The sequence below is a fragment of the Ctenopharyngodon idella genome, chromosome 19 (genome assembly GCF_019924925.1).
Source record: "Ctenopharyngodon idella isolate HZGC_01 chromosome 19, HZGC01, whole genome shotgun sequence".
Classification (NCBI taxonomy): domain Eukaryota; kingdom Metazoa; phylum Chordata; class Actinopteri; order Cypriniformes; family Xenocyprididae; genus Ctenopharyngodon; species Ctenopharyngodon idella.
Window position 1 is genome coordinate 947,167 of NC_067238.1, and position 502,127 is coordinate 1,449,293.

Sequence of the window (502,127 nt, forward strand, 5' to 3'; positions counted from 1 at the left end):
AATAAATAGCCAGTATTCTAGTAATATGCATGCTAATAAGCAACTAGTTAAAAGACCCTAAAATAAAGTGTTACCAAAAAAAAAAAAAAAAGAAGGAAAAAAAAAACATTTATAAAAGAGGAAGAATTGTAACTCAAGATTAAGTTTCTTAATCTTCACTAAAAATACATTATTTCAAAGTTTATGAGATATATACAGGTGCTGGTCATATAATTAGAATATCATCAAAAAGTTGATTTATTTCACTAATTCCATTCAAAAAGTGAAACTTGTATATTATATTCATTCATTACACACAGACTGATATATTTCAAATGTTTATTTCTTTTAATTTTGATGATTATAACTGACAACTAAGGAAAATCCCAAATTCAGTATCTCAGAAAATTAGAATATTGTGAAAAGGTTCAACTTTGAAGACACCTGGTGCCACACTCTAATCAGCTAATTACCTCAAAACACCTGCAAAGGCCTTTAAATGGTCTCTCAGTCTAGTTCTGTAGGCTACACAATCATGGGGAAGACTGCTGACTTGACAGTTGTCCAAAAGACGACCATTGACACCTTGCACAAGGAGGGCAAGACACAAAAGGTCATTGCAAAAGAGGCTGGCTGTTCACAGAGCTCTGTGTCCAAGCACATTAATAGAGAGGCGAAGGGAAGGAAAAGATGTGGTAGAAAAAAGTGTACAAGCAATAGGGATAACCGCACCCTGGAGAGGATTGTGAAACAAAACCCATTCAAAAATGTGGGGGAGATTCACAAAGAGTGGACTGCAGCTGGAGTCAGTGCTTCAAGAACCACTACGCACAGACGTATGCAAGACATGGGTTTCAGCTGTCGTGTCAAGCCACTCTTGAACAACAGACAGCGTCAGAAGCGTCTCGCCTGAGATATAGACAAAAAGGACTGGACTGCTGCTGAGTGGTCCAAAGTTATGTTCTCTGATGAAAGTAAATTTTGCATTTCCTTTGGAAATCAAGGTCCCAGAGTCTGCAGGAAGAGAGGAGAGGCACACAATCCACGTTGCTTGAGGTCCAGTGTAAAGTTTCCACGGTCAGTGATGGTTTGGGGTGCCATGTCATCTGCTGGTGTTGGTCCACTGTGTTTTCTGAGGTCCAAGGTCAACGTAGCCGTATACCAGGAAGTTTTAGAGCACTTCATGCTTCCTGCTGCTGACCAACTTTATGGAGATGCAGATTTCATTTTCCAACAGGACTTGGCACCTGCACAAAGTGCCAAAAGCTGCCAGTACCTGGTTTAAGGACCATGGTATCCCTGTTCTTAATTGGCCAGCAAACTCACCTGACCTTAACCCCAAAGAAAATCTATGGGGTATTGTGAAGAGGAAGATGCGATATGCCAGACCCAACAATGCAGAAGAGCTGAAGGCCACTATCAGAGCAACCTGGGCTCTAATAACACCTGAGCAGTGCCACAGACTGATCGACTCCATGCCACGCCGCATTGCTGCAGTAATTCAGGCAAAAGGAGCCCCAACTAAGTAATGAGTGCTGTACATGCTCATACTTTTCATGTTCATACTTTTCAGTTGGCCAAGATTTCTAAAAATACTTTCTTTGTATTGGTCTTAAGTAATATTCTAATTTTCTGAGATACTGAATTTGGGATTTTCCTTAGTTGTCAGTTATAATCATCAAAATTAAAAGAAATAAACATTTGAAATATATCAGTCTGTGTGTAATGAATGAATATAATATACAAGTTTCACTTTTTGAATGGAATTAGTGAAATAAATCAACTTTTTGATGATATTCTAATTATATGACCAGCACCTGTATATATATATATATTTTTTTTTGCTAGACCTTATGAAGAGAGTCATGATGTGACCAATGTGAGTGAATTCACCACCTTTAAGAGGAAACAGTTATGATGACAACCAGTAGGCTACTTATTAAAAGGGGAGGCATTCAGTTTACACAACTCCATTAACCTCCAACAAGATGCAAATACATTGACCAGAAGCTTGTAATCTTTGGTAAGTGTTCTCACACAAGTCTATTGCAGATATAGATATTCATACATGCGTCTAACTATACGGTTGCAAACGGCAGTCAACTTGCTCTTGAATGCTCACGGACCGGCTTTGACCGTTTCAATATGGCGAAAGGCAACCAAAAACACTGGTAACCACACAGCACTTCTACGCAAGTGGTGCTCACTGCAGAGCCAAATGACGTCCAGCTCTTCCCTCCCTGGACGTATTAGGTGGAGCTTGACCTAGTCCAGCTCCACTTCTGTGGACTTAATGGATGGAGTTATGTTTAGCGATAGGGTAATGGGTAAGGTTAGGGTGTGGTTGGACCGTCTAGCTCCACCCATTATATCTAGCAAGTGGGAGCTGGAAGTCAAACTCCACCCATTGGCTTTGCAATGAGCCACCTCTCCTTCTAAGACACATAGCAATGCCCTGGCAACCACTTGCCTTGCCTTCCAACCAACCTGTGACAGAATGGCTGTATCCGAAATCACATTCTTCCCTAATGTTCGAATTGACAGTACTCTTAAAAGATCAGGCAAAAAGTACCCGAAAGACATACTATGCGCAATCTGAAGTGGAATTGTCCATTGTAACACACCTCACACATCGGATGCCGTGCGTGCGCTCAAGACAGTTGGACATAGTGGTGTATTAGAGGTAAAAAATGATATAATAATGTTCGGTTTCTCACACAAACCGATCGTTTCGTGTCTTAGGACATCAATGTGTTGTCACGAGCTGCAGGGTTTAATTTGGATTTGTCTGTGCGTGTTTTTTTTTTACTCTCATAGATTTTGTTACCATTGACATGCATTATACAACTTACAGACTGCAACAGTTGGAGTTAAAAATCATCATTTGTGTTCTACTGAAGAAACAAAGTCACCTACATTTTGGATGCCCTGGGGGTAAGCAGATAAACATCAAATTTTCATTTTTGGGTGAACTATCCCTGTAAGTATTTATTAAAATAAACCACCTTTGCTGACCACCAGTTGTTTTCTTAAACTGCCAGCCAGTCTCCAGATGTTACAGTATCTGTAGATATTTCAGTATCAACACATTTAGAGTCCTGCTTCATCTCTCTATCAGCATCACGGATTATATTCCTTTGTTTCGTCTCTCTCTCTCTGGATTCTCTCTGCTTACACTGACAGTTCCTTTTCTTTTGCCTTTGTTTTTTTTATTTTTTTATTACACTTTTAACTCCCTTATTATTTTCCTTCCTTCTACCCTCTTTTTCCATGTTTGTCTTTCCTTCCTCAAGTAATCTTTTAATTCTGATTGGCTGTTGTTTTCCAACACTCTTTCAAAGAGAGGCACTTTTTAACCATATGGACTGCTGAAAAACATAAGCATAACGGGAACTTCACAATAAAAAGACAAACAGTCAAGCTCTGATTAAAAACATGTTTTTGTCTGTAATGGGGCAAAAAATGTGTACTGTCATGTCAAACATTTAGATAATACAGACAAATCTAGCATTCACTGCTGCCATTTAGAAAGAATTGAGATGGTTCAGACTGATTGTCAGCTCCATCTATTATCGTCACCGTCAGACAGAAAATGTGATGACCTGACAGCTGATGGTGTTGACAAAACCACCATATTTTGCACGTCAGAAGCCATTTTGTTTGTCTGGTGCTGTTAGCTGATAATAACAAATGCTGAACAGTTTGTTGACAATTTTTGATGGAAATTACAAAATATGAGCACAACAAACAAAAATGGCAAAAAACATAACACCCACCTGAGCCTGTGTGACCTTGTTGCTGAAATACGAACAGGGGACCTTCGGGGTGAAGGCTGACTCTGATACTCCCTGATTTTTCTGTGTGGCTTATTTTCCTGATTTTTATTAAATATCTGATGGTGTTGACATAAAGCATCTACACAGCTGTGATATTTTTAATTTTCTACATAACACAAAAATATGTATACTTTTCTCTTTTCTAAATTTAATATAGTCCATCAATATTTTAATCTATATATAGCCATTTGAGTACTGGACTGGGAAAAAGGTTACCAGAGAATTATTTTGTGTGTATGTGTCTGCCCTCAAAAGTCTGGAAACGCCCTAGAAAAGTGGGGTTTTGGACAATATTGGCAAGAATCCTTTTTAATTTGTGATAATTTTGCATTGATAAGGGACAACACAAACTACGAAAACATATTTTATTACATAAACCGTTTATACATAGAAAAAACTTAAATTTTCGATTCATCAACATATCCACCATTAGCAGCTATCTGACCTAAACTGGGTTCTAATTGGTTCATTGTATTCTAAACTTCATTGGCAATCAATTGTTGAAGCTTTTAAGTTGTGCTGACCCAAAAATTTTTACAAACCTGGGCCAAGTTTAAACCAATAACCAGGCATCACAGCTGGCAAAGGGGCATGTCTGTCTTTGACATGTATATATTGCCATTATTATGTAATCAAAATGAAAATTATTATTGCTGGTCTTCAATGATAATATCAAGTTACTTTAATATATTTGCACCAAAAAATGATAAGGATTTATGCTGATATCGTCCAAAACCACACTTTGCCAGGGGTGTTTCCAAACCTTTGGAGGGCAGTGTATATATACACACATATATATACGCATATACATACATACATACATATATACATACATACATACACATATACATACATATATATATATATGGTGCTCAAGAAACATTTATTAGCAGTGTTGAAATATGAATTTGATATTTTTGTGGAAACCGTGATACTTTTATTTGAAATTGAAATCTTTTGTAACATTATAAATGTCTTTACTGTGACCTTTTGATCAATGCAATAAATTCTTTCTTAATAAAAGTATTAATTTGTTTCAAAACATAAATAAAACCCCCAAACTTTTGAAACTTATTATGCCATTCCTAACACAGCCTAGTGTTACTGTGTTTAAATCACTACATATGAGACAAACTCTCAATATAATGATTTATTGTTTGCACTTAAAAAGTTTTGGCACACTTGTCATTTGTTTCTTCATTTCACTTCATTTTATGTACATGTTTAATAAATCTGTGTTTAAATACCTCATTATATTGCTCTATATTAAAATTAAATGTTTGCTGCTATAGAATCTCTACTGTACATTGAACAGACAAAACAAAAAGGCAATCATGGTGCGTTTCTCGCGTTCTTTCATTTATATTCAGTCAGTCATTGTATCAGTCCAGAGGTTTGTGACCTTTTCCACAGTGACTATGTAAAAGGTCATCGCTCATGTTTGGACATGGTGTCTCCTCTCTCCACCACTGCCACGCCGTTCCCACTGCACAGGTGCTCCTTCAGGATGATGTCCACGAAGAACTCTGCCACTATAGGACAGTGCTCGGATGCCACACCACCCCACGACCAGTTATCGGGAATCCAGGGGTTAGTCAGGCCCTCCCGCACCACTGAGCAATGACCTGAAGGGGGCAGCACAAACACATACACATATAACAGTCAAAAGTGTGGAATCAAAGATGATTTTGAAAGTCTCTTATGCTCTCCAAAGTGGCAGAGCTGACTTGTTTAAAGAGTCTGTTATTTTTTACATATTAAAATATTATCTAATATTAAATCCTACACCACCCACCTGTGTAGATCTTTTTGAGGGAGCGACTGGCCCAGATGTTGTCCAGACAGTGTGAACCCTGCGGGGTGCGAGTGCTGATGTTCGTAAAGACGGACGGCGCGAGGAGGGCGGACAGTTTTTCTTTCCTCAGGCACTCCATCTCAGGGCTGTCGGGAGCCATGCCAAAGTGACCCAGCACCAGCAGCTCTCTCTCACCTACATCAGCAACACCAACAGAGAAATATTGAGTGTTGGTGTAATTTTTGGCTGCATTTATGTCTTCAGCCCTTGTTAATTTCTCTCCTTGCACTAGAACACACAGTATCAGTCAATATACACAGCACAAACATGTGACCATAAAGACTACGATTCCACCTGATAGCACCATGGAGCTTGCTGACACACAGACAAAGAACAGATAAGGGGCTCTTGTAAGAGTGACTCCTGCAATGATGCACGAAGTATCATGTTGAAACAGACCTTTGAGAGTTTCCTGGATACCAGAGCTCAGTCTGTAAGCCTTGAGTTCATCACAAGTGTTTTTTCCTTTATGTTCTGCAGGCGATGGTGCCGCTGTCAGGTGCAAATTGATCAGCGTGAGCTCAGACGATCCAATCTGGTTACAGAGAAAATTGGGCAAGATTTATCATTCAATTGATCAAAGTGAACATTATCTGTTATACAATTAGCTGAGATGAAACAGACAATATATTTAGTTCAATTACATTTATGACAATGTTTGGGGTTTTTTCTTAATGTTTTTGAAAGAACTCACCAAATCTGCATTTATTTGATCAAAAAACAACATTAATATTGTGAAGTATAATTGCAATTCAAAATACATGTTTTCTATTTTAATATATTATAAAATTTAATTTATTCCTGTGATGACAAAGATAAATTTTCAGCAACATTACTCCAGTTTTCAGTGTAACATGATCCTTCAAAAATCATTCTAATATGCTGATTTGTTGCACAAGAAACATTTCTTAATTTTTTTCAACGATGAAAAGAGTTAATATTTTTGTTGAAACCATGATCCATTTTTTCAGGATTTGTTGATGAATAGAAACTTCAAAAGAACAACATTTATTTGAAATATTTTTTTTCTAAATTATACAATTATTTACAGTCACTTTTGATCAATTTAATACATCCTTGCTGATCCATTTAATACATACCATGAAATAACTGCATAAAACAAATTGCTTGGTAACACTTACAGATAAAGAGATGTATTCCAGGTTTACTTACATAAAAATGTCCCAGGTATGGCTGAGGATGAGGATGCTTCCCATTCCCATTAGTCGCAGAACTTTCCAAGACAGTGGCATCCTTCATTTCAATCCCAGAAGAGCTGTCCCACAGGAAACCAGAGTACTCAGCAACCTACAGGATTACAGCAAAACCATAATGACCAGGATCTGAGAAATAACCCAACAACCATACCTACTATTGAAGAGAACATGCATTTTAATCATGACAACTCTCAGAAAAGTTTTAGCATGTTATTGAATATGGCAGTGTTAATGTATTTGGTCTTGGTGGACTAGATCTGCTACACTTCTGCTGCTGATTATTGCTGCTGCTGCAGAGCAAGTATGGACTTGCTACTGCTAATAGATACACAAAAACACTGCAGTAAGCATGTAAGATATGCTGTTGCTGCTGCTTAAATAGACATACATAAATCCTGTAGCAGATCTAGGCAGGTGGAGCTGGGGAAGGTGGAGGGTTTCAGAGGAACTCTGATAACAAGCTGCAGAATTTGCTTACAGCAAACAATGAACCAGACTATTTAAATGTTGAGAAAACAATCTCATTGGCTGCAGGTTTAGCAGAGGCTAATCAGCTTGTGCCATGTGGTAATGATGTGATTGCTTGCAGATTGCATGTAAAGGACCTATCAGCCTGTTCCATCTAGAGTTTCATGACTGAACTAGATCTATAAATATGACCATATAAAGGAGCCTGTACAACTCTTACACTTTATTTCAAGTTTTCTGAAGTCATATGATAGCTTTGAGTGAGGAAAGACTGAAATTTAAGTATTACTTCCCTAAGAACGCAAGTATGAAAAACCACAGCCAAGACATTTTGTTAAATATCTTTTGTTTTCCAAAGAATAATAAAAATTATAAAACAGTTAGTTCCTGTCCTTGATTCTGACTGGTCAATAGCTGTGTTTTATTCACAATAAAACACGGCTATGAACGCTTCACCCAACGGCTCTGTGTATCACTACACAACACCCTTAGCAACCAATCTTAGTAACGTAAACTGTATGTTCTCAATTGATATTGTTCATTGAAGCTACTGTATTATGTAGAAGAGTATTGTGAGAAAGAGATCGAATGAGTGAGTTTATTACCTGCATTCAGATTGACCATTTTCCTTCAGGTCAGTCCTATGTTCATAATAAAAAACTTGCTTTCATTTTGATTTGCGGCAGTTTGCGCGATGTCTTGTTGAATAGATACTCAGCTACTCTAATGCGGCGATGCGTGCTGCAGTAGTACTGTTATATCTGGCTATAACATGTTATTTAGCCTGTAACGCTCTCACACGTTTATTTTTTAGTATTTTTGGGAGGAGTTAAATTTACATATGTGGTTTCAACAACCAGATGCATTTAGACCTGTTCAGTTTTGACTGGAATGCGTCCCAGACCACCTCCTGAAGTGGTTTGAGCGATCAGATTGAAATCTGTCTCAAATGCGTTTCGGAGGGCATTTAGACCTGGTCTTTTCACGATTGGATAGCTATCCGATCAGAGAAAATGCATGAAGTGACCAGGTGTAAACAGGCCCTAAATGTCCGATGTATTATCTCATCCTTTTAACAGTTAAGGGGTTTTCCCGTGACTGACGGCGCTAGTCAAAGCATTTGTCATTTGCGTCTTATTCCGTGTTCACAACAATTCAGTCTTTTCAATGTAAAAGTCTTCACTACTGACTGACACACATAAAGACAGTCTTTGCCGTAAAAATGTAACTTCTGTTGCTGTTCACGGTCAGGGACTCTTTTTTCCGGCGGAAGGAAGGCTTTTAGTGAAAGTTTACTTCATGAAAGTTGCATTTATACATATTTTTGGCTTTAATACTTGTATTGTGTGGTAACCTTTTTATAAAAGCAATAAGGTTACTCGAGGCTAGTGCTGTATCGTGAATAAGTCACGGCTGAAGGGGTTGCAGGCAACAACGCCCTTTATCCGTGACTTATTCACGATATAGCACAGCCTCGAGTAACCTTATTGCTTACATATACAGGTTAGAAGTAAATGATGGCAGAATTTTCTAAATTCAATTAAAACAGTTTTATTGTTAAACTATTAAAAATAGTTTTCATTAAGTGAAATAAAATAAGATAAATAATAAATGAAAAACTTAAAAAAAAACTTGAGCAAAATTACAAATAAGTACTAAAATTATTAAAATTAAAACAAAATTAAAGCTAGTTAGAAATATATATAAAAAAAAAACTAATAAAATCTTAAAATTAAATTATAATGAATACTGAAAATATAAAAATAAAAGCCAATTTAAAATGTGAATAAATACTATAATAGTAATTTAAATAATAATACTAAAATAACAGGTCCAGTACCCTTCGTGACAGTGGCTGCTGCATAGGACAAGTGAAGCGTTTCTTTGCAGCACAACAAGACAGCAACTCCATATTTGCATAGATAAAGAGTGCATGAATTGTGGATTCATGTGAGCTGTGTGTGTTTAACTAAAGGCCACTGCATCATCATGGCTGGAGTGTGTCAGGTTGGTTTAACAGCCTTTGTGCCTGATGTCCCATTTATATGCAGTGCACAGAAAAAGCGGCGCTAAGAGATCAGGGGAAAAGTACACACCGTTCGTGTGCATCACAACACATCTCTATTTAAAGTGTCTTCAGGTGTGGCTTTAATAGAGTTTGTATTGAAAGTGGATGGTGATTGTGCTTATTGAGGTGCAAATGAGAACCAGGATTCAGCCTACGTACTTCAAAAAACAGGAACCTGAATTATTAGAAAACTACTGTGTAATTTAAAAGCACATGAGGGCTTATAGACACTTTCTCTAAAAACACACTGCAGTAATCAGATTTCACACATAGCTAACCTACAGGCAAATATCTGGTCCAATACATCCTAGAGCACCTTGATTAATATTAATTTTATAGTAATGCTCCGTGATAAAGAGCAGACCTCTGTGAGTCAAGAACTTTCATTCTCCTGCGTAATCTCATTCATTTATCCTACATGACAGCACAGTCTCTGTGGAGTTTATACCTGCCACATGTCACCGCTATGATGTTTCCTGTGTGGGTAAACAGAGCTACCCAGAGAACATCTCATGTTTGGCCAGACGCCTCTAGACATGGTCAAGATCCTTAACTATTGTTTAAGGCTTTTTTTTATTACTCATGCTCTCAATCCTTAAAAGGTAGTTTTAGATGAATCATACACGTTTTTTTTTTTTTTTTAATGATTAATCTGTATTAAGGGCAAGAGCTTACAGACAAGACCCTTGTTTTTTATGCAATGGTAAATTTTAAGATTTTGGGCTATTTTGCTTCCATAATGTAATTTTTCAGACTAGTTTTATTTTATTACACTGTCTATTTGCATCCGTAGATTTAAATTACAATACATATATTTGAAGATCCAAAAATCTCCACTTCAGCAGCACTTACAAACACCAAATGTTCCAGTTTTATTTCTATCTATATTCTGAAAGTTTGTTTATATAACATTTCCTTGATTTATGTAACATGTTATTTCTAAAAACATGGTGAATTTGTTGGCTGACAGTATTATCTATATATATCTTATATCCAAAATTCCCTTTGTAAAAACCTTAACTCTAAAAACCTAACTCTAAAATGTCAATAAAACGAAACAAGACATTTGAACCTGGCTTTATCCAATTTTCAGATTTCTGTTCAGGAAATATATGCAAACTCATGCATATTTGATTAGTGCCTCAATTATTTAAAGGGTTAGTTCACCCAAAAATGAAAAATCTGTCATTAATTACTCACCCTCATGTTGTTCCAAACCTGTAAGACTTTCATTCATCTTCGGAACACAAATAAAGAGCCCGGTTTCACAGACAGGGCATATAAGCCAGGATTAGGCCTTAGTTCAATTAAGGCATTTAAGTAGCTTTTATAAACTTTCACTAGAAAAACACATTACTGGTGTGCATCTTGAGACAAAACAATGACACTGACATATTTTAAGATCTGTCAGTGCAAGTTGCTTTCAGTTAAAACAGCTCAAACATGCAGTTTAGTCTGGGACTAGCTTAAGTCTTGTCTGTGAAACGATCTTTTTAATGAAATATGAGAGCTTTCTGTCCCTCCATTGACAGCCTACGCAACTACCACTTTAAAGCCCCAGAAAGGTAGTAAAGACATCATTAAAGTAATCCATATGACTCCAGTGTTTTAACCTCAATTTTAAGCGACGCGAGTGCTTAGTTTGCGCAAAATAAAAACAGAATTTGCCATTATGTTTACAAAATACTAATCTCCGACGTGCATTCACACAACAATGTCTGCTCTTGCGTCCACACAACACACATGCGTCATGGTGATCTCATGATTGTGTTAGAGATTAATATTTTGTAAATAAAGTGGTAAATTATGGGTTTTTTTGCGCAAACAAAACACTTGCGTTGCTTCATAAAATTGAGGTTAAACCACTGGAGTTACATGGATTACTTTTATGTCTTTACTACTCATTTTAATTTTTAGGAGAACTAACCCTTTAAACATAACTTTTCAGAAAACTTGTTATACAAAACAATTTTCTTAAAAGTACTGTGATTAATCAACTGGGAAAGTATGGTAACATCTGTTATTTCACGTGTAGTGTCTTGCCTTAAAGGAGAATGAATCAATGTACAGCTTTCTGTATGCTGTAGCAGCAGATATTTGCTAGTTAAGGCTGTTGGTAAACATTTTGGACCTTCAACCCCATATCGTGTGCGTGTGTGTGTGTGTGTGTGCTACAGGGATCTAAACCTACATTACTGGACTGTCCGGTGGGTTTCTCTGAAACGGCACATTTCCACAGGCCTCTGGCACTCTTCCACTTGCGTACGCTGCAGAGAGTGGGCTGATTCAGCTCTGCACAAAACTGACACAAACAAACACAAAGGATAGCTGATTAGCAGTGAAAATAAATAAATAAATAAATAAATAAAAAAGTTAAAAAAAAAAATAATAATAAAAAAAAAAGTATTACACTCCCTTATGGGGATGCCCCCTGTAAGCAGCAACTGTTTAAGCACAAAAGCAGCACAAAAAGTATTCTTGTCACTTCATAATATTAAGATAGAACCACTGAGCTCACATGAACTGTTTCAAATATGTTTTTAGTACCTTTATGGACCTTGAGAATTTCAATGGCTTTGCTCTCAATAGAGGCCTCACTGAGCCATCGAATTTTATCAACAATATCTTAATTTGTGTTCGGAAGATGAACGAAGATCTTACGGCCGTAGAACGACATGAGGGTAAGTAATAAATTACATTATTTTCATTTTTGGGTGAACTAACCCTTTAATGCACACCTTCCAGCCAATCAGAATCAAGTGTTTAGACAGACCATTAACATTAGTTAATGCACTGTAACACAAAAAAAACAATGAATTGTATTTATATTATATTTATATTATATTATATATATTATATTTATTATAACTAAAATTTACAAAGGTTAATAAATGTTGTAAAAATATATAGCTAATTGTTAATGTTAAATAATGCATTTACTAATGTTAACAAATGAAACCTTAATGAGTTACTAAACACAGAAATCTTAAAATGGACAATTTTTGACAACATACAGTAGCTTTTGGACAAGATAACTGCAATTCCGTGCTTCCTACAGCTATCAGTGAAATTCTTACTATAAATGCATGACAAATCGCTTATCTGTCTGAATTGACAGATATTAGAAGATGATAATATCAGGGTGTGTTTTTCCCAAAATAAACTTCTTCTTATGCCCACTCTTCTTTTGCAAACTGCTCTAATTCTCATATATGCCGGAAACATGCTTTACACAAGTAAGCAAACACCTGCTGTGCAGGTACTTTCGGTTATTATCTTCTAGCTACGCAAGATGAAAATTGTCATTATTTCCTCACCCTCATGTCATTCCAAACCCATAAGACTTACGTTCATCTTCAAAACACAAATGAAGATACTTTTAATGAAACCTGAGAGATTTCTGTCCCTCCATTGAAAGTCCATTCCACCAAATGTTGCAGACATCGTAAAAGTAATCCATGAATCGAGTAGTTTAATTCAAGTCATGATCGCTTTAAATAATGAATAGAATTAATTTAGGCTTTTATTCTCATATAAACACTGACCAACGCACATACAGAGATTATTGTAGACCATAACAGAGCACATCAAATATGGTAAATGTAAATTCAATCATACTTGCTTCACATGTGACAGTAAATGAGGTCTGTCCTTGCGCGTCACACAAACATTTAATTTTCTGTTTACCATATTTGATGTGCTCCTTGTATGTGTGTTGATCAATGTTTATTTGTGAATAAAAGCCTAAATTAAATCTGTTCATCATCATTTCAAAGATGAATGGAAGTCCTATGAGTTAGCAACAACATGAGGGTGAGTAATTGATATCAGAATTTTCTTTTTTGGGTGAACTAACCCTTTCAGTGGGATTTAGATCTGTACTTTTATTGCTTGCCACCTCAGTAAAATGCAAAGAAATGAGTGCTTTTTAAAGAGTTTAGTGTAATTTTTCCTACTGGAAGACAATGGGCCTCATTCATGAAACAAGAGCAGAATGAATTTCTGTGTAAATCATTCATAAAGCCATTCTGAAGTAAATTTTCAGACCCACGAACATGTTCGTATTTTCAAAATGTTAGTTGGAACTAAAGAAATTTTCAATTGCGCCCTATTTACGAATGTTTGGAATTCATTTACACACACACGTTTAACTACCCGTTGTCTACGAAGCGTTTGTGAATCCATTTTATTTTTTCCAAGGTCCATTTTGTGAGCAAATTACTCTGAATTTGCTCGTATATTTTCGAAAGTTTCATGAATGAGGCCCAATGCCTTTAATGGTGATGCAACTTTCTGGTGTTGTAGTGCGTTTTCCATTTTGATCACCTCAAAACAGAGAAACCAAAGCCTCTGTAAGTTTCCAAATAGATCTCTTAGTCTTCTAGAAAACACAACCTGGCCTTATCCTACCAAACAGTACGTGCTGAGCACACTCACTGGTGCTGGGAAATCTGATAACTACATCTGACATTCCCATTACCTCAGAACCCCCCCCAGTTAGGTCCTATAATTAACCAGGAGCAGAAGGGGAGAGTTTCCTGCAGGGTACCAGGGGACCGAGCCAGAAGTTCAACAGAAGCAGTGCCATAATCAGCTGATCTGTAAAGAGCGCTTGAGGAATGTGGGCAGGACAGAGACATTTAATGCAACAAACGCCTCCACTGACGTCAAAACAAACTAAGAACTAAAACAAGACCTCCAAAAATACTTCAGTCCAGGTGCCAAATATGTATCTGCTTTGAATCTTGTCTTGTGGGTGGCGCTGTTTTTTATTAAATATGTGAAAAGCACAATAGAGAACAGGAGCCTGGTAGTCACTGCAACTAAGTACAGGTGATGACGCCAAAGAGGGCTTTGGCATTGTGTTTGTCAATGGATTTGCTAAGGCATGTACAATCTAATTTAGCACAAGATCAAACCACCTGAGGAAGTCGAGCAGTGGATTCCCCACACGATGACGGAGATGATGGTGAGCGCTAAACTGTTGAACATGAACCATTACGGACATCAATGTCTACACTAGCAGCTGTCTAGCATCCTAACGCTCATAAGTTATTGATCTGCAGTGCTCTTCAACTCTGCCCACCGCACAAATAATGGTTCTAGCTATTAAAAAAAATTAATAGTTGAATTCTTGGTGAAGAATTACACTACCTACAATCTTGAAGAGCGATATACCAGGGAACCAGTGTTATTTTAGTACTATTTATATACTTTTATACTATATACTACAGCTACATGATTAATCATTAAAAGACCGCAATCTTGATTCAAACACACGCACAATATTATTCCTAAAAGACAACGATTTGCCTGTGTCAATGAAACCTTTGACAAAATCACATTTTGGAAAATTCAAATCTGCTTCGGCGCTGCTGCTGACCCAGAGTGAGCAGTTGTCACATATAGGTATTAAACAGCTTCACAAACAGTCTTTTCAACCACACAGTATCGTTATTTCTGTTCAAGAAGTACTGGGATAAAGGTTTATTGTTCAGATATAAACACTGACGTCTACGGAAGTGATAAAAAAAAAAAAAGAGCAAATTACCATTTGAAAGTAACTTGGCGCTTCAAATAACGAATGTATCGATTATATCGTTGCGTCACCAAGTGATGACAAGGTGTAAAAAATATGTATTTAATTATTGACCTCAACCAGTACACCAGGATCTATCTATCTATCTGTCTATCTATATATACACATACACACACATATACACACACACTTCATTTACATGTAGATCTACATGTATTATTGATGATTAAAAAAAAAAAAAAAAAAAAAAAACCCACAGATTTTCACTTAAGGAGGGACTTGAGCCATAGACTTTACGGTTAGTACTGTTAGGTACAGTATGTGGCAAACACAAAGAATGCTCAGCTTCACTAGGCGAATGACTAACAGTTTCCATGAGAGCATGCAATGCATTATTGTGATCTGAGAGATCACAATAGAAAAGGAGAAAGATGGGGCAAGATGAGGAGAAAAAGACTGTAGAGTGAATGCTTTTGTTGTCATTTCGAGAAGTTCTTTAACGATGAGTCCGGGTTCTTTTGCGTGCTAATAAACTCAATGGTGACGCACAGCTCTGAAGTCTGAGGGAAGTCGCATGAGTTATGAGAAGTTCAGTGGAAATATTTGATATAGCGGAGCAACAGCTTAACCACAAACTCCATGGAAACCAAGAGAAGCTATAAAAACAAACAGACCAACACTCACTCAGCATTCTTCAAATCTAAGTCCAAGCATCATGGCTTTTTGTCCATGTCTATTAGCTTTGAGGAGATCTATATGCCAGGGTCTGCCAGGTATGCATAGGTCTGATGAATGTTTAAGTCGACATCAAATTTGAAATTCACCCAATTTTCTAAATGCATGTTATTAGGGCACGTTTAAATGCATTTAAATGTCATGTAAATGCATGGCCAAAATGCATACGTTTTCAGCTGAAAACAGTGTCATGTAAACGGCCTCTTAATCTTATTTTCTCCATGCATGTTACATTTTTACATTATTTTTAAATGTAAATTTTAATTAAAATATAACCATAGCATTGACAGATTTACAAGGAGACTCAGCTCTGTATATTAAGGAGAGATGAGAGAAGGAAACCAGTTTGGTAATAACAACTGAGGACTGGGAAAAAATGTTAACTACAATGGGCAACTTCCCTCTCCTTATACTGGAAAGAATTTTGCTGGAGAAATATTCTTTATAATATATATATATATATATTTATTACTCCTAAACAGAAAAATAAATTTTTAGGTAGTGTTAATTATTGGAGACAGTGTGATTCTCAAGATGCCAACCACTTATTTTGGGATTGCCCTAACATCAGATGTTTTTGGAAAGATATACACCAGGGGTGCCCAACCCTGCTCCTGAAGAGTTACCGTCCTGCAGACTTCAGTTCTAACCCTGCTCCAACACACCTGTCTATAATTATCAAGCAACCCTGAACACCTTGATTAGCTGGTTCAGGTGTGTTTGATTGGGGTTGGAATTCTGCAGGATGGTAGCTCTCCAATCACTGAATCATTCATTGAAGAGATTCCTTCAAAAACACTGATTCATCCAGTATTGACACAAGTAAAGTATTTATGAGAGAGTCATTGAATCATTCATTCAAACCGATTTTAATAAAGCCAAGTCATGGCCTACATTTTTCTCTTTTTGGATAATATGTTACACTCAAATGGGTGTCACAATACAGAAGTTTACACAATACATCGCAACTTTTACCGTTTTTTCCTCCTCCAAGGAAAACAGACCAAAAATATTTACTGCTCGCACGTATAAATCACACTTCAAAATATGTATGTCCCTCCCTATAATACCACCCACAACTGACTAGCAATAGCTGTAGCAAGATGATGGATTTGCTGGGCTGTGGCCTAAACCTAGGCTACTGGCTATTAAAATAAGTACAAGCCCAATTTCCTGTTTCAATAAGAAATGTCAACACAGGAAATTGGGGTTTTAATCTACTACTTTATGCTCTGCTCAACGTTTTTAAAAAAAAGTGACAAATCAATTAAAATTAAGATCATTTGCTCTCTTTGAAGTCATAATATTAGTTAGAAGTGTCAGGATTCCATGAATATCATTTGGGCAATGATAAAATTCCAGACGCTGTCTAAACAGAGTTAATCTCAGACTAAGCCGGAGTCCAGAGAGACATTCAGAACACTATGTCATTTTATTCTGGGCCAACAATCAAAGAAGCGTGCCTTTCCATCTCTGTCCGTCCAGTCAGCACTTGCAAAAGCAGTCTGAAGGAAAGAACGGCACTTCGGGTTCACTGCGGCATAACACTAGCAGACAGTAGCGCTGTTAAAATCGGTCATTCACGCTCCATATGAATATACACAGTAATGCCATCAAGAAGAAATGCAAGAAGGAACAAACATGAAGACTGCAAACAGATAATAGAGTAAGTAGTTAATTACCAGACACTTTTATCCAAAGCATTCTACAGTACACTATAAAAAAATTAAAAAAAAATCCATGAATTACATTATGAAAAAAACAAAACAAAAAAACATCAGTCAAGGTTGCCAAATATTTACTGTTAAAAATGGTAGAAATATTTAACTTTAATTTGCAGTAAAAAAAAAATGATGCTAATATCCAATGACTAAAATCAGTTTTTTGATCAAATCTTTTTTTTTTTTTTTTTTTTGGACAAATTAAAGTTTAAAGTTCATCACAAATAGCTTTTTTGTCATGCACACAAATACAATCAACTATCACAGACACATGTAACACTAAAATAACGCAATAAACATTAATTTAACAACATAAGACGTAACATAAAACCCTAATGCACATAACTGATAACTAAAAGCTAAGAAGAACCATAATTATTAAAATGAATAACCATCAAATATAGTGTAACAGAATTCTGGAAATGTCAGTTTACATTTTATTCACTGTAAATTATTAAATGACTTGTTATTCATTCCCAAAAACTGTACATTTAACAGTGATTTACTGTAAAATTACATGAAATGTCCTATTAGATCTATTACAGCTTTTTAGTTTAGAGTAAAGGAACTCACCGTTAACCAATTTTTAGTCTATTACTGTTAAAATTACGATCATTATTTACAGTTTACTTATTAAGGGCCGTTCACACTGAACGATTCAATTACTGCGCATTTACAGCTTTGAGGCGTCACTAAATGTCACTCATGTCATCTCAAAACACCCACTCTTATTGAAAAATAAGGATTTCAGGTTACATTGTCGTTGATAATTGTTGTCAGTGTGTACACCTCTTCACAGGATTGAACCAGCAACCTTCCAATCACCAGCCCAGAGCTTTTACCATTATGCCACACCAAATCAACATGATGTGTCCCAGAAAGACAAGTAGGAGAGTAAGAACCTCTCTAGTCTGTAGTGAGAGAGACAGAACAGGAAGAGAGTGAGAGCGAAAGAAGAGACAGGAGAAATATTGGTTGACTCTGCCCTTGTCCTCTCACTGACAAACTGCTGCCCTGCTAACCTACTTTACTAGTCTATTTCCAGCATCAGACATTGTGGGGAAGACCTAAAACACTCACAACACACACACACACAGCTATTTGTGTACATGGTCATGCTGGTCTGTTCAAAAATTGAACAAAAAGACAAAAGGTATAAGACTGTAATTGACTGCTTTAATGAGAGAAAAAACTACAATCTCACAAAGCAAACAAATTGAGAAATAGAAACACTGGATTTACATGCATGTGGATATTACTGTGCAATTTGCATATTATGCATGCAAGTTGTTTGAGACTCTATAGGAAAACTGATTCTATTATGTCTTTCACAGTGCTTCATGGGAGGGGACGGATGCTGAGCTATTTTGGCGTGACTTGCTTGTCATAGTTCTTTAATTGGTTAAGAATTCTCTGCAAAATCATGGGTAATGTAGTTTTTCACCACAAATTCTGCTGTTAAACAATTACTTAAAAAATAAGCATATAAGCTTCAACAAAAGCATATACGTAAGGGATAATGTATATCCAGCCAGTTGTTGTCATAAAATAAACCCCCGGGATGAGTCTTGAATCACCCTGAAGGGGTTTATTTTGCGATAACAACCGGCTGGATGTACATTATCCCGCTTACTACACGACTACTTGCCACACAAGTAAATAATTGGACACAAAAATTGATCCGAGTTAAAATATTTTATCAGCTCATTAAATGCCAAGCTTCCGTGAAGAAAAACAGTTCCAAGAAGCTTTGAGCTAATACAAACAAACAAGCATAAATAATGATTGGGACATGAAATACTGATTCGAGAAGAAACTGTTTTAAAATCTCACTCATTTATTATCTTATAATCCATTACAGTGCACAAAAGTCCTCCAGTTATATTTTACAGTAAATCCAGTCGATAACTGGGCCGCAAAATACACCAGATGCATTCGAATGAAACGAGATAAGGCACGTCCGTAGTGTGATAAGAGAGACAAGTGCTGGCCTTAAAGGGATAGTTCACCCAAAAATGAAAATTATTCCATGATTTATTCACCCTCAAGCAATCCTAGGTGTATACGACTATCTTCTTTCAGGCGAACACAATCGGTGATGTATTTAAAAATATTCTTAGTCCTCCAAGGTTTATAATGGTTGTGAATGGGGGGGCACGTCTTAAAACAAAACAAGAATGGCTATTATCAGAGAATGGCTATTATGTCGATGGCTAATATCAGAGAATAACTGACTTGCGAATGTTGTGATGAAAAGAAGAGGTGTGTGTTGTCTGTTGAACTGTAACACTACCTTGTCTAGAGCCTCCCGATCGGCCAAGTCTTGAACCGCTAGCAGCCTAATGCTGGAGAGAGGGAGAGAAAAATAAGGCATGTGAGACTTAGTCATAGTACCCACTAGTACATAAATATAATTGGATATTTAAATCAACCAAATTAACAAGAATAGATTGCATATATTCAAGGTGTGGTGCACACCATTCAAACAGATCAATAACACATTCCCTGTTGTCTTCAACTGCATCATTTAAATCAGCTTGCCAGCAATTTTACCTCTTGCTGTGTGGCGGATCCCTTCAACATAAATTACATATCTTGCAAACATAATAACAAACTCAAGGTGATGACAGTGGAAAAAAAAAGCTCTGGAAGCAGTGTTGATGATGAGCTGTTTGTTTTCAAAAGTAATTCTCCTGGTTATTGCTCAAACAATATAATTCAGCAAACAGCAGATGGTTCTGTTAATATTCCAGTAATAATTACTCAAACTCAAACACTCAAACAGAAATGTCAAAGCTGTGCAAAGTTAATTGGTAGTTAAGATGGCATAATAGACTGTCAAACGGCACAAAAAAATGAAGAAGTATTGGTGGGACCGAATGTAAAATTGTGAGAACGCCACACCGAATGACCACTAATCTCAATATGATCTCAATGTCTATGGCGATTACATCCCTCAGAAGTGCTGTTGTACACATAGCAATGCTAACACAAAACATTCAGGAATGTCAGCTCTATTACCGGACACACCTTTGACATGGTCAAGAACTCCCTGTCCCCTGAACCCAACTGTCTCTGTCCAGACATAATGAGAACATCATGCCCATTTTTTGTTTCATGCAGAGCACTTTCCAGGACAAACTTTGGCCTTTCACCTCACTTTTGTTGTATTTAAAAAAAAAAAAAATCTAAATAAAAGCCTGAGAATTTGCTTTGCCCAGGACAGTGTTATTTTCTGTATTAATTATATACTATTATAGTACTTATAGTATCAACATTTTGAGTAGCATATTTTTATTTTTTGCCATTTTAATTTTAGTTGAAGTTTTAGTAATGTTGTTACATTTTTCTATTTTTTAGCATTACTTTATTTTTATTTCAGTTAGTTTTAGTTAACAATAGCAACATGCTAATAAATGTAATGTACATTTAAAATGTCAAACTTTTACAATGAAGCTGCAGAAAACATTGCTAAACAATATGTGCTGGACACTGTGTTGAATATGCTAAAATGTGTGGGCAATGGGTATAGTAAAAACGGGGGGGTTCATAGAACTCATTAGAAAGACCTGCTAAACCATCTTTCCCACTCCAATATTTACTTTAACTGCTTTGCCTACCACTCATGAATTTTCATAAGCAGATGGCATGACCGACTGGAATTCGGCTCATGGTGGAAATACCCAGGATTCAGGCACGCACACACGATTCAGGTCCATTGACACGCAACTCACAATATGAATGGCATGCTGGTCAAATGAATACGACATACACATTCATTGTCTACTTAAAACATACATAGTATATTCCAACGGATACTACTGAAGTGTATAACTACATTTTGACCTCTTCTGAGGTCCCTGTCTCTACAAGGATGTTTATCTACACTGGAGCTATTTAGAACTTCAAATTGGAGCCGCAATGTTGACGTGAACTAGAAGCTCAGAGACCAACTATAAACACTAATCAATTATACTGTACTGTCAGGAGACACAGAACACTCCTGCAGGCTTTCCCAGAGTTCACAGCACTTCATTATATAGTAAAATATAAATGCAACATTCATCCTAAAGCTGAAGTGTTTCATTTTTTTCTATGTTAAATACTGTTCCAATCACAACTTATGCAGTCAGCATATAGACAGAATTTTTAGGCCAAAACCCTAGCAAAATGTTAGTTTTTTTTTTTAGGTTAAAAACCCTAAAATAAGGTCTGTGGTTAACACAAGTTTAAAATATTTTCATGTTTTATTCTATGTCAGAAAATACATCAGTAACACCACCTTGTGATTTTTGCTTGTCTTTAAAAAGGCAGTTGATAACAAGTATCTAAATGGGACTACAGAGGTTGTCAGGGACATTAAACGTCATCACACCAAACAGATAAACTCATCTACTTACTAGTCTTGCAAATTATTCTAACTCAAACTTTCATGGAAAATGTTTTTTTGTTGTTGTTGTTGTTGTTGTTTTTTTAAAATAAAGACCAAAAGAGTTGTTGCAAGTTTATTGGTGGTGATGTTAAAGTCATCCAACTGCGGTGTAGTTCGTATTGAGCCTACATTTAGCATTTTAATTCTGGCGGTTGTATTTCAAACTTCATAAAATTTGTGTTCATTTATGAAGATTATCATAATGAACAAAACTTGTAAGAATCAAACTTTTGCTGGTCGCAGAGCTAAAATGTTTTATTTTATAACCAAAACTTGTCATACACTGATAACAACTACTGTTAATTATTGATAATTCAATCTAGTGAAATAGACATGGCCATTAATTTTCGTTATTCTAATGTTATGTTTAGGTTTTACCTAAAACCATGTTCAGACGGCTATACACAAATGTGGAAATGTGCACATTTAAGCATTTCATACAGTGGGCTTAACCATCTTGCTCTTTTCTAGCAGATTTAGTTCACAAACAACTGACAGTTGTGACCTAAATATGAATTTCATTTACAAATAAATTCTAAAATTCAGCATTAGTAACTTACTTTTCGCGCACACTCAAGCTAGGAGGATCTCCTGTTCCTGGCTCATTTTGAGTCAGATTTGTGAATTCAGTGAATTGTTAACTCAAGACTCGCTCTGAACGGATCATTGAATCAGTGAGTTGTTGAATCGAGAACAGATGCAATCGGATCAATACAATTCACGAACGAATCATTCAGTGCAATTTGCGAACCAATTTAACAGGTTGATTGAAAAGAATCAGCTCGTTCACTATGCGGACATCACTATCAGGTCACTCAATGGGTGAGGAGTTCTTCAGTTCAAAATAACGAAAATGTATAGTTGAGTAAAAAGTACAATATTATGCTTTGGAATATAGTGAAGTAAAAGTTTCCCAAAATAAAAATACTTCAATAAAGTACAGATACTTGAAAAATGTACTTTAGTACTGTAACAAAGACAAAATACTTCTTTACTGTCCATCACTGTAAATTACACACTTCACTTTATCTCTGATAATACTCTCCTAAAATTGTACTGGTCTCGGGTCATAAGTACAGTTGCAGTGACTAGTATTCAAAAAATAGAAACAGAGAAAAACCAGATAATCCATCTTTATTTTCCAGCCATTGATAGAGCTGATTACATAGATCCTGTTTTGAGAACAAACAGTCAGACAACACCCTGTTCCCTCACAGGTGAGCACACGGTGTGTGTCTGTGTGTGTGTTTATTTGATTATTTGGTATTCATGTGTGTTATAAACTCAAACCTTGACCAGTTATCAAAACTCAGATCAATAAACTTTAACATTGAAAACCAAGCAGCTGCTCACTCATAAAATAATAATAATAAAAAAATCTCATAAACATTAATGGACATTAAACAATAAAATGATTATACAACCAACCTTGACAACATTTTCAATGATCATGAACCATCACGTGTACAGGCATAAACGGCTTTAACTTTTTTACTGTCTATACAACTCTGATTGAGGAGCAAGTGAATGCCAACAGTATGCATTCAATTATTTTCTAATTTTATTTTTGATTTAGTAAAATTACTTGATTTTTTTGCACAACACAACAGTTTGTTTCATATCATAACTTGTCTATTGATGTAATATAGGACTGGTGTACATTTTCAGCCAAATACAGCCATGCTGTATTAAAAAAAAAAAAAAAAAAAAGATGCATTTAGCATTTTATTTTCCCTCGTGTTAATTTACAAGAATTACTACAGTAACACTTGTTTTTGCAGCATTAGACTAGATTAATGTAAATTTATAAAACGGTTAGTTCCTGTCCTTGATTCTGATTGGTCAAAAGCTGTGTTTTATTCACGACAAAACACGGCTATGACCGCTTCACCCAACGGTTCTGTGTATCACTACACAACACCCTTAGGAACCACTCTTAGCAACGTAAACTGTTTGTTCTCAATTTATATTGTTCATTGAAGTTTACTGTATTATGTAGAAGAGTATTGTGAGAAAAAGATCGAGTATTATCCTGTCCTTTTAACAGTTAAAGGGTTTTCCCGTGACTGACAGCGCTAGTCAAAGCATTTGTCAGTTGCGTCTTGTTCCGTGTTCACAACAATTCAGTCTTTTCAATGTAAAAGTCTTCGCTACTAACTGACACATAAAGACAGTCTTTGCCGCCATATAATGGTGTAATAATGTAACTTCTGTTGCTGTTCACGGTCAGGGACTATTTTTTCCAGCGGAAGGAAGGCTTTAGTGAAAGTTTACTTCATGAAAGTTGCTTTAATATTTGTATTGTGTGGTAGCCGTTTTATAAAAGCAATAAGGTACGAGAGGCTAGTGTTGTATCATGAATAAGTCACGGCTGAAGGGGTGCAGGCACTCCGCTTCGTGCCATGCTTAACAATACAGCACAGCCTCTCGTACCTTATTGCTTACATGTAGAACGTCATTACAAAATTTTACCATGATAATATTCCTTTCACCTAAAACAGTCATAATTTAGTTTTACATGACCATGTGCCATCCGCTCTCTGACCTTTTGAGTTGAATTAGATGCGTTTTGCTCCTATGTCTTCTATGTAAACACCTTCTTTGCATGTGAATTTGTGAAAAGAGAAACAATGCTAACTAAGCTTCCAATTTCCTCCTTATTACTTCCCTTTGACTGAATGAGCCAAGTCTCTGGCCAGCAAACAGGCACTGTATGCAGTCAGAAATCCAATACCTTTTGAAACAAGATGTTCTGAAGAATATTTAAGAAAAATAAATACATGCAACTCAAATGATTATGGATTCTTCTGTTTTATAGGTGACCAATTATATTAACAGAGAACATTTACAATGTTTTACACAGATCTATCTCTGCAAATATTTGTTAAACAGCTTTTATTATCATAAGAACTGCGACTCATTGATACATTACATTATTACATTTATTTGCTTAAGAGGGATAGTTTACCATTAACTGTATAACTTGCTTTTTGTGCCGCTGTGTGTACGCATGATGTCATACACATTCAAATTGGAGCTATGGATTTCCACACAATTTTTTCAAGTGGCACTCAATTGCACTTTTCAAAGTAGGAAATTGGAAATTCTGACTCTCCTCGTTGAATAGAAAGCAGTATTTGATGTTAAAATATGCAACAAGACCACAAACAAGATAAAGAATTATGCGAGTCCGTTTCAGGCAAGTCATTTCACCCGGCAGCCATTTTGAAACATCTCTCGGGCAGCCATTTCAGTCATGCAAGTATAGCTCCTATCTCTTTGAATATCAAATTCTCCAAAGCTGTTCACCAACCTCACGATTAAATTTCATATTTGAAATCACCAATGAAATCTGACAACAACTGTCTCATAAATTTAGCTTCTAAACGCTCAAATCATTACAAAAAAAATAAATTTTTCAGGCTGGATCGGTCAATGCGCATGCGCAGTCATAAACGTGTGTCTCAGAACACTGACCGTTTCTATAGCAACCGGAACTTCTAACAGCAGCTGCAGTGACGCAATGACTTAACCAATCAGCGACTGGCTCTTTTATTTAGAAGGCGGGACTTATTCTGCCATTGCATGCTTCACTTTCGCCCATTCATAGTAATATGAGTGCACCGTCTTATATCTAAAGTCTTTGATATGACTCAACAGGCATGGAAAGACAATATACTGTAAAATATCATACAGTAATACAGCCCAAATTAACCAGAGGTGTAATCACTGGTCTTTGACCTCTGCAGTGAGACACACTATTGGTCATCCACCAATCAACACCACCATGTTCTCCATTATCTGGCTAAAATCTCCTGAAACTGTTTGACATTGTGATTACATCGAATGAGAGGTTTGGCAGCATAATTTCATCAAACTTAATTGTCTTTGCAGAATAAAACACACAGTTCTTCAATTTAGCTGATGTGTGTTTTTTTTTCTTTTTTCTTTAATTTCTTATTTAAAAAAAATTTAAAAGAAGTTTCAATTGTAGATGCAGTCACAGTTCTCAACAGTGCCATTATTGCTAAATAAAACTAAAAATCATTTCCGTTAATTGAAATAAAATATAAATACACTGTGTTCCAAATTATTATACAAGCAACATCTGTAGGATTTAATACAATAAACATTCAGATTTTAGTTTTTCAAAAACTTTTTTTTCCTCTCTCATATCTTTAGATAACTGGTATCCTATGGGAGCTTGTTTCCGCCACTAAATAAAAAATAAAAAAGCTAATTGCGACTTTCTCACAATTCTGACTTTATAACTCGCAATTGTGACTTTATATCTCGCAATTCTGACTTTATACTTTATATCTTGCAATTCTGACTTTAAAACTCGCAATAGCAAGTTTATATAACGCAATTCAGAGGAAAAAAATCAGAATTGCGAGATAAAAAGTCGCAATTATACATTTTTTATTCAGTAGCGAAAACAAGCTTCCATAGGTATCAGTCTCAGACAGGTTAGTTAGGTAGTTTGTCAGGTCTTAGGTGAAGAGAAACCTACTTAAAGAGGTTGTTCCACATTATTAAGCAAAGTCACAGTTCTCATGCAATATGGGGGAGGAAGAAAGATCTTTCTGTAGATGAAAAGCATGAAATGGTGCAATGTCTTGCAAAGGGCATAAAACAACTAATATTTTGCAAAAACTGAATAGAGATTGTCAAAAGGTTTGTGAGTGATTTAGAGCACAGAAGAAAATGGTCAGATAAAGGATTATTAAGGGAAGTTTCTGTCTAACAAATGAATTGTATTAAAAGGGTCACTGTTGAGCAGCAAACAGGTATTTGAAGCTGCTGTTGTCTCTGGAGTTTCAAGAAGCTCTCCATGCTGGCTGACAGTTGTGCGTAAAGTTGCATTTCAGCTACCCCTAACCAACAAAGACCATTTAAATACAAAATGACAAACGCACATAATTTAAGGCTAATTCAAAATTTTAATAAATACTATAATAATACATAAATAATACTAAAATGACACTGGTTCTGAGCTGGACTTGGTGGACCAGTTTGTCATCTAAACCATCCTACACATTCTTCTGTTTTCTTGAGTCATTTATTTGCATGAATTGACAAATTATCCGATTTTCACATAAGCGAACAACTCTGTTCCTCAAATTTTTCCATGTTACATACAGGGTCAAAGGTTGGGCAGCATACAGCACAACAGCCTGGTCCTAATAAAACAGTACAATGATATTACAAGTGTGCAGTATGTGAAGCTGTACAACATAAAACCAACAGTCAATTTAAACCAGAACATAAACCAAAAAGAAGACTTAACAAAATCCAGAGACATTATAAAAGGTTGAGAGACCACTAGTCGTTTTCAACAGCGACTTATTTTTGTTGTATAATCTATGTCAGATAAACCCACCAAACTGTCAGTAATGACTTTATTTTTCTGCGGCTCTAAAGTGATTAGTTTCATGGTATTTATGCATCAGGTGATTGACTTAAAAAACCTGTATGGGAAAGACAGCAGATTCCAAATCAAATTTTTTCAGGGGTTCGTCCACCAGTCAAGTAACTGCCATTGAAATGGCAATGCTAATGGATAGCTTTCAGTTTTTCCACGTATTATAGACCACTCTCAAGACTCCAAGTGTAACAGAAACTCCAAATAAACTGCTCAGCGCTAATACAACAGTAGTGACAGTTCAATCAATAAGAGCATGACTCTGACAAGGTTCAACTCTGTCAAAATGTAACTGGTGAGTCTGCAGTTCCTAACGTGTTTGGCAGTTCATTACAGCACTAAAGAAAAAGGATGGAAAAATGTCCTATAGACACACACACACCCCCCAACAAATAGGTCTACACATCCTGTCACATTGTGCCACTTCCAGTACTTGTTTATAATGCTGCAGTGCCGTTTTGTGTCAGCAGAAATGGAAAGGTTTCCAGAGAATTGAAAATGATGACTTTGATCCAACAGCGCATGTGACCCTGAGGTCAGTTTTTGGAATAAACCAACAGCAACTGCTATTTTCACACCGTCTCTCACTCTCGTCAAACTCTCCACAACTCAAACATGTCAACACCTTGTTTTTGTTGCAAGGAAACCTTTCAAAATCCAATTTATTTTGCAATAAAACTGAAAGCTCTTGCAAAAATGACTGTGACAATCAACATCCTATGTAGGGCAGGACCTGAATTTTGGGTTGAATTGTGGAATGTGGGTACTGTGCATAATTTTACTAATTCCCGCAGGTTCTGCGCTTATAATGCAGGAAATTCTTGCAAACATTTATTAACTATAGGATATCGGTTAAATGAGAGCATTAAACAGCATAGATTGTCAGATCAAATCAGTAATTTGAAAAACACTTTATGCGAGACGTAATTCCACAAACTGCGTGACTCAGCGGTAGGCTACGGCGTCTTTTGCGCGTATGCAATTTTAAACCAGCTTTAAAACAGCTCGTGAGTGCCAAATTGAGTTCTTTTTCACAGCTTACTGCACTTAAATGATGACAAACACACAAAATTATGTCAAAATGCCTGTTTTGACTAGTATTCACGTAAACACATTGGGTTATGTCTTAAGTGAACATCAAAGGTTTCTATTTACAGCATGTTTTTAAAAGCACTTCTTTACTACGCTTGTAACATGGTAAAATAGTAGCAACTATCAGAAAGAAAAAGCATAAACTGAAAGAGAAAGGGTATCAGAATTAATAGTTAAACGAAAAGCTTTTGCACAGGCAAGCACCAAGCACTCTTTTTCTCCAAATAATGTAAAAATATAGTTTCAGTCTGATATTCAAGGCAAACCAAAATTATACATTCAGGACATGAGATTAGAGATCTGAAACTGTCTTTTTGTAAGATGGGTCATCATAATGTAGTACAGCACCATGGAGACTAAACACGTGACGTGTGCCACACTCACAAAGTAAGCTGACAGATTAGTCATATTGTTTGGCTCGCTGCGTGTGTACTGTGAGGTTACTACAGGCCGTCTCTGCGTACACTTCTTTTCTACAGAGTGAACTACAGTAACCTCTGATCAAGCAGTCTGATGGCTTCCTCCACCCTGTGCGTTTAAGAGAGAAGATTCGTTGCAGCATTTTAACCAAACATTTCGAGCGCTGTGGGTTTTAATATGTCCTTTTACCCTGATAACAGATCAGACGTCTACTAGATAGCGTTTCATTTACAATAACAAACCAAAACAGACACCAGATCAGTAGCTAAAGAATCTGTTGTGTTACACAGCAGTGGTGAATATGCTGTCAGCTGACTCAGTTGTAATGACTGGAGACGGGCGGCTTTGGTTGACCTACAGTGACTCCTAGACAGAGATGTTTGTCTAAGATGTTTACCCATAACTTTAAGTATTTTGGTGTGTGCAATTTGGCTATGGGCTTGAATGATATTGCAAATCATGCAGCTTGGTGAGGAGAGTTAGGCTATTACTTTTATGCAATGTGATAAAATGGCATGGCAAATTTAAAGTAAATGTTTTCTATTTTAACATACTTTAAATTTAATTTATTCCTGTGATGGCAAAGCTAAATTTTCATCAGCCATTATGTCAGTCCTCAGTGCAACATGATACTTCAGAATTCATTCTAATATTCCGATTGCTACTCAAGAAACATTTCTTCTTATTAATAATGTTTTTTGTAGAAACCGTGGCATGTTTTTCAGGAATTTTTAATAGAAAGTTCAAAAGAACAGCTTTAATTGAAATCTTCTGTGACATTATTAGGGCTGCCCCTAGTTTGCTGACGAGAAGACGTAACACAGCTGTTTCATGTGGTTTGAAACAGCTGTGTTACATATGTCTTTGAGTATCGCAATAATATTGTATTGTGAGTTCAGTATCGTGATATGTTTCGTATCGTGACATGAGGGTATCGTTACACCCCTATAAAATACTCTACTGTAAAGGGTCTTTTATTTGTGTACGCACAATAACAACAAGAAAACAGATCGCTTTTCATTCATCTCTTTGTGTACTGGAGCTATGACTATGGCTTAAATGGATGAATAGTTGTCTAGAAAAATCTTTAGTCGGGGGCAGCCCAAAACATTATAAATGTCTCATATATATATATATATATATATATATATAAAAAAAAAAAAACACACACACTTTCCATGCTGATGTACCATTTTATATAATATTTTGGGGAATGGCAATGGCAAGAAAACTCATGACATCCCTTTTGACCTTCACTCATCTGTTCAAAACTCCTTCCCCAAATCCAATCAGACAGTAAAGTGAGTTTTCATGGTTATCTAGTCAAAAGGTCAAAGCATCAGAGAGGTTGTATAGATTCTCAAGGGTTTTCATACACTAGACCGTATTCATCAACAGATAATGGCACTTTCGTTGTAAATCATTACTATTTGTATCAATATTTACTTTCAATTCATGTTAAACCTCACATGTTCTCCCTCCAACCATTGTTCTATCACTAGAGACCTGGATTTGCCACAGACAGCAGAAGCGAAGGTGATCTCAGGGTTAACCAGAGTCATGCGTGCAGTGGAGAGAGTGACTGTAGTTCCTGCAGAAATAAACATCTGATAGGACGTTTGATTTATTTCGAGAAAGTAGTCATTTCCAATTTGAGGTCTGTTTTGATTCAACTGAATTTTTAATAGTTTTATTGACATTACAACCCTTGTGATTTCTCAAAAGATGGAGTGTGTATGTTTGTAAAGTTGTTCCACCAACACCTGAGTCAATCGACAGTGATAAACCAAACTTGCTGCTGTTTTGCAAGCTGACTTGAGTTTTTAAATGCAGCAATATGCTTGTGCGTCAAAAGGAATATTTCTAGCTCAGCAATATTAGTTAAGTATCTGCATATGACCTTGTGTGGTAGAATTAGGTTTCTATATAGCAGTGTTTCCCAACATTTTTTCTTACAGCCCTTTGTGTAAGGCTCAAGTACCCCTCCATCACATAGATATTTTAGTATTATTTAACTATAGTATTTATTAATAGTTTGAATGAGCTTTCATTTTAATTTTATTTTAATTTGTTGTTTTATCGTTATATACTTGTCATTTTTATTAGTTTACGTCGTTTTTTTTATTTCTAATCTATTTAGCTTTATTTTATTTCATTTTAGCTTTAATTTTTTTAATTGCTTAATTTCTCATTTTCATTTAAGTTTTTACTTTAGTTTTTCATGTAATATTTGTATTTTATTTCAGCTTTATTTCAATTACTGAAAACACTTTAAAGGGGTTATGACATGAGAAATCAAATCCTTGATCAAAAACTTGATCTTTTGAAATAAAAGACATCTATGTAACATTAAAACATCCTGCAAGTTTCCTAGCGTAAAATGATTTCTCATTATAAACAAAGCATTTATTTATTCAAGCTCGGATATTGTGGGATTTGTGACATCACATGGGCAAATACATTTGCATATGTCTGCCTCCAGAGTTAGACAATAGTTTTACATCATCGCACCATAAGCTCCGCCCACTGGCATTCAGTCGCTTCACGGCTGACATTTGCCTACACAGGATGCAAGCATTGTGTCATGTCAAAAGCAAAAAGAACGCATTTTAGGGATGTACCGAAATTTCGGCCGAAAATGACATTTCCGTTTTTTGGCCGGAAAAACATTATGGATAACATTATGGATGTTTTTCAGCCAATCATAACTGGCCGTTTACTGACAAGCCTTAAAGGAGTCACCTTAAAGGAGTCAAAAAATAATTTTTCCACATATTTATTTGTTGTTTTTTTTGTGCAAAAAAACTATTAACATTATAAGTGAACCTCAAAGAACATCCATGGCATGACCCCTTTAATAGTTTTAGTTAATGTTATCAACACTGCTTCATCAACACCAAACCGGAAAGTTTTTCCTTAACTCATACTATACTGGATATAATTTATAATCATCATTAAAGTCAATCTTAAATAAGCAAAAAAAAAAAAACTGATCTGAAATAATAAATAAATACAAAGTTCTGTCATGAAACTCTAGATGGCGCAGGCTAATAGGTCCTTTAACTCAACCTGCTCGTAATCACATCGTTATCTATAGGACACAGCTGATTGGTACCTGCTGTATCAGTAGCCAATGAGCTTGCGTGCTAAACCCTCCACCTTCCCCAGCTCCACCTGTATAGATCTGCTACGGGTAATTCATGTACGCTATATTGTACAGCAGCAGCATGTCTTACTTGCTCATAGCACTGTGTCTTGTATGTATTGGCAGTAGCAAGTCCTGTACTTGCTCTGCAGCAACAGCAATAACAGCAGCAGCAGTGTAGCAGATCTATTCCAAGACCAAACATATCAACATTGTCATACCCGTTACCATGCCAAACACGAAGAGAGTTGTCATGACAGAACTGAAATTCTTAATGTAGTCAAGTAGCACATACATTTTGCTACCAGTGTCATCTACACACAATTTACTCACATTTTGATTTCTTTGTTTGAAATGGAAATAAATAAACATTAGCAATTACAACTAATTATTTTAATTTATTAATAAAACAAAGAAAAATCTTTCCAAATGCATTTTGAACATATTACATGAGCCTCATGGTTGAGAACCACTGCTTTATAGGGACGGTTGCATTACACGCACTGCTATTAAATAGTGTACAGCTTTCAGCGCTGATGTAATTCATAACACCGACACTCTATTCTCCCTGCCAATGTGCCAATACTACTACTATTTCAACCTTCATCAACACACACACACACAAGCTTATATAACCATCCCTGAGTCATGACAAGAATGAGGGCACGTACCTCAGCAACACCCTGAGTGAATTACAGTATGAGTGTGTGCATGTGTGGGGACCATAAAACAACCAACAGTACAAACATTTATCTTCTAGAATCGATAACACAATAAAACATGGGCAGTGCTGAATTCTGATAACATGCAGTCAGATATGGCTTTACCATGATCGACCACTAAAGACCTCAGTGTACTGCATGTGCTCAGGCTTGCATGTGATCCAGCACTGCAACACAAGCCAGCTGGACTTCTTATATCCACTACACCAATAACCTGCGCACTGTTCCTTCTTCCCTACAAAGATCTTAAAAGTTGCAAAAAAACAAAGTATGTGATTTGAGGATTAAGAAATCACACAATTGAACTTTTGCTATATTGTGAGTTCAGAAATTATCATTCTGAATACATTCAATCTAAACAATCCCCTCCCCCTTTTTAGTATGTGCGTCATTGACAAATAAGGTTTTTAAAAGTGTAAAAAATGGAAATAATTAATTTTGAAATTTTATTAAGTGTTAACAATGCAGGTTTTTATAATCAATTAATGCTGCTTTTGTCATCTTTTACAAGATGGACAAAATTTGTCACCAAAAAAGTCATCCGGTTTAACCAAAATTACTTTTTTGGTTGACTGCATGACTTGATCCAAAACGGTCCCTTTATATTGGTTTTATACTCCGAATGACATCAATGAAATTCATTCTTTCTTATAACAAAGCAACGACTTCTACACATAATTTTAATACCATTTTGCACTATGCTGATATATGATGTTATAAAATCATGCCAGAATAAAAAATATATATTATTACATTTTAAGATATTTTAAAAACAAATGAAATGGCTGTACTGGCCTTTGGACTGTTAAACCGAATGACCTTTTGACACTTCAAAATCTTTAAAATACCTTTATATGTAGCAAAATATAATTCAAACCTTTTGGATTCAATATATATATATATATATATATATATATAAATATAAATATTTATTTATTTTTATTATTATTATTATTATTATTATTATTTTTTCAATGGCTCGGATAGGGGACACAAAAAAACTTGATTGGGACATCCCTAGTAAAAATTTTTTACCCTATTCACCTGAAGAAGTACTGTGATGCTCCAGGGTGTAGTGATGGTATCAGATAGTAATACCATGGTCTTTTAATATGTAATTGTACTGAATGATTGATTACTATACTCATGTACCATGTTGTTTACGTGATACTCAAAGATACTTAAAAAAAAAAAAAAACTATAGAACATGTCCAAAAACTTGTATTGCCATTGTGCATGTCCGAAAACATGGTAATATGAGAGTATTCCAAGTTACTTGGTACAGTACACATGCAAAAACATGGTATTACTATGGAACATGCCCACAAACCATGATATTGCCATGGCAGAGTGTCAAAAACATGATAATACCATGGTACAAAAATATGATATTATCAAGAATACTATGATACTACCGTGGCACATGTCAACTATCATGTCTGAAAAAGGCATTAGTGTTGTAAAACAGTTTACTCACTCATTTTCTAGTAGAGTCATACAGACGACCTCTTTGACCCCAGGGTTGTTGGCCTTCTCACTGGAGCAGCGCTGCAGGTTCCATGTGGCCACTCGCACCACGGGCTTCCCATCACGCGTGCCCGCTGGAGGCTCCACGCAGGGCCGAACAGAAGTGACAAGCGGCGGTCCTCCGAGCGGAACGTCCATCTCATCGCTGCGGACACTGAAGGACGTGGGGCTCGGGTGCGTGAATCCTCCGTTCGTGTTCGTGGAAGGAGTCCTGGAGCGCTCCACGAACACCTGGAAACGGATCCGGTCCAGCAAGGATGAATTTATGTTGGCCACTTTAACCAGGTCTTCGATGTTTTTGAACGGGCCGTGCACGGAACGGAACTCTACAATGTTCTTGGCGATTTTCTCGGTGATGCCGCGGACGCTCATGAGCTGAGGCGGCGTGGCCGTGTTTATGTTCACGCCGGTGCACGGCAGGTGCTCGTGCTCTTTGCGCAGAGACGAAGGCGAGTGATTAGACGAGCTGTTCTTGCTCGAAACACATATCTCTAGTTTAATCGCCTCTAGTTTAGTTGCACCGACTCCACTGACTAGCGCCAGGTCTTCTACTTTCTTGAATCCGCCGATGCATTCCCGGTACTCTACGATGTTCTGAGCCACCCCGCGGTTCACGCCCGGCAGAGTCATGAGCTCCTCTTCGGTGGCGGTGTTGATGTTCAGCCGCTCCTGATTCACTAGTATGTTGCTGAAGTTGCATGCCGCGCTGAACTTGCGCTTGCTCTGGCAGAAATCCGTGGGGTCCTTGGGAATGGACCGGTGGCACCCGAGATTCCCACCCATGTGTCTCGGTGATTCAGTTCGGGAACTGAGAATGAAACCCGTCTGGATCCAGGTGGCACATAGACTAATCTTGATATTTGAATTTGATATTTAAAGCTATTAAATCTTTAACGACCTCTCGTTAAACATACACGAACAGATATCGCTGTAATCTCTATCCTATCTGTTTCAGTTCTTGCAGAATTCCCCGTGGTTTCTCAGTCTCGGAGCAGAAAGAACAGCGTCCATGCCAACGCTCATCCAAGCAGACTGAACTGAAGTGAACTCTAGCGCGGTTTCTATGTCATGCTGTCCGATTCGCGAACGAACGACTCTTTTTAATGATTCAATGGAATCAATTCAAGCAGCATTTCTGTGAATGAACTTTCTGTGAGAAAACTGTAAATGAACCATGGTCAACATAATATCAGACAAAGTAAGTAGGATAATTTATTTGAAAAACACACATACACACAATATAATTAGAATTTATGTGTGAAGAAACTGTGATAAGACAAATATTAGGCTAAATTACGTGCAAAAATGTCCGTGGAATTCAGGGAACTTTTGAGCGACGACTCAACGGACCGGCTTGTTCGAACGAATCGGCTCTCTAAAACGAATCGCACTTCACACAGCTATATCAAAGCACTCCTCAAACCAGAGGGGGGCGTTTCCTCCTGTCTATTTTATTGGCCATTGTCTGTGACTCTCCCAAATTATGACACTTGATAGAGACACGGAGCTATTGTGATTATTTGATCCCTCATGAACATTTTGTTCAGATTTATTGTAGCTACATGCAGTAATAGGAATGCAAAAGTAGGCTAAGTACAACAAATCTGAGCTTAAATATCCATTCTGGAAGGCTTATGTTTGATTTATGTTTTGAATATTGTCTAAAACTGAACGAAAGTTCTTGTATGTATGATATGTCACCATTTATATAGGCCTATCTTTAAAATCTTGTCAAAGTAATTATCACAATGTGCTTTGAGCTGTTGTCAATTCAGAGCCACAATTAGCATCTGATCTGAATGCCAGATGATTAACTTTGGTTGTGATCACAGCAAAAAGAAGATAAAATCTGCCTCAAGATTTAAAATAGTTTCTTATCAAGGACATGTAGCTGTTTAATAAAGAAAATAAAAGATTAAAGTAAAACTATACAAAGTCCAAATCCTAATCTCACAATAATCTAAACATAACATTACTTTGCATTCTGGAACACAAATTGCCTATTGTGTTTAAATGTTCCCTAGCAGCTAACTATTTCTGGAACAAGGTGTGCTTGGTGTTGGCTGACATTGGCATTCATGTGTTGAGTTCACATATCTGACATTCTCTATATGTTGACTTGTTTAGGTAATGTGGCAATGATCCAGCACCATTTCCTCACAACTAGTACTGAGATGTGTGTTGTGATGGGTCAAGACTAATGTCTTTTAGTTCCAGGTTAGAGCCATATTTTTTATTGAACTCCACATCACCACATCACATGTCTACACTGTAAAACCTGATAAATTCAGAATACTCAAGATTATTGCTAACACTTTACAATAAGGTTCATTAGTTAACATTAGTTAACTACATTAGTTAATATGAACTAATAATGAACTGCACTTCTACAGCATTTATTAATTTTTGTTAATGTTAATTTCAGCATTTACTAATACATTATTAAAATCTTGTTAACATTACATTAACACTGTGAACTAACATTAGCAAACAATGAACAACTGTATTTTCATTAACTAATGTTAACAAAGATTAGTAAATACAGTAACAAATGTATTGCTCGTGGTTAGTTCATGTTAGTTAATACATTAACTAATGTTTAACTAATGAACCTTATTGTAAAGTGTTACCAAATTATTGTAGACACTGATTACCTAAAAAAAATGTAAGTAAAGCAACTCAAATTTTTAAAGTACATAATAATTATAAATAACAATTAAGTAAAAAAAAAAAAAAAAAGTTAAATAATAATTTGAATTTTATTTAATGTCTAAGTCCACTGTTCCTAAAACTATTGCTTATACGTAATGTTTCTCATTTTTCAATTATTTTGATGCAGTGGTTGTAAAACCCAATAAATTCAGATTACTCAAAACATTTAAGTAAACAACTCAATGATTATTTTAGTAGAACTTAAAAAAATTATTTTATACTACACAAATTCAGTAATTACAATTTAATCGTAATATTGAATAAACTAAAACCTAATCATTAGGGTTAAGTGTTAGTTAGCGACAGCACACCAGCATGCGCTAATGTAACCATTAAAGAGACTATCACTATTTATTTATATGAACTGTTAATCAACATGCAAGTTTCGCAGGCCATTCTCGACCTAACCACAGGCACTACTCTTACGATGGTAACCTTCAAAACTTAAACATCACAGAAACACATTTAAATACCAAAATAACAGAACATTAAACAATAACATATCTTCCCCTGTATTAATCCTGAGCAAAAACACACAAAATAACACTCAATTTCAACATTTATTCTCCCTTACAGAGTGTGACGCGAAGCATGAAAATCTGCTGCAACTCACACTGTGTATTCATCCGTGTAGTGCATGAATTGTATTTAGGTTATTTTGTCATTTAACATCGGAGTCTGATCCCCCCTCCCCCTCCACAACGTAATTAAAGCTGCGACAGTTGAGTGCATGAAGTGTCCAACATTCCACACTTCGTTTTTTCCTTTAATTTAGTGCATCATCCGGGTATTTAAAGTGCACTTTTTCTTTTTGGAATTTTCTGTGTGAACGCACTACTCGCACTATTTGTACTTAAAAACGTCATAGGATAGTGCATAAGTATGCGAATTGGGACGCACCTTCAGTTTAATCAAAGTCCCTTTAAGACAAGTCATTTCACTCGGCAACCATCTTTGAAACTCCTCTCGGGCATGCAAGTGCAGCTCCTATCTCTTTGAATGGGGAAACAACAAATTCTCCAAAGCTGTTTGCCAAGCTTTCGATTAAATTTCATATTTGAAATCACCAATGGAATCTGACAACAAGTGTCTCATAAATTTTGTTTCTAAACGCTCGAATCATGACAAAAAAACGGTATTTTTCAGGCTGGATCGAGCTAATGCGCATGTCTCTTGCGTCTCATTTCGGAGGCGCGCGTCTGACTGTTTCTATAGAAACCGGAGCTTTTAACAGCCGCTGCAGTGACGCAATGATTTTACCAATCGGCGATTGGCTCTTATTTAGAAGGCGGGACTTATTCCGCGTTGCACTTTCTCCCATTCAAAACAATAAGTGTGACGCATCTTGTGTTATTCTATAGTCTTTTGTTTAATGTTGAATGGATTCTTCTGATAACGTCCGTTACGTCGGTAACATCGGCAACGATGTGACATGGATGACGTCACTTTATATCACTCAGTAAACTTAAAAATAATAATTTAAGTGTAAGGGTTTACTCAAATATGTTGAGCTACACAAAAATGAAACTAAACTCCTTGTTCAGAAAATGTAATTGTTTTAAGTTGCATCAATGATTTAACAGACTTTAATTGCAGCCTACTCAATTTTTATAAGTTAGTAGTACGGTACTTCTTTTTTTTCTGCTGTCTCTAATTTCCTTTCTCATACACTTTTATGAGAACTCGTACAACAATAATACAATGCGTATAAGAGGTCTGCTCATTTAAAGTAAAACACATATGCTTGGTTATCGCACAAGATAATCTGCCAACATGAAAGCCACAAACATTTTGTATTTAATATGTAATATCACACAAGCAAGAGTGCTGTTGTTCTGAGTATTGTTCTGAATATTGAGTAAATTACATTTTGAACACAATACTGACCATAGCATGTGCTGCCCAATGATGTGCTACTGGCCACTGGTTTAATCTACTTATGTCACATGCAAAAAACATTTCTATGGATTTTTTTGGTGGCATGCCTAAAAATGTCTTCATTTCTATGTTTTCGACCATCAATATACTGCAATGTTGTCAACATGAACGCTGTTTATGAATCTGTGCCTGACAACGTCATCTGTATACGCCACAAGCACATGCACTTTTCAGAGAGGAATAAATGCGATTTGTATTTACATCATGCTTATTGCGATTAAAATAGCCATACCCCCCATATTTTACTACTATTGTCACTGTCATGTGACCTATGGTGGTAAAGTGTCCATCAAATGCGCTCTTCAGAATCTTGGTGGAAGTAGTAGATCATCTGAGTACTTTTTGCCTACTGTTTTTCGAATACTATGTACTCAGACATACTACTCTGTTGCTGTTTTTCGCATACTATATAGTAGGGAAGTATTCGATTTCAGATGCAGAGTGAATGTCGTAACTCTGACAGAAATTCAGTGAGGTCAAGGCTGTAATGTGATTGGCTATCTAGTCATACGTAAACCAAGTTGGCCGTTATGCTCTCTCCAATGGTAGAGTCACGTACCTTAGTGTTTTCCAATAATAAGACCAAAGGTGTCTTCCAATTCGTGTGCTTTAAATACCCAGATGATGCACTTAATTAACCAAAAAAGCAAAGTGTGGAATGTTGTACACTTCATGCACACAACTGTTGCAGCTTTACTTGTGTAGTGGAGTGGGAGGGGCTATAGAACACCAGTGTTGACAAAATGACATTTATACACTAGATGGTTGCGTACATAGTGCATAGTATAAGTGTATAGTGCTGGTCCCCTTACATCAAAGTCGCCATTTTGTGCCAGCATGTTTCTACAGTAGCCCTAAATGGAAAAACTGCTCTACAGAGTGCGTTTGCTTGACTGGCTACTCTCTGCTGTCTCAGACAACGACATCTTTGTCCTGTGTTGGCCACCGTAGTTTCTCTATATTGCAATTCGCAACCTCACTGCTAGATGCCGCAAAAATGTACACACTACACCTTTAAAAAGTATGTTCTATATAGAGTGAATGCATGTAGTATGAATGAAATTTGGAAGCATTACATCTGCCATGTTGTCACTGTCATGTGACCTACGGTGTCAGTTGCGTTGCTTCACCGCCATTCACAACTCGCGATAGTACACGAGATAGTAAAGTGTCCTGTCGGACACACACTTCAGAATCTCGGCGGAAGTAGTAGGTCATCCGGGTACTTTTCACCTACTGGTTTTTGGATACTATGTATTCAGACATACTACTCTGTGGGCAAACTGTTTTCACAGTTTATATAGTAGGGAAATATTCGATTTTGAACGCAGTTTACAATCCACTGCATGGCTCTGTGTTTGCAAGCAAATATTTACCAACTAAGTCCTTGTTTTATAGACTTCCAAGTGCACTTGAGGTTCAGAGTTTGTGTGGGTTTGAGTTGAGTTCAGGGGGTTCAGAAACAAGTGAAATGAATGTAACTAGGTGATGTAATTATATTTCTTGGTAACAAAAGGACAGTATCCATGGTGAGAGACTACAGGTGGTGCAACCTAATTTAGACAGGCATGAATATGACCTCGTTGATCCTTTTGGATTCTGAGTTTTGGATGTTAGAGTGTATTATATTATACAGCATGGAGTTAAATAATGACTTCATCCTACAGTAGCTGTTATTAATTACACAAAGACAAAGTACTTTGTGGTGTCTGTAAAAAGTAAGTAGATCAGATTCATTGGCCGATGAGTCTGCAGATTTGTCTGCCAGCCAGTCATGTTGCACAGAGCCTGACGGGAATGAGGTCACCATTAAACAGGACATTACGATTGGCCAAGCCACAGCAGCAGGCAGAAGCCATTGTCCGCCCTGCTCAATGAGATGTCATGGTAAGGGCTTGTATTTGGCAGGAGGTGTCCAGCCTTGGCATGAAATAAAGAGCTTTGTGTTGGTTACATAAGAGTGATCAGCCAGAGGGCTTTAGAGCGCTGAGGGAACACATTAACAACCTCTCACATAGTACAGCCTCCAGACTACCACAGCTGCCAACATGGACACAAGCCTAATCAGACATTAAGTTGAACTTTATAGAATGGGCCTATATTACCACATACTCTGTGTGCAGGAGGCAAACACGGGGCCAGTAAATGATATTGTTTCTATCAGTGTAGCTGTTTAAAATGCAATTTACTGAGGGCCATTCTCAGGACATGGTGCCATTTGTCTCCCTGACCTATTCACTGCAACTTACATTGCATTCAAGTTTATGCATTTCCTAGGATTCAAATCAGTCAGTGTACTTTGGCCGGTCATTGTAGTTTGTATTTTTTCTCCCTGTTTCATTTAAATAAAAGAAAAGCAAAAAAACTTTTTTTAAACAAATTCAATGTTTGATTTACATGTGTGAGCATCACTGAAACATCCCTTTCGTCTTGACTAGTCAACACTAATGACCAGAAGATACACAGACCTATAATTTTATTACTTGATATATTTAAGTCTGTTCAATAAGTAATGCATATAGAACATTTAAAAAAAAGAAAATTATTTTTTTAATCAGAATATCAACCAATTATGTCCCCATTCAACCCATTAAACTTTAATGGGCTATATATTAGTATATTGTTTAAAAATATATATAATAAATTTAAAATAAAATCAAATATTACATTATTACATGACATTTACTAAAATTAGCTTTATAGATTTTCTTTTCTTTCTTTCTTTCTTTCTTTTTTTTAATAAAATGCAGAATTTCTCTTTCAACCTCTATACATTTAGAATAACAGGGTTGGCACAAAAAAAAAAAAAAAAAAACGTCAATGTTTGAAAGAAATAATTCCCCAAATTTGTGTAATTTATTTATAATCTTATATTTATAATCTGAGTGATCCTCCTAGAGTTTATCCAGTTTTAGTTTATTTTAGTTTTGTCTTTAGAGTTCATTCAAATAATAAGTATATGAAATCCAAATGTACTGTCCTGGGGTTCAGGATTCAACAAAAAACAAAACAAAACAAAACAAAAAACAACAAAACAAACAGCAATATTACCTTTATGCAAGCAATATGGTACTCAAGGCTGTGCTGTATCGTGAATAAGTCACGGCTGAAGGGTGTTGTTAGGCACGACATGAAGTGGAGTGCCTGCAACCCCTTCAGCCGTGACTTATTCACGATACAGCACTAGCCTGGAGTACCTTATTGCTTTTATAAAATGGTTGCCACACAATACAAATATTAAAGCCAAAAAAAATTTATCCATGCAACTTTCATGAAGTAAAATCACTAAAAGCCTTCCTTCCGCTGGAAAAAATAGTCCCTGACCGTGAACAGCAACAGAAGTTACATTATTACACCATTAGATGGCGGCAAAGACTGTCTTTATGAGTGTGTCAGTCAGTAGCAAAGACTTTTACATTGAAAAGACTGAACTGTAGTAAACACAGAACAAAACACAATTGACAAATGCGTTGACTAGCATTGTCAGTCATGGGAAAACCCCTTAACTGTTAAAAGGACAAGATATTGCAGCGGACATTTAAACAGATTTTTTATTATGAACATAGGACTGACCTGAAGGAAAATGCTAAATCTGAATGCAGGTAATAAACTCGCTCACTCGATCTTTCTCATACTCTTCTACATAATACAGTAAGCTTCAATGAACAATATAAATTGAGAACAAACAGTTTATGTTGCTAAGAGTGGTTGCTAAGGGTGTTGTGTAGTGATACACAGAACCGTTGGGTGAAGCGGTCATAGCCATGTTTTATTGTGAATAAAACACAGCTATTGACCAGTCAGAATCAAGGACAGGAACTTACCGTTTTATAAGTGCAAATATATTACCCTTACTGGACCCAGTACTACATTAGATTAAACATATTTTGTTGCAACCAGTGTTCTTTTTTTGCATGGTTAAAAGGGTCTTTGTCTTCATGAACTCTTTCTGGTCCATGTTCATGAGTTTGACCAGGTTGCAGTGACTAAACAGATTATCCGATTGACTGATAGCAGGTTATCTGATAATAATTGATTATTATCTGCGATTCTTGTAATTTTAGTGTGAAAAGCTGCAGCATCTCATATCAGATTGAGTTCACTAGTCATACCTTAACACATTATTTACTGTGTCAGTGTCCATCTATGAACCTTTGGCACATTGATTTTTCTTTGAAGTCTTTACCAGGTCTTCAGAGAGCACCTCTATGCTTTATTTCAGCCTAAACAGACTGCTGGGGAGTGTTCAGTTTGAACACTGTTCTCTCCACAGTAACCCTATGATGTTAAAAATGAGAGTCAGCACTGATTGGCTGAAACAACATCTATCTTGATGATCAGGGATTACAGTGGGCCAATCACAGAATCAAGATTGTCACATCACCTGATGAGCGAGTCCTCCCAATGATTACTGCAAGACTCCATTAGTTCAAAGTTCTCCATTTGTTTGAGAGTTACATTTAGAATGGGGGCAGAAGTTATACGTGATAGGAAAGACCAAACACACTCAAATGTCATTAGAGGAGTTCCTCTCAGAGTGCAGAGGCCTCAAGACTGTGTTGTCAAGCCAGATGAGATCCCATGACTGAAATTAAACAATTTCTTGGTGAAAGTACTAGTACTGGGGATGTTCCAGTTCAAGTAAACAGTTTTAATACACGATGTGGAGGAGGCAAACAGCCACCCGGCGACTTTCAACGACTCTGGTTTCAGTGAAAACAGTGCATTAATATAGAACAGTGATTACACTGACTTCGAACAACCTGTGCATTAAACGTTTTACACCTTCCAGCCAATCAGAATTGAGTATTCAGACAGACCATAGTATAATAGGAGTTATGCTGATTACCATGATTACCATTAGTTTATAAAAACAAACAACAGTAAAAACAGTGAACAGGAAAGCATATATAATGGACGTCTAATTTTAAAAACAAAACATTAATTCTTCTGTCCCAAAATGATTTGAGCTCTGAATCATCCTTTTAGCATTAGGACTATTGTTCTGGATGAACTTGTAGTTATGCGCCACCAATGTAATGACTGATGGCAGTTAAATGTTGCATATTTTGTGAAAGTTACTCTTTACATGTGTTTAAAGATTTCGTAACTATGCCCTTAAGTAAAGCATTACAATAATCTGATGTTAACACATAAATTTAAGCCTAGTGCAGTGATTCTCAACCTTTTTGACTCCAAGGCCCCACCATTGTCCAAGACAATATTCAAATGCTCTTGTGTCTAAGATGATATTTACCTCGGGTACTTTTGCAGTCATAAAAATGTCAATATTATGTCAATGTTGTACATCTTTATTTTTTTTTTTAGCATGTTAATTAAGATTATGTTAATATAACTTATAAGATTTTAAGATTTATTGGGGCCCCCTTGAAGTTTGCTGAGGCCCCCTAGTGGGTCCCTGGGGTATGCATTGTCATACCCCATTCTTCCATTGCAAGTGCATTTATGTGCATGCATTTTTAACATTAACCAAATATCAACATTATTTTCTGTGACAGTATGCCACAGATACTGTCCATAGAGCTTTACTTTCATTGAACCTGGAACATTCCTTTAAGCAGGGTTATTTTCATCAAACTAAAACCATTACTTAAAAAAACATATTTGTTAAGAAAATAAACTTTAACTGAAATAAAATATAATAAAATCCTTAAACTTATTTCAGTTAGTTGAAGTTAATGTACAAAAATAAATAAAACTGAAGAAAAAAAAAAACTAGACATTTAAGGGTAATTGGGTAATTACCTGATGGGTAATTTTTTTTTTTTTTGTCCAGAGGCTTTAATAATAATAATAATAAACAAAGATATGACATCCAAAGTATGTAAGGTAGTACAACTGGATCACTTTTATTGAATCCAAAAGGTTTTAATTATATTTTGCTACATATAAAGGTATTTTAAAGATTTTGAAGTGTCAAAAGGTCATTCGGTTTAACTGTCCAAAGGCCAATACAGCCATTTCATTTGTGATTAAAATATCTTAAAATGTAATAAATGTATATATTTTTTTAATCTGGCATGATTTTATAACATCATATATCAGCATAGTGCAAAATGGTAAAAAAATTGTGTGTAGAAGTCGTTGCTTTGTTATGAGAAAGAATGTCCGGAAAAATTAATTTCATCGATGTCATTCGGAGTAACCAATATAAAGAGAACATTTTGGATCAAGTCATGCGGTCAGAATTATGTGACAGGATGTGACATCATTCAGACACCTGTAAAGGACCACATGGTCGTGAAGACAAAAGCAGTGCTAATTGATTATAAAAACCACATAATCTCATTAACACTTAATAAAACTTCAAAATTAATTATTTTTTGACACTTTTAAATACCTTATTCAACCCTTAAACAATGACACAAATTTACTAAAATTTTAAAATAAAAATATAAAAATATTTAAAATAATAATAATAAAAAAATAGTATTTAAATTATACTAAATAATACTGCCTTTAAACAAGTATATTAATTATTCAGAAAGAGACAACAGTGAAATGTCAAGCAAATCATCACGTTAATTTTTTTCAAATCTGCTTTTCTAGGTTGGTGGTATAATGCTGAACAATAAAAAAAAAAAAAAAATGAACAAATGACGAATTCAGTCACAAGACAGCAATAGGAGGTTGACACCAAGGCAGACCTACATTTCATGCAGTATTTGCTGCCCTCTTCCTGTCAGACCTGTTTCTGAACATGACACTCAGTGTTTATAATTTGCATTCACTGAACTCGATGAGCAGCATCTGTAGCATGTTGTCAGATACCACAATACATTTGACTCCTCAGTGCAAAATGAAATGCACTTACAATAGATGCCAATGGCCCAGTCATTGTATTTTTGCCCCATAGATGTAGCCTATATATACTGTTTTATAACCGTTAATGCATCTCGTTTGTCTTGATCGCTTACAAACAAAACAAAGCAACTCGTACTATTCAAATGGCATCATCACAAGTTTATTGTGACTTTTTACAATAAAAATGAAAAAGCAAAACAAGAGAAACAAAATTATAAAAAGAAGCTGCAGAGGTACATGACTGAAAGCTAAGTGTGGTATTGGGGGAGGCCAGCTCAGGTGGAACTCGGTGCCTATAGAGAGAAAAACAAAAAACAACTGGCCAAGAATGCCAGCTCACTGCTCCCGGGTCAGTTTACACGACAAAGAACAGGAAACGCACCCGACGGTAGGCAACAGACATGAACAAATCATTTAAAAAAGCCTTATAATGTGTGATGTATCCTCAGTTTTTTTTAGACTTTGCATAAATGTCATTCATTAATAATAGAGGATCCATAAACAAATCATGTGACATTCATAAACGCTCTGTAGATGACTATGTGCTACCGCTTAAACAGTGAACTGGAAAATTATATGAGAAACAAATTAAACATGACAAAATAATAGTAACTGAAGAAACAATTCATGAATGGCTAAGGTCCATGGCTAAATAATTTAATTTACACAAATATTGGAAGAGCTTAACATTTCAGGAAGGGAAGAGAAGCCACAAAAAAGTTGTTTAAAGGACAGAAATGCCTGAGGTAAGATTCAGCCTTTAGTTTTATTGATGTGGCCAATCAATATGCAGTTGGAGAGGAGGAAGTGACCTCTGGATCTAAAAACACTGAACAAACATATGATGCAGGATGGGAATTTGACATATTACAAATTCAAAACAGACCCAAAGAGGTTATCGTTTCATACAATATTGCATATCTCTGAGAAGTTTCTGTTTTTATTCATTATAGATTAAGTGCGCTTCTGCGCTCTCAGTTTCTGAGGTCTGGTAAATGAACCGATGCTTTTAGATGTGGAAAAAGAGCATAATGTGTGGACAGTGTTAAGTGTTTCCAGGTCAGCGGGGTGTGCAGAGGCACACTGTCCCCACATAAAAAAAAAAACCTAACAAAAAACAAAACATGGGGCTTTATATAAATGTATGATTTTGGTCGGCAGACTGACTGAGGGTTCAGGCTGGTATAATTGGCAACTAGAATATGGTGATGGTCCAAGTGGTTTAAAAGATCTTTTTCTTTTTGTTCTTTTCCAAGGTCCTTTAGGATTGAAAATAAGAAAAAAAAAGGAAATTAGAGAAAATAAACATTGGCAGTCACACTTTATAACAGTTTAAAATATAAAAGGATTGCACAATATTTTAATTACATGGAACAAATGATTAATGAATAAAATATGCATATAATACTACTAATAGTAATAATAATAATAATAGTAATATGCCACTTTGTTTTAATGCGCTGTTATTACAGTGTATTTACACAAATAAGTACTGAGTAATATTAAAGTGCCCCATTATTGTATTTTAAAGGCTTTTAATTTTGTTTTGAAGGTCTCCTACAATGTTTACAAGCATCCAAGGACAAAAAGCACTGTAAAACACATAATATACATTGCAGCATCACCACTTTTCTGACAGTTTCTAAAACGGTCCGAGCCAGTCTGTTGTGATTGGTCTACCGCTCGCAGCGCATAAACAAAAAGTCCATTACCATATTGAATTTCAGCACCAGACGTTTCCTCAGGACTTGTGTTCACAATAATACGAACAGTAACAATGGCATTAACATCAACAGACCTTAGTCATGGTAGTGCCATTTATAATTTTTGACAGGAATGAAAACAAGGTTTGTGAGGGATAGAATCCACCTTATTCCTACGCCCCATGACGCTTTGCGCGAATTATGGGTGTAACTTCCGTTAAGCTGTAAACAGTCAGTGAAAGGCTCGCTCTATGAACGCAATAATACGTTTTTTTTTTTTAAACTGGGTACAATGAGATGACATTATTCTACTCACCCTTCAACCAACGAACATTAAAAAGACATTTAAAAGTGTAAAAGCATCAACAAGGTACTTTCAACAGGCCATGAAAAAGCGCGATTCTTTCCACAGCAATAACGGACAGGTTAAACATAACTATAGTGATATATATCTGTATTATGTATACGTTGCCTTAATAAAAAATGTTCATGAACTTCAGCATTGTGTGATACTATTTCAAAGTGACTTCCATCATTTTTACAGATAATAAATTGTATTTACCTGTGAAAATAAACCTGGAAAGAGACGTGAGGATTTGAGGAGAAAAACGAGAGATTCTTTGTGCATTCCAGTAAATTATTAATGGGATATATCGTAAATTATATCAGGAGAACAGACCACAGATGTGCAGTATATGTTGTCCTTTTTCATACTATTACAGCGGTATGCAAAGGGACAAAAGAAAATAATCACGAGGATAGAAAGCAGCGACTGAAAAGAGCTTTTGCCATAGATATTCTTCTTATAACATGTTATGTTAAAATACCAAGCGTTACGTTATTCTCATGATGTATGAAAATAAAACATGAAAGAAAAATTGACAGCTCATTGACTGACGGATAAGCTTTATTTGTAGGGCAACCTTATGATTTGAAACGATTCGTTACAGTCTTTTAAATGGAAGTTCCCCAAACCAGAAGTGCAACCCATAATTCGAAATGCAGTAGGCTAGTCAGGAATAAGGTGGATAAAGTACATTCAAAGTATGTTCAACGGATTGTACTATTGTTTAACAACAATCCGATTGTTCAGCCGAGAAAAAAAAAAAATTACAGCATACACACGAATTACACAACACACTTATTACAACTAACAGTAAACAAATACATACAGATCTCATGCCTTTTTGGGGGGTGTTTAATAAACTGACAAACTTTAAATCTACAAAATATCTCTGAAGAACTGCGTGCTGTCCATTACCCGTATAGTTCCGTAGACTAGAAAACCCGTCAAAATAGGAGTCTCGCATTTGTAAAGGAGTGCAGATCTTATACATATTTAAACTTACAAAAAATATTAAAATGTATACAAAAACAAATTAGAAGATTAATCATAATAAAGTCTGTTACAATAAAGGATTAATATGTATTTAATTTATGCAGTGAAGAATATGCAGTGTTATTTCACATTTGATTACTTTATTTCTGTACCTGAAAACTGTTAAACCTACCTAAAAAGCACTGTTTATTTAATATGTATCTTTGTTTGGTTGTATTTATGTAGGCCTGCTGAATGTTAAACGGATACAATCCATGATCGTTAGAAATTATTCGATGAAGCAGCAATAAAACTGCTAGTATAATTTAATGCTGGTGTTTTTGAGCTTTGCTGATTTAAAACAAAATACTATCTATTTTGATGACAAAATTTCAAATAAGAGAGGAAGTGACAAATATCGGTATCGGCCAATAATTGTTTGTTAAAATTGGAATCGGCCCCAAAAAATCCCATCGGTGCATCCCTACTGTTAAACAAAGAAAATAAGCGGTATACGAAAAAGTACTATAGCTTTTGCCGTGTGGTTGATGCCCAGTGTCGCTAGCTGAGCAGAAATACGTAGTCATGTTTCGCTTGGTCCCTTTAAAGTCATGTTGATTGGCCGAACATCATTTTCTTTTATGCCAAAAATCATTAGGATATTAAGTAAAGATAATGTTCCTTGAAGATATTTGTAAATTTCCTACTGTAAATATATAAAAAATGTATTTTTGTGAGTGGATATGCATTGCTAAGGACTTAATTTGGAAAACTTTAAAGGTGATTTTCTCAATATTTTGACTTTTTTGCACCCTCAGATTCCAGATTTTCAAATAGTTGTATCTCGACCAAATATTGTCCTATCCTAACAAACCATACATCAATGGAACCTTATTTATTCAGCTTTCAGATTATATATAAATCTCAATTTAAAAAAAAATTTACCCTTATTCGATTCGCAAAGCTCCGAAGCAGTGTTTTGAAATCGGCCCATCACTATATTGTTGAAAAATCGTTATTTTGTTTTTTTGTTTTTGATTTCCTCCTTAGCGTAAATATTGAGAAGTGCCAGGACTTCAGCGTTGGTCCATCTATCGCTATTTTCTATGTTTGTGGAGTAAATATATAGGCTATGAACTGTTTTCACACTGCTTCTTAAAAAAGCCAGGCGCCAGTGTTTCGCATGCGTTCGGCCAATCAACGTACACTTATGTCTCTGATAGTTCCTATAGTGCTGGGTTAGACTTTACTCTGAAGTAGGAGCTAATTTAGTTCCCCAAAAAGGCGTTCCTACTGTAGAACTAAAATCATTCCCAGTTCCTGCAGTGTGAACACTCCAAAAAGCGAGTACTTCCACCATTAGTTATAGGAACTATGAAAAGGTTCCTCATTTGTCGTGTGGTCTTTGAAACTTTGCAGACCTTTTACATTCACAAACAGCTGTAATACACACTACATAAAAGCTAATATCTGAAAAGCATAATAGAGGCACTTTAATTAACATCATGTACTTATTTTAGGGCTAAGGTTTGGTTTAGTGTTAATTGCTTGAAGCTCACTAGTTTTGTAAAAGTGTGTGTACCTGGAAGCGTCCAGTTTCTGCTGCTCCAGCATGCGTTGTTGGGCCTCCCAGCTGACCTTCTCCTCCTCGAATTGACGTCTCTTCTCCTCCAGCTCCTTATGCTGAGCCTCCAGGTTCTTCTTCATCTGTTCATGACGCCGCTGTAGCTGAATAAACAAAAAAACCCACCAGATTTACTAAGAATCATTTATGATGTATACAGCATAATATGTCTTCAACAATTAAATAAACAATTTGAAACAGTGGTACGCTAGTAATGCTACAGTACATTGTTGTCATATGACCTCATTAAGCTCGGATATCATTCTGAAAATACAATTAATGTGCAATATTAATGAAATTCTGTAAAAAATGTCTTGGGTTGTCAGATCAAATAATGCTAAAATGGTCTTAGATATTACTCATTCATCATACAGGAAATATAAAGTTGAAACCCATTGCGTTGTGGGATAATGTAGTACACCCAGTATCTCATCCAAAAAAAATCTGCATACTGTGCACAGTGTACATACTGCAGAAACAGTTTGAGTAGCTCAGTCAAATATGAAGTATATATTGGGTGTGTGCGTGTAAGATGGTACCTCTGCCTCAGAGTCTTTGAGTTTCTGGATCTTCTCCTTGACCTTCATCTCAAACACCTGCTCCATCTCCATTTCCATCTTCTTCATCTTTGCCACATGATCTCTCCTCTCCTCCTCCATCTGTGCCAGGGGGCTCCTACTTATACCCACACACACGCGCAAAAGCAGCGCAAGGGCAGATGCACAAACACACATTCATTAGACCGTTTAATCAAAAATTTTGAGTTTTACAAACAAAGGAGCAGTAGTGGAAGAGAGGACCCTGGTGGGAGAGGTTTTAGGACTCAGTGCGGTGCAGTTGTCTGAGGAATGTGAGTTAGTAGGCTGAACTGCGGTTGTGTTAGTGTGAGGCCGCAAGATCAACATCGCTCAGATAGCACAGGGAGCCACAAAGCCGAAGTCACTTATCAAACAATGAGAGCAAATTAACCAGGCAATTAACATGGGCTGCAAAATTACATACAAATAACAAGTCAAGATCATATCCAGATAGTCCGGAGCTGAATTACGAAGGACGAAAGCCTGTACATACCAAGTCTAATGCGAACATATGGAGCAAAAGAAAATAATTCACACTAAGTTTGATGAACATTATTATTATATTCTGGACAAAAGTTATACACCTGGATAAAACAGGGTTCCTACACATTTTCCATTTCAAAATTCCACAAATTTTCCACACTCAAATTTCCAAAGATCTCTGTAGATTTTTCCATACCATATTTGATATAAATAGTTCTTTAAGCATTATTTTCAGCTTTATATTTGGTATATGTGACCTTGGACCACAAAACCAGTCATAAGTCGCACGAGTATATTTGTAGCAATAGCCAAAAATACATTGTATGGGTCAAAATTATTTTTCTTTTATGCCAAAAATCATTAGGATATTAAGTAAAGATCATGTTCCATGAAGATATTTGTAAATTTCCTACCGTAAATACATCAAAAATTTATTTTTGTGAGTGGATATGCATTGCTAAGGACTTCATTTGGAAAACTTTAAAGGTGATTTTCTCAATATTTTGACTTTTTTGCACCCTCAGATTCCAGATTTTCAAATAGTTGTATCTCGACCAAATATTGTTCTATCCTAACAAACCATACATCAATGGAGCCTTATTTATTCAGCTTTCAGATGATATATAAATCTCAATTTCAAAAAAATTTACCCTTATGACTTTTGTGGTCCAGGGTCACATATAGTACAGTCATCTGTAAATATTTTTATTTAATTGGTTTTCTCAAAGTGATAACATTCTCATTTGATGAGAAGAAACCTAAAACACTTTATAAACTGATAATAAATATACCTCTGATACATCAGTTTGATACTGTAAATATGGTTTTATGTGGCACAACCACAAAACAGCAAAGTACATCTGAATGAAGTTCAAAAGAGACTCACTTATGGTAAAAACAAACAGTTTTGCGTGATGAAAATGTGTGCCTTGAATTCAGTCACTAAATGATCACTAAACTTTTGCCATGAAAAAACTCAGCTTGTATGATACATTTATTTTTATAAATTCTTAATTATATATTTTAGAAAACTGAAAAGGGGTCTGGAAACATGATTTTTTTTTGTTTTGTTTTTACCATGCTTATCCAGACCTGGAAATTACTCTAATCAAATTCCATACTTTTCCAAACTGTGTAGGAACCCTCCTAAAATGAAAACTGCGAAAAACAACCCACAGATAAATTAAAGACGAAAAAAAAAAAAAAAAAAAAAGAAAGACACAGAACAAAAATCACTTGCTCCAAAACAACAAAAACTAAACAGCTCCAAAAAACAACAACAAAAAAAACGAATGACAAAAAAAGACCTACTCATTGAAAACAACCCAAAACATATAAACAACTGTGTTCTGAAACTGTTCATATGAAAAGTTCAGATGCCAAAACCGCTAGACGTCACCTCCATCAATGAGATACTTAGTGAATGCTAACCGGTTCGTTGGCAGAAACCGCTAAACGCCACTTCCCTTTTTCAGCAAAGCCTCTAAGTCCACAGAAGAACCAATCGGAAGATGCAAAGTGAATCATATGATTTCAAGATGAATGACGCTGTGTGTATGAGCTGGCTTTCAATTGCCGAGCTTTTTTTTTTTTAAATCATGTTTTGTTCATCGTTGTTACAGTGGCAATGACAGTGTTCCTTTTGCTGCTATAAAACTGACAGAATGGACGAATGAACTGACTAAAGTGACATTTTTAAAAATAAGGCATTTCAATAACTGACTAATAACCGTTTCATTGCCATTAAAGTGAAATTACTGAACCTAAACAAAGGATCCTGGTAAAAAAGGTTTTTTTTGCATCTGAACTCTTCATATGGACACACGGTTTTTATTTCAAAATTATGCTGTGCCAGAAATTTGGTATGTACAGGTCTTAGCTCCCGTCAGGCAGCATCCAAGACAGTTTACCATGAACATGTCCTGAGTTACCCAGCTTCTTATACTAACTTAAGAAATCCTTTTAAATTTGTATCAAGACTGCCAGCTAATGGAAAGCAGGATAAACCTCGGTTAAATAAAGGAGGACATAAGAGGTACCATACTACAGAACAGAGGTTTGACAATGTTCCTAACACAAAGCTGGAACTGCAGTTACAGACAGTAAGGAACATTGAGCTGGATGCCCGACTCTGAATGTGAACAAACAAGGAGAAAGGGGGAAAACAGAGCAAAGGAGAGGACGAGACAAATGTGAACTTGTGCATGACACTTACATGCCTTCAACTGTGTCAGATCTAAAATGAAAACACACACACACACACTTAGCATGCTCACAGTGCATCATGTGTTAGAAAAACAATGTTAGCAGCTGTACTTTTTGGCCGCTCTTATGCTTTGGTTAAGATGGAGACTCTTTAGACAGAGCTGTACACGCGTGAGGGTGGATGTGAATGGCCGGTTAGCGAGCGTTTGGACTGTATTTGAGGATTAGTGTTGAGGGTGAACAGCTGCGGCTGTTAGGAAGCCTGGATGTGTTCATCGCTTCAGTGTCACGACGCTGACTTCCGAACTATTAGCATGTTTCAGTCTAGCTCTGGGGTCCAGTTTAAGGCATCTTTACACTCTGACCCTTTACCACCATATTATAACCACAGACCTGACACCATGGTGATCTGCTTCATGTACAGTAGACTGACATCAGAAAACAGTACTAGTGATGTTGATGTACAATTAAACAATGGCTTAAAATAGGCTATCAAGCTTGTATTAGTGAAAAATACTCACTTTGTGAGTTGGCCTTTGTTCTTGTTGTTGTCTACGCCATTGTAAGTGACAGCAGCCAGCTTCCTACTGCGATAGTTCTCATAATGGACATTGTTGGTCACGTCCTTCAGATCCTGCATGTGAGTTCTGTGATTGAGGAGATAAAACAAATAAATGACAGATTCATATCATAGCATGTTCAACTCAGACTGTTTTGAAGAAAAAAACTCTAGGCTACAATATCCAGTTCTCAAAAGTCTTGTGAACAAATGTTTATTATGTGTTATATGGCCTTATTTCAGTGACTTAAAATTTTTGTTTTTTCAATAACCTTGTATAAACATTATTTTCTCAAAAATACAAACATGCACATGTTGCTCACATATTGTAGCCCAATTTGTACTGAATACAGTGTAATGAGACTCTAGCTATTAATATGTTTATAAGCAACTGAAAAAAGCACAAATGTCAGGGCATGTCAAAATATTCTCCAGGGTTCAAAAACACCCCGACTCCAGAGGGTTAAACTGTAATAATATTTCACAATATTACTGTTTTTTTTTTTTTCTGTATTTCTGATTAAATAAATGCTGCTTTGGTGATCATAAGAGACTTTTTTCAAAAACATTAAAAATCATACAGATCTCAAATTTTTGAACACAAGAGTATTACAGAAGGCAACAGATGAAATGCTTTAGTATGGACAATAATGTTTTTTAAAGGAAGTTTGGAGAAATTATGAGAATTCCACCTCCATCATCAGGTATTAATGCTGGTGTAGATTTATGTTATATACCTGATGAGCATGTTTCGTAGGATTGTGAAGTCACAGTGCTCCCCATTCTCCACTAAAAACAAGAGAAGTATTAAAAGTCAATAAAGAAACAGAGACAACATTACACTACAATATCCACCACTTCCTAATGTGAAATATATGGAGCAAAAGTTTGCAAATAAATAAATAAATCAATAATTCACACTCAGTTTATTGCACAATTTCATCATTCTCTGAAAGTTATACACCTAGATGAAAGGAAAAATGTTTTTACATGCTTTAAAGGCAAATAAAACAACACAGATAAACCAAAAACAAGAAAAACCAAACAAAAAAATAACCAAAAACAATTAACAAACCAATCTAAACTAAATACAAATTAAAACAAAAATAACATTTATTTAAAACAAAACAAACCAAGTAAACCAAACAAAATCCTTTGATAACTGAAGTTCTGAAATGGCTCATAGGCACAAACTGGCATTCATCATTACTGTGCTACTGTAATGTATAAACTGACCAGCAGGTGGCACCCAATCTGGCGCTGACTTGTGTCTCCTGCTGCGTGTGCGTCACTTATCGAATGAATGAAGCAGACCTCTCCTTCCTTCCAAACCACATGCCATCTGTGTGCTTACATGCTGCTAAAAGTATCTCAGGCATTCAAAACTCTCCCTCTTAAAACAGATAACCCTTGCTTTCAAATACAGTAATCAAACCCATGGCCTTCCTGATCACACTCTGTCTAGAGCTGACAACTGTAAACTCTGAGCTCAGACACAATAACCCTGCTCACAGTATGGGTCGCTTGAGAGGATTTGGCTTAACAACTCTGGTGTTATCAGAGGTTGAAAGTCTAGAAAAGAAGAGGAAGTCCACCCTGGCATCAGCTCCAGCCAAACTGCTTTGATGAGCGAACAGATGTGACAGTGTCGAATCAGCATCCCGATCTTCTGCTTGAAATGCTCTGAAACATCACTGGATCTTCATCTACAAAGCTTCATTCATGGTCATATTTCATACTATTGGTTTGTGGCGTATCATGTGACAGGCCCTACAGGAGCTCTCGATGAAACATCAAAAGACACACACACTTCCTGTTTGCAGATTTGCAGACTTTCTCTTGCCACCCAACCCAATGCACACCCTAGAGTGTTGATCACATGACCCCTAAACACGTTATGAAGACAATTACTTCATTATGTCTTTAATTTATTAAATGTCACTTGTTTATTCTTTCATGTCTGTAAGAGGACTTTATTTAATCAACTAGCACCAGTGTTGTTATACTATTGTTAACCAAAACCAAAACTATTAAAAATAAATTTAAAAAATAAAATAAAGCTGAAAATATAAAAATTAGATTAAAATGTTTTGAAATGTTGCCTTGTCAAGTTTAAGTTGAAGTACTAAAATTACCAACTTAAAAATAAATTGAAATGATTTTGAAATATAAAAAAATAACAAAAGCGCATAAAATGACTAAAATTAAAATAAACTGAAAATCTAAAAGCTAATTAAAAAAATAGTACACAAATATTATATTATATATTAATATATATTATATTAATATTAAGTCAATATTTCAATAAATCTTTTATTCTTTTATTTATTTTTTAGTGGTTTATTTCGATTTTTACTTATTTATTTCAATTTTGTATTTTAAAATTATTTCAATTTTACATTTTTTATGATTTAAATAATTATTAAGGTAATTAATTATTAAAGTTCCAGTTCAGTTTGGAAAACCCTGAATTAAATTAGAAATAAAATTATAATAAATAAAATTATGACCCAATAATCTTTAAAAAAAAAAAGAAAAGAAAAAAAAAAAGAATCCTGAGCCAAGTTTAATAGTTATCAGGCATCCCAGCCATCTGACTATGATGTGTATGTATAATGCCATTATGATGTAATCAAAAAGAAAATCATTATTGCTGGTCTTCATTGAAAATTGCAATTTACTTTAACGCTCTTATGAGAAGAAATGATTTATATTTGTCGCTGGCAGTCAAAGTCAAAGCTTTCTGTGCTGTCACTGGTCAAATGGACTGCTTTATCATATTCAATCTGCACAATAAGAGGTTCATTACTGTCCGTAGCACAAACGTTATGGGACGGCAACAATAGCCTTAGCAAACAACACTAATGAAGCCAAACAACTACATTCAGCTTGTACACACATCTCTCAGACTCAGAATTGCTGTGTTATGGGAAAGATCTGCTGTGTACTAGAGTAGATCAACACCCTCAGGGTCCATCCTACCCTACAAACACACACACACACACACACACACACACACACACACACACACACACACACACCAAGGGGAGGTGACCTTTCACCCCTTACCTTCTGCCACGCCCCAGGGATACTGCCTCCCTCTTACACGCTTCCCATTGACCTCGATGATGGTGTTACTGCCGACAACAGCCAGGGGCAGACGGTCCTGAGTGAAAACACACACACACATACATTTAACATACAGACATGTTTAGAGAGAGAGAGAGAGAGACTGGGAACATCAGGTGGCTGATATTGACTCTTAATTTGTGAGAGAGGTGGGGAATGATGATAATGTGCTCTGTGAGTGAGTGTGTGTCTCTGTTTGACCTATTTCCCTGATGGGCTGAATAAGGGAGCCAATATTTGAGTAATTAGTGCAATCTAAACAGGGTTATTATTAACTAAAACTATATAAAATGCATTGAAATAAAATAAACATTAACTGAAATAAAATACAAAAAGACTTGAAATTTTATTTCAGATAGTTGTCAACTATAATAGTATATTAATGATACTAAAATAACAGTGACTCTGAGTTTCCACAAAAGCAGTCCATGAGTGTTAGGGATGGGTCAGGATGGTCAATTTGTCCAACAATCAAGCAATCGATTAGTGAACTTGACTAGTGAGTATATCTAGATTTTTTTCTAATAGTGGTGCTTTAGCATTTAGTCCATATCTAGCATTTCTTTAAAAACTGTGTCCTAACAAGGTGTGACTTGGTATGAATATGATCCAGTCCATTTTAGTATTATTTATATGCTATCATAGTTGTATGGCTTTTATTTTTATATTTTTAATTTTCATTTTAAGTTTAGTTTCCTTTTCAGTAATTTTGTTATGAGTTTTTGTCATTGTAAGTAGTTTGTTTTTTAATTCTATTTTTTTCTGTTTTATTTTCAGTAACAATCACACAACAAACACTCCGCAATTCAGCACAATTCATGATTTTACTGATGCTATCACCCACTAAAACACCAAACGTTTCAGACAGATTTTGTTTAAAATTACATCACACTAATTTGTTCTTCAGTTTTTTTTTGTTTGTTTTTTATAAATATGTCGGGCCTTAAAGGGTTAGTTCTCCCAAAAAATTTTATTCTGTCATCATTTACTCGCCTTCGTGTCGTTCCAAACCCGTAACACCCTTGTTCATCTTTGGAACACAAATGAAGATCTTTTTAAAGAAATTTGAGAGATTTCTGTCCCTCCGTTGACAGTCTACATAACTACCACTTTGACACTAGGGATTGTTAAAAAAATCCATATGAATTAAGTGATTTAGTCCAAACTTTCTGAAGACTCAATCGCTTTATATGATGAACAGACTGAATTTAGGCTTTTATTCACATATAAACATTGATCAGTAAACAAACAGAAGCTCAGCCGAACCTGCTTGATGCACGAGAACAAACCTCATTGGTTCTTGCGGAAGCTCAAACGTGCTGCGTAACACACGTGAATGAACCTTATTGGTTCTCACACGTTAAGTGAACATGCTTGAGCTTCCATTTACCATAACTGATGTGTGTGTTGATGAATGTTTATATGTGAATAAAAGCCTAAATTCAAACTGTTCATCATATAAAGTGATCGAGTCTCTTTAGAAAATTTGGACTAAACTGCTCGATTCATACAGATTGGTTTTATGATCTCTTTATAAATTTTTTGAAGCGTCAAAGTGTAATTGCATGAACTGTCAATGGAGGGACAGAAATCTCTTAGATTTCATTAAAAATTATCTTCATTTGTGCTTCGAAGATGAACGAAAGTCTTGCGGGTTTAGAACGACATGACGGTGAGTAAATGATAACAGATTTTTCATTTTTGGGTGAACCAACCGTATCTAATCATTCAAACAACCTTCTAATTAGCCAATTTCAGTGTCAGTACGGAAAGAATCATTCATCAACAATCGTAAACACAAACCTTAATCTTCTTAACTAGCTTGCTCTCCTCCTCATCATCAGTCTCTGGGAACTCATAGATTTTGATCTTGTGTTCCTGGATCTCTCTCATTATCTGCAAAAAGAGGAAAACAAAAAGGACCGAATGAAAAATAAAGAATGAAATTGGTGCTGACAAGTAAAAAGACTTGGTATCTCCCAGCAGGCTTTGAAGGTTCACAGTGTCACTGGTCTGAGATTGCATTTACGCTTAAAGGAGTCAGCAAAAACCATGTGCGGAAAGATTTATCGCTCGTGTTATGATGTGTTCTCACTGCAGCCGCTGTGACATGCACACCAGTCACTTCAGATGTTTTGCAGATGTTAAACTGTCCCACATGCATAATTTAAAACACTGGGAATGCTTTCATGATGCTGTGATCTGACATAATTCCTGTATCTCCATATAGAGCTATTCATCAGTGAGGTCAGTCAATATCAAACTGAAGAGAGGCTGAATGTTCATGCAAATATAAAAGGGATTATATAATGAAAACAAGATTTTCTTTGCCTTTATTAAATAAATAAATTTAAAATGTACTATGTACACATGGGCTCTGTTCCAAAACCTGGTGAGCTTCTTAACTATAAAGCATTTTAAGTTATCACAGATGCAATAGCTGACACGAAGGCTATTAAGCAAAATTTTGTGTTAAAAGATATAGGCCTGGTTTCACAGACAGGGCTTAGACTAAGCCAGGATTAAATCAATTAGGGTATTTAAGTAGCTTTTATAAACGTACCCTAGAAAAAAATATTACTGGTATGCATCTTGAGACAAAACAATGACACCGGCATATTTTAAGAAATGTCAGTACAAGTTGCTTTCAGTTGAAACGACTAATCATTTCGTGGATTATTCTCATTTATACGCAAAATGTCCACCTAATTCACAACACATGCGTACACACACAAATTTGTTCTAAACCTCATTCTCACATTAATGAATTTGGAGTACTCTAAATGAGCGACCGCATACCCGAGTTAAGTAATTATATATTAAGGCTGGGAAGTGATTAAAATTATTAATTAATTACATGATGTGATGATTAATTAATTGCAAATTTACAGTACATCAAATTTGGATGTTAGAAATTAATTTGAAGTCATTATTGTGTAAAGCATCAAATAGACATTACAAAAAGTAGATTCGGAAAGAAATTTTATTTGATTCAACATATAATTTATTACACAAACTTTTGGACCATGAGGTTGAGTAAATGGTGACTGAATTTTAATTTTGGGGTGAACTATATCTTGACTTTTTTTATTTATTTATTTACTTATTTTTATCAATATGGAAATATGAAATTGAAAGTAAACATATGGTCAACTGATGTTTTATGAATAATTTTCTTAGAGAGATTAATTTACTAAAGGCTACCAAGAAAGCTAGGTTACTGAGTTTATTAAAGGGATATTTCACTCAAAAAAGAAAAATTTGTCATCATTTACTCCCCCTCAAGTAGTTCCAAACTTGTAAAAAAAAATACTATGGTAGTCAATGGGAGGCGAGATCTGCTTGGTATAAAATTGAAAGTAAACATACATATATATATTTATATTAGGGGTGCAATGGTACGCATATTCGTACTGAACGGTTCACGGGGTAAATTCCAAATGGAAGTGATCATTCCTATCATGCCCTACTCCCCCCGAAGGGCAAAGCCCTTAAAGTGGGGACTTTGAAGTGAGCAGGGCACGGGTGTGCAGCGTATCCGTTTGGAATGCACTTGGCAAAGGGAGCGGCGTAATTTCCTCATTATCTTCAGCTAGGATGGTCCACTTGACAACGCAGCGCCAACATAAATATACAATTTATATTTTTAAAAGTTTTACATATATTAGTTATTATATAGCATATTAAAAAAAAAAAAAAAAAAAAAAAAACCATTTTAAAATATAAAATGTGTTTATTTGCAACAGTTAGGCTAAAAAAAAAAATAAAAAAAATTATGCCATTAAAACAGCGACATCCGCTGACGGACACTGTGCTGCTTTGTCACGGGAACATCCCAGCTGAAGATAATGAGGAAATTACGCTGCTCCCTTTGCCAAGTGCATTCCAAACGGCTACACGGCAAGTGCGTGCCCTGCTCACTTCAAAGTCCCCACTTTAAGGGCTTTGCCCTTCGGAGGGAGTAGGGCATGATAGAGATGATCACTTCCATTTGGAATTTGCCCCATGAACCGTTCGGTACGAATACGCGTACCATTGCACCCTTAATATATATGTGTGTGTGTGTGTGTGTGTGTGTGTGTGTGTGTGTGTGTGTGTGTGTGTGTGTGTGTGTGTGTGTGTGCGCGCGCGTGTGTGTGTGTGTGTGTGTAAAACATGAAATGTGTATAATTTTATCTTAACGTGTTTATAAGGCCACACAGGGTATGCAAGTGTTGCATACGAGTGGTTTCAGATGTTTTTTTTTTGTAAATTTAGAATAAATTTTAGTACAAAAGTTATTGATGAATCATATTTGTTCGTGAAAATATTAGCACACAGATTTCACGCACGAATTTGTGCATACGCATGGTTAGTGAATGAGACCCATTGTTTTGGGTAAAATTCATAGTAGCACGGCATGTATCCTTTGAGAATAATGTAATTGCAGAATACCTTGCAAAAAGCTCAGTGAAAAAGATGTCAGAGTCAAGAAAACTTCATTCAGTACTAAAAACTATCACATTTGTTCCACCCAATTAAAATTGTCTTTTTTTTTAATAAAATTTTGTATATATGTATTTTGTATTATCTATGTATTTTGTAACACAAGTATTCATTTTTTTAACATTGTTGGTGCCAGTCAGACTGAATATTTTTGCAAAATACCAATGAATTATACTGATGATTAGAATTTTATTGTACAACAGAAATATACTTTTGCAGTAATGTCTCACTTTGAGACAGAATTCTTAGGTGTTCCCATTAAACCCTTGAGATTTGGCGGATAACTGAGGAAAGGAAAGGAAAGGAAAGGAAAGGAAAGGAAAGGAAAGGAAAGGAAAGGAAAGACCTTGTGGTTCTGTTTGTACTTGACAACATTTTTGTATTATGTTTCGATGTCACATTTGTAAAATAACTTGTAGTGTTTAGAAATGTTTGGAATTATGTGAATGTAAAAAAGTGAATCTGGAGAGCTCTGCATTTCAGAATGCACATTATTTAGTGACCTGCACAGCAGAATTAAAGCAAACTGTTCTGAGCCTGCTGAAAATCAATTTTTTTTCAATTCCATTTCATTTATTGTTTAATCTAGATAGATGCATTTAGAATAATTGTACAGCGTTGATACCAGCACCTATTCAGGATTCAGTAACGTGGCCGGTCTGTTTACAACCAGCTTATGTCTAAGAGTCATAAAGTGGGTGGAAAATTATAAAAAAAAAATGAATTATGATGTTTTTGGGGCAAGAAGCCTTTTTGTAAGTGTACTTTGGGGGAGAGAAAAACCATAAAAACTACAGGTACAGTGTTTGACATTAGCACACTCTTACCTGCTTCTTGAACTGTTGGCACTCCTCTGGAGTCAGTGTGTCTGCTTTTGCGATGAGCGGGATGATGTTCACTTTTTCATGTAACCGTTTCATGAACTCAATATCCAGTGGTTTCAGTCTGACAAGACAGCGAGAGAGAGAGAGAGAGAGAGAGAGAGAGAGAGAGAATGCGAGGGTTTAATGTTTCAAACTAAACACCGAGCATGAGTCCAAAAACAGCAGCAAAAGTCTCCTCTGTAGAGTAGTAGTGAGGTATCACATTCACACTGCTGTTTGGCAGCTTGGCTGAACTTGTAGCTCGGCTTGTAGTAAAACCACATGTGCTGCAAGAAGAGCAATAAATAAATGGCAGGAAATTCATTTGTGTTTGTCCACTCAGGCCAGTGTATCTTTCACAGCTTTAGCCATTATACAACACACATGCACATACTGGATTTCCATCAGCAGGTGAAAAGTGTTTTTTTTTTTTTTTTGGTCTCTTGATTAAATTAAGATTAAAATATACGTTTCAAAAGGAGACTGTGACATTTTACCAGACTGACATTCTGAGGAACTGGAGGGAGAATTTCAAAGGAAGGATTAGTGATTTTTGGCATTTTATTCTCTGAGAAACGCTTGTGTGTGACATTTACATTTTCTGAAAATGTAACTGGTGCATTTACATGCAAAACTAAATACTAAGATACTGGGGAGTTCTGATTGGTTGCCAAGACACTGCTATGGGTTTGCTAAGGTGTTCTAACTAAAGGCTAAGGTCACTGCTATGTGGTTTCTAGGGTGTTCAGAGTAGTTTTTAAGTGTGCTAAGGTAGTTTTTTTAGCACTTTGCTATGTGGTTGTGTATGGCCCAAAAGAGTTATTTCAAACCAAACAAGACTAAACAACACCAAACAAACAAACAAACCAAAAACAAAAAAGAATACATCAAACAAAACACCAGGCAAACCACCGAACAAATCAACTGAAACAAACAACAAAAAAACAACAACAACTCTTCATCTGAGACATAAAACAGGGTTAAAGATTTCAAATTCAAAACCTCAAGTATGGGCGACAGTAACCTGCCTGACAAACACCGCTAAATATACTTGTGCTTTCTGACTTCCTAGATGCAGACAAAAACAGTCAGAGCATGACTTTAAGCCACAGAAAGAAACTCTGTTTTAGGCCAGGTTATGTTTTTTTGTTTTTTTAACCACTGAATGAGTATGAACTTATATAACAATACAAGTCATCTGATGACAACTTAGGCCCAGATTTATTAACAGCTTGCACCAGCGCAAACCCTGTTTCGGCATTTTAAAAAAAAAAAAAAAAAAAAATTTTTTCAGGATTTACTAAAGACACGCAGTGAAAAATTAGCGCTGAGGCGTGGACTGAGTTATTTTTGCGGCTGACCTTATTGCATATGCATTTATAAGAGTTTCCCTTTCAGATGCAAAATTTATGGGAGGAGAATATTTAAATGAATCATGCAAGGTGATTTACTAAGGTTTGTGCTAGTCATTATTTGTGCTAGTCACTATTATTTAACGCCCCAAAAAAAGAATGTCTTAAACCAGATGCTAATTTGCACTGCTCTTAGTAGATTGCATTGGTCATTATGAAATGATCTGGCTGCGTCGGTGTTCTTTAATTTGTGCGTCGTCAGTAGATCACACGCAGAACTTTCCACTCCTATCTGTGCTTTTTTAGAACTGCGCGCTCATGCTAATTTGCCCCGTTTAGTAAATCTGGCCCTTAGCCTGAAAATGTTGACCGTGCAATAAATCCTCATGTACTTGGCATCACTTTAGAGCTCACCTCTAAAAGCCCCTCCACAGCAAAACAACAACAAACCCACAAGTCGAATATACAGAATTTGTGTGCGTTTAAGGCTTGAAATGGAGTGCCTACCCATGACCAGAGGGAGCGATGAAGTACAGACAGCAGTGCACTCGACTATCGGGCATCTGGCGTCTATTGACACGTGACTCCGCGTTGAGGTAATCCTCAAATTTGCTGTCAATGTGGTCGGTGACAGGCTGCCAGCTGCAGAAAAAATAATCAACATTGAGAGTTAACATGGAAATGTAATATAAACAACTTAGCCATCCTCAATATGAGGAGACTCTCAGCTATTTACACGTGAGATGCAGAAGATACACTAAATCACACTTACCAGTTACTGTTATCAACGGCATCTCCAAAGCCTGGCGTGTCCACAATGGTGAGCAGCAGTTGAACTCCACCTTCTTTAATCAGCACCTTGGACTGCTCCACCTGAAAAAAACATGACAACACCATTCAAATGACCACAAAGCAATAATAAATTAAATCACTACTAGCAAAACGCATAAAAAAAAAGCACAAAATCATAAATGTTGATTTCTAAGTTAATTCAGGGCCATAATAAAATTAAATTATATTAATATATTTATTTATTTATTTATTAATAAACAAAATTAATAACTAAAACAGATTGCAAAAAACAACAAAAAACAACAACAACAACAACAACAACAAGGCATTCTAGAATGAACAATCTGGACTGATAAAACTTAAGGCCTGTTCACACCAAACCCAATGTGACCAAAATACACGCTAATTCTGATGCTAATTTTTTGGATTCTCTGGAAAAAGTTTGCATTCACACACTTAAATTGAAAAAAATACATCTCATCTCATAATACTGATTTTCACTTATATATTATTTTCATTTAAATATAGTCAACGACTGCTTGTCATACTGTCTTATCTCTTATTTTCACTCCAATTGTTTGTAGCCTCGATCTTCTCAAAAACCAAAATGTTCAGGTCAATGCCTTTCTTGAACAAGTTTTGGACACATGATCTGAAAGCTAACATCTTACTGGTTGACTGGTTTTTGTACTAGATACGAAAATAGACATAAATTCAGGCTTGATGTAAACAGACCTTTAGCTTACAATCATGATGCTAATACAAAAGCCCTAAACTGAGCACAGTATCTGAATGATATACTGTAAGACACAAAATAAGAAATTGCAGAAAACCTCCATTAGATCTACATGTTTTCAGAGATCAGATATGCAATCAGCATGATGGCAAACACTCGTGATGAGCACATATGTTCAGGTTTCCATTCAATCATGAAGTCAATATCAAGGCCTGCAGGGCTCAGAACAACCATTCAGAGGTTTTTATATACACAATTAAGAGCAGCACGGAAATTTCGGAATTTTCTGCTTCTGACATGAGCTTGGAACAGCTGATTGGCATTAAGCCTAACCCAAACCTTAACCCAAATTTGTTAAACACTGATACCTCAAGTGAATGATACCTCAAATAAATTTGAAAATTAGTCTATCAAAAACAGGAGCTTCTAAGCCCATTAAACATATTTTGAAACAGTCCGAGCTGAAAAGAATCAGCCCACATGTGTGTAACCTCAGCTAAAACAAGCTCAAGCCCACACCTTTCCATGTGCACCATAAAGCAGCTGTGGTCTGAGACTGTGGCTTCTGGGTTTGGGTTGTTCAGGGCTGCATTTTATGATTTCCTCCTAAACAGCCCTCAGCGTTCCACAGCTCGGACGGACACCACTAAGCCCAGTGCAGGACATTCATTTCATGAAGCACAACCCCAAAATAAGAAACTTCGTCTTCCAAACAGCTGGGATGGAGGATCTACACTCATCCTGAACTGAGGCTGTTTTTAGACAGCATGCAAGCTCAAACTGATGACTTGTGTCCTTCATGTTGTGTGTTAAAGGGTTAGTTCACCCAAAAATGAAAATTCTGTCATTTATTACTCACTCTCATGTCGTTGCACACCCGTAAGACCTTCATTCATCTTCGGAACACAATTTAAGATATTTTTGATAAAATCCGATGACAATGAGGCCTGCATTGACAGCAAGTTAATTTACACTTTCAAACACCCAGTAAGGTACTAAAGATATATTTAAAACAGTTCATGTGACTACAGTGGTTCAACCTTAATGTTATGAATGAAGCGACGAGAATACTTTTTGTGTGCCAAAAAAAAGACTTTATTCAACAATATAATAGTGAAGGGCAATTTCAAAACACTGCTTCATGAAGCCTCAAAAAATTCGTAAAGCTTTGTTTCGAATCAGTGGTTCGGAGCACTGCCAAAGTCACGTGAACCTTTGACATTTCGAAACACTTATGACATAACGAAGCTTCGTTTACTGAAATCACGTGACTTTGGCAGTTTGAGATTGTTTAATATGCGCTCCGAACCACTGATTCATAACATTAAGGTTGAACCACTGTAGTCACATGAACTGTTTTCAATGTTTTTAGTACCTTTCTGGGCGTTTGAAAGTCTAAGTTAACTTGCTCTCTATGCAGGCCTCACGAGACATTGGATTTCATCAAACATATCTTAATTTCGTGTTCCGAAGATGAACGAAGGTCTTACGGGTGTGGAACGACATAAGGGTGAGTAATAAATGAGAGAATTTTCACTTTTGGGTGAACTAACCCAATAAGACTGTGTGAAGTAAAAATGTTTATTTTACAGATTTTTTTAAATTATATTAATTAAAAAAAAATTGATTCATTTTAAAATAATCTAATTCCAATTATTTTAAATATCAGGTAAAGAAATATAAAATTAATTAGAGCAATTGTTGTATTATTTACTATCTAATTAAATATTGTGATATGTATACTGGCTTTATATCGGCCACACATCGGCCATCAAAAAAAAAAAAAAAAAAAAAAAAAAAAAAAAAAAAAAATCTATAATTCAGGTGAAATCCGATTCCACGTAAATCCTCACAAAGCACTCAATGGCTTATTTTAAAGAATTAGAATGGAAAAGGGCAGCATGAACATTCTTCAAAAAATCTTTTTTTTTTTGTTTTCCATGGAAGAAAGGCATTATGAGGGCAAATATGAAGGCAAGTAAATGAGGACAGTTTGATTTTTGGGTGAATATCCTCTTGCTAAACACACTCTCTCCCTCAGGCACCACAGTAGCCTACCAAGGGAAAAAACACGCAACATGAGAGCACATTGGCTACATTTCTTTCTTCTCAGTCGAGGTGTTGTTTTCTAAACCATTAGCACTAGCTGAGAGGCCAAGGGGATGTTTTGGAAACATGAGCAAGACATGAGTTAAGGCGTACGTGCAGCCACCACAGATCTGTCATTCAGTGAATTACCAACTCCACAGAACCAGGGAAAGAAAAAACCATGCATAAATGATTTTTAGGCTAGGAATGTAGAAGAAATTGCTATATCAGGAGGTCATCGGCTCTGGAATGCAAACAGTCTTTTTTCCAAGCGAGCGTGACGATGCCTGCTGCCGCACACCTGCTGCTGGGTGTGTGGCGGATTCCTGTGCGCTTTACTGTCTGTGGTCAGCAGGTGACCTCAGATTCATCAAACTACATCATTCTGGTGAGCATTCCACTCATGTCTCACTGTGACCTCCATGAGCGCTCACCAACATAAATCATATGCAATACGCATCATACTGCTGACCTCTGACCTTTAATGCTGATAAAAGTGCAGAGACCTGCTTATCTATAAAATCCAACAAGAACATATAAGTCATGTTCTTAAATGTTGCATGTGTATAAATAGTTCAGTTTGATGGACTGATATATGGATGGACAATGTCATTGAATTGAAAAATTCATATTGGTCCACCACTAGCATAACCATTTAAAAGTACAGATTTGTTTGGCTGGACATGAACTTTTTAAAAGATGAAAAACAATTCCTCGAGACTCGATGGAACTATTTTGTGTGCTGACACGGCACTAAAATGGCACCCACAGAGGTGTACCGCAGAACATTTGGGGTGAAGTTTGGGTTGGCACTTACACTGGAGCTTATAATGGCAAGTGCAAAGACAGACAGCACTTTAAGTTTGATTTATCACATAGGAAGACACCTTGTTCACCACCTGCCTGTAAAAACGGTCCAAACGAGACACCTTGACCCAGTAACAAACCCGTAAAGTCTTCTCTAACTTCCTCCGTCTGTACAGCAAACCACATTGGTTTCCATCAGACGCATACTACTCCATTTCATCACAACCGTTTGTCTCTCAGAAATGGAAAAAAGCTATATAAACCACAATAACAAGTAGCTAACAGCCTGAGAAATGGGCAAAAGTGCTCACCTTTGCACTTCCTCTAAAGAAAATAAATTTAATAGTCTTCATAATATGATCTCCAACATAAAGCAGTAAATTGTTAAGTTTGCACAATTCTGTATGTAAAGACTGATAATCTGACTAATGCACAGACTTATATCAGTCCAGTGTTTACAAGTTTTCTTAGCAGTTAGCAAGTGTGAAGTAAAAACTAGTCACTGAATTTCACAAAGCTTATGAAGTTCAAAGCACTGAATCTAGCATAGCATTGAGATATTTAAGAGAAGTGATTAAAGATGGCGCACTACGCAAGGCTAATATCCCTGGGCACTGAAGTAAACAAAGCAGAAGCTAGCGGGTACACATTTCAAAAAGGGTTCACTTCCTTGAGAATGGTCTAATTCCTTTTGAAAAATTGTGCCAAACTGACTCATTTCAACAAATGAGGTATTTTGGTTGAAGTAAAGTGCTCACAATATGACAGTCAAGACTGTAGGAGGCCATTAACAAAGAAAACATTTTTGCGAGATGCAAGCTGTCTTTTTAAAAACTGAACGCAAACATTGTTCTTCTATGTAAACATGGCTAGATGCATGTCTGGCCGTTGTGCTTGCATCTTTTGTGGCATCTCATTTAAAAGTGGTACTCAAGTTAAAAGAAGTCCAACTTTTTAAAAAGTGTCTCAAGGCCAAAATACATTTTTACTTTTTGCAACTCCACAACAATGCAAAAAACGCATTCTGTTAGCTCTTTTCTACCAAAATAGTTTGCGTTCTAAGCCAGAGCCTGTTTTTAGTCAGGCGAAGTGGAGCCTGTCGCAAACTGGCCGCGTATTTCCACAGACATGATGAACGAACAGTGACATAACGCTGCTACATGTTGTTTACCTAACTATAAAGTACAAAGTATATTTAACTTTTTACGCGTACCCGAGAGTCAGCGTAGAGTGCGCGTGAAGCAAATTTTGTCATCAGAAGAGTACGAGTGTACTGTACGCGCACCGTCAGATTTTTGTAACTGCGTATACTTTGTACGCACATGTCGCACATGCGTATTTAATTATTTTTGCAGTAATTAGTTGATCCACAAGGTGGCAACTGTGCCCTGGGGGCGTCGATTCACAAGGTAGATGAAGAAAACCTGCATAAACAAAATAGGCCGAAACGCATGCAAGGTACAGCGACAATGGAGGCCTACATAGACAACAGACTGTGTGAAGAGGTTAGAAAGTACCCTCATTTGTACAACTCCAGCATGAAAGAATACAAATATATTTACATGGGTTGTATCTCATGGCGAGAGGTTGCTCAAAACTGCACATGCTTGAAATGCTTGTGTATGTTTACCCAGGGCTTAACTGTCTAAAATCAAACAGTGTGCGTCACAGTGTTTGTGCAGGCAGTGGGAGGCACAGTAGGCACAGTACTGGGAGTTTTTTTTTTAGCGGAAGTGTTTTTAACTATGCTTTTTGGAGATATATTGAGAATGAAACGAAACCGTTGATTCATTCGCTCTCGCTAGCACAGTTTTATATGTTTAGATATAAAGAGCAATGTAGTGCAACGTTATTACATTGCTCAACAAGACTGCCATAAACAGCAATAGCATTTCTCCGCACCCAGTCCCCGGCTCCGAGACCAGCAAGTTTTTAGGACCAGAGCTGAACCAATCTTTCTGGCCCGGAACCCCATTTTCTGCAGTAGAAACGCATGGAATGGTTCGAGAACGGACAAAGACCGGGAACCCGCACTGGAACCATGTCAATGGAAAAGGGGTATGTGTGAACAGCTAAGGGTGCCTACTAGCATTATGCTCAGTCAGAGAACAAGCAAATCCATTGATTTCAAGGCACTGCAAGGATGCAGAGGACAAACAAAACAGTGACCAAAACTTTTGCTGCAATGCAGTTTGGTATTTGTTGACCAATGAGAATTTCAGACAGGTGGGTCCAGTTGTGTTTTGGAAAAACAATTGGCTGTATTCTAGCTTCCCTTCCACACCCTTTAAAAAGGATCGCACACATTCCTATGCTCAGTCTGACTACACTGCAGACATCACATTTTGGTAACATATTCTGATGAATTTAAGTTGAAGTCATGGAGTGATATGGGTTCTGTACAATATGGAAGAGTAAAAATTAACGTGCAGCGACATGTAGATGATATAGCACCGCTGTTATCCAGCTATGCTGAGAAACCAGAAAGACAGTGTTTCCTCTGCAGCCTTCTGATTCCTCTGCAAATAGATGAGCGAAGCCACATGCTGCAGGCAACAACTGAAAAAACATTTGGCTGGGTTTGATGCTAAGGAAGACTCTGACAGAGAAACTATGGTGCTGTGACGTCTATTCAAACATGAGCTGCCGTTTTAACATCTATTGGTAAAGACTTGAACCGTTTATTCACATGACCGTGACAATGTTTGGAAAAGGAAAAAGAACATAAATAACTACATGGGCTCGATATTCATCTTGCCATGTCATAACCTGCCTTTGCCAAGAAACCACAAGACTAGCACAGTCAATGGTACTTCCTTATAATACTTCCTGTGCTTGATTTTTATCACACCTCTGAGAGATGCCTGTCTTCAGACCTTGCAGTCTGAAACAACACTCATCTTAGTAACTCAAGAAAGCAGCTGGACTTTCTTGCTGTGTGAAATGAGCTTTAAAAACATACTTCAAAAACTCGCACCCTCTGACCAAAGAATTTCCATGATTTTCCAACAACTTTTCCTGTTGTTTAGATTACTAGATAAAAATTCTTGACAATTTTATATAGATTGGACAGAGCCCCGGACATGACATGCAGGGGAAAAAAAAAAAAAAAAAGTAGGCTAAATCGTGCACACGATTTACTAATTCGTTCCCTCGATTTACTAAAATGTGTGCACGATTTACTATTGCATGATTTATAAATCGAAGGAACGAAATAGTAAATTTTGCGCACGATTTAATTTTTTTTCTTACATGTCATGTGCGGGGCTCCGTAAGATTGTACTAGTTAATGAACCATTACAGAAAAAAAAAAAAAAAAAAAAATAGAAAAAAGGTGAAAAGAAATGTATACTTTTTCAGGGTTAACTCATTTTCATTTTCACAATGTTACCTGATATTTCCAAACAGAAATACTAGAAATAATAGTTCAGCAACATTTTACTTTAAACATCTCGATTTGAGACTTTGTCTGAGCATGTGACTCAGCAAACAAGCATGTGATTGATTCTTGAGATTAAGTCTTTGTAAACACACCTTTTCATTTATATATGCAGTTTCATAGATGTGGCAAATGACATAAGAAGAAAAAAAAAAAAAAAATCCAAAGCATGTTAACAAAGACAGCAAACTTGCAGGCTATAATACAAAAACAGGTAAATCTGTTGTTTTTATCTTTAAGAAATTAACAGAATGTTTCCCAATTTGTTACTGTTGAAATTTGAAATTAAGATTTTCCAAAATTATAAATGTTCTCTTCCTCAAAATTACATTTAAATTTAAAAGGAACCAGAACTGTGAAATTTGTAAGGAATAACTGAAGGACCGCAGAATTATTCGAAAAATAATGCCCAGCTGAGGTGGTAATGCGGTCACGATGCAAAGCAGGTGTACAATATTTCTATGATAATTCCGCTTGTACTACGGTTACCATACCTCAAGACACTGTTCAGATGTTTTATTTTAAGACATTTGTCAGGTTTTTATCCTATGTTGGTCTTTGTCGGTTTTGGTTCTTTTGCTGTTGTAGTCTCTAAGGACCTTTTAAATAACTGAAATAATTTGGCAAAATAATATGGAACTGTAATGTGGTTAAGACCTGCCTGGAACTACTTTAGCTGTGCATTTCCAGAAAAACAACTGCACACGGTGTAACGTGTGTCAACCAATCAGAATCAAGCATCAACTGCCTCGTAGTCTAAATTAAAATTACCATGTCCAATCTATTAGAAAAGTTTGTTCAAATTTTACTTTTGCAAAAATCCCTAGTAAACTCAAGCACTGTATTGTTAAGCTACACTTGTTTATTGTAGTAATAAACAATGTAGTTAGGAATTTAGGTTAGATTCATGTTCTTAAACATTCAAATGTTTGCATAAATGTACCATGTTGGACTGATTTGTCATGATTTTGGTAGATGATGACCAGTTTTATGTTTACTTAAAGTCGCTTCAACAAACTGCATGAACAACAAAAACAAAAAGCATCACAATGACCTGAGGTGTGATCACCCAGCCCATGTCTTCTGTCTTACGAAACAATTCCAAATCAATGACATCATCCTGATAATTACACCACACCAGTGTAATCACTCAGCAACTATGCACAAATGGTGAGAACATCTTGACTGGCTTTAAAACCGTCTGAAATTCCATCTGTGAATGGACTGGAGTGCGAAAACAAGCACAGTTATGACTCGCCGATTTTGATTGGTCTTTGTACTTCCTGTGTTGATGGAAAAAAATCCACAAATAGTCAGCAGCTAGCATGGGCTGTCCTCTTCTCACCTGACCTGATGTCAGTTGAGGTGGTGAGATAGTCTGGATAAATGTCTTAAGCAATTGTCAGACATATGGTGTCAGAAATGGCAACAGAAACCAAGTAACTACAGAGCATCATCAGCACCAGCCCCGATAAAGTTACTAATTTGGGGTGTGGTTTAAAGTCAACAGAAAAACCCATTTGCATTGCATTTCATGACTCGATAATAACATGCTTCTCATTTGAACAAGTAAAACTGGTGCACATCACAATGAAACAGAAGTTTCGACAGATCTTTTATTCAGTATTGTGACGTGCATCTGAGTGTAGCAGATTTCCAGAAAAAAAGTAAGACAGGGACTTGGTTATATTCATTGGTTGTTGATATTGGATTTAGAGATGTTGAAGTTGCACTCATAAATGGAGGCAAATGAATGGGAGTTTGCAGTGATGGGGTTTAACTGGACTAAATGATTAGAGATGTCCAGAATACTTTACCAAAGAAAAGACTGTTGTTTCACGAAAAAGAAAGATCGAGTTACGACATTTTGATTAAACAATACAAAGTCCAAAAAATTAAAACATTAAATAAATAAATAAATAAATAAAAATAATAATAATAATAATAATAATAATAATAATAATAATAATAACATACGCATGGATGAATTTTTCGCAATAAGAGCAATAACATCCATTTTCATTTCCCTTTAAGTCACTTGTCACAAAGTAATTTGTGTTTTATCTTTTGCAGCCCTAAAAAACTAAAATCAAGACTAAAGAAACTAAAACTGAAAACTCTGGGGGAGTTATTTTTTTACTAAAGTAAAAATAACGATTAAGGACGCACTAAAATGAAAAATCTGGGCCGAAATTTCAGGATGCACTAGGCCAAAAACCGAAATTGAACAACAACTTTCAGTAAGTTGTAATGTATCTTTCAACATACCTTCTGATGTTCATCCATGTTTATTTTGTGATGTAGTAAAGAGGAGATCGGAGATTATCGGTTCATGTGCCCGTGATCCGTGCTGCTTGAACTGAGGGGCTACAGTGATCTGTCATACCATATTTAAAGAGCACCAAAACGACATTTATTGTTTGAATTTCATAATAAAATCGACAGAATTGTAATGTTGGTACTTTGCTTCATATTAAAAGTAACAAAGCTTTTTGCGATTATTGGATGGAAGGCGAGCTACAAATGTTTAGTGAAGTTTTGTTCATGCATCAACAGAAAACAGCACAGACTAAAAGATTTTAGATTTAAGAAACCATATCGTTACCAATTAAAATCAAGGAATTAACAATGTCAATCCAGTGCTAGTGTCCACACAGCTGACATGTTTAACTGTTGTAGCTTATCCACATTGTGCGCATGAAATAGACGCTGAACACCAGCCAAAAAAGAGCCATCAGAGAAGCGCTAATTAAAGGGTTAGTTCACCCAAAAATGAAAATTCTGTCATTAATTGACCCTTCACCGGGAGTTTGATTGACAAGCGATCTAACCAATCATAAGGCCAAATCCGCCATTTTGTCCGACAAAGCAGTCAGGAGTTTGAAGATTAACCTCGGTGGACTTGAACTTGAAAAATGGTGTGTACTGAGTTTGAAAGCTGGGACTTTGTTTAATATCATAAGTAACCTGCTCTGTCTTGTCTGTCGACGTGTTGTCAGTGTCCTCTTTGCTCAGCGATGTATTTTTCACTCTGTGTGGCGTGACAGCGCCATGGCTTGTCGGACAAATCAACAGTAACTAAGGGGGGCGGGTCTTTGCAAAGGGTCAATTACTCACCTTCATGTTGTTCCACACCCGTAAGACCTTTGTTCGTCTTCGGAACACAAATTAAGAAATTTTTGATGAAACGTCAGAACGTCAACTCAGTATTGGCTGATGCCGTTCACGTGAGCAGCACGACGCATGCGTGTGATGCTGATGCAGGATCTGGCCAATACTGAGTCGGTGTTCTGACATAGAACCTGGAAGCGCTATACGTAAACAGTGTATGAGAATGACACAGAAGAGAAGATATTGTTGAATAAAGTCGTTATTTTTGTTTTGTTTTTGCGCACTCGTCGCATAAAATTAAGGTTGAACCACAGCAGTCACGTGGACAATTTTAACAATGTCTTTACTACCTTTCTGGACCTTGAAAGTGGTGGTTAAATTGCTGTCTATGGAGCTCTTGGATTTCATCAAAAATATCTTAATTTGTGTTCCGAAGATGAACGAAGGTCGTTCAGGTGTGAAACAACATGAGGGTGAGTAATTAATGACAGAATTTTTCTGGGTTTTTGGGTGAACTAACCCTTTAAACGTCTGTTTTGGTCACTGATTTCGGCCCGAAACCGAAAATAGCTGTTTCGGCCAAAAATGTTCAGTACCTAAAATTTCAGTGCATCCCTAGTGAACACTAACAGACAATTAAATTAAACTTAAAATTAAATTAAAAATACACTGAAAACATAAAAATATAAACAACAACAAAAAAAGAACTAAAAACTAAAAAGATTAAATAAAACTGCACACATTTTTTGTTGTTGTTGGAAAATTACTATATTTCAAAGATTTTCTTTAGAAAAATATTCACTGATGAATCACAGCAAGACCACCAACATGCATTAAAGTAAATGAGGTTGATTTTGTTTTTATAACTGACTTTCTGTCATGATCAAGTGTTGGAATCTCACTGACTGGAAACTCAGAAAACTGACCACAGGACAGTGCCATAAAATAAGTCTCAGTAAACAAAATGACATTTTATTTTGAAAATGAACTAAATGTAATTTTGTCGTCTTTCAAAGAGGTCAGTGCTTCAGTCATCCATGCTCAACTGAAAAGGTCAGAAAAGGTAGAGCAGAACAGAGTATAAAGACATAATAAAGAGCTTCACTGCACCTACAAGCATCTCTTGTCAGAGTCTGATATCACAGAGGGCAAAAACGCTGCTGTCGGTTCAGATGTCTGCAGGTATGAAGGTCTGGACACATCACTGCTCTGCCAAACCCTCAGCTTTCAACACTCATATATCGGACCGCAAAAGTCTACAGTACTTTTTTTTTTTTACACTAGTATTTCATTCCAAATGTTGCCATTTTCACTCACTGACGATTAGCAGTATTGGCATACTACTTGAAGTTAATACAAACAGACAAATTGTTGTATTAAGGGATTGAACAGACACACACACTCATCTTTCAAACTGTCACAATGTATTCACATCTCAATGGCAAGCATATCCAGTTAGAGAGCTGCCAACACTTTACATAAACAACATAACTAGTCTCAATGAGCACTCCCAAATAAACACACACAGGCCTGAAATAGTCAGGACACTGGTGCCAGACCACAGAGAGGGTGGTTAAAGTGTGCAAGCATAATCACAACTATTACACACACACGCACGCACTCACACAGATCTTGAGCTCTTCAGTTTGACAAGAGTGACGCAACAGTGTGAAACAGTGATGAAGCTTCTCTTCCTACTCCTAATACACAAATCACTAAAATACTGATTGTCTGACTCACTTCCCAGAATTCTCTGAGGCAAACAACCACACACAAGTTCATTGTTATTGTGCAGGACAGAACAGAGACCAGAGATACGATCAGTTTTATCTGACAGCAGAGGCTTCAGATTCTTAGACTGGTATTTCATCAGCATGTAAACTCATTTCACACACTCAAATTGTAATGTAATTTATTCCTGCAATGGAAAAGCTGACTTTCAGCAGCCATTACTCCAGCCTTCAGTGTCACATGATCCTTCAGATATCATTCCAAAATGCTGATTTGCTGCTCAAGAACCATTTCTTCTTATCAATGTTGAAAACTGTTGTATTGCTTCATATTTCTTTGGAAACCGTGATACATTTTTGTATACATTTTGTTCACAAAAACACATAAAACTGAGCTATAATTTCAGTGATATCGTCAGCCCTTGTCAACAGTCAATCTTGGAACAGACAACATTTAAGGTTATAGGTTTATATAATACAGTTTGTGCAGTTAATATAGGTCATATAAATCCCCTTAGTCACATTATAAACAGATATACTTCTGTTGTATTTATGCTGGTATATTTGATTATTAGATTATCGATTTACAAGTACAAATACAAAAATTGGCCCAGTATTGAAAGTAATTACTGTGCAAGTGATTTCTGTTATATATTGTAGTGATGGTTCCCATGGTTACATCTTTTTATGGGGGGAGGGGGTATTAGCATTAATAACACATGGCATCTGTCAATTCACTTGCATGCATTTATGGGCGGATTTTGACCTTTCCAATATGGCAGACTCGCTGATGTAGGACAGCAATTAGCAACAGTTGCTAATGAATCATCTAGTTGTTCATATCTACGGTATAACAGCATGTCATGTTATTCAGTCAGTATGTTAATCTCATCAGATGTGTGGCAGTGGTGAAAAAAAAATGAAGGGCATCTCATAAATGGAAACTATGTTTCCCTGAGATTAATCCAGATATAAACCTAGGCCTAATCCTTCACCTGACATTAGCCAAGAGCAGTATGATATCAAAACTGACCCATTTCTACTAAAGTATCACTTCCTGATCTATCAGCATAGACATTATTAAAGGAACACTCCACTTTTTTTGAAAATAGGCTCATTTTCCAACTCCCCTAGAGTTAAACAGTTGAGTTTTCCCGTTTTTGAATCCATTCAGCCGATCTCCGGGTCTGGCGGTACCACTTTTAGCATAGCTTAGCATAGTTCATTGAATCTGATTAGACCGTTAGCATCTCGCTCAAAAATGACCAAAGAGTTTCGATCTTTTTCCCATTTAAAACTTGACTCTTCTGTAGTTACATCGTGTACTAAGACCTACGGAAAATGAAAAGTTGCGATTTTCTAGGCCGATATGGCTAGGAACTATACTCTAATTCTGGCGTAATAATCAAGGAACTTTGCTGCCGTACCATGGGTGCAGCAGGCGCAATGATATTACGCAGCGCCTGTGACCCCCTGCTTGCACAGGGAGCGTGCTTTGCAACCATGGAGACATTTGTGAGAGAAGCTGCGCAATATCATTGTTCCTAGCCATATCGGCCTAGAAAAATCGCAACTTTTCATTTTCCGTCGTTCTTAGTACACAATGTAACTGCAGAAGAGTCAAGTTTTAAATAGGAAAAAGATCGAAACTCTTTGGTCATTTTTGAGCGAGATGCTAACGGTCTAATCAGATTCAATGAACTATGCTAAGCTATGCTAAAAGTGGTACCGCCAGACCCGGAGATCAGCTGAATGGATTCGAAAACAGTAAAACTCAACTGTTTAACTCCAGAGGAGTTGGAAAATGAGCCTATTTTCAAAAAAAGTGGAGTGTTCCTTTAAGCTCAATGGAAACATTCTGATTAGAGATTAATTTGTTTAGCCTATGGCTGCCTGATTATGGTTTAGTGCAATTATCAAATCTCAAAGACTGATTTAATTAAACATATGCACTGTGTGTTTCAGGGTGAAGCACAGCACTGTGTTCATTTACACGTGAGTAGCTGATTATCTTCCGGTGTTATTACTATTATTTAGCTATATTGATATATAATATCACAAAATTTTGGCCAAATTGTGAAGCCCTGCAAACAAGCACAGCAAACCTGAAGGTTTTGTTTTTTTGTTTTTCTTTAAATCACATTTTTTTTACCCTAGTTTAGCCCCATGGTTGCTGATAATATACAGTAATGCCATTTGGGACAGCTAGCTGCCTGAACATCAAGTAGATGGGGTTGATTTCTGTGAGATTGCAGAGGATTTCAGTACATGTGCAAACACATCTTTGTGTCCATGATAGTCATATGATAGCATGGTTACATAATGTAACACAATCTTCTCAATCTTTTGCATGGTTTCTCAGATCTACAGAGTCTAAGAAAAAAACAACACCTCATGAAAATGGTCCACACGACCACTAAGACCTGGATCACGTCTTGTTGACTGCAAAAACTCCTGAAATGTGTGAATCGTGTGGTACTGTAATCACTGCATTCTTTACAATAGCTGACAAACCACATACCACAAAAGCCTGTGAGGGATCATGGGTCACACCTGTGTTCGATAGTGATTGACAATGCCTGTCAATCCAGTTCTAATGCTCACTGAATTGACAGCTGCTATTTGGTATTTTAGCAGCAGGCCGCATCACATATTCCTTCCTTTAGAGAAATGGGAAGCTGTCTTTAGCATGAGCTTCTAAATAAAAGTTTGATACTAGGCTGATACCACAATACTGCTGATTCGGCAAGAGATTCAACTCTACACACAGCAGACTGAAACATATGCGATCCAGATGCGAGAAACAGCTCTATATAATACTGCAGGGATGACATATTTTTGTAGGCCAAAACCCAGAAACAAGTTGCATTTTAGCACTTCTGGTTATATCGTCCTGAAGTCAATGGGTTTTTTTAAATGTTTTTTTGCCTGAAATAAGGTCTGTGTTTAACACAAGCTATTTTCACATTTTAGTCTATGACATAAAATACATCAGTAATATCACCCTATATATTTTTTTAAAGCATTTACTTGTTTTGAAAAAGACGGCTGTGGGACTACAGAGGTTTTCTGGGACATTAAATATAATCACACTAAAGAGGTAAACTCATCTACTCACTAGTCCACTTTCACAGCCTCATTGTGTTTATAATCATGCTTTTGCAAACTATTCTAAGTCAACATTTCAGGGAAAATGTTTTTAAATCAAGTTGTCCCAAGCTTAATGGTGGCGAGTTCCAAAAGCCAATGGAAAAATCTGTTTTCGTTGAGGGAACCAGGGCGATGCGAACTTACAGATTGTCCAACAAAAATGTCATCACTGTAGCGCTTTGAGGTGATCTCATGGTAAAAAGAGGATACATCCGTATGCCGAGTGGATCTTACCTGAACAGTTTTCTTGATTCTGTGAGAGGGTCCGGGATACTCTGGTGAATATAAGTCTGTCAGGAACAGGGAGTTGATGAGTGTAGACTTTCCCAAACCTGATTCTCCTGCAGGACAGAGAATAAGACATTACGTCAGGATGTGACTCACTCATCACTTCTGTTGTTTGTGAACAAGGACTGTGAGGGATTTCAGTCTGTAGATTTCCACAGAATCTGAACAGCCATCATCCACAATGTTCTACACATTCACTTCTTATATTCTTATTTAATTAAATATTTTCAGTAACTTTGTGGTGCTTGCTAAAGCTAGGGCCCAATTAAATCTGATTTATTTATTAATTAATAATTCCATTTTCTGTTTTTAATTTTTTTCTGGATTCTGTTTTAATGGTTTAATATTACATTTTAATCATCAAAAAGCATGTGTAATCAATTGAATTCATAAAATTTTAAATTTTACTTTAATTTTTAATTTAATAAAATATAAACAATAATGGTTACAGATACCGCAAACAATGGGACCATGGTTTTTTTTTTTTTTTTTTACAAATTCCATTTTATTATTATTTTTTTTTCAATTTTGTTTTAATTTTTCTGTGACTTCTTACAAAGAAAGAAATAATTGTAGTAATCAAATTTAAAATGTAACTGCACAACAGAGGTTTAATTATTAGTATGCAGCCCTACTTTTGATTTGTTAATCCAAAATTTGCCAAATTCCGTGACATTCCGTGTTATACAATAAATTCTATATTAAGAACTGGATTCCACGATTCTGTCTGCGTTTTCTACATGGCAGAAATCATAGGGCCCTATAAGGAACTTGATTGCAAATCTACCAAACTCAACGGTTCGAATGTCTGAGATGTTTCAGTTTTTTAAACTTAACTCCAAAAACAGGAAATCAGTCTGGAGGAGTGGCATAATGTAATCAGCTTTGACATGAACTTATATGGGGTCGCTCCCTGCTTGAGTCTGGGAATCGCAGACGGCATTTGAAATTTGTGGAATTCCATGAACCACAAGAGAATACTATTTATCTGGATAGATGGAGAGAAAATCTAAACAGTCTGAAACTCAGACTCAATATGATAAAGTGCAAACCAGGAGAAGAACCAGAGGGCGAGCTGAGAACCAAGATAAACAAAGAGGATGCTCAAAAAACAAAAACTTTATTAGTGGTGTTTGCTAAGACAAGCATCACTGTATCACCATCGCTCATACTTAACCTTTAACCCTAACCCCCGGTTTCACAGATACTGTAAGGCTTAAGTTAGTCCTAGACTAAAAATGCATGTTTGAACTGTTTCAACTGAAAGAAATTTGCTCTGAGATATCTTAAAATACCGTATGTCAGTGCAATTGTTTTGACTCAAGATGCACACCAGTAATATTTTTTTCGAAGACACATTTATAAAAGTTACTTAAATGCCCTAATTGAACTAAGGCCTAATCCTGGCTTAGGCTAAGCCCTGTCTGTGAAACCAGGCCTAAGTGTGCTAACTGTGCTGGATGAATTGAATTAAAGTTTGTGCTATAAATGTGAGTAACTCAAAGTACCAGGGTTGTTTAGAAAAGGAACACGGTAACCTGTAAAACCAACTAGACTTATGATTTTTCACCTAGCGGACAATAAAACTATCATGAGGCTGAACTCTTATGACTTACATTACTGTTCAAAAGTTTGGGGTCCATAAGACTTGAAATGTTTTTGAAAGAACTCTCATGCTCACCAAGGCTGCATTTATTTGATCAAAAATACAGTAAAAACAGTTCTGTTACTTTTGATCAATTTCATGCATCCTTGCTGAATAAATGTATTAATGTCTGTGTTATTTGTAAAATATTGCTGACATTTGATTTCCACACACTTCAAGTGCTTCCCCACAATGCACGTCTCCAACAACAAGTGACTTTTTCACAGAACAATTCCTCCAAGCATCCGTGAGCGATCCATCAACTGGATGCGTGGCAACGTGGTTCCTGTAAGGCCTGGAACAAAGAGGACAGTGTGAAGGAAACTGGGTGCATGCTGGCACAGAGAAGAGCTGGGCTTCTCTCCTGACCTTTAACAAGTGCCCAACCCAGTGCCACTTCCACAGCCAGCTAAAGCAGCACGTAAAACAGGGAGAGAACCTTCAAACAAAGCAAAGCTTCTTTTCAAATCCTAAATGTTTTCCAGAAGGGCAGAACAACAGTGACCTCACCATTGCAACTGAAACATCTTCCACTCACAGCCTGGAGATATGCAAACTCAACTGCTTTCTTTGAGCAGAATGAGGGAGAGCCCAACAGGATTTATTTTGCTCGCTGAATGTGGTCTTTGAGAACAGGCCCGTGGTCTTGAGAAAACATCAAGTGAAATACGGTCTTCTTTTAAAATGTCATTATGAATTAGGGAAACAATAAAAAGCAGACAGCGAGTGATGGAGCGAAGCGGGTACTGAGATGCACTTCTGCCATTCCCGGTGCAGCTGAGACCAGAAAAACAGCCAAGATGGTGGAGTTACTCCTGGAAGACACATGATACTGAATACAGGGCTGCCAGAGTGAAGAATTTCCCTGCTAGAACAAATCCACATAAAAAGCAGAAGATTTTATGGAATTGTAGCTTGCAGGAGTTTTATGGCATCGCAACTTGCAGCTGTTTAAGGAAACTAATTTAGTACAAAATCTTTAAACCGATAGTTCACCAAAAACAAACATTTCGAACATTTACTCACCCTTATGTCACTTCAAATCTGTATGAGTTTCTTTCTACAGTTGAACACAAAAGTATGTTTTTCATTGTTTCTTATGTCTCCCAACTAAAGTGTAAAAATTTGTTTTGAATATTGTGCAAGCACAAATAAGATTTGAGAGCTGCGCTTTTAGGGTGTCCCTTTGTTCTTTTTGGAATTCAACAGCTGACATTAACATTCATTTTATTGTATGGAAAGGAACGATGTGAATATTCTGCTGCTGATTCTTCTGTGCTTAGATATCTAGGGTTCAAAATTATCAAACGGCAAACATCACATAAGAGTAACAATTGGCTTTAGTGAGTAAAAGGGCGGTCACACTACACTTTTCACTCCACTGACTTCCATTCATATGCATTCGAATGCGAGAGACCAGAAATGCAAGCTCACGTAAGCTGCAGGTTGGCAGTGTTGCAGGAGTAGATTGTATATTTAGGGGTCCATGCACAGAAAACACTGGAAACCCTACTGTGTTTGTAAAGATTTTCTTCTTTATTTTTCTGTCCGAAAAGTGTATGGGCGTCAGAGACCCCAAACTTGGCAGGATGGTCCTAATCAGGCACCACTACTTATGAGCACAGACAAAGGTTATTAGAGTTTTGCATTTTTCATTAGTTTTTATTTCGTTTTGACTTTTTGTTTTCAAATTCAGTTTAGTTTTAATTAGTTTTTAAACTGGGTTTGCTAGTTTAGTTTTTATTTTTTGAAAATGCTTAGTTTTAGTTTAGTTTTTATTAGTTTTAGTGTTAGTTTTAGTCTTTTTTTTTTAATTTGGGTTATTTGTCAGGGGCAAGATTCAAAAAGGTCAGAAAAAGTATTGTGTAATAATAACTCAACAAAAACATCATACAATTTTAGAAAATATTCATTCAAAAATATTTTGACATCGACAACCCAAGTGCATTTTACCTCAAACTTGTGAATAGTTAACTTTCTAAAGTAGCAATCGCTTCTCGGGTCGACATTAACACACTGACAAAATTATATTTAGAATTAAAAATATTTTTATACCACTTTTTAATGTGTGATTGTGTAAAGGTGTTCACGAGATACCAACCTTTCGCGAACTTGCTTTCAACGTCGAACACACGTTCACGGAGGGGCTGTGTGTGTGTGTGTGTGTGTGTGTGTGTGTGTGTGTGTGTGTGTGTGTGTGTGACGCAGGGAAAGGAAATGCAGCTGAACGTTATTTGCTCTTTGTCTCATTGACAAAGACGAAAACTAAGGACATTTAATCTATAATTTTATTTTATTTTAGTTAGTTTTGCCAAACACACATTACAGTTTTGGTTAGTTATCGTTTTTTTGTAATGTGTCGTTTTTATTTTTATTTCAGTTAACGATAATTGAATTAAACCTTAACAAAACTTGATACACAGTATTAATGTACAAGCCTGATCATAACAGCATAACACAGCTAAAATTATATTGTTGGAATAACTTTCAGAATGTTTTTTCAGCTGATGAATGATAAAACCACTGACAGCCAATCAGAATCCACCAACGCTGATGTGCGCAAATCAGTGTCTACAAGTAAAGAAAACAGATTTGACTGAGCTAAATATATACCATCAAATGTATATACTTTTCACTTCTGGTGATCCATATATGCAATATTAAGCCTCCAAAATGAGGAACCATATTACAAAGCAATCGTGACAGGTGCAGGTTCACTTCCTGTGACTGTGTATATTATTTGTTTGTTTTTTTCTTGCATATTTGTAGCAAACGTATTATAACAGAGACAAAAATAAATATGTTTTAATAAAATAACGTGAAACTGTTTATGGTTGGTCTGTTTTCTCCATTTACTTGCCATTGACAATGTACAAAAAGGTACATTCTAGATCCATTGTAGGAAGAAAAGCCATATAAGTTTGGAACAACATTAGGGTGAGTAAATGACGAAATATGTTTTTTTTTCCTCAACTTATCCTTTAAGTAGTTAAACTCTGAATCACTCCATGCAAGAGGTGTAAGTGTATATGCAGACGGTGTTTAGCATTAAGGAAGGAGGGAAAGACATTGATAAATGAACAAAAAGGTGACTACGGGCAGAAAGTTTACCATGTTAACACTAGAGCTAATTACAGAGTCCTTCATTGAACTCTGCGTCAACAATGTTGATAGATCAGGGCTTTCCTGTCAGCCGCCCAAAAATGCAAAACTGCGGTATCTGTAACCCGCCCTGTCTCTGTGCGTTACGAAACTCACTGTTTGTGTTGTGTCAAATCTTTACAGGCCTGCCTTGAGCAGATGAAAAACAACACACAACAAGCATCCATCTAGCCTCCTGTATTTCACAACATTAGCTAATACAGAACACTACCCAGGCACAGCAAACACTACAATAATTCAGAACTGTTTCAATGGAGGCAATCTAAACAAGAGGTGTTAAGTGTTATGGAAAGCCAGAGAAGAGCGGGGTGAGAGCCATGCCACTGGAGCAGTTCAATCCAAAGACCACCAGGCGGATCGGTAAGGGTCCAGCTCGCTTCCTTTAAAGGAAATATCCCACAGCTGTGTAAACCAGGGGGCTTATTCCAGAGGAACTCCCCATCGAATGATAGGGGTGGGGGAAGCAGGAAAAGCTCAGGCCTGTGCTGGCAGGGAAAGAGTTTACCACAAACTTTCAAAGAACTTTCACTGGCTCGTATAAAACCAGAATGCAGGAAAGAAGATCTGTTTATGTGTGCTGTCACAAAGAGCCATTTAAAGGTATGGTTCACCGAAAAAAGAAAATTCAGAGAGTTATGCACTAAGGTTGTCAAAAGTACCAGTACTTCGGTACCAAGTCGGTACTGAAATTTTAAAAATGTGATGATACCAGCATTTCCCCCTAGCATTTTGAGTGCTGTTGAGCAGATTCTGACTAACTTTAACACCTCTGATTGGCCATTGTGTTCACACGCTTAACAGATACGTCTGTGATTGCCTACAATGATCAAAGCTTTAAAAACATGTTAATAGACATCTTCACCAAGCGCTTGCACAGATACACATGGGAGCGTTTGAAAGCAGGCAGCGGATCCGCTGATAGACTCCTGCTTTCAAATGCTCCCATGTGTATCTGTGCAAGCACTCGCTGAAGAGCGTCAAAGATGTTTATTTACAACATGTTTTTGAAGCATTGATCATTGTAGCCAATCATAGACATATCTGTTGAGTGTGTGAACACAATGGCCAATCAGAGGTGTTCAAGTTAGACAGAATCTGCTCAACAGCACTCTCAAAATGCAGGGGGAAATGCTGATATCGTCACATTTTTTAAATTTACCGATTGGTACCGAAGCATCACATTTTTAAAATTTCAGTAGTGACTTGGTACCGAAATACCGGTACTTTTGACAACCTTACTATGCACAAGTGAAGATATTTTATGAAGACCTAATTTTTCTTTTTTCTTTTTTGCACCCAAAGCACATACTTTACATTGCTTTATGAAATTCATATTGAACCACTGGAGTCACGTTGATTATTTTTATGATGCCTTCATGACTTTTTTGGTGCTGAAAGTTTTGATTTCCTAGACTTTCGATGAATGGAAAGAAATATAAATAACTTCATTTGTGTTCCAAATATGAACAAAAGTCTCATGGGTTTCGAATGACATGAGTGAGCAAAATGTCGATGTCAAAATTATTGAAATATCGCAAATGTAAATGTCGTGATATGCATATCGCAACAGCTTTCGAATAACTGCATGATTTTAATACTTCAAAAGATTATAAAAGGTCAAAGTTTTCTGTCGACGCAGACAGCAGACTGGAGACATGACAGATACATACATGTGGCATGCTTAATGTTATTAAATGCAATAAGCAAAGTACTCAAGCATACATAGAAGCCGTCTCTCGGACAGCGTGCGATCCTGAATTCAGTTCTCTTCCGCAGTTTATATGGCCAAACACACACAAAATGATGTCAAAATGCCCGCCTTGGTGAGCATTCGCGTAAACACAATCAGTTATGTCTTAAGTGGAGTAAACAGTTAAAAAAGGAAGCATGCGTGTAACAATATATTGGATCTGCACAGTTCTTAAAGTGACAGCAAGTTGCAGGAATGCTTTCTTCTCACAAAAATAATATGAAACGTATGTTGGTTATATCATTTTCAGTTTTTAAATATAATTTAAATTTATTATACACACTTAAAGCATTATCGTATCGCATATCGAATATCGCATTATTTAACAAGTTATCACATATTGCATTTTTTCAATTTTGTGCAGCAATTGCCTTCTTCAATATCGTGGAGAAAGGGTTTTTTCCCCATCTTTTAAATATTTGCAGAAGGCAATCTTTTTATCATATAACATTCGATTGATTAATGAAACTAGACAGACAGATGACCAATGATAAAGGCCAATCATAATTCAGTATGCGAATAGATGCAAAACGGTAGACTAATCATAATTTAGTATGCAATGTTAGGCAGACCATTTAGATAACCTATACCTTTATAAAAGTGTATATATATTATATATATATATATATATATATAAAAAAAAAAAAAAAAAAAAAAAAAAAAAAATGTCCAGTATCAGTACAGTGTTTATTTACAAACACTGTAAAAACATCTTCCTGTCTAACAGTTTAAAACCTAAAATCTGGAATAAAATCCAACCATTATCATAGGCAAATAAAGGTTTACAGAGCTCATATTCCCAAACACTGATAATAAGTGAAAAGAAAAATAATAAGAAGAATATATGCTTCCACACAAGCCAAGATCAAGGCCAATACTTCCAAGTGGCTAGTAAATGTGTTAATGATTGGTAAATATTGACTTTCACCAGCCTCACGACTGTACCCCACTGTCAGTCAACAGACAGGTCTGAAACCATAGAAGACCCCAGTGTGTGTCCCGCCGAGAACAGATGAGTGGTCTGAACAACAACATCTGTGTTTTTATCATCCAAAGAAAGAGAGAGAGAGAGAGAGCTGGAAGTGTTTGACAGCGCTGCACTTCTTCAATTATTCTGCGATCCTAATTACATGCTTTACACCAAATTGCCATCTAAAAGCTTGTTTCCTGCCCAGCGTGTAGCAGAGGGGGAAACTCCAGGGCGTAGCTTCACCAACACTCCTCCCAAAATCCCATGGAGATGGAATTCTGAAAAACTGTCCAAAAACGCGGCTTCTGCTCTGGATTACCTCCGTTATGAACAGGACGTGAGGTGACCCCAGGTGGGCGTCAGTGGCAGTTTCAAGTTGTGCTGTGTTTGGAGGCCGAAGAGCTGAAGGTGGAGGTAGATGCGAGTCCTAAGGCCAGGCTGAATGAATGGGATTACAGGAAACTTCCCACCCACAAGGCCACGCTCACACACACATTCCAAAGGAGGGGAAAATCCCCAGGTCCATGGGAGAATGGGAAGCACATTTGTTTTGAATGTGCGTTTCTTCAAGCCCTGCTCTCTCGTTCTGTTCTGCCATGTGAAATCCATCACAAATGCATTTCAGCGCGCAGCTGCCAGCGCCCCGGCATGAAGCGGTCCGCGTGAAACCGTATACCGCTAGACACATGAGTGCATATAATCCACATAGCGGAGCATGCTGGGTCACCAGCCCTCTATTTTTGACACTGCTTTTATTAACGTTTCATTCAAGCTTTTTTTCATATGTTGCAAACCTCAAAAGGACATACAATCTGTTTTTTAAAAGGGATAATTCACCCAAAATGAAAATTTGGTCAACATTTGCTCTCTGTCAAGTCATTCCAACCCATATTACCTTCTTTTCTGTGAAACATAAAAGAAGAAATTTAGCAGACTGTTCTAATGATAAAGGCACTGCTCTTTTCCAGTGAATTAGAAATGTCAAGCTCCAATATCTTCTTTGTGTTCCAAGGAAAAAAGGAAATTCAGAACAACATGAAGGTAAGTAAATAATGACAATTTTCTTTTTCATGTGAACTATCCATTTTAAAGCTTTATGAAAAATGACTTTTAAATAAAAGCAGATAGACCAAAAAGGCTATTGCATGATTTGGTTATAATTCTACTCAAATTACAAATGAGCTTTAATTTAAGGGGAAAATAAAAGGAATTCTGTGGGCAGCAGTGGTATAAACTGGACAGAAGCTACTCACCAACGACCATGAGAGTGAACTCAAAGCCCCTCTTCACAGACTTTCTGTACACTTGGTTGGGGAGATTTGCGAATCCCACGTACCCCTCAAGGTTCTTCTGTTGCTGTAGACCAAAACCAAAACACAGTCAATGGCTTTGTCATGCCTGTCTGAAAAAACACTACAAATAAGAAACAAGTACGCGGCCATCTTTCATGACTACACATGGTTACTGTTAACAAGATGAATCTTCAAAAATAGAAAAACTGGGTTTGACACTTAAACAACAGCATAGAAACTTGGCTATAATTAGTTAAAAGCAAGAGCTTTAAGACAAATGATCATTTAAAAACTCTATTTTTAGATTTTCTGAAGAAAATGTCAGTGCTTGTTTGTGCAAAACTCTTAATGTCCACATCCAAAACAAAAAGTCCACCCCATGTCGTTATGATAACCACATGGATAACCATGACTTGGTGGAGCTCAAGAACAGAGTATTTTGCCAAGCAACAGTGAATAGCAGAAGAAGAATCCGAAACAGTCTCTCGTCCCTGTACTTACTGTTATTTGATAAACACCACAGCAAATACAAAAGTTTTAACAACTGTTTGAAACATGTAAATACAGTTTGACTTCCTTTCTACTCTGTGAAAGTGGGTGTCAAAAACAGAAAGTTGCACACTGTTGCCCTTTTGTACCAATGTATTCCTTTTTCCATAAACGCCACCTACTGTCAAAGTGAGCTGGTCAGCTGTTTTGTCCACATTGGTCTAAATAGAAAAAAATGCATACATAAATCTGAACATATTTCGCAATTTTTTGCGCTGAATATTCGTGTTGGTGTGATCAGTCTATGAGTTTCTTTCATTAGTTTCATTGGCCACCAGGCAAAAACATTTTAGTTATTTGTTATCAAATAGCTAGCAAACTAGCAGCACAGGCTCCAGATATTTTTTATATCTTCTGGGGATCTGAATTACATGCATTTGTGTTTTGTCAAGGTGTTTGAAATGATTGTACGCATACTTACTGCTACTTTGAAGAGCATTCAAATCATGTTGTTCCACAGTTCGATGGATGGATGAATGGATGGACCGATCAGATTCCACCAGGCAGGAAAAGAGGCATCCACATACACAAAATAAAACAGAAAGAGAGAAAATGAGAAAAGCTAACAGCTAAAGTGCGTTAAGAGGTTTTCATCTGTAGCTGCTGGTCTGTGATTCACTAAGAGTTTCACTACAACCACTGGCTCAGGTTTGATTGACAGCTGATGTTGAACAGCCAATGAATCAAATAAATTATAGAACACCTGGTTTTAACATTCATCTCAGGTGATCTAATCTCAAGTGCATGTGTGAACAGTCTCCAAACACTTTGCGATGTGATCAATCAAACCAAATTTAATGGTCACATTATTATTACATGTTAATACCAGGTGTAAATGGCTAATGACCGATTATACTATGAAATTGGTGAGACACTCCCTGAGTTTAAGAACAAAACACTGTGGAAGCTTCTGTTAATAATCAGCCTATTTTAGTCCTGATCCAAACCACAAAAATGTACAGCACATAGTGTTTGCCTAATGCTGTACAACTAAACCACTTCTCTAAACATACAGAATTACAGGAAGGCCAGAAATTGGGCTTCAGCACTAGACTTCCACAGTGCTTATGCTGCCAGTAAAATGGACAGTAAAAATCATCTCACTGAATAAATCAGGCCTTCTATGAATAGTATCTTCTTTCTTCTGAAACAGCAAATCATCAAATATACTGGTCTGTGATTGCAAAATACCCAACTCGTTTGACTATCAAAACCTTCATGTCATTCTGCTAACACAACAAAAGGAAATGTCCTGGAGGGACACGTACGCAGCTGAATAGATGCAAGTCTGTGATGATGATTCAGAAAGTATGCTGCAACGTACGGTAAAGGGTACAGTAGGTCAGACGACTCATGCATTATATTCAAGATCTTTTGAAGTCATAAATTAGCTTTGTGCCAGGAACAGACCAAAATTTTAGACTAAAGTAGTTATTCAGTGATAATTGCGATCATAAAATTTGCAAATACAAACTTGTGCGAACAGGATCACAGAATACAGTGATAAAAAAACGGATATATATAATATAATATAATATAATATAAAATAATATAATAGATATATATATATATATATATATATATATCTACTGGCCCGGTCAGGCCAGTGGCTCAGATTTTTACTTGCCTTGCCAAAATTTTAACTGGCCCCACCACAAAAAATAAGTAATAAATGCCTAGTTATCGTTTTCATTGTTTTTGACCATTAACAAATAAGGTTATGACACCAAAAACTACTAGCCTAAATCATACATTTCAAATATTGTTAAATTGTCAGTAATAAAATAAGAACAAATAATCAAATTACGAGCAATAGCACATATAAAAATTAAATAAACATTGCTTTACATGGTTTTCAGGTAGGTCTAACAGTAATTTTAGGTACAAAAATGGAATAATCAAATGTAAAATAACAATGCATAGTCTTCACTGTATAAATTAAATATGGATTAATCCTTATTAAATTAAGAAAAGTTATTCAGTCAAGAGCAGGGAGTGATTTTTTCTTTGTCCTTTGTTGTTTGATTATAACATTAAAATTAAAAGACAGCAGCATGTTTATTAGGCTGCTGTCGCTTTAAGAACTGCACGGATCCAATATACTGTAACACACTCGTTTTATTCCTAAGTGTTTATGTTCACTTAACAGGCTATATTTATGAGGTTACTCGCCAATATGGGCATTTTGATTAAATATTGAGTATGTCCGTTCAAGCACAAGACGACGTGAAAGAGAAATCAATTCAGCATTTGCACATTGTCTGAAGCCTTGTTTATACTTTCGCCTGGCTCCGCACCAAGAACCTCAGCTGAAATAATCACATTTATACAATTCGCAAATGCAGTTTTGCTGCAGTGTGATCAGTTATGAAACTTATGAGAACCAATGCCATTTTACATCATGTATGCACTTTAAAAGGTCAATTTCAGTAGGAATAAAGCAAAATTTTAACTTTGAATTAATTAAGTTAATGCTTAGTTGAACTGAAAATCATACCAGTCTGATTTTTGCCAAGTCAGACAAAAGTTTCCATTTTGGGTGAACTGTAACCTTTTAATATTATTTAATTATTATTATTATTATTATTATTATATAAGATTTTGTCCTCTCTTATTCCATTTTCCCCACCTACGCAATGCTCCTTCTTGAAACTACAAATGAAAGTCTGTTTTGAATAACCTGCACCACTTCCTGCTGACGTTATCTTTTGGTGTTCTACTAGAAGGCAGGTGTTAGGTGTGAGAAACACTCTAGTACACACATGCACTCATGCAGGGAATAATGTGTAATGATAATAATGTCTGATCTCACTGGGTAAACAGAGAGGGTGTAAATGTTCCTTCTTCTAGGCTAAAAGCCTGTCAAAGATGAGACAGCTTGTTTGAAGGTGAACATCTGAATGAACCAATACAGTAAATGCACTGATGCAAATTTGGATGGTCTCAAGCAGCAAAAACCACCACAGACCGCCATGAGGAACATGCCGAAGACCAAAAAAAGCACAACTGGATTTTCCTGTGGTGTAGGGTTGACAGAAATGGTCCACAAGGACTCACACAACCAAAAATAAATCATGTCAAGGCTTTCACACATATGATATACATGACGACTGTACCTCAAGGTCACATTCTGGGTCACTGATGTGGGTTATTATGGGACAGATGGATTCCTTCATCCAGCATATGGAAATAAGTGTAAACGGTTAATCAAGACGTGCCAGGTTAAGATGCTTGGACATTAACGCCGCGTCTAAAACGAGTGGAAAACACTGAGAATTTCACCAACTAATCCAAGAGCTCCATCTACGATGCAAATTCAAAGCCGTCATGTCGTCAGTCCCTTCACTGCAAAAAATGCTTTTCTTACTTAGATTTTTTGTCTTGTTTCTAGTCCAAACATCTAAAAATTCTTAAATCAAGAAGCATTTTCTTGACAAGTAAAAATTATTGTCTTGTTTTCAGAAAAAATAAGTCAAAATTAAGTGAGTTTTTCCTTAAAACAAGCAAAATAATCTGCCAATGGGGTAATCTTATTTCAAACCGAAAACAAGATTATTTTGCTTGTTTTAAGCAAAAACTCACTTAATTTTGACTTATTTTTTAAACAAGACAATTTTTACTAGTCTAGAAAATGCTTCTTAAGATTTTTTAGATATTTGGACTGGAAACAAGGCAAAAAATCTAAGTTAAAAAAACAATTTTTTGCAGTGTTAGAAGGGATTTTTGGATGACACCTAACCAAAAGCATTACCTTACAGAGATCAAAATGAAAGAGAGAGAGTGAGAGAGAGTGACTGCAGTCCTGAAACAATGACATGTTTTTGTATGTGGCTTAACTGCCGGAAGAGATGTGGTAGTCTAAAACTAAAGCAATAAAAAAAAGAAAGTAAGAAAGACAAAGCAATTAAAATGAGTAAATGGTAGCTTTTAAGATACATTGATATCCCATTTTTACATAAAACATTTTGGACCAGAAGTTCACAAGGCATGACTGACACCAAGGTGTCAACAGGGTCCACAATTAACTGCAAACTCCACAGTTCATACAGTATAAAAAAGTGATTTAGATGCAAAACTGATAATGACTCTAAACAATTGTGCATGGACATACAAGCAAAAGAAGGGAGGGCCCAATGAAATCTAAATTAATTTTTTTTCCATTTTGTTTTCCAAAATCTGTTTTCCACTGGAGATGTAGTTCACATGTTCATGTCCTCAAATAGTGAGAAGGCAGATGCTGAAAACACCACCAGCAGCGTCACACGTGCTTGTGTGTTGTAGATAAAACTGCACTTTAATATTCACAGACACTAGTCCATATCATGATCTGATTAATTGTACAGGCTTTTAGTTTATTCATCCAAAATTTCCCAAATTCCAAGACATTCCACATTATACAGTAAATTTTATGACTGGCTTTCGCGATTCCATCCATGTTTTCTGTATCGCAGAAATCATAGAGCCCTACCAGGATCTTGTCGACTCATCGCAACAACACCTGAGCAAAGCAAGCAGCCTCGGCCTGGTTTTCTCATCACACACTCAATGAAAGCAGTCAGACAATACGCTCCATAATGGCTATTCTGACCACCCACAGCTCAGAGACAGACACACATTCTCTCTCAAGATTTCAGCTGTAAACTATTCACTTAACATCCTACTCAAGGGCTGGAAAGTCACTATCACATCTGCATCCAAAATAGATTGACATCCACAAGAATGGCAGATCCTGATCCATAAACTCAGCTGGTCCCACACAGCCAGACTTTTGACTACTGGCACAAGGTCTGGTCCACACGGCATCTTATTTTGTTCAAGAACCACCCACTTAAACCCAAAAATGAAAATTCTGTCATTAATTACTTACCCTCATGTCGTTCCAAACATGTAAGACTTTTGTTCATCTTCGGAACACAAATGAAGATCTTTTTGATGAAATCTGAGAGCTTGCTGTCCCTCCATTCACAGCTAGACAACTAAAACTTTGACGCTTCAAAAAGTTCATAAAGAGATTGTAAAACTAATCCATATAAATTGAGTGGTTTAGTCCAAATTTTCTGAAAAGACTTTTTATGAGGAACAGATTTAATTTAGGCTTTTACTCACATATAAACATTGATCAGCGAACATAAACGACATAAATGACGCGCGAGAACAAACCTCTTGCGGAAGCTCAAGCATGCTGTGTATCACACGAGAATGAACCTTATTGGTTCTCGCACGCGTCAAGCAAACATTCTTGAGCTTCCGTTTACCACAACTGATGTGTGTTGATGAATGTTTATATGTGAATAAAAGCCTAAATTCAAACCGTTCGTCATATAAAGCGATCGTGTCTCTTCAGAAAATTTGGACTAAACCGCTCAATACATATGGATTAGTTTTACGATCTCTTTATGAAACGTCAAAGTTTCAATTGCGTAGCGGTCTATGGAGGGACAGAAATCTCTTAGATTTCATCAAAAAGATCTTCATTTGCGTTACGAAGATGAACGAAGGCCTTACAGGTTTAGAATGACATGAGGGCGAGTAATTAATGACAGAATTTTCATTTTTGGGTGAACTAACCCTTTAAACATCATCATTTATTCAACCTCATGTTTTTCCAAAAATGTATGACTTTTTTTTATTCTGTGGAACATAAAATTAAATATTTTGACAACTTTTTTTTTTTTGTTCCATACAATTGAAGTAAGTGGTCACAAAAACTTGGTTACCAACATTCTTCAAAATATCTTCTTTTGCGTTCCACAGAATTTAGTCATGCAGGTTTGGAACAACATGAGGATGAGTAAATGATGACAGAATTTTCATTTTTGGGTGAACTACCCCTTTAAATGTCTAAAATAAAACAGCCAAATATCATGAAGATTCTCATGAACCTTACAAATTTGGCAAACTCAGCAATACAGGGAAACAATGTTTACTTTAGTATGGTGTGGACACCCAAAAAAAAAAAAGAGCATTGTGGGACCACTCAATCCAGAGGCCTCATTTAAAGACTAGAATGATCATAAATGTAAACGAACGAGTTTCCTAAATAATATAATATAAATGCTCCCTCTTCATGAACTGTAGATCAACATGTAGGCATATTATAATTTGTGCATATTGCGACTGCCATTCATTTTTACATTTTCATAAAAGATTATTAATTACTGGTATTTGAGTTTATAACGTTTCTACAAATGCTCTTCAGTTGGCGTAGTATATCCTGATTTATTCCCTTTTGAGGTAAGATGAAATCCATTGAATTTAGGATCAAATTCGATTGTATGTGCGTTTTATAAATGAGGCCTCATGACTAACCATTGGAAAAATACAGTCACATGTGAATGGACGGGAACGATTCAATCAGTAGCCATGTGATCTAAACATGATGGGAATAAAAAAGAATGAATTCTTCTCACTGAACAAGAGCCCAACAGGGTTTTCACCACACCAGCGTCTCATAAAATCAAACTTACATACAATCATGCTGTGTGTTGCTATAAGACAAATTTATTCAAGTACAGAAGACTGAGGCTTCATACAAGATGTTACGTTGCTTAGAAGTAAAGGTAAAAGGCAGGTAATATACATTCAACATCTTAAATATGAACTATACAAGTGCAAGGGAGAATGTTTAGTGAACATAACCAACCTTCAGTACAGTAAACATGAATCATGGGTGGTTTGTGCCTGACACTCTACATTAGTGGATCTTCTTAAAGTCCGCATGAAATCAAAATTGATTCCCATATTTACTTTGTTAGCGCTTGCGATGAACAATTAATCCATCCAGGTTAATCCACAAAAGAAAATGTGTTTGTCTTCATAATCTTTAGTCAAAATCTGAAAATGTGCTTCCGCTGTGGAATTGCATTCCTTCTCAGATGACGTCAGTTTGATGGCTTGGGCAGAACGTCTTTAACCAAACATCTCCAACCGTCAGTCTGCTTCCAGCTAGAGATGGTGAGGAGGTGCCCAAAAATCAAGCCCTGCCCTCTGTTTTTACAATATGTCACACTACTCAAGTCGGTTGCAACTTCCGGTTCAAGCAAACTTAGTATAATCATCACCAAACGACAATTTGGATAAAACAAGTTGTTCAAGCAATTAATGTTTAAAATGAAACAACAAATAATTTTATGATTATTCAATGTACATATTGTATCTGTATAGTGAATTATTAGTATCTGTGCATATCTATCTATCTATGCATCCATCCACCCATTTGTCAATCAATCTATCTATCAGTTCATCCTTTTATCTATCTATACTTCCATTCATCCAATAGCAAGTGATAAATTCTCTACATCATGGGTGTCCAATCCTGCTCCTGGAGGGCCACTTTCAGGTGTTTAGCACCAACACACCTGCCTGGAAGTTTCTAGTGAATCTGAAGACCTTGATTAGCTGGTTTATGTGTTCATCAGAAACCCCTGACCTACTGCAACATACTTATTTGAATTTTTCTACAAAGCTGAAAGTGACAGACACAAGAAGGTGTTTCTCCAGACGGAAACACTAGAGCTAAATGTCTGGCCACAGCACCGCATTCGTTGCTTAAACCCATCCTAGCCAGTATTTTCATCGTTTTCTGGACAATATTATGTTAATGCGATATTTTTTTCATCGTGGTATTCTTTGAGGTACCTTAGAAACAATGAAAATACCATGGCAGATGAATATGCTTCTGATTCAGTTCCACTGCATTACAATATGATACTATCATTGTACCACCCACAGTACATATTCGTTAGTGAAACCTTTCAATTAAATGTCTTATTTGAGAAAAGAGACAGTAATTGTCATGATAATGACATAAACAGTGAAGATTACACTGAAACAGAGAGCTTGAGCAGATCTATTTGTCTTTTAACACGCTCAGGAAAGGCATCTAACGCGCGCAACAAAGCGCGCGTCTTAAAAACACACGGCACACATAAACCTATAAACCTACTTACAGAAGAGTTTGACAGTTTGAGTTTAATAAAGCAACAGGGACTAAATTCTCACCCATTCTGTTGACGCTCCCGGCCGCCTCTGTAACCGATCTCTCACCGATCGACATTCCCTTTCTCCAACTCACGGTCCAGCCCACAGGCGTACGTCACATTTCTTGCGTAGTCTCCCTTGACAACTAAGGGGGCGAGGGTAGTGGCGTATCTTTGGTGAATAGCGTCCGCACAAATCTCGCGATATTTCATGTAAGCCACAAGGGAAAAAGATTTTTATGATTCAAATGAGCGTTGGCGATAAGTTTGTCTTTGCATTTTAGCGGAAGATGCTTCTTTGCAGACAAGTTTCGGAAGGTTTGATTGTTTTGTCTGTAAGTTCATTAAATAATAATAAATATAAAAAACATAAATTCCATAGTAAAGCAACAAACATGTCACTGACAAAGCAGAATGTTCCAACGAATACCTAAATATTTGTAAATACAAGTGTATTATAAAATTATAAATAGTGTAGATATCTAGGGGAGGCGGTTCAACAGTCGGAGGCCTCTTTTTCTTTTCTATCTAGTCATGAGAAGATGCACAGATACACAGTAAATTCCATTTATTATGATGGTCTGGCTGAAGACCCACATCTGACTCCGATTCCGTAGATTTAATTACCTTGATAATTTACTAATTTACTGCTATGGAAAGAGCTGTGAGAAGAGAGAAACAATGCTGCCACCTGCTGGTCAAAGAGTACAATAACAACTATACACTTGATGTACTGTACGTTCACACACGTTTTCCCCAATAGCAAAGACACTTTGTTAATGTAAAAAACTATACAAATGTACTTTTAATTGCCAGACAACATAAGTTAATGTTGCACCATGGTGTAGTGTTGCATAATGGTTCATTTTTAACGCTAACGTTGAGAGGTCCTTTATATGAATATATTTTAACATGCTTCCATTTTTGTTTATATTGTACCCTGGAAAAGATTTTACACAAGAAGCTAAACAATTTAGTTTATTGATAGGTACAAGATCCACATTACATGTATATAAGCTTAATAAAAAATAAGGCACATGTGAACAATACATGCATAGCTTAATTCACAAATATACTGTTGATCTCAAGCTTCTGCAACATTTCTGCTCAGTGCTTTGGCCAGCTTGTTCTCTTTTCAAAGTCACTGTGCAGAAAAACAGAAATATTAAGTTATATATCATGATTTATTGTTTTAAATGTCTTATTGAGCAAACTTTAATTTGGAGATTAAATAAATCCAATGCACTTGCTTTGATTTATGATGATCTTCCATTCCTGCTTGTGTCATGAGATCAGCGACATTCTTCTCCAGGTCATCTATACGTGTTCCCATCTCATCCAGTTCAGACATTAAGAAAAAAATCCTCAGTTCAGCATATCTAAGCCCAAATCAATGAAGCTAATAAATGGTTTCACACACAATTGAGTGTGTACAATCAGAGAATCAAAAAATCAGAAGAATGTAAAAAATCACTTCCTGTTTTATATATGCACTCTATGAGACCCCAAATAGATGTTGCATTCATCATTGATGACTTTTGTAACATTTTATCAAGATAAAAAAAAAAGCTTAATGCATTTATCAAGAATAAACATGATACTCAAATGTTAGATATGTTTTTAAAACTATTATGTGCACTACCATTTAAAAGTTTGGGGTTGGTAAGTGTTTTTTTTTTTGTTTTTTTTTTTTATGGCTGAATTTATTTGATCAAACGGAGCAATACTGTGAAATATATAATTACAATTTAAAATGATTGTTTTCTTATTTGAATACATTTTAAAATGTAATTTATTCCTATGGTGGCAAAACTGAATTTTCAGAAATCATTCTAATATGCTGTTCATAAAACATTTCTTCTTATTATCAATGTTGAAAGTTGTGCTGCTTGATATCTTCGTGAAACCACTATAATGTGTTTGAATAGAAAGTTCAAAAGAACAGCATTTATTTGAAATAGAAAACTGCTGTAACATTATAAATGTCACTTTTGATCAATTTAATGCATCCTTGGTTAATAAAAGTATTGATTTCTTATAAGTGTTATGGCAATACCATGATATAAGTTCAAATGGTAATACCACCGAATTAGGCTATCCTTGGCATTTAGATGGTACTTCAAGGTACTTTATTGCCCAAAAGTCTGTGATATTGTCATTGTATTGTGTCCAAAACATATTACTATAGGAACAATTCAAATACAAATACATTTCATGCTAGTGCTATGACAGCAAAAAAAAAGCTAATCTAAACTTCTACAAAGTGAGCTTATGTATCTGAAAAGATATTTTTGGAGATGATCTGGTCAGATACGTTCTGAAACCTGCTCTGAAGTTGTTGCATTGTTGTCTCCATCTGTTTGAAGAAATAAATTGAGCAGATTTGTGAAACTTTTAAAACATTATCCAGCAACTGCAATTATAAAATTTCCTCGTCTTTCATATAATTGTCAAACTAAAATATAAAATGAACACTTGCCATTGCAGTCAAATCTTTGGCGGCTTTTGACTCGGATCCTGCCATGAGTTTGGTTGACTTTGTTGTGTTAGTTGGTTTCAGCTCTAAGCAACGTTATCTGGACTAAAACAGCACCACTGTGAAAATAATAGGTATGTTCCTTAATCTCAGAGATTTTTGATCATATATCAACCAGAATAAAAGGATTCTATAACTTCTCAACTTCTCACTCTCCTTCATTGTTTGCATATAAAGACTTCCTCGTTCTTATGTGGGCATCCATTCACAACATTTAACCCTTTTAGTAGCAGAGAAGAATTTTTGTCACTTTCAGTCCACTGATAAACAATTATTTTGAATTACACAGTGCTGATAATATCTAATTTTGTTTTCATGAGTTTTGGCACATGGCAACTTCATTTGGATTTCGAGGGGTTTAATAAAACGAGACAAATCTTGTGTCATCATAAGTAGGCTATAAAGCAGTTTGAGATCAGGCCATTTCAAGAGTGCGTCTAATATGTGATGGTAAATATATTGCTTACATTTAGAATTGCTTAAATACTGGCGTTCATCGTTAATAATTTGCCGTATCATTGTTTTTGTCAAACGCGCGTCAAAAAAAAAAAAAAAAATCAACTGGCATTAGGACCCTGCATGTAATGAGCGTATCGTGACGTACTGCAACACGGAAGTACTGTTATGAGCATTAGCCAACTGTAGCAGAGAGGATCACTGCGGCATTAAAATGTTTTACAGCACTCTATTAATCTTTGCACAGATCACAAAACAGAAGATATCGATCGTCTAATATGGACCCACGCTGAGGAACCGTTCCCATCGATTTAGCAAGTATTTATTTCCTGGAAAAGGGAAGCACTTGAATGAATTAGATCTAATGAGACAGTGGATGGTGACTGGGACAATGAAAGTACATTTACTGTCGTTGTTTAGAATATATATCCAGTAATCATTAGGAAATTACATTTTAATATGTGGACGAAATAGTAAAATAGTAATGATTTATGTTTCATTAAATTAGTGGGCTAGTAATTGCATTCAGTTGATTTAACCATAAAGGACAGATAGATACATCACTCAAAGATGGATGAAGTGATTATGGATCAGATCATGTATGTTGTTCATCAAGTGGTGTCTTGGATCGCATCTTTTGCCATCATATTTGGAGGAGTTGTGCCATACATCCCTCAGTACAGGGATATCCGCAGGACTCAGAATGCTGAAGGATTCTCCACATATGTTTGCCTGGTTCTGCTGGTAGCCAACATATTAAGAATACTATTTAGGTGAGTTATACCTCATTTATACTGTCTGGAGCCACAAAATCCATCTGCACGATAGCTTTATGAGGAAACAATGTAAATACATGACACATAATCCACTCATCTGCCATAATTCCCTTTATTGTGTATTTATAAAGAGGCATTTATCTGACATCATATGTTTGTTTAATGTTTTTGAAAGAAGTCTCTCTATTTTAAAACTTTTTATTCATCAAAGAATCTTGAAAAAGTATCACAGGTTATAAAAAGCAAATATTAAGCAGCACAACTGTTTCCAACAGTGATAATAAATCAGCATTTTAGAATGATTTCCAAAGGATCATGTAGACTGAAGACACTGAAGACTGGAGTAATTGCTGATAAAAAATTCAGCTTTTAATCACAAAATTAAATTATATTTTAAAGTATATTAAAATAGAAAACCATTATTTAAAATTGTAATAATATATCACAATATTAACGTTTTTGTCTGTATTTTTGATCAAATAAATGCAGGCTTGATGAGCATAAGAGACTTCTTTAAAAAACATTAAAAATAGTGATGTGTCCAAACTTTTGACCGGTACTGTATAAAAAAAAAAAAAAAAAAAAAAAATTATTATTACTTTCCAATTTCCTGACTTGGATATTTAAAAGATTATTAGGTTTTCTGTTATTGTGGAGACCTAAACATTTGTGATTGAAGAAATGGTTAATTAACTAACAAAATGCAAACAAAAATTGAAAAATAAAAAATTTGCAAGCACTCTATGCAATATGACATTTTAATGTGTCTAAACTTTTGACCGGTACTATGTATATATGTGTATGATTAAATATGAATGAAAAAACATTGAAAGGTGCTTAAATTTAATATTGGTGCACAAATATTTTGTCCTTTTTGTGCATTGATAAAAAAAAAAAATAATAATAAAATTATATATATAAATATATATGTATGTATGTAATTAAATATAAAATCTGCCCTAGCAAAATATGTCAAATGATTTTAAAAATCCTCATCCATTTATCAGTAACAACTTGAAAAAGCATGGAAAAAGCTCTGACCTATATATATATATATATATATATATATATATAATGTGTGTGTGTGTGTTTGTGTGTTGTTTTTATTTATTTTTCCAGGTTTGGACGTTACTTTGAGACTCCGCTGCTTTGGCAGAGTATAATCATGATCATTACAATGTTAATCATGCTGAACCTGTGCACCAACGTCCGCATGGCCACTGACCTCAACACCAAACGCCGCTCGTTCACAGGTGGGAATCTATATGACTTTTTACAGCTTCCGATTGAGTGTGTGTGAAGCAACAGACCGAAGTTTTTTTCAGCATTATACTGGAGAGAACGTTTGTGTAACACTTTTTTCCCCCAGATGAATGAATCATTTACTTTTCTTTTTCTTGGTTTCTTTCTTTAATATTTTTTTATATATGAAATTCTCTAATTCTTGGTTTTCCAGTCAGTCTCTTTAGTTGAGTTTGCTGCTTGAGTTTACAGGCTCAGGGTCTGTCTTTGAACATGTTTCACAAGATTATCATACAAGGAGGGCCTTTGAAGGGGACGAACTTTGACCGGATGGCTGTTTGGTGAACATCAGTCTCAGGTTTATTTATACTTGAGGTGTGTTACAAAGTTATTAAAAGATGAATTTGTTCACTCAAACTGAGCCTGAAAGCTGAACTTTATGTTCGGAATGGAATACGTATGTACTGTATACTGCATACTTTTTTTTTTTTTTTTTTTTTAGAATAGTATGTAATGCAGTATATAGTATTTAATGATTTTAATGTTTCAAACTGGTGGTATTATGCTACAATATTGTCATGACATGACTTATATACATATATGTTTCATTGAGTGATTCCAGGTATTCCATGCATACAGAAAATGCATTATACATACTGCTGAAGTAATTTGAGTAGTATGCTGTTCTGAACATAAGCAATAACTAAGAGAGAACAAAAAACACTGTGCATAAAGTTACAGACATATTCTAACTTTAGAAACACTCCTTGGACAAATTAGATGAAGCCTTAAACTAACAGTCTCTCACTCGTCAGTTTACATAGGACATCCTGTTTAAACAGTTTTTATCTTTTGTTGTGAAGTCATACTGCTGCCTTCTCTGTCTTTATGGGTTGTCTATTGTCTTAAAACTGACACGACATCCAAAAGAGTTAAACAAACTTTTCTCAGAGTTAACTTCACAGTGGTGACTCTCCAACAGCTTCTCAACAGATGGAGAATGTTCAAAATAACTAGATGAATCACTGGAAACAGTTCCGTTGTTACTTCTGCATAATTAACCCAACATTGAAATTCAAATCTTAAGGTTCCCTTGATCGGATTTTGAACAAACCTATTTGGTACACATAAAAATTAATGATCGTATATGTAGCTAACTGGTAGTCACACTACAAGTGTTTTTGAAAGAAGTTTCTTATGCTCACCAAGGCTGCATTTATTTGATCAAAATAAAGTAATATTGTGAAATATTATTACAATCTAAAAAACATGTTTCTATGTTAATATGTTGTTAAAATATAATCTATCCCTGTGATGAATATTCAGCATCTATATTCCAGTCTTCAGTGTCACATGACCTTTCAGAAATCATTCTAATATGCTGATTTGCAGCTCAAGAAACATTTCTTATTATTTTCAATGTTACCCCAATGATACCCCGAACTTTTGAATGTAGTGTATAGCAGCAAAACTGTTCTCAACTATCATAATAATACGAATTGTTTCTTGAGCACCAAATCAGCATATTAAAGGATCATGTGACACTGAAGACTGGAGTAATGGCTGCTAAAAAAAAAACAAGCATTTCCATCACGAGAATAAATTACATACACAATATATTAAAATAGAAAATTGTTGTTTTTAACTGTAATAATATTTCACAATATTACAGTTTTTACTGTGTTTTTAATCAAATAAATGCAGCCTTCATGGGCATAAGACTTAACATAATTTTTTTTAATGATTCCAAACTTTATGACCCAAATACAAAATCAGGTGAAAAGTGACATAATATTTATTTTGCTAAAATTAATAGAGTATTGTTTTTGGCCATTATATTATTCTCATTTACTGTAATGTAAATAAATTCTATGATTTAAATCATGTTTATTTATTTGTTTATTTAGTTAGTACTATGCAGTCAGACCCATTAGAGTAATGAGAATGTGTCAAGAAATTATAATAGTATAATAGTGATTCTAAAAATATGCTTTGTTTTCCTAATGCAAAATATAGTATCTTAACGTTTGATTTTAGGGTGAAATATGACTTGGTCATGTTTTCATGAGCTCAATCACTTCAGGTCTTTTGTGTCCCCAAGAAGATGGAGCGATGCAATCTATTTTTTCCCCTCGCTCTCCCTGTTCTTATTTTTTGTTTATTTGTCTTATTTGTCTGAAGCAACAGACAGTAAGGACGAAGAAATCAAAGTTCCTAAGAGGCTGTTTCTGGGTATGTACTGATGTATTTCCCCTCAAAACACCAGTTTTTATCATATCTAGTTTTTTTTTTTTTTTTTTTTTTTTTTTCCATCATCCACCCCACTCATTTCCTCCCAGTATGACCTGGACTGAACCATATACTCCTCTAATCCTGTCATTAATTCACAGCTCTATATTAACCCTAATGTTTCACTTGCATGTACCTGAAACAGACATGTGTAACAAAGAATCACAAATGCATGTTTAGTGATAGAGGCAGTTTTGCATGGTTTTTTTGTTGTTGTTGTTGTTTTGGATGCCGAAATTGCAGCATTGCATGCAAATAGATGATCATGAACTGCTTTTTAATTGACATCAGTTTTTGTATGGCTCGCATGAACTATTCAGTCAAAGAAATCTTATAATAATTATGTTTTACATGATTCTAACAGCTCGTTTATCTGGTTGCCGAATCGGTAATTCAATAATATTGTATACACTATTGTATAATACTGCTGTATTCTACTTGGTGGAATTTTGACTTAACCCTGTACCACTCAGAGGAGTGTCGCATGGCTTTGTGTAACAACTGCAATGTCACATGACAGTTAACCAACAGGCATGTTTTCACTGAAAGCATCTTAGTGCATTCACAGCCCTACAGCACCCTTGGTTCCTGTTGCTCTACATGAACAGCAGGTGGCGTTAGTGGTTTACACCTGAGATCTGCTGTTGTACAGTCTGATTGGACTCTTTTGCATTAACTCCCACATCTGCTGACTTTCTGCACATATGTGCTTTGATTTTTTATTTTTTTTTCTACTTTAAGTATGGCCTTCATCTGAGAGTATTTGTTGGTTTTGGTGTTTTTGGAGAGAATTCAAAAGATTGTAGAAGAAAGAATCTTGTTCTTGACTGTAGAAGGTGCCAGATGTCAGGTGTTAGAAGCACACATGCTTATTATTGAAGACGTGTTTGTCTCTAGTTCCGCTCCTGTGGTGGTCAGGCAGCTGTTGTCTCCTCTCTCTGAGCATCTGTGAAGGTCTTCAGTCCAGTTTTAGGTTCAGTCATTTAACCTAGAACTTACTTGAATAGAGTCTGAGCATCTCTGTTAGATTCGCAAATGAAAATACGCAGCAGCACATGAAATTTTAATATTTTTCTTCTGTTTACTCTGTTCTTTTCCATTCAAACTTGCTGTAGCCTGAACAATTATGAGACATGTCATAAGGCACCACACTTTTATGAGAAAAGGTTCTATATAGAACCTTAAAGGGTTCTTTCAGTTGCTTCATATAGAACCTTTTGGGAGTTCCCATCATTTTATGGATTTTGTTTTAATTCATTTTGTTTTTTAATTCACTATTAATTAGTGCTGGGCGGTATGACCAAAAATCTGTATCACGTTGTTTTTTTTTTTTTTTTTTTTTTTTTTTAAGATTCTGGCGGTTTCACGGTATGTCACGTGTTGATGTTGTTGTTGTTGTTGTTTTTTTGTTTTTTTGTTTTTTTTGGGCATATTTTACTGTCAGGAGTACAGGGAATATATTATATAAGCATTGTAAGGACAAACATTTTTACTGTGCAATATCTGTAATTTCAATGAAGACCTTTGAGTTTGTGTTTTAATAAACAGTGTTATTATTATTATTATTATTATTAGGCTATTATCTCTATTAATCGAAGTACACTCGATTGTACAATAGTATATTTGTTATTTCAAGTTATACCGAACTTTTATTTTGACAGGGTTGTGAAGACGTTTGACTTCCTGTGTATATGATATGACAAATGTCGATAGTTTTATCAAATTAAACGGTGAAATGTTCATAAAGTGACCCTAAGAGCAGCTCTGCAGATGAAGTTAATGTGTATAGTGAGTGAGACAGCAGACACTGAAATCATCGCGAGCGTCACGCGTGCTTCAGTATGTGTAGTAGTAGACGAAAATGCGGCGCTCTTTCAGTCCGTATCGATATCTGATTCATTGTACAGCCCTACTTTTGACTTATTCAACCAAAAATGGCTAAATTCTGTGACTTTCGCTTTATACAGTAAGTTCTATTTGTGACTGGATTCCGTGATTTCATTCATGTTTTCTGCCTCGCGGAAATCATTTGGCTATGCGTGGTATGCGCAGTATTAAAGAGAGTTAGTTTTGTGAGTTATTTATTGCTGTGTAATAAAGTTGTTTCCATAAATGTAAGAAGGGTATGTAGTTAATATAAGTCCGCTCTCTATACACTGTACATTGCGCTTCATGGCAATTGAATAGATACAGCAGCTGTTTCAGCTACACACCGGTATGGCAGTTTTTGAAAAATTGAAACCGGTATACCATATGAACTGGTATACCGCCCAGCACTACTATTATTTATAATTAAATTTTATGAATTAAACAGTTGTAAACGTATAAACAAACAATAATTAAAATAACATTTAATAACAATTAACTATGCGTGAGTGCAGGGAACTTTTATCAGTTATATATAAAGTCAGTTTTGCATTATGACCAAGTGAAATAAATTACATTTTTGAAATATGACAGTATTTGTATGTTAAAAATTAGTTTGGGATTTAAATCTGTTTTACAGCTGTTTTTTGTTTTTTTTGGACTAATGAATATTTTTGCTATTTCTGCTATAATTATTCATATATTAAATTAATTAGCTATTCATTTTGTGATTCCAGAAATTTCAAGAACTGTATGTTTTTCAGTTTAATCTAGATTAGATTTGTAGGATCTAGATTTGAGAACCAATACCATTAAGACAGCGTTAGTCACTTAAAGGGGTCATTTTTTATTTTTTCATAGTGTTTCCTGAGGTAAACTTGTAATGATTTTTACATCAAAAATTGCCATAATTTACAAATGAAAGGCTATTTTTCTACCCTGATTTTAGCCCTCTGGTCTGAACACTGAAGAGTCTGCTGTAAGACTTCAGTGTAAACGCCCACTGCTGTGATTGGCTGACACGTTTGCATATGTCTTATAAGTAGAACTGGTGCTGCCAGGCAGTTATGGATTGACTGCAAAAACTTTATCACATTTTTACTATTACGGCCTAAATCTGTCAAGATTAACTAATCGTGAAAAGTGTTGATTATAGCACTATATTTAGGTCTACTTCCGTTGCATGGAAGCTTGCAGCGATGAGCACTGTAGCCGATGACAGACAGCCTGTTGATCGTGTGATGGCAGTGATCATGTAATTGAAACTTGATTTCTGCACTCACACAAATGCTTCTATCATTACTAACAGTGCAAACACGGTGTAGTTAGAGATTCATAACTGTAGTTTTGGCAAGAGTCCAGATAAACTTGTGCTGTGTGATCGACAGCTTCAGCCATTATAAAGAGAGCGTTTGATCGCTTTCTGTATATAATTTAATCACTATTTAAAAATGCATAAATGGTACATATCAAGTGATCTGTAATAACAGACAAAGCAATAGTGACCACGTGATTAAAAAAAGTACTCATACTCGTGTGGTGCGACATTACTGTCGGATCCAATGTAGTCTGCAGAGCATCGTCTTTTAGTTTCAGTCTTGCTGAAAGTCCTGTGTTTTTCCACAACTTGGGACTGCACAGTGTCTTGTTGTCTTCGGAGCCATCTTTATTGTTTGGTTTCTAAGTAGACCTGCGTTTGCCTCGCTCGTTATTTACCTACTATGCGTGAATCGGTGGGCCTTAACCTCAGTTTACTCCAGGAGGGATTTTCCCTGTAATAATGTACTTCAAATCAATACTAAATCTAATTACTAAATTAGATCGTATACTGCATGCCCTGAAAAATAAAGTGCATTTATATACAAGTATTCAAACCCATTCACCTTTTATGTTGCAGCCTTATGCTAAAATGCTTAATAAAACCTTTTTTCACCAACAATTTATACATAATGACAAAACAAAAAACATAGTTGAACTGGGCTGCAACATAACAAAATGTGACAATAAAAAGAAAAATACTTTCTGAATGCACTGTACTAAGTATGTACTTCGAAGTATGTAACACTTCTAAAATGTTATTTTAGTATTGTTTATACACTATTTAGTGTTTTGAATTAGCTTTTATTTTTATATTTTCAGGTTTTTATTTTAATTTGAGTAATTTTATGTGCTTTTGTCATTTTTATTAGATTTTGTTGTAATTATTTCTATTTAGCTTTGATTTTATTTTAGTTTTAGTCATTTTAAAACAAAAATAGTAATGTTGCCTTGGCAACTAACTGAAATAAAATAAATTTGTTTTTCATCTAATATTTATATTTTATTTTAATTCAATTTACAATAACAATGTTTTAGTTTTAGGGGCTGTTTACATGACACTGTTTTCAACTAAAAACAGGAAAACTTTTCATGTGTTTTGGCCGTTCATTTACCGTTCATTTTGGGGACCTGAAAATGCGAACTTTTGAAAATGGGTTTCAAAGTGCAAATTTTTTGAAAAAAAGACTGTTATCATAACTTAAATTTGTGAAAACAGTGATGTCATGTGCATGCATGCGTATTACTTGTTCAGTCTATAGGCACGTAGTGGGTTTTTTTTTTTTTATAAACTTACATTGCCAACTACTGGCCTGGCATGCATGTTAGGGCTGCATGATTTATTGCACGATACGAAAAATAAAATTGAACTTAAACGCGGTTATCGCTGAAACAAGATTCTTAGTGCGATTATGAAATCGCAAAGGCTGCCTTTTTTTTTTTTTTTTTTTTTAAATGCGCAAAGTATGGCTCCAAATGCTAATCCATCTGAAAGCACTGCGAGTTTGAGTCGCTTTTAATGTACATTTAAAAAAGCAACAAGCGTCAAACATCTTTCCATACATGAGAAGCATTTATTAACATCTTGTCACATCTTGTCCAACAAAAGACAACATTTAATAAAATGTTTTCTCTCCAAACTCACTTTATATCGACAGTTGAGCATCCTTCTGTGAGATGATGTGGCTTCTTACATTGAATAAGGCAGTCGTGTGTTTATTAGTCATGTTTAATCAATCAAAGCGTTTCAGTCTGTTTATTCGGCTACAGCGATATGACGCGTGTTATCTTCTTCTGCGGCAGGGCATATTTGGAGTTTCTGCGCAAGAGCGCCCTCTGGCTTTCAGATAGAGAAGCATTTACTATTGATTACAGAGCCGTACAAGCTCTGACAAGCTGCACATAAAATAATCGCAGCCTTTGCCAAATCGCGTGCGGTTTAATCATGATAAATCGTGCAGCCCTAATGCATATTACAGTGTTTTTAGTTTAGTCTGCAGATCTGTGTGAATGGGGATCGTTTTGACAATGTTGCTGTCTGCACAGTTTTTAGTACATCGTTGTCGTTTAAACGTACATTTAGTTAACAATAACACAATGCAGTACACTTTATCTAGACTTACTATTTATACCTAGTCAGTTTAAGTCAGCAAGAGGATTTATTCATTGTCTGTTAGAGGACTTTATATAGCTGTAACTAGCAGTTGATGGAAAAGTAGATTTGCTGTTTTCTCTCTCTCACATGGCTCGCTCTATTGATCATGTATGCCCAGCGGCCCCTCACACACCTCATTAGAAGAGTGTGTTCAGCTGAGAGGCTGAGAGGTGTTTGCTAATTGCTGCTTTGCTCCCAAGCTCATTGATCGAATGGATCTGTATAATGGAGGTGTGCTCTAATCCATCCAAAGGTCAGAGGTCAAGCTGGAATGGGCAGTTTGCTTGTTGAGGGCAGAACAAATAGTACTCCTAAATGATATCCGTGCACTCAATAAGTCAGAGTTTTATGGCAGTGCTGCCCCATACGGTCCGATCGCAATTTATCTGTCTTGTCATCCTGGTGATGTCCGTCGTTCAAGCCTGAAGCAGGTGATGGTTGTTCACTGCTGATGGCTCTATTGCCTGTAATTCAGTCCAGGCGCTGGCAGAGATTTCTAAATGTATTTCATGTAGGGCAGGCTGCTGGGGTCCTTGTGGTTGTGCAGTAATGGACGTAAATGGGCGGCCCTCCCACACACAGTCTCGGCTCTGCTACATTATCCCTACAGGCGACCGCAACCGCCTCAATTAGCATCCAATCACTACTATCAGTGAATGGGGTGTTTCAAATAAATATGTATCTCTTAAACTTCCCCAAAACTGCTCAGTATGTGTTACTGACAGTAAATAGACCAAAATTTGCTGACTGTCCCTTTTTTTTTTTTTTTTTTATATATACAATAATCCACTGTAGTCTCCCTTGAAAGCACTTATTATCCAGTTCTGTCTATCATGTTGTACAATAAAATGGTAAAAACTAATCTACAGACAGGGTAAGAAAAACTGTGATTAATGAAGTTTATGCGACACACTAAAGTTCCAACTGTTTTCCTATTAATTACACAAAATGAGTTTTCTTAAAGCTACAGTGCACAATTTCTGCATGTCAAATATGCATATCAAAACAAAATTTTATATACAGTATCTAACCTAAATATTACAAAGTATTTATAATAATATATTAAATATAACATAAATTTAGAATAAAGTTGTGTTAAATTGTTTTGGAAACATTAATATATGTGAATGACTTCTCATTTTTAATTGTGAATTTTGTTTAATAAGTTAATTATTTGATGTATTCATTTCTTAAATGTTCATTTATGTTAATAATAATAATAAAATACTGTAATAGTGAATTATAAATAGCATGAGTATTAACATACTAATATATTATCAAAATGTATTAAGGTTACACTTTATTTTAAGGTGTCAGTGTTACACTGTAATTACACAAATAAGTACTTAGTAATTAAGTACTTAATATTAATTACTATATTGTTGGAGTTTGGTTTAGGGTTAGTTGCTTATAATTATGCATAATTTATTTTTATTATTATATTAAGTACATATATGTAACAAGGGCACTGTAAAATAGTGTTACTGTATTAATATTATAAAAACTTCAGAATATTTTAGTAGTGTTGTTGTTGGTAATAATAATACTGAGAAATTAAAAAAAAAAAAAACATTCACAACTCAAGGAATTACCTCATAAATGCACATCATATTTTCTGCAAAAAAAAGTTTAATTTACTTTATCAACATAGATTTTAACTAATATAATAAATCATAGTAAAAAAGCATGAGAGCCCAGACACAATCATCAGATCTTTAAAATTTATAAAAGTCTTTATTCAGATGCCTTAAAAATTAAAAAATTGCACAGTGCAAAGACAAAATGTTTTTTTTAATATACATCATCATAATCATCTGTGTATATATAGCCTATATAAAGACATTAATAGATGTAAACATCTGTTACAATGGTAGACATGAAGCTCACAATGTCAGAATGCCAGTTTGTCAGTCAAGTCCGAAGTAAGACGCAACCCATAGCAATGCGTTATGGCAACATCTCATCAGCCAGTCTGACGGCAGATAAAAATAAACAGTAATAACTGATGCTAAACACGGAAGCTCAAGAGTGCATGTATGTTGGTTCACGCACGGACATTTGAGCTTCTTCTTTTCCTTTTAATGGCGCTTGGCAAACCCACTTGAAGGTGCATACCGCCACCTACTGCACGACACCTATCAAAAAATAACGCATCAAGCTTATGATAGCCGATTTGGATCAGTAAAAAAAAAAAACTTGAGATTGGCTCAGGACATCCTAAATTACATGTATTAATGCTGACAAATTACCAAAACACAGTCACAACACGAAGCGCAATAAAATACCAGTATCAAACTGCAAACGCTGTTACATCAATGCTTGGCAAGTGAATTCAGTCTGCTGTATACAAGCCCGATAACATCTTAATCCAGCTTTTGATGGTTACTGCCGTTAGCTACATTCAGTCGACAGTTCTGCAGATTGAGCGGCAGTCTGTACTGGATAGAGTGGTGATTGAACAGATTGTGTGGATCTGGATGAAGACCAGCGCACCCTTCAGAACCAGAACTGTCATTCATTTAAGCATCCAAAGGCCTCGTTGACACGTCTTTCCGATTCACTTAATTCGCTGTAATTAGAGCAGGGGACTGACAGATATCTCTTGGCATGTGGGCTGAAGCTGTGCTGAAAGAAGGAACAGACAACTAATAGTGCCACTCTGTTGTACGTCAATCATTTTTTGGCCCCTGGCCTGAATGTTGTTTTTCTCCATTTATAAATGGACAGTGAAACTTCACACAGGAGGCCTAGGGGAGGACAGCATGAAAAGAGGGACAGACCCTGAGGAAAATGGAGGTTTTAGAGGAAAAGAGATTATTTGTTCCATTTGGAAGCTCATGTAGAATGATTTTTGTGTGTGTGTAATGCTTATGAAAGCAAGGTCCAGTGCCATCATTCCTGCAGAGTTGACCACTGCTGTCCTACATTCCCCTACATTACCATTCAAAAATTTGTGGTCGGAAAGATTTTTTTATTGTTTTTGAAAGAAGTTCTTTATACTCATTAAAGCTGCATTTATTTGATTAAAGTACATTAAAAATATGTGAAATATTATTACAGTTTAATCTGTTTTCTAGTGTAATATATTTTATAATGTCATTTATACTATGGGGCTGTTGAATGCTCAAATCTGATTGGTTGACCAACGTTCTAAGGTGTGCAATTACTTTCAGGGAAACGCACGGCTATAGTAGTTCTAGGCAGGTCTTCACCAAATGATTTCAGTTATTTCAATAGGTCCTACAGCCTACAACAGCAAATGAAACAAAACCCACAATGACACCAACCAAGCAAATAAATATAGTAAACAGTAGGATGAAACCGACAAATTATTGTCACGGTTTTTGCCACAAAATACGTTTTATTATACCCTGAAAGCGCATACTCTCTCGTGTTCTCTCTCTCTCTCTTTCAAACATACACACGTACTCGCACAGAAACGTTTTGTCAGCGCTGCTCTGACGAATTAATCAGTAAAATAGGTAAGCTACTTAAAAAATACATGACATTTCTCACTGCATTAATAACTATATCACCTGTATTATTCTGCTTTCAAGGCTCAAGCCTCCGTTGCTAGTTCTGAAATGACGTTTTGGAATTAGCAATGGAGGCTTGGGATGAGATGCGTAAGAAATTAGTCCCACACACAGTGTTTTAAGGACAAAAACCTGAAAAATGTCTTGAAATACAACATCGCAACAGTGTCTTGAGGTGTGGTAACCAGAGTAATGTAATACATTATATATTACTAGTTACTGTCATTTGAAAGTAGTTAGTTACATTGCAATATTACTGTCTCTGAATTGTAATGCGTTACATTACTTTTGCGTTACTTTTGAGTACCTTTCACCAAAATAATCATAGAAGCATGACGGCACTTGACTATGCCCTTTTCTCCGAAAATAATGTGAGTAGTATGTCCGTCTCACAAATGTAGAATCCATCTCCGCGGTCATCGAAATCCAGCAGCAGGAAATAGACATACTATTTCACCCGTGGATTTTTTTTCTCTGGTGCTGGAATGTCTTGCAGTGTTGGTAAAAAATAAATCTAACACCACTTAATTTCGGGTTAACATGCATTGTTGTAACGTGCGTTACTGAGATTGTAACGAGTATAATATTACCCAAATTTTATTAGTAATGACTTATATTGTATTACTGCGTTACAGCAAAAAGTAATATATTACTGTAATATAATTACTTTTGTAATGCGTTACTCCCAACACTGGTGGTATCCGTAGTATAAGCGGAATAATTGACTCCGGGCCGTTGAATTCTTAGAAAATAATGCACACCCGAAGTGTAACTCTGCTTCGCTTAGTGGCCACATTACCACCTCGGGTGTGCATTATTTTTTAAGAATTCAATGGCCCGTCGTCAGTTATTCCTTACTTATTCTTGTGATGGCAAAGCTAAATTTTCAGCAGCCATTTCTCCAGTCTTCAGTCTCACATGAGCCTTCATAAATCTGCTGATTTGCTGCTCAAAAAATGTCTTATATTTTTATTGCTGCTTAATATTTTTGTGGAAACTGTGATCATTTTTTCAGCATTCTTTGATTAAAAATAGAAAGTTCTGAAGAACAAAATGTATTATTTTGTAACAATATAAATGTATTTACTATCACTTTTGATCAATTTAATGTGTCCTTGCTGAATAAAAGTATTGATTTCTTTAAAAAAAGAAGGTTGAATTCAAACTTTTGAAAAGGTACTGTGGTGTCTGCCTAGAGTTAGGCATTTCAACAAGTATTAAACTTTGCACGCAATTCACCCCATTTGTGCTGTCAAGATGAATAATACATCAAATCATGCGACTTGTTGGGAAGAGCTGTGCTATTACCATATATTCAGTAAACCTAGCAAGAAATCTGTGCATAAACGTTTAAAATCCCATAAACTTATATTTGAAGAAGGAACCTGAGCTATATCTATAGAAATAGAGACTTGTAGGTGGGCAACTGCAGATAACAGCAACGCTTGAAACCACTCAGAACGCCTTAAGCAACGACACTTCAGCATCCTAACAACTATATAGCAATGTCTTGGCAACTACCTACAACACCTTTTTGTTGAATTTTGTTTGTAAAAAGACACTAAATTATTGGCTCTTAGTTGCACTAAATCTTCGTTTATTTGGCCAGCTTGCCCAAGAATACATTAAAATCTACCTTGAACAGTGGCAGAAATTTCACCGCATATTTTCAGCGCTCTCCTCTGTTTGCCGTGTAGTATCTGTGTTTTGCAGTTGTCGTTGTTCGTGTAGGACTGTGGGTGTGAGCTGAAATAGAGGACAAGCTTGGTGGGGTTGCTGTTTAAAAACCGTGGCAGTCTATTCCCACACACTGCCCCGCTGGCAGAAGCGATACGCACATGCACAGCGGGGTAAAGCAGTGGCATAACGCTCAATAGACACGATGCAGTATGGCACGCACAACTGCCGCTTTGATCCGGCCCTCTCCACACGCACATCCTACAGCGTTACAGAGTCCTTTACCTGAGCACTCTGCGCTCACACACACACATAGAGGCTCTGTGTGCATTTTTCATTGTATTCAGGGAATTTTGTTATTTACAGTATTACAGGTACAACTGGCAATGACAGTCATTTTTGTTGTCTTGATCTGAAGACTTCAGATGCAAAAACTGTCCGTCTGACATTTTTTTTTTATCAGGCTCCTATGTTCAGGTTTAGTAATTTCACTTTAATGGCAACAAAAAGGTTATTAGTCAGTTACTGAAATACCTTATTTTCAATTCATTGGTATTTAACCAATTTGACTGTCTTTTGCTGGGGAAAAAAAAAAAAAAAGCGAAGTTCGTGTGTGCTTTTTTGCAAAAAAGTCCACCTCTTTGGACAAGACATAGTAAACAGTTGCAAAATCACTACTGCCATGTCCGTATCGTATCCAGGTCCAAGTGCTCACAGGGGACCCAGGTTCGAACGTGACCTGTGGTTGTTTCCCGATCCCACCCTATCTCTCTCCAGTCACTCTTCACTGTCCTTTCTGAATAAAGGTAAAAGGAAAAAGGAAAAAAAAAAAAAAAAAAAAAAATCACACAGTAACCATAATGACACAAAATGACAGCATACTTTATTGGATAACAACAATAAATATAATATAATATAATATAATATAATAACCTATATACAATATTACATTTAAAAAAGAAATTTGATTTGACTATGTATCAAAGATAAATAAATAAAGAATGAATGAATGAATAATAAATAACTATAAAAAGTGTACAGTTAAGTAAATTTTGCATTAAGTAAACATTAAACTGATATTAGTCAAATTTAAACAATTCATTGTCATAAAATGTACATTTCTAGTATAAACTAAACATCTTGTTTTGTTAAAAATCTCTTTAAACAGCATAAAACCTTACAGCTCGAAAACTGAAAGCCGGCTCTTACACACATGAAATCATATGATTATTCGCTTCTTCTGATTGGTTCTGTGTACTTAGAGGTTTTTGCTGGCAAAGGGAAGTGATGTTTAGAGGTTTCTGCGAATGAACCGGTATTTCTGAATGGGCTGAGGCTGGGATTTAGCAGGTTTGAAGCAAAAGTATTTGATGAACGTATATTGTGTGCGGAGAGCATTCGCTCAATATCGTTATCTCATTTTTGATGGAGGTGGCGTTTAGCGGCCTTTGCATCTGAAGTCTTTATCTGTTAGTTTAAAAATGCATAATGCAGTTCATACATCTAGTCATTTGAATACACCCCTTTTATGATGAAGAAAAAGAAGCATAACATAAGAAATTTATATCATAGAAAGGACTCCTGCACACCCTCTTGACTTTGTGTCAAGGTCAGTAAGTCTCTTAATTTGACCTTTTTATGACAAGGCAAAGTTAGTTCATGTTGTAAATTGTCATGTGGTTTAACTCCCCAAAAACTAGTAATAGATGATATTTGTAAAAGTAAAAACAACAAAAAAAAAGTTCATGGTGTGAAATGTTCATCGTAAAATGTCATGTGGTTCAACTCCTCAAAAATGTAATGATACAGTATTTATAAAATAAGTAAATTCATGATATTTGTAAAAAATTCTGATATTAGTTCAAAGTTAGTTCAAGTTATAAAATGTCATGTGGTTCAACTCCTCAAAAACATGACAATATTTATAAAATAGAAAATGTATAATGTTTGTAAAAAAAATACTATTAGTTTAAAAAAAATTATTTAATATTATAAAATGTCATGTTGTTCGGTTATAAAATGTCATGTGGTTCGACTCCTCAAAAACTTAATGATATTTATAAAGCAAGAAATTCATGTTATTTGTAAAAAAAATTCTGAAACTATTTCAGTGAAAATTAGTTAAAATCATAAAATGTCACGGTTGTAAAATGTCATGTGATTCAACTCCCCAAAAATGTAGTTATGTTTATGAAATAGTAATTCATGATACTTGTAATAAATCAGAAATTAGTTCAGGCAAAGTTAGTTCTGGTTATAAAATGTCATGTGGTTTGACTCCCTAAAAATGTAATTATAATTATAAAATGGTAATTCAGAATATTTTTAAAAATTCTGATGTTAGTTCTCGTTGTAAAATGTCGTCATGTTTGATTTGTAAAATGTCATGTGGTTCAGCTCCCTAAAAATGTAATTATAATTATAAAATGGTAATTCATGATATTTGTAAAAAAAAAAAAAAAAAAAAAAAAAAAATCTGATGGTATTCACGTTGTAAAATGTCAGGTTCTATTGTACGTCATGTGGTTCGACTCCCCAAAAATTTGAGAATATTTATAAAAACAATAAGTCAGGATGTAAAAAAATAACAAAAACTGTTTACAAATATGTTTTACTTTATGCCAATTTACAGTAACAGACATTTCTATTTCCCACCCTAAAACATTTAACCTCTTTTAAGGTCAACATTAATTCAAAATAGACCCCTTTTATATTTATATTGCACCACTTTGATCGGGTCAGTTCCCCATGAATAGAATCAAGTTTCTATTTAACATCAACATTCTATTTTCTTGTTGAATCTCCTACAGTATTTCACTTGAAAACGTGTCACATCACAGAAGTTGAATGAGTTCAGCACTGGCCGTCTCAGACCTGCTGATTGGCGTCTGGCATGTGGTGGTGTCGGTAGTATCATGGGCGTCCTTTTGCGTCTAAGCCCAGCTGTAGGTGTTTTTCTCTTCTTGCAGGTTGCTCCTGTTATCTGTGTGTTCCAGACGATCCTGTCCCCTACAGTGATGCCTGCCACATGGAAAGCTATTTCCAGGCCCATAATTCCTTACATACACAAGTACTGTATGCCCAATGACGGGTGAGAGACAGTGATGTGATGTGTGTTCTCTTTATATTAAGGCATGAGAATGGAGAAGGTATATCATGACAGACATGATACAGACACAGAGCGCTTGGCACATTTTGAAGGAAGTCTATAAATATCCTGCCAAAGACTTTTCTTTAAAAGAGTAGCAGCTTCCTGTGAAAGGACAGTGTGAAATGGTCAGCGTGAGATTGTATGATTCTTTCGTCAGGTTTTTCTCCAGGGTGTCAATATTTCCTACAGAGACAAGATGTAGCACATCAATAAATAATAATGTTGATGCAAAGTATTGCAAAGACTGCAGCAACTAAGGAAGTTTTATTAAGTTATGTTTTGTCAAATTGTTGCATGAAATACGTTTTTGTACAATATGCTTACGCCCCAGTTTAGGGGGAGGGTTAGGGTTGGACCTTCATGCTTAAGTTTTTTTCTAATAGTTGTACGCTTTCGTATGATTCACAATATACAAATTCATATGAAATCATAACATACTTCCGTTTTCCTCTAAGATCAAGTTGCCAGATCTTATTGTGAAAAATGTAAAGACAAAATATGTTTGTCTTCAAAAAGTAATAACTTGGAGACATAGAAACCTCTTTGTCCTATGCTTCGAGGAAACGATAAATAAATAACATGAATTTTTCTTTATTTATTTATTTTTCGTATTATATTGGTATTTATTTTATTGTTTAATCCATAATTTAACTATTTAAATTTTAAACTTTCCTCCCCACCATATCTTCCATTGTTCAACAAACAGGTAGTTTGGCCTTAAACTTGCACCATTGGTTAAGACAGAAGTTGATTGTTAATGTATGGCTGTTCAAACAGAAAATCTGACAATCTGTTGGTTGGACAGTTATGTTGACACACTAGTTCCTGTTAACTTCTGTCATGCACTGCATGAAACACTGCATTGAAACATTGATTAAAGACTTGATCAGTCATTCAATTAAAATATCACACAAGTCACGTTCTTGAGATCTCTCTTTTTCTGTTGGAAAATGTCTTCTGCTTTTTCATAATATTTCTGTCAAACTAAAAAATGTTCTCTCACACACAGACACTCCCTGCACCTGTCTTTTCTGTCAAGCTGCAGACAAAAGCGCAGTAATTGATCTGATTTTAAAATGTCATCTCAAATGTCACTGTCGTTAATTATCAATACTTCAATAAATCAGTTTGAAATGTCATAAACTGGCTATCGTTCTCTTCTGATGGTGAGTTAGATAACGGTCTGCCAGGCCCAAATCAACGTCTCTCATGTTGTCAAACTGAGTTTGCCAGTAAGATAACATTTTACTACTCGGATAACAGCTGGTTTAATCGCAGTTCCATATCAGACCTCTACAGGTGAATCTCATGAAACCTGTCAAAAAAAAAATTTGAGACTTTTTTTTTATTTATTTAAGTACAATTAGGATTTTTTGACAATTCTCATGACAATTAATCATTAAAAAATTTGAAAAATGAATACATATTTATGAAGATTCTTTACATTATGGTAGTATTTGTTGTACTGCCTTTTATTCTGAATTTAATAGAAAATAATTGTAGTATAGTACAAACCCGATTCCAAAAAAGTTGGGACACTGTACAAATTGTGAATAAAAAAGGAATGCAATAATTTACAAATCTCATAAACTTATATTTTATTCACAATAGAATATAGATAACATATCAAATGTTGAAAGTGAGACATTTTGAAATGTCATGCCAAATATTGGCTCATTTTGGATTTCATGAGAGCTACACATTCCAAAAAAGTTGGGACAGGCAGCAATAAGAGGCCGGAAAAGTTAAATGTACATATAAGGAACAGCTGGAGGACCCATTTGCAACTTATTAGGTCAATTGGCAACATGATTGGGTATAAAAAGAGCCTCTCAGAGTGGCAGTGTTTCTCAGAAGTCAAGATGAGCAGAGGATCACCAATTCCCCCAATGCTGAGGCGAAAAATAGTGGAGCAATATCAGAAAGGAGTTTCTCAGAGAAAAATTGCAAAGAGTTTGAAGTTATCATCATCTACAGTGCATAATATCATCCAAAGATTCAGAGAATCTGGAACAATCTCTGTGCGTAAGGGTCAAGGCCGGAAAACCATACTGGATGCCCGTGATCTTCGGGCCCTTAGACGGCACTGCATCACATACAGGAATGCTACTGTAATGGAAATCACAACATGGGCTCAGGAATACTTCCAGAAAACATTTTCGGTGAACACAATCTACCGTTCCATTTGCAGTTGCCGGCTAAAACTCTATAGGTCAAAAAAGAAGCCATATCTAAACATGATCCAGAAGCGCAGGCGTTTTCTCTGGGCCAAGGCTCATTTAAAATGGACTGTGGCAAAGTGGAAAACTGTTCTGTGGTCAGACGAATCAAAATTTGAAGTTCTTTTTGGAAAACTGGGACGCCATGTCATCCGGACTAAAGAGGACAAGGACAACCCAAGTTGTTATCAGCGCTCAGTTCAGAAGCCTGCATCTCTGATGGTATGCGGTTGCATGAGTGCGTGTGGCATGGGCAGCTTACACATCTGGAAAGGCACCATCAATGCTGAAAGGTATTTCCAAGTTCTAGAACAACATATGCTCCCATCCAGACGTCGTCTCTTTCAGGGAAAACCTTGCATTTTCCAACATGACAATGCCAGACCACATACTGCATCAATTACAACATCATGGCTGCGTAGAAGAAGGATCCGGGTACTGAAATGGCCAGAATGCAGTCCAGATCTTTCACCCATAGAAAACATTTGGCGCATCATAAAGAGGAAGATGTGACAAAGAAGACCTAAGACAGTTGAGCACCTAGAAGCCTGTATTAGACAAGAATGGGACAACATTCCTATTCCTAAACTTGAGCAACTTGTCTCCTCAGTCCCCAGACGTTTGCAGACTGTTATAAAAAGAAGAGGGGATGCCACACAGTGGTAAACATGGCCTTGTCCCAACTTTTTTGAGATGTGTTGATGCCATGAAATTTAAAATCAACTTATTTTTCCCTTAAAATGATACATTTTCTCAGTTTAAACATTTGATATGTCATCTATGTTGTATTCTGAATAAAATATTGAAATTTGAAACTTCCACATCATTGCATTCCTTTTTTATTCACAATTTGTACAGTGTCCCAACTTTTTTGGAATCGGGTTTGTAATCAAAGGGTTAGTTCACCCCAAAATTCCGTCATTAATTGCTCATCCTCATGTCGTCCAAACCCGTAAGACTTTAATTCATCTTCGGAACACAAATGAAAATCTAAGAGCATTCTTTCCCTCCATAGACAGCTACGCGACTACCACTTTGACGCTTCAAAAAGTTCATAAAGAGATCGTAAAACTAATCCATATGAATTGGGCAGTTTAGTCTAAATTTTCTGAAGAGGCTTGATCGCTTTTTATGATGAACAGATTTAATTTAAGGTTTTTATTCACATATAAACATTGATCAGCGAACATAAACAGAAGCTCAGCTGAACCTGCTTGGTGCGCGAGAGCAAACCTCTTGAGGAAGCTCAAATGTGCTGTGTAACACACGAGAATGAACCTCATTGGTTCTCACACGCGTCAAGCAAACATTCTTGAGCTTCGATTTACCACAACTGAAGTGTGTTGATGAATGTGAATAAAAGCCTAAATTCAATCATATAAAACGGCCGTGTCTCTTCAGAAAATTTGGACTAAACCACTTGATTCATATGGATTAGTTTTACGATCTCTTTATGAACTTTTCGAAGCGCCACATCTTCATTTGTGTTCCGAAGATGAACAAAAGTGAGTAATTAATGACAGAATTTTCTTTTTTTTGTGAACTAACCCTTTAATGACAATTTAATCATCAATTAGTGTCATCATTGAGATTAATGGAAAATATACAAAAATACTTAAGTTAAATGTCTAGATTCATTATGAGCACTGTAATTCTCATAAAAAAATCACAATACAAAAAAAAATCTTCAATATAATTTCTTATTTTGATTTTAGAGTAAAGTATGACCTGGAGATTCATATTAAAGCAAAAACATGTTAAAAAAAAATGCAGTTGTAAGTCTCTTAACATGATTAAACCTTTGCAATATTTCTCTCCCAGGAAGGAGGAAACTTTCTCAAAGAATGAATAAATTCAGAATCATGAGAAGCTTTATAAACCCTTTTCAATTTTGAATGTGTAATTTCTTTCACTTTTTATGGAGATCAGATTTGCTTTTTCTGTTTCCCATAATGCACATTAGGACGGGAAAGCGTTGCCTCACTTTCTCTCTCATTATCCATTTATCGTTGTCTCCACATCAAATATTAAAAATGTTTTCCTGTCTTGCGTTATGGGAATTAATGCCGAGTTGATTTTCCAGAATTGGTTGTGAAGAGCAGTTAAGATAATAAGTCATGACAGAGAGTGGTAAAGTTACTCATTTGAAAATCTATGGCAACACAATGCGCTGTCTGTGCTCGACAGTCACGCTGTTCTCTGTGTGGGTTGTGATGACACGACCGGCTCTCTGAGAGTCCCACATCGGCCACGTTCGTTAGTGTAATACGGTTGACCTCATACTCAATGCAAAGCACAATTACTCATTCATGCCTTCTCTAAATACTTCCTACAGGTCTGTGCCTTCTAATTGTTCACTATTGCCATGCTGTCCTTTAGCTTGAAGCAACTGATTACAATCTGTTAGAATAAAATTAGAATAGAGTGTTCAGTATTTATATTAAATAGAGTATTAGATTATAAATGTTCAACAAACTACATTGAGTTAGAGGAACTTAATTTTGTAACAAACAAACATTAAGTTGATTACTTAGAGTTAAAATAAAAAGTTGTTCCAGCTAATTTCAACAATATTGAACCAATTAATCTGAGGGTGAGTAAATGATGACAGAATTTTCATTTTTGGGTGAACTATCCCTTAAATGCAGTCCTTACTCATATGGTCAATGTAATGTTGCCATCCACAACCTAACCACGAGCACTTACTCTTCAGCACAGTGGTAACCACAAAAACTTCAACGTAACAGAAGCTCTTTTAAATATCAAACATAACAGCATCAAATGCTAAAACAGGTCCTTCCCTTTATAAAAAAACAAACAAACATAAAAACACAATATTCGATAGTCCTCGATATTCTCACAGCTAAGTGCTTTTTCGTTCTTTACTTTGGGGTAAAAAGGTACTGTTAATGAACATCCTGACATCCACACTGCTGAGAGCGGCGTTTAGATGAATATGTAAATATGTGCTGGGCACTTTTGCCTCAATAACAAAATAAACACAGAACAAAAATGATAGTGGTGAGAAAACATAAGTTAAGAAAGCATCTGACCATAGCGACGTGGATATGTTTGCACCAGCTCTGCAATTCGGCACTCCAGTCAAGTCACGTCAAGTTTATTTATATAGCACTTAGCACATATGCATAACAGATTGCTTTAAAGCAAGCAGGTTTACAGTATTAAACATGAAAAACAGTGTTAGTTTCGGGTTCAATAAGAAGTAGAACTGCCAGTTGACATGACTGAACAGAAGAAATGAACTGGAGAAGATTTCCACATCAAATAAAGCAGAGCCACAGAATACACAATACGTAATCGCACAGACCAATGGTAGTTCAAAGGTGTTTACCAGCTGGAGCAAACTTTTCCAAGCTCTTTTGAATTCCTGAAACAGATGCATTTGAAAAAAATTTAAAACGCTCTTTGCTCAAAGTAGTCTTTTCAAGCATTTTACAAAAGTTTCTCATCTCCAGAGAATCGCTGGAAAATGTTAAAATCATCTTACTGCATATACGTAAAGTGTAATAAAAGTTCACTGAGATGATACAGAGAGGCCAGACATAAGTTCCTACGCAATTTCTGGCACAATCATTTTATTAGCACAATATCTCGCCACTTACTGGTGCGTTCAGGTCACACTCAATTGCCATTCCATGTATGAGCTGAAATGGAATTGCCCTCATGTTTTGCTGCAGAACAGCAATTGCAAGTAAATTTATTCATTTTCAGAGAATTTAATATGAACATTGTACAAGGTAACATTTATCTTCAATTTATCTTCAACACTGTGAAAGTGAATTGCACAGTTCACAGTACAGTGCGAAAAATTGGCGTTTTCAGATTTATCCAGAGCATCTTGTGAGAGCATCTTCAAGAAGATTTGTTTTCACAGAACAAAAATGTCATAGTGTGGACGGAAGGCCAAAATGTAGAGAAGATGTTTTTTCAAATGTGCCCAGATTAATGTAGATGTACCCTTAATTTCAACATTTATTCTCCTTATCCAGTCCTATGCAAAGCATACTGGGAATTAGAAATCCACTGCCCAATTTTAAAAGTTATCAAGACAAATCATTTATTACAAAATACAAATTACTATTTTTTTACTAAAAACTTTTTTAAAATCAATTAACACCAAAATTTCAGTTTAAATTACACACCATATTAAGTTGATGAAATGATTTACATTATTAAGTCAACAGAACTCATCAAAATAATGTTTGTAACTTAAAAATTTTAATCAAATCAATAAATTATAATTTTTGTTGCAACCATGCATTTATTTAAGTTGTATTAATAGGTTCCCTGAATTTCTTTTTAGATTGTAGAAAACTTTGAGTGTTTTTCAGGGCATTTCAAGTGTTTAAAGTGTCTTATGACACAGTCTCATTTACTTTGCATGATGAAATTCTGTGGGGCAGAATTCATCTTTATAGTCTTCTCTTGGTGAAGAATTTCTCCCTATGCAGATTTTCTGTTGTGTTCTAGTTTATTGATCTTTGGCACATGAATTCACCATGTTAATCAATACAGGAAGCAGCTTGGTTTGGCAGCGTCCTCTGTGTGGGCGGTGCTTTGTACATCGCTATGCCGTGTGCTTGCGTTTTTAGGTGGTTAGTGGTTAGTTCAAACTTTGTTCAAAAAAGACTTTAGCAAACATCACTAAGTAATGGAGAAATCAAAGATACTGAGGCAGAGTTTTGGATGTAAAATGCTTTACCAAAACAAACAGTTTTCCCAAACACACTTGTATCTAAGCCGTGCCGCCCCCTCTTCATCGTGTTTTGTGAACACAGCTGGCATCCGAAGAGATTCGCACCAAGCAATGAATTGCTGGAATCATGATTTGCTAATCCAGCCCTACAGTTATTCACTGAATATGTTTTTTTTCCCCCTGTATCAGTCCAGTCTAAACCCAGCAGTGCTTTTCTTTTGTCAGTCTCTTCTCTTCCAGCTTTGTCCCACATGCCCTGACATTTTCATGACACTCTTGATGTCACTGTGGTCCTCATGCTTTGGTTCTGGCCTCCGCTTGCACTTTGTTGCTTCGACATTTCCATTGCCGATCCCAGTGTGCTTTGATTAGATATGCTCTTCTCGTCCACCAGCGGATGGGCGGAGGGATGACTTACAGGCTTATGAGTTCAAGTTCAACCTCCATCGACAAGAGGCCAAAATAATTGCCGAAAGTGGATTATTTTGGTTCAGCATCCAGTCAGACTCATCCTTGCTGAGTTCCCTGTGTGCTGGGAACTGGATCATCATGAAAAAACTCTTCCATTACTTTTGTGAGGGGGTCTTTGAGTCTTAGAGCTGGTTTTATTTCAGGACCCAGATTTCACTCTGGATATTACGTGGTCACCCAACACAGTGCCAAAATTGAATTCTTAAGGTTTCATGCTCTTGGGTTATTTCACTGCACAAAACCCATGTGTGCCCTGTGTCTCTTAGCTTGTGCAGTTTTGTTAATGGTTTTTGAGGATGAGTAGATGTTGCTCAATCTGTTTATGTTGGCATCTACCTACAGTAAGATATAAAAAAATAAAAATAAATAAATATATATATATATATATATATATATATATATATATATATATAAAATACGAGACTTTTTTCAAAAACAATTTGTATTGTTTTTTTCCTGCTAACCATGATCTGGTCAGAACACAACTGTAGACCACTATCTTTAGTGGTATATTTAGTGGTGTATCTAGACCACTTCAGAGTATGGTCTGAACTTGATGATCTGACATTGATTTAATCCTCCATCCATACTAATATAATAATTCATACTGTATATGTGTCCATATTTTGAAATAGAAGTTCAGAGTATTTTTGAAAATACTACCTTTCAGAACTCAAAATGATTTCCCAAAAGTCTTTCTTGAAATTTCCACTTAACCTCTACTATAGTTGTCAAGTTGACTCCTTTCAACCAAATAAGAATTGACGTGTTTCATGCACAGATTACTTTTAATACTTGCTCTCTTTCTTTCTGAATTCTAGACTTTGACTGGAATTACTTCTGGTTTTGGAGTCGTTTTGTGGATTACCTGCAGTGTGTGCTGGCTTTCACAGTGCTGGCCGCCTACGTGACGTACCTGCTACTGGACTCAGTTCTGTTCGTTGAGAGCCTAGGTTTCCTTGCCGTATTCACGGAGGCCATGCTGGGAACACCACAGCTTTATTGCAACTACCAGAACAAATCTACTGAAGGAATGAGGTTTGTCCTGCTAATGTTCTTGGTCTAAAAAGAAGGGTTCATCAGAAGTTCTTCAGTGATATTAATAGTTCAACCTAGAAGTTTATCTTCCTGAAGACCACATTTAATATGAATTGGTTATGGGGTTTAACATTCTTTACACATGTTATTTATAGAAACGATTAAAGAACTTAAAGTGGAACTGGATTAAAGAAACAAATAAAATGTTTTCCTGAACATTCTGCCCCAAACTCACTCCATTGGTTTAGCCAGTTTTCCTGTGTTGGGCAAGTTGGGCTGCTCCAACAGAGAAATATTGTGTGACAGTTTTTTTTATATATATACTTTGAGATGGAAATGAACCTATTCACTCTTTCCCTGTCATCGTTTTATTTTTAAGTTGCCAAAAGTTGTCAAAGACCTCATCCAGATTAGATTCAGAGCATATGATCAAAACATAGAGTAGATCGAGTCCATCAACACCCCAAAGTTTGCACAGTTGTATACCGATTTGTGGGTTTCGACGTTTTTTTTCTCTGCTGTAACAGTTTTGATTTATATGCTGTTGAATGTTTGATGATCATGTTAGCTTGTTGTGCGTAAGCAATATCGCTCCTTTTGGTTTATGCAGATCTTTTTCTTTGCTTGTTTATGGATACAGAGATGCTGTACTATTTCAGAAGATCAGTAACAGTGCCCCCTACTGTATTACAGTGAAAACATGGATTGCTGGAATAACTTGTCAATGGTGGGGAAGCGTTTTGTCATAAAGGCACCGATATACTTCAAGCGAAGTTCTTTTTCGTTTTTCGTTTAGGGATAAAACTAAGTTCGAAATACGTGAGCAGCGATATACTGTAAACGAATATCTGACGCCGCCCACACTGCTGAGAGCGACAGTTAGATGAAAATGTAAAAATGTTGCGTGCTTTCCTCTCAGTAACAAAATAAACTCAACAAAAAAGAAACTAGCAAGGATTTTTTTTTTTTAAAAAAGCATAAGAAAACCATCTTATCATGGCAATGTGGATATGTTTGTTTGCACGAGTTCTGTAATTCGGCACTCCAGTAAAGTCGCATCACGTTTATATTATAACACTTTATAAAATAGATAGCTTTAAAATCAAGCAGCTTTACTGTATTAAACACAAAAACAGTGTCAGTCTCTCATTTCATCAGAAGTACATTTTCTACTATAAAGCAGCTCTCCAGTGTTCATGTTTTCACTCGCGGACGTCTGACTTCTACGGACTCGAGAGGAGAAATTAACTGGAAAAGATTTTCAGAGTGAAAGATGGCGGAGCCTCAGCGCACACCTACCTTACGTAATGGCCACGGACCAGTGGTAGTAGGAAGGTGTTTACCAGCCAAAGCAAACTTTTCCAGAAAGCTTGCTTTGGTAAGCTGTTTCGAACTTCCAAAATGAACTCCAAATTAACTTAGGTCTGATTTCAGTTCGTTCTTCGATTTCGTTTGAAGTATATCATGACAAAAAATCTTGTCAGTGGCAGGGAAAGAGTTAAAGAGTTAGTTCTGCCAAAAATGAAAATTCTGGCATTAATTACACACCCTCATGTTGTTCCAAAAGTGTAATAATTTCAGCACCACGACACACGCGTGTTGTGCGAGAGAGCAGATGTTGTTGCATGAATGCTCATTGGGGATTCATATTTTGTAAATAAAGTGGTAAATTATGTTTTTTTTGCACAAACAAAGCACCCATAAAATTGAGGTTAAACTAGTGGAGTCACTTTAATGATGGATTACTTTAATGATTCCTTTACTACTTTTCTGGGGCTTGAAAGTGGTAGTTGCGTAGGAACAGAAAGCTCTCAGATTTCATTAAAAAGATCCTCATTTGTGTTCCGAAGATGAACGAAATGTCTTATGGGCTTGGAACGACATGAGGGTGAGTAATTAATGCCAGAATATTCTTTTTTTTTTTTTTTGGACCTCATAATTTTAAATCAAAATGTCATAACTGGATCTTCTGGTGAAATGACAGACAAGCATTTCCATTTAGATCTGCCTCCATCCAATCAACAACTGATGCAGAAAGCCAAATCCCACGCTACATTTTTTCATTTTGGATAATGCGTCACACTTGGATGTACATCACAATACAGAAAAAAAATCTGTCGCTACTTCCATTTTATTGAGAATTTAAATCTAAGGCTCAAAGAGGGTGGAAATAAATTAAAAATAAAAAAATAGTGACAAAACCCTTGACTAACACTATTAGTAGACCTCAAGAGGAAAGAAATAAGTCACTTAAAAAAATTTTGATATGACCACTTTGACATTTTAACTTTCACTCAGTCTCGCTCCAGTGAGTGAGTACAGAAGCCTCTACTGCTCCTAGTGCTTGAACAGAGAAACATGGGAAGTGATATGTGGCGGCACAGTCACTTCTTGATGTCTGCTAGTCAGACTTCCTGCTCAACTGGTTTATGAAACACTGTTGCTAAGCTACGGGAATCCGATATACAGTAGATACATTATACATTAACTGGATTAGTGGCCTTTCTATTTTCTTTTTTTTTTTTTTTGCTGTATGTATTGTATGACCACAAATTAAACACAGAGCAAATTAAGTAATAAAACAAGTCACAGTGGCAGAAAGTGAAATCAAAATAAATGAATCAGACAAAAATAGTAATCAGGTAATTTTTCATAGTGACTGTTAGATTGTATAAGATGCATTGTATGTGTGTGAGAGGCGTATTATCTTGCATAACCTTTTGAGAGATGCGGTGTGTGTGCTGTAAAGACACGTCCTGTCAGTGTGACTTAGTGTGTTTGGTAGCGTCTCACACTGTGAGATGCCATCCTGTGCTCTGTTTTTCAGTGTGTGTGTGTGGCCATTCACCCGCACTGATTTGATGGCACAGGCGGGGAGCTGCCACTGGCATCATGCCAGCCTGACAAGATAAGGGTTGCTGCCTTCTGTGTTGCTGTGTGTGTGTGTGTGTGTGTGTGTCTATTTAAACATCTGTGCAAACCTGCCGATAGAGCCTGTATTGCTGTCTATGTATGTATCTGTGTGTATGCAAACAGGGTTATTTGTATATGCTTATGTTTATGTATTTTTAAATTGAAGTTTGCTGCTTTGTGGGTAAGTGTGTATGTAGGTTTGACTGTGAGGGTGTTTTAGAAAGAGGGATAAAAACGGAGAAAGGATAAGAAAACTGTATGTATATAGATACATACACTATCGTTCAAAAGTTTGGAAAAGTCTTTGAAAGAAGTCTTTTTATGTTCACAATTTATTATGATCAAAAATACAGTAAAACAGTAATATTGTGAAATATTATTCCAATTTAAAATAACAGTTTTCTTTTTGAATATATATAAAAAATGTAATTTATTCCTGTGGTGGGAAAGCTGAATTATCAACAGTCATTACTCCAGTCTTTAGTGTCACATGATCCTTCAGAAATCATTCTATTATGCTGATTTGCTGCTCAAGAAACATTTTTTTTATTATTATCAAAGTTGAAAACAGTTGTGCTGCTTAATATTTTTGTGGAAACGAAAATACATGGAACAATTTATGAATTTTTTGATTCTTTGATGAATAGAAAGTTCAAAAGAACAGCATTTTTAAAAATACAATTTTTTATAACATTATAAATGTCTTTACTGTCACTTTTGATCCATTTATATTAAAATGATCGTGCATTATGTTAGTTTCATGTCTCTCGTATCACTACACACTGCATACTAAAGTAATTTTAAACATAATAAAACAAAACCTAATAAAATAATACAACATTTTTCAGCTTACCCATAATAAAATATTTCAAGTGTCCCTGTTGGGATTCATTGGGATCTACCTGCACATCATTCTGCTTATTACCTGATTACTAACCAAATAAATCAGTACATCTGCAATGAGTACACACTACTGTCTCAATGCAACAAAATGTGCATAATCAAATTAATAAAAATTTAAATAATTTTAATATTATTCAAAACATACTCAGTGACTGATGCAGTTTTTGTCATGGAATAGGCTACACATGTTTGTACATATAGAGTTTACAGTTTGAACATTCTTGTTTACCTTCAAGTTATTTTCAAGATATCCATATCCAGGTTTGCCTTTGCATCGTTGAGGCCAGAGACCTTCAGAAACTTCCATCTGACTTAAGAAGAACTTTTATTGCACTCTTGTGAATGTCCCTGAATGTCACATTGATTGAACCTAGAGTAATATATGTTACTTACACTGTATAGGAAACGATCATATCAGATTCAGATCTACGCGGTGTTCTGTGCAGGCCCACCACAATCACAGATGATTCATCTACTGGAGACAACCTTGTATTACAAGACTAAATTGAATTAAGTTTTTTCACCGGCTATTTAATTAGATGCTATTTACACTAAGTGCAAATAGCTGTAGATTCTATTTACACTAAGTGAAAATACCAATATATTGTATTTACACTAAGTGACAATAGCAGCATTTTCTTAGCAATATGCTATTTACACTAGGTGAAAATAGCAATAGATTTTATTTACAACATGTAAAAGTATCAGTTTTTTGCAATAAGAGTAAAAAGAGTAAAGAGTAAAGAGTAATTAGATGCTATCTATACTTTATTGGCAGGTACTATTTGCACCTTAGTGTTTTTGTACATTAACAGGATGCAATAATATCTTATTAAAATTATTAAATGGATGCTGCCTTATTGGGAGAATAAAAACCCTTGCTACACCTTCCCCTAACCCCGCAGTTTATTTCCACTTTCATCATTTTCATTTTTATTTAAAATAAACGCGAGCTCGGCCAAAGGCGGATTCGAACCCACGTCGATCATGTTAAAAGACCTTAAAAGGTTTGTGAGCCTTACTCTCTACTGCTGCGCCACTGAAGATTTTTATTTTTTTATTTTGTTCAGCCATTTAATTAATTAATTAAATTTTTAATTTTAGTTTTGTTTTTTACGTTGATTTTGTTCCGTTTTGTATTTTGTTTGAAAGACTGTGAAGGAAAACAACAATTTTAGGAATTAAAAAAGTTTTATTTATAATATTTGTTTTTTTTTGTTTTGTTTTTTAGCTATTCCACCTTTTGTTTTGTGTTTTCTTTTGTTTTGTTCTTCAGCCATTGTTAGTTTTTGTTTTGTTTAGCTCTGTTCAGCCACTGTTAGTTGCTTCATAGTGAGTTGTTTGACTGGTAACTGTTGCTGTGAATGAACCTCTGGCCTCATGTGACTCTGTTTTGCTGTCCATCAGTCGAATGTTAATGAATCGCAATGGGAGGGAAAGTGGTGACCCCCACAGCCAAGTTCATTGCCAGAGTCCTGTTAGTTGAAGTTTGAGAACCCTCAGTGCCTTATTTAGTCAACTGAACTATCTCGCGGCCACCCTGCAATTGTACCCAACTCTTATTTTATATATGTGTTTACTGAGAAGCAAGCTGGTTTGTATCCACAGGCTGCAAACAAACCATTCATTAATTTTTGCGTTCCTGTAGATTTGAGCCTTTAGTCAGGTGCTGGGTGAATTGAACGCTCCCACAAAAGGAAGTTGCCCTCCGTGCTTCTGTCAGGAGAAGCTGTGCAGGACAGCAGTATTTCTCAGCGGTGTGTTTGTGTTGACTGTTTTATGCCGAACACCCTGTTTCTCAGACTGCTGGTGGCGTGTTCATGCCGACATCTGACATGTCCTCTCAGCTAGAGATGCTCAGGCAGGACTTTTGATCGCCTTCTGTTGTTGTACACACGCATAACAAAAAGTATATTTAAAAAATGTATTGTTTTTACCATTCTTTTTTACTTAACTTCACTTCATTTATTTATTCATCTGTTTTTTTTTATTGTTTATTTGAAAGACTGAATAATTATAATGTTCGCAAAGTGTGTTTACTTCACTTTATTTTTTATGGTTTGTTTTTGTTTTTTGTTTTAAGTTTTCATTTTTTTTATTGGTTTGTTTGAAAGATTGTGAAGAGGAAACAACTTTGTTTGCAAACTTTGGTTACTTGTCTTCACTATTTTTTTGTTTGGTTTGGTTCTTTTTTTACTGTTTTGTTTGAAAGACTGAAGAGAAACTAAATTTTGTGGGAAAAGAGTAGATTCAGTGCTTCAGATTACATCTTTAACTAAACAAAATGTTTGCAGATCTTTGAAAGATGTTCAGTTTTATGTAAAGCATTAATATTTTTTTACTTAAAATATATTCTCTTTTGAAATTTACTCTCCACTGTCACAGATTTTTATTTTTTTTATTTTTTTTACTGTGGTTGGCTAACTGTGCATATCAGTAAGATTGTGTGGTCTAAGTGGGTAATTTGTTGAGCAGAATAAAGTTCAAAGTGGACTAAACTTTGTGATCAGAAAAGAAGTCAAAAATCTAGGGTGAGAGAAGGAATGGGATCTGACTGAAATCTATATAAAAACAATCCCTAGATGGGACTTTAAAAAAAAAAAAAAAAACAATTTTGAACCTGGTGTTTGGGGATATTTTGTCATCTCTGCTGCGTGAAACGTGAAATATTGCCCACGAGTAAAACATTAGCAGAAGACGGAAGGCTAGCAGTCAAAACATCAGTCTTACACATGTGATTACATCCATAAAATATGGGGAAATTTGTTTTATCAAATTATTGCATTATTCAGTTACATTTCTTCTGAGTTTTGATGCAGTTTGAGAAATATAGAATCTGATTTGTGTGTGTGTGTGTGTGTGTGTGTGTGTACTTGTTTAACCTACATTGTGAGGACCAAATATCCCCACAAGAATAGTAAAACCTGAAATATATTTTGTGGGGACCAGCCAGCGGTCCCCACGAGGGAAATTGATTAATAAACACATTAGATGATGATTATTTGAAAATGTAAAAATGCAGACAGTTTTCTGTGATGGGTAGGTTTAGGGGTAGGGGTAGTGTAGAGGGATAGAATATACGGTTTGTACAGTATAAAAACCATTATGCCTATGGAGAGTCCCCACAAAGATAGCGAAACCGTGTGTGTTTGTGTGTGTGAGAGTGTGTGTGAGAGAGTGTATGCGTGTGTCATGATTAAAAGAGCACTGCAGTAATCCACCTCTGTCCAGTGCCTTTATATAGACATGCACTACATATTCTGCTATGAGTGTCATCCACATAAATTGCCAACCCCAACAATTACACACAGGAACTGAATACAAATAGCAAATAAAAATTACAATTTAAATACAATTTAATAACCACAAAATCTTAGTTTCTCAAAATGGTTAACAGAAATAAGCAACAAAAACCATCCTATTCAATTTACAGAATATTAATATTTATCTTTCGTGTCCTCATCTCGACTGTCTCTTGGATGTTAATGTGTGGGTGTTAGTGTGGCATTACCAGCCTCATGTTTCTCTAGAGTCGGTCTGTGAAAATAAGATACCAATCGTTGTTTGTAGTGGCAACCAACATAGTGTTGCAGTGCTGCTATACTTATTTGTTTTTGATTTTGTGTTAGTTCTTGCTCTCTGGTAACTGTTGCTGAAGTCTGGCTTTGTGGCTCAAAGTGAGGATGAAAAGAGGAATTTGTTTATACTCTATCATGGAGCCCATGGCAACCGTCAGCCTCGTTGAGTCCTGATGGTTTCCATGGCAGCTGTTAAGATTGATCACTGCTCTTTTTTTTTTTTCTTTTTTTTTTCATTTAACCACATTGGGTTTGATGGTACGCTCCAACACTTTCCATCTCCAAAACTTTCCAGTTGTGCTTTACATCAGTGCAATTTTTTTTTATAAAAAAATGCAAATATTTATAGCAAGTTTTTGATTGATCGCATGGTTAACATACAAAAAATAAAGGGTTAGTTCACCATAAAAAGGAAATTTCTGTGATTTAATTACTCACCCTCATGTCGTTCCAAACCCATAAAGGCCAGTTCACGCCAGGAACAATAACTATAAAGATAACAATAATGATAAATATATTTGTGTCTACACCAATGAACGATAACGGTCTGTTTATTCTAAGCTCATGCGCTGCGGTTTTAAAGTGTATAAAACATGTTTATGTTGTTCTTGTTGCATTAACACGGCTTTAACCAGCAGATATCCTCAGCATACTATGTTTCGAGTGAATAGCTAGTGTAATCGATCTAATCTAACAGTGAATTTAGCTGATGAAGTCAATATAGTGGAATAAAAACAACACCTAGTCTTTTTCACTGCAACTTCAATGGAAGCAAGACAACATGTTGTCGAAACTAGCGCTGGATACCTGAGGTCATTTTATGTTACACTGTTTGCTAGCCTGGCATAATGATCTCATCTCCGTTAATACTTCTCACCATTTATTCCGAGGGTTTGACCGATTGTTTTCCATATATCCATTTTCTTTAAAGTATCCTTGAAAAGGGGGTTTGACTTGTCAAACAGTGGTGGCTTTTTATCTTTCTTCGCAATGACATCTGCCATTTTAAATGCGCGAGGCCTTAAATTAGAATGGATTCTGATTGGCTGTCAGTGATTTATCGCTCAACAGCCGGAAAAAATAATTCTCAAAGTGATCCCAATGATATAGTTTCTCTATATCGTTATCGTTATAGCTGTGGTGTAAAGTCTGCTGTTCTTTTAGAAGAATTTTTAGAGCTATTATCTTTATCGTTATCTTTATAATAAACTTTATTTTCTATAGCGCCTTTAAAAAGTAGCATCTCAAAGCGATTCACAGAAGAAAAAAAAGAAAACATACAATTATACAAACAATACTTTAAAATAAGTGAGATATAAAAAACACACCAAATAAGAACATACTGTCAAAAACAAGTAAATAAAATATCAATTTTAATATAATCAAGTAAAAGCTACCCTAAAGAAATAAGCTTTAAGGGAAGATTTAAAAACACTAAGGGATTCTGCTTGCCTAATTCGAGCAGGCAAGGAATTCCATAGTCTTGGAGCGACTGAAGAAAACGCCCTATCACCCATAGGTTTTAAACGGGTATGTGGAATGATTAAAAGGCCAGTTTCCGAAGAGCAGAGAGCACGCACAGGTGTATAGGGGGCTAAAAGCTCAGAGAGATAGTGAGGAGCCAAACCATTCAAAGCTTTATAAGTAAGCATGAGAACTTTAAAATCCACACGAAATCTGACAGGGAGCCAGTGTAAAGACTCCAAGACTGGAGTGATGTGATCCCTTTTCCTGGTTCCAGACAGGATTTGGGCGGCTGAATTTTGAACCAGCTGTAATTTATTTAGGGTAGCATTTGAGACCCCAACCAGCAAAGCATTACAATAATCAATGCGAGAGAACACAAAGATATTGATCAACTTTTCAGCCACCGGAAGTGACAGCATAGGACGCAATCTGGCAATATTTTTTAGATGAAAAAAAAATGTCTTTACAGTGTTCTGAACATGGGGATCAAATGTTAAATGTGCATCAAATATCACCCATATATTTTTTAATTTTGTTTATAGTTATCGTTCATGGTGTGAACGGGCCTTAAGACCTTCATTCATCTTCGGAACACAAATTCTTGATGAAATCCGTGAGCTTTCTGACCTCCGATAGACTGCAACATTATTACCACATTCATGGTCCAGAAAGGTAGTAAAGACATTGTTAAAATAGTCCATGTGACTACAGTGGTTCAACCTTAATGTTATGAAGCGACGAGAATACTTTTTGTGCACAAAAATCAAACAAAAATAACAACTTTATTCAACAATTGTTCTCTTCCATGTCAGTCTCCTACGCTGTTGACATAGTGTAAACAGTGCAGTGCTTCCGGGTTCTACGTTAGAATGCCGGCTCATTATTGGCCAGCTCCTGCGTCAACATCACACGCATGCGTTGTGCTGCTCATGTGATCAGCATCAGCCAATACTGAGCCGGTGTTCTGATGTAGAATCTGGAAGCTTTCACTGTGTTTACTATGAGAACAGCGTAGAAGAGTGACATGGAAGAGAACAACATTAAGGTTGAACCACTGTAGTCACATAGACTATTTTAACAATGTCTTTAATATCTTTCTGGGCCTTGAAAGTGGTAAATACGCTGCAGACTCTCTGAAGCCAGAAAGCTCACAGATTTCATCAAAAATATCTTATTTTGTGTTCCGAACGAAGGTCTTAAGGGTTTGGAACAACATGAGGGTGAGTAAATAATGACAGAATTTTCATTTTTGGGTTATCGCTTGTTTCTGCTCCTTTTTTGCATTTGTTTTGATCTAGAGATTTTGTATTCTATCAAAAGTTGCGTAATAGCACCCTCTACCATATAACAGTAAAAACATGGAAAGCCTGAAAATTCCGTCAGTTCCGAGAAAAGTTAATTAAAAAGTGAAAAAGCTTATTGCAGTGCATTATGGGATTGTTTACAGTTGTCTAGACTTTGAGGCCTGTGACTATGGTGCAGCAAAAGCTGTCTGAACAAGCAGCTCACAGGCAGTAGGCTTGTTTGGGAAACATGTTGAGAAACAATCTTTATTTTATGCCAGTGGTTTGTTGTCGCTAGTGGGGGAAACTTCTATATTTTACCTTTCAGCTTTAATGATGTAACCGATCATGACCCTGTCCTCATCATAGCTCACACTCATTAAACTCTGCTGTTATGTGGAGTGTGGAGTGGTTTATTGCTCTGTCACAGGGGCTGATCGGTGTGGCCCTGCGGCACAGAGAGCGCTCTTTCATCTCTTTAGGACGTGCTGCTCTAATAAGCTTTCAGAGTGGCCCTTTTATCAGATGCCATGGATCAGGCTGCCTCTCAGCTTTGCTTTCAGTGTAACACAGAGCAAAACAAAGAACAGAAAACAGTGTTTACCTCAGCTTTCTTCCCGCACCCCCACCTGACTCAATTTCTTTTGGGCAAGAAAAGATTTGTCTGTCTTTGTATTCTGTTTTCTTTTATCTAGCTTTGGTTTGTTTTTTACACCCAGTTGTTTAGTCTACTCATGCTTTTGAGACGGTCGCTCGAAAGATGCACCAGAATAATCTATATCAATGTGTTCCCATAACAACATGTGCAATGTCTACAACTCACTTTCCACAAAATCAATCCTCACTGAGTGTTTGCATTCGATTCGATTTCAATGTTTAAACTCCACTAGGTTTCAGTGAGTTTAGAGGTAGGTGAAATTTTAAAATGTTTTTGAAAGTAGTCTCTTATGCTCACAAAGTAATATTGTGAAATATAATTCAAATTTAAAATAATTGTTTTCTATTTGAATGTATTTTAAAATGTATTCCTGTGATGGCAAAGTGGACTTTTCAGCAGACTTTACTCATTATTCTTCAGTGTCACAAACTTTGACCCTGTACCTGACTGAAAAAATCTGATTATTTAATAGGAATATTGTTTCAGTAACATATTCAACTTGGCCAAATCACAGTCACTCGTGTTAAAGTCAACACACACTATTATACTGATGATGTTATGTTCCTTTCATTCCTTTAAATCTGTTTTACTGCAGCATAACCTTATCATTTGTTTACGTACATTTATGATTCACAATGTTGGGGAAAGTTACTTCTAAAAGTAATGCATTACAATATTGCGTTACTCCCTAAAAAGTAACTGACTGCATTACTTAGTTACTTTTTATGGAAAGTAATGCATTATATTACTTTTTCGTTACTTTTTCTCACCTGGGCTGGTCTTGCTTGTTTGTTTTTTAATAAATGTTTTTGGCAGATGTAAAGGCCCTTTCACACCAAAAGTGAAATGAATAATCTTCAGGCTGATCACAAATGTGATGTTTTTCTAAAGTCATTTTTGCTTAGTATGGTTGAATTGGATCATCGAAGGTCAGCAGCAAAGACATTGGTTAATAAAGTGAGATTAAATACATAAAGTATATACAAAAACCGTCATGTTTACACACCGTGCCTCTGCACTTACTCTCGATTTCTCTCAGCATGGGAACAAGAGAGCTGTCAGGCAATACATGGGAAAACAAAGTAACTTGCATTACTTATTTGAAAAAGTTACTTTACTAGTTACTTGAAAAAAGTAATCTGATTACATAACTCAAATGCATTACCTCCAATACAGATGTAGCCAAATCTACAATGAATAATTGGTGTAGTGTGGAATGCTTTTTTTTTTGGAAGTCTAAAGAAAAATGCACATCTTGAATAATTTATTTGTTACGAAACGGCGATGGTGGAACAGATTTATGCAGGTGAAATTACAGTTCTGTGTGAAGTTGCTGATGCATATGGCCGCACAAAGGAAGTTTGTTTATTCTCCTGCCTAAAATGTGAGCTGTTCTTAGTGCTTGAAGTTTATATGAGGCTTACTACACTTGACATCTTAAAAATCGTTCACCCAACGATGAAAATTATTTACTCTGCCTCATGAATTCCGTATGACTTTCTTTCTTGAGTGGAACACAGAAGATGAAGTTTTGAAGAATATCCTGCTCACTCTTTTTGCTGTAATTAAATTTTGTGAGGAGGACTGGGGGTGTCAAGCTCCAAAATGAAAAATCAGCATAAAAGTAAACCACATAACTAATCTGCTATATACAGTACCAAGTCTTCTGCTGCCATATGATAGCATTGATTTACAGTATTTACAGTGAGTTGGTTTTCCTTTGGCACAATCATATGAGAAGTAGCAATGTCCAATTTGTGAACAAATTCAGTTGGAGTTTTTCCAGTGATTCGCTCCTTAATGATTCTTTTCCCAAAACCAAATCAGACTGATCTGAATCTCAACCCACAAACTCAGTGATCAAATTTCAGGGAAGATTCCCTTGTGAAAAAGAAGTACAGTTTAAGGCCCCGTTTACACTAGTGCGTTTTTGTTTTAAAACAGTGTTTTAAAATGAAAAATGATCTTTGTCTACACTGGCGTTTCCACAGCGTTTCAGAAACGATCTCCGTCTACACTACATGGCCGAAAACGCATGTCACATGACTGTTCATGCACACTGGGCACGCGCGTACAAGTGTAAACAGTTGCCTCTTGCGCATGTAGGCAGCTGCAGTATTAAAAAAAAAATGCTGAGTTTAACTGCACAATGGTTGCTAAAAATGACAACAAAGCCAGCAAAGATTGCAGTTCAGTCTCCATGTTATTGTTTACACGGTCGTAAAGGATACACTGAGCGAACGTGGGCAGCCACGCCATCATTTTCAAAAGTCGCCGTTTTAGTCCGTTTATACTGAAACGCAACCCCGGCATTTACAAACTAAAATAGGGTCTGCAACGTTTTCTAAAGTCTCCGTTTTCGAGGTTCTAAAATGCCGCCGTAGGTTAAACGACAGACGTAACCGTAGCAAAACTTATGCGTTTTAAAGCAAAAACGCACTAGTGTAGTGATTTTTTTAGCACACTTAAGTGGCCTTCTATTTCATTAATATTATCTGCAAGTACAATTTCTTAAATGTATACTTTTACAATTAAAATACAAATAAGTGCACTTCTTTTTCACAAGGGTTATCAATTAATAATGACCAAAATTTCTGTCTGTTCTTCACGCAGTCGCATACCTTCAAGAGAATATGAATATAGTATACAAGTCAGTCTCCATTAATGGTAATTCGATGGAAAAGAGTGACCAGCAAATTCTTCAAAATTTCTCCTTTTGTGCTCCATGAATGGAAGGTGGTCCTTTAAAGCTGGACATGTGATCTTATGTATATGTACAGTGGCAAGAAAAAGTATGTGAACCACTTGCAGAATCTGTGAAAATGTTAATAATTTTAACAAAATAAGGGAGATAATACAAAATGCATGTTATTTTTTATTTAGTACTGTCCTGAGTAAGATATTTTACATAAAAGATGTTTACATATAATCGACAAGACAAAAAAAATAGCTGAATTTATTAAAATAACCCCATTCGTAAGTATGTGAACCATTGATTCTTAATACTGTGTGTGGTTACCTGGATGATCTATGACTGTTTTTTTTGTTTTGTGATGGTTGTTCATGAGTCCCTTGTTTGTTCTGAGCAGTTAAACTGAGCTCTGTTCTTCAGAAAAAATCTCCAGGTCCTGCAGATTCTTCAGTTTTCCAGCATCTTCTGCATATTTGAACCCTTTAAAGCAGTGACTGAATGATTTTGAGATCCGTCTTTTCACACTGAGGACAACTGAGGGACTCAAACACAACTTTTAAAAAAGGTTCAAACATTCACTGATGCTTCAGAAAAAAACATGATGCATTAATAGATGGGCGGTGAAAACAGGTAAGTTGTATTTAATTTGTCTTCCGGGAAACATGCAAGTATTTTCTGTTGCTTCCGAAGGGCAGTACTAAATGAAAAAAAAATGATATTCAAGCGAAATAAGAAAAATTTGGACCTCTTCATCCTGTTCAAAAGTTTTCACTCCCCGGCTCTTAATGCATCGTGTTTCCTTCTGAAGCATCAGTGAATGTTTGAACCTTTTTTAATAGTTGTGTTTGAGTCCCTCAGTTGTCCTCCATGTGAAAAGATGGATCTCAAAATCATTCAGTCACTATTGTAAAAGGTTCAAATATGCAAAAGATGGTGGAAAACTGGAGAATTTTTGGGACCTGGAGATTTTTTCTGAAGAACAGAGTTCAGTTTAACTGCTCAGAATAAACAAGGGACTCATGAACAACCATCACAAAACAAAAAAACAGACCAAACCACACACAGTATTAAGAATCAATGGTTCACAAACTTTTCAACTGGGTCATTTTAATAAATTCAGCTATTTTTTTGTCTTATGGATTATATGTAAACATCTTTTATGTAAAATATCTTACTCAGAACAGTACTAAATAAAAAATAGCATGCATTTTGTATGATCTCTCTTATTTTGTTAAAATTTTGCATTTTCACAGATTTTGCAAGTGGTTTCCATACTTTTTCTTGCCACTGTATATGTATTATGTATATTTCCTCTAAAACAAGTGTGAGAAACAAAGCATGGGACCCACAGGTGTTGCAGATGGAGCCAGTCTCTGAGAACACTGTCCAGGCTCAATGTTACCTCTGTCCTTTCCCAACAAATGACATATAATTAAAAACTTCATTCTCTTTTTAAGCTTTAAGAGAGGTGGTTATAAAGACCAAACCCATATCACTCCAGTGTTGCTTTCATGTTCTCTCATTACTGGGATAGATTATGTATTAATTAGATGAGGCAACCTTCACTCATTATTGTTCATACTTAACAAACCCCAAACCATTAGTATTAACTTCTGAGCGTAACTCATCCTGCACTTGCCAGTTCTCTCAATTTCAGTGATTTTGATCAGTCTGCCTGTCTTTCTCACATCTCCAGACTTTAATAACACTCTCTGACTCTAACTCTCTCTCTCACTTCCTGTCCCTCCAGTATTAAGATGGTGTTGATGTGGACCAGTGGAGACACTTTCAAGACAGGCTACTTCCTGTTGACTCAGGCTCCCATGCAGTTCTGGATCTGCGGCCTCCTTCAGGTGTGCGTGGACTTCGCTATTCTCTTCCAAGTGTACTATTACAGCCTCTACCCACAGAAACCCATCTCACACACCACACATACCACCAGCGCCAAGGCCCTATGAAACACCCACATTTATAAAGGAATGTGCTCAAAATCTATATTACAATGTATATGTATGCATAGATGCAAGATCTTTGTACAGTCTCCCAAAAAAGTATTTGCATACTTGAGTCACACTTAAATATGTATGTCATTGCATTAGAATACAAAACATCAAACTATGATGCTAAAGCTTTTCTCACAATTAACTTCACTTTTTGTGCTTTATTTATTTTTTATTAAAACCACTTTTTTAGATTTTATGCAATGAAATGCATGACATTCATACAGTAAGTGTTGCTTAAGTGTTCAGATTATTTTTGGTGCCACTGTATAATTATACGTAGAACCAACCTTTTACATGCAGTATCATAAAGATAGGCAGTTATATTTACACGTTTACGCTTATGAAAACTTTTGCCTTACAGACTCTCAGAATAACCAGAAATGTATCTGACATCAGATGGATGAATGTACAAAGCTTTTGTTATAAGAGATTAATACAATTAGTGTAGTTTTACTTGGAGAAGTTTTTACCTCAGTAGCCTGCTGTAGGGTTTCACGCAGTGAAGGCCAAATGAAGATCACAGGAAGAGTCCTGTTTTGAACCAAAAAAACAAACCAAAAAAAATACATTCTCTCCTTTTGGTAGTAGGAGACAATCCTCATACAATTCACAAATCCACAAGACTTATTTTTGGAGATATGTATAGCAATCCTAGTTCATTTGCATGCAGTCATTTTATAGTACTTAGCATGACAAATTAGGAAATACTCAGATACATATACTAACTTTTGACCCCTTAAAATAACTTTGATAATGTATTTGTGGCATTTTGGGGGTTAATTAAAAATGTATCTGTCTTCAAGGCCAGGTAGTTCAAACATTCGGTCAATCTTCAGCCTTGAACATGACAATACACTGCAAAAAAAAAAAGGGGGTATTTTTGTAATTTTCCAGTAAAAATACTTAAAGATCTTTAAAACAAATACTTTTTTTAAGAAAATATATCTTGAATTTTTATTATTTATTTTTTTTAAAACTCATTATGTTTTGGCTTATACTTTTATGCTTTAAAAAAGAAAAAAAGAACAGAATTAACGATACATTTAATTTAAATTTTATCTTACTGGAAAATTTGACAAATACTTTTTAAGAAAATGTTTATTTTGAAGACTGGTCTGGTGACTGGTCAGGGATGTCACATGCCAGTAAACATTTCTTGTGTTATGAGTGAGATGCTGCTTATAAATATGTTATATATGTAAACGGGTTGAATTGTTTAATGAGGAATAGTTTAACACAATTGATGGCCTTTTGACGTGATATTTCCAATCTTGCTTTGTATAAATGTCATGACATTATTTTTTATCAAGATTCCTGGGATCACAAAAGATCTGTCTACAATAAAAACTCTCCCAATTTAGATAGTTTCCCTTTTATTACTATTTATTTCTATTTTCTATCTTATTCTGTCTTTTTTACCTGGTTGATTCTGAGATATCATGTATTTGACTTCAACTTCATTTAAATATATATTGTTTCTCTTTGTGCTGTATTTTGATACTATAGCTGGTTTATATTATTTTGTTTTTATCTATATTGCCATTATTTTAAACTGTCTTCTGTTTAAGGTTCTTGCCATTGAATGAAAGTAACTGATGTACACTCCGGTTCCCACAGCGGTATATAGGTTTACTCTATCACTCTATACAGTATTGATACAGTTATTGATTGCCTTTTTGGGGGGTGAGGTGGTGTGTGTGTGTGTGTTCAGTGTCTGTTTAGCCAAATGTTCTGTTAGTGTTAAGATGGATACTGTTGGTCACTCCACATATTTTCAAGGAAATGCAACTTTTTATAGCAAGATTTGTTAATAAACATTTTTAAAAAGTCTGTTTGGATATTGCTGTCATTTATATACATTTCAAATAATAGGTGTTCAGTTATTTATTTCAAAGTAATCTAAAATATTTTACAGTCAGGTTCCTGCAAAGATGCATTTGATGTTCCATTATCAAACAATTGTAAATTCAGACATTTAAAAATGTTAATCCATATTCGCATTTACAAATATCAATCAGATAAATCTCTCAAATCAAACGAAAATGTTGTGCCTTGTGCGGAGTGTCTATTTACACCAAGTGCAAATAGCGTTCCTTGTTGGCAAACGCTATTTACACTAGCTCTGTCCTGCAATGTCTGGTTGGGCCACTCAAGTTTAAAAAATGACGCACGGAATTCAACATCTTCAGTGGCGCAACAGCTGCGAGGTTTGCAGACCTGGCTTTTAACGCGATCGATGCAGGTTCGAATCCGCCTTTAGCCGAGCTCGCTCTTCTCCTTTTTCCATCACGTCACATAAAAATGTGTTAAATAATCTATTAAAAGTGTTTATTGGGTAAGGTTAGGGGAACGTGTAGGGAAGGTTTTTATTCTCCCAATAAGGCAGCATCCATTTAATAATTTTAATAAATAAATATAATTATTTATGTACAAAAATACTGAGGTGCAAATAGTATCTGCCAATATAAAGTATAGATAGCATCTAATTAGGCTACTAATTACTCTTTTATTGCAAAGAACTGATACTTTTACATGGTGCAAATAGAATCTATCGCTGTTTTCACCTAGTGTAAATAGCATATTGCTAAAATGCTCCTATTGTCACTTAGTGTAAATAACATCTATTGCTAGGAAAATATGCTATTTTCACTTAGTGAAATAGTAAATAGCATCTACCTTTTTTGTGTTGTGACATTATTGACAGTTTAACACATTTTTTTCCTAAACAAGTGGCATTATTGCTCTGTAGTCTAGCTTAAAGTCTTATAGGCTGTGGACATTTAAACCTGTTTTTTTATGGTATAAAATACTGGTATTGAACCAGTTTCATTAAAATGGAAACCTGAGAGTGCATTCATTATGGCTGTGGTCATTATAGGAGTGTTTGTACTGGAAGCACACATGGTCACTCAATGCCTTTATGAGCACAGGGCTCTCAGGGGAATCAATATGGATGTATCTACCACTGGTCAATGTTATGAGTGTTTCTGACCCTCTGTCACACATATTTAATCGCTTGTAGGAAGAGATGTGCTGGTCTCTCTGATCAGTTTTGACAGGACTCAATTCTAGACTCCTATATTAAACACGCCTTATCTCAGGATTATTTCGATTCATGGACACCCAATCTTGATAATCTGACGGTATCAGATGGTAATACCATGCTACTGAAGGATTACTATAACCATATACCATGGTACATGGCAGTCCAAAGTGCTTAAAAAAAACAATGTCCAAATCATATAGTACGGCAATACCAAGGTACTTTTAGTGCTTTTTTAATATAAAATGGTGAAAATATTCTGCTTCACATTCTTGACTTTATGGGTTGAGTAATTCCATCTGTCCTAATATGGAAAGAGGGAACAAGTAACATCTGTTGAGTTCGAGACCACTTTCCTTTCTAATTAAAAATGACATGTATAGGCCTATATCCTACAAACCAGCTATCACTCAAGACAATTTGAAAATAAGAAACCTTTATTCTTTTAAAGGGTATTTCATTGTGTTTATTACAAGTGGCAGATCCTGAGACTATGGCATCTAAAAGCAGAATTTTACAGAAATATGTTTAATTGTGTTTCCATAAACATAGTTATTGCAAATCAGCTATATAGGAGCATAAACTAAAGTTCAATAGCCTGTTTTGAACAGTGTGACACAATATATGCTCTTTCACCAGAGAAAAGCTCATTTTACCTTAAAGGTTGATGCAAAATAAAATGTCAATCTTCACAGTCATACAGTTTTCACAGGTAGGAGCATCCATCTACCAGGTACACGAGCTTAAATAAAATTCATTCATCACTCACTCTCATGCCATTCCAAACCGATATGATTTTCTTACTTCGGTGGAACACAAAAGGAGATGTTTAACCGAATGTTCCTGCTGAGTTTTTTTGTACGTTTAAAGTGATTGGGGACAAACGCAGTTGAGCTCTCAAATCTCTAAACTGCTGCATATATAAAAGAGGCCAGCTATTAAGAGCTGTACAAGTAAACCTCACTTCCCTGACCTCAAGAGACACATTTAGGGGCTGCTGGTTTTAGAGTCCTTGTTAGCGGGCCCTTCTCCCATGCCGGTTAATGCTGGTTTGAATTGCACTCAGAGTGCAAGTAGGACCAGTTACATTGGTGCCGTGACCCGGAGGAGAGTGAGGTTTAGGCAAGTGGTATATAGCTGTGCAGGTAAACCTCACTCCATTGGCCTCAAGAGGCAAGCTATAGGGGCTTATGTTAGCTCCCCCTCGCTAGACGTCCAGCGAGGAGGAGCGGATGTACAACCACACCTTAATCCTACCCTAACCCTACCCACAACTCTATCTCTCCACCCCATTCGACATCCAGAGAGGTGGAGAGTTCTATCCCTCCACCCCACTGGACGTCCTGAGAGGAGGAGCTGGCCATCATAGACTCTGCAGTGAGTACCACATGGCTTTTAGCGCAGTCTTTTTAGGACACCCCCTGCTATGCCAGTTGATGCTGGTTCGAATCCCGCTCTGAAGCAGTGTAAGACCAGTTACATTGGTGCCGTGACCCAAATGGGAGTGAGGTTTATACAGGTGAATGTAACAAATGCCTGCTAGTAGATAGCTGTGCAGGTTTACCTCACTCCCTTGTCTTCAAGAGGCAAGCTAGGGGCAGCAGTTTCTAGCGACTTTTTTAGGACACCCCCCTCCCCTGCCAGTTGATGCTGGTTCGAATCCTGCTCTGAAGCAGTGTAAGACCAGTTACATTGGTGCCGTGACCCAAATGGGAGTGATATTTATACGGGTGAATGTAACCAAAGCCAGCTAGTAGATAGCTGTGCAGGTTCACCTCACCCCCTTGTCCTCAAGAGGCAAGCTAGGGGCAGCAGCTTTTAGTACTTTTTTTGGAAGTCCTCCTCCCATGCCAGTTGACGCTGGTTCGAATCCTGCTCTGAAGTGGTGTAAGATCAAATACTACATTGGTGCCGTGAACCGAATTAGTGAGGTTTAGGCGGGTGAATGGAATGGAGGCAGCTGTGCAAGTAAACCTCACTCCCCTGGCCTCAAAAGGCTGCAGTCTTTAGTGTCTTTTTTAGCGGAACTGCCACCTATGGCAATTGACGCTGGTTTGAATACCACTTAGGGTGGTGTGAGTAGGACCAGTTACACCTATTCAAAGGGCATGGCATGATGGTTTATGATACATGCAACAACAGGTTGCTTCGTGTCACTGATGTCAAACCTGGGCGTGACACATTTTAATTCTCAATCAAAAGTGAGATTTACTAGAGTAAATTTTCCCTACTAAGTTACTTTTCCCTACTTAGAGTTACTAAGTAGGGAAAAAATAACTTAAATTTTGCTTCTTTTTCTCACACTAAGTTATCATTTGGCTTCAGAAGGCTTTGAATAAGGTTACTATGAGTTGTATGGTGTTTTTTAAATTGTTTTTTGAGTTTATAGTCCCAGTCTCCATTCACTTTGAACAGTTCCATTTGTGTTCTACGGAAGAAAGAAAGTCATGCATTTGGAACATGATGGTGAGTAAATGATGACAGAATAATCATTTTAGGGTGAACTAACTCCTTAAAGGATTGTGCTTTGGACATACAAACCTGTCCATTTCAATGTTCCTTTCCCAGTGTCTATTATTGTCAAGTCACCTGATTAAACAGGTACTATATATGGCCGCTCACCTGTAGCATGTCTTTGTACGTGGGATTTTTCTTTAGTCTTAGTTAGCTGTTTGCATTATGACTTTAGTGATCGCCTGACCTGTGGAACTCCTTGACTTGCCACAGCTAGTGATCTGCGGTGGTGCACACTGACTGCAGTGGTCTCTATGATTCCATGTATCGAACTGTCAGTGTCTTGTGAATCCTCACTGTTTTGGGACTTGGTGCTGTCTTGTGAATCGGGTTTGTGCCGTGAGGCCCGACTCTGCTCCTCTTTTAGTTCCAGGTAGGAGCGTGAAAAAGTGTGAAATATGGATGTGACTGGGAATGCCATGAGCAGGATTCCACTTAGGATGCTGCTGAGTGCTACCACCTGGCCAGGAATGCTGCGTGGAACCATGTCACCATATCCAACTGTGGTCATGGAAATGACAGCCCACCAGTAGCTCCCGGGGATACTGGTGAACTCCTGCTTGGCGCCCAACTCGCTCTCGGCCAGGAAGACCAGAGGTGAGAACAGTGCCATGGCAACGCACAGGAACAGCAGGAGCAGTCCGAACTCTCGAGTGCAGCGGCGTACAGTCAACCCTAATGTCTGTAACCCCAAAGAGTGACGTGCTAATCGCATCACGTAGAAGATCCGCAGCGCTCGAAGAACTCGCAGGACCAATCCCACTTTCTCCAGGTAGTTGTTTCCTGAGCCGGTGGGACGGTCGCTTACAGACAGTGAGTCCACTATTAAAGTGATGTAATAGGGCAGGATGGCCACCACATCGATGATGTTGAGGGGTGTGCGCAAGAACATGCACTTGCTCTGTGTCTGGATGAAACGGAGCAGAAACTCCAGGGAGAACCAGCCCACACACACTGTTTCCAGCACAAAGATGTTGAAGCACCTCTGGGAGCACTCACCCTGATAGAGGAAACACATGTTAGTTGAGGTCAGGGTCTGGGTTTCACATTCTGTTGAATTTCTTGAGTCATTTAGAGTCTTTGTGTAAGGGTCATTATGCAGTATATGTCTCAATATTTTGGATAAAATATACTCTCAATTCAAAAAGAAATCATATTAGTTTTAATTGGTAATTTAATTTCAATTTAAGTTCAATTTCTAGTTTTTTTTTCCCCCCTGTATCCTCAATTTCAGTTTCAATCATGTTAGTCTTTTCTATCATCCCTTTAAAGGGTGAGTTTACCTAAAAATTTTAATTCTCTCATCAAATACTCACCTTGTTACAAACCAAAAGACTATCGTAATTTTCAGAACACAGATATTCTAATAAAACCTGAGATATTTCTATCCATCCATCCAAAGTCTAGATAATCAAAACTTTCAAGCTCCAAAAGGTTCATAAAGACATCCTAAAAGTAACCCATTTGACTACAGGTTTAATCAAAATTTAATGAAGTGATTTACATATTGATATCTTCAGTTGTGTTTGGAAGACAAACAAAAGTCTATCAGGTTTGGAACGACATGAGGGTAAGTAAAAGAATTTTCATTTTTAGGGTGAACTATCCCTTTAACTAACAAAAGCCAATTCCATAATGACAATGGATTTGATGAATTATGTGATGTTGTTGTGTCCTTTGATTTGTCATTATAAAACATTCAATCGTGTTTGAATAAAATTACAGAAATTGGTTTGATATGAACATTTACCAAATTTATCTTTGTGTAAGCCAACTGTCAATCACTTTCTAAACAATGGCTAGCACTTTGTATAACTAATCAAGTTATAATTAATAAAGTTTAAATGTCTGAGCTTGACCAGAGCATATTTCTGAAAGTCTGCTCTACACTTTTATAGAATTTCTTGAATTATAACACAAGCACATTAATTTTAAGAAGTTAGAGAATTTAAAAGCTATTGTATAACTTCAGTGACTTGTGATTACTTGACAAGAGTCCACTTGAAGTCTGCAACTGAGGTACTGCATTTAATTTCATAATAAGTACACTTGTGTCAGGGAAACATTCTACTTTTTGGGTAATTTGTAATCATAAAGACAAAAACAAATGTTTCATGAATACTGAAGACAAGGTTCATGAAAACCAGACAGATTTAATAAAAAAATTTAACACCTTGAAAATACTTTGAAGAGCAGTGAAAGTCATCACTAAATGTGAGAGAGAAAATGGAACAGCAGTGAATGTGCCTAGAACTGGCCACCCAACAGTGTCAGGACAAAAAGAAACGTAATCCTCTGGTGTTGTTCGGTCATTTTAGATTAAATGAATTTGAAATATGAAAAATACAAAAATACAGAGCAATTTTTGGGGGGTACAATCTACAAATCACCCATAATGCAGGAAAAAGCATACAGCAGTGAAGGGGTGAACCTCTAAAACAGGGGTCTCCAAACTCGGTTTAAAAAAAATCTAAATTTTGGTGAAAACTAGCCTTTGATAATCTCCAAATATTTAAATGCAAAATCTAATAAAAGTAAGTAATTATGTCTGAAAACACTGTTCTCAGTAACTAGGGAATACATAGACCTGTATTTATTCATATATAAGGCTATACAGGCATCTAGTGGCTACATCATGGTATTACAGATGATTTTCTTTATTTTTTCACACCAGGTGGCACTAATCTGCCTCCATCAATGGATTTTAAGTAATTTTGCTCCATTTTTAACTTAACTACTGCATTAATCGAAAAGTAGTATAATGTGGTTTTTTTATATAATTTTTTTAAATATTTTATATAGAAATAAATGGTCCATAATTTAGATATGAATATTGTTTAGTGACACAAAAATCCTCACAAAATAACAAATATTAAAGAAAAAAACATTATTGAAATCAAATATAGTGCATTCATTTTATAAAATAGGAATTACTATACGATTAAGGTTTCCGGTCTGTTGCACGAATGTGACTCTCAAATGAAAAACCAGAGGTTTAAGGCAACTCTAAAGGAGTTATGATTTTCAAACTGTGCATGAGGCAACAATATACACTCAGAAATCTAGCCTGAATAGAAGGCTGGAGAGAGGAAAGACTTTAAGCCTAAAATTTGCCCGAAGACATCTTACTCCACAATTCAGATTAGTCTGTCTTCAGTGCTACATGCTAAAGCACACAACACAATAGATTGAGAACACCCCCTCAATGAAGAGCAGTAGTGGCACACATGCTTTTATGCAGCAGGACTGGAAAAAAATGGGGAAAAATTGTAGAGGGAGTCTTAAAAGCATGAACACCAATGATCTGGAATGGCCCAGAAAATGACCAGTTGAGCAACAATGGAATGACATTCTAACATTATAACTTACTCAAACCAGCTTAGCTGCAATTACTGCCAAGGGCTTTCAAGTATTAATATAAAGTGACCACAAAAAATGTGGAGACTTTTTAGATATTTAAAATGTCTAAATGTCATTGCATTAAATACAAAATATTAACTCAAGTGGCATCTGCAAACAAATGCTGTTAAACTTTTTCTCACAACTTGTCACATTCAGAGCAATTATATGATGACTTCTAATCAGCTGGTGTGTGTAGGTGATTTTAAGTGGATGTATTAGATCAGGTTACCTCAAACTGCTTGTAGTATTTTTTGCAAGTGGGTTATATAATGTATATATATGTGTTATATAATGCAGTTCATACATTTTAAGGGATTATTCACCCAGAAATTAAAATTCTGTCATCAATTACTGACCCTCATGTCATTCCTGTTTGACTTTCCTTTTTCTGTTGAACACAAAATAAGATATTTTTATTTTTATCTCTTTTTTTTTTTTTTTTTGTCCATACAATGGAAGCCACACCTGGCCCCTCTCTCTCTCGCTTGTTATAAATACACACAAAAGTACATAAATGCAGAAAAGTTAGTTCATGCATTCATGACCTCAAGGCTAGATTATTGTAATGCTGTACTGGGTGGTTGCCCTGCACGCTTAATAAACAAACTCCAGCTGGTCCAAAATGCAGCCGCTAGATTTCTTACTAGAACCAAGAAGTATGACCATATTAGCCCAGTTCTATCAACACTGCATTGGCTCTCTATTAAACATCTTATACATTTTAAAATCTTGCTAATTACTTACAAAGCACTAAATGGTTTAGCTCCTCAGTACTTTAGCGAGCTCTTAATGCATTACAGTCCTTCACTTCTATTGCATTCTGGCTAGTTGATAATACCTAGAATATCAAAATCAACTGTAATTGGTAGATAATTTTCCTATTTAGCACCCAAACTCTGGAATAGTCTTCCTAGCCTTGTTCAGAAAGCAGACACACTCTGTCAGTTTAAATCTAGACTAAAAACACATCTCTTAAATCTGGCAAACACATAAAACATCATCAATTTCTATTATTCAAATCAGTTAAATGATTGTTAGGCTGCATTAATTAGGTCAACCAGAACAGGGAACATGCCTTTAACACCCAATTTACTTGTTACGTCATAACAAGAATGGCATCTACTCTAATATTTGTATGTCTGTCTACCATAGTACTGTAGGTTTTAGAGTTATTGTAAAGTACGGATTGTAGTCATTTTAGAGTATTATATATGTTAAACATTGGTAATTATTCTCATAGTTTTATTTTCTAAAACAAAATGTTGAAAATTCCACAAGGTACATATTTATTAAAGCCATCACAGCTACAGTATCATCAGTCTAGATGTGTTTATAGCCAACACTGATATCAGAACCCACATATGTCTCAATTTTCAAAATTCTGACTAAATAATTAATCATTAATAATGTCTCAGTTACAAAGTTACAGACTATCATGAACTGATGCCTTTATTTATAATGCTAATTAACAGAGATACATATGCCACATGTGCGACAAACTTTGCTATTTAATAACTTATTAATATGTTATTATTACTGACACAGATACTGCAAACTGATTAGTAGATCAAACTGACATTTCTGCTTAATGGGCATGTCAAGAATTACACAGCGGACCAGTCATACTTGAGCTGTTTGACGCATAATGTTGTTTCTGAGGGAACGGACTTGTACAATCCTGCAGGCCATGTTTAATTACAAATTACTCTGGGGAAAAAATAATCAATCCACTCTGAAGCCCTGATTGAAATGTATTAATGAGCTTCATCCAGACAAATATGTTTTCCCGTCACAGATCAGACAGGCACTTAGAAAACTATTTCTAATTTATAAAAGGTTTCATTTTCCTTATAAGCCCTGCATGGAGCCTATTCCTGCATCCCCAGCTTCCTCTGAAACAATCAGGTTTTTGCATGCAGTTAATGAACTGCATTAATATTTAAAGGTATAATTAAATGTGATTATTGCCTAATAATGAAAAGAGTTGATGAAGAGAATTTTTTTAGTTGTTATTGTGGAGTTTTCTCAAGTTAAAGTGCATGCCTTAATTAAAAGAGATAGTTTAAATTTGCAATATTTATTACCCCTTATGACATTTTCTGTGGAACACAAAATGAGATACATAGAAGAATGTCCATGTTGCTTGATTCCATACAATGAGATTGAATAACTGGATCATTCGAGTTCTAAAATGGACAAAGAAGCACAATAAAAGCATCATGAAAGTGGTCCATATGACTTGTGTGCCATATTTCAAGTCTTCTGATATTATGGCTTTTTGTGGAGATCAGACTGAAATTTGAGTCAAAAATCTTGAAAGCTTCAAAAGATGTGGTCACTATTCACTTTCATTGTGTGGAAAAGAGCAACAGAACTAATAGAGGCTAACTTTATGTTCCACAAAAGAAAGTCATACAAGTTTGGAGAGGTGGTTAAATGATGACTATACTTATTTTGTGGGCAAACTATATCTACTATATAAGCAGCCTTGGCAAGGCATGAATTAGTTTTACATGTTACTGTACATAATATGTGTATGTACGTGGAGAAATGTTCTCATATAAACAGCAGTGCTTTTACTCTGAGCTTCCTCCAGGCACATTTGGCAAGAGGTAATGTGGAAACAGTCATCTGTAATCCAATGTGTTTGTGTGTTTCTTATATTTTCCATTTGTATTCACAAATCTGTACTGTCCAAAGATGTTATAGTTGTGAATTTTAAATATTCTTTTTTATTTCTAATTTTAGTTTACAACCCGAATTCAGGAAAAGTTGGGACATTTTTCAAACTAAAAGACTTTCAGATCACATGAGCCAATATTTTATTCACAATAGGACATAGATAACATAACAAATGTTTAAACCGAGAAATTTTACAATTTTACGCACAAAATTAGCTCATTTCAAATTTGATGCCTGCTACAGGTCTCAAAATAGTTAGGACGGGGGCATGTTTACCATGGTGTATCTTCTCTTCTTTTCAAAACAGTTTGAAGACATCTGGGCATCGAGGTTATGAGTTTCTGGAGTTTTGGTGTTGGAATTTGGTCCCATTCTTGCCTGATATAGGTTTCCAGCTGCTGAAGAGTTTGTGGTTGTCTTTGATGTATTTTTCGTTTAATGTTGCTCTAAAACCTTTATATACCTTTCAGCATTCATAGTGCCTTCCAAAACATGCAAGCTGCCCATACTGTATGCACTTATGCACCCCCATTCCATCAGAGATGCTGACTTTTGAACTGATGACACACTGGAAGGTCTCCCTCCTCTTTAGCCCGGAGGACGTGATTTCCAACAAGAATGTCAAATTTGGACTCGTCTGACCATAGAACACTTTTCCACTTTGAAACAGTCCATTTTAAATAAGCCTTGGCCCACAGGACTTGACAGCGCTTCTGGACCATGTTCACATATGGCTTCCTTTTTGCATGATAGAGCTTTAGTTAGCATCTGCAGATGGCACGGCGGATTGTGTTTACCGACAGTGGTTTCTGGAAGTATTCCTGGGCCCATTTAGTAATGTCATTGACACAATCATGCCGATGAGTGATGCAGTGTCATCTGAGGGCCCGAAGACCACAGGCATCCAATAAAGGTCTTCGGCCTTGCCCCTTACGCACACAGAGATTTCTCCAGTTTCTCTGAAACTTTTGATGATGTTATGCACTGTAGATGATAAGATTTGCAAAGCCTTTGCAATTTGACGTTGGGGAACATTGTTTTTTAAAGTATTCCACAATCTTTTTACGCACTCTTTCACAGATTGGAGAGCCTCCGCCCATCTTTACTTCTGAGAGACTCACACACACTCTAAGACATCCCATTTATAGCTAATCACGTTACAGACCTGATATCAATTAACTTAATTAGTTGCTAAATGTTCTCCTAGCTAAATCTTTTCAAAATTTCTTGCTTTTTCAGTAATTTCTTGCCCCCATGCCAACTTTTTTGACATCAAATTTGAAATGAGCTCATTTAAAATTTCTCAGTTTAAACATTTGCTATGTTATCTATGTTCTGCTGTGAATAAAATATTGGCTCATGTGATTTGAAAGTCTTTTAGTTTTCATTTTATTCAAATTTAAAAAACGTCCCAACTTTTCCGGAATTCGGGTGGTAGTTTTAGTTTGTGTATTTTGTTTCTGTAAAGTCTGTAAAATGTCCACAGAGATGGCAATATCCAAAATCCTTGTCCTTGTGGGGACATTTTTTGGTCCCCATGAGGAAAACAGCTTATAAATAATAATAAATGATTTTTTTCGAAAATCTAAAAATGCAGAAAGTTTTATGTGACAGGTAGGGGTAGGGAATAAGATATACTGTTTGTACAGTATAAAAATCATTATGTCTATGGAAAGTCCCCATAAAACATAAAAAACCCAACGTGCGTGTGTGTGTGTGTGTGTGTGTGTGTGTGTGTGTATGTGACAGAGTAAATGCATTTAAAATCCATTAGGTCAATTCTTTGAAATGCTCTTATGACGTGATTTTATTGTTTTGCTTTGCTAGGAAGCTTTTTGGATGAGGGCTAGGGCTTGTTTTTTCTCTTTTGTGCAGTAACACTGATCAAATTAAAACCAGACAATTACCCATTTGAGCGAACACAGAGCCCTGATCCACTCTGAGCTCAAGACATGGCTTAATCACGCTGCAGGATGAGCTGTGAGTGTGCATGAGTGGCCATCATTCAACATGACTGATCGGATATACGCTGATCCAGCATTTTCCCCAAACAAGCAGAGGGAAAAAGGCCTGTTAATGCATTTCATCAATATTATTTAGCATATGTTCAGTTAATTCACTTCACTGAGTGTGAAATTTACTTCAGCCCACCTATCTCTCCCACATACAGTTTAAAACAGTTCGTCAGGTGTGCATCATAATCACAGAAAGTTCGCCACAACAGGTACCAAAATAACTACATTTAGTGTTCATTTACCTTATTGAGAAATTCACTATAATGCCACCATCAAGACACTGAATGAGAGTCTTGTGTCAGAAAATTGCAATCTATATAAGCAACATCAGGGCTAGTTGTCACATGGGGCAAAATTTCAGTAAATTACAAAAGTTGGTTTTAATCACCTTGTTCAAAATTGTCTAAATGAGAATCATTTATGTGAATTCTGTCCATATAACTAAAAATATATTTTTTGCTATAGCGGTTGTGTAATGACACAACTGACATACACAGGACTTCTCGGGACTTTTTGATATATCAGGTTGGGCTATGTTGTCAATGTGTCTTTTATGTGTTGTATTTTAATATAATTTATTCATATTTTATATTAAATTATCGTTTTTTCTGTTTCATAAAAATTAAAAATCGTGCTAAATATTTTATATAATTAACAATTATGTATTTAATACAATTTAAATACAGATATGTATTGTAATTCTTTTCATATTAAAACAAAAGTATTCTTTTAAATCTGTCTGTTTCTATTGTGACGATTTACCATTTACAGCATGCAGGCTTTCTTTGGTTATATTTTTTTTTAAGGTATGTGTCTACAAAAAAAAAGAGAGAAATATTCACTGGAGTGAAAGCCCCAGTCCCACCTACACGTCAGTTAACGTGTGACAATGTAAAACAGTAACAATGAATCAAATGCAGTTTTAGTAAAGGCTATTATTTTTTAGTAGAAGTAAGAGCAGTGTTTTAATAACTGTTATTTGCCGTGAGATACAACGGAAACAATCACACGACCCTCTCACATTCCCCACGCTTTCTGAAGTCTGTCAACTTCAAAATTCAAAGAGCTGCCTGCTAACAACTTCTTTGAATTTCATTTCCAAATTTCAAGTGAATATGCACGCAGCCTTTGCTTTTAATTTATTATGAATAAAGACTTTTTGCATAAATTGAACTCTGTCAACTAGCTTGTCAGTGTGTAGCTGTACACTGAAAGTCTCTGAAAGTCTGCATTCATGTGGACATGAAGTAGAGCTGCTTCCCTGTGCTGGCAGTCCATTTGAATACATGTCTTTGCCAGAGAGACTATGTGTATGATAGTAACCTGTAGGATAATCAGTTCATAAAAATGTAACTGAAGTCATTTTTTGTAATTAATGGGAGAAAAATCATGTGTGAGTTTAGCAGCCCTGCCCCTATTGAAGAACATAAACCTATGTCTTCTTTATCAAAGTTTGCTCCTCACTAGACAAGTTTGTGGAGGTCTGACATCCATTGTAAAAAAGTATACTTTAGCATACTTTTATAAAAGAGTACCGGAATGATATACTTAAAAGAATTCACTTAAGTGTGAACTGAATGAAATTTATGTAATTTCATAATTAGGGGCCGAGCACCGATGGTGTGAGGACCCTATTGTAATTGCTCAGTCAATTCTTCTTCTTCTCCAAAATGAATCGCATTTTTGAGGGCCTAAACATGCTCGAAAACTTAGTAAGCTTTGCACACGCGTCAGAAGTGGTGAAAATTTACGTCTGATATGGGTTTCAGAATTAGGTGTGGCAAAATGGCTCGATAGCACCACCTAAAAAATTTCAATTAAGTGCCATTTGCGCTACGTTTCACGTACAAGTATGAAATTCAGTAGACAGATGTAACAGCCCGATACCTATAAAAAAGTCAGTGAGAGCAAAATCTGATAACCCAACATGAAGTAAGATATTTTGAATTTTCTCTGCAAAATTTTTGCAGTTTTTGCCATTTCCAGATGTTGTAATTTAACAAACTCCTCCTAGAGATTTTATCAGATAAACACAATGTTAAATTGTGAAGATCTAGAGTTTTCACTGAAGGGCGTGTCCGTGGCGACCTGACAAAATTCGATGTTTCGCCATGAAACAGCAAGTTGTTGTAACTCGGGTATACAATGTCCCATCTGCCCCAAACTTCACATGTTTTATTAGAGTCCTGGCCTGAAGACATCTACATGGCAATATTCAGTTACAGTCATAGCGTCACCTGCGGGCAACAGGAAATGTCATGATTAACACCTCATTGAGATTTAACCAGAACAACATCATATTTGGTCAGTCTAATCTTAAGGCCTTAGTGATGTTAAATTGCAAAGATCTTGAGTTTTCGTTGAAGGGCGTGTCTGTGGCGGACTGACAAAATCTGATGTTTCGCCATGAAACAGGAAGCTGATGTAAGTCAGGCATACAATGTCCAACCTGCCCCAAACTTCACGTTTGATAATAGTCCTGGCCTGAAGACATCTACATGCCAAAATGTAGTCATATTAGTGGTTCAACGGATCACAAAACTCACGGTTCGGATCATATCACGGTTATTAAGTCACGGATCGCATCATTTTTCGGATCAGCACAAAAAAAAAAAAAAAAAATCCTTTTTTTTTTAATCCCCATAAATTATAAGCAGTGTCTCAGAACAAGCCATTTCCAGATCCCTGGCAATGTGACGTCACTTTAGTCACAGGCCCCGCCCATGAATGTTGATAGACACAGCCATTTTAACATAGAACCGCCCTGAGCGAGTTCACAGCGAGTTTACACAGTCCGCCATTGCTGCATTGACGAGAACATCTCCCAAGTGTTTTAGGTGTTCTGTAGCTGGATGTCATGAATATGGCTCCCACGGTTCATCCTCCGGACCGCCGGAGGGAGCCATCACCAGAATATTGACTCTCTGCCATTCGGACTCCATTTCCCATAGGCCCTCATTCCTGGGACTGATTGCACTCTCACCTGCACTACATCACGCACACACTATTTAAGACACGCACACACACAACATCTTTGCGAAGTCTTGATTTGCTACGGTGGTCATTTCTGAGCGTTATTCTGTGGACTGATATCTTGTTATTACCTGGACTGTTTGTTATCTGTGAACCTCTGCCGCCTGCCCTGAACTTTGCCTGTACTCTGGACTGTGATTGTTTGCCGCCTGTCTTGATCCTTGCCTGTGACCCGTCTCTGATTCTTGCTGCCAGCCTCGACCCCTGCCTGTCCCTGTTTACGGTATTGCTCTGTCCTTGTCTGTATCTCTGCTATCGTGAATAAAGCTGCAAATGGATCCACTTCCTGTTGACCCTTCATTACACTGGATGTATTAATTCACATAGCTCTCTCCATTTACTCCCTAAATCTGAGCCGCTGAAGACGAGGTGGATTAATTTTGTTTTCCAAGAAAATGCTTTCTCAACTCTACCGAAATTTGTTTATGTCTGCGCGATTTATTTCACACCGGACTGCTTTGTGAACGAATGTCAATACAAAGGGACAATACAAAACAGAGGTTGTGCTAAAAATTTGTTACTCAAGCAAGGATCAGTAAACTGTTCGTGATCCAGCTTACAGTCTCCAGAGTGATATTGGATACGGCAGTAATGAAGGTGAGAGCACTTTATCACAAGGCATAAGGTCTTTATATATTTGTTTACCTGTTAGTTTACTGTTTACTGTTTATTTGTTTACTGTTACTGTTTGTTTCCTGAGTGTTTCTGTGTACTTCGCTATGTATGTTGATGATAATGCAAGGGAGAGAGAGAGAGTTATGGATAATATTTTAATGCACACTTGCACTGTGTTTTATTAAGCTCTTACAGAGATATTCTAGAGTGAAAACGGACGCTTCATATTTTGTGTGAAGTACAATAAACGTTATAAACTCATCGGTAAACTGGCTTGTACCAATATAGTGGATAAAAACAAGAAGACAATATAAGTTATAACCGTTATAATAATTAAACTAAACTATACCTGTTCTATCTCCAAGCAGCATATATTCGCAGTTTCTGACATTTTAGTGCGTCCTGACTGAATCCTGACAGGGGAGAATGAGCTCTTGAAGCTCCGCCCTCTTAGGCCGAGCGCAGCAGCTCATTTGCATTTAAAGGGCACACACTGAAACGGCAATTTTAGCATGCTATAAAAAATTATCTGTGGGGTATTTTGAGCTAAAACTTCACATACACACTCTGGGGACATCAGAGACTTATTTTACATCTTGTAAAAGGGGGCATAATAGGTCCCCTTTAAATTGCTTATTAATAAATGTTCACCTTTTGATTATTATTGTTGCCTCTAGTAATTGTGCCTGATTTTTAATTTCCAAACTATTTTGGGTTCATTTTAAGCCAGACATATAGTAATTTTTAAGCAATAGTTGGGTTAAATAAAACTGCCCAGCACATTGGGCAAACATTTAACCCAACTGCTGGGTTTGTCCATTTACTGCTGTTTTTGTCACAATAACAGAAGGAGATGACTCAGATATAAAGTAAACAACAGTATCTTTTATTCACATGAAGTTCAATGAAGCAGCATGGTAAACAGGTGAGTATGGAATTCAAAGTAGCAGGTTTGCGCTTAGCTTGATCATTCACAGTTCTTTGTTTGTTGCAGGTTCTGACTGGTATGGTGCAGATGAAGTATGGGCTGGATGTGAAGAAGGAAAACATGATGCATTAAGAGTCGGGGATGTAAACTTTTTAAATTGGATGAACAGGATAAACTGTACTTTTTTTGTCCTCTGGGAAACATGTAATTATCTTGTGTAGCTTCCGAAGGGCAGTACTAAATGAAAAAAATATGATCTTTAAACAAAATAAGAAAAACTTGCACATCATCTTCTTGTTCAAAAGTTTTCACCCCCCGACCCTCAATGCATTGTGTTTCCTTCTGGAACATCAGTGAATGTTTGCAGCTTTATTATTAGTTGTGTTTGTGTCCCTCAGTGTGAAAAGATGGATCTCAAAATCATACAGTGACTGCTGGAAAGGGTTCAAATATGCAGAAGATGCTGGAAAATCAAAGAATTTGCAGGACATGGAGGATTTTTCTGAAGAACAGAGCTCAGGACAAACAAGGGACTCATGAACAACCATCACAAAACAAACAACCAGTCGTGGATCATCCAGGTAACCACACACAGTATTAAGAATCAATGGGATGTAAACTTTTGAACTGGGTCATTTTTATAAATTCAGCTATTTTTTGTCTTGTGGACTACATGTAAAATGTTATGTGGAATAGTGTCATCTAAGGATAGGCTATATGACTCTCTTGCATTGGCTAGGGTTAGTGTTTATGAGTCCACTATCAGACAAACATTGAACGTGAATGGTGTGCACTGAATAGCAAGGAGGAAGCCAATGCTCTCCAAAAAAGTTTGCCAAAGACTATGTTGATGAACCAGAATGTTTTGTGCACAAATGAGTCCAAAATAACACTTCTAAGTTTAAACAAGACATTTACATTTAGTGAAAACCAAACTCTACTTTTAAGGATACTGGAAACAGCAACATAAAAGTGTAATTAAAAAAAGACAAATATTGTTATTATAACTTTTTTTAATTGTCCCAAACTAACTTATCTCCTAAAGCTTCTGAAATGTTTGTACAATACAATGATAATCAACTTTCCAAGATTCTCACCAGGCAATGCTTTTGTATATTGACATATAACTAATCACATGTCCTGGGAATGCCATGTAAATATGACCTAATGTTCAAATAAAGCTACAAATAATAACAATAAATCTAGTTACAAAGCTATGAGTAATAGCAAATCCAGTTTTTAACTACTTTTCCTAAATTGACCAAAGAAATATGCTCACCCTTACAATGTGCTGTTGGTCAGTTTGGCTTTATAATTGCTCCATTTAAATGTATTACATTCACAGTTATAAAAATAGCACAGTTTCACAATAAATATATTGTCTGTCCTGATCTCCTCAGGTACAGGCTGTTTATGGTGGTTGCGTAACGGTTCTCAGGATGAAATGCCTTCTGTCCATCATCACCTTTTTATTTCCTTCTAAATCGGGCAGCAATTCGGCAATCATCTTTGACAAGCCCTCTCATATGTCTCTTGCTTTATCTCATTCTCTCAGCCAGGGTCAAATGTTTCCAGTGCTCTCCTGTCTGAGTGTGTGGGCACGTCTGAGTGCTTCAGCTGGATTTTGGTGCTCCAGAATCCATCAGTACAATTGGCCTGTCCTATAGTTGCAGACAGCTTTGATATATTAACTGTAAAACCCAATACAGATGAGTGACAGGAGTAATTGTCTTCCAGCTTTAATGATATTATCGATATTTTAATTTTCACTATACATGACTGCTTCACTTGCGTCATTCTGTCAATATTCATTCAGAATCACATGAGAAAAAAATGTTTTGTGAGACCGTCTGTCCTCCTTTCTCTCACTGGACCCTCTTGCTCAGTCCCAGCGGCTGCTAGACACCATAACTCAGGGTCAAGTGCTCAGTTAGACGCTAAATAGACTGACAACTATGATATTGCTCTCTTCTCTTTGTCGAAGCCTGTTCGGGATCTCAGAGGGGCATTTGAGCTCTGATGGATGGGACCAGTCGCCTGTGGTATAAAGGTATGTGTGTGTATGAGTGCAAAATCGTTATTTTTGTCAATAACTGTTTCAGTGTTAACACTTGTAACACTAGGTTGCACTCAGAGATCACTACAAACTGCATAATGAATGTTTATAACAATCCTGACCTGTGATTGGTGTAAATAGTAGATTTTGTAAGCAATTCTGCTTTGTAACCAAGCAGATCTCACCCACGTTGACTACCATAGTATTTATTTTTCCTACTATGATAATCAATGGGGGGCGAGATCTGCTTGCTTACAAACATTCTTCCAAATATCTTCCTCTGTGTACAGCAGAACAAAAAAATGTATACAGGTTTGGAACAATTTGAGGGTGAATAAATGATGACAGAATTTTCATTTTTGGGTGAACTATCCCTTTAAGTGGCCTTTTATTTCATTAATATTATATTATCTGCAAATAGAGTTTTTTTTATTTATTTTTTAAGATGTGAAGTACACTACTAGTGTACATTCAATACAATTAAGTGCACTTCTGTTTCACAAAGGCCACTGAATCTGTGGAATAATCAGGTGTGCTCAGAAAACATGCCATTTATCATTGTCTTCTGTGCGAGAAAAGCTATTCACAGGACTCAAGTGTTTTCTCTTTTCAGACTGTCTCTGAGTCGCTCAACTAATTCTCTAATTGAGGCATTTTAGTGCATCACAAACTCATTATAGATAACAGCGGGTTTCCTCAGAGGCCACAGATAATGTGTCTAGTGTGATAATGTAATTGTTTGCTGTTGTATAATGAATGAATTGAGAGTTAGGTCAGGTTTTGAGTTGAGTTTGTACACTTATTGTGACATTAGCGTAGGGTAATGTTGCATGTGAGGCTATCTCAGATGGCATGCAAACGGACTGCCCACCAAGTTGTTTATAAGTTACTAGGCTGCTACAATAAGCACTTCTGAGAAAGGACCAGTGGCTGGATTTGCCAAAGGTTTGTGAGGTTCATGGCATCAAATTGTTCTCAGACATTTTGACCCCAAGTACTAGTATACTAATGAGAAGTACACTTTACAATACTTTTAATAAAGTTATTATTACATACAGATAACATACTTTAAAATAATATTCTTAAATGTGAACTGAATGTAATGTTTTTGGACACTTAATTGCATGTTAACTGCAATTAAATGAGAATGTATTACAGTTTAAATTTATATTCTATTCAATTAGTAAAAAGTTTCAATTAGTAACTTTAGGGTACTTTTTTGACCCACTTATATAGAACTTAAAGGCGAAGTGTGTAAATTTTAGCAACATCCAGCAGTTAGGTTGCGAATTGCAATATAGAGAAACTATGGTGGCCAACACAGGACAAAGATGTCATCGTCTGAGACAGCAGAGAGTAGTCAGTCAAGCAAACGCACTCTGTAGAGCAGTTTGTCCATTTAGGGCTACTGTAGAAACATCCTGGCACAAAATGGCGACTTAACATGTAAGGGGACCTGTTAGTTCCCCGAGAACTAATTTCTCCCCCCAGGCCATGTTCCTGGTTGAATTCACACTGGGAATAGAAACTCAGAAGCGGCCGACAGCGGTGCCTTTAAGCGCGGCTTTTATAAACGCTAAAACCGGTGGATGGAGGAAGCCGTGATCGGAGCTGTGTTTGTTGCGTGTCGTGGGTTTCATGATAACGGAGATGGAATGTAAACAAATAATTAATAATCTCCTTTGACAACTTTCAGTATTGCATATTATCGAGTTGGAGAAAAGAACACAAGCCTGCAGACAACAGATAAATGCTGTTATCGCTGTTTTCCATGTTCGTGAAGTAAAAATGTTTACATGGCTTTTTAAAAATGCGGGGTGCCCGTGTTTGACATGCGTTTGACAAATCAACGTACACTCACGTCACTGATAGTTCCTATAGTGCTGGTTTAGACCATACTCTGAAGTAGGAGCTAATTTAGCTAATTAATATACAACACGAATTCCAGAAATGTTGGGACGTTTTTTTAAATTTGAATAAAATGAAAACTAAAAGATTTCAAATCACATGAGCCAATATTTTATTCACAATTGAACATAGATAATATAAATGTTTAAACTGAGAAATTTTACAATTTCATGCACAAAATGAACTCATTTCAAATTTGATTCCTGCTACAGGTCTCCTAATAGTTGGGACAGGGGCATGTTTACCATGGTGTAGCATCTCCTCTTCTTTTCAAAACAGTGTGGAGATGTCTGGGCATCGAGGTTATGAGTCTCTTGAGTTTTGGTGTTGAAATTTGGTCCCATTCTTGCTTGATATAGGTTTCCAGCTGCTGAAGAGTTTGTGGTCGTGTTTAACGTATTTTTCATAGGTGAAAGATCTGGCCTGCAGGCAGGCATGGAAGGTCTCCCTCCTCTGTAGACTGGAGGACACGGCGTCTGTGATTTCCAACAAGAATGTCAAATTTGGACTCGTCTGACCATAGAACACTTTTCCACTTTGAAACAGTCTTAAACGAGCCTTGGCCCACAGGACACGACGGCACTTCTGGACCATGTTCACATATGACTTCCTTTTTGCATGATAGAGCTTTAGTTGGCATCTGCAGATGGCACGGCGTATTGTGTTTACCGACAGTGGTTTCTGGAAGTATTCCTGGGCCCATTTAGTAATGTCATTGACACAATCATGCTGATGAGTGATGCAGTGTTGTCTGAGGGCCCGAAGACCACGAGCATCCAATAAAAGTCTTCGGCCTTGTCCCTTACACACAGAGATTTCTCCAGTTTCTCTGAATCTTTTGATGATGTTATGCACTGTAGATGATGAGATTTGTAAAGCCTTTGCAATTTGACATTAAGGAACATTGTTTTTAAAGTATTCCACAATCTTTTTACGCATTCTTTCTTTCACAGCTCTGCCCATCTTTACTTCTGAGAGACTTTAAGACATTCCTTTTATAGCTAATCATGTTACAGAACTGATATCATTTAACTTAATTAGTTGCTAGATGTTCTTCCAGCTAAATCTTTTCAAAATTTCTTGCTTTTTCAGCCATTTGTTGCCCCCGTGCCAACTTTTCTGAGACCTGTAGCAGGCATCAAATTTGAAATGAGCTCATTTAGTGGATAAAAGTGTAAAATTTCTCCATTTAAACATTTATGTTATCTATGTTCTATTGTAAATAAAATATGGGCTCATGTGATTTGAAAGTCTTTTAGTTTTCATTTTATTTAAATTTTAAAAACATCCCAACATTTCCAGAATTTGGGTTGTATTAACTTTAAATATAATATTGAAAAACATAAGAATTTAAAAATTACTTTAAAGTAAAACTTTAAATTGACATTATTACAAAGTGCACTTTTATCCAAAAGTATAGTTTTTAAAAAATATACTTTTAAGATTCGAATTACACTACAAGTGCAAATTTAGTACAATTAAGTCATTAAGTAAGATGCTTTTTAAACTTACTAAAGTGTTTGGTAGGTGATTATTAATAGTGGCCTTATGGCAGTACAGTGGTTATACATTAGCCATTTTCACTAAAGACACAATCCCACAGCACAGAGATGCAGTGCTTTTAAAAAAAACAGCCCTGCACAATATGCCTGTCAGGCATCGGAAGGAAGCAGACAGGTAAGTATAGCAAACTGGATTTTATTTAAGACAGAGGCACGGTTCTGGGTTGAGGAGATAACAGGTGAGAAATCACAGGAAGCACTTTGCAGTATGACTTAGCTGAATACTGATACAATGTCTCTTTTGCAGGAATGGTGAAAGGACAGATGGCAGACAGACGATGGAGGATGGATAACAGAAGACGGACGGTTCAGGTAAGTAGCTGGTAGGTAGTCCTTGTGGTTCGTCGTGGTGGTGCAGGTGATTGGTGAGTAAGTGCAGGTGAGGAACCAGAGGGATACTGGAAAGTGGAGTCCGGGGAAGGTGAGACAGACGGTGACTGTGACAGTACTCCTCCCTCCCGGTAGGCGCGTCCTCAAGCCGTAGATGGAACAACCAGGGAGGGAGGGAGGGTGGGCGTACTGAAGTCTTAACAGGAGAGTGACGGTGCAGGTAGATATGAAGACTCCAGGACGGAGCCATGGCGGGTCAGGGGCTTCAGGGTGCCATGGCGTAGTAGGCCCTTCGGGAAGCCACAGCGGAGCTGGCCCTTCGGGAGGCCACGGCGGTGCTGGCCGTTCGGGAGGCCACGGCGGTGCTGGCCGTTCGGGAGGCCACGGCGGTGCTGGCCCTTCGGGAGGCCACGGCGGTGCTGGCCGTTCGGGAGGCCACGGCGGTGCTGGCCGTTCGGGAGGCCACGGCGGTGCTGGCCCTTCGGGAGGCCACGGCGGTGCTGGCCCTTCGGGAGGCCACGGCGGTGCTGGCCGTTCGGGACGCCACGGCGGGGCAGGCTCTTCGAGACGCCATGGTGGGTCAGGCCCCTCAGGTTCCGTGGCCTTGGCCCGGACCCCAGGCTTGGCCACCAAGGTCGGGGATGGATAGCCCCCCCCAAAAAAATACTTGAGCGAGACTCTGGGTGTTAGGGCTTAGAAAAGACTCTTGAACGGGCTTGTGGGGTGGAGCGGGCTCGTGCAGACTTGTGGGCTGGAGCGGAGCCTGGAGCGGGCTCAGGGACCGGAGCGGAGTCTGGAGCTGACTCGGGGACCGGTGCCGATGTGTGTGTTGCCCAGACACACATAAACGCTAATGCAATGATAGGTACAATGAGGACCTCTGGGCTAGGAGCTGGAGCCGTCATAGGACTCGGGACGAGGATGAGAGTCGCCTCTGGACTCGGGACGAAGGAGAGAGTCGCCTCTGGGCTCGGGATGAAGGAGAGAGTCGCCTCAGAACTATGGTAAGGGACTGGAATCATCACAGGACTGAGGTCAGGGACAGGATCCTGGATGAGGAAGAGATTCATAGCTGTGGCGGCGGCCATCTTGACTGAGGGCTCAGGCGTGGCGGTGGCCATCTTGACCGAGGGCTCAGGCGGTGCAGCGGCCAACTTGACTGAGGGCTCAGGCATTCCAGTGGCTCGGGAGTGGCGGCCATCTCGCGACGAGGCTCGGGAGTGGCGGCCATCTTAGGAAGGGATGCCTGGACTGGTAGGAAGGCCGATGATGGTATAAAGCTTTCCAGACACTGGTAAATGGCCTCCTCCCAGTCCAAACCAGTGATTTCGGGGAGCTCTCTGGGATCGACGAAGTTTACCCCGATCTTATACAAATTCTTGATCTTCTCATCCTCTAGAGAGCTTGTCTGGGTGAGATGACAGAATTTTTCAGTAAAAGTGAACAGATCGCGGCTAGATTGAGCTGCCGCCGCGATCTGCCCAGCGAATTCCCAGCCAGAATCCGTGGTGCTCTGCATGGGGTCTGGTCTTCTGTCAGGCATCGGAAGGAAGCAGACAGGTAAGTATAGCAAACAGGACTTTATTTAAGACAGAGGCACGGTTCTGGGTTGAGGAGATAACAGGTGAGAAATCACAGGAAGCACGTTGCAGTATGACTTAGCTGAACACTGATACAATGTCTCTTTTTCAGGAATGGTGAAAGGACAGATGGCAGACAGACGATGGAGGATGGATAACAGAAGACGGACGGTTCAGGTAAGTAGCCGGTAGGTAGTCCTTGTGGTTCATCGGGACGTAGTGATACATATCAACATATGGACGAGACCAGACCATGTGGTGGAGTGAACATGGGGCTGGTGGAGTGAACATGGGGTGTGCTGATGAGTGTTAACAATGGTGATAGCTTGCAGCTTGCAGGTGCAGGTAATTGGTGAGTGAGTGCAGGTGAGGAACCAGAGACAGACGGTGACCGTGACGATGCCTCTCAGTCAGACCCTGCAGGCTAATAAGAGACAAGTGTGTGTGTGTGTGTGTGTGTGTGTGTGTGTGTGGGTGTGGGTGTGTCCATGCATGAGTGTTTAGTGTTGGTGACTGTATATGCATGTGTTCACATGGATATTCATATTTCTGTTTCAGTGCGTGTGTGTGTGTGTGAGGGGGTTCCGGAGCAGAATTCATTGCTGGCAGTGATTGATTGTCTCTTTGAAGATAAAGAGCTCCCTGGATTCCTCCTGCTGTTCTTCAGTGTGGCCCTTTGATTGTGGAAGACACCTCTCTCTCTCTCTTTCTCTCTCTCTCTCTCTTTCTCTTTAATCTCTGCCGTCTTTATTGATGTCATGCGGAGGGCTGTGCTCCAGTACACAAACACTTCTTAGTCACAACTCGGAATGGTTGAGAAATGCTACGACAAGCCCTGGGCACAGGATTATCATTGTGGATGTTGAGTTTCCCTTAAACTCTAATCACATCTGATGTCAATATTATCACTAATAGTCAAGGCGTTTCAGATATAGGCTCGTATTAGTACAGTATTATTACACGTCTCAGGCTTGATTAGCACATTATAAATAGTGTATTTGAAGTTCACTGCAGCAAATATGACTAAAGTCTCTTCTACTGTTACATTTTTAATGAGTAAAATATTAAAACTGCTTTGTATGTTACCAACCAAAAAGCAAAGATAAAAAATGAATGAATGTGTGCGGGGGTCAGATTTTACTGTTTTTGTGATGTTTAGGCCTTAGGATATAGCAAATATATTAGCATACTATATATAAAACAACAGAAGTCTCCCTCATGATAAGCTCTAAAGTTCTAAAGCAGCATTACATGCTTCATAGGAAAGGCAATCCCAAAACGCATTAAGAACAACTACCAAAAGCTGATTGAAAAATAAATCCAAGATGACGGATGAAGCGGGAGAATTATACTGTAAATGTATTTAATACGCTTATACTAATTCCAGTAATATAGATACAAAGTTTGTTAAGGTGTCATTGTTACAGCGTAATTATATAAATAAGTACTCAGTAATATTATTTAATTAAATGTAGGTTTAAGATTAGATGTTGTAATTATGCATAATTAGGGCCCGAGCACCGATGGTGTGAGGACCCTATTGGAATTGCTCAGTCAATTCTTCTTCTTCTCCGAAATGAATCGCATTTTTGAGGGCCTAAACATGCTCGAAAACTCATGAAACTTTTCACACGCGTAAGAAGTGGTAAAAATTTACATCTGATATGGGTTTTAGAATTAGGTGTGCCAAAATGGCTCGATAGCGCCACCTACAAAATTTCAATTAAGCGCCCTTCACACTACGTTTCACATACAGGTATGAAATTCGGTAGACAGATGTAACAGCCCAATACCTACAAAAAAGTCCCTGGGTGCAAAATCTGAAAACCCAACAGGAAGTGAGATATTTTGAGTTTTCTCTGCAAAATTTGTGCAGTTTTTGCCATTTCCAGACGTTGTACTTTAACAAACTCCTCCTAGAGCTTTAATCAGATCAACATCATATTTGGTCAGTCTAATCTGAAGGCCTTTGCGACGTTAAATGGCGAAGTTCTAGAGATTTCCCTGAAGGGCGTATCCTTGGCGGCCTGACAAAGTTCGATGTTTCGCCATGAAAAAGGAAGTTGTTGAAACTCAAGCATACAATGTCGGATCTGCCCCAAACTTCACGTTTTATTAGAGTCCTGGCCTGAAGACATCTACATTGCAATATTCAGTTACAGTCATAGCGCCACCTGCGGGCAACAGGAAATGACATGTTTTACACTGTGATTAACTCCTCATAGAGATTTAACCAGAACCACATCATACATGGTCAGTCTAATCTGAAGGCCTTAGCGATGTTAAATAGCGAAGATCTTGAGTTTCCGTTGAAGGGCATGTTCGTGGCGGCCTGACAAAGTTTGATGTTTCGCCATACATTAGCACTTATCCAAGTGTTGCACAATTTAAAACACTTTAAATTGTGCAACACTTGGATAAGTGCTAAAGTATGCGATTAATGCCACGAAACAGGAAGTTGTTGTAATTCAAGCATACAATGTCCAATCTGCCTCAAACTTCACATATTTGATTTGAAGTGCCCCTGGCCTGAAGACATTTACATGCCAAAATTAAGTTACAGTCATATCACCACCAGCTGGTAGCAGGAAGTGTGGCAAATACAAATGACTGACAAAGTCCTCCTATATTTATACACTTAAATGCATACTGCCCACCATGCTCTTTTTTCCTAAAGCCACCGGGTGGCGGTGGCACGGGTGCGAGGGCCCTTTCATCGCTGCTTGCAGCTTTAATTTACTCTTATTATTGTAGTAGTACATGTAACGTTTAAATATAAAAACAAAGTGTTGCCATAAATTCTAATCACAAATTTTCCATTTGGCCTAGTATTTGTGTGTGCTATGTGTGTTTTGTGTAATTCCAGAAACGGCAGCTTTGACATGATCATTAACTTAGCATGACGCTAACACCAAACTCTATTGGAATCAGCTGTGATCAGAGTTGTTGCTTATGTACAGTATTTCAAATCAGATATGTATATGTTAGGATGTGTCCGTAGAAGTTTTGTGTGTTAGTGTATACTGTATATCTATAGTTTGAGGACAAACTATACAAACTGGGTTTTGTCCCAGAAACAGAGCTTACGAAATCTGACAAAACCTCCCTTTGGGGACAATTTGGGACATACTAAATTATTAAATACTTTCTAAATAAAGAAATGCTGTTGTTTAACAGTTTAAAAGTTCAGTTTTCTTTTAGGGGTTGGGATAGTCACTGAAAGTGACAAAACCTCTCCTTGGAGATGTCCTTAATTGCTAAACTGATTCATAAGTAAAGAAAATACTATCATTTGAAAGACTAAAGTGTTACTGTTTTAGGGGTTGATTTGGTCTATAGTAATTTTAATCAGTTTTAAACAATAGAAGTCACAGGGATGTCCTCAGGAATACAATGAAACAAAGCCGTGTGAGTGAGTGTTGGCTTGCATGTGTTTGTATGTGACTGAGTGTGTGTGTATGCGAGTGAGTGAATGAGTAAGCACATGTGTGTTAGTGATAGAGGAACAGCTGCCAGGCTTTTACAATAGTTCTGTGGAATATGGCTAATTTGGTATTCATGAGACTGGGCCCTGGACTTGAGATGCTGTCCCCCAGGCTGTCATGCCTGTTTCTGTCGGAAAAATATCCCTCTACAGTACATAGTCTAGCTACTGAAACTCTGAGAGTCTCTCTCTCTTACACACACACACACTTACACACACATCTCATGTAACTGAATTGTTTACAGAGAAAATGATTCACTTCATCAATTGCAGTTTTGTCAAAGGCCAAACTGAGAGTCGGTTTTATACCCAGAGGTCTTTTAAGTGGCTGTACTTTAACTCAAATATCATTAACTTTACATTTTATTAGTTTAAAAAAGTTTGCTGCAGTTTTGCTTAGCATAAACTCTTAAGTGAAAAGTTCATGTAAGTTCACTGTCCACTGAATCAAATTTGATTTCCAGTATAAATCTGTTCTGTTTAACATTTAAAGGGATAGTTCACCCAAAAATGAACATCCAGTTGTCATGTCAGTCCAAATCCATTTGATTTTCCTTGCATTGAACACCAAGTTGGAAATTTTGAAGAATGTACTGGTTGTTTGTTTTCTAAGCAATGAATCAGTACTGGAGCTTTCAACCTTCAAATAGGATGCAAAAGCACCATAAAAGTGCTAATAAAAGCAGCCCAACCACTATACTGATATATCATATATTTATGGCTTCCTAACTTCTGTTTGACCTGTTCACAGTTCAAAACCAGTCAAAACACATTCAAACTGCCCAGAAGACTCCTGAAAATAACCATGTGTGACTCTGAGGTTGACAGAAACTATAAGTGAGTGGGACATATCTGTTTTGCACCATCTATGTCAATGCAACCCACATGTTTGGAGATATGCAAGAATTCATTCCTTAGCCACACACAAACTCTCCAACTTACTGTCAGACCGCTGATGCTGCCTGGTGTGTTTACATTAATAATTACACAGCAGAACAATGTTTTTCATAATCCATTTTTCAGTCTTGTTTCACAGTAAAGAAACATCCTTACAATGAGATATGTTATTTAAGAAGCAAAAATGCATAAGTCCCCACACTGACCTTAATAAATATTTAGACATTTAAAGGGATAGTCAACCCAAAAATTAATCTTCTGATGAAGATTTTTAGAAAAATAATCCATCTCTGTGAGTCCATATTGCAAGTGTATGGGACCTTTAAATTTGGTGCTTTAAAAAAAACCCCACACTTCTGGCCAACTGTCATACGCTGTCATCAGCATGTTAAGAAGGGTAATGTAAGTGTGCTTCACAACATGTTTACATTCATTACAAGTGAATGCACACATGACAGTTGGCCATACACGATAGTTTATAGTTAAAGTACCTATCAATTAGCTTCAGAAGACATTTTCACACTTAAAATAGTTAACCCTGGGTTATTCTAAACCCCTGGTAAACGGAATCCTGGGTTATCTTTATTCACGTTTCACACTGCTCATACTATACCCGGGGTTGACAGTTAATCCTGGGTATTTATAAACTACCGTTTCACATTGTACATTCCTAAACCACGGGTTAAAGTACTTATCTGCATATTTGCAGTGTCAGTGTCACACAGTGAACACGTGACCTATTTATATAAAGGCATAGCATTGCACGGCCTCATATTACACATTGCTGACTGTAATATCAAGTTTTTTTCTGAGTGAACTTTTCGAACGATAAAGGTAAGAATTGCAGTCTCTTCTTCACTCCAATTGTCGCGTTTTCAATCGCCATTTGACATTTTTCCTATCATACGCAGAAACGACTGTTTATACATTGTGCGGTGTTTCCGTGACTGCCCAAAGCGCGAGAATATAAGGCACGCTATAGATGGTTGCTAACCATCTAGTTGTAACATTCTAACATCGCATCGTTTCACACTGTACAAGTTTGGCACCGAAATGCCGGGTTAGCACCGCAAAAAAAACAAAATAACGACTTTTCAACAATATCTAGTGATGGCCGATTTCAAAACACTGCTTCATGAAGCTTCGAAGCTTTTGTTTCGAATCAGTGATTCGGATCGCGTATCAAACTGCCAAACTGCTGAAATCACGTGACTTTGGTTCTCTGAACCACTGATTCGAATCAAAAGATTTGTAAAGCTCCGAAGCAGTATTTTGAAATCGGCCATCACTAGATATTGTTGAAAAGTCCTTGTTTTGTTTTATTGGTGCACAAAAAGTATTCTCGTTGCTTTATAATGTTAAGGTAGAACGACTGTAGTCACATGAATTGTTTTAAATATTTCTAGTACCTTTCTGGATCTTGAGAGGTTCAGTGACATTGCTGGCAATAGAGGCCTCACTGAGCCATCGGATTTCATCAAAAATATCTTAATTTGTGTTCCAAAGATGAACGAAGGTCTTAGGGGTGTTGACGTGTTTAGAACGACGATAACCTGGACTTAAGCGCAGTGTGAAAAGCCCTAGTGATTCACAAACTGGGGTCGTATCGTATGGATTATTCATCTTTACTTTGTGTGTTTTTTGAAGCCTTAACTTTGAGGTATCTATTCACTTGCATTATATGGACTCATTATATTATTATTCTAAAAATCTTTGTTTGTGCTCTTCTGGAGAAAGAAAGTCATATACATGTGGGACAACATTAGTGTAAGCAAATGATGAAAGAGCTTTTAGGTGGAGTATCCTTTAAAAAATTCTATATTGCCTGAAAGGATGTTTAGATATTTTCAACTGGAAAACTAGCTAAAAATACTGATGAAGAAAGTATTTTTCTGTCACACAAGCCCTAGTCTGGAGCATTTAAGTGTACACTCACCCTCTCCTCCTCCTCCCTCAGGTCAGGCATGGTGCTGACACACAGTGTAACTGCCGTGATGGCCACAAACACCACAGAGAGGCAGGCAAAGATCTTCCCAGGAATCCCAGAGTGAGGGTTCTCCACCATGTCTCTGAGGCTGTGCATGCACCCAGCCAGACGACCCTCCTCTGGGCTCCCGACAGCCGGCACCTCCTCACACGACTGGGGCGTGGTCAGCTCGACCTCCTCCTCCTCCTGCCGGAGTCTCTCCCGCTGCTCCTCTTGCCGAAGACGGAGTTTTCTCAAGCAACACCACTCCAGGCTGGCCTCCTCCACACCCCAATACAACAGCTCCTCCTGAAAGGACAGCGCACACATCTCCCGCAGAAGACGGAGCTTCCCGGCCGCCAGGAAAGTGACAATGGAGCGGAAGGCGCTGGGACTTCGGTCAAAGAAGAACTCATTGCAGTGCGCGTCATAGTCATCACATAAGTCGAGGATTTCCTCGGCATTGCTGCAGCTACGTAACTTTCCCAGGCGTGTCAGTGGGAACTCCTCAAGAGTGGCCCATGGTATGCGATAACGAATGCCGCCCACATTGATGATGGCTGTACGGTCAACTAAAGCACCCTCGTCTACTCCAGCCCCTCGATTCCGGTGAACCTCGTCCTCCTGTATGCCGGGCTTGCACTGCAGTTGCGCGCGTTTGTAGAACACACCCTTTTTGCTGCTGATTTCATGGGGGTTCTCCAAAGGGTTAAAGTGAAAGGAGGTAAACTGATGATCAGTGCTGCCTGCTAAGAAAGCCACCTCTTGGTACATCTCTGCCACGTGGCTGTGCAGGCCGTACACTCCACAAATTCACAGTCTACCAGGTCACGGTGGTCATCATGGCGGAGCTTTGAGAGATAAAAGAGGCAGATATTAATTAAGACTTATGCTATGCATTAGTTTCTGCTCCAAGTTGCAAGCACAAGGGTCACAACACAACAAAATTAGCACAGAAAATAACAGATTAATTAGTCCAGATATATCCAAAACACACTGGAAATATTCCACAACACAAAGAAAAAACTCCCTTGTACAGCACATAATTAAAGGGTAAGTTTGCTGATTTTCAACCAGCTTTGTGTTGTTGCAATGTAGGTAGTATATGAACAATGTACACTTTTTCTTCATGTTATCTGCACCCAGATATCCCTATTGTCAGCAAATGTCCACCAGATGACACAAAATGTGTCATTTTGACAGTTACAGTGCTGTTATTAAAACTACAGATCGGATGTCTGCATTTTTGTATTCCCACCCATGGACAGTTAGAGTGACAGAAGGGCAGAAGTGTGGCATCTCCTTTTTGGCAAAAGGAGATGCCACAGCTCTATTTATCTGTTTTGTCTTGTCAGCACAGATTTAAAAAATAAAACAAAATAAATGTGTTTCTACTGCATAGACAGCCAAGCTTAGACAACTATTTCAGTCTTTCAGTTATTTAAACTTTTTCCCTGAAAGTCTGAGTTAGAATAGTTTACAAGAATGTGATTATGACCACAAAAAGGCTATCAAACGGACTCTGATTTCTGTCACCTGATGGAGATTGAGTTCCTTGCTACTGTCGCCACTGGCTTGCTTAGTTGGGGACACTTAATATTCAGTAATATTATTGTTTTGACTGCACTGACACTATTGGATGAGAACAAAACTTGAACTGAATTGAGCTGGATGATGACAACACTGTTTTGTGCATAGTAGCTGATTCGACTTTGTTTCATAATTGACAAATTTTGCAACATTGACACTGTTATTGACCTGAACTGAATCGACACTGAACTGACTCACAGTGAATAAGTGCACTATTGTCTTCTGTAGAGCAGCTTTATAGCGGAATTAAACTCATTTCAAAATTAATTAACTTTACACAGTCATTGAACTGAACTGAATCAACACCGCACTGACTTCAACTGAATAATGACACTATTGTCTTTACAGCAGAATTGAATTCTGTTTGCATCATTGATCATCATTTTCCTCTTTATCACTGTATTATTTGTTCAGATGTTTAAAGGGGGCCTATAATGCCCCTTTTACAAGATGTGATATAAGTCTCTGGTGTCCCCAGAATGTGTCTGTGAAGTTTCAGCTCAAAATACCACACAGATCATTTATTATAGCTTGCCCCTATTTGGTGTGAGCAAAAACATGCCATTTTTGTGCATGTTCCTTTAAATGCAAATGAGCTGCTGCTCCCAGCCGCTTTCCAGAAGAGGGCAGAGCTTCAACGGCTTGTGCTTTGGTTGCTCAACAACAAAGCTGGAGAATCTCACACAGCCAAGATGACGATTGTCAGTAATGGTGTTCAGCCTTACATTGTTCAAACCAGAGTCGGACACTGATGGAGGAAAGTTACAACGTTTAGAATGCATCTAGACATTTCTGAATTGTTAGTGGATAAATTTATGTAGTTGCTGTGGAGTTGATTCAACTCATCTACTAGCATGTGTCGTCATGTTAATCTTTTGTGCAAATCCAGCGTTTAATTGACCCTCGTTTGTGAAGCAGTCTGGTGTAAAATGACGGCATGGCAACAACACTCTACTTCAACAACTCTTCCTCTTCTCTAAAGCAGCACAACATGGCCTCGCCCCCTTTATTACGTGTTCTTAAGGGGTTTATGTACATTTTAGGGTTAGTGATGTCACTAACCCGGGAAGAAGCTTGTTGTAGTCCCTACCAGCCGTTCGTTGTAGTCCTTAAACAGCAAATTCTTTAAAAGAAAATATCTCCCTTTGCACTGAACTTTGAGTGCGTAACTCTGCAGATGTTGTTTATGCTCAAACAGCAACATTACACACTAACTAAAGTTAAAAAAGTGAAATCATAATCAGCCACCTCTTTAATGTCCCCTTTAATGTTTAAATCATCCCTGCAGCATTCTATAGACCCTTTAAGCCACAAAAACAACACAACACAATCAGAGCAAGACATAACAGAAGGGAATTGTGCACAACTTCCATTGTGTTGTGTCTTAAAGGAATAGTTCTGGTTGTTATTTTCCCCCATGCAATTACAAATAATATGGACTGAACCTTTCAAGCTTCAAAAATAGACACAAAGGAACCGGGTGCTTGAGGTATATTCCATGTCTTCTGAAGCTATATAAAAGCTTTGTTTGAGGATCCCTAGTGTTCATGGGGCGTTAGTGAGACAAGTATGTTTGTCAACATTTTGGTGATTTGGATCTTTTAAATGAATCTGGTTCACAAAACCATTGTGAATGATTTTTTTCAGTTTAATAAACTTCATGATTTTGTTTCACCGTTTAACACGTACATATGAATGTGTATTGAATGTGCACTTGTAACATACTTCAAATCTTTTTTTTTTAAACTGGACTTGCATATATGTCATATTAATGAAATTAAAGGCCACTTAAGTGTACTTAAAAAGAGTACTTTTTAAGTTTTACTTTAATGTACATTTTATATTACTATGTTTTAATAATCTTTTTTTTTTTTTTTTTTTTTTTTTCTCAAGTTTTTATTGCTTTTGGAAGGTGAAAGGGTAACAAAAGTACAACACCACAATAATAATAATAATACAGGGTTACAGATTTCTACAGGCACAGGTGGAACATTAAAGAAAGTACCATACAAGACATTTCACCAAGTGTCAATCTATTCATTCTCAGTCGTTACTGTAATATATGTCCAGAACTCTTCTCAAGGAGACAACCCATCCTCTTTGACACCATTTACTCTATTAAGCATAGATTCGTAAGAAGCAATTTCTATCATTGCACTAGCCCAATCTTTTCGTTCTGGGGCTTTCACTGTTTTCCAGTGTCTCAGAATAATCCTGCTAGCCATTGTAATACATACCATTATAACAGAAAGTACACACTTAGAAACATTTGGTAATTGAGACTTGTCACCTAGTAAACACAGCTGACGTGTTAGAGATATTGTGGAGCCATACCAGCAACTTACGACACGCAACTTATAACTTGTTTCCAGAATGGTTTAACTAGGCTACACTCCCAAATACAATGTAAAAAGATACCCGTTTCCAACTGGCACAGTCCTTCATCAATTTCATCCTGTTTTAATAATCTTTTGTCATGCTTTAAAGACTATCGTGTGTTATTCAACATTACATTTAAAGTTAATATTCTGAAAATGTACTAAATTGCTTCATCATTTACAAATATATTTAAATACATGACATACAGAATTCAATATAAATTACATTAAAGTATATTTTAGATTACTATAAATTCTTGTCAGTACATTCAGCTTAATAATAAAATGACATAAAAATGTTCTTCAGTCTTACCAGTAATTGGGTTAAAACATTTCAGCTAATTGCATTTAATATATGCAATTAACTGAATATATATATTAGTGCTGTCAACGTTAACGCATTAACGCATGCGATTAATTTTTTTCCAGTTTAACGCATTAAAAATATTAACGCAATTAACGCAGCATCCGTTTTTTTTTTCTGTCATCCTTTGGCTAGCATTACAATATATGATCACGCTCTTATTCATGCAAATGCTTTTAAACCATTTAAACGCGCCACAAGAGAAAAAGAGAACGTGCTGTCTGTGAATGTCCTGTCACACACACGATGCACAGAAAGACGCGCGCCATCGTGAGTATGGACGGCGCACCAGAATGGAGTTCTCTGTCACGCTTGAACGAACAATAACACGCACAATAATGCCAAAAATATCCGTTTTGTCGAGTATCCTCATAAGAGCAGCCTTGAATGAGTTAAATAAAGTCTTAAAACTAAAGTAAAGATCTGTGAGAAAGTGGGACGCGTGTGAGATCTGCGTCATGTGCAGCAGCTGCAGCTCTTAAAGTGACAGCAACCACTAATGCTGTCTGTCATTGAAGATAATGAAAGAACAAAGGTAACAGAGAAAATTACTCACTGCTCTTGACTAAAGAACTTTTGTAGCTTTAATAATGATTATCTATATTTAATTTAGGCTATAAATTATGCAGTTAGGAAAAATACAGAAACTGAATAAAGTTACCAATCTGTTAGACAGGTAGGAAAGGCACAGGTAAATATGACATTTATTATGGGTTTATGTGAGGATTGTTCTAAGTTCACTTAAATTAAAAGTTGTTATATTTTTGAAGCCTAATAAATGTAAAAAATGATATAGCTTTCAATTACACTGTAATGTTGAATGGCTATAATTCATGTTTAAAATTGGGGGAAAAAAACTATTTCATCGAGACATTAGTGATACTGGCCTTCATAAAAAGATGCCATTAAACAAGTATTTAAAATATACTGTCTTCATGTTGTTTCTTTATGTTGTTTTAATTTGGAGATTAACTGTGAAATTATTACATTATAAAATATATTAAAAACGTATAAAAACTTAAGTGTTTTTGATCGAGTTAATTTTTTGAATCAATTGACAGCACTAATATATAGGCCTATATATATATATATATATATATATATAAACTACAATACATTTTCATTTAATTGCAATTGACATGCAGTTAAGTCTCTGAAAACATTACATTTAGTTCACATTTAACATTCTTTTAAATGATATTATTTCCAGTTTTCTCTGTTCTGCTGAAGATTTTGAGTGAAAATGAGTACACTTTTGCATGTGTGCAGAATTTAGCCTTTCCAATCCATCATTCCATGAACTCTGGATTTAGAATAAGTAGCTTTCAGCACATTGACTGTATCAAGGGCAAAAATACTCATCAAAAATACATAACGAAAGCATAAAAGTAATATATTTGTAATAAAGTAATATATTCATTGCCTTATTCTCCTAATACAACATCACATTCTCCTTACTCCATATTTGCATATTTTTTTCAAACAGTAGAGAAAATAGGTTCTCCCATGGCTTTGGAAATTGTAATTGCTCATGAGTCTCTGGATGCAGTAAATTCATGTCAACACAACACAAGTTGAATCCCAAAGCAGAGGAATTAATTATGATGTTTTCTTTTCTATTCATGGGTAAGTTCCTAAATGAGCCATGTTCTCTACACAATAACAGAGTAAGGTCCAGTGCTCTCAAACGAACATGGGTATAATTAGTGTGACTGCAATAAGAGATTTATGAACCTTCTTATGGCAGAGGATTCAATCTGTAATCCTGAGAAACGGCCATCGGTCTCACAAAGGCTAGACAACCTTTTGTGAAATTAAAGCATGATGTATTCAAACAAAAAGGAATCTAAGACTGTCATCTCCCTCATTATGTATATTTATTAAGACATCAGAAATGATTAATGAAAGGTGGTGCTATCATAGTGAATATTACTGAACATTAAAAAGCAGCAGGCAGAATTTAAAGCTCACTTAAATCAAGTTTGTATTTCTATCCTAATTTTAATCCAATTTATGAAATCTCTTTTAGTGTGACTCTAAAGTTATGATATAAGAAGCAATTAAAGAAATTTTCGAACATGCAGCTTCTGTCTCGCCTGTGCTTTAATTTTATTTCTTAACATGTTGCCTGAGCCCCGAGGCCTCTGACAATCCAAATGAATCACTGTCTGACTGAAAGATGCCATGTGTTAACGCTCAATCCATGAGTCAATATATGACCCAGCATTTCCTGCATGAAGCTCCTACTGCGTATGAGCTCAAACTGCACATAAAGTGCCAGTTGAAGTAGGTGCCAAGGTGTTTTGAAAAATGCAAATGAGGCAGACTTTCTCTTGTCCAAAGATGACACTAGGAAGCAACGTCTAACAATTATAACTGATTTTTAAACATGTTTGAGTATAGTAGCACAATGTAGACGAATGACAGATCTTTCCAACATGAGGTGACTTTCGTCACCTGTCAAGTGAATGCAGTACCAAACAAAGCAAAATGAATGATCCTAAACTTTTACATATATATATTATATTATATAATAACTGTGACCTGTTCTGGAAAAATGAGTCGCAATGAGCAAATTTTCAAAAATGAGTTATTGTTATTTGTAATGATTTGTTGAAATCACAGAACAATTGACTGAGTTACACCTGTTTGAAGTCGATAGAGTCAGCAAAATCAATTTTGAGAAAAATCGAGTTAAAGTTTTCTGAAGGTTCCAAAACAAAATCACCTAGCAACCATACCTTAAAACGCCTCTTATAACACTTAATTTGGCACACACACCTCGCCAAAACCAAATATCTATAGGAAAAAAAAAAAAATATAACTTTTTTTCAATATTTTGAAGTAATGTAATTCTGTTTATATGTGTATATCGGGATTGCACGCTGTCTGAGGCATCTTTGTGTGCACGCTTCAGATCTGTCAGTGAACGCGAGTAAGATCGATTTGTTTACATCAGCATGAGTTTGAAAATCACATTTCATTAGTTCAGACTCTTGCCATCAAAAATTTCCTATGAATAATCACAAAGTTGGAATGCTGCGCTTTAAAACGATACCAAACTTGTGCTGAGGGGAAGCGCAAGTGGTGAAGCGAGCAGAGAAAAAGGTACTCCTGTCAGAAAACATACAAATAAGGATACTTTTCAGATGTTTAATTGCTATTTGAATCATTTGGATTGCTAGATGAGGGCTTAAAAGGGTTAGTTCACCCAAAAATGAAAATTCTGTCATTAATTACTCACCTTCATGTCGTTCTACACCCCTAAGACCTTCGTTCATCTTCAGAACACAAATTAAGATATTGTTGATTAAATCCGATGGCTCAGTGAGGCCTCTATTGAGAGTAAAGCCACTGAACCTCTCAAGGTCCATAAAGGTACTAAAAACATTTGAAACAGTTCATGTGAGTTCAGTGGTTCAACCTTAATATAATAAAGCGACGAGAATATTTTTGGTGCGCCAAAAAAATTCAAAATAACGACTTTTCAACAATATTTAGTGATAGCCGATTTCAAAACACTGCTTCAGAGCTTTACGAATTGAATCAGTGGTTCGGAGTGCCAAAGTCACGTGATTTCAGCAGTTTAACTGTTTGATAGGAGATCTTTATCACTAATTCGAAACAAAAGATTCGTAAAGCTCCGAAGTAGTGTTTTGAAATTGGCCATCACGAGATATTGTTAAGTCGTTATTTTGTTTTTTTGGCACACAAAAAGTATTCTTTTCGCTTTATTATATTAAAGTAGAACCACTGAACTCACATGAACTGTTTCAAATATGTTTTTAGTACCTTTATGGATCTTGAGAGCTTTGGCTTTGCTCTCAATAGTGGCCTCACTGAGACATCGGATTTCAACAAAAATATCTTAATTTGTGTTCTGAAGATGAACGAAGGTCTTACGGGTGTGGAACGACATGAGGGTGAGTAATAAATGACATTATTTTCATTTTTGGGTGAACTAACCCTTTAATGAACAAATTTTTTTGAAAACCTCAAATTTGACCAAAATGGACATGTTTGACTTGTTTTGCCTGTAGCTCGAAATTAGCACATTCCGTCTCATTTTGCCAGCACGGGTCACAAATATTGTTTTATACAGTATGTCATACATTATTGTATGTATTATTTTACAGTAACTTGTAAATAGTAATAGATTATGATCATTTTATACCAAGTCCATAAAAATGGTACAACTTCACAAAAGTGGTGTTTTTTTCTGGTCCTGGTGGAAGTGCTGAGGACACTGCTTTATTAAAGAGAGGTCTGTGGATTTTGGGGGGGTAAGAGAGAGGTCAAAAACAGAGAGAATGTCTGAAGGAGTATTCACTTTTATGGCAGCTAGTGCTCAAGGGAAAACTCAAACTGTGGTGGCCTTTGAGGATCATTCTGTGATCAGACAGTTATGTCTCAATGCTCTTCTGAATGTAATGCAAGTCTCTCTCCCCAGACAGACTGGTTTTTCATTGTCACAGTATAAAGACATTTATAATCAAAACATTTCTATTTCAAATACAAGCTGTTCTTTTGAACTTTTGTCGAAGAATTCTGAAGAAAAATGTATCAGGGTTTCCACAAAAATATTCATCAGCACAATCATTTTCAGCAATGACAATATTAAGAAATGTTTCTTGAGCAGCAAATCACATATGTGACCCTGGACCACAAAACCAGTCATAAGGGTCTTTTTTTTAAAATTGAGATTTATACATCATCTGAAAGCTGAATAAATGTGACCCTGGACCACAAAACCAGCCATAAGTGGCACGGGTATATTTGTAGCAATAGCCAACAATACATTATATGGGTCAAAATGATCGATTTTTCTTTTATGCCAAAAATCGTTAGGATATTAAGTAAAGATCATGTTCCATGAAGATATTTTGTTAATTTCCTACCGTAAATATATCAAAAATTTATGTTTGTGAGTGGATATGCATTGCTAAGGACTTCATTTGGACAACTTTAAAAAATATTTCTCAATATTTTTTTTTTTTTTTTTGCACCCTCAGATTCCAGATTTTCAAATAGTTGTATCTCAACCAAATATTTATTCAGCATTCAGATTATGTATAAATCTCAATTTCAAAAAATTAACCCTTATGACTGGTTTTGTGGTCCATACAACTATTTGAAAATCTGGAATCTGAGGGTGCAAAAAAATCGCCTTTAAAGTTGTCCAAATGAAGTCCTTAGCAATGCATATCCACTCACAAAAATAATTTTTTTATATATTTACGATAGGAAATGTACAAAATATCTTCATGGAACATGATCTTTACTTTATATCCTAATGATTTTTGGCATAAAAGAAAAATCGATAATTTTGACCCATATAATGTATTGTTGGCTATTGCTACAAATATACCCGTGCAAATTATGACGAGTTTTGTGGTCCAGGGTCAGATATTAGAATGCTTTCTGAAGGATCATGTGACACTGAAGACTGAAGAAAAGGCTGTTGAAAATTCAGCATTGCCATCACAGGAATAAATAACATTTTTTCAATATTACTGTTTCACTGTATTTTTGATCACCCTAATGTAGCCTTGGTGAGCATAAAAGACTTTCAAAAATATTTAAAAAAATCTTACCAACCCTGAACTTTTATACAGATCTATTCTAGTGTATAATATGAAAACATTCACACACATACATGCACAAGAGGAGTGAAAACACAAAACATCGAGATGAAATTCCCTAAAGGCAAAGAGTGTAAGAGTGTGTTCAGCCTGAGACAGTGTGGGCAGAGCTGTCTGTCTGCTTTCTTTCTTTCTTTCTTTCTTTTTTCTTTCTTTCCCACTGTTTAATCTATTAATTAAGCTCACAATCACTTTAAATCCAGTCTATTCCTTTAGTCCTGTGGGTCTGTACTGAAGCGAGAAGTCAGTTTTGAAGCTGGTCTGTGAGATCTATAGAACGATGGTTAAAGACCTTGGAGACAGTCATCACTATTAGCAATCAGCACAGATCCATTCTAAGATGCCCGTAACATTGATTTCCTTTTATGTGAACTACTTCATAACAGCACATAGGGGCCTGGAGGTCTCCGTATAGACATATTAAAGCACAGCCACACAAACTCTCCAGCACAGACAGACAGCTGAGGTGAGAGATGAAAAGGAACATGTTCGGCTGCCATACAGGAGCCTGAATGAGTGATGGTGCTGATGATGAGTGCTGCGGTGCTATGCTGTGTGTCTCCCGCGGAAGATGAAATTCAATAGTGCTGATGGGGAGATTTCTGCTATGGCGCTTTGAGTTAGAGACTGATAAAGGCACTCATGAATCAATATGAGGTATTTGTGCTTGTTCTTAATAGATGGTGATGTTATTCACGCCAGTGCGCTGTAAAACGAATGGGAAGACAATAAGTGGATTGTTTTTCTGTCACTCAGTTTTTATGTCTCTAGTGATGGGTTACGCTGCTAGGCAACCCTTAAAGTTTATGATAAAACTGTCCTCTCATTCAACAAAACATAAAGATTAACTGTGCATTGTTTCAAACCAAAAACATGTTAATTTTTTATTCATATTAATATTAAGAAATGAATTGTAATATATTAACTTTAACATTAAGATTTTATTGTTTTACATACAGTAAGTGTGGATTAAAATGAATCAGTTGATATTAATGTGCATCTTAGGCATTTTCCAGATGCTTTTATCCAAACAAACTTAGATGTTGATTTTTTTTATCAGTTCATGGATTCCCTGGGAATGAAACCTATGACCATTGCTATCGACAGGACCAGGATAACTTGGAAAAGAAATTAAGAAAAAAAAAAGGATGTGTACGTCACAATCAGATTAAAATGTCAATTCAGACACTACAAATTGAGTAATTTAAATAAATCTCTGCTGGATAACTGTGACAGGTTTGGAGTCTGTTTCATTTCTAATTAAGGGGTCATTTCTTTCTGCAGCAGTAACACAGACAAAACTGTCAGATCCTCAGGATTAGAAATATATTTATGAATGAATTTCATAAATGAAGTTGGACAGAATAACCAAGAGCGTGTCAAGAAGTTTTAAGTGACAAGAAAAAGTATAGCCTTCTTATTATTGTTTTAAGACTTTACATCTTTATCTATAGAGATCACATTTATGCATGTCAGTCACAGGTTAACAGACTGAGTGTCAGGAAGTTGTTGTGTCACCAACTCACCCAAATGATAAATGTACCATTAAAATTGACCTAGATGTCATTTAATATCCAAAGGACCAAAATAAACATGTTTATGTCACTTCAATAATAGGAGGTCAGTGGCTTGCAGATCACCTCACTCTCTCCTCAAACACACATACTTAGACATGAATTGCTGTTGTCCACTTAGTACTTTTTTCCACATTTAACCATCTACTTAAATTTTTCAGCCCCACTTTATATTAGGTGGCCTTAACTACTATGTACTTACATCAGAAAATAAGTACTTATTGTGTTTATATTGTATTGCAAAACACTTTTGTTGCTATTGAGGTGGGATACGGGTAAGGTTAGGGACAGGTTTGGTGGTATGGGTAGGTTTAAGGGTGGGTTAAGGTGTAAGGGATGGGTCAACAGTGTAATTACAAATGTAATTATAGAAATGAATTACAGATGCAATTACATGCAGGTATTTTTAAAATATAAGTACAATGTAAAAACATGTATGTACACTATAATTGCATTGTATCAAATGATTAATTAAAATGTAAGTACATACTGTAGTATAAAGTGGGACCGAGTTTTCTTTTTCTAATACTTTTAACTTGTAATTGCTTAGTCGTTTATAATATAACAGTGTACATGCATATATGAATATTTATGAAAATATATGATTTCAAAGTTTCATGACAATCTAGCTGTCTCTAGTTACTTAAATGTACACATAATAATCTGGAAAGCATTATAATACAATCATATTAAAATATTGTAGAGTGGCCATTAAAACTCACATTGCTTTTGTCATTCTGGTTTTAGTTTGCAGCTTTAAAAATGATCAGGTTATAATCATATTGTTTTGTCATAGCTGATATGAATGGATGTATCAACGTGCTGGTAAAATGAAGCCATGTTTTTATTAAATATAGATTTTAAATTAATATTAATTCTCAGTTATGTAACTTAATAGTTTGCCATCTTGATTAACATCTTGATTTGCCTGAACTCCTCTATTCCGTGTTATAATATCATATACAGAGAAACATATTAATGAAACGCAGTAGATATTAATTTAAGGCTTTGTATTTAAAACTAACAGCGTTTTGGAACTCAGAAGAGCAGCGCACTAGGTTTGGAAACGCTCTGCTTCATTTACCTGCTACGGTTTGGTTACTATTGCAATAACGCAGACAGAAACATACAAGAGCCGCAGATATGAACAGACTTATTGCAAACAAATCCAAACTCATAAAAATACATAATGAGGAGTCGACTTACCCGTTTTAAGCCCATTGATTTAGCGCTGCCCTGCTCATTTTCAGCTTGGACGTGCAAGTTGGGTTGCGATGCATTTAAACATTTACTTTTATTCCTTTATTCGCATTGCTGGATGATTTGATTCCAGCATCAGACTGGCTCCAGCTCACAGCTCCTCCACAACTGCTAAAGTTCCTCAGTCTTCGTGTCAGATCCGGATCTGTTAATGGGTGTTACTGCTGCTCTCACGCGCACACTCGAGTCCCCATCTCACCCCGAGCCTGCTTGCTTAGTAATAACAGAGCACTACCATGCAGAAATACGTTAAAACACTTCTCTCTCTAATTTCACGGGTTTACTAATTAAGTTATCCACATTATGTGTAACCCATCCTGTTTAACAGCCCATTTGCGCGTGAATGCATGTGGACGGGCCCATTTCCATCGAGTTTCAAAACATTAAATCAGTTATTTAACTTTTTGTGTCGCTCGTTTTGCATTACAAACATCATGTCTCATTGGTGTAGATTTTAGATGAGTTCTCATGGGCGTGTGTATGCAATTTATCAATAAAAATAGCAGCATGTAGGCTAATAATATAATTTTATATAATAATCATTTTATAAATAATAACAAAAAATGTCATATCCATATACAATATTGAGATACAGGGTAATTTTAAGTAGTGTCTGTAAACAAATACCGTGAATTGGGCAGCTTAACTAGACTGGAAAATGGTTTGGAAAAAATATAAAATCTCTGTCACTCTCTCACTTTTTCTGTGATTTAGATCTTCTATAGTGGACACAGTCTGACCACTGAGGGGAGACAGAGAAGTCGATTCTTCTATCACAGTCACAGACTGTCAATGGCCTGTAATGTCAGTTTGTCCCCTTAGGTCCACATCTTTCTTTTTGTGTCCAACATTTTAGTCATGAGACCTCGAAAACAATGCCTGATTAAGGTTTCATAACCAAAACGTTGTATGAGAATTAGAATGGAAAGCTATAGCAGGATTCATTTATTTTTGTTAGATTATTTGCTTGTATTTATTCTTATACGCACTTTTTTTTAAGGAGTTGCTGGGGCATTTCATTTATATTTTGACTGACCATTAACTAAAATCACCCGAGAATAACTTAGGAAAATCTGTCAGGTAATAGGGACATTTTAAAAAATATCTTTTGATGACAGACACAAAGGCACAGCTAATAATCATTTGGCCTCCACAATGCACTTAAAGAATGAAACAATGATTCCCAAGACCAGCTCAGAATAAACTGTATTTCTTGTTTACAATCATGTTTCTTTGCTCTGAGAGGAATCAAAATTAACAATGTATCAAGAGAGCTTTGTAATTAAAGGCTGAGAGCTGATGTGTAGAAAAACTTCTGCGTGTCAAATGCTCAGCATCATACTGCTTATTATTGTTTTCTGCACACCAAACAAACAGTGAACATTATGTAAATCATCTGAGTTTAATGAGAGCGAACTGGTTGTGTATTCCAATTGTGAAGTTGAAAGTTATCTGTTTTTTCCTTGTATCCGCAAAGAGGATGTTATGTGACTATACAAATTTTTGATGAGATTTGGATGGCCTATAAATTTTTCATTGTTTTTGTATGCAAGTTTAAAGTCTTCAAAGTGACTCAACAGTTATTCTGGTATTGGGCAGAAAAATCAAGTCCCTCATCTAACCATCATCCTCATGAGTTTACAGTAGGGGTGCTATGGTTCAAATTACTCATGGTTCGGTTTTTATCATGGTTTTAGGGTCAAGGTTTCGGTACGGTTCGGTATGTGCTATGTTTAGGGGAAAAAAATGACTACTGTTAAATAAAACTAAAGAAAATAAGAACAAATAATCAAACTACAAGGAACAGCACATATACATACAATAGAGCAAAGATTCAAATAAAACAAACAGTGCTTTTCAGGTTTTTCAGGTATCTAGCTAACAGTAGTTTTCAGGTACAGAAATTGAATAAAGTAGCTAATCAAGTTTAAAACAACATTGAATATAATCTTCACTGTCTAAATGAAATAAAGATTAATCACTATTAATTATTAATTAAGTTACAAAAACTATTCAGTCAAGAGCAGTGAGTGATTTCCTTGTCTTTTGTTGTTTGATTAACATTAAAAACACATACAGACAGCAGGAATATTAGGCTACTGTCACTTTAAGATATAATGCACGTCAGTAACTGTAACACTGATACTGAAAACACACGCTCTTTCTCGAGTGTTCAATTAAGACATAACCTACTATGTTTGCTAGGATACTCGCCAAGACGAGCATGTTGATATAATTTTTGTGTGAATTTGTCCGTTCAAGCGAGACTTGAAAGAGAACACAACATTTGCACGCTTGTACACAGCACACGCTTCCGCGTGCGCGCTTCGGATGAGTGCACAAATCTCTGGAGCGCGCGCACGAGTTCTCTTTCGCGTCTTGCGCTCGAATATTTAAATGGGCAAGGCTTAAATGAGTTTAGTTTAAACACAGATAGCAACGTGTGCTGTTCAGGTCTCACCTGCCCTCGCGCGCTATCAACACCCAGGTGATAATGACGTAAATGACTGGTCAGAGCAAACGGCACTCGCATTGAACAAAGTTTAGGGGAAGCCAGAATGCGTATCCATCGACTGAAACATACATGAGCCTAACTCTGTCCGTCTGTTTTAATTATTTTCAACAAACCATGTTATAGATGCTCATGCGTCGTCAGATATGAACGAATACGGTTCGATTTTTTTTTTACCGAGAACCATTACACCCCTAGTTGATGTGCTGATAAACTAACATTCTGTAAAATGCCCATATTATGCTTTTTTGTATGTTACCTTTCATGTAGTGTGTATTATAGCTGTTTATGAATGTAAAATGTCTGCAAAATTTCAAAGATCAAAGTGCACAACAAATGGAGTTATTTCACCAAAAGAACTGCCTGAAATGAGGTGTCAGTCATTTCAGTCTTACTTCCTGCAAGAACCTACATAGGTTTGTAACAGATTTGTATAATACCTGCCTATGGTCTTCATTGGTTGCCCACGAACAACGTCTACTTTGACCCGCCCTCAAACACTGTAGCTGGAAGAGTTTGATTTGTGTTGTCAACATGTTGAGAAGACGCTGTTTTTGCGCTGCAAAAGCAAATCCACTTTGCGTGCGCTTCCAAAGGATGAGGACTCGGCCTCGAATTGATACGGTAAAACCAACGCCATTGTTACTGTTTGTATCACTGTGTATACAAGTGCTAAGGAAGCCTTCAGAGCTAAAAATCAGATAGACATTTTGTTTCCAACATGCAACCGTAGACTAATCACAACAGACTGGGCCATCTGACCAATCAGAGCAGAGTAGGTTCTGATAGGAATGGAGGGGTTTAGAGAGACTGGATGCTTGATCGCATCTTTTTATAGACTGCAAGAATAGAGGTGAGGCTGCAATGTATATTATGAGAAAATTAAAAGTTTTGCATGTAAACCTATTGCAGGAGACCTCCAAAACAAAATTACAAAGCTTTAAAATAGCATTTACAAGGTACACTTTAATGTACATTGACAGCATTTCTATGAGCTTTGCAATGGAAAATGGATTAAGCAGAAGCTGTCTTGTAAGTTCTGCAGTGACATATACAGTACAAGCCCAGCTGAAGTGTTGTTTGGAAGCTGTACTGCACTAGCCCACACAAACACAAGTGACGCAAATGCAGTATTTTCTCCCGAGTGTTGCTCCTGAAGTCCCGATGGCGATGGATCCAGCTGACAGTGTCATAATGAGCAGCAATGCTGTGGGTAGGAGGGCTTCACTCATGTCAGATACATAAGCTAATGACACACGGAGAATGCAAGAGTTATGTCCAAACATATAACTTCAATCAAGTGAGTCCTGCAGGCGGACCACTCTGTGGATGGTTAAGTCGTCTAAATGATAATGGCGAATGTTCATGCATGTGAAACAGAAAAACACAGTACCACATGGGATGTTTAGACAGCAATGCATTCATGTAAATGTGATTACACACGATTACATACAGTAGCGGTTCTGCAGAGATTGTTTGATCATCAACTTCAACACTAGCTGCCGGATGGTGTTTGTGTAAGCGTCGCGTCTCTTCAGTGTCTGCTACCTGTAAGCACAGCACCGTGGCATTTTTGAGGACTTGTAAAAATGTACCACAGCTGAATGAAAAAGGCTTTAAAGCCCCAAAGCAGAACTCATTTCTCATTCCCCAGCTCCTGCAGGGATGCTTTGTGGGTTTCATGGCTGAACCATTACATTTCCATAGACTACAGCAGCCTGGATTTAGCACAGTGGTATTACAGTGGGTACATTAGTAGAAAAGGTTTTTGGCTGCTTAGCATGGCCTCATTACCACAAATTTTACTTAAAAGTAAACATACTCGAACAAAAGAAAAGTACAAAGATTTTCACATTTAAATGTACTTAATTATTCAAAAGTAAATAGTACTTTAAAATAATGTTACTATTTTAAAGTAAAGCTACAATTTTCTCAGTGAATTTTGTGGGTCATGAAAAATTTGAAGTGCACGACTTATTTTCTCCTCCACTACCTCAAAACTTTCACTCTGGCTGGATATGCTTAAAGTTGGCATTAAATTAAAATTCTATTTTGTAAATGCATGTTAAAAGGTGCCTTAATGCCATGTCATAATTACAACTTATAAACTCTGAATTTTCTAAAAGCCCTGACTTCCACCTGATCGCTGCAGATTCTTATTGCCATTCAGAAACTCATAATTTCAAGTCCTTAAATGTTTACTTTTTCAAATTGATCTTAAATGTTTACTTTTTTAGACATCTCAAAATCCAATCAACAGTTGACCTACCCTATTTTTTACTTTTTCAATAACTCACTCTGATGTACGTCACAGCACAAAAGAAAAGATCTGTCACTATTGTGTTTCATTGCTATTTTAAATCACAGTAAGAACACTTTCCTATCACATATCACACATGCACACTTCAGTAAGCTGAAAGAACGAGGGTTAAGGTGTTTACCGTAGCCTACATGAAATCAGAGTAATGGTCAAAAATCTAGCTGTCACCAATTTATGCTTAAGCTGTTTGTGTCTGATACACAGATAAAGGAAAACATGATCACATGCGTCATTGGCTTATTAAGCATAATCAGTTTAAAGTCCCCCTGTGGTGAAAATCAAGTTTTTAATGTTGTTTATATGTTTATGTGGTGTTTTTAATATGCTTTAAGACAAACCATGTGCAAATTCATAAGTCAACACCATTGCTGAGTATTTTCTCCTTAAAACTGCAGCGGGCTTTAGCATATCATTAACAGCAAAATAGCAGGGGAGTCTTGAGAGAAGCCAGGTTATCCCGGTATATTTGTCTGTTGACATGAAAAATTGTGTAGATTGAACAATATGAGTTGTTCAAAGCGTTTGGATACTGATTGTTAGAAGGCAGCTGTCTGACTCTGAGATGGTGAACTGGAACACGTGTAACATTGTGTAACATTACACCAACACATTAGCTGTTTGATAACATAGTCAAGCAAAAGGCTAATCATATTAATTACCGATGTTGTAAAGAGCGATACCATTGTGCTGCGTTTACCTCAGTAAGTTGACCGAGTGGATCTCTGAGCTGCGTGAGTGAGTGGAGGTGGGGCTAATTTGCATATTCATTGATCCACATATATTAAATGAGGCAAGGGTGTAGAGTTACATTCAAGCTATTTTAAGGCATTAAGAATTTTTTTCACAGGAAAAAAACGTTTAAATATGTCATTTTGGTGATCAAAGATGAGTTTTAAGGGATAAAATTATTGACTACAGGAAGACTGTGCATCTAAAAGTGCTCAATGTTCTGGCAATAGGGGCTTTCACATAAAAAATGGTGTAAGAAATCTGTCATAGTCATAGAAATCTGAAATAGTCATTGCTAAAAGTCATTGCTTGTGTCAACAGTAGATATAATTTTAATTTATATATTAATGTTGTTTAATAATTTTAATAATATATATATTTTTAAATAATATAATTTTGCTCCATGAATTCTGAAATCTGTTGACTAAAATAGTTTCTGCCACTGATTTCATAGTTGTTCGACATTTTACAGTCAAATTCATCTCTCTTTTCAATGTTTATAATCAAAATGTGGACTATTGCTTTATTAAAGACCGTGTTCTGTCTTGACTGAATGAATGAATATTGCAAATGCTACAAAAATATTGTGAATATAATTTCAAATCTATTCACAAATGGCAACAGTTGGGAGAGTCTCTGCCTACTGTACTTTTTTGTAAGAAACAGGACAGTATGGTACAGGACTTGCACCTGGGATTAGCGATAGATCTGGTTTCTCTTTTTCCCATTAGTGATGGTTTGTAAAGGTGAATGAGTTCTGAGTGGGGCTGAACAGTGATGGATGAGTGTGTATGTGTGTGTGTGTGTGTACTGACTGTCATAGTACAATATAAATGTTTGATTGATTCTGCTGCTTTTCTTCAGGGCTGTAATCTTGTTCAATTAATGTGAACTCAGAATACATCAAGCGGCACAGTGAGGATTACGTGAAGTGATATGTGACAGGAACCCAGGGTTTGATTATCATTTGAAACCTTTGAATTGTTTTCAAACACTATGTATAATACTTATATATCTATTAATACAGTGCAAGTAAATAACTGTATACAATTCTTCAGCCACAGAATTAGTAGAAAATATGTGCCTTTTGTTATAAGTTGTGGATGTAAGCAGTGGCTGACACATTGTGTTACCATAAACCATTGTGTGAGAGTGAACAAATTAATAATGTGTCGTGTTTGACAGAAACATTGCCAAGGATACTGACTGCACTGAACAATTCACAGCCAGAGCTTTGTGAACTGTTTCATGCTCCAATCCAGTTTTTAATCAAATTTACATGTTGACTCAAATGTTTTGTTTTTCTAGTTATAAACATATTTAATCTTTTTTGTATCAGTGCCATAGTTCCTGCCAACTTGTCTTAAACTTTTTGCTTGATCATTTCTTCTGAAAACTTTTGACAATGTGTTAAACTTCTGATATCTTGAGTAGATCAAAGTTGGTTTGAGGTTCTCTGTTTAACAATAGGTAAGTCGTACACTCTTAAAAATAAATTTGCCATCAATGGTTCCATGAAGAATGTTTAATATTAATGGAATCTCTCCATTCCACAAAAAGTTCTTTATAGTGGGAAAGGGATTATTAAAATGTTCTTCGCATTAAGAAAAAAAAAAAAGGCTCATTTAAGAACGGTTTACTAAAAGGAACTTTAGCAAATTAAAAATGGTTCTTCTATCGCTGCAAAACCCCTTTTGGGAACCTTTATTTTAAAGAGTGTTAGCTGATATTTAATAGTTGGCTTTGTAATATATCATGATGCACTTTTAAAAGAAATTGGTACGAAAGATGTCACTGGTAATATGTACACTTTTGGTAACAAAATGTACCTTTGAGGTACTAATATGCACTCTTTAGCTACAAAGGTGTACCTTTTGAAAGGGTACTGCCCCAGTGACAGCTTTTGTACCATTTTTTTCTGAGAGTGTATTATTTAGTGATTTTATTTGGGAGAAGATTGCTTTAGCTCTTCCCTGGAGCTTGTACTTTAAATTTCTCATTTGCATCCACATAATGAAAAATCAAGTTCTGCCACTGGACAAGTCATACAGTTAGTTTAATGTAGTGTGCTGTCCTGTAAGTGGGCGAGAAGCTGTGGAGAAGCTGATGAAGTGTTTTGTCATAATGCTGTCATGTGCTTCATGGTCTGATCACAATGTCCTACCATTAGTTATGTGATGTTGTGCAGTTTTAATGTATTGTACAGCGTCTCCTGTGCTTGTTAAGTTGCTCTCAGCTTGTCAAATGTTTTCTCAGTGGCATAACAGCGTCCTCTGAACAGTCACTGTGAGCACGACAGCTACGCGGACCACTATATTTTTCACTGGACACACAGAAGCAACACAAAGGCTTTGAAACAACAAGACTGTACTTAATAAAAAAAAATTTGCTGACTGATTTGACTGATGCAGATGAAGATTACATTTTCTGTTCTATTCCGCATGTACATAACAAGTACTTATAATAACTAACTGGGTAATAACTAGGTACACTAGAAACCCCTTAACCTATTCTTAAACCTTACCTTAACCCATATAGTTCCCTTATATTACTCAGTACCTTTTGGGTAAGTACTGTAAGTGTACATAGATAAAGCACATCCAACATTGTATTACATTTATTTCTTCTTCTATTCTATCTTCTGTCTAAATATTTTATATCAAGAGTCTGTATGCTCTAAAAAAAAATGCTGGGTTGTTTCAACCCATGTTTGGCTCAAATATGGACAAACCCAAGCGTTGGTTTAAATTTTAAAATTAAATTCTTAAACAGAACAGTTGGTCCATATTTGACCCAAACATGGGATGAAACAACCCAGCATATTTAGGGTCCATTTACACGACAACAATATGCTTAAAATGGAGAGGTTTTTCCTTTGAGTTTTCCACGTATAGACAACACCTGAAAAAATGCTATCAGTGCATCCCTATTAATCGTTTTCACAGATTCGCATTTTTGTTGTTTACGGAGACCATTTTCAAAAACTAGCACTTTGAAACCCATTTTTAAAAGTTTGCGTATTCAGGCCACCAAAACACCGTTGTCGTATAAACAAACGGCCAAAATTCCATTTTTAGCTGAAAACGGTGTTGTGTAAACAGCCCCTTAGGTTGTTACCATTAAAGGGCTAGTTCATTTCAAAACACTGCTTCGGAGCTTTACGAATTGAATCAGTGGTTCGGAGCACCAAAGTCACGTGATTTCAGCAGTTTAGTCATTTGATAGGAGATCCGAATCACTAATTCGAAACAAAAGATTTGTAAAACTCAGAAGCAGTGTTTTAAAATCGGCCATCACTAGATATTGTTGAAAAGTCATTATTTTGTTTTTTTGGGCGCACAAAAAGTATTCTCGTTGCTTTATAATATTAAGGTAGAACCACTGAACTCACATGAACTGTTTTAAATATGCTTTTAGTACCTTTATGGATCTTGAGAGGTTCGGTGGCTTTGCTCTCAATAGAGGCCTCACTGAGCCATCGGATTTCATCAAAAATATCTTAATTTGTGTTCCGAAGATGAACAAAGGTCTTACGGGTGTGGAACGACATGAGAGTGAGTAATAAATGACATTATTTTCATTTTTTGGTGAACTGACCCTTTAAGTTTAATAACTAAATAATAAAAATTACTATCAAAAAGTCAATAAATGTGTATTTCACATCAAAAGGTGAATGTAAACGAATTGTGTGATCTTTCAGATTTTTTGTTTTTTGATGATCTGTTTTTATTGCATAAGAGCAATTATTTTAAGTGTAAACATTTTTCACATTTAATTGCTTTGTAAATCTACAATTTTATACTGCTGTACATCACACTAAGTATATATTTGCATAATAATATCATACATACTGTATATTTTTGTATTTAAAAAAATATTTTATTATGTCTTGCTTGTCTGTTGAACTGTGAATGCGTAGCTGTTTAATTGGCTTTCTAGGAAAACTCAAAAATACTGTCATACCATTTCACTGATTATGAAGTTGAAGTCCAGTGCCGAAGGGAACTTCAGCTATAACAAGCTTATCTCATTCGTGTGTCGACCCTAGAGAAACTTGCAGTGAGTATATGTCAAAGTGGAGAAATAGCATGCCAAAAATTAGAAGTTCATGTGTTTATGTGCAGGACACATTCTGAACTGAGAGAGCAAACTGACCTCCACTCAGAGTGAAAGATCTGACTGTCGTCTCCAAATAACAGCATTCCATTTGCATTCATACATTAAATGACTCTGTGTTTGATGTTTACTTCAGCGGTATGAGTCCACTCAGATAACCTCAGATTTATTTGAAGAAATGGGTACAAACATTTAGATAAAATCTTTATCAAGTACTCTGATGCTAGTACACTGTAATTAATGTCAATTACTTTGCCTCCCATCAAGAGGACTGACAAATGCAGAGCCAGTGATGTAGGCGACCTTTATAGTTTCCGGTCACAGTGCAGTTCCTCCATGAAACCATCAATCCAGCACGCATACAAGTTCAGATATGTGGGTGGGTTGCAAATTAAAGGTTATAAACTTGTCTGTTTTGTATCTTGCCAACTTTAACCTTGGATTCATCAGGACAGTCAAAACAACATCTCTTCTGCTTTTCATTTGGGATCATTTTCACTTCAAAATCCTTGATCGTGTGCTGCGCACATAAAAGATGCCATCAGGGTTAGTTCACCCAAAAATGAAAATTCTGTCATCAATTACTCACCCTCATGTTGTTTCAAACCTGTATGACTTTTTTCTTCTTCTATGGAACATAAAAGAAGACATTTTGAGAAATTACTGTTTTCTTTGCACATACAAAGCATGCCATACGTGTCCTGAAAAGTGAAGCCAAAGCGTCTTGATCGCCCCCAGGTGGCTGGAAGCGGTATAGGGCATTAACCCCGCCCTCTCCATGAAATGTAATGGGACGCGAGACAAACTAAACAATCAAATTACACTTTAAACATTTTTTTTTTTTTCCAAAGACGGTTTCTGTCATTTTAGGCAGTTTTTAACACGCTGGTGTTAGTTCAAGTGTTCGTTCTTTAAGTAAGTTTGTTTTTAGCGATTTTTAGTTAGTTATTTGAAGCTATAACCTTGATATCGCAGCTCGACTTCGTGCTCACCACTGCACAGACTCGGCCTCCAAGTTCACTATGCACAGACTCGAGACTCAAGATGTCAGCGCCATATTGGCACACTGGCGGCTTCAGTTACTACAATAGAAAGGAGTGAAGGTGCGTCGTCCATCTTTTTTTTTTTTTTTTTTTTTTTTTTTTTTTTACAGTCTATGGTATTTAGAATACAAGTAAATGACAACCAAAATTGTTTAGTTACCAACATTATTCAAAATACCTTTTTATGTTCCACAGAAGAAAGAAAGTCATAAGGTCTGAAACGACATGAGGGAGAGTAAATGATGACATTTTCATTTTCATTCTGCCTATTTTCATTTTGGGCAGTCTATACAGCAAGACTTCATTTTATTTTTACAGTGCTGGGTGAATGCTGTTTTGAACTACATTTTGACATTTTCTGGAGCATATAAATGGCGTTTTCCCATGCAGAAGTCTCTGCAACAATGCTGTGGGTGGTTTTTAGGGTGTTTTTATGTATTTTCTGGGTTTCTAAGTGGTCAACAGAGGCTATATGACTATATGACTCAGGTCCCTCCTTCCCTTGTCCTGAACATCTCTGATTCAGCGTCTGCTCTAAAAATGATCAAATTAGTCCCATAATTAGGGTGTACTTTACCTAAATGAGCACTAATGAGTAATTAGCTCTTATGTAACTTCATCACATTGGTTAGTTTCCTGTTGGACTGAGCTGCTGGGTCAGCTGTCTCTGACATGTTTGCCTGTTAATTTTTCCATGGATTGCCTTAGGCCTTTCTGTAGCTCAAACAGTGGAGCATGGCACTACTGTAGCAACACCAATGTCATGGGTTTGATTATAAGGGAATGCATGAACTGATAAAATATGTACCTTGAATTCAATGTAAGTCAATTTGGATAAAAGTGTATGCCAGATGCATAAATGTAAATAAAGCATATACATTAAATGCATGTTTATTTACAAGAGGGCCCACATATAAATATGCAAAAGCAAACATAAGCATACATGATATTTGTTTGACCATGATGATGAAGATGATATGTTCTGGTGTGGTGACAAACACAAATACTAGGAACAAATATTATCCTTCTTGCTTCATTTCCATTTTCAGTTGCATACAATGGCACAGCGTGAGATTTCCAAAACTATTAGATAAAGATGTTTTAACGTGCAATTTATCAGCATAATGCAGTAATGCAACACAATGGCCATTTAGACCTCGCCATGTGATAGCGTTTCACTCCTTTTCATTCCACTCTTGGGAAATGTCATATTCATAATGACTCAGCGCTTGAGTGCTTTCATGAGGCTGTTTTTTAGTCTTCTGTCGGAGGTCTTGAGGGTGAGTTGACGACTGATTTCCGCTCTTTAACAGACGTCTTGATGGAGCTAAATTGAGCAGTGGATGGAAATGTGGAGTGATTGACATTGTAAAGTGAATGCGTCACTTTAACTCTTTGCTCACCTTATGCATTAAAAATAGTATTATGGGAGACAAAAAATCAAAATGTTATACAATTATAGTGTATTACACTATTAATATGTTGTTACAACATTGTAATAAATGTTAGAATTCTAAATAACTGTTAGATAATGTTTTAATTTCAGATTGTTCTCATTTTTTTCTTCTTCTCATTTTAAGACATAGGTATTGTGCAAAATCAGAAACACTTCAAGATTAAATTCCAGGATCTGTTCCTGTGGCATTTGTCTTGAACATGACAGAACTATTATTCCATCACATTAGGCACAGAAAATGAAACATGTGCTCATTATACAAGCGTGACTGAACAGGTTAACACTGCTGAGTGTCTTTGCTCTCTTTCTTTTGGTCTGACAGTGTGGATGGTAATCTTTCTTCAGTAAAACTCTTAATTCTGAGAATGATTTTGGGCACCAAAAACACAGGCACCAAACTGATGGCATTGTTTGGGCAAGTGTTGATTTGTTTTGATAGCATCCCAGCATTTACACTTTAGGGGAAATTAACCTATGTCTCATTTACTGCTCACTTTACCATGGGATAGGTTAAAGTAATTTAACATGACATTACATTCTAAAAATGGCACACATGTTAGCGAGAGTCTAATTAAAGTCTAGCAGTGACAAACACACACTTGAGTTTAACTTACAGAATTTAAGCATTTTACTTGTGAGCAGAGTGAATAGTGAAAATCTCTCATTTTTAAGAGGAAGTACTAAAAAAAACACAATGTACTAATAGTAACAGTAATATATATGCAGTCGTATATGTAGTCATATACAGTAAGTATGTAGTACAAACAGAATAAGTATTTTGTCGTCGCGGGTACTTCCCATTTCTGTTGCAAATGCATTTGCAGCTTTTGACTGCTAGTGGCGCTTTAACCACAGACTTCTACGTTATCAGGCGAACATATCAAAGTGCATTTTCATGATTAGCAGTCAACGTAAAATGTAAGTATGTAGTACTGTATATATACACTACCGTTTAAAAGTTTGGGGTATACTTTAATGATATTTTTATTCAGTAAGGGTGCATTAAATTAACAAATGCTGTTATTTTGAACTTTCTGTTCATCAAAGAATCCTGGAAAAATGTATCACAGTTTCCACAAAACTGTTAAGCAGCACAACACATTGATAATAATAAGAAATTTTTCTTGAGCACCAAATCATTGGTTATGATGACATTGATATATTAAAAACACAAGTGGCCTATCACATAATTGAAGTATAACAGCCATTCTGGGGTGCGTTTCCCAAAAGAATCATTTCTCATCAAGAATAATCATTAGCCAACTATGGTCGCAACTTCTGTCGTTACTAGCATAGTGACTCTGCACTAATGATTTGGTGTTTTCCGAAAGTTGTGTGGTTGGATCTAATCCTCTCAACCTGTGGTTAGAAGCATATAGTTTCTTGTTATTATGGCATGATAATGTGGTTAGAAGCATAGTTTCTTGTTATTATGGCATGTGGACCTAAATTGTTAATGCTTTTGAGAAAATAAGCAAGCCAACATGTAGTACATTCTATATCCGCCATTCCAAATGTATACAAATTCCATTCTACATCTTAGTTATAGAATTAAAGCTCTCGTATGCCGGGGGGAACCCCGGAGTGACTTAAAGGGATAGTTCACCCAAAAATAAAAATTATCCCATGATTTACAACCCTCAAGCCATCCTATATATGACTATCTTCTTTCAGATGAACACAATCAGAGATATATTTAAAGTCCCCCTGTAGTCAATAATTTTATCCTTTAAAACTCATATTTAATCACCAAAATTACATATTTAAATGTTTTTTTCCTGTGAAAAAAATTCTTAATGCCTTAGAATAGCTTGAATGTAACTCTACACCCTTGCCTCATTTAATATACAAGGATCTATGAATATGACAATTAGCCCCACCTCCACTTACTTGCACGAGCTCAGACGAGATCCACTCGCTCAACTTACTGAGGTAAACGCAGCACAATGGTATCGCTTTTTACAAGGTCGGACACATAACGATGATTAATATGATTAGCCTTTTGCTTGACTACGTTATCAAACAGCTAATAATGTGTTGCTAATGTTACACAAACCATGTTTATATTCACGAGTCAGACAGCTGCCTTCTAACAATCAGTATCCTGACAAACGCTTTGAACACCTTAACGTCAGTGGAGAGAGGCATATAGTTCATCATAACATCATAATATGCATCATACACCCACCATATTGCTAAATCTACCAAATTTTTCATATCAACAGAAAAACATACCGGAATAACCTTCTTTTGAGACTCTTGCGCGGTCAGTTAATGATATGCTAAAGCCCCCCGGCACGTTGACGTGATTGGTTACAAGGTAGTTTGTGACGTCAGAAACACCAGCGATTTCAAAAGGCGGGTTTGAAACCATCTTTGGTTTACTGCAGTTTTAAATAGAAAATACTCAGCCATTGATTCATAAGTCAATGGTGTTATTGTAAGCTTAGACGCCTCTAGCGGTTCAAACAAATAGGGCTGTGCAACAAACTCAAGCTCCTCTTCTCTTATATTGAAATCCTCCGAAATTTCTCTTTTAAAATTACCGTTTTAGACTTATCCATGCCCGGTGATTTGTTTTGCTCTATCCTCTGCACCTCCGCGTTCGTCATTACGTTGTGCGTCAGGTCAAAGTATACTCTTCCACCGCAAATCAACTTGCACATTCTTCGTATGGTTGTCCGCCAGAAGCTAGTTATTTGAATTTATAAAGTTCTAAATATGGATATTTTTCTTACAAAAAAATGCATCGCTTCACTTCAGAAGGCCTTTATTAACCCACTGGAGTTGTATGGATTTCTTTTTTTTTATGGATGGATGCATTATTTTTTACTTTAAAACGCGGCCCCCCATTCACAACCATTATAAACCTTGGAGGACTAAGGATAATTTTAAATATATCTCTGATTGTGTTCGAAAGAAGATTGTGAAAGAAGATAGTCATAAAAAAATCATGGGATAATTTTCATTTTTGGATGAACTATTCCTTTAAGAGGGAATCTGCGATTGAATGAAATATCTGGGGGAAAAAAGCAAAACAAAGGAGAATAAAAACAGTGAAGTAGTCCTCAATAGTTCTTATTTACAGCAATAATCTGACATTAATTCAATCTTGAAAGGAGTCATTAGCATACGTTATTATTCCACCTGTGTGACATCATTAACTATATTGTTGGACCAACATGTTTTGAACGTCGGATGTGCAACAAAATTGCTACGGATTGGGAAAACAGTTGTGACTAGCTAATTCATTTTTTTTCGAATGATGCATCGTACCATGGTGGTTAAGCAGCGGTTATGTCGCTGTATGGGAAACAAACCTGTGGTGAGTCCTGCTGTCATAAGGATAATAGGGCTGCCCATGGAGCTTTAAAAGTTTAAGAAAGTTATAAAACTGAAAAGTTTGAGCTATCTTGTTAGGGGCACTGTGAAGTCCATGGTAGAAAAAAATATGAACACATGGTAGAAGTCAGACACTGTAAGGTTCAGGCTGCCTGACTAAATTGAGCACAAGGGATAATTGACAGACAAGTGACTGAGAGAGCTGCACACATGAAGCCTTTATGGTCAAGTGGTTAGAAGAAAGACACTTTAAAGAAGGACATGTGTAGAGTTCTTTGAGTTAGTTACATTTAGAGTTTGCTAAAAGCCATCTGATGAAAACCTGAAAGCCTTTTGGAAGGTCTAATGATACTAAAAGTGAGCTATATTTGATAGAAACCATGTACATACAGTACACCCTGTCAACAACTTTCCCATTGTCGCCACACTCTTGACTTACAGCAAAACATCTAGTTCTCATGACAGCTTATTGTGGCCTAAAAAGCTGCCAAATTAGACTGTTAATGAGACTTTTAGACAACATGCAAAGCGACCACAGCGTTGTTTAGGTGCTGATTTATCTGAAATAAATTACGTTTTTTTCACAAGATGTCTGATTATTTCAGACCATTATTAATAAACCAGGTGGCACATTTTAGTGTCAATTGTGTTATGAATATATCATAATGGGAGTCAAATTTTGAGGAAGTGCACCTCAGAGTAAAAAATAACATGATTAAAAGTTCATATGACCCCTTTAATGTATTTGATACAAGTACATATTTAGAAGATATTTTAAACTAAAGTGTAATGAAACAATGTGTAATTGTTTCTTATGTTGGCTGAAAGCAAATTTATCCACATAACTAAATCCAAAGCTCAGAGTAATATAATATGATATTAATGTTAATCATTATAAGGCATTCAAATAATCTGTAATCAACAGTATCCACATTTAATAGCTTTATAAACCCATTGCCTCCAGTCTGTTTGATGAATTTCAGTCCAATTTACAAACCTTATGCCCCAAGAGTAATACATAACAAATGTGATATAAATACGTTTGAGGCCTTATGTGCAGGATAAGTGATACAATTTTAAATGATACTGACAACTGGTTTCTGCTTATCAGATTGGATTAACAGTTTAGTATAGAAGCCAATATAACTGCACAAATCCCTGGAGTCAAAGCAGAGAATCTCCTAGAATCAAACACAGAGTATCTTTAAAATGAAAATTAAACCTTTTCCTGAATGATTTATTAGTAGGCTCTGGCTTTGCCTACTGATGTCAAATGCTTGTGGTGGTTCAAAGCAACACACTCTCATAACAAGATGTCACTCTGATTTTAATACTGCACCACTAAAATGTCATTTTGGTGTCATATGCAACAATACTTTACCCAAAGCTATTTGAACTTGTAGGGATGAAATGAACTAAAAATTCTGTCATTTAGTTCCAAAATTGTATGATTTTCTGTCTTCCATTGAGCATGAAATAAAGTTTCTTCCCAAAATGACTGAGACGCTCTTTTCCATATAAAAGGGGACACTGATTTACCAAATATGAAAAAAGCATTATAAAATTTAAAAAAAAAAGAAAAAAAAAAAGTGGTTCTTCAGCGGTTCCTTGGGGTGGTTGAGGTGCTACAATATATAATACTGTTACCGTATAAAGAACCTGTTAAGCCCCTGTATAGTTCTTTAAAGGTTCCCTAACCCTCTCTTAGTTTAGTTGGGGAAAGGATTAAAAAACAACATTAAATTAAAGCTGCAAGCAGCGATGAAAGGGCCCTCGCTCCTGGGGCCACCGCCACCCAGTGGCCTTAGGAGAACAGTGAATAGTGGGTGACATGCATGTAAGCGAGTAAATACAGGAGAAATATGGCAAAGTCATTTCGACATGCCACACTTCCTGCTGCCAACAGGTGGCGCGTTGACTATAACTGAATATTGCCATGTCTTCAGTATAGTCTTCAGGCCAGGACTATTATCAAACGTGAAGTCTGGAGCAGATCGGACATTGTATGCCTGAGTTACAACAACTTCCTGTTTTGTGGCGTTAATCGTATACTTTAGCACTTAGCCAAGTGTTGCATGATTTAACGTGTTTCTAGTATGTTTGGTACTTCATGGCATATTTAAATGTGTTTCTAGGAGTGAATTACAGTGCAGAGCATGCTATTTCCTATTGCCAGCAGATGGCACTATGACTAACTGAATATTTGCATATGGATGTCTTTAGGCCAGGACTCTTATCACACATGTGAAGTTTGGGGCAGTTCGGACATTGTATGCCCGAGTTACAACAACTTCCTGTTTCATGGCGAAACATCGAATTTTGTCAGGCTGCCACGGCCACGCCCTTCAGCGAAAACTCTAGATCTTCACAATTTAATGTCACAAAGGCCTTTAAATTAGATGATGTTTATCTGATGAAATCTCTAGGAGGAGTTCAAGTACGTATGGAAATGACAAAAACCGCAAAAATTTTGCAGAGAAAATTCAAAATATCTCACTCAAATTTCATACCTGTACGTGAATCGTATCACAAAGGGTGCTTAATTTAAATTTTGTAGGTGGCACTATCGAGCCATTTTGCCACACCTAATTCTGAAACCCAAATCAGATGTAAATTTTCACCACTTCTGATGCATGTGCAAAGTTTTATGAGTTTTCGAGCATGTTTAGGCCCTCAAAAATGCGATTCATTTCGGAGAAGAAGAATTGACTGAGCAATTACAATAGGGTCCTCACACCATCGGTGCTCGGGCCCTAAATACAGCGTATTTCCTGAAGATAACATGGTTCTCAACATTTTTGCCCCCAAGGCCCCCCTAAGGAAATATTCCAGGGACCCCACACAAGACTTTTTGATCTCAGAAAAGCATAAAAGTGATTCAAAACAGCTTTTGCCATTGTAGTAAATTCCTATTCATAGCAAACATATGAGAGTGGAGTAACATATGTAAAATCTAAGGAGGATAACTGGGTGGTGGTGGGATGCAGCAAGACAGTTCAGTTACTGAGAGCTGTCAGTTACAGTTTAAATTTTGTGAAAGGAGGAATTCAGTTGGAGGATGAGAGAAAGCTAAGTCATGGTGATTGGCTGTATTCTTTGAATGAATGTAAACTGATAAGAGGCTCGACAGTAGGAGGTGTTTGTGAAGTCAGTTATATATCAAAATTATGTCACAAACTTCAATAAAAAGACTATATTCATATATTAACTACTTTGTGTTATTTATGTAGTTAAATAATTAACAACATTAAAGTTATTCCTATGTATACTTTATAAAAATCACTAAATATTTCACAAGAAAAAGGCACATTTTTACAATTATACAAAAGGCCTTTTACTTGATAAAAAATATGAACTCTTAATCAGAAGAGGTGGCATGTAGAAGATTATTTTTCAGCAAAGTTTTTAACATGCTGATCTTTTAGAGGCTTTAGAAATTTGTGTATCAAAAATGATACAGTATGCTTTATATGGTTAATGTCATTGTGCAGCACTCTATACCTACTGCTTTCTACTCTTATGAATTTACATTGAAAAGCTGGAAACCTTGAGCGGTCAGTGAATGCAGTGTGCTAACAAATTCACATCCTGTGAGCCATTTAAGATCCGGATCATAACCAGATCTCAAATAACCACACAAGAACACATCCAAACAAATATGCAGTCCTCTGCAAATTGTCTACTTGGATGATAAGAACATGAATTAGCATGAGTAAGACTCTGGTAGATGATGATGTTTCAGCAGGTGGTTGTTTTACTCATATGTGATGTAGTGGATGCACAGTACAGCCACAGAAGCAAGTCATATCCTTTTAAAATAGATGACATTCATTGTGGTATATTGCTCCATTTTAAAAGGTAATTTCCTCAACGGTGTCTGAAACGGAGAGCGCTGGTCCATCAGCACACAGTCTGTATGAGGACATTCACCGGACGGATATTGTGCAGGTCCAGCAGCCCTGCGATAAAGCCATCGGTTCAGGCAGAGGTAGCTTGTGTGTAATTTAGTTTGGCAAAGGACTGTGATGGAGAGATGAGAGATAAACACATGCCATCTGCCAGAGCTCAATCACTATCAGTGCTGAGGTGAGTGGGCAGAGCAAACCTTCACTGTGACATCTCATCACAATAAATGAAAACATTCTTTTATTGGCTATCTCTTCGGTTTACTAGATTCCCTCATCCTAAAGAGACACTCACCAACATATTTTTCAAGTTAATGTGCTTTAGCACAGGGCTTTTCAATCTTTTAGATGCAACAGACCTGGTGCGAGCGCCCCCCATCCTAGAAGCAGCTTTATATTCATGTATAAAGACCAAATTAATACTGTGAAAATGAATATTATAAATATGCATAAAATAGTATTTGGGAAAATGTAGTCTCTAATATATGTTAGTTCTGATCACAACAGATATTACTGTAAGTTATTTAGATGTATTATTTTTATTATTTATTTTAAAGCTGCAGTCCGTAACTTTTTTGGTTAAAAATTATCCAAGATTAATTTTTGAGAAAGTACATGACCAGCCAGTGTTCAAAACTATCTCCTTACCTTAGCCTGATTCACAACGGTAAGCTTGTAATAATGTTTTATAATAAAACTGGTAGTGTTGGGTTTCCAGGAAATTTGAGCATGCCACCGTTCGTCTTTGCGTCATTATGTCTGTTTACATAAAGAAGGAGTCCCAGCTATAGGCTATATGGCATGTGAGGACGCTGCAGGAAGCGGATCATTTATAGCCTTTTCTCACAGCAGCTGGAATAATTAAACTTATCATTTTGATGGCGGATTGTAATCCAGAAAGGTCCAAATGACAGTCATCAGTGACAACTGGAGATTCACCCGTAGTCAAAAGCAAAAGATTTCAGACTATGGAGTGACTACAGATAATGAAATCTACAGGTAACGCGAATACACACTAAATACACAGTCACGCAATGCTGATGTTGTTAATGTTAACAATTTGAGAACAAAGTATAACAATAATAATAATTTGGATGGTTTGACGTGATCCGAGCTAAGGGATCATTAGATTTAATCAACATTGGCAGCGTGATTTACTGTAATGCTTTTTTTCTCAGGTTGGTCAGAACAAAAGTGGCAGATTTGTTACTTACTTGTTCAGATGACATTTTCTGGTGAAAATTCTTATGTTGGTCATACTTCTAAGACGTAGAATCTGTGATTCCAAAGTACAGTATCCACATCAATGTGGTGACTGACAGCAAACATTAGATTTATCCGCTCTGAGGAGCCGTGCCGATGCACAACCCACGTAAAGATGATAATTCCGCAAATAACTGCAATTGCAGGTTTCAAAACTTACGGACTGCAACTTTAATCAGTGTTTTATTTTAGTTAGTTCTTTTTTATTATTTAATTCTTCTTATTATTATTTTATATATATATATTTTTTTTTTTCACTAGTTTTTCTTTACTTTTCCACAGACCCCCTAGCACTCCCTAGGTTAATATTGTTACAATCTCCAGCTGGAATGCCCTTGATTACCACCAGAGGGCACTCCACCCCAGACTACTGCCACTCAATCAAGGACTACATTTCCCATAATTCACTGCCCGGTCTCATCATCATTTATGATTGTCTTCAGCTGCGTCTCATTAGCCTTGTTAACTCTGCCTATATAAGCCTGGTTTATTCAGTCATTCATTGCTAAGTCTTGTATGTGTCACAACTGTATTTCTGAGTGCTATCCTGGTTTCTCGTATTCATGGTTTTGATTTTCTGCCTGTTTTTCTGGTTTACTTGTTGCCTGTGTTTCTTGGACTGTGTTATATGTGTTATATGTTTGGACCTCTTGCCTGTTTCTGGATTACGTCTTTGGATTACCCATAATAAATACTGCATTTGGATCTTCAAACTGAGCATCTCCAAGCAGTACATGACAAATATAATATTAATATGCCATTATATTTTACATTTAAGTGTACTGATATCCACCATAATAATAAAGGTGATGCAATAGAAAGCAACATGATAAATCAGTTCATTTTTAAGTGGCCCTTCCAGAAAACATGGCCAACAGTAACACACAACACTACAACAATGCAATAAACATTAACTAAATAACAAAATGAAATAAAAAAACCTCTAATGTACATAACAAAATAAGAAGCAGCTCTCAAGTCTTTATGATATTTTGGTCGTAAGTCTGAACAGCAGCTCTCCTCAATAAGATTTGAGAAATCATTTATGGTTGTAGCATAAATGGTGCGAGAGTTACAGACCAAAGTGTAATACTCAGAAGGGGTCTGTTCAAATCCATAAAATCACTAATTGCTAATTAGCATTTTAGTAGTGAATAAAGACATTATTTAGTCACTTTAGGAACTCATTTTCTTTTAAATCGATGTATCAAAACATGTTACTTATTTATTTTCAGATATAGCTATCTTTTGAGGACATTTACCAGCCATTTTATCCTTAAAAGAAAAGAACATCAATCCTGGCAGCAGCAGATGGTTTATGTAAGCAATGTTAGCAATACTGTATGCTTTCATTACTGTATAACAGTAAAGTATGGTGATCACTCATAAAGACCCTCCTCCACCCCCCACTAAAAAAAAATAATTCTGGTCAAAATACATGCTAAATATATGTTGTAAATGGCACATCTTTAGTTTACAAAATGCATAATTTCAATGGGCAAAAGGGGGAAAGACCTGAAATACATGCTTTTTGTGTAATTTAAGCAGTGGATTAATAACAGTGCTTCTGAATTCATTAGTCCATTGTCCCTTTTTTCAGGAAATTACAGCCGTGGGCTATTTTCACTATCTTTATGAGTGATGGTGGGGTAATTGACTTTCACCATTCTTTTTACTCTTGGTTGTGAGCGAGATACTGCAGAATCTATTCAATGTTTCTGCAACTTTATGATCTCCCACAGCATATCTAAAAGCTCTGCCCCAGCATATTTAACCCCTCTTACACAGCCACCATTAAACATCATGTGCAAACATTCATGTCTTTTATGTTTGAATAATCACATACAGAGGCTATCAATAACATTACGCTACAAACACACTATGACTTTCCAATGTCCTGAATGGGACGCCAGCCCACCACTTTGTGATTAATTTGTCTGGCAGTTGCATCTGATATACAGAGACAGAGTTGGTCTGTGGATGCTGGAGGAGAAACTGAATGAATTTATATTCATTTCTAGTCATATTTAAAACAGATTAAAACAAACAAAAATGCACAATGCATATAAGATTTCTTACTTCATTAACTATTCCCTAAAGTGGACATAAGTCTCCGGTTAAAACAGGAAACAAAGATAAATCAAATCAGAATTTTTCATGTTTAATGTAAAAATTACAGCCTACGCAAAGCCACTGAAAACCAAAGAGACATATTTTAGAGTAACATATAGCAAATATTCCTTGGTTGCCAACTTTGCCTGGCTGAAGTGACATTTTGATGACTTAATTGAACATATACCACTCTTTGGATCCAACATATTTTCAATTTTTAGAAACTTTCCCTATTAAAGGGTTTATTCACCTAAAAATGAAAATTTTACTCCCTGTTATGTTGTTCCAAACCCGTAAGACTTTTGTTCATCTTCAGAACACAAATGAAGATATTTTAATGAAATCTGAGAGTTTTCTGTCCCTCCATTGACATTCTACACGACTACCACTTTGACGCTTCAAAAAGTTCATAAAGAGATCGTAAAACTAATCCGTATGAATTGAGTGGTTTAGTCCAAATTTTTGTTTAGTCCAAATCTGAAGAGACTCAATCGCTTTATATGATGAACAGTTTGAATTTAGGCTTTCTTTCACATATAAACATTGATCAACACACACGTCAAGCTTAAGCATGCTTGCATGACGTGCGAGAACCAATGAGGTTCATTCTCATGTGTTACGCAGCATGTTTGAGCTTCCGCAAGAACCAATGAAGTTTGTTCTCGCACGACAAGCAAGTACGGTTGAGCTTCTGTTTATGTTTACTGATCAGTGTTATGTGAATAAAAGCCTAAATTCAATCTGTTCATCATATAAAGTGTTCATGTCTCTTCAGAAAAATTTGGACTAAACCACTTGACTGATATGGATTAGTTGTAGTTGCGTAGCTGTAAATATAGGGACAGAAATCTCTCAGAATTAATTTAATTTATCTTAATTTGTGTTCCGAAGTTGAACAAAAGTATTACTGGTTTGGAACGACATGAGGGTGAGGAAACAATGACAGAATTTCCTTTAATTTTCCCTACAATCTATGTTGTTTAGTTAACTACATAATATTATCTCAAAGGTAATTTACCAGCAAATTTACTGGCTAATTTATTAAAAAATAAATGCAAAAAGAATGTAAAATATTTTACACATTCTCTACAGTGTGGCAAAATATAGTATTTAAATTATGATACACTATAAACTGCATAGGCTTTATCTTGTTTGTCAGTAAATCACAAAATTATAGTTAATAAAAAACAAAAGCAATATATGTTAACAAGTCACATGTTGCATAGGAACACACACATTTACTACTTTATAGGCCGTACTGTTAGGATTCCATTACAGTTACTCTTAAAAAAATAATTTGAGACGCATGAAAATGCATATTTTTGTCTAAATGATTGCGTCCATTTTTCAGTTGCAATACAAACACGTTTTTCGCTACTGTAAATGATGTTACTGACAGTACACTTATTCAATTAATCAACAACGAAAGTATCACCTGCTATAGTGGCCAAACAGAAATGTGAGATTAAATCACATTTGCTGAAGCAATCATGCCATTGTAGCTTTCTTCTACAAGTCTTTGAGCTTTTTTATTGTGATTCATATTTCACAGGACTCGTACCGGAGCGCTCCAAATCGCAAGTGCAATGCTGTACCTGTCACAACAGAAGATGGCAGACACGAGGATGGAATCAACAAGACTTTTAATGAAGACACTTCAGAGTATAACAACTCAGGAACGCAAGGCAACGTTAAGAATCCATACAGGTAACTTAGCTTGGTAATCAGTCGGTGTTTCTATTTTGCAGGTCCCAGGGCAGAAGAGGATTCCAGGGCTGCCGGACAGATGATGAGGACGAAGACGACAGGTGGGTCAAAGTGGCAGGTAAGAAGTAAGGTGAGTCGACCAGACCATACAAAGCTGTGAATGTGAGAGTGGTTTAAATAGTAGTTCATGATCGGTGACAGCAGGTGCAGGTGGTAAGTAGTCCGGGGAACCGGAACAAGTGGGAGGATCTGAGGAGTCTGCCGCTGAGGGATCGGATGGAATTGTGACTGTATCAGGTGAGCTAGTGAGCAATATTATTACAGAAAAGCTATACATTTGGAGCAGGTTATATGATGCAAATAGAGATGCACCGATCCGGCTTTTTTTGCTTCCGATACCGATCCGATACCTGGAATTCAGTATCGGCCGATACCGATCCGATACCTGGAATTCAGTATCGGCCGATACCGATCCGATATTCAAGTAATAATAAAAAAAGTGCTAAATTGCCTAATAAACTGTATGCCTCACGTAGGGCTGTGACGGTCGGCATGACAACCGCACCACCGCGGTCGTGGAGTGTCATATATATATATATATAATCTCAAAGGTCGCGTTAACCGAAAATTTTCCGTCATTGATGGAATTTTTTTTTAGCAGTGACGAAAAAATATGCAGCCTGTCCGTCATTTTGACAGATTACTGAGGCTAACTGTAATTCCCACACCTGTCCAGTTGGTGGTGAGTGTGCTCCAGTGTGGCACTAGAGCGCGAGTTCAGTCAACAGAATAAAATGAAAACAACGCGTTTGATTACACGCACTCAGTTTGTCCATTTTATTATATATTATAATACTTATACTTACATAATTAAGTTTCTAATCCATTTCGTTTTGTTTTAAATAGTTCGTTTTATTTTTCTTGCTGCTGACTATAAGTTTATGGTCAACGAATTTCTGAGGTATATACGTGACATTGTTTGCAACCCTGATTGAACTGACGTGATACAGATTTCGGTAAGCTACTGCAACTTTCAACATATTTTTTGATTTTCCTTCATGTTTATTTCCTTCTGTAAAGTAGTAAAGAGAAAGATGATCGCGTTCACTCACGATCCTCAAAAAGTGTTCAAGATGAAAACTGAAAAGTGACGCATTTACCTTTCTTTCCATAATACTTTCTTTTCATAATATAAATAAATGCATAGCCAATTTGTTTATCCTATAAGTTTCTGAATAAATATGAAAATGTGGACGAAATCAGAAGCTATTAAATGTCTCATCATTAAAATATAAAAATGAAAATGATTCATGGTAATAATTATGACGGTATTTTTACGATCCTGTCCGTCAAAATGACGGCGAAAGTCTAACGCAACCTCATATATCGAAAGTCTAGTGTAACAACTGTAAATAAACCAATAGCTTCACTAGCTCGGTAGACATTCAATATAAATAGGAGTCCAGCTGATTCCTTCATCCATGACTCATGGCTTGTTTTTCATGAATGTTTGAATCATATAAACTAAATATATTTATATATAAATATAGGCTATACTATAAAATTAAAAGACATTTCTTTTAAATTTATAGCGGAGTTTTTTTTTAATGAGGCAGCAACATATGATAGGACAGAACAAAAAAAAATGCTATTAACAATCTTTCATTGCGCAAAAGTATTATAATATAAACACGGCTCCCATACAGAGCGGCACAAAGCGCTATGCGCATCCCGTGTGCAGAATGATGCGCTTGAAGCATCATGGAGTCACAGCGCTCAGCGGCAGTGCTTCGCATTGAAAAGTTCAAAGCACAAAGTGAAGATATATTGATGCGTATTGTATTACCGGTATCGTTATCTACAGATTAAGTATAATAATAGAAACATTGATTCATTTTGGAGAGAGTTTCATTGTGTTGACTGTTGTAACCGAACGCTACACGCAGTTTTGTGGAGCCTAACAATAACACAGACTATGTATTACAGCCATATACTGATACGCACAGTATCGGATTTGGATCGGTGCCGTCCGGCCGATACCCGATCCGGCAAAAATGGCAGTATCGGAGCCGATACCCGATCTGAATATCGGATCGGTGCATCCCTAGATGCAAATGTTAAAATGTATTAGTTTAGAAATCATGCACTATGATAAAAGTGTTTTGAGCCGATAACATTGTCCAAAGCACAGCGCATTGGGGGTGGGAATAGAAAATAGATCAGAAATAGAAAATCAGACAGCAAAACATCTGCCCCGTTCTAATCATTTCTATTCCCCTCAGGGAATTGCTACAAAGCCAATGTACATGACAGAAGAGTCGGCCCTCACCTGCCAATCAACAACACAAAAAAACACTTTATTGGCTTTTCTAGCTTCATTCATAATATTTCCCCAGTGCAAACTGGCAAACTTACATGGCAGAAAATCAGTGATGAGAAGAAGCAATTCACAGAGCTCTATTCATACAGCTGTCAGTCAAAACATAAAGCAGCTGTTTCTGCTGGACTGTTCTGACCTTTCTCACAGCAAACCCTGGGAGACCAGACGATGAGAGAGCAAGAAAACAGCTAAAGAATGAGTTCATGGGTTCTAACCAGCATGTTAGAATGATTTCTGAAGGACCATGTGACACTGAAGACTGAAGTAATGATACTGAAAATTCAACCTTGCCATCACAGGAATAAATTACTATATTAAAATACACCGATCAAACATAACATTATGACCACTGACAGGTGAATAACACTGATTATCTCGTGATCACGACACCTGTTAGTGGGTGGGATATATTAGGCAGCAAGTGAACATTTTGTCCTCAAAGTGGATGTGTTAGAAGCGGGAAAAAGGGGCAAGCGTGAGGATTTGAGTGAGTTTGACAAGGGCCAAATTGTGATGGCTAGACGACTGGGTCAGAGCATCTCCAAAACTGGAGCTCTTGTGGGGTGTTCCCGGTCTGCAGTGGTCTGTATCTATCAAAAGTGGTCCAAGGAAGGAACAGTGGTGAACCGGAGACAGGGTCATGGGAGCGAAGGCTGGCCCGTGTGGTCTGATCCAACAGACGAGCTACTGTAACTCAAATTGCTCAAGAAGTTAATGCTGGTTCTGATAGAAAGATGTCAGAATACACAGTGCATCGCAGTTTGTTGCGTAGCCGCAGACCAGTCAAGGTGCCCATGCTGACCCCTGTCCACCGCCGAAAGCGCCAACAATGGGCAATTGAGCATCAGAACTGGACCACGGAGCAATGGAAGAAGGTGGCCTGGTCTGATGAATCATGTTTTCTTTTACATCACAGTGGATGGCCGGGTGCGTGTGCGTTGCTTACCTGGGGAACACATGGCACCAGAATGCACTATGGGAAGAAGGCAAGCCGGCGGAGGCAGTGTGATGTTTTGGGCAATGTTCCACTGGGAAACCTCGGGTCCTGCCATCCATATGGATGTTACTTTGACACAGTACCACCTACCTAAGCATTGTTGCACACCATGTACACCCTTTCATGGAAACAGTATTCCCTGGTGGTTGTGGCCTCTTTCAGCAGGATAATGCGCCCTGCCACAAAGCAAAAATGGTTCAGGAATGGTTTGAGGAGCACAACAACGAGTTTGAGGTGTTGACTTGGCCTCCAAATTCCCCAGATCTCAATCCAATCGAGCATCTTTGGGATGTGCTGAACAAACAAGCCCGATCCATGGAGGCCTCACCTCGCAACTTACAGGACTTAAAGGATCTGCTGCTAACATCTTGGTGCCAGATACCACAGCACACCTTCAGGGGTCTAGTGGAGTCCATGCCTCGACGGGGCAAGACTGTTTTGGCAGCAAAAGGGGGACCAACACAATATTAGTAAGGTGGTCATAATGTTATGCCTGATCGGTGTATATATATACTGAAATTCTACTGATATGTCACTTGCATAATAATTTGAAATGCAGTGTATATATAAAATGCAATGACATTCAGAGATTTTTAAGTGTGACTTTAGGGTCCAAAGACCTTTGGGGCCACTGTACTTTATCTTTTTAGTAACAATTTATTATAAATTAAAGGCAACACTTCAATTGGAAGACGTTGGAAGAGAGAAAAGTTGAGATTGCCCATTGAGCTTTTAATTATATTCAAACTAGGACAAAATACAGCTTACATTAATCTCATAGATGACAATTAAAAGATTAGTGGGATTATTATGATTTTTTAAAGAGGATGAGTTGACTGAAAAGCCCACTGAGGTATCTAATCCTTAATCTCAGGATTAATTCAGTGCCGTGTTATGAGATTTCCACACAACCTCAAGACATCCAGTATTGTAGCTGTGGGATCAGTAGTGATTAGACAAGTCAATGAATCTCAAGTGCAAACCTCAAAGTCACAAGAGTGTTTTCAGACATTTGAGAAACTCATCCACTGCAATATAAATCAACATCATCAGTATTCTAAATGTGCTAGCTGACAGTAAAGCTGCGTTCACCGCACTGAAAGACTACTGAGTGTGTTTTATTGAACGCTTTCGAGCGGGTGGATGAAACAAGATCATAGAGACAGGAGGTGTCCAGACTGATTTTCCCTATAGAACACAGTGGGCAGTTAAAGCAAAACTGCAGGCCAAATGAGCTTTCAGCTAATTTTACCTTAGGAAAATCCAGCAGAAACTATTTTTATTCAGCATTAGTTTTTATTATTGGTTTTCATTTAGTCATATCGATTAGCTATTTTTTTGAAACAGACAAAAATCAATTCAAAAAGTTAAAAACCCACATCCAGTTCGTTTTTTCTATTTGTTTACTTTGAAACCCCCCTTTTATTCAACATGTAAAAAAACTTCCTTTTGTATTTTTTTTCACAATGTATTACACTGTAAACATTTTATTCAGTATGAGCAACTTAAAATATTAAACAGCAAAAACTTGCAATGTCATTTTTTGACAAATATTTGTTATGCAGACTGATTAACTGATGTTTTAGCTCTCTGTAGTTTGTTTTGTTTTTTGTTGTTGTTGTAAATGTATTCTTTTCAATTAAGTTTCCTCTATTTCAATGCATATATGGCCCATTCACACCAAGAACGATAACTAAAATTAGCGTCCACACCAGTGGACAATATCGCTCTGTTTATTCGAAGTGCGCTAGTGGTTGAAATGGGTACTGCAGTCCAAATTCACAATATTGGAGAGGGTTGTTTCTCCTATCCCCTACTCCTCAGATTTGACGCTCACGCTGGTTGCCAGTTTGAGAACACACAACAGGAATGAGTGAAATGGACAATGGAAGGCAAAGAGCTTTGCACTGTAAGTTGATGAGTTGATTTATCCGCGTTTTAATAAGCCTCTGGACATAGAGCTTTTTAGATGGATGCTGAGGCTTTTTAGGTTGGGTAGACACCTGCGATCTTTGACGTAGTTTGTTTGCTGTTTTCCGCCAAATGGCAACCCGGGTGTCAAAAAACTATTGGGTAAATTGGCAGCGGGCGGGATCACACAGAACAAAACAATAACAGACATTCCGACATGGAACACACATTTCGAAGTAGAATAACTAGCTGTACATTGTTTTTTCGGAGAAACAAGTATGTGAACTTAGCATGTTTCCTAAATCTCTGCAAACATATTATGGTATTTTTGTGCTTTAGTACAGTCAGTCAAAAAAAAAAAAAAAAAAAAAAAAAAAAAAAAAAAAAAATATATATATATATATATATATATATTATACCTTTAAAGGATTAGTTCACTTTCAAATTTAAAATTTCCTGATAATTTACTCACCTCCATGTCATCCAAAATGTTTATGTCTTTCTTTCTTCAGTGTTTTTTTTTTTTTTGATGAAAACATTCCATGATTATTCTCCTTATAGTGGACTTCAATGGACCCCAAATGGTTGAAGGTCAAATTACAGTTTTAGTGCAGCTTCAAAGGGCTTTAAACGATACCAGATGAGGAATAAGGGTCTTATCTAGTGAAATGATTGGTCATTTTCTAAAAAAAATAAAAAATGTATATGCTTTATAAACACAAATGCTCACCTTGCAACCGCCTTCCGTATTCTTCAAAAAGCTAACACTGTACGTCCTACACCTTCCCTATTCAACTTACGGAACTAACGTAAGCTCCAGTTCCGTTTTTCCATAATTTGAATACGGAAGGCGTTCTAGTGGAAGCTAGATATTTGACTTCATAACTTCTTTAAATATGGATTTTTTTTATACAAACACATTGCTTCGCTTCAGAAGGCCTTTGTTAACCCCCTGGAGCCCTGTGGAGTACAAGTTTATGATGGATGGATGTGGATGGAAGCTTTTTCTTCAGCTTATACTCATGGGTCCCGTTCACTATCATTATACAGCTCAGATGCGTCAGGATATTTGTTAATATTTCTTCGATTATGTTCATCAGAAAGAAGAAAGTCATATACACCTAGGATGGCTTGAGGGTGAGTAAAGCTTGGGCTAATTTTCATTTGAAAGTAAACTAATCCTTTAAAGCAGGATGGATTCTGATTGGCCGTCAATGTTTTATCGTTGATCAGATGGAGAAAAAAAAAATCTCTCTGAAAGTGAGTCCAAGGATATAGTTTCTCTGTGTCATTATTGTTATAGCTGTGATTTGGACTCTGTTATTCTTTTTTTATTTAGAACAATTTCTATAACTATATCTTTATTGTTATAGTTATCGTCCTTGGTGTGAATAGGCCTTATCTCTATAAAACATTTTCAGTTTACCCAACAAACTGATACGCAAGTTAGACAAACTAAGAAAGTTCTACACTTCTATTATGTAATGTAAAATGCAAGATTATTGACCTTGGATCCACAAGTTAAAACATTATTTTTTACGTTTTTAGAAATTATGCTTGATGTTTGCACAGACCAACTTCAAGTTGATACAACAAATTTTAAAATAAGTTGAGACTAATCGAAGTCCTGAAGCTGGTTGCCTAACTTTAAGGTCATCAGTGCTACTGCATTATTTTTTTATTGTTGTTATAACACTGCATCCAACAATACAAAAAAAAAAAAAAAAAAAAAAAAAGGTGAGTTAATATAATTGATGTATTAAAAAAAAAAACCTGAAAACACTGGTTTATAAAACAAATCTTTATTAAATGAAAAGCATTTTCTTTGTCAAGTACGAAATAGAATGTACAAATACTTTACATGATTGAAAACAACATCAACATGGTGAAAATGAAAGAAAATCCATGTCAGAAACAATACAGGTTCCATAACTGCACAAACCTCTGAGAAACATTTGAAACTGAGTTAGATCTGGACATCTAGACATTAAAGCAGCTCAGCAGAAGAAACCCACCTACTGTAGAACCAGTTTAGTATGGACTCAAAAATTGGTCTTAAACGAGTATTCTTAACGCCTAAAGGTCCAGATCTGCCCAGTGTGTACAGTGACGGTTCAGGGTGGCACGAGAGCCAACCAAACACCCGGTTTAACGCTGCCACAGTGTTCACTATCAGCACCTGAAGCCAAATGAAGATGATGATATCTGTACGCTGTGACATCATCACAGAGTAAAAAGTGGCATTTCAATGTCATCTTAGGACCAGAAAAGGTCACAAGTATCAATTTGTAGAAAGTTACAGGAACAGTTCACACAAACATTTACTCTCGCTCATGCCGTTTCAAAGTGTTATTTTCTGTCTTTTGTGAAACATGAAGATGCAGAATGTCCGAGCAGCTCTTACAAAAGTGTATAATAATAAATAAAAAAAAATGTAACAAGTGGATTGTGAATTATGATGTCAAGCTCCAAAAAGAACAAATGCATATGATATCTTAGTGTGAGGAACAAACCAATAATATTCCCCTCCACAAAGCTCTGAAAAAGACTACAAAAGCCCTATGGACTATAAAAGTAGTGAGTTGATAAAGTAAATAATGATTTTCTTGTATTTTCCCCATTCCTCATGACATTATACCATTATTTCCGTCCACTTTCATTGTTTAAAAAACAGTTGCTCAGGCATTCTGACATCTCATTTTGTGTTTATTGGAAAAAATAAAACAACACAGGCTTGTAACGACATAAGGGTGAGTAAATGATGGCAAATTGTATTTCTTTAGTATGGCAACAATTGTAACAAACCAATCACAGACCGTAAATGGAAATTTTCTGTTGCAAATGTATTAACGATTAACTCATTTTACAAATCCCATTCTCACCAGTTCTCCACATTGTCTAGCAGTTGTGAGTTTTTTGGTAATAGTGGCTGTGGGCGTGTCTAAAGGTGCTGGTATTCTGGGATTGGTGCAGCACAGTGTCAGTCACACACAGGGGCGTTAACGGCACTGGACGACGCACAAAACAAAAGGAAACAGACAACACAGGACACATAGACGTCTGAGTTTGACTGCTGGTGAGGACCACAAACCCCTCCAAATGTCTTCTGAGGGGTCCATGAGCAGAGGTCTCAGCTGCAGGCCTGCTTCAGACTCTTTGGCATTCATCACCAATTAGTTGAAATATTTATTTTCATTTAGATTTGTATAAAAATTAGTTTTGAAACGGGAACAAAGTAAGTAAAACATCAGACACAGAAGCTCTACTTCCCACACTGCTACGTACTGTAAATTCACAATAAAATGACTTTGTGTTGAACTTGTCCTACTAAAACTCTGTACATATCTATCTACTTTGTAAACCCCTTTGTTTTATTCACACACACACACACACACACACACACACACACACTTACTTGCGCTGTATAACAGCGACACGAACACACGTTTTGTCTTGACCTTATGAGAACAGAAAAGTTCATAAGTATTGTCGTCCAATCAGCTCACATGAAATCATTTAGCTCCGCCTCCAGTGCAGCGGCCATCTCATCAGCCTCTGAGCTGCTGCCCTCCTCATCCTCATTGGAGTCTTTACTGGAGCCGCCACAATCATCATCATCATTGTCATTATCATCTCTGGCCTCTTCCAGTTTTCTTTTGTGGCCCCTAAAGATAGAAAATACAGAGGCGTCGGTCAGTGATGCTCGTTAGTCAAAGAATTTTGGAGAGAAATGCTCATTGGTTTAAAGTGGACTGGTTGCCAGGGTTACATATGGCAGTGTTGAGCGCTGTTGACAGTGACTGGTTGCAGCATTCGGTCATCTCTTTTTTTTGTCACAATCTTCACCAATGTCTGACAGGCACCAGTGGAAAGAATCGGTGCCAAGAGTCTGGTGCACCTCAAAACTAAAAAACGCCATCCTAACTTACATTGAAAAATATAAAAAAGGTCTAGGATTTACTTTAAAGCTACGTTCACTCAGAAATTCGTAGTAAATTTAAAAAATAATTACAAAAAAAGGCAAATAACAATGAATTGAACATGACATTTCGAAGTAGAAAGACTGAAGTAGTATTTTCTTGTTAAACGTACTATAATTTTAGAGTTTTATTTACAACTTCGGAACAACTTTACCATGTAGATGGCACTCTCCAAGAATTAGGAACAAACTAGTGTATGTTTGTTTAAGAGCACTAAAAGAACAAATGTCATGTTTTTTGAAGTGAGAACTATTAGATGTGGTAACACTATTTCGATGGTCCACTTTAGACATTCTATTAACTAGAAGTAAATTTCAACTAACTCTCATTAGAGTATTAGTAGACAGTCTGCTTAATATCTGCTAACACTTTATTTTGATGGTCCCCCAACAGACATTCTACTGACTGTAAGTAACTTTGCAACTACATGTAAACTTATTCTACTAACCACAACACCTAACCCTAGGGCTGGGCGATAAAACGATAATTATTGCGATTTAATTTTCCTTAATAAAAACAGTAACAAGAGTAATAAAAGAGTAATTAAATCTTCGATATAATGTTTATGCACCAAAAGCGGAACAAAACAGTAAGCTCGCACTGCGCTGCTGTTAACTTTGAGCTGAGTGGATAAATGGTCTGAGTGGTGCGGTTCAAATGAGAAGCGCTGTTTCGTTTACTCGCTGATCTCAGTCTCGGTCACATGACCGCTAAACAGCACTGTAAGATACAGTGAAAAGCGCTTGAATTCAGAAAACACCACAAACGTCTCACTGATTTAAACTAGTTTAAAGCCAGATGAAACAACGCTTAAGGCTTTTCAATCTACAAATCACCATCATCTACCATGGATTTACTGTAGTAACACTAACTATGGTATTGTGGCAGCAATGTGGGATATTCATATTGAATTTTAGTATATTATTAATGTAGACATGTATTAAATGTATTAAAGGAGTAAGGGAATATAATTACAGCATTTTTTTGTGATTAAGCTATAGCTTTTTTGCATTTATACTAAATGCATTTAGGCTACTGTTTTTCATACAGTTACATTATACCATGGTAGTGAGGTGCTATATGTGTGGTTTTAACTGTGGTTATCATGATCTAAATGTATGCTACTATGGAAGACCAATGGTTAATTTTTAATAAACTCAAACAGTCAGAATATTTAAATTTTACCATGTAAAAATGTTGTTACAATTTTTCTGTCAACACAAGCTACTGTCAGTATCAAATGTGCATTTCTAAGAGACAAAACATGTAATTTTATAATTATTGCAGCATGCACTGCAAACTGTGTAGAGACATGTACAATCAAAGTCAGGCAACAGAAACTTGTTTCATGATTTGAAACAATATCACCCATAAGCACATGCAGAAACTAAGAAATTAATCTTTCTATTAAGTTTTTTTTTTTTTAAGGAAAAATGACTGGAAAAATGTAAAGAATTCAAAAACATTTAGTGTTTGTCATGTTCTGACAATAAAAAGGAGTTTTAAACCACAATTAATAGTCTGGTTTCTACAACTTTCATTTAGGAGCAAAAATCAGCCTTTAAACTTAAAAGAAATAAAGATTTGACATTTATCGTGATAATTATAGATACTGACTAATATGAAAAATGTTATTGTGATCATTTTTTTGGCCATATCGCTCAGCTCTACCTAATGCTAACCTAACAGTCTACTAATGTCTACTAGTATTCTAATGTGAGTGGCGTTTACTGTGAACAGAGCCGCTCTGACGGGAAAAACTTGTAACCTGCAAGCATCTAAATAAAGTGTCGTGCCGCAGCGCATACATTTATTTAACTGAATCACAGCCTTTGTGATTTTACAATAGCACTATGCTATATTATGATTTTTAAGTGGTTTTAGTTCCTGTCCTTGATTCTGACTGGTCAATAGCTGTGTTTTATTCACGATAAAACGCGGCTATGACCGCTTCACCCAATGGTGAACCCAACTTCACCCAATGTTCTCAATTGATATTGTTCATTGAAGCTTACTGTATTATGTAGAAGAGCAGTGTGAGAAAGAGATCGAGTGAGTGAGTTTATTACCTGCATTCAGATTTAACATTTTCCTTCAGGTCAGTCCTATGTTCATAATAAAAAATCTGTTTAAATGTCTGATGTATTATCTTGTCCTTTTAACAGTTAAGGGGTTTTCCCGTGACTGACAGCGCTAGTCAAAGTATTTGTCAGTTGTGTCTTGTTCCGTGTTCACAACAATTCAGTCTTTTCAATGTAAAAGTCTTCGCTACTGACTGACACACTCATAAAGACAGTCTTTGCCACCATCTAATGCCGTAAAAATGTAACTTCTGTTGCTGTTCACGGTCAGGGACTATTTTTTTCCAGAGGAAGGAAGGCTTTTAGTGAAATTTTACTTAATGAAAGTTGCATTGATACATAATTTTGGCTTTAATATTTGTATTGTGTGGTAACCGTTTTATAAAAGCAATAAGGTACGAGGCTAGTGCTGTATCGTGAATAAGTCACAGCTGAAGGCGGCTTTGCGTCGTGCCTAACAATGTCCTTCAGCCGTGACTTATTCACGATACAGCACAGCCTCGAGTACCTTATTGCTTACTTAATACATCGTTCAGACTTTGAAAACGGTCTAAAATGCGGTTCATGGATTCTCGTCCGTTTTGCCGGTTAATCGACACAGGCAAATTGTAATCGAGGTTTTTTTTAAATTGAGTACTTAAATTTAAATCGAGGAATCGTGACAGCCCTAATAATTATACAAATAAATGTGACTGTTCAATTTTGCAATTAACTAATTAGAATTAAACATTCCAGAGCTGGATAATAGTTTGACTTTTTGAGGTACACATACATCATTTTCTGAAGATTAAGCAGCTTCTTTCACTCACCATTTGAACAAAAAATGAACTTACAGGAAGATGCTATTAATCAAACACTGGATTCAATGAAGTAAACACTTTTCTACCACAAATAATTCAAATACAGAAACACAAATGTCATGCTCTCAGCAGAACTGCACTTCTGATGCCTCCCTCTTACAAACACACAGCCTATTCGAGACAATATGGATGGGCAGTGAAAAGAAAGCACATCTCTCATGAATCTGTATTTCCATTGAAGTGCATCTCACAGTAAGATGATGCAACACACTGTCCTGCTCACAGCCTCTGCGCATGAATACTGCTCTCATAAACACAGAATCCTGAGTAGATGATTCATTTAAAATGTGATGGCCTATTGACCGGGCAAAGAATTCAGATTAATGCTAATTTTCACAATGAGCCCATCAATCACAGCTCTGCCTGGAAGAATATACACCACTGTTTAATATCTGAGGTCTGTAAGATTTTTTTTATTTTTATTCCGCAAGGACACATTAAAATGATGAAAAGTGACAGTAAAGACACGTATAATGCTACAGATTTCTATTTTAAATAAATGCTGTGCTTTTAAACTTTCTTTTCATCAAATATTCCAGAAAAACACCTGACTTCCGAAGACTTGAGCACAAGTCATAGAGAAGCATTTACGTTACTTTTATGGTGCTTTTGTGCTCCATGGTGGAAAGTAGTGAATACAAGTTTGGAGAGACTGAATGAATTTTCATTTGTGGGGTGAACTATTCCTTTAACGCACCCTGCAGTAATGTGTTTGAAACACCAGCTTCACCTGCATGAAAGCCAATCGTATTGACACTGACATACACACACAACTACCTTGTAAGCAAGTTTTGAAGAAGATATAATAATGCTCTGCCAGTGGTAAATAAGCGCCGGCTGTCATTATATCTGCTGATAGTACAGACGGCTGCTTTGATCACTGGACAGTATGTGTCTCACATTTAGTGTAATGATGAATCCACTACCACCTGCTGATAAAGAACCAGCCCGACTACATGAATAAAAGATAAAAGCAAAGGAAGGACAGAAAATGGAAAACATTAGGAAAGAAAGTCAACCTGACAATGGAACAGACCGTGTGTTTGATATTTATGGACTGAATATGGGGGAAAAGAGGCTCAGCATTGATTTCACATCCTTTCTGTCTGTGTCCATGTACCTAGCATAATTATAAGAAATAAAACCAGGAAGTTTGTCTCACAAAGTTCTCAAAGCCCTTTGAGCATTGCAGTCTTATCAATCAAGTCCACTGTGCATGTACACAAACTGCAGACTTTAGATTAACAGCGATTCATAGCACCACACAAATTTGAGACTTACATCTGCGATCAAACCACAGACCAAAGCACAACGCTGTTATTCAGACAGCCATTATTCCACAGTCCTTTTCTTCATGTGATATTTAATGTGGGTAAATCTGAAATCGGCTATAACTCCAAGAATAAAGAACAATATCATCATACAACGTAGAAATGTGATCAGCCCAGGTAGAAGACCTACATCACATCCAGATAAACGTTACAGTTTGGAAGGTCACCCAGCACCATGGACATTAACTGCTGGAAAGCAGCGGGTGCGTTTCGAAGTCCGAACGCCATCCGCGTATATTGGAGAAAAGAATCGGGAGTCACGAACGCGGAAATTTCAGAGGCACGTTCAGTCAAAGGCACCTGCCTGTATCCTTTTAAAAGATCTAATTTAGTAATGTACTGAGCAGTGCCAAGATTATCGATACAGTCCTCTATACCAGTGGTTCTCAAACTGGAGTACGCGCACCCCTGAGGGTACGTGAGGTGACGAGTGGGGGTACGCGAACAAAATCCTGAGTTTTGCCATTCATTAAATTCTACCCCACCTTAAAATAACCTTAAAACTGAGCATGTATTTCTAACAGGCAAAATGTCGTGACATCCAATCTTTTGCGGTCAAAACTGACTACATCCATACAAGCAGTGTGCAAATATGTTGCGTGCAGATGCTGTCTTAGCAAATCACGCTACATTACTGCCATTCTTGACAATGTACCTTTTTAGCACTTACTAGCATGAAGAACAAAAAGAACAAAAAATCGATTTAAAAACTGTCTTCGATACAAAAACCCTGTGAGTTCTTGTTTTAATGTTGATATACATTAAATGAGCAAGAAATCTTTTTCTCCAAATATTCTCACGATTGCAAAATGTGACATTGATTTTATATAACAGTTTAACAACAAAAAAGGGTAATATTAAGTGATAAACATTTTAAATGGATTATTGTCAGTGTTGTTTGCTCAATTTTGCAACGAAATAATAGTTCCAACGAAAGCCACAGAAGAACCAACACGCAGTGGTGTTTCGTGAATGAATCTGCAGCTCTGAACGAATCAAGAGTAAATGATTCAATGACCCATTCATAAATGCAGCCACTTGCTTCATTACTGAATTAATTAATAAATGACTCAATGACCCACTCACTAAAACAGTGACTTACCGCCACCTACTGGTGATTTTAATATTTAAAAGTATCACTTCGTTTTTATCATCATTGCATATTTCTCTATTGAACCTTTTGTTTTTTAAAACATTATTTTAAAAAGGTATTTATAAAGGTAAAAAAAAATAAATAAATACACTGGAAAAATCAATTTAGGGGGAAACTATTGTTCCTTAATGGAAAAGCTGTGACTGCAGTCGAAGTGGAAGAGAGGGGGTACACAAAGATGTTAAATGCTTCAGGGGGTACTCCACTCGAAAAAATTTGAGAACCACTGCTCTATACGTGGTAAGGGAAAAGCATTAGGTACCATAACAGATGGTAATAAAACAGGTGAAATCTGCATATGGGAGCACATCAAGGTTATCATCATTAAATAAAACTGTTATGAAAGTGAAAACTAGTCAACAAAAACATCCATTAAATGAAAATTGCATAAAAAAAAGGAGTTTTTCATATTTTCAATCAGTGCTTGATTCCTCTCTCAAGCCTAGCATTTTCTCATAATATACATTGCACATCACCACATTTTTCAATGATTCTCAAATGACTCGCTGGATGAATCAGTCTCTCATTTCCCCAAGCCTGCTCTGCTCTGATTGGCCAGATTGCCCAGTCTGTTGCGATTGGTCTACCACTTACAGCTCCAGAGCTTCCTAAAGCTCAGCGACTGTACACACTGTAAAGACAATAACGATGGCATCAATTTTACCATATCAATCCAAGGGCGAGACTGATGATGAAATATTGGAAGAACTAGTTATTCAACCAAAATCTCCATCGTGAGGACAACTTGAGCATGAGTTTCTCAGTGATATGCTACTCAGTTTGACGTTCATCATGAGATGTTGCATCTGTAATTCCTCACCATCAGCATTAACAAGTGTATTTCCATCAACAAACCGATATGTATATTTCTAATTTATTGCGGTGCACATGTGAGAACTGTATTATTAACAGTATCTATAACAGCGCATACGTTAGCCGAGCACTAACGCGAATGACTGATGTAATGTTAAAGTTTGTAAAACAAATCTTCCTCCATCCTTAATCATTACTCAAAGTAGTAAGATGAAAGGCAATCTGCATTAATGGACACAATTTTAGGTAATAGTGGGCCCACAGCTGATTAGCAGAAGTATTTCAAGTATTAAGACAGTGATAATGTGAGTTTGCTGGAGACATACACAATATAGCTAAAACACAAAACTATGTATTTTGATCGCTCTGTATAAAATACATCAATAATTAATCACACTTACAGGTTGTGATTCTGAGGAGCAAGTTGGTCCAAATAAAGCAGGTTCTGTCAGAAATGGGATTCGAACTACAAATGACTCGTTTAAGCAGTTCAGAGTCGACTCTTTCTTTTGAGAGACAATAACTTTATGATGCACTTTCAGCTTTACAACTTTGCAGACTGTTTACATTCACATACAGCTACATTACACTGCATGAAAGGTAATTTTCAAAAATCTATAATAGGGGCACTTTTAATTATCTTCTTGTTTAGCACAAAACAAAAAGTAAATTGACTGAGTTAAGAAGCCTATGCATAACTTCCTCACTACCTCACACACATACACATAAACATAGTTCAATACACATACACATTATGTTTCCCCTATAACGTGGCAGTCTAATTAATCTGGGAGATGCACATGGACAGTCTCTTCAGCAAAGCCAGAGATTTGTGCCAGAGAGAAGTGCTCATTGTAGCAGGTTTGCAGACACAACTTTTCTGATAGACTGAAAAAACATGTACAGTCCTGATTCCTGGAACTTGTATAAGGATGATTAAAGGTATGTATTTTATCAGTCCAGGCATTCACTGGGCATGACATCGGCGTTGCAAGCGTCACACTCTACTGTTTGAGCTACAGGAATCCTTGATTAGAAATAGCCAAAAATGTTCTTTATATAATAATGTGATCTCGTCCCCATAACAGACATTTTAGAGAGAGACATATTCTTTCTGTTGACAGTTTAATGCTTTTGTCAAAAATTGCAGACCAAAACGCTGACCAAAAGTACTGTAAAACAAAAAGTTTGCACAAAACTGCATTTTCAGACTAGTGTTGTCAAAAGTACCGGTACTTTGGTACCATGTCAATGCTTAAATTTTAAAAACATAATGATATCAGCCTTTTTGCAGTACCAGTACCAGTAGTACATGCTCAATACCCATATTTGTGTGTGATCTGCAAAGAGCGTCAAAGGCTTCTATTTACAACATGTTTTTGCAGCATTGAGCATTGTAGCCACTTACAGACATATTTGTTGAGCATGTGAATGCAATGGCCAATCAGAAACATTTAAGTTATGCTGAGCACACACCCGCATGGAGGACTCCAAGATGGTGAGAAATAAGATTCTCTGGTCTGATGAGACCAAGATAGAACTTTTTGGCCTTAATTCTAAGCGGTATGTGTGGAGAAAACCAGGCACTGCTCATCACCTGTCCAATACAGTCCCAACAGTGAAGCATGGTGGTGGCAGCATCATGCTGTGGCAGTGTTTTTCAGCTGCAGGGACAGGACGACTGGTTGCAATCGAGGGAAAGATGAATGCGGCCAAGTACAGGGATATCCTGGACGAAAACCTTCTCCAGAGTGCTCAGGACCTCAAACTGGGCCGAAGGTTTACCTTCCAACAAGACAATGACCCTAAGCACACAGCTAAAATAACGAAGGAGTGGCTTCACAACAACTCCGTGATTGTTCTTGAATGGCCCAGCCAGAGCCCTGACTTAAACCCAATTGAGCATCTCTGGAGAGACCTAAAAATGGCTGTCCACCAACGTTTACCATCCAACCTGACAGAACTGGAGAGGATCTGGAAGGAGGAATGGCAGAGGATCCCCAAATCCAGGTGTGAAAAACTTGTTGCATCTTTCCCAAAAAGACTCATGGCTGTATTAGACCAAAAGGGTGCTTCTACTAAATACTGAGTAAAGGGTCTGAATACTTAGGACCATGTGATATTTCAGTTTTTCTTTTTTAATAAATCTGCAAAAATGTCAACAATTCTGTGTTTTTCTGTCAATATGGGGTGCTGTGTGTACATTAATGAGGAAAAAAAAAAGAACTTAAATGATTTTAGCAAATGGCTGCAATATAACAAAGAGTGAAAAATTTAAGGGGGTCTGAATACTTTCCGTACCCACTGTATATCCCATTTATAATATGAATACGATGAATACGATGTTTGACATTGTGATAACCATAGCAACGGACAAGAAAACAAAAATCTGATACATCAAATTAAATTTGTGCATTAAGTCTTGTAATGTACAAGATCAACAGACCTGCCACTTGTCACAATAGTTTGCTATGGTACCGAAATTTGTACCGAGAACCACAAAATTTAACTGGTATTGGTATCTGTCACGGTATGGTCAGGCAAAAGGAGGACAAGGATCTAATTGCAGCACTCTTATTAAACCAAAAAAAAAGAGAGAAGATAATTCACAACGAAGATGATCACAGAAAAAACACGTGGCAGTAAAACAACACAAGAAAAAGAACTGAACAAACTGAAGGCTATAAATACACAAACGAGGGAAATGAGGGAACTAAATAAACAACTTAATTAGTGATTAACTAGCACACAAAAGGAAACTAGGTCAACTAACAACTGAAACAAAACAGAACAGAACCAAACCAAAACAGAATGCACACATTACAGTATCGACTACTGTAAATATTTTTTTCATTGTGACAACACTACTTCAGACAACTGAGAATTGCTGTATTCTTGAATTGTCTGGAGAGTTTTCTGACAACACCTCAACTTTCACCCACCGACAGCTGTCTGTGACCCCGCTGACTCAACAACACCCCACATAACATGTCTGAAAATAATATGCATGTTTTAGATGCCTCAAGAAAGACCATTTTCCCCGTTGGGAATGCTGCTGTCAGGCTGGAAAACCAGCAGGACAGATGGAGGGTTTCTTTTTAAACTGCAAATAGACGGCACTAATGGCACAGCAGCATAAAAAAAAAAATAAAGGAAGGAATATCCCTATTTCTTACAAGCTGTCTCACTCCCTCTGTCTTTCACAGTCTACAAGAAACAGATTACATAAGCACAAAGGCTGTGAGAATGAGAGAATGGGCTTGTGGGAGGAGGATGTGACTGCAGAGCTGTTGAAACTCGGCCGGCTCAGAATTTGTTCCCTATGAATGCACCTGAAAGATTTAAACAGGACAGAGTCCTCACAGGCGAGAGAGAGACAACTAAAGAAAAACAGAGTGCAGTGACGAGGAGGGAAAGACAAAAGAGGAAGAACAAGACAGAGAGAAAGAAAAATATGTAAAATATAGAAAGAACAAAAGGCGAAAGGAAAAAGCTCATAATTTTCTTTTAATGTTGTTTCCAAACCTGCATTTCATTTTTATCTGTGGAACTCTAAATAAGATTTGTGGAAAACTGAGTAAAGTGACAAGTATTTTTTCGGCTGAACTATCCTTTTAAAGCCACAAAAGAGGCATTCAATAAACCCTGGAGGTTTAATGATGTGTGTTCGATTAAACCCACATGGCTTCATTCGTTCTCATACAGCTGTGTGTTAAGCACCGTGATGGGGTGTATTGATTGAAGATGGAGGGAGGCTAATTGATGGTCGTACATGCATGTAGTAGACAGCACTGGTCTATAAGTGTCACATTTTGTCCTGATGCGTCCTCAAGAATCAGTGTGAAGATGAGGTCAGAACGAGCGAAGATCAGTCTAACGTGTAAATGAGGCATGAATGTTCCCAATCACAGTTCAGAAGATCATTTCAGACATGGATTTTGTTTACTGTAGCATTCACAAAGACAGACCTAACACACTTTGAGTACTGTGGCCCATCAATTACTTGGGAAAAGCTTCTGTTTGGGATTGTAGCTTGAACTGAAAAATAGATCAAAGAGAGCTTTTGTGTCAACTAAGCACACAGCTCAAAAAAAAAAAAAAAAAAAAAAAAAAAAAAAAAATTCTAAAAAGGAGTTCAAATGTACACAAGCATCATCACTGCAGCACTGTTTTTCCTCTTGTTTGTGCACCCATCAAAACGAATGTTTGTAGCTTTCAGTCCATGTGCATTAGTTTTGGGGTCTTCTACACTACAGCTTAAAGGTTTATGGTCAGTAACATCTCTTATGTTCACTAAAGCTGCATTTATTTAATCAAAAATACAGTAAAATTCAGTAAAATCAGTAATACTGTGAAATATTATTATAATTTAAAAGAACTGTTTTCTATTTGAATATATTTTAAAATGTAATTTATTCCTGTAATAGCAAAGCTGAATTTTCAGCAGCCATTACTCCAGGCTTCAGTGTCACATGATCCTTCAGAAATCATTCTAATTTCTGCTGATTTGGTGCTCAAAAAATATTTATTATTGTTATATTTTGAAAACAGTTGTGCTGCTTCCTTTTTTTTTTTTTTTGTGGAAACCGTGACACATTGCGTTTTACAGGATTCTTTGATGAATAGAAAGTACAAAAGAACAGCATTTATTTAAAATAGAAATGTTTTGTAGCATTATAAATGTATTTACTGTCACTTTTGATCAATTTATTGCATCCTTGTGGAAAGTTGACAAAAGAAAAAAAAAAACAACTGCAGATACAAATGGATCAAATATTTATGACACATTTAAGTACAGAATGATCTTTGATGTTCTGTGTGAATAGGGAATATGTCAACCCAGGAAAAATTACTTTCAACTATTTTATCTGGTCCTTGACTTTAAATCCTTATTGTGAGTCAGCTGATCTGGATCACTAAATGCTCTTTAAACGGCAGGATATCAGAAAGTGCTGTACAGTCTCCATTAAAGCACTGCAGCAAACAGCAGGAGTCTTGTGGATTGACCTGAAGCTCTGATGGCTGTAGCAGATCTATGTAACAGATTTAAGGCTCAGTGATTTTAAGATGGCTCCATTAACTTGTAATTAATTCAACCATACTGTGCAAAGTCAGAGCTTCTGAGAAAAAAATATGTCACCCGTGCTGGCAAAATGTGTCGGAATGCGCACGGGCTAATTTCACGCTACAGGCGAAATAAGTGAAAAATGTCCATTTTGGTCGAAATTGAGGTTTTCACAAAAATTAGTTCATTAAGCCCTTGTCTAGCGATCCCAATGCTCCAAATAGCAATTAAACATCTAAAAGTATCTTTATTTGTATGTTTTCTGAGAGAAGTACCTTTTCTTTGACCATGAAAAATGCATTTTTTCTCTGCTCGCTTCTGGACGACTGGCGCTTCCCTTAGCACAGGTTTGGTGTTGTTGTAAAGCGCAGCATTCCAACTTTGTGAATATTCATAGCGAATTCTCGATGGCATGAGCTTGAACCAATGAACTGTGATTTTCAAACTCATGCTGATGTAAACAAAAGATCTTACTCACGCTGACTGACAGATCCGAAGCACACGCACAAAAAGACGCCTCAGCGCGTAATCCCGATATACACCTACACAGAATTACAGTATTTAAAAAAATTTGTCTTGGCGAGTATTCAAGCAAACATTATCTGTTATGATGTGTAACATTATATTAGATCTGTGTGATACAGTAGGTCTTAATATATAGGCTGTCTGTTTCATTAATGTTAATCAAACAATTGTGGAATTATGGAAAAAAGTTTTCCTATATACATATATATACGGGTTTTGACTTGGTTTGTGACAAATTTGGTGGTATTACCAGGGATTTTAAGGTATGGTTGCTATTTGATTTTGTTTTGGAACCTTCAGAAAACTTTAACTTGATTTTTCTTAAAATTGACTTTGCTGACTCTATCAACAGGTATAGCTCAGTCCATTTTTTGTCAGATTCCAACAATCAAGAAGGTTTTTTAATAGAGAATGTGAGAATAACAATAACTCATTTTTGAAAATTTGCTCATTGCAACTCATTTTGCCAGCAAGAGTCACATATAGAAAATAGCAGTGTTTGCAATGCAGCAAAAGGACAGTATGAATGTTTTATGTAAGTTTAGTTTTTCAAAATTTAACTGCTAGTAGAAAGAGGAAGCTGGTAAGGAAGGGAAATGCATAATAGTTGTGTTTACTACACACTTTTGGAAATGCAATGTCACTTTCATTTATGGCTCTATCCCTCTCCATCACTCTCTCTCCTGTCATTCTGCTAGGAGGCTTCCTGAAGTGGATGTTAAGTGAGTATAATGGCCAAATAACTTTTTTAGTTAAGTATTTCTATAAATGCACTACTGTTCAAAAATTTGGGTCCATAAGTTTTTTTAACAGTACAGTCAATGTTGTTCTTCTGAACTTTCCATTTAAAGAACCCTGAAAAAAGTATCATGGTTTCCACAAAAATAATACATTTTTCTTGAGCATCAAATCAGCAAATTAGAATGATTTCTGAAGGATCATGTGACACTGAAGACTGGAGAAGTGATGCTGAAAATTCAGCTTTGCATCATAGGAATAAATTACATTTTAAAATATATTCAAACTAGCAAACAGACAGTTCTTATAATTTTTTTAATAATATTTCTCTACATTATGTTTTTACTTTTTTGATCAAATAAATGCAGACTTCTTTCAAAAACACTTAAAAAAAAAATTCTTCACAGCCTCAAACTTTTGAACAGCAGTGTATATAATTGTAACCCCCCACAAAAACAGCTTTACACTAAACAGCTCAGAGAGAAGCGACCCTGAAAAAACAGTCTGTCACGCTTGACATGCTGCCAGCACTTATTAATTTCAGCAATTTAAATGCACAAAACTTTCAAGCTCATCATAAGCCAATTAAACTCTAGCCCTGAAAACATAAAACACCCATAATTAACCCAAATGCCTATAAAAGTCAAGTTTATTGACACTGCTCTCATTAGAGTTTAATGTAGGACAAATGATTGTTCCCACATTACCACAGTGTGACCTGTAACAAACAAAACGAAGATTAAAGAAAACAACAGATGAACTTGAGCTGATCTGCATTCCATAACTTCTAATAAACATGAACTGGTGAGCACTTTTCAGATAAAATTTGCTGGCAGATGACAAAACAGTTTATAAATCCTATAGATTAGACTCTGTAAATTCGGAACAACATGAGGGTGAATAAATGATGATAGAATACAAATTTTTGGGTGAACTATTGCTTTAACACAGTGCTTACCTAAAATTTTGGCTTCATATCGTACTTCAAAAGAAACATATTTTTGCAGAAATGTAGCTCCTGCTCAGAAGTGTAGTACACAGGGAAACAATAGAGAAAAGAGAAGCAGATATGAGAGGGAGGAAGTCCATGCACCTTATCATCCATCATCTCAACAGTCGTTCACCGTGTTTAATCCATCACAGTTCTGTTCTGGGAGGACATAAAAAGAAGCTGGCCCTATTCAAAGATCATCCATTTACCCAGAAGCCCCTGGACGTAGCGGCAGTGATACATCAATTACAGCATGCATTAGAAATGCAGCTGCACTCATCTACAGTAAGGGAAAAGTCACCATTTAACGACAATTACAAAGTAACTAAGGAGTGATTGCAGAGAAATGTCTCATTTATCTTTATTTAACCTTTGGAATAAAATATGAACACGTATATCCACAAGGAACCTCAGATTTGGAGAGCGTTGCTCGCTAGCACCTCCATTAAGCAGTCAACAGGCAAATTATTTCTGCCTCATTAACTTCATAAACGTGCCATTCATACCTTACTCTAGTGAAATCATCATTAGTGAGGAAAAGAGTGAAGTGGAAGGATTTTCTAAACAGATCCCTTGGGACATGACAAATCCAAATCCTTTTTCATCTACGTTCACTTCATCCATTGTTTGTTTCCATGGAGAACGGACCCAAGACATGGGCAGCAGTAATTAAATAGATTGGGAGTGTACCATATTCTTATTCTCGCTCTATAAGCCTTTAAAATCAAGCTCAGCTGTTCAGAGAGTTCTGATGGATCCATTAAGAGTGCAATAATGGGCCTCTTCTGTGTGTTATTTCACAGCCCATAATATTCACCAGCTGAGGAGATTGAATGTAAAACAGCACCTACAGGTCTGTTGCCATGGTGTTAAGTGGCGGCCTTACACCCTGAAAATCCTCTGAAAGCCGTTGGAAGAAAGCTTATGAAGCTCAAAGAAATCCATTAACAGCAATGTTCTGAAAGCACCATCTTTAATACAGGTTTGACAAAGAGAAGAACAACTTACTATATGGTGTATCATACTGTATGGTGATGAAAGGGATAGTCAATCCAAAAATGAAAACTGTCATCATTTACACAACCTCATGACGTTCCAAACCTATTCATCTTTGAAACATCATCATCCCTCCACTGAAAGTCCATTCCATCAAAACTATGAAACTAATCCATATGAATCCAGAAGTTAGTCCTTCTGAAGAGGCATGATCGCTTTAAAACAGATTTAATTTAGGCTTTTATTCACATATAAACATTGATCAATGTACATAGAGCACATTAAATATGGTAAATGAAAGCTCAAACAAGCAGAACAAAGAGATTTATACAGGTTTGGAACAACTTGAGGGGGAGTAAATGATGACAGAATTTTCATTTTTGGGTGAACTATCCCTTTAATATTGATTTCTTTTACAATATCTTCATGAACTTTTTGGTTTCGAGGACTTTCAATGGAGGGACAAGAAACTCTGTTTCATTAAAAATATCTACAAGATGAACAAAAGTCACAGGTTTGCAATGACATCAGGGCGAGTAAAAGTTTTTGGGTGAACTAACGCATTAATGCCATCTAATTTTCACAGCATATGGTGTTAGTTTTAGTGAAATGGATTTTTTGTCAAATTATGTAAGCACAATTCCTTTAGAAAAAAGGTTTGTAAAAGGATGAGAAAAGTGTATTAAAGTCAAATATCCAAACTTTCGACTTCTTTAAGGCACAAGTTAAAGACATAGTCTTCTAATTCTGTATTTAAAAGATGAAACAGCATAATTTAATATATTTGTGCGAACATACATGCTCAGTAGTAGGCACTGAACTACAAGAATCATGCTGATTTCTCTTGTGTATGAGCATTGTATGTAAGCCTAATTTACATGTACTAATTGACACTTTATCAAAAAATACTTAAAAGTAAAGCAATAGGGACAATCCCCATAGAGCAACCCAGGGTTATGTTCTTTAAATAAAGGAACATTTCACTCAAAAAGTCTAAATATTCTGGTACTTTCAAGATGTGGCTTGATGGCCCCCAGTCACCGTCCAAAGAACAACGTGAACATTCTGCCTTTGGTGTGCGATGGAAAAAATAACAACAAATGGGTTTCCAAAGACGTGATGGTGAGTAAATGACAAAACATAAAATTTTGGGTGAACTGTGGGACTCATTCCTTATGTGGCTTTAAGAAAAAAAATAAAATAGCTCCACTTTAACACTTCCCATTTTAAACACTCAAAAACAAAACACTCAAGTGCCAAGGTTGCTTTTGGATTATTAAAAAAGGGATTTCATTCTCCAAAGCAAAAATATCTAAAATAGTACTGCTGTTGTAAAACTAGGGGTGACCCTGAATAGTTGACGATTTGATGCTTCGATAGGAGGAGCCTGATTCGACTACCAATCTCACAGTCAAATCTTCGCAGAGGTGTTATGAAACGAGATATGGGGGTGCTCAATATCTGATTTTACATAGACGTACCGTTCTCTCCCAATAGGTTAATATACAGTCTATTATGATAATGCTATGAATAAAAATATGTAAAAGAAAGAATCTTTTAATAAATATTTTTAATGTGCGTAAATAAATCCAACCACCCCTGTGATAGATTTAAGTTTCACTTCCATGATCCGCGACCAACAGAGGACATCTTGGCAGCAGGGATTCAATCTTTAACAATGTCTGGGATAGGAAAGTCTAAAGTGTAGAATTGGATGCACTTTGAAATGGTAAAAGATCCAAATGATGATCCAAAAAAAAAAAAAAAAACATATATATGCAAGTTGTGCCAACAGCTCATGTCCTACCACTCAACAACGACAAACACCGCATTGCGCTTCTGCCAGCCAACATTAACGAGTTGACTAGCGCGCTATTTGAAAAGACTCAAACGGACACAGGCAGATCGCGTGAAAGACTGGATTTTTTTTTCCTTTCTTTCAATCAGGTAGGGTACAAGTAATTTCAAAACATTTCAGCCGGTTCTAATTTGATTTTTGGATGCTGTGAATGTTTAGCTAAAAAGACTGCCACTCCAGTTTAGCGTTTATTGTCTCTGCAGTTAAAAAGACAAAGTTGACAATTCTGGCTACACTTTCGTTATTTTAATAATTTCTTTAATTTTAATTTAATTATTGATCACTCTGGGTTATCTCATTTAACTATTTGTGGCTTGTGTTTTGATGTTCCCCTGCACTTCAGGCATTTTGCAGTTGTGACTTGATTATGACCATTTCATTTTTTTTAAATTATTTTTATTTATTACAATGGTATATTCTGTTCTAATTCAATTCTGTAAATTAATTTATTGTTTTTTGGTGCATCGATGTTGCACTGTAGAGTTAAAGCTTGCTCACACAGGCAATTTAGCCGATTTAATTTGATTTGCCGACATCTGAAATGCATATCTATCTGCAATGTGGCCTTTCTGCAGTTATTTATATATATTTTTAAGGTTTATTGATCCAAAATGTTTTTATTTATTTTCTTCTATATCTTTGTGTGGCGTTCTGTACATCGTGGTTGTGAATGTTTATCCACATTGCCTTTCATTTCAGTTTAAAAAAGATAAAATCTTTGTCAGTTTCGTCTATCACTTGACAGGCAGTTTGGTTGCTTTATTAGAAAGTTGTTTCTCAGTGCTGTGTTTGAAGGAAAATAAAAGTTGTCTTAAGGCACGGGCATATGATTCGACTAACAGTCGTATATTGGCAATCTGATTCGACTATGTAAATCTGTAGTCAGGGACACCCCTATGTAAAACATTTCAAAATGTTAATTATCACGCTAACAGTCTGCTGCATATCCCATAGTGTTCCCGAACAGAGCTGTTCAGACTAATAATTAATTAATGGAAGCTGCTAATGAATACTTGATTTTGTCCCGTTTCAGAACAAAGCCGTAAGCGTGAAGAGGCAGGGGAGGAATGTGTGTACACTTTCGGTGATAATTAAGTTAATATGGTGACTGGGGCCTTTTCACAGATAAGCAGCCAAAATGAATGCCCATGAATGTGTGTACACATACACAGAAAAAAAACACACGTAAGTATGGAGAGACAACAGCTTTTCATCTCTCCACCCACGGCATGCTCTAATTGGCCCTCAGGGAACTGCTACACTCTGAATCCACACTACGACACCACACATTTATGTTACAGGAAACACGTCTGAGAATCTGCAATCCACATGCAATCTAAAGTGAGACATCTGTTGTCCGTATGCATTTATTCAGCAATACGGCATCTGCAACAGGATGATATTACTGTATATGTATTGTTGATGAGTGATAATTAGCGGTATTTGCTAAGACAAGTGTCACAATTACTACTGCTCCTACTTAACGGATTTTTATTTCATAAGCGATCAGACTTAATTTTAATATTTTTAAACTTTTGACAGTATTTCACCATGTTTCACCATTTAGTCAACATTTCATCATAACTTGTGTTTTAATTTAAACCATTTAGCTAGTCATTATATCCATTTTTCGTCTTGTCTAGGACTGTCACTTGAATATTTTTGGTAAAAGTCCATCAGTAGTTTGACAAGAATAAGACTGACTTTTGCAGATTTTTACACAGTCAAACAAACTCACTTTTTAAGAAAATGTAAAAATTTAGAATTATACAAAGGGGTTCAAAGGATAATTTGTTCTTCAAAGCCAGTTCTTGAAGCGAGAATCAGCTCCGTCCAAATTAAAATCTTGTCTGGCTCAGTCTCCAATGGCTTCAACTTCCAATAAAAAGTAGCCAGATATGCTTCATAGACTGAAAATCAAATATAGCCTGAAGATGAAGGTTGCCATAGAGATAATGTGCACAACATGACAGATAGTTTTCCTGGAAACAATCACAGGATTTGCCGTAAGAACAGCAGGAGAAAGGGTCAAAGACACAAGGGCTCTTTGCTCACACACGTCAGCCCTGTTTCATTAGCACTGAGCAGCAAACTCAAAACCACCACCACCACCACAGACCTCCTCCCTCAGGTTTCAACCTGGCGATCCAGAAAGAAGTTAAAGTGAGAGAAGAACTCCCAAAGTTCTGCTTGGTTTTCTGCGGTTGTTCAAAAGCTGAGCTGATGGACTGTGCTGCGGACAACTATGGTCTCAAAGATCATTAAAATCCTAAGCAGGCAGGCTGTGGCTCATCGTAGTTTGAGTGATGAGATCTTTATGGAGAACAACGCTCTTGCTCCCTCATTGAGAGTTTCTACTGTAAATCCAGAGCTGCGCTTCTAACTTTCTCCTGCCCTGAGGACACAAGATCAGGAATATCCTGTAGCTGCCATCTTACCAGTGTCAGAACAGGGATACTCCTGATAGGATGTAAGGGGAAGTGGCAGTGTTTCACGCTCCAGGGGGGAATGACGTCTCTGATCACTGCACAGTCCTTCATGAGGCAAGTCCTGCCCTCAGGCATCTGCCAGCCGATGGTTCAGAGAGAATCTCCCCGGGTTTAGGAGGAGGACACAGGCCAAATTCACAGCTGCTTTGTAACTGTCTGCTTTACAAATCTGTGTGGGTACTTCGAATATAATTTTTTCAAATATGAATAACACAACTACAAATTACATTTTTCATGATCAAAGATCAAATGATTAAAAATGATTTGAATGTACAAAGACCAGAAGATCTGTGTGGTGGTTTCTTTGCAAGTTTTCTAAATTTTTAAGCATGTTTTAGTAAATAAATCCAACCACCCCTGTGTCCTGCAGTGCAATGTTTTATATTAATTTCAACAAATATATATATATATATATATATATATATGTATAAATTTAAATATATTATTTTAAACTACAATTAAATAATAATGAAATTCATTCATTATTATTTAATTGTTTTAAATACTTTAATATTATTTAATTAAGATTATTTCTACAATAAAACAAGAAAATTCATATTTATATGCAGGTTTCATATAAAAATGTTCAGGTTTCTCCTTCAGTGTAAAAATGGGATTTTTTTTGTGCTCATTTTATTATCTCCTTAACACACTGTACAAGTTACTCTCTGAGGTTTAATAAAGTACTTGGGAGTAGTAGTGTTACTACTTAGCATATTAGTGATGCACATTTTTTTTTTTTTTTTAAATAGTATGAAAATCAATACTTCATGTCATACTTTAGGACACCACTGTGACATGTCAACGACCCACATGCAGTAGTGCTTGGTCAGGTGACCACATGATGACAGGATAATATGGCACTAGCAGCGAAATTCATTTTATTTTCTCAGAGGATCAAAAAACAAGGTGGGCTGGTTGATTTAATTCATCAGCATCCCACATGCACACATTTACATCACTGCAGTATGCTAAAACACGCATAATTCAATCTTTGTAGAAACAGCAGTCACATCAGTAATATGCTTAGAAACAGGAAGACTGAACTAATTTAATGCGGCGCAGAGACGATTCCTCACAGCACTGTGAAGACATAAGGGCGTCACTCTTACCGCAACAAAAACAAATACACGCATGAAGAAAATCAAACTAATAACATCCCACAGCATTGTTTGTGCAGCTCTATGATGCGAACATTAATTAATGCAAATTTGATCCTTTTCACGCTTAGAGAATAATTTACTCATTAGCAGATATAAAAGGACTATTTTTCCCACTCAATATTTAGTTGCGGCAATAATGTTGTGCTAATAGTTACCACTTTAACTATACTGTATGACTTGTGTCATCTATTCTTCCTTCTTTCTTGTCCTCTAATGTCACTACCTATTTTTATGCTTGTCACAAAGAGATCAATTTATATGACCAATAGTTCCAATAGTGTCTAATAATTTTTTTCTCCTTATGACACAATACTTAATAATTTGACCACAATAACACTATTTATTATAAATATTATTTTTTGTTGTTGTTAGTAATAATAATGAAAACCATTACAATTTATTAATACATTTTTTTGAGTGTAGAGTCTATCTGATGTTCTGTTTCATTATCATTGAAGACATAGTTCATCCAAAAAGGAAAATTACGCAACTAAAGTTTTAAATATGGATATTTTTCTTTAAAAAAATGCATCACTTTGTTTCAGAAGAACTTTATTAACCCCCTGGAGTCGTATGGATAAATTTTTTTTATGGATGGATGCATTATTTTTGGCTTCAAAACACGGCCCCCCCATTCACAACCATTATAAACACTGGAGGACTAAGGAAAGTTGATAGTCATATACACCTAGGATGGCTTGAGGGTGAGTAAATCATGGGATAATTTTCATTTTTGGGTGAACTATCCCTTTAATATTATCGATAATGAAAATTACAATTATTAGTTTTTTTTTTTTTACATTACTATTAACAAAAACAACAAAATCACAATTTTATTAATAAAAACATCCTTTTTATGTGCAGTTTATTATTATTATTATTATTAATAATAATACTTTATTAATAATAAATTATCTATTTTGTGTGCAGTATCTGATGCTCTGTGAATAAATGGACTGTAGTTTGAATACTTGTCATTACTTTCAATAATTTTATTATATAATATAATTTATTAATAAATTGGTCATTTTTGTGTGCATCTGATGTTATGGGAATGGTGGACTGTGAGTGGCCTATGGAACTGCAATGGGCAGCAAGGTGTACTGTACAGAGAAAAATGACGGTCTTTTTTGTCTCCACTGGACCTGCTTCAGACTAGGAGAATTAATGATGAGAACATCAGGTCCATTCCCACTGGGGAAATGATAAATACTGCGCTGAATCAATCCTTTCACCAGATGACTGAACAACATGAGCATCGAGGACAGTAAAATGAGCTCTGCTGCATTTCAGTTCCACTGTAGCCGAAGACAGTTTAACTGAACTAGAGCTGGAACTAAGAATTATTTCTTCAATCGATCAATCTATCGATTACTTTTTGATTAATCTAATAATCTAATGAACTTTTACCTAATGATATTATTTATGACAAAAGATAAGGTTTATGCAGTGCAGGCCTAATTAGGAAGGGTGTTTACTATGGCTGCGTTCAGTCACTTTTGGGGATTTACAGCAGCAATTGCTTACAAGCGTGAATCCTGAAATGTTTTGTTCATTTAGATTAAAGTAGCTGCTTTAATATGTTCATTCAGCTTCATTCACGATTCAGTATTCTAACATAGCAGGGACATCATCACCGCTGGTTACATTTTAAATGCCACAATGAAAGACAAGTTTTTTTTAACTTAAAATTTCTTAAATCAAACCAAATGAAATGATGCAAAGCTAGTGACAGCAAGAAAGTTGAGTGAGGATGAGGGGCACCATGGTACACATTAGTGTCTATGACAAGAGCGTTTGCATAATGGCTTGATCAGAGTGCTTTAACGTCACTGTACACTTAATCTAATAGCTTTCAAAGCGCTCACTTCAGTGTGAGAGAACAGGCTTTAGTTACGGAGTAGAATCAATGAACTTTTTAGAGCTTTTCATTTAAACAGTTTCGGCAACGGACGCTAGCCTTTTGCCTTTAGAGCACTGATGCACCACTAATGGAGTGTCTCAGTGTTTACAAGAGCTGATAAAAGCCCACTGGTATTTCCCTTTTGGTAAACAACATTTTAGTCAACAGCGTGAAACCCCTTCAAGTAAGAAAAAGATTTAAAAGCTCTAATGAATCGCTACTGCAGCATAAATCACAGAAGTGAGCAACAGCAGGTCAGTTTATTTAGCATCCGTACATTTTGTTAAGTATAAAAATGGCGCAGTCAGCAAGCTTGAGCGATGAAACTTCTCAGTTTTTAGGCCATATCTATTATTAAATCTAAAATAGAGTAAATGATTAACTATAAACAAAAACAATAACAACAACGACAAAGGACATCAATGAACCAAGACCATTTCCCACCCCAAGGACTTAATTGACTTTTATTTTAACACGTTTTCTTCATTCGTCATAGAATATAAGCAGAATATAATATACAAAACAAACACAGATAGACAGAAAATGAATTAACTAATAAATTAATAAGGAATAAACTAAGGAATTAATATTTAGAAGCATTATATATTTAGCTATTATACGTATTAAATAAATACAGCCTGTAGGCGACAGCCTTGAGCACCTTGTAATGACATGAGATAAACCCTATGCTTTAAAAAAAAAAAAAACAGGCTTTGATTGTTGTTTACACCGTGTTTTAGACACTGGTTGCATTAGGTGTACCACGTTGCTGAAAAATATTCACAATGATTGATGAATTAGTTGCGGTATGACTGGGCATCATACAATTAACAACTGAGGTTTACGCATTACCACACAACTTTCAAGTTGTTATGAACATAACCACTACTTTTGGAAGTGTAACAGTGGTAACAGTTACTTCTCTTTGATTGGTGGATTTCTCTTCAGAATTGTGAGTAATGTAGTACTTCAAGTTCAAGTTTTACTTCTTTTTATAAGTTTAATTAACCTTTGTTGACCACAGTGCTGTACATAAAATAATATTTAAAAACAGTTCCAGAGGGTTAAAAGCACGAGATAAAAAATTAGTTTTTAGCATACACTGTGTTCCAAATTATTATGCAAGTGACATATCAGTGGGATTTCATTACAATAAACATTCAGATTTTAGTTTTTCAAAGAAAGTGTTTGTTTGTTTTATTTCTCCATATCTTTTTAGATAACTGTTATCAATCTCAGACAAAACAGTTTGCCAGGTCTACTTAGGTAAATGGAAACCCTACTTAAAGATGTTGTTCCACATTATTAAGCAAGTCACAGTTCTCATGCAATATGGGGAGGAAGAAAGATCTTTCTGAAGATGAAAAGCATGAAATAGTGCAATGTTGTGCAAAAGGCATGAAAACAACTAATATTGTGTGAAAAGTGAATGTAAATTATCACACTATCATAAGATTTGTGAGTGACTTGGAGCATAGCAGAACTAAGGAAAGTTTCTCTCAAAAAAATTAGTTGTATTAAAAGGACAGCTATAATAAAAGCCGGTGTTGAGCAGCAAACAGGTATTTGAAGCTCCTGGTATCTCTGGAGTCTCAAGAAGCTCTCCATGCAGGCTGGCAGTTGTGCGTAAAGTTGCATTTCAGCAACCACTAACCAAACCTCATAAAGAGAAACATTTACAGTGGGTGTAGAAATAGAAATAAATGAAGACTCATTTTTAAATAGTTTTACTCACTGACGAATGCCGTACTACAATGGATGGTCTAAATGGATGGACTTCTGGATGGTTGGTGAGTGGCCACCACGTTCCAACAAGACTGTGACGTCAGCAGGGAGCTGGCAGGTGATGATTTAGGCTGGAATATTGGGAAGTGAGATGGAAGGTCCCTTTAGGGTCTCTGAGGGTGTCAAAGTGTTCATAACTGGCCATTTTCAGCTTTGGTATAAAAAGAAGGATAATGCCTTCTGATATACAATGCACTATGCACTATCCCATGCTGCAAAAAACACCACAGCAATAAAACTGTTTGAAAATTTATTTCTACACCCACTGTAAATGTTTCTCTTTGTGAGGTTTGGTTAGAGGTGGCTAAACTGCCATTTTTCACATAACTGCCAGCCTGCATGGAGAGGTTCTTGAGACTCCAGAGACACCAGGAGCTTCAAATACCTGCTGCTCAACAGTGGCTTTTTTTTTACAGCTGTCCTTTTAATACAATTAACGAGTTCTGCTGTGCTCTAAGTCACTCACAAATCTTATGATAGTTTGCATTCAGTTTTCACACAATATTAGTAGTTTTCATGCCTTTTGCACAACATTGCACCATTTCATGCTTTTTTTAATTAGATCTTTCTTCCTCCCCATATTGCATGAGAACTGTGACTTGCTTAATAATGTGGAACAACATCTTTAAGTAGGGTTTCCATTTACCCAAGTAGGCCTGGCAAATTATTTAACAAACCTGTCTGAGATTGATACCTAAAAAGATACAGAGAAATAAAACAAACAAACACTTTCTTTAAAAAACTAAAATCTGAATGTTTATTGCACTGAAATCCCACTGATATGTCACTTGCATAATAATTTGGAACACAGTATAGATTTGAACTCGGACACCATGGGAGCAGCTCTAACATATAATGGCAAGCTATTCCACAGGTTGGGGCCGGCCACTGCAAAGGCTCGGCCTACCCTCACTGTAACATGGAATGTTGGACACACAAAAGATGACAAATACATGATCTAAGATCTATCTATGGATAGAGATTAAGCCTTAGAGGTATTGGGGGGCCAGAATAAGAATAATGAGAGCTTTATAAACAAATAGCAAAATTTTAAAATCAATGCGTTATCAGACCAGTAGCCATCTGGTGAATAAAAACAAAATGTATTTCGCAGGTCCTTCCACAGATTCTTATATCGTTGCTTGTGAACCTTTCATTTCTTGAAAGGTTCTTTAAAGGAAAAAAATAAACTGGAGATTTTGAATGACTGTTCTGTGTGCTCTATTAAAGCAAGTTTAATCAATTCACCATGAACTTTATTCTTATTTTTTATGTAATTATAATAAAGGGTTTATTTTTAAATGCACATCAAATTCATGTGCCCTCATAATCTTTAAATCAAAAACATTAACTTCCCCTCCCCCTCGCAATGAGAGGACACAAGGGCAATAATCCATCCACTCCAGCAACCTGTCACTCACAAGATCGCAGCAATGGAAAATGACAACGACAATCAATTCTCAACAGACAAAATAAAGCCTATGTTTATACTCGTTCAAGAAGCCATTTCACTCAGATATACATCACATTATGGAAGAAAAGACAATCACAACTTCCATTTCATGCCAACTCTAAAACTTGAAATCAACAAAAGTCAATGACAATAACTGCAATCAATGCTCATAAGTGTCTAAAATTCAGTGCTGAACACATCCTGTTTAATTCCTCTTTTACAGCATGTTATACAGACTTACTGGTGATGTAATGACTCAACTGGCCATTCAGCATTATATCCTGTTTAATGACAAGAGAAAGATCACATCAATGTAATGGATACTGATAATTGCATAATGCAAACAGAGCCCTAGAGGGAATCTGGGAAGCTCTCTTGAGAATTGCCTTCATCTGGAGCCATATAACAATGCTAACAGTAATCCTCAGCAATAGCGGGCCTGTGCCAGATTATCTAAATGGCTACAGACTAAGGAATAGGCTTGCTGCAGTAGTTGGTGTTACACTGTGTTCAGGCATACACAATTACATAACTTGGCCACCGTGGCACCGCCCCTACTGTCGTTTTGCTTTTTTATAGAAATAAAAAACATTTAGTTCAGTTGGACAATGGACGCTACAATTTTAAACTGAAAGCATCTACTCTGCTCCATATACAACACGAGCTGCAGAGTCACAGAACAGTGCAGCAGAAGTCTTGAAGGTAGCAAGGTGAGATGACTGACAGTGAGATGACTTTTTTCTTTTCTTTTTTTTGACCGCAAATTCAAAACAATTTCATTACCCCGCATATTGATAGCTATGGAAGCTTGTTTCTGCCAGGGAATAAAAATAAAATAAAAAATTGCGACTTTTTATCTCACAAATCTAACTTTTTTTCTCAGAATTGCATGATATAAACTCACAATTGCAAGTTATAAACTTGAAATTGCAAGTTATAAAGTCAAAATGTGTGATATAAACTGGCAATTCTGACTTTTTTTCCTCAGAATTGTGAGATATAAAGTCAAAATTGTGAGTTACCAAGTCCAATTCTGAGGAGAAAAAAAGTCAGCTCAAGTCTGACATTTTCTTGCAACTGCGATTTATAAAGTCAGAATTGTGAGCTATAAACTTGTAATTGCAAGAAAATGCAGACATGAGCTGTAGTGCAGACATACAAGATCCAAATTTGAATAATCTTCCTCTGAACAGCAAAATGCAAAAGCCCTGTTCTTTACAAAGACACTCTGGAATATTCATGAAGTGGGTGTCAATTTTATGCACCGTCCTCGTTTTGTCATTCAAATACAGGCCGTCTCCACAGGAGCCTGAGTTATTACACAACATGATATTTGCAGTGTTTTTAAAATAAAATATAATAAAATGTGACTTTTTAAAGACTTTTTTTAAAATCTGCACAAGGAAAATTAGAACCTTATGTGCATTTTATATTGGAAATAATGGATTTTGCTGATACAATAATGTGTTTAAAGAAAAGCAATAGCCAGATTATTGTGATACTTGTAACATTTATGAATTGAATTTGTTAAATAATGTTTAGTCTAATAATAATTTAATAATTTTGTCTAATGCAATAGTTGTAATTATATACATTACAAGCCTGAAATGCACAGGGACCCTTATTTTGAAATATTTCTGCATCATTTTAAGACTTTTAAAGGCATTTTAAGACCCTGACACGAACAAAACAATTCTAAAAATCACACCGATCACATCCTGTGTATAATGCTTTCATGTGTTATATTTGAACTGCTTTTTGTTTAAGCCACAATTTTGTCTTTTTTTTAATTTTTTTATTTATGTGTATGTGGATATTGAATGAAAAGAATCAAAGTATAAAAACCTGTTAAGTTAACTGTTCCTTACTCACTTTTATATTGAACAAGCACTGCTCATTGATACAGGTAGCGTCGGAATACTAACTACTGAAATTCGGAAGCATTTCTTACACCGCGCTCCATCCCTCATCCTCAGTAATATTTATTCCTCAGCAGGGACTGTGGTCTCCATCACCAAACATGGCCTCCATCAACAAATACTGCTTCATCACCAATCAAATCGTCTGTCACCCAGCAGCTGACTGATTTTTCTTATGAACAGCATCTATCACCTGACGCAGCCTCAAGCACATTCACAAGCTCTACGAGTATAAAACAGCACAAAGAACCAATTCTGACTCCATCTGCTGAGATCTGCTCCAATTTCACTTTTTGCTCTTTCCAAAACTTTATTAGCCTGGTTTAGCATAATTTTAGGATATTAATGAGCAGAACTGATTCAAAATGTTAAGGCGCAGGGGAATGAACTCATGCAACGTCCCATTTCAAATAAAAATCTGGGTCCTTCACCACTAATTAGCACATGACTCCTAAATATGTATAAAAATAAAAAAAAAAATGCTGATACACAAACACTAGACAAATGAATTCTGACAGGACTTACACTACCGTTCCAAAGTTTGGGTCCATAAGAAGTCTCTTTATGCTCACCCAGGCTGAATTTATCTGATTAAAAATACAGTAAAAACAGTAATATTGTGAAGTATTATTACAATTTAAAATAACTATTTTCTATCGTAATATACTTTAAAATGTAAATTATTTCTGTGATGACAAAGCTGAATTTTCAGCATCATTACTTCAGTGCATCATTACAGTCTTCAGTGTTGCATGATACTTCAGAAATCATTCTAATATGCTGATTTGCTGCTCAAGAAACATTTATTATTATTATCAATGTTGTGCTGCTTATTTTTGGTGAAACTGTCATTCATTTTTTTCAGTATTCTTTGATGAAAAAGAAAGCTCAAAAGAACAGCATTGATTTGAATTAGAAATTGTTAAATCTGTAACATTATACGCCTTTCTGTTACTTTTCTTTGCTGAATAAAAGTATTAATTTCTTTCATTAAAATCATGCTGACCCCAAATTTTTGAATGATAGTGTAGTTGCATAGGATGTAGTTGTGAAGTAAAAGACTATAAAAGAAAAATCAATGTCTAAAAATGTAGAAAGCAGGTTTAAAGGGATAGTTCACCCAAAAATGAAAATTATCCCATGATTTACTCACCCTCAAGCCATCCTAGGTGTATATGACTATCTTCTTTCAGACAAATACAATAATGGTAGTGAATGGGGGGCCTGTTTTGAAGCCCCCAAAAAATGCATCCATACGGCTCCAGGTGGTTAAAAAAGGCCTTCTGAAGCAGAGCAATGGTTTTTTGTAAAAAAAAAAAAAAAAAAAAAAATCCATATTAAAAATTTATAAATTAAAATACCTAGCTTCTGCCAGACGACAGTATGCATACTGCGCAAGTCAACTTGCACCAAATGAGTAACCCCTGAAGCGATGTATGACGCAGGATTTAGGAGTATCATAAGCTTAGACGCCTCTTGCGGTTTAAACAAACAGAGCTGTGCAACAAACTGAAGCTCCTCTTGTCTTATATTAAAATCCTCTGACATTTCTCTTTAAAATTTCTCGTTTTAGATTTCTCAAATGATGACCAGTGTTTTGTTTTGCTCTATCCTCTAAGCTTTCGCGTTCGTCGTTGCGTCATGCGTCAGGTCAGAGGTTACCGCCGCAAATCGATGTGTATGGTTGTCTGGCGGAAGCTAGACTGGTGGATGGATTCTTTGCTTCAAAACAGGCCCCCCATTCACTACCATTATAAAGCTTGGTAGAGCCAGGATATTTTTAAATATATCTCCAATTGTGTTCGTCTGAAAAAAGATAGTCATATACACCTAGGATGGCTTGAGAGGGAGTAAATCATGGGATGATTTTCATTTATGGGTGAACTATCCCTTTAACTCTGGTTGAAGCAGTTTTCAGAGCACAGACAGACAAGACAGGTCCCTGCATTCTGTTGACATCAAACCCTTACTAGTGTTCAATAAAAACTGACCAACGCCTGTACGGCATTTTAGATTGCTGGGGAGGGTGGGGGGAGGGGAGGTTGTCCACCATGGCTGGAAGACAATATGACTTTTATTTGCAATTAAAATCCTGTGATATTGTTGAGTTATTAAAAACAAAACTATGTGCGACAGGAGGATAGTGACACTGCACATATAAGACATGGATGACATGACTGCTGTCACTGCAGGAGGACAGTCTAACATCCCAGCACAGGAGACAAGAAGTGACAGACTGGACCAAATACTTGAGCAGCTCCATGATTGCAGTGATCCAGCTGGACCTGCGACAGATGAAACCCTGCTGGTCCACAGCCACACACTAACCCATCCACAACACCTGACAATAAGCCATGGAAACATGAATGTGCATCTACTATGAATGTGTACAACTGTGTTTTCAAAATTGAGTAGTCAGTAGGTTGTCAGAACAATTAATCGACTTGTCATTTATAATTACACTGAATTATGGTCATGTCCACCAGACGTGATAAGATAAGATGATTTCCTAGGGGATGTTCACATATGACAAGAGTTTATGTTCAAAAAGAATTTCGCAAATGAATAATGCAATGCAAGTTGCATTCTTAGCATGACCCAAGGGGTGTTATAATGGGTATTAGCATAAACGTTTCATCTTTGGCCAGTCATCTTAGGTCAACTACTTTGGAGTAGAGCAACAGTTTAAAGTCAGTTCAACAGAATAACACAACTGGTTTAACTGCACAGAAAAAACAATACTTTGTACTGTGTCGCATCTGTTTAGTAATTGGAACAGATGCGAGTCAATCATTGTTGGTTTAACACATCACGCATGATGAGAACATCATGTTTGGATCAAGACAACGCAGAGATTACTAATAGAAAGAAAAAAAAAGCATTTGCATATTTTGAGAAGTTGTAAATCTATTGGGTGTACATATTTCAATACCCAATCAGACTCTGTGTGCTTTGATGGCTAAATCTGACAAGACTAGCAGCAGATTGTCAGTCGCCTGGAGAATGTTACTGCATCATTACTGCTCTGACAGACAAGCATGAAATCACGATGTCAATATTCATAAGAGGAAAAAAACAATGAGCACCATCCTGGGAAATATCAGCAGGTGTGTGAGAGAGTTGAGCTTGTGTCTGTGTATTCGGTGTAGAACCCCCTGCTGTACATGCGTAATTAGCACAGTGAAATACAAATTACACATGAAAGATTGAGCAAAACGACTGGTAGGAGGTCAATCTCAACAGGTCTCTTAAGCCATAATGTTTAACAGTTTGTAAAACTATATTTTATATTTTAAATGACACTCATCTGAATGCATGCCTTATTGCAAAACAAACAGCAGATCTTCTCTAGACTAGTGATGCACCGATCATGATTTAAATGGCCAATTCCAATTTATTACAAGCAAATGGGCCGATTCCGATACCGGTTGCTGATTTTTTTTTTGTTTTAAAGATCCCCTGGGGTGAAAATCAAGTTTTTAATGTTGTGTATATGTCTGTGTGGTGTTTTAATATGCTTTATGTCAAATGATGTGCAAATTTATATGTCAACACCATTGGTGAGTATTTTCGCCTTAAAACTTAAGGTAGAACCACTGAACTCACATGAACTGTTTTAAATATGTTTTTAGTACCTTTATGGGTCTTGAGAGAGGAAATGCCATTGCTTTGAATGCAGGCCTCACTGAGCCATCGGATTTAATCAAAAATATCTTAATTTGTGTTCCGAAGGTGAATGAAGGCCTTACGGGTGTAGAACGACATGAGGGTGAGTAATAAATGACATTATTTTCATTTTTGGGTGAACTAACCCTTTAACATCCTATTTACAAATTTTGTATTATTTCCACACAAATTACATTTTGGGAAATGATTGCAATGCAGTTGTGTGGAACAGATACTGGCCATAATAAAACAAAAAACGATTTATGGCTGCCGACCGGTGGATCTCTACTCTAGACCCCCTAAGCTACAAAATGGACCAGACATTGTCTGTGGCATGAGGATAGTGATCATAACTCTTTCTCTCTCTCGTTGATTACACTCTGATCCATCTGCCCAAAATGAGCTCAGGTTAATATTTTATATCAGAGCGGGAGCCACAGGTCCTTCATTATATGCAACCTTCAGTGAGCAGCGTATGTCAACCGCTGGCTCAGGAGCGTAGATGTAATGATCCAGAGGAAACAGCCCCTGCTCAAACCAAGACTAATTCCTCATCATTTATGCTGACTTCCAGATTCCCATCCAAAAAAGCACTGACACAGAATTCCCAATGTACGGTAGATGAATTTGCATCGATTGTGCCAGCGGCTGTTTGCGTGACTGAGGAAGACATAGTTGTTAATGGAAAGGGAAAAAAAGAGAAGATGACGGAGCTCTTCAGAGGTTTTGATCTTTGTTCAGAGCCCGCAGGGTTTTGCCCTGTAGCATTTGCATCTGTCAGCACAAATGTAGTACAAGTTTCCCCAGAGAATATACCACCAGAAGCTGTGCTACAAACAATCACTATACTTCACTTTGACGAGCTGAACATTTTCTGTTATGCTCTACTTTTAAGCCATCATTATTATTATTTTCCTAAAAATTATAAAGATGTACACTAAATATTTTTAATGTTTTAGAAAGAAGTCTCTTATGCTCACCAAGGCTGCATTTTGTTTAATAAAAAATACAGTCAAACTGTAATATTTTGAAATATTATTAGAATTTAAAAGATTGGTTTCCAATTTGAAAATATTTGAAAATGTAATTTATTCCTATGACGGCAAGTTAATTTTTTTTCTTCTTTACATTATGTTGTGAGGCTTAAAATTAATTTGGAGCATTCTGTATTTATTTAGACAAAATAGTAATAAATTAACATTCTGGCAATTAGATCACCTGACTTGACGAACAATATCACATGAATTAGTTTTCCAGTGGGTTCTTCTCCTTAAATTCTCTTTGTCTGATTTCATGGAGAGCTTTAAAACTTTATTTCCTCTAAATTTCTTCATTTCTAAATGCTATTAGGATTCAAAACCATAGCTGGGAAGCAGGAGCCCTTGACTGTATATTGCTCTGGGCTCCATACCTTTTTAAAATGTAGAATTTGTTCTGAGATCATCTGAACCCATAACTTTACCCTGCTAGCTACAGCCCTTATCTATATTAGCATATTCTACTGTGGAAATGTTTCTAGGGAAACGTAACAGACCAGATACCTTACTGTTTATCTGTCAAAATGATGCATTTTAAATTATAAATGTTTTTAACATTCGGTAAATGGAAATTTTCGTGTTAACCCAACCTCTGTATGCCACAATGTTGTAAATGAAAAACAGACACACTACACCTCTGGTCATATTGCTCATTTCCTCTATTAATAATGGGTCTTGTTCGGTCAGATTACCCCAGTTCAACTTGTTTAAGTAAACAAGTCTTTTATTAAAAATGGAAACATTTATATTACCTTTCTGTGTCAAAGTGATATGCTAAACAGGTCATCTGCCGTAAGCCAGAGAACTGTTCCAGTGAAGAAGGAAGAAACACAGGCCTAATTAACCCCAGCTTGAGCGTGATTTTGCTCTTGGCAGTTCGGTAAATTGGTTGTTGTATCTTTCTCTCTCTATTTCAAGGTAGAAGGAAGTTCTTCTGAAGTGAAGGACTACAATGCTACCATCTCGGCAGGGGTGGGAGGATGTCACGCTCTTGTTTCATGCCCTTTATGGGCTTCAAGCTGAGGAGCTCGACAGAGGTTTGATCGCATTAAAACATTACCCCACTGCAGAGAGCCTCCATGCAGCCTGTGTTTGGCTCCCTACCAGTTATGGAATTATTTCACCCTACAATTTTATATATATATTTAGTGGTGTTTAAGGCAAGTATCACTATACTATTGCTTATACTTAGGGATAGATATTTAACTCCAAATTAGGGCTGTCCAAATCGGAATTTTTCTGATAAAAATCATGATTGTGATTTAAAATAAGATTTAAAAAAGCTCCAGGCTTGCTGTGGTTATTTGTAGGGCAAACTGAAACATCTTGGTGTGTAAGCCTCAATAATCCAAATAGGCAAAAAGCTACAAAAACCTGCAAAATATGAAGATAAACACACAAAAAAAAGCAAATACAAGATTAACAAACAACAACAACAACAAAAATGGTTGTACTGAGCACCTGATAGTTTCAGACCTTTTTCAGTGGCTTGTTTGCAGGGATGCACAAATTGGCACACAAAATGTGATTAGATATCAATATGAATATAAAATAATAATAATAATTAAAAAAAACAATATTACTTCTTTATGATCATTATTATTACTAATTAAAACCCACTGGGAATTAGTGATGCACCAAAATGAATTTTTTACCGAAACACAAACTAAAATGTATTTAATAATCAATTAATTAATCACATTTATTTAATTAATTAACATGAAAAAATAAGTTGCATATAAACATTTCAATTGCACATAAGCCAGTTTTTATATAAACTTTTTAATGATATAATTATGCTTCTACTCCAGTTTTTGAAATATAAATATTTAAATGGTGGCTGTAATATTTTTTTTCATGACAGATTTATTCAAACATACATTAAATAATGAAGACAACAAGTTTATAAGCGATTATCAGCTCAAGTGGGCTCTACACTGCTTTGCTTTAACTGAGGTGCTACAGCGATCTGTCACGCCACATTTAAGTGTGTCAAAATGACATTTATTGTTTTAATTTCATTATAAAATTTACAGAATTTGAAAACTCAGACATTGTTTCATATTTAAAAGTAACAAAGCTTATTGCGATTACTGTATGGGAGGCACACTACAAATAATGTTTAGTGAAGTTTTGTTCTCGCATCAATAGAAAACAGCATAGTCGAAAAGACCTTGGCCAAAAATAATTTCTCATTAAAATCAAGAGATTGAAATTTTCAACCCAGCTCTAGCTTCCACACAGCTGACATGTTTACCTGTTGTATCTTTTCCATGTCGTGTGCATGACACAGTCAAAACGCAGCACAAGCGCTAATTAAAAAAATGAATTTTCGGCCGCTGAAATGTTGGTGCATCACTACTGGCAACCACCCACCCACAACACCTTAATGATCTCATAGGTATGCCCAGACAATACTAAAATCATGACGGTAGATTTTGCATAGACCAACACTTCACAACACAATCTTTCTTTCTGTATATTTGAAAAAAGAAATCCTGTTGTGCTGAAATCATGTCTTTTTTTTCTGATAATTGCATTTGGATGCCTGACCCTTTGCAGCACAGTCGAGGGGTATTGATTTGCACATTACAGGCCGCGGGAAGAACTGAACGCAAGCTTATGTAACAATAAAAAAAAACTGTATGAACATGTATTTCTCAAGAAAAGTCCTTCACAGAAGCAACGACTTAACCCTGTAAAGCCTGACACAGGAAAGAGGCCTAATGGTAAGAAAAGTCTATGTTTAAAATCTCTATTTGAAATGGAACAGTTTATCGCACCTTCAAACAAAATATTTAAAAAATCTAATAAATAATAAAAAGTACAAAAAAGTTGAGTACCTTACATCAGGCTTTTATGGCTCACATAGTATGATGTAGTGAGAATATGGAGTTCATATTTGAGTAGGAAAAAAACACCCCAATTTTATTCAGAGGCTAAAAATGAGCAAAAAATATGCACTTTGGTGTAGATGTTGTTATTTATTTGGCAAAAAAGTCAGATAAAATCCTGACAGCTTGTAATGTAAATCAATGAGATTAACAGTATAACATTTCTAAAAATCACGTATGGATAATCTAGTAAACCCAAGTTGCTTCAGTCCAGCATGTGTTAATGTTAAAATATTACTAACAATATAAAAGTTATTCTTATGTTCAGTTTATAAAAATGTATAAAAATACCTGACACGTTCTTACAATTATACTAAAAGGCCTTTTACTTCATAAAATAAAAGTGTAAACTATCAATTAAAAAAGGCATGTAGTCGATTGTGTAAAGTCAGCAAAGGATGACCATGTTGATAATTTAGAGGCCTTAGAATTTTGTGCATCAAATACAATTCTCTGATCTCTAAAATCAACCAGCATTCCTCCAGGACACACATGCAGTGTATGGATTATAAGACTCCAGTCCAAACGATGATAAAAAGAGCGTTTAATGTAGAGTAATTGGAGGTTTGCTCAAAAATACAATAAAAGCGTAGTAATAAAGTAGTAATAAAAGCGGCAGATTAAAGGGGAAAAGATTAGACGGCTAATATACAATAGATGAGATTTCAGAGCACAACAACAGGGAGAATGTAATTAAAGAATCAGGGAGGACTTTGTCTAATCATGTTAATTAAGAAGCATGCAAACTGGGACCTACAATCGTCTTTTAAGCCGGATCTTTAAATGCCCTTCGGGTTTGTAAATGCGGGCAGGGTTTGAGGTGTGATCTCTGTTGTGTGGAGATTGTGGCAGACTCACATTTCACTCTACAAGAGATATTCAGCTCTTTGTAGGGCTGAGAATACAGCATAAACCAGCTAAATGAGTATTATCTGACCAGCTTTATCACCATTCTTCATGAACAGAACTTAAAACGCTTGCAAACAACACTGAAACTTTGTGAATTATTTAAAACTAAATTATGACCAGTAACAATCAATTTTTTTTATTTTTATTATTTGAATGTCTCTTTGTATTGGTCATTATGTCATTAAATATGATCATTCTGACATGACTTGAAAAAAGAAAAAGAAAAAAAAAAAAACTTAGGAAGAAACGTGCTTGAGGAACGTGATTTACTGTCCTTAAATACTTCCCTCTACAGACAGACCGAGTAAATCAAAATGATTTTCGCTGCAGCAAATTACAGAGGATGTCAGACAGCATGAGAGAGGATAAAATAAGAACCCAGTATGTGTTTAAATATCACAAACAACACGAGTCTGACAGTATCGGAGAAGGAGATATGGGAACTATTCAGGAGGAAACAGCGCTGCTATAGAAACACAGAGCGTCTGTGCGCAACCGTATGGACAACGAATGAAGACATTATAAGAGAGGTCAACAACTGTCACATGAACAATGACACGCATGACTGAGAGTTGAAGGTGATGTGACCTTAAGAACATCAGCTGTTGATTCAACCCAGCACTTCACACATCTAAAACACTCAAATATGCAATATGTTTAATATAGGCAGTTGTAGCGTCTGTGCAGGATCAGATAAGCAAGTCAACTATAAACTTCGTTAAAGTGTTACCTTCTTGATCTTTTGTTTGTAAATCTCACATTGGCTCCATCCTGGCTGACATTAACAGCTCATTTGACACATTTTATGGCCATGTCGATGGATCCACGAATCTCTCCCTTGTGACTTCAAACGATCGCGATAAACTCAGATCGAATTACGGCAAGCCATGCGGCCACATTCCAGACGTCGTCAAACTCCAATACACGTACGCGCACACACAGAGGAACATACCAGGACTCTCTTTAGGTCACATTCATTAAAATATGATTAAAATGTAATCCTGTAAGCCTATATTTCAGTTTTAATCATGTATTTAATATTAAGTTACGACTATAGCTGTGTGAATTGTACCCCAAACCTTTATATGCGAGTGTAAGACTGTATCTATGTCTTAATGTCTTTGCCACCCAGCATGTTTGGGTTTGTTTTAAACCTCTCTGAATGTTCTAATTAACAATGTATGTTATGTTACTGTAAAATGCTTTTTTTTATTCTTAATAGTATTGCGAAGAAAACATACTCAGATCTGACACTTCATAAACTATGCAAATTAGTTCGTAAATGGAGACAAAGAAAAAGTTTGCCCGCCAAACTTTCACCCTCGCCATTTTCTGGCGTATCCAAGGAGGCATTTTGGTTTGTTTGTCTTTAAAAGACGATGACACACGTCCTTCCTGTGTTGAGTCTTCTTCATCCATTGAGTCTTCTTCATCCGTCGCCCTCACTCTTCGTTATCTACGAGACGGACTCTTCCTTCTTTATTTTCCGGTTATTTTACTCTTAAGTTAAAACCTTGTTTGAAAGTCCCGCCGAAGAACCCTTTCTCGGAAAAGGACCAATCGCTCCAGCCGCACGAACTGAAACTCCTGCAGAAAGACGAAGCAACCACAGCACCTGAACCTATGCAAGTATAAAACCATTCTTTTTGAAGCGTTTTAAGCTTCACGAAGTTGAGTTTCCTTGCTTGCTCTCAATGGTTGTAATTTTGCCATTTCTTTGATCACCTCTGTTTTCTTGACTTTACTTTCGTTTTATTCTATGTATGTTCGGTTGTTGTATTTTTAGTCATATATTCATAGTTCGTATCTATTAAATACATTATATTCATGCTCTATTGTTTCTGTTGCTCATTCAGAAAATCAAGTCACTTCTACGTTCCGATTTTGCAAACTGCTTTACGCTTTAATGCTAGAATAGGAAATTACTCTTCGTGGCCAGAGGAATAATTCCTTTTATAATAGTCAATAAGGAAGCTGATAGTTTGCTGGACAAACTAGACCAGTCTTTCTCAATTAACTATTAAACTAGAACTAATCCTGAACCATATATGTAATTAATTATAATCCATTGTAATTAATTCACAATATATGTGCATAATTCCCTTTTTGGTCGATTTATATTATAATTAATCATAACGCGTTATGAAATAATTATATATATATATATATATATATATATATATATCACCCATAATTTGAGCTAATTAATTAAATACCTGTAATTCACTACACAGCAGAATATCACTTTAAAGGTGGAAGTTAGTCGGGCCAACACCAACAACAAAGGTCTAACCAATCAGCATTAGGGGGCGTATGACAGTCGAGGAGAGAGAACGAGCAAGAGGGAGATCTAAAAATAAGAAGAATAAAAAAACTGCAGAACGAGAGATGGGACACAATACAAAAGAGCTCAAAAGAATATCACTGGAATAAAGGTTTATGACTGGGCAAGAGCTTTAGGACCCATGTTTATATTAGAAGAGCTTTCCAGCGCTGGAGAGAGCTAAATGTGAAGGCCTGAAAACAGACGCGGAGGCTGCTTTGATCCTACTTCTCATGTAAGTAATGCTGGGTTTTGATTGTCTGGAGCTGCTGCGCTGTTTGCGACTAACAACGAACACTTTGTATATACTCTTGTGTGCTGTACATTCATTTTTTGTGCTTCCTTGTCGTTCGTTCATCAACTGCGCTTTATTTTTCGTGAAGCATTTTGTTGCGCGTCAGCTGTGATAAACAAGACATCCACTTGGATTGCGTGTGTAACAGAGGCCAGACAGTGAGAGTTTTGCTGTTAAACCACTACACACTGACGACAGCTAGAGAACGTGGTGTTTAGCGTCATTGTTAATGCACTCGCCTGCTAGCAGCAGATGGGCCGGGGTTCGAGACCGACTCGGAGCAAGGTGGTTAGGATTGGAGTGTGAGTTCTGGAGGCGGAGCAATGAAGAGAGGGGTGGGTTTGTTTGGGTTGATTTCAAATATCAACAATGTCCAACAGCGTTGTTCAAAATCTACTTACCGCACCTTTAATAACCTGCAACATGGCTCTCAACATATTTTTCTATAAGCAATAAAGAAAAATGCATGCATTTTCAACTTAATTATTTACTTAAATTATTGATTTATTTGAAAAAAAAAAAAAGAAAGAAAGAAAAAAAAAACTAGAAGAATATTTATCATCCATTTATTTTGACCTAATATTTATTTTACTTTCTGAACACCAAAAGATACAACTAAACTGGAATCAACAACAGATAATTTCTGTAAATACTGGTGAGCTGTGCTATATCACTTTATAGGCATTTTATTTCATAGTAATGGTCTATTAGATTATATTAGTTATTTTTGCTGGAAATTTGATGGAAACAAAATCACTCACTTTACTGGTTTCAATCAGTCTGATGAATCCTTGACTGAACGAACTCAATGAGCAGTTACTGAATCAATATCTGACTTGCCTGCTGAACTGCAAGTTATTTTTCATTTCATTGTTGTCCTTTTTTCTTTCTTTTTTCTTTTTTTTAAGAAATGAAGCAATTAAATGAAGATTTTCAGTAAAAAAAAACAAAAACAAAACTGGGCTAACTGTCTAATGGAGAAGCTTCAGAACTGAAGATACCACTCTCCATGCTCAGCTAACAAGATTCAAAAGTTTGGGATTGATTTTATATATATATATATATATATGTTTTTTCTTTCCACACAGTCGGGGGCGTCCGTGAGCATCTGTTGGGCTAGTTTTTGCGGCTCTAGTCGGCTCATGTCAGTGAAAGTTCACCAATTCATTATGTTGAGCTGTCGGTGAGAGAGAGAACTCTAATTGGCTGTTCAGTTTAGCGAATGAGTCAGTGCACGTGAATAAAAGCGAAAGTGATGAAAGCAAACAAAGTAGTCAAGACGGCACAGACAGAAGGCTGTTCTAATTTTAGTTTAGTTTTGGTTTCACTTTTTAAATTGATGAATATAGACTATTGATACCTGCTGATATAGACAAGGTTATCCGTACACTTTTTCCCCTACAGCTTTTTGGGGCAGACGCAGCTGACACGAGGCAACAACACAGTCGGCTTTCGTCACTGCTAGTTCTCTGACGTCGACTTGGTGTGTCACTGCCTTTATGCTCGCCAAGATTGCATTTATTTGAAAATACAGTAATATTGTGAAAATACAATTCAAAATAACTTTTCTATTTGAATATATTTTCAAATGTAATTTATTCCTGTGATGGCAAAGCTGAATTTTCAGCATCATTTCTGCAGTCTTCAGTGTCACATGATCCTTCAGAAATCATTCTAATATGCTGATTTGCTGCTCAAGAAACATTTCTTATTATTATCAGTATTGATGCAGCTGTGCTCAATACTGTTGTGCTCAATACTGTTAAGCAGAACAGTTGTGCTGCTTAATTTGTGTATGGAAACTGTGATACAGCTGTGATACAACAGGATTCTGAATAGAAAAACAAACAAACCGATAAGTTGGGGGGGGGATTAAAGTTCAAAACAGCATTTATTTGAGATGGGAATCTTTTGTAACATTATAAATGTCTTTACTGTCACTTTTGATCAAATTTATTCTTATCACAAATTTTTGAAAGGTAGTATAGATAAAACAGTATTTTTTGTGTTAAAAATAGATAAAACAGTATAGTATATTTATTTATAAAACTACTTCATTCCAGTGTTCCTGACTACTTAAAAAAAAAAAAAAATTTAATCGGTTAATAGGTTGAATACATTTTTAAAAGATTACTTTATAAATTATGATAAAGACCATTATTTCTACTGTACTTTTTAATAATTTCAATAAAAATGTGAATATCATATTGCTCACCATCAACCAAAATTTCTGCTTATATCAGCATTCTGCACTACTCCATATTTCTCAAAACTCTCGTTTGAAAATAATTTCACTTCACAGAGAGAGAGAAAAAAAAAAAAAAAAAAAAAAAAAAAAAAAACAACAATTGACAATTGGTAGAGAACGCAATAAACCACAAAAAGAAATCAAGGTTATAGGAAAACAAGACCACATGCCATGTTATTACTGATTTTGGCAGTTTATAGTACTTGATCTCAAAATATGAAATGAGTAAATGGTCAGCCTCTTTAACAGCAGCTGCTGTGTATTGTTTATCGCTCAATTATGCCGTTCATGTCTCCGTCTGGTGATATTTTAATGACCATCATATAAGCAGTGGCTTTAGTGCCCACACAGTGATCAGCAGAGAGCCCTACAAATCAACAGTCAAACCTTCTTGACTCTCTGCAGCCACCAATGACGTAAATCAAATCATCTCAACCATACCGAACATTGAGTGGAGACTGATTGCAATTGCAGGAGCTCTGGAGATGCAGAGGAGGAGATGTGAAGGAGAGTGCCGAGGTGGATGCAATGAGTTATGCTTCATTCTTTTAAACATTGGCTGTTTCCCAATTCGAAGAACAGAATGAAGTTCTTGTGGACACCGGTCTATGTTGTGATCTTGTTGCTCAACTGACCGTCTGAGCATATTACAATTAGCGGCCAATGCACAAATACAAAACATCACAAACAAATGTCATAACCTACAGTACTAAAACACTTATTTCATATTATTATGAATAGACATTTTATATCTTTTTATTTCACCATGTGTATTTGTGAAAATGAGTTTGCATATTTAATATTACCTATGCTTTGTCTATGTTAAGATTCTTTTTTAATATGCCAATAAAAATACTGCAGGCTTTCTCCAGGTCTTATCAAATTATGCAAAGCAAATGTTTACTTTCACAAGCTGCCACAGATTTGCGAGCTTGCAGCATGAATCTCTTAAGCGAAAATGAGAAGTAAAAAGCTTACAGACTTCTGTACGTCGACAGCCCACAGCGTTTTCTGAGTTTTCAAATGGTTTGATTCTTTCGAGTCTGCATTCGGTGCATCCTCAATATCTCGAAGAACACATCCGGGTACTTTCATGCACCATCTGCACTTGCGTTCTTGAGTATTGGAATTGAACTTAAACGGTTGATGATGTAGCATGAGAACACAAGGATGCAAGATTGCTTAAGAACGAATATTGAGAAACAGCCATTATCTTCTCAGAACTGTTCATCCTCTCCTCAACCAATGGACCTTCTCCATCCCTCTGTCTTGGAAGTCTTTTAAAGAGACAGCGCACATTTACAAATTGAATCAATCTTTATCTGTGTACTGTCTCTTTAAAACAGTTCGGAACATCTGAATTAAAGGGAGATGACCAACAACGAAAGTCATTTTGCATCACTTTATGCAAAAAGTTTTTGTTTTCCAGGAAAACACTATTATTGACGACTCATCAACACTGAATACTGATGACTTTGAATACTGAATACTGATCTTTTTTGCATGGAAATTTTTGTTCAATAAAATGCCATCTAGAATGAAAATGTCCCTTAGTCTACTACCACTGGCCACGATATTGAAAATTATTTGCTGGGTTGTTTAGCTCATTGCTTCATTTCCTTTGCCAACCATCAATTGGTTGCAAAAATAAGTGGTTGGAATTATTAATTTTGATTTATTGCTGCATATATACCAGGTTATCAGCCGATATTAGAGATCATTATTGGCTGATATTGGACAGATTTACAATTGCATTAAAATACTGTTAAATGTAATCTTTAGCAAATCTCAATTTGTAGCCATTTGTCACCATGTACATTAAAAGATTTAATGGCAAAATTTAAAAATTCATTGGATGAAATAGGGCAGAATTTTAATATTGGCCATTTATCGGTTACTAGCCAACAACTTAATATTTAAATCTGCTTATAGGTATCAGACACATTTTTAATATCATACCTTCCTACTTTTGTACATGTTTCAACAGGAAAAAGGAGAGAAAACTGTGCTTGTCAATCATTTTATGCAATGAAAAAAGTTGGTGTAGGATTTTTAAAACAATTTTCACTAAAATTGCTAGAGAAAATTTGCTAGTAAAAATTGCTCAGAAATTGCTAGTGAATTTGAATTAAACTCATTGAATAAACAAGAAATAGTAAAAAGACTGAAACAGTATTTTCTTGTAAAACAAACTCCAATAATGTTTGAAATATCTTTTTTTTTTTTTTTTTAACAGTGTGAGGTTTTTAAGCTCCAAGGACAGCATATGTGACCAGATGTTGATTATCAAATACCAATGATTTAGACTCATATCTTACTTTGTAAGAAAGAACAGGGATTGAAACTCATTTCTTATTAGAAACATCCTACATGCCCAGTGGCCTAAGAAGAAAAAAATAATTTAAAATTTCGTCAAAATAACTGAAGAAAAAATAAATAAATAAATAAATAAATAAAGACACAATTAGGTGCATATTCTGAGAATAAATAATTCATAAACAGGATTTGATTATCTCCAAAAGTGCCGCTTGTCTTGGCTGGAAAAGGCGCTATTTACGGAAGCTAACCTTTGGCCGGCGGGCAGAGGAATTGGTCTCAGGTGGGCTCTGTGTTTGAGATAAGCTGTTTTACCCATCTCTATTATTCAAAGCCTGCTGCTGCCAGTGGCTCTTCCATAATCACAGAGAATTTTCTCTGCCAGCAAAACAGTTGCTTGAGTTTAGACTGGTGGGTCATTCAGAGGGACAACAGGAGGAGTGATTGTGACCATCGGATGACCTTATCTACATCTGGCAGTAACTTCAGTTTTGCTCAACATGGCAAAGGCCAGTTCATTACTGTGGTCAACCAGACAGACAGATGTTATCACTCTATCAGTATGAAGCTAGATGATTTCCTCTGTAACTATTGCAGGGAAAAAGACAGGCTTGAATTTTGACACCGAAAATCATGATTATTCATGATACAGTGCAGCAAAAATGCTGCGAAGGTGCATAACACACAAAAGAGATGCAAGAACCAATGACATACACGAGCATGACTGAAATATGAAAGCTGTGACAGAGGATATAAACTGAGTTCGATTTTTTACTTTAAATCTATGGAAACAAGTAACGTGAACACTCTCTAAACATATTGTTCCACAAAAAAAAAGAAAAAGAAAAAAAAGTCATTCAGTTTGGAACGACATGAAGGTTTGAAAATAATGGCATAACTGTTGTTTTTGGTGAACTTTCCCAAAAAATGTGGGTTCTGCATACTAGAGTAAGAGAGTTATGAGAGTTGAACTGCAACTGAATTTATAGTCATTGTGATTTACTGAAATGCTTTTTTCAGTGCACATTATTTTTTATTCACAAAAAAAATGTGCTATTTACTTCATTCATTCAATGTGAAAAATGTGCTTGAATTATGGAGGAGGAAAAAGATTTAAAATCAAACTTTAATGAAAATGACATTTCTCCATCACGAAGCAACTAACACACAGAGTTTAGATACGGAGTGTTTCCATGGCATCAAATTCTGCAACAGCGACCATTTCCTGCCAATTTTAAACTCCGAATGGGAGAGTGGAGCACTTATTAGAGTACTTATTAGAACACTGTGGTCTGACAAACTTTATATTGCTCCCAAGTGAAACTAATGGCAATTAAGGTAAATGTATGTGCTTTCTCTGAGTTGAAACTCTTTGTTTAAAGTGATTAAAGAAAAGAGAATTTTTTTATGAGGTGGTGCTGAAGAGTTAATGTAATTATGGTAAAGACATGACTAAACTGTATACAGTAGGAGGATGTTGCACACAAATGCGGCCATCCATTTTACACAATACATACATAACAGAAAAGAGCTTTGCTAATGGTGGAAAGAGCTGCTGTCGTTCAGCCTTTCATTTCCATCCTAATGAACTGATATATTACTCATTTGTACATCAGGATGTGCTGATCAGCTAATTTAAATGATTTATATATCATCTTTATGTACATTAGATGTCACTTTAAATCAAGGACAAGACACTCCACCCACACCCAACAAAGTTAGGGTGCTAGGGCATTTAGGATGATTGAAAATTAACTTTGGAGCAGTTTGGTTGTGTTGATAAAGCAATCCAAAAGCATCACACTGACGAACCAAGCTGTATCATAATTCATAATGGGAAATGTGTGACATAAAAAGAAGCAGTGTCTGAACCTGTGGGTGTGCACATGATTTGTCGCTGTTGAAAACCAAAGAGCGTCTCTTCATCTTAAAATGTTCAAACACAAACAAGTGTATGCTCTGACCAATGAGAGGACAGCTATACTCGCATGTGACCTGCATAAATATATTTTGGTACACTTTGAAATGTTGCTGTGCGAAAGCAAACCAAACCAAGAACAAAATTCACAACAATTTAAGTCTCTGTTTTGAAACAAAGCAAAATTATTTTTTGTATGCTTCTATACAGTTATGGTTAAAAACTCTCTCGCCGCTTCCCTACACTTATATTTTAAGTGATTCAATGGCCAAAAAAAAAAAAAAAAAGAGACAAAATGACAAAATAAACCAAGTTAAATACAACCCAAATTCTGGAAAAGTTGGGACGTTTTTAAATTTGAATAAAATGAAAACTAAAAGACTTTCAAATCACATGAGCCAATATTTTATTCACAATAGAACATAGATAAATGTTTAAACTGAGAAATTGTACACTTTTATCCACTAAATGAGCTCATTTCAAATTTGATGCCTGCTACAGGTCTCAAATAAGTTGGCACGGGGGCAACAAATGGCTGAAAAAGCAAGAACATTTTGAAAAGATTCAGCTGGGAGAACATCTAGCAACTAATTAAGCTAATTGATATCAGGTCTGTAACATGATTAGCTATTTAAGGGATGTCTTAGAGAGGCAGAATCTCTCAGAAGTAAAGATGGACAGAGCTGTGAAAGAGAGCGTAAAAACAATGTTCCTCAACTTCAAATTGCAAAGGCTTTGCAAGGGACAAGGCCGAAGACCTTTATTGGATGCCCGTGTTCTTCGAGCCCTCAGATGACACTGCATCACTCATTGGCATGATTGTGTCAATGACATTACTAAATGGGCCCAGGAATACTTCCAGAAACCGCTGTCAGTAAGCACAATCTGCCGTGCCATCTGCAGATGCCAACTAAAGCTCTATCATGCAAAAAGGAAGCCATATGTGAACATGGTCCAGAAGCGCTGTCATGTCCTGTGGGCCAAGGCTCATTTAAAATGGACTGTTTCAAAGTGGAAAAGTGTTCTATGGTCAGACGAGTCCAAATTTGACATTCTTGTTGGAAATCACGGATGCCGTGTCCTCCAGGCTAAAGAGGAGGGAGACCTTCCAGCGTGTTATCAGCGTTCAGTTTAAAAGCCAGCATCTCTGATGGTATGGGGGTGCATAAGTGCATATGGTATGGGCAGCTTGCATGTTTTGGAAGGCACTATGAATGCTGAAAGGTATATTAAGGTTTTAGAGCAACATATGCTCCCTTCCAGATGACGTCTATTTAAGGGAAGGCCTTGTGTATTTCAGCAAGACAATGCAAAACCACATACTGCAGCTATTACAACAGCATGGCTTTGTCGTAGAAGAGTCTGGGTGCTGCACTGGCCTGCCTGCAGTCCAGATCTTTCATCTATAGAGAACATTTGGCGCATCATTAAACGAAAGACGACCATGAACTCTTCAGCAGCTGGAAACCTATATCAGGCAAGAATAGGACCAAATTCCAACACCAAAACTCCAGAAACTCATAACCTCGATGCCCAGACTTCTTCAAACTGTTTTGAAAAGAAGAGGAGATGCTACACAATGGTAAACATGACCCCGTCCCAACTATTTTGAGACCTGTAGCAGGCATCAAATTTGAAATGAGCTCATTTTGTGCATAACACTTTAAAATTTCTCAGTTTAAACAATTGTTATGACATCTATGTTTTATTGTGAATAAAATATTGGCTCATGTGTTTTTAAAGTTTTCATTTTATTCAAATTTACAAAAAACATCCCAACTTTTCCTGAATTTGGGTTGTATTAATTTGACTGCTAGCATTTATTTTATTGATATAGCAATTATATCTTTACCAATAATTCTTTTGGCCAAGATAATTGTCATGATTTGAGTCATAAACACTAAATCATGGGACAGATTACTGGATTACTGTAGGCAAATAAAAGCTAATTTTCAATGATAAGTGGAAAAAATCCCAATAAAAAAACCTGCCACAGACTAAATGGAGTATGTTGCACACATCTGATGCAAAAAACCTTGCAAACTGTCAAAAATCCAAGTTCTTCCTCAAAAAACTTTTTTTTTTAACCCGAAAATAACAACTCCAAAACAAATTATGGGTTTGTCATCGACAAAAGCAATACGTGCAAAAACCTTTACCATTTTCTGATTTTACTGAGATGTTTCAACTAGAAAAAAATACAAAAATGTGTGGAAATGGTAAAAAAGGAAGAACATGAGGAAAACAGCTGAGAAAACTAGGTTCTTCCGAGAAGCTATAATCACTGGATGCAGGTCCTCCTGGAGCCAAACAGACAGTCTGAGACACTCAAATAACTTATTTTTCTCCTCCACTCATCTCATTGTTCACCACTCTAACCTCCTAACGATTAAGCTACTGCATTCATTCAGTTGACACAGGCGGTAGATACAACGCTGTGGGCTCTGAGTCACTGCTAATGACTGCTGGGGAGTGGAGAAACTAGATAAAGTAGGACAGGTCTAATATTCCAGTGGAAAATTGGGGACAGTGTGAGCCATATGATAAAAGACTAGCTTGCTTTCCTGTCCATTTAGCTGCTCCAGACAAGAGCGGGCCAGACCAGAAAGCAGCTTCTCACACATGCTGATCTAACAACATCCTGCCGACTACACCAATGTCGGACAGAAGTCTAGGCAGCGGGTGGGGCATTTGTGCTCGGACAGGAAGATGTAAGAGGACGTGACCCCACCTTCTGCTAGATCTCTGCTTCCAGACATTGCCATGGCAACTGGCAGTGTTATTTGCCGAAGACAGTGGCAGTTTCGGGAGTACAAGGGCCTGCTGGAAATCAGGCACAGCAGTGTGTTGCTAATCAACTATCAAACCACTGAAGCAAGCGGTTTAAAGCTCAATCACCAAGACCTATTTTGTTGTTAAAGTACTTCATGCGTATTATAGGTGCTATAATACAGCATGCTATAATGAAATTCATTATACGAATTTTGAGAACAAAATTGTAATTTACTTTACTAGCACTGGAGATGTAATACCTGTACATGTTCCCTGTTACAGAGACGTCGTCTTTGGTTGACGTTTGGGCGGCTTCCTCAACAACTGCAGCCAGTGGTGGGACGTAATCTGATGCTGGGGCCTTCTGCTTGCTCGTGTGGGGCCTTTCTTCCTCGTCCTCCTCCTCTGCCTCCATCCTCTCCTCTTTCCCTTTTCCATCGCTTTCATTGTCACTCTCTTCCCCAAGGATGTCATCCACCTGCCCAAAAGAGGAGTTTAAATTATAGGATCTGTTTATACAACGGAGCTAGACAAGTTGACATATTCAAGATATATTCTCATAATTTTCTTTGTTTCAACTTTTAGAACTGTAGTTATTTGCTGTAATTCCAAATGAAAATGTAAATTTTTAATTGCTACTTCAGGGAAATGAGTGTTACATCATTTAATTAAATAAAAAAATGCTATTCTTCTACTTTTCTGGGTCAAAAATGACAGCAAACAGCCATGGTTTGACCATTTTCGAACAGCCTAAGAGGGTTAGCCTTGAACTTTTACCCTTAGGTTCTGAACACCAAAAAGCTGTTGTTTTACATGTAAATGTGTGATTTCACGAGTTAATGTATATATCAGAAAGTTTAGCAACTTAGTTTGGTATTTTTGGGGGTTTTGAGCTATGAAAGTTACAATGTGTGTTCATAATACATCGGACTCTTCCAAAAAAATTCAATTTGTCATGATATGACCCCTTTAATGTGTATGAATGTTAGCACTCAAGTGTTTAGGCTTGGTCTGAGCTTTCACTGATAGGTGTTAGTGCTTTCATAAAGACAGACCGGGGGCTCAGATCACCCCAATTATTCTTAGCAAGAGTTGTTAGACAGGCACTGGCAAAAATGATCAGCAACTTCACATCCGACTGATCTCTCTGCTAGCCCAGTGTAATTGCTCTCTCCTCCTCTTGGGAATAGCAATCACACACACCATTTTCCCCCTTTCCGTTTATTATTACATTGAATTGAGCATCTGAAAAAGCCTGCAGAAATATGCCAAAGCCATGTACACAGGTTATAAATGAGCTCAAGGAAGGGTGCTTAAAAAATAGACCCACAGAACTTTTTCCAGTTTAATCTGACAGATAAGCATAATGAGGGGGAAACATTTAATTAAAAGTAGACTGTTTGTGAGGAGTGTTATCTAGAAGCATCACAGTAGATGGAACAATCCCCAGGCACCCATGGGATGCAATTATGAACGTCATCATACCCAATCTAAAAGTGAATTAAAGTCATACTTTACAGCAAGTTCTAATGCCGAAGGAGTCATTAGCTCTGCCTTTACCATCAGATGAAAGGTCAAGGGTAGGATTATTGCACCGCTCTCTAATACTTTATATGATAAATTCTAATAACTAATAACATATAGGAATTACAGTTATAGGGCATTAATATTTAGGTCGCACTAGAGAATTAAGTATCAAATGGTTGGTATAAATTGGTAGAAATCTCTTTTGTTGTTGTTGTTTTTGAAGTCAACACGAAATGGTATTTGCCACTAATTTTTATTTGTGAGACAAAAAACAATTAAGGATGGGACTTGATTGATTGGTTAGTGAAATATGAGCGACACTGCTCACTTCCGAGCCCTCAAAAGCATCTCAACGTATCCCAATGGTAATGTTTCTTTTCAAATATATTGTAATAAGCTGTTAAAGGGTTAGTTCACCCAAACATTTAAATTCTGTCATTAATTACTTACCCTCATGTCGTTCCACACCCGTAAGACCTTCGTTCATCTTCGGAACACAAATTAAGATATTTTTGATGAAATCTGATGGCTCAGTGAGGCCTGCATTTCCAGCAAGACAATTAACACTTTTAAAACAGCCAAAAAAACTAAATAATGACTTTATTCAACAATATCTAAGCTTTGAAGCTTCATGAAGCAGTGTTTTGAAATCGCCCATCACTAGATATTGTTGAATAAAGTCATTATTTTGTTTTGTTTTTTGGCACACAAAAAGTATTCTCGTCACTTCATAACATTAAGGTTGAACCACTGTAGTCACATGAACTGTTTTAAATATGGCTTTCTGGGCATCTGAAAATGTTAATTATCTTGCTAGCAATGCAGGCCTCACTGAGCCATCGGATTTCATCAAAAATATCTTAATTTGTGGTCCGAAGATGAACGAAGGTCTTACGGGTGTGGAACATCATGAGGGTGAGTCATTAATGACAGAATTTTCATTTTTGGGTGAACTAACCCTTTAATGCTATTAACATATTAATGTTAACTAGCATTAAAAAGACTGAATAACCCATTGGCATGAATTTAAAAACCCTGTATCATCCACAACAACCAGTACTTAAACTGGCTATTGGTTACAATTATTTCCCACCCCTAAAGTATAATTTTTTTCAGTAGTGCATGTTATTACATCTTAAATGTGAACCAACAAATCATGCATAAGAACAGCAATGTGCATTTAGAAAATAAAATCCTTAAAGGGATAGTTCACCCAAAAATGAAAATTTTGTCATCACTTAATCATGCTCAAGTTGTTCCAAACCTGTATGCAAACAAGAAGCCATGCAAACAGAGTAGTGGCAGTGTTTAAACATGTAATTTATTCACCCTCATGTTGTTCCAAGCCTGTACGAGTTTCTTTTTTCTGTTGATCACAAAAGATGATATTTTAAAGATTGTTGGTAACCAAACAGTTGATGGTAACTATCTGGTTACCAACATTCTTTAATATATCTTCTTTTGTGTTCAACAGAAGAAACTCATACATAACAATATACTGGTATTTGACGATAACCTTGATATTTAAAAAATTAAATATTGATATCATGTTAATGCTATACATATAATATCGTAAATAATCTAACACCATGTGGTTGACATCTGGTTGATAGATGATGGTACTGCACCTTAATGCTGGTTCTCGCCCATTATAAACCAGAAAAAAAGAAGACAGTGTGCGCAGCTACTACTGCCGGATACCATGTAATAAAAATCTGATATCTTGACAGCCCACCTTCTCGCTAATAACTAATACACAAATCAATCACAGTCCACATTCACTAAAAACAAAAAAAGCAACCAAATAAATCAAAAGCCAGTGACTAAAAGGAACCATATAATAGATCTGCACCTCTAAAGTGACCTAGTACTGCTGTAACACAGAGGCAAGGAAATCGAGGAAAGTGATGAGGGCAAACAGATGGAGCAAAGAGAGAGGCAATTTCCCAAAAGCCCTGTCACACAGATGCACAATCATTATCTTGTTAACACCGCACTTTGCCGGCTTCACCATGGCATGAAATGTGGTATAAATGCACTGCGGTTCCCTCTGAAGGGCGCTAAGACAGTTGGTTTCTCATTATTGAGGTCTAGTCTGACAGCAAATTTGTGCCAACACATATGGACTTAAACATACAACCTGCATTAGTCATAAAAAAGCAAATGTTACATGGAAGATTTGGAATTGAACACTGGCTCTAGGGTTAACAGGCTGCCATTACCAGCGCATATTTAGGTGAGGCACCCACATATTTGGGGGCGCTTTATTAAAACATTTCATCACTGTATAATTACACAAAGATGCATGACTCTATAAAGATTAAGGTCATAGCCCTTCAGAAAACCTCATTATACAAATACAAAGAAATAATCTTTCAAATGCATATGCTTCCACCTTCGCTTTATTGGAACATTATAACTCCGGCAAGCCATGGTCCACATAAATGGGAGTAAAATAAATTGTGAAAATAGAGAAAAGGTGAGAACATCTTTTAAGACAGAAACAGTCTCAGGGTGGTAGTAGCTTTAACCTTTGGGTCAGTCAGCCTAACAGCAGACATTTATCAGTCGAAGTAACTAGGAATCAGTATTATGAGTCCTTGCTAGGGAGCCTTATATGTTGGCAAAGTATGAAATCAAAGCCTTTTAGTTTGTATGGGCCACAAAACAATATTTGTCAGAGTCATTCACAAGTTAATAAACGCAGAGACCCACCAAGTCAATGAAATGTCCCCAATTCACCGACAGGCAGAGATTGGGGAAGTGGTGGCGGCTGTTTGCCAAGGGAGCATTTTTAATACTTCAAAATTTACTTTCAGACACTAGACTTTGACAAGAGTGTAAAGTTAAAAACCTCACTTATATTACATGTCTTCTCCACCTTGAGTTTGGTCTTTGATAAAATTTCTCACAGTGACAGAACAGAAATGATAATCTTGTTCTTGGGATAGACAAGCAGACTATAAAGATATGCTCACATTAATGCCATCACTATGTCATAATTTCCAGTGGGAAAGGTTATTAATTACTAAAATTAGACTCAATGAGCCAGTTTATAAGGTGATAGGCTTGAACAAACAAACTAAATTTCCCATGAATCTCTGTGGCAGTTCATAAAGGGCAAAATAGATAAAGCTCTTCATAATGTTGCAAAAGTTCTAAAAGTCGTGCTTTGTTTGTAAGTTTAAAAAAAGAAAAAAAAAACTTGGAACAGTTGGAAATGTCATTTCATTCTGACAAAAATCACAATATAATTACAATTACAAATCACTTTATAATTACAACATCCGTGTTTGTAAGCATGAACTTCCCAGAAGGATGTCGACATCTTTTAAGTACATTAATGTGAAGTCGAGGGAACAGGAAGCTCTCCAGCACACTGTGGTTTCTCTCTCATTCTCAGCTCAGCAAGGATTCAACCACTGATATATTAAAAAAAGTAATTCAATTACATGTCTCATCACTCTTGCTGGGTAAATGCATTACATGCTGTCTGTGACTGTCTGAAGTTTAAAGCGGCTGCTTAAGAGGGCCACCAGAATCACTACAGCTCCATTCAGACACATGGCTGGAGAAAAGTTGATATAGATGAAGTTCACTGCTGTGCTCTCAACCGACATCACACTCAAAGGTTCTGCCAAGATGTAGCCATGGCAAAGCACTGTGGTAAAAATGAAGTAATAATAAGCTCCATGTCAAGCTGTGAATTTCAGTGCTTGCTTGAGAGGTTTGTGGCCGAGTGTGACGTGGTGAGGATGAGGGTCAGCACCTCCAAATTTGAATCCATGGTTCTCAGCTGGAAAAGGCTGGACTGCCCACCCAGGAGGTCTTGTTCACGAGGAGGGCAAGTCAGAGAATGACATAGATAGGCGGATCAGTGCGATGGCGGCAATATGTACAAGATGAAGAGGGAGAAAAGACTAATGGCAAAGCTCTCAATTTACCATTCAATATATGTTCTGACACTCACTTGTTGTCATAAACTTTGGGTAGTGACTGAAAGAACAAGACTGCAGGTACAAGCCTCACCACAGTGTGTATGGTCTAAGGCACAAGGTGTGAAGCTCGGACAGGCGGGAGGGACTTGGAGAAGAAGAATCGCTGCTTCTCTGAGTCAAAAGGAGCCAGTTTAGATGGTCTGGGGGGATACCTTCTAGATGGCTTTTGGTGGAGGTGTTCCAGGGCTGTCCAACTGGGAAGAGACCCCAGGGCAGACCCAGGATGCACTGGAGAGATTACATTTCCCGACTGTCTATCACAAAGAACATCTTGAGATCCCCAATTAGGACCTGGAGGAAGCTGCAAGGGAAAGAACATGTGGGCAGGCCTACATAGCTTGCTGCCACCATGACTAAGTCCCAGTTAAGCAGCAGAAGACCGAATGAATGCCGAGCTGTGGCATTTGTGTAGGAAATCCGGGTTCAGTTCTTGCACATGTTGAGTGCTGGGGTCATTTTTCCTTCCTGTCACATTTTGTAGTCATAAATATAACACAGCACGTGACCATCTGACACACCACGTCTGTCGGCATGTCGAATGAGGGGTCCTGAATTAGTATGAGCATATAATGCTAGCTAATAAGTGTGAAAAAAGTTTTGTACTGAAAAGTACGTTTTTGTACTGCGTCAACCTTATAACTCTTATAGTCCACTCTGAACAAAAAGGTCTGAATAAGACTCACAGCAAGAGAGCACAAATTCAAATTTCCAAAACTGGAGTGGAAGACTTGTGCATGACTACCCTCACTTCCAAATGCACATATCTTGCAGAAAACAAATTAGTGAATACATTTCCTTGCCCGGCGCATGAGGGCATAACGGCTTAAAATGAATGAGGTGCAAAGCATCAAGTAGGGGGCCATGCAGATTTGCCTGCCAAAGCCTTGCACCCAAATAAGTCACCCCCACTAATTTGGAATGGAACTTTTCGTAATATGGCAGCTTTCTGGGTGAAAACATGAAGGCCAACTGGGAGAGCTCCACAAAGTGCCGCTGGAGAGGAAAAAACATTTGGACGCATTACATTATTCATAACCTATAAGGTAAAAGATATTGCATGAATTCAGTGATGCTATGTAAAGTTCCCCAACACCAAATGTTAAAAGTCACCTCAAGGCTGCAGTCGAGCTGGCTTACTGTACAGCCCATCACCACACCGATGAATTATTCATTATAGCTCCAGTGAAATATACAGCACAGATTTTGTAATATCTCAGAAGGTTCCTTTAACTCCACACAGCAGTTTCTCACTGTAAAAGACGAACACCCAGAGCTTGAAAGAAGTCTCAGGAGAGAGAATATGATGGAGCTGCTGCTACATCAAGATCTATGAACTGTAATATGAGGCATATACGCATCATTTATTTTAACACAACCAATCTAAGATAATGAAGATAATCTGCCCCCTTAAAACCAAATCCAGCAATAAATCAGCGGAAAAAAAAAAAAAAAAAAACATTCAAATGAGAAAATCAGTTTAAAATAGTCACCTAACAATCGTCTTGATGATTAGTGATTAGCATGAACGACTAGTTGTTTTTTGAGACGGAAAATGTCTCTCATTAAACGTCATTTAAATAAACGAATATTCGAGTATTTGTTTTTTTGATGTGCCCAAGTATTCAAATACAACATTTTTGAAAAATGCCCATCCCTACCATACACATTCAACACAAATACCCACAACATAAAGATATTGCATCTACACAAAATGACACAAATGCACAAGTGAACATAGTTAAAGCTGCAGTCCATAAGTTTTGCCTCTGTCGCCATCTCTGTTTGAAACCTGCAATTGCAGTTATTTGCGCAATTATCATCTTACGTGGGTTGTGGATCGGCACAGATTCTACGTCTTGGAAGTATGACCAAAATAAGAATTCTCACTAGAAAATGTCATCTGAACAAGTAAGTAACATGTCTGCCACTTTTGTTTCCAGAGGCTTTATTTTACAAATTGTTTGGAGGACAGCATTGGACAGGATGTGGAATAACATTGTTTAAAATAATGGATTAAAATAAAATTTTAATGTTTAATATTTTTTTCTGTTTTCATCCGATTAATCGTTTTTTTTTTGTTTGTTTTTTTTGACAGATTAATCGATTATCAAATAAATCGATAGTTCATACATATATAACTCACACTTGTGTTGCATTCATAACTTGGGGTTTACATTAATTACATTTTGAATGCACTATAATGCTTTTTGAAACAGTTACTGAAGATACAACCAACAAGTGTATGGTTTTCCCTGCTTCATGGATGGGCTTCAGGATTCAGCACATCCACTAAAACCCAGCATATTTATTGCAGTATTGCCAATAGAAAAGAGCCGAGAAGGTCATCTATTATTTCATCACTGTTTGCCTTATGAAAGAACACTCACGACGAGACAAGGTCGACAAAAAGTACACTACACTTACTGAGAGCACAAACAACCTTGGTACCCAATTCAGTGTTCTGGAATCTGAAATATATGAGGCAGTTCAGGTGAAGTTTGGAAGTATGAAGAAATAGAGGATGTTATATAAATCTTCTGGGCATAGTGTTTGTTTATCTGGTACAATTTGCTGGAGAGACAAGACTAAGATAGTGAGCCTGGACTCACAGTCAAGGTTACAAATTCTCTTTTGTTTGAACAAAGGTCTGATTTTACACTGTGAACTGGAGGGGTTGGCTGCAACAGGGAAAACTATTGAGCCAAGCCAAGTGTATTAGGGCGATTTAAGCCGTACATGGCAACAGTGAAGTCTCAGCAATAGAGAAAAAGAAGAACACCAACACCAACTACACTGTTTTTTTAAGTGTACGTTCAGCACTCCATGTGAAATATTTTAGGGCTTCTACATCTTACAATAAAATCTTCAGAAAAATCATTCTCTTTGAAGCCACAAGCTCAAGCTGTGTCTTCTATGTATGCTATGAGCATCTGTGGGATAAATGAAGAGCTTCAGTACGCCCTACAGAGACAGCAGCCTAAAGACCTTTAGATCTTCAGCAAGACCTGAAGCAGCACTGCAAACATTCATGGCATCAACTTTTTGATTCTGGTCACGTTTCTATTAAAAGCCTAACAGCTTTGTCCACAGAATAATAAAAAGAACATGAGTACGACTAACAGAATTCAGCAAATGGATCACAATTTAGTGTTTTTTCTCTTGCCAGTCTGGTGCAACTTCACATGGAAAGTTTGGATATACACATATATCTTTAAGACCTGCACACATAAAATTAACATTGTATGTCCCTACAAAACAAACCCATATAGACAATCACAAAATAAACTATGTATCTCAGATTCTTTCACTTAATGTCATAATCAATCAACAGTAGATCATGAGAAAACGCTTGGCATAAATGCACGGAATTGTTTGCATACTGCTCTGAAAAAGCGAATGTGCAAAGCATCTCGTTTTTACTTTAAAAAACATGTAGTGCTCACATTTAATTAAACCACATTTAGGCCTGGTTTCACAGAAAGGGCTTAGATTAAGCCAGGATTGGGCCTAAGTTAAATTAGAACATTATATATAATACATATTTTTAATGCATTTTTAAAGGCTTGAAGTAAAGTGTTACCATTATTATTATTATTATTATTATTAATAATTAATCTCATAATGGAATTTATGTACAATTTTAGAGGCAAGATTAAACATGTATTTTTAAACATTATGTTATTTTGATCATTTTTTTTTAACATTAAATCATACTAAATTTACCAGATAAACTGACAACCTTGATTGTGGATAATTGATAACACCAGACAGCATGAACCTTGGGGGTTTGAAACAACATGAGGGTGAATAAATTACACAATTTTCTCATTTCGAGAAGAATGTCGTAATAGGGGCCAGTGACCCTGAATTTCAGTTCTGAACAAATCCAGATCAAAAGTCTCCACTCCCTTTCTTTTTCTCAGCATTGTTAGCTGAAAAATGTAAAGAGCTGAGAGACAGAGAAAAAGTGTTTCCCATCTTCTCCCATGTTGTTCAAAATGACAACTTGAGAGGATAATTTCATTCCTGTCTGAAAACCAGGCTTTTCAATTAGAAACAGTAGAGCTTTGGCTTGAGGAGAGATGACGGCATTGATGAAGATGATGATTACAGAGGCACACATTGACCTGAGTGACAATGTGCTCTGGTCCACAGAGCTTCCTGACCGATGCCGTTTGAGACATCCTGACATTGTCAACACTGTCAGCTACAGTGAAAAAGACATTTTTATCATCCAAATGGGGTGGAAGATAAGATAAAAGGAAATATGCAAATATTTATATGAACATACAAATACACATATAAAAAGTAATTAGTTGTTTCATAACAGTGTCTCAGAGACACAAAGAGAAAAAAAAAATTGAAACAAGAATGAGTTGACCCTGGTTCAGCCCTGCTGAACTGACCAACAAAAGCGAACAGTGACAGTGATCACTGTGGCATTTGCTGAGCCCTTTACGTCGTAATGCAAAGTGATGTGCGGCCAGTGCTGAAGACCAGTACTGTGAGACAGACTCGACTCATGCAGCGAGGCGAGAGATGAGAGACACTGCTGAGACTGTACTAGACATGCATCAACGCTCTTATAAACTGGACTCTACTACTTTAAAAATGTCACTAATGTCAGAATTTGCAAAGTGAAAATTAGACTGCCAAAGTTAACAAAATCTCACTTGTGTTCATTGATCAATAACGCATAAAGATGCTCTTAATCTGCAATTCATTTAGGGCATTTTCGCTTCATGAGCATATTGTGTCTTGTTTAGTACCTACTGTTGAGACACACGCGAACACTATACGAATGTACCCATCATTCCCGCTGTTAAATTATGTACTACATTCGTACTAATTCAAGCGCGACCTCTTTGTACCTCCCAGCGCTGTCTAATAGACTGTGTCGAGACACATGCAAACACTATATGAATGTTAAAATGCAGCTAGAGCAGGAATCAAAGCTTCATCAGGACAGCGCTCTTGCACTGAGAAGTGCGATTACACAACGTTTTAAGATGAAGAGGCGCTCTTTGGTTTTTAACTGCACTAACAAATGCAGTAAAATGCAAACACTGCTGCATTTTATATAACACATTTTCCCGTTATGAAATATGATATCGTTTGGTTCGTTGGTCCGTTGGGTCAGATTGCTTTCACACCACAAGCGAACCGCCTCAGAGTTCATTTGCAATCCAGCCGAGACCACCTCGTTCAGGTGATCTTGCAGCGATTGTTTTGGTGTGGATCCGTGCGCCATTGCCGTGTTCACATATGCCTAAATGAACCGAGCCAAGGGAGAAAACGCACCAGGTTCCAAAACAAACACTTAGGTGTGAAAACACCCTTAGAGAACCCAGTGGCCAAAATGAACAGCAAATTAACCAAATGCAAATAATAAAAAAAAAAAGTGTAAATCTGCAGTTGGCTGGAGCAGTTTAAAAAATGCTGCATATTTGCTGTGAGTCTTTTGTAAGACATTTTATAGCAAAAACAGTTAAATAATCCAATTGTCATAAAACAATGCAAAGCACAATTTCATGACTGGTAAGAAAAATTGATGGCTTGTAATTTCTTTCAACCACCATTGGATCAGGGTGGATTTTTAATAAAAGTCATTTGCAGTGTTTGTACGGTGAAATTTAATCATCAGGAAATATATATTTTCTTCAAAGAGGTTAAATGTATAGTTCATCCAAAAATAAAAAGTCTGTCATCAATTACTCATCCAAACCAAAATGTATTTATTGATGCACATACATAGAGCATATCAAATATGGCCAATGGCAGCTCAATCTTGTTTGCAGGATACAACAAACCTCATTGGTTCTTGTTCTTCTTCCATACTGTATGGATTAATTTTTGTCTTTATGAACATTTTGAAGAGTCAAATTTTTGGTTGCATGGACTTTCAATGAAGGGACAGAAATCTCTTTAGTTTCATTAAAAATATCTTAATTTGTGTTTTGAATATGAAAAAGTGTTATTGCTTTGGAATGATATGAGGTTGAAAATATGTTGAATTTTTATTTTTGGGTGAACTAAGTTTTTAAAGTCATAATTTTCCACTTAAATATTAGCTTGACCTGAAATGTAGGACAAAAGAACCAACTTCTCTGAAGAAATACATGTTGTTTTGGACCCAGTTTGCTAAATAAAATTAGAGCCACATGTGGGTGTACAGGGCATCTTTGAACGGTCTGTGATAGAAAAGCCATTAGCTGTAATCAAATTTCAGAATCACTGAACACAAACAGACCTCTATTATCAAATCACTGCTGACTGGACCTCAGTGATAAAACAAGGAAAGAAGCCTTGTCTTCAAACAACAACAAATTACATAAGGATATCGTTCGGGGAACTGTTTTTCTGAGAGAAGAAAAGGCAAAGGCTGGTATGAAAGCATTTCACAGCTGATGTTATTTCTAATGTATAGATATGTACATCAGCAGTGGGTGTTTTCTGAGGCGATGGGCTGATGAAACCATATCAATCACACATTTCACTCTCCATGTCAGCTGATGATCACAGAATCAATGCCTCCAGGTGTGTTAAACATTTGGTGTCAATCTGGATAACAAGTGGGTCTCAGCCTCAGACATTACACTCACTAACCGCCTACAGTGCATTCACTGCTTCTCTAATGCAAAACTCAAATTTGAAAACACTTTTCAAAATAACAAGCTCTGATTTGACTGGCTGGCATTATGTAATTTATCTGTCAGGCCCATAAAACTTCAAAGCTAAGACAAACTTTGCTTATCTAGTTACAAAGAAGAAAGGTTAAAAATTACAGTTACAGCCAATTAACCAGACATTTCAGGGCCTAACGCTTACTTTTCCCCCAAAAAAGGCACAGGCGCTCCTAAGTTGAAATTTTTTGCTCATTTATAAAAAATAAAAAAAAAACTTTAGAGGTGCAATGAAAATTAATATATTTTTACATTGTAAAATTAATTATTTATAGGCCTGCTTTAAACTGAATAAACTATAATAAACAAATTATTGTGTCGATACTAGTAAACTCTATACATTAAATAATGTTCTTAGTGTTTCCTTCCAGTGATGGAGAGGCCCAGAGAGAAGCTACAAGTGTTTACTTTGGATTAAATGCCAGAAATAGTTTATGTAACCAAAACATCAATAATAACCAGGAAAAAAACCTCTATGCATAATGCTGGACTTTTAAATAGCATGCCAAAAACAAACCAGGACTCTTATTTTGAAATGTATATGCTTTACTATTCTCTGCAACTCATTCAAAAAGATGAGGGAGATAAAATGTGACCCTGGACCACAAAACCAGTCATAATTCACATGGGTATATTTGTAGCATTAGCCAACAATAACCCAGGTCAAAATTTGGGTCAAAATTGCTGATTTTTCTTTTATGCCAAAAATCATTTGGATATTAAGTAAAGATCATGTTCCATGAAGATATTTTGTAAATTTCTACCGCAAATATATCAAAAAAAAAACTTTAAAGGTGATTTTCTCAATATTTTGATTTTTTTGCACCCTCAGATTCCAGATTTTCAAATAGTTGTATCTCGGCCAAATATTGAAAAGCTTGGAAATGGAAAGCTTATTTATTCAGCTTTCAGATGTTGTATAAATCTCAATTTCAAAAAAATGATCCTTATGACTGGATTTGTGGTCCAGGGTCACAAATATGCACTCTTACAACCATCTACAACATATTACAACATAACCACCATAAAGTAAACATTGTCATAATAACCTGTATTTAATTTATTTTAATTTGATCACAGCCTCAATAACAACATTAGGTCATATCGATGATTTTTTCCACTTCCAAATTTAAGACCTCTTAAAATGGCAATGTTTGTTTTACCAAATTTAAATATTTAAGACTTACGACCTTAAATTTCATAAAACTATATATATATATTTTTTTACAATTAAAGACCCACAAAGACATTTTTTTATTGCTCCTAAATACTAGTTTTAGTCACAAATGCAGGTGAAACACCCGCACTGTCGAGCCCTACATTTGACAAGCTCTTCTTTGTCACCTCACGCTTACTTTCCTGCCACTTCATGCACAACTGCATCATGCAAATAAGAACTTTCCTTGACAATTACATTCCTCAGCTCCACATCCAAAGTCAGCCAGTCTGAATCTACCATACATTCCCATGAGTGCAGACACAAGGCTTGTTTTAAATGTATAGAAATATTTATGTCTCTCAAGTCTCTGCACTGACTACTGGTTTGGATAATATTCACTTTATGACACTGCTCCTGCTATTCCTTCGTCACAGGGCTGACAATCGACCCCCATTAGGCACTATAATCAGCCAAGTCTCTTTTCACATGCAGGATTCCTGTAGGTTCAGGCTGAGTACCTTCTCCATCTTGATCCTCAAAAGGTGGAACTAACAACGGTAAGACGGTTTCTCTGCATTTGCTGAAACATATTGCTATTTAATGTCATGATGTCACTTTGATATGCTAAAAAGACACAAAAAATGTGCTATAAATATAATGTAACATTTTTAAATGATTGATTCCTGTGATGGCAAAGCAGCCATTACTTCAGTCTCCAGTGTCACATGATCCTTCAGAAATCTATTTAATGCTAATTTGCTCAAGATACATTTCTGATTACCAATGTTGAAAACCGTTTTACTATTTGATGAGTAGAAAGTAAAACAGCTTTTATTTGAAATGGCAATCTTTTGTAACATTATAAATGTCTTTACTATTACTTTTGATTCAATTAATGTGTCCTTGCTGAGTAAAAGGATCACATGGTTTCTGAAGGATCATATTGTAGCAGAACAGCGGGTAGTCCTGTTTATTTAACAAACGTCATAATGGAGGCGTGTTAATAATGAGCGCAGCATATAAAAGGGGGAAAATAGCGCATCTAGGAGGCGTTGTTCCTGATATCCTGTACGAAAGGCAAACGTGATGATGTGTGAGACAACGAGTGACGTATGTCATGTGACGTGTGGTTCCGGCCTGCTGTTTTGGACATGCTCTAGTGAGTTTGGAAGAAGAAATGATTGATTTGTACTTGCACGTACAAGTTTCATGCGATCCCACTCCAGTTTATGCGTGTTGGCACAGCTGATACGGAGATATCCAATGGATTCCCGTCGATTAGACGCCTCGTCGTTTTCTAAGCACTCATCATTAAACCCGAAATCTGCTCAAACCTGGTCAGTGACTCCCCGCTTGCTCCACTCACACACACATACACACACACATACACATACACATACACGCATACACATTTTCCAACAAACGCGTGCAATCAAATGCGCGCACCTTAATTCCTGCATCCATTTTTAACATTGAGAGCGTTTTTTGTTTTTGTTAAATGCTCCTTACGTTTTGTGTAATGATTTAATTTTCTTTTCTTTACATGTGGGAAAAAAAATGCAGATTTGGGCACGCGGATGTGGAAAGAAACGCACTTATCTGGTGACATATTTTGGAACTTTTATTGTATTGCCATGTCGTATGGTTTGTGAGTGACTAAAAAAAAAAAAACTCTTTGCTTGAACCGATTATCAGGACAGTCACCAATTATCTGAAACTGAGTTGACATTGCATTCAAGCTGTTTTCTCTCTACTGGACTGGACTTATATGATCATTGTTGCCTCATTCTATGCAAATTTGTTACTCTGTTGATGTGATATACATATATATATATTTTGTGTTTGTTTTTGTTTTTTTGTTTTTGTTTTTTTTTCCCTTTCCTTACCTTTTGATAAGTAAATGAAATGAACTTGAGAATTTGAGTGTTGGTTATTGTAACTGGTGATTTTAGAGCTATCTGGGGAAATATTTAAAAATTTGACAGTTTTCACTGTCTGGCGCCCGAACAAAAAAATACTTTTGAGGTTAAAGTGTACAGCTGGGTGTCGTCACTGTTACAATATGACACTGAAAACTGTAAAGGCTGCTGAAAATTCAGCTTTGCCATCACAGGAATAAATTACATTTTAAAATATATTTAATTAGAATACAGTTATTTTAAATTGTAATAGTATTTCACAATATTACTGTTATATTACTGTTTTACTGTATTTTTGGATGAATCCTGGATGAATCTGAAAGCATGTGACATGTATCCATCACATCAAATAAGAACTACTTACTTGCAGTGAATCATGAAAATGGTTACCATGGGGGCTGTTAAAAAGTTGAAGCAATGCTGCTCTAAAACTCTTGAGACGAGTATAAATCTGTATAGTCTATTATTCGCACTGGTATTGTATCATACAATTATCATCAGCTATAATTATGCACTGCTGCCCTATATGGCCCTCTAATGTCACTCTGTAATGCAATACATCCTACACTTGCAAAAACGGATCTTATTCTTGACAACTTAAGCGCTGCAATTGAAGTGGGTGGGTTTATGGAGTCGTTTATATAAAACCATTGCTTAATTATATGAAAGTGAACATATTTGGAGGAAATCATGCATATGGATACAGACCTTTAACACCCAGCATGCATGACTTAAATGACAATGCATTTGTTATTCCAGGTTTGAGGTTCCATGAAGGTACTTCATTTGCATTTTCAAACATTTGAAAGTGACAAAAAAAAAAAATAGTGCAACTCTGATGGCATAGAACACATAAAAAATCTTTTATGATTCGGTTTAATTTTTGTCGTTGAAAGGGCAAAGGCATCACATAGCTTTGCTAATAGCAATCTTTCAATTGGAGCTAAGCGAATTTAACGCCCCTTGGCTTTAGCTTTCAGCATTTACTCACTAAGGAAAGTTTTTCCAAAGAAGAGGCAGAGTTAAAGTGGAGATAAAGGGCAGCAGACAGAGAAGATGGTGTTCTAATTTCTCAACTTGTTAGCACTTAGCGTGGTGCTAGCAGTGGTGAGGCGGGCCCTAATGAAAGCTGAGGTGTGAAATGTGCAATGAGGCTGATAACACGGTGCTAGAACTGCAATCACACATACTTCATCACACAGAGAACGGACTCACAATAACAAATATACCAGCTCACTGCTGCTTTCAGAGTCAGGCACGACTTGCATCACAGACACAAATACAATGTGACAAGGTTTACACACACACACACACACACACACACACACACTCATGTAAAAAAGCAGCAAGAAATGTCTTTGGCGCAGTATTAAATTCAAAGCCACAATTGTCTGAGAGTTAACCAATCCTAATCCATGGTGCTACAAAAGAGAAAAACAACAATATGAGCTAGATTTTTACATTTTCTAAACAAAAAATGTGAGTGGCAGCCAAAAAAAAAAAAAAACAACAACTCACCACCGCAAAACTTGGGATTTGTGGGTGGCTGCCAGGTTATCTTTTGGTTATCTTTTGGAGGGCATACAATATCTTTTTTGATGGGTGGCTGCCAGGCCATTGCTATGCAGTTGCTAAGGTATTCTTAAGGTTGATAGGGTGTTGCTATATGGTTGCCAGCAGTACCGCTGCTCCCTATACACAGACTACGCAGTTTGCATAGGGCACCACCTTTGCTCAAAAAAAAAAAAGTCTAAATATATAAATAAACTAATATTCTTCTAGGTAATATAGTAATATTACTATTTTATAGTAATATTAACTTAAAAATAAATGTAAACAGAAACATAGATATTAAAAAGAATTATTGAGAATGCAGTAACTTAAAGAACACGCAACACGCCATTCCCGCTTCGCCCCGCCCCCACCTCACACTGACAACAGCAGTCTGGCGCTGAGAAGCGAAAAAAAGAAAAGAAAACAAGATTAATCATGTGCATCATTTTTAGGTATGTTCACAAACATGTGGAACTTTATATTTTTGACTATTGTAGTTAATGGATGAGATTAATTAAACGTGTTTATTGACGTTACGGATTTGACCACCACCAACGCATCTGCCTGAATTGATACTAATGCAATTTTTTCGTCGCTATAATTTCAATATTTTGATGTGATAAGTATTGGATTTTGAACCATGGTAAAGATATTTGTAGCCAGATTTCACGATTCCTCAATTAATTTTGAGTGCTCAATTTCGCCAAAATATTAAATAAAAAGTAAAATCATAATTAGACCGTTTACTAAGGCTTCACGATATATTAAACAGATGATAATATAGCATAACATAGTGTTATCATATATAAACCTACGCTAACACAGGAGAATACTTGTTTCTAAATGTTCACCGCGGTTTCAAAATAAAAATTTAAACCCTCGCTCTGACTCTGCATGTTTTGATAACATGTTCTTGTTGAAGAAATTACAGTGACTGCAGCATTTATATCATAAAGATGTAAACAAATATTAAAGATTAAGTGGACATTTGAATTAAATGTTGCTTGGCCAATATTAAAAAAGGATTTGATCATGCTGTAAAAACAATAGCAAGAAGTGTAACAAAAACAATCACCTAGCCGCTGGCGCCCTCTGCAGGCATTTGATATAATACATAATGTATGTAAGTTGATTGTTTACATTATGTATTACATAAAGTATTTTGACAGTGTTGTTAAAAAAAAAAAAAAACTTGCTTTTGTTACTTTAGTTGAAACATTTATTACTGCCTCATTGTTATTATATAGCCTATGTTTTTTAAGTCATTTTAAAGACTGCTTAGGTCTATTTTTATAACCACAAAAAAAAAAAAAAAAAAAAAAAAAAAAAAAAGTATTGAGTTTGTGGAGGGGGTTGGGGGGGCACAACAATACAGTTCTGTTTAGGGCACCCATTTGGCCAGCAGCGGCCCTGGTTGCTAAGATGTCTTGAAGGGTTGCTTACAGGGCTGCATTATATTATAATATAGCTTATTATAATCCTGTGATTTAATTAAATATAATAATAAATACACTCTGAAACTAGGGGTGGCCGATATACAGGTTGACATGATTAACTGGTAAAAATTTGTCAACCAGTAGAGATTTTGGACTATTGTCTCTATCGCGGTTACACTCACGTGACGTTGCTGTGCTGCGCGGTCACGAAAGCTTATCGTTTGCATGAGAATGGAGATAGCGGAAAAGCAGTAGCGGTTTGGGGGTGAACTTTTTTTCCAGTTGTGTTAGCTATGCAATATTGGAAAAAACTGACATTGATATATATCAAAACTCTCAGATTTCATCAAAAAGATCTGCATTTGTGTTTTAAGCCAGGGGTGTCCAAACTTGGTCCTGGAGGGCCACTGTCCTACAGAGTTTAGCTCCAACTTGCCTCAACACACCTGCCTGTAAGTTTTATTATGCCTGTTTAGACCTTGATTAGATAGTTCAGGTGTGTTTAATTGGGTTGTAGCTAAACTCTGCAGGACAGTGGCCCTCCAGGACCATGTTTGGACACCCGTTTTAAGCATTGCGGTTTAAAAACAAGTGGTTTTAAACCACTGAAGCACACTTAGCAGCAAAAGATAACTCATTTTAGTATATGCATGCGATCTCTGAGAGACTGTCTGAGAGACGCGCGACAAAGCCGCAGCTCATAGAGCACGTGAGGACTGAACTGAGTGCTTTTCGCCAACTAATCGGGCTTGAACGGTTAAATACACATATTTATGTATCAAAGTGACCATGTATTTGCAAGTAAACAGTGCCATTTATGTCTTAAGTGAAAGTACAGTTGAGAAAGACAAGGCATGAGTATAATGGATCGGTACAGTCTGTCTTAAAGGGACAGAATCCAAATTTACCTGCTGTCATTATTAATGCTAATCAAACAACAAAAACAGAGAGAAAATCTCTCACTGCTTGCTTTTGTTACTTTAATAAGAATAAATTTATGTTTAATTTATACAGTAAAGACTATGCATTTAATTACTTCATATATTTTATGTAGTATTTCTAATGTTTAAAGTTTTTCAGGTAGGTCTATTTCAATTGTGTCTTTGTTCTACTGTAGTTTGTTTTCTTTGCTCTTTCTTTATCACTGTTTACTTGTCTTAAGTAAGCTTGAGAGTTTTTAAAAAATTAAATTATGAAAAATTTTGATATCATAAAAACCTTATTTAAAGCAAAAATAAATATATTGTGATGTATATCGTTATTGTGATATAAAATTACTTATATCGCGATAAGATTTTAGACATATCACCCACCCCTATCTGAAACCCACAGCGTATGGATTTGATGGCAAACCTTCAAAGTAAAAGTTTAACAATTGAAAATTAAGAAATTAAAGGGTTAGTTCACCCAAAAGAAAATTCTGTCATTAAGTACTCACCCTCATGTCGTTCCAAGACTTTAATTCATCTTCCGATCACAAATGCAGATCTTTTTGATGAAATCTGAGAGTTTTTATATATATCATTGTCTGTTTTTTGCAATATTGCGTAGCTAACTGGAAAAAAGCTCACCCCAAACCGCTACTGCTTTTCCGCTATCTCCGTTCTCATGCAAGAGCCAGTGATTGACCAGTGCAATGTGGGATCCTATTGGGAACTGATTTTAACTAACATGAAAATGGGACGGCGACGTAAGGTATTGGTTGTGGCTGATTGCCAGACTAGCGATGGTGTTCAACATTTCTTTCCATATCTCCTGGTGGACTTCAAGAAAAAAAAAAAGAAGTCTACAAACATCACTAGGCTTAATCTGCAAAATCCCTTTTTACAAGTGGGACGCCTTGGGTAAACTCCACACTAATTTGAAACAGCAATGCGTATCAGATCTCATTACGAAGCAGCAGAAACCATGAACACGTTTCTAAAGCACCCCGACTGCCAATCCTCTGGTCACAGCAAACAACTGAACTGATACAATCAGACAAGTGTATGCAGCGGTTGTTGTTCGGAGAATGACTGCCAATGTGTGGAAGTGTGTATCCGACCGAATCTTTGCCTTCCACTGAGAAAACATCAACAGATCCAATAACATATTGCCCTGGACATATCTCTTCTCCCCACATGGCACAAGGACATTAAGCCATAAAGAAATAACCATTCAAAACTGCAGGCCAATAAATCTTTGAGCGTTGAACATCTAATACAGGACTTAACATCTGTAGGTGAGATGTGGTATTCCAGGGTGAGGCCACGCTCCTATCAAACATTGTTGCGTTACTGCAAGCTGCTAGACAAGATAGTAAGGCGTCTGGATGAGAAAGGTCACTTAGGCCACATGCACGTTATGATCTCATAGTCCTAAAATGCTTTTTGGCAAACCACATTGTGATTTCAGAATGTGGCTCATTGGTGACATTTCAATGCTGGGTTTTGTACCAGAGTATAACTGCCAGACAGCCAATTAGGGCTTTCCTTTTTTTCTCATCCAGAGCTTTCTGAACATTTGAGAATGCCAAAAGGCATTTAGGATGCAGAGCTAACAGAAGCAGGTTGACATTTGAAAACGTGTTTTCTCCCCACCTCGAAATTCTCAGAACTCACGCATATGTGCAGCTTTTCCCTTTAATGGTAATGTTTCAAAACCAAACCGATGTAGAGTAGCTGCTTTTAACTCAGAATAACACAAGGAGACTGTTTAAAATCTTTAAATTAAATGAATAAATACATATCAAATACAACATAAAATGGTTTTAGTAGCCCAAATGAAAAGTGCCTACCCAGGCACTACCCAAATTCACAGCACTCAGGCTTTACATGCAAGTTTTCCTTGAAACTGTAACACGTCAGGTCCAACCCAACCTGGAGTAACTGCTATTAACTCTTTGTTATTTAAGAGATTAAATTATTTAAAATCTCTATAAATAAATAATATTGTTAAAAAAAACATTAGACAACTGAGACTAGTTGGCTAAATGAACTACAATACTCTGGAGCAGAGTCCAGCGAACAGCCTTAGCATTTAACTGGAAACCATTGATCTTAATGTATCCTTTAGTCCAGGAGACCCCACTGTGAACTCTTGAGAACTTTATGTTCAAGACATGGAAAATGTCACATTAGCACAAAGTGCTCCAGGTGCAGTCACGAACAAAAACCTTGGTCAATCTGTCACTCAATTCACCAACAGACTGATGACATGCTAATACATAAATCAATGATGGCATAAGCTGGATGTTAAACAAATAGTTGAAAAAAATTAACTCTGTTGGATGTTGGACACCAAGTAAGGAATAATCCACGGTTAGCTGTGCATTAAACGATTTTAATGCATGACGTGGAAGCAAAGAACCACCTGACACGAAGCAGAGGTAAGTTGCCTCCATGGAGTGCATTCAAATCTTTTAAAGCACAGCTAGCCCTGGATTATCCTGTTTATACCATGGTCATTTGCCAGCATTGACAAGTTACAGTTAAAGCTTGACAGTGAAGTTAAAGCTTGATGTTTGCTGCATTAAATTTGACTGGAAGGGATAAAATGGTGGGGGGTTTTTTCAGCTACCATTTTGTCTGCTTTAAATTAGACACAGAGATAAAGTATTTATTTTAATGAATTAGCCTATCGATAGAGAGAGAGATTTGCATGTGAATTACCTGCGTCTTTGCAGCATCTCAATGAAACATTTACTGAAGCAGAACATGCTTCAATAAAATGTATGGATAATTAGCAAACTGATTAGCGTTGCATGTGGATAATTCTTAGCACAAACATTTATTGTGTGCCAAACCCACACTCCCCAACAAGTGAAATCACTGTTGACCTCCTACACATGATACAGAGGTAACAATTAACATAATTAACCTCGCTGGACTCTCTGCTTGAGTGGAAGTCACCGCTGTTTCAAGTCAAGACTATGAAATAGAGTGAAAACAGACTGAGGAGCCCAATTAGAGCTGGGTTGACAATATTTATCTCTTGACTTGATTCAATTCTCATTTTGATAAACTGATATTGATTCTTAAATTCCAAGAATCCATCTTTTAGTCTGCTGTTTTCAGTTGATGAGTGAACAAAACTTCACTAAATATTATTCATAGTATACCCATCTAATAAATCACAATAAGCTTTGTGATTTGTTATTAAACAAAGACTTAGCTTTCAAATTCTGTCAACTTTATTACAAAATTGAAACATTAAATGTCATTTTGACACTCTTTAACCTGGTGTGACAGATCACTGTAGCGCTTCAGTTCAAGCGGCACATGAACTGATCATCTCTTCCTCTTTACTGCTAGGTATAGCATGAAATAAACATGAATGAACATCAGAAGGTATGTTGAAAGATACAGTACAACTTACTGAAATGTATCACGTCTCATGTAATTTATCAAGCAGTGTTTTAACCACAGAAAGACATCAATAAAACAGCTTGTAAACATTGTCACTTAATGTTGCATTGCTAAATATATGGACTATATTGCATATTTATTATGATTTTACTTAATCTGTTAATCTATATTTAATGTATGTTTGAATAAATCTGGCTAAAATGAGTTTGTTTAAATGTTTATTTCAAAAAAACTAATTGTAGTAAAAACAATTATATCAATAAAAAGTTATTATAAAAACTGCTTTATGTGAAATTTAAATTTTTGTATACAAATGACTTTAATAATATAGTAATGTACCAACCGACAGGGTTCGCTGTATAGTTTATAGCATTAGTTGAGAGATTTTTTTAAATTTGTTTAATATGTACATGTACTGTACCTGATATCCAAATAAATCAATATCGAATGGAATGGAATCAAGATCAGAACTGAAAGCTTGTGCATCAAAATCAAATTTAAACATGAAATTTGTCAATAAGCAGCCCTAGCTGCAATTAAGAAACCATTCAAACATTCTCAGAGTGATCAATTAACATTTGCTTTCATTCAGGTGAACATGCTCATCACTATATTCACAAGGTTTTCTCAGAGCCTATAATTAGTTTGTGTGACGAAAAGCTGTTTTGCAGTGTATAAAAGGAGAACATTAGTGCTACCAGTGCCCACACCAGAAGCCCAGTCATTCAACAAGTTAATTCCTACTTCCTCCAAGTAGCCATGCAAAAAAAGTGTATATGAATGGTTCCCTTAAAAGTATGACTTTTCAAATAGCAATTTACATTCAATCAAACTCAGCTTTGTCATATATATGAAAAGCCTGCTACAGCTCTCTCCACATGCTAAATTTAGAAACTATTCTATTTCCATTCAGCAGGTTTAATGAACAAAGGACTAACCCCCTCGATATCCCAATTCGCAAAGTCACAGAATAATAACGCTGTGGTCCCCTGCACCTCAATGGAGATGTCATATTTAGTGAGAAAGGGGGGCTATTCAACAAAACCCCTGTTAGGCTGGTAGAACAATGGGGCACAAATTGAGCAGTGGCAAATGGTACTCATAAATGACTAGGGGAGAGAAAATGAGCTTAGGAATGGATACAAAACAGGTTTCACATTGGTCTGATTGCAGTCTCCCTCTGAAAGTGCACAATGACATTTTATAGGATTTCCATTTCAGGATATTTTACTGAAAGGGATTTACGGTCTAAATAAAGTCCTTAAATAGAACCTTCCTATAAAGCTGGAGGTTGTTAAAGCTTGAGGTTCCCATTCATTTAAATATTAGATGCCACGTCTGTCACCATGGATACTTCTAGTAAATAGATAAATCACACTTCATCATGAAACATGACCTTTCAAAAGAACAACATGCATTATTTATGTACAAAGCAACTGTACATTTTAGTAACATATGATATACACTACCGTTCATAAGTTTAGGGTTGGTATGATTTTTTAAAAGAAAGAAGTCTCTTATGCTCACCAAGGCTGCATTTATTTGATAATAAAAACAGTAATATTGTGAAATTTTATTACAATTTAAAATAACCTTTTTCTAAATGAATATATATTGTAAAATGTAATTTATTCCTGTGATGGCAAAACTGAATTTTCAGCATCATTATTCCATTCTTCAGTGTCACATGATCCTTCAGAAATCTTTGTAATATGCTGATTTGCAGCTCAAGAAACATTTCTTTTTATTATCAATGTTGATGAATAGATTTCAAAAGAAAAGCATCTATTGAAATACAAATTCCTGTAACATAATAAATGTCTTTACTGTCACTTTTGATCAAATTAATTTGGGGCAGTTGCGCCCTGATGGTTAGAGAGTCAGACTTTTAACCCAAAGGTTGCGAGTTCTATTCTCAATACCAGCAGGAATTGTGTGTGTCCACAGTTTGCAGTGTGTGTGTATTCACTACTCTCTGCTTCTAATGTGTGTGAACTAACTTGTGCCAGGTTCAGACTACACAATATTTTTGACGGTCACGATAGTCACTGTGTCATATTATACGATTTTGATCTTGTGGTGTCGCGGACAAGAAACATGTCAAACTACACGTTGCTACCCAACTATTCATCGCGTGCCATCTTTAACCGCGTGCATGCTGTCACCGAGAAGGCGGGACTATCGACTGACAGAAGGTGCTGTGAGCGTAACAATGCGTAAACAAACAATGGCTAGCAGTGTGTTTTGCTCTGTCTTGTCGTCAGAAAAGCCCAAAAGTGGACGCATATCTGGACTGCACGAATATTTGGACTTCCTCCAAAGAGGTAACATATGTTTTATTTACCTTTTTTCACTCTGTCGCTGTAACTTTCCTTTGAGGAAACATCATAAATGCAGAATTGTTGTTGCCATAGCTCCACAAACATTTCCTCCGTTGTAAAATTCCACCTAGCAGGAACGATACCATTGTCTTTCTTTTGTTTTGGCATGTTTGAAAGCATGCAGGAACTCGTGGACGACACTACACGAGCTGAAACGATCAAATCTTGCTTCCCGACGCCCATTGTCGTTTGCGAATCCCCACGACAAAATTGGGCAAAAATCATGTAGTCTGAATCGGCATTAGATGGGTTAAATGCAGAGAACAAATTCCGAGTATGGGTTACCATACTTGGCCTTCATGTCACATTACTTTCACTTTAATGCACCCTTGCTAAATAAAATAACTAAATCTTACTGACCCCAAACTTTTGAACGATAGTATTATTTTTCAAATAAATCTAAAATTTGACAACAAAGGGCCAAATCAATGGCACAATCTAGTATGTGTACTCAACGTAAACCTGTCCACATTTTCATTTCCTTTTAATAAAATAAATGAACATTATTTTGTGATGTTGACAAGCTCTTGGGTTAAACCTTGTTTATGTCTGACATATTCATTCTGGCATGAAGTACTGCAGACTGCATGTGCCCCTCAGAGACGCTGAGAGGTGTTTATACTCTATCCGTTCACCCTGGCACGACTCTCACAAGTGACAAGCAGCAGTGTGGAGAAAATATCAGCTGAACCAGCAAGATGCAGCAGTGAAAAGTAGTAGTTTGCCAAACTTTACCCTACCAAGGCATTATGTTACTTGTTCAAAGGCAGTCCCATACAGGCGTCACTATAGCTTAATTGGCAAAGCATGACAATGCTCAGGTCATGGAGGTTTGATTCCCAGAAAACGCATGTAGGCTATATATAATCATTTGTAATTAGTCATTAAAATGTTAATACGGGAAAACATAAAATAATAAAAAATAAATAATTTAAGATAATATGCACTACTGTTCAAAAGAGTGGGGTTGGTAAGATATTTTTCATGTTTTTGAAAGAAGTCTCTTATGCTCACCATAGCTGCATTTATTTGATTGAAAATATGCTTAAAAAGAATAATACTGCGAAATACTACTATTTAACTTCAATTGTCTCCAGTCTATAGTGTCATATGATCCATCAGAAACCATTCTAATATGCTGATTTGCTGCTCAAAACACATTTCTTATTCTTATCAATTTTGAAAACAGTTGAAACAGTAGTGCTGCTTCATGTTTGTGGAAACAACAGGAGTCTATGATGAATAGAAAGTTCAAAAGAACAGCATTTATTTAAAATAGAACGTTTTTGTAACAATGCCTTTACTGTCACTTCAATCAGTTCAATGCTTCCTGAATTATAGTGTTCATTTCTTTAAAAAAAAAAAACTTTCTTAAAAAAAAAAAAAAAAAAAAATCTTATTCACTACAAACTTTTGAATGGTAGTGTACATAAATACGTTTTAATGCATTTAAGTCCATTGTATTTTAAACGCATATATACTTTGTTTAGCATTTAGCATTGATTTATTAAAGTAGTAATGTTAATAAATACATATAGGAAATACAGATAAATCACTATACATTAGATCAGATCTTAAATGACATGCAGTACGTACAGTGGGTACGGAAAGTATTCAGACCCCCTTAAATTTTTCACTCTTTGTTATATTGCAGCCATTTGCTAAAATCATTTAAGTTCATTTTTTTTCCTCATTAATGTACACACAGCACCCCATATTGACAGAAAAACATAGAATTGTTGACATTTTTGCAGATTTATTAAAAAAGAAAAACTGAAATATCACATGGTCCTAAGTATTCAGACCCTTTACTCAGTATTTAGTAGAAGCACCCTTTTGATCTAATACAGCCATGAGTCTTTTTGGGAAAGATGCAACAAGTTTTTCACACCTGGATTTGGGGATCCTCTGCTATTCCTCCTTGCAGATCCTCTCCAGTTCTGTCAGGTTGGATGGTAAACGTTGGTGGACAGCCATTTTTAGGTCTCTCCAGAGATGCTCAATTGGGTTTAAGTCAGGGCTCTGGCTGGGCCATTCAAGGACAGGTGATGAGCAGTGCCTGGTTTTCTCCACACATACCGCTTAGAATTAAGGCCAAAAAGTTCTATCTTGGTCTCATCAGACCAGAGAATCTTATTTCTCAACATCTTGGAGTCCTCCATGCGGGCTTTCATGTGTCTTGCACTGAGGAGAGGCTTCTGTCGGGCCACTCTGCCATAAAGCCCCGACTGGTGGAGGGCTGCAGTGATGGTTGACTTTCTATAACTTTCTCCCATCTCCCGACTGCATCTCTGGAGCTCAGCCACAGTGATCTTTGGGTTCTTCTTTACCTCTCTCACCAAGGCTCTTCTCCCCCGATAGCTCAGTTTGGCCAGACGGCCAGCTCTAGGAAGGGTTCTGGTCGTCCCAAATGTCTTCCATTTAAGGATTATGGAGGCCACTGTGCTTTTAGGAACCTTAAGTGCAGCAGAAATTTTTTTGTAACCTTGGCCAGATCTGTGCCTTGCCACAATTCTGTCTCTGAGCTCTTCAGGCAGTTCCCTTGACCTCATGATTCTCATTTGCTCTGACATGCACTGTGAGCTGTAAAGTCTTACATAGACAGGTGTGTGGCTTTCCTAATCAAGTCCAATCAGTATAATCAAACACAGCTGGACTCAAATGAAGGTGTAGAACCATCTCAAGGATGATCAGAAGAAATGGACAGCACCCGAGTTAAATATATGAGTGTCACAGCAAAGGGTCTGAATACTTAGGACCATGTGATATTTCAGTTTTTCTTTTTTAATAAATCTGCAAAAATGTCAACAATTCTGTGTTTTTCTGTCAATATGGGGTGCTGTGTGTACATTAATGAGGAAAAAAAATGAACTTAAATGATTTTAGCAAATGGCTGCAATATAACAAAGAGTGCAAAATTTAAGGGGGTCTGAATACTTTCCGTACCCACTGTAAGTATAGGAAGTATAAGCAATGTTTTTACCATCTGCTCGATTACTAAACGCATGTGCTTGTCACCACCCTGCATCTCAAGAAATTAGTGGATAAATATGTAAACCTATTTATCTAAACAAGAACAACTTAAAGTAAATGTAAATTTTAAAATGTCCCTATCAATGATAAATTCCCTTCCCCTGTGTAGAAGCCACTGCTGGTGGTAAGACACAGCTTTGTTTCAGCTGTATGTGAGCATGAAGGTGAACACAAAAAATGAAGCTATCTGACGTGTGAAGCACAACACCGCTGTTATGAATGGTGTCAGCAATGACAGGTTTTTGACATGGACTGCTGAGATGTTATAACTACTAAGCGGAGAACTGAGACAGGCCCGACAAATGAGAAAGAAGTCAAAGAAGCTCTGAAGCGATGTTTCTAGGTCAGTGATTTTAAGAGGGAGCCATGAGGCACATCTTCCTCTTTCACACTTCAGAGAAAAAACTGGAAGACAAGACAAATGTAAAACGAAAAAGCAGGAGAAAAAAAAATAACCCTCATTCCATTTAAAGCCTGACGCAGCACTTTGAGCTATGAAAGTGTAGCTGATGGCAACAAAGCTGGGATGAAAGAAATAATACATGCAGGGCTCATAATTTCATGCACACCTTTTTTTTCTTTTCTTCTTTTTTTTTTAAACCACACACCCATGACCAATTTTAAAGATATCATAAAATAAATCATTAATAAAGCAGAGCCAGCCTGCAGGAAGATGACCTTAAATGAAAAGCAAGGTCAGAAGAAGAAGGCTGGGTGGAGATGTGCTCATAATAAATAAGCAAAGCAATATAAGTGCAAAGACTCATATCACACAGCAATAACACTGATCCAGTATTTTGAGAGGAAGATAGTGCCCAGTTCTCCTATTATTGTCTTTTATGTCTGTGTACAATAATATATGTAATGTGAGACATGACATATGTGTGTGAAATATGTGTTTATCATGGAATATAAATGCAAAAAATGCATTCAAATTGCATTCACTAATTTAAAACAACAACAGCTTACAGTAAGAAGTAGGCTATAGCATTTCATTCTTAACATCTTTTGAATATTCTATTTGACAAATACAGTGGGGCAAAAAAGTATTTAGTCAGCCATCAATTGTGCAAGTTCTCCCACTTAAAAAGATGAGAGAGGCCTGTAATTTTCATCATAGGTACATTTCAACTATGAGAGACAAAATGAGGAAAAAAAAAAAAAAAAAAAAAAAAAATCCCGAAAATCACTTTGTCTGATTTTTAAAGAATTTATTTGCAAATTATGGTGGAAAATAAGTATTTGGTCAATAACAAAAGTTCATCTCAATACTTTGTTATATACCCTTTGTTGGCAATGACAGAGGTCAAACGTTTTCTGTAAGTCTCCACAAGGTTTTTACACACTGTTGCTGGTAGTTTGGCCCATTCCTCCATGCAGATCTCCTCTAGAGCATTGATGTTTTGGGGCTGTCGCTGGGCAACACGGATTTTCAACTCCCTCCAAAGATTTTCTATGGGGTTGAGATCTGGAGACTGGCTAGGCCACTCCAGGACCTTGAAATGCTTCTTACGAAGCCACTCCTTCGTTGCCCGGGCGGTGTGTTTGGGATCATTGTCATGCTGAAAGACCCAGCCACGTTTCATCTTCAATGCCCTTGCTGATGGAAGGAGGTTTTCACTCAAAATCTCACGATACATGGCCCCATTCATTCTTTCCTTTACACGGATCAGTCGTCCTGGTCCCTTTGCAGAAAAACAGCCCCAAAGCATGATGTTTCCACCCCCATGCTTCACAGTAGGTATAGTGTTCTTTGGATGCAACTCAGCATTCTTTCTCCTCCAAACACGACGAGTTGAGTTTTTACCAAAAAGTTCTATTTTGGTTTCATCTGACCATATGACATTCTCCCAGTCCTCTTCTGGATCATCCAAATGCTCTCTAGCAAACTTCAGACGGGCCCGGACATGTACTGGCTTAAGCAGGGGGACACGTCTGGCACTGCAGGATTTGAGTCCTTGGCGGTGTAGTGTGTTACTGATGGTAGCCTTTGTTACTTTGGTCCCAGCTCTCTGCAGGTCATTCACTAGGTCCCCCAGTGTGGTTCTAGGATTTTTGCTCACTGTTCTTGTGATCATTTTGGACAGGTGTCTTTTATACTGATAACGAGTTCAAACAGGTGCCATTAATACAGGTAACGAGTGGAGGACAGAGGAGCCTCTTAAAGAACAAGTTACAGGTCTGTGAGAACCAGAAATCTTGCTTTTTTGTAGGTGACCAAATACTTATTTTACAGAGGAATTTACCAATTAATTCATTAAAAATCCTACAATGTAATTTCCTGGATTCTTTCCCCCATTCTGTCTCTCATAGTTGAAGTGTACCTATGATGAAAATTACAGGCCTCTCTCATCTTTTTAAGTGGGAGAACTTGCACAATTGGTGGCTGACTAAATACTTTTTTGCCCCACTGTACATTTTTATTATTAGGCAGGAACTTCATTTTAACTCTCCTTTTTAAAATTCTTAGCAATTCAATTTGCGCTTTGCTATGATCACAGCAATTTGCTTCTTACATGTCCTCTTCAAACAGTCTTGGCATTAATATTCAGCAGCTTCTGATCTCAGAGGGTGATTAACATTGGCTCACCGTCAGGGAATGTCTTCAGGATATTTGTTCAGGATTTTTAATTAGCTTTTATGAATCTTAAAAGCTTTGTGTGGGGGGGAGGAATTTAACTGTGGCTCTGTCATGAATTAAACATGTAACGCCACCATAAACAATTCAGTACATGAACTATCAACACAAACGTCAAGCAGGACAACAGCACAGCAATGAAACAAAATAAGGATGCTCCGATTGATCGGGCGCCGATCGTTATCGGCCGATAATAGCTTTATATAGTTTGAGCGGTGGGCCGATCAGATGACACAAAACTCGCGAGACAATTAATACTGCATTAAGCCACGAAAGTGATACTGTTCCTCAAGCGGCTTTCTGTGCGCGCACTCCAAGACGGAGTGGAACACGGACAAGAAAAGTGAACTTTGAGCTTCGGGTTCATGCCTGAGCAGTTAAAAGCAGACAGAAATATGCCCGGCTTGGGGAGTATTTGCTTAAACACCGTCGGTTGTCTTAAGTGAACATAAACAGTTGGGAAATAAATCGCATGTGTATCAGAATCAGTATATTGGATCCATGCAATCGGTCTTAAAGGAACACTCCACTTTTTTTTAAAATAGGCTCATTTTCCAACTCCCCTAGAGTTTAACAGTTGAGTTTTACCGTTTTCGAATCCATTCAGCCGATCTCCGGGTCTGGCGGTACCACTTTTAGCATAGCTTAGCATAGTTCATTGAATCTGATTAGACTGTTAATAATCAAGGAACTTTGCTGCCGTACCATGGGTGCAGCAGACGCAATGATATTATGCAGCGCCTGTGACCCCGTTTGCACAGGGAGTGTGCCTTGCAACCATGGAGACATTTGTGAGAGACGCTGCGCAATATCATTGCGCCTGCTGCACCCATGGTACGGCAGCAAAGTTCCTTGATTATTATGCCGGAATGAGAGTATAGTTCCTAGCCATATCGGCCTAGAAAATCGCAACTTTTCATTTTCCGTCGGTCTTACTACACAATGTAACTACAGAAGAGTCAAGTTTTAAATAGGAAAAATATCGAAACTCTTTGGTCATTTTTGAGCGAGATGCTAATGGTCTAATCAGATTCAATTAACTATGCTAAACTATGCTAAAAGTGGTACCGCCAGACCCGGAGATCGGCTGAATGGATTCGAAAACGGTAAAACTCAACTGTTAAACTCTAGGGGAGTTGGAAAATGAGCCTATTTTCAAAAAAAATGTGGAGTGTTCCTTTAAAGTGACAGCAGGCTAATATTCCTGCTGCTGTCTGTGTCATTAATGTTAAACAAGAAAAGACAGAGAAAATCACATTGCTCTTCAGTAGATTTAGTAGGATTAATCTGTTTAATTCATACAGTGAAGACTATGTCGTGTTGTTTTACATTTGAATACTTTGTTTTGATTTTTATTTTTATCATTTATTTCACAGGAATGCTATATTTGTTAAGCTCTAAGCTGTTCCTAAACACCCCTAAGAGAGAGAATGGAATATGGAATATATAAAACAAAAGAATAAACGGTGACGCTTTACAATAAGGTATATGTATTAACTAACATGAACTAACCATGAGCAATACATTTGCTACTGTATTTACCACTCTTCGTTAATGTTAGTTAATGAAAATACAGTTCATTGTTTATTCATGTTAGTTCACAGTGCATTAACTAATGTTAACAAGATTTTAATAATGTATTAGTAAATGTTGAAATTAACATTAACAAAGATTAATAAATGCTGTAGAAGTGCAGTTCATTATTAGTTCATGTTAACAAAAGTAGTTAACTAATGTTAACTAATGAACCTTATTGTAAAGTGCTACCGAATAAACATTAACAGGAAACAGTTTTAAAACAGTTGAAATTAGAACTAAATACGTATTTAACATTGAACATGCGGCACAGAAAAGAAGGAAAGGTCAAACTATGGGCTCATGTAAATTTTGTTTTGTCCTCCTTACTACAAATTGATTACATGACTAATCCAGGTTTATGTCTGGTCAATGACGACTCTGACTTCTGTATAAGTTCATTACAAAAGAAAATGTTGCTTGCTGGTTTTACAGCTGCAAAGACGACAATAAAACAGAACTGGTTTACTCCGCACATATGTGCATAAACATATTGGATTCATAGCCTCCTTAAAATAGTGACTTGTGAACGTACAACAGCACGAATTAACAAGGCTAAGCCTAGTACCACTGATGCATGGAAATGTTTTTCTTCCAAAATATTGGACTATATAAAGGAATGACCATATAAAGTAACCTTTTTTTTAATGTCTGTTGCTTCCCCTTCTCTGTTTGTTTGAATGGATGTTATTTTGTTATATCTAAAAAGACAATAAAAAGTTAATCTCAAAAAAAGAAAAGAAGAAAAGGAAACACCATGCCATAAGCTTGAATATGAGTGTTGATGTTTGCACAGCCAAAAAAATTACACACTTCACCTGTAAGCTTGAAGAGCTTAAGAGTGAAAAACAGTAGCTTTAATTTCACTGAAACCAGGAATCTAACATTCCCCTCTCTCTCTCTCTATATTATACACACACATATATATATATATATATATATATATATATATATATATATATATATATATATATATATATATAAATAAAACAATTAAGAACAACTGATGTTTTTAGACAGCTAAGAAAATGTGTATGTGTGTTTAACCTCTTTGTCCATGCTGTCCAGATCTTCTTTGCAGAGTGTGTAGAGTGGCATGGTTTCAGACATGCTGGGCTGTCGTTTTCTGCGTGAAGGTCCAGGCTGCTCATCGTCAGGACCTGATCCTGCAGCCTCGTCCGTCTGCTGAGACCCCTGAGCTAACCTGAACAAACACATCAAAAATCAATCGCTCAGCATACATACTCCAGATCAGCAGCTGGTGAAGCAAGTTACAGTGTAATCAGTCACTGGGTAAAATTTGTTTCTCAAGCACTGCTGGCTGACTTTGCTCTGACAAAACACCAAAGCAGAACAGCAGTTCTTTCACTCTGAGCAACACCTAAATAAGCAATCAAACATACCCACAGCACAAGCCTGTCCACAGCACACAGCAAACATTCAATCACATCCTTCTGTCAGAGGAGCCACAACATGATTATTATGATAACTCTGCACAGGGAGATAGATGGTCAGAGCAGACAGTGTCTGAAAGGATTAACTTCACTACACGTGCTCCTGCAGTCTGTTTAAACCAGCGGTCACCACCCTTTTTAAGCCCAAGATCCCTCACCTCAGCCTTGATGAAAGGCAAGATCTACAGTACCTATCGATGAATAGATATAAAAAGACAGCCCAGATTGAGGCCTTTTATTTTGTATTTTATTTGCATTTGAAGTACATTAAATGCTTTGGTTTTAAACTTTTAAATTTATGCAACCAATAAAACTGTATGAATTTAACAACACTGTAACACTTGCAGTGAGTAGATCATATAAAGTGCCATCGTTACCTGCAAAAAAATGCCATTGTTAACAGTAAAATGCTTGTTCACTGAAGCTTCTGAAGGTACTAACTACCATTAGCATTTTATAAATTAATTGTAATAACAAAATTCCAACAACATTCTCAGTTAAAGGATTAGTTCACTTTAAAATGAAAATGACCCCAAGATTTACTCTCCCTCAAGCCATCCTAAGTGTATTTGACTTTTCTTCTTTCTGATGAACACAAGCGGAGTTATATTAATAAATATCCTGACACACCAAAGGTTTATAATGGCAGCGAATAGGACCAACGACTATGAAGCTCAAGAAATTATCAAACTGCCAAAGTCACACAAACCACTGAAATTGCAAAACACTTATGACGTAACGAATCACGTGACTTTCACGCTTCAAACCACTGATTTGAAACAAAAGATTCATAAAGCTTCGAAGCTTCATGAAGCAGTGTCGCCCATCACTAGATATTGTTGAATAAAATCGTCGCTTCATAACATTAAGGTTGAACCACTGTAGTCACATGAACTGTGTTAAATACGTCTTTAGTAGCTTTCTGGGCAATGTAAGAGTTAACTGTCTTGCTGGCGATGCAGGCCTCACTGAGTCATCGTATTTTCTAAAAAAAAATATCTTAATTTGTGTTCCTTAAGGTCTTACGGGTGTGGAACGACACGAGGGTATCTGTATCTGATCAATAATTTTCTTTCTCATTAAAGGGTTAGTTCACCCAAAAATGAAAATAATGTCATTTATTACTCACCCTCATGCCGTTCTACACCCGACCTTCGTTCATCTTCGGAACACAAATTAAGATATTTTTGTTGAAATCCGATGGCTCAGTGAGGCCTCCATAGCCAGCAATGACATTTCCTCTCTCAAGATCCATTAATGTACTAAAAACGTATTTAAATCAGTTCATGTGAGTACAGTGGTTCAATATTAATATTATAAAGCGACGAGAATATTTTTGGTGCGCCAAAAAAAACAAAATAACGACTTATATAGTGATGGCCGATTTCAAAACACTGCTTCATTAAGCTTTGAAGCATTATGAATCTTTTGTGTTGAATCATGATTCGGATCGAGTGTCAAACCGCCAAACTGCTGAAATCACGTGACTTTGGCGCTCTGAACCGCTGATTCGACACAAAAGATTCATAACGCTCCGAAGTTTCACGAACCAGTGAATGTGCAAAAATGCCCGTTTTGAATGTTACCACGTTATTACAATGTTATTACCACATTTAACCCATTTTTAATTAATTAAAATGTGAGAAAAAAATATATATATTGTGTCAATATTCATGGGAAATTTCATTTCAATACATCATTAAATACAAAAAGTATAAAGTCAGCACACCACAGCTCCAAAAAATATAGAAATATATTGACAAACTCTCACAAAGGTGACGTTTCGAGCATACAGTGCCTACTTTACTTTTTTTCTGTTTCGCTTATTTTTGTCCGAGCACCCACTTTGAGCAGTCTGCCTGTGATGTGCATGCTTTTGTTTTGCTGAACATATTATTATATGAAATTTATAAGAACATATAATATAATAATAATCTGAGAACTACATTAACAATTGAAATCTATGTATTTAAAATCTAAATTTTTCTCTCATTACTGCTCAAAACGGTCGAAATTTTTTAAACCTACATATTCATTTTGTAACATAACAACATAAATAGTACTCTAAAATGTTTTCAAACTAAATATATTAATTTTACTTGCATAAATGTTCACTTTCATTGGTTCATCAATAGGCAAAAACGTCCCAAAATTGTGAAATATGGGAAAGAGGGCTAAATATTTTTACAAAAGAATTTCTGTATTTTACAGAAGTATTTTATTTTTGAGACTAATCTTATTCATAGTCTGAAGTCAAAGTCTGAATAACATCATGTAAAACCCATTTCAAAACATAGTAACAGAAGACCTAGATGCTACATGCCGACCTGTATGTACATCTCAACAGCGGTGTCATATTGGAAAGGTCAACATGTCAGGTCGAACCCATCAGAAATAATCACTAGCCAACCTACTGACAAAACACCTATACGGTGGTACGAACCAGCAAAACAAAGACTCAAGACATTGACTTTCACAGTGTGGACAATGTACACTGATGTAACATGGTAATTAGCAACAGCCTCTAATGCAGCATATCTATGCTTTGAAATATACAATCAAACATTTAACTTCCTGCACATTCTACAGCTGTGGAAGGCTCAATGGTTTCCGTAGAAACAATCTAAAAAGGTCTGGTGGGAAAGTTGTAGACTGGTCTGTGAAGCAAACAAACTGAAATCACAGAGGAGACAGAGGGATGCTGGAGCTTAACAAACCATGTCTTCTGCTGATATGAGAGAGACTGTGATTGACACTAGACTGCACTGGGAGCTCTGCTGGACAGAGCAGCTTCAGGGATCCAGGTGTGATGACTCTGTATCCTTTTGTGCATGGATATATTTTATAGGGATGCTCCAATCAGGATTTTTGCAGACGATACCGATTACTGATTTCTCGATACCGATCCCGATCATTCAAGCTTTATATAAGCTCTCTGTTGGCTGTCAATTCAAACCCATTACATCTTGAAGGCATTTTTAATGATTTCACATGATTTCAAGTGGAATACTTAAAAGTACTAGTACTTGATGCTAAATGACTAAATGTACATAGTCTCATTTAATAAAAAACCTTTAAAATTTTGAGGAAAATAGATTTTGATCATGTTTGGAGGTTCTTATACAGTATTACAACACTGCTGAGGAAACCCCAGAAAAAGTGATGCAATTTATAGATTTTTTTGTTATTATTCATGCTTAATATGATGACTATTAGAAAGTACATATGACAGGTCATAAAATCAAGTTTGGTTTAGTTTTTGATGATCTTCCAGCTCTGTTTCAGCTATGTGCTCCTATTCTGTGGTGCATGGTAAATCAAGACCTGTCAATCTGATAGATCCAATCCAAGCGCGCTCCAGCTATAAAACAATGTCTGATTGGTCTCGACATCATCCCTACCCTCCATACCCAAGATTCAGTGTCCATTGGTTGAACTTTCAAATGACGTTAGAAAACAGTGCGTCGTGATCACAATGCGATTTTATCCTGGAAGTCCAATAGCTTTAGCTCCAAATCGAGTTATATAATGTAATTATCGGCCGATACCTATCTACAGATGATCAACTGGAGCATCCCTAATATTTTAGTGTCATATTTCTAACATAAACCAGAATTTTAAAAGTCATAACATTTACAAAGAAAACACATGAGGAACTTTAAATCTGGACTCTGAAATTCAAACAATATATGTTAATTTGACATTCTTTGACACTCTCACAAAGCAAATCAATTTACAGATCTAGCAACATTTATTGTTATACTCTCAAGAGTGTTTAAAGAGCTGATCTTGGATTAGGGTCACGTCACCTAGGTCAGATATTAAACGCTATGTCAATACAGTAAACATCAGAACTAAATCAGATAATTTCCCATTGCCATGTTTTAATTGGAAAGCACTACTTTGATAGTTCGGCACCTAATTTCTATGATGTTGTGCCATGTGACAAGGCACATATGAAATCTGCTACTTTTTCATACTAAAAACTTGGAATGGTTTAAGTTGTACAAAGACAGGAGAATTACACTTTGATAGAAGAAAGCATGATCAAATTAGCTATAATATGTAATAAACAGACACATTAAGGGTGAAGGAAGTGTACTGGATAAAGGATATCTTATAATTATATAGAGATTATAGATTATGATCAATTATCAATTGAAGAACATTTAGATGATCTAGGGGGGGAAATTATATACATTGTAAAAGAAGTCCAACACTTCATTAATTTCCATGATTTTTCAAGGCTTAGAAATCTCAATTCTTTAATTCCCTGATATTTACAGGTTTCCCATTAGCATTGAAACTCTCAAATTGGCAAAGTTTTTAGACATCTGTCTTCCCATTCGCCTAAAAACATCTTTCAGTGGCACATACAGTTCTTTTCTCTTTTGCTACCTAGCAACAAAAGACCAACATGGGTGATTTTGTATTGATGCTTGTGTCCTCTCATTTTCTGTTCTTGAACCATTCAACAAGCCCTGTTGCCTGGAGACCAGTACATCCTCTCAACAGCAGCACAAGAGCACTCACTGCCAGCCTACATGTGACGTGCAGTAACAGGGCACCATGCAGTCCGGCTATTCATTCAACATATCGGGCCTGCTGTAGAGTTGAGCGCTTATTATGACATATTAGTTCAGCTTGCAGATGCCCAGAGAGTATCTGTCTGGAGAGTTAGTCAGGTAGAGCTGTGGTTTAAATATCAAATTTAGCAGTGAACTTTTGTAAATGGTTCCTAGAGGACAGTAGATTGCTTTATTAAATTTGTGGCCCCCTACATGGACAGCAAGTGCAAGGATAAAGCAGAAATAAGACAAATGGAAGGAGACTGCGATCAAGCTGAGAGCAGTTAACAAATGTCTAAACAAGAGAGCAGGCACAGGGTGCCCAATCTTTCTCCTGGAGGTCTACCTGCAGAGTTGAGATCCAGCTATAATCCACACCTAAACCAGCCAATCGATTTCTCCAGGTTTATTTCAAAATCACAGGCAGGTGTGTGAGAGCAGGACTGGCACTACGGGTGTCCAATGTACACAACTGGCCAAAAGATTTTTTTTTTTTTTTTTTTTTTGAAAAAAAAAAAAAAAAAAATCTTTTGTTTTGTTCACCAACGCTGTATTTATTTAATCAAAAATATAATAAAAACAGTAATACTGTAAAAAAAAAAAAAAAAAAAAAATATTACAACTTAAAAATTCAAAACAATTTAAAATGTAATTTATTCTTGTGATGGCAAAGCTAAATTTTCAGCATCATTACTCCAGTTTTCAGTGTTACATGATCCTTCAGAAATCATTCTAATATGCTGATATGCTCAAGAAACATTTCTTTTGTTTTCTATTGAAAACACTCTCAGATAAAAATGTGCAAAAGTTGTCACTGGGAAGGAGGTACCCTTTCAAAAGGTGCCATTTAGGTACTAATATCAAAGACTATATATATATATATATATATATAAAGACGATGCACTCATATCACTATGAATGGGAGAAAGTGCAACGCGCAATTTTGCGGAATAAGTCCCGCCTTCTAAATAAGAGAGCCAATTGCCAATTGGTAAAGTCATTGCGTCACTGCAGCTGCTGTTAGAAGCTCTGGTTGCTATAGAAACAGTCAAGTGTTCTGAGAAGCGTGCTTATGACTGCATGCGCATTGGCTGGTCTAGCCGGAAAAATGTCTTTTTTATTTTGTCATGATTTGAGCGTTTAGAAGCTATAGTTATTGTCAGAAGATAGTTGTTGTCAGATTTCATTGGTGATTTCAAATATGAAATTTATTTGTAAGGTTGCTGAACAGCTTTGGAGAATTTGACGTCTCCCCATTCAAAGAGATAGGAGCTGCACTTGCATGACTGAAATAGCTGCCTGAGAGACACTGCCACTTTACATCACACCTCTCATGTCACTATTGACACGAAGAGCTTAAAGGTAGGGTAGGCAATGTTTTTCATAAACCTTTTGTTATACTGGTTGGAACTCTCTTCACATCCTGATAGCAATCAATAATAGAAGTGGTCTAAATTTTTAAAAATGAACATCTATCTTCTGTGGATGTCTCAGGACCAAATAATGTTCGTCCAAATCATTGCATTCGGTCCGAATTTCTATACCTCCGCATACCCTGTTCACGCAGACGTCACACGTCATCAGCGTGTTCTATGAGGCTATGTTGAAGACAGTCACAGAGCGCTGCAAACAAACAACAGCCACCTTTTAGTTCCTCCTGAACCAAAACAAGCTTGTGCTCCATTCACGCCATTTCGTAATTACCGTAATTGAGAGATGGCAAACCGTTTCGTTCTACTCTGAGCTCTTCATGTCATCAGATTTGGAATTATGTGTTCCTATGGCAACACTATCAACAAATCTGCAGTAGTCAGGTGGTATAAGTCAGCACTCTTTAAGCTGTTTATATTCATATGAAAGTGACGTGGCATGACATCATGTTTGTTTGGTTACCTACATTTCCTGCCGGTACTGAGACTCAAACCCGCGACCTTCAGGTTACAAGTCCGACTCTCTAACCATTAGGCCACAACTGTAACGGTAATTTAACGCCATCTCTTGTGACGCTTTGCAGACTCTGCGCGTTCATGTGTTTTGGAGACACTCTGAAGGGAGGGTGGGATCTTATGCTTTCAAAGTTAGCTTGCTATTGCTAGCCTTTCTGAAATTGCCTACCCTACCTATAAGAAGACAATGAGAGAGCTAGAAAGAGTCAATAGCTACCGAAACAATTTAAAAAGCACACTGGTATCATTACTATGCTAATAAGCTCATTTCTAAAACCTTTACCAAAAAAAATTAGGTTTTCTGCTGTTCCCTCAAACCACACAGAATAAATATTATAAAAAAAGATAAATTGAAGTTACATGTCTACTGTAACGGTCACATAAACTGTAACTGTCAACAGTAGATCTGCATTATTCGTATGAAATCAGCACTAAAAGGAATAGTTCACCCAAAAACTCCATAATTTACTTGCCCTCATGCTGTTACAAACCCAGGGCTCATTAATAAGGTTGGCCTGCTGACCGAGTGCCAGAGTGAGAAAGCTGCAGATCAGTTGACTTTGGGCCAGTGTTATATCTTACTTTTTTAATCATATCATGCATTTGAACAGCACTTGCATACTGTTGCCCTCATGTTGATCTGATTGCTTCTATTGTTCTCATTTGTAAGTTGCTTTGGAGAAAAGCGTCTGCTATATAATTAAATGTAAATGTAAATCTAATTTGCCTTGGAAACCTATACCGTTGGTTACGAATTCTTCATCAACTTATTTACACACACACCACAGTTTGTTTAAAAGTTTGGCTTCTGTAAAATTTTTAAATGTTTTTGAAAGAAGCCTCATATGCTTACCAAAGCTGCATTTTATGACCAAAAATACAGTAAAAACTGTAAAATTATTAATATTATCACAATTTGAATAAATGATTTCTACTGTAACATATTTAAAAATGCAAATTATTCCTGTAATGGCAAAGCTAAATTTTCAGCATCATTACTCCAGTCTTCAGTGTCACATGATTCTTAAGCAATCATCCTAACATACTAGTTTGCTGCTCGGGAAACAATTATTATGATTATATTATATTAATATTATTATTTCTAGAGTTTAGCACCAGAAAAAACATCCTTAAGGTATCATAAGTGGTCTATACCAGTGGTTCTCAACCACATTCCTGGAGGCCCACCAACACTGCACATTTTGCATGTCTCCTTAATTAAACACACCTGATTAGGGTTATCAGCTCATTAGTAGTGACTCAAAGATCTAAAATGGGTGTGTCAGACAAAGGAGACATGCAAAATGTGCAGTGTTGGTGGGCCTCCAGGAATGTGGTTGAGAACCACTGGTCTATACGACTGACACGTTATATTCCAAGTTTTCTGAAGTCATAATATCTTCATGTGTGTAACAGATCAAAATATAGGTTTCAAATATAAAAGTTTTATAAACCAATTTTTATTATGTTTTTTAATGTAACATTGGAGCTTAATCATTGCCGCCCTTATTCATTTTCATTATACTGAAAAGCATGGGCAGGACATTCTTTGAAAGTTCTCCTTTTGTGTTTCACTGCAGAAAGAATGTCACACAGGAACAACTTATGAGAAAATAATAACTGTTTCTAAGGTGAACTATTTCTTTTCTAATTTATTTCTCTCCTGGACAGATGCTGACGCAGGAAGTGCCATTTTTTTCCTCCTCTTTTTCGATCAGCATTTACAAGCTTGTTTTTATTATTCCCTTGTCACAGCAATGACCAAAGGTGCTGATGAAATTTGCTAATAATTTCTGTTTCACAATCTCAGAGCTGCCAAGGCGCAATGCTTTATTTCTCACAGATTTTATTTAGAGCTTAGAGATTAATGTGAAATAGACTGCATGAGAAATCCAATATGAACTGGGAAAGAAAAGGCAAGCACAGCATACGGCATATAATCAAACATCATATATCATTATATCATTATATTTCCTTTCTCTTTAGAAATAAGTTTTATGTACTGTGCAGAATGTGCAAAAATAGACCCTTAATATTCATGATTCTGATACAACCATGAGTTTATTATCATGACTGATGTATTTACACATCAACATCTATCTAACATTCAGTGACTTGGTTTGATGAACATCAGTGTGAACTGCCATACATAAAAAAAGAAAATAATAATAATAATATAAAAAGTACATCTAATACCTGAGTGTGGACAGATCTCCCTTGGCCGACATGGACGACCCATGCGAGTGAAGATAAGAGGGTGGACGGGAGGCCTGGGGACCCCGGCGGATCAATTTGCCGGTGACGGGGTCATAGGTCCGCGTTTCCGGTGGTGCAAGGGGCTTGTGCTGAACAGGAGGGGCCTGGAAGAGAGGCCTTGGGACGGAGCCCTGGATATCTAGAAATGCGGCGGGACTGTTGCTCCTGGAGGACAGTAAAAGATGTTATGTTTAACCTCTGGCTGTCATTTTTAACCAGTAACAGTAAGAATGTAACTTTTTTTAAAAAAAAATGCTATTACACTAACTTCCCTGAAGAATTATCACACGTTAGGGTCTTTCCCATTCATTCCCTATGGTCGGTCAATTCTGACCACAAACAGCCACGGTGTGACTTTTTTTATGACTCATCGAATGAAGTTCACTTTTTTGTTTGTTCAGATTGCATATCAAAAAATGTCCCCAAGTTTTGAAACACTCAGATGGAAACATTTTAATAAATAACAATAGTAATAATAATTTCAAATGAAATCAGCCAAAATTACCAAAAAAGTAAAAATGGTTAAGTGAATAGATTTCTAAAAAAAAAAAAAAAAAAAAAAAAAAATTTAGGGATTCAAAATTTTTGGTCGAAAGAGAAAAAAGGATGAAAATACACTATTATTGCCAAAAGTTTTGGGACGTCTGCCTTAACATGCACATGCAACTTTAATGACATCCCATTCTTAATCTGTAGGGTTTAATATGGAGTTGGCCCACCCTTTGCAGCTATAACAGCTTCAACTCTTCTGGGAAGGCTTTCCACAAGGTTTAGGAGTGCGTTTATGAGAATTTTTGACCATTATTCTAGAAGCGCATTTGTGAGGTCAGGAACTGATGTTGGACGAGAAGGCCTGGCTCGTTGTCTCCGCTCTAATTCATACCAAAGGTGTTTTATCTGGTTGAGGTCAGGACTCTGTGCAGTCCATTCAAGTTCCTCCACACCAAACTCGCTTATCCTTGTCTTTATGGACCTTGCTTTGGATAATAGTTGACCAAGAAATATTTAGTAGTGAGGAAATTTCATGAATGGACTAATTGCACAGGTGGCAACCTATCACGATACCACGCTTGAATTCACTGAGCTCCTGAGAGCGACCCATTCTTTCACAAATGTTTGTAGAAGCAGTCTGCATGCCTAGGTGCTTGATTTTATACACGAGTGGCCATGGAAGTGATTGGAACACCTGAATTCAATGATTTGGAGGGGTGTCCCAATACTTATGGCAATATAGTGTATATGCCACCCCGCCCCTCAGTGTTCAGCGCTCAGGTTTCAATGTCACACAGCATTTTTTTGTAACTTTGCGAGCTGCTCCGCTTCTGAAGATGCACAGCTTCTAAGCGACTCTGGCCAAGTAGGTAAGTCTGTACTGGCACCCAGTTCTGCTCTATGTTCTGCTTCGTATTTGCGCTCTCTGCTTAGTCGCTCATGGGCCAAGCAAACAATCCCCTCATGTACCGCTCACGCTCACCAGAAAAGCAAGACTGCTCAAATAGTCTGCCAACATTTCTCTGTAGTAGACTTTTTTCTGTATGCAATAGACCCACTGTGCTGTTACATGGTGTGGTAGGCTATAGCTGTGCTGGGCAATGCTGGTAAAATGACCCTACCCTCTCATTCACTGATCAGCTCCCCGCTACGCTCTGCTCACATGCTCTGATAATAAGTTTTCTAGGACTATACTTTATTTTGATAATTGGTCAAAAAATAAATCTGTTGAAACTGATTCTGTTGCATGTAACTGAATAAAGAATGATATATTGATATTTAATGTTATTTTAAGATATTTTCTGTCCAATTTTGGTGTGATACTTTGGTGTAATAAATAGATAAAAGTGTGGTTATTTTATTCTATTGGCTTGTATTTTTTTTTTAAATTCAGATTCAATAAAATTACTGAATTTAATTAAAAAGTCTAATATTAATACAATTATACAAAAAAAAAACTTAATATTTTAAAAAAGTCATTTTTGGTTTCGGTTTTTGGCCAAGTGCATCCAGAATTTTCATTTCGGTGCATCCCTAATAATTATAACAATGACCATATTAGTTTCTACACCAAAGGACAATAATATTCTGTTAATTAAAAGCACAAGCTGCATTTATGTAATTTGGATGTTTAAATGCTAGAAAAAAATTGGTCTGAAAGTGATTCCAATGATATTGCTCCTCTGTGTTTCATTATCATTATAGTTGTGACATTTATTTTATTAGAATTTGAACAATTGTTAAAACTTTATAGTTATTATTAGAGATGCACCCATGTATCGGCCAACAATCGGTATCGGCCGATAAAAGCTATTATCATCACTATCGGCCATCAAACTGCCGATGATCAGGGCCGAATATATCCTGTCAATCAAAAGGGTGCGGAAAAACGTGTTCAGACTGCAACTCATACATACTGTGTGTGAAGAAAATCACTCGTGTTGAATTTCTTCTTCTTCTTCTTGGCGGTTGGCAAACCAGTTTTTATGTTGAATGTTAACGCATTAACAGTTTAAAAATAGTGACGCTAAAGCAGGCTCTTTTTGACCCTATGAATCACCCGTATTTTAAGCCAGGGTTGCCAGGTCTGCGTTTTTATTTTTTGCTACATCAAATATTATTTGTAGCGCCTCCTGTCCAATAATCACAAAAGGCTTTGTGCTTTGTTACTTCTGATAAGAATAAAAATTTCAGTTTTCAAATTCTGTCCATTTTATCATGAAATTCAAACTCTTAAATGTGACGTGTCAGATCGCTGTAATGCCTCAGTTCAGGCCGCAGCTCGCAGCGTGAGTCTTTTCTTCCTCTTCAATAGTTATATCTCGAAAAACATGAATGAACATCAAAGGTGTCTTGAAAGATATAGCCTAGTACAACTTACCAGAATCTATCACGTCTCATGTAATCACTTTATTTGTGCTTCAACCGCGGAAGACGTCAATAAAACAGCTTGTGAACAATATGTCACATCATGTCACTTTTACCTCAGGAATGTTTTCCAATGTTCACAGTTCCTTAGCTATCTATATATTAAAAAAAAAAAAACACTAGAGAGGAGCTTATTTACTGTTAATTATGTTTGTGTAAATTTGCCATGAAGACAACAAGTGCTTATGAAAACTACCTTATGTGATACTAAGTTTTATACAAACATTTCAGTTTTTATTTGAGTGCAATTATTATATCTGAAAATAAACAGCAGCTGAATATAAAACTTCTGTCGGTAATTGTAACCTCTAATATTGTAGTGTACCAAATGAGAGGGTTCCCTGTATAGTTTGCAACATTATTTGGAAGAGATTTTTTTTTCTTAAGAAAAAACTATCGGTATCGGCTTCGGCCGATATCATTCTGAATAATCGGCTATCGGTATCAGCAGAGAAATCGGTGCACCTCTAGTTATTATCCTTGATGTACATGGCCCTTAAAGGTAACAAGAGTATTTCATATCAATAATTCAGTTGTGTGCTATATTTTAAGTCTTTTGAAGCCTTATGATGACTTTATGTGAACAAACGCACTAAAAAAAAAAAAAATACTTGACAATCATGGTTTCCACTTCTGTTCTGCTAAATATCACCTCTTGTGTGCCACAAAGAAAATTCATGTGCATTTAGAACAAAATGAGGGCAATGCTGGGTAACATTTAAAGAAAGATTGTTTAGCAACTGTGAGAAGTTCAGTGTTTGATTTTCTATTCATGAGTGTTGCAGTTCAGCGAGTGAAAAACACAATGAAATGTTCAGCAGTCACAACAGAAAACACTGATAAAACAGAATGTTATTGTTACAGTCTTAAAACTGAAAGGCACAAGTGAACATAAATGATAAAAGAAAAGCGAGAAAGACAGAGGCGAATGGAGAGACTGCAAGAGATAAATACCTGTGTGATTTGCTATAGTCGTCTTTGAGAGGAAAGAGTTGCTCCTCTACTCGCTCCCAGCGCTCCAAGCAGCCCCACAACCAATCAGGATTCACCACATAAAGATGTTTACAGCCCTGAGCTTGACGAACTTTCTCTGTACCTGACAGAGACACACACACACACATATTATATATATATATATATATATATATATATATATATATATATATAAATAAAACAACAACTGAGATAAACAACACTTTCAATGTGTAAGTTTCTTGCCAGTGTCTCTTGCTCCATTATCAGAAGCAGAGAGGAATGTACAGTGCCAGAGCAAAAGAAAATTGCCATCTGAATTGAACATGTTGAGGAAAGAAAAAAAAAGAAAAAAAAAGAAAAAAAAGTTTACCACCAAATGCAAAACGCCAAGACACATCTTTCTATACCTCCACTGCAATTGCTGCTACTGGCTATCGAAAATACAGTAAAAATCTGTCAAGTTTATAAACTAAAACTTTGGAACTGAGAACAGATGTGATTCTCAAATTGATCCGTACATACAACAGTAGACAGAAATGGAGTAAGCAACATGCTTCTCTAGATAGCGACTACTACTTTTTTGTTTGTTTTGTTTAATTTAGTTCAGTTCAGACTCTAAATCATGATGCTTGGCAAATGCCAACCACAAACATCTCGCAGCCAGGCTAATGAACTGTATTCAGGATTCCTACACATTTTCCATTTCAAAATTCCATACTTTTCCTCAAATTTCCAAACCTTGCTATAGATTTTTCAGTCCATATTTAACAACTGATTCATGCATCATTATATTTGGTATATAGTACAATCATCTGTTTTCTCGAGTTTTTTCCCCCCATTGGTTTTCACAAAGTGATAACATGCGCTTACATGATGAGAAGAACCTAAAACGCTTCATAACCTGCATATATTCACCTCTGACACATTGGTTTGATGGTGTAATTGTGGTTTGATGTTGAACGACCACCAAACAGCAAAGTACAGTCTGAATTAAATGATTGTTTGCTCCTTTATCTTTTGCTGGTTTGAGTAGCACATGCACATTCGTTTAGTGAAGTTCAAAAGAGACTAGCTTATGGTAAAGACAGTTTTGCGACAATCACTAAATGATCTCTAAACTTTTGCCATGAATTCACTTTACTTGTATGATCAATTTTTTTTTTTTTTTTTTTAGAAATTCTTAATGTTACATTTTAGAAAACTGAATAGGCAAAATTGTCTGGAAACACAAATATTTTTCCATACACTGTTTTCTTTTTCCATACATTTCCAGATCTGGAAATTACTTCAATCAAATTCCATACTTTTCCAAACTGCATAGGAAATGTATTTATTTAATGGAAGAATAGTTTATTAATACATCAATCTATTATCTTATATTGCTGACATTTTATAAAAGCATACCCAACTGTTCAAAAGTTTATTAAAAAAAAATAAATAAATCAAACGACCAATGTTAAAAACAATTGTTTTTAACATTGATCATTTCTGAAGGATCATGTGACACTGAAGGCTGGAGTAATGGCTGCTAAAAATTCAGCGGTCATCACGAGAATAAATTATATTTTAAATTATATTTAAATAGAAAACTGTTATTTTAAATTGTACTAATATTTCAAAATATTAATGTTTTTACTGTATTTTAGCAAATAAATGCAGCCTTGGTGAACATAAGAGATTTCTTTCTAATACATAAAAATTTTAAAGACCCCACACTTTTGAACTGTAGCGTATAATTTAATGAAAGTTTATCAAATATCTGCAATAAAAAAAACATTCAGAGAGTTAAGATTTGAAAGCTCAACAGCATTAAAACTTTCTACAATAGCTTTTATGTTGGAATTTAATTATCGAAAGCCAGAAGCAAAAACATCTTGATAAAGTGATTTGGTTTATAAAGTATTATTAAATTACAGAAGATTTTCATTGATTTGATTGTTTTCAATACCCTTGCATTTTGATGTAATTTAATGCATCAAAGAGAAAATACAATCAGCGTGTTTAGCACACACGATAAGTAAAGAGCAGTGTTACACAATTCTACCTCTGCCTGCTGTCTATATCTATGCATACATATTTTTCTACCTGTGTAGTCAAAATTAGTGTAGTGCCATGAACAAAAGTTATGCTTGTCTTATCAAACAACACTGGTCCAAAAAAGGACATGAATTAAATCTGCTCACAGCCACCTCCCGACTTTCATTATGGAACGTCCTGTTTCGCTGCTCTCGTCTGAATTAATCATGTGTGAAGTTGTTTCTGTATAAGCGAGGGATCAGAAAGCGGGAAGGACATCCACGCAATTACACAATCCAGCCACCAGACAAATAATTTGGCATCAAAGGCTGAGATCTGTGAAAAGCTGTCAAAAAAATATACAGTACAGGAAAAGAAAGTTTGGCAGCTCTTCGCTTCTTTTTTCTCCCGTCTGGCTTTGTGGATTTCCTTCCACTCTTCCTCTCATTAGCCGTTCAACATTTAAACTGTCTTGTGGTTGCTGTGTTTGGCAGAGCTGAGAGTGCTGACGGATGAACGGGGGTGGGGGGGATAACAGTAAATACGACAGTGTGGTGACATTGGAGTGTGGCAATGTTTGCTTAATGCTTAATGGTGGCCAATTAGACAGTACTCGACAGTAATTACATTTGCACTTGATCGTCCAAGTGTGTGTCTCAGAGTGTGTGTGGGCTTTTTGGGGGGTGGAGAGTGTCAAAATGAACACAGAGGAACAATAGACTCATTTGACTATGAATAAATAAAGTTCATGAAGCTCCAAGACTGTGTGTCAGACTTGATGTTGACCTTCTGCTAATTCCCTTCCTGTTACTACCAGTGGTGGACGAAGTACACAAATCAAGTACTTGAGTAAAAGTACAGATCGTATCATAAAGTAAAAGTATTTAGCACTCCTTTTCAATTTTACTTGAGTGAAAGTACAAAAGCACTTGATTTTTAATGTACTTAAAGGGTTAGTTCACCCAAAAATGAAAATAATGTAATTTATTACTCACCCTCATGTCGTTCCACACCCGTAAGACCTTCATTCATCTTCGGAACGCAAATTAAGATATTTTTGTTGAAATCCGATGGCTCAGTGAGGTCTGCATAGCCAGCAATTACATTTCCTCTCTCAAGATCCATTAATGTACTAAAAACATATTTAAATCAGTTCATGTGAGTACAGTGGTTCAATATTAATATTATAAAGCAACGAGAGTATTTTTGGTGCGCCAAAAAAGCAAAATAATGACTTATATAGTGATGGCCGATTTCAAAACACTGTTTTCTGAAGCTTCGGAGCGTTATGAATCAGCGTGTCGAATCATGATTCGGATCACATGTCAAACCGCCAAACTGCTGAAATCACGTGACTTTGACCGCTGATTCGACACGCTGATTCATAACGCTCTGAAGCTTCAGAAAACAGTGATTTAAATATTTTTTATTACATTAATGGATCTTGAGAGAGCAAATGTCATTGCTGGCTATGCAGGCCTCACTGAGCCATCGGATTTCAACAAAAATATCTTAATTTGCGTTCCGAAGATTAACAAAGGTCTTACGGGTGTGGAATGACATGAGGGTGAGTAATAAATGACATTATTTTCATTTTTGTGTGAACTAACCCTTTAAGTAAAAAGCACTGATTGATGAATGTTTATTTTGTAATTTTATATAGGCCACTATATATATATTTTATATAATTCTATTGCTCAAAATAATTATGAAAGATTATGAATTGTCAAATAGCCAGCACTAGTCAGTATGGAAGATTAGTGGATGCAGATACATAATATGTAATGTGCTGACAAACAATATAAAAACAGATGTCACATAAGGCTAAATACATAACATTTAAAGAAATTGCTACAGCAGCAAGGGAGAGCAATGTGTATGCGTTATTTTCATTTGTGTTAGAGCTGCATGATTCTGGATAAAATTAGAATCACGATTTTTTTTTTTATTCTCCCACGATTGTCTGAACAGACAAATCATTAGCTGCTGCAGTCTATTTAAAAATATTTAATTTAATTTAATTATTTAAAAAATGGTTTTGAATGAATGAATGATTCAATGACTCACTCATAACTACTTCACTTGTTCATTACTGGATGAATCAATGTTTTTGAACAAATCTTTTGAATGAATCATTCAATGTCAAATACATTTTTAACAGTCACTTGTCGCCTTCCTGATTTGCTCTGTTTTGATCACTAACGTAGACTTCTGTGTTTATATCCAAACTATAAACTTTTATCTCAGTACTTCTGTGATAAATTGTATATTTGTAACAGAAATAACAATACTTTGTGGTTCACTTGCTTTCTTGAAAATCGATGTCATTTAGAAATGAGATCGTGTGGGTGTTTGAATCGCGATCGCGATCTGTATGTGCCACACAAAATTAAAATTGTGGCATGCATAAAAAAAAAAGCCATTATGCTACTGTTAGAAATGTTTTGTCTGGAAAAGAAAAGATGTCTGGAGTGTCTGCACTCTGCAGTCAGTCATGACTGGACAAAAGAGGGCATCATATTAACAGCGACCTCTCTAATGGTACACCTGGACTGATAAAGGACTGTACAGGAATGGTGTCATTCAAATCCTATCCTGCTACAGATTCAGGTGAGAACTGATTTTTTTTTTTTCTCTCTTACAGATAATGAGCAATTAGAGAGAAACATCATTTCACTATGCGCATCATTTGTGTTGACCTCTCTGATTGGCAGAGAGTTGAGACAAAGTTCATCTCTGCTGTTCATGATACAATGCACCAATCAGGCGAGTCATATATGGCTCTTAAAAATTACTCAAAAAAACTCCATGAGATCTGCTCATCACATTAACAAAAGGATCAAAATAAACCACAACCTTATACAGAGCACTGCTTAGTAGTGTTTAAATATAACAGCTTAAACCACAGATATGAATAAGCAGACAAACCTGTCAAGAAACTTTTTTTTTGAGGACTGATCATTTGGTTCAAATATTTTTTGAACACTGTTTTGAAAAACTGCAATTAAATGTCCATTTATCAGTAAAACGTGTCTGATCGGTGTGTAATGAACAGCTTAATTATACAAGACATTAGGGCTGCATGATTTGGGGGCAAAAAAATCGAATTGTGATTTTACTGAAAAAAAAATTGTGATTGCGATTAAAAAAAATTCATGTTTGTTTGAAAGGCTGCACAAGTTGGCCATAAAAACTTATGATTATATATCATATATAATATGTATATAATGACTATAATATACTAATAATAATAATTTTACAGTAAAAAACGTAAAATTACAATATTAGAATTTATGGCTGATAATTTTCAAACAATAAAACTTTTATTTTGACAGAAAACCGTTGCAAGACCTTAAAGCTTCTCTTTTGTTGACAACAGTTTATAAGCACTTCTCATTAAAAGTATGGGAAGATGTTCCCAAATGCACGTTAACCCTAAAACAGGCAATGTGTACCACGAGATACATACTCTTTAGTGTGTTGTTTGGGGCATAAGAAAGAATTTTTCATCAAATCCTTTTATCATTTATCATAGTCTGGTCTGTCTTGAGTATGCTGGTCACATTATTTGTTTCAAGTTTTCTGTGATCAATTAGTCAGCCTGACCTAAATCCAACATGGGTGCCATTGGTGCAGGACATTCAGATTTTGTGATAAGTAAATATATATGACAGTGTTTCCCATACATTAACTAGACTGATTTTAATTTGTCCCGCCACAGTCTCAAAATAGCCCTGACGCGATATTTAAATATCCAATTGATAATTGCGCTTTTATACGGCAAAAATGGGAGTCATAGAGCAAAAGAAATAGACTAGAACCAATTAAGTTTCCAATATGATATATTCCCATTATAATACTTGATATAAAGGGCTGTGGATTTGCATAAAATGACTTAATCTTGCTGGAGTTTATTGCTGTTTCTGAACAATGTCATCATACTGGCTACAGGGTGTCTGTTAGATCGCACAACACAGGGACTATGAATTGGCGTCACACGCACAATAACTGGAATTTAAAAGTGAGAAAAAACATATGATCAATAAACTGTTAGATGCAGATATACACAGGGATTCTCTTTGTGTCGTGAACTTTTCAATGCACAGCGCAACTGCGCGCTTTGACTCCATATTGCTTTAAGCACATCATTCTGCACCCAGGATGCACATAAATGGTTTGTGCTGCTGTTTTGAAGCGTTTCATATTATCATGGTTTTGCACACTGAAAGATTATTATTAGCCTATTTTGTTCTGTCGTATCTATCATATCTTGTTGTCCCATTAAAAAGCTGCACAATACATTTAAAATAAACGTCTTTTAATCTTAGATTATTATAAATCCATATGTCTTTACATTCATATACAAATATAAATAAAATATAGTTTTTTCATTCCATAAGAACATAAATAGTAATCTTAAACATTTTATTAACATATTTAGATTTTATAAAATTATTGTGCAAAGTTTTTTCTTTAGGCTAGCATGCTTTTTGCTGCTGAATTATATAGTCACCTAGATTTTATTTATTTATTGGTCAGCCGATGATTATATATTTTTATTCATTTGTTATTTTTCTCTATAATGAAGTAGTGTGTTTAGTGCATTCTGGATTGTGTTTAACAAATCAAAGAGTGACCATTAGTTCCACAAATACAGATGTATAGACACAGGCCCCCACTAATTATTTTAGAAATGAATTCAACAAAGGTGACCTCTTTTGCTACATATTTTTAATGGTTTAAATGTATACTCTACATGTTTGAGCACTTATGATCTATCATTTAGCCTACTATATGTAGTGTGTGCCCTACCATCACCAATAAATAAATTACTATTGAAGCACAAAATTGTTTACAAGAGAATAAATTTCTTCATTGAACTAATCACTTAAATTTTGCTCTCAGAATGCACCAGATTTATGCATTTAAATTTAAAATGTACAAAAGTTAACTAGATATTTTTTTTGCAGAGTTTCACACAGCTCATTTTATGGTAGAACAGGGGTGTCCAACCCTGTGCCTGGAGGGCTACTGTCCTGCAGAGTTTAGCTCCAACCCTGATCAAACACACCTGAAAAAATCTTAACGCAATATATACAATATATAATTTTCTAATAAGTAATAAGTAATTCTGAAGACTTTGGTAAGATTTTTCAGGTGTGTTTGATCAGGGTTGGAGCTAAACTCTGGAGGGCTGCTGTCCTGCGGGCACAGGGTTGGACACCCCTGTTCTACCGTAAAATGAGCTGTGTGAAACTCTGCAAGAAAATATATAGTTAAAACTGCAAAGATGTAGTCAACTAAACATAATAATATCAGTTTTACGAGTAAATATTAACATTGGCGCATTTTGTAAAACTCAGAATACATAGATTGAGAAGGGGGACTGTGTACAGTGGGCCCAGAGGCCAGGGGCCTATAAGGGTCTTCCCTAGGGGCCCTGGTCCTGGAACGAGATTTCTACTGGCCCTCCCACCACCCACAACCCACCTCTCACTCATCACCCCGGAATTCGCAATAATGCAATGACCAGTACAGGGAGCCCAGTTTACCTTGAAACACCATTCATTATCAATACTGTGGATAATCCCTTTTTTATACCCTAAACAGGCAATGTATCTTAGGAGATACAACTCATAAAATCCAAACTACATCAAATGTTTCAAAAATTCCTTTTGATGTGTTTTACTTAAGTCCAGATGATATAAAAAATGACATGAAATTATTTTTTGCTGATCATTTTCCGGTCTTGCCTGTTTAAGGGTTAAAGCAACCCAAACTCAGATGCAGAGATGGAGCTCATGTGGAGCAGTATTTACTGTGAATCGAGCGACTGAGACACTGAAAACAATGGATGATGAGTGGATCAAGTGCAAATGTATAGTGCCACACTTTGCTCTGAAACATGCAGCACATATATTTATTTAATTAAATTGCAGCTTTTGAGATGATAAATTGCACTAGGCCAACCCCCAATTAATCATGCAGCCCTACAGGATGTCCCTAAGGCCAAATAGCTGTTTAGACAACCCACTGACTAGAAGTGCTGGGTAGATTACTTACTAATTTTAGTCGGTTATTGATTCCAAATTACACAAGTTAGTAATATCATGATTATTTTTTGTTTACTTTTAAATTACTTTTAGTAAAAAAAAAAAAAAAAAAAAAAAAAAAGCTATTAATTAAACCATAAAAATAAAAAACTATCAAAATGAAACAAATATTTTGTTTACCTGCAAGTAATGCGACCATTAACCGACATCAGAAAACCGTGAACTTAACTTAACTAACTAATAAATAAATATTTTTATTATATTATTATTATTGACTTCATTTTATTATTGTCCTAACTTATTAAATGTATTAATCTAATTAATCTCAGGGGGCACTTCAAGTAAATATATTAGGTCAAAGAAGTACAGCTGACAAAAAAAGTTGGTAAATCCCTGCATTGCATGTAAATATGAAATGACGTGAATTTGTACATTTTAATGTGTTTGAAAAACAAAAGCCTTCCCAAGACCATATCAAATGCTGTCTCAGTTTTCAGTGATAGGCACATGACTAGTGGCTGGTCTGTGTGCAATTACACACACATACCTGGAAGACCTTCTAAACATATATAAGCAGTAGGTTTGTTTAGAAAGGAATATTGGAAAAAAAAAAAAAAAAGTAGTATGGACAGTCAATAATTAATGAATTTACTGCCATTGTGAGAATAACATGTAATCATGTAATCAATAAAAACATAACTGTAGTCTGATTATTTTAAAGTATTTTAAGATGTAATATAATCTAATTACAAGTACTTAATTTTTGGAATCTGATTATGTAATCCAGATTACATGTAATCAGTTACTATCCATTACTACTGACTAGTCACTTTTGAAAATGTCCCTTTTTTACTCATGTGTTTTAAGAATGCGTGACTCACCTGCACGTGCAGCAATAAGGTGGGTGGTGCGGTTAGGGTCTTTGGCATTGAGCACTAGGGTCTTGCAAAGCTTGGCACCCAGAGCCTTGGCATGATACCACTCTCTTGTGCGCTCTATTGGGTAGTTGGTGGGATATAGGCCACTGAAAACAATCGTAGTGCCCTCCAGCGTGCGGCCCTTCAGTTCTGGAACAATTTTTCTAATGTCCGGACTCTCTGAACGGTCTTTCCTAAGGAAGGCCTCATAGCGTGAGTAATACTCACTGTGGATGCGAACCAAAACCTCCTCCAAGTAAATGAGGTGGTCGTCCTGGTCAATGTCTTCCTCCTCCTCATAATCCTCATCCTCCATACTATGATCTAAAGACTCCTCACCCATAGTGACACCTGACTGCTCGCTGTTTTGAGACTCTGTTTCAACTTCCTTCTTGTCGGAACAGCCGTTGCCTAAATCACAGAGACCTTCAGGATTTGTTTCTGGGACATCATCCCCCTCTGTCCTCTGTTTGTCCCCATCCCCATTATCCTCTTTGCTTTTACACTCCTCTGTTTTTGTTTGTTTGGGTTTCCCAGCATCCACTGGCTGTCCTTCGCCATCACTGTCAGATAATCCCATTTTACCCTCACTTTCGCTGTCGCTTGAAAGGTCAAAATCCAGATCATTGGCAGTGGCATCAGGAGCAGCGTTTGGGATGACAGTCTCACCTGAGGTACACATCACACCTGAGCTGCCCTCGCCCTCCATTTTTGCATTACTCTTGTCACTTAAATCTTTGCTCTCACTCCCCCCTGTGGGGTGAGTCCTCTCATTGGCTAAAGCTCCCTGAGTGGTGGTGGCAGAGGACAACTCCTCATGCCCAGTTTTTCTGTCCTTGCTGGATTTCCTGAGGCCGTTTCTCTGTTCTTCCTGTCCTGATGATTCCAAGTTCTCTGCAGGTCGCCCAGCCTGGCTACCTACAACATGGTAACAGAAGTAATGCTTGGTTACTATGAATATAACAAATAGTTCTCTTTCAAACATTCACTCGTAGAGTTGTCAAAAGTACCGACTTCTGTACCAATCGGTACTGAAATTTTAAAAATGTGACGCTTTGAGCGCTGTTGAGCAGATTCGTTAACACCTCTGATTGGCCACTGTGTTGCTCATCGGATATGTCTGTGATTGGCTACAATGATCAACGCATGGCAGCGGTTGAAAGCATGCGGAAGTGTTTGAATTTGAAATCATTTTGAAAGCAGGAGCTTTTGAAAACAGGCGTCTATCAGCAGACTGGTCCATGACAGACGCAAACGCTCCCATGTGTATCTGTGTAAACGCTCGGTGAAGAGCTTCATTGATGGCTATTTACAACGTTTTTACAGCGTTGATCATTGAAGCTAATCACAGACATATCCGATGAATGTGTCAACACAATGGCCAATCAGAGGTGTTTACGAATCCGCTCAACAGCGCTCAAAGCATCACATTTTTAAAATTTCAGTACTAGGTACCGAAGTCGGTACTTTTGACAACACTATTCGCTCAGTATCTCACTATGGAAAATGCCTCTGGCATAACAGATCCTGGAAGCACTAATAACGACAGTAATGCAGGAGTCCTGCCTCCCTAATGTATACAGCTGTCGCTGGTACCTTCTTCATTCTCGATCTCTTCCACGTGAAGATCAAATCGGAAGCTATCCTTCAGCAGGGCCCGTTTTTGGAAATAGTTGTTTAACTTTTCTAAGACAAGCCATCAAGGTACATCACCGAATGCAGCTGTTTTGCTAGCGGGTCTATTCAATGTCACTGTGAATTATTTGCTTGCGTATACTAAAAGAATTAAGAGAATTTGCTGTAACACGTTAGATAGTTCTTCTTCCTAAGTGGCATGTGGTGGTGAGCTTAGGCATTATCTATATTATAGCAACCGCTAGTTCTGCGGAATGATCTCCTGTAAGGATCTGCATCCTTTGTGCATCACATGCCTGGGGGTGAGACATTCTCAGGCAGCACTCACAAACCCCAAGTGCTGAACTCACTTTTCTCTCTTCACGTCAAGGTTGCTAGAGAGGAGTGCAGGTTGCGGCTGCTAATAAAGATGACCCCTGCCTTTCTCTGCCACCCACGGAGGAGACTACAGCCCCCTGCATCATGCAGCTGGGGTGAATTTATGGATGAAGTCTCCCCTAAACTGCCTGCCCTCTCTAGATCCTTAACAGATGAAAGAGAGGAGGATGATGAAGATGAAGAATCTATCGTTCATCTGTTGGAGGAGGAAGGTGAGGAGGATGAAAATTATGCAATCCTCCTGCCGAATCCCTCCCGGCCAGGCACCTCTCTAAGTGAAGGGTCGCCCTCCCCAGCTCAGGTGTAGCTCGACTTACTAGTAATGTGCCGGAGGGCAACAGCAAAACTGTTAATTGACTAAATGTCACAGCAGGCGGGCCAGGGAATGGAGAGAGACCTCTATGATGGCAAGGCACTGCCGTCACGTGCCCCAGCTGTTAAACAGCTCAAATCCCCCTCCTGTTGACCTGTCAGTTGCACATCTCAACCCTAACCGCAAGGCAGCCTTTTCCTCTGCCTCACTGCCAGGACGCACTGAGCGCTTAGAAGTCTTGGTTTTTCCAGAAGAACTTTCATTCTTCGGCCATAGCAGTGAGGGCTCTTAATGCCATCCTCTCCTTACTGCTTATCAGTCAGAGCTTATGGAGGAGATGGGGAGGCAAATGGATGCTGAGACACCAAACCCAGCTATCCGGGAAGAAATCTGTTATTGTAGATCTCAACCTGAGAACTTCCAGGGGCACGGGTCCAGAGCTGTGGTGACAGCATGGGCTTAGCAGTGGTGGGTGAGTAAGCTCTGTGGCTGGGACTGTCAGGTAGAGAAAATGTGGACTTCTTGGACGCTCCATTTGAGCCCAAAGCCCTTTTCAGGGCATCGGTCACTACTATGCAAAAGGAGTGTGATTTGAGGAAACAGGGGGGCGAGGCTTTCCAAATTTGCCTCCCTCGCAAGTCCACTGCTAGAGCTCCTTAACCAGCATGCCCCAGCATTTCCTCCACTGAGTCTGATCATGCCAACTCTAAGAAGGTTAAGAGAGTAATGGTCACTCAGTGTACCTGATCACCCCGAACTGGCCAGGGAAGTTGTGGCTAACAAAGATATTTCAACTAGCTTTTAGTTGAATTATCTCCATTTTAGGAAGCTATTATATTAGGTTATAATAGCATGGGTCTCAGTCCTCCAGACGGGCTGAGAGCTCATTGTACAAGTGGTATGGCTACCTCATTGGCACTGTTTAAGGACATTCCAGTTCAGGACATTTGTGTGGCAGCAAGTTTACATTCAGGGAATAGTTGCGGGCTTGTGTTTATATTACATACATCACTGAGTTGGTTGACATGCCTGCTTCGGACAGCAATCTGCAATACGGAGAGTTGTCTATATCCCATAGTGAGATACCGAGTGAATTTTTGATAGAGAACATTAGGTTACTTACGTAACGCCGGTTCTCTGATAACATGAGTGAGGTATCTTACCACACTTCACTTTTTGCAGTTTCACAGAGAAGAGATATGCTGAGAATGAAGTAGGGACCACCGGCCACCGATGGTATTTATTAGGGAGGCGGGACTCCCACATCGTGATTGGTTTGTCAACTGACAGAAGTACTGTCATGGGTGTTTCCAGGATCTGTCACGCCAGAGGCGGTTCCCATAATGAGATACTTCACTCATGTTATCAGAGAACTAGGGTTACATAAAAAACATTGCATATATTGAGCAGTGATTTTAAACCAGCAAAATTACAGTAGGGCTTCAGACCTACTTGTGCAATGGTTCTCAACCATGGGTCTGACAAGATGACTTGAAGTTATAAGCATTAAAATAAGCAAAGCAAAAAAAAAAAAAAAAAAAAGCTATTAAATCACCCCCTCAACAACGGTTTGTTTTCTTTTTGAAGAACCAGGATTCAAAATGCCTGTCTTGGTGAGTATTCAGATAAATACAGTCAGTTTTGGAACGTAAATAGTTGAGAAAGAAAACACATGTTGTATAACATTATATTGGATCAATGCATAAGCTCCTAAGCCTAATAAACCCGCTGCTGTGTGTCATGTTAATCAAAGAACAAAAGGCAAAGAGAAAATTACTGCTCTTGACTGAATAACTTTTCTAACTTTAAGCATTAAGCTATATTTAATTTTTACAATGAAGACTATCCACTGTTATTTTACATTTGATTACATTCATTTCTGTAGTAGCCTATTTCTTACCTGAATACTACTTTTAGACCCACCTGAAAAACTTAAAAGCCGTGTTTATTTCATTTGTCTCCTTATTCTATTGTATTTATTTGTGCTATCGTTTGCAATTTGTTCTTATTTTATTACGGACTCTTTACTTGTCCTTTATTTGTAAATTTAATTCAACCATTCAAATAAAGCCTCCCTGTGGACCTCCAGGACCGAGTTTGGACACCCCTGCCCTACAGTAAGTATACTTTGGGCTTTAAAATACCATGTGCATTTTTATAATAAATATACATTTATCTAATTATGCCAAATTCTAAAATATTTTATCGGCTAGAAACGGAATTATATTTTGTTAAAATCAACAAGAATTTACACACTCAACATCTTTTTTGTCTTTTAATGAACCAGGATTCCCAAAGTCTAGGAAAACTGTCTAGGATATATGAGAAAACCTAATTTTAAAAGTGTGATTTTTAGACCTGAAAAAGTCAGATAAATTATTAATCTTAACGTGCCATATTGGTTATAATGAATATACATTTTACTAATTGTGTCAAGAAATTTGTGTAGAAATAGAGTTAAAACCACTTACTAACTGATTTTTGGGAAAATGTAATTTTGCACATCCCTCACATGATTTACAGATGGGAGGCCAACAACAAATGCTTTCAAAAGAGAAGCTCCACTTGAACCCCTGTTCACCCAGTGAACTGAGTTCGCAAACAGACATTTCTTATGTTATTTTAATTTTGTTTCCAGTGTACCCAGCCCTCAAGGACTTCATATTGCTCTTAACAGAAAGAGGTAGAAATTTCTTCAGCCTCTGCATATTCCTGTGAACTTTCTTTAGTTTCTGAAGGAGTAAATCAGTCTTATAGTTCCCCTGCTGGTTGGCACATTGACCTCCACTGGCTGGAGCTGCTGTAAAATGCAGTGTGGTCCTCTCCTCTGATAAGAAGATTATTTTAGTGCTCACACAGAGGGGTCACACATATGCCTTTATTACACCACCGCCATCGCTTTTTATTAAACCCTTCCTGCTGGAAAGCAAGTGGAGCTACTTTTCCACCCAGAAAAGTTTGACATTTTAAAGCAAATCTAATCTCCTTTGTCAGTAAATTTAGAATGTGAGCAATATTTAGCTGTAATAAAAATGAACCAGAAAAGAGTTAAAAAAAAAAAAAACTTACATTGATAGACTGAATAGAAGACTATGTTCCAATACCAAGTGGCAACACACTTAGCATTTTAAGGCATCATATGTGAACTCCCGACATTACGGTTTTTCCAAACAGCGGTTAGTAAAACCATTTTGTCTCCACTTTAAACAAACTCTAAAGATGTGGGTTAGTAAAATTTCAGAGAAAATTTAGTGGGGAAAAAGCTAAATTTTCGATCAGTAGTGTGCAGCAAATTCACTTGAACCCGATGCAAAATCTGCATGTGGAAATCTTTCGCCCTCACGTGGATTTCTATTGACCGATTTTTCCTGTTAAAATGCACCAAACAAAGCTAAATGTGACCACACCTTATATTCTTGACTGCGTTTTACTCCACTTTTAGACATGTACTTGCATACTTGGGGGGGGAAGGACCATAAAGAGAACTCCTGAAGCACAGTTCACACAAAAGTCACTTTAAAACCAAGCAGTGTTCAGTTTGTCAACACAAAGAATTTGCTGTGAAATCTGCATACTCACACAAAATTCCTAATCGTGTGAAGTCCAATAAACATGACTGGATTTCGCCCGTGAAAATATGCCAAACAAAGGTAAACGTGGCTGCCTTTAAGGCAGTATTACATATATTCTTGTAGGATAACGCAATTACAAAAAACTCTAGTTTAATCTAATTAAAAATCTACTATTTTACCCAATACCTGTTGGTGCAGCGTATTAGACTATCGTACTGTTAGTTTAATAGAATGCTACTCAACATCAAACTCTACTGGAATCAATTGCATGTCAAGTCTCTTGTGCATTTCACATGAGTAGCACTATTTGTGTGCCACGCAGAGTTGCTTTTTGAGATGCTCTTGTCACAAGTCACTTTAGGTTAGGATGCTGTCTTAGCCTATAGAGACAAGACATTAGGGCAGCTCACTTAGGCTAATTTCCGGATTGCCAAGCTTTAACGTTAATTAGAGTCACTGGGAAAATGAACATTACCTTTTCTGGCCATCTGGGCCTCTCGTGAGCCTGGTGGGGCGTTGATGTCACCGGTGCCCTGGAAGTAGATATATTTCTTCACTGTGATGAGGTTAGGGGCGAACTTCCACACATCCTCTCTATCGTCTATGATGCACACCATGGAATCTCCGCAGGGGAACAAATTTCTACAAAAGGAACACAGTTTTTATACTGACATTTTTATATGCTCATATTTAGCAGCTGGTGGTCGGTTATGACTAAATGAACAGCACACAGACAGTGCCAGCCTGCCAAGACCAAAATGTCAATGAGCATTTTATAACATTAACATAATACCAAAAATAGTGCGTCCAAAAAAATGTTAGGATAATTAACTGGTCTCAAGGTGATTTCTAGTGGATATATATATATATATATATATATATATATATATAAGTCAATTCTTTTCAAGTTTACACAGGTGTCCTAGCAGAGGAACCACAGGTGTAGAGAATCACATTAACTAATGTTAATTAACAGCCATAAACTGTCACAATGCACTGGAAAGTGTGTTTGTGCAGTCTGCCTTTCAAACAAATGCCTTGATAGTTTGTTATTCAGACATTTTTGAAGTGTATCCAAACATGTTTGGGGCCACTGGGTAGATACCGTAATGAGTATAGATTTATTTGTAAATGTCTGGTGCATCTAAACAGCCCCCAAGAACATCTTTTCAACAGCTTGAGTTTTAAAATGGCAAACAAAGTCATTCACACTAATAGAAGCATTGGGCTGCAGAGACTTGGCTTCTGTTGGTTTATCGACCTAAAGAAAGTAATCTGTGTGCGGTTGAAGTCTGATCGTGACTGTCTTTGTATGACACTGGCTGCTCTGTAAGACTGTTCTTCCTTCAAGGTCAGCATAAGAGCTCCATATGAAACCCACACATATTAAAGAGTCTGACACGAGGAAAGCGAAGTGAACTGGATTTCCTCCAGCGTAGTTAATGCATAAAACAAGAAAAAACAGACTGTGCCTGGAAGCCTTCAAATGTTTTTGTTATTGAAGCAAGATAATTCATGCTTAAATACTATGATATAATATTATAAATATTAGTATGAGTATACATTTAACCTTAAACACAAGAGATAGGAATGTAAACTTGTGAGAGGTGAAATAGGTAAGACAGAAAAAGGTGGTCCAGGAGATGCTCCCCACAGTTTTTTTACATTACAAGCTTACAAGTCATTTTAATGATTAAAATGTTGAACAAGCACATTGAAGTCCTAAATGTATTCAGTGTCCTCTGTATTCTATCATGCAGTGCTGAATGGATATGGAAGAGTGCACCTTATATCAGTGCTTGAAAGCAGTCTTAGGTTTAGTCTTAAGTTGAATCAGAGCTGTTCTCCTCTGTGCTCATGCACTCATGCAGAGAACCTTTGTTCACACTGCTGGAGTCAAGAAAATAACTGCCAGCATTTTCACATGAGGTTGACTAAGCTTTATATTTAACAAGAAAACCTCTTTGGATGCTTGGCTTTTATAATTTAACCTTTAAAAATTAATTCAGCTGTGAAGAATAAATAAAAATAAATAAACAGAAAAAATATGATCCATAATAATATAACCCAACTTACCTTGTCTTCAGCAAACACCACTAATAACATCACAGCCAAAATCAAACACTAAAATCAAGTCCCGTCCCGTCCCGAAAACATCACATTACAGAAGTTACAAAACCATTCAAAAGTTAGGGATCTGTAAGATATTTATTTAAGGTGTCCTTGTTACAATGTAATTATACATTTAAAGTACTGAGTAATATTAATGAACTAAATGCACTTACTATAGGGTTAGGGTAGGATTAGGGTTTGGTTTAGGGTTAGTTGCATGTAATTATGCATAATGTATAGTTATTACTATCGTAATTACATGTAATGTGTAACAAGGACACTGTAAAATAAAGTGTTACTGATATTTAAATGTTTTTTTTAAGTCTTTAATGCTCAAAAAGGCTGCATTTATTTGATCAAAAAAACAGTAAAAAACAAAAACAAAACAGTAATACTGTGAAATAGTATTCCAATTTAAAATAACTCTTAATATATTTTAAAATGTAATTTATTCCTGTGATGACAAACCTGAATTTTCAGCATCATTACTCCAGTCTTCAGTCATATCATCCTTCAGAAATCCTTTAACATTTCTTATTATGTTGAAAACAGTTGTGCTGCTTAATATTTTGTGTGAAAACTGATAAATTTTTCATGATTCTTTGATGAATAGGAAGTTGAAAAGAACAGCATTTATTTGAAACCGAAATCTTTTGTAACATTATAAATGCCTTTAGTGTCATTGTTGATCAATTTAATGCATCCTTGCTGAATAAAAGTTTTATTTATTTTTTTCAGAAACAAACTTTTGAACGGTAGTGTAAATGAGTTGAATATAATGCTTCATATCAAGAAAGACAATGGAAGCTAAACTACTCCAGAACTATAAGACTGAAATGAGTGAAACATGCCTCACCTGAGGTTGCCTGTTTTAGAAAAGGGGTCGATGCATTCATCTCTAGACATGATCCGATGAGAGAAGAGTTTCTTTTCAGGGTCTAAAAAACCTTTTTAAAAAATAGAAAAAGTGGTATGAGTGAGAGAAAGAGAGAGAGAAGAAAACAGTCATTTCTTTTAAAGATAAAGTGTAAATTACAGCCGGAAGCAAAGCTATAAACTCGATGGTTTCGCTCAGTCCGCATTAAAACTATTTACAGCTGTAATAAAAGGAAAAACAGGAAAAATAAAATTAATCAATGCTTTTATGTTCTCAAAGGTGCAGCGCTGACAAGCTTTCAATCTCCTGTGTTCATAGTACCTACATGACTAAAGAATTTAATTTAGAAAAGTTGAGGCACTTCCTTTATTGTGTCTTATCTACTACTGTTGTGTCCACAACCACACTACAGACTTGGGGTTTGTGGGAAATACTGATGCCAAGATGCCAAACACTTGTTCAAATATGAGACCTCTTCAGGTCTCATTCAAAATTAAATGATGGTACACACAACTGAAACAAAGAAACCTGGGGGATCTACTGTGCTAAAGATATCCTGCAAAATCCTACCTGAACTAAAACCGGACTGTACACTCTCCAAGCATACCAACTACACATCCTATAATAAAAACTCTGAACTAAATAAAAGAATTAGGCCTGGCTTCACAGACAGGGCTTAGATTAGGCCAGGATTAGGCATCAGTTCAATTAGGACATTTAAGTAGCTTTTATAAACATGCCTTAGAAAAAAAAAAAAAAGAAAAAAAAACATTACTGGTTTGCATAGAGTCAAAACAATGGCTCGAACATATTTTAAGATATCAGTGCAAGTTGCTTTCAGTTTAAACAGCTCAAACATGTATTTTAGTCTGGCACTTGGCTTAAGCCTTGTCTGGCAAACTGTGAGATAATGTGTCACACATAACGATTGCCATTATAGAGCATAGGTTATATTATAGATGCCAATAAAAGTGAAACATCACTAAACTGATATTGTTTATTAGTCATTTAGCAGATGCTTTTATCCAAAGCAGTTAATGAGACACTGAATGCTAGGACAGTCCTTACAGATGAAATTTTTTTGTGTTTACTATCAATTTGTTGCACTAATTATCCAAACACAGCAAACAATGTACTTATCCTCAAACTCAAAAAACTGAGAATATGAACAAATGCTGCCACCTGGTGTCATAGTGAAAGGGCAAACACTCTTACACAAACACTGTAAGTTATGGGATTGTTTTGCATGTTTACCATCCACCAGGTGAAAATCAAAAAGTCTGATAGCATAGAAAAATATTATCACACCTCTTCTCTACAATCTGCATTTTTTGAAGTATCATGTTTGTAGCGCAAATGGAGCAGGACAAGTTACACGTCTGAGTTTCATACTTATGGTTAGGGGTTTGTTTGTGCTGAGCTGTACAGTGTCTGTCACATCATAGTACCTGCAATGGTGTGAGCGTATAAACGGCTGCCAAAGGTGAAGACGTGCAGCTCGTAGAGTTTGGCGATCTTTTCTAGAAAGTCTTTGCAGTGAGGTCGCAGTCGTGTATGAAGCATAGGCTCCCCTCGTCCTAGCTGGAAATGAAAGATTCCCTGGAAAAAAAAAAAAAAAAAACATTGCAAAGCAGTTAGATAAAGGAAAAGATCAACACCATTAGAAAACTATACAATATACAGTACTGTTCAAAGGTTTGGGGGTTTGTAGGAATTGTTTTTTAAGTTTTTGAAAGAAGTCTCTTTTGCTCACCAAAGCTGCATTTATTTGGTTAATAATACAGTAATAACAGAAATATTATGAAATAATAATGCAAATTAAAAATGACTTTTCTATTTTAATATATTTTAAAATATAATTTATTCTTGTGGTGGCAAAGCCGATTTTTTTTTAGCATCATTACTTCAGTCTTTAGTGTCCTTCAGAAATCATTCTAATATGCTGATTTGCTGCACAAGAAACATTTCTTCTTATTATCAGTGTTAAAAACAGTTGTGCTTCTAAATATATTTGTGGAAACCATGTTTTTTTTCAGGATTCTTTGATGAAAGAACAGCAATACCTCTGCTTTAGAGTGAAAAACAAGAATATATACATATTCATGGGACTCGTCTATACTTCTGCATTTCAATCCTGTCCAGCTGTAGCAGGGGCTTTTAGGAGCATTCATTTCAATAGAATTGTTCTGGAAATATGCTTTAAAAGCAGTACGCTGACAAATTTTCTGAAAGCAGACATAATACAGTCTTTGAGGAAACCATTTGAGCCTTTGATAGCTCAGTAAATGGTCTAGTAATTGTTTGGTATAAAGATCTGAAATAGATTTTAGTTTGAGCTGATCTACTGAGTGAATGCACGCCGACAGAATGAAAGCATAACGCCTACGAGAAGAATGAATCGACAATGGAAGATAGCAGAGAAACCGAGTAAGATGCAGTCATTTAAAAGGAATCAATCAATGCTCGGCTGCATTTAGCCTCTTTACAGCAGCACTTCTAGTTACAAGCACAATCGCCTAAGTTCACAGAAACATGCAAATGAGATCACTATAAAGTCAAAGAAAATCATACAGCCATCTATATTTTCTTTTGTTGTTGTTAGTGTTAAACTCAAACAAAATGAAGGCACTGTGGATAAATTTATTGAAGCCATCATAACATACAGTAGCACACCAATGACAGATTAAACTAATGCCTTAAAAATGTCAGAGCACAAAATAAATCAATGACTGAACCAAAAGACAATCTATGCTACTATAATGACGCACAGAATAAAATCACTAAAACCAGTAAAGACATTTATAATGTTATTTCAAATAAATTGTTCTTTTTACTGAATTGTGTAAAAAAAAAAAAAAAAAAAAATTCACGGTATTCACGGTTGAATGAAAAATTAAAATCATGGAATAGAAAATAGTTTTTTTTTTAAATTGTAATAATATTTTCCAACATTTGAATGCTAGTGTAGTGTGATCTTTTACTGTTACCTTGTTGGACATGCGCTGGCAGTGCTGTTCTGTAGTGTGGATCAGCGTTTGGTCCAGATCCACCATCAGCACTAACTTCCTGTTCCTGTGAAGTCTTTGCTGGTCCTCTCGGCCAAGCTGCTCCGCTTGCTGACACAAGCACAAAAAACACAGAGTTTGTACACCGGACACTGATGGTGCGAAGTAAAGGTTCCATTCACTAACTGTTTTATGCACAATCCCATATTAATGCCACTTTGAAATGTATTTGACTTCACAAACTATCATAATATAACACCCAGCTTCCTGTATTTACATGCACACATCACTGCCTAAAATACAGCAACATTCAAACATGAACTTAAAGGGATAGTTCACCCAAAAATGAAAATTCTGTCATCATTTACTCACTCTCAAGTTGTTCCAAAACTGTATAAATTCCTTTGTTCTGTTAAACACAAAGGAAGATATTTTGAAGAAAGTTTGTAACCAGGCTGCTTTGGGGCACTGTTGAGTTCCATAGCAGGAAAAAATAAATACTATGGAAGTCAATGGTGCCCCAGAACTGTTCAGTTTCTGACATTCTTTAAAATATCTTCCTTTATGTTCAACAGAACAAAGATTTATACAGGTTTGGAACAATTTGAGGGTAAGTAAATGATGACAATTTTTATTTTTGGGTGAACCTATCCCTTTAAGAAACAAAAAGTGTGTTGGATCATAATGCTTTCACTTTTCATACTTAAAAGTAGAGCTGCAGATTCTGGTTAAATTGAGAATCATAATTTTTTTTTTTTTTTTTTTTAAAGAGAGATTAGGATTCTACCCCAATTCTGAACAAACAACTAAACAAAATAACATGTATTTCATAGTATTTCATACTATTTTCTGACAAAATGTTAATTTCTAAAGACTATTTAGAAATATTTCATTAATTTGAATCAATTAAAAAAGAAACTTTGGTTTGAATGAATTTTGACCCACTCAATGACTCACTCATTAAAAACTTCACCTGATTCATTACTCGATGAATCAGCGTTTTGAACAAATCTCTTGAATTGATGATACAATGACAAATTTTCTAATAGTCACCTCCACCTACTGGTGTAATCATGTAATTGATACAATCTTTATTTGAAGGATCAAGTTACTTTCAAAAGGTGATTTATTCTAATTTAATCGCTACCTTAGACATCAGTGTTTTCATCCGAACTATACACTTTTATCCCAGTATTTCTGTGATAATTTGAATTATTGTAACAGAAATAATTCTATATGGTTGAAAAGACTGTTTGTAAAGCTGTTTCATACCTATACATGATAACTGCTCTTTGGCTCAGCAGAAGCGCCAACGCAGATTCAAATGTTTGCTGATGTGATCATACTTGTCAAAGGTTTAAAAGACAGGCAAATTGTTGTCATTTTGAAATAAGATTGCATGGGTGTTTGAATCGAGATTGCGATCTTTTAACGATTAATCGTGCACACAAGTGTGTGATTTTTAAAATGCTCAAAATATTACCCTGTTTGTTTAAGTAACCTGACCAGCCCAACACAGCAACATTGGCTCAACCAAGTGTGTGTGTTTGGGGTGGGACTATACTTTTTGTGTTTTAACTCTTGGCTGATGAATAGATTTCCGAAAATAAACCCGACTGAAATTCATTTTCTCCATGGGAAAACTGATTTTAATGATAACCATGTGATATTTTCGATTAACATTTAAAGACAGCCCTACTGTGAGCTACGAGGTAGTTATTCGATGGTACATGCTTGTTTAAGCCATTAGCCTGCATTATTTCAACTTAGTTTAAAATTAATCATGTTTAACAACAGAATTTGTGGTAAAAACTACATTACCCATGATGATGTACAGCAAGCAAATAGAGTGGTGCAGGTATGACATCACTTTGTAGGCCAAAACACAAACGCGAGTTATCATTTTAGCACTTCCAGTTCCATCCCAAAGTCAATGGGTTTTTTGAATGGGATTTTGGTTAAATGGCTGAAATAAGGTTTGTGGTGAACACAAGCTCAAGACACTTTCACATTTTCTTCTACGACATAAAATACATCAGTATTACCCCACTTGTGATTTTTTGAAGCCGTTACGTGTCTTGAAAAAGGCTGTTGCTAAGTGGCTAAATGGGACTACAGAGGCAGTCATCACGCCGAAAAGGTAAGCTCGTCCGCTTTTACAGCCTCATTATGCTCATAATTGTGCTCTTATAAAGTAGTCTAACTCAAACTTTCTGGGAAAATGTTTTAAGATAAAAACTGAAAGAGTTGTCGGAAGCTTAGTGGTAGTTACGATGAAGTAGAGCAACCGTGGTGTAGTCTGTTTATAGCCTACCTTTAGCTTTTTACTTCTGGCGACTGCATTTAGGCATCAAAGTTCATAAAAGTTGTTCATCTGTGATAATTATCTTGATGGACAAAATGTGTAAGTATCAAACTTTTGTTGATCACAGATCTTATTTTTTTTTTGCGATAATCCAAAAGCCTATGGGAAAATCCTATTGGGTTCACAGGCTGCGATTTATTTTAGCTTGTCAGTGAATCACGGCTCTGTGATCAGTAGTAAATGCTGCTCCATCTGAAAGCAATGCGAGTTTGGGTCGCTTATAAACCACTTGTCCAACAAAAGACAAAATTTAATAACAATTTTACTCCAAACTCACTTCATAATGTCAGTTGAGTGTTTAAAATAACATCCTTATGTGAAATGTGTTTTTTTTTTTTACACAGAATGAGCCACACAACATATTTCATAGTTTTCATTACAGTGATAAAGGCTATGTCGATTAGCATTGCATTATAAATATACTTTATTATCATGAGAATACCCGAGAAATCTTGAAGAACTCAGATAAACCATATATTGTCATATTAGTTTATTTATTAGTTATGTTTAATCAATCAAAGCGTTTCAATCTTCTGTTTAGTCAGCTACAGCGATAGTATGATTGCCCATAGGGATTTCCCGGAATGACTGCATACTTCTGTGGGGCTTATTTGGAGTTTCAGCGCAAGAGCGCCCTCTGGCTTTCAGATGGAGCAACATTTAATACTGATCACAGCGCTGTGCATCACTGACAAGCTGCGCATTAAAAAAAAAAAAAAAAAAATTTTCAATTTGCAGCCTTTGCCAAATCGCGTTCGGTTTAATTTCAATTAATCGTGCAGCCCTTGTACCTTTGTCTTTTTCCAGATTTTCATATATGTTTTTACTACCAAATTCTAAAAAATACTACCAAATTCTACCATCAGAATGTGGCAAAGTGTAGACACTCACCTCTGAGCTGACCATCAGCTCGGGAACACTGTGCACCATAGAGACGTTCGCTGTCGAGAAGGGAACCTGCTGCTTTCCGTTCTTGCTCTGTAGTCTGAAAGGCAGAAAAATGTAAGTGCATCTTCAGGACCATCCAGTTAGTTAAGCACACTACCAGAAATATCTCTGAGAATCAAGACCAGATAAAAACAGGAAAAGACAATAATAGCTTTTTCTGAATGTCTCCTGACAGACGTCATTTCACTATTTTAAGGTAAGAGGAGAGAAACAATTCTGAACTGGAGACTAAAAGTGCAAAAAAAGATGTATATAGACTCACTGAGTTAAGTCCTGGCCACATTCTGCACACAAGCCCTTCATTACAACGGGATGACTGCATTCTTCCACTTTTGCTATCACACCTCTGCCAAAAAGACAAAAATGTGTAGAAATAAACAATACAGGTACAATAATCAAATGCACTTTATACATATACATTATACATTTAAAAAAAAAAAAAAACTCAAGGAACAGTAATCTATAAACATCATTATGGTGAGATTTCACTCAATAGATGTGTGAAAAGCTTCTCTTCAAATTCCAGTGCAAACTGTTGTTTTCAGCTCATTTTCATGAAAACATCTGACCAATTTCTAATGGACGCAGCACCCTCTACTGTTAGAGACTTAAAAAAAGCAATCAAAAACGACATTGATTGTCATTAAGCTGACTAGTGTAGTTCTTATTAAATTTCATTTCTTATTAAAAATAATGCCCAATAGGTACCCAATACACCCATGAACCATCACTTCCTAACTGCTAGTTGATCGTAGGCAGTTTCGGAGAAGGGAAATTCCAGAGCCATTAAAAACTTATTTAACAGCTCTGGGAAATTCTAATGACATCCCTTTAAACTTTGATGTTGAATGTTTGGTTAATAATATTGTGCTTTTTTGGCCAATTATTTTATACATAAATGCAGATTTTTTTAAAATCCCCCATCCTCACATTTCAAATCCTTAAAACTTACGCATAACAAAAAAAATCCCTTTATGCTGTGTAATCATTTAGAAGTGTATTTTGATGATTAACCCCTTTGTGTAAGATTTTTCTGCTTTTAGTTTTTTATATTCATTTATTTAAATAGTAGTTTTGTTTTGCTGCTATTTGGAGTTGTTGGAATTTTATTAAGTTTTGTGTTTTTTTTATTTTATTTTTTGCAGCATGTTTTTTATTTCACTCAAGCAATACGTTTAAAAAACACTCATGACTTCATTTGAATCTAATAGACATGAACTAATATTCACAAAACTCATTTCAATATGAGGGGTCTTCACTCCCACAACTAAAAATTTTCATCAACAAACCTGTTGGTGGACATGTAAACATTAGGGCATCATGTGGAACAACGTTTTTACACTACTAGACTTGGCTGAATTATTCCGCCTCCATGCGTTCAACGACACACCCTCTTCCAAAGCCCCGCCCTCTAAATTCGTGTCAGCCAATCAAATGGAAGCAAAGGACAATGCACAAGATGATTGACAGGCAGAGTGCGTTTCTGATTGGTTAAAAAGGGCGGGCCGCTCCCCCAACTCTTGTTTTGCTGTTTACAGAGCTCAGGGCTATCAGAGCTTATCTCTGAAGAACACAGTTCAGTGGCATCTGTCAGTTAATACAAACATTTTATGTGTGGTATTAAAACAGTTGCTCCCAACACATTTACATGTCATTAAAAGTGTTTATACTGGGCGCGTGGAAGTTGAGCTGCTACTGTCACGAGCCCAACGTGAGCGCCAGTGCGCGTGCCACTTAGCTTAGCGCGAGCACGCTCAGCTAATGAGCAAAGGCAGCAAATAAAAACGTAAAGCAATATGTCAACTGTTAAATCGTGCTGTGTGCTGGCCAATACAGCCATGAGAGCGCGACTTACCCGGGCGCGATGACTTGCCCGAGTTGACAGCACAGTTCTCGCACAACTCCAGCACGGTCCGACTTCAGCTTCCTCTCGGGCGCTCTTGACTCGCTTTCGGCGGTTATCGGCGCACATACTGCGATGACAGAGTCAACGTTCACCAAAGCTCCGGGTTTCACCTTCCACTCGAGCAGTCGCAGGGGACGCGCTCCTGCAGGGTAGCGGATCTCCGTCACCTGCACCGTGGGGCCCTCTGCTGCCGCACCGCCGGAGTCTACAGACTCCTCCATCAGAGCTTTACACTTCAGCCAGACACACGCGGCGGACCGCAGCAAGCGCTAAATGAGAATTAATAATAGGAGTAAAAATCTCTAAAATAATCCAGAGACGTGCAGAAAAATAAAGAGACGAAAATGAGCTGTAATGCAGGACAGGCTGAAGCGCAGGTTCACTCTTCCCGCCCGTAAACAGGAAACACAAGGCTGCAGCACGAGCGAGACTTCTTCCACTTCCGGGAGACTTTAATATCACTCTTCATTTAAAACTGCATTGATATTAGAGTTTAATCTGACTGTATTATATGATAAATATAATAATAACAATAATGTATGTATAGTAATATTGTATTTACATATAAACAATATATTTTTAAAATAATGCATTAAATATTTACAGTCATCAAACTGGTGGTTCAGAGAAAATCTGACTTGAGCATTTGTACCAAACTGTATTTATGTATCCGCTCCCCCTTTTGAGACAGGCAAACGCCTGCTTTGTGATGTAATCTGATGAAATATCATGATCATGCCATCTGTCAAGGGATTAAGCAGCGCGTCATCGCAACGTCTAAACATATTGGTTTTGGGGGTATATTTTCACTTTTGTTTTTACTTGGGTTGAGTTTCAAAGATGGATTTACATCATTCATAACTAAATCGTTTATTCAAAATATGATCGATGAGGGATTCATCTGTTATATCTTTTGAGGTATGCATTTGGAAGACCTTTTTATCCAAAGTGGCTTGCAGTGCTTTTAAGGTGTACTTTTAATCAATTGTGTTGCCATTTTGCACAGTTCTTATAATCTAAATATTGTCAATATTCTAAAACACTAGAGGGAATTACTCCAAAGTAAATAAACTGCTGTAGAGCCATCTCTTCAAATTAATTTAGCTTGCTTTTTTATTTAAACTTAGTTTAAATTATTTAGTGTATATGTATGTATGTAGGTTTTTTTATTTATTTTTGTAAGTCTGTATCGTCTTGCTTTAAACGTGTACTGTCCCTTTAATTAAAGGCATACGCTGCATTTCACGTAAACATTTTTTATTTTGCTTTTTTTTTCTGTATGTTAATTTTTTTTATTATGTAGTTGTTTATTGAATTCGAATGCTTAAGTTTTTCTAAAAATAATATTTGTGATGAGGACGGAGCACAAGGTCGGAAGGTCGCGTCAGACCACTGTCACGTGACTGATGATGTCACAGCAGACTCTTTCCCAGCTGTCCAATCAAACTACAGTCGTCTCTTGCGTGATCTTGAAGCGCGAGGTAGTGTCCGCGAGAGAGAATACCGTAGCGAGTTACTCATGCGATCATCATCAGCCAGAACGGATCGGACACATGGCGGCAGAGACATTCAGATCGGTAAGCGAGCGCAGAATCGGTCGTTAGCCGCTCTCTTCTACTGTTGTTGTTCAATCGACCAGTAAGTTGCTCAGATGCTCGAGCTTTCCTGATCAGTATGATGCAGATGCTCTATGAAAGGTCACTGTATTTCGATTTCACATTTCAGGACTTAATGGAGAGGCATTTAAATGGAAAATATATTCCATGTCATTATCCAGTGCAGCTCTGATCCTGAATCAGTGCAGTCAAGGCCAGAGGAAATGTCAAAGCATGCCTTGTTCTTTATCACTGTAAGCCTTAAATCCCAAACTAAAGACTGATTGTAATGTCCAATTCAAGTCTAAGAATAGGAAAGTCTGTCCTGCAGTCTGGCACTTGACAGCACCCTTGCAAAACATTACCATTGCTATAGTTAAAAAACAGTTACTACCGTTACTATTGTAACACTCTCCTTCAAACAGTACAAAAAAAATAAAAATAGTGACGTATATCCGAATGAAACGGGAAAGATCTGGAAAAGTAATTTAAATAAATAAACAAAATCACCATGGCCATTTTTTTTTATAAAGAATATATATTTATTTTCTACTTATGTCAAGCTCTAAAATATTTTATTCGGTAGAAATTGTTATTAAAAATCGTTTTAAAAATCCTTATCCTTAATTCTTATGCAATAAATTACAAAAAACTATAAAAATCATAGGATTTTGTTGTGGACAATTGGGGACCTTAGAGTAAAAAGGTTGAGAACTACTGCTACACATAGGCCTAACAAAAAAGTACCACGGTACTACCATGTTTTATTCTTTTATTTATTTTCGTTTACATGTGCCATAAGAATCCCACATATTTTGAATATGCAACACAGTAGTACCATGGTGTTTTTTTTTTTTGTTTTTTTTTTAAAGTACTTTGTAGTGGCGTGTCATTGCCATGGTAAATTGAATATTGCAGTTTGCCTATAAATCCTGATAATGTGGTTTCATTCATGTACTTATTTACTTACCATCAGATGACACTGTTATGGTAACTTTGTTAGGGTTTGTTTTGACTGGATCTGTTATTACCTAGAACATTTTTGGAAGGGAGGTGATTTAAAGTGTCTTTCTAGAACAGAAGCTCTCTGTTTGGGACGTTGGCTCTCAGAGATTTTGCCGACTTGTGCAGTTGTGTCTTGTGTGGAATAGATGTTTTATCTTAAACGGGGGGGGGGGCTGTTGTTTATTATACTGTATAGAGACCTTTAAACTGGAGCACATCCCTGACCTGTCCACAAATCAACCCGCCTGAGTAAAGACATTTTGTTCCCTGCTTATATAAACATTCCCCCTTCTTTCACGTTTCCCACACGGCCTTGATGGTAAAATCTTGTGTTGTTGTAGTGTACGAACCGAACTGAATCAACATTGAACTGAATTGAGCCGAATAACCTTCTGTCTTCTGTAGAGCTGCTTTACAGCACAATTTGAATTGGTCCCATATTTGATGGTTTGCATTGTTCATAATTTTCCTGTTTATTACTGTGAAGCTGCTTTGAAACAATCTGTATTGTATAAGGCGCCATAGAAACAAAAGTGACCTGACTTGATTTGTATGAAAACGCACCACACAGATCATCTCTGATCTATTTTGACATGCTAGCAGGTATAAATTTTAAACTTTCTTTCTATAGACATGTCCACAATTCGTTTGAACCTTCCAAATCCAATAATCCGTGTCCATAGATGTACTAAATGCAAATTATGCCTGATTTATTATGTTTGTTGGTCTCTCAACATGTAACACATTACCTAAGTGAGCTTGTAGTTTGACTGGTGTTTAATTACTTCAGTTAAGGCTGTGTCGGTGTCATATGTCTCTGTTACGGAGGTGTCCTCGGATCATAGGTCCACAAGTACTCAATCAGATGTTCTTCTCCTCACACAGGTGGGTTTCATTTGCTTCATTGGGATCTGACTTCATTTTAAGGGTGAAAACACTCAGGATGTTATAGTACATGATAAGTAGTAAACAAGATTTTTGCCAGTGACGCTGGGATTGTGCTCTGTTCCTCTAGAGTTGTAAAGAGTCACAGTCTCTTTAGGAAGCTGTTGATTGGCGTCTCGGTGGGCGTGCCGCTCGTGGTCGGGGTGCGATATGTGGTCTCAGAGCCCAGAGAGAGGAGGAAGATGAAGATACTAGCAGAGGGAGTCGGGCGCTTCTGCAGGTGAAGCTCTTTAATAATCTTGTGTAAAATGTAATTATTTAATGGGTTAGTTCACCCAAAAATGAAATTTATGTCATTAATTACTCACCCTCATGTCGTTCCACACCTGACCTTTCTTCATCTGTGGAACACAAATTAATTTATTTTTGATTAAATCCAAGGGTTTTTTTGATCCCTCATAGAAAGCAACGTAATTTCTATCATTCAAGGTCCAGAAAAGTAGTAAAGACATTGTTTAAATGGTCAGTGTGACTACAGTGGTTCGACCTTAAAGGGTTAGTTTTCCCAAAAATGAAAATTCTGTCATTAATTATTCACCCTCATGTCGTTTCACACCTGTAAGACCTTCGTTCATCTTCGGAACACAAATTAACATATTTTTGATAAAATACGATAGTTCAGTGAGGCCTCCATTGCCAGCAAGATAATTAACACTTTCAGATGCCCAGAAAGCTACTAAAGACATATTTAGAACAGTTCAAATTACTACAGTGGTTCAACCTTAATGTTATGAAACGACGAGAATACTTTTTGTGTGCCAAAAAAACAAAATAACGACTTTATTCAACAATATCTTGTGATGGGCGATCTCAAAACACTGCTTCATGAAGCTTTGTAGCTTAACGAATCTTTTGTTTCGAATCAGTTGTTCGGAGTGTGTATCAAACTGCCAAAGTCACGTGATTTCAGATGAATGATATGATGAAGTATTCTCTAACATTTATAATGTTACAATAGATTTCTATTTCAAATAAATGCTGTTCTTTTGAACTTTCTATTCATCGAATAATCCTAAAAAACTGCATCATGGTTTACACAAAAATACTAAGCAGCACAACTGTTTTCAACATTGATGATAATAAGAAATGTTTCTTGAGCAGCAAATCAGCATATTAGAATGATTTCTGAAGGATCATGTGACACTTAAGACTGGAGTAATGCCTGCTGAGCATTCAACATTTTACAATATATTTGTTTAGCAAACAGTTATTTTAAATTGTAATAATATTTCACAGTATTACTGTTTTTGCTTTATTTCTGATCTAATAAAAGCAGTTTTTCTGAGTATAAGAGACTTTTATTTTCAAAAAACAAAAATCTTGCCAACCCTAAACTTTTGAAAGCTTGTGTATGGCATTATATTACCTATCAGGCGTTCTGGTCTCAAGATGTCAGCTTTTGCTTTTGACATACCTGCCTCATGGCTGAAATGGAGATATATCTGTGTCACATCAGGTCTCTCTACGTCGGGCTTATGATATCAGCGGATTACTGGTGGACATCCAACATTGTTCTGCGTGGCATGGATGAGGTAGGTTTATGCCCCTGTAAAAAATATTAAATTGGTATATTTGGGGGGGAAATTATTTCTAGAGTCTTCAATTGTATGACAGGACCCAAAAATGTATTTATTTATTTATTTTCATTTACACACCCTCATGTTGTTTTAAACCTGTATGACTTGAATGGATAAAAAAAAAAAAAAAAAAAACACTGAGGCATTTCTCAAAGTATCTTCTATGTTCCCCAGAAGAAAGAAAGTCATACAGGTTTGAAGTGACATGAGGGTGAGTAAATGATGACAGAATTTTCATTTTTGGGTGAACTATCCCTTTAAACCTTTATGACTTTTTTTCATGGTTCTGTCATCATAAATATATCCAGTGCAAAACATTGTTATAAAAACAAATGAACAGTGCCAAACACTGTAAGCTCTAAACTCTGTTTCTGTCCCTGTCGCCAGAGCAGTGCAGAGTATGAGGAGCTCATGTCAGCGTGTCATCAGAGAGCAGCCAGTAGTATGGTAGACGGGGCCATCCAGAACGGAGGCCTGTATATTAAGCTGGGACAGGGACTGTGTGCATTCAACCATCTTCTGCCTCCAGAGTACCTCCGCACCCTGCATGTGCTGGAGGATAAAGCGCTCAACAGAAGATACAAAGAGGTGAGCAGCTTCAGGTTAAGCAGAACACTTTAAGATTCAGCTAGGCATTGGTTTCCTGCAAATAGTTTTGAGGTATTTTTTAAAATGATATATGAAGTACTGTATATGACCTTGGTATGAAGAGAAATGAAGGGACAAGTTGCATTGTTCAGCATTAAATAGTTTCCACAATAATTATAAGGCAATAGTTTGACATGACATGACAAAAATGTAAAAAAATAACTTTGGAAATCACTTTGCACAAACAAGGTTAGTATATGATTTTATCCTAAATAATGTCAATCTGCTGAATTAATATTGTGAAATATTATTACAATTTTTAAAATATATTCTCTATGTTGAGAGATTTTTAAATGTAATTTATTCAAGAGATGCAAAGCTGAATTTTCAGCCTCATTACTTCAGTCTTCAGTGTCACATGATTCTTCATAAATCATTCTAATATGCTGATTTGCTGCTCAAGAAACATTTCTTATTATTATCAATGTTGAAAACCATTGTGCTGCCTCATATCCTGAAACATTTATTTATATATATATATATATATATATATATATATATACAGTGCTTTAAAGAGCTTCCAACATCTTACTGACACCTATATATTAGAAAAACAAGATTTCTTTAGATATTTACAGCTTGGGAACCATTATAATAAAAATATTAAAAAATAATGAAAAAATTGAAATGAATATCATCAATGTTTTTATTGATGCGTATAAGAGTGGGACTCATAAGAGACTGATATCAAGAATATATTCAAGTATACAATCTTCTAAAAATCACTCTGCATTATATGTGAAAGATAAATGGGAGAAGGAAGCGAACATAATTTTATCTGATGAAGAATGGTTAAACATATGTAAAACACAGTATACTACCTTCAGTTCAGGTCAGTGGAGAGAATTCACATGGAAGAATATCATAAGATTCTTGATTACTCCAAAAAGAAAATATTTACAGATTGGTAAATCTGCACTCTGTTGGAGACAATGTAATAAGTCTTTGGCTGATTATGGATCTAGAAATATGACAATATGATTTGAATTTGAATTGTGTAAATTTAATTTATAGACAAGTGTCATTTAACAGAATTGAATATTAAGTGCCATTTTATATTGTTTTGAATTAGATTTTTTTAAACTTGAATTCTGGACATTTAATATTTAACAAAATGTAAAAAAAATTTATGGTATAATTTTCTACATATGTATTTTCAAACAGCGTATTTTTTTGTTCTGAATTCTTAGACTGTAAATATTAACTTCTTAAAAATACAGCTTCATACATACAAAATATGCATGATATTAAGCAGAAATAAATCACGTACTTGTGCCCGCTGTTACACATATCTGAATGATCATTTGTGACATTCTTGAGCTATAAACACCAGCAAGTGTTTGAAATAGCCCAGCATCCAACTTGGATTTGATTCCGATAACAGAATGAAGTAGAAATATAGTAATTATAGAGTTAGGCTATGTGTGACCGTTACGCATGCTAATCACTTCCATACTAAATATTCTTCATACTAAAACAAATAGGCGTAGCAGAGACCCCCAGAGACAAATGTCTCACGTGCTGAGAATTATTGCTACTCTGTAATTGGCCAAAATGCAACGTTCAACTTTTCCGAAACCATCTACTCTTCCTTGTGCAACCCGGAAGTTGGACCTTTGACCTGCTTTCAGTACGATCTGAATTTCTGCGTTTTGAATTTTAGAATATTGAATTTGGTGTTTCGAATGTTGAAAACTTGTATTTTTAGAGAGTGAATATTTGCAGTCTAAGTATTCAGAACAAAAAATACGCTGTTTGAAAATTCAAATTCAAAACCATATAAAATGGCACTTAATATTCAATTCTGTTAAATGACACTTGTCTGGAATTCAAGTTTACACAATTCAAATTCAAATCATATTGTCATATTTCTAGCTCCATAGATTACTTTCACATATTTTGGAAGTGTCCAGCAATTCAGTCTTATTGGTTAGAGGTAGTAACAGAAATAAAATTGATAGTGGGATTCGAGATTGAGAACAGCTTCGGTACTATATATTTAGGAAACATACCAACTGATTTTACTCAAGACAAGTACCTACTTAAATTATTATTGGTTGCTAGAAAAAAGCAATAACTAAGAAATGGCTGCATGAGAATCCACCAACAAAAGAAGAATGGATAGTGATTGTAAAAGATATGGAAAAACTGACCTTCTCTCTAAAATTAAACATGGATAAAGTTTACAAGTACTGGTCAAAATGGTTAATGTATAGGAGTGTGGATGGAACATAGGGACTATTGTAAGTGTAGTGCAATGTTTGTGTTTTTTTTTCCCTTCCTCGCATGTACATTTTTTTTTTAAATTTTATTATATTGAAAATCTCTTCCTATTTTTCAATGTTTGAAATATTTGTCCAATGAAAATATTCTGGATTTGTTTGTTTTATGAGGGGACCTTAAACCTTTTATGGACTTGAAAGGACCATTACCAAATATTCTCCTGGTGAATGCTTTTTTTTTCCTTTTCTCGTTCTCTTTCTCTTCCAAGACTAGAGTAACCCCTGATATGAAGTTAACTATATAAACAAAGTAACCGTATGTGATAACCCTAGTGACTTGTCTGTTCCATTCTTTTGCATGTGTACTACTAAAAGCATATTTTAAAAAAAGCATAAAAAAATAAAAAGTTGAAAATGTTTATATACATATAACTCATCTTGATTCATGTTGCTTTAGGTAGATGCTTTATTCCAGGAGGACTTCAACATGACTCCTGATAAAATGTTCAGGACGTTTGACTACGAGCCTGTGGCTGCTGCGAGTCTGGCACAAGTACACAAGGCCGAACTGCATGATGGGACACCTGTGGCTGTAAAGGTGTGTTAGGGCTTCACGTGATCACTGTTGAGAAAAGAAAAACTGTTTATGTACTTTGTGGTATTTTAATTGGTTTAACGTGATTTGATAGTCCAGTGCAGTATTGAACTTACATAGTACATAGTACATAGTACATTTTTTCAGTATTTGCAAGAACAGGTGATATAGAGGACCAGTATGAAGTGAGATCCAGTGGTTATTAATGCATTTATGTTATTATGAGGATCTGTTGATGTGTGTTGTGTTCAGGTGCAGTATATTGATCTCAGGGATCGCTTTGATGGTGATATCAGGACTCTGGAGATTTTGCTGGACATAGTGAAATTTATGCACCCCAGCTTTGGCTTCCGCTGGGTCTTACAGGTCAGTGCATTAAATATAATGCATTTAAAGGGGGGGTATCACACACAGTTTCTGCCAATCTCATGTTAATCTTGAGTACCTATAGAGTAGTAGTGCATCCTTCATATCTCCAAAAAGTCTTTAGTTTTATCATATTTATAAAAGATACATACGATGTACCGAGTATTTCCGAAAACAGCCGAGCGCCTGGAGGCGTGTCCTGTGAGCGGAGCTAGAGTGACGAGCTGTCACGAGCACGCGCAGCTTTTGTGTAGGGATCGGCTGCAAGCTATCAATGATCTGCTAAACAGATGTATTTAAACACACAATACACCATCGCGTTATTCCTGAATAAAGTCGTTATTTTTGGTGCACAAAAAGTATTCTCGTCGCTTCATAACATTAAGGTTGAACCACTGTAGTCACATGAACTGTTTTAAATACGTCTTTAGTAGCTTTCTGGGCATCTGAAAGTATTAATTATCTTGCTGGCAATGCAGGCCTCACTGAGCCATCGAATTTTATCAAAAATATTTTAATTTGTGGTCCAAAGATGAACAAAGGTCTTACGGGTGTGGAATTGAGTAATTAATGACAGAATTTTCATTTTTGGGTGAACTAACCCTTTAATATTAAATTATTAAATTTAACATAACCCAATTTGATTTGCTCAGGAACAAATAATAGATTAATAAGACCAAAGATTGCCCAAAATGTACCCAAAATGAATTATATCTCATGTTTAACCACTATAAGAGCCAGCGGCAAATCCCTGAAGCGCTGGCCGAGATGAAGCTGTTCTCGGCGGGTAGACGAGCACTGAATGGCCACTGATGGCCTGGATCTCGCTTGTCCGAAAACGTCTAAACAAATTGTAAAATAGGCCCTATGATTAAATATGAGTCACATATTTTAGGTCTAAACAATTACATCCTCGCCTAAAAACTTAAAACTACAGTTCATGATACAACAAGTGTAGTATTTGTAAAAAATACGGTGGATTTGCTTGGCCGCCATGACAGTCGCTTCAAGCGGAGTGATACAAACGGTGAAAAGGTAGGAGTGCTGTTATCACTAGAATATCGCACGGCTCTCAGCCAATCAGATTCGAGAACCAGAAAGAACTGTTGTACAATGTATATGCAGTCAAACCAAAATTTATTCAGACACCTTGAACATTTCATTCAAAATGAAGCAAAACATGGTCAGGTCAAAGTGTCTGAATAATTTTTGGTTCCAAATTTTTATCAATTTTACTGCTAGTCCACTGTATGAAGAATTTTTGGGTATAATATGTCACAGTTTACTTTATTTTGCTATCCTCACATAAATGAACTATAGTGTCCTGCACCCACTAGTAAAAATATATAAAAAAATGTCTGAATAATTGGTTTCTTTATTTTTCTCCATGATGCTGGTAGGACTTGAAAGGAACGCTGGCACAAGAGCTGGATTTTGAGAATGAAGGCAGGAATTCTGAACGCTGTGCAGAGGAACTGAAGCATTTTAAGTTTATAGTTGTGCCCAAAGTGTTCTGGGACCAGACCAGCAAGGTGAGAATCTTCATATGACAGTGAAGTCTTTCTTTGGTCTCCAGCTTTCACACATAAATGGATACAAACTATAACTTATATACCCATGTAGAGGGTCCTTACAGCAGAGTTCTGTGATGGATGCAAAATCAACAACGTGGAGGAGATTCAGCGTCAGGGACTGAGTCTGAAAGACGTGAGTTTAATGGCATCTGTTATAAATTAACTGGCTCACATCACATGCATTAAATGTCCATAATGATGACCAATGCATTTCCTCTGGCTGTGTTTCAGACAGCTGATAAACTTGTCCGCACATTCGCAGAGCAGATCTTTTACACCGGCTTTATTCACGCCGATCCTCATCCTGGAAATGGTGAGATTACTGTCATTTATATGGCTCTGTTTGTTATTGGGAATGAATTAATACATATATTTGTTAAAAATTGACCCATTATCAACCAGATGTTTTTCTATGAGTTTCACCCATGTGAAATGTTGCTCATTTTAGTACTGGTAAGAAGAGGTCCAGATAAAAAAGCTGAGTTGGTTCTGTTGGATCATGGGCTGTATGAAAGCCTCAGTAAAAGGTCAGAACATGAGGAATATACACCACAGACACTGAAAATAACATGAAACAGAAGGTGATGGGAAACTCTCTCTGTGTTTGTCAGTGACAGAGCGGCTCTGTGTCAGCTGTGGCGATCCATAATCCTGCGGGATGAAACCGGCATGAAGACATACGCAAATCAGCTCGGGGTCAAAGGTAAAGCAGTTTTTTTTCTTACATTTTATCACGACAAAAGGTAGTTCTTATGTAGATAATATGTATACTATTTAAATTCTGCTTACTCAAACTTCTTGAACATTTTTTGTTACACAATATATTTTAAATATGATGTTTTATATAATAAATGTTCTTCTGAATCCTGAAAATGTATCACAGTTTCCACAAAAATGTCAAGCAGCACAACTGTTTTCAACATTGATAATAATAAATGTTGTTTGAGCAGCAAATCAGCATATTAGAATGATTTCTGAAGGATCATGTGACACTGAAGTCTGGAGTAATGATGCTGAAAATTCAGTTTGCCATCATAGGAATAAATTACATTTTAAAATATATTACAATGGAAAACAGTTATCTTAAATTGTAATATTTCACATTACTGTTTTTACTGTATTTTTGTTGCCAAATGTTATATATATATATATAGTATTTTGATTATTATCATATTTATTGCATCTCACTGGACCTTCCCAGAATACTTTCTGTTCTGTGAGATGCTACTGCAGCGGCCAATCAACATGTGGGAGTTTGGCCTGGGTAACATCCTGACTCGAGAGGAGACGTCGTACATGCGTGACATGGCCATGAACCGCTTTGATCAAATCATGCAGGTGTTGAAGTCTATGCCGCGGCCCATGCTGCTGGTTTTCAGGAACATTAACACTGTCCGCTGTATCAACATCACTCTGGGAGCACCAGTTGACCGCTACTTCATCATGGCCAAGTGGTATGGGACTAGGAAATGACTAGTACCTGCTAGGCTCTAGTATTGACCCAAACATCCTTGTATTTATATTCTTTTTATTATCCTATTCATTCTTAAATACTGTAGAATAACCTCTGCCCTATCTAAGTTTTAGTATTTGTGGTTCTGGTAAGAATTTTGATCCCGTTCACCCTTCTGCTGTCCATCATTTCAATATAAAGTGACTGTGTTTCAGTGCAGTGAGGGGATGGGGCAGAACTCAGGCCAATGACACCAGGATTCTTCCGAAACTGTCATTCTTCCGCTGGGTCTGGACCTTTTGGGAGAGCGTCAAATTTGAATTCGCTTTAAGGTGATGACATTAGGGCTCTATAAAATCTGTTTTATTTTTTCCCAAAATTTGTTTTTATTTTTTTCTAAAATTGTTTTTCTCTGGATTCCATTTTAATAGTTATATTCAATTTTAATAATTAAAAAGCATGTCTAATTAATTAAAAGCATAAGACTTATACAGTTAAACAATTTATTAAAAGTTGAGCAAAAATTACATTTATAGGGAAAATGTTATTCTTGTTATTCTATGTTTGATATTTTAAAATGTAATCAAAATGAAAATACAACAATTTTTTATTTTTTGGAAAACAAAATGATGGACAACAGAGGTTTACTGTTAAATTAAAACATGGAAGATATTCCTTAAAGTTTTAATTATTATTATTATTATTATTACTATTATGGTTACTTTAAATCTACTCTACATTCCGCTGAATAGTATTAATATATTTCTGTCAGTTTTTTTTTTTTTTTTAATTAAATCGAACTTTTATTTTGGCGGGTTGTAATGAAGACCTTTGAGTTTCTGTGTGTATATGATGATAGTTTTATCAAATGAAATGGTGAAATGCTGGTGAAGTGACTCTCAGAGCAGCTCTGGAGATGAAGTTCATGTGTTCATGTCCTCACTCCTCACGTAGTGAGATAGCAGACGCTGAAAACACGAGCGTCACGCGTGCTTTAATTTGCGTGTAGGAGACGAACTATGACGCTCATTCAAAGACACATGCAGAACAAGCAGTCTTCGTATAAACTGGAATCAATATTTGTGTGTAATATGTATCATTCTGTGTTCCTCCAGGTCAGAGATGGCGCTCATGAGTGTCACTCACTCTCTGCTTAAGCTGCTGTCTTACTGCAATATCATCACTCTGGACCAAGACGTGTATCAGTATCTGAAATGAAGCGTCACATACCTCATCATCATCATCACCTCTGAGTCTGGTTTCACTGATCCTGGATATGGCTGCTTGTTTTTTTTAATGACTTTTTCATTTGAGCTTGGCCTCTCAGGAACCTCTCACACACTCACTCTCGCTCGCTGTTTAATTTTAATTTTTTAATTTTGCTTTTATCAATTATGATGTTCTGGCATTTAAAAGACTTCTTTCATTCAAGAAGTTGTGAGACCTACAATAGTTTCTTTTGTAGGCATCAGAGTTTGAAACGCTAAAATATGATGATCATTTACTGGTGGCAATAATGGGGGAAAAAAAAAAAAAAAAATCTATTTGAACAAAGTAAATGTTTATGTTTAAAACCTTTTATGTCATGAGGTTTAACAATTTATTGCAATGAGTTATAGAAACCTTTTTTATTAATTGTATTTTAAAAATTGTGCCAGTTTATTTTGTATTTATATGGATTTCACTGCTTAACTTGATTGCGAATATACATTTGGAGCTGAGAGGTGTTGCGCTGTCAAACATTAACGTGTAACCTACAATGCAATAGTATTTTGAATATAAATCATTTATAAGAGGCTATTATTTCAGTTTTGTTTGTGAAATGTTTTAATTTTCCAGAGTCCAGACTGATGCTCTTGTATCTCCTGGAGTCTCAAACTCTTAAAGTTAGCATGAAATGAAAATAAACCCTTTCTATTTTGTAAATGCATCTTATTGATCATATTGTGAAAAAATTCATCCATATGTTTTTGTTTTTTTTTGACCTCATAATGATTCATTAAAATGTCATAACTGGATCTTCCGGTGAAAATGACAGACTGGTGACGTATGCAGGTCCCTTCCACATTCAAGTGCAAGCTTGCATTCATTTTTTTTTTTTTTTTTTGATAAATCATTACACTCGGATGTACGTCACAATACAGAAGAAAAGATTTGTTGCTACTTCAGTTTCATCGTGACTTTAACGCAGAAAACAAACAGATCTCGTGCTTCCCTTATGAACACTGCCAAACGAATGACATGGTTTATGGATTACATTTTTCTTATGGCAGTTTATAGTGTTTTTGACAAGGAAAGTCTAAAGCCCGGAACACACAAAGCCAACGGTCAGTTTTTGTTCGTCGGCCGACTAAGTTTTCTCAGTGTGTTCTGCACCGTCGGCTGAAGTTGTTCCTCGTCTGCTTTTTTTCGGCCAGTTCGACATGTTGAATCGCCGTCGGGCCATCTGATCATTCTGATTGGCTGTTCAGCTACTGCCTCCTGCTGGTACGGAAAGGCATTTCTTCGTGCGCAGAACGGATGTGCAACTTGGCCGTCGGGGCAATTTTAGACCCAGACACTGCCGACGTGAGCCAACCCCGCAGTCTGCTTTTGTCGCCATTAGTGCGTCGGCTTGGTGTGTTCCGGGCTTAAGAGAAATTTGCTTAGTTGTACCCTTTTAGTGGTCAAACTATCTGCCGACAGAGAATGGCCTGTGTCTGTAGTGAAGAATGACACTGAAAGCATCAGAGTATCAGTGTCAAGAAGCAAAACATGTTCATTTCTTTTTCTTTTTTACTTACAAAATATTCTATGAAATACAATATCGTTTACTGCATTTCCTTTGTCAAAAAACAAACAGTATGACAAATTTTAGTTTTCTGATTTTCTATGAAAACACTGAAATATAAAACAGAGGGCAGGAGAGGAAATCCTCAGGTGACGAAATACATAGAGTGAGAGCAGAAGCTCTTCAGAAGTGAGCAGTTACTCTGTCAATCTCCAGAAGATCATCCAAGATCTGAAACAAATATAGAGCAGACAAGCTCAAGAACAGGAAAGATAGAAGCACATGAGGAGATTATTGCTGTCACAGATGGTCAGTGTAAATTAGTGTAGAATCTGTGTAAAGTATAATTAAACAATTTTTCTGGTTCTCTAGTTTAACTGGCATTCAGCAAGTGCTAATATTAATAATTTGTTTCATTTATATAGTGCTTTTCTGGGTACTGAAAGCGCTTTACGTAGGGATATTTGGATATAATATGGATATTTAATGCTGCCTTCATATGCTACCGAAATTATCGCAAGATTCCTAGTAGGAAACTGGTTTTGGAAACTCAGATCATTTTGATACTTAAATTTCCAGATTTGAGTTACTATGGTTTAACTAAAACCATAAAAGAAAAAGAAAAACTATTTTTAGATTAAAACTATTTTAAAATATTTTTAAAAATTCAAAACCGTAACTAAAATAAACAAATGAAAACTATATAGATATTTAAAAAATAATAAAAATGAAAAAAGTAAAAATGACTAACTGTATATAAAATCTGAACACAAAAATCTAATTCAAAATATGAACTAATTTTCACTCTAATGTTGAAAATGAAAAGCATTTATTTGACTGAATTTCCAGAATTGGAATTAATAAGCTGATTTTTTTCTGAAACAAGGGTTAATTTATATCAAGTTCTTGTAAATATATTCAATATATTTCCAGAACTTGTGTATAATTGTAATTTCCTCTATCCAGCCCTGAGATAAAGTTTGACAGCCAACTGAGTTCAGCACTCACAATGTCTGCCGTTGTGCCAATCTTCTTGGCCAGTTCACTTCGCTCCATGGTGCTGAGGTACAGGTACTTATTCAGCAGCTCTCCATCCAGAATGTTCTTCACAGCGTTCTGCAACATCCGCCGATCATAGTGCAGCATCCTGCAGCAATACACAGTAGGAAATGCTGAGAGGGTACAAAGAAGTGCACTATAATATGCAACAGAAATGTCAAATCTGGCCTGGAAATGTCTCTTACTAATTTTTTTGATGTGCTCTGCTCTAAAATATTTTTTGTCTTATGTAGAGTAAAATTTGCTCACACATCTGTCCATTGAGGGTCTCATTTGTACAATATTAAATATTAATTAATTGATATTAATTTAAATTTAAATCTGTTCCAAAGAAAAAGACGATTCCAGACATGCAAACAAATTCCCTGAGATGCAACTGGAAATCTACACCTATCTCTAAAAACAATTCTTAAAAAGGTCATGGAAATGCATTGGTCATGAAAAAGTTGGGTAAAGCAATGACATGCTGGAATGTTGTAGGCAGGGCCTAAAACTTTTTGCCACACCTGCCAATGGCCAGTGACTTAAGACAATTTATCGGTCGTAAATATTTTTTACCAGCCATGAAACAGATTAATCCTTATTAAAGTTACGAAAGTTATTCAGTCTAGAGTAGTGAGTGATTTTTCTTTTTTTGATTGACATTAAAAGCAGCAGGAATATTGGGCTTCTGTCACTTTAAGAGCTAATGCACGGATCAAATTTACTGATACACATGTTTTCTTTCGTTCTGTTTACGTTCACTTAAGACGTAACTGACTATGTATACGAGTATATTCGCCAAGATGGACATTTTGACAATTTTGTTTGAATATGTCTGTTCAAGCGCAAGAAGATATGAAGGAGAGCTCAATTCAGTATCGCGCACTGAGACGCAGATTTCTGGCTAATGAATTGAGTTCCCTTTTGCTTGAATATTTAAATTGGCAAGGGTTAAACTTTCGTGAAGATGCAGCACTGGCCTATCAACTGTCCCAAGCGTCGTTCATGTTCTCAATATTGCATTGTTAGAATTCATAAAAATGTTACCGACCAACATAAAAATGTTACTAACATAAAAATGTTACTCGGCAACATTTTTACTCACATTTCACGCTTGGCGAGAGTTAATTTTAGGCCTTGGTTGTAGGGTTTCTCTGATTTACATCTCTCTGGACGTCAGCAGAACTAAGTCAGTACCTGAAGGCCTTTGGGTTGAGTCCAGCATGATGTGGCAGCATGGTGGTGAGGGCGTTCTGCAACATCAGCAGTCTGCGGTACGTCTTTTCCTGCATGGGTAGAAGCAGGCCGACGCCACCGTCCAACGTAGCTGCACAGACACAGAGAACAGAGTTAGGTTTCTCATGAACTGGTTTAACTAGTTGTAAAGTAACGATGGCTCAATGATCATGTTTCATGAATGTTGGTAGCTAGAGTGCGAAGGTGTTCAAAAGCCTCCAGAGAAGCTTGTAATAGGACCCACCGAACCAGGTGATGTGTTTGTTGTCCCAGGTGAGTGCCTTCTTGCTGGCCGTGTCCAGAGTGCCGCGGCACGGCATCCTCCAAAAGGCATTCACGTGAGCGCCCACGTTAAAGTCTGCTCGCCGCAGCAAACGCATGCCCCCAAAACTCTCTTTGGCTAAAGATGGTAGGATGAAGGTCATACGTATGATATCGGACACTGGGAAAGAGCAAAGTCTGAAGGTATTGCAGAAAAGATCAAATAAATGACTCACCTTCTGGCAGGTACATGTAGACCAACAGGTTTTTGTCTCTGTCTGAAACTAAGCAAGGGTTTAAGAGGTCAAATGAGTGACGTCTACAAGTGTCAAACTAATAAGATAGAAGAAGATTCTAGAAGAAGAATGTATTTACCTAGAAAGCCAAGCTGGTTATTGTCCACCATAAATTCAATGCTATAAACCTCCAGGGGCTTTGCATCCTACGATGAAACAAAAACATGGAACAATTACACCTGCCAACCTGTACACATTACACCTGTACACTCATTTTCAGATGTATGAAAAATAACAGCGTGAAGATTCAGTTAAACTTACTGTGTATTCCACAAAAGAAACATTTGTTTGGAATAAGTAAATCATGGCAGAATGTTCATTTTTTGGGTGAACTACCTCTTTAAATCCAACTAAATCAAAAAAGGAATCGACTGCAATTGACTGATATTTGACTGCAAACTCATGGTACCCTGCTGACGAGCGAGAGTGTCTTGCTCTCTTCCTGGTAGCGCAGCAGAGAGATGCTCTTCATGACATCAGCAGCGAGGATGAAGTTCTTGATGCTGTACATCTGATGGATGTAGAGCTGCGTGTCGATGAAGGCCATGCCAGTCAGATCATTATCCCTCAGGCTCCATAAGAAGATCTGCACAGAGACAACTCCATCATACAGAAGGAACAGAAATGGCATTATATTTAATGTGACGCAGCACATCTGAAAGTATGGTACCTTCTGTCCAATGGCAGACACCAGGTACCCACTGCAGTGACAGAGAGCTGTAACAGGCCCCTTCTGCTCCTTCTCATACAGCACTTTAAACTTATTCTTGGTGAGGGGCTGACCGGGCTCTGGCACTACCTCAATCACATCCACAATCAGGATCTGTCAGATAGAATGAACCCAGATCAGACGTTTGATGAAAAGGATTTACAGAAGCAGGTTAAGACTTAAAAGAGACCAAAGGTAGGGCTGCATAATTTGAAGAAAAAATTTAATTGCATTTTTTCTGACTAATTTTCTGGAGAAAAAAAAAACTCCAGGTTTGCTGTGCTTGTTTGTAGGGCTGCATATTATTTTTGTTTTGTTTTTGCGCACAAAAAGTATTCTCGTCGCTTCATAACATTAAGGTTGAACCACTGTAGTCACGTTGACTATTTTATTACTTTTCTGGACCTTGAATGTGGTAATTTCACTGCTTTCTATGGGGATAAAAAAAAAACAACTCAGATTTCATCAAAAATATCTTAATTTGTGTTCTGAAGATGAACGAAGGATTACAGGTTTGGAACGACATGAGGGTGAGTAAGAATTTTAATTTTTGGGTGAACTAACCCTTTAAAGGATTAGTCCACTTTTAAATAAACTTTTCCTGATAATTTACTCACCCCCATGTCATCCAAGATGTTCACGTCTTTCTTTCTTCAGTCGAAAAGAAATGAAGGTTTTTGACGAAAACATTCCAGGATTATTCTCCTTATAGTGGACTCCGGCCTCCAAACGGTTTAAGGTCAAAATTACAGTTTCAGTGCAGCTTCAAAGGGCTTTAAACGATACCAGACGAGGAATAAGGGTCTTATCTAGCGAAACGATCAGTCATTTTCGAAAAAAATGTAAATGTATATGCTTTATATAAACAAATGTTCGCCTTCTAAGTGCTTCCGCCAAAACCGCATTTCCGTATTCTCCAAAAAAATACGCTGTATGTCCTACACCTTCCCTATTCTACTTACGGAACGAACGCAGCGCAAGTTTTGGAGAATACGGAAATGCGGTTTTGGCGGAAGCGTTTAGAAGGCGAACATTTGTTTATATAAAGCATATACATTTACAATTTTTTTCGAAAATGACCGATCGTTTCGTTAGATAAGACCCTTATTCCTTATTCCTTATAGTGGACCCTTAGTCCACTATAAGGAGAAAAATCCTGGAATGTTTTCATCAAAAACCTTCATTTCTTTTCGACTGAAGAAAGAAAGACATGAACATCTTGGATGACATGGGGGTGAGTAAATTATCAGGAAATGTTTATTTTAAAGTGGACTAATCCTTTAACTGTCGTTAGATCTTGTAAATCTAACATGATCAGCCATATTACTCTCTTTATTTTTCAGTTGTGGAGTAAAGTTATGTGCATCAATTATGCCTGTAAACGAGGTATTTCTTCAATGGAATTTCGTCAATCCATTCCATTAATGTACTACTACTAACTGCACCTGTCAGGAGTGTTTACGGATGTGTGTAAGCAATGTTATTCTATAGTCTAGTTTGGTGTAAGTGAAGACTCACTCTGCCCCTACAGGTGACCTCCTCTCCCTGCATGAGGCACGTGCCCACTGCCACGTATCCCTTCAGTCCTGATACAGTCTCCTGACTCTTCAGAGCCACTGTCTTCATGCACGTCACATGCTCCCACTCCTCCAGGTCAATGCTGACGAAGACAGTTCAACAATGTTATACAGACAGTTCTGTTTATTTTTTGTGATCGTCATCATTTACTCAAGCTCATGCCGTTCCAACCTCATAAGACTTTAGTTTAACTTTGAAACAAAATGAAGATATTTTTAGTGAAAATTTCTGTCCTTCTAATGAAAGTCCATGCAACCAAAACTTTACGCTTAATAAACAAACATCAAATATAGTAAACTGAAGCTCAGTTGTACTTGCTTGATGTATGAAAACCAATGAGGTTTGAGCTTCTGTTAACCATATTTGAGGTGCACTTTGTATATGCATTGATTAATGTTTAAATTTGAATAAAAGCCTAAATTAAATCTGTTTATCATATAAAGTGATCGTGTCTCCTCAGAAGACTTTAATGAAACCACTCTATTCATGTGGATTACTCTTATAATCTTTATGAACTTTTTGAAGCTTAAAAGTTGTGGTTATCTGGACTTTCAATGAAGGGACATAAATCTCTCAGGTTTCATTAAAAATATCTCCATTTGTGTTTCAAAGATGAACCAACCCCTCATGTCATTTCAAACTCATAAGAGTTGAGTAAATGCTGACAGAATTTTTATTTTTTGGTGAACTATCCCTTTAAGTGAAACATGAAGGTGGTTCTTACCGCGTGTTTGGGATGGCCTCCCAGCTGACCGGAGAGATGAGCTGAATGGAGAATTTGTCCTGCTGAGGGTGTATGTACCGCTCATCTGAGAGAACAATCAAACTATTAAGACCCCATTAAATCAGACACATTCACTGTATCCACGTACACATCGGAACAAACAGTGTCACACCTCTTTCAATGGTCTCAAACTCTTTCTCTTCTCCAGTCATTCTGGGAATACGAGTGCACTGCTCTTTAACACTGCTGCACACAGCATACACCTGAAACACACACGATTGATCACATATGAACAAATGAATGCAAACACTTACATAACACTAATTCAATGATGAACACTATTTTTATTTATGCAAAGAGCTTAGTCAATCATAACAAATCTCATTTGCATATGAAATCTTAAAGAGGCAAAAACAGCCAGCCTAATTCTAAAGATGCAGTCACAATAGCAAAATTTTGCAGCAAAAAAGAGCCACTGTCCATTGCCAATAGAGTAGCGATGCATAATAATAGGCATTCACAGTTCACACAGAAATTAATTTTTAAACAAAGCATCTTTCTGTCACAGCCAATTTTGTGTGACCAACTTGAACATGAGAGAAATATGCAAACTTTTTTACCCTAACACGAATTTCAGATCGGATTGTATTTTTCAATGGTCACCAAAAGTGTTTGGTTACCAACATTCTTTAAAATATCTTCTTCTATGTTCCACCAAAGAAAAACATGAGTTAGTAAATGATGACAGAATACTGATTTTTGGGTGAACTGTCCCTTTAAATGTCATAGAATAGTTTAAAGTTAAAAGTTTAAAAATGGTCAAGAAGAGCTAAATTATGACTACATTCAGTGAACTCCTCATTTACAGCCCACAGCATTTGCATTACCTTGGATTCCACGTGGTACGACACATAGTGGACGGTACACCTGAGTGGAATCTTGCGGACAGGCCAGGGAGCATCGTATGAGAGGTAAGTGGGTAACACACTAATCCTCAGTTCGCCCTAGAGGAGCAAATGCATTTCAGTTACACATTTAACCTGTCAAGATCATCTTCCCAAGATATCCAGATACATTGGAGGGTGAATAACACTTTTTACATTTTGAGAAGTCATTTAACATCCAATACCAAATGCTAATGTGCATTTTAGAGCTTGTTTGTACCTGTTTGTTGAAGTAGAGGAACCCTTTGGGGCAGTTGATATTATGAAAGGGCGAGAAGGACTCGATAGCTCCATCTATTGTCATGGGGTGGAGCCGCATCGCCCCACGAGACGTCACCAACATCCAGTGAGGAGACGGCCCGCAGATAAACACCTGAAAAACAGTGCCCACATATATGTAGTGCTTGTTTTACAAATTTAAGCTTGGCTTGAGGGGGAAAAAATTGGAAAAAACTGTTAAAATCAGTGTCAATGTCTTATATGCCAGCTCTGATAACTTGCCAGCAGTTTTGTTATTGTTAACAAATCTATTGAAAATAATTTTTGGTAACTGAACCAATTTTAAACCAAGTCACAGACAGACGTACCCCTGCGTATCCTGAGATGTCCTGGAAGTATCTGAATCTGGCCACACGACCCTTGACCCCCAGAGTCTCCTCTCCCTGTCCCTCAGGCTTCTTGTCCTTTCTAATTTTGGACTTCTTCTCTCTGAAGTTAATATTATGAGGCATCTGACAGGAAGAAAACAACGCCATCACTTATCATCGTTTACACATCATTAGAGTAAATGTCCTGAGGAGAGTATTTAGTGTTGGCTTGTACCTTCTTAAAGCGCACTTTCAGGTTGCACTGAGCTTGCTGCTGGTCGTACGGAAAGGCCTCATAGATGAGAAGCTCTTGATCAACATGTGCCTGTTAAAATTTGATTGACAAATTCAGTAAAAATTAAACTTCAACTCCTCCAGAAGAGCAGGTTCATGTGATAAACTCACCAGCAGGTAAGGACGGCTGTGGTTGTAGCCTAAAGACACAAGAGCAACTTCTTTGACCAATGGGATTTCTCCCTGCCTTGTCACTTCCTCCTTTTTAAGCTCCCCTTGAGTAGCTGATTGGCTAGCAGAGCTGTCAACCAAAACACGCTGACCAACAGGGAAATTTTTCACCAGGAAAACCAAGCGCCAGTCGGGAAGCTGGTAGATCTGATTAAGAAACGACAAAAGAATTTTAACAACCGATAATAAGAACAAAAAAAGAGATTTTATGTTTTGTGCTATATGGAAGCTTATACCATGAAATAGCCCCTAATGACTAAATAGACTTTTCATTTTTGTATTTTTGGGTAAGTTATATGGATTTTTAGAGTCATAAAAAAGGACATTTTAATATTTAATATTCAATATGAAATAATAAAAAATAAAAACTGTAATAAATAATATATACAAAAAAATACTTTTATTTCAATATTCAATATTTCAAAACATTATTTTCACCATGAATACAACCTAAATCAATACAGCTCTTTCAAGTAAATCTCTGTAAATCAGTGTGTATGTTCGTCACCTCCATGACTCCATTCTCTCTGACCAGCAGGCACCAGTGTGACGGATCCTGTCTGCTCTGGCCGCCCTCTCTTCCTGTCTGAGTTGAGTTCACTCCTGCAGAGCCACGGCTGGACTCTTCTTTATTAGGGCTGGTCAGAGGGTTCGACTCCCCATAAAGCATCTCCTCCTCATCATCCACCGCATTACTGACAAAGAACATGAGGGAAAGAAAATGAGTAATTTTGGACAAAAGTCACAAGACTGGAAATAAGAGCATTTAAAAAAAAAAAAAAAAAAATGAGTGAGTGGATACCTGATGTCCTGGATAATGGTCTCTGTCTCTGATTGAGTTCTGATGACAGTTTCCTCTTTGGCCAGGAAGCTGACCTTGTTCTCAGTGGTAAACATGCCACTGACATCACGATATGCACATAATGTAATAACACGTGATTGCTGGAAAAAAATGAGAATTGGTCGAATTGAGAAGAATTAAAAAAAATTCAACAATGAAAAATGACTATTTGAGTAAAGAGAAACTGATTTGATTAATAGTAATTACACTAAGGCAATAAGAATTTGAGTGAAAATGTGTGTCAATTTAATTTTTAATTGTTACTGCCACAAATCAAAAAAACATCTTCTGTTCTAAATATAGGAATTATTTTCTTTATTTGCTTTAGATTTAGAGGTAAAATACAGTTTTTCACAAATTTTTCCATGAGATTAATACACTAATTTTTCCATGATATTTTATACACATGCATAAAATACACTACCATTCAAAAGTTTGGGGTCAGTACGATTTTTTTTAAAGAAACGAATACTTTCATTCAGCAAATATGCATTAAATTGATCAAAAGTGATGGTAATGACAATTATAATGTTATAAAAAAATCTATTTCAAACAAACACAGTTCTTTTGAACTTCCTATTCATTATAATCCTGCAAAAATATTAAGCAGCACAACTGTTTTCAATAATAAAAAAAAAATGTTTCTTGAGCAGTAAATCAGCATATTAGAATGATTTCCAAAGGATCATGTGATGCTGAAGACCACTGAAGTAATGGCGACTGAGAATTCAGCCTTGTCATCAAATTTTAAAATATATTTAAATAGAAAACAGTTATTTAAAACTGTAATAATATTTTACATTATTATTTAACTGTATTTTTGATCAAATAAATGCATCACTTTGGTGAGTATAAGAGACATATCTTGCCCAAACTTTTGAACGGTAGTGTATAAGATGTCTGCATAGACTGACCATGTGGATTTGTGGTTTCTGCAGTGCCAGGCGGTGACTCTTGCCCATGTACGAATCACTCTTCAACACAAACATGGTGACCACTCCCTCCGCTGTCATGATGACCACGTAAGGATCAGCCACAGAGCAGTGCACTATGGGAGAGCCCAGGTCCACAGGTATAAAGTGGAGCTGTGTCACTGAGTGCAAAAAGAAAAAGAGACCAGATTAAACACAGGCCATTAATTATACGGCCATGGTTATAAATACACTGATGTGTTCCTTTACCTCCCTCTAGCAGTCTGATGCCCATAGGAGACACCTGGATGATGTATTTATTGTCTCCGATGTTGCCCGCATACACAGTGGGACCCTGTGTGGCGAAACCACTAGTGTCCAGTTCCATAATCTCCTGACCAGTCTGTAGGATCTGAACACACAGAGAGCAATGACACACTGTAAAGCCGAGGTCACATTGGCAAAACTATGGCGAGATTTTACAGGCAAGTGACTGCAAGCATTATGATTGGTTGAAGAGTATCCAATGAACTTGAAGCACATATGAGATCAGTGATGGAAATATCTGTCTGCATGGAATGACATACTAGCATACTGCTTACTACATACTATATAGTATATTGAAAATAACTCTTGGCAGTCTAATAAAAAAAATAGTCAATGAGAGGTTAAAAATTGTGACTGAATACTTCCAGTACATTATTAAGGGAAGGTCAAGTCAAGTACATTGTATTGTGGGTTACAATACTGCAGTGTGCTCTATTATGTGCCCAATACAGTAAATTTGCATACTGTGCACTGCACTGTATATACAGCATACAGTCATAACAGTAAGAGTATTATGGTAGTATGTTATGCAGAATATAGTCTGTGAATACCATGGTGGAGTCTTCTCTACTGAGGATGAGGAAGCCGTGTTTGTTCTTGTCATCCTCCACTGTGGGCTCATGCTTCTCCTCCTCAGGACCCTCACTATCGCCCTCTGCTGGAGACTACAGACATAGGGAGTTTCAAAGTAAAGCAGTTGCAGTAAAACAGCTAAACAAGACTATTGTGTGTGATTTATCAAATAGAAGAAAAGTGACAGGGGGCTGTAACAAATCACCTTTTCAGGTTTCTCCTCACAGTATATGACTGTCCACATGTCATGGCATCCAGGAAGTTCAAACGTTGTGACCACCTGTGGTCTGATGCTTTTCTATAGACCAGCAAAATATATTACAAATTTAATATAATAAAGTAATAATGGATGGCCTATATGCACTTTTCAATTGCCAGTGGCCAATATATTGTCAACATATACAGTATGTGAGGCCTATAATGCCAACACTGCAAAAAGTGCTTTTCTTATTCAGTATTTTTGTTGTTTTGCAGTACAAATATATAAACACTCTTAAATCAAGAGATATTTATTTGAAATGCAAAATGACGTAAGATAAGAAGTCTTGTTTTCTGAGAAATTTATCAAAGTTAAAGGTGTAGTAAGCAATTTTTGAAAGAGGATTGGACCAAGCACCACAACACACTTGTAGCCAATCAGCACAAGGGGGAGTATACACTCATGATTGTGTACGAGAGAGAATGAGCAAGAGGGAGATTTGAAGAAAGACTGTAGAAAGAGAGATGGCTGAGAGACATTACAAAAGAGAAAAGGTCAGAGGAATATCACTGGAAAAGAAGGGTTATGATCAGGCAAGGGCTTTAGGATCCGCGTTAATATTAGAAAAGCTTTCCAGTGCTAGAGAGCCCTAAGTGGGAAGGCCTAAAAATGGACGCCGAGGTTGCGTTGTTTCTGTTCCATATGCAAGTAACATTGGTTTTTGCTATGTTTCATGAATGTCATGATATGCTGTTGTTGTTAGCTATAGTAACAGGACAGTTTTGAGTGTCATTGTTTGACTGGAGCTGGTGTACTGCTGGCAACTAACAACAAACTCTTGCTTGTATTTATTCTTGTGTACTGTATGTTAATTTTTTTGTTCTTCCTTGTCGTCCGTTAGTCATCTTCGCTTTATTTTTCGCAAAGCATTGTTTTGCTTTGCTTCAGCTATGAAAACAAGATGTCCACTCTTGCATTGTGTGTTCATGCATTTTGGGGACAGAGCAATGAAGGGAGGAGTGAGTGTGTGTGTTTGTTTGTGTTGATTTCAAATATCAGGTGTTTCTCAGAAATCGCTTACTGCGTCTTTCAGTGAGTTTATGATTAAACCCCAGAAAAAATAACTGCCAACAGGCTCGGAAAAATAAACCTCTTGTTTTTCTTTTGAATTATGTTTATTTCTTACATGCATAAATGTTAAGTTTATGCATAAACTTACTTCAATTTTATACATTTCTCTGAAAACAAGACTTCTTGTCCTACATCTTACGTTACATTTTCCAAACTTTCTCTTGATTTAAAAATGTTTAGGTTTTTGTTCAAGACAAAAATCCTGTTTAAGAAAATTACTTTTTGCAATGAAAGTATTTAGGCCAGTGGTTCCCAAACCTGTCCTGGAGGACCCCCAGCCCTGCACATTTTGTATGTCTCCCTATTTCTGACACACCCATTTCAGGTCTTGCTGTCTCTGATTCAACTCACATGAGTTGAATCAGGTGTGATAGATGAGGGAGACACAAAATGTGCAGGGCTGGGGGTCCTCCAGGATAGGTTTGGGAACCACTGATTCAGGCTAATAAAATGTAATTACAGCAAATGAGATGTACACATATACAACACAATTAAAGAAACATTCACCTGAAATTCACTAAAAATACTTAAAAACATAAATCATTATCCATTGACTCTGCTGTTGGTAGATATGAGAACTAGCACAATGGAAAGTTAACGCTTCTGTTAATCAGTCAAGCATCAAACATGATTATTGGGCAATGTTGATCATTTCAAAATTGCAAATTATTAGCCGATTTATGTCTAGTACTAGTAATAAAACTCAGCATTTAGTTTAAATGTTACAAACACTTCAACATTTCACCTCAATAAACATAAGCTTTATCCAGTCATCCACATGATAAAACCAGTAAGATTCATCATAATTAGCCAGGGGTGTCAAACCCAATCAACTTAGGGGCTATATAAAAAAATGTTAGGGCAATATCTAACATACGTAAGACATCACATCAAACTGAAGTAATAAATCCCAAAAAACATACATATGTATCACTCAACTTCTCAAATCTGCTTCATCAGTCATGCTGAAAACTTGCATGACAAAAATGCAGTTGTACTTCATTCACACCAGAATTATTTGCTGTTGTGATCTAATTTCTGTGTGAATGAAAACTGTGTGAACTCTTTACTTTGTCATCTGTGCCTGTACAGCAAGCAGATTCAGGCCATGTTCACACCTGATACTAACATCTGTCTTGTGTGAACAAAACTGGTCAGTTGAGACAGATCACCATTTAACTCTGGTATTCATGGTCTTCAGTTTTAATATGCATCTCCTGAGACTTGCCATCAGATTTTGAAGGATGGGTCTCTACCCCACCAGACAAAAGTTTGGGCACAACTTTTTGTTCTTTATTACTGTTTTCCACATTTAAAGAATAACAGTAAAGTCATTAAAACTATTAAACATAAATGGAATTACTGGAAATTATGCAGTGACCAAAACTATTGTATATTTTTTTCTTCGTCAAAGTCGTTTTTAAGACACATTGGACATTTGAGATCAAACCACCTGAGATTCATGTTAATACCAGGTGTAAATGGGGCCTCATTTGCACTTAGACAAATAACACTAGTTTCATGCATCCTGTGTGAAATGCATGAGCGGTGCATCAGCAGTGTGCCTCTGCTGTATCTCGGGTGTTTTAAAGGCCTCTCCAACCATCTCTGAGGCAGCCCTGGTAAAGCCCAGAAGTCACTGTAGCACCCGCACCAACCTGCGGCAGATGAGCCTCACCGCCGCAGGACAGAGTGCTGTGCATTTCTGCTTCAAACTGACCCAGCTGCAGTGCATGCGCATGCAATTGTATGCAATTACTGTCCACAATTACAAGAACAGAAGGTACACAGGTGGCAGTGTCAGCAGTGATAATCATACCTGCAGTACAGAAAGAGCTCCATTCTTGCCATATCCTGAGCACACCACCACCTCCAGATCCGGCTCTGGGTTATTTTGAAACTGATGGAAGAATTGATATTGCATCACAATTAATAAAAAAAATATATATTTTTTCCCAACCCAACTGTTAAATGGAACTAATAATGTTTGAGACTAAATATGCCTCACTTTTCATGCTGTCTCTCAGAGTTCAGTATTAAATACCTCACTGATCGCAGTTGCTAACAAGTGTCTAAATGGGACTACGAAGTTAAATGCAGTTTACTACAACCGAATTAACTCCAGAAAAATGCAGGTAGTGACAACAGCATTTACAAACAATCAACACAGTGTGTACAGAACCGAACTGAACAAATAGTTGTTAATGTTGTATTTAAAGGTGCAACAGGTAATTCTCTACAGAAACATTTTTTGTTATACTGATGAAAGTCTCATGTCCTGATCTATCTCTATGTTAAACGGTCTAAATGTATTTTTATAAATATATATCGTCTGTGGAAGGCGTAGGACCATAAAATGTTCATCCAATCATTATATTTGGTCCAAATGAAATAATATAATGTCCTACCTGCCTGTCAATGTATGTTTTTACATACCCTTGCGCACCCCGTTTGTGCAGACATCATATGTCATCAGTCCGTTTCAAATTATGCAGAGTTTTTGTACAGACATCAGTCGTGGAGCACCGCAAACAAACAACAGGCACATTTTACAGTTCCTACCGCATCAAAACAATAAGCTTGCTCACGCCATAACTGCCGTAATTAGGAGATGGCAACCCGTGACATAACCGGAGCCGGTTATGTCCTCAGACTCGGAATTATGGGTTTCCATGTCAACAGTATCAACACCTGAATCTGCAGCAGTCAGGTACAAGCTCTCTAAGTTGTTTACGTTCATTATTATTGTAATGTTATGTGCTTTGAGAAATTAAGTAGTTTAACATTTTCTCTTGTGACACTTTGCCGAGAGCAGCTGTGTGTGTGTGCCTTCATGTGTTTTAGAGGAGGCATGGTTTTGGGGGATTCACTCCTGTATTTAAATGCGGTTGTCACTCCTGAAACTTTACAGTGTGTACGTGGTCAAAGAGTTGTCGTACTTAATGGTGATGTTGAAGTAATGCAACCATGGTGTAGTTTGTTTAGTAGTTTTGACCTACATTTAGCTTTTTACAACTGGTGACTGAATTTAAGCTTCAAAATCCATAAAAGTTGCGTTCATTTATGAAGATTATCTTGATAAAAAGTGTAAGAATCATAAAATTTAGTTGGTTTTCTGCAAAAATCCAAATGACAATGGAAAAATCCTATTGGGATTTTGTCAAGGGAACCAGGGTGATGCAAACATATGGGTTAGCTTACAAAAATGCGTCACTACTGCAGCGCAATATAGAGAAAATAAAAGGTACCTCTTCAGACAGGAAGGCCGGTTCTCCCATGGAGGCGCTGGCACAAGGTCCAATGTTCAGTATGCTGTCACAAACCTGGACATAAACATCAGATGACCCATCAAATCTAGTTCAATACATGCAATTCGTACAGGCAACAACATTTGAAATGTACATATGTGGTATTCACAGTCCTTAATTTTGTAAAATAATGTGTTACTGAGATAAGATTAAATAGGACCTCACCTCAAATGAGTATGTAGCCAACTGAGTGCCTGACTGAGCCTCACTCCCGTACACCTCAATTTCATCAAGCTCATCAGGTAGATTTGCCTTACCTGAACACAGCAACTCACACATATATACAAAACACACTGACACAAATATCTGTCCATGTACAACATTGCGATTAGTTACACTACCTGCCCAGTTAGTCAAGGAATCCACACGCTTCTTTTTATTTGGAGGCTCTTCCTGGAAGATAGAGGCATTTAATATGAGAAAGAAGCTTCAGATCCTTTTTACAAAAGATTTTATATGCTTAAAGGAAACATTTCATGAAAAAAAGTATTGTAAAAGACAAAACTATTCTTTGGCTGGATCTCAGCTTTAGGAAAGAGTGTCTAAAGGTTATTTTAACAAGATATTTGATCATTTTGGTTAAATCTTTTATGTGACCGGTAAAACCGGTAGTGTATGATGACAACTGCAGTGATGGGCAACTTACTGCTGCAGCATATATGCGTTCATTCCTTTGAGAAAAAGAAGCACTTAACTGTACTGAATGTGCACTTGTAGTGTACTTCTAGCTACACTACAACAGTATTTTTTAAAATATATATCAGAGATAATATAATGTTAATGAAATAAAAGGCCACTTAAGTGTACTTAGAGAATACATTTTCATGACTGTTTCTTAGCACACTTAAGTACATTTTTATAAAGTGCACTTTCTAATAATGTAAAATTAAAAGTTGTTTTAAAGTACATTTTAAATCATTATGTCTTAATCTTATGTTGTGCTTTCATGAAATGTACACTTATTTTGATGTTGACTAACATACTAAAGCTCATGTAAAGTATAATTTAACTGTTGTGTGTTATTCAATAAAATTTTATTTAAAGTTAATATACTTTAAATGTAGTGAATTGTTATTACAAATGAGTAATTACAAATATATTTAAATATATTTTAGTTTACCATAACTGCTTGTCAGTGCATTTGGCAGAACACTTTAATCATATTTCAAAAAGACAATAGAAGTAATTTTGAAATTACATATAAAGATGCAAGTCCAACTTAAGTACGGTAAAAAACACTCTAAAGTTCAGCTAATTGCATTTAATATAAATTTAAACTAATACATTTTCATTTAATTGCAATTGACATCAGATTACTTGTCAAATCTAGTTCAATTAACAATTAACATGCAATTAAGTGTCCGAATTTATTTTGCACTGAAGTAAATTCTTAAAAGTTTTCTTCACAAGAGTTCACACACACCTGTTTCTCTTTCTCCTCGTTCTCTTTGCCCTCTTCCATTGGTGTTTCCTGAAGTTTCTCAGTGTACCTGAGCAGCAGTGAGTTGCCCAGACGAGAGCCCAGGAACAGATAACCTGCTTCCATTGTCATCATCTGAGAGGAGAGAGATGGAGGGAGAGTGTGAGTGTCTGTGAGCAAGCACTTGAAGGATTGAAGACTGTGCAGTATATTTTGAGTGGATTTGCACAGCTAAACACTCACACAGGTGGCCAGGACGCTGGCGGCAGCCTTATCAAAGTGGAACGCCCGCACACTCCTCATGCCATCTGTGATGAGCGTCAACACGTAACTGCACACACAAGACACTCAGTCCAGAAACACATGGACAAAACTCTGATACAAATGTCCAGTTTACACCAATCCAGTTTGTATGTGACATAAAACATGGGAGATATTATGGTCATAAAAACAAAAGATCTCACATTTCTCCTCCTTTGAGTGAGATGACCATCTTATCAGAGGTAATGAAGGATGCTTGAGAACAATCCAGTGTGATCTTCACTTCCTCCTGTGGCCCTAAAGAGCAAAAAAGATTTAATGGAAATATCAAAGTGAATAAAACTCATCTATTAGTAATCATAACTTTGACTGTGAGGACTGTATTTTTGGGCAAAGAGTCCCAGAAGAACTTACTCAAGGGGAAAGCTGTGGTGCCATTGGTCTGACTGTTAAGTGACACTCCAAATGGAGGAACACTCTGGTTTAGATAGAGCAAAGAATTCACAGCGAACACCACAACTCCACCTGAAAAAAAAACACAACATTATCATGCAAAGAGCTTCACGAGTTGGATGCTGGGATGTTTTTAAGCAGTGTTGAAGCAGTTTTCATGTACACTAGACACTTGACTGACTGCTCTTCCTTCATTTTTTGGTAAAAAAAACAAATCACTTAATTTATACATGTCTACAAAACTAATTTCAAGCATTTAAGTAGGACCATTTCAATCAGAAGGTCTTAAGATTAAGAAAACCCATTAAGGTTGCCAAAAGATTAAGATATTTTTTGCAGAAAATAAAACTAGGGCTTAGGGGCATTCAAATATTGTTGTGGACAATGAGGACCCAGGCTATCTGCAGGGTTTTTAAAATCAAATTTAAGGCTTTTTAAGACCTCCACAAATAATATTAATACCATATGGGTGGGGTAGAGACCTCTTGAAATGATAATTAAGGCTTTTCAAATACCATTTAGGATATTTAAGACTTTTTATTGCTTTAAATTTGATACAACTGAAATTAAGAAGTTTTAAGGACCCATGGCGACACTGTGGAGAACCTTGGATTTAAAAAGGTTGATAACCACTGCCATAAAATGAGAGATTAATGTCTACATGAAGTTCTTGCAGGTGAAGTAACAGTAGAAGTGAGTATGGATGATATTTTACCGATGGGTTTGGGAACAGCCATGACCTGAGTGCAGTCAAAGGGCAGGTTACTCAGCGACCAGATGACTGGATGAACCTTCTGCATGATGTTTAGAGAGATCGCCACGATACTGCACGTGTCCTGACGCACTGCTACACGCCTAAACACAACAAACAACACATCTGTTTATCAGCATGTGGACAGGTGCCTCAATAAAACACAAAGCGTCATGCTAAAGACAGGAAATGCATATGTAATGAAGTGATGATATTCAGATAAACAGTCATACCCTGGCCACGTCTGATTGGGCTCAAACAGAATAAGCAGTGTGGGCTCATAGTAACCATTGAGAAACTTCATATCGATGATGTTTAGGAGCTTCTCATCCAGTTCACGAACATCAATTATGTAACTGGGTAAGAAACTCGATTTCTGCCTGAAAGAGAAGAAACATTTTCATTGAGATCATGCTGCAAAAAAATACTAGTTTAACTGTAATAGAGTCTAATAGATACATGACTGGTTTTTTTTTTTTTTCAAAGAAATTAACATTTTATTCCAACAAAGATGCATTAAATTGATCAAGTAACAGTAAAGACATTTATAATGTTACAAAAGATTTCTATTTCAAATAAATGCTGTTCTTTTGAACTTTCTATTCATCAAAGAATCCGGACATAATCAGGCTTTCCACAAAATTATAAAGCAGCACAACTGTTTTTAACATTGACAATAATAAGAAATGTTTCTTGAGCAGTAAATCACCATATTCAATGATTTCTAAAGGATCATGTGACATTGAAGACTGGAGTAATAATGCTGAAAATTCAGCAATGCCATCACAGCAATACATTGCATTTTAACAATACATTAAAGCAGAAAACAGTTATTTGAAGTTGTTATAATATTTCACAATATTACTGTGTTACTGTATTTTTGATCAGGTAAATGCGACTTCATACAATAACATAAAAAACATAGCAAATTTTTGAACAGTAGTGTAATCATTTTACAATGTGTGCAAATATCTAGAAAATATTTCTTCATACCCCTCTCCCACAATCCCTTCTTGTTCATCGGTCAGCGTGTCCTTCCTGAAGGGCAGAACCACCAGGCAGGTGCCGTACACCAGCATGACGGCGCAGCGGTTCTCTGGGTCCACTCGCACCATGGGAATGTGCACATTCTGAACAAACCCATCCTAAAATGATCCAAACATACACCACAGATCAATCAAAATATACATCTTCACAAAACAGCAGTTCAACACATCCTCATGAACGCAGTACACACTCTCAACTCGGGTTCCTCAAAATAGTGCAGTGACAGAGTCTTGAGATCATGAGTGCCTGGATCATACTCCACAATTGAGAGCTGGAAGGGAAAAAAAACACGCAAACATTAGCTTGACTTACTATTTAAACTCTTTTACTTTTTAGCTTTGATGTAGTCAAATGTACCTTGGCATCTTTGAAGCTTAGAAGCAAGGCATCTCTGTTGGTGCCCACAAGCTGAACGCTGGCCATGGACATCACATTTCCGAAGAGAGAGAAAGACGCCACCTGCTCCAGTTTCTCTTTACGGCTCTTGGCATCTGTAAGGTTTATTATTGAACATAATAATAATTAAAATTAATCTTAATCTACAGAATACTTGATTATGACTAATGAAATTAAAAGTCCTACCTGATGACTTTTCTGATTTGGAAGTGCTCTAGAATGAAATTAGAACAAATGATTAATGACTCATATACTGTAAACCAAAGCAAACCAAACCAAACGGTATTTATTTTACAGTAAAATCACATACACACTCACACTTCAGGTTTAAAATGATAAAAACAAATATTCGTAATAATAAAGATTTTTTTTAATGTTTTTGAAAGAAGTCTCTTATGCTCACCAAGGCTACATTTATTTTGTCATATATACAGCAAAGACTTTGTGAAATATTATTACAATATTTTTATTCATATTAATATTTTTTGTGAAAACTGTGATACATGTTTTTTCATGATTTAATGATGAATACAAAGTTCAAAAGAACAGCATTTATTAGAAATAGAAATATTTTGTAACATAAATGTATTTACTGTCTCTTTTGAATGGTAGTGTATCACGGTTTCCACAAAAACATTTATTAAATAAACCAAACACAGCCTTGGTGAACATATTCTTTTAAAACACATACATACATATTTGTCGTTCCTCTGCTCGGACACATATGTGAACTGACTTCATACATTCACTTATCCACTTAAATGACAGTTGTTGCGTCTAAATATCTTCATACATTTCATTTCACAGTTTTACTTAAGCAGAGACATCAAAACACTCTCCATCCTCACCTCCACATCATAAATGATCCTGTAGACATACAACTGAGATGTCCCTGCCACCACCAGGTTTTTCTCTTGGCTGGAAATGAAGTTACAGTACACGGCAAACTCCACAGCAGTGGGCGGATGAGCCTGACGGTAAACTGCATACATGATGAATAGCAGCTCCTCTCAGCACCTTACGAATAAAACACAGTGTAAAGACTAGTGTTTCATACTGATGCTGTTTGCTTCATCTGACTCTTTACAAACTGCACAGCGGGATTTTATATTCTCTGACTAATACACAACCGATAATGCGCTAAATATACATATTTGCTGATTTATTGTATCGATTTATTGATTTCTACGCACATTTTAACGTTTTGTTGACATTATTTGCATCTAAAGCCTATCCTGCTAATATGCTAGCTAGCTGTATTTGATCATAATAAACATGATTTGTAGATACGCAAAATAAACTGTAACATACCAGCGAATTATTATGCAAATTCCCAAATGAGCCCTTTGACCACTGGGTCTCATGAATATAGATATTTAATACTGAACTCAGCACATTATCAGCACACTGGACAGCACTTTTTCATTCATTACACATCCCAGAATGACTCGCGCCAGCAGTGCGGCGCTGAAATGTGTCCGACATGCGCAATGTGCGCAAAATGAGTTCCTGCCGCTACGAGGAATAATGCGCATTTTCATTCACCCTTCTTTGAAACAAACAGACAGACAGACAGACAGACAGACAGATAGACAGATAGATAGATAGATAGATAGATAGATAGATAGATAGATAGATAGATAGATAGATTTATCAGTTGTATACATTATGTATACTGCTATTACAGTATATAAACATTGTAAAGATATTTACTTCATTCCATCATTTATTTACTTTATTTATTTATTGACATTCAAAACATATTAATGGGAGTGATGTAAATCTGACAGGCTTAGAGCAAAAAAAATATCATTTATGATTTAATACATTTGTTTAAAAACTAGCAATGACTAATTATTCACAAATTATTCACAAAATCTAAAAACAAAACAAAACAGAGTGACAACACTCAACTGTTGTTCAGACAAAATCTTGTTTAAAGTAAAAACATCAACAGTGAAGTAATTGCAGTCCTTAAACCCCAGTTTAATGATTAGACATGACTGCCATCAATATGAACGCATGCCAACATAAGCGTTTGAAATTTATGCAGTTAACTGTATATCTTCTTGCATGTGATAAGGTATTGTGGATAAGCCTGTGTGTCATTAAAGATGACAAATAAAGTCGGGGAGTTGATATGATCCGTCACACTGTGGTATCTGAACGGTATGGCAGAATTCTCCTTGAGCGGAGCTGTTTTCATCTCGTGTTTGCCCACGGTGAACTCTCCGGTGAGAACTTTGGCCACAAAAATAAACTTGTGCCCGTCCGCATTGGGTGGGGAGTAGGTGTCTGACACAGAGAGTGTGGCATTTACCGCAAAGTACACACCCTGACCATACACAGTTGCTGTGAGGGAAAAGAGAAAATTCATTTGTTATTTTAAAAAATTAATGTTTATTAATATGTTATTTCACAGTTAATGTTTAGAATTGATTTTATTTTTAGATTTTGTTTTCATTTACATTTTTAAGTTTTTGTCGTTTTGTTGTGTTTTTGTCATTTTTATTAGTTTTTCCTATATGTATTTTTTACGTTTTAGTTTTTAGTTTATTTAGATTTACCAATTTTAGTACTTCTACTTAAGCTAAATGAAAATGAGAAATGGAGCCCTGGTAACTAGCTGAAATAAAATGGAGCAATAAAAGTAATGAAATAAAAGTTTTTTTATATTTAATTTTACCTCAGTTCATGTTTATTTATTTCAAGTAATGGCTATTTTTCAAAAATGGCTGCCCACTGCTTTGCGTGTGTGTTCACTACTCACTACTCCTAATGTGTGTGCACTAACTGGATGGGTTAAGTGCAGAGGACAAATTCCAAGAATGGGTTACCATACTGGGCCTTGACATGTCACTTTCACTTTCACCAATGTGCTGCCAAGTGGTTGTTAGGATGTTTTCTTAAAAATAAAGGTTATATAAAGGTTTATTTCCATGAAGAACCTTTAATATTCATGGAATCTTTCCATTCCACAAAAGGTTTTTTGTAGTGATAAATGTTTTTAAAATGTTCTTCACACTTAGCAAAAATGGTTCTTTTACGAAATGGTCACTGATGATTCTTCCACGGAGACATGGAGGTTCCATGGAGGTTCTTCCATGGTCTCCCCCCCCCCCCCCCCCCCCCCTTTTAGAACCTTTATTTGTATGAGTGTAACAACTTTCTATGCATTTGGATGATTAGGATGTTCCCGGGCCGTTGCTCATTCAAATCCCAATGTACGAGCAATGTTAACAGTAATGCTTGTCTTAGCAAACACCAGCATATTTAACAGCATACCATTTTTTCCACAGAAGCTCCTGTTGAAGCCATGAATGCATATCTCCTTCACACTGGTTTCACTGGTGCCGTGGTAAAGGGTGCGTTCCACCTGAGGCTCTGAGGAGCTCTGTTCAATGCTGGCCTTTTTCAGCCTGTACTGGTCATTCAGAAGTTTATTCATGAGCTTCTCAACCTAAAAAAAACCCATTATAGAGTCAGTGTGAGAATGAACAGTCAAGCAGATTTCCAAAGCAGTTCATTCCTAACCCATAATTCAATGAGCAAACATTTTGATTCTGAACATAATAGTAAATTCACAGGTTTTCACCTAGAAAACTAAATAAAGATTGACGTCTTGCTTACAGAAAAAACCCTCTTAACTACACAATGCACTGACAGATATCAAAGTGTGATTTGAGGGGGGATGTGAGGAGATGGCATACCCCTTGTTGAAAAAAAAATGACAAAAAGCATTCCCCTGTAAAACCACCATCCCCCCTTATCATCCCTATTAGATTAACAGTGTTGTGTATAATGTAAACCTTATCATGCAAATTAAATATTAAAATTCTATACATATGATAATTAACGAACTATAAAGAACAGCGATTGACCGATCAGAATTCAATATTGTAATGAGCTGAGCACTCTCAAACAAGCTTTCGTCATTTTTCGCACTGTTCAAAATGGCTAGGGGAACGGTTCAAGTGCATCTTTTGATGTTATTTAATAAGAAGGGAACAAAAGGTTTAATATTTCTTTGCTTAGTGTTTAAGGACATTCCCCTGACACATTAGAAAGAATAACAAACATAGCTAAAGCGCATTGATTTAGTAAGGGTTGCATTGAATTATTGAAAGTGAATGCCGAATGAATCACAGAGGTGATAATGCACACATGCATATGTTAGCTAAATGTATGCATCGATTTATTTATGTATTTTTTTAAACAAGCTATGAGCTATGTCCCTACGCCACTGAGAGGATGTGTTTCATTCTGAAATGATCACTCTATTCTTTTTGTCTTTGCCAAAAGTGTGGGGCTCAAAAATAATTGTCATTTGGAACTCATTTATAGAGTTATTTTTATTTTAAAAAAAACATACAATACTACAGTCATATAAATTATTTCATTAATAATGTAGATTTTTATTCTACTCTTTAATCCTACAAGTAAAAATGATTAGCCTCAACCTGTAGTAATCATTCTGTAAGGTTTGCCCCCATCCACCACACCATCCAACTTGAATTTTTTACAATTCGACCTCTGTGTATGACTATGTTGAATCATACCTTAATAATTTTGATTTTGTTGTGGTTGTCCTGAAGGGTGTCATAGAACTCTTTGACCACCTCTTGAAATTCATCAGAATCGACATCCACTGTAGACACTTCAGGTATGCTGGATAGCAGACTGTAATCTTCATCTAAAAAATAAACTTCATAAACTAAATATACATTTATATCATTTCTATTAGGGATGCCAATTCAACACATTCATTTAGTTGATTAATTACAAAAAACACACACAAATAATCATGTTCCTAACAGTCCCCTGTAATGCCGTCACATTTACTGTTGATTGGCAATTTTGACAGCAGAAATGATATATATACTATTGAACTGGACTTCACACTTCCACATAAAGTATTCTCCTTTTTGGGGGTTTCATAGGGTTTATACAATTCGTACCTGTAGCATCCGTGTACAAGTCCTGCGTGCTTAACATTTTCCGTTTAATAGGCACAGACTTTCCGGATGCCAAACTATGCTCTTCCATCTTCTCAAGGTCAATGCTGTATGGCTGATTGTTGAACAGAATATCAATCTTCTTCTGCTTCATCATCCAAGCATTCTCAATGAGGACAGTGGCTTCTGGTGGGTATGGTATCGCCTTAGAAGACCCCTGCTCATACCACACCCACTGTACAGCCTTTAGGATTTCAGCATCGTTCATCATGTTCGCTGTCCTTCTTAGGACATTCTTTAGGTCAATCACGGCCTCAGAGACATAATCTTTAAAGCCAGAGAGGATGGCGGTGGTGCCCTGGATGTTGATTTCTACAGCATGCTTCCTCTTAATGAGCTCTATGCATCGCTTCTGATGGGAGGAGAGTTTCCTCAGGTTTTTGTTCTCGACCTTCTCCTCACACTGCCTCAATCCAACCTTCTTGCCCAATGCAATGTCCACCCTTACAAGATCATGTGTGTAGTTAGCATATACGAAGATCTCGGCTGTACTGGATGACTTGATGGCATCCTGCAACGACATTTCAAATGCTCTCTCCAGTTGTTTGTTCTCCTCGGTTGGCATGGAGTCGCTCCTGGAAAGTTCTAGAGCCTTCTGGATGTCTTCTGTGTCCGATCTCTGGTTGATCTCCATAGACAGCTGAATCGCCAACAAGAGGCTTGCGTCTTCATCTAGACTGCAGGGGTCCATGGATGTAGAGGAGCTCTGGTGGTCAAGGGTCTGCAGTGTACGGGGTGGGTCGGCTTCATCTTCTGCCACTGCTAAAGTATCTTGGCTCTCGTCTAAATACAGATCTTGAGATTCTATGTCTGTGGATTCTAAACTAGAAGGTTGGGGGTTCAAATCGCTGCCAATAACTGCCAAGAACTTCTTAGCTTCTTCAATACGAGCTGAAAGACAGAAAACATTCAGTAACCACTGGGTTCAACAAAAACTAATGGAGTGAGTCTTGGCCCACTCATAATTCAAACACTGGTAAAAAAAAATCAGTCAGGACAATGATTTATAATGACCTGAAGTATGTGCATCAGTAGAGTTGCGGCCATTCGGTACTTCAACATTGAAGTCCTGAATGAAATTTTCAGAGGAACTTCTCTGGAAGTTTTGACAGGGTGTCATTTTCGATGCCAGCTCCAATATGTCCTGCAGAAAACACAACCGCAATCAACTATAAAGTATTACTGAGTATTTGAGATAGATACAGAAAAAGAATGAAGCTGAATACATTACATCGTCTTCTAGAGGCTCCCAGTGCACTTTTGCCATGTCTATGTAGACCTCGAATTTGGCTGTCATCTCTGCCAGTATGCTGGCACCCTCCTCCTCCAGCAGGAAACGGGAAATGCCAGGCTGCTTGACCACAATGTTCTTTGTAAGGACTGTGCCAATAATAGCTCTTAATAGTTCCTCCGTTGACTGGCACACATTCGAATCTCCTTGAATCTGCCAGTGAAATTAAGAGATTACAATACACTATATGTATTTGTAAGCGATTATAGAAGACGTTCATATTGAATGTCAATTCATAGAATTCACTGAAATATATAATACACTATAATAGTAATGAATACATATAGGAATTATCACTAAAACAATTATATTAAATATGAGTTGAATAAAATGTAATTTATATTATATTAAATATAGATTTACATTATTATATATTTAAAGGCTATACTTTAATTGTAGATTTCATAATTTAAATTTATTATTTTATTTCTTTATTTTGTTTTTAAATAATTTATTTGTATTTATTTATTAACAAATTAACAATTCTGTTATTTATCGTATGTATTCAAAATTATTTTGTATTTACCTACATTTTGGACATAATTTAAACATTTTCAAAGCATCTTTTAAAATTATTTTGTGAACAACATGAATAAATTCTACAATATACACTACAGTTCAAAAGTTTGGGATCACTAAGTTTTTTTTAATGTTTTTGAAGGAAGTCTCTTATGCTCACCAAGGCTGCATTTATTTGATTAAAAATACAATAAAATAGTAATATTGTTAAATATTTTTATAACGGAACTGTATTGAATGTATTTTAAAATGTAATTTATCCATCTGATGGAACAGCTGAATTTTCAGCATCCAGTCTTCAGTGTCACATGATCCTTCAGCAATCATTCTAATATGCTGATTCGCTGCTTTTTTAGGATTCTTTGATGAATAGAAAGTTCAAAAGAACAGCATTTATTTGAAATAGAAAACTATTGTAACACTATAAATGTCTTTACAGCCACAGAAAAAACTAAATCTTGCTGACCCCAAACTTTTGAACAGTACTGTAAATGTCATTTAAATAGACGAAAGCAAACTCAGTAACTAACACTCAATCCATCTCCAGTCTCCAGTGGGAATAAAATGACCTCTCCCATGTCTGCCAGTAGACCTTGATGATGGAGTTGCAGGAATTTGAGCATTCCTGGTTCCATAGACAGGACTATCTCTTTCTGATGTGGTGTGCTAAGAAACTCAACGATCTTCTCTTTTTTGTCCTTTTCCATCCCTGTCAGGGTGACCACAGTAATCACTCCATCAGTGTCGGATACTTTGGCACAGCAGAAGTCCAGAGACACCAGAAAGTCAGACCAATCATTTGAGAAGAGTACACTCTCGTATTCTTTGGCCATCGGCACAGTAAACTCTGCTATCTGGGACTCTATCAGGTCTTGGGCCTGTTTGACTGCGCTACGAGATGAAGATGTTACAATGACCATACAGTCTGACACACTGTAGATTGATGGTAAATCTTTCAAAGACAAATTTAACCTCTTTTTAACATCCTCCCTTGTAAGAAACTCAGCTTTAAGTTTGTCATATGTCAGGTGGTCCTGAACAACACCAGTCAGGAATTCCAGAATTTTGTTCTTAAGTCTTTCAACCTCAATTTGGTCAGGACCTTTGATTTGGACGCCATCTTTTGCTAGACTGACATCAAATTTGGGGTGAGCCTTTGTGAGGTTCTCAGGCAAATTACTCAAACTGAGGAGCTGATGTTTGGTGACATCAGGCACCGATATAAAGCTAACACATTCCTTCTGAACAGCTGGCTTAGGAGCAGACGCAGTAGTTTTATTCGCTAAACTGGTGATGTTGTCCGTGAGAGAAGCGCTGTGTCCTGACGTGATGTTCGCCGTTGGGTTAGAAATAGTAGGATTTTGGGATGAAACCCTGTCATTTTGGTTCATCGAATCCGTTAATGTTCCCTGTCCGTCTTGAGCGCTCACAGACGACTGATCCACCACAGCATGCAGGAAGTCAAAGTACGGCTCGATTACTAAATCTGTACCTTCCAAATTATGGGATTTTTGGAGAATGCAGTCCACAGCTGTGAAAGACAAAGCTCAATTAAGATTCAGAACTGTAAAACAGAGACTTCAAGAAAGTGGTTAAAGAAAGACATCTTGGCTTACATTTCACATCCTTGAAAGAAACTTTAGCACATCCTTTAGCCAGCATGCTAACTCCGAGAACATCCGCCCCTCCACCACGACTACTCCCAAAATAGAGCTCCAGCACATCCTCAGTGTGGGCAGGAGACAGATTGGACACCAAAACTGAGTCTGTAGATTCTACCTGCTCCAGAGTGACCTTTGCTCCATTTAGAGTCTTCTTGGAAACTTCATCACTAAGCACCTGAAAATCTATGGAATCACATAAACAATGACGAAGACAAAATATTTAAGACAGATTATTATTATTTGAGTTATTATTATATGATTTAGAGTCATATTATTATATATTATATATAATTTTATAATAATTATTGTATGATTATTATTATTATTATTATTATACGTAATTACTACAGATTATTATATGTTCTTGGGTGAATTTATTTGAAATGCTTCTAGGTGTCTCAGTGTCACAAGATCCTTGAGAAATCATTCTAATATGCTGATTTGCTGCTCAAGAAACATTTATTATCATTATCAATGTTAAAAAATAAGTTCAAAAGAAAAGCATTTATAACATAAATGTCCTTACTGTCATTTTTGATACATTTAATACACCCTTGCTGAATAATTAATTTCTTTTTTTTTTATCTTATTTGAGACAAATTAACAAAACCAATAGTCTGTACTCGAATGCTACTCAAGCTTTTCTCAAAACTAACTTCAACGTTTTTGCTCAATGGCTTTTAATCATCTAATTTTAATCAAGTCAGTTCTACACAGTTTACACTGGTGTAGAGAATCACATTAACAAAAAGCCACTTGGTTTGATATTTTATTATCTAACATAAAGACACATTTAAAAGGTTAGTTCACCCAAAAATGAAATTTCTGTCATTAAGTACTCACCCTCATGTCGTTCCACACCCATAATACCTTTGTTCATCTTCAGAACACAAATGAAGATATTTTTGATGAAATCCAAGAGGTTTTTTTTTTTTTTTATCCCCAATAGAAAGCAACATGATTACCGTCATTCAAGTTCCAGAAAAGTAGTAAAAACATCATTAACATCGTCAACATTATTACATTGGTTCAACCGTAATGTTATGAAGTGACAAGAATACTTTTTGTGCACAAAAACAAAACAAAAATAATGACTTTATTCAACAATTTCTTCTCTACCCTGTCAGACTCGTACACATTTGACACAGTGAGCGCAGTTCAGTGCTATCGTGTTTATGTCCGAACGCCAGCTCAGTATTGGCCGAGCTGTTCATATGAGCACTTCAACTCATGCGTGTGATGCTGACGCTGGAGCCAGCCAATAATGAGCCGGCGTTCGGACATAAACACGGAAGCGCTGGACTGCGCTTGGTTGAACCACTGTTGTCACATTGACTATTTTAACAGTGTCTTTACTTACTTTTCTGGACCTTGAATGATGGTAATTTTGTTGCTTTCTATTAGGAATAAAAAAAAATCAAATCATCAAAAAGTATCTTAATTTGTGTTCCCAAGATGAACAAAGGTCTTACGGGTTTGGAACGACATGAGGGTGAGTAGTTAATGACAGAAATTTAATTTTTGGGTGAACTAACCTGAGTGTGGCTAATGTGTGCCTATATACTGTATGTACAGCTGAAGTAACAGATCAGCTACAAACCTTTAGACAAGGGTTTCTTTAGGTGTACTAGAACCAGGTCCTTGTTTGGAGATGGGTACAAGATGAAGTCTGTTTCAAAGGTCATTCCAATAATGTTTTCCACATAAAGCTCCACAAGGTCCAGGGAAGTGTGTGGATTTAGCCCTCTCAGCAACAGTTTTCCAGGGTCTTTTGGTGGTTTCCTTCGCAATGTCAGTGTGATATTGTGGAGGACATGGGACTTGGAGACAACTCTCGCAGCAGCTAGTGTAAGAGAGACAAGTTCTTTATGTGTTTTACTGATATATGCCTGTAATACTGTAATTTTACAAAATCCAAACTGAGGAAACTTAATATCTAAAACAGTATGGTGATGATGTCTTACTCTCTGCATCTTCAAAAACTACCAACGCTTGGTTTCCATGTCTCTCCAAAGAGACCACGTTCCCTCCTCCAGAGCGTCGCTTGTTCTCAAAATAGAGAGATAGAAAGTCGTCGTCCAAATCATCAGGAATATCAATAATTTCCAAACTCCTCTCCTCCAGGCTGTTATCAGTCATCCTGACAAAACAGGAAGCACACGTGAAGTATGAAGTTGAGCAGGTTGAGGATAACTAACATTCCTGCCACAGTTACCAGCAAAACCTTATGTGAGGTTATAGAAATAAAAGAAACTAATCACAAGATGAAAGGTTGTTGTGTTGTTGTTGTTTTTTTGTTGTTGTTGTTTTGTTTGTTTTTTTGAGTGAAATGGACAGATTTTGTAAGATTAACCTACCTACCTTTGGTGCAATGTCTATTCTGTATTGTTTTGTGGTTTGATTTATTGCTACAGTGTGTTTACATTAGATAGATAGATAGATAGATAGATAGATAGACAGACAGATGATAGATAGATAGATAGATAGATAGATAGATAGATAGTATTAGATTAATATAGTTTGTATGTTAATAGTTAATTGCATGCTGTAAACAAGTTATAAATGGAAATCTTATGTCGTGTAAATCCAATGCCGAGAAAGTGAAACTGAAAGGTTGACGTTAGACACGACTGACAGTAACTCACATATAATACGAATATGAATATAAACTGTGCACAAAAATGTTTGACCATACGTACATAATAACAACACTGCATAATATTGACAGTTAAATTTAGAGGACTCACATGAGAACTGAACATTCACAGGCCAACTGCTGCAACTCACTACTTCCTGCTTTGAGACGACAACACTGACACATAAAGTGACACTGTGAGAAAAACACTTTAGGGATACAAATACAAAAAATCTAGAATAATAATAATACATTTCTATTTGTGAATAAATGTTTATCGGACATTTATTCACAAACTCTTAAAAAAAAAAAAAGTAACACAATTTCAGGACACTTTAATGACAGTGCTATAGCATTATTCTTAACAGTTAAACTTTCAAATAATTAATAAAATTAAAAAAATACTTCATCAATATCTGCAAGGTTACGTACGGTTGCCGATAAATGGACGCTTAAAGACGTCGCCGCGAGTTTTTCGCCGCCATCTGTATTATACTGGGAAATAAAATAAAAGTTCCCTAATAGACCAGTAACTGCGCATAATTATAAGCTCCTCCCACCAGTGTTTGACGAGCCCAGCTCAGGCGTTCAAATTTTTGTCAATCATCCGCTTCAACCAATAGTGGCGTGTGTTACTTTGATGTCGTTCTGTAAGTAATGCGCATGCGTGAACACCAACAGCGTTTTGTAGCAAAACGAGAGCTCACGCGTGAAAGGTAATGCTTTTGTGTACTTTTCATAGATGTATATTCTGCTAAATGAAATGAACAATGATCTCGTGAATTTTTTATCTAATATTGATATGAAAAATAATGCGTCTAGTTTTGTGTATAATAGCAGAACGTTTCCGTACTCACATTAGACAGTTCATCACCACTGGATAGAATAAATTGTAAACTGTAGGACATATAATTTATATATGCATAATATATTAAATTAATAAAAATGTATATCTAATACATTCATATTATTAAATCTGATAATACATAAAGTATGTAAGAAGTAGTTGTGTATGTGTGTGTTTCAGGCCATGGATCCCCAGAAAGACATTCAGCCTCCCAAACAACAGCCAATGATCTACATTTGTGGAGGTAATAACACTCTTCATGCATTTAGATTGTCTGTCATGCGTTTTGTGTATTAGTCATTTATAATCATGTCTTTCATAACTATGCAAACACAATCTGCATCATACAATCTGTCTCTGAGCTGTTGTGTATTTTTGCTCTTGTGTTTCAGAGTGTCACACAGAAAATGAGATCAAAGCTAGAGACCCCATCAGATGCAGAGAATGTGGTTACAGGATCATGTACAAGAAAAGGACCAAAAGATGTATCCTTTATAAACTAAATAATGCTTAGTGGTTGAAATAATTGTTTACCCAAAAATGTAATTTACTTGCCTTCATGTTGTTCCAAACCATAACCCACATTATATGTGGTTTAATATATTTATTTTCCCATAAAACGCCAAAGGACTATTTCGTCTACTCTCTTCTATAATGATTGTTCCCCAAACATCATAAAAGTGGCCCATCTGACTCCTTTGCTATTTTCCCAGTAGTCTGAACTCTTAAGTTATATTAACTTTTTGTGTGAAAAACACAACAACTGGCAATTGCCACTAAAGATGTAAAATATGGCAAATGTGGTGCAGATGTCCTTTTTGGAGCTTTACATCTCTTGTCATGATGTATTTTATGGAGAATAAGTGTGTAAACATTCTTAATTCTTCTAATAATTTAAAAATTGAACTCTTGGCATGTGTGAATCTGAAATGCATGCCATAATATTGTCAATCTGTTATATGTATTTTTTTTTTTTTTGTGGTACCATGTTCTTTATATTTCTCCTTAACTCCTGTTTCCAGTGGTCGTATTTGATGCCCGATGAGATGCATCCTGCTGTTTTTCCTAATATAATTAGCTTTTTTAATGTTGGATTGTGTAAATACATGTATACAATTTGAATAGGCAGTAATCAAAATTGAGTAAAAAACAATTTACCAAAACAAAAAATCTCCAGTGAATGTTTTCTTTTTTCCACATTTTTCCAAAGTGTTTGTATTTACGTTTTTGAATTAGAAACTGTTATTTTGGGCTTAAACCACTGATTGAATCATGTGTAGTGAGTTGTAAGGTTTAGGATGGATAAAATGTTTTCTCATTACAAATGGAAATATTATGAGCCATCATTAAGGAGCGGTTACATTAGTGTATATAATACATGAAGCACAACTCACACAGAAGTCACTTTCAAATCAAGTCGTTTTCTGCTAGTCAACACAGTAAATTTGTGCAACCAAATGTTACAAAATCTGTGTGGGGAGATCTTCCGCGCTCATACGAAATTCTGATCATGTGGAGTCCTACTGAAATGACTGGATTTTGCCAGCAAAACTTTGCCAAGAACGAAAAATATGATTGCACCTTTATTAGACAAAAAATAAATATGAATTAAATAATGTAATAGTATTTGGTGTCATTATAGTATTATTTTTAGTAGATTCCATGAGTTTGTGTAAAACATGATGATCATGTGATCCAGCATGATTTCAAAAAAGAGCATCTTGTGCTTCAGTGGATCCAAAAACAATTGACCATCTGTACAAATGAATTCACTATCTGCTAACATTTGGACAGTTAAATGTCTTGCACTTCTAAAACTGTATTTACATGTTCTTGATGTGTTTGGGAAACATTTACTATAGTAAGTTTTACTAACAACTAAGATTCAGTACACATGCCACGTGGTTGTTTTGAGTTGTAAATAAAACAGATTATTGGAGTATGTTTTAAAAGAAAATGTCTTTCTGCTTCAGAATTTCATGTTTAATTCAATGCGTTACTTGCTGTTTCTTTGTAACTGAAATTTAATAGAATAACTTACTTTGTATTTGAACTCATTCTTTATTAGAAACGGCATGTTCTAGCGGGTAAAGACAAAGTTAAACGTGCCAACGGGGTGCAAATACAAGGGACAGTAAACAAATAAGAATAAATAAAACAGAAACTTAAATCAAGCACAGAAGAGGAAACAACACATCAGGTTTATAGATATGCATGTGATTATGCTCACATGTTTGCTCTCTCCTACGTGATTTGTTAGTCATTGTTGTGTAATATTCTTGAAATTGGGCTCTATCTTGCATCAAAACAAGTATTCAATTGAAGTCTAAGGGAGTAAGCTATTTGTGTCTTGTTTGTAAGCACAAAATCAATATTTTGATTCTTCAGTGAGAATAAACAGCTATGAGCTTTATTTTGCTTATGAATGACAGCATAAAGCATAAAAATTGCATCATAATAACATTCAGGAGCCATAAAATAAAGCCAAGTCTTCAAGAGCACAGATCCTAAACAGTGTCGGCTGAAGGTCTCTGCAGCTGATTTTCTGCCCGGTGAAATCCAGCAGGGTCTTTTGAACTCCCCTGGCTGCTATCTCACAGGAAACCACCCCCACTCTGCAGCAACAGTGCAGCCCCTCCCCCTCGGTGATGTCACAGCTCAGTGCACCCGGCAGGAGGTGTGTCTTCCTACTTCTGGCTTAGCCTGTACAGTTTGCGCAGGGAACAGGAAGAGAGGGAGAGTGCGTATGAATGTGTGTGTGAGGACAAGAGGACGCTTTACTCTGGTAGGGACTGAGGGCAGCCATGGGGAATTCACAGAAGAAGGCCCCCGGTCACGGAGAGGGAGGGGGCCCGCACTCTCAACCTGGGACCCCGGGGCGCAGGAGGAGTCATGGAAACAACACAGCCAACTCAAAGGAAGTCCAAGGGAAGAACACGGCAGTGAATGGCTCCCTTCCAGCCGACAAGAGCCAGGATGAGCCTCAGGGCTCTAGTCCTGCGATCAGTGGCACTGCTAGAGAGAGCTGTAATCTGGACGCCCCGTGTGGGGCCCTTCCTCCTCCACTGGCCAGGCTCAAAAATGAGGGCAATATGTTGTTCAAAAATGGACAGTTTGGGGACGCGCTGGAGAAATACACACAGGCCATTGACGGATGTATAGAAGCTGGTAGAGTACAAATATTCTGTTTTGGTTTTTTATTAAAATCATACATGACATTAGTTTTAAAACAGTAGATATAACAGTCTTTGGTGTTACCAAGATTATATATATATATATTTGGTAAGCTGATTGTTTTGGCAAGGTGATATTCTGGTATACAAATTTAAAAGTACTGGGCTTTAAAAGATGAAAGTATTGTTTAATTATCTTGAAATGATACTTGTTAAAATAATATATTTAACAGGTTTTGGTGTTACTAACATGTAATTTATTGTATACTTACTGGATTCTAATTTCTAATTAACCAAAATATTTCAAACATTCTGGTGGGGTAAAAGTATTTATCTTAAAATAATGTGTGTGTGTGTGTGTGTGTGTGTGTGTGTGTGTGTGTGTGTGTGTGTGTGTGTGTTAAAAAAATATGTAACGTTTTTGGCGTCACCAAAATGCCATTTTTGGCAAGGTGACATTTTATAGTATGTATTTTTATGCTTTTTATAGTATACTGACTTAAAAGTGTTGGATTTTTCAAATTAATTAGCATATTTCAAAGGTTCTGGTGGGGTAAAAGTATTCTGAAATGATATATGATGTGTTAAAATAGTATATTTAATGGGTTTTGATGTTACCAAGATTGTATTTTTTTCTTAAGGTGATTGTTTTGGCAAGGTGATTGTTGTTTTTATAGTATACCGACCCAAAGTATACTGGGTTTTTCCAATTAACCAACATATTTTAATGAATCTGGCATGGTACATAAGTATTTATTGTGAAATAATATATTTGTGCATTGTTGGTGTTACCAAAATGCCAATTTTGGCAAGGTGACAGTATATAATGTGTATTTTTATACTTTTTATAGTTTTAGATTTTTTAAAAGAACCAGCACATTTTAATGAGTCATTTTGTAGTATGGACTAGTGCGCAAACATTGCATAGATCCTGTTCAGCAGCGCTGAGTAATGCAGGGGGAGGTATCCGATGCCGGTTCATAGAGAGTCTCGGCTGTCTAGATTTCGAACTGGTTTCGAACTGGTGTTAATCAAGCCACTGCATTTTAGGGACATGAGCTGTATTTTTATATTAGAAGTGAAAGTGTTTCACAAGACTGCTGCTCACTTCCGCCACATTGCATTGTGGGTGTGCCCACTAAAGTTACGTAATGGGCCTTTTGAAAGATGGGATGTACCGTCTTTCTAAACTCAGCTTCCCTGGAGTGTTTTTTCTATGACTAGTTGGGTTTGTAACATGATATTAGATGACTAAACAAAATTTTTTCCAAAATGAATGGCTTCCTGCACTATAAACCCTTCCTCCCACATGTATCCATGCAGAACTAAAGCTGCTTTCTTAGTCTATTTTCAGTGCTGTGCTTGTATTTGCAGGTATTGACAGCCCAGAGGATCTTTGTATTCTGTACTCCAATAGAGCTGCATGCTACCTCAAAGATGGAAACAGCACAGACTGCATTCAGGACTGCACCAGGTTAACCGCACATTTATATGCACACACTGTTCATTGGCCAATCAGTCAATGGCCAGACTTTCACCAAAGCCACAATGCTGCGTTTAGCTTGGATTTATGTGTGAGGTAATACTGCAAGTGCGTGTGATTGTCTCAGTAAGATTAACACTCAACGCAGTTAGTTGCACTGTAAGGAGCTTTACCAGCAGACTGGTTAACCGGCACAAAGAACCTCGGCAGTCTGTTGCCATGTTCTGCTCCATTGGAGGGAAATAATAAAATAATTTTCATTCTCTCAATGAGTCTTGTAATTATACTGTACTTTCCATACAATCTTGTTTAGATTCATCCATCCTTTAATCCTACAATACACCATAGAAAAATGACAAAGGACATACACTGATAAAGAAAATGCAGCTTTATGAATGGCTTCCTATGTAGAGTTAGCGAGTTCATTGTAGGGCACAGGATCAGAGAAGGATCTTGATCCTCTGTGTTTCATCCTGTTTATTTATAGGTCCCTTGAGCTCCACCCCTTCTCCCTGAAGCCCCTCCTCCGACGAGCTATGGCGTATGAATCTCTGGAACGTTACAGGATGGCGTATGTGGATTATAAGACAGTACTGCAGATAGACATCAGTGTGCAGTCGGCTCACGACAGTGTGCACAGGTATAACTCATAGGCCACAGGGTAACATACATTTTCTGAGTATTTTAATGTTTATAAATGCAGCAAAAATGCAGTTTATTACTGTCATTATGCTGTAAAATAAAAATCTAAACATCCTTAAAACATACTTAAGACAAATTGCATAATATGTTAAAGGGGTGGTTGATTATAATTTCACTTTTTTAACTTTAGTTAGTGTGTAATGTTGCTGTTTGAGCATAAACAACATCTGCAAAGTTACGACGCTCAAAGTTCAATGCAAAGAGAGATATTTTCTTTTAAAGAATTCGCTGTTTAAGGACTACAACAAACGGCTGGTAGGGACTACAACGAGCTTCTTCCCGGGTTAGTGACATCACTAACCCTAAAATTTAGATAAACCCTGCCCCCGAGAACACGTAACTAAGGGGGAGAGGCCATGTTGTCCTTTTACACCAGACTGCTTCACAAACAAGGGTCAATTCAACGCTGGATTTGCACAAAAGATTAACATGACGGCACATGCTAGTCAATGAGTTGAATCAACTCCACAACAACTACATAAATGTATACACTAACCATTCAGAAATGTTCAGTTGCATTCTAAAAGTTGCAACTTCTTCCTGAGTCTCTCCATCAGTGTCGACTCCGGTTTGAACAATGTAAGGCTGAACACTGTTACTGACAATAGTCATTTTGGCTGCGTGAGATTCTCCAGCTTTGTTGTTGTTGAGCAACCGAATCGTGAGCTGTTAAAGCTCCGCCCTCTTTTGGAAAGCGGGCCGGGAGAAGCAGCTCATTTGCATTTAAAGGGACACACACAAAAACTGCGTGTTTTTGCTCACACCCAAATAGGGGCAAATTTGACAAGCTATAATAAATAATCTGTGGGGTGTTTTGAGCTGAAACTTCACAGACACATTCTGGGGACACCAGAGACTTGTATTACATCTTGTAAAAGGGACATTATAGGTCCCCTTTAAGACTAAAATATATTTTGAATGTTTATGCTTCTTATCCCATTGGTAGTTTTTTATTCACTCTAAGAACACTGTTAATATGCAGGAATTTTTCGTCTTGATTTTCCACACGTGTTTTACTTGTATTTTGCATTATGCATTGCATTGTATTGTGTTTTAGGGTTAAATTAAATGTCTTTAAACTTAACAGATAATATCCTGGCAGAAGGTTAGCAGTATCTTTTCTGTTTTTCTACATATTTTTTTCTTACAGTGCTGTTTTAATTGTAAATTTAAAAAAAAAAAAGTTGCCAATAGGATGAAAAGTAAACTTCAATATTCAGGACAATGTATTGTCTGAAAATAAGTATTATATCTTGAACATTCTCATTTCAAGGATGTTTATATATAAGATAATAAGTATCTATTAGTATTAAGGATTTTTTTTTATTTTTATTTTTTTTAGGTGAAATGGTAAAAATTCCAGTTATGTCTGATTGTGTTTGTGATATGTTCTCAGAATCACTAAAATGCTGATAGAGCAGGATGGTCCTGAGTGGCGAGAGAAGATTCCAAAGATTCCAATGGTTCCGCTTTCTGCCCAGCAGCACCGTAATGATGAACCCAGTGCAGAGGTTCTGCAGGCCCGCGCAGCCAGAGCAGAACAGGAGAAGTGTGAGTTAAAGCAGATCCTGCACCAGATCGTAACTCAAGAATGAGCAATACTAATAGTGATGCTTTTCTTCAGAAAGCACAACTAACTAATAAGTATAAATAGTACAGCTACTATAGTTTAAAACTGTTTATCAAAAGCAAAGATGTTAACAACTTAATTAATAATCTATAAAGAAATTAGGTACAATACTGTCTTTCACAATTGAAATGGCCCATTTTTGAACATATATCTTATTTGCAAATTTACAAGGTTGATAAGACTGGGTCTCACTCATTGATAATGATAGTTATTATATGTTAAATATATTTCATCATATAGTAAAAGGTGCAGTACAGCTCGAGCTGCAAGGTTCCTCTGCAGATATGCATAGCTGGCTATGCATATCTAAACGATTTACAAATGTTAATTATACGTATAAAAACAACATATTTTAAGTTTATTGCAAAATATGCATACATTTTTAGTATATACTTAAGAATTTTGGGAGCATAGATATATAAACATAGATGCCTCATTAGCGTCTGTTTCTATGGGCCGCTATACGTAAGCCGTCTGCCATATTGGAACAGTCAGGTCCGTGAACATTCAAGAGCAAGTTGGCTGAGCATCTGCAACCGCAGCTAGACACATGTATAAATATCTATTTCTGCAATAGACTTAAGCAGATGATTTTGCTATACTAACACAATACAACAAGATGAAGCAGTCAGCTAACACGACATTAAAAAATTATAACCAGAAGGTGTTGTGGCATCATTGGTTCTTACTGTGAGTGACGACACGCTGACTGTTCCAAGATGGCGTGCAGGTCGACTGGAGTGGTCGAATGTGGCATCTACATATACAAATCTATGATAGGGAGATCGACTTGATTACATGATTTGTAGTGTTTCATGGGAGTGGGCGGAGCTAAAGAGCTATTTTGGAGTGTGTTGCTTTTTTGAACTCTCTGACTGGTGTAATTTTCTTTACAGCATCATGGGTAATGTAGTTTTTCACCAGGAATTCCACTGTTAAACACGATTATTTTAAAAATAAGCTGAAATAATGCAGGCTGACTGCTTCAGCAGAAGCAAATACCATGGATTAACAACCTAAGTAACACTCAGTAGGTCTGTCTTTAAAGGGTTATAAGTTATCGATCAAAATCAATTTCTTTATGGAGAAAATGAATAGAGTTTTTACTTCCGGAACAGAACTATTGCACTCTATTACTTGAGGATTTTGCTGCACATGCTTTCGACAAGAGTATGTCTTTAGAGCGTCACATGTTTGCTGAGAGTGATGAAAGACTGTAAAGGAAAGGTTGTGAGGAAAACCTTTGTGTGGAGGTGTTTGGAAGTGTTTTATGCAAATTACTATCCTTGGGTTTGCAGTGGTTCATTTAAAAAATTCAAATTCATTAACATTAGAATAAGGTTAAAAACAAGTTCATTTGCATAGACGGAAATGTTTCGTGAGAAGTTCTCCTGAAGGTATAAATATGAATAATCCACGCAATTATTAGTGAATGAGACACACTGATTGAAAAAGTACAGCATGTAACCAGCAGGATTTTAATAACTCACAGTGTTTCAAACGATAACCAGCATAAACCAGTCTGGACCAGCTAGGATATTCATGCTGAGGTTTTGAAAGATGGTTGCATGCATTAAACATAATGCATTACAAAACAAAAATCCATGCTGGAACACTAAAGAACTGCAAATGCAGGCCAGCGCTGATAAATAATACACTATGATGCTGAAAAAATGACACTGAACACCTTATTATAGACATTTGTTGGAAAGCCATTAGGTTTAGCATAGCGTGTAACATTTAGGCCCACATTTTTGCTGTTTCCATGTTTACAATAATTATGCAAACCGTTTTAGTCACACGCTGCATCTAACAGCATTTGTCAGCATGGATGTACCACACTTGATGGCAATCAATTATGTAAAGGTGTAACATAGTCAGCTTTCATCGTAATGGAACCAGACGGCTCCGGTTTCATTCTGAGCTGAGAAAGGAAAACACACATGATCACACAGCACACATCAGCACCTGATCACATTAACAATGGGACAACCTTTACTCTGTTGTCCTTTGAGCCAGATGATATCATAATAATGGAAGTATGTTATTCCAACAGCATTTGCTGCCTTTACTGGAAATGAGAAGAACTACTGCAAACTTTCCAAACATTTCTGTGTAGTGTAGTGCGCCTCGTTTGTGTAACTTGTACGATAACATGTCCAGGTCTCATTTTATCCTAAAATCCTAAAAATTACTAGTGTTGTTATTATTACTAAAACAAAAGCTATTAAAAATTATGTTTGTAACTGAAATAAAGCTGAAATAAAATATAAATATTAGAAATGTTGCAATGGCAACTAACTAAAATAAAATAAGTTTGTTGACATAAATACTGAAAAAAGAGTGCTATAATTAATACTATAATAATAATAAAGCTAAATAATATAACTGAAACTAATAAAAATGACAAAAGCACATAAGAAAATTTAACAAAACTTTAAAATTAAAATGAAAACAAAAATATACAAATAAAAGCTAGTTCAAAATATTAATGAATACTGTAATAGTATATAAATAATACTAAAATAACCCTGGAAGTTACATTTTGAATAAGGAAAAATTAAGCCTGTTTGTATGACCCTTAAGATTTTAAACATTTTCATGTCAATTCTCACTACCATAATACAATAATTTTGATCTTTGATTTGTTTATTTACATTATTAAAAATGTTGTTGTTGTTGTTGCATTACGATAATGAAAATCTGACTGGGAAATGTGCTTAAAAGTCATGAAAATGTCAAAAAAAGAATTTCGCCTTTTTAGAGCAGAAAATTGTAATTTAATGAAAAGGGACATAAAAAAATAAAACAACGGCTCTCTGTCTTGGGACGGAAGTTTGAAGTTTAATTCTACTGTATCTACTTTGTCCACAGCCAGAAAAGCAGAGGCTCGATTCACATTGCTGAAGCAAGAAGGAAATGAACTGGTGAAGAACAGCCAGTTTCAAAGTGCTGTGGAGAAATACAGCGAGTGTCTGGCCATCAAACCCAATGAATCTGCCATCTACACCAACAGGTAAACGTGTCCAATTGATCAGGTGAAAACACGCTTTACAACTGTTTTTATTAGCCAAAATGGGCTGTGTTCAGAATAGCACACCATATTACACATACTGTTTCAACAGTATTTATGTTGTACTGTGTGCTGTATGCACATTTTCGGTATGCATGGAAAAGCCAAATTACTAACTACTTACTTACTTAATGGTAAGTATATAACACAGCACACTGTGCAGAATATTGTATCCCACAATGCAATGTGCATGACTCAACCTTGCACTTGACAAATATCCAGTCAGTGTGTTCATGAATGATCCAGTGTGACGAATTATCAAAAAACTGCAAAATAAATGTTTCATTTCTAAAAGAATGAACTTAGGTCATGTGACATTGTGTTGTTATTGTTATAACTAAGGCCTAGTCCATACGTACATGGGTATTTTTATAAACTGAGGTTTTCCTCCTTTGCTTTAAAAAAAAAAAAATCGCGTCCACATGAAAACGCAAAAACACGCTATTAAGTGCTGTCAAGAGCATGCCAAACCAACAGGTGGCGATATAACCCTAACCGTAAAGCCATGTTGGCCAATCAGAAGCCTTGAAAAAAGGTTATTACCGGTTCTAGTTCCGACGTCCCAAACCAAAATCTCCGGTTTCACCATCAACACGACAACACTGCAACCGGAGTTTCTAAAAATATTCACCCTGGCAGGAGTTTTCAAAAACGTTCGGTTTCAGTGACCGGATACTGCGTTTGCATGTGGACAAATGGCCAAACCGCATAGAAAAAGCTGCGGTTTTGAAAATACCCGTGTTCGTGTGGACAGGGCCTAAAATTCAATACATTTTCATTAAATGAACTGAAGCTGAAATAAATATAAATATTAGATGAAAAATTTAATGAAAAAAATGAGAAATGTTTTCTTGATAACTAACTGAAATAAATTAAGTTGAAGTACTTAAATTATTAAAGTCAGCATGAAACGGAAGTTACGATAGTCTTTTCTTCCTTATTGTGACACCTATCTGAGTGACACTGCTTCTCGAACAAACAAAAAAAATGTAGGGCAGGACTTGATTTTGTCCATCAGAAATTGATTGGATCACTGTGGTTTGCTATTGTTGTGATCTCATGTGATTGACAGGTTGCCCCGCCCTCACACTAGTAAACAAATCATGAGGGAGGGAAGTTATTTTGATTAAAGATTATGAAGGCACATGAATTTTGAAAAAAAAAAAAAAAAAATGATGCTCATGGATAAATCATTTATTTAAAAAAAAAAAATGCAATATTCCATAAAAAAAGAATTGTCAATTTCATTGGTGATTTTAAATCTAAAATAGATATTTAATAGAAAACATAAAAACATTGACAAAAAAAAAAAAAATGACAAAAGCACATAAAATGACAACAAATTAAATATATGTAATAATAACTTAAACTATACAAATAAAATGTAATTAAAAATATAAAAAATTCTATAATAGTATATAAATAACATAAAATAACACTGGTGAAAACAGTAGCATGAAATTGCATAATGCATATTGTTTGACATGCATTCGTATACACTGCGCAGTAAGAAGTAAGTCATACACTAGTGTTTACAGCTGCAGTTTGGTGCTTTGCAGTTCACACTAAATCTAAATACTTACATAGTAGCAATTAATCCTGAATAGCTGTACATGTTGTCCTGTCTCTCATTTGATCGAGCCTTCTAGAAAGTGCTGAGACTGGAGCTGCTCATACGAAGCTATTCAGTCAGCAATCAGCTCTGACAACTCGAGCATAAAACACCCAAAGAGAGTGTCAGGCCACATTGCTGAATGAGAAATGTCTGTTGTGTTTTCCAGAGCTCTGTGCTATCTCAAGCTGGATTGTTTCACAGAAGCCAAACAGGACTGTGATTTTGCACTCCAGATCGAGCCAAACAATAAGAAAGCATTTTACAGACGGGCACTGGCACACAAAGGCTTGAAGGTTCATATTTTGTCATTATGCTGTTAATGGTCAAATGAAAGTATCTTTCCTTTATTTATGTGCATTTTACAGTGGTTAATCCATTTAAAACATTGTGAATATTGATTTTGTGTGCATATCAAGTGTGCAGTAGAGATAAAACTGACGAGTAGCATTACTGTTGAATTCAGTGCAGTACGGCAGAGTTTAGATGGTCTGTCTATATGTTTTCTCACAGGACTACCTGTCAGCCAGCACTGATTTACAGGAAGTACTGCAGTTGGATCCAAACGTGCAGGAGGCCGAGCAGGAGCTAGAGACGGTGACTAATCTGCTAAGAGAAAGTCTACTGGCTAATGCCCAAGGTAAAGTCTCACTAGCCAAAGAACCTGAAGACAAGAATCTAACACAGACTACGTAGGAAATTAGTTCCTTGGTACAACACTGTTTCCTAACTATTTGCTATGCGATAAAATTCCAGTGACAAGCAATTTGTCTGATTGTATCCAAAATCATTATAGAACGCTGCAATGATGACGCATTATAGGCCAACCAGAAAGTTTGCTTCACCCTTGCTTCCTTGACCAAACCCAACACGATTTTTACATCGGCCTTTGGATTATTACAAAAAATAAATAAGCTCTGTGACCAACAAAAGTTTGATTCTTAAACGTTTTGTTCATTATGATAATCTTCAGAAATGAACACATTTATGAATTTTGAAGCCTAAATACAATCGCTAGAAGTAAAAAGCTAAATGCAGACTATTGCTGCGTTCACTCCATGTCGTAATTACCGTAAAATAAAGCTCTGTATGCTTTCGAATTGCTCTCATGGTACTTTGATATCACACCTTAAATCTACTGTGGTCTGGTGATACAGCAGCCACGTAGCTCTCAGAAAATTACGAGTTTACAAGCAAATACAAGTTCTAAAAGCATGTGAAGGCGTTTTACAGTTCAGAATCAACATGGTAATTATGACATGACGTGAACACACCTTATAAACTAACAACACCACGGTCACATGACAACAATGACACCATTAGGCACGCAACAACTGTTTCAGTCTTTATTTAAAAACATTTTCCCTGAAAGTTCGAGTTAGAACAGTTTGCAAGGGTGCGGTTATTAACACAATGAGACAGTGAAAGCAGACTAGTAAGTAGATGAGTTTTTCTGTTTTGTAGTCCCATTTAGACACTTGTTAGCAACTGCCTTTAAAAAAAAAATCACAAGGCAGTATTAATGATGTATTTTATGTTGTAGAATAAAATATGGATATATCTTGAACTTGTGTTAAAGTCCCCCTGTGGTGAAAATCAAGTTTTTAATGTTGTTCATGTATCTACCTGCTGTTTTTAACATGCTTTAAGACAAACCCTGTGCAAATTCATAAGTCAACATCATTGATGAGTATTTTCTCTTTAAAACTGCAGTAAACCAAAGACAAGCTGCTTCCGAAATCGAATACTTCTCTACTATATAGTACGCGAAAAACAGTATGCGAACAGAGTAGTATGTCCGAATTCATAGTATTCGAAAAACAGTAGGTGAAAAGTAACTAGATGACTTACTACTTCCGGTGAAATTCTGAAGTGCGCATACGATGGACACTTTACTATCCCATGAGGCCATGGGAGGGGATTTATGAATGGAGTTAGTATTACGTAACTGACGCTGGTAGGTCATGTGACAATAACAACATGGCGGATGTAGTACGTCCGAATTCATTCATACTACACTCATTCGTACTATATAGAACGTACTTTTTCAATGATCGTGAAGTAAATTTAAATTCAAATGTAGTACCTACTAAACAGTACGCGATTTCGGGCGCACCTACCTTGTAACCAACCACGTCAACATGCCGGTGGGCTTTAGCAAATCATTAACTGACCGCGCAAGGGAGTCTCAGAAGAAGGTTATCCCGGTATATTTTTCTGTTGATATGAAAAATCGGGTAGATTTAGCAGTATGGCGGGTGTATGATGCATATTACGATGCTATGATGAACTATATGCCTTTCTCCACTGATGTTCTGAGTTGCTCAAAGCATTTCTAAGGATACTGATTGTTAGAAGGCAGCTGTCTGACTTATGAATGTGAACATGGTTTGTGTAACATTAGAAACACATTATTAGTTGTTTGATAACTTAGTCAAGCAAAACGCTAATCATATTAATTGCCGTTACGTGTCTGATGCACGTTGTAAAAAGCGATACTATTGTGCAGCGTTTACCTCAGTAAGTTGACCGAGTGGATCTCGTCTGAGCTTGTGCGAGTGAGTGGAGGCGGGGCTAATTATCATATTCATAGATCCGTGTATATTAAATGAGGCAAGGGTGTAGAGTTACATTCAAGCTATTTTAAGGCATTAAGAATTTTTTCCACAGGAAAAAACATTTAAATATGTAATTTTGGTGATCAAAAATGAGTTTTAAGGCATAAAATTATTGACTACAGGGGGACTTTAAACACAGACCTTTTTTCAGGCATTTATCCAAAAACCCATTTAGAAAACCCATTGACTTTAAGTCGATGGAACTGGAAGTGCTAAAATATGACTTGTTTACGGGTTTTGGCCGACAAAAATATGTCATCCCTGCAGCACTATATACCCTCATTCACTATTCACAACATTTCCCCACTAATATAGTCCACTGAATGAGCAAATAAAAAAACCAGTTAGCGAATTAAGACACTGAGTGCACCTAAAGAGCTGCCAAATATCATGTGATTACGTCATCGTTTCCCACGGTTAGGTCCGGAAAGCAGTTTTCGAGTACGGTAAATAAATTGCTGAAGCGGTACCTTTTTTTCTAATTACAAGTTGTGTTTCTCATTTCATGTGTCACAATAATGATCAATCTACAGGTTATTTAGTGCTGTAACACATCCTGAAGTTTACCTTGTCAGAATTTTTCAGTATGAAAGTAAATTGGGTTTAAATGTCAGGAGTTCCTGTCAGGACAAAAGTAACACTTGTTACTTTTGTCCCGCTGCAGTGACAACAAGTGTTTCTTTTGTCCCACTACTAATGTGGTGGCTTTCTCTGCGTTGCAGCATTTATTAAAACATGTTCATGTCATATTATACTGGCAGAATATGCCAAGAGTGAGTGTCAGAAAGACAGACAGAGGTCTGATTCAGCCAGATGTTTATGAGAGGGAGTTTCTGGACATATCTGTTGCTGATTTCTGTATGTCATCATTTATTTACTCAATCTGTTTACATTTACCATAGTAACATTTAGTTTTTAGCCATACATTACCTTTTCCACATCCACCTATGAATTTGCAGTGTTTCTGTTCAGATGTTTTAACCTTAAGTTTTCGAAAACAATACCGTTATTGTCTCCATGTAAACTACAAAAATGCTAATTTGCGAAAACTGTAATGTCACGCGCATGTGTATTATGTGTTCAGTCTATAGGCACATAGTTTTTCTTTACAAAGTGACTTCGCCAGCCACTGGCCTGGCATGGATAATACAGCGTTTTTAATAGTTTTCGCAGATCGTTTTGACAACATTTTCATCTGTACGTGAAAAACGCAAAGGACAAAACCTTTCTGTTTTTAGTACATTGTTGTTGTGTAAACGTACCCTAAAATGTGCAGTGCTGGGAGTATTCCAGGACCAGGGTTATGAACCACAGGCGGAGGGTGAACCAACTCCAGGGTAAGCCTAGGGAAATGTGCTTTGCCTTAAAAAACACATTTAAATAGATTTCCTTGAAATAGATTTAAGTTACATGTCACCGCACAACCTACATATCCCAGCATAAAAGCTCCTGATAAGTTATTTGTCAGCGTCTACATCACAAACCACTGTTAATTTTAAAAGAAAAGCAAGCATACTGTATGCAGGATTTGGCATGGCAGAAAGCACACTCCCTTTATAACCAATGAAAAGTTGTCACTGAACTTTCGTTATAATCAATGAAGCTGACTGCAAAATGAATCTTTTATTTACTAGTCTACACTTTGTTATAATTAGAGGATTTGTGAGCGTGCAGAACTCAGAATCCACTCACCGCTCAAAACGCTGGGGTTTTTGTTCAGTCCTAACTTAAACACCTCTGATTGGCCTTTGCGTTCTAGAATTGACTATATTGCTCACTGCTGCAAAAATACAGAAACCTTTGCACTGGATCATTTACCAAATCTGTTTTGCCAATATATGCTATTATTATGGAGAAAACTGATCCTAGACCAGCAGATATGGCCAACTTAAATACAATCAGAAGCAACAGACAGAGGCTTGAGTGAGAAAATTCCATGCTAGTCAGGGGAATTCCATTCTGTGGCCAGCCTTGCGCAGTCACACAACACTGACTGAATGAGTGGACTCGATTATGTTCACTGTTTCTGACACCACTACAAATAACTGTCCCTTCAAATAGTGCATATATAAGGGTATGGGGCGATTTCAGACATATTCAATAGGTATTCAGTCTAGCAGTCTTTACTTCCTTATTAGGATATAAAATGTAGGGAGGATGTGGCCACTATTAGAGAAACAGTTGAGAAAAGAAAGACCTAATTGTGTGAAACTGAGGATGAATCTTACCAAAGAGTTAAGTCACATGGTTATTGCGAAATAACAGATAAGAAAAGGGTACAAGAATTGCACCCTGGCCAGAGACAAACTCAGATGTCCTGCAGGCGTCTCGGCTTTGTTGCTTTGTACAATAGAGTCTTATTTTGATTTCTGGAACTCTGCCTCTTGAGCGTCATTTGCAAGGAAGAGATGACTTTTCTCCACAACAAGGACAAGATGCAGTGTTGCCAGATTGGAAATGTCCAAGTATCGTACCAGAAGCTCAAAATTATCGTTTTTGGAAGAAAATTATCGTACATGAGTTTTTAGTATAGGTAAATGAACTAAATAATGATTTTTACAACGGAATGAATCAATACTGAACTTACTTAAGGTGGACAATCATACTATTTTAGCTGCTGTACAGCCAAAATTATGTTCCCTCTATCTCTGTAAAGCTATACTTTGACACAATCGGCATTGTAAAAAGCACTATATAAATAAAGGTGATATGACGAGTCAAACGTACAGAATACAGCTATTTATCTAGACCAACATTTTGACATGACCTGCAAATTACCACAATAGATAAATAACTAGGCGTACCTCAGTGGGAAACAACTGACCTAAAGGCGCTGCGGCAGGAACGTTAACTTGTGCTCGTGAGAGAGAGTCATTCTGTCATTCTCCACGATGATTGGCCGAGAAGACGTAACGTGAGATGAGATGGAAGACACGCCTATCAACGTTCACGTTCTCCTTACAATCATGACGTAGAGGATCCACAGCTAGATCACTGAGTATTAGATGATTATAACGACCATCATTTGAAGTGTAACAAAATTCTGAAATTATCGTACATTATGGGATTTTTTTCATTATTAATCGTATATCGTACAAAGGTCAAAATTATCGTACAAATAAGATAATTATCGTACGTCTGGCAATACTGACAAGGTGCGACAAGCTACAAGACGCGACAAAATCAATCTCACATCACAGCCTATCAGAAGAGCGCGTGACGGGATCTCTCTGCAAGGGCTATCGCACTGGCAACGACACAAGTAGCTAATCAAATAAAAAATATATTTTTTAAACATAGTTCAAAATACATACTCAGTGATTGATACAATCTTTGTCATGGAATACCCTTTGTTTACACAGAGTTAAAGTTTGAACGTTCTTGTTGCCTTTTAATTTATTTTCAAGATCTGAGGTAAACCATAGTCGCTTTTATTGTGGCTATTAACTGAAGCAAATATGATATTCGAACTAAACCAATTTTAGTATTGTACAAAACATGTAGGCTACGTACCTGAGATAATCACTGAGCTGTCAGCCACGACCTCACAGAAATAGAAACGATTCCAAAAAAAAAAAAAAAAAAAGAATCCACTGTTGCTTGTTGCTGCGGCTAGTCTGGTTAGGACACGGTGCAACAGTTATTTATACAATTTTAGCCTAAACATTTATATTTAAGCAATATCACAACAGTAATTTAATGTAACTTACATGTTAGACACAGTTTCTTTTTGTCTATTCTTGTTTGGCCAACGAAAATAATTCACACAGCAGTGCTGCTACTAAATGAATCAGTGCTTTTGAACGAATCGGTTGAGTGAATAATTCACTGACTCGCCGCCACCTACTGGCGTAACTGTGTAACAAGCAAAAAGAGTCAGAAAAAATCCCCACCACTAATGCATACTGGAACCAGAACTGTTTATATTAAGTTTATAAAAATATTTGATAACAGAATGCAGCAACTGACCAATCAGCAATGTAATAAAAACACCTAAACTACTATTTACCCAACAGCGTCTATAATCAGCCATCTTAGTGAACTTTAATCATAGGTTTAGCTGATTAGTGGTGTTTACTGAGGCAAGGCAAGGGTCATTATTACTATTGCTCATAACTGAACAATTCCCAGACCAAGTACTAAACTTTGGCCCGTAACTTGTCCCACGTGTTTATGCAATAGAATGGTACCTCCAATCGATCAGCTTTTTGAAATTGACATCCACCTGCATATCATCATGGTGGCAGTGAATTTAAAAAGAAAATTGTACCATGCTCAATTGTGTTTTAGTCATTTTTTATATAACAAACAAATACTACTTTATCCACTGTTTCACAGACAAGGCTTAAGCCTAGTCCCAGACTAAGATGCATGTTTTGAGCTTTTTTATCTAAAACTATGTCAGTGCCATTATTTTGACTATTTTAGCTACTTAAATGTCCAAATTGAACTAAGGCCTAATCCTGGCTTAATCTAAGCCCTGTCTGTGAAACTAGGCCTATATGTAATAAAGTTAGAGAGGTATCTTTAATAGAATCTATCCTGTTAAACAATTATTTGAATAATTTGATATGGATATTGAAAATTCTTGCAAATTTTTTGGAGTTGCGAAAAAAAATGGATGTACATCTCTTTTTCCAAAGTGTATACTCAAGAATTTTTGGGGTAGGTCTAACTTTTTGTCAAAAACTTTTGGTTTTTTGAAACAAATTGAGTTTCAAGATGTAACTTTTATTTTTTTTTTGTACATTACAACAGTGAATGTTTATTTGACTTGTAAAGTATCATATTCATATGAGAAAATAGACAAAAGCTAAGCCATATAATGAACAGTTTATAAACAAAACAATATGAACAATATGGGTCTACTTTTAAATTACTTGAGAAAGCAAAAATGAAGAAAGACACGTGAGGCACTTTTTATTTAATTCATTGTAAATTGTAATTTACCCTGGCACAATTTTATTTTCATTAGTTTTCCTGTTCCTTTTTTGGTAACTTGTTGTGAGATGTATAGATCTGTACTCATTTTATACAGGTTTAATTAAAAAAATGGTGGCGAGTTTTGTACAGGAAATAAATAAAAAAATAAATAAATAAAAATAAAATAGAAATCTTGTTTAGCCTTAAAGGATGAGTTCACTTTGAAATGAAAATTAGCCCAAGCTTTACTCATCCTCAAGCCATCCTAGGTGTATATGACTTTCTTTTTTCTGATGAACATAATTGCAGAAATATTAATAAATATCCTGACGCATCCGAGCTTTATAATGGCAGTGAGTGGGATCAATGAGTATGAGCTTAAGAAAGTGTATCCATCCATCATAAATATGTGCTCCACACAGCTCCGGGGGGTTAATAAAGGCCTTTTGAAGCGAACTGATGCATTTGTGTAAAAAAATAACCATATTTAACAAGTTATTAAGTAAAAAAAAATCTATCTTCCGCACGAGCCGCCTTCCGTATTCAACGTACGCATAAAGTGTAAAACTCTTGCAGTTCACAAAGCATAAGCTACGTCCTATGCCTTCCCTATTCAACTTACGTAAAAAGTGTAACTGACGTGATGCCAGTTTACCCTTTCTTCGTAATTTCAATACGGAAGGCGGTCTGGCGGAAGCTAGATATTTTACTTCATAATTTGTTTAAATATGGATATTTTTTTTTACACAAACGCATCGCTTCACTTCAGAAGGCCTTTATTAACCCCCCGGAGCTGTGTGGAGCACATATTTATGATGGATGGATGTAGATGGAGGCACTTTCTTCAGCTAAAACTCATTGATCCCTATCACTGCCATTATGAAGCTCGGATGCGTTAGGATTTTTATTTATATTCCTGCGATTATGTTCATCAAGTAGAAGAAAGTCATATACACCTAGGATGGCTTGAGGGTGAGTAAAGCTTGGGTTAATTTTCCTTTCAAAGTGAACGAATCCTTTAAGGCCTATTGACACCAAAGATGATATATAAACTAAAGTTTTAATAATTGTTCTTATTAAGAATAGTAAAGTCAATGCTACAACTATAACAATAATGACAGATCAACGCTATCATTGAAACTTTCAGAACATTGTTTTCCAGATGATAAACAATGAACTTATAGGTCGCACATTTAAAATGACAGATGACAAAACTGCAGCACTCGCTTATAATAAACAGAACGTTACCGTGTGTTAGTGTGAACTCTAATATTGTTTTTATGTGAATGTTCCTTTATTATAAATGATTAGGAAAAACTTTCACTATTTTATGTATTAAGTTTATTTTTTGTCTTTCGAGGTTCAGCATACGCACCAAATCTAGCATATAAAGTCAGCATGAAATGGAAGTTGTGATAGTCTTTTCTTCCTTATTGTGATGTATATTTTAGAGTGAACCGGTGTAGTGAAAAGCGTGATTTTTTCCCCCCAAACGGTTCAGTGGAAATCCCCGCCCTGCAACCAATTTCATTGGCTGAGGTTACAGTGACGGGTAGGTTTAGGGATCAGGGTTGGGTGTAGGTAATCATGATTGTGATTGACATGGCCAATTAAATGTTTAGAATCGGCTCCAGGGCGGGATTTCCGCTGAACTGGTTTGGGGGAAAAAAATCACGCTAGTGAAAATTGGGTCAAAGCCACTGGAAGGCAAGCCTGCAAACTTTAGCCAAAAATGCGTAACGGCTAATGCTAACTGGCGTTACGGGCGGTACGCAGGGAGGAGTTTTGAACTGCGACACGATAGGCTGAGAAAGGCCGCACGTGATTAAGTTAGCCGTTACGCTTTCTCCAATGGTAAGAGATACAGACCCTCTTATCTCCCTATAATAATACGATCTCTAGCTGTGTCCGAACCGCTCCCTATCCACTATATAGGGTGTCGGCCATTTTGTAGTGGTGTCCGAATTCTGAGTGAACGACTTCATTCCCTACATTCGTTCACTACTTTATACCCATAATTTTCTCTGATTTCAAGTGTACATTCGATGTACACTTGCTGAAGCACTATTTCCCAAAATTCAATACGGAGAGGACTGAGCATGTGAAAGAGCGGAAATGCGAGTGAGTGTAATCCAGAGATTACTTTACAGCTTTCTTATTTCTGCTTTAACATTAATTTAATTTCTATTTTTATTTATTTATTTTTTTTTTTACCTTTTTTAAATTAATCATTACTTGAATAAAACCTACTAAAATATAGGGAGACATTATTATATAGATGAATTTTACAAATGAAATGATATTAATAAGGTAAAAATATAGGCTATTATTTTCATTATTAAAATATATTATCTAGGCATTAAATCAATTTAATGTGTTTTACTAACAGCAAGGTTATTTAATACTTTGTGGCATTGTTGTTAACTCATTAAACTTTAAGAGATGATAATTTAGTGGATTATTTAAAAAAAAAAAAAAAAAAAAAATCGTTAATTATTTCGTATTCAAATCATAACGGTCGCCTGAGGGCGCTCAACGACCACGTCATCTGTGACCGTGAGAGTTTCTAACAAACTAAAAAACTTTATTATACAATAAATACATTAAATAATGTACACTTGTTAATGTGTTCATTTTTTTTGTATGCAGTATTTTATAGTATGTAATGATTATGAACACATGACAAACCAATTATACAATCGATTAAACTACAAAGCTGGCACGGAGGCATGTATGATTACAAAATAAAGTCATTATGATTGTTATTGTTATTAACATTATTTTATAATGTAGCCTAAGCAACATGTAGGATAAAATAGTTTTATCGCGTGTCGAGACGTTTATGCGACAGCTCCAGCTCTCCGACGCACAGTGTATACGTCAGCGTCCGAATTCACTCACTTCATTTCGTTCACTCCATGCAGATATAGTGCACTCAAATGCCATGCACTATATAGGGATTAGTGAATGAGTGAACGAGTGAGCGGTTTCGGACACAGCTTCTGATTGGGTCGCCCCACCGAAATCGGGTCTCCTTTAGGACCCCAAGCGATCTCATTGGTTCAAATTGCTTTTAATAGGTACTCTCTTTAGCGCCTGATTACAATTCCTACAAAATCATGTTAAAAAAATGCTGTTTCAACTACGTTATAATGACCATTTATGTCTGTATTAGTTAGCTTATATACTAGCATAGCATACTGGTAACTTAGTTTATACACACATTTGCACTTACCCTACATATATTCTCAATCATCTTTAATGTAATTATGTATTGAATTAAATGTTAAATGTCCAAATATTTCAGTTATAAATAAAACAAATGATGTTAAATTATTCACTTAATAGGCTATTATTATTATTATTTGTATTTATTAATTAACAGTTAATCTAGTGTAAGAAATTACGTTCAATTGGTATTATTATGCACTAATGTGTTTTTGTATGCATTATATAGTAAGCTATGCGTATTTTAAATTAATATAATTCGTATATACTTAGGATAATCATTAACTGACAGTTTGATTTTGATGGAGGACCCGATTTGTCATGACGCCGGCTTTCAAACAAGAAAAAATGTAGGGCGGGACTTGATTTTGTCAATCAGGAATTGACTGGGTCATTGTGGTTTGCTATAGAGTGGTGCAGGGTTGACGTCAAACCAGTGGTGAATTAGTCTTCTGGGTTTTGACGCCACTATTGCTGTGATGTCATGTGAGTGACAGGTTGTCCCGCCCTCGGCCTGTAAACACATCATCAGAGAAGAAATGTCATTGGGGTCAGAGGGAGGGGAAGTTATTCCGATTAAAGATCGAGGGCACATGAATTTAAAAAAAATGATGTGCACAGATATCATGATGACTTAAATATGAAATACATGATGCTGACTATGATTGTTTCCTCTCTGTAGGTTGACATCAAGACAATAAATAATGAAATGAACAGAGAGCTACAGGAAGAACAGAGCCTCCTTCATTAAAGCCAGACACAGCGGATCCAACGAGCCTGAGAATCCCAGAGATCCCACAGTCCCGCCACAAGGGTCCATTCATCTTTGTGTAGACTGTCATGCGCCGCAACTAAAGTTTCCCTTCCAACAAACACTCATCTCATGTTCTTCTAGGAATATTGTGTCTGATGCAATGCTGACAATGCAAAGCATGCAAAACAATTCATAATCTCTAACTCTGGCTTCAATAGGCACGTGTGAGCATGGCACGGCTGGGAAGCGTGTAACAAGCGGGATTCTTGGGTTGTGATGTGACGGTTGTCGTGTGTATGAGAGAATGTGCCTTTTATAAGAAGCTGTGGCTCACATATGGAGTGATTTAACACTCTCAGACGAAATTGTATAGGAACATTTAATTTGCTACATTTAAAATGTCTCATTTCTCAGGATTTAATATATTTTTAATAGCTATTCCATTGTACTGTGTAATTTAAGAATACATGTAGGCCTAGCTCATGTAGTGTTTTTTTTTTTTGACATTTCCCAGCCTTCAGCCCAACTATTGTCTCAATGCATAAATAAAACAAGATCTCACAAGGTATGAATGTACAATAACATTAGATGTAGTTTTTTTCTTTGGAATGTCAGCAAAAGAAATGTTTCAGATATGCATCAGCTAAATAAATTGCTTTATAAACTTCTAGGTTTGCTATTAGGCATGATTATGTTTTGTAATTATAAAACAATTATTTCAGAATTGCAAAAGCACTGCAAATATAAAGCAAAAAAAAAAAAAAAAAAAGCAGCCCCAGTGATTTTTAAAGAAAGAAGTCTATTAAAATACAGTCAAAAATATAGTAAAACATGTAATAATGTTAAAATAACTGTTTGCTAATTGAATATATTTTAAAATGTAATTTATCCCTGTGATTAAAGCTGAATTTTCAGCAGCCATTACTCCAACCAGTGTCACATGATCCTTCAGAAACAACTTTAATATGCTGATAATTTGCTGCTCAAAAAAACTTGTTGTTGTGGAAAACATAAGAGCTTCGCGATTAATCGTTAAAAGATTAATTCCTAAATGACTACGATTCGGCTATTTCATCACACTGGAACCTTCAAATCTGTGTTGGTGCTGCTGCTGACCCAGAGAGAGCAGTTGTCATGTATAAAGGTATGAAACAGCTTCATAGTACCATTATTTTTTTGTTACAAGTGATCAAATTATCACAGAAGTACTGGGATAAAGATTTATAGCTTGAATATACGCACTGATGTGTACGGAATCGATCAAAAAAGAGCAAATCCGTTTGAAAGTAACTTGGCGCTTCAAATAAGGATTGCATCATTACATCGCTACGCCACTAGGTGGCGACAAGTGAATTAAAATATATGTCATTGAATCAATCATTCAAGAGATTCGTTCAAATGCTGATTCATTACATCATTCGATCAGATTTTTTTTAAATAATTCAAATTAATTGAACATTTTAATTAGACTACACCAATTAACATTTTGTTAGAACGTCTAGTAAATTATCCCCCGGTTTCACAGACAAGGCTTAAAATAGGCCTAGACTAAAATGCATGTTTGAGCTGTTTTAACTGAAAGTAATTTGTACTGACAAAACTTAAAACATGTCAACGCCATTGTTTTGTCTCAAGATGCACACCAGCAATGTTTTTTCTAGTGTACTTTTATAAAAGCTACTTAAATATCTTAATTGAACAATCCTGGTTTAGGCTAAACTGGGCCTACATACAAAATATGTTTAGTTGTCTCTTGTCTGTTCAGGATCGTGGGAGAATAGTGATTTCTATTTGGAGAAAAACCAAAAAACAAAATCGTGATTCTCAATTTATCCAGAATCATGCAGCTCTAGAAAATGAGATACATAATTTTCAGGACTCTTTGATAAGTTTGAAAAATTAAAAAAATGCATTATAATATAGAAAAACATTTATAAATGTCTTTAATATCACATTTGATCAATTTAATGCATCCTTGCTAAATAAAGGTATCGATTTCTTTAAAAAAAAAAAAAAAAAAAAAAACTTACCACAAGCGTACACCTTTGAACAGTCATATAAATATAAGTGTATATTACATTTTACATGTTCATAAACATTATATAAATATTTAAATTCAGTAACATTATATTAATAATCAAAATTCTTTCACAGCATTTATTAATCTTAGATTCTGGACAATATGACATTGTTTTTCCACTTAAACAGGGATTGTAAGATTTTATTTCTTTTTTTTAAATTAAAACTACGTATTTAAGATTCTTTTTATATAGTTTGAAATATTTCTAGGTCATTAATCAAATTTGTGACATTGACCATGTACACAAAAAGTGAAAAAGTTTAGTTGATGTCACTTTGACACCTGCTGTCTCTAGAGCATAATATTAACCAAATTAATACTGATTGAATTATTTTTAACCTTTTACTCAAATTATGCTAATATTTTATACCCCACTGTGTATAAGTAATTCTATCCATTCATCTACAACACCACCATTATAATTACATTATGCATCTGAATATTGAAGTTTTCTTTGTCGAGCAAACACAAACAGAACACATCTGAATTCATGTTTTTATTTTCATTTAGATATGCATTTACACGCATATTATAAAGCAAATATACAAATATCAAGCTGTTCTGAACAAGTTAGAAATCAATCAGCCCTAGCCTCTGAAGTAATAATCGTACAGATATGGGCAGGAAAACATAAGAAAAAAAAACACTAAAGAAATAGAAGGAACAAAACGAAAATGAAAAACAAAGCAGCTTGTGGCATTGGATCAGTCCTGGGAGATTTACTGAGCAGCACCAGAACGGCAGCGAGAAAGACAAACAGAAATCAACTCTTGAACTAGACCCGTGCGCTCACGGCACGGCTGTACACGCAGACAGGACCAGGATGAACAGTGCAAACACACGGGTCAGAGCCTCGAGTCCAAGGAGGCGTCTGTAAACTGTGAGTGCGTTGAAGTGTGCAGGGGTCACAGGGGTGACGAGTCTTCGTCGGTGAGCCTGAGTGCTGTCTTTGGTAGGCAGTCGGTTGCGTAGTCCCTGACCGTTTAACACAGGGACGATAGGAAACGATGCCACGCCGCCTCGCTAACATTCAGCCTCATCCAATACATTTGAATTTATAAGACACAAACCGGAGGAACAAACATAGTTTTTCGATGATCCAAAAGGCACCATGAGTCGATACAAGAGAAAGAAAAGAATCAGGTTGAAGACCTAAATGTGATTACCATCATAGCCTTTACAATGCATGTAGTTTGACAATATGTATATATTTTTTTTTTTTTTTTTTTAACAGGATGCAAATCCTTCTGATTCATAAATACAAACCCTTTGCACCCATAACAGTTGTTCTATAAAAGAATTATCAGTGGACTTGGCTTTGCAAGGACATTTTTTTAATTTTTTTATTTTTTTAACATGCCAGACTTGCTTCCTCCCCAAAATGGGTTTGGTCAAGGGTCCCCATCCTACCAGCAGGGGGCACGACGCAGCTTTATTCAGCTTCTCACTGGCTTTTCAACTCAGAAGCAGCACCCTGCACAGGGCTTGAACATCTTTTCCCAAAAATGGAAAATAAGCAGTGACACTAGATGAGAAAAATGAAAAGAACCACCCAAAAAATTAAAAACACAATCATGTACAAGAATCATTGCTGTGAAAAGGGAAATCTACTACTGCCTGGTCCCTCATAGGCTCATCTTGTATGAATGATCTTAAAAAGAGCATCAGAGTCCCCTCTGACTTCCTTGGTGCCTTTGAATTGTTGCAGATTCCTTCAACTAAAGCTATATGTTGGGTAACTGAGAGTATATGTGTGTATATGTGTGGTGAAGGTGCCTGAATACACGGGTCAATCACATGGAATCTGTCAAAAACACGTCATGGTCATATTTCATCCCAAAATCACAGAGTAAGAAATTATATTTAAAGAAAATGAAGCTAATTTGAAAACAATAAGCTTAACTTTTTTTGGTTTCATGTAAATGAAATGCATTTCCCCTTCCAATTCTCATGACCACAATGAAAAGAAAAATCCCATTCTTATTACTGTAATGCAAAAATTATATATTTAAATTACGGTAGTATTTGTATTTTAAAAAGCTGCTTTACAGTTATACAGAAAAATACTGTATTATAGAAATAAGAATCTAATGAGAATCATTGGGAATTTAAAAAAAAAAAAAAAAAAAAAAAAAAAAGAAAAATGTCAATAGAGGAAGAAGTACAATACAGGAAAAAAAATGTGCTTATAGGGATAGTCCACCCAAAAATTAAAATTGCCATCATTTACTCACCCTGGGCGGCTGTACGACTTTCTTCTGTGGAACACAAAAGAAAATATTTTAAAGAATGATGGTAACCAAAGAGTTTCGGTTCCCATTGACTTCCATTATACAGACAAAAAATTAAATTCTTCAAAATATCTTATGTGTTTTGCAGTAATAAGGAAGTCATGCAGGTTTGGAACCACATGAGGGTGAGTGAATGATGAAAATTTTCATTTTTGGGTGGACTATGCCTTTCATTATCATGAAATTCTCATAATACAAACTAAAATTGTCATACTAGTCCTTAACAGGCTTCATTTCATATATTAAAGGAATGACTTTTTTCCATTTTGTTCCTTTTTAAATTTTGGGATGAATAATGAGCTGGACACATTTTGCAAGATTCATCCACACACTCGTTCCTCACTGGAGAGGTTATTCATCACAGCGACCCTGAACACTGAAATAGAGGCATGTGTGATTGACAGCTACATCATCACCATTATCGGTGCATCACTTGCCACCCTACATTCATCTGTTGCCTTTCTGAATCTTATCTGATCTTTAGTCCAACTCTATGCACAGACTGACAGGCCTTTACGCAATCTGTCAATCAAATGGTAACCTTTGGTCACGGTGAGCTTTCTGAAACCTCGAGGCACATCCTGCCCTTGACTAGTGTAAAAATAGTGGCGTTCCATCTCCAACATTCGAATTATCAATCGACCGGGACGTTAAACCTCCATGAAACCCATACAAACTTTAAAATCTTTAATTCAGTGTGCAATCCTTGGTAATAAAGTGGGTGTTGAGGTTAGCTGTGAAAGCATTTGGGTTAACTCAACCCGTCTGGTTATATCTCTGTTTGAATGCAGGCGTTGCGAACAGGACTAGCCGGCTGAGGAAGGTTGTTATTGTGTTCTTTGCGGGCCGAGCTCTGGCCCGCGTCAGCCGCACAGATTAAACTCACATTCTCCTCTGCAATGTAGCACAGGGGACGTTCCGCTGCCCCGTCAGGAGTAAGAGGGGCCACCGCAGCTTGTGGGAGGGTCCCAGAGGTGGGACAGTTTTCCAGCCGGTCGTTCTCGACCTCAGGAAGAGGGCTGACCGCTCCGCCTGTGTTGGGATGTCGGATGTGAGACTCATAGCAAGGGGGTCTGCAGGCGTCCAGGTCGGAGCAGCTGAACTCGGAGAAGTGGCTGGAGTGCGAGTCGGCCACAGACGGCAGGCTGCCGCTCAAAGAGGGTGAGTCCAACTCACTGGAGTTGGTGCTGCGGCGCTCTAGCAGCTGGGCATCCATGTCTTCACGCGTCTCGTTGATCTTGGTGCCACCGCTCTTTTTGCGCAGCTTGCCTTTACTCTTCTTTCCGGAGGAAGAGGACGAGGTGGAGGATGGCTCCTTGGCCCAGCGAGACGTAACGCATTTGCCCTCGTGCGGACAGCCAGAGGGGCAAACGCTGGCTCCGGGCCCTCCGCTGCTGCCGTCATCCATACTGCTGCTGCCGCTGTGGTGCCTGAGCTTCCCTCGTTTAGATTCCACATCCACCTGCACCTCCATACTGTTCCCATCTCTGCTCCACAACAACAGAACACTATTAATTACAGCTCAAGTTCCTACAGGCCCTGATGCTATGTCATTATTACACAAACAGATTTGTTAAGCAGTCTTTAAGTGATTATAAACTAAATTCTTTCAGTTATATAAATACAGACCTGTCCAGAGGCAAGTAAGCATTGAGAATGGATCCAGCCATTGCTTTGGTACTAGCGTTGTCACTGATTGTCCCCAGACTGACGGTACCAGACTCCCCACTCAGACTGCAACGCTCCTTTTGAACATCAGCTTGAACCTCCAACCTGAGACACATATACAGCAAATTTAAAACTTGCTCACACCAACCTTAATGTCTGGCATAAATGTTTTACCAAAAGCCAATGCATTTTTCCATTGGCTTTTGGAGTATTGCAGATAATAGGCTCTGTGACCAAGTAAAATTTATGATTCTTACATGTTTTCTTCATCATGATAATCTTCACAGATAAACAACTATGAATTTTGAAACCTAAATACAATCAGCAGAAGTAAACCGCTATAAACAGAAGTAGGCTATAAACAATTTAAATGTGTAACCTTCACTGAGCTTCCATCTTTAAGAAACATTTTCCCTGAATATTTGAGTTAGAATAGTTTGCAGGGGCGTGATTATGAGAATAAGTGTTCAGCGTGAAGATATTTAATGTTCCAGACAACCTCTGTTACAGTTAAAGCATCAAAATGTACTCACATCCTTGCCAAAACTATGTATAAATAGTCTTTTTGGACTGGATCTTTTAAATTTGAGTTCACTTTGCACTTTGACTTCAAAAGACATGCCCCTTTAAGGTTTTTTTTTTGGCCAATAATTGTGCACATGACTTGACCTGTAAACAAGGTGTCACTGACCTGTTAAAACAGTTGACCATGGCACTTCCTGACAAGCTGCCAGTGATGCTGGCCCCAGCAAGTGCCATAGTGCTGGCGTTCTCACTCAGGTTGTCTCTCATTGCTCCAATGCGTTCCATGTGGCTCCCGCTGGCACTCAGGCTGCCTGTCAGACCCCCTACACTGCCCTCACCGATGCTGGGGTTATGCCTCGTCTCTGCTACTGAAGTGGTGTCTGTTTAGGTAGAAGGGGGACATTACAGCTGTTACTAAATGTTTGAAGCATTATGGGAACAGATACAATCAGCAGCACAGATCCAGAGTTTTTAAACAAACCTGATGAACCCTATGATTTCTGTGATGTGGAAAATGCAGACAGAATTGTAGGATCCAGCCTTAAAAATGGAATTTAGCAATTTTTGGATGAATAAAGCAAATGTTGGGCTGTAAACTTAATCAAATCATAAAATGGACTAGTATCTGAATACTGAAGCACAAAAAGACTGCGTGTTCTGCATGTGGGTCTACTTCAAACGAACTCAAGCATATGTGACGCTCATGTTTTGTTTTGTTTTTTAGCGTCTGCCGTCTCACTATATGAGTGAAGTCATATAGTGGGGTATTTTGAGCTGAAACAAAACAAAAATAACGACTTTATTCAACAATTTCTTCTTTTCCCTGTCATTCTCCTACGCTGTTTACATTGTAGACGCTTCCAGGTTCTACGTCAGAACTGCGGCTCAGGGGTCAGAGAGCTCTCGGATTTCATCAAAAATATCCTAATTTGTGTTCCGAAGATGAACAAAGGTCTTACGGGTTTAGAACGACATGAGGGCGAGTAATTAAAGACAGAATTTTCATTTTTGGGTGAACTAACCCTTTAAAATTTAAACCATTAAAATGGAATGCAGAAAAAATTTAAACTAATTTGAGAAACCTGATTTCTCTTACATATATCTCAAGTTGTCTTAAACCTCTTTGCCTCTAGCTTACACTGCACATCAGGACAAAAGCTGTTTGTTCCCAGCGTTACCTGAGCTTCTCTGGAATTATTTGGTGTTTGAGGAAAAAAACAACAACAACTTGATCCTTGAGTATCAGTAGTTGTGTCTAGAAAAGAATAAACTCAAGGTCTCTAAATATGGCTCACCTTCAATACATTTCTAGTGGGACCCATTTTACCCTGTAAATCCTACACATTCTAGCACACTCCAGGAGGAGCACTTTAAACTAGAACACAATTCACACATTTGCATTAGGCCTGAGCAAGGAGGAGAGAAACTGTGAAATGTGACAAATCCTGGGGGAGAGACAACCAAGACAGAGACAGTGAATGAGAGAATGACAGAGAGAAGGACAGATTCTGAAGGCTTTTTTTGTGTTTGCCTTCAGTGAGGTTCACTCACCAGTCACAGCAGCTCCGGTGCCCACGTTCATGTCATTCTCATCATCAAACTCGATGCGCACACCTTTTCCATTCCCCGCAGACACACCGCAACCACCGCTGCGGCACAGAGAGATGGGCACCACACCATAGACGTATGCCAACATGATGGGCACTCCTATCCCTATGCAGACAAAATATAATGGTTTCACAAGTAGTACAGCCACCTTTAAACCAGATAGATTAGCAATTAAATTAGCATTTTCTGAAGAAAATACCTGGACAAGACAGCAAAAGAAGAGTGTTAAGGGCCATTCACTCCAAAGTCAATAACTATAAATTTGAATTTATATAAATATAAACTTTTAATAAACGCTCTAATTCTGTAAGAAGAAGGAAGGCCTATGATAACAAAACGGATGAAAAATATCGTTGCAATAATTTTCTGCATTTTTTCCCAGCTGACCAACAATAAAAACATCAAATCTGCCAACAGTCAATCAGAATCTACCTGCCTTTAGAAAGTGTGAGCATTACAAGCATCTCTCTGTCTGTTTTACAGATTCTATGACCTTAAAATCTTCAAAATTCAAGCTTTTTAAAACTACTACTAACTTTAGGCTTAGGCTGTGCAGTGTGAAAGCAGCTATAAATAGTTAGATATAGCCAAGAAAGACCAATAACAATTAAGCATGCAAATATTACAAGGACATCACTGGGGGTTAAATTTTAAATGATGAAAATTACATAATTACATTATTTTACATTTGCTAATCTTTAGTTTATTCTAAAAACAGCCTCAAGTGTTATCTACAAAACAAATTAAATTAAGTCTCTATGTTAAGAAGGTAGGGCTAAATTAATTGTGATCCAGTCTGTGAAAACCCAGCTAAAGTCATTTTTTTTTGTGATTCACTGTTTTCTACATAAAATCATCCTATATAATGTAAAGCACATTCTGTGAAAATATAAAATATAACCTTGAAATCTAGGCCATGTCAAAGATTTGCTAAATTTCTTGCTTAGAAAATAGGTTTGAGAAATTCCAATGTAAAAACAAGCTTATTTTTTTTAAACAGCAACACATTTGAAACATAATTATCCTGACTATGTGTCATACACCACATTAAAGCTGAGATTCTCTCATTTTCAGTGATGACACATTTATGGGAAAATTCTTAAAGTTTTGTAAAACAGATCTATTTATTATTTGAATGTCCAAAAAGCATAAAAACATTGAAACGAATGAGGGTACCATAAGAGCTTGATTGTAGCAACAATTGCCAAGTCAATCTGAACCTGAACAACGCACTCAGTTTCCATTCAGGTTTGGCTGAGCTTCTGTTTATGTTGGCTGATCAAGGTTTATATGCGAGTAAAAGCCTAAATTAAATCTGTTCATCATAAAAAATGATCAAGTCTCTTCAGAAAATTTGGACTAAACCGTTCGATTCATATGGATTAGTTTTACGATCTCTTTATGAACTTTTTGAAGTGTCAAAGATCAAGTTGCAAAGGCAGTCTATGGACCGACAGACATCTCTCTCAGATTTCATCAAAAACATCTTCATTTGTGTTCCGAAGATGAGCGAAGGTATTACGGGTTCGGAATGACAAAAGGGTGAGTAATTAATGACAGAATTTTGATTTTGGGGTAAACTAACCCTTTAAGACCTAATGCACAGATCTAATATAATGTTACACATCAGATGTTTTTCCCCAACTGTTCCTCAAACGTTCACTTAAGACATAACAGACTATGTTTGCATGATTACACGCCAAGACAGATATTTTGAAATACTGTAATTCTGTGTGTATCTGACCGTTCAAGTACAATACACCGCTAAAGAGAACTGAATTCAGGATCGCATACCGTCTGAGGCATCTTTCTGTGCGTGGACTTGAGGTGCGTGTCAGTCAGCACATAAATCGAGATCTTTTCATGGCTTATTTTGTGCTTTAAAATCAAGCACAGCCCATGCTTTATTTTCTCATTCAATGTATGTTATTTTCGTAAAAAAACGAAACCGAAACATCAGACACAAGTGCTTTGCTTCCAAAGGACATTCTCAAATTTTATTAATATATAATATTAGTTCTTTATTTAGCCTACAAAAAAACAGTACATTAATATGTATGATAGGCCTATTTAATTTTTATTAAAAAAATAAATAAAAAATTGATTATTTTGTTTTTATGCATCAATGCAGAATTGTTCACATTAACACTGTGATGCTTCATAAAAACAATTAGGTATTCACAGCTCTAGTCATCACCATCATCCTCCAGAAAGTGATCCTCTACAAGACCTGTTATTTCATAATTTGGGGGCAATTCCACAGAGATTGATAGCATTCAAGCTGTTTAAACAATCAGCTATCTTCTGTTCCTCGCACTTCATAGGTGCCGCCCTGTCAGATCTGGAAATTCATCAACCCAAGCATCAGCATCCAAAGACCAAATTATTTCAACACGTAGCAGGCATAAAATGTCTTTAAAATAAGAAGGTTATTTTGGCAGAATGTTATGTTACAAAACAAATAAGCTGTTCCAGAAATTTCTTTGATGAAATCGAAACCCGGATTAAGTTGCAATTTCCTTGCCTTTCCCGGTACTGACCTGATTGTCGCTCGTGCGGACTGATATTAAAGTCTGTTTGCACTTTCTAATGGTAGAAAAGAACTGAATGATACAAGAATCAGCAGGTATTTCTGTGCCGAAATTAAACCCAGAGACAACTGAAGACAAATTGTTTAGGAAGACAACTTCCGGTATTTTTGTGCAAAATAATTAAACGTAGTGTCAATAAAATCATTAATTTCAGTATTTATCATTTATAAATGAAAATTTAAGTACTGTATCTCAAATCCCTTGGTATAATCTATCATTTACAGCAATAAACGCACTTTACCCATTTTCATCATTTTTATGGCTATGTCTACTTTGATGCTTAATCTCATAATTAGATTATGTGACTTTAGCTGGAGTTTCACAGACGCGGTCACAATTGCAGCCATTTAATACTTAGGGTTATGGGTTCAGAACAAACAAAGTTTTTTAATATTAGTACAAAAGCAAACTGCTGTAATTAAAATTAAAGTGACTCAATAGGCAGAAAAAATGAAAAGAAGTTGAGTCTGCTTACCGACAGTGACAGCGGCAACCACTGGAGACACGATCACTGACAATGTCACCCCGCCAGCTATGACAAGGTTCCTCTTGTGCTTGGAAATGTCCTTTCCCTCATAACGATTATGAATCTGAAGTAGATGGATTCAGAGATCGAGTGAATAAACACTGTCTGCCTGCTGTCACGCTGCTCATTCATTATTCTTTGGTTACTCATAACGCTAGCATAATTTCCAACTTGATGATCTGACAAGAGTCTCTTGAAGATCAAACAAGGCTGATAATTGTGTGATAAGACATGTAGGTCATCATATTTCACAATGCACAGCTCAGTTAGAATTCAGGTCAGATAAACAGACTGTTATGGAAATCACTTCATAATGAAATTCAGATTGAACAGCACATATCTGAAGTGCTATTAATCATTGTAAAAAGTGACCCAGTTTGCAGTGGTTTCATCTGGTTTAGAGAGAGGCTGCATATTAACTCAAACACGAAACCAAATCTTAAATGTAGTACACAAATTATACTACATGACTTATTTTCTGGACATAAATCTCAAATCTATTAATACAGATGTAAGAATAGCGCTTGCCAAACTGATTTCAACATGCTGGCACCATTCTAACAGGGTTTATAATAAGCAACAATGTTTTTCTAGTCAGATAAAATGAAAGCCCTTATTATCTTGTAGTCACGACAAAGGAATTTAGAGAAACTGGTTCACAAAAGGAGCTGTCAGAAGAAAAAGCTCTCAAATTAAAAGAAATCAACTGACGTATATTTTTCCTCAATTTAGCCCATGCTATGTGCCAATTATTCGACAAGTTAAGTTAATAATGCAGGAACTGTAATGGTTTTCTAATGATAAATTATATAAGACTGTCCATGATTAACAGGACAGATTAGAATTCATGAAAGGTTTATTAAAAACATATGCAGGCTTTGTAAACAGGCAAAAAATAAGACAGCATGCAATATGATTTTTAAACTAGACAGTGGAAATTTTTAAGGGTCGGATCAGATTTTAAGGCGGCTGAAGATTATACAGAAAATGATCAAATATGGCTTGGTGCGATTATCAAATTGCAATGGGAGTGATTTAATTAAAAGCAACTTTGCACTGCAGGTTTGCCGAAAAATCACCAAAATAAGCGCTTATGGTTCAACATTTAAAAAAAAAAAAAAAAAAATAAAAAAAAAATACAAATAAAAATTCAGTAATTTCTTTAGTCTTAATTTTATTGAACGGGTTTTTTTTTTTTTTTTTTTTTTTTTTTTTTTACACAGTATAATAGCATTATTCAATTTTTATTTTGTTTAATGTTTTTATTTATTTCTTATTTTATTAATCATAAAAAAAAAAATCTTTATAGTCCTTTTGAATTGGTCGAAAAAAGTAGGAATGTGGCCTATTTTTCTTCTTTTTTATATCTTTTTTTTTTTATATGCAGATGCACTCACCTACAAAATAACCCCAGATTCTCTAGAGTCATTAATTCTTTCCTAACAGAACTATTTAAGTCATGTCTTCTTTGATATCGCAATATATATTGCATAAAAACAAAATATTGCAATATCAGTTTTGTACATAATGTACGTAACGCCACACATACACTAAATGAAAAGCCAAAGTTTCGGACACAAAATATGCTTGAATGTATAAAATTCAGTAATCCTCTAACTGTTGTGTTGTCTTATGTGCCTGCAGGATTGTCATGATAAGAGTAAACTGAGACAGAATTTTCAGTTCCTTTTATTTCACAATGACAGCTACTCTCAGTTGTTGAAGAAAGACTCTTGGCATCATGCTGATACTCATTATTACTATGGCAACCAAAAATGACTAGACTGTCTGGGGAAAAAAAGGATCTGATTTCATAACTTGCAAAAATGTGCAGACAATCAATCCAAAAGATTGGGTTTAAAAAAAACAAAACAAATCGGAATTGGGTACAGCTGAATTAAACATCACTTTTCATTCTCAACATTCAAAGAGTATTTGGATTAGCCACCCACCTTTCTACCAACATACACAGGAATCCCAATGATCATTGCCGGTATGGCAATGCCAGCAATCAGTGCAATGCCAACCGGAGCGCCCACAAGTGTCCCCAACTGCCACAGGATTTTCTTCTTCCTGCTCCAAGGCTTCTTGCCCCAGAATGTGCATCCTGAAGGACTGTGTCAGAAACAGAGAAATTAAACCTAGAAACGTAACATTAGCATTAAAAAAAAAAAAAAAAAAAAAAAAATTCTTACCACTACAACTTTGACCTTCATCCATTCTCACAGTGTCAATAATGCAGATAAAGTCTGATTTATGTCATTTGGCTCTATATTGTGAACATTGCAGTGGTCTTCAGAACACTAACCTTAAGTAGTGCAGATCAGAGATCTCCTTCATACACAGCCAGCAGAACTCACAGCCACACACAGCACAGGTCATGTGATTACAGCTGCCATCGTTCATCTTAATGATGTAGGCCGCACAGCGGGGACATGGCTTTATGTCATCAGCTTTGGGGACACAGACACAGCGGTTAAAACCACTCCTTGTTGACATGCTGTCCGAGATTTCGGATGTTTTTACATTAGGTTTGATCATTTTGTACAAACCACAGTATGTGATTTTATAAGGGAGAGATGGCATTCCCATTCTAGAGAGCAGAATGATTGGTTTTAGAGCAGTGATTCTCAACCTTAGTGAATCTAAGGCCCCCCACTTTTAAGAATGAGAGGAACAATTTATTAAAATGTAATAATTTATTTTGAAAAATGCATTATTTCAGAAGTTTCAAGAGCTGAATGTAAATAATGGTTCACATTCTTTGTTAGAAATCAATTTACATGACTTTCAGGTCCAGATTTACTAACAGCTTGCACCAGCGCAAGCCCTCTTTTGGCGTTAAAAAACTACTGTCAGGATTTACTAAAGACATGCAGTGTCCATGCCTCTTCATTGCTAATTTTTCAGTTATTTTTGCAGTTGACCTTATTGCATATGTATTTGTAAGAGTTTCCCTTTCAGATGCAACATTTATGGAAGTAGAGTATTTAAATGCAATTTTTATTTATCATGCAACGCAATTTACTAATGTTCGTGTTGGTCAATTTACTGTTAATTGTGCCATTATTTAACACCCAAAAAAAGCATTTCTCATTTTGCGCTTGACATGTTGAGAAAGTTGCTGCTAGAAGGAGAAATGGCAGAAAAGAGAGAGCGTGTGGTAGAAGGGAGAGAATTATCTCCACTCATGTTCATTTATCGTTCATTTTTCGTTATCCAAACATATAGTTTGCCAAGCCACATTATTTCTAATTTGCTGCACCAGATTATCATTGGCTCTGTTTGTTTGCGACCCTATCCCAATTTGCGTTGTTCTTTACTTTGCACACTGTCAGTAGATGCAGTCTCACGCTAATTTGTCCTGTTTAGTAAATCTGGCCTTCAAGTCATTTCTGATTATAGGTTTTTTTTTTTTTTGATCGACAAATAGCAGTTTCTACCCAATAAAACATAAGCAAACCAAACTGCTGTTCATTTGAATCATATTCCAGACTTTGGTGAGGCTCACATCTGACATAACAGATATTACACCAATAAAACAGACCAAACTTTGATGTTAAGTGGCCATGGGTCTTCACCAAAAGCCCTAAAGGTAAAATACTTCTAGGCACGTGTTAGTGTGTTACGAGGGCTTACCAGCAGCGCCGCTCTCCTGGCTGTAGCTGAGTGATGACGATCTGAAGGGTCTCAGCCGGAGGCTCTGAGCTCTCTGCTGTCGTGCGGCGTCACAGGTCTGATTTGGGTGCCACAGCTGTTTACAGTGGTAACAGAACTCCGTTCCGCAGCCCTCGCGACCACACGTGATCTTTGGACAGCTGGCACAACCGAAGGCAATGACTGCATACCTGTCAAATCAAACAGACAAATACTTTCACAGCTATACATGAGCATACCACAAAAGATGCATTAGCTCATACACATCTGAGGACACCCATCAAGCCAGAAAAATCAAGATTTATATTAGTACGATTACAGGAAACTAATTGTTTACTAATAATTCATGTTTGCTCATTATCTAAAACAAATATGCCATGTTATATAACTGCAGCTATCTGGTAACAGCATAAATGGATGAGTCTTTCTGATCAATCTAGATTAACAGCCCTGCTAATTTAAACTGATGGCATCATCAGTTGCCATAGGCAATGGTCATTATGACTCGACCTTTATTAATGAGAGCCTATCAAATGGAAGTTGTGCTTGTCTGCAGAGATAATGGTTGTTGGAAAGTCACAAAGGGGCAGATGGAGTTATCTCACAACAGTGACAGGATCACAATGCTAACTGATGTGTGTGCTAGGCAGAAAAGTTGCATAAGAGCCTTTAACAGTCATTATAATGTGATATAGCACTAGAGGTTGAGGAGCTTGAATGTGCACTACAGGATCAGTCAGTTATTCCAGCAACACAGACATGTTCTCAAAACCTCAAGAAAGAGTTGTATGTTTGCATGTGGACTGACATAATTACAATTTAACTTGATACAAAAGAAGCTATAACTCCTTGGTGCAAACCAGATGCCATTTGGCGAACTGTTGGTTTTCAGCCTGAGAAAAGACTCCATGACATCTGTTTCCACCAACAATGTGGTCTTTGTTTTTAGAGTTGCCCATATTTCTAGAAGTCTGAGAGTGTAAGAGTAAAGTGTAAGACCCCCCGTCTCATCTACAAATCAACCCTAACAAAAGACAGTAATGTCAAAATAAGGATAGTGATAGCACAAGAACAAAAGTCAAACGAGTTTTCCCCTCCACAGCACAAAGAAAGCACTGCATGTGCCACACAGCATGAAACCTGATACAAAGCCTTTCCGCTAAACCGAAAATATGTGCAGATTTTTAAACATTGCATATGTTTGTCTTCCAAGAGTGTAACCTCAGCTGCCCTGCAGTGCAACAATGCAGAATCAATGCAACTCACTCCGACTGCTATTCACATCAACTATGAACATGTCTGGCAGCCAGAAAGTGTCCAAATACTTTATCTTCATTCTGAACAGTGAGGCTATATAGTATTATTTTTTTAAAATCCCAAAATACTTTTTGCAAAATGTCTGCTTAAAGCATGCTTGTGCAACCTTTATTGCAATATTAGGGTCGCTTGCTTTTATCCTGTTATCTAATGCAGAGTTTTATAACCTGGGGGTCACCTGAGTTCTCTTGTAGCTCTTTACCACTGGAATAGTTCACAGTCATGTGAATTGGAGCCTGTCACGAACTGGCCACATATTTCCACAGACATGAGGAACGAACAGTGACGTATTGCTGCTATGTGTTGTTTACCTGACGATAAACAATCTAAAAATCAAACAGTGCATGTCCCGCTGTTTGTGCAGGCAGTGCGGCACTTTTGTTTTGCTGTTTACAGTATTGGGAGTGATTCTAGCATATCGGCAGCTCACGTAGACTCCCGGTACTATCATCTGTACATTCTCAAACAAGTTTCAACATATCTTCAAAAAGGACAAAGGCCGGGAACTTGCACTAGAACTGTGGAAAAGGGGTATTGGAGAGAGTCAAGTCCACTTTATTTTGGGGAACCAACTATGAGGCTATTCACACAGTTTGGATCAGCCAAAAAGACTCATGAAATCAGATAAAAGTTTGCATAAATCTAATAAACTGAATCTTCTGAAACCAGAGCAATAAACATCTGACTCACTAATTGGATATTTATATAATATTTAGTTAATATTTATACACCAACTTTCAAAAGTTTGGGGTCTGTAAAATTTTGTAATGTTTCTGAAAGTCTCTTATGCTCACAAGGCTGCATTTATTTAATCAAAACTACAATGAAAACAGTAATATTGTGAAATATTATAATTTAAATTAGCTCTTTTTTATTTGAATATATTTAAAATTTAATTTTTTCCTGTGAAGGCAAAGCTGAATGTTCAGCAGCCATTACTCCGGTCTTCAGTGTCATATGATCCTTCAGAAAGCATTCTAATATGCTGATTTGGTGCTCAAGAAACATTTCTTATCATCAATGTTGTTACTGAAATGTTATTATAACACTCTTTTCTCTGGTTCACCTGCATCTGATGTTTGGCCCTCAAGCACAAATGCTTTCAGGACAATACACAAGAGTAAACAAATACATGCAAACGTTCTGGATAGGAGGTGCACTTATCCATTTCTAGAAATCTCTTTATGATCACCCCTCAAAGCATACCACAATTTATAACAGCATCCTGCAATGACACATTGACTATTTCTTGCTTTCTTACATTCTTGTTAATGCTTTGATGCTTGTTTAAAAAAGTACTTAGCAAAAGTACCTAATTTATCTAGCTGGGGAGAGCTCTTTGTTAGACACAACAGACATCCTCTAAAGCAGAGGTCTTCAACCATGCTCCTGGGGACCCACTGTCCTGCAAAGTTTTTCCAACCTGCTTCAGCACATCTGCCTTTGTATTTTCAAGTGACTCTGAAGAGCTTGATTAGCAGCTTCAGGTGTGTTTGATTAGGGTTGGAACTAAACTTTGCAGAACAGTGGGTAGCCAGGAGCATGGTTGAAGTCCTCTGCTCTAAAGTGACAGTTAAAATAGTGCCTACTGAGAAAATAAACAAGTGTAAACGATTATCAAAAAGGACAAGGGAAAAAGGCAGCTCAAAAGGTTGTATTATCATTTAAACAGGGCACAGCTGGATGTAGATATGTGCAGAGACAAGTGCTTAGCATGACAAGACATGCTGCCAGGCTCTCCACTGGCCTGATAAAAGACTCCATTCAAAGTGACAGTGTCACCAGTGTCAGGCCTTCAAAAGCGCTGATCACAACACAATACTGTGCCTTTGGCTTGTGTAAACTTCAGATGACGTCCCAGACAGATTTGGCTCAGAGTCCAAGCTGAGCAAAAAGAGAAAAGCTGAATCTCTGCCCAATATCACAGTGCTCATTGTAATAAAGTTACCAATCAAAACTCGAGGCCTTTTTAATAAGAACATTTACACTACTGTTAAAAATTTGAGTCAATACTGTTATTTTGAATTTTCTATTCAAAGAATCTTTATTAAAAAAAAAAAAAAAAAAAAATTATCAGATTCTACAAAAATTTTAAACAGCACAACTGTTTTATATTAGTGTTTTTTCTGTAGCTTACGATACTCCTACATCCTACGGCATACATCATGCCAGGGGTTACTCTTGTACTGGAAGCTAGTTATTTTAGTGTATAAAGTTTTAAATACGGAATTTTCTCTTACAAAAACCCATTGCTTCACTTCAGAAGGCCTTTATTAACCCCTGGAGCCGTATGGATTATTTTTATGATGGATAGATGCATTTTTTGGGGCTTCAAAATCGCACACCCCATTAACTACCATTATAAAGCTTAGAAGAGCCGGGATATTTTTAAATATATCTCTGATTATGTTTGTCTGAAAGAAGATAGTCAAATACACCTAGGATGGCTTGAGGGTGAGAAAATCATGGGATAATTTTCATTTTTGGGTGAACTATCCCTTTAAGACTGTAGCTCGACTATGTTAAACATAATGTAGCTTAGCTCAATTATAACTGTGCATGTAAACATGCATATTGACACTTCTAAAGTCAATTTAGGTAAGAGGCTGTTTATAAATGCTTACACACACACACACACACAAAATGACCTCTACTTTTTCTAAGACTCGTGTGTCAAAACAAACAGCCCACAAATAAGCAAATACACACAACATGCAGACATAGCAGCTGTGGCAACACAAAGGCAGCTGTAGCAACATCACAGCCATGTGGTTAAACCAAAGCAACATAACCAGGGAAAAAAAAAAAAAGTCCAAATCCAATCACGCTGCTATAGCAACAGAATAGCATTGTGCTGTACTGGTGATGACATAATGCAACAGTATCACATAGGGTGTACAATAGGCATGAGACAGAGATTGACTGTATGATAACCTTAAGCAAAAATATCACGGTATCATGGTATTGCTATTACAGCTATAAAATGTCTAGGTAAAAAACACAATATATTTATTTCCAAGCAACATAGAATATTTGGAAAAAGTAGTAAACATGTATTTTAGGTTAAAGAATTAAAATAAATCATTTAATTCTTCTTAATTCAATTAAAATTATATAAAATAAAATAAATTCAGCCATTTAAGTGAGCCTAAACCTGCAGCTCAAAAATAACTAGAACAGAAATTGAATTATTTTCTGTAAAAAAAAAAAAAAAAAAAAAAAAAAAATTGCAGTCACTTAAGTGAGTTAAGCATGTGTTCAGCTAAAGATGATATTAATAGTAATAATAAAAATATTAAAAATTATTAATAGAGTTATTTTATGATATAATCATTTGTTATTTTTATATTACAGAGCAACAGTAAGATTACAATACTAATATTCATGATGTCTTTATTTCTTGCTTTCAAATGTTAAATCATTTAGCTTTTATTTTGACGGAAAACCACAGGGAGATCCAGGAAGATGTTTTTCTTTGACAACAGATCTATAAACTACATTCTCAGTACAGATGTTTGGTGCACGTTGCGTTCCTAAATGCAAATTATAAGCAACTCAAACACACAGCACTTGCAGAGCAGCATTTTCTGTGAATCGAAGCTAAAATCTGTTTTACTCCATGCAGCGCATCAGACTATACAATTCTATAATTACATCAACTAGGGCTGGACCAGAATATTGGAATATTCTAATATTCGTTTGGTAGGTTGGTATTCGATTTTCAATTTTGGGATTCGAATTCCGTGTTTTTTTTTTTTGCACATCTGGCATCCCCCTCGCGCTTGAATGTTTACAATATAAAATCTGGCGAAATACAATAATCTATTTTACAATTATCTTATATAACCTAGCCATTTTTAATATGATGGGCAGTTTAAGGAACGCAACCTTGTTATACTTAATAAATATAAATTGTCTTAGCCCTCTAATGTGTTCCCTGCAACTGGAGTATTCTCTGTCTGAAGCGCACAAATGCATGAACTCGTATTTTGGCTTTCACAACTGGCGCTTTATTCACCATGAAACACATGTAACTGTCTGTCGCAAATGTTGTGCCGTCCACAGCGTTACTTAAGAAAATAACTTTAAATAGCGACAGAAAAACAGAAATAACCCGCATACACGCGGTGCTCAAGTCGTTCGACAGTTCAACCGGGAGCGCGCAGCTCTTAAAGGGGCCACACCATATTTCTACTCGTTACACATGCCTTTATTAGAAAGAAGAATATCTTCAGCCCCCTCCCGCCGGAGCTTCAAATATTCGGTGCTGATTACTACCGAGCTTCGAAGCTCAACGGGTGAATAAGTGTTTTAGCGCTGATTTTTACTCGCATTTGGCGCTTTGAACCCTGGCGATCATGCTAAGTGTCCCGCAAATGGTGCTGCGAGCTTGCGCAGCTCTGTGAGAAGCAATCCGTGCATGAAATAAAGGTATTAGAAAATGTAACATTTTGCAGTTTATTAAGTAATTGTTAAGGTCATTTTGCGATTTCAATCATCAGACAGTACCAACCACCTCACTTCATCTTTTTCGATAGGGGAAAAAGTTTCAGGGGTTCACCTCCTTCTGCCATCCTACACACACACACACACACACACACACACACACACACACACACACACACACACACACACACACACACACACACACACACACACACACACACAGGTGACTGATTGACTGCTCACACCAACGGAAGGGGAGGGGTCATGTTTCTCACTACGCTGCACACAGCCTGGAGGATTCCTGCACTTTGTGTCTTTGACGCAACAAAAGAACAGCTCATACCGCAATATCGGTATCACGGAAAAATTTTGTGGTTTTGAAACCATGACGTTTTCAAACCGCGGTATACCTTGAAACCGGTAACCGGCCCATGCCTAGTGTACAATGCATAGATGTTACATCAACATCATAATAAGGGCTGTCACGATTCCTCGATTAAATTAGGAGTACTCGATTTTAAAAAGTCCTCGATTGCAATTTGTCCATGTCAATTAACCGGCTCTCCATCTCTGCATATGATGTGAGTTTGATTTTGCTCATAACATTCATCTGGGTACGCAACGTGCGCCATTTCACCAGATTTGCAATGTAAATCATTTATAAACCTAAGCCAACACAGGAGAATACATCAATGTTTCTAAATATGCAAACTGTTGTTCATTGTGACTTCAAAATAAAAGTTTAAACCCTCTCTCTGAGATTGCATGTTTTGATGTCCACACGTTCTTCTTCAAGAAATGACAGTGGCTGTAGCATTTCTATTGTAAAGAAGTGGTCAAATATTAAAGATTAAGTGGACATTTGAATTAAATGTTGTTTGGCCAATTTTAAACAAGGGCTTGATCATGCTTTAAAATGTAACAACAATCAGCAGGCTGTTGGCACCCTCTGCAGGCAGTTGTTATAATACGTAATGTACATAACTTGACTGTTTATATTAGCCTACGTACTGTATATTACATTAGGGCTTTTCAGACTGCTCTTAACCCCGGATTATCGTCGTTCTAAACACCGCTTTTAACCCCGGGTAAAGGAACGTTTTACACTTGTAATTTAGAAGCGGGGTTAGCACCGCTTTTTACCCGGGGTTATGAAACCCTGTAGTCTGAAATGTCAATTCAGGATAAACTCGATAGTACAGTCAGCAATACAAGGATGCAATGCTAGAGCTTTGTAAACAGGTCGCGTGCTGCGTTTATCCAATCAATGACATTGACACCGCAAATATGCAAAGAAGAACGTTAACCTGAGGTTTAGAAAAGTACAGTGTGAAACATCAGTTTATGAATACCCAGGATTAATTGTTAACTCCAGGTAAATTATGAGCAGTGTGAAACGTGAAGCAAGATAACCGAAGATTCTGTTTACCGGGGGGTTAGAATGAGCCAGGGTTAATTTCAAGTGTGAAAAGCCCTATTATTATTAAGTGTTGTTCAATAAAACCATATGATTATTTACTTTTAACACTTTATTTGAAGCAAATATTGTTGCCACATTGTTATTATACCTATGTATTTTAATGGTTATGGTTCACTTAGGTCTATTTTTATTACCACAAAAAAAAAAAGTTATCCGATTACTCGATTAATAAAAAAAAGATTTGTATTTCAAATAAATGTTTTTCTTTAGCATTTTTCTTTTTTTAAAAATGCACTTACCCGCAGTCCGGAGCAGGGCACCAGCGGCAGTCAGGGTCCGCCACCAGCCAGCGGCGCAGCATGAACTCCTCGTACTTCTCCATGAGTACACGGTCATTGAGTATCATGCGGATGTCATGTGGGTTGAAGCGCTCCGAGCACTCTGGGCAGCTGATGTTGACCCTGCTTTCAGATATCTCGATGCGTAGATACTGTCGGAGGCAGTCGGCACATGAGCGGTGGTGGCATGTCATGATGTCAGGGAAACGGTCTCTGGTGTGGCGCAGCAGGCACAATGGGCACTCCAGCAGCTCAGAGGTGGAGGCTGAGGATGAGGAAGATGAAGATGAGGTGGAGGCCACACCGGGTGCAGGCAGTGCAGAGGCATGGTCCTGCTGCTGGCACATTTCCGAGTGCACACTCTCCACACTGGTGATGCCATCCACTCCAGCGGCTAGTGCCCGTGATTTGCGGGATTTGGGGTCCCCACAGCGACGACGGAACAGTGAGCGCAACGAGATGCGGCGCTTTTTAGGAGTCTTCCGTACAGAGGGCAAACTGACGGATGAGGCGGCAGAGGGAAGGTCCCTCTCGGATCCCTGTTGCTGCTGATGCAGACTCATTTCTCCAGAGGAGGCACTGTGGTTTCCAAAGGACTGGGAAGCTTCTACAGGGAGGGCAGGGGAGGAAGAGAAGGAGGGGGAGGGAGGGGAGAGAGAGGGAAGGGGGGACAGGGTTTTCAGAAGGGAGTGCGAGGTGTTAAGACATGGTGGTGAACTCTCTGCAAGCTGCTCCCTTGAGCCAGGCAGCTGAAGTTGGGACGCACGTGTCAGTTTGGAGTCACCAGGCTGGATCTCGACCTGATCTGTGAGAGAAACAAAGACAGACCATCTCATTTGAAATATATTTTGTTGATGATTCTACATAATTTTCAGATATCAAAGCATTTATGACTACAATTTTTATAATAGATGCGACCATTTATTTTTAAAATGTAAGTAGTATGAGGAAAGATTATATGTGGCAGTGAAGATAGTAGGGGAAAGGGAAGTGGAGTGAAAGCAATTTTAATTTATTTAATTTGAAAATTAAATAAATTAAAGCTCATGTCATTCCAAAACTATAAGATTTTCTTCTGTTAAACAAGATATTTTGATGTTTTTTTTATGTCAATGTGCACTAAATCTGTTTAGTTATCAACATTCTTCAGAATATCTTTTTATTTTCCACAGAAGAAATAAAGTCAAACAAGTTTGGAAAGACATGCACATGAATAAATTTCATTTTTGGTGAACCGTTCCTTTAATGCTGAATAAAATTTTACAGAATGTCACTGATTACTCAACATATGACTCACTATAACTAATATATTTACACAAACAATATAAAACAATGTGTTTAAAAACATAGAATGGTGTATAGAAATACTAGTACATACTTATGCAATATGCAACAAGTATGCATAGTAGGGCTGTGTAAAAAATTGATTTCTCGATTTTAATTGATTCTTATTTTTACGAACCAATATTGATTCTTAAATCCCAAGAATCGATTAGTCTATCCTGTTTTCAGCTGATGAATGAACAGAACATGTAGCGTGCCTCCAATCCAATAAATGACAATAATCTTTGTGCTTTGTTACTTTTGATATGAAGCAAAGTCTCAGATTTCAAATCACGTCCATCTTATTATGAAATTCAAAAATAAATACTGTTTTGGCGCTGTTTAATGTGGCGTGACAGATCACTGTAGCACCTCAGAGAAGCGGCAGCACGGAGCACATGTGAACTTATCCTCTCCGCTTTAATACCAGTTACACCGCGAAATAAACATGAATAAACATCTAAAGGTATGTTACAAGATACAGTACAACTTACCGAAATCCATATCATGTCACATGAAATCGCTCAGTGTTTCAACTGTCTGTGTTTTCAACAGTGTTTCAAGACGTCATAAAACAGCTTGTAAACTATGTCACGTAACGTCACATTTACCTCAGAAAAACCATAGCCTATTCAGTGACCATAAACTCGTTAGTCAGCTAGAAAAATGAACTCTGGAGAGCAGCATTCTGATAAATATATGCACCGTTACATGTTCATTATAATTTTTAATGTTCTTCAATATTTAATGCATGTTTGAATAAATCAGTTATGACAGCCACGATTTAAATGTTTATAATTTTAAAAAAAAAAACGAACAAGAGTAGAAATATGGTTATGTAATTCAAAACGTTATTATAAAAAAATTACACTTCTTAAGTGTTTGTATAAAAATAAGTTAAATTTTAACCTTAATGTAGTACCAACCGACTCCCATGTGTAGTTTACAGCATTAGTTGAGATATTTTATTTTCCTCTAGAAAATTTGCCATGTATTGTATCTGATATACATCCAAAATAAATCGATATCGAATCGAAAGCATGTGAATAGAAATCAAATCGAATCGTGAAAATTGTGTCAATACCCAGCCCTAATGCATAGTAATTGTTCGGTTCAAGAATTTCATGTGAACAGCAAGTTAAAAGGTTGAAATTGATTCCTGCTGTCTGAAAACACTTTAAAACACTGCCAAGATGAGAAGAACTGACTCAGTGGAAAAGTTGATGAAAGGCTGAAAACAGCAAGTTCACAATAATGAAACAATTACAAAAAGACTGCAGAACCACTTTTGAACAGGGCATGACATCACTGATACTGTAAAAGGACAGAAGAAACTATTGCCACATAAACCATGTTAAGGAACCTGAGACAGCAGAACAGAATGTGATGAGAGAATGACTATCCTTCCCGTCATTCACAGATAAGTTCTTCTCGCCCTGCCTGCAGGCCTTTCACAAACACACCAGTGAAGCTGTGGTCTCTAACGCATCTGCTCTGCCTCAAGAGTTCTGAGCTCACGTTTCAGACCTCAACAGTAGTGATGAATCAAAGTGTGAGATGAAGAGTATCAGTCTCAATTGATTAGCACAAAGACTCTTAATACAAAATAAGGAAGAGACACATGAATCATCTGAGCTTCCCAAAAATGCAGCAGTCTGTCACATGAGAGGTCATGGGAATAACAGGACATTTACTTAATGACTCACAAACATAAGGTGCTTTCCACACACTCTCTTTGACAGTAAGCATTAGCTGTTTCTCTCTCTTATGATCCAAGACTCTCTGCTGCCTCTAAGCCGCCATACCAGAATTACTTCAAGCTTCGTGTCTGCAAATACAAACATACACTTTCCAGCTGGGTTTTTTCACACTCTCCATTCAAAACACACTAGCGTATTTGCTCATGTGCTTAAAGGAAGCAGACAGTCAGCCAAATGAGTCCCACTTTACAATCAATACACAATGCCCGAAAACAAAAGGTGTCAAAGTTTGATAGGAAATGTAATGAACATTCCAAAATGTTCAGAGACATATGCTGCATCACAATTCGCATAATATCCGACCTAAACAGTATTTGAAATTACAATTAGTTTCTTAAATCATAATATGATGAAATGAGTATCCCTAAGGTACCCGGATGTGTACAGATCCATGGTGATCCATGTGATCCAGATCCACTAAATACACTCTATATTGCCCACAACCCATTGTGCTTTGGAGAAGGATTCAATTCCACAAAAAAAAAAAAAAAAACAACAACAACAACAACAACATACTTTTAGAACATAGTACATGTAGAAAAACTGGAATGCAGAAAGCTGACTTTCAGACAGCATGTGATCGTGAATTCAGTTCTCTTTCACAGATTATTGCACTTGAATATTCAAAAATAGGTCAAAATGCACATCCTGGTGAGTATCCATGCAAACACAGTCAGGTATGCCTTCAGTGAACGTAAACAGATGAGAAAGAAATCGGGTGTGTTCCAATGTATTGGATCCGTGTGTCAGGTCTTGAAGAGACAGCAGCCTAATAACCTGCCGCCGTCTGTGTGTTTTAATGTTAATCAAACAACACAAAAAAAAAAGAGAAAATTACCCACTGCTTGACTGAATAACTTTAAAATTATATATATATATATATATATATATATATAGCATCAGTGTAAAGTTAATTTATAGAGTGAAGACTATGCAGTGCTTTTTTTACATTTAAGTTCTTTATGCTACTGTTAAATAGACCTGCTGTAGCCAACCTGAACATTTTAAAGCACTTTTTATTTCATTTAAATCTTTCTTATATTGTATTTGTCATTGATTGTAATTTGAATCTTTGCTTATTTTAAAGATAAAAATTTAAAATTTTATCTTAAGATAAAATAAAAATAACTATATTGTGATATAAAATTACATTAAAAAAAAATATTAAATTACTCATATCATGAAATAAGATGTGTCATATCACCCACCACCTATCCCAACCTGTTTAGTGAACAGAACCAGAATTGTGAAAGGTTAGTGAATGTGATTGATAGTGTTTTTTAAAATTATAAATCGCTTTTACTGTTGTTTTAGTTTTTTGCCATGAAATTTACATATTTGTTTTCATTTAGCACCTGTGCGCTGTTTTATTGTAAACTCAATTTGTGCAGACTAATTAGATGGTGAAAACAATGCAACAGGAACATGTTGGAGGCATGATGTGAATGTGTAAAGTCTCTGATTTTGTATGCAAAAAGAATTATTTGTGCTACCTACTAGGTTTCAGTTTCTGTTGGCTCTTAAAGAGAAAAATAAAAAATAAAAATAAATAAAAATCAGTTTTATAAGCATAAACCTTTATTATTTCACAGCCAGGCAGCTGATGAATCTCAACATTCAGTTAGTTGACCTGAGCAAGTTTAAGGGATTATTATTAACAGCAGATGCCAAGAGCTGCATCTGTGTTTATGTAATACAAGGAAACCGAGATACATGATTGTTCCAGCATGTTCCTGAATAACAACTGAAGGAAGAGAAGAAAAATTTAAATTATTAAACATATATATTTGGCCTAACATATGCTTTTACAAGTGTTCAATGCTGATTCCCTGTGTGCACCTAAAATACACCTAATACCACTCGGATAATCTGTCAAAACACACGTAAGGACACGTATGAACCCTTAAGACAAACGTCATGGCAAGCGGATAACATTCAAGAAAGATAAGATACCATTAACCACAGTGAAGATGCACATTACTCTCATTTGGGGTGCATCATATTCCCAACACAAAACAAGTACAGATAACATCTGCACTGTTCTGCTCTATGGGTTTAGTCTTGTCCTGATAACATGACTGGTATGTGCAAACAGATCTCGCTCATTTTATACATTTGCTTGTTGAGCTGATTAAAAAAAATAAATAAATAAATAAATAAAAAGAGCAAAGAAAGAAGTGAAACAGCTGACACTGTTGAACACATTCCCATGACACACCTACATTGTCTAACCGGTGTAGCATGCTGTTTATACATATCAACATTACTCAAATTTTTTTTTAGCTAATCAAGGACAATTTCCCATGCTTGATTTTCCCCAAGGCTGTAACAACTGTAAACATGTTTCTTGTTTTTAGATCTGGTTCTTTTCAAAAACGCTTTCATCATAAAACTAGATATTAATGGCATATTATAACCCAAGTGAGACATCTTTCCATGGAACTGGTGTATGTGATGAAACAGCAATAAAAGTAATCAAAAGCATTTGCTTTTAAAATTTTAGTCCTGGTGCATTTATGAAGAAATATTTTAACGTTACAGTAAAATAAAAAGTAGCAATGTTCCAGTGAGGGGTCTTTGTTTACAAGAAGGGTCTTAGAGAGTTCATGTAAACACAGGAGGAGTTAATTACATCTGTAAGAGCGTCACAGAATTTCATTTAGTGGGTGTAAACGCTTTTATAGTAAACAAACACACACTGTGTCCCCAGAGACAACTTACAAACAATCCCGCAGGACAAGCCGGTGCAAAGGAAAACCATTTTCTGAACATTGTGTTCTTATCACAACCACAATCTTTAACTACTCAGAATCTGTTTATATGCGTCATAAAGAGTTTTAGATGGAGCTTAGCATGGCACACCTTAATAAATGCGAACTACCAAGAGCAAACTAGCAGTGCAACATTTGTTTTTATAATACCAAGTCTAGGGGTGGGCGATATGAGCTTAAATTCATATCACGATATTTTGCACTGTCCAGATGATATCGATATTATATTGCGATATAAGAAAAAAATTGGAATCACATTTTAGTAGACTTTAACTAGGTGTGGGAATCTTTAGGCACCTCACGATTCGATCCGATTCCGATTCTGGGAGTCACGATCCGATTCCAAAATTATTCTTGATACTTTTTTTCTTTTTAATTAATTTGTTTATTAATCTTATTATTTTAATTACATACGGAATTGTAAGTACTTTTTAAATAATTATAAGTAAAAAAAAAAAAAATACATTAATACAACTGTATGTTAAGAATTTTATATAGGGACATATATAACATTTCAAAACATAAAAGCAAGTAGCCTAGTAAAAAATAAAGAGGAACAACGAAACATTACAAGCAATAAAGAGTGCTTTCAGAACATTTTCCATTCAAGAGATGCAAATGATTTTGCATTTTCTCAGCGTTACGGTTGTTTGATTATTACTGATGACATACTGTAGCAGGAGATCTATAAGCTGCATCCAGAATAATGCACAGATCTCTTTTGAAATATAAGAAGTTTCTGTCCTGTCTGTCTAATACTTTAAGACATAACTGACTGTGTTTATATTAATTTCATGTCATAAAAGTATTTTGAGGAAAAAAGTACATTTAGGCACTAGTCGCACACAGCCGCACGTGTGAGTGCTCTTCACAAAGCGCACGTGAGAATTTGAAATCGAATGCAGCCTTCTGTCTGAATTTCATATTTTTAATAAGCCCACGGCATTCCAAACAACATAAATGATGCCTTCGTAGACCATTTGTGCGGAAAATAGGCCTACCGGCGGGCGAGAACAAGCAAAGTCCGCGTTTTTCACAGCTCTCTCATACCCTGTGCAATGAATCCCGTGAATGTATAAACTTAATTTACTGTTTATCTAATGGATTTGTCCAATGTATTTGAATTGACAATTAAAAAGCAATCTCCACTTTTAGAAGGAAGTAAAACTCAAAAAAGCCCATGCAAAAAATCCGTTGAGATTTTTTACGTTGTACTCTAGCATTTTGGTTCTGGTGAAGTGCAACCACACAGCAGGGCTGCAACTAACGATTATTTTGATAATCGATTAGTTGCCGATTATTTTTTCGATTAATAGGATAAAAATCCTAATTTTATTTATTTTTATTTTATTGACAAAAAAAACAAAACAAAAACAAAAAAAAAAAAACACAGTATTGCACATCCTGCCCAATGTACTTCAAACAAATGTGCCAATCAAATGCTATGAAAACATACGGTGCTTAATTTATTAGACTACCTGTCATAATAAAGAGAACACATATTTTAGGATTCTTTCAAACTTGTTTAAAACTAAAAATTGTATTGCCATTTATTAGGAAAATAAACTGAAACAACTAAATAGTTTCTAAATAATATTCACAGATAATATCCAAAAAAAAAAAAAAAAAAAAAAAACTTAACAGTCTCTGTTGTTATTGACTGTAATTGGGAATCTGAAAAAAACAAACAAAAAAAACTATGAAGTGTTTTACTTTTTCCTGCCTTTCTTGTAAAACAGTAAAATAAAAAAATTCATGGATAACAACAATAAATATATTGTAGCTTTAGAAATATAAAAATACTGCTGTAACTAAAGAGCTTACACATACTGGTGGATTAACTATTACAGAAACATGAAAAATGATTTTAGCACCAATACTGATAGTTTAGGACAGCTGTGGCACAAACCATACATTGGGTGTCTATTAACTTTAGCACTGTATATAGTGAATATAGTTTAAATCTCTACTCTACATTAAAAATGAAGATAGTAATTAAGATAATAAAGAAAAACAAACTCAGTGTTAACCAACAGGCAAGATAAATGTTTTGCAGGAACACACACATTCACTTCGGACACAAGCACCTCTTACTGTCATTTCTTTATCCTGTAAACAGGCTATAAGAAACATCTTACATTTATATTAAATTACATGTTGTTATCCCTTTACAGTTACTACTCTCATAAAATACTTGAATGACATGTTGATTTTTAAATCTAAATTTAACTTTAAACAACAGATATTTCAGAAATTTCCGCCTGTCTGACGCGGATGCGCGCGCCGACGCTCATTCAGTAAAGTTTGAAGTTTAATGCAGACTGTCAGGACAAGCCTTTATGCAAAATGTAAATGCTCATGTGAATTTGTAACATTTACAGATAAGGATATAGACGTAGAATGAACGTTCTGCGCTGAGGATGCACATGCATCTGTCAAAGTGCCTGACGGGGCAAACCATTACGCTAATGAATTAGCTTGAAGCTTAAAATAAAGAATTCTCATGTTGTGATCAGCTTTGATCACGTACCTTTCCCGCAGCTGCTCAATCTGTTTCCTTCACTATTTTTAGATGCATTTTCTCCATAGAAATGCGTTATTCAGTGCTGTAATTTGACGCGACTGGCGGAAGTCTTCCATGCACGGTGGGCAGACCAGACTAATCAATAATGAGAATCGATGTAGATGATTTTCATTATCGATTTTATCGAATAGTTGTTGCAGCCCTACCACACAGCTAACATTGTAGCATGTTGTGTGCATGAAACAGATGCTGTCATGGTCAAAACACACCACTGGAGTGCTAAGCCCTCCAAAACCATTATGCAGAAACCAAAAGTTTATATTTTGCCATTTCCACCAATTTCTGACATTACAGTGCATCACTAAAGCAAACCCAAAAAGTTAAGCTAATTAATAGAGCTGGGTGATATGACCAAAAATATTATCACAATATTTTATTTCCATTTTATTTTTCCCTAAATTCTGCGTTTTCCATTTTATTTTCTGGGGATTCTGTGTTTTATGATTTCATACAAATGTATATACATTTTAACAATTTAATCAAGCTTTTTGAAAATATAATTAATTTACAACAAAACAAAATTTGTCAAATAAGATGCTGCACAACAGAACTGTATAAATTTAAAACGGATGAATAAAATCAATTTCATCTGTTTAAATCAAATAGAAAGTATGAAAACTAACCAAAAAATAAAAATAAAGACGGGTCAGAATAAAGTGAAATCCATAAAACCTGAAATCCTTCCTGCTGAATGTACCATTCAAATTTGCAACTCCATTTCTCACATATGGAAGCCATTTGGCTCATATAAAACAGCAGCCAGCATCATAAAGAGCAGCTCACATAAGCGAGACATTTTAAGATTTATAGGGCCACTATAGTAACGTCTGACTCCATGGAAGCATGTAAACCAACTAAGTTGCTAAGAAGTTACCCTCTACCCAAAGCGACTGAAAAAAAAGCAGTCAAAGCAAAAGCCAGGGCGGAGACACCAGCACAGTATAAAACATTCTACCTTCCGCTCCATTTTCCAGTCAGCTGAGGGCCGGGAGGAAATGATGTCAGCAGCTAAGCATTTTGTGAGGCTAAGTTCATCTGCTCTGGGTTTGTGTGTTCACCAAAAGACCAAATAGGCTTTTCTTCATCAGCACAATTGCGGATTATGCCAGCAGGAGCGCTTGCCACTGTCCCAGCTGCTTCAGGATGGACGGACACACACACGGACACACACACGGACACACACACGGACACACACACGGACACACAAACACACCTCAGAAGCTGGCAAGCATACTATGTGCAGCTCAGGAGAAGCAGGCATGTATACAGAATGCAGTGGGATTTCTGTAATGAGCTTATTAAAGCAATTTCCGAGAGCATTCTTCACTGAGGACAGACTTCCTCACCGTGACAACGTACATTCGGTCTACTCCTAATGCCCGCCCTGTTACTTCCCGATCACTCACCATGTTTCACCTTGTATGATCACACTGATATTTATACTGGACACAGAGCTTTGATCAGATATTAAGCATGACACACCAAATCCAAAAGCCCTGAGCTTTCTAAACTGCTGTCAGCTGAGCAGCTAAAATAAAAGGCTTATTCAGGTTTGGTATAATCCGTCTCCATTCCAATCTAACCGTAGAAAGTACACAGGATACTTAACAAGGACAGGTGGAGCTACAACTAGTGTTCAATGGCCCTTATACAATATTTACCAAGCAAAATGACCTCTGGCTCTGCTTGTGCCAAGAAGAGACATAAAACCAAAATAGCTCAGTCTCCTGTGCATTTGCATACAGAACAGAACGAACAGTTAAACATCAATACTTTGGCACTGTTGGGGAGTTAAAAAAAGTAGCTGCAACTAAACTTTTTTTTTTTTTTTTTTTTTAAATCAGAGTATTGTGATAAATGTCACCCTTTATTGCCCAGGCTGTACACGAGATTAACTAAAGCAATAATCTAACATCTTCCTAAAAAGTTTTCACACTCAAAATGGTATTTGAAGGTATAAGTCATTCATTCGGTAGGATCGCTTGTCAAGTAAGATGAATATTTAGCAAAAAAACAAATTGTATGAAAATACACGTTCATTACATTTATATCTCAGTTATATCCACCTTATTTTGCAACACAAAAGTAAGCTACTTTCCGTGAATGCTTAGTAAGTGAATGCTTACTTCCGATTTATTAGCCACTATAAGTGAATAAATAATAATTACAAAATGCAGTAAACTGTAAAACTACTTAATGATTGGAAGCGGATGACACCGGAAGCCTTGCACATTCAAGCAGATTACGACTGTTTCTAAAGCACACATCTACTGTTGAAAACTAAGCTCAGAATAGATTTGAGAGAGAATCGCGATACATACGGAAAATATCAGAATTGATCCAGAATCATTTCTCGATTCGCAATGTATCAATGTATTGTCCCAGCTAGAGCTGCACGATTAATCATAAAAAGATCACGATCTCGATTCAAACACCCACGCAATCTTATTTTTTTAACGATAACGATTCGCCCACGTCTATTAAACCTTTGACAGAATCATACTGGTACATTCTATACCGGAATTCATACCGGTACTATGTTATGCATCTTATGCGGCGACAAGTGCCTGTTAAAAAAATGTGTGTCATTGAACTCATTCATTCAAAAGATTCTTTCAAAAAGACTGATTCATTCAGTAATAAAACAAGTATTTATTAATGAGTCATTGAATTAATTCAAAACCATTTAATTTAATTTAAAAAAATTTCCAGCAATTAATATTTTTGTCAGAACCTAAATAAATTTCACACGTTTTTGTTTAGTTGTACATTCATAATCGTGGAAAAATCATGATCTCTATTTAAAACCAAAACAAATCATGATTCTCATTTTATCCAGAATCATGCAGCTCTAGTCCCAGCACTACTGTCTTACAGCTATAACGATAATGATATAGAGAAAGAACATAGTTGGGATCACTCTCAGAATGTTTTTTTTTCCAGCTGCTGAATGATAAAACACTAAGGCCTCGCACATTTAAAATGGCAGACGACATTGCAGAGTTAATCGACGAGGTCCAGAAAAAAGCCACCGTTTGAAAAGTCAAACCCCCTTTTCTAGGATACTTTAAAGAAAATGGATATATGGAAAACAATCGGTCATACCCTCAGAATAAATGGTGAGAAGTATTAACGATATATGCCAGACTAGCAAACAGTGTAACATAAAATTAACTCAGGTATCCAGCACTAGTTTCGACAACATTGTCTTGCTTCCTTTGAAGTTGCAGTAAAAAAGACTAGGCATTGTTTTTTTGTTTTTTTTCTTATTCCACTATATTGACTTCATCAGCTAAATTCACTGTTAGATTAGATCGATTACACTAGTTATTCACTTGAAACATAGCATGCGGAGGACATCTTCTGGTTAAAGCCATGTAAATGCAAATATAAATCAGGCTGCAAAAAAAAAAAAAAAAAAAAAAGATACTATCCCCAAAAATAGCTGCAATGTATATTAGTAGCTCATTAGTAACTTATTAATTTATCAGAAGAATGGCTTGACTATAGTGAACTGAAATTATGATTGGTAAGCGACAGATTTCAAGTAGCTTCTTCCACAACTTTGCCATTATAATATCATGATCACTCTAGCTGGTGAATGATAGGAATACTGCTGTAGGTTGAGTGGCTAATCTAAAAGGAGCTTCACTCTCAGATCCTGAATGAAGGACGGAGATTAAGACGTCACCTCCTGATCCAGACGCTGCCAGTTCAGCTGGCCTCCCCAGGTCATTCAGCAGTAAGATTTATCTTCAATTGATGAGAGCTAAACAGAGACTTTCTATATATGGCTGCTGTACACACTGTCTGCTGGGGAAAGTGAAGCTGAAAATATCAACTGTGTGTGTTAGCATGAATGCGGAAGTTTAAAATTAAACTTTACTGGCAACTGTATAACAAACAAAATGAAACAATGTAAAACGCAGTCATGCCTCTGCATCGAAAGAACTGCATTCATGTGGCTTTCATAACATGTTTGCCTTCGTCTCCAGATATAGAGCACTCTTGCGAAAGTGAAAGTGTTCGTGTCAGATTTATCTGTAGCTTTTAGGAAATTACAGCTTTCATGTGATATGATGTAAATGCACAAGTGGCTTCCATTGAGAAATTCAGTGTATATATTATCAGTTGTGTTTATTCTTCTACATGAACGCCAAGTGATTCCTGTTCGTTGTCCTTTTCAAAAGGGCAGATTCTGTTTACAGTACATAGTACTAAAGCCCTGCCAGATTAAAATTCATAGAAATGGCGATACATAGACACTATGTACACACTTCCTTTAACAAACACGTGTCTCCCTGGATTTCCTGAACACTGTTTCACAAGACGCAGTCACCACAGAAGCAGAGGAAACACTCCCATACAGAAATGCGGACAAAGAACAGAAAAGCATTTTCATACAATGTACAGAAAACTTTGGCACATGGGTACAAGTAAACTTAAAGTAAAATGCAATTACAGCGCTATTTAGACAAATATAAAAAAATAAATAAATAAATAAAAAACAGGGGCCTTAGGGGCCATACACACCAAGTATGCCAACTATAAAGCTAACTATAACAATAACTATATTAGCATCCACACCAATGCACAATAACTTTAACTGTACACCGCAGTCATCTTGTATGCAAATAAATGTAATGTAAACGTTTGAGCTCTTTAAAGTCGATTAGCTGTAAATGTTTTTATAGTTCATCAGCTAGAAAAAAATTATTCTGATAAGAAATTCCACTGATATAGGCCTAGTTCTTCAGTACTGTTACCGTTATAATTGTCATGTGGACTTCTCTATTCTCACAGAATTAGAATGATTGTTAATAGAGCCTGACCGATATATCGTTTTGCTGATTTTATCGGCCCGATATGAGCCTGTCGCCAATATGCCACCTATATGAACACTTATTTTTACAGATCATATAACGCAGATAAAATGGTTGTAAATGGTGTGATTACGCAGTTTGTCCAGCAGAGCGCACTCCATTGTTCGTTACTGGCACCAGCCAACCCTTTCACTTCAGTAAAGAGGTCTCTTGTTCGGGCAGCGGCAAGCAGTCAAGCAGTGTCTTCACGAGAGTCAAAGTGTTATCTTAACGGTAAGTTGCTAACTAGTTTGTGAAATACACAAAACTTACTGTAAAGTTAATAAACAATTTCAATATAAGTCCGTCCAATTTAACATTAGCCCCGTCCCTTAAAACTGCAATGTCACTCATGCATAACACATCGCTCACATCACATATCCTAAATTAGCATAGTTTGTCAGTACAGTCAGTTAACGTCACAGATTGAAAAGTTAGTATCTTTCTGCAGTCAAATAGACCGCAGCGCAGTGGTGGCTTGAGTCTGTTGAATGGTGATTTAACGCTACGTTGTCACCTAGTTAGTGAAACGCGCTGCTATAAAGTAAACAAACATGTCCCCATCTTTTACTCACAACGAGCTTATCATACTCGTTTGCTACATTAGTAGGATTTCTGCGATGCAGAAAACGCGGATGAAATCACGAAATCCAGTCATAAAACGGATTTTACTGCATAACACGGAATTTGTCATATTTTTGATGAATAAATAAAAAACAGGTCAGAACACTTAAATCAAATCGCAATGTAGACTAGTGTCTGAATATTAAACTGCAAAAAGACTATTTAAATATGACCCTCATGTTCATTTGATTACCAGAAATAAATACCCTGCCTTCATTACATATCTTTATCATGTCAGTATAAGTGTTTGATCACCACATTTGAGTGATCATTACAAAAAATGTGTTTATGTATATATATTCTGTTTATTTATATATGGTATTCAATAGGCTTGCACCGCGGTTCATCCCAAATCTGACAACGCATATAATATGGTTTGCTGAAACAACGTGTAAAACAGACAGACGGATTCAGCTAATGTATGTTTCAGTCGATGGATATGCATTCTAGTTTCCCAATACGTTACAACAGCGACGATCAAAAGAACATGGACAAAACAGTCACTTGTTGTAAACAAATGTTGAATGATGTGCCGAAAGCTCTATGAGCAGTCATTTATGCCGTCATCACCCTGGTGTTGATAGCGTGCGAGCGCAGGTGAGACCTGAACATCTCACGTTGCTATCTGTGTTTAAACTAAACTCATTTAAACCTTGCCAATTTACATTCAATTGTAAGACGTGAAAGAACTCGCGTGCGCTGTGAGATTTGGAGATTTGGAGATGGAGAGCCGAGTCACAGCGCGCAAATACTCTTTCAAGTCTTGCACCTAAACAGACAAATTCACACAAAAATTATGTCAACATGCCCATCTTAGCGAGTATCCTAACAAACATTGTAGGTTATGTCTTAGGAGAAAAACGAGACAGACAACGCATGTGTATCAGTATCAGTGTACTGGATCTTTGAATTATGTCTTAAAGGGAAAGCAGTCTAATATTCCTGCTCTCTGTGTTTTAATGTTAATCGAACGACAAAGCACGAAGAAAATCACTCTTGACTGAATAGCTTTTGTAACTTCAATAATGTTTCAAAGAACTTTATGCGCAGTGTTATTTTATATTTGATTACTTTATTCAATTTCTGTACCTGAAAGCTGTTAGATACCTGAAAAACCTGTAAAGCTTTATTTTATTTGTATCTTAGCTCTCATGTATTTATTTGTGTTGTTTCTTGTAATTGTTTTTATTTTCTTTATCCTTATTTGACAATTGTCCTATTTTTTACTGAACATGGCACATACCGAACTGTTCCGAAACCGTGACACTAAAACCGTGATACAAACTGAACCGTGAAAAATCTGAACCGTTTGACCCCTAGTATTCAATATACAGTACCAGTTTTGACTGGTACTGAACTATAATATAGACAAAGAATATCAGCCGATATATCGACAGACTTTTTTTTTTACTTACTAATATCGGTATCGCCCCACAAAAACTCATATTGGACGGGCTCTAATTATTAATTGACTCAACTACATTGAATTCTCAGCTCGAATGCAAGTCATAAGAGAAATTAAAAAGTAACTAGTCATTAGATAAGTGTCTGCAGCACGGATCACTGCCACTAAGTCTTTGAAACCACTGCATTGTGGGAGCCTATGATGAGCGCACACATAAATGCTGTGGTTACTTTAACGAGGCCCTGACCTCTGCACACAAAGAATTCATCAACTACATTACGAAATGAGAACCAATGCTTAAACTCTCATACCCGAGGCAGCAGGCAAAAACGTGTCTCTACAGCAAAGATTCAGTACATTAATTCTTGTAGGAAAAAGTTTTCCATGACATTAAACTGTGTTAACACACATTGGCCATAGATGTACTATAACAACATCCCTTGCCATTTTAAGGCATGTCTGGCCTTCAACATACACAACTCTTATTAGCTCAGTTTAGTGTGTGTTTAGTAAGCCACCTGACTTCAAGGCACTTCCAGCTCAGGCATAAAGCGCCCATTGTTCTCCCACTACGCAGAGAGAAACAAGCCCAAGACTTTGATTAAGGTCAAGAACAAGACCATGGGGAATTCGTAAACAAGATAAATACGCACGGATCTCAACGTCAGACTGGTTTGCTCCCAAAGAACTTCTTCATAACCTTCTCAAGCAGATCCTCTGCTCATTTGTAGTCATCAAACTGGTTTAATAACCTGGGGCAGAGTGAGATCATCTAGATTGAGGAAATCTGAATCTTGATCCTACATAAAAGACTGCTTTGCATTTAATGGCACATAATGGTATCAGTAACTTTTAATGTGACAATGCCTACCGTTCTACTTTAAAATGCTCCCGCAAGTGTTTGAGTTAGCGCTTCAAAGGTTTCTATTTACGTGTTTTCGCAGCGTGGAGCAATGTAGCCAATCACAAACATATCTGTTGAGCGTGTGAACGTGATGGCCATTCAAATGTGTTTAGTTAGTTAGACTCTTTTTGCTCAGTTTTGTAAGCTCATTTTATAACGAATCCTTTCATTATAACCAACAAAGTATAAATACGATGTCAAGAGAGTCATTGCACAGCTTCATTGATTGACACTGGAGTTTTCGCAAGAGCTGAACTTTGTGTACCTTACATTGTAATTGACAGCTTCAGTGATTATAATGCCAGCAATCTTTGCTCGCTTTCTGTATATAACATATATTTTTCATGCTGCTAACTACACATTGCAAAGTATATGGATTGACAACTGTATTTAAATGCGTGACTGAATACGACAGACAGTGATAACCATAGCAATGGACGGACCATCAACCACTATGACAAATGTCTGTGGTCAGCCGTTGCTTCTCTGGGGCTCAATAAGATCTGTCTCCTGTTGGTTTCAGATCAAAATCAGACCACACTGGTAGACATTAAAGATAAGCTGCTTTCATACAGGATTTACACCAAAATCCTCTATTTCGCCACTGCCAGAATGATGTAAATAGACCTAACTTGAGATCTTCATTGTTTTGGCACCCATTGTTTATGACACCCAGGTATGTTCACCCACAACTCATTTCTTTATCCGACACCTCTAACAGCAACCCAGACAAATACGTCAAAGTGGGTGCTGAATCAACATTTACACCAGACACAGGTCAACACCTCTCGACCCACAGTTTCCATAGTTCTGAGATTAACACTAGTTTTAGCTAAAACAGTTGCGGGAATCCTACAGCTATGATCCTAGAAACTAATCTGCTCATTCTCACTATTACTATAACTCTCTTGGGGAAGTTGGGGAACAAACCTTACACTAAATCAGCCTTTGAACTCATACTGGATGACGTAAGACTGCCATTTATCAACATATCTGAATCCTCATTTACAGCAAAACGCACTCGATTTCTAACGAAGTGTATTAGTTCGAGCAAGATAAGTTAGCTATTACAGGAAATAAATCCAACGTACAACATGTAACAGCAACAGTCTCAATACACTGAGAAAATGACTACAATTTGGCGTACAATACATATTAGGCGTGTAATCTTTTGCAAAATAAACCACTAAGCCATTAACAATGAAAACGAAAAACAATCTCTCTGTATTATGCAGATCAAAGGTTTAGTGACATCTAACCGCAGTGATAAAGCGGATAAATGTTTTATTTTAACAGACTTCCTGGTTACAAAGGAGTGAATTTAAACTGAGCAAACAGAAACAAATGGACAATGCGATAACTGGCTACATGCCTACGGTAGGTCCATCTAATGTCGGACGCACCACAGGCCCCTTTAAAGCGATTTTACTTCCCTACACACTAGCTAGCGGGCGTTTAACATCAAATAGACGCTTATTTGTTGTAATAGGACAAATGTGAAAATCGTCTTTGCGTAATATAAGTGTAAATGTTCGCTTTCACATTCGCCAGCGAGAGCGAACTGTGAAAGCGAACAGACGACCGTTAGCCAAACCGTCAAACTAGCCTTTTATTTCATGAAATACAACGGCGACTCACCTTTCAAGTCATCCACGTAAAAGCATTTCATTCCAGGTAACAATTAAAGGCGAAAAACTCCGAGTGTGGTGTAAGAAGAAGGCTACTTTAGGGAGTTGTTTTGTCGGGCTGAAGTCGGGCCGTTCTGTGTCCCGTCCTCCACTCGCTCACTCGCTCTGACTCACTGGCATCCGTCTCGCTCTCTTCTCACATATCAGTTCAAACTCAAATCTCGCGAGAGTCGACGTGCATTCCTCAAAGCAACAATAATTGTAGAAAATCAAATCTTCTTATAATGTTTACATAAATCCATTTCCCCAAACTCGAGGTGTTTGTACACTGTTTTAATCCATCGTGTTTCTTTGCTTGTTTCTTAATCTGTCAAAAAACCTCTGAAATGATTTTCTTTATCTTAAATATGACAGCTATACGTTTATAAATGAGGTAATTAATTGATGTCCTTTTGTTTAAGATACTGTTTTTGTAATAATATTTTTACAAGTTTATTTAATATTTTAAGTAGGCTTACTTAATATTTTTTAGCTGTACTGAATCCCCCGCCCATTTAGGTTTTCTGCATGCTTTTGAAAAATAAAAAATAAAACCAAATGAAGCAAATGTGTTCTCATGCTTATTTCAGAAAAGACACGAATCAATCAAACATAAATGCAGAAAAATAAATATAGCAATTTGTGACAAGTATGATAGTTTCACAACCTTTTTTTCATTTTTACCTAATATTCTTTGAAATACCTTGGCATATGGTAATCATTCTTGACCATAGTATCAAATATTATATGCTATAATTTGTTCACTTTCCTGTATAATAAATATATAAAGCTTTAAAAATGTAAAGACTATTTATTCAAGTACCATGGTATTACCATCACTGTACCAGACAGTCTTTTTTTGTAACAGTAAGTTATTTATATTGTCAAATAAATGGTTTCATGTGTCCAGTAATGTTACAAGCCGGGAAACCCTGGTAATTTGGATCACTGTGGTCAAAACTCACACAGTTAAATGGCAAAAGCACTTAAAAAACATATTTCCATATGGAGCAATTCAGCTTCTGCCTGATGGTGCCCAAACCAGGGGTCTAATTATATAGAGTTTAAACACAAAACTGTCCTAATATGAAGTTAATCAGAGCCAAGCAAAATATTCCATTTTAATGATGACAGGGCACATGGTTCTAGAGTTTTATGAATAAAGTAAGCTTTTGTGGCGTCCCCTATTTACAAATGTGATATGATCTGCAATCCTGTATTGCAGTAATGTTTTCCAAAAGGAATCTTCCAGATCTCAAAACAATTTGGAATACACTAGAAGATAACTACCCTCCAGCGGTGTCTTGTGTCACATAAAGGAATGATGTGCCTTGTGAGAACTACTGTAGATGTCTCATCGCACACGCCCAGTTACTCATGCAAACAATAGCACCTTACAAAACAATCACAGGGCCATTTGCATCTCAGTGTCGAATGCATTACAGCCCATGTGCATATGTATGTGTTCTCTGTGAGAGTCCTTTTTAATTCTAATGTGAAAGAGAGTGGGGAAACAGCTCTTGCCTGGATTTACAAAATATACATCCCTTCTAAAGCTAAAAAAAAAAACCTAAAAAACAAAACAAAACAACAACCTGCCAGAAACCAAAAATGGGCCACAACATCATGGTTTAAATATGAATGTGAAGACAATGGGTGCGTCTCAATCAGCACACTATATCATGTACATGAATTCGGGCACTGGTAAGGACAGTAAGCACCCTGGCTCACTACATGGGACACTGATGACTCTAGTTCTATAGACATGACAACATCCTCATTGTTCAACATATCACTACTGGTATTTATGAACAACACCAGACATGATATCTTTCTGACATTATTTTTTAATGTTATTTAAAGTACATTATGATAAATACTTGGATTGTTACATATACGTGCAGCATTTCGGAAGTAAAAATCTTTAGTGTTGTGCCCTGATTTTATCAAAGAACTGGATTTAAACAGTTAACAGATTGAATATTCATAATAAATATATTTTTTGGCATAACAAATAAGAAAATAAACATTGTATATGTACTTTATCACTAGAAAAAAATTTGAAATAATCCATTAAACATGAAAGTATAATCTTTTTTTTCTTATACAGAACCTTTTTGGCATTAAGTGTTCTTCTGAGTCAAGAATCCTAGATATCTATATTTAACCCCACTGAACCTTTTCTTGTGTGCATCCTCAAATCAGTGTTGTTGTTTTTTTCTGGCAGAGGGGACACACATTCTTTAGCAAAATCAGTATTGTCAGCTGAGTCCATCTGGGACACAACAAGATGTAGAAAAAAAACTGAATCATTGATAAATGATTTACATGGATCAATCCCAACTCATTTTATTCACTCTGAGAGAGGAACCAGGGAGTTTCTATTATGTCTGAAAGGTTTCCTTGCCTATTTTGCTGTGTTGGTTGACAAAGGTAATGAATAAAATGAACTAATGGCCTTATGATCTAGAGGTAACATGAATGTAGGTAGTGTACATGTTATTATTCCTCAAGGACTGCTGTAAGGAACCCTAAAGCATGTGAAATTCAATTGTGCTCAAACTTGTAAAAGTCGAGAATTTTAGTGTTATATTATGTAACTCAGTGGGCAAGCAAAGACTTATCATTGACTGCAGACTGTACAAGAGAATCATCAATCTTAAGATGTATATTTTCTCTAAAAATTTGGGGTCACAATTTTTTTCAAAAGAAATTAATACTTTCATTCAGCAAGGATGCATTAAATTGATCAAAGGTGACAGTAGACATTTATAATGACACAAAATATTTCCATTTCAAATAAATGCTTTCTATTCAAGAATCCTGAAAAAAAAATGTATTATGGTTTCCACAAAAATATTAAGCAGCACAGCTGTTTTCAACAATGATAACAATACCTATCTATTCATCTATCTATTGCCATAGATTCTCATTACTGTATTATAGCAAACAAAAAAAAACAAAAACAAGATAATGTTTAATTATTTGTATTTTAATAAGCATAAATTAAAAGTAAAACAAATAAAGTATAAAGTATTAAAGTATATATGTTAAATTTCAAAAACATTGTTTTTATTGCAGTAATAAGAATGAGATTTATCTTTCATTAATATGTATTTTGTCACATTTAGAGTCCAGTGATGACGAACAGAGGCAAAGAAGATCAAATATAAGTCATTTTATTAAAAGTAAAACAAAAGTAAACTCAGGTAACTGCACCGTAACAGTTTGACTAAGGGAGGGAATTAGGGTGGGGGCTCTGGAGGTGGACGAGGGGCTGGCGAAGAGCTGGAACAGCTGGGAATGCTGGCCAGAGAAACCAGGGGGGAGTAGATAGTGGGAGGAGACAAGGAGGAGCTGACAGTGGAAGAACCCCTTGAGGAGTGGATGTTGGAAGGATCCATGGAGGAGCGGATGGTGGGAGAAGCTGATGGTGGAAGATCAATGGAGGAGCGAATGATGGAAGGATCCATGGGGGAACAGACAGCCGATGAGAGCCCAGAGCGACCCAGGAGATGGCCAGGAAGGAGACCCATGATGGAAGTGATGGAGGGAGGAGCCAAGGTGGAGACTTGAGCCCAACTGACAGCGGTGACGCTGAGAGATGTGGAGACCCAGGCGGATTTCAAAAGAATTGAGACCCAGTGACATCGGTCTAGGAGACTAAGGCGGAATCATGGCGACGAGTGGCTGAGGTCGAGTCAGGGTGCATGAGGACTGTGGCGATGACGGTGTGAGTGAGGCCTTAGGTGGAGCTTGAGGGAAGGAGGAGCCCGACGGAGCCATAGGGGTGGAGGAATGAGGCACAGCTGACAGCCTGAAAGTCCGTGGCAATTGTAGAGTGACAACAGACAATGGCGGAGCCAATGGGGTGAGGGAGCCCAGTGGAGCCAGAAGGACGATGGTCCCAGGTGGAGCTGAGGGGGCAAGAAGCCAGGGAGGAGCATAGACTGCATAGTGAACTTGAAGCCCAAGCCTGTGCAGTAGTGAGTGCGAAGTGGAGCCGCGATATGAAGGTCCTGCCCACATTCCGGCAGAATCGGTTAGTACTGCAGAACAACTAATTATGTCGGTGTGAAATAATCAGTTCTGTAAATGTAGAAATTAAAGTTAAAGCTCCATTCTCTTCCCGAAGATCCAGAAAAAAGTCTGTTGGTGCTTCACTGACTATTTCGCTCAGAGAACCTGTCAATCCCAGCTGTCAATCATGACGTTAAAACCCGCATTTTTATAGCATCAAATAACTAACTAAAAACAAACTTATTTAAAGAACAAACACTTTAACTTACATCAGCGTGACAAAAACTGCCTAAAATGATAGAAACCATCTTTGGAAAAAAATATTTGACGTGTAATTTGACTGTTTAGTTTGTTTCACGTCCCATTACATTACATGGAGAGGGCGGGGTTTATGACCTATAATGCATCCAGCCACCTGGGGGCGATCGAGAGACTTTGGCTTCACTTTTCAAGACTCATGTGGCACGCTTTAGGAGGTGGGAAGTGCTACCTCTGTCTTGGAATGGAATCCTCTTCCACGTCACCCACCGTAAAAGAAGATTCATCAATCCACAATGCAATGTTGATGTAATTCCTCAGGATCCAGCAAGAATTCCCCTGTGGCATGACCAGACAAATCTCGTCGTCCAGTCCGCTCCAGAATCCCTCCATTAGTGTCAGGTTGCTGCATGTGGCGAGATGGCAAACGCTGACAAACTCCACCACATATTCCTCCAGGTCTTTGCTGCTTTGAAAAATAAAAATCACAGCCCCTGAGGGCCTGTGAAAATTCCCCATCAGGGCAATCTTCATCTTTACTTTAGGTCTGGTATTCTGTCACGTTTAGAGTCCGATGATGACGAGCAGAGGCAAAGAAGATCAAATTAAGTCCTTTTATTACACAAAGTATGCTCAGGTAATGAGAGAAACATAAACAAAACAGTGTGAAGTAGAACACTACAATACCAGACAATGAACTAAAGAAACTGAAGAGTTTAAATACACAGGGTGATGAACTCAATGGCGAACAGGTGAGAAGTAATTAATGAATTAACATAGCAACAAATGAAGAGTAGGAAAAAATGGAACGAAGGAAAACAGGTAACCAAGGAAATACAAACAAAAAGTTCATGAAAACAAAAACAAACAGGCAGACCATGAAGAAAATGTCTCGCTAATTCTCATTAATACTCAAAAAATAGGCTTAATTTTCTTTCAGCAGTATATAGTTTTTTATTTTCATATACATTTCTTTTCTTTTTTAAGTGTGGGTAAGGAACTCAAACGCAGTTACTTATGGTTGTACACTCTGTTTAATGATTTCAGAGTATCTGTAACAGCAGGGCCATAATGGGCATGTTCATTCATGTGTACCTGGTAATCCGCATGACCATCTCACAGTATTGCCCTGCGCATAGCAACTGGTGTCAATGGAGATCATGCTCTTCCCTTTCAAGATCACTTCTGTTTTTCAAATCTACATCTAACTAAGAGGCTTCACAGAATACATTCAGCTTAAGGCAACTCAGTTCAGCTTTTTTTTTTTTTTCATTTAAGCTCAGCAGTTACTCTCATGCGCCAATATGTTTTCTAGCACTATACTGCATCATTTAAACTGCAGTGTAGATGTAAAAACAGGTTGTAGGCATTAATTTTGCTAGATACTTTTACCAAAAGTGACTTACATCGCATTCAATGCATTTCAGTGTTTCCTGTGAAACGAAACCATGACCTTTGCACCCCTAGTGCCACATTCTCCCAGCTGAGATACAAGAACATTTCTGATGCCCGAGGCATTTCATGGAACAACTGTTGAGACAACATGTTATGTTCACCTGGTTGGGAGGGAAAATCAGTGAGTAATTGTAATGACTGGCCCTAGGAGAGTTGTTAAGGGTTCAAGCACTCAAGCATGAGCAAGCACTTGTGGCCAGGTAGACACAGGCATGCGCATTTGGTCTCAGCCTTATGGAGACAAACCAGTGACTGATTTCAGTTCTATTGTATTTGCAAAGAGGTGTTGGGAGGCATTACTAAGCTTAAGGTTAAATGATTAGTTCACTTTAAAATGAAAATTACCCCAAGATTTACTCACCCTCAAGCCATCCTAGATGTATTTGACTTTCTTCTTTCTGATGAACACAATTGGAGTTATATGAAATATCCTGACACATCCAAGCTTTATTATGGCAGTGAACGGGACCAACGAGTTTGAAGCTCAAGAAAGTACATCCATACATCATAAATGTACTCCACACGGCTCCGGGGGGTTAATAAAGGCCTTCTGAAGCAAAGTGATGCATTTGTGTAAGAAAAATATCCATATTTAACAAGTTATAAAGTAAAATATCTAGCTTCTGCCAGACCGCCTTCCGCATTCAACTTACGAAGAAAGTGTAATGCCTCTCGCAGTTCAAAATGCTTACACTGCGTCCTACACTTTCCGTATTCAACTTACAAAAAAAACGTAACAGACGCAACTTCCCTGCAATTTCATAGTCTAGAGTACAAACACTAGCACTAAGTTTTGTAACAACAAGCTTTAACTCAATATCTCTCAACACTCACACACCTGTGAGGATTGCAGCCCACATTGATGTATCCTGACACAACGAGTTATGCAAAGAGAAAAACCTCTGAGATCAATGACAGACAGGCGATTCAATGTTTAAACATTTAAGATAAACAGTTTATCAGAGGAAATTGACTGACTCAGTGTTTGTTACTCATATCAATAAGTCAATAGAATTCTGGGGTAGGCAAGGCCATGAAGGATCCATCTGTTGTATTGTTCATTGCCCGGGAAACGAAGGATGCATTTCGAGGTCACATTTGAAGGAGCCTTCGAATGTGGCCTTCAAAGGATGCAGCCTCTGAATTGGGACACAGCTACTTCTTTTTTTAATAATATACAATAACATTAGTATACTGCAATGTTTAACCCTTACAAAAAAAAAAAAAGGATACTTCAAGTTCATTTTATTAAGTATATTTAAGTAAAGTCCAAGATTATTTTAAAGTATACTTGGCCTGGTTTCACAGACAGGGCTTAGATTAAGCCAGGATTAGACCTTAGTTCAATTAGGACATTTAAGTAGCTTTTTTAAACATGCCTTAGAAAAAAAAAAAAAAAACATTACTGATGTGCATCTTGAGTCAAAACAATGATACTGACATATATTAAATATGTCAGTGCAAGTTGCTTTCAGTTAAAGTCTGGGACTAGGTTTAAGCCTTGTCTGTGAAACCGAGGAAATATCATATGTAATATCAATGTACTAGTAGTAAACTTGTAAGTGTACTATTTCAATACTACTTGAGACTAAATTGGACCACTTTTTAGTGTATAAAAGTATACTTTTAAGTATACTTTACATGTTACAGTAGTAAACTTTAAGTACACAACTACGTTTTTGATTTGCACTGCAACTATACTACACAAGAACTTATAGGTATACTGATAGTTTACTAGTTAAATACTTGTAGCACATTTTTTAGTTTATGAAAGTACACTTTGAAGTATACTAGTATAGTAGTTTTATACTGCAAGTATACTAAGTTATCTTTAAGTGAACTTAACATCATGCTTATAGTTTACTACTTATATATTATTTTTTGCTACTATGTTCCTATTTAGGTATTCATTTTTATACTCGAAATATACCTTTGACTGTACTTTAACTCTTTTCCCAGTGGCATTTTTTTTTTTTTTTTTTATCATTTTCACAAAACTTTCATGGCCCCCAGAATATTTTGTTGTATGAACATGCAATGTATCAAAAGAAAAAACAGAGGATCTGCTTTATATGTATACATTTTTCTAGCTTTGTGCATCCTTTTTGTAACACTTGAATGTGGGTGGTTTTCAAAAAAAAAGCAACATTTTAACTTTTGAACAAAAAGCTTATGCAAAATTAATAAAATTATCCTTGCGCAGGTGACAAAGTAAGTATAGTGAAGTCTTCCGTGTTTATGTCCAAATGCCGGCTCAGTATTGGCCAAAGCTGCACACATGAGCAGCACGACGCACGCAAGCCGGCCAATAATGAGTCGGCGTTCGGACGTAGAACCTGGAAGCGTTGGACGTAAACAACGTATGAGAATGACACAGAAGAGAAGATATTGTTGAATAAAATCATTATTTTTGTTTTGTTTTTGCACAAAAAAGTAATCTCGTCGCATAAAATTAAGGTTGAACCATTGCAGCCACGTCGACTATTTTAACAATGACTTGACCATGAAAGTGTTGATTATATTGCTGTCTATGAGTCATATCCCTCTTGGATTTCATCAAAAATATGTTAATTTGTGTTCCAAAGATGAATGAAGGTCCTACAGGTTTGGAACGACATGAAGGTGAGTAATTAATGACAGAAATTTCATTTTTGGGTGAACTAACACTTTAAGTTCCTTTGTTTCCTCAGCTCGGCGTCGGTTGTAGTTTGTGTATCGTGCATACTGTTACATACTTGGATTACCCTGTGTATTTTCTTTTATGAAATACCTATGTGTTAGAACTTTCTGCCTCATCTTTGTCTCTGGGACTTTTAAGACGGTGACAAGTACACTTGAATAAACATACTTTTTTTTTTTTTTTTTTTTTGTAAGGGAATCCAGTAAGTGGTGTCCAGTTATCATCTTGAATATAAAAATGTCACATCCACCAGCTGGAGTGCCTTTAATCTCCACCAGAGGAGCGCCAAAGTCACGTGATTTCAGCAGTTTGGCAGTTTGACACGCGATCCGAATCATGATTCGATACGCTGATTCATTATGTTCCGAAGCTTCCTGAAGCAGTGTTTTGAAATCGGCCATCACTAAATAAGTCGTTATTTTGTTTTTTTGGTGCACCAAAAATATTCTCGTTGCTTTATAATATTAATATTGAACCACTGTACTCACATGAACTGATTTAAATATGTTTTTAGTACATTAATGGATCTTGAGAGAGGAAATGTCATTGCTCCCTATGAAGGCCTCACGGAGCCATCGAATTTCAACAAAAATATCTCAATTTGCGTTTCGAAGATTAACGAAGGTCTTACGGGTGTGGAACGGCATGAGGGTGAGTAATAAATGACATTATTTTCATTTTTGGGTGAACTAACCCTTTAAGCTTAGTTCACATTATTAAAATCAAATTGTATCTGATCTGTTAATATCATTAAATGGAACTGAGCTAACATGAACTAACAATGAACAGATGTATTTATAAACGTTAACGTCCTGATATGGCTTGAGCAAAGCAACTTCCAAAAGTCTCTGTCTATCTATCTATGGAATGACACGAGAGTGAGTAAATGATGACAGGATTTTCATTTTTAGATGAGCTATCCCTTCAATTCATCAGTTGTACCATTATCAACATTAAATCAATGTTGTTTCAATGACTGTACATTTAGGATGTTTTATCACATTCATCTCAGAGTTTCCATGTAGAAACTGGGGTTAATTGCTCAAACAATCAGTTTGACTGAACAACTGCTTTGTTTATGACTTTTATGCAGTAAGTGCACTAATAAAGCTGGTTTCAACCGATCGCATGCATTTCTGCTGTTAGCAGTATTTCAGCACTCAGCAAACAAAGGTCCTCTGTTCATCCACAGGTCAGGTGACTGTGAACTGCCTCAAATGCTCTTCTATTCCTCTCCTTCCTGCTGCACCAACTGGCATATAGCACATTTGAAGATTTGAAGACATGTACAGTAGTGGCCAAAAGTGATGTTCGAAGGGAATATTTGCACAATACTTGTTTTTAATGACACTTCAGGTTCAATTAAACAATCAAAATATTAAGGAGTATGTTATATTGGGAAAAACTGGTTGAGGTATTAAAATCACAACATTATTTGGCAAGAAAAGCAAACTCCAGCACATAGTTAAATATGGGTTTTATTGTGTTTTGCAAAAAAGGCATCAAAAAACAAAAAGCTAACAGGAAATAAGCATACATTGACTACAATGTAATCAGTTATTAATATTTTGTTGGTTCTCCCTTGTTTTTGATTACAGCAACCATTCTCTTAGGCATTGACTCACTAAACTGTGCATGTGTCATCCTTAACTTTTTTCCAAAACTCCTTTTGGAAAAAGGAGGTTTTTAATTTCCCAAAGGTTTTCAGTGGCTTTAAGGTCAGTGGACTGAGGAGGCCACTTCAAGACTTCAAAATGCTGAGCATGAACCACTGGTGTAGCCACGGGTGTGCCAGGGTGTGCCGGTGCCACCCACAGTGGCAGCTGGCACACCTAAAAAATTTTAGGTCCGGGTGAAATTGCAAGCACAATAAACATGAATCGAAAATGGGATACTTTCCCATAGACTGAAGTGAGAACATAGACATCCCTTGAGGTGTTTCGATCTTTCTGTGGAGTGTCAGATCGCTGTAGCGCAGAGTGCACTTGAACCAATCATCTTTTCTGCTTTACTAGTTACAACACAAAATAAACATGAATGAACATCCAAAGGTATGTTGGAAAATACAGTACAACTTGCCAAAATCCGTCACATGTAATCGATCAATCAGTGTTTCAACTGCGGAAAGGCGTCAATAAGTATACTTCAAGTAAGTATACTTGTAAAAATGTCACATTTACCTCAGAAAATATAAAAAAATAAGTAGAAACATAATTATGTCATTAAAAATGTGATATAACATTATTATGTGTAATTTATATGTGTAATTTATAATTTATATGTATATAGACCCAGACCCCCCTGCATCTATTTAGTTCGGGAAAATATCACCTTTTTCACCTCTTTTGAGTTTGCAGGTCTGAGCCCAGTGCCAGCAACTTTGTAGATCCTTCCAACACCTGCTCCAGATATACATCCCCAATACCATTATATTTCCCTTGCCGGCACCACAGATGCATTTGGTAATAAAACACTCCAGTCGTCTCCTACTAACAAACCAGACACCATCCATTCAATGCTGTTAAATATCAACTTGTCGGACTGCAAAACATGATTCCAATGTTCCATACAATCCTTATGTTCTTTGGTAAATGCAAAGTATTTTTTGCAGTAAATATTACAAATAAATGGTTTCTTTACTGGCACACAATTTCTCAATCCAGCCTCTTATGGCCGTTGGCTTGCAGTTAAAGATAAAATTGGAGGTTGGAGGTCTCATCCAGGTCTTTAGAAACTGTTTTCAGGTGGTTCCACATTCAGGTGATTTTCATCCTTATGTCAAAATGCTCACTAGTCTTCCTTGACCAGCTACAGCACTGCATGGTATTAGTCTCACAGTGCTTTGACATTGTGACCATTCACATCCTGCACGTGATCAATATCCAAAACTTTAGCCATATTATCCTCCGTGGTTGCAGAGAACAGCTCCTACCATCGGCCATTTTCACTAAAACCCACAAAATAACATCTAATAATATAGCTAATACTTGCCACATAGTGATTTATCAAATTATAGGCTGGGAATAATGAATGCAAGATTTTTATGACCACTTGGCCAAAAATGACATCCACACAATTCTGTTTCATCACAGCATGCCATATGATACAATTGAAAAGTGGAACGCATACATTAGTTTTACACTCAAGGTATAACTTCACTACATGCGTACAAAATATTTAATAAATAGTTTGAATAAAGTGCAATGAAGCCAATTTTCCTAGGTCGGACATCCCTTTTGGGCACTACTATATATGTAAGTGAAAAAATTAAGTGTAAGTGACACGTGAAGGCCAAGCAACCCATACTGGGATTTAGTCCTCTGCATTTATCTCATCCAAGTTTGTGCAAAGAGATTAGTAGCGAGTAATGAACACACACACATCTGGAGCAGTGGGCAGCCATTTTGTGTGGCACCCGGGGAGTGACTGGGAATTACACCTTGCTTGTTGCCTTGCTCAAGAGCACCACAGTCATGTCCTGCTGCTATTGAGAATCGAACCTGCAACCTTCGGGTGTTTTCACTTTTTTGGAGAAAAAAGTCAGACAGGCCTTAAACTTGCTAACACAGTTTAGCTAGCAGGACAAAACTAATTTGTCCTCATTGCTCTTAATTGTAAAGCACTTTTTTATGGTAATGACAGCTGCATAAGGTACAGTGATTGTTTTTATGTGAAAATGATTGCAAATTATACACATAATTAACATTATTTTCAATTTAATTTGATAATGTTCAGGCCCAGAACAGTGGTTCTCAGACAGGGAGCCGAGGCCCACAAGGGGGGCACAGGATGATTTATAATTATTTAAAACATTTATATATTTTTATTTATTAAAATGATACAAATTAATTACAATGCTAAAAAAGCAACCATTAATTTTTAGATAGAACCGTGAAGGATCACCCATATAAGGCAAATAAACTTACTATGGCCATGTCCTTACTCCACAACCTGATAACTGCTTAGACCTCTAAACTATGTAAAGTATTATTGACATTAAAAAAAGTAACCTACTTCTGAAATGAATGTTTGGCCATACAGTAACTCAAGAAATATGAGTGTTCATCTTTTGACATGAAAATAAAAAATAAACGCAAACGTAATTGTACATCCTACTAAACACATCTAAAAAAAAATAAAAATAAAAACTCAGCAAGGGCTCAATAGCTGATCAACTGATCTCTTACCCTACTTCTATGAAAACCACCATGACACTCTCCCCAAAAATTAAAAAAAAAAAAAAAAAAAAAAAACTTAAAGTTTCAAGTTTCACATACTGTACATTGTTCCCTTATCCCATCACCCTTATTTCACACATGCTCACTTCATTCTTTATGACAGAACTGTAGAAGAAGTTCTGCGCTCATTAAAATGATCCCAACATCCAATTTCTTCATACTTATCCAAATAAATAGAAAAAGCTTTGCTCACATTAGGTATCTTATCAGCCATGCGGTTTTGTTCTCCTTTTTTGTGTGGTTATACTGCCTTTCTGGCATTCATCTTATCCTTTCATTCCAACATTCCCAACACTTGGTCTACCCTACCCAATAATCACACACAGTGCAGTGTTATAAGACTGAATCAAACACTTCAATCTAAGACAACCAAATTAAAACATGATTTTGGCATCCCAATTCCCTGTTGAAAGATTCTGTGGACAAATAAAGACACTCACACATTTTAATGAACTTTATTTGAGCAAGCATATTGTCAATTTAAGAGAACATCACATTGCTGGTTCTGTCAGTTCTCACCTCCCTTCTAAGAACATGACATAGCCAGGCTTTAAAAGAAATAAAACAAGGCAGGAATGCTTTACGGCTGTTTACTCCCTGTACTGTGGATTTTTTTTTAAAACCCCCAACATAATTTTTGTCTTTTTTTCCTTTTTTATTCTTTTTTTTTTTTTTTAAATACCTTAACTAGGCCTAGAATGCTTGTCTCTAGACCTGGCTCTTTCTAGTTTCTTTTTTAAATACGGTTTTAGATGTTTTGCGATGTTTTCTGTGTTTTAGTTTTTTTTCCGATGTTTACTTTTCCTCCTCTCTGTGAAGATTCAAGGTTGCACACCCCTGTAAAACAGAGACATCATGACCTCAGTTCTCCAACAGACAATTGATGCGATTGGAGAGAAACAGATGATAAAAGGAACATGTTACCTTGGCTTAAACACTTGGCACACCAGCAGAGTTGGTCACAGTTTTTTGAGCGGCTTCTTTAGCCTGGTGAGCCTGGAGCACGGCCACCGCCTCGTCAACCTGTCAGACAGTTGACAAAACATTTATGCTTTTCAAATACTTTCCATTCCACACAGTTCACAAAAACAACTATTCAGCAACAGTCCAACCTTGGAGCGCAGAGACTCCGGAGACTCCAGCATGTGAAGGAGCTCAGAGTTGTCGATTTCCAGCAGCATACCAGTGATCTTGCCAGCCAGGCTGGGATGCATATTCTGGATAAGTGGGAAGAGACGCTCACCTGGGAGAGGAAAATGAAGCATTAACCTCATTTTATAGTGTGGAGGGAGGAACAAATAATCAAAATCAGAAAACTCAATCTTTACCCAGCATCTGCTTCTGTTCCTGTGGAGGAGCAGCGGCGAGCATGGAGGCCGTCAGTGGTTCCTGTCCTTGCACATGCACAGCAGGCTAACGAAGAGAGTAAATCAGAAGAGTCAGCTCAAAAAAAAAAAAAAAAAAAAACACCCCACATTTTTTAGATGTGATGGGATATATGTTGCGCAGGGTCTTACCTGCTGCATAGTAACCTGAGGCTGTGTGTTCATGTGCTGCTGAGGGTTGCGGACACTGGGTGCATATTTGTACTGAGGCACGCCACGTACTGGAGGGGCAGAAGCTGCAGCCGCTGCAGTGGAGGGCCGTGGACCCATAGTCTGAGCAGCTGAGAAAGCAACAGAATCGAAATCAATTGAAATCAAATTGATTTAATCAAATTCATCTCAACTTATGTCTGCTCAAAACAGTGCACATTTATGAAACCTACTTTTTTCCCCTAACAAAACAATAGGCTATATATTCTCAATGCTTTTGTAAAATATATTACACAAAAGCATTGAGACAAATCTAACTCAGATGTAGTCTCATAACAAATTTTCAGTTCATGAAAATGAGTCAAAATGAACCAGAATGCAAAAAGTTTAAAAATTTAAATAAATAAATAAATAAATATAGTGTATAGTGACAGTCTTGGCTCATTTGAAAAGTTTGTTTCATATACTAAATGCTATGCATTTAAAAAAAAAAAAAAAAAAAAAAAAAAAAAAAATAAATATATATATATATATAATAATAATAATAATAATAATAATAATAATAATAATAATAATAATAATAATAATATCGAAGAACGAACTGGTGTGGAGTCAAAATGAAGTTCGTTTGGAGTTTGATGCAGGGGTTTAAAAGAGCTTGCCAAAGCAAACTTTCTAGAAAAGACTCACCAACACGCTGAGTGGACATCATGCGGGGCACCTGTGATGCAGGACGCATGGTGCTGAAGGTCTGAGGTCTAGGGGCAGATGGGCGCATTGTGCCTGGCATGTTTTGGAAGTCTGTAGGAAATGTTAAATATCTATATTAGTATGAATTAGTACTTCATGAATCAGTGACATTTGATTCATTTATTACTGCAGGTTTCTGGCATAAAAAGTTGACTTACGCTGAGGCCGAACTCCTTGTGTGGTCCAGCGGGGACTAGGTCTGAGCTGGGCGAGCTGACTAGTAGGGTAATATGCAGCTCTGTTCTGGGCCTGTGGTGCAAGAAAATTATTAATGGAGTAGAAATATGTCGCTTTGGAGAAAAGCGTCTGCTAAAAGATTAAATGTAGAAATAAGAAGTAATGCTTATCTAAGCAATATGACAACCAACCAAGTGACTGTGCTTACCTGCGGAATGGCAGCCATGAAGTATCCTGATGGAGGTGCAGGTTGGTAGGGGTTGATAACTGGGTTTGGCACTGCACGGACACTGGCCATCCTCTGCATGTACTGGTTGGTAAGATGGGCCTGCCGTTCCTCTTTGCGCTGAGCAAGAGCCACATACAGTGGCTTAGTAGCCACAATACGGCCATTCATCTCAGTCACTGCTTTAGTGGCTTCCTCAGGGGAAGAGAAACAGACAAAACCGAAGCCTTTACTGCGACCACCGTCCATCATAACCTGGGACAGAAGAGGGAGAATATTTCAATTTTTGTCCAAAAGGCAACATACAACTTAACATTAACATGAAATTGTATTTGCAACCCATTTTACTTCAGTAATATAAAGTCAAACTCCATCAAAAATTAGGATGGAACATTTTATCAATTTAAGACCGCCATTGTGTACATTTAGATCTTATAGAACATGTATGTTCTGTTATATATAGGTCAGTTCAAAATTGTACCTTGGCACTGGTGATTGTTCCAAAGGGAGAGAACTCTTTACGAAGACGCTCATCATCAATACCATCATCCAAGTTCTTAACATAGAGATTGACACCCTGTAAAGAGAGCAAATGGTGATGAAGAACTGCATCTTTGAGGGCACTTACAATGCACAAGATTTAATAAACTAGTAAATACAAACATAGCTGGGCAGCGAAGACGGGCCCAATATATTATACATATATTTGTCAGTGCACTACAAATAAATTGGTTCTTGCCCTTATTTTGTCATTCAAACTTAGAAAAAGACAAGGCCTAAGACATTTCTTATCCTTTAATGTAGGCAAAAACACAGCAATGAAAGGGTTAAAATCTAAATCAAAGGTGTAACTGAAAGACAAAAAATAAAATCTAAACTGTGACAGAAAGTAGTCTTTGATAATGTCTAAATATATATCCAAATGCTATACCTGATAAAAGGATTATGTCTTAATTTTATCAGTCTGAACATTGTTCTCAGCAATATTTTTCTAAACCGTTAAAAAGAAAAAAAAAAAAAGAAAAAAAGGAAGAAGAAGAAGAAGAAGAAGAAGAAGAAGAGGCCTATGCTGCCATCTATTAAATTTGATTTTCTTTCAACCAGATCTAAGCACTAATCTGCCTATTTTAACTTACACATACTGCTTTAATTGGGAAAATAAATAAATAAATATTGGTTAGAAGATAGACTCTTCCTGTTTCCCTTTTTGTCCTTAATTTAATCCCTCGCCATGGCAACACCATTTGAGAAATCCAATATCCGTTCACAATTTAGCATCTTCGTTATATTGGCATCATGTTGAGAAAGTTTGGTGTGAATCGTATGACAGCCTTTGGAACAGTAGTTAAAAATTCAGAGCTCGATAGGGGAAAAAAAAAAAAAAAAAAAAAAAAAAAAAAAAAAAAATCCACATTCAAACAAAAATATCTGACTTCCTGTTGGTCGGAGCTAATGTCTGTAAATTAGAAAGTTGTCCGGCTCAATGAAAACAATATGTACTGATTTTGGTGACTGTAGGTAAAACTATCCCACAGTGGCACTTTAGAGCCCTTCCTCCACACCCATTTCTAAGGCTTTGCCCATGTCTTCTGGCTGACAACTACGATGTCTATGTCGAGATTCATGCAATTTTAAGAATGCTAAGAGTCTCAAACACCAAAAAAGAAAGATTGACACGTTGCCATGACAACAGTATTCTAGATATCAAGAATTCTTTTACAAGTGTACATCTGCGGTGTCTTATTCTGATGAAGACTGAAGCGAATTGGGTAAAAATAAGGGCGATTTTTAAGCATTTTGAAAGTGACACTTCTTGCTGCCAGTTGGTGGTGCTATGGCTTTGACGGCCTCCTACAACGAACACAGCTGAAGTTTTGTCAAAATCAGTTAATGTATGCAGAAGTAACACTTCCTGTTTCCCTTTATTTTGCCATAAATTTGTTGCCTCGCCACGGCCAAACCGTTTGAGACATCAAAAAAATCTGCTCGTAATTTAGCATCCTCAGTGTCTTGGCTTCATGTTGACTGAGTTTGGTTGCGATCGGATGAATCCCCAAAGAGGAATATATCAAATTCCAAAGCATGCGTTTTTCAAACAACCCATAATAGCTAACTTCTTGTTGGTCTGGTGTATGACTTGGAGTGTGAAAGTTGTTCAGCCTGATGAGATCTATAACTGTATGAAGTTTGGTTACTCTAGGTTACAGGTGTCAAACTCAGTTCCTGGAGGGCCACAACCCTGCAGAGTTTAGCTTCAACCCTAATTAAATGCACTTGATTCAGCTAATCAAGTCCTTCAGGCCTATTTGAAAACTACAGGTATGTGTGTTTGGAGCAGGGTTGGAACTAAACTCTGCAGAGCTGCAGCCCTTCAGAAACTGAGTTTGACACCCCTGCTCTAGGTGAAAAGAGGCACGCTACAGAGCCCCTTAAATACAACCATATAAAAAGGTCTGCTGCAGAGCCCCCCGCCCCATGTGAACTTGTGCCCAGACCTGATGGTCGACCATTCCAACGTGTGTGCAAAGTTTCAAGAGTTTGAGAGCATGTTAAGGGCCCCAAAAGTTAAAAAGATAAAGTTAAAAAAATAAAATAAATATAAAATTAACCAAGGAAAACAATAGAGCCCTCCGCTTGGGCCCTAATTAAGAACCAAATGCAGTTACACAGCCTAATTTAGGTTCATAAATAAAAAACTATTGTACATAGCCACTTCTGTCCCCAGTATCCACTATAAAAAGAACATGGGGCCCATGGACTAAAAAGTCACTGTTGCAGCCATTTTGGCCAGTGCGGTCCACTGAAAAGGAGACACTGAATTTGACAAAGCTGCAGCAGTCAGAGTTCAACTTCACTGACCTGGTAGCGAGTCATGCGGTCCTGCTTCATCTGTTCAAATTTGCGCTTGAGCTCAGTTTGGCGCTCCACTTTTTTCTGAGCACGACCCACATAGATGAGCTTCCCATTCAGTTCTTTGCCATTCATCTCATCCACAGCCTGTACCAAGAGATCAAAAGCGTTGTGCGGTACCCGTTCATCCTATGGTTACATTTACTCCAGGAAGTCAAGTATGTTAGTTTGACCACATTTAAAACTGAACTGACCCTTTGCGCATCTTCGTGCCTCTCAAAACTCACAAATCCAAAGCCTCTGGACTTCCCATTTTCATCAGTCATGACACGGATGCTCATAGCATTACCTTACCAAATCAGAAAAAAAAAAAAAAAAAAAAAAGTTTTTGAAATGAATAAACCAAGAGAGAAATTGTAGTTTTATATAGTTTAAAAGAACTTACCATATTTGCTGAAGATGTCCTTGAGCTTGTCATCATCCATATCTTCCCCAAAGTTTTTAATGTACACGTTAGTAAATTCTTTGGCTCTTGCACCAAGCTCAGCCTCCCTCTCCTTGCGAGATTTGAAGCGCCCTACAAACCTGATGGCAAAGAGGAGCGTTTAATAGGAGGATTTAGTGTATCTCAACATTTATTTCAAGGGGCTAGGAAATGGAACTTAAAATTCATCTACACATTTAGCATCCTTTTCAACAATATACAATTATCTTTGTAATTAGGGATGGGCACTAGTACTCAAGTACTCGGAAGTGACAGGGACAATCAAGCGTGAAAATTATTTTATTTATGGCATTATGGGCGGTACCTTGAGGTCTGATTAGTTAGCATTGGGACAGCATGCCATCCAAAACGAAGAACAGTTATTAGAAAATACAGTGGCAAACTTTTAATATACATGACATTATAATGAGAACCCTATTGTAACACTAGTGTTGTGATTTCTTTGTGCTTTAGCGCATTGTTACAGAAAGAGCGCACAGTCAGGAGCTAAACATTCTGACTAGAAAGTAACTTAGTTCAGGTTCACGTCATTTCATGAATAAATATAGAAGTTGTAATACATTTAGGCTCTGTATATATCTGAATCTCATAGATTTTAAGTGTCTGTGAATGCACCAATACTCAAATGCAATCTTTGAGCAAATTTACAGGCAATATAAAACGTACACTGAAATCTTGATTTTCAGAATGTTGCTTAAAGGGTTCACCCAAAAATGAAATTTCTGTAATTAATTACTCACCCTCATGTCGTTCCACACTTGTAAGACCTTCGTTCATCTTGGGAACACAAATGCACAGTGAAGGCTTCCGTGTTTATGTCTGAATGCCGGCTCAGTATTGGCCAAAGCTGCACACGTGAGCAGCACGACGCATGCGTGTTATGCTGACGCAGGAGCCGGCCAATAATGAGTTGGCGTTCTGATGTAGAACCTGAAAGCGCTGGACATAAACAATAGGGCTGGGAGAATAAATCGATTTATCTCGATTCTCTCGAATGCATCGCGATTCTCTCTTGAATCGATTCTGAGCTTAGTTTTTAACAGCAGATGGCGCTCTAGGCTAGATTTTAACGTTCAAATGCTGACAAAGAAGATCACTCATGCGTTCAGCTGAGTCTGAGAATGTACTTGCACCTCAGAATGCTTTTATGACACAACATTAATGTAAACAGTCCACTGCAAACACCCCTGTAATTCGCTTCAACCTTTTTTAACTTCATGAATGATTATTTTATAGAAGGTTCAAGTGGTGTGTGTAATGAATTGGAAGAGAGCAGAGTACAGATGTTTCTAAAGTGTGTAGTGCCATCTGCTGTTAAAAACTAAGCTCAGAATCGATTTGAGAGAGAATCGCGATGGATTCGGAAAATCCCAGAATCGATCAAGAATCGTTTCTCGATTCACGATTCAACGATTTATTATCCCAGCCCTAGTAAACATATGAGAATGACACAGAAGAGAAGATATTGTTATATAAAGTTGTTATTTTTGTTTTGTTTTTGTGCACAAAAAGTATTCTCATCGCTGCATAAAATTAAGGTTGAACCACTGCAGTCACATCGACTGTTTTAACAATGTCTTTAGTACCTTTCTGGACATTAAAAGTGGTGGTTATATTGCTGTCTATGGATGAGTCATATACCTCTCAGGAAGATGAACGAACGTCTTACAGATGTGGAACAACATGAGGGTGAGCAATTAATGACAGAATTTTCATTTTTATATTAACAGGAATATATTGTAAAAATTCTTCAAACTTCAAATCCAAATCAAGTCTGCTTATCGAGTCACTCCCCATGTTAGTTGGCAAGTTCTTTTAGCAGTTTTCCTTCACCCCTAATGCTCAAGTTTGGGAAAACACAAAATCTCACTTACACTTTTCTGTCATTCAGCAACATGCCGTTCATTTTCTCAATGGCTCTTTCAGCAGCCTCCTGGGTCTCAAAGTGCACAAAGCCATAGCCCTTTGAGCCATTCTCATCACAAACCACCTTAAGAAAGGATATCAGGCATAAAATCATGCATCCACTGACCAAGAGAAGCACTCATGCACAAAAATTACAACATTCTCAATCAAATCAAATCACTGCAAAGCACCTTCCAGAGCATGTATGTGCCTTACCTTGCATGACAGGATGTTGCCAAAAGCAGAGAAGGTGTCATAAAGGGCTTTGTTATCAATAGACTTATCCAAGTTTTTAATAAAGATGTTTCCAACGCCGCTTTTCCTCAGAGAGGGGTCACGCTGAGACCACATGATGCGGACAGGTCTACCCTTGATGACGTCAAAGTTCATTGTGTCTAAAGCCCGTTCAGCTGGAAGCGAAAACAATTATCAATCCACTAAATCAAAATGAATTTCTTCTCTTGCACTGAGCCAGAAATCTCCACTTCAGTAGTATTTACATTCAGAAAACTTTCCAGTTTTATTCCCATCTATATTCTGAAACTTTTTTACACAGGGGTTTGTTCATGTATCATTTGTCTGACTTGTATGACATTTTGTTAAAAAAAAAAACAAAAAAAAAAAACATGGTGAGTTTTTTTGTTTTTCTTTTTTTTTCTGATTTATAGAATGATAAAAATAGATATTCTGGGGAAAACAAAAAACAAAACAAAAAAAACTTTTAGCTCTAATGTCAACAAAATGAAAAATGCTGAACCTGGCTTTATCCAATTTCCAGATTTCTGTTCTGGAAATGTAAGAAAATTAGTGCATATTTAATTAGATAATAAATTTTTAATCATTTGCATATTTAAACAACATTTTGGAAGACATGCAATATAAAATTGTCTCAATGTACTTTGATTAAAGGGAAGTATATAGTCATATCTACTAGTTAATGTTCACCTGTGGTGTCTTGCCTTAAAGGATTACTTCACTTTCAAATGAAAATTACTCCAAGCTTTACTCACCCTCAAGCCATCCTAGGTGTATATGACTTTCTTTTTTCTGATGAACACAATCGGAAATATATTAATAAATATCCTGATGCATCCGAGCTTTATAATGGCAGTGAACAGGGGTCACGGGTATGAAGCTGAAGAAAGTGCTTCCATCCACATCCATCCATCACAAACGTGTACTCCACACGGCTCCGGGGGGTTAATAAAGGCCTTCTGAAGTGAAGCGATGCGTTTGTGTAAAAAACAATATCCATATTAAACAAGTTATGAAGTAAAATATCTAGCTTCTGCCAGACTGACTTCCATATTACAAAGAAAGTGTAAAACTCTTGCAGTTCAAAAAGCTTATACTACGCCCTACACCTTCTCTATTCAACTTACCGAAAAAGCTTAACTGACGTGACGCCAGTTCCGTTTTTTTTTTTCTTAAGTTGAATACGGAACGCGGCCTGGCGGAAGCTAGATATTTTAGAGAAGGCAAGGGAGGCAGTGCCTCCTCAAAAAAAACTGGAAGAAAAAAAATAATCGATATTACAAAAATAAAACAATGTAAATGTTACAAAATTTGACATTAAAAAAAATGTAAAAGTCACTCATTTTTTTATAAGGAAACACTGTCAAACAGCGACACCCGCAGGTGAAGTTACAGCTGGGAGTGGGCATCTCTTGGTCTCTTCAGCTCATATAAACAAAGCAGAGCCCCCAAAGCGTGCAGTGGGTTTAGTGGGGGGTAATTGAGAATGAATGGGGGAAAGTCACTTGAGAGGAGGCAGTGCCTCCATCGCGCTATGATCGGATATGATCGGTTACGATCGGACATGATTGGTTTGTGCGATAAATCCCGCCTCTTGTTTTCGTGCATGTTTTCGTCGAATCAGCCTGAATGAAGACAGTGATGGCATCAATGGGAAGACTAATTAAAAGTAAGTAAACAACTGTCACTTAGATATCTCCGCTTTATGTCATGTCAAAATCAAACTCGAAATGGCCTGAAAACATTATAACTCTGGGTGTTTTTAGCAATCAGCGTGGTGAAATTAAAGGTACATCTTTGTGTCTGTGAGTGAGTGACCAGTGTGTACAAGCTTGATGACTGCTGAAAATAAATTGACTTTTAAAAAGAAAAGCTGAATATTAGTTTATAAATATGTTTAAATTGTTAAACTGCCTTTAGTTATTATTTTGTAAATGTAAAAATGCATAAAAACACTAACTTAATGAAATTTAATCTTGGTTTTAATAAATAGAGCATTACATGGTGTAAAAATACAAAATAGAATCATATTTGGTCTCTCTTTTTATGTAATGTTAACTTAACCAGGAAAATTGTGTAACGGACATAAATGAGGACGTTGCCTCATTTTAAAACACCAGTGTTATTAATATAACTCCGATTGTGCTCATCAGAAAGAAGAAAGTCATATAAACCTAGGATGGCTTGAGGGTGAGTAAAGCTTGGGATAAATTTCATTTGAAAGTGAACTAATCCTTTAAATTTACAATAGTTACTGAATTTGACTGAAAATGAGGGCATATTTATGTATCATGTAAAACTTCAGTTTAAAAACTGGAAAATAAATTAGCAATCTGAATAAAGCTAGAATAATTAGGGCAAGAATAAAAGTGAGAAATTCATTACATGGACATTGTTTGGTCCCTAGTTTTATCATTTTTCATGATAACCACTTTAATTTCTGAACTTCTTAACAAACAAGCATAATCGATGCGATCAAGACACTATCCCAGCTGGCAGCTAGACAGTTTTATGGGAATTTATCTCTGCTGCACACTCTGCCCCACCCACGCCTTAAATATGACAATCATGCAAGTCATTGCTGTCATGGTCATGCAACATCACGCGGTGCAACCCTCATCTTAAACCCTTTATAATCAACCGACAAGACATCGATTCATACCACAGTGTTGCATATGGTCACTATAAAGATATTCAGATAGGCACTATATTGATGAAACCCTATATTTATTTTTCATTGTGTCATTAGCGTAAAAGGCATCTTTTACACCACACTCACCATCTGCAGGCTGCTGGAAGTTGACATAGGCATAGCCGAGCGACCTGCGGGTGATCATGTCCCTGCACACGCGGATGGAGAGGATGGCACCGGCCGGGCTGAACTTCTCGTAGAGCATGGCTTCAGTCACGTCCTGGTGCAGGTCCCCAACATACAGCGAGGCCATGGGGTAACTAGGAGCGCTGGGGTTCATTTTTCTCTTCGGTCGCAGTTGTGAACTTGCAGAATTTTACCTGTTTCGCGGCACTAGCGCGTGAGATCAACTACGTCAGAATATAGTTAGCTGTCAAGCTAATCTAAACACGCCAATTTTTACAATTTAAAACCGTAGACTAAAAGATTATTTCTGGAGCAATTAAAGCGTTTGGTGCTTCGTTTAAAATGACTAATAATAAGGGCAACAAAAAATTTAAAACGCGAAAAAATCCAAACCAACGAATCAAGCAAACCGCTAGGCCTTTGCAAGCTCACAGACTATAACGTTATATCGTTATTTTTTCAGATTTGTTGCGATGTTTCAAGGTCTCCAGCTCCCACTTCACCAATTTTTATTTATAAAAGAAAAAAAGGATTTTTTGGAGTTTTTAAAAGTTTTTAAATTTTTTTGTATTTTTTTTTTTTTTATATAATGTGTGCCGAGGCAAGCTCCGGAGCACACACGCACTCACACAGCACTAACAGCCGGGGGTTTCGGGAGGGAAGGGGCGGACTGAGCCGTCACATATATACCGGCCGGTACGTCATCCACCGTGCACGCGCATGTTAAAAAACGCAATTTGACGCAACAGTCGCTCACCGGTTTGGATGATGATTGGATGAAAAATACCAGACCCCTCAGATATGTCCAATAAGCAGAACGACGAGCCAGAGCCATAGAGACGTCTTGCTCTGTCCAAATACCCACACTTGCGGTCTTTGCACTAGACCACTTGTCTACTTACATTACGTATTTCCAAAGACTTTAGATAAGTGTTCAAGTGGGCTTGAAGACCGCAAGTGTGTGTAGAACTTTTGATTACCCAGTGGAACATCCTTATAGTGCTTTATTTTGATTTTCAATACTTTGCATTTTAAAATGCAATGCATTTTTATTTTGCATTAAGGGCATTGCACTTTGCATTTTTAAGACATAGGACAGTCTTTCTCACTTACCTTCTGTCGCGTGCACGCGCTCTCAAGTTGCCAATACCTCAAGTGTGGGTATTTGGACAAGGCAAACGGCTCTGACTTTTGTGACGATGTGTTAAATAACAACGATGTGTTAAAGTTTAAAAAAAAAAAAAAAAAAAAAATTATATATATATATATATATATATATATATATATATATATACAATTTTATAAAGTTTATTATGTTAATTTAATTTAGAATCGGAAAGTGTCTTAAATATTCAAAATGAATTATTTAGATATTAAATTGTGTTAATACAATAGGCTACATCAACGACCAAAGGAAGTATTGAGATTTGTGTAGTTTATTATGAAGTCATTAAAAATTTCCACCACAAAGTCATTTGTCTCCTTTGTCTTACAGAGAGTAATTCCATTGCTAACATTTTATGTATTCTAAATATACACAATTAAATAACATTTCCATGCTATTTGCAGTTTGATAGACTTATAGGTTGATTAAAATTTTCTGCATGGTAAACAAGTACTGTGACTTTTTGAAGAAAATTAATTATTAGGGGCAAATTTATTGTATTTGTGATTTTTGAAAGAATTATACACAATAAATATGAAAATAGTTTGTTTATTTGATTCTTGGTAATAATTTATTTTTAGTATAATTTTTAGTTTATGATTGAAAGTCTGGGTCTGGGACAAGGGAAGAACAATAAAATGTACAAAAAGCATTTAAAACAAGTAAAATCTTTCCAATGCAGTTTTAATTTGACCTTTATATAACAAAAATAGGCCTATGTTAGTTAAGTTAGCCTGTTAGTTAAATAAAAATAAAAACCTGGGACATAAAATTGCCAAATCAAAGAAATGCTCAATTACCAAAAAGAAATTGATCAATAACTGCACTTCAACCCCAATAATAATGAGTCTTTGTATATATTAGTGATAATTAACCTAATTGCTTTGATCAAATATGACATGATGCTGAAGGAAAAGGGGGGGTTGGCAATATAGTCTTTGATCAGTGTTGCCTTTTTTTACTTTCACAATCCTAACTGTTTGCTTGTTTAGTTATCAGTCATCATAGTTCATGAGTGAGTACTACCAAAGACTTTAGATAGGACTTTGGTACTACTTGATTAACAGCATGTAGATGACTGTGCTGAAGATCACCAATAGGGGGAGTAACAGACCTTGAAGAACTACTGACTGTGCAGATATCCGCAGTGCTGAGCTACACTTACATTTAATCTGATCTGTATTTTCTACAGAGACATTCTTTGTTCTTAATTATAACATCACATGAACGAATGTCTATGCTGAATGTAGTAAAATTGTATTAGATTCTATCTATCTATCTATCTAGTGAGCGAGTGAGCCACAAATGCTGTTATAGGTTGCATTTTTTCCCCACAACACTACATCCCTCACATTTAATTGTATATTCACAGACTGGTTCCAAGTTTTCATTATATTTAATTATTTCATGAACGATGCTGTTGATTATATCCTTCTATGTTTACCTAACTGAAACTGAATTGTGTTCTTTGTGCTTTTAAATATCGTGAGTTTCTTGTGTAAATGCCGCTAAAGTGACTTAACGTTACATTACAAAGGCTCTAGTGGTGCTCATTTCAAAGTTGCCTTCTGAACTGCTAAAGTGTTTAATAATCCACATGTATTGTCTCGCATGACAGTGTGCTTTGTCATTACTCAGAGAAGTTTCTGTCTCCCATCCCTTCCTGCTGATTACTCATTCCCTTTCCACATAAGTACTGTTGTTCAGTGCAGTCTGTCCATCTCCATGGCAACACGGGCCCATCCCACAGCCGTAGCCCGAGGCTCTTCACTGACACACCCAAACTGAGAGGAACAGTGCCTTTCCAAGAAGCTTTCCAGACATACAGGGACACAGAGATGCTGGAGTTCATTCAATTGGATGAACAAACAGGAATTTTTTTTTTAATGTTAAAAAAAAAAAAAAAGCCTGGAAATTACAATTTTAAAATTCCCTGATATTTCCAGGTTTTTTATATTTATATTATCTATCCATCTATCCTCTGCAGGGTCACGGGGGACACTGGAGCCCACCCCAGTGTGTCGGGCCACAGGCGGGGGATACCTTGGGCAGTTGAGTGGTCCATCACAAGGCTCTCTCTCTCTCTCTCTCTCACACACACACACACACACACACACACACACACACACCTACTTTAGTGTCTCTAATTCACCTATGCTGCATGTTTTTGGATTGTAATGAGAACTGGAGCACCCAGAGATATATTATATTATATTATATTATATTATAATTATAAACCTGCAAAGCCAGAGTTCCCACATATTTTTCTCAGTAAATTATTATTTGGACTACTGGATCATGATTTGTTTTTTTTTTTAAATAAATTATTCCAGTTTCAAAGAGCAATTTCTAGTCACCGAAATGTTAATTCACCAATAATTTTCATGATTTTCTAAGATTTTATTGATCTACATAGGTTTTCAAGGCCTGGAAATCACAATTTAAAAAATTCCCTGATAATTCCAGGTTTTCTATAATTATATTAATTGTATCATATTATGTTATATTACACACCCTCATTGGTGTCATACATATACACACCACACATTTTCGACAACTGAATTACTATAGACTACTGGATAAGTATTTTTTTTATATAAATTATTCCAGTTTCAAAAAGAAATATATTCATTCAGTCATATATTCAGTCATTTTCAAGGACTTACAATTCAAAATTGCCCTATCTGTCCAGGTTTTATACAAGCAGGATGTCATTTGAGGTTATCACATGCTCAGTACTGTACAGGCATCATGATATGAACAAGCAATGTTGATTTGTTGTTCATGACTAGAGGGCACTGGTGAGATCAGGTCATGTAAGTTAGTCAGCATTTGCCAGAGTCACCTGTCCTTAAAGTCACCTCTCCTCGGTTAACTGAATCTGGTGCAGGACTCATAGGCCTTTACAAACTAAAATGACTGCAGCTTCCACTGAGATTATATGACCCATTTCCTGCTCTGAATGTAAACCAGGTCTTAGAAGACAACCGTTTGACCACTAAGTAACACCACTCAGAACCAAAGAGGTTTTCTATTAGGACAGTGTCCCAGATTAAAAGGAAAAAGGAATCTTTTACTGACCCTCATGTTGTTCCAAACTTACTTTCTTATGTGGAGTTAATCAACAAAGTCCAGGTGGCTGTTTTCAATACTATGAAAATGAATTGGGACAAGTTGGAAACTTGTGCACTTGTGTATTCCAAGTCTTCTGAAGTCAACTTTTTTTTGGGACATGCTCTGCAAAAGCTCTCTATTCTTGTTTTTATTATTGTACATTCAAAAACGGCATGTCAAAATGCGCTGATTAGTTTGACATCAGTGATGGCCACAAAGTCAATTTTGTTCGAAATCACAGACATCACGCTTAGCTGTTTTGGAGTTGGACACCCCCAGTTCCTATTCAGACAGCAGATTCTGCCTAACATCTCCTTTTGCGTTCCAAGAAAGGTGTGGAACAACATGAGGTCGAGTGAATGAAGTAGATTTTAAATTTTGGGTATCATTGTCATGATTGTGTCAGAAACAAACCCCATTTCCCAAGCAAGCACTAAACTAAATGAATATCTGAAGTCCAGAAATAGAATCTTTCTGGAACAACAAAGTTTCAAAAACACCACAGACTGAATGCAAGGCAAAAAGAACAAGAGATCATGTGGTTTGTGTTTTATCTGTTTTAATTCCACTAACATGAAATCCAGATCCCTCCGCCCACCCTCCATAACAAATAACAATAATGCTGAGTGTTCTGTATGAAAATTCAAAGACAGTTTCTAGGCAGCCCAATCAGCCAACTCCAGTCACCCTGATTAACTAAAGCCACATGCATTTTAGGCAAGTATCAAAAGAGTAAACAAAACAAACTAAAAACAGATTTAGTAAGTAGTAGTACAAATAAAACAAAACCAAAAATCCTAATAGAAAACAGTATTAATCAGATAAGCACATGAAAAGCATTACTTACTGTTCCGGTAACAAGACTTTTATATCAAAGTTACAGTATAAGCCATGTGTCAAGTCTTTTTGATCTTAGGTCTGGTTGACAAAGAGAGATTGTATGCGTTATCCACTAATGAGAAATCAAACACTTGACAACTGAAGTAGAATGTCTTGCACAAGCCCAATCTGACACAAGTATTCGTTCATACTGACTTTTGGTTTATTTCCCATGATTCTTTAGGAAAATGAAGAATTCAGTCTAAGCCACAAGAAACCCATCACTAAATGCTCCCCTAGCAAACTCAGAAAAGGTTTCATACTCGCTCTCTTTCTCTCTCACATATGCACCTACAACAAAGTTGATGTTGGCTTCATGTTGACTCACATCAGTGATGCAGAAGCATCCCAGTGAGCATATGGGAGCCAACAAACTATATTGCGTTCTCAAATCCACAATTAACACATTTTAAAGACAAACAACTGCTGTTTGCCCCCCCCCCCCTCCCCCAAACAAACAAACGTACACAAACACAGTCTTTCCTTCACACGCTCAAATCCAAACACACACATAAATGACGGGCTGGTGAGTATGAAGCTGGAACTGTAAAAGCGTCAGCGTTGTCTCTCGCTGTGCTGACTGAAAAGGTTCTTTGTAGAGTTGGCTTTAGTTTTCCCGGCCCTCCTCTGTGTCCTCACCGTCGGCCTGATTGTCAGAGGTCCACAGCTGAAAATCACAGAGGAGACATTAAAATGTGCACATTCATCCATTGAAATGTGTGTGCGCATGGAAAGATAGAGCCAAGTTAACGTCACGTTGTTCTCTGAGAATTATTTCAAGATCTATACGTGGTTAACTTGTGTTTGAGCTTTACAGTCAGGATCATCTCTAAGTAATATGGCATTTTACATATTTTGATTATGCTCCATTAAGCGAAATTAAAAAAAAAAAGCTATGTATGTATATGATTTAAGGCTGTGTTGTACCACGTTGTGTTTTTTTTTTCTTTTTTTCTTTCTTTCTTTTTTTTAATATCTAACATCATAAGCTCTGTATTTTTAAGCTTAAGATCATGAAATGCATTTTCAGATCTTTATATTTCTAGATCTTAGTTCAGATATTTGTCAAAATTATATTTTTCTTCCTAATTTTCACCGTCAAAACACTTAGTTTCAAGGGCCGTTACCTCTTTCAGAAAGTAAGAACTACTGTAATTGGCGAACTTCACACCAATTTCAGGTATTTTGGGAGAGTGGGGAAAAAAAAAAATAGTATTTTAAACTGGGGAGCTTTGAGATAGATTAACCTTATACATGTAAATATCAAGGACATTTTGATTTTCTATTTCATTAGCCCTTTAAAAGTAGTTCAACTGTAAAAAACATATCTCTGAACATGTCTGCTTTCCATTCCATTGAACACTACCTAGCTGAGTATATATCAATGCCTCACATATCAATGCCTCTAGCATGCATTTGAGGATTTTCACACTTGAATACCTGCATAGACTGTACAGGTAAAACTAATAAACTTGCTGTATTCTACTAATTGAGACCTTTCCAACGAATGTCTAATCTGTATGAAGTTTTTACTGATTCCTATTATGATTACAGTGATAATGAGTAGTTTTTATTTAGGTAAGGGTTAAACGCTAGCAAAACCAGTTATCTGTATAATTATCAGCCAAGAAATTCTCAGTTCTTCACGTTAGGTACTAAGTTAATATCACAAAACAAGAACTCACTGTCAGATTGTCTCTAAGTAGCTGCATGATGAGTGTGCTGTCTTTATACGAGTCTTCAGTTAACTGGTCCAGCTCAGCAATGGCATCATCAAAAGCCTACATAAAAACAGATACATGGATAAATAAATAATTCTAAGCATTACATTCAATCAACACAAAAGCTCAAGGGACATTATTCTGTGTATGAAGTTTCATGAGCATCCATTCTAACCTTCTTGGCCAGTTCACAGGCCTGCTCTGGAGAGTTCAGGATCTCATAATAAAAGACTGAAAAATTGAGAGCCAGGCCCAGGCGGATGGGATGAGTGGGCTGCATGTTGTCTTTGCTGATGTCAAAAGCGGCCTGGTATCCTTCCTGAGACTTCTGGATGATGTCTGTTTACAAAAGGACAAACAATTCATTATGCGAGAATAATTTCATACTTTCCTACCAAACAGAACAAATTAAGGCCAACAATATACACTACCACTCAAAAGTTTGGAGTTAGTAGTTTGTTTTTTTTTTAAAGAAATTAATATTTTTATTCAGCAAGGTAAAAGATGGTAAAGACATTTATAATGTTACAATAGATTTCTATTACAAATAAATGCTGTTCTTTTAAACTATTTATCAAACAATCCTAAAAAAAAAAATCAGTTTCAACAAAAATATTGAGCAGCACAACAAATTTCAACATTGATGATAATAAGAAATGTTTCTTGAGCAGCAAATCACATATTATGATCATGTGACACTAAAGACTGGAGTAATGATGCTGAAAATTCACCTTTGCCAGGAATGAATTACATTTTAAAATATATTAAAATAGAAAACTAATTTTTCACAATATCAAATAAATACATCCTTGGTGATAGGGCTGCACGATTAATCAGACGATTAGAAAATAAACACTGAAATCGCACTTAAACGATTTGGATTTGTACGATTACGAAGTCGCAAAGCTGCGATTATTTTTTATGTGCGGCTTGTCAATGAACTATGGCTCCAAATGCTAATCCATCTGAAAGTACTGCGAGTTTGAATCGCTTATAAGGTGCATTTGAAAAAGCAACACGCATCAAACATCTTCAAACATCTTTGAGACATCTTTCTCAGACATGAGAAGCGTTTATTAACATCAATTTACTACTGATCACAGAGCCGTACAGCTCTGACAAGCTGTGCATAAAATAATCGCAGCCTTTGCCAAATCGCATGCGATAAAATTGCGATAAATCGTGCAGCCCTACTTGGTGATCATAAGAGACTTTTTTCAAAAACTATAATCTTACCCACCCCAAACCTTTAAACAGTAGTACATGTGAATTTACAATTTATTCTCAAGGATTTGCTAAAGCTGATCTTAATGTGCTTTTTTTTTGGCCAGTTACGTGTCCTAAAGACAGCCTTTGTGTGAGACACAAGTTTCAAAACACACGTTTCAACATTTCCAAAAAAAGTCCACAGAGTTGGGACTCTGATTCACTTTCATGCTTTCATGAATCAGTTCTTCTGAACTGTCCATTTCAAGGGACAAAATCACAGTTTAAAAAGTTTAAATAAAATATATGTGGGTAAATGTTTTGTTTTGTAATAATGGTTAAATAATTCTTGTGATTACTTTTTGGAAAAAAAAGCAGTGGAAAAAGTGCTTTCATTTGTCAACTCGATTTTTACTTTTTTAGATCCAATATTAACATTTTAAATCTATGACTAATGATGGTTACTTTAAAGGGGAAAAACTAAAAATACAATTTAAATGGCTGAAAATGAGATATAATTTTCTTCTCTTCTGAACACTTAAGAGTTGTCAGTAATAGTCAATACTGTGGTGCATTAAAAGCTTGCGGTTGGCTGTATTGATCTGTGCTCAGAGAGAAATACATAAATATTTGAAGACAGGCAGCTCTGTAAAAAGCGTTTCACGCACTGTGCCTGATGAGCAGTAGTAATTGTTAATTTGAAGAGCTTTAGGAGACAGTGGCCAAGTGGTGCATATATTAAACCCACCCGCAGGAGGTTCTGCCTACTGCCGACACTCAGCTGGACAACACACATAAGCCAGATGCTGTTGCCATGGCGATGATCACACAGCCCATCATACTGACAGCAGTAGGTCAGCAGCTGCTTAAGCTCAAACAGACCATCGATATTCTTTCCTCTCTCATAAGAATCTATAAAAAACCTGCAGCTTAACTACAATACTATATAAACACAGACTGATCTAGGATCTGCTGCACAGTCCGGTCCTGTCGTTTCCACAGATGGCAGCTTCAGTCAGATCATTCACTCCTGTGCTGCCATAGAAACACACCAGGCTCTTAAAAATTCATCAAACCCTGCAGAGAGAAGCAGCAGCCCTAATAACCTCGTGCATCTATCGGAAAGAGTGAATTATTACTTCCACAGACATACTCAGCCAAAGACCTCATGTGAAGGGAAATCACTCATTAGCCTCATTAATGAAATGAACGAAGGTGGAGCAGGATTGTGCTGCAGTGATTCCTGCAACAATACTCAGGAAAGGCAGTGAAGCCCTTCTGAATCTGCAGCTGAGATGTCAGCTTGTGACGAGAGAAAGACTGACGGTGAAAAATAAAAATAAATATTTGCGCTGTCCTTGCTGGACGCACATAAAAATCAACAACTTGCTGCCAAATTCACAACCAAATCACTCGATTAGGCTGATTTTTTGTAATAAAGTAGCTACAGTGAGGATATCACATGCGGGCTCAAGGCACAGGAGGCATAAAACGTCACACTGGACGTTCTCAAATTAATCTGCAAGCAGCTTGTGTCTCAAGAGCTTTATGAACTAGGACACAAGACCTTCAGATCTAAACCTCCATCCTTCATTTCCAAATATATAATTAATGAAAACTCTAAGTCTGTGGCTACTTCATGTAATTCAAACTCTATTATGAGGGTTAATTGATTGACCCCTTGAGTTCAAAAGTATCAAACATGGTGAGGTAGTGGTTAAGGAAACCTCACACTTTTTTCCAAACCTTAGTAATGTTGCGAGGCTAACAGCTCACTATTCTAATAAGTACACAATTGCACAGATATTTGGGGAAAAAAAAGCATTTTTAATAAGATATAATAAGGTTATTTTCAATCAATTCTTTGAATTATTTATCTTTTTTACTTCTTTGAAGTATTTATAATTGAGACATAGCTTAAAGGGGTCATATGATGCCATTTTAAAGGTGCATTATTTTGATTATTGGGTGTAACAGAGTAAGTTAACATGCTTTATTGTTCAAAAAACACATTTTTCACATACTGTACATTATTGCAGCTCCTAGATTCCCAGTCAGTCTGAAACGCACTGATTTCTACAAAGACACTCCTTCCAAAAAGCTCAGAGTGCTCTGATTGGCCACTGCATTGTGACTGGCCAAACACCTCAAGCATGTGTCAGAAATCTACCACCCCTTACCACAATTGTGAGCTTCAGCTTCCGAGGCTCCTAAAGCATTTGTAAACACACAGTAAATAATAATGTCGTCGGTTTTAGCGCATCAGATCGAACCAGAGTTGGATTCTGAAAATGAGGATGATCAAGCCAATCGTTTGGAACCAACTTTGCAATCAGGACTTGAGCAGAACATGTCACAGTGGTAAAGAATCTTTGTATATAGCCTGTGTTGTACTCTCCTAGGTTCAGAAAGCGCTGTGCACAAGCAAACTTTTGGGTTGTACTGCACAGGAACAGCTTTATAAATAAATGTTAACCTCTGATTAACCTCTGAAAACAAAAGCAAAGATACTAAAAGTGTTTTTGCTTTCGCATCCAAACACACAGTGACACTGAAACCTTGCCTTCTTTCTTTGTGAATGCCCTTGGGTGGGCATTATGCTAATATTTCACATCGTGACATGGACGTTTGAGGAAGTAATATCTGGACTTCAATCAAGGAGTTTTAGGCACGTCTGGATCAGTGTTCTCTGTTAGAATAAATTTCTTTGTAGGAGACTATGAGCTTTGTAACTTTGCAGATCGTATACATGGACAAGCAGATACATTATACACTAAAGGAAAAGGAAAAACATTAAAAAGCATCATATGACCCCTTTAAAGTAATGCATTCTTAGATTGTCTTATTCATGAGATGTTGCTATAGATGCTGGCTAAAACAAGGTATTGGGTATAAAGCAGCATCATTTTGCTGCATAGTGTTTGGAGCAGCCTTCGTGTTGGCGTGCCTATGATTTCTCTACGTAGGCAGCTAGAGAGTTTGGAGCAGAGCCAGTATACTAGCTCAAGGACAAACAAATGAGTAAAACAAGATATTAAAACCACTACAGGAGTTATATTGGCAGTTATGTAAGATTATTCATGTGGACACTACAGGTCTGTTCCAAAACCTAGTGGGCTGTCAACCTGGACAGCATTTTAAGGCATTATTGGCACACTCCTGATGAAAGGCTTTTGTAGAAATTAGCATTAACATAAGGGCTGGGTACCAAAATCCGTATCATGTCTCGTGTAATCGCTCAATCGGTGTTTCAACCACAGAAAGACATCAATAAAACAGCTTGTAAACAATGTCATGTAACGTTACACTTACCTCAAAAGCCATTCAGTGACCATAATCGTTAGTCAGCTAGAAAAGTGAACTCTAGAGAGGAGCATTTTGCTAAATATATGCACCATGTTACATATTCAGAAAATCTGCCATGTACTGTACTAGATATATATCCAAATGAATCGATACTGAATCGAATCAAATTAGAATAAAAAGTTTGTGAATCAAAATCGAATCGGGAAATTTGTACCAATACCCACCCAGCCCTAATTAACATTATGGCGTTTTCTAAGATATCTCATTTACCCAAAATCTAAGACATATGGATTCATAAACTGTAAAATAAAATGAGTTAACTGAAAGTTAATTCTAAACATATTTCATTCGGTACTGATTAGTATAAAGTATTTTATGCAACCTTGGTGTGTGCCATGTATTTTATGTTGCATTGTTTATGCTTAGTATATTATACCTGTAAGTATTGTAAGTGTGGCTTACATTCTGAACCATAAACCCTATCTGTTTTAAAAGATTTTGTGCAACATTCCCTAAATAATCAGCCATTAGGGTGTGGAAGCACAAGTAAAGACCTGTTCCACTGGTAGCTATCAAAACCAAAAAAAAATATGCATGTGTGTGATGGAGGTGTGGCTGCATAACTTTAACAAGTTAGAGACACCATGCTGAACATCAAAGACCATCTAATATTTGGATCTGGTTCTCAAATGAAAATAAATTATATTAAGGAAAGACAAATGTGCATCTTGTATAAATGTCATATAAATGTTGTTTAAGAGAAACTCACTGGCTTTCTCTTCTCCTGTGGCGACCTCTGCCAGGTAGCGGTAATAGTCTCCCTTCATCTTCAGGTAGAACACCTGGCTCTCTGCTGGAGAAGTGTTGCGGATCAGAAACTTGTCCAGGAGGTGCTGCGGATGACAGAAACATGAACCTGAACACACAGTCCAAGGCAGTAATGATTCTAATGGTCTACTTTTCCAGCGACCACTTTCTAGTAGCAAAGTCAAAAACGTAATAAACTTAATACAAGGAAAACAGGTCGTTTCAAAAGGGACTTCACAAGGCAAGTATTTGCCATCATTCACCATCAGAACATCCTCGTTAGATGAACACAGATGACGTAACTGGGACTGAACTGAAAACTGTGTATCCTAGGCACAAGATATGATGATAGTTTTCACAGACTAACCAATGACCCCATAACACATCAGGATATCAGAGAGATGCTACAAATTACAACACATATCAGTAGAATGACACAGTAAAATAGCAACAACGTAATATTGAGCTCGAAAAACAGCAGTCCTGATATGACGCTGAACACTTGTCAGTGAACAAATACCAGGGTTCCCACACTTTCTGCCCAATTAATTCCTATGATTTTTCTATAGAGATTCCCATTTTTTTGACAACTATCATTAATATAATTTCAAGTGCTAAAAAAGTGACTGGATTGTAGTATTTTTTTGCTTTATATGTTGTTCCATAAACATTTATGTACATATTTACTCACTTGTCCTCGTTTTTGCAGATGGTGGATCACCGTGAGACTTATAGCACCACTCAGCCCAACAGACATTTTCACACTTGGTGTGAATAGCTATTCATTTTGCAATAAACTTTGCATTTTCATTTTGTTCTTGATGTGAATCATCATTTAATTTAAAATTATTCTTTCTTCCAACTCAATTTTGGGAAGAACATTGGGACCACCAGCGAAGGCACAAGCACTTCATGACTTCAACATGGTATTTTCTCTCATCATCTAATTGGCCTTGGTTCATATGTAAAGATGTAACATGCAGCAGGTTCTTCCTTTGTAGAAGCCAATTTCAACCCATTACCCTCCTAATGTCACATTCTTGTGAATGCAGTCTAAATAACATCTGGAAAAGGGAAGGAATGTCAAATGCAAAGCATAACATTCCATGTGCCACCGCTTAAGGCGCCTCAGGCAACAATCCAACTAAAACAGTCCAACACCCAAAGAGGACATGGTCCTGTCTGATTCATTAAAGTCTTATCCAGTTGCACAGATTAAGTCTCACTTTTTAGTTTCCAGAGAAAAAAAAACTCATGTATCCATGACAACTCTAGAGAAAGAGCTGATTTGGTGATCATTCAAACAAAATGTATCATTGTTTTACTTATCTGGATACAGTTTTGGGCAAAACCAATGACCTCTAGCCACTGACTGACTGAAAACCTGGGAAAATATATTACAAGAAGACAGTGCTTAATGAATCAAGAATATCATTTGGTTCTAGTGTTGTCAAAAGTACTAGTACTTCGGTACTAAGTCAATACGTACATTTTAAGTAACTGTACCAGCCTTTCTGGAGTACTGGTATAGTACCAAGTATTGGGCCAATCCGGTACACACTGATAGGTTCCCCATTTAAACACGATCATGCGTATTTGTGCGAGCACTCTGTGAAGAGCGTCAAAGGTTTCTATTTACATGTTTTTGCATTGTTGAACATTGCAGCCAATCACAGACATGTCTGTTGAGCGCAATGGACAATCAGAGGCATAAGTTAGTCAGAATCCGCTCAATGTGCCAGAGTTTGTTCAGCGTGAGCTCTGCATGTCCGCAAATTGTTTCGTTATTACAGAGTATAAAGATGATGTAAATAAGAGATTCATTGTGCAGAATAGACAGAATTTTTTATTATAATGGGAGTTTTCTCAGTCAGTGAGCTTGCGCTGCAGCTGAACTGAAGTGATATCAGCTTTTTACTGATTATAAAGAGTGTTCTTTTCTCTTTTTCTGTATATAAACAATTCACAATTTAAATTAATGTTTTATTTTTCATGCCGCTAAGTACAAGTTTTGAGAGTGACAACCACATTAAAGTGCGGGATTAAATCTGAGATTGTGATGTTTAACAACGGACGGGACAAAAAAAAAAAAAATCAGATGTGTCAAAATAGATCTGTGCATTAAGTCTTGCAGTGTGTGTAACTTTTCATTTGATTTTTTTAATGCAATGTTTATTTAACTGAACAATATTTGAAGGCTACATGTTAAAGTTTTAATGGATTATTTACTTATAATTATTAACAACATTAAAAATGAACTAATGAGATTTTTTGATATTTATATGAGATTTTAATTTTCAAATAGTTAAATAAAAACTAAATTAACAAAATAGTTACAATAGTTTTTGTTATGGTAACGAAACTGGCACAGAGAACCATGAAATTTGACTGGTATTGGTACAGACTACTGAAATTTTGGTACCGTGACAACCCTATTCATTTTCAAGAGTTCACAAAATTAACACTAGTTCAGAATGAGAATCAGTTCTTTATTTCCAACCCTAGTTCTGACCAAAAATAAACACCTTGGTGACAGGACATTATTCACAATATCCCATTTAAAATGTCAAGCTCTGCAATGGTTATGACCCCTATCAGTGGTTCTTTCCCTTTCAAAGCTCACCAGAACATCTTTGCAGATGGACTTCAGCTCTGCCTCAATCTTCTCACGGTACTCTTTAGCCATCTGCTGTTTGTCACTGCCCTCAGTCTTCTGCTCGATGCTGGACACCACCCTCCAGGCAGACCGGCGAGCACCCACAACATTCTTGTAGGCCACAGAGAGTAGGTTTCTCTCCTCGTCGGTCAGTTCCTCTCCAAGCTCCGTCACTTCCTTCATGGAGTCGGCCATGTCATCGTAGCGTTCGGCCTGCTCCGCCAGTTTGGCTCTCTGCACATGTTGGCTCTTGTCCATGGCTGCTTGGTTCTATAGGAAAAACAAAGTATTTCACAAAGTTAGAAAGATCAATTAATATGTAGATTTATAATTAGTGATATCACTGATCTGAATAGACTTAAATAGTAAAATGGCTCCACATTTTCAAATTCCATTGCCAGGAGCCATAACGTTTTACTGTTTATCTGCATAAAGGTAAACTCTACTCACTCTACTTGTTGCATCATCAACATCATTCATGGCGCCTTGCATCAACTCATATTGAAAATAAAAATTCAATTGATGCAGGGCAATACAGCTAAAATAATTTCTTAATATTTTGACAATACTAAATATATATTTTTAAATATTTATGTATTTGCTCCAATATGGCTTAATAGAGTATTTTTTTCAATCATAGGAATCATAATTTCAACCACAGAGTCATTGCTGCCACATACATTTAAAATGTTTAATGTAAGAATTAAAACATTACTACTATACATTAAAGGTCTGTTCACACTAAGAACGATAACCACAACGATAACCATGCCGATAATAACTAGGGATGCGCAATTTATCACACGATACGAAAAATAACATTTAACTTAAACACGATTATTGCTTAAACGCAATTCTTTTAATACCTGTTGTGTGCCTACATCAATTTGATATATGCGTGATACAAGTTAATACATAGCAAATAAGATGTTTGCAAAAAAAATTATGTTTTACAAAACATTGGCTGAAATGGCTCCAAAATATATATCGAAACAGAAAACATGCATTACCCATTGACAAGTCTGTTACTAGCACTAACACAGAGAAGAGTTCATTTCTATGAGAGTCACTTTTATGAATTGAGTGAATCCAAGCGGACATGATTATCAGCAATAATGTAAGACTGAAAACTGCCTGAGAAATTAGAGGGCCTTAAAGTCAGCGTGAAACAGAAGTTGTGAGTCTTTTCTTCCCTATTGTGACATGTCCGAGTCAGGGTTGCCAGGATTTCACAACAAAACTCGCCTAAATGCTACTCAAAACTAGCTCAAAACTAGCCCAATCACATTCCAGGGGGTAAAATCCACTTTTTGGTGGGGTTCCCCTGGTAAAATTCACATTCCAGGGGCTAAATATCATGTTATTTGGGATCGTTTCAACCCACAGACATAATTTTGTCCATCTGGAATTGATTGGATTGTTGTGGTTTGCTATTGCTGTGATGTCATGTGAGTGACAGGTTGTCCCGCCCTCAGGCCGGTGAACACGTCATCAGAGAAGAGAAAACATGTTATTTCAAGCGGGAGAGGAAGTTACATGATTTTTTCTTTAAATATTCATAATAATGACGTTCACGGATAAATCATTTGGGCTATAGAAAATACTGCAACATTCCAGCCAAAACAAAACCCCATTCATTTTGCATGTGATATGTAAGAAAAGGAGTGAAAAATGCCCAAAAATGCGGACATGACTTCGCCGACCACGCCCAGTCCATACACCAGCCCAACAGCAAGCAGCGCACAATGTTTAAACAAAACACCTCTATCAATAGGACTGATCTAAAGTCTGATGTCTGTCTGATCACGGTCCATCCGGGGATTTATGCGTGCGAACTGCTCCCGCCCAGCGCGCGAGCGTGTCCAACCGAGTGCGTTCCGCTCTTTACCTGACATTACCTTTCTAGCGTCCGCTTTGTCTCAATACGAAACCAATGCTAAACTGAAGATTTGTTTGCACCATTTTATCTTCCAATTGCCTTTTAGACAATGAGAATATATTAAATTGTGCAGACAAAGACCAAAACACCTTTCATTTCCATAAGCAAATTCATAATGACACACTGTCGTTACCTTCAACTGACAGGAACTCCACAGTAGTAAAGCTGTGAGGTAAACGCCCTACTTTTTGCCCAATGTGCCCGACAAGATCTGGCTTGCCAGATATCCTCTAGGACAACGCTTGAATGCTTTAAATCACAATTTTACACTTATATTCTATAGTCGATAACATATGAATGAAACAGATGAAGTGATATTTCTGTGCGGAGGAGGAAGACTCATCCTTCCGTTGTCTAGAAATCTAAAACTGCTTGAAGCACTAAGAGGAGCTAATATGCGGAAAATAGCGGTTTTTAATGACATAACAGCCCCAGCTGCGTTAAAATAAATAATACACAGCAAACTTTTAATTCTGGTATTATCCGTACTAAACCACGAGTTGTTTCTCAAGCAAAAGCTTTGAAGCATCCTTGTGGCAAGTAGCTATTACAAACCAATTGCTTCACTTCGAATGATATAAATTGCTCAGTTAAAATGAGCAGACTCAGAGAAAAGAAATACAGTTATTATTTATACAACGATACGCTGAAGAGTTGAATGAAACGAAAGTAAGCCAACCAACCTGTGAATGAGGGTCTATCTCCGGCTATACAGTTCAGCTGCCACTCACTGACTGACTGTGGCGCGCAGCACAGCGTTCCCGTGCAATCCACGGGGTTTCCGTCCCACTCACAAGCTGCTGGAGCAGGGACTGGGCAGGGGCCATGACGTCAACCGCTACCAAGGCAACCGGATATTTGATTGGCGTGCGCTGCTATGGCTGCAAGGATAACCTGGAGCGCGTTTGATTCTGAGAGGAATCTAAGGGGGAAAATGATTTTAACCCTGTAAAGCCTGGCATATGAAATAATAGTCAGAAAAATCTACTTTTTGAAATGGAATAGTTAATTAAAAAAAAAAAAAAGACAGGTTTGCATATGTCATGTTATATCATATTTGAAACGTCAAGCTTTTGTATATCTAAAGTTTTTGGCTTTTACGGCCCATATATAATAAAAATATGGAGCTCATACTGTATAAATGTTTTATAACTTACATAAATTGCATATAGTTATCAGCTGCTACTCTATATGTCCCAATAATGTTAGTATTCTTTGTCTCCATGATTCTTTTTAATTGTAGTTAAAGTTTTATTAATGTTCTTGTGGTTTTTGTCTTTTTTATTATTTTTGATGTCTATATAGTTTTTATGTAAGTTGTAGTTGCTTAATTGTCTTGCGTATACACCCTCTGTTTAGCTGTAATTAGGTTTGTCATAATGTAGCACAATAGTTGACCCAGAAGACAATCATTTTTGTGATAGACACTATATAGTATAAAAACCATTAAGCACAGAGACTGACAGAGGAAGGAAGACAATATTGTCTGATCAGATACATGGTCTGAACACACTGTCAGAGCAGCTCGGCCTCTAAACTGGAGCAGATGAACGAGATATTAATAAAAGCAGAATCTCAATTATCTTCCATCGAGGTCCATAAAGAGAACATGTTCTAATTTTTAACAGGGTCACATTTTCTCATTGGAAAGGCGTGTAAAGATATTACAACCCAATTTATGACTATAGCCACACCATAATTGCAAGATCTCAATCCTATTGGCATGGTTTTCACTGTTAAATCGTTTGTGTAATAGTATAATGTGACTATCAACAAAATGATTACTGCTGCTCAAAAATAAGCTATACTTTCTCAAATGTAAGATTTTGACTCATAAAGAGGGATTTCTACCCCACCCACAGCCACACCTACCTCAACATGTTCAGCGGTGATAAACCATCTTTGTCATTGGTGAGTCACTGATGACACAGACTAGACATTATCTGAAGTCTTTTACACGAATCAGCTCAATCCAGGGACAATTGGTTATAATACACAGTTATGCATTGCCAACAAAGAAAAATTAATCTGGCACTTGCCATGATTATGCACTCGAGGCACAAATCCCAAATTGTTTGCTGTGACATAGATATATGTTTGATAAACGATTACTTAACATAATATTAACCTAGCATGAGAATTCATTTGATTTAACAAAGAAAAATTGTGTTCCCCATTAAAATTGTAATTTTGGCCTGTTACACCTTTTCAACTAACAAAAATCTGTTAAATTGATATTCGATTCAGTGTTGTAAAAAGCTATTTTCAATCTTAATACCAAAATTCCAAACTTCTAAAGTCGGTATGAAAATGTAAGGTCGCTGTGGTTTGCTATGCTGTGATCTCATGTGTTGTCTTGCCCTGGCAAACATTTAAAACAATAATGATATGCACAGATAAATCATATATAATACACATATTCCAATATTTCATAGAAAAGAGAGTATTTTGAATTCATGGACTTTAAAACCCCCCTTTTGGAACCTTTATTTTTGTACTTATTTGTGGAAAGGGTATACCAGTCATTTCCAGTGAGGGTTCTGCTGTATAAGTCCTATTCATCATAACTAGTCTCCCCAACAGAATGCTTTATTGGAGGGTGTGTCCTGTATGAGAAGCGCAGCCCTGACTCGTCTCAACCTGCATGGCAACTTCCTGTTCATCCACGTTATGATCATTGACTACCTGCATTCTCCTGAGTGAGAGTGGGACAAATAGGGATTCACTATGGGGAAAGTATTATTGTTACCTAAATGTGATAAAAGCACACTGCAGTTAATTTCCTGAGTTCTCTTGTGGAAGCAATTTCAACAAACTGATTAAAAAAAATTATCTTTGAAAAACAGGCACAAAATCAAAGTAAATTCCTCAGGCTCAACAACGTTCCTTTAATTCTTAACGACTCAAGAGTTATTTATTTTATTTCAGTTGCACATGCAACATTTATTTCAGTGTTATTCCAATTAACGAAAATGATTTTTAATAGTCATAATAGTATAAATGCATGTACTAGGTCAAAAAGGTAGAGTCTGATTCTGTTTGCATCTGCTGTGATTAATGACCTGTTTTGTTGTTGCCGAGGTAATGATGCGTAATAACTGCCCTAGAAACACTTTTCATTGTTGCCACTGTAAACTCTTTTTTTCCTTCACACTCTAATTTAGATCAAGGTTTTTGGACTTACACAAGAAACAAGCAACACCTCTCAGAATGGTCAACAATGACTTCACCAGCTGTGTTGAAGACATGCCTCACAACTTCTTAAACAAAGTTAAATTTTATTAAAGAGATATATTACATTGGTGTGGAAACCAGGTGGCTTGAGCAGGAATATCAAACATTGAGGCGATATTGTTTGAGATAATTCCAAAGAGAAATAAGAAGTTCTGCAGCAACATTAAATTAAGAATACAGTTACCTCGGGCACATCCAGTGATTTTACAGAAACGCATTAGATTCCAGTTTTCAGTGTACAGAACCACATATGTCTTGGACTAAAAGACAGTTTCAGTGGAAAGCAAAATTAGTAAATGAGAAAATTAAGGTAAAACCCAAAATCTTTTTGCCCAGGCTAAACGTCAAGTAGTGGGAAACTGCACCCATATCCATTTGCACTCATCTAACAAGGAAAAAGCAAATATGTCTGTGACTACCACATTTATGATCAATGGATGAAACTGACTTAATCACTGGTAGTGTTCTGCTAACTTCTCTCAATCCATTAAATTACACAAGTACGATGAGAAAAGAAAGCATGTGAGTGCAGGTTGAGGTAATGCACTGATCTGATCGTAGCCAAGGCAAGTGCTCTGAAACGGTGTTGAGAGAGGGAAGCTAAACGTCATCAGTCTTTGATCCACGGGATTTATGTCTGCAACGAAGGGGAGGATGCATGTATAAAACTCAGGTAAGAGCAATGATCGTGTTCTGCTGAATAAAATTTGAGATCAGGACTCTTATTATGAGGTTTTATACAATCAGCCTCCGGTCTCTGGGCCGTTCATGCCTCAACGCCTTCCAGCTCTGGGGGAAGGGGGGTCTTGGGGTGCTTGCTCTCAAAATGTTGCTTGAAGGTCTTGGGATCTGGCATTTGTGACTGCAAAACAAAGAGGTTTCATGGTTTAGTTCATCACATTATGTCTCAAGGAATTCACTGGCTTCGTTCTGGTATGAAAAGAACACAATTCAATTCCTGAAGGATAAGGGTGGGCGGTTTGACCAAAAAACACGTTAAATGTATTAGGGCTGCACGATTAATTGTATTTTAATTAATTAGCCATCTGCAATATTGACCTACTGGTTATTTTATCCTGAAAATATTTTTTTCCCCCCCCATTTGATATTTGCATTATCTTGCATTGGTAATGTTTTCATTCTTGAGGCTGCCAGATGTTAAGAGTTTAAATTCCACAATCAGAGCTTTTCTCTTTGCCCAGTTTTTACTTAATTTGTATTTTATTTATTTCAATTTATACATTACAAATTGTTTCCAAGCAGCTTCACATTAATAAAACAGGAAAATAACAGTGTTAATGTAAAATTCAACAATTATAAAACAAGATCAATTCAGCAACAAGCAGCTCTACAGAAGACAATAGTGTCATTACAGCTCTATTTAGTTCAATGTTGATTAAATTCCATTCAGTAACAGTGTCAATGTCGCCAATTTAGTGTCATTATCCAGCTCAATCCAGTACAAATTTTCTTCTCATCCCACAGTAGCCGTTTTCATCCACCTATTTTTATGCACATTTTGGGATATCACATACACATATATATATATATATATATATATATATATACACACACAAGAGCTGATGATCTGAAAAAAAATTTATTTATCAAATTAAAAAGTTTATTACAGCCAGTCTGTGTTCTTTCACGAGGCTGCTTGTGCTACAATACAATGTCGTTTATAGTTTTAATATAAAAACATTAACGTTTTTTGGAATTAACAAAATTATTTTAGGAATTTCAATGTTTTAGCTTTTAAGAGAAGCTTCTTAAGGTTTTACCACATCCATAAGACTTTTGTTCTTCTTTGGAACATAAATGAAGATCTTTTTAATAAAATCTGAGAGCTTTCTGTTCCTCCATCGAGATCCAACGCAACTACACAATAATGGAGATATTGATCTGCAACTCGCATTCATAAGAGCATCACCACACATGTGAGTTGTGTTCAGACTCGTGCGTTAACTCAAAGCACATGCGTGAATGTTCACGAGAGCACCACGACGCATGCGTTTTGTGTTTACGCGAGAGCTGACATTGTTGTGTGAACAAGCTTTGTTTTATATTGTTTTGTAAATAAAGTGGTAAATGTATATATAGTTTTTTTCTGCACAAACAAAGCACTCGCATCGCTTCATAAAATTGAGGTTAAACCACTGGAGTCACATGGAGAAATTTAATGATGTCTTTACTACCTTTCTGGACCTTGAAAGTGCTAGTTGCATTGGATCTTTATGGAGGGACAGAAACCTCTCAGATTTCATTAAAAAGATCTTCATTAGTTTTCCGAAGATGAACGAAGGTCTTACAGATGTGGAACGACACTGGGGGGAGTAGTTAATGACAGAATTTTTTTTTTTGGGTGAACTAACCCTAGTATATGGTAAATATAATAAATGAGGAAACTAGATAAGGTAAAATAAACCCTGCATATGAGTTGATATTCTCTTGAATGATGCTTATGTGAAAGTGCATCATACTATCCATCACACTAAGAGGTAAAATGGGTTGTGAACGCCATTTCATTGTGACTTTAAGCAGTTTTATGCCAATGTGTGATTCTCAGTTACTGTTAATTGGTAGAAGGTGTACTGACAAGTCTGATTTGTTACTTGCAGTGAATAACTTTCATAGGCAGAGACAAGTTCCAACTTGAGAACGAAATTTCCCAACACATTCATCTTCTACATACACCCATATCTAAAATCAGCTTTATATCGACAACCTATCTTGATGCAGGGCAAACATGGGTTCTTTCCTTGTGCTATGTTCAATAAAATTTGATTTAAAAAGCACTAAAAAAATTGAATTTATACAAGCTGGCATTGAAACTTGGCTGAAAAGAACCTCCAAAGATGATCTGTGGTGTAAAAATAACCCGCTATGATAACTACTGACCCTGCAGACGCCACATGTGAACACCAGCGCCGCTTTCGCCGCGGTCTTCTGGTCATGGCCTTTGGACTTCTTGATCTCTGCCTGCTTCTTGGCGTTTTTCTGCTGAGACTGGATTTTCTGGTGTCCACGAGCCATGCTGTTGGATTGATGACAAAATTACGTCAATAACATACAGAGACTGAAACGGTACGAGTCAGACAAAGTCAGTGGATTTACATATGCAGCTATCAAGAACAAACATGAAACAGAAGCCACTGAAAAACAACATTATATTATCTGAGTGTTTGTGTGGCAGTTATCTATTAACAATACAAATTCCACACAACTTATTGTGCTAATGAAAATTCTGTCTGATAAAACTCTTCCAAGGCTGTGTCCTTATAGATGGCATATGATATCAGAGATTTTTACTAACAGTTAGTGTACACCATGTTCTACCTTTGGCTCAGTTTAAAACAATAACAAGCAGTTAATGTTGTTGCTTGAAACAGAATTCACACAGTGCACAAGGTTACAGGAGATATTACATATTACAGGTGAATAATTTCTCTAATTAACAGCTATTACAGTACTGTCGCATTCAGCACTTTTTAAATAACGAATAATATGTCAGTACACAATAATGGAGAGTTTAACTGTTCAATGTTAGCTGTTCATGAGCTAGCTGTCAATGCACATTGTGGCTCGACAGCCCATTAACTCGACATTTAGCACTATTTCACACTACATCGTCGATTATCCAGTCTTTAAAAGGACATTCAGAGTCTAAAAACGAAATATTAGAGGTAATACCTCGCATATCTTAAGAGTTGGGGTAGATTAGTGAGCGAAGACACTGGGCTTAGTTAACAACACCATATGGTTAGCCAGCTAGCATTCTAAGCACACTAACAATACCAGATCTTTCGACACAGCTACACACGAACACTCACGCAAATCACGTGAATATGTGTTATTAAAATACTACTATATGTTCTTTTCTATCTATAACTAAATATTATGAGCATACCTGGCGAACAGATAGGATCCGTAGGCAGCTACAGGCTTAAGTGTACTCCTGCACGCTTATGACAGCTGTGCTCTTCCCAGAGTGCTTCTCGTGTAATTCCTGCACTGACCACAGCGGCACTGAGCGCTAGAGAGCGACATGCGCGCTAGTCGTTTACAAGATTGCAAAGTGGTGGTGATTGTCTGGAAGGGACTGTACCATAGATAAAATGTCTCATTAGCGCAAACACAAATACATTCTCGCCAGTTAAAGTTATCCAATTTCTTTGGGAATTTAAGTCTCGGCGGTTGCACAACCAGAAGCTGCACAATGTTGTGGCATCATTGGTTCTTACTGTGCGTGACGACACGCTGACCGTTCCAAGATGGCGACGCGCCGACAGTCTGGAGCACAGACTGTAAAAAAAAAAAAAAAAGGTCTGGAGCGGTCGAATGTGGTATCCATGGTGGCATCTACGTATACATATCTATAGCTTGTGCATCTAAAATCTACCTAACATGGAAATATGTCACTAAAATAACTGTGCTGAGAAATCACATCTATCTTTTGTGACAGCACATGGCTCTATAACAACAAAAAACAGTAGGGGGAGCTGCCCATCATTTTTATTTAATTATTTATTATCAGAAACGCTCTCTAGCTGTCAATACTTTTGATATTGAGCAAAACTTAAAAACTATAATATATATATATATATATATATATATATATATATATATATATATATATATATATATATATAAAAGTAGCAGACTACTCTGAATGGTCCGTCCTGACCATAGACTGTACAAAAATAGGTTCTGACCTGCGCTGAGAAAAATAACACGTAACAACGCCGTCTACAGCCTACGCAATAAATTACACCAGAATAACATTGAGAAACTTTACTACTAGGGTGTAACAATATATCGTGTCACAATATATCGCAATACAAAAATGCAGCAATATCGTATCGTGGATAGTGACAATAGGCCTATGTGTTGTGCATGCATTGTTCACCCAAAATTCAAGTTTACAGAGTTTTAGTGTCAGTACTACATTAAACTATATATATAATGTTGAATATAATGTATAATAATGCAATGGGGGAATATTTGTGGGTCCTGATAATGCCAAATGTCTCATGTTACCAGTAAAAAGTGGCCTACCTTATTTTAAACATATCTAGTTGTCAGTGACAGAGTGCAAATATATTCATCTCAAATAAATGTGTTTCAGCTTCAGAATCATGAATATTTTTATTCTGGTGTCACCATTGTCCTAGGCATTGGATTACCAGCACCAAGCCCAAGCCTATTCATTTCCACCCTCCTAATGTAATACCAAATTTAGCATTTTAATCAACAGTACATTTTTTTGTTATCCTTTTACCATATGTCTTGGAGTATCGCAATAATATCGTATTGTGAGTTCAGTATCGTGATATGTATCGAATTGTGACATGAGGGTATCGTTACACCCCTACTAGCTACTGAACTAATAATACTCAGAGTTAAAATAGAAGAATTATTATTTAAGTTCATTCTACCTGATCAATCTGGCATTTATTGGCATTGATTCTCATACATCATGTCATAACTGCAATTCAAGCTGCATATTCCAACATGAAAGCAATCACTTGTGATCTGTTCTGCCACACACTGGAATGTATAATTATTGCACTCTTTATGATTATTACCTTATCTATTAAGAAATCATCCAAAATGCATGGCTATGCCATAGGCTTTCATTCTTGACATCTCAAAAAATGCAACCGTTTTGTCCATAGAAAAAAGAATGCATGAATGTAGAAGCTTTTCATGTTTTTTCCGACATATTCTTTATAAATGATTGCTGTATTATTATTATATATTTAGAACACAATAAAACAAATATATATTAAAGTATATACATTTATTTATTTATCACACACACACACACACACAAAACAATATCTTTGCTTTTATTGTGGAAATTTAATGGTTGGCTGAGTTCTGGTATTATGACCTTTGTGAGGCTATTTTTCAAACATAAAGTCTATTTTCAGATTCTACCAGTAGGTGGCAGTATTAATCTTTAATAACCCTTGGCCTCTCACAACTCTGTAATAACAGGTTAACCTTAAATGAAATTAAAAACTCAGTTTTAGCTTAATTTAGCCTCATTCATTTATATTTTGAGACTAACAAGATAATACTATTGTAGTACAGTTACATCTAAAATTGTAATGTTTATGCATAAAATTAATTCATGAAAAAAAAAGAAAAAAATATGTAATTTCCTTGACCTCATGTTGTTTTAAATGTGTATGACTTTTTTTATTCTGTGGGGGGAAAAAGGAGAAATTATGAAGTCTGTGCTGTTTGTTTATTTCCCCATGCAGTTACAATGAATGCCTAAAGCTTTCAGTCATAAACAAGGTAATCAATCCATACTTTTGAGTGATATTGCAAATCTTTGGAAGCACTTTTATTTTATATATATATATTTTCCAACTGGCTTCACAAGATCCAGTTCCTTTTCATCTTTTCACTGGAAAAGCATATCCCTTCTGTCTTAAATCTCAATAGCATTCCAGCGAGTAAAAAAAATCAATAGGGGCTTTGAATGGCATGCAGGGCATGCAGATGATGTAGATGACACAATTTTCATTTTTTTGGGTGAACTATTCCTCTATATTTCCCTCTGTTATAACTCTCTCCACATGTATAAAGTATTGACATTAAAAGCAAAATTTCCACTTGGATTTCATGAAACAAACCAATCGATAACACATTAGAACACATATAATGTGTTTATCTGCATCGACAAGTAGATAAATGTGAACCTTTTCAGTTCCAGTTCAAAGAAAGAAAATGTTCTGCTGATCTGAAAACAGAAGGAAATTCGTTAGCCTTCCGTGCTATGGCATGTCTGAATATGCAAAACACCCTTGCTCAACTAGCTTAAGGCTATGACTGTAAAATGTTAGTAAACATATGTATATGTCATGTTTTATTCTTTCAAGGGGGAAACTGTATCATTGTGAGAAACATTTCCTGTCAATGGTGTTATGTTTCATGTCTATTCACATCATATAAGAAAGAATAGAGATTCTGACCAGTACATCATTCCCTATGAGGACAAAAGGAAAATGTCTATTATTTCCTCTTAGACAATAAGGAAATAATGTTCTAAATCAACCCAGCTGTTTTTAAACATATGTAAGTATCTAGTGTTTATCATTTGCGTATCGCACACGATGTATCATAATTTTGTATGAATGCTGGGTGAAGTTTCGACCATGCTTGGGTGGAGATGTCCTGCCTGAGGGTTTCTGAAAGGAAATCTCCCAGGTGTCAGACCCTCAATAGCAACACGAGAATTATATCAGTCTGTCCTTTGTTCTGCTAAAATGAAGGATTTTTCCACAGACATCCCTGAGATTTAGACACAGTTTCTTTTTTTAGGTTATTGTGGGGGTAAAAACAGCATTATTCATATCATAACACAACCATATACTATTACCAAACTATTTATTTTGAATAAAATGTGATTGGCCATCACAATATTAAGATGCTGTGGGTGGCTGCTTGTTGCTAAGTGGTTTGGAGTGGTTGTTGCCAGGGTGTTTTGTGTGGTTTCTATTACCTCTATTATATTATTTTCTCTGTACACTCTTAAAAGTAAAGGTTCTTTATTGGCATCAATAATTCCATGAAGAACCTTTAACATCCATGGAACTTTTCCATCACACAAAAGGTTCTTTCTTTCTTTTTCTTTTTTTTTTCTTTTTTCTTATTTGTTGGCCTATTTTATCATCCAAAAATTGCGAGTTTGATCCCTCGAAACAGTAAAGCTGCATGATTTGAG

The 502,127-nt window shown here is 36.5% G+C and overlaps 15 protein-coding genes, 1 long non-coding RNA gene and 1 other non-coding gene across 40 annotated transcripts; 5 read left to right on the forward strand and 12 right to left on the reverse strand.

The window, feature by feature from the left end:
• Nucleotides 1–4,950: 4,950 nt before the first annotated feature.
• eepd1 (endonuclease/exonuclease/phosphatase family domain containing 1) lies at nt 4,951–35,227 on the reverse strand. The gene is made up of 7 exons (XM_051872488.1): nt 34,132–35,227; nt 19,712–19,763; nt 11,615–11,725; nt 6,844–6,978; nt 6,070–6,205; nt 5,611–5,805; nt 4,951–5,440 (listed from the first exon to the last, which is right to left on the reverse strand). The coding sequence occupies exons 1-7, from the start codon at nt 34,962–34,964 to the stop codon at nt 5,244–5,246; spliced, it is 1,659 nt and encodes a 552-aa protein (XP_051728448.1). The 5' UTR covers nt 34,965–35,227; the 3' UTR covers nt 4,951–5,243.
• Nucleotides 35,228–45,794: 10,567 nt separating this feature from the next.
• septin7a (septin 7a) lies at nt 45,795–97,535 on the reverse strand. Of its 4 annotated transcripts, none has more exons than XM_051872493.1 (15): nt 97,467–97,535; nt 89,587–89,625; nt 88,877–88,979; nt 80,043–80,149; nt 64,728–64,828; nt 64,463–64,597; nt 62,568–62,685; nt 59,059–59,151; nt 57,196–57,292; nt 54,864–54,915; nt 54,089–54,214; nt 53,578–53,598; nt 50,841–50,976; nt 50,260–50,405; nt 45,795–46,915 (listed from the first exon to the last, which is right to left on the reverse strand). In XM_051872493.1, exons 1-15 carry the CDS (start codon nt 97,518–97,520, stop codon nt 46,879–46,881), a joined length of 1,365 nt encoding a protein of 454 aa, XP_051728453.1. In that variant the 5' UTR covers nt 97,521–97,535; the 3' UTR covers nt 45,795–46,878. The 4 variants fall into 4 exon arrangements, with proteins under 4 accessions (XP_051728453.1, XP_051728452.1, XP_051728455.1 ...); XM_051872492.1 differs by having other exon boundaries at nt 50,841–50,979; XM_051872495.1 differs by lacking the exon at nt 53,578–53,598.
• Nucleotides 97,536–98,408: 873 nt separating this feature from the next.
• Nucleotides 98,409–100,565, reverse strand: LOC127500901 (heat shock factor-binding protein 1). Of its 2 annotated transcripts, none has more exons than XM_051872501.1 (5): nt 100,447–100,565; nt 99,923–100,038; nt 99,733–99,799; nt 98,694–98,784; nt 98,409–98,587 (listed from the first exon to the last, which is right to left on the reverse strand). In XM_051872501.1, the coding sequence occupies exons 2-5, from the start codon at nt 99,965–99,967 to the stop codon at nt 98,551–98,553; spliced, it is 240 nt and encodes a 79-aa protein (XP_051728461.1). In that variant the 5' UTR covers nt 99,968–100,038; nt 100,447–100,565; the 3' UTR covers nt 98,409–98,550. The 2 variants fall into 2 exon arrangements, with proteins under 2 accessions (XP_051728461.1, XP_051728460.1); XM_051872500.1 differs by having other exon boundaries at nt 99,923–100,199; nt 100,447–100,564.
• Nucleotides 100,566–100,588: 23 nt separating this feature from the next.
• Nucleotides 100,589–144,216, forward strand: LOC127500900 (solute carrier family 66 member 2). Of its 3 annotated transcripts, XM_051872497.1 has the most exons (6): nt 100,595–100,753; nt 101,052–101,208; nt 102,331–102,464; nt 104,635–104,685; nt 126,673–126,889; nt 142,134–144,216. In XM_051872497.1, coding segments are annotated over exons 1-6 (768 nt in total). In that variant the 5' UTR covers nt 100,595–100,752; the 3' UTR covers nt 142,342–144,216. The 3 variants fall into 3 exon arrangements, with proteins under 3 accessions (XP_051728456.1, XP_051728459.1, XP_051728457.1); XM_051872496.1 differs by having other exon boundaries at nt 100,589–101,208; XM_051872499.1 differs by lacking the exon at nt 104,635–104,685 and having other exon boundaries at nt 100,594–101,208.
• A 1,632-nt stretch (nt 144,217–145,848) lies between these two features.
• On the reverse strand, nt 145,849–287,332 carry kcng2 (potassium voltage-gated channel, subfamily G, member 2). 3 transcript variants are annotated; one of them, XM_051872491.1, is made up of 3 exons: nt 287,322–287,332; nt 174,372–175,252; nt 145,849–148,943 (listed from the first exon to the last, which is right to left on the reverse strand). In XM_051872491.1, the coding sequence occupies exons 2-3, from the start codon at nt 175,173–175,175 to the stop codon at nt 148,107–148,109; spliced, it is 1,641 nt and encodes a 546-aa protein (XP_051728451.1). In that variant the 5' UTR covers nt 175,176–175,252; nt 287,322–287,332; the 3' UTR covers nt 145,849–148,106. The 3 variants fall into 3 exon arrangements, with proteins under 3 accessions (XP_051728451.1, XP_051728449.1, XP_051728450.1); XM_051872489.1 differs by lacking the exon at nt 287,322–287,332 and adding an exon at nt 187,156–187,561; XM_051872490.1 differs by lacking the exon at nt 287,322–287,332 and having other exon boundaries at nt 174,372–178,486.
• LOC127500903 (uncharacterized) lies at nt 160,581–174,539 on the forward strand. The gene is made up of 3 exons (XR_007926459.1): nt 160,581–162,668; nt 172,290–172,375; nt 174,393–174,539. It is a non-coding gene; the product is annotated as an uncharacterized LOC127500903 (long non-coding RNA).
• Nucleotides 220,391–341,481, reverse strand: ctdp1 (CTD (carboxy-terminal domain, RNA polymerase II, polypeptide A) phosphatase, subunit 1). The gene is made up of 13 exons (XM_051872481.1): nt 340,897–341,481; nt 339,304–339,387; nt 338,985–339,078; nt 335,711–335,839; nt 334,172–334,322; nt 332,703–332,793; nt 330,210–330,376; nt 323,801–324,754; nt 314,830–314,971; nt 310,897–311,121; nt 301,780–301,936; nt 268,744–268,961; nt 220,391–220,667 (listed from the first exon to the last, which is right to left on the reverse strand). Exons 1-13 carry the CDS (start codon nt 341,166–341,168, stop codon nt 220,505–220,507), a joined length of 2,847 nt encoding a protein of 948 aa, XP_051728441.1. The 5' UTR covers nt 341,169–341,481; the 3' UTR covers nt 220,391–220,504.
• Nucleotides 341,482–341,678: 197 nt separating this feature from the next.
• Nucleotides 341,679–354,853, forward strand: adck5 (aarF domain containing kinase 5). 7 transcript variants are annotated; one of them, XM_051872486.1, is made up of 15 exons: nt 341,679–341,865; nt 344,338–344,432; nt 344,563–344,712; nt 345,949–346,024; nt 346,457–346,657; nt 349,397–349,537; nt 349,787–349,900; nt 351,301–351,432; nt 351,524–351,607; nt 351,706–351,787; nt 351,923–352,001; nt 352,086–352,177; nt 352,676–352,928; nt 353,143–353,259; nt 354,043–354,853. In XM_051872486.1, the coding sequence occupies exons 1-15, from the start codon at nt 341,836–341,838 to the stop codon at nt 354,143–354,145; spliced, it is 1,749 nt and encodes a 582-aa protein (XP_051728446.1). In that variant the 5' UTR covers nt 341,679–341,835; the 3' UTR covers nt 354,146–354,853. The 7 variants fall into 7 exon arrangements, 6 of the variants coding, with proteins under 6 accessions (XP_051728446.1, XP_051728445.1, XP_051728443.1 ...); XR_007926457.1 differs by lacking the exon at nt 341,679–341,865 and adding an exon at nt 341,908–342,524 and having other exon boundaries at nt 353,148–353,259; XM_051872483.1 differs by lacking the exon at nt 341,679–341,865 and adding an exon at nt 341,914–342,524 and having other exon boundaries at nt 349,415–349,537.
• An 831-nt stretch (nt 354,854–355,684) lies between these two features.
• cpsf1 (cleavage and polyadenylation specific factor 1) lies at nt 355,685–376,635 on the reverse strand. The gene is made up of 38 exons (XM_051872477.1): nt 376,468–376,635; nt 376,005–376,173; nt 375,343–375,370; nt 375,118–375,251; nt 374,951–375,031; nt 374,707–374,858; nt 373,947–374,093; nt 373,678–373,817; nt 372,924–373,034; nt 372,713–372,806; nt 372,492–372,579; nt 372,252–372,383; nt 371,170–371,221; nt 370,994–371,085; nt 370,769–370,843; nt 369,340–369,420; nt 366,396–366,488; nt 366,169–366,282; nt 365,561–365,702; nt 365,294–365,472; nt 364,341–364,480; nt 364,047–364,233; nt 363,479–363,685; nt 363,309–363,398; nt 363,074–363,217; nt 362,707–362,859; nt 362,430–362,546; nt 361,715–361,805; nt 361,543–361,627; nt 360,759–360,900; nt 359,202–359,354; nt 358,941–359,117; nt 358,611–358,677; nt 358,472–358,519; nt 358,219–358,374; nt 357,936–358,065; nt 356,706–356,844; nt 355,685–355,928 (listed from the first exon to the last, which is right to left on the reverse strand). Exons 2-38 carry the CDS (start codon nt 376,146–376,148, stop codon nt 355,881–355,883), a joined length of 4,353 nt encoding a protein of 1,450 aa, XP_051728437.1. The 5' UTR covers nt 376,149–376,173; nt 376,468–376,635; the 3' UTR covers nt 355,685–355,880.
• A 238-nt stretch (nt 376,636–376,873) lies between these two features.
• Nucleotides 376,874–386,841, reverse strand: parp10 (poly(ADP-ribose) polymerase family member 10). Of its 2 annotated transcripts, XM_051872479.1 has the most exons (12): nt 386,713–386,841; nt 386,393–386,457; nt 385,610–385,785; nt 385,246–385,488; nt 383,598–383,828; nt 382,512–383,512; nt 381,403–381,615; nt 381,186–381,315; nt 380,115–381,062; nt 379,716–379,849; nt 378,442–378,616; nt 376,874–377,508 (listed from the first exon to the last, which is right to left on the reverse strand). In XM_051872479.1, coding segments are annotated over exons 2-12 (3,552 nt in total). In that variant the 5' UTR covers nt 386,395–386,457; nt 386,713–386,841; the 3' UTR covers nt 376,874–377,209. The 2 variants fall into 2 exon arrangements, with proteins under 2 accessions (XP_051728439.1, XP_051728438.1); XM_051872478.1 differs by lacking the exon at nt 386,713–386,841 and having other exon boundaries at nt 386,393–386,475.
• A 30-nt stretch (nt 386,842–386,871) lies between these two features.
• polr2k (RNA polymerase II, I and III subunit K) lies at nt 386,872–388,297 on the forward strand. Its single transcript, XM_051872502.1, has 4 exons — nt 386,872–386,996; nt 387,308–387,371; nt 387,520–387,612; nt 388,150–388,297. Exons 2-4 carry the CDS (start codon nt 387,311–387,313, stop codon nt 388,170–388,172), a joined length of 177 nt encoding a protein of 58 aa, XP_051728462.1. The 5' UTR covers nt 386,872–386,996; nt 387,308–387,310; the 3' UTR covers nt 388,173–388,297.
• Nucleotides 388,298–389,817: 1,520 nt separating this feature from the next.
• Nucleotides 389,818–410,991, forward strand: spag1a (sperm associated antigen 1a). Its single transcript, XM_051871763.1, has 8 exons — nt 389,818–390,295; nt 391,675–391,774; nt 392,271–392,423; nt 393,882–394,036; nt 396,990–397,131; nt 398,970–399,096; nt 399,314–399,440; nt 410,252–410,991. The coding sequence occupies exons 1-8, from the start codon at nt 389,932–389,934 to the stop codon at nt 410,254–410,256; spliced, it is 1,173 nt and encodes a 390-aa protein (XP_051727723.1). The 5' UTR covers nt 389,818–389,931; the 3' UTR covers nt 410,257–410,991.
• Nucleotides 410,992–412,886: 1,895 nt separating this feature from the next.
• rnf19a (ring finger protein 19A, RBR E3 ubiquitin protein ligase) lies at nt 412,887–450,849 on the reverse strand. 6 transcript variants are annotated; one of them, XM_051871759.1, is made up of 12 exons: nt 450,662–450,849; nt 432,752–433,595; nt 425,252–425,460; nt 423,921–424,065; nt 423,565–423,727; nt 421,562–421,676; nt 418,439–418,600; nt 417,054–417,267; nt 416,324–416,467; nt 415,581–416,181; nt 414,638–414,661; nt 412,887–413,928 (listed from the first exon to the last, which is right to left on the reverse strand). In XM_051871759.1, exons 1-12 carry the CDS (start codon nt 450,690–450,692, stop codon nt 413,848–413,850), a joined length of 2,733 nt encoding a protein of 910 aa, XP_051727719.1. In that variant the 5' UTR covers nt 450,693–450,849; the 3' UTR covers nt 412,887–413,847. The 6 variants fall into 6 exon arrangements, 5 of the variants coding, with proteins under 5 accessions (XP_051727719.1, XP_051727721.1, XP_051727720.1 ...); XM_051871761.1 differs by having other exon boundaries at nt 412,887–414,207; XR_007926356.1 differs by having other exon boundaries at nt 412,887–414,207; nt 414,638–416,181.
• Nucleotides 450,850–463,780: 12,931 nt separating this feature from the next.
• pabpc1b (poly A binding protein, cytoplasmic 1 b) lies at nt 463,781–475,038 on the reverse strand. Of its 3 annotated transcripts, none has more exons than XM_051871857.1 (16): nt 474,324–475,038; nt 472,300–472,503; nt 471,506–471,699; nt 471,259–471,374; nt 469,325–469,464; nt 469,134–469,228; nt 468,889–469,026; nt 466,511–466,606; nt 466,012–466,284; nt 465,785–465,875; nt 465,567–465,677; nt 464,859–465,007; nt 464,670–464,754; nt 464,454–464,584; nt 464,266–464,364; nt 463,781–464,178 (listed from the first exon to the last, which is right to left on the reverse strand). In XM_051871857.1, the coding sequence occupies exons 3-15, from the start codon at nt 471,677–471,679 to the stop codon at nt 464,272–464,274; spliced, it is 1,692 nt and encodes a 563-aa protein (XP_051727817.1). In that variant the 5' UTR covers nt 471,680–471,699; nt 472,300–472,503; nt 474,324–475,038; the 3' UTR covers nt 463,781–464,178; nt 464,266–464,271. The 3 variants fall into 3 exon arrangements, with proteins under 3 accessions (XP_051727817.1, XP_051727816.1, XP_051727815.1); XM_051871856.1 differs by lacking the exon at nt 474,324–475,038 and adding an exon at nt 472,672–472,797; XM_051871855.1 differs by lacking the exon at nt 472,300–472,503.
• Nucleotides 468,727–468,863, reverse strand: LOC127501726 (small nucleolar RNA SNORA5). The gene has a single exon (XR_007926706.1). It is a non-coding gene; the product is annotated as a small nucleolar RNA SNORA5 (small nucleolar RNA).
• A 4,145-nt stretch (nt 475,039–479,183) lies between the features above and the next one.
• On the reverse strand, nt 479,184–491,998 carry ywhaz (tyrosine 3-monooxygenase/tryptophan 5-monooxygenase activation protein, zeta polypeptide). Its single transcript, XM_051871858.1, has 6 exons — nt 491,839–491,998; nt 489,184–489,486; nt 486,523–486,646; nt 481,417–481,580; nt 481,206–481,301; nt 479,184–480,187 (listed from the first exon to the last, which is right to left on the reverse strand). Exons 2-6 carry the CDS (start codon nt 489,472–489,474, stop codon nt 480,128–480,130), a joined length of 735 nt encoding a protein of 244 aa, XP_051727818.1. The 5' UTR covers nt 489,475–489,486; nt 491,839–491,998; the 3' UTR covers nt 479,184–480,127.
• Nucleotides 491,999–494,413: 2,415 nt separating this feature from the next.
• znf706 (zinc finger protein 706) lies at nt 494,414–498,464 on the reverse strand. Of its 2 annotated transcripts, none has more exons than XM_051873409.1 (3): nt 498,297–498,464; nt 497,288–497,423; nt 494,414–495,251 (listed from the first exon to the last, which is right to left on the reverse strand). In XM_051873409.1, exons 2-3 carry the CDS (start codon nt 497,420–497,422, stop codon nt 495,156–495,158), a joined length of 231 nt encoding a protein of 76 aa, XP_051729369.1. In that variant the 5' UTR covers nt 497,423; nt 498,297–498,464; the 3' UTR covers nt 494,414–495,155. The 2 variants fall into 2 exon arrangements, with proteins under 2 accessions (XP_051729369.1, XP_051729370.1); XM_051873410.1 differs by lacking the exon at nt 498,297–498,464 and adding an exon at nt 498,080–498,241.
• Nucleotides 498,465–502,127: the final 3,663 nt, after the last annotated feature.

Bases quoted from the DNA above. Each gene is read 5' to 3' on its own strand.
- eepd1 (XM_051872488.1), bottom strand. From the start codon at position 34,964: ATGGGTGGGAATCTCGGGTGCCACCGGTCCATTCCCAAGGACCCCACG. The intron at 19,764-34,131 runs GTGAGTAAACTG...CCCTCTCTCCAG, and splicing joins ATGACTCTACTAGAAAATGA to CATTAGGCTGCTAGCGGTTC. The intron at 5,806-6,069 runs GTCTGTTTCAAC...TTGCTGATGTAG, and splicing joins TATCCAGGAAACTCTCAAAG to GTGAGAGAGAGCTGCTGGTG.
- septin7a (XM_051872492.1), bottom strand. From the start codon at position 97,520: ATGTCGATCGGTGAGAGATCGGTTACAGAGGCGGCCGGGAGCGTCAAC. The intron at 64,829-80,042 runs GTAAGATCCACT...TGTTTTTTTCAG, and splicing joins GAATCAAGAAAACTGTTCAG to GTGGAGCAGTCCAAGGTGCT. The intron at 53,599-54,088 runs GTGAGTATTTTT...TTTTCATTTTAG, and splicing joins AACAAAGGCCAACTCACAAA to ATCTGACACAGTTGAAGGCA.
- LOC127500901 (XM_051872501.1), bottom strand. From the start codon at position 99,967: ATGGCAGGATCCGAGTCAAAAGCCGCCAAAGATTTGACTGCAATG. The intron at 99,800-99,922 runs GCAAGTGTTCAT...TTCTTCAAACAG, and splicing joins CCAAAGATTTGACTGCAATG to ATGGAGACAACAATGCAACA. The intron at 98,588-98,693 runs GCAAGTGCATTG...TTTTCTGCACAG, and splicing joins GAAGATCATCATAAATCAAA to TGACTTTGAAAAGAGAACAA.
- LOC127500900 (XM_051872496.1), top strand. From the start codon at position 101,006: ATGGATGAAGTGATTATGGATCAGATCATGTATGTTGTTCATCAAGTG. The intron at 104,686-126,672 runs GTATGTACTGAT...TCTGAATTCTAG, and splicing joins TCCTAAGAGGCTGTTTCTGG to ACTTTGACTGGAATTACTTC. The intron at 126,890-142,133 runs GTTTGTCCTGCT...CTGTCCCTCCAG, and splicing joins AAATCTACTGAAGGAATGAG to TATTAAGATGGTGTTGATGT.
- kcng2 (XM_051872491.1), bottom strand. From the start codon at position 175,175: ATGTACCAAGAGGTGGCTTTCTTAGCAGGCAGCACTGATCATCAGTTT. The intron at 148,944-174,371 runs GTGAGTGTACAC...TTCCTCTATCAG, and splicing joins TGAGGGAGGAGGAGGAGAGG to GGTGAGTGCTCCCAGAGGTG.
- ctdp1 (XM_051872481.1), bottom strand. From the start codon at position 341,168: ATGGAGGAGTCTGTAGACTCCGGCGGTGCGGCAGCAGAGGGCCCCACG. The intron at 334,323-335,710 runs GTAACAGTAAAA...TTTTTTTTCCAG, and splicing joins GCCAGCGCATGTCCAACAAG to GGAATCTTTCATTTCCAGCT. The intron at 311,122-314,829 runs GTATTTATCTCT...ACTGTCCTCCAG, and splicing joins GACTATAGCAAATCACACAG to GAGCAACAGTCCCGCCGCAT.
- adck5 (XM_051872482.1), top strand. From the start codon at position 342,354: ATGATGTCACAGCAGACTCTTTCCCAGCTGTCCAATCAAACTACAGTC. The intron at 344,433-344,562 runs GTGGGTTTCATT...CTGTTCCTCTAG, and splicing joins ATGTTCTTCTCCTCACACAG to AGTTGTAAAGAGTCACAGTC. The intron at 344,713-345,948 runs GTGAAGCTCTTT...GTGTCACATCAG, and splicing joins GGAGTCGGGCGCTTCTGCAG to GTCTCTCTACGTCGGGCTTA.
- cpsf1 (XM_051872477.1), bottom strand. From the start codon at position 376,148: ATGTATGCAGTTTACCGTCAGGCTCATCCGCCCACTGCTGTGGAGTTT. The intron at 375,252-375,342 runs GTAGGACTTTTA...TAAACCTTACAG, and splicing joins CAAATCAGAAAAGTCATCAG to ATGCCAAGAGCCGTAAAGAG. The intron at 371,222-372,251 runs GTGTGTGTGAAC...TCTATCTTCCAG, and splicing joins ACGAGGAGAAAGAGAAACAG to GAAGAGCCTCCAAATAAAAA.
- parp10 (XM_051872478.1), bottom strand. From the start codon at position 386,466: ATGTGTCAGTGTTGTCGTCTCAAAGCAGGAAGTAGTGAGTTGCAGCAG. The intron at 379,850-380,114 runs GTACGAATTGTA...TTTATTTTTTAG, and splicing joins CTTGTACACGGATGCTACAG to ATGAAGATTACAGTCTGCTA. The intron at 377,509-378,441 runs GTATGCTGTTAA...TTTCCCTCACAG, and splicing joins GAGCTTCTGTGGAAAAAATG to CAACTGTGTATGGTCAGGGT.
- polr2k (XM_051872502.1), top strand. From the start codon at position 387,311: ATGGATCCCCAGAAAGACATTCAGCCTCCCAAACAACAGCCAATGATC. The intron at 387,372-387,519 runs GTAATAACACTC...CTTGTGTTTCAG, and splicing joins AATGATCTACATTTGTGGAG to AGTGTCACACAGAAAATGAG. The intron at 387,613-388,149 runs GTATCCTTTATA...TCCTGTTTCCAG, and splicing joins CAAGAAAAGGACCAAAAGAT to TGGTCGTATTTGATGCCCGA.
- spag1a (XM_051871763.1), top strand. From the start codon at position 389,932: ATGGGGAATTCACAGAAGAAGGCCCCCGGTCACGGAGAGGGAGGGGGC. The intron at 390,296-391,674 runs GTAGAGTACAAA...TTGTATTTGCAG, and splicing joins TGACGGATGTATAGAAGCTG to GTATTGACAGCCCAGAGGAT. The intron at 391,775-392,270 runs GTTAACCGCACA...GTTTATTTATAG, and splicing joins TGCATTCAGGACTGCACCAG to GTCCCTTGAGCTCCACCCCT.
- rnf19a (XM_051871757.1), bottom strand. From the start codon at position 450,692: ATGAAATGCTTTTACGTGGATGACTTGAAAG. The intron at 433,596-450,661 runs GTGAGTCGCCGT...TTTCTCTCACAG, and splicing joins TTACGTGGATGACTTGAAAG to ATCAGGTCGAGATCCAGCCT. The intron at 425,461-432,751 runs GTAAGTGCATTT...TTGATTTGACAG, and splicing joins TGCCCTGCTCCGGACTGCGG to GTATGCAGTCATTGCCTTCG.
- pabpc1b (XM_051871855.1), bottom strand. From the start codon at position 474,516: ATGAACCCCAGCGCTCCTAGTTACCCCATGGCCTCGCTGTATGTTGGG. The intron at 465,678-465,784 runs GTAAGTCAACTT...CATTTCCTACAG, and splicing joins ACAAGGAGTTCGGCCTCAGC to ACTTCCAAAACATGCCAGGC. The intron at 465,008-465,566 runs GTGAGTCTTTTC...TTGCTTTCTCAG, and splicing joins GATGTCCACTCAGCGTGTTG to CTGCTCAGACTATGGGTCCA.
- ywhaz (XM_051871858.1), bottom strand. From the start codon at position 489,474: ATGGACAAGAGCCAACATGTGCAGAGAGCCAAACTGGCGGAGCAGGCC. The intron at 486,647-489,183 runs GTGAGCTTTGAA...TGTCATCCGCAG, and splicing joins CCATCTGCAAAGATGTTCTG to CACCTCCTGGACAAGTTTCT. The intron at 481,581-486,522 runs GTGAGTTTCTCT...TTTTGTAAACAG, and splicing joins CACAGGAGAAGAGAAAGCCA to ACATCATCCAGAAGTCTCAG.
- znf706 (XM_051873409.1), bottom strand. From the start codon at position 497,422: ATGGCTCGTGGACACCAGAAAATCCAGTCTCAGCAGAAAAACGCCAAG. The intron at 495,252-497,287 runs GTCAGTAGTTAT...TTTGTTTTGCAG, and splicing joins TCACATGTGGCGTCTGCAGG to TCACAAATGCCAGATCCCAA.